The 551,185-nt window shown below is 45.4% G+C and overlaps 3 protein-coding genes and 3 long non-coding RNA genes across 8 annotated transcripts; 4 read left to right on the forward strand and 2 right to left on the reverse strand.

Moving 5' to 3' along the window:
* Positions 1-7,438: 7,438 nt before the first annotated feature.
* On the reverse strand, positions 7,439-80,416 carry LOC115089432 (interleukin-1 receptor-associated kinase-like 2). The gene is made up of 16 exons (XM_029597525.1): positions 80,019-80,416; positions 75,344-75,466; positions 72,519-72,697; positions 44,764-44,908; positions 41,733-41,912; positions 39,180-39,317; positions 36,585-36,676; positions 30,977-31,171; positions 29,705-29,769; positions 29,071-29,185; positions 28,039-28,148; positions 26,139-26,334; positions 23,451-23,513; positions 14,632-14,847; positions 11,105-11,573; positions 7,439-8,650 (listed from the first exon to the last, which is right to left on the reverse strand). Exons 1-16 carry the CDS (start codon positions 80,332-80,334, stop codon positions 8,592-8,594), a joined length of 2,661 nt encoding a protein of 886 aa, XP_029453385.1. The 5' UTR covers positions 80,335-80,416; the 3' UTR covers positions 7,439-8,591.
* Positions 80,417-81,186: 770 nt separating this feature from the next.
* LOC115091278 lies at positions 81,187-106,662 on the forward strand. Its single transcript, XR_003856656.1, has 4 exons — positions 81,187-81,772; positions 98,876-99,112; positions 100,664-100,716; positions 106,550-106,662. It is a non-coding gene; the product is annotated as an uncharacterized LOC115091278 (long non-coding RNA).
* Positions 106,663-106,784: 122 nt separating this feature from the next.
* Positions 106,785-110,051, forward strand: LOC115091279. The gene is made up of 4 exons (XR_003856657.1): positions 106,785-106,967; positions 107,377-107,429; positions 107,787-108,185; positions 109,276-110,051. It is a non-coding gene; the product is annotated as an uncharacterized LOC115091279 (long non-coding RNA).
* A 16,632-nt stretch (positions 110,052-126,683) lies between these two features.
* On the reverse strand, positions 126,684-143,953 carry THUMPD3 (THUMP domain containing 3). 2 transcript variants are annotated; one of them, XM_029601438.1, is made up of 11 exons: positions 143,771-143,953; positions 143,090-143,379; positions 141,406-141,483; positions 140,693-140,975; positions 140,060-140,265; positions 133,114-133,244; positions 132,632-132,701; positions 130,899-131,014; positions 130,088-130,195; positions 128,498-128,621; positions 126,684-127,598 (listed from the first exon to the last, which is right to left on the reverse strand). In XM_029601438.1, the coding sequence occupies exons 2-11, from the start codon at positions 143,336-143,338 to the stop codon at positions 127,428-127,430; spliced, it is 1,536 nt and encodes a 511-aa protein (XP_029457298.1). In that variant the 5' UTR covers positions 143,339-143,379; positions 143,771-143,953; the 3' UTR covers positions 126,684-127,427. The 2 variants fall into 2 exon arrangements, with proteins under 2 accessions (XP_029457298.1, XP_029457297.1); XM_029601437.1 differs by having other exon boundaries at positions 143,792-143,952.
* A 57,508-nt stretch (positions 143,954-201,461) lies between these two features.
* On the forward strand, positions 201,462-217,934 carry LOC115089565. The gene is made up of 3 exons (XR_003856166.1): positions 201,462-201,588; positions 203,722-203,850; positions 215,451-217,934. It is a non-coding gene; the product is annotated as an uncharacterized LOC115089565 (long non-coding RNA).
* A 5,189-nt stretch (positions 217,935-223,123) lies between these two features.
* On the forward strand, positions 223,124-456,975 carry SRGAP3 (SLIT-ROBO Rho GTPase activating protein 3). Of its 2 annotated transcripts, XM_029601439.1 has the most exons (22): positions 223,124-223,617; positions 355,658-355,853; positions 372,295-372,457; positions 380,556-380,618; positions 381,734-381,919; positions 382,311-382,439; positions 393,204-393,425; positions 396,289-396,390; positions 398,226-398,423; positions 399,806-399,890; positions 401,962-401,989; positions 405,434-405,464; positions 406,573-406,633; positions 411,569-411,646; positions 413,744-413,878; positions 415,081-415,186; positions 416,593-416,820; positions 430,745-430,824; positions 437,345-437,525; positions 438,981-439,130; positions 450,259-450,586; positions 451,035-456,975. In XM_029601439.1, the coding sequence occupies exons 1-22, from the start codon at positions 223,551-223,553 to the stop codon at positions 451,449-451,451; spliced, it is 3,234 nt and encodes a 1,077-aa protein (XP_029457299.1). In that variant the 5' UTR covers positions 223,124-223,550; the 3' UTR covers positions 451,452-456,975. The 2 variants fall into 2 exon arrangements, 1 of the variants encoding a protein (XP_029457299.1); XR_003856658.1 differs by lacking the exons at positions 405,434-405,464; positions 411,569-411,646; positions 413,744-413,878; ... (5 more) ...; positions 450,259-450,586; positions 451,035-456,975 and adding an exon at positions 404,987-405,088 and having other exon boundaries at positions 406,573-406,635.
* Positions 456,976-551,185: the final 94,210 nt, after the last annotated feature.

Raw genomic sequence — 551,185 nt, forward strand, 5'->3', positions numbered from 1 at the left:
CAAGTCCTGTCTTAAAACAATTCAAATAAGTGCCCTCATGGTACAACATTGTGTAGTGTTGCAACATACTTTTGATGATTTAAAGTGGACTATTATTGAGCAAGTACGGGGGGGGGGGGGGGGGGGTGATTTAAACGCCTGCTTGAACTAGCATGAAGCATCCTGGATTTACACTCTCCATACAGTCACACCAGCTGGCATGACTGAAGAATTAAATTGGAGCACGTTAGTGTAGCCTAAGATTGTTTTTCATTTTTGGAGTTGTGACTTATTGAAACCGAAGCGATTCAAGAAGTTTATTCTGATTGGTTCAGGCAGCTTGGTTACTGCTTTGAAATAACTGGTCTTTGTAGCAAAAACCTGTCCCACTGGCTATTTCCAGGTCAAATGATGGATATGTATTTGAAATGGACTGTGTATTACATTCATCCAGTGCAAGTTCAGCGTTTCAGTGAGAAAGGGCCAAGCTTAAAGCAATGCAGGACTGGCACAATTGGAAAGGAAGATGCTTCCCGTGCCAAAAAACGTTTTCTGAAATGTGGCCTCGTGGGGAGGGCAGTAAGATATTTTTTATGTTGATTAGAAATGAACCCTGGCTCGGTATAGCATAGGAAATTCAAGGAATAGTTTAAGTTTGCACAGTTGAAGAAAATATTTCACTATTTGAATTAACAAAAACAAATTTAAAATTTTTGAACAATATAGGGAGGAAGGTGGGTGGTGGTTTCTGATTATATTAATATTGTGAGACTGATTACCAGAGGTATCAGTTTCATTTCTATATGAAAACTCCATCCTTTTCACATATATATTTTATACTGTATTAAAAGTTAAGTATATACACAATTTTAGGTCCATTTCTGGAAAAGTGAGGAATGGTGTGATGAGATTTGGATTTTATTAGGACACCTTTTCTGGTGGTGATTTTGTTAATTGCTATGTTAAAAAGAGCCATCTTTGGCACCCAGCTATGAAATAGGCAAATAAACTAGAGCTGTGAAATTTTACAATGCAGTTCAGTGGACTAGGCTTACCACACTTTTACCTTTTGACATATTTTCATAAATTAATCATCAAAGTCAGTGCAAAACTTTGTATGCTGATTAGTTTCCTTGCATTGATCAGTGGTGACAGCCACTGCCAAGTCAGCAAAATTGACAACCTCATCACCTAGGGGCCACTCCAGACATCCAGACAAGGTACCAGCCATAGCTGTCCAAGCTTTTATTTAAGCACAAAACAAGAAAAGGCAAGACACTACTTATGAGAATTGCTTAAACCGCAGCTTTCACAAAAATCCACGTAGTCTTTTTTCCCGCCTTGCACGTGCTTTTGAATGTCCCAAAGTGGCTTGTGAATAAATGTACGGCCTGCCTGATGAAATTGTTCTGGGTGCAACAAGGGTAGCACGAATGTGCTCTTCTGGAACTCCACACGTGTCTCTACGAGGCAGCCAGTAAAATGACTTCGCATATATGGCCAATCCAGCAGGAATGATCATAGATGCAAGCTAAATACTGACCAGGGTGGAAGCGGGACACTTGCAGGGCAGGAAAATATTCATGTTCTAGAACACTTGCCAGGTGATTTTTACTGGTTGCCCCGTGGAGACACGAGTTGGGGTCCAGAAGAGTACCCATAACAACTTCACTAGACAGGCAGTACCTTTGTAAAACCATGCTGCCTCAGAGCCTGCATCCTGCTGGATTCAAGATACTTTACTATTTCCTTTAGTAAAACTTCTGTAATAATAAGAAAAAAAAAAAGACAGAGGCCAGGTGGTACCTTATAGATTACGATAGACAATCAGGGACACACCAATTTAAATCAAAAGATTCCAACAAAATGACCGGTGTAGATGTATTTTTTTCTGCTCCAACTCTCTCTCTTTCTTCAAAAAATAAACAAATTTATAAAATTTGAGAGGAAAAGACCTCAGCACTGGAGGAAAATGCAACAAGCTGAATCCCAACCCAGTAGGTGCAGTCACGGGTCTGGATAAAAACTCTCTTTACCTTATAGATTAACAGATTTATCTGTTTTAACAGATGCTACCATCTTCTTGACTTTTTTCCTTTACTAAACTCTGCATTAAATTAGCCACCACTATCATGAGGCTCATCAGCCTATAATTTCCTATTCTTATGAAAAGGAACAACATCTCTGTTGCACTAGTGTCATAGAATCTACAGTGATTGATTGCTCAGGCACACCAGCAAATGCAGCAGAACTTCGCCGAGCTCTTGTAACATCCTAGAGCAGGGGTGGGCAATTCCAGCCCCTCGAGGGCCGCAAACCAGTCGGGTTTTCAGGATATCCCTAAAGAATATGCTTGAAATAGAGACAGAGTGCAGACAAATCTCTCTCATGCATCTTCGTTAGGGATATTCTGAAAACCTGACCAAATTGCAGCCCTCGAAGACTGAAATCACCTACTCCTGTCCTAGAATGTATCCAATCTAGCCCCATAGCTTTGTCTTTTTTTTTTTTTAAATTTGTTAGACTTAAAAGATCCTTACTTTTGTGGTTTTCTCCATCAATTTTAAGTATGTCAGGGGGTGACAGCTGAATGCAATCAGCATCCATCTACCCACCCACCAGTCCCCTAAATTTCTCATGTAGAATCTCGATTCCCCTCAGACGCAAAGGCAGGCCATCCTTTAATTTATTTATAAACTACCTTTCTATATGTACAATGCATCCAAAGCAGTAGAGTAAGGCTTTCAATTGTTCCACGTACACCCCCTTACACAATGTTGACCTTTTATTGCCTTATAGCCTGGAAGTAAAATACACTAAAACAGTGTTTGTTCCATGCATTCTGCCTCCCAAGTGAAAGGTATATTCCATAATTCCATAGAAAATGAAGTAAAAATAAAAATGGAATAGTTTGGTTGGCTAAGTGTCCATCACCCCACCCTCCTTGTACTTTTTTAGCAATCCTAAATACTTACAGCTCTGGTTTAACCAATCACCTTCAAAAGCACATATCAAGTATTAAGCTATACTAATTCACATCACGACAGGATAAATTCAGCAGTTCCTATTGCTGCTGGGTAGCTCACCTCAAATGAAAGACCTAACCATCGGGCCGATACAGTACAGTGCGCTCCAGCAGAGCGGACTGTTAACCCACGTTTGGACGCGCGTTTGACGCGCTAGCTTTACCCCTTATTCAGTAAGGGGTAATAGCGTGTCAAAAACGTGTGGCCAACCCCCCCCCCCCCTCCGAAACAAATAGCCCCCATAACATGCAAATGCATGTTGATGGTCCGATTAGTTATTCCTGCGCGATTCAGTAAGTAAAACGTGCAGCAAAGCCGCACATTTTACTTTCAGAAATTAGCGCCTACCCAAAGGTAGGCGCTAATTTCTGCCGGCACCGGGAAAGTGCACAGAAAAGCAGTAAAAACTCACTGACAGCCGCCGCTCCTGTCAAAAAAAGAGGCGCTAGGGACGTGCTATTGTCCCTAGCGCCTCTTTTTACTGCGGGCCCTCATTTGAATACTAAATCGCGCGCACAGGAGAGTGGCCTGCGCTTGCCCGCTCTCCCATGACTTTTACTATATCGGCCCGCATGAGTACCAAAGAGCTGTCAAAAAAACTCCAGGCACAAAATCTGGAGATGGGTATAAGAATTGCAAAATCCTTAAAGATCCCTTGGAGCATGGCCAAGATCAAGATAATTACTAAGAAGTGGAATGGGTATGACATCATCATGACCCTGCCGAGATCAAACCATTCCTCCAAACTAGTCAGTTTTCTAAATGGAGGAATTTAAATAGTGGAGAACCCAGGTATCAGTACTAGGACCAGTACTTTTTATTATATTTATAAATGGCCTGTAAAAGAAACTAGTGAGGTGAACAAATTTGCAGATGATACAAAATTATTTAAAGTTGTTAAATCACGAGCAGATTGTGAGAAACTGCAGGAGGATCTTACAAGACTGGGAGATCAGCTCCAAGTGGCAGATGAAATTTAATATTAGACAAGTGCAAAGTGATGCACATAGGGAAAAGTAATCCAAATTGTAATTATACAATGTTAGGTTCTACATGAGGAGTCACCACTCAGGGAAAGGATCTGGCATCATCATGGACAATACATTGAAATCCATGGCTCAGTATGCAGCAGCAGTCAAAAAAAAAAAAAAGCAAAATGTTAGGCATTATTAAAAAAGGAATGGAGAATAAAATGAAGCATATCATAATTGTAAATCACTTATGCAGTTCTGGTCATGTCTGAAAAAAAAAAGATAGAAAAGATTCAGAGAAGAGCAACCAAAATGATAAAAGAAATGGAACAGTTCTATGAGGAAAGGCTCTTCAGCTTGGAGAAGAGACAGCTAAGGGGAGAGATGATAGAAGTTTATAAAATCCTGAGTGGAGTAGAGTGGAATGAGTAAATGTGAATTTGTTGTTTACTCTTTCAAAAAAATAAAAAGACTAGGGGACACCATGAAGTTATTAAGTAGCACATTTAAAACAAATCTGAGAAAATATTTTCATCAATGCACAATTAATCTCTGGAATTCATCGCTGAAGGTGGTCTTAAAGGCAGTTAACATATTGGGGTTCTTAGAGGAAAAGTCCATAAACCTTCATTTACCAGTAGATTTGAGGAAAACCACTGCTTTTCCTTGGGTATAAGCAACATGCAATCTCTCTCTTATTTATGACCCTGCCAGGTATTTGTAATCTAGATTGACCACTGCTGGAAACAGGATACTGGGCTTGATGGACCCTTAATCTCACCCAGTATGTCAGTTCTTATATTCTGGATGATCAAGCAAGCAGCAGACTGATCAGGAAAGCAACTAAGAGGCCAATAGCAATTTTTCTTAAGAGGTACAGGCTTTTATTTTATTTAGGAGTTTTTTTTATATACCGAGGTATAGCAAAAAAATGCCTTCACTCCGGTTTACATTTATAACAACCTGTTACATCTAACGCATTTAAACAGTAACATGAACTGGTAGTGAACAATAACTTAGTACAATAAATAGAAAACCAAACGATATAAATCATAAAACGAGGCATATAGCAGTGCTCAAATTATGTATGGGGGAATTGTTAGAGGGAGATGATAGGTGAGTGATGGGTGAGGATTCGATGAGTCAGAGAGAAAAGTCAATGGAATGATATTGCAAACTCTGAGATGAGAAGACTGGTCAAAGTGTGCATGTGACAATATCCTAAGCACAACACATATCTGGCCTGCATGATAGGGTGGCAAAAAGGAAGCCACTGAAGAAAGCCTGTATGGAAATCTCAATTCTTACTAACAGGACAAGCAGCTAAGATGGACTCTCTGATGTCAGAGAAAATTGGCCGATATGGCTATGTCCATCTGCAGCCAAATGAAAATTATGAGATACTTTGTAGTTTCTATGTACATGACCAGCTTGACAGATTTACAGGCCCCCTGCCAGCCTGGAAGGCACCCAGTGAAGCAGAGAAAACAGAAGTACAATTGACCTCTTTTTATGACTCTGGGGTCAATTCCAGAGCAGGACTTAAGTTTACTGTCAGATATGAACAAGTGGTATTTGTCATGCGGGCCCCTCTCTGATCCTGGAGAAAGCACTCTGAAAGCACGTGAAGCCACAGCCTTTCAAAACCTTAATTGTGCATTCACGAGAATATGCACAAGGCTGCTGAATTTTGCATAGGTGAGCCCTTAAAAGCAGCAGGGAGCAAGCACTCATGTTCATAGTCTGTCAATCATTACCCATCCAGAAGACCCAGCTGTGTGCTGCTTGCACTCCCCTGCACCTGAGCTGAGAGAGTGTCTGATCCCTCAGAGGAATCCATGAGTAGAAGTACTGAGTGCACCTTGCTGCTGGCCAGTGATAAAAGGAAGCCCTCCTCAGCTCGGGATGAAGTGCAGCAGGGAGCAGATCGTTTCACCTCAGAGTTCTACTCCCCATCCCTATCAGTGGGTCAGAAAGATAGGTTGTTTTTTTTTAGCTCTGGTATGCAAGTCTAAGCTAGGGATGAGAGACTAGCATTAACTCTAATCTAATAAGCACCGGATATTAAGCATGCTTTTATAACTATTGTTTTCGTATTGTTGTTTCCCTAATAACTGCTGGCCTTGCATTAGTGTCATTACAGTAGCTCCTGAATAAATAAGATTTTACTCAAACCCTCAGTATGTGTATTTCACAGGAACTAGGGGGGAATCGCTGGAAAAGGAAGCAGTGGGGAGGGAGGTAAGACACCCCCCCCCCTTCCCTGGGACTCCCCCTACAAGCTCTCCTTGAATAAAACACTCAGGGGATGATATAGCTATGTGGCAAAAAGTTTGTGATGACAAAATTAAAATAGAACGTTTTGTCCTGAAACATTATGTTTGGCATAAATCAACACAGGTCATCATGTTATGGGGATGTTTCTCAAAGGCAGGAACTGGGGCACTTGTCAGGATGAACGGGACAATGGATTGGAGAAAAGCCCCTGAGGAAACCTCCCTGCAAGAAAGCTGGGACAGCTTTCAGCATGACGAATGACCCAAAGCACTCAGCCAGAACTACATTGGAGTGGCTAAGGAACAAAAGGTTAAAGCTCTCAAAGTGGCCAGTCAGAGATCCGATCTTAATCCAATCCAAAATAGGTACCACAACTTGAAGATTGCTGTCCATCAATGCTCCCCCGCCCCAAAAAAAAAGACAAAGCATGAACAGTTTTGTAAAGAAGAATGATCCAAAATCGAAAAATCTAGGTAAGCAAAAGTTGCTGGAGCCTCACTCACCAATCTCTCAGTTGTAACAGCTGCCCAAAAGGTGCTTCCATCACCTATTGACTCAGGGGAGTGGAGATTTATCCAACTGGCTTTCAGTTTTGTTTTTGGCTATATATGCTTTGTTCCCCAGTAAAACCTTTTGTTCTGCAAGATGTGAAGTATGGTGTATTGATAAGTGGGAAAAACTTTAAATACATGGAATTGACACAAAATGTAAAAAATGTTAAAGGAGGTGCAGACTTTCTGTAGCCATTGTATATGTATAACGCTCGTATCTTTACACCTGTTCTTGAGCCACGTATTGAAGCTGTTGATGTGACATGGCCTGTCTTTGCCTGTACAACAAAAGGCAAAACCCTAGACAATGCCAGAGTCTTTGTGATCAGACTAGATAGTCCATGTTTTACAGGAGAAGGTGAAGAGATTGGGGGAGGGACAAAGGGTTTTGCCAGGTCTTTGATCCCTAAGTGGAGTATGACATCAACATCACATTCTCTTATTTAATAATAAGAATACTGGTATCATCTTTGCCAGCCAAGGATCCTGGTAGGCATGTGATCTTTTGTGTTTCCCGCCAATTGTGCCCTGCAATCAATGCCTTTGATGACAGTCTCCCAGCAGAAGCAGGATCCTGTTATTTTGCAGTCTTTCGAAACTACCCTTGGGTTCCCTTCTTCGGGGGGGGGGGGGGGGGGGGGGGTGTCTTTCTTCAACTTTGTCACCACTTTAGCTGCACTTCAGCAGTAGCTTCTATTTCCAGTGCTGTGAAGGCATTTTGTATTGGTATTATTTGGGTGGCAGGGCTGCGATGTAATCCATCCTCTCCTAGGCCTTCTGACCCTTTATGGAAGTAGGGTGTAGAGTTCCTAGACTCTGGATAAGGATGATTCTGGCCACTCGTTTCCTGGAGTTGCGTGACCTCTCTCCTCAGTGCAGAAAACTGCATCAAAATTGAAGCCCAAAGCCTCTAGGAGATTTGTCAATGACTAAAGCACCACAGTTATTATACTGAACAGTGCTCTGGATATTTTTTTTAAAGCTTTTCCTATCTTTCCTATGCTACTGTTTTTTCTAATCTCCCACAGTTGAGGAGAGGGTTGATGTCATCAATCGATATGGTCTGTTTTAACCCTTTTGAATGGTTTGTATATTTATTATACAATGAAATCAGGAAATTACATTTGACAGAGTATGATAATATACAATTATGGAAACAGACATCTTTCTAACTGCATATAATCCATAAATAAAATTAAAGCAGGAAAATAGCTACAGCCATACAGTACTATTAAAAAAAAAAATTAAATAAATAATAAAGTATGATTTTTAAAGTTTTGTACTGCAGTTATAAAAAAAATATGAACCATACCAAAGAAAATTACAGGAATGAAAACTGAGCCAAAAAAAAGTTCTTGTATAGGATAAATTCATCTTAATATATACTCCTGTTTTGTACTTATTTTCAATCTTCATAATGCTCTATGTAGTTTTGCGCCTCCAAAAGAAACTTAGCATTGCTGAGACGCGATAGCTTATGAGAAAATGGGAGACCAACTGCAGTTGTCCTGGTTTCAAATACAGAACTGTCACTTTGCCAGCGTCGCACAGTCCCTTCCAGCCAGCTCTGTTGCAGTCCATTTCTACTTGTCGTCAGCAGTGGCTAATGGGGGTCTTTGGGGCACTGCCTGCACAAAAAGGTCCTTGCTCGATGGTTTCCCCATCACAAGTAAGGCGCCCGTATGGATTTTCTTGAGGAAATCCAAGCAGCACCACTGACCTCCTGGCCTGATGCGTGGCACTGGACACTTCTGCAGCTGCCAGAGAAGACCACGTTCTCCGCTCCTTCATGCCGAATGAGACTCTGGTAAGCACACCGCGCCTTCTCTGTGCTGTCCAGGGCTGCCTAAGGCAAAATCAAACAATTCCAAGCCGTTAAAACACTTTTTCATAAAGAAAAATGGATCTGCATCAACTTATTTTTCTGTTCATGGATTTCATTTCCCAGAGAAGACACTGCTGTGTCTTGAAAGAAAGTCCATATTGATCCCAATCATTGCAGTAATACAATTCCACTACCACGAATAACACCTGTAACAGGAAGAGCAAGGCAAGCCTCCCAATGTCCCCAACCCTACATCAAAATGCTGCTGTTCTTCTAGAAATGCAAGCTATGAAGTGTCTCCACTAGTTACCTGAACACACTGTTTCCTTTACAGCCAGGCCAAACAAGTATAGCAGATCAATCACTGCTCGGACTTATCTGAAACCTCAGGTAACACGAGTCAGTCGGACCTTCAGAGAGGATATAGTTTAACAAACCTTGGCGATATGATGAAATCCAGTTACCTCCCTGGCAGAAATCGTATTGCTTTCTAGAGAATCATATCCATTCCCTGGAGTCTTCCTCCATTTCAGTGTTGTTTGAATGAAAGAAAAGTCCCCCCTGAGAATGAATAGTCACTGGGAAGGACCAGGCTGGGATGCTCTTTTGAATCTCCCATTTTGTACACCACTACCCCTCCCCCACACCCGAGACAGTATATGTCCAGGGAATGCCCGAGCCTTCGCCGGGCTGGAGGGAAGCCTCCTCAGACTTGTCCTTCGTGCCGTGGCTTTGGCCAGCAGGGGCCATCACAGCAGAAGCTGTCGCCATTCCTCCCCTCCCTCACCAGGACTGAGCACATTGCCTACATGCCTCTCTGTCAAGCTGAAGACTCAGAGGCTTGAGGCTGCTGTGGCCTGAGCCTTGGGGCTTGCTTTCATGAACACGCCACCATATCTAGCGTTCCATAGCCTACTATCCAGGCAAAAGAAACACACGATTTACAGCTATGCCATAAAGTGCAGTAAGTGTGCAGGTTCATGTTCTTCATTCAGTTCAAAGTGTATTCGGTGTACTTTCCGGGCTGCTGAGAGAATACGGAGGGGGAGGCAAAGCTCAATAATGGGGCATTTCCTATAAGAGGGATCCACCACCTCTGGTGTCTGTCTTTCACTTTTACAGAGAGAGGGAAAGTTTAGTAAACCCTTCAGAGGCTGATATTCCCTTGGTAAGAGGGACCTTTATCCAGATATTCAGCAGAACATAATAGAGGTGAGCTTTGTTTTTTACTACCGGGTTGTTTTTTTTTTTTGAGTCGGACGCTTCGGGGTAAAGTTCGGTTTTCCTCTGTTAGTTTTTTTGAAAAACTAAACGGGGAAAACCAAAACCAGCCCAAAAAACGACACGGGAAAACAAAGCTAAAAAACCCCCACCCCAAGCATTAAAACTTACTATAAAACATTAAATACAACCCCCCCCCCCCACCATCCCGATCCCTCCCCAAGACTTACCAACATCACTGGTGGTCCAGCGGGGTCCCGCGAGCGATTTGCCCCTCCGTGCCCGGCGTGCCTGCCTCATTCGAAATGGCGCCGATAGCCTCTGATCTACTATGTCACAGGGGCTACCGGCGCAATTGGTCAGCCCCTGTCACATGGCCATCGGCACCATCTTGTGCTCCTGCCATGTGACAGGGGCTGACCAATGGCGCCGGTAGCCCCTGTGACATACTATGGGCAAAGGCTATCGGCTGCCTGTAATCAAAATGGTGCCGATAGCCTCTGATCTACTATGTCACAGGGGCTACCGGCGCCATTGGTCAGCCCCTGTCACATGGCAGGAGCACAAGATGGTGCCGATGGCCATGTGACAGGGGCTGACCAATGGCGCCGGTAGCCCCTGTGACATAGTAGATCAGAGGCTATCGGCGCCATTTCGAGTGAGGCAGGCACGCCGGGGCAAATCGCTTGCGGGACCCCGCTGGACCACCAGGGATGTTAGTAAGTCTTGGGGAGGGATCGGTTGTATGTATGTTAATTGTAATGCTTGGGGTGGTTTTTAAATTTAAAAAAATAAAATGTGCCCCTCCCCCCATAAAAAAACCCGAAAAACGGATTTTCCCCGAAGTTTGGGGAAAAACCGTTTTGGGGTTCGGGGCCCCCGATCCATGACTAATTAGGCAATTTCAACGCAAATGTTAGGTACCACACAGTTCCTGCATGGCATATGTCGTGGTGCATTTTAGTTTGCAAGGTCAGGAGCTTAACGGGGCTCTCGGCTGCTAGCAGCACTGACTTCCCTCTCCTTCCAAGGAGTATGGTAGCATTCGGCTCCAAGCCTTACAAAATCAACAATTCTTGGAAAAATAAAATAAAATAAAGAGGGGCCCCAATTATACAGAAGGGACAGCGTGGAAAGAACGACTGTTCCTATCCTCAAGTAACTTTGTAAAAACTAACGAAATCTTTTTGTTTTTCATGGAAGATGGCAGAACAGCCCTGAGACCTGGTGGATTTTTAGGAGGCCTCCTTTTACCTTTTGCCTGGGCAGTATTCACGTTGGCTGTCAAACACCCGCCCGGAGATGGGGAGGGCAGGTCGGGAGAACACTTGCTGATCCTTGCCCTTTCTCCAGCATCCCTGGCGCACACCTTGGCATCTGTCTTGGTAGCAGGAAGCGTGCCACTTTCCAGAGAAGCAAATCCATTCTCTGGCAGGCAATAGGCAGGTGCCGCAGGAAGGGAAGTTACAATAGCAGATTCATCCGATTCACAAGGATCTTGCATACTCTCCTCAGCACCCCAGTCAGGCTCTGTACTGCTTACGGATGGCCGAGACCTCATGCTCACACTGTTCTGAATGGAAACTGAAAAATCCTCATCCTCAGTTTCTTCTGGGGTATTAAGCGAGACCCTCGTCCTTCCTGAAATAGACAGACTGTTTATTGCAGACACACTGGTCTGCTCTCTGATCTCACATTCAGCCTCTTGCATCACTGCAAATACCTGTTGGCAAAAATAAGAAAAAAAGACACCATTAGTCAGTTTAATTCTTAAACTAATCATAGTAGTATTTATTTAGTTACAGAAATTATATCTGCCTAGTCACAATTATAAGCGGTTTACTATATACATGCATTAATAAAGCCTAAAATATATACAATACACATAAAAACTTATGATTAAAATACTATCAAACACAAAATACTAAAAACAGCAAAAATTACCAATACACAGTCAAATTATAAACATAAAAACGTAGCCCAAAACATAACAGTAAATCTTGAACAAACATTAAAAGGGGTAATTTTCAATGACTCGCATGTGCATAAAATCAGGATACAAGCATGCGTGGTAAGTGAATCATCAAAAGGGCGGGCGTACACACATACTGTCACCCTGCATGGAAAGGTATGCGCTTACAAAGGTGGGGTTTCTATAGTGTTCCAAGGCACAGTTTGGAAGGGCATGCTCATTTATGTATTTTATAAAAGGAAAAAAAAAAAGTGTAAATAGAACTTGGTACCAAATATACAGTAATCTGAACTGAAGCACATGTATATTTGATTCCAAGTTTGTTTAAGATTGTACTATTTACACTTCATTTTTTTTCCTTGACATTGTAGTAATATAAGTGCCCTGCTTATTTTATCAGGATTTGCTGCATTTTAAAACATACCTGATATAACAAAAGGTTAAAAATGCAAGGACCTTTGATCTTCACTGCACATGCACTAATATACCCTACCAATGAGTTGTAGTTTGGTAATAAGGTGTTTCTTGGACGAGGCCCAGGCAGCCAGGGAAAATAAAGCAGTGTACGAGGTGGATGAGAAGGCCCAACCCCTCTCTTACAATATTTCCCCTGGCCTAAAATCGGTTTGGACAGTGCTACTAATGAACAACATATTTATCCATACGTTTTAACAGAAAATAAATAAAATGCTGGGATTCAGTGTAAATAACAGCCACAGTGAACCTAAATGGCAAAACCTACAAACATATAATAGAGGTGATTACATATAGTCTTCAGTCCTAGCCCAGCACGAAGGAATACAAGCACCATACAAACAGGGCCGTCCACCCTGGGCTCAGCACTGCCAGGGTAGTTCCATCCCATCCCAGCATTCCAAGGCCTTCCTGAGCCCTGCACTCTCCCTAAGGTCAGCCCTGCATACAAAGTAATTATTGTTGCTCCTGACCCTATTATAGAGTGAAAATGCAAAAAACAAACAAAACAAAAAACAGGCTCTCTCTTCAGTTCTTTTCACAGAGGCAGCTACGGCGGACGTTACTCACAGGAGGTGAGGCTTACGGCCAGGAGACACGGCGGTCCCCATTCAAGTTAAACCAAACATGAACTAACAGCAAAACTAATAGCCCATTAAGCAAAACCAAGCCAGTCAGCACTACCTAGCTGCAAACACACTCTGCATGATCCACACGAAGGGGCCACCTTGCCAAGCCAGCAGCCACTTAAAAGTAGCAGAGTGGAGGGGACAGGGGAGGAGGACTGATGTCAGGCTGGCCCCACTCCCCAACTCCATGATGCAGGAAACATTTGTTGCAGACAAGTACAGTTTGCAGGAGATTTTTTTTTCACACTTCCTAAGGTCCCGCATCCCTCATGTGGTTTAAATATGGTCTCCTCTCCTCACCAGGTCCAGTTCTTCAGAGGGATCAATAATTCAGTAAGCCAAGAAGCAGCAGATTTATTCAGGAAGTTACCCAGATTAACCTTAGACCTGCTGTCTATCATGCTCAGACTAATCCACCTGAATTTCAGAGCTTTGTCCCCCGAACACCTCATGCCACCTCTTTTATCCAGATAAGCCATTACCTGGCTAAAAAAAAAACCTTACCTACAGCAAGGGGCGGGGTATTTAAAATTCCAGGTTTGTCTGGATAATTCCCAGCATAGCCAGACAAACTCTTTTGAACATTAATTCCAGACATTTTATCCATTTGTCATTTTTTCCCCCCCCCAGAACAAGACTGGAGCAATAACTTGATAAAATCTACCTTCAGGAGAGAGTTTATGAGTCGTGCGCCTTTGCCGACGTGCGCAAATGGATGCACCGATTTTATAACACGCGTGCATCTATGCGCACGTTATAAAATCCGCTACTTGTGCTCACGATTTTATATAGACAAGCGCATGTGCGTGCGAATGCCGTCTCGCTCACGCTAGTTTGGGGGGAGTTTAGTAAATGTGCGCGGTGACGCATTAGAACCTATTTCCCTGTTCCCTCCCAGTTCGCCCCTGTAAAGGTAGCGGATTTACTAAACCCCATACCTAACCTGCACCTCCTTTTTACCACACTAGCCCTGACCCTTAAAACCCTGCTGAATACCCTCGATTTTATTTTTTTTTACTACTTACCCGCAGTCCATAGCAGCAGCAACTTACGCGGTCGTCTGATTCCGACGCGCGCTTCTACGTGACTCAGAATTAATGGCGCTGTCGCGGCCCGCCCAGGCCCCGTCCCTTTTTGCAAAATCCTTTCCAATGCATGTACCAGGAGATACGTGCGTGGCTGCGGGCCTCTTAAAATCCGTTTGGCCCGTGTGCGTCCCAGTCCCGCGCATATTTCCCAGATTTGCTGCGTGTAGGGCTTTTAAAATCCCCCCTCCAGTGCGCACTTGTACACTGAAAGCTCCAGGATATTTCTGTGGGATAGGGAGGAGGGAACAAGGGTTGAATGCTGCCTTTGTAACAAACTAAATGTTTTTCAAATGTCTTTTTATCCCCAGATTTCTTCCAGATTATTTTAATATGCCATCTCCACAATCTCAGAGGAAGTGTCCCGGTGATTTAGTAATTTGAGGGCCAGAGGGAAGTTCTCCCCAATATCATCCCTCAATGCCGTGCCACGTTAGCAGCAGACACCCTTCCTTCCTGGACTGCGTCATCTCTGGGGCACTGCCAGCCCCATCATAAAGGGGGATCCACACACTGGATCCCGAGTCACAGGCTGGACCATACTCTCCTCATTTAATGCAATCTGTCAGAGCTGGCCATGTTTTGCATTAGCCCCTGGGTGAATGCAGACATCCGACCTACCTTAAGCAATATGGGCTTCTTTTTCCGCAGGCAGAGGCAGACGGCGGTGGCAAAGCGGACAGCAGCATTTTCTGAGAGACGTCCAGCTTTCCTTTCCAGATAGCGGAGGCTCAGTTCCTTGGCAGCGAGCTCCTCTGTAAGTCTCTCTTTGGACATCTTCTCTGGAGTGTGCAGCACTGCTTTTGCTTTCTGCATTTCTTCCAAGATCAAATCCTTCTGTTGAGGACAGAGCAGTAAACTCTAGCAGTACAGCCTTTTGTCAAACAAGACTATATGTTATTAAGGACCATCGTTAACAGTAATCTAAGAGTGGCTGCAAGAGATGGATGGATGAAAAGCATTCAAAGTAAATCCCCAGGGCTGGGGATATCAAGCATGGATAAATTAATATCTTTCCACTTACTCCAGGAGCTTCCAGCAACTATAGACCAATGAGTCTGATGTCTGTGCTGGGCAAAATGGTAGAAGCCATTTTTAAAGAGGAACAGTCAACATGGTTTTAACAAGGGGGAGTCGTCTTTACCAATCTTTAAGAAGTTTTTTTTTCCCCAAATAAAGCTTTATTAAACATTTTTGATAAACAGCAATAAAAAAATAATTATGCAACAATCCAATTTCAACCAATACAGTAAAGGTTTTTACTCAGTTACACACACCCTACCATACATAAGCAAATCTAAGGGGCAAATTAACAGCATGAAGTCAAAGCAAAAAAGCACATAAAATAAATTCTACACCATGACTATGTATGATCAATAAGAATATTAAGAGCTCCTATCCTCCCAGAATAGAAGAAATATAGGTTCCCCAAAATAGCCTAGAACCAGTAGTCTACAACTTGGATTTTTTTTTTGTTTGTTTTTGCATACTCAACTGCTCAAGGGGATCCCAAATTTTATTAAATGTCTGCAAGACATCTGATTGCCCAAGTCTTTCCATATAACATTTTCAGAATTTGAAATTTTAATTATGTTTCTTCAGAAAGAAAACACTTTTCCTCCTGCATCTAGCCACTTCACACCTAGCAGCTACAATAATATGGCTTATCATAGAAGAGAGATATGGCAGCCTCTGAACACGGGATATTTGGCAAAAGCACCTCAAGTTCCTTTGTTATCGAAGATTCAGGGTCATGTCCCACCATATATGAAAGAAAATGCCTATTTGTTCACATCCCCTCCAACATTTCTCTTGTTCTTCTGGACATACTTTTTCATATCATAGGAGGTTGTGTTTTATTTTGGACTGGTATCTGGTTAAAAGGCTGGAAATTGAGCTTTCCAAATGGAGAAAGGTCATTAAGTGTAGTACCACAGGGATCGGTACTGGGACCGGTGCTGCTTAACATTCACAAAAGATCTGGAAAAGGGAACTGTATTGGAAGTCACTATCCAGGAAAAGCACCTTGGAATCCTGGTGGACAATGCGTTAAAATACTCATCTCAGTGTGTGATGGTGGTCAAAAAGCAAACAGAACGTTAAGAATGACCTCAAAAGCAAAGGAGAATAAAATGGAAAATATCATATTGCCTCTGATTCAAGCCATGGTGCGACCGCAATTTGAGTATAGTGTGTGCAATTCTGGTCACCCCCATTTCAAGAAAGACATAATGGAACCAGAAAAGGTGCAGAGGAGAACAACAAAAATGATAAATGGGATGGAGCATCTCTCCTATGATGAGAGGCTACGTAGGCTGGGTCTCTTCAGCTTGGAAAAGAGATCGCCGAGAGGGGACATGATAAACGTTTTTAAAATTATGAGCGAGGTGGAACGGGTAAATAAAGGATAGCTATTTATCCTTTCAAATATTTCTAAAACAAGGGGACACTTCATGAAAATGACAATCAGCAGGTTCATAACAAATAGTAAAAAAAAGTATTTTTTTTTACGAAGTGCACTATGAAGCTGTTGATAGAGGACATGATCATAGTGGGGTTTAAAATAGGTTTGGACAAGTTCTTGGAGGAAAAGTCCATAACACATAATTAGCCAGATAGATTAAAGAAAGGTATTGCTCTCCCTGGGTGTGACCGGTACTTGTGACCTGGATTGGCCACTGTTGGAGACAAGATGCTGGGCTTGAAGGACCTCGGTCTGATCTAGCATGGCAATTCTTATGTAACTGTTTTGAGACTGATGTTGCCCAACTGTCAGTTTCTGGAGGGAGACTTGTGGTCAGTCTTGCCTTTAGAACTGATGCAGTAAATGTATACAGCAGGGCCATGATCACAGGAAACTCAAATATCCAGGAGTAAATGGATTACGGTGGGCTCTGGTCGAAGAAGCCCTGTGACCCAGAGACACCCAATCTCTTCAACTGACAAACATTCCGGATAACTGTCCCCACTCCCACTGAGGAGTCAAATATCCAGGAATATGGTGGGCTCTGGTAGATTAAGGCCTGGGGTGAAGAGACATTCTCTGTCCACACTGTTACCCTTATATAATGCCTTTTCTGCGTTGGAAACTGAAGCTGCTCCTCCAGACAATAAGTGGGGGTCTGCAAAAGGAAGAAGCCACTCAAGGCAACCAAAAACCCTGTAACATTATCAAACCTCAGAAAAGAAAGCTCCTGATAGGAGACTTAATCAGAGGAACTAATCTGGGATCTCTTTTCAAAGGCGACACAAATTAAATGCCTTTGGGTTTGCATTTCTACCAGCGGAAGATCCTCAAGTAAATCAATGACATTATAGAAGGAAGTAAAGACTCGAATATCAATGTTATCATCCATCTGGGGACCAATGACCTTGCTAGAAACAGTATCTAATTATAGAAAGATTTCCAGTGTCTCCCATGGTACAGAATATCGCCTTTTCTGAAATAGCACCTGTTCACAGAAAGGGAAAGGAAAGGATAGGATAAGCCAGATAGACAATTTCAATTCCTGGCTCAAAACATAGTGTAAAGAAAGTGGATTTGGATACATTGGAGTTGTGTATGGAGCAGTAAAAGGAATACACAATAAGGATGATATACATTTGACAGTCTAAAATTAAATCATCCATATATGATTAAATACAAAAGAACAAACAAGGCTGTAGAGGTCAATGCTCAAATTTTCAAGCTACCAGCATTAATTTGGCATGGTTAGTCTTCTCATTGCCCTCCTCCGCCCTTGTTTAACTGACAGTTTTAAAAAACCTTTTTTTATATATGCTCAAAACCAACCAGTGCAATAATGAAATGTTCTTAAAAAAATTATCTGAGCCTGTAAATTGGATGTCGGTGTCTGCAAACAGTCATTTAAGAAAACTGACATGGGTTGCATTAAAAAAAAAATAAAAAAAAAATCAGCATTTCTTCAGGGGATTTGTTAGTCTTATCCAGAAGCAACATTATTCACAAAATGCCCAAGAACTACTGGCGTTCCATGTTTGGCTCAAAATGAGAAGCTGGGCAGCACTCAGCCAGAACTGGAAACGTCTTTATCTAGGAAAATATCACCAAGGTAACCTCAAAGCTTTTGATACAATCCCGCATAGGAGACTTGTGAACAAAATGAGACGCTTGGGAGTCAGCGCCAAGGTGATGGAGTGGATTACAAATTGGTTGACTGACAAGAGACAGCAGCTAATGTTAAATGGAACCTCTGACGAGAAAAACGATGTTAAAGTGCCACAAGGACTGGTATATGGACTGCTCTGTTCAATATCAAACAGGCCGATACAGTACAGTGCGCTCCGACTGAGCGCACTGTTAGCCTGCTATTGGACGCGCGTTTTCCCTTACCCCTTATACAGTAAGGGGGAGGAAGACGTGTCCAACCCGCGGCACCTAATAGGGCCATCAACATGCAAATGCATGTTGATGGCCCTATTAGGTATGCGCGTGGGATACAGAAAGTAAAATGTGCAGCCAAGCCGCACATTTTACTTTCAGAAATTAGCGCCGACCCAAAGGTCGGCGCTAATTTCTTCCAGCACTGGGAAAGTGCACAGAAAAGCAGTAAAAACTGCTTTTCTGTGCACCCTCCGTCTTAATATCATAGCGATATTAAGTCGGATGTCCCGAAGAGTAAAAAAAAGTTAAAAAAAAATAATTTTGAATTCGGTCCGCGGCTGTCGGGCCGAAAACTGGACGCTCAATTTTGCTGGCTTCCAGTTTCCGAGCCCGTGGCTGTCAGCGGGCTCGAGAACAGACGCCAGCAAAATTGAGCGTCGGCTGTCAAACCCGCTGACAGCAGTCGCTCCTGTCCAAAAAGAGGCGCTAGGGACGCTCTAGTGTCCCTAGCGCCTTTTTTACCGCCAGGCCTAATTTAAATAAATTAACTTACTGTATCGCGCGCACAGGAGTGTCCTGTGCGCGCGCCCGCTCTCCCGTGTTTTTTACTGTATCGGCCCGTTTGTGAGTGACATTGCAGAAGGGATAGAAGATAAAGTTTGTCTATTTGCGGATGATACTAAGATCTGCAACAGAGTAGACACCTGAAGGAGTAGAGTGTATGAAAAGTGATTTAAGAAAGCTTGAGGAGTGGTCCAAGATTTGGCAGCTGGGATTCAATGCCAAGAAGTGCAGAGTAATGAGTTTGGGATGCGGTATTCCAAAAGAGCTGTAGGTCATGGGGGGGTGAAAGACTGATGTGCAGGGATGTAATGGCTGGGTAGTGGTTATGGTTGCAAGGTGACCACAGCAAGACAGTTGGGGTCACTAGATGATCCACTGTACTTAGCTGATTTTCAAATTTATTGTCCCAGTAAATTGAGAATATATAAATTGAAATGCACATAAGAATAAGGTATAATATAATAAAGGAAAAATAATACAAATGCAATAGAAGATAAAATACAAGAAAGTATATGCACAGAGTAAGTAAATCAAATCAGGGAATATAGAGAAATAGAGATATATTTACAATGTAAAACTAAATGCTCACTTCCCTGAGGTCGTCCCATGAATCTCAGCAGTGAAAGTGTTAAAATTCTTAGGACTTCAGTGCTAGAACACCAGCAAGTCATGAACGTCTTGCATTACCGCTAGCATTAAGGAATTGGACTTGTGAAGTGGTTAATATAGAATATCTCGTTCTTTGTCTTTTTCCCACCAGTACCTAGCCATAAATCAGGCTGTGAACCCTTTCCTTTACCATGCATGCCAGCCCTAGGGCAGAATGTCCCTGCCGGGGGTTGGTTCAAGGTGGTCAGCAGAATGTGAGCTGCAGGTAATGCAGATTTCCTGAGGACCTCAGAGACTCATCACTAGCACACAAAATTCAGTGGTTTAGTTTTCCAGAGGAGACAGAGAGCTTAGCATAAAAAAGTCAAAAGGCTTAACAAATCCTAAATACATAGATATAGGTTCACAGTTTATACAGCTCAGAGGTTCAATTCTTTGGGGGCCTAACTGGCCCCGCCCGTACAGCGAAGTTTTTCACATTGTCAATCCCTATCTAATATAACAGACCAAGAGAGGGATCTTGGGGTGATAGTGTCTGGCAATCTGAAGGCAGCAAAGCAATGTGACAAGGTGACAGCTAAAGCCAGAAGAATGCTGGGCTGTACAGAGAGAGGAATAACCAGTAAGAAAAAGGAGGTGATGATGACCTTGTACAGGTCTTTGGGAAGTCTCACCTGGAGTACTGTGTTCAGTTCTGGAGACTGGAACTCAAAAAGAGTAGAGACAGGATGAAGGTGGTCCAGAGAAGGGCGACCAAAATGGCGTAAGGTTAGTATCAGAAGAATTATGAGAAGAAAATGAAAGATCTAAATATGTATATCCTGGAAGAGAGGAGGTGCAGGGGAGATAGGATACAGACCTTCAGATACCTGAAAGGTTTTAATGATGCACGAAGTTCAAACCTTTTCCTTTGGAAAGAAATCAGTAGAACTATGGATCACGAAATTAAACTCTGGGAGGACGACTCAGAACCAACACCAGAAAATATTTCTTCACACAATGCTCTTCCAGAGAAAGTGGTGAAGACTTACACAGTCAAATAATTTAAAGTGCCATGGGATAAACGCTGTGGATCCCTAAAGGTAGAAGATGAAAATAAAGGAAAGGGTGTATGGGGGTAACTTGATGATGTGGTGTTTACTACTCTTAACCAATACCTTTGATACTTTTGATGCAACTGCAACACTGCTCTCCACTTCAACGGCAGGGAGAAAAGGGGAATTGGATTCAGACAACTAACGAGGGCCCCAACTTTTATGGTCTGGGGAACTGATGAGCATGGGGGTAACCTGCACGGAGCAGCAATTACTATCTTTAACAAAAGGAAAGGGCTTACTACCTTTAACCAATAAGCCTTGAAGCTTTTGATGAAACTACACCACTCTTTGCTTTGACGGTGGGAAGAGAAATTGGAGACAGACAACAACCAACATGGGCCATGACTTTTACTGTCTGGGGTAGAGATATGCAGACATTAAGTAAAAAAGCACAAGGCCAACTTCATAAGTAACACACGTCAGCACTGTCTGAATTTTCAAGAAGGCTCAGCAGCCAGTAAAAATGTTGCTAGCAGTACATTTTTTATGGGTTATCATAAGGCTCGGGAATAACTGCACAGAGCTTCAGTTACTACCATAAGAAGCTTGCTGGGCAGACTGGATGAATCATTTGCTCTTTTTCTGCTGTCATCAGTACGTTTTAATAAAACTAGAACTGGAGATCAACTCTAATATCATCAGTTCCTGCAGACAGATCGTGGTTTTGTATTTATCTGCCAATGAAAAATTCACTTAAGTGCAAAAACAAAAAATGTAACTTATAACAACTCCGTGTATAGTGCAAACAGAATCGACTGTCATTAAAAAAAGTGCAAAATCAAAACTGTACTACCCCAAAGGCCTACAGCCAACGAGTAACTGATGAAAAACGACCCAACCGATGTGACTCAGCTTCAAAGGGGCAGCAATAAGGTGAAGGAAATTCATAGAGGCCATTAAACATCCTGTAGGTTTGCTGCACAATGGACAAGTAGAAGGTAATTTTATAACTCCTCATACAGGGGTAAGTCTGTGTGTACTATGTTAAAAAAAAGAGAGACTTATGTCTCTTTGAAAGTCAGGCCCTTAACAGGGAAGTCGCTCCTGATCCAGACCTCGCCAAATATGAATCTTGTTGGTTTTTCCCGTGAAATTTCCTTCACCTTTTCGCTGCCTCTTTGCAGCTGAATCACATCGGTTGGGGTGTTTTTCACTGGTTACTCATCGGCTGCAGGAGTTGGGGGAAGTGCAATTTTGGTTTACACTTTCACCATTTTGAGTCTTTTACACTTTAAGAGAAAGTCACTGCTTTTTGAGCTATTTAAGAGATTGTACAGGGAGTCTTCTGAAGTTACACTTTTTTTTTTTTTTGCACTTTAGTGAATTTTTTATGAACACAGAGGTCCATATTCAAAAGGGGTTTCTCCATCTATTCCCCTTCCTGTGGTGGAATACGGGCCTCATAAAATACAACTGCACGATTTGACAGAGTCTCTGCTGGGATGGATGATAAAAAGTGTCACGCTGTAGGAGTTGATCTCTAGCTCTGGTTTCATTATGAATGGTCCATTTGTATTAAGTTTATCAGTTTTGTGTGGTTTTCCCATGGGACTTCTTTGTATACTCTAGAGTCCACATCCCAGTGTACTGTGCTGTTCGTATTACTACTTCTTCCAACTGGCATCGGAGGAAACAAAACACATCAGAAGAGATGTGTCAGGGAGCAGGAAGTGGCCTAAAGTTTCATCCACAAACTGGGTCACTTGGCAGTCCTGTGTGAGAAACAGCAGAGTCCCCACTTCCTCTGTCACTCACCACTCCCAGCCCTGCAGGAGCACTGCAGCCCTTTGCTGGATTTCCTCTCTCTCTGAGTCTGCATTCTTAGCTTTGTAAATAAAAGACTCCATTTGGCACAAAATCTTCAGGCAGCGCAGGTAATTGTACAAATGAACTGGAATAATCCTAAGTATTTTGTCTCAAAGCAATTCCACAGATCACATCTGTGAGTGAAAAACCCAAAACACGAGCGTGCACCATACAATGCCAGGATGGAAAGAAAGTGCTAGTCTTAGTTATTGGCTTTTGTTTGCATTTCTCAAACATGTGAAGTGTGCCTGGATCATTAGAATTCTGCAGCAAAAAGAAGGGAATCCCCTTAGCACCCGTCATTGTACTTAACATACAGAGGCGAGTATTTACTGCTACCAACTACAACATGGAGTGCAACATGTCAGGGGCAATCTTCAGATAACCCGCACACTTACCAACGATGTGCACGGTTTCAGTGCATGTACGTTATGCAACTAGGCAAAGGGATACTACTCAAGGCTTCTCTCTGAAAATGGGAAAGTGCAGAGTGTACAGAGCATTAAAAGCAGACGTGCAGTTCACATCTGCTGCTTGTGTGAGGAGAAAAGTGGAGTCAAAACAGCGCAGATACATTTCAAAGTGAATGTGCGGCTTCCCTTCCCTAAACACCTCTTTTCCACACTACCTAAATGCAGATTTTCATGGATAAGTGCCTTTGAAAATCACCCTCCCCAGGAATAATAATTGCGTGCATTTAACACACGTTACTCCACAAAGTGGATTTGTTTTCTCTAACACCTCCATGAGCATGCTCGTCCATATCCTGAAGTAGAAATGTAATAGGTCTTCTGATAGCGCTATAATAAGATAAGATCATTAACTGTGTACAGTTAATTGGAAAGCGATACCAGCCAATGTTTTCCACCAGCATTCCCTCCAAGTATGAGAAGAGCTGGCAGGGAGAGAGTGCAGGCACTTGCATGAGACACCCGAACTCCCCAGATTGCCTAGTGTCGGCACTCTGCTGAGGAAGAGGATGTGCTAGTATGAAGGATTCCTGTTTGCAGTTTCCTTACCAGGCACTCAGGTTGTCTTCCTTCCTCCAAAGCTTTCAGGCCAGTCAGCATCTCTGCAAGAACCTACAAAAACAAAACAAAACACAACACTAATAGTGCTGCACTTGCATAGATCTTTTTCCAAGAGTTTTGCATCCCTGACATTTGAAAATGCTAAATTACTATTATAAAAAAATTTAAAAAATGATACTACTACAGCAGAGAACAGGTTATCTATAGTATTCAGGAATACTTTTCTAGCCCATTTCCCCCCCAGGAACATTTGCTTCAATGAATGTTGTAACTTCCTTCACCCAGGCTGAGAGGCTTGATATATCCTGCCCAAAGTCACCTAACATGCAATGCTCCATAAGGGTGTAGAAGTCATTTCCTTTGCGATTCAGAGAGGAAAAGGGGAAAATGTGTGAGAGAGAAGAGATTGGTGCAGTGTGTGCATGTGTGTGTATATGCCAGATTGGGGCGAGGTTAGGGAGGGTATGAAAAGGTGAGTAGGACTCAGCACGGTAGGCACACCTGCCTCCTTCCATCATTCAGATCTTAAGAACATAAGTTGCCATACTGGGTCAGACCAAGGGTCCATCAAGCCCAGCATCCTGTTTTCAACAGGGGCCAATCCAAGTTACAAGTACCTGGCAAGTACCCAAATATTAAGTAGACCCCATGTTTCTAATTCCAGTAATAGCAGTGGCTATTCCCTAAATCAACATGAGTAACAGCAGTTAATGGACTTCTCTGAGAACTTGTCCAATCCTTTTTTAAACACAGCTACACTAACTGCACTAACCACATCCCCTAGCAACAAATTCCAGAGGTTAACTGCGCGTTGAGTGAAAAAGAATTTTCTCCGATTAGTTTTAAATGTGTTGCATGCTAATTTATGGAGTGCCCCCTAGTCTATTTTCTGAAAGAGTAAATAACTGATTCACATTTACCCGTTCTAGATCCCTCATGATTTTAAACATCTCTATCATATCCCCCCTTAGCCGTCTCTTCTCCAAGCTGAAAAGTCCTAACCTCTTTAGTCTTTCCTCATAGGGGAGCTGTTCCATTCCCCTTATTTTGGTAGCCCTTCTCTGTATCTTCTCCATCACAATTATATCTTTCTTGAGATGCGGCGACCAGAACTGTACACAGTATTCAAGGTGCAGTCTTACCATGGAGTGCTACAAAGGCACTAGGACATCCTCAGTTTTATTCACCATTCCCTTCCTAATATTCTGTTTGCTGTTTTTTTGGCAGCGGGGTTGTGCCATATAGTTTCTACTCTCTGTTGTCCGAACTTATGGGTGGGGGAAGGCGACAGGAGTGGGCAAAAGTCTAAATCCATCATAGCTCTCCTAGCAGCACTAAAAGCTACCACTTTGAGCAGACTGCCCACAGTCTGAGTCAGGCTGCCGGGTTCAGTGGACCATTGATCTAACCCAGCACGGCACGTCTTATGTTCTTATACAAATGCACACTAGTTCCCCGATGCGCCTAGTAGAGGGGTTAGAGGAGAGTGCATGGTGCAAAGCCCCAAAACTACAAATAGAACTTTTTACCAAAGGTTAGTTCCTGTACGGTTCCATGTTTTATTTATTTAAAAGTTCTTATTTTCCGCATCTTCCACAACGTTCAGTGCAGAGTTCAAGTTATACATAGTAATTCAATAAGACAGTACTTATAACGTTAGTGACAACAACAGCACTGCAACTGTTATTATTACTATCAGGGCAATAATTAATCTGCCCACACTGATGCGAACACAGAGGGTAGTTTTACTTGCAGGGTTTGCCCCAATAATCAAAGCACAAGTACGCACGACAAGGAAAAAAAAAAAAAAAAGTATGTAGTTTTGAAAATACAGTACTCCGCATTTTATTGCCTTCCCTGACTTAACCCTGTCCTGCTGTTCTACTTGTGGAAATGGCCCTCTACGGTGGCAAATTTCAAGCCATCTGCATTGCAGCAGTTATAAGAGGAAAAATATGCATGCACTTCTCCCCAGGAGAAAGGTATTGCAGAGATTTGTATCTAGCTTTTCTGCAAAACTATTATGCATGCTTTTCTCTCCTGACCCAATCCTACCCCAGTTAAGGCCCCCACTGCAACACAGGTAGAAGTGCGCATGCTGTGGAACTAGGGGCATGGTTTTACCTACAGACTGGGCAATTTTTAGAGGGGCAATTACGTGGATAAAACACTTTTTTACCAGTGGAAATCCTTTTGAAAATTGCCCCCTATTTCTATTCAAACCATTTGAATGTAGTCAACTCCTTGTCAGCTGCATTGGCCTCTATCTAAATACTTCTGCACACCTTAGGAGGTGATAGGCAGCTCTGTCAGAGCAGATCCTTTTCGTGTACTCTCTCAGAGCAACAAAGCAATTGGGGGATGCATCTCTCGAGCACGTGAGAATCGAGCGTCTTGCATCAGTACTCCTCTAGGTGAGAGAGTTTTCTGCCTCACTGTTTAGCACAGTGTAACTGCTAAAGTGCACTGCGGATCAGAAAGCCACACCCCAGCACCGTGCTGAGCTCCGCACACAAGAGTGATTAGCAGGAACATAGCATCTGCGGGTCACATCTGACGCTTCCCCAGCACCAGCTGTTTAAACCTTCCATTCCCTGACCTAGCCTGAGCCATTCCAGTATTCACTGGGAGCTTAATTACACATGCCCTTAATTGATAAAAAGGAGAAGAACGTACTATCCCACAGCCAAAGATGTCAGTTCGCTCTGTCAGTTGTCCACATCTCAGAAACTCCTCTGGGAGGTAAGCACCATACGGCTTGACAATCCTGGTGTTCAGCACTCTGTACTCCGATTTCTTCTCCACCATGCTAAAGCGACAACCTGAGTTTGCCAGTTTGGGGATGTAGTTTTCATCCAGCAAAACATTGGAGCTGTAAAACACAGGAAATATCAAGAAGGCTTGGTCAGTCCGACGCATGGTACATCTTCATGCAAAGCCCATTCATCATTCAGGCTGAGGCATTGGTCCTTGTCCAGAACTCATCAGAAGCCAATGCAAAACCACAAGCAGATTTACATTAAAAAGGGGTCACTGCCGCCATCAAAGCTCCGCCCCCTGAGGTCTCCTAGATGCGCGCGGTGACGACAGCCCCTTCCTTAAAGGGGCCACCGCGGGAAATATCCGGGTCAGCCCCGGAAGTTCCCCATCCCTGTGGGGGCATTTAAAGCTTCAATCTTCCATCATCCAGCGAGTTAACCATATTTCTACTAATACATTATTGGGAAAAACCCAGTATAAATTCTTAACTCATTCTCAGGCTGATGCAATAAAGTGCACGTAATAAACATGCATCCAAATCGGGCGCCAGTTTGTTTTTTTTTACTCTCGCACATCCACCTCTCCTGGGCGCCCAATGCAACATGTAAATGAGCTGCTGTGCTAAAAACGGAAACGCTGGGGATAAAATTGTGTGTCCCTAAGACGTCCTTGGCATCGGACGCCCAGGAGACGTGGCTGTGTGCAGGATACTAAAACAGACGCTCAATTTATGAGCATCCGTTTTATCCCACAGCAGCAAGTTTACTGGCCCAATATTCACAGCTTGAAGCATTTTTTATATTGCTCCTTGAAATTTTGTTTTTCCCCCTCAAGCCTCTCTTCTTCAGGATGCTTTCTGTAGTTCCTCCTAGTCGTATCGTGATGATCCAAGGTAGGAGGAACTATGGAAAAGCAGTATTTTTTGTTTTTAAGTAGACTCCTCGACACGGAGCAGGTGTAAAATTTGACGGGTTAAAAAAGTGTGCCTTGGATGCGCAGCGATTTTTTGTATCGCGGGGCAATAGCTATAGCCTCATCTATGAAAAGGCTTACCTCCTGCGGATCATTAATACCTTTCAGGTATTTGAATGTCTCCATCACCTCCCCCATATACATATTTAGGGCTTTTGCTGCTTATCCTATAACCATTTTAGTAGCTCTTCTCCAGACTGCCTCCACCTCTGTCTATATCCTTCCGGAGGTCCAGCCTCAAGAACTGGGCACAATACTCCAGGTAAGGTCTTACCAATGACCGGATAACCATAGAATCACCTCCTCTTTTCCACTACTTATTCTTCTCCCTCCAGCTCTGGCCACCACCTTGAACTACTTTGCTACCTTGAAATCATTTGATATGATTACCCCAAGGTCTCGGCCACAAAATAGGAACATCAGCATTTCACCTCTTGTGGACTGCTCCCTTGGATTTCTGCATCCCAAATGCATAACTGCTTTTTTTTTTTTTTTTAATACTGAAACTGAGGTGCCAGCAGTAGGACCATTCCTTGAGCTTTTTTTTAGGTCACTTTTCATTTTGCCTGTACTCAGTTGCAGATATTAGCATCAGCTGCAAAGAAATAAAAAAAAAATCTTTCCCCTCCTACCCCTCTGCAGTATCCAGCCTCAGGGCTGATCCCTGAGGCCCTCCACCAATCACCTTTCTCTGCCTAGCATTTCCCACCATGCTGTTACCTATCCCTCAACCAATCTCTAATCCAGTCCCGCCCCTAGACTATGCAGCTTGCGTGTGAGCAATATCATTCGAGTGCTTGGGAATTTGTACACAGTTACAGCACTTGACCAGTTGCCTCCTCACCTCTTAACATTCCCATGAAGGATCCCAGTGGCGTGCAAATGCTGAATGGCTCTGAGGACTCCCAACGCAATGGTCACACGCTTCTCCCAGGACAGGAGAGCCACATCTTTCTGGAGAGAGGAAGGAGTCATTGGTCAATCAGAGCTGCTAATCTTCCCCACAGGCTCTAGGAAATTCACATGTTTTGGAAATATGTGCCTTGCCGGTTTCCCCCCACAGTACAGCAGCTGGGGAGGGGGGGGGGGGGGGGCGCAGAAAGCTTCACATGACATTTTACAGATATTCATATGTTTGGCAGATAAGTCATGGGGAGACACAGACTTGTCTCAAAGGCCCCCAGGAAAAGGATTCAACCGAGGGCATTCGGTCCTCACACGGGGCTCTGATGCTGGCAGAGTTATCAGCCCTGCGTCAAGCACCAACCCAGCACACTTCACGCTATAGCACAGTATGCTATGCAGCCACCTCCAGGGTGGATGGTACCGCAGCACAATTTTAGCTCCTAAAGGGAGGCAAGAACTCCCTAAATTTCAGTGAATAGCGGTTGTTTTTCTTCGCTTAGCAGGAGGCCTACTCCTCTTGCTTTGGCCATGGTTGCCACATTATGTCCCCAATGGGACTGGGTGTCAGGGTGTCATTTTGTAGCAGTTTTCAGGCTCAGCTCATGGTGCAGGGAGTTCTCTCGCATCCAAATCTCTCTAACTCTGGATCAATTTAATCCAGAACTGAATCTGGAATGGTTTGTTATGTTTAAATATTATTTTCAAACAGTAATATAGTAGAAATATTGTAACAGAATGCAGTACTTCACTGTTAATCTGGCTTCATTCCCTGATCTTTGCAGAGAGAGAAACCACTTCAGGTGATTTAATCCTGGAGTAGCAAAAAGAACAGTCAGTGAAACCAGAATAATCCTGAACTGAATGGTGCAATGGGCCATTCCAGAAGGAAAAGGGTCCGTGTGACACAAAGGAAAGGATTTGAACTTTAAAGTCCCAAGCACGAGACACCCTCCCCACATCTCTGCTTCACCTGGCCGTGCAGCGCTTTGTCCAGGGAGCCATTAGGCATGTACTGGTATATCAGGCACCGTAACTCCCCTTCTACACAGAACCCCAACAGCTTGAGAAGGTTGCTGTGGCAACAGCTAAAAAAAAAAGCAAAACAAGAAATGGCTGAAAACGTCGCAGATGAGTAGAAGATAAGAAAATATTAACACTTTAAAATGCATGTCGACACGCAACCATCACGCCTCATTGCATCGTCACCACAAACTCTTAACAGATGCCATTTTAGATCATTAAGCACACTGGTAGTTTTAAGTTTCTGGTGGGTTTCACTCGTCCCTGGAGTGTGTTTGGAACACACATTTCAGAGTCACAAATGTTTCCCCCCACGTGCTGGATGGTCAAGATTCAGCATCAGACATTGCTACTGAGAGAAATGCACCCCGAATTCACCGTGAGAGAGCCCTGCTCTATTGGCCCACACAAGGTGACGGGAGGAAAGGGGCAATTAGCACACCAGTTACCCACATCAATGGCCTATCTCCCAGCAGCAAGACCCCAGGGCAAGCTAGAAAGGAAAGGAGAGGCCCTGCAAGTGAATTAGCGTAATGGTATTCCAGGGAAACATTCCTGCAAGAGACAGCTGCAGATGTACTCACCGAAAGCAAATTTGCAGTTCTGTATGAAAAAATGTTTGAGCTGAGATCTGGCAAGTGCTGTCCAACTGTTGAAAGTGCACAGAAAAAAAAAAGTTATTTAAAAGTAGGCACTTAAGGACTGGGTAGAGAGAAGGTGGTGGTAGTGTGGAAGCAGTGAGAGAGGCAGCTCTAAGGGGGGGGAACACACACACAAGGCTTCTGGCTTCAAAAGAAATGTTCCAAGGCTTGGAGCAGAAAGCTACACCCTCAGGTGAGGCCCATGGTGAAAACTGCCACGTCTCACTCCAGCAAAACGTTACAGCAGCGCTGAAATGGGCGGGAGATGAACCGAGGCTCCTGCACTGGCGCGAGCAGCGATGAACACTACCATATCATCAGGATAGAACCTTCTCAGTATTTTGGGGGGGGGGGGGGGGGAGCATGAAAGATGGCGGCCCATCTGCTGTTCCGTATTGGTGGCCACCCACCACCTTCGGTACTGTCTGCCTCCAGGATACCTCAAGTCAGTGGCTAAGCTGCAACGGTATCGGAGAGAGGAACAGGAGGTGGTAGGGGGGGGGGGATGGGATGCAACCGTCTGTGATCCACGAGAAACGTTTGCTTGGAGATCCGGATGATGGACAGAGCACTACATGTAACATCAAAGCTTCACAGGGGAGCCAAAGTTTAAGCTGTGAATGGTGGGTTCCCATGAGCCTCTGACCAGTGATTCTCCTACGACAGAGTCAGAGCCCTGGCGCTGGGAAGTGGCTCTACCTCTCACCTGCTGCAGAGGTGCGATCTGGGGAGAGAAGGCTTCAAGGATCAGAGAAACAAAAGCATCACTAGATCTGTTTAAAAAAAAAAAAAAACCAAAAAACTGGCAAAACTAAATTGGTGGTGAAGGCGGCATTGAAGATCCAAATACTGGTGCCGATTCCAGCACAACCTGTGAGAGAATGAGGCAAGAACAGGGACGTTCTTATCAAGGGGCTCAGACCTGCTTTGCTCCACAGGCAAAGACCCTCTCTTTTCCTATAATAATGTAACCAGGGGCTCCCAAGAACCCACTGGGCAAGGATTCTTAGGGCAAGATCTAAGATAGCCGGACAAGTGCTCTGATACTGGTTTAGACAGACATGGAACACATTAACCTGCAAATGTTTGGATTAAATAGATGCACATCTAAACATGACTCGGACATAATCAGTGATACTCAGTCACAGATCTACCTTCCCAAAAAGAGGCACTGAAATGTAGATCTACACACACACACCAGCAGCGGATCCTTACCCCTTTCAACCGTTTAATAGCGTACTGTTTGTTAACTCTGCATCCTCTGTAGACATCAGCGACGGCACCAGCCTCTATTTTACTCCCAGCACTGAAGTTGTCAGTGGCTACTTTCACTTCCTCCTGGGTCCACAGCAGATCACAGTTGGGTGTGACTGGGCTTAGTTCCTGAAGAGAAGTCTGAATTGTACGCAGCTAAGAAATACAAAATAAAATGGGGTTATCCCAGCTCCATCTCCATGGGCTCTCAGAATTCACATGGAAGTGACTGCAATCCATGAAGCTGCAGGTTTGTACCCTCACGCCCACAGCAACCTTTCCACATGTCCACTACTCATGTGGTGCCCGGAGGCCTTATCTGAGCTGTCGCACAAGGGCATTTTATGAGATTACAAAACTGGACAGGGGCTACAGGAGCTTTTAATGGAGAGAAGGAAGTAGCTCCTGGCAAACGCAACTTAAAATTACAAAACATGTGAATTAAAAAATTATTGAACTTGTTACATTCAAGACAAACAACCATTGATGGTCCATCCACAAAACCACCAATCTCATCCCAATCATCCATATTATGAAGGTGGACATTATACAGACAAGCAAATCAGCTTATTCCATGATGTGACTTATACCATTTAAGATAAGAGATAAGATAAAGGTCCCAAATATTCAAGAATGATGTTTGAGCCATCTTTCTTGATGACAGAAAGTTTCTCCATAAAGAATACTGACCAGATCAATTTCAGATATGAATCCACAAAGGGCAAAGTCAACCAAATAAAGCGCAGTTGCTTACCTGTAACAGGTGTTCTCCTAGGACAGCAGGATGTTAGTCCTCGCATGTGGGTGACGACATCCGATGGAGCCCAGCACGGAAAACTTTTGCCCAGCCTGCTGCTATCCGCGTGTCCACGCGAGGTCCTCCTTCAGTCTCGTAACATAGGGAAAGTACGAGCGAGAAAAACAACAAACTGAAGGTGAACCCAACATTGTGGGGTGGTGGGTGGGTTTCGTGAGTAGTAACATCCTGCTGTCCTAGGAGAACACCTGTTACAGGTAAGCAACTGCGCTTTCTCCCAGGACAAGCAGGATGGTAGTCTTCACATGTGGGTGATTACAGAGCTCCAGACTGCCCCATGAGATCAGCAGGACCCACAGTAGCTGAACAAGGTGCCAATGGGTACAAAACAACTGCAGTGCTGTGGGAAAAACAGGTGCAGTCTGGCCCCACAGAGAGCACGATGAGAACAGTTGGGTTCAGGACTGGAATAGATTGCGAAGGACAGACTGGCCAAAAGCGCTGTCCTGGCGACTATCCCTGTCGAGACCGTAGCGAGCCGTGAATATGTGGAGAGAACTCCAGGTGGAGACCCTGCAGATTTCGGCAACAGGGTCCGCATGCAGATGGGCCACAGCCCACACAGAGTGAGCCTTCACCCTGCCAGCCAGCTGGAGGCCTGCCTGCTCATAGCAGAAGGCAATGCAAGCTGCTAGCCAGTTGGATAGGGTCTGCTTCCCCACTGCTGCTCCCAGCCTATTTGTGTCAAAAGACAAAGAGCTGGGTAGACTGCCTATGGCTCACTGTACCATCCAAGTAGAAAGTGAGCGCCTGCTTGCAGTCCAGGATATGGAGAGCACATTCCCCCGGGTGAGAATGAGGCCATGGGAAGAAAGGAGAAGGATGATTGACTGGCTGATGTGGAAAGCAGTCACCACCTTCGGCAGAAGTTTTGGATGCGTGCACAGCACCACACAATCATGAAAGAATTTCTTGAAGGGAACATACGTAACCAGGGCCTGGATCTCACTGACCCTGTGAGCAGATGTAATCGCCACCAGGAACATAACTTTCCAGGTGAGGAACTTCAGGTCACAGGATTTGAGAGGCTCGAACAGATGCCACATGAGCTCGCTAGGACAGCGTTGAGATCCCACGAGATCGCTGGTGGGCGAAGCGGGGGCTTCAGTTGAACTAGGCCCCGCATGAAATGCCAGACCACTGGCTGGGCTGAGATGGGTGCCCCGGCAACACCCTGGTGGTAGGCGCAGAGGTGTACTCGGACCGAGCTGGTTTGGGAGGTCAGACTTGGACAGGTGCCAAAGATAGTCCAGCAGGTGGGGGAGCAGTCAGGAGAAAGGGTCCAGCCCGTGGCTCCCGCACCAGGTGGAGAAATGCTTCCACTTCGAGCTGTAAGATTTCTGGGTGGAAGGTTTCCGGAATTCAATCAAGAATCTGGAGACACCATCTGAGAGCTGTAGGGGCTGGAGGATCATGCGCTCAATATCCAAGCCGTGAGAGCCAGGGCCCGGAGGTTCAGGTGGCGCAGGGTGCCCTGGTTCTGCGATAAGAGGTCGGGAGCCATCCCCAGCGAAGCAAAGGAGCCTGCCACAGACTGGGGGATCGACCGCCAGGGGAACCGGCGTTTGGTTTGTGCCCCCTCACTGACAGTCAAAAGCCGGCGGACGAGGCTTGTTGCGCCCTCGGCACTTGCTGCTGCTGGAGAAAAATTACTTCCTCAGCTTGTAGAAGGGCTTATGAGAGCCCAGCCTGGAGGACTTCCTGGCGGTGGAAGCGCCTTCAAAGGGGCTGGTGGAGAGTTGCTGAAGAGTATCATGCTGATCTTTCAGCTGCACCATGACCTCTTTCACCTTATCCTCAAACAGATTCTTGCCTGTACAGGGGAAGTCCGCAAGCCTGTCCTGAACCTCCGGTCGGAGCCCGGAGCCCGGCCAGCCATCTGGCGCCAAAGCCTCCGGCAGCTAGGCAGTCTTCGGGCTCAAAAACATCATAGGTAGACCTGACCTCATGTCTACCCACCTCAAGCCCCAGCATGGCACTAGCTGCAAGGGACTCCTGCTGTTGCTGGGGGAAGGCCCTCCGTAAACACCAGGACCTGCATCCACAGGTTGCGGTTGTATTGGGTCATGTATTGCTGGTAGGCCGCAATACGGGCAACCAGTATAGCCCCCTGGAACATTTTCCTCCCTATGCCATTGAGCTCCCTGCGTTCGCACCCCGGAGAGGCAGAAGCATGTGTCCAGGAACGTCTGGCCTTTTTAAGCGCAGACTCCACCACCGCTGATTGGTGGGATAGGTGCCGCCATTCAAAGCCCACGGTCTGTTGAACCAGATAAAATCACCTCAGCCTTCCTGTTTATTGGGGAAACAGTCACCGGTGTTCCCACATACAGAGGAGGAGCTCCTTAAAGATGTCATGGACTGGGACCACCACGATCTCCTTTGGAGCATCGATGAACTGGAGGACCTCCAGCATCTGGTGATGGGTATCCTCCTCTGACAGGAGCTGGAAGGGGATGGCCTCTGCCATGGCCCTTACAAAGCTGGCAAATGACAAGTCTTCGGGGGGAGATCGACGCCGTTCCTCCGGAGGGGAAGGCTCCGAGAAGGAGTCATCAGAGAACTCTGAGGACGAGTCAGAGGAGTTAATCGCCCCATAGGTCATAGGGACCCTCCTCCTCGCTAGGGCCCAGATGCCGAGGTCGGGGAGGGATGGTAGGCCTGGGCCCCCAAGGACATCGAAGGCTGTGTGGGGCATCGATGGACCCCCGGGCATCAAGGGGGGCATGGGCACCCAGTCCCCAAGGCCTCATCCTCCTTTGAGGACCTGGGAATCTAGTTCGCTCCAGTGGAGGGCGTTGGAGGCTGAGGAGGCATTGAAGGCCTCTCGGGCACCAGTTGTGTCGGTAGAGCGCCAAGGACATCCAGACGCTCCAGCAGGGGTGCGAACATTGAAGGCAGAGGCTCGGGCGCTGGTATGGGGGCCCATGGCGCCAGCAGCTCGATGCTCTGTAGCACTTGGACCGCAGGGTGCAATCGGCGGCGCTCAAACTCCTCCTGAAAGTCCTGGGTTGTAAGGGCTGATGGAGGGGACAAGGCATCACCGGTACATCCTCAGAAGGTTCACGAGGAGGTTTGGCACCCAGCACTGTTGCCGGTGGGGAATGCCTTGGGCTACTGGGGCCTCCGGTGGCCGGTGCTGCTTCGATGGCGGTTCCGGAACTAGACCCGTGGCGGGATGGTGACCGGTGTCTATGCTTCCTGGATTTCCAGCGCTCGGCCCGGTCTTTCCCCTGCGCCGAGGAAGACTTTGTCCCTGAGGTTAGGGGGAGGGGAGAGACCACAGAGGATTGATCTTCTTCTCCTCGGTCCTTAGGGGTACTGGAGAGCGGGACCACCAGAGGAAGAGACTGGGATGGTTCCCCGCGGTCCTTGGGTGTGGAGGATACCGAAGCGGAGAGTTTTGGAGAGCTGAAGAGCTCCATTTTATCCAGGCACGCACGACGCCCTTTGGGGGTCATTTGGTCACAGAAACACCCCAGCACATCATGCAAGGCCCCCAGGCAGAGGATACACACCTCATGTGGATCTGTAATGGACATGGGCACTGGGGGCACAGTCAAAAACCTGACGCCATCCAAAAAAAAAAAAAAAGGCTGGCACAAGGCCAATGACTGATGGGCACCACAGGTGCAGGAGTTGGGAATCAACTGCAAATAATGAAGACAAAAGCCAAGGGTACCTACCGAATGCGAAGGGGACCCAGACGCAGAGAAATCCCCGAAAAGACAGGAAAAAAAAATATTTTTTTTGAGGATTTGGAGCTCCACAACCACGAGGCTACTGCAGCATGGAAAAGAAGAGACTGATGAGAGACCTCGCGCGGACAACAGCGGGCTGGGCATGCTCAGTCTGCCAGTCAAAGTTCCTAGAAACTTTGACAAAAGTTTTCTGTGCCGGCTCCATCGGATGATGTCACCCACACGTGAGGACTAACATCCTGCTGTCCTGGGAGAACACCTGTTACAGGTAAGCAGCTGCGCTTTACTGCTATCTTACCCTCTAGCACAGAACTATATGATAAGAGAGGAAGGGCAGTTAGTTAACAATATGGGGACGATTTTGAGTCGATGCAAAAATGTATTGTTTTTTATTCTGCCTTTCATGACATTTCAAAGCTGTTTTGCATGTAGATATTTTCTTATTCCCAAAGGACTCACTATCCAAGTTTGTACCTAATGCAATGGAGGTTGTGAAGTGGCTTGCCCAAAGTCACAAGGAGTTATCAGCAGGATCTGAACCCAGGCTTCCCTGGTTCTCTAGAGCCTGCTGCTCTAACCATTAGGCCACTCCTCCCCTGTGTGCCCATGTATCTCGAGCTGGAGAGAACCCATACACCTAGTCTCTCTTGGATGGTTAGCTCATGATACACAGGGCAAAGTTATCTGCATGCCACATGAATTTTTGGCCCTGCACTTTGTGTGGCTGGGAATCTGGGAACCTACCTAGAATCTGAAAATTAAATTCTAACACATAGTTCAGTCCCCCAACCACACCATGCCCCTAGGAAGGCCGAAGTTGAAGAGTGGCTAAGGACTGCCACCAAGTGAAAACTAGTCTGCTGTATTTAGCCGCTCTGTAGTGGAGCCTTTTCCACAGAGAAGATTGAGCATCCCCACCTTGATTAGCCGGTGAGGTTCCTTTCAAACTTGTCCATAATCACACAGCCCCACACAGCTGAGACTATGCATTTCACCACTCTGAAAAGCCGCTTTAAATCCAGACTAACTTAGTCAGAGGACAGCGCATTACCTCGGTGGGATCTGAACTGTGCCTGGACTCCAAGGACTGTAGGAGATCCCAGAGGGGCGATGGCGGATGCGTCAGCGTGCAAGAGAGACACCCTGAAAACACAAGATTTCATTCTGTTGTGACATATTTCAAGGAAGTGGCTCCAAAATCATCATTGCGCCATGTGGCCAGCACGCCTCTTGTTTTCAGACACAGGTACTTGTTTTTGGGGGATCGATGCTTGGGAATGCCCCGGTGATAAGAAGAGCTAAAAGTCTGGGGGTTCCCCCCACATGAAACTGTATTGTGACCCTCAGCTTGACTCTTCTAAATTTACTAATTCAAAATAATTTTACACTCAGGTAGAATAAAATACAGAGCGAGAGGAAATGTCTTTCTGACATAGAAGATGGCATGCAGAGAAGGACCTTTTGGGCCACACAGTCAACCCGGTTTCCCTGCCTAAATAAAGGTGTCGACCCCTTGCTGGCGATTCATGTTTGTTGACCCTCACTTTCTCTTCTTCCTGGAAGCTTGATGGAGCAGGACCAGTGCTCTGTGCAAGAAGGCTTCTGTCTTCTCCCCTTCGTGGCCCCCCCCCCCCTAATGTTCCATGAGAGCGACTCCATAGGCAAAGCAGTCACAAGAGATGAACACACAGCGACCGCCCCGAGTCCCAAGCCAGGGACACCACTCTGCCCTTTTCAGTCAGTCTGTGGCACATGAAACCAGAGCATCGTTTTGTCCAGCGACTGCCCTGCCCATAAAGGGGCTGATGCAGGAATCTGGACATTAAAACACTGTGGCTGTATTCTAATGCTCAGATTCAGTTTTTGTTTTGTTTGTTTTTTTTAATCCTGATGCAGCAGGCTAACGATATCCTAATGTACTGGGAGTTAAAAAAAAAAAAAAAAAAAAAAGCGAGCTGCTTGTAAAATGTGAGTTTGGCACAGGCCGAATGCACATTTTAACTCAGGAAGGGGAGTGGAAGGCTTCTCCGACAAGCAGATCGGCTCTGGGTATATGCTGACTTAGCCGGCTATCTGGCCAGATTCGTCGCTACTGCTTACCTTGATAAGCTGGTACTTATCCAGCTATCTGGCGCAATTTGCCAGAAGAGCATTTGAACAGCGAACTGTGCAAGATAGCTGGATAAGCCAGTACTTATCCATGAAGTGTTTGTGCCATTTGTTTCCATATTTCTTTCTGGTTTTTACTGGTTTTAAGTGCCAGCGCAGTGGCACTGGAAACTTAACTCCATTTCTGATCCTAGAGTTAGATTTCCAGTGCTAAGAAGATGCTGGCCGGGCCAGCACACCTGTCTGCATCAGGGAGTAATGCTTAATGCCCTCATTAGCATGGGATTTCCACGCGAGGACACTATGCAGTATTCCCATTTTAGAGCACTCATTTTGTGAGCATAAAACTCCTTACTGCATGAGCAGTAAAGCTTACTCTCACAAATGCAGGAAAAGCTGAGCATTGGCCAGAGCGCATCTTTCTGCATCGGCCCGAGAGTTTTAAAACTACTCCAACTCACATTTCTTCTACCTGTTAATCCCCAATATCAAATCCGAAATTAATGACATTCTGCGCTTTGCACTCTTCTCTTTGCAGAAACCATATGTAAAAAAAATTTAAAAATAAAAAAAGACTTATAGCAGAAGCCTCAGTGACTGAGGGCTGGAACTCAGAGGGGTACATTTAAAAAAATAAAGCGCAAGCGCATACTTTTGTTCGCACACCAGACGCAAACAAAAGTATGCTGGACAAATGTGCACCCCCTTGCGCGCTCGACCCCTGCGAGCGCAGCCCGTTCCCTCCGAGGCCGCTCTGAAATTGGAGCGGCCTCGGAGGGAACTTTCCTTCTGCCTCCCTCCACCTTCCCCTACCTAACCCACCCCCTCAGCCCTATCTAAACCCTCCCCACCTTTATCGAAAAAGTTACACCTGCCCGAAGCAGGCGAAACTCGCAGGCGCCAGTGACCCGCTGGCGCGCCATCATCCAATCCGGGGGCTGGTCCGGAGGCCTCAGCCACGCCCCCCTAGCAAAGCCCCGGGACTTACGCACGTCCCGGGGCTTGCACGCGCCGCCGAGCAAGCCCCGGGACTTACGCACGTCCCGGGGCTTGCACGCGCCGCCGAGCCTATGCAAAATAGGCTTGGCGCGCACAGGGGTTTTTTTTTTAAGGGTTACGCGCGTAACTTATGCACGTAACCCTTTTAAAATCCGCCCCAGAGCACCCAGAGAAAACAAAAGGCTCATTACCCAATGGGATAGGAAAAATGTTTCATAAACTAGACTCCACAGTTTATCACTAGAGGGGCATTTTTAAACCTTTATTCTGTCTGGGTGCAACACAGCACTGCCTAACCCACCTGCCACTGGCTGACTGGAAAGGAGAGGAAACAAGAGGCGTGCAGCTGCAAGGCTGCGAGATGCCACATGTGCGCAGCCGAGAAAATCTGCAATAAAGAGAAGTTTCAGGGCCCTGGGGTACCAGGACTTTTGTTTCTCAAGTGGATCCAAAAACACCGTGGTTCAAGTGACAACCACAAAGCGAGGTAAAGGCTTCTGACACGTCATACCTTGCTTCCTTATCGCTGCTAACACACCTGGGTTTGTAGAGTCTGGTGTTGGGAATTCACTGCATTTCTTCCCCTCGCGATCAGAGCTGCTTCCTGCACAAGGGAGGGATCTGACGCCATTCCCAGTAGTTTCGGCAGAGGTTTGGTAGGAAGGGAACGACCTCCCTGCAAGGCAATAAGAGTATCCTCACACAGGTGTCAGCCTTCCGGCCATCCACGTCAAAGGAAGGCTGTAGCCACACTCAGGCCCAGATTTAAGCGCAGGTAACAGGCAGCTGCCTATTGTGCCAAAGATGCAGAACAAAGAAGAACCTGTCTCTGCTTGCTTTAGGGCCAAGGGGAAGCACTGCCATGGCAGCCTATCAACATCAAAATCTTAAATCCAGCTCTGGCCACACTGAGATCTGAACAAAGTGCTTTCATCATCTGCTTGCAGGGGAACACTATACCTCACTTCCTTTTAGCGTGCAGACGGTTTCACACTTCTGCTTATAACATGCAAATTTAAGAAGTCTGCAACCTTTAGTTTAAAAAAAAAAAAAAATATCCCCAGGAAATCACTGTGTGCTTTGGAACTAAAGTTTTTACATACACAAAAGCAAAACATCTATGAAGGCATCACTTGGGAAAAACGGAGAGAAAAAAAGTCCCGTAAGCTCCCTAGAGAGAGCAAAGGTTTGCGTGCTCTCAGTGGTGGTGGGGGAGCCTGATAGCAACATTCCAACTTGGCCAGCTTGAGTCAAATAAATTTAAGTGCCTTTTCATAAAAGATTCAGCAATGTTCCCCTGTACTGAATAACAAAATCCGAGGGAATTCCAATATTGCTGGAAAACAAAGCTCCTGACTTGCATAGAAGGTTTCACTCCGGCACATGGGGCATGAAGGCTACCTACTGAGCAATAATGGCCACTGCCTCACTGGGAAGGATATGGGGAAAGGGAATACCTGCAACATGCTCCAAGAATAGCAAACAATGGGGCCGACGTAATAAAGGTGCGCTGAAGCTGCCGCGGGTTTGTAGGTGCGTTCTCGTGCAAAGCCCGATACAGGGATGTAATAAGGGTTTTGTGCACGGGGAAAAAAAAAAAAACCGCGTATGAATGCGCTCACAGACCCGCGGGTTTTCCTGTGCGAATGCACAGGCATGCAAACAAGGCGATTAGCTAATCATAGGCAATGCAGGGAGCTGCGCCAATGCTACTGCGGGTTTTTTTACCGCCATGGTCATGGCACAAATTAGGTCTCCCCGAGTCGGAGTTGACACTTATTTCGGCATCCGAGCGTCCTGAAAGCCACCTTGCTGAGCGCCCGCGTGTCCAGCTTAGCTAGGTGCTTTTCTGGACATTGGAACAGCCAACTTAGGTAGGTGCTTCCCTAGGCGCCCGAAGGCATACATTCGCAACCAAGTAAAGCACCTAGCCTTACTGTTGTCGCTTGGGTGCTGAGCTAGGCGCTTACTTGTTTGCGAATGTATGCTGTTGGGCGCCCAGAAAGGCGCCTAGCTACCATTGCCAAGTAAGCGCCTAGCTCAGCGCCCAAGCGGCAACAGTAGCTAGGCACCTTTCTGAGCGCCTGATCGTGCAGATTTTTCTGCCACGAACAGAGCACGAGCGGCCTGATAAGCGCCTACCTCAGCTTCAGAGTAGCCAGCTTAGAAAAGCGCTTTTCACGGCATCCGAAGTAGGCGCTTCCCTGAGCGGACAGATACACGGCCAGAAGAGCGGCAAGTTTGTCAAGAATTAGCAACCATGAAAATATTTACCCCGTTTTCTGCAGCACAGTTATTGGAAATTTTTAAAAATACTTTCCAGGGTCATACTTTCACTTAATAGGGAGACCTGCTCGCTCACTTTTATGCGTGGATTATCGACATGGGTTTTGAGTGTGGATGCGGCCATAGGCCCTGTATCAACGCTTAGGTAGCACATTTTTCCGTACGTGCGCGGATTTTCTGCGTGCAAGTCATTTGCATAATTTGTTTTTTACATCCCGCAGAAGTGGCAGCTTCAGCCACACACGGTGATCAAAACCTATGCATAACGAGCGCCTGTCTTGCCATGGGTTTTATTATATCGGCCCCAATATATTTTTAGCACATTCTGATATGGGATTTTTTTTTTTTTTTAAACTATGTAACAGACTCAAAAGGCATTAAAGCATTTTCCCATACACACAAAATGGGAGGGGGGGGGGGGAATGTGAAGTACATGTGACCCACTGTTCTTTATAAAAATTTAATATGGTTTTTCTTAACTGGCTTACAAAGGTGTTTCGGTAAGCAAAGGCCTGAGATTATGGACTATTGTACTGGTGCGTACATATGGACTTTGTGGCAAGAGGTAGCAGGGATTAAGACCTGGGGCAGCTATGGTTTCCAGAACTCTAGCCTGCTTTAACTTCACTAGATGCCCTCAGGCAGACTTCCACGGGGGGGAGAATCAATAGTAATAGTAATCACTCACCTAATGTCTTCACTTAAACAAAAAAAAAAAAAAAAAAAGTTAAGCGACAGTACCCTGAACTATTTGTAAGCACTAATGTTTAGAGGATTCAACACTGCAGGGCACTGGATCACTCACATTTCAATATTACATCCTTGGCTCTGTGCAGTTCCAGCTTCTCCAGGAGTTCCAGCAGTTCCTGCACCGTGTGCAACCTCTGCCCCCACCACCACATCAGCTCCCTGGTTATACTGATGCCGCATTTCTCCAGGGACTTTATTTTCCTCAGTTCAGTCTGGTCAGTTATCACATAGGATGCTAAAACAGGCAGAGGGCAGCCAGTGAGTCAAAGACAGACAGGGGGAAGGCAATACTTTTAAATATGGACTGAAAATTAAAGTGGTGCACATCTTTTATAACAAATAAAATGCAAATGTAAGACATAAATATATATATCTGATTAAAAAGAAAAAAAGAAATCCTGAGAATCAGACGAAGAGAGAAAACAGATGAGCTAAGAAGCCAAGTTTATAGTTTGAAAATTCTACTGCAGCTATTGCATCGGCCTCTCGGTTACTAAGGTGCACTCAGCAGAGGTCCATTTTCCCGCAATCATGCTTACTTTTCAGATGATACAAGAGGGAGTTTTGGGCACCAAAAACATGTGTATCGCTTAGCAGCCTCACATGGAATTGCTGTGCTAATGAAGACATTAGCTATTACTCTGCTCCCATGCAGAAAGGCGAGAGCATGGGTTCTTAGCACTGGAAAAGTAAATCAGACTGATGCAATATCATTACATAAAAAAAAAACAAGCATCCAAACTGGGCACACGTTTTCTTTGAAGGCAGACACATCCATCTCTCCTGGACGTTCAATGCAATAGGAAAGTGAGCTGCCGTGCTAAAAGGGATGCGCAATAGGTAATTTCTGCGTCCCTAGTGCTCTTCATTGGGTGCCCAGGAGACATGGAAGGGCTGTTCCCAATTGGTCCTTTTCACTGACACTTGAAGAAGTGAATATTAAGTGCCCGACACTTAATTTATTCACTCATTCACTTGCTGCCGGCAGGGGTTCCAGTTGGGCCAGACCTTGGGGATGCTGCTTTCTGTGGTTCCTCCTATGAGGAATCACAGAAAACAGTATTTATTTTTTGGTTGAGCTCTTGAGCACAGCAGGCTTAACACCAGCTCCTGGGCAGGCACTAAATTTGCCACATTAAAATGGGCACCTTGGCCGCATGACAATTTTTGGCATCACGGAGTAATAGCTAATAGCCTTATTAAGTGGAATTTGCATGTGATGAGACCTATTAGCTATGCGCTCGATTGGACATGCATTTGGGACGCAATAATCCCCGTATTGTATCGGGGGATATTTTAATGTGCCAAAACACACGTCCAATAGAGTGTTGCCCAGTGCACTAGCCTGAACGCACTATATTGCATTGGCCTGCTTGTGAGAGGTAGAGTCGAGTTTCCAGGACTAATGTTAGTCTAAGGGTGGAAGCTAGAGCTCTGGTGCCAGGATTTAATGAACAGAAAACACGCTTTGTGCACGTATTTTATAAATAAAATATGATTTGTGCACACACACACAAAAAAAAAAAAAAGTTTCCTGCTCACAAAATAGGAGGGAAAGGTGGCTTTTCCTCTGCCCCTGCTCTTGTGTGTGTGCTTATAAACTCCTCCGCTCACATTTTAACTTGGGTTTATACAATCTGTTTTGTAACACCCTATGCATTAGAACTCCATTTGCTTACTGCATCCGGAGAGGCACTTTTTTTTTTTTTTAAAAACTCTGAATTTCATATCTTTTTATATCTCGCCTGAAGTTGGGCACTCTCCTCAGGCGTGCAGCAAGACACCAGGCTAAAGTGCAGCGTTCAACCGACCAAAAATGACTTTTTTTTTAAGCAGGTGGTTTAATCCTCCCACTTTGGCAATGGTTATAATACAATCATCCACCCAGAAGGTAGGAGTGGATTCACCAAGGTAGGCAAGTGCCTATGGACAGCCTGGCTTCACTGCTGTAGTGCCCCACTGTCCTGTGAGAGGGGGCAGGGGAACAGCTGAATGTCCCCCTGCCTAAGGCAGCCAGGGATATAAATTTGCCACTTCCACTGGGGTCAGATAGCAGAGCAATAACCCCCCCAATTGTACAAGTCTCAATCGTGGCCAAAAGGCCAAGAAAGACCCAGACCTTGCTTCTGGAAGTTAGCCAGAGAAAGGCAAAGAAGCAATGCAAGTATCAAGTACATCTTGAAGTGCTCTATTGCCATTTTCTAATTATTTCAGTTCAAAAACAAGTGTACAGTGTTTGGACTGACCAGTACTGTGGTGAGATAACAGTAACCAATGTTATTAACAGCAAATAACGTACAGCTTAAGCAAAGTATTATCCCTATTTTTCGTTGTTATAGCTCTGCTAGATACTGTACAAACAGATACAGGAGAGTCCCTGCTACCGGGAGCTTACAGTGCAGACAAAACACGTGGGCAAGGCAAATAGGAGGAAGCTTAACGTGGATCAGTCTGCTCTGCCTGGTTCGGAAGAAAGCAGCTGTCCATCAGGGGAAAGAGAAGGTTTCAGCTGTCCCCACAGTGTGAACATATATACAGGGTGCATATGAAGGGGGCTGTTATCAAGGAACAGTGCGGCTATCACAGACAAATTAGTCAGGCGGCGGCAGCAGCACGGTATTTCTGGCTGGTTTCACTTGCATTCAGAAAGAGAGGCACTAGTCGGATGGCATTTTATTTGACTTGATTTTAAAAAGCAAGCACCTTTTATTCCAAAGAAGCGCAGATAGTAAGAAATAAAAACGGTCAAAAGGAGGAAGAACTAGGAATAAGCAAAGCAGAAGGAAGAACCAAATCGTGACCACAAGTATCAAAAACAAAACGCAAACTTTCCTCCTCTATATAGCGCACTTTGCCTACTGCGGTTTTAGGGGAAGGAGTAGCGATACTGGATCCACACCAAAAAAGAAAGAAGCGAAACTCCCGCACGCCCACATCCGTGCTGCAGGGGTGCCGTTTCTTAAGTGAGCGTATGAAAAGAAACCAAAACCGCTGCCCCATCCTCGCCCTTCATTAAAATTAATTACCCCCGTCCCGAGAGAGCAACCCAGTCTAGCCCTGGCCCACTGGACCTTCTGCCTCCTCACCGAAGCGCATCCAGTCCCAGTCACTCAGGCAGTCCATGATCCGGCAGAAAACCTCCAGCACCGGGGGCGGCAGCTCCATCAGCGAAACCGGGTCCATCCCGTTCACAGCCATCCCAGAGCCGCGAGTGCTTCCGACAAGTCCGAGCTATGCCCCAGACGGCCGCATCTCCCCGCCCTTCCGCCGGGAGGGGGCGGAGCCTAGCGCCCCGCCCACTGCTTCTTCCGAAGAGGGGGTCAGATGAGGCTAAAGGAGGGACGCGACAGCCAGGGGAATCTCCCTCTCCACCTTTATTTCCAGGTAGCCTGACGGCTCCCTGACCACCTCACTCTAATGCTGGGGAAGTTCACAGCAATCGTGAGCTGGAGTGGAGGCGTGGCCTAACGATTAGTACAGTAGGTTGTGAGCCAGCGACCGAGTCCCCCTGATGCTCCTTGTGACCCTGGGCAAGTCACTTTACTTTCAATGATCTCGGGTACAAACTTTTTAGAGCTCTGTTTGCTAATCATTTACCCCCATAGACACAAAACCGAGAGAAAAACCTTTAGATTGTGAGCCCTCTGGGAACCGGGAAACACGGTCATTTCCTGAAAGGTGGAATACAAATCAAAATGTTCTGGGTCTGCCTAAACTTCCCGTGCAATGCACCACACCAAAAATTAACCTTTTCATCATTTATTGAAGTTGCTGATTGCAGCCTTTGCCTGGCAATTATTCTACAGTGAACATAATGTATACAAATTTGAGTGGCATGGGGGAAAACTATTTTAAAGTTTAGAGAGGGGTGTTTTGAAACCTTTTTTGGATGTTTGGCCTGTGAGACAAGAGTAGGTGCAGTTTTTGCAACTTTTTTTCTGCTGAGGTTTACTGTGTGGAAACAGAATGTAAAAGCAAAATTGATGTTAACTAAAGAGGATTGTCAGCAGTAAGCTGATAGCACAGCCATGTAAAGCCACCCAAACAGAGAGAAGGGGCTTTATACTGCTCCTAAAATTCAGCATCTCTGACATAGAAAATTCACAGGAGAGGAAAGGAGATTAGCCTAGGTAGGACAGTGTTTCCTGAAATGGTGAAAGCCAGCAAAAAAAATCACCATTTTGCGGAATTCACTAAACCCTGATTTCTTTTTGTATATTTGTAGTTGCTAATGTAAAAAATACAATTAATAGCATAAATGCAATCAATAAAGATACAGTAGAAGACATAACTACCATAATCATCATGGGGTTTATTGAACCAAAATATCAGTATTTACAGTAAATTGCCTGATTACATTGCTGTATAGATGACTTGATAACTATTGTTCCCCCTAGGAGACTCATAAATAAACTGAGCAGCCGAAGTGCTTACCTGCGGTAGAAACTGGTTGAGGGATAGACAAGGGTAGTGCGAAGGCTAAATGGATTTCACTTGGTGAAAATAAAGAGTAATGAGTGCAGTGCCTCAGGGAATGAAAGAAAGGCCTTAGAGAATCAAGACCTTTTGCCCCATCATCCTTGCCACTCACCTGCCCACCCTGTTTTACTTATATAGGCTTTTTAGAAGGATGGAGGCCTGATATCTTGCAGCTTTATTCAGTTATATAAAGTTGTCCTTTCCTCAATTAACCCAACCTAAAAAAATATCTTTTGAAGTAGCTTTAGATCTTAAACCTTGGTTCACCCTAAGCATGGCCTTGCTGATTTTAACTTTTGCCTAGATTGTAAGCTCCATAGAGCGGGTACTGCCTCTCATGCTTATCTGTGCCTAGGGTGCCCCAGGCAAAGCCTCACTTCACCCGGTTTGCTGCACAGCTCCTGCTCTCATGTTGGAACAGGCTGGGCCGCTTGTTGGTCCGCACAGGTAGTGCACGCACACGTCCAGGTGCAGAGAGGGAGCATATAGAAGGGAGCCGTCAGTGTGCACCTTGCCCCGCTGAGTTCCATATTCCAGTGCCCCCGTCGGTCTGGTGCCCGCACTAACAGCCCTGTCTGATAGTGCTATAGAAATGATTGGGGGCAGTAGTAGGGTACCCATGGTTTGGTAAGTCGTGGGAGGGTGGTGTGGATGGCAGGAAGACAGAGGGAAGTGTTCACAGCTGATCAGGCCAGCTGCTGAACAACAGTCTGAGATGACAACTGTGCCAGGCTAGGAAGATGGGCGGCAGAAGCATGGCAGCAGAATAAGTACTTTGAGGAAAAATAACTAGCAGTTAAAAAAAACAAAACGTTTACCATAAATATTGTGGTCTACATGGTAAGAGTCAACAAAGTAAGAAAGTGCCTTACTCTGCTGCCCTGGTGCAGTCAGATGTCGTCAGTACAAGAGCAGCCACCGGAAACTGCCTTGGGGAAGTCAGACCAGACTATTTCCTGTAAAACTTCTAGATTTTGCCCAAAATTGTTCTTACAAAAATAGTGCTGGTACAACGTACTTGTTATTACTGTCTGTATCTTTCTAATCTTCTTACAATCCCCTGGAAACAACAACAAATTCAACCTTCACTCTGAACTTGATTTTTGCTGATTAGATTTTGTCCTAATCTCGGAGCTGGAATTTCCCTTTGTCCCGTCAGTCACAGATCTAATATCACTGCCATGAATCATTTCTAGAGCGTTAGTGCCATACACATAAAAGAGACGGTCTCTCCTCCGTGGAGCTTACAATCTAGGCAAGGCACACAGACCACGCAGATAAGAAGCTCTGGGTTAAAATCAGCAAGAGTATGACCCGGAAAAACCAGAGCCAGAACAAACTGGGTTATTAGGCTGAGTTAACTGACAAAAAGAGACTAGTGAGGAGAGCTGCAGGAAGACAGGTCTTTGTGCAAGAAAAATGAGAGCGTGCGTGGGGCTCAAAGTCAGATACATTAACCTTTCAGGCACTGGATCCTTTTAACAGAAACAAATAACTGGAGTAAAAGATCCAAATTGCTCGACTTGTACATTCAGATAACTCCATGGTACATAATAAGCACATTCTAAACAAAGGGTGGATTGAACTTCAGTCTGTACAGGGAGGTCAGGTTAAGGAGGAAGGGGTTTGTGAAAGGCCCCCATGTAAGGATAATTTTAGGCAAGCTAGTTAGATCTCCGGAAGACTTTGTAACCCAAATAGACAGCTATGGATCAGAACAGACTCCAGTGATTGATAAGTGTGATTTGAGTGCAGGGATGCTACAAAGGCATGACACTATCACCATTTCTTCCCTCATTCCTGAGACTTCCTGGCCCCAGTGTGCTGATAGAGTGGGGATCCCCCCCCCCAGAAATATTTGGTGACCCTGGGAACCTCAAAGGCCATAACATTTAGTATTTCTTATCACCTGGGAAGATCAAATGCTAAACACTAGTACCCATACCAATGAGCTGATAATAAATTAAACAATCGATGTCCTTTACCAAATGGGAGATCAAAAGACTGGTACTGAAATACCTTCCTGGGTAAAAGTGCAAATTAAAGCACTTTTATTATTCTTTGATTAATGTTCTATCTTTAATTCTGTCTGTCTCCTATTTACTTGTATTGATTTATGTACAGCTTACTGTGATACTGTATTCAATGTTGATATTACTTTGCTGATTTATTATCCAGATATTTACAACATTTAGTAAATTAAGTTTTGTTTTTGCAATATTTGTTTCTGCGTGTTCTGTGACATAATATAAAATATACCCCCACGCGACCACCGTGCACCAATATTGGGGATGGGATTAGTGACTGATTATCTAACACTTTGGTAAACATAGTCAGAAAGCAACAAAAAGAATTTGTGTCCTTTTTGCTGTTAATGCTGGGATCATGTGTAAGTCTAGCACTACTCCGGGTGACCTGGCTTTTGATAGCATATCTGGCTGGTCTAGTTACGAACAATTTAATGTTGCAGCATAATTACTGAACCAAGTAGACACTGCAGATTTAAGGGAACTTATAGCACTGGGACAAAATTCTGATTTGATTTCAGAGATTGTTAACTGTCTTTTCCTGAGAAGGGTGGCAAATGTCAGGAACTATTTGGAATCAGGTCTTATGCTTTTGTCTGATTGCCATTGCAATGAAGAACTGCTGTCTGCTTAATTCCAGGAGCAAGGAACTGCTCCGGATCCTGGAATCACAGCCCAGTCTCAATTTACACTTGTAGTAGACCTGCACAATTGTGTAGGGATTCAGAATTGTGTCATGGGGGGAACATAGGGGCGCCACTATTGGAGATATTGACAATTCGGTTGCTGTAGCAGCAATTACTAGTGTTAAAAGTTTTAAAACTTGAAAGGACACAGGGAGTGAAGGGGTTAACAGCAGAGAGAAAGGAGGGTGGGGGATGCAGAAAAGTGTTTCTCCTACCCAAATACAGAGGGGGAAACTCCTTTTAATGAATTGATCTTTCAGTTTAAAAGTTACCAACAGACTGCTGGGGAATTACAGATATTTGCAGAAACAGAACTTGATTTGGCAAGAATGTTTGATTTCATTTGCAGTAAAGTAAAATCTCTGTCTTGTCAGAACAGGGAATGTATACCTCTCAATGACTAGCATTGAATTTGTACACAAACTAATAAAGGTTTGGTTTCTATAAGCGCTGGGTAAATACGTGTGTGAAATGGATCAGCATCGCTCTATGGTTCAGTTTTCTTTTTCATTTCTGCATCAGACAGATGTGCAACGTTCCTGCTACAAGAAAGAGGAGACGAGATTAAAAGAAAGTTGTTCTGGTCCTGAATCAGACCGGAACGCCTGTCATGTGACCAAATGTGTTCATAAATGTTTATATTTTATCCCTATTATATGTATATATGGCAGAATGAGTTGAAACATGCAGTTAGTTTCTGAGTGCCTTGCTTTTTGAACAAAGCAGATGTTTGTAGCCCTTTATACAGAGAGCTGATATAAAAGATGAGATAAGTTTCCTTCTTATCTTATTGCTTCAAACATTATAGAGAGGGATGTCCTCCTATTATATAATTTCTTTTACTTCATTTTATTTTTGTTTATTTCATATCAGGTATTAATTCATACACATGCATCTGACTTAATGATGGGCATGCAAAGGTTTTGCTTTAACGGCAAGCTTCAAGAGCACTGTCTCGAAAGAACTGTACACACTAAGACCCCCTTCAGCCTTTCATTTTTGGACTGACGTGCTTAGAAGTTATGCATAAGCTCTGTCCTCATGTTTTCCTGTTTTTGTTTCATGAAGCAATATGTCTCCTTTTGAAATGTAATAACCAACTATCATGATGAAATATTTTTATGAGTCACTTAGTTAACATCTGGTCACAGACCTACTTGCAGATGCCACTCTTTTGTTGCTCACATACATGTTAGAGCCTGAATTGATGCAGTTTTATTGGTCCTTAGTTGCTATTCTCTGTGTCCCTGGTATTAGCTGTCTGTATGTTCTCACAACATTCAGAGAGTACTTTTTACTGTGATATTTGACCTGCACCACTCGCCCTCCTGAGGTGGGCATGTCAGTCCTTTGGGAGAAATCATGAAGGGCAATGCATAATATTTTTGGAAGCACAGCATTCTTACAAACCAACTCTAGGATGGCAGCTCCAACCGACCTAAATAGTACTGAGGGCTGTAGGCAGTGGTCATCTCCTCTTACCTAGCAGCCCTAAGACTAAGAAAAGATGGTCAGTGACTCAGATCTCTCGCCCTCTTACTCCCTCTCTCTCTCTCTCTCTCTCTCTCATCCCTTATGCCTTAATGTAAATTCTCAGCTTTTATGCTCTTTTTTGTTAATCATCTCTATCTACAACTTTTATCGGTCGCTTTTTCTTCTAGGTCTTATTGGTTTTCCTAAAATAAAGGGTTTTTTCCCTACATTTTTCCCCACCATTCCTCTCCTCCATCCCTCACTGCCTCATGTAGTTTGTTCGCATCTTGACAGTTTGCACACTGAGCTGAGTGTAGCCTGCATAACAAAAGCTCCACAGGTGCTATTATTTGGATGTTTCTCCACCCTGCAACGAAATATGGTCTCCCATCTCCCACTGGCAGTGTAGTATAGCTTGCTAATTTTTTATTTTTTTTTAGATTTCCAGAACATTTAAACACGGGTGTGACTTACACTCCCCCACCCACCAGTGTTACAAGAGGTGAAAAACAAAAACAAACTTCTGTTTCAAAAATCTATCCTAATTCTTTCTTGCAAAGAATAAGCTCCAACAGCACGTCCGACGTCATTTGTACACTGCGGCACTGACAGACACCCCCAAAGGCCTGGCCAGGGCTGTGAGGCTTAGCCAAAGCTGTGGCTTTTCTAGGCAAAGCCGTGTGGGAAGGTTATTCACCCAGGCGGAGCACGCCCTGCTTCCCAGGCATATTATTTCTGCATTACAAAAATGAAAGGATTTCTTAGATTAAATAGATCCTGGTATATTTATACGAGTGGTTTTTGGAGTGGGGATGTGTTGTAGCGGTTTCAGGCTGCTTGTGCAAACTCAAACCTTTACTTGTGGGAAACAATTTTGAATTATTATAATTTGTCTAACTTTGTTTTCTTATTTATTTAATGATTTTATTAGCTTTGAATGCAACATACAAAATACATTTTCAAATATGTTAGAACATAAGAAATTGCCATGCTGGGTCAGACCAAGGGTCCATCAAGCCCAGCATCCTGTTTCCAACAGAGGCCAAACCAGGCCACAAGAACCTGACAATTACCCAAACACTAAGAAGATCCCATGCTACTGATGCAATTAATAGCAGTGGCTATTCCCTAAGTAAACTTGATTAATAGCCGTTAATGGACTTCTCCTCCAAGAACTTATCCAAACCTTTTTTGAACCCAGCTACACTAACTGCACTAACCACATCCTCTGGCAACAAATTCCAGAGCTTTATTGTGCGTTGAGTGAAAAAGAAATTTCTCCGATTAGTCTTAAATGTGCTACTTGCATATTTCTTAAATTAAATTAAATTAATCCTGCGAGGCAGCTCTTGTTAAGGCAAGATAGAAGTGTCCATGTGAAAACAAGCCTGACAAAAAATAAACTTCCAACAGGAAAAAAAAACTAAAAACCCCGTGTTTGGGTTTTGTTCACTGTTATAAGGAGGGCCGAATGCTGCACCACAGGAAACTGTCGCTTTCCAGCAACTGTGCTGTCTGTGCCAACTCCTGCTCTGTGTCACTGCCAGTAATCCTGCTTCCGGTTGCACAATTTCATTCCGTTCTTAGTTTTCAGCCTCCCATTGCTCAGGTTTGTGCCGGGCATTCTGCTGCCTAGGGCCAGTTCTTCCAGTGCTTCTCAGCCCGGCACTAGGGGGTGGGGCACATCCACCATGAACAGGCATGAGATAGATCTGCACGCATTGCTTCAATTATATGCAAAGTTACCTCATGCCTGTACATGGTGGAGTTCCTGGAACCCTGACTGACTAGGCATATCCTGAGGAATGGGATTGAGAAGCACCGGTCTAGGGTGCCAAAATTCCGGGAAAAGAGTCCGCAAAAACCTCCAGGTGCCACCTACCCACTTTTAAGGTATGGCACTGCAAGAAAAAACAGAATGGATGCTGAGTTCAGGGGGTTGAAGACAGGAAGCTGGTGGGCTGGGGGATTTGTGGAGAGCGCATTCTTGGTGGGTGAGGGTGGGGTGAAGACAGAGAGAGAATTTTGGTTAGGTGGGGGTAGAGAGAGGAAACATAGAAACATAGAAATGACCGCAGAAGAAGACCAGACGGACCATCCAGTCTGCCCAGCAAGCTTTCACACTTATTTTCTTTAAACTTATCTGTTACTCTTGTCCCTTGTAAATAACTTTTTGGTTCTATTTCCCTTCTATCCCCACCATCGATCTATTTCCCTTCCACCCCCGTCATCAATGTAGTTAGCAGTGCTGGAGTTGCATCTAAGTGAAGTATCTAGCTAATTGGTTAGGGGTAGTAACCGCTGTCATAGCAAGCTACTCCCACACATGTTTATCTAGCCTGTGCAATTCAGTCCTTGTTGGTTGTTGTCCGAATATAAATAATTTTTTCATCATTCTCCCTGCCGTTGAAGCAGAGAACTATGTTGGATAAGCATTGAAAGTGAAGTATCAGGCTTATTTGGTTTGGGGTAGTAACCGCTGTATCAAGCAAGCTACTCCCCTGCTTTTTTGTGGATGCAAATCCTTTTTTTCACATTTCCTCTTGCCGTTGAAGCATAGAGCAATGTTGGAGTTGCATTAACCGTATGTATGTTTATTGAATAAGGATATTAATCTCTAGGTAGTAGCCATCATTCCCGCAAGCCACCCCCATGCCTCTTCACTTCATTCACATCCTCTAGACTTTATGGATCCACAGTGTTTATCCCACGCCTCTTTGAAATCCTTCACAGTTTTGGTCTTCACCACTTCCTTTGGAAGGGCGTTCCAGGCATCCACCACTTTCTCCGTGAAGAAATACTTCCTGACATTGGTTCTGAGTCTTCCTCCCTGGAGTTTTAAATCATGACCCCTGGTTCTGCTGATTTTTTTTGCAACGGAAAAGTTTTGTCGTTGTCTTTGGATCATTAAAACCTTTCAAGTATCTGAAAGTCTGTATCATATCACCTCTGCTCCTCCTTTCCTCCAGGGTGTACATATTTAGATTCTTCAATCTCTCCTCATAAGTCATTCGATGAAGACCCTCCACCTTTTTGGTCGCCCTTCTCTGGACCGCCTCCATCCTGTCTCTGTCCCTTCGGAGATACGGTCTCCAGAACTGAACACAGTACTCCAGGTGAGGCCTCACCAAGGACCTGTACAAGGGGATAATCACATGGCTTTTCTTACTCGATATTCCTCTCTCTATGCAGCCCAGCATTCTTCTGGCTTTAGCTATCGCCTTGTCACATTGTTTCGTCGACTTCAGATCATTAGACACTATCACCCCAAGGTCTCTCTCCTGCTCCGTGCACATCAGCCCTTCTCCCCCCATCGAATACAGTTCTTTTGGATTTCCACACCCCATATGCATGACTCGGCACTTCTTGTCATTGAATCTCAGCTGCCATATCTTCGACCACTCTTCCAGTTTCCTTAAATCCCGTCCCATTCTCTCCACTCCTTCCGGCGTGCCCACTCTATTGCAGATCTTAGTGTCATCCGCAAAAAGACAAACCTTACCTTCTATTCTGTCCGCAATGTCACTCACAAAAATATTGAACAGCAACAGTCCCAATACCGATGCTTGCGGCACTCCGCTCAACACCGCTCTCTCTTCAGAGTAAGTTGCATTCACCATCACACATTGTCTTCTGTCCGTCAACCAGTTTGAAATCCAGGCCAGCACCTTGGCATTCACTCCTAAGCTTCTCATTTTATTCACCAGTCTCCTATGCGGGATTGTATCAAAAGCTTTACTGAAGTCCAAGTAGATGACATTGAGTGTTCTTCCTCGATCCAATTCCTTGGTTACCCAGTCAAAAAAGTCAATCAGATTTGTCTGACAGGATCTTCCCCTGGTGAATCCATGCTGCTTCTGGTCCAGCAATTCTCCTGACTGTAGATAGTTCACTATTCTTTCTTTCAACAGCGACTCCATTACTTTTCCCACCACCAAGGTGAGGCTAACTGGTCTGTAGTTACCAGCCTCTTCTCTGTTCCCACTCTTGTGAAGCGGGACCACCACCGCTCTTCTCCAATCATTCGGCACCACTCCCATCTCTAGGGATCTATTGAAAAGGTCACACAGTGGACCCGCCAGCACATCTCTGAGCTTCCTCAGTATCCTGGGATGAACCTCATCAGGTCCCATGGCTTTGTCCACTTTCAGTTTCCCCAGCTCATCCCATACATTCTCTACTGTAAATGGAGTTAAATCTACTCCATTCCTCTCCAATTTCTTGTTAACTAGCGACGGTCCTTCTCCAGGGTCCTCTTTAGTGAACACTGAACTGAAGTATTTGTTTAATATTTCTGCCATTTCTTCGTCTCTCTCCACACATTGATCTTTTTCACCTTTCAGTTTCACTATACCACTTTGAACTTTTCTCCTTTCACTGATGTATCTGAAAAATGTTTTGTCACCTCTCTTTACCTCTTTGGCTATCCTTTCTTCCGCTTGACTTTTTGCTGTCTTGATTACTTTCTTTGTCTCCCTCAGTTCTACCAGATATTCTTTGTGTTCCTCCCTTTGGGATTCTTTATATTTCTTGAACGCTGTTCTTTTAGCCTTTATTTTGTCAGCCACCTCCTTTGAGAACCAGATAGGTTTCATTCTTCTTTTGCTTTTCTTTACTTTTCTAACATATAGATTAGTTGCCATGGTAATTGTTCCATTTAGTTTGGTCCTCTGTTGCTCCACATCTCTCTTGTTCTCCCAGCTTACTAGTTCTACCTCCAGGTACTTCCCCATTTCCTCAAAGTCTGTGTTTTTGAACTGCAAAACTTGGTTCCGTGTGCTTCTTTTCCGTATCCTTTTTGTGATATTAAACCATACTGTATGATGATCACTGGTGCTGAGGTGGGCGCCCACTTGGACATCAGAGACATTATCTCCATTAGTGAGCACTAGGTCGAGTATAGCTCCCTCCCTTGTGAGTTCCATTACCATTTGTTTGAACAGAGCCCCTTGCAGGGCATCCACTATCTCTCTACTACTGTTAGATTCTGCAGAAGGGATTCTCCAGTCTACATCCTGCGAATTAAAGTCTCCAACTATCACCACTTCTCCCTTCTTTCCCATCTTTTGGATGTCTTCAACCAGATCTCTGTCAAGCTCTTCCTTTTGGTTTGGAGGCCTGTAAACCACTCCAATAAAAATGGATGCCCTATCGTTTTTTAGGTTGGCCCATAGTGTTTCTTCATTGCCCTATCTTCCTTGCAGCTCAGATGCTTGGATATTGTTTCTGACATAAAGAGCCACGTCTCCCCCTTTCCTATCCTCTCTGTCCTTCCTTAACAAGTTATAGCCTGGTATTTCCATATCCCAATTATGAGATTGCGTGAACCACGTCTCCGTGACAGCAACAACGTCCAAGTCCGCCTCTACCGTTAGGGCTTGCAGATCTGGGATTTTATTGCCCAAACTACGAGCATTTGTGCTCATAGCTTTCCAGCTTTCCTTGTTCAAGTTACTGCTGTTCCTGGACTCCTTTTGTGACTTTTTTAGTTAAGTTTTGTTATCCACTTCTCCCTTTCCCTTTGCATTTGTGCAAAGGAAAGGATTAGTGCCTCTGATGACAGATTCATCCAGCACAATGAGCTTTTTCCTTTGGTTATTGATCTGGAATTTCTGTATGCATTGGGTTTCTTCTTTCTTTTCAGTTAACACTTCAATCTTTTTCTCAAGAACTTCTTCAGTATTTAATACAGAGAAGGCTTTTTGTACTTGTTGCACTTGATGCAGTGTATGTCTCTGCATCACAGGTCTAATTCTACCAGAGCCCATGGTAATCCTGTTGTTTATTGAGTTCCTTCATGCCCTGTGTGAGTGTGAGTGTGTGTGTGGGGGGGGGGGGGGGGTAGACTTGTGGGCTGCACAGCTGTCAAGAACGGGTGCCTGTGGGTCACAGGTCTTATCCTACCTGAGCCCACTGTAAATCTCTTTTTCCTTGACTTTTGTTTTTTTTGTGGTAATGGGGAATTAATTCCTGAATGTTATAAAGTGGATGAAGCTTTCTTCATTGAAGCTAATTTAGCTTTAACTTCAGCCAGCTCCTTTTCCAAGGAAGAGAGTTCTGAACAAATGGGGCAATCCCTAAGTTTCCAGATGATTTCCCTCAGAATAAAGGCTCCACAATAGTTACATTGGATTGTCCTCATTTTGGTAATTTATTTGATGGTTAACACCTAAGTAAATACCAATTTACTATTTTATCTTGTTGCCAATTATGAATTTAGGTAGGCTATATTAGAAAAACAAACCTAGGGGTGGGTGTGTAGAGGGGTAGGATGGGAGGAAGTTAAACAGTTAACCTTTGGTCAAGCTAGGTACAACCAGATACTTCTGGAAATTTAGGATGCTGGACATTGCAAAAAGAGAGGAAAGAGACTGGGGTGATGCTGTGTTGAGCAGGAAGTGAAGGAGAGAAAAAGCAGGAGGCTGGGCAGAAGGTTAGAGAGAAGGGATCCTGGGTACTGTGGACAGGAGGCAAAGGAAGAAGGATGCAGGACTTGGAAGAGGGTGAGAAGAGACAAGAGAATGCAATGCAGGGTGAGAGGAGGGATGCTGTACCAGAGCTACTACTACTATGACTTAGCATTTCTACAGCACTACACGACATATGGAGCGTTGTACAAACACACAAAAAGACAGTCCCTGCTCAATAGAGCTTACAATCTAATAAGACAAACATACAGCACAAGAGACTTGAGGTATAAAGCAAGACAATGGTTACAAAGAAAAGAAAGTTAACAAGACTAAAAGCAGACAATCGGGCATAAGATTTTAAAGCAGTTAAAAAAAGGTGGGTCTTTAGATGGGATTTAAACATGGCAAGAGAGAGAGCATGATGCACCAGTTCAGGAAGACTATTCCAAGCACACAGCGCAGCCAGGTGGAAAGCACCGAGTCAGGAAATGGTGGTAGAGAAGGGCACAGATAGGAGTGACTTATCTGATGAGCGGAGTGCACAGGAAGGGGGGTAGAGAGAGATAAGAGGTAGTGAGGTGCTGCAGAGTGAATACGATTGTAGGTGAGAAAGAGGAGCTTGAACTGTATGTGGGAGTGGATAGGGAGCCAATGCAGTGACATCAGAAGAAGGGGTTATGTGAGCATAGCGAGTTTGGCGAAAGAGAAGTCATGCAGCTGAATTTAGGACAGATTGCAGGGGAGAGAGCTACTGCTGCTGCTGCTGGACAGGTGTGTAAGGACAAAAGTAAAAAACCGAAAGGTTCTCACTGAGGTAAATTTTAAGACGGTGCGGGCACGCAATGGCGCACATTTGCTGGTTCGCGCAGATGGAAGTGACAATTATAAAATATAAATGCGTATATGTGCATGTTTTTAAATCGTTTATTCGCGCATACATGTGCGCACAATTTCATATTGATGCTCACAATTCCCAGCAAAGTGGGGGGGATTTTACTAGACACCTGCTGATGCAATTACTTCTTTTCTTAGTTTGATTCCAGTTCGCCCCATTAAAGGAGAGGACTTCCTAACCCCCATAACTAACTTGCTTCCCTTTTACCCTATTTGCCCCGACCCTTAAAACCCCGCTGAATACCGTATTTCTTTTTATTTTACTACTTCCACATCATCCATAGCAGAAGTAAAGTGATGCAGTAGAGGACCCCGGCGATCTTGTGCACGTAAAGACTTACGCGCAGACTTCATGGTACAGACCCGGCCCGACCCTTTTTGTGAATAAAAACGTTCTGCGCATCCTGGGAGATTCATATGTTCTTGCGAATTTTTTAAAATCCACACGGACGCGCTGGGCCAAGTCGCGCGCGTATCTCCTGGCTTTGGCACATGTAGGGCTTTTAAAATAGAGATTAGGTGCCTAATCCCTTTGCACTGGCCCTGAAAATGAGCCACCCTAGGTATTTGCCTGTGCCTAATTCCAGGTCTCCTGCTGTTAATTTTCTTCTTTTACTGACCTGCTCAGTGTTTTGTTCTCTATATTGCTGTGCATTGCTTCTCATGTGTTTGACATTTTAACTATTAATGTTTCATTATGGATTTTTTGTGAATAAATGTTTTGAATATTCATCACACACACACACACTTTATTTATTTAACACCTTTTCATAGGTAGCTCAAGATGAGTTATATTGAGGTACTGTAGGTATTTGCCTGTTCCCAGGGGGCTTACAATCTAAGGGGCTCATTCATAAGAACATAAGAAATTGCCATGCTGGGTCAGACCAAGGGTCCATCAAGCCCAGCATCCTGTTTCCAACAGAGGCCAAAACCAGGCCACAAGAACCTGGCAATTACCCAAACACTAAGAAGATCCCATGCTACTGATGCAATTAATAGCAGTGGCTATTCCCTAAGTAAACTTGATTAATAGCCATTAATGGACTTCTCCTCCAAGAACTTATCCAAACCTTTTTTGAACCCAGCTACACTAACTGCACTAACCACATCCTCTGGCAACAAATTCCAGAGCTTTATTGTGCGTTGAGTGAAAAAGAATTTTCTCCGATTAGTCTTAAATGTGTTACTTGCTAACTTCTTGGAATGAAGTTAGCAAGTAACACATTCACTAAGCCCTGACACTTTGTGACTTCTGCAGTATTTTTCCCTGCAGGAAAATACCATAGGGAAAAATACCAGAGTAAGCCCCCCCCCCCAAATAGTTAAAAACTCCAGGGGTCTGCATAGATCCCTGTCCCACCCACCCCACCTCCCTCCACTGCCCTCAGAGGCAGCCCTTGTTCAAAAATGTAAAGACTAAAAGTCAGTATCATGCTGGACCTCAACCCTGCCCCCTTCTATAACAAATCCAGTCCCTGGCGGCCAGGACCCCCCTGCCTCTCTTACTGACAAAGGAGTTCCTGTAGAGGCAGCGGTGGATTCACGATGTCAGACCGGCCCGGGTATTCGCCGCCCAGGCCGGCCCAGGACACATCACGTGGTCTGCCGAGCACAGCTCTGTCACGGCCGTGCGATGCAGACCACGTGACTGGAGCGATCGGCCCACTGGGAGATGCCCGATCCCCCGATAGGCCAATTCACCCCTGTATAGAGGCAAAGGACCAGCTGACAGTATTTGGAAAATGGAGGCCACTGGGCCCAGAGGGTGCTCTGGGGGTGTGGCCTGGCTGCTGACTTTTAAACTTATCTTTTTACGTTTTTGAACAATGGACACCTCCAAGGATAGTGGGACAGGGGAGGGGGGTCTATGCAAACCCCTAGGGTTTTATGATGACTTTCAGGGAGTGGGTTTACTCGGGACCGTTGGTTCCTTTCTGACAGGGCCCTGCAAGCATCGGGTCCTGCAGTAACATCCCCATGCTCCTAGGGGAAGTTAGTTACAACTCTTGAGTTGTAATGAACTTCAAATAAAGTGGCTTGTGATTTTTTTCTGCAAGCTGCATTATTTGATTTGCATCATTTAGGGTATTTATCTAAGCAGCTCATTTAAATGCATGCAGTGCTGGAGTCAAATTAACACATGGTATGAGAAATACCCCACCTTATCCAGTTTACTGTACAATAAATGGCCTAATGCAGCTTTGTGTTTGAACCTCTGAATGTGTACTTGAAGATGAGGTGACTTGCGTAAGGTCACAAGGAGGGTCAGCAAGATTTGAACCCTGGCTTTTGTGACTCTTAGCCCACTGCTCAAACCACTAGTTATGCCTCCATAGAGAGACACTGAAAGCATGCAAGCTGTGTGTATACGACTGTTTTATTGGGATCCATGCATCTTTTAAAATTGTGTGTGTGTGAGAGAGTTTATATATTGGGAGGAGGAAAGGGGTGAGATGAGATAGGAGGATGTGCATGTGTTTGTGGATGAGAATGTGGTTGTGTGTGTGTTTATGAAATATTTATAGTCCGCTTATATCTAGAATGTGCTAAGCGGAAAACAATATTCAAATAAGTAAAACTATTTAAAAATCAAATCAAAACACAATTCACAAAATAAATAAAATACTTTTTTATTTGGAAATGTGCATCTTCTAAAATTGTGTTTGTGTGCATGTGTCTGTATAAGAGTAGAAGAAAAGATTGTGTAAGAACATACGTACCAATTCCTGAATGCATTTGGTATAAAATTGCTATGACCACTTTTAAATTGCTGAGCCCCGATTCTCCTTCCTGGTCCAATACCCTTTTAAGGATTTATAAGCCAACTCGGGACTTAAGATCCATCTCAGTGTGGACTATTAGACATTCCTTCTGTTCGTCTTTCTCAACTAGAGAAACCTCATTTCCAGTAGCAGCTTCATCTTTATGGAACTCATTGCCATATGATCTCCATATTCAAGAGAACTTGAAAAAATTCAGACCTCAATTGAAGCTCTTCCTTTTACAGCAGGCCTATGGCTAGCCTAAGTTGACAGTGGCTTGTTAAGGAGATGTTTGTCTATATGACATTTCTAATTAATCACTGACTTCTTTTGAAGAACTCCCCAGTGTACCTTGTCTATGTTTATCTCGTGCTGTTGTTAGTTAATCCTTATTTTTATGTTTTTATTGTTTGTTTGGTTATCAATTTTATGTATGTTTTACTGTAAGTCGCTTAGGCCTATTTTGTGTTAAGCGCTTAATACATTTTAATAAATACAAATACGGGTGAGTGAGACTTTTTAAAACTGGAATGCTTCCTTTTCAAGGACTGGCACCATTGGACCAAATGAGTAAACCAGGGTGAAGCAGTAGCTGGGGGTGGGAGGATGAGATCCTGACTTCAGTTGCATCGGTACTGTGTTGGATGCTCAACTGGCAGGGCCACACAGTGTCCCGCAGCTTTATTTAAGCCGGTACGGGGAAAGGGGGAAGACCCTCACAGGTGGCCCCACCACTTTGAAAGTACTGCATCACATCTTCGGTGCCCCCTGCTGGAAGCACTCAAATAAAACCTAAGCCCCTTCCGGGTGCACAGTGTCTTGCAAAAGCAGCAGCAGATCCGGTAGCACAGGCGCACCGCAGGCTGCTGCCTCCTTGCAGCCAATCAGCAATATCAGTGGCAGGGCGCTACTCTCCTTTTTTATTGAAGGAAACACACGATAGACAGAAACCAGGTTTTATTATACAGAACACAGAGTGGGTAGAGCTGTGCACCACACATCAGCAGCTCCTGTCGCTCATTAATTTGCAGTCCTGGGCCCAGGCCTGGGTCAGTAAGAACATAAGAAATGCCATGCTGGGTCCGAGCAAGGCCCAGCCTCCTGCCTAGGACACTTAGAATTACCTAGCAGATCCCTTGCCGGTCCCAGTGCACAATAGAGGGTTGAAGGAGGGTGAGGGAAACCAGAAAGAGGGAAAGGGGGAGGAAGGGTAGAGACGGCAAGAGGCCAACGGGGAGATGTGGGTATAAATGACTTAAAGGGATTTAGGGACTAGGGAGAGAGAAGACATGCCAGAAATCAAACACTACAGCAAAATGCCGAAGACCTGGAGGACATATGCCCCCAGGGAATCACGACTCACGCACCCTGGAAAAGAGCTCTCTCATGTGCAGGCCTACCTCCAGCCATCAGGCGTGTGCCAGACCTTCTCAGTTTTAGGAAACAACTGAAAACTTGGCTGTTCATAGCAGCTCTCCGCCCACAGCCGCAGCCTGCAGTCCCTGACCTGAACCTCCACAACCTAAAACATAAATGTATTTTACACTTCTCCAAGTAGATCTACTGCCTCTGTTGCATCCAGACAGTGCTGAAATTCTATTACCAATACACTCTCTATGGATTGTAAATTCAAATTAGCATCCAAATTTGTTTTGAAATGCCATCATCAAAGTACTCGAGCTATGGTAAACCCAAACTCTGCTGTAACATACTTTGAATTCTTCTGCTAGAAAAGCACAAGATAAATAAATGATGGCGAAAGGAGGAAAAGAGAAGAAAAAAAAGACATTAAACATAAGAAAAAAAAAGATAAAAGGATAACAGAAATGAAATAAAATCTGAACAAAAGAAGAACTTGGGGAAGCAGTCCCAACAAAGGTTGGGAACTTATTTTAGTTTTGAAATGATAAAAAACAGACTGCTAATTCCCAAACTGACTCATCACTTCTTGCACAATTGTAAAATTTACAGCCAAGGGTGGGGGAGAGTGAGAGTGGATCAGGATTTGAATCTGTAGAGCAGAAAGCGGACCCTCTCTGTTTTAGCCTGGTTGCTCGTATCCTTCCTCTTTTCATACTATTCCCTTACAGTGGTTTTCAGTAAAAACATCCATTGCAAGCAATGCTGTAAATTCCAAGATGCAAAAATTAAAAGTTAGCTGAAAAATGCTCTCCACAGATGTTATAGTACTACAGTACAGTCCTCTCTTAGGAGAGATTTTATTTTTCCAGTTTAAGTTTTATTAAAATCATAGATAAAGAATAAATTCACATGGAGACTGCAGCAATCCCAAATTCGCTTCACGCCACCCAAATATCAAACAAAATAAAATAAATCAATTAGGAGGCAATACTCAAATTCACAAAAGGAAATACCTGATCAACCTATAGGGGCTCCTAACCAATGTGGATATGGTCTCCATATATTATTGAATTGCAAAAGCAAATCACTTTTTTAAATAGCAGTCAACTTCCCCAGATAATGAATGCTCCTAAGCCACTGGCAAACAGAGGACAAAGGAGGTGCGATAAGCTTTTTCCACCCAGCTGCAAGCGTATATCTAGCTGCGATAATAATCTGCAAAATTAAATATTGCAAGGCTTAGACACCCCAGGGGCTGGAATACTCAGTAAAAACATTGTAGTATCCTTGGAGGAATAGTTTCTGTAATATCTTTAATTAACCCCACAATCTGATCCCAGAATTGCTGAACCAAATGACGTTGCTGCCAGATATAGTACAAAGTTCCAACCCCACCACATTGCCGCCAACTTCCTCACTTAGCATTAGGATATATTTTATGGATCCGCTCAGTTCTAAGGTACCAACAGAACAAGAACGTATACCCATTTCAATAAGTAGAGATGAAACAAATATCCCAAGTAATCTCATCCAAGGTCTCTCCCAGATCATTCTCCCATGCCACTAAATGCCTAGGTTTAGAAGAAAGATCTCCATGTAGTAAAGGATACATTTTAAAAATCCAACCTTTAATACAACGAGCCTTATCACAGAAGCCCTCAAAGGAAGTTTTCCCCTTCAGTGGGTCCCGTCCCAGATCCACAAAATGCTTTAATTGGAGATACAGAAACTTATGCTGAGTACTAACTGATTTTTTTTTCCCAGAAGGCTTTCAGAACTCATCATTCAAACATTTCCCCAATCCTTCTCTAATTAGCCAATTCCCAGGGCTTCCCACCAATGAAAAGCTGAAGAAGTAAACCCTGGTTGAAAATTCACATATTATCGAATTGGAGACTTAAAAAAAGTAGTGCCTAGAGCCCACCAAAGAGGCCTTCAAGGAGCCCCAAATCTTTAATATTAATGGAGTAAAAAGAGAAAATAAGACCAAATCCACTCAGGATCTTTTAGTAACCAAACTAATGATTTCACTGGGGTTGTCCCCACAATCATCTGCTCATAGATGGCCCATTGTTTACCATCCTCCTTTCTATGCCGATGCACTATTGCCCTCAGCTGAGAAGCCATAATAGTATTCATTCATATTAGGGACCACAAGATTGCCTGACGATTTGAGTTGATAAAGGACCAATTAAGCAACCTTTGGGGGTCTACGTCTCTATATGAAACTAAACGTCCTTCTCTGCAACATTTTCAAAACTTTATCGGATAGCAAGATTGGAAGGGTCTGAAAAAGACACCGGAGGCGAGGAGGTAAAACATTCATCTTGATTGAAGTAATTCTGCCCAACCAAGATAAATGGTACTGCTCCCATTTCCCCAGTCTTGTGAAATGATTGGAATCACAGGGGTGTAATTGAGCCTAGAAAGCTCATTAATCTCTTCCCTAAATATTTCAGATTCTCTTTTGCCATTTAAAGGGAAACTGAGGTTTCACACCCTGAATTGCAGTCTCTGGGAGAGAGACAGCTTCTCAAATCCCATCCTTGAGAATCACAAATAGATCTCTGCTTTTCAGAGTATCCATAATGGCTGTTCCTGACACATTTGATCTACACACATTTAAATTCCATATTTTGGTTACCTTGCTGAGAGACCTCAAAGATTGGATTTAAGAACCAGCTGTTTTATTGTGTTCAACTTCATAAACTGCTAGAGTCAGCTAGGATAAAATCTTCTATTAAAGGAAAAAAAGGGGTCAGATTTAAAATGTCTGTACCAATAGGCAAAGGCGTGAAGGGATCCCACATCTCAGCCCCAAAAATAATCATACTGTACAGATACTTTGAGAAGGTTTTCTATGAAGCCAGATTAGTTTGGTAGTGGTAAAAAAAAATAAAGAGAATTACGGTATAATGAAATTGCACTGATCGACTTGTAGAACTATCCAAGGCTGCTAAAATGGTAAAGTATGTGTCATGGAATGTGAGTCCTTCTGACTGTCGCGTGATTGACACAGCCCAGCAGGCAACAGCTGGTGGACATGCTCAAACTAGACAAGGTCTGGGCTTCACCTATACCAACCCCTTCCCCCTGCAGGTTGAGCCCTTGGGTTCTGGGCAGGCAGGACTTAGGAAAATGATCCTGTAGAGAGTGGTCAGGTTAAATCCATAAACTGCTATTACAGTAATTAATAAACAATAGTAGCTTGTGATCTATCTAATGTTTGGGTACCTGCCAAGAACATGATTGGCCACTGTTGGAAACAGGATTCTGGGCTTGATGGACCCTTGGTCTGACCCAGTTTGGCATTTCTTATGTTATTAACAGGTGGACACAGCAATGGCAAAAGTCAGAAGGATGCTTGGTTGTAAAGGGAGAGATGGCCAGAAGAAAAAGATGATATTACCCCTATATAAATTCCTGGTGAGACCTCATTTGGAATACTGTATATTGTCTGGCAGACTGCATCTTTAAAAGGATATAAACTGGTTGGAGGTGTTCCAGAGGGTGGCTATTAAAATCATCAGTGTTCTTCATTCTAAAGCAGGACTTATGGAGTCTTATAGACACTCAATATATGCAAATTTATCTCATGCATATTCATTGTGGATATTCTGAAAATATGACTGGCTGTGGGGTCCTCAGGACAGGTTTGAAAAGCCCTATACTAAAGCATATGGTGAAAGACAAAGATATAAACATGGAGCAGCTGGTACAAGAACCAACAAGAGGGGAAACTATTTTAGACCTAGTCCTTAGTGGAACACAGGATCTTTGATGGGGGCAGTGTCCCATTGTGGATTGTCAACTGGTTAATGTTAGGATTTTGCTTGCTACACAGCTTCATCCTACCCTGCTACCTCCTGCAATGACTCCCCCCCCCCCCCCCCCCCCCAGCAGAGGCCTTCAGTGAGCCTTCTTATGGGTAACCCAAGCCATTTCCTCGCCACCAGCCTAATGATCCTTGTGGTACAGTTTCCTTTCCTCCAGGAGCCCTCTGCAAACTTAGGCACCTGCCTTGTCATGCTCCTCCTCCTTCCCTGTACCATATCCAGACTTTAACCCTACATAATCTTGCATCTCCAGTATACTGTGCCTTCTCCTGGAGCCTCCCTTGGCTCCTTGACCTGGCTGTTGTTTCCTTGCCTTGTGACCTATGGGCCTTCTTGTTCCTAGTTCTTTCCTCTATGGCCTATTCTGGCCTTTCCCTGCTCTTGCTCTGTGGCCTACCCTTACCTTGTGGCCTTCAGGCCTGCTCTTTCCTTTTATCTTGCCTTATGGCCTATCCAGGCCTCTCTCTATACTAGTGGCTTACGGGCCTTTAACCTTGCTGCCTTCAGGCATCTATGTTCCTTGTTCTGTGCTGTCTTGCCTTGTCCTGTCCTATCTCTGAGTGGTCTCATCCAAGCCTCTATGTAACTCCTTACCTGCACTCAGTTCCAGTTCCAGTCTGTACCTGCACTCAGTTCCAGTTTCAGTCCATACCTGCACCCAGTCTGCCCAGCCTATATATACCATGATGTACTGCCACCGCAGCCAAGGCCTACTGACCCCCAGAATTCAAGGGCCCAACCTGAGGGGAAGGGGACTGGGTAGGCAGAAGACTAGCCCAAGCTTTGCCCTGCAGTCCTGTGCCACTCCTAGGGTGGGGTTCCCTGCATCCAACCAGGACCCAAGTCATGACAGTTAAAAGACAGAAAACAGAGTAGGGCTAAATGGTAAATGTTCCCAATGGAGAAAGGTGAATAGTGGAGTGCCCCAGGGATCTGTTCCTGGACCACTATTTTTTAGTATCTTTTTAAATAACCTGGAAATGGGAACAACGATTGAGATGATGAAATTTGCTGATGACAAAATTATTCAAAGTTGTTAACTCACATGACGATTGTGAGAAATTGCAAGAGGACCTAGCAAAACTGGGAAACTGGGCATGCAAATGGCAAATGAAATTTAATGCAGACAAGTGTAAAGTGATGCACTTAGGGAAGAGCAACCCAAAGTATAGCTACAAAATGCAAGGTTCCACATTAGGCATCATCATTCAGGACAAGGATCTTGGTGTCATCATTGATTATTCGTTGAAATCTTCTGTGTGCAGCAGCAGCCAAGAAAGCAAACAGAATGTTAGGGATTATTAGGAAAGGAATGGAGAATAAAACAAGAGAATATCATAATACCTCTGTATCGCTCCATAGTGCGACCTCATCTGGAGTATGGTGTGCAGTTCTGGTCACCACATCTCAAGTAAAATATATCAGAATTAGACAAGGTACAGAGAAGGGCAACCAAAATTTACAAAGATATCTAATCAGAAACATTTTTTTAAAAAAAGAAGTAAAAGAACACTGCTCTTTGTTACTTTTCATCCCAGTACATTTATGATGCTTTGGATTTTGAATAAAGCAATTTTTAATAAGGGTTTCAAAACCTCCTTCCAAAGTCTAATCTTCAACTGTTCCCACTACCTTTATTTTAGCTGCATTGGTACAGCTGGGAACGTTTGAGTTGTGGTCACCCTGAGATTGCTGTTGATAACCAGAGTGGAGCAGAGGAATGGAATAATATGTATCAGTTTTCCCTCTTACACCCCAAATAATCCACACTTTCTCTCTGTTCCTCACACCCACCTCATCACTTGTCCCCTCTCCAGAGATGACCCCCACCATACTTCCCCTTCCTCTCTTCCTGACCCCAGCACTCTCTTTGTTCCCATCCCTATAAGACTTAGCTCCATGACTTGTGCATCCTTAATCTATCCTTAGCTGAGTGAGTCTCAAGTCCTGGAATCACAGCTGCAGACTGAGTTTTGTGTATATTGCAGTCAGTCTCCAGAGTTTCTCTCCAAATGCTGCTTGCAGTGCCTACTCCAGGCTCGCCCCACTTCTCCTGATCTGTGCAGGCTTACTGAGGAAGGGGAGTGGCTGAGCTGTATACAGAGAGGCCCTGACATATCTAGTGTTTCCCCTGAGACCCTGCAACTGATGCAAATTTTCTGAGTCTCAGGGTGAAATCCTAAGGGTTCCCAGATATGTGATTGGTGGGACTGCGCAGCTGAGTCAATGCAGCAGCATCCCAACTTACTTAGAATTAGGAAGATGCTTCGAAAAGCTTACAACACTAATATCTGCTCAGGAATTTATTTATTTAAAACTTTTCTTTGATTACAAGATCACCCTGAGTGGTAAACAACACAAAGTACAAAATTAAATTTAACACATTCTACCCAGCAAAAGAAAAAAAATTAAAAGAAATACAAATTTAAAAACAAAAATAAAAACAGTACACAATTATCATCAAAATAAAAATAAACAATATTATAATTAAAGACTCAATCATCTCCTTACATGTCTCAGCTACACAACCTCCAGAGTCCAACCTCTTACCCTATGGACACTTCAGGAAAAAAGCCAAGACTTCAGCTTCCTAAAGGCAAGGCAGTTCCTTCTCTTGCCTAATATCCATCCATCAGAAACTTGTTCCAGAAAGTGGGAGCCATGACAGAAACCCCCCTGGATCTGCACACTCCCCACTACCTTAAAAGAAGGAACTTTAAGCAATACCCCTCTTTAAATCGTAAATTTTGTTGGGGACAATACCATTCAAATTTATCCAGTAGAATAGAGAAGCCCATCGGCTATCATCGCTTTAAAAACCCAAGACAGGACTTTAAATTGAGCTCGGGCTAGCACTGGTAGACAATGTAGAACACTACACATTCACCTTGTTGATATCCCTGTGTAATAGCCCAGCATCACCCTGGTCACAGGATTTTGACCCACTATTTTTTTTTTTTATTATACGTATATTCTGCAAAATCTGATTCCAGACTGATCACTGTGGATTACACAATTTCATACAGGAGCATATCAAACACCATTAATACAACAAAATGTACAATACACAATATATTATTTACATTGCATAAACCTGCTTAAAAAAACAAGATTTAAAATACTTTCTAAAACATATAGAGTCTTAAGGAAGCAGGCAAATTACACTAGAAGCTTGTGCAAGCCGATATGACAGGCCTGCCCACAGGCCACTGCAGTAATCTAACTGCGAGATCACCAACAAACGGACCACGGTTTTAAACAAACCCTGGTCCAAAAACGACCTCCACAGCTTCAAAAAGACACAGACGTCTCCAGACCAAATGTGGCTTCAACAATGAGACCCAAATCTCTGACCTTCTCAGAAGTTTTCACTTGTTCAGTCTCTACCTTCAGATAGAGAGGTGCTGCCATCCCACCCACCTCCTGTTTTTGCCGAGTTCAGCACTCAGCAATTACATATCAATCATAATGAAAAGGAGCAGCAGCATAATTGTTTTAAATGCTGAGTTATCTACAAAAAAGGGTCACGGTGCCGAGACTTTAAACTGTATTAGCAAATGCAAACCTCTTGAAGCTGAAGTGCTTCTTCCCACCTGACCTACTTTACAGTGCGCTGGATTGCACTTCCCTTTCAGCTGGAGGAGGACACTGTAAACCTTGTCTCAAAGTCACTGCTTCCTTATGGCGATGGGAACGCTCACGTGCACTGGTCTCTTGCTCCAACAGCCCATTTCCGCCTCTTCGCAAACCACCACATCATCCTCCCACCTGATTACGAAGTGGCCACCATGTGTTCAGATAAAATCCGGATCACTGTTTTACTGAAAGCATCAGAGCAACATCCAAATAAATCAAGATACAATTAAGAACTCAGAGATTCAAACAAACAAAAAAAAAAAAGCAAAGCACTGTGAAAGAATAAACGTGCATTCCACGGCCACAGGCAACTTCCCATCTCTCATTGTCAAATCTGGATTGGGTTTACTGCTTGCTCAGTCTATTTTATTTCATTATTGCATTTCCAATGTGCTCGTGTAATGCAGATATAAGGCCCGCAACATGTTCTGAATTCAAATCGAAAGCAAACATTTAAAAAAAAAACTATATACATTTTACTGTTTTTCCATAAAAAAAATAGTCACTGATATAAAACAGCACCGTAAGAGCACACACACATATCTAATGTACTCGAGAGGAAAAATTATTCAAGAGAATCCTGCCCCGCTCTCTTGGGGACCAATGGATCAAATAAAGGTACAAAGGGAGAGCCCACTGGGCCACAACAGGACCAGCTTCACAGAGGGAAGACAGCAGAGAGGAGGTCCTTTGATAACCACACTTGCGCCATCTTACCACAAGCCTCAGTCCAATGTGGTGGTTGGGGAGCAGAAGGGGGGCAGGTTTTCGTGATCACAGATCTATCCTCACCATCACCATTTATTCCATGCTTTTCCAACTAGTCTGGCGTGATACAGCAGGTCATCATTTGCCTTCTTAATGTTACCTGTTTCTTAGCTATTGCTAACTCGATGTGCACTAGCCAACTGCAGTCAGATGCAGGCCGTGGTGCCTCCAGGCTGCTAGTGAACTCAGCGAGGGGCAGTTTGGATTTCACCCCACTGATGAACCATTATGACAGCCCCGTTTGTACTCATTAACTGTATTCATTTGGCGAAGGTAAATTATTTCAGTAAACCAATAGCTATTTTATCAATATTTCACATTCGTCCTCAATCTACTGTGCTTAGACAAAGTTGTTTTGGTTATTTGTAGTTATCAGTATGTTTTGTGTTTGTTTTTAGGTGAATTTTAATGTTTGTTTTTACTGTGACCTGCTTAGCACAGCTGGCTTGCTATAGGCAAAATAAAATTTAAGTTTAATAAGTAAATACAAATTATTAATAAATGAAAATTTTATTTCACACACAAGATTGTGGGAATGTTTCAAGGTAATACGCTAGAGGTTGCCCCTGCTGCGACTGGGGATGTTCTGTGCTAACTCTGCTCCTTTTGATAGTTGCTGCAGTAAGCCAGGATACAGTATGTACACTCTCTCAGGAGGTAGGTCTTATCTTAGTAAAACAGAGACTATGGCCGGCCAGGTGGCTCAGTGACAACACCTTCTCCCTGCTTCGATTGCTGGGATCAGATCTCCCGCATGCAGATCAGCTGGGGATGCTGCAGAGGGCAGCATTCACAGTCCCCTGCAGCAAAACAATAAGGGTAATACCTGCTGGCCAGATTTAAAGCCAGTGATCCAGAAGGAGCCACGTGCATCACTCCTCAGCCACAGGGCTGTTGCTGGAATGACCAGACTAGGCACAGGAGAAGGGAGGGTCTATTAGAGCAGGGAAAAAAATAGCTCCAGGGGAGTTGCAAACAAAGGCTAGCGGCATCAGAATCCCAAGCCTAGTTTTGTGTAAACTAGAAAAAAAAATAGAATGAAACTACTGGGCTAGAAAAACAGAACAGAAAAAGTCTCGACCCTATAAGCTCGTAGCCCACAGCCTCTGCCGAAACCTGACAGCACAGCCGGGAAAAGCTCTTCCTGAGGGAGCTCTGCCTCCTAGCTCAACCCTCTGCTAAGCTTTGAGTTGGTCCCCGGCAGGACGAGTCTCCAAAATAATGTCAAATGGATTGCTGGAGATCTTCACACTTCTCTCTCTCTTAAGGTTCATGAAGCAAGGATCTCAGAGCTGGGTCCTGTTCAAAGCTTCCAAAAGAATTAGTAGAATAAAAGGCACAAAGGCAGGTGTTCCTACAATGGATTTTATCTAATGAATGAGCTAGCATACAGTTTACCTTTGCAGCTGAGAACAGACACCCCTATTTCTCTTCTGTTTCCTAGTATTAAAAAAGCACCGATATTTATTTGCAAAGAAATGTTACTTATTTGCACTTTAGCAAAAGGTGTTGCTTCGATGTGCATTATTCTTTTGCTTTCTCAAAGCATGGGTATAAAACGGAGGTGCCACACTGTCCACTAATTGGTATCCCAAGAACACGGCTTAGTGACTGGGCACCTCTCCAGAAGCAAATTTAATCTCATGCATATTCATTGTAGATATCCTGAAAACAGGACTGGCTGTGGGGTTCCCAGGCCAGGTTTGGGAAGCCCCGAACTGTGGCATACCGCCAGTCTCACCATGCTGTGTAGACAGTGCCTGGAGCCCCTGGGACAAGGACTCAATCAGGCATTGCGCTCTGGTGCCACCTCATGCTATGGGGCAAAGGGCAACATTACAAGTTACTCACAGTGGCATCCTGTCCTAAGCTATGGAGGTCAATGCAGACCTTTATGCAGTAAAATACAAGAGGACAAATGGAACAGTTTACTGAATCAAAGTGAATATAAAATGAGTTGAGAGCGCAACCTCACAGAGGAGCCAAATAATACAACCTCCTTCCCCACCCTAAGGATACAACAAATCTTAAGGAACATATTACATTGCTATAAGTTTTAGAAAGCCTGAGTGCCTGCTCAGAGCCAGGATCTGAACCACACTTTTACACAAACTTGCAGTCCTGATGCTGGCATCAATGAGACAATGTTTAATACTAATGAAGTCTGTTACATTTATAGGTACATTCTAAGTTACAATGATAGCGGTAAAAAAAACCAACCCCCCTCCCCACCCCCCAAAAAAAACAACTGTCTTCAGTGATCTCTGCCTACTGCTTATGCTCTTCAGTCCCATCCAAGCCCTGTTCACTTACAGTCAAGTGTACTAAAGAGTTTTTCACATTCTGTGCTTACGGGAAAAATGCTTCATGTATCTGTCCTCGTGTGCTTCCACTATCCTGGAACAAATGTTTCAACAGCACGAAGAGGGGATCATTTGGAAGAGCACACCTGCAGCATCCCCCCTGAAAGCCTGAATACAGCCATGCTCTGCCTGGCTTTTAAATTAATCCTCCTCGTCTTGCTTCTTCTCTTATCTCTAGTGCAAGTCGCTGGAGGTCTTTCCTGACATCTGGGTGATCTTCCAGGTCCTCATACAAAGACCTAACAATGTCCAGCCTCCTGTAGTCTTCTGGTTTGACAAGACTACGGACAACTTGAAGGCACCTCTCTTTCAGGCTGTAGACTGCAAGACACAAGAGGAGTTTTCTAATAAACATTTCCGTTTTGTGCAAGGTCAGTAGAGTATATAGTAAACAATAGGGATGTGAATCTTTTTTGACGATTTAAAACAATCGTCAGATATATTTTAAATCGTCAAAAATCGTTAAGAGTCGCGGTCAATAGAAATCCCCCCGATTTATCGTGAAAAATCGTAAATCGGGGGAGGGCGGGGAAAACCGGCACACCAAAAAAACCCCTAAACCCACCCAGACCCTATAAAACGAATCCCTTACCTTCCCCCACCCTCCCGAACCCCCCCCAAAACTTTTTACGAGTACCTGGTGGTCCAGTGGGGGCGCGGTTACCGATCTCCCGCTCTCGGTCCATCGGTGCCATTTTGGCTGCCACTCAAAAATGGCGCCGATGGCCCAATAAAAAAACAACCCACCCGACCCTTTAAAAACGACCCCTTAGCTTCCCCCACCCTCCCGATCCCCCCAAAACATACCTGGTGGTCTAGTGGTGGTCCCGGGAACGATCTCCCGTTCTCAGGCCGTCAGCTGCCACTCATAAAGATGGCGCCGATGGCCCTTTGCCCTTACCATATGACAGGGTATCCGTGCCATTGGCCGGCCCCTGTCACATGGTAGGAGCACTGGCTGGCCGGCGCCATCTTTCAAGATGGTCGGGTGGGTTGTTTTTTTTTTTTATCGGGCCATCGGCGCCATTTTTGAGTGGCAGCCAAAATAGCGCCGATGGCCCGAGAGCGGGAGATCAGTCCCCGCGCCCCCACTGGACCACCAGGTAATCGTAAAAAGTTTTGGGGGGGTTCGGGAGGGTGGGGGAAGGTAAGGGGTTAATTTTAAAGGGTCGGGCCTCACTACAAAAAAAATAACGATGTGAATCAGAACCAATTCCGATTCACATCACCCACAATCAGATTTTTTCCCCCCTCTAGCCGAACCCGATCGTTAAGACGATCAGGCACACGATTCACATCTCTAGTAAACAACACGTACCCTCCGCACAAATGCAGCGACCACTAGAAGGCAGCTCCTGCCAGGTCTCTGCACCTTACCCAACTCTTGAGAAAAGCAGAATTCTCTACCTCCGTGTTGCAGGCATTCTACTGTAGATTGCTCATATCAATAGCATTTAGCATTCTACCTTATGTATGGCTGCCACCTGGGCAGAAAAACACACTGGCATCTCCACTGAAAATTGCTAAAGCAGCAATATGTTTGCAAAACATTATAGGCTACATGTGGCAGCATTGGCTGATGTGTTCAGGAGTGTATTATCAGCCATGATTAGCAATTCACATGTATCCTTCCCATGAGTAATGGGTATTGCTTTGACTTGTCTCAGTGGCCTGCAATATCATGAGTTTCTCTGTGTTCTACCATAGGAAGTGCAGATAGTCCTCCCTGAATGATTAAAAAAAAAGGGGAGAAACTAATATTTAAACTGTTTATAGATTTATATCATAATGGAGTATGGTCAGATTTTCACAATTAATTTCAGTTTTGTGCACATGAATGATGTTTTAGCATAGGATAAAAATGTTTTCTCAACGTCAGAATACCTTGCAACTCAAGCAGGCGTTGGTCTGCTTGACCTGACGTTTTGCTGAAACCTGTTATCAAGAGGATTAAATCCTAGTGGTCTGGGTTATTAAGAGGAATAGCAAACTACTTCTTATATCATGTGCTAATCAGACAGAAAGCAGACAGGATGCAGAGCTGGACTCTTGTCTACATCAAAGCTCAAGGTCTAGCATGCAATGATCACTCCCTGCTATCAGACTGCCTTGTTTCCACTTACACTAATGAATCAGAGCCGCATGCACTGATGGCCTCCTACCAATTTGTCTGATCGTCTCGTAAAGTTTAACCAGGGGAGCTTCTATTAGCACTTCACATCCGTTCACAACCCAAAGCAGAGTCTCTCTTTTGCAGTGCTTCTCACGCCTAAATCAATCCTGTATCCAAATCTCTCATGGGGCTGCACTTGCTTCCCATTCCTCCTAGGCCCAATTCCAGATGGTTATCAACACCATCAAGCTCATCACTCCCGTTCCATATACTTCCAGTCTCTTAGTAAATTCCTCGTCATTCCTTCTTTGCTTTTATGTAACACGACCCCAGTCAGCATTAACATACACCTACCTCTGTGTTGCTAATGATTCCTCTTCCTCCTAACCCTTCTCCTCTGAAACCAACTTCCACCTCCACCCATCTCTAATTTTGAGAGTTTTCTTTGTTCTATAATTCTCCTGTCTCATACTTGACCATTTCTCAGATTAGCTATCCTGATGATGATAATCTATTAATTAGAAAAAGAACAACATAACCAGATTCGGTGCTAACATCCCCCAAGCCTTTTAAACAACCAGGTCCTATTCTTGGAAACGTATGTTGGCTGTCATCTTTTGGTCATTTGAATTCTCAGGTGAAAAGGACAGTATTAGCTCTGGAAACGGATTAAGTTAGTCAAATAAAAGAAGGTATCACCTTAGATATATAATTTTTTTTTTGTTTTTATTTATTGACCTTTTATTTCTATGCTATTCTTGATAGTTAAGGAAGGCTGGAATGTGGCAATGTTTATTCTAGGGAGAATGAAACCGCAGGCCTCTATCACTTCTTAAGGAGTGTCTCATCTGTACCTGGTAAAGTGACATTTGCAAAGCTTGGCTGTCCATTCACATTCCCAGAGGGTACAAACAATTCTTGCTTGTTTGCAAGGAGCCCGTCATCCGTTTCCGCGTCTCTGAACACCCAGAGATGACCTGCATGAATTTAAAAAAAAAAAAAAAAATCAACAAACTTGTAGCTGCTCCCCTTCCCCGCAGGACTCCTTTCCGTGGCCGATAATCTCACCCCTTCCCCACAAGTCTCCCTCCCGCTACCTGTCACATTACAGCAAAATGCACTCATAACTAATTTCAGAAATGAGAATTCTAAAAGGGGTACTTCAGAACTTTTTTTTTTTATACCTTTATTTTGCACAAGTAGAGATACACATACAAATAGGAAACAGGTCATAATCAGCAACACATGATGAAGAAAACTTAACAGCCAAAAAGCAAGAAATTTGAGGCTAGTGTCTTTAGGTATCCACACTTGTGGTTAGTTTTGTAGTAATCAGAATTCATTCACACCTAATACATACTCTCATACATCCATCCACATTCATACCCTCAATCACACTGCTGCATTACAATAGGCACACACATCCCATATAAAACATGATAACCAATTTCGATGTTATATTAACGAGAGAATCAAACTACCATGTGGTAGAGTATCCGCTAATCATCAAATTGTGTCTAAGTGCCATGGGTAATAAATGTTAGTCAATTCCCAGAGCTTCTTATATTCTACAGGTACCCGTCATGAGTAAAATTAACATCCAGTCTCTCTATCTGTATCCAGTTTGCAAGTTTTTGAAACCACATTGTTGGTGAGGTTTAAGCCAATTGAAGAGCAGACTCAAGTTGGTTGTAAGTCAAGACTATTTTTTCCAAAAGAAATAATGGAAATACCCATAATGCGTTCCGAACCTCCCAAAGCACCCCTTACCTAACATTTTCATAATAAAAAAGGGTTGTATAATGTGTGTAATTACCAGAAACACCTATAATTTTTCTAGTGTATTCACCAAAAAGTTAGAAAATGTGCCTAGCCTACCAGAAACAACAATTTCATACTGTGTTCACCATTCAAGTTGACCTCTTTGGCTTGCAGGAAGGGAAGATGGGGAGGATTCCCCCCCTCCCCACCCCTTCAGAGCACATCTCTGGCCCCCAAACACTCATTTCCCCCTCCCATCATACTCATTTCTCCCCTCCTGATACCTTGCTGTAGCCAATGAGTGCTACACTCCCTTTCTGCTGCTGCACAGAAGCTTCCTTGGTCACCAGTGATGCTGTTGCTTGCTGCAATGCCGTGCAGGGTCTGCCTATGTGCTCCTGTGAACATTTGCAGCTCTGGGTGCGCCTGAGATGGACAGGCCTCATCGGCAGCGGCAGCCAATCACTGCAACAGCAGAGCAGAAGTCCCACCCACCAAGCCCAAAAAAATGCAATTGACAGGAAAAGACGCCCAATTAGAAGCAACCGCACGCACGAGCAGGTACACATGGCCTTGGCCAGCATTCAGGTTGTAACTCAAAACTAAAATTTTTGTTGTAACTCAAGCCGGTTGTAACTCAAGGGTCCACTGTATACACATCTTCATATTTCATTGGCTGTGAAGCCCCTTGCCTTTTATACTCTGTATTTCAAATTTATCTGTAAAGTTTAGAAGTTTAGCAATCACTGGCCTCAGTTTGCCAGCATTTTGATTACGTACCCCAAGGTGGTGGGCTCTCTCCACGATCACTGGCTCAGTAACAGGCCGATACAGTAAAGTTCGCGGGGAGAGCGGGCAAGCGCCCGCTCTCCCGGCACGCACACAGGCCAGTGTCCTGTGCGCACGATACAGTAAAACAAAATATTTAAATTAGGGCCCGCGGTAAAAAGAGGCGGTAGTGACACTAGCGCGTCCCAAGCACCTCTTTTTGGACAGGAGCGGTGGCTGTCAGCGGGTTTGACAGCAGACGCTCAATTTTGCCAGCGTCGGTTCTCGAGCCCGCTGACAGCCACGGGTTCGGAAACCGGACGCCGGCAAAATTGAGCGTCCGGTTTTCAACCCACGAGCTAATTTTAAATTTTTTTTTATTTTTAACTTTTTTTAACTTTTGGGACCTCTGACTTAATATCGCCATGATATTAAGTCGGAGGGTGCACAGAAAAGCAGTTTTTACTGCTTTTCTGTGCACTTCCCCGGCGCGGGCAGAAATTAACGCCTACCTTTGGGTAGGCGCTAATTTCTTAAAGTAAAATGTGCACCTTGGCTGCACATTTTACTTATTGTATCGCACAGGAATGACTAATAGGGCCATCAACATGCATTTGCATGTTGCGGGCGCTATTAGTCTCGGGGGGGGGGGGGGGGGGGGATGGGGGTTGGACGCGCGTTTTAGACGCGCTATTACCCCTTACTGAATAAGGGGTAAAGCTAGCGCATCAAACGCGCGTTAAAATGTGGGTTAACAGTGCGCTTCACCGGAGTACACTGTACTGTATCGGCCTGTAACTAAGGAAAGGCCCAAAGTCTCCGGCAGCCATACCTGCAGAAGTGGTATTAGATCAAGATATTTACAGTTTCAGGTACACCAATAACCCACAAATTGTTCCTTCTACTTCTGCTTTCTTGATCTTCAATGTGGTCTTTCAAGATGGAGTTCTCTTTTTTTCACTGCCATAAGTTCTGTTTCAAAGCAATCAGTCATTGCTTCCTGCATCACCGTATGAGTTTCCAACTCTTCCACTCTGCTCTTTTGGGAATCAAGAGAGATTCTTTTATCTCCTGTATAGAGGACTGCAATTTGTTTAGGGTATCCTGCAATTTCGCTCAGCCATTTTTTTATATTTCCTTTATCAGCTCCGCTTTCATTTCCTGCATTGTTTTTTCAAAGTCAGCCACCATTTGTAGATCACCAGCCTTCGTTTTCTCTCTAGTAATGCATTGCTATTTTGTTGTCATACCTCACCAAACCGGGCATATGGTGTACCAGGGAGACCCCCGTGCACCAAATTGCAAAAATATAGGACTTCCAATGAAAATAGGCAGGTTTGTGAGGCTTGTAAAGTATCGCTTGAGTGAAGCTCCTCTAAACTGGTCTTCACAGCTTCAAGACATCACCAGAAGCCCCATACTTCAGAACTTGATAGACCCTGATCAGAATGGGTTTGTTAAGGGGAGAATCTCCCCCACAAATGTCCTTAAAGCTTCTCTATACCTTTCCAAAACAGCAAATAAGAAAGGAATACTACTCAGCCTGCATGTGAAAAAAGTATTCGACTGGGTGGAATAGTCATATTTATCTTCTGCTCAATTTGCAGCAGCAACAGCTATGAAACGGGCCAATACAGTAAAAATGCAGGAGAGTGGGCGAGCGCTCGCTCTCCTGTGCGCGCGATACAGTAAGATAATTTATTTAAATTAGGCCCGGCGGTAAAAAGAGGTGCTAGGGACACTAGTGCGTCCCTAGCGCCTCTTTTCGGACAGGAGCGGCGGCTGTCAGTGGGTTTGACAGCCGACGCTCAATTTTGCCGGCGTTGGTTCTCGAGCCCGCTGACAGCCACAGGTTCGGAAACCAGACGCCGGCAAAATTGAGCGTCCGGTTTTCAACCCGTGAGCAGCGGGCCTATTTCAAATTTTTTTTTTTTTTTAACTTTTTTAAACTTTCGGGACCTCCGACTTAATATCACCATGATATTAAGTCGGAGGGTGCACAGAAAAGCAGTTTTTACTGCTTTTCTGTGCACTTTCCCGGTGCCCGGAGAAATTAGCGCCAACCTTTAGGTAGGCGCTAATTTCTGAAAGTAAAATGTGCGGCTTGGCTGCACATTTTACTTACTGAATCGCGCGGGAATACCTAATAGGGCCATCAACATGCATTTGCATGCTGCGGGCGCTATTAATCGGGGGGGGGGGGGGGAGGGGGGAGTGGACGTGCATTTCGATGCGCTATTACCCCTTACTGTATCAGCCTGAAAGCAAATAAAATGCTAGGGATTATTAGGAAAGGAATGGAGAATAAATCAAACAATATCATAATGCCTCTGTTTTGCTCCATGGTGCAACCTAATCTTGCAAATTGTGTGCAGTTCTGGTCACCACATCTCAAAAAAGATATAGCAGAATTAGACAAGGTACAGAAAAGGGCGACTAAAATGTAAAGGTATGGAACAATTCCTCTATGAAGAAAGGCTAAAGGGGTTAGGACTCTTCAGCTTGAAGAGGAGATCAATGAGGAGAGATATGATTGAGGTCTATAAAATAATGAGTGGAATGGAACCAAATCAGTTGCTTACTCTTTGGAAAAGTACAAAGACCAATGAGGACACAATGAAGCTACTAGGTAATACATTTAAAACTAATAAGCGAAAATATATTTTTACTCAAGGCATAATTAAGCTCTGGAATTCATTGCCACAGGTTGTGGTGAAAGCTATTAGTGCAGCTGCTTTAAAAAAGGTTTGGACAAGTTCCTAAAGGAAAAGTCCATTAACCATTATTAAGGTACAGTTGCAGAAATCCACTGCTTATTCTTGGGATAAGCAGCTTGGAATCTATCTACCCTTTGGGATCCTGCCAGGTGCTTGTGATTTGGCTTGGCCACTGTTGGAAACTGGATACTAGGCTTGATGGACCTTTGGTATGAACCAATATGGTAAGTCTTATGTTCTGCCCACTCCGACAGGTCTCCCTCCTGCGCCCGATTATACCCACCCCGATAAGTCGTCATCCGAAGACTGGTGCCCGGCTGAAGCAACGGATAGGCCTGCGGCTCGCCCTGGAAATTGATCCAGACAGGCTTTACAGTGCGCGGCGAGCGGTTGCAGAAAATGGCGTTCAGCGGCTGGCGAGTGTTGACGGAACGGAGCCGCGGGGTCCATGTTCCGGGCTGCGGCATCCTCAACCCCGCACACCGCGATCTGGACGCACGCCAGGACTGCTTGCCTCCCCTTCCGGGTTCCAGCGCCACATCTGTCGTCACGGGGCTCGCCGTTTGTGTCGTCATGCGGCCAATGGGAAGATGGGACATGTAGTCCTGGGGCCGCACACTTCCTCGGGCTATCTCTCGTTTGGGTAAGGTTACCAGACGTGATTTGGGACCTTGTCAGGGGCAAGGGACAGAAGCTCAACAACAAGGAAATGCAGTACAGCGCCTGTGTGCGTGATACGGCAGGCCCTACGGCCCCTGCCGCTGGTTACATGAGGGCCCAGACAAATTCTGCCGCACTCTGCATTTCTTTTCTATTGCTGCTAAGGAATGTGGCCCGGGACAGGCATAAAAGGTGTTGGGGAGAAACGGGGACGGCATGGAGAGCGAAAGAAAGAAGCCAGGAAGGAGCTATTGGGGAAGGAAGATTTATGTTAGGAGGGTGCCCTGGGGCAGAGGAACTGGAGGGTGATTGTGAAACGAGGTTAGGGAAGAGAGGATGATTTATGTGGTGAGAAGAAAAGGAAGGTGATAATGAAAGGAGGTTGGAGAGAAAGGAACGTGATTATAAAATGATTTTTTCTGTTCCTACATCGAGACAGGTTCGCTTCGGTAACATTAGATCAGGGATTTTCTGAACTGTAGGAAAAAGATCTGGGCTTCATAGTTGATATTACATTGAAATCGTCGGCTCAGTGTGCAAACTCTCCCCCTTTTTACCCATCCCCGATCCCCAACCTTTAAGTTGTTGTCGTCGACATGGGAAGGTCTTATCACAATATTTCTCATTGGACGTGACATATACAAATAGCTCTTGATAAATCAAAAAGTCTGCTCCTTGCTTTGGCCTTTAAGGACATGATAAATACAGAGCATTTGTCCAGGAACTCGTTATACTTTGCAGGGGATGACCTCTTAGCAGATATATGTTCAAAGACTGCCATATGGTGTAGTTTCAGTCTCCAAGATGTCACAGTCGGGGTGTCTTCCTTGATCCACATTTCCAGAATCGATTTTTTCGCTAACCAGAATGCTTTTTGTAGAAATTCCTTTTGACTTTCCGTGACTCTGGAGGGCAATTTGTCTATCACCTCAAATAAGCAGAAGTGCGCATCTTCCGGTAGAGGTGTGTGTAAAAGTCTGCATCTGACTTACATTAAATACAATTGTCATTATTTGTGAGTTTAACCTTACAAGCTCCGCCCACGAGGCGTTACCACCTAGAGCTTGGGGAGGCCATAAAGTGCAGGCCTTGGAACCCGGCGTCGCAGCCTCAGCACTTAAGCCCCCGCTGTCATCTGCTGTGTTTGCCTGCTCTCCTGCCTCAACTAACATCCGAGGAAACAGCTTCGGGAACTGCATTTCACCTGCTCCACTTGGTTCCAGGCTAAATGCCGCGCTTGTTCCCTCCCCTGGTACGTAGCTCCGCCCACGAGGTGTTACCACCTAGAGCTCGGGGAGGCCATAAAGCTAAGGCCTTGGAACCCAGCGTCCGCAGAGCTGCTTCAAGGAGCCGTGATTAATCTATTCCTTTCCTTATGTAAGTGACCTTCTATTTTGCTCCACAGCCTTTTTCTTTAATTTCTAATATGGCCTGCAACACCCAGCATCCGCAGTAAATTCCAGTTCGCATCACCCACCGTCAAAATCAGAGTACAGATTCGAAATGTACAGTTATGAAAAGTTCTATTCATGCTCAAAATCACAAGATACTTCAAACTTTATATAATATACTATGCGAAGAGAATCAGATACAATTTTCAAACTTTATTTTCATCACATTTTTCTTAATTAATAATCAGGCGAAAAGCAAAAAGACCCCTATAATTTCGGATCTATTAAATGATAAGAAACCGGACTTTTTCGCCATTACAGAGACCTGGCTTAAAGCCACTGACAATGTTATCTCCAATCATCTAGTTCATCTTAATTATGATATCTTTTCGATTCCTAGAACTCAACGCAGAGGTGGAGGTCTTATGTTGATAATCAAAAAACAATTTAGAATTAAAATTGTTCCATCTCCTATTGCTTATCCCTATGAGCTTACATTATTTGGCTCTGATTCATTACAGTTGTGCGTTTTATATTGTCCCCCTGGTTTATTAGACCACAATATTTCTCCACTTCTTGAGTGTTTAACCTTAATTTTGAATCCCAATAAACCCTCTTTAATTTTAGGGGATTTCAATGTACATGTTGATGTTATTTTAGATTCTACTTGTTCTACCTTATGTGACTCTTTAGCAGCCTTGGGCTACAATCTTGTTTCATGGGCTCCCACTCACAAAGCTGGCCATGTGTTAGATCTGATTTTGTTAATGCTAAGTTTTGCACAAATATTTCTTTGAATATAACGCCAGTCCCCTGGTCTGATAATTTTTTAATTTATTCTGAAGCTAAATTTAATTCACCACTTTATTTTAGAAAAGAAAAGCCATCTCATATTACCTTTCAGCGCAAACCTAAAATTGAAGATCTAACAACAGAATTTCAAAAAATCAGAGGTATTTCTAAATCTAACAATTTAATTAATTTATCTTCTGCCTGGCTAACAAACTGCTTCAATATTGCAAAGAAACTGTGCCCATTAAAAACAAAGGTAATTAAACCTAAACAAATTCAAAATCCCTGGTTTAATAAGGAAATTAAGAAACAAAAACAAATTAAAAAAAATTAGAAATAACATGGAGAAGGAACAAAACAGTCCAAACATTAGCAGTATATAGATCTGCTTTACATCAATATAAAAAATCCATTGAGAATCTTGACGAAATTTGGGTTTTGTGGTCGGATACTTGACTACATTAATGTTCTGTATTCGAACCCCACAGCTCAAATTCTAGTTAATGGGGTGCTATCTGAAGAATTCTGTTTGGCTCGGGGTACTCGTCAGGGGTGCCCTCTCTCGCCACTTTTGTTTATATTGACTGTGGAACCTCTGGTGTGCGCTTTAAAAGCCTCTCCGGATGTTAAGGGCATTGGGATCGGTCCTCAATCATATCTTACCTTGTTGTTTGCAGATGACCTTTTGCTCCTTTTGTCTTATGCGCGCACTTCTCTCCCCAGCGTACTTTTGTTCGCGCCTGGTGCGTATTTTTTAAAGATCTACCCCTACGTGAGCGGCAAATGATCAGTATACACATTGTTCTTAACTTCTTTGATGGGCTACCATTATCTTTATTTGTATTTTATTGTTCTTTTTATTATTATGCTGTATTTTATTGTTTTTTATTATTATGTTTTATCTTAATTTGACTCCTACTTCTATGAATTTTTAGTTTATCTATCGGTTTATAAATTATCTTTTATTAACAGCTAATTTATTTCCTAATCTTGTGTAGTTTTTAGCTGTTACTATTTTATTAATTGTATTTCTGAATATGTTAACTTTTGTAAACCGATGTGAAGGTACGTCTGATACTATCGGTATATAAATGCCAATAAATTAAACTAAACTATTCAAAGAGGCATATGACATTTTTTGTCCCTTCGGAATGGAAAAGAATTTTATGAAAATTGGAGTGTTGGGCAAACTAGATCTCAAGAGAAGGTCACGTTCAGTAAAGTGGCGTACTTGTAAATATACATAAAACTCCTTATGTGATAGTCCATATTCCAGTCTTAAACCTTCAAACGTATGTACCCTTTCTGTCTCGCTGTGCAGGAATTGATGTAGGTACTCCAACCCCTTACCCACCCAAGCTTTAATGACCAGGTTTCCTAATCCTGGGGGAAATCTAGGATGTCCCAGTATAGAAATGAATGGCGATACCTACCAGGATATACCAAGTCTATGACATAGCTCTCGCCAAGCCGCCCTACAACTCGTGAGAAGCAGGTTATGGGAGATCTCTCTGGACAAAATATTGCCCGGAACATGCAGTAGGTTCTGGAGTTTTAAAGGGCCACAACAGGCTTGCAGGAAACTAACGGGTGAGTATATCTTGGACCCAGCAACCAGTCCTGGATATATCGGAGGAGACACGCAAGATTATAGTCCTGTATATTAGGGCAATCCATTCCCCTAGTACTCCAAGTGAACTGTAAAGCCGACAGTGTTATCCAGGCCCGTTTCCCTCACTGTAGAGACGTGCTCAATCTCCTCTCTAGTTCCTTCACGTGTTTCTTTTTGAGCCATATAGGCAACATTTGAAGGACATAAAGCCAGCACAGGAGCTCCATCATTTTGAATAATTGTATTCTACCACCTAAAGGTAGAGGTAATGCCTGCCAAATATCCAGTCCCTATTTTGTTTTAGCAAGTAAGGGTAAAATATTGCAGTTATACATTTGGTCTATATTGATTGGGATTTTAATATCCAGATATTTCATCTCCTTGTCAACCCACCTTAATGGAAAGGGACCCATCCATTGACTCTTGAGGGAACCTATAATATCCAAGGCCTCAGATTTATCGAGGTTTATTTTGAGACCCGAGAAGGCACCAAACTGCCTCTGGAGAGCCATCATCTTCAGCAGAGATATTATGGGATCGGTTAAGAACACCAATACGTCGTCTGCAAAAGCAGCGATTTTGAAAGTCTCCTCCCAGATCTCAAATCCCCCAGTCTCCAAAGCTGCAGCGATCTTTCTAAGTAGGGGATCTAGAGACAGAATATATAGCAGAGGGGAGAGTGGGCAACCTTGTCGAGTTCCACGTTGCAGGTCAAAACTTTGAGATATGTCTCCATTTGCCAAAATACATGAGAAGGGAGCCTGATATAACAAAGAAATATTACGTATGGTTTTGCCTGCAAACCCATATCGCCGTAAGACGGAGAATAGATAATTCCATGCCACTCGGTCAAACGCTTTTTCTGCATCAAAGCCTACCACCGTTGCTGGCTTCCCCATTAATTTACAATGTGTCATTGCCGCCCAGAGACGTATAATATGTTTACAGGACATTCTGTCCTTAACAAAGCCTGCTTGATCTAAATAAATCAGGGTTGGCAGAATCTCATGCAGTCTAGTGGCAATAATCTTAGCAAACAATTTCATATCAAAATTTAATAGGGAAATGGGTCAGTATGAAGCTGCTTGCAGGGGGTCCTTCCCCCCCCCCCCCCTTTTGGGAAGAACCGTTATATAGGCCGGTCAGTTTCACTTCCTTCGGGAAAGCGCCCTCATTTAGGGCTGCTAAGAAATACGCCCTGAGATCGTCTCCCAGTTCCCTGTTCAGAATTTGATAGTACTCCGCATTAAACCCATCGGATCCAGGGGCTTTATGAGTGGGGCTGTTCTTAATCCCATCAACAATCTCCTGTACTCCAATAGGCCGATTTAGCCACTCCAGTTGCTGGGGGGAGACTAGTGGAAGTGACAAATCTTGAAAGAATTTCTGTTCTTGAATATCTGCTTACCCTGATACTTCGGCACTGTATAGATTCTCAAAAAAGGCCCTAAATATTTTGCATATTTCTGCTGCCGAAGTATGTCTCACCCCCCTTGTATCCTTCAGATAAAAGTTTGTCCCTTATGGGCTTTAAATAGGGTGGCTAATAACTTTCCAGCCTTGTTTCCAAATCGGTATAATTGATGAGAGGCATAGAGCAGATGCTTCTCTGTTCTTTGGTGTAAATAACTGTTTAAGGAGCAAAGCACTTCTCTGTATGTCTTTTTGTTGTTCTCTGATAGGCACCTAATTAATTTGACCTTTACCTTGCGTAGCTCATTCTCTAATTCTAGAATACGCTGGTTAAGTAATTTAGATTTCCTGATCACATAGGCTATTTCCCCCCGCATCACTGATTTACCTGCATCCCAAAATAATAGTGGCGTAGATTTATGTTGGTCGTTATTTATGGCATAGCCAGCCCATTTTTCTTTGAGATATGCTTGGAAGTCTAGATCACAGGCTAAATGTATAGGGAACCTCCACCTGTGTGGCCCACTTTTCATCGCTCCCCCCAATTTACCTCAACCCAAATGAGGGAATGATCAGAGAACTCTGGTGACCCTCTCTCTGTCCGGTGCTCCTGTGCTATGCTTCCCATCGATATTAAAATATAATCTATCCTGGACATGGTCATACGGGCCTGTAGTCTAATTCTTCAGGATGTAGAGTCTTCCAGATATTCAGCAACCGCAAGTGTTTACAAAGTAAAGAAATTCCCTTGTTTTTTTCCCAGAGCCGATATGGCTACTCGAGAGGATCTATCCAAGATGGGGTCTACCATACAGTTGAAATCCCCCGCTACCATCAGTGGACCTTGTACTATTGTTAGAAGCTCCTGCATTAATGTTGTGAAAAACTTATGGGAATACACATTGGGGGCATATATGCTGTAGATAGTAATAATGCGCCCGCAGATTTTCCCAACCTTAATAATATACCGCCCCATAAGATCTTTAGTGGTGGAAATCCATTCCCAAGCTACTTTTTTCCCAATGAGAATCGCCAACCCCCCCCCCCCCCCTCTTTCTGTTAACCGCTGGAGAGGAGTAAACCTCCCCAACCCAGTCTTTTTTCAACTTGCGGTATTCAAAGTCATTTAAGTGAGTCTCCTGAATACATACGACCTATGCTTTATGTCTATGTAAAGAGGTAAGCAGTTTTGTCCGCTTTACCGGTGAACCAATGCCTGCCACATTCCATGAGATTAACCGGACATTTTCAACCATATTTGATCCAGTATACCATTTGTAGCTCTGTAAGACATAACCTTTTAGATGCAATCATGTTCTATTCCCCCAAGCCAAGGAATCGAACATCTAATGTCACCCGCCTTTCGTCCTTTTTGATTTTAGATGGATATCTTCCCTGACGACAATTTATAACACCATAGAGCCCTAGCTCCCTTCCCCTATCCCCCTCACCCCCAACAAGCAAAAAAACCATCCCACCAAACATAAGGCCTCTAATAAAAGAGGCATGGAGACCACATATCGATCTGTACCAGTCCCCCCTCCTTAGTGTAGCAGACACATTGAAATATGTAAGTTACATAAAAGTTATATGAATATAGTCCCTTCTGGGCCATCATCCTTACTTTCTGAAGGAACAATAACAAATTTCCAACCTGTTCCTGAATTAGCCAGATACCCTTATATGAGGAGTGTCATCTGTCAACTGAGTCCAGAGGAACTCAATTGTCAGTTTGGGAATCTAAAAATTGTTGGGCACTAGATGCTGTTTCGAATGTGCGCCATGTTCCTTTGTGCTCCAACTGTAGTTTCGCTGTGTATTGTAGGGTAAACTTGATGCGTCTTTTAAACAGAATATTGCAGATCTCGGAGTATTCCCTCCTTTTTGCAGACACCATAGCGGAAAAGTCCTGGAATATTAAGATTTTAGTACTTTCAAATTCCAGGGTAGCTTTTTTCCTGTAGGCTTGCAAGATTAACATTTTATGGGCATAGTTCAGAAAATGGGCTATGACTATCTAGGTCTGGAGTTGCCAGGTAAGCATGCCCCCAGTCTGTGCTCCCGTTCTACGCTACGTTGACCTCTGAGGTTTTGGAGCCCCAGTTCATCCAGTAGCCAGCCCTCCAGTAATGAATTAAGGTCATGGTCCGTGACGGATTCAGGGAGACCCACGAACCGCAAGTTGTTCCTGTGTGACCTATTTTCTAGATCTTCTACATTCGCCTCTAGCGCCCTTACTTGTTCCAGTGTTCCATGTTGCTGCTGCTGGGCCTGCATATCTATTTCCAGGCCCACAATCCTGGTCTGTGTGTCTTCCACCTGTTTTTTTTTATTTCTGACAGTGTTTCATTACCCGCAGAGATTTGCTGCAAGATAGCTTGGAAACGGGTGTCTATAGCTAGCACCACCGCCCGGGTGACTTCTTCAACCAGCGTGCTGACTCGGGCTCGGCAGCCCGTCAGCCATTTTAGATTCAGCCGTCTTCCCTGGGAGTTTTTCTCTTGCTGCGGCTTGCTGGACATTTCGCTGCTGCTCTGCCAGAGTTCGTCGAGGTTTTGTTGGGAAGCCACGCATAAAGCAGTGCGTGACTCCAAGCGCCAGAAAATCAGCGAAAAATGGCCCGATTCGGAGGGGGGACCAGGAGTGGGTAAGAGAGTGTCCTACCCGCACATTGGATCATGTGGTCTCTCTGCAGGAGAAATTTTATCTAAGAGGCTAGAGAGGTTTATGAAAAAATTCACATACAACTGACCAGAATGGAAGGGGTCTCACAGGACAGGAGGGAACCGACATGGGTGGAGCAAGTGCTTATGACCGCAAAAGTGGGATTCAAAATTATCTCTCCCTTATATCATGCTATCACTCTAACTTATGAGGACAGAAAATCCCTCACTGCAAAAATAGACAAATGAAACATGGATTTGGGGGAGAATTTAACAGAGACAGATTGGAAGACTATTTGGAAGAAAGTATTTGCAGTAGGAGAACTGAATTCATGTACAAATGTATTAGGAGTATATATAGATATCTAATGTACTTTGTTTTCACCATGAGCATCTGGCTTGTGTTGGAGGGGTTGTGGAGAGGAGGGGGTCTTATTTCCATGTATGGTGGTCATATAAGCCTTTAGCGGAATTCTGTAATAGAACTGCAGCAGTTGTGATTTGAATTTTGGGTCGTCGGGTGCGTTTCCATCCTAAAATGTTTATTGGGGCTAGGGATGATGCTGAATCTTGATAGGTATCAGCGATTTTGTATGGCCATTTAATTCATGCAGCATGCTATATAGTCGCCACATATTGGAAGTTGATGCCCTCACTCGCCCAATGGGATCAACAGGTACTTGATACTGCTGTACTGAAAAAACTTACATCTGCCCTACAGAAGAAGACTTGTATGTATGAAAAAGTATGGGGACCTCATTGGAGTTATAAGGAGTCGAGAAGGAGAAACTGATGTGATAGAGTGGGATATGTGGCCGAGCTAAAGTTGAGGGGGTATATGGTGAATTATAAGTATCCAATTCGCACACTTTATATATCTAAAAGGTGTTGGCATTGAACATGTGTTGAAAATTGTATTACTTTACATTGGTCTGTCTTATAAATAAAGTGTTAAAATTAAAAAGAAAAAGCATCTTGATACAGACAGACAACCAAGTCGCAATGTTTTATGTCAACAAGCAGGGAGGCACAGGAGACCCTTCAAATTTGGCAATGGCAATTGACCATCAAGTGACTCTGCAAGCAATGTATCTACCTGGTCTAGCCAACATGGTAGCAGACCATCTCAGCAGAATATTTAAACTGCATGAACGGTCTCTCAGACAATATACTGCCGACAAGACTCTTCAGGTTATGGGGTTGCCAGCAGACAGACCTCTTCACTACAGAAGCCAATGGAAAAGTAGATCAATTCTGTTCAATCCTACCAAGCCCCCTGTGAAAAGGGCTCAAGCCATATTTTTGCTTGATTGGGGCCAGGCCTTATGTATGCTTTTCCACCATTACCACTAATTAAGAGGGCAGTCCAGAAACTCATTTGAGACTGAGCACAAATGATCCTCATTGCACTATCATGGCTGAGACAAATATGGTACACATATCTGATATAACAGTCGTTGCACAACTCCCCTCCCCTCCCCCCCCCCCCCCCCCCCCGAACCACTGGGAGTTGGTCAGTCTTTACTTACACATGAAAAAAGGTAGTTTGCTTCATCCGGACCTGGCATTGCTTCTCTTGAAGACGTAAATATTGCGCATGAAGTGATTGCAGGTCTTGCTGTATCACAAAAAAATGGAATATATATCCTTCTCTCAACCAGGAAGCTGTCGACAAGATGGAACTACGCATTCAAATGGAAGCATTACCCCAGTTGGTGTGTATGAAACGCCTTAAATATTTACATCTGTGAGCCTCGATTACTACTGTCTTAAATTCTTCATCTCATCTACTGGTTTAGCAACTTCTTCAGTTCCTGAACGCATTTTGGCATATCATAAGCAGGTAGATAATTAATATTGACTCATTCTCTGATCTCTTGTTAAATGAAAGGACTGCTAAAAATTAAACCACCGGTTAACAGACCAGCAGATCCCTGGGATCTCGGTGTAGTCCTAACACTATTTATGAGAACTCCATTTGAGCTGTTGGACTTAGCTCTTCTCAAATTTCTCATGTGGAAAGTGGTGTTTTTATAGCCATCACTTCAGCACGAAGAATCGGTCAACTTCAAGCTCTCATACACTATTTATTTAAAAAATTTTCTATACCGTCGTTTAGTGATTATACCATCACAACGGTTTACAAATAGGCACATAAATAAATTCGAGATGGATTGTACTTTAACCAGAGGGTGCCGCAGTTGTTCAGATACATGATTCAATATTATAAGCTATATGTAAAGTGTATTAAAATTACTTTTATGGGCTAACCGAAGATGCGGTATACTGTAATTCTTTAACTTAATACTTAAGTGTGATAAAATAAAAATAAAAACACACATATGTTCTCAGGTGACTTTTGCTTGTGTGTATAAGTCCTTTTCTTGTTTCTTAGTACTACCTATTTCCCATTCTCACTTTGAAAGGCCTTTTTGAAAAGCCATGTTTTAAAGCTTTTTTTGAAAAGTTTTTGATCCCTCGTTAGTCTTATTTCGGGTGGCATTGAGTTCCATAATATAGGGCCGGCTAATGACAGTGCTCTCTCCCTTTCTTGTGTCAGTTTAGCTGTCTTTACAGAGGGTATGGTTAGTAAGGCTTTATTTGCTGATCTGAGATTTCTTTGGGGAACATGTAGTCTTAATGCAGTGTTTAACCAATCCGTATTTTCTTCATTAATTAACTTGTGGATTGTGCAAAGTATTTTAAATTGTACTATTTGCCTTACCTTTGAATTCTTCCATGATAAAGTGGTCCTTCACAGCAACCCTAAGTTTCTTCCAAAAGTGATCTCAGCATATCATATCAAACAATTGTACTACTGGCTTTCTATCCTCGCCCTCATACACCTGAGGGAAAAGGAGCTACACACACACTGCATTGGTCTATTACATACAGAGAACTCAGTCTTATCGTGAAGCAACTCAACTCTTTGTATCCTATGATCCCAATCTCATGGGAATTGTGGTGGCAAAACAATGTCCAGCTGGATAATAGACTGTATTCACATAAGAACATAAGAAAATGCCATACTGGGTCAGACCAAGGGTCCATCAAGCCCAGCATCCTGTTTCCAACAGTGGCCAATCCAGGCCATAAGAACCTGGCAAGTACCCAAAAACTAAGTCTATTCCATGTAACCATTGCTAATGGCAGTGGCTATTCTCTAAGTGAACTTAATAGCAGGTAATGGACTTCTCCTCCAAGAACTTATCCAATCCTTTTTTAAACACAGCTATACAAACTGCACTAACCACATCCTCTGGCAACAAATTCCAGAGTTTAATTGTGCGTTGAGTAAAAAAGAACTTTCTCCGATTAGTTTTAAATGTGCCCCATGCTAACTTCATGAAGTGCCCCCTAGTCTTTCTATTATCCGAAAGAGTAAATAACTGATTCACATCTACCCGTTCTAGACCTCTCATGAATTTAAACACCTCTATCATATCCCCCCTCAGCCATCCCTTCTCCAAGCTGAAAAGTCCTAACCTCTTTAGTCTTTCCTCAGAGGGGAGCTGTTCCATTCCCCTTATCATTTTGGTAGCCCTTCTCTGTACCTTCTCCATCGCAATTATCTTTTTTGAGATGCGGTGACCAGAATTGTACACAGTATTCAAGGTGCGGGTTCATCATGGAGCGATACAGAGGCATTATGACATTTTCCGTTTTATTCACCATTCCCTTTCTAATAATTCCCAACATTCTATTTGCTTTTTTGACTGCTGCAGCACACTGAACCGACGATTTCAATGTGTTATCCACTATGACTCCTAGATCTCTTTCTTGGGTTGTAGCACCTAATATGGAACCTAGCATTGTGTAACTATAGCATGGGTTATTTTTCCCTATATGCATCACCTTGCACTTATCCACATTAAATTTCATATGCCATTTTGATGCCCAGTTTTCCAGGCTCACAAGGTCTTCCTGCAATTTATCACAATCTGCTTGTGATTTAACTACTCTGAAAAAATTTGTGTCATCTGCAAATTTGATTATCTCACTCGTCATTTTTCTTTCCAGATCATTCATAAATATATTGAAAAGTAAGGGTCCCAATACAGATCCCTGAGGCACTCCACTGCCCACTCCCTTCCATTGAGAAAATTGTCCTTTTAATCCTACTCTGTTTCCTGTCTTTTAGCCAGTTTGCAATCCACGAAAGGACATCGCCACCTATCCCATAACTTTTTACTTTTCCTTGAAGCCTCTCATGAGGAACTTTGTCAAACACCTTCTGAAAATCCAAGTATACTACATCTACCGGTTCACCTTTATCCACATGTTTATTAACTCCTTCAAAAAAGTGAAGCAGATTTGTGAGGCAAGACTTGCCTTCGGTAAAGCCATGCTGACTTTGTTCCATTAAACCATGTCTTTCTATATGTTCTGTGATTTTGATGTTTAGAACACTTTCCACTATTTTTCCTGGCATTGAAGTCAGGCTAACTGGTCTGTAGTTTCCCGGATCGCCCCTGGAGCCCTTTTTAAATATTGGGGTTTCATTAGCTATCCTCCAGTCTTCAGGTACAATGGATGATTTTAATGATAGGTTACAAATTTTTACTAATATATCTGAAATTTCATTTTTTAGTTCCTTCAGAACTCTGGAGTGTATACCATCTGGTCCAGGTGATTTACTACTCTTCGGCTTGTCAGTCAGGTCTACCACATCTTCTAGGTTCACCGTGATTTGATTCAGTCCATCTGAATCATTACCCATGAAAACCTTCTCCGGTATGGGTACCTCCCCAACATCCTCTTCAGTAAACACCGAAGCAAAGAAATCATTTAATCTTTCCGCGATGGCCTTATCTTCTCTAAGTGCCCCTTTAACCCCTCGATCACCTAACGGTCCGACTGACTCCCTCACAGGCTTTCTGCTTCGGATATATTTAAAAAGGTTTTTACTGTGAGTTTTTGCCTCTACAGCCAACTTCTTTTCAAATTCTCTCTTAGCCTGTCTTATCAATGTCTTACATTTAACTTGCCATCGTTTATGCATTATCCTATTTTCTTCTGTTGGATCCTTCTTCCAATTTTTGAATGAAGATCTTTTGGCTAAATAGCTTCTTTCACCTCCCCTTTTAACCATGCTGGTAATTGTTTTGCCTTTTTCCACCTTTCTTAATGTGTGGAATACATCTGGACTGTGCTTCTAGAATGGTATTTTTTAACAATGACCACGCCTCTTGCACATGTTTTACTTTTGTAGCTGCTCCTTTCAGTTTTTTCTAACAATTTTTCTCATTTTATCAAAGTTTCCCTTTTGAAAGTTTAGCACGAGAGCCGTGGATTTGCATACTGTTCCTCTTCCAGTCATTAATTCAAATGTGATCATATTATGATCACTATTGCCAAGCGGCCCCACCACCGTTACCTCTCTCACCAAGTCCTGTGCTCCCCTGAGAATTAGATCTAAAATTGCTCCCTCTCTCGTCAGTTCCTGAACCAATTGCTCCATAAAGCTATCATTTATTCCATCCAGGAACGTTATCTCTCTAGCGTGTCCTGATGATACATTTATCCAGTCAATATTGGGGTAATTGGCAGAGATAGCGTTGACAAAAATTTTTTTTCAATTTAAGGACCAAATTTACCAACAAAATAAGGGGACTGCGATGGGGGCGACAATGGCACCGAGTTTGGCGTGCCTGTATATGGACGACTATGAAACATCTAAGATTTATACGTCGGATTGGTCTTCTTTCATTAATACCTGGTTACGTTACATTGACGATATTTTCATTATATGGATGGGTACTGATATACAGTTTTATGTATTTTTTGACTGGGTTAATTCCTTGAATCCCCACATTCAATTTAATTACAATATTCATCCCACACATATTTCTTTTTTGGACGTCTCCATTTTCTGGATGGGGGACCATTTTCAGACCTCACTGTACCGTAAAGACACTGATCGGAATACGTTACTGGCATATAATAGCTGCCATCCTCGGGCTCTTCGTGAGAATATCCCGACGGGGCAATTTCTAAGATTGCGTCGCCTTTGCTCAAACCGCACTGACTTTCTCTCACAAGCTCAAATTCTATCGGCCCGGTTCAAGGAAAGGGGCTATCCTCCTCGGGTCATCAAAAAAGCGTTTAAACGAGCATTATACACGCACCGGGAATGGCTCTTTATATCCCCCACGGTCACTGAGAATACATCGCTGAACTGCATCCTTCCATTCTCTATAGTCGGGAGGACCGTAGTTAACATGATTAAGAGACATTGGGCAGCCCTTTCCCTTAACACTCTGATGCACGGATCACTTCGGTTCACTTTTAAGAGAGGGACTAATTTACGGGACCGACTGGTTCATACAGCAAGTCGCCCTAGTGATCCGAGATCTGATAGGAGGGGTCAGCATTCCCCTTGCGGCCATTGCGCTATGTGCCGACATACAGAACCATTGAGGGAATTTGTACACCCCAAAACTGGACGGGTATTTAAGCTGTTTTCCAATACTGACTGTACAACTAGAGGGGTGGTCTACGTGGTTAAATGTCCTTGTCCTTTGTTATACGTGGGTAAAACCTCGCGTATGATAAAAACAAGGATTATAGAGCATTGTTGTAATATCAGATCCTCCAGGATTGACGAGCCTCTTGTATCACACTGGCTCCAGGCTGGCCATTCCATCGATGCTCTCTCCTTCCTGGTCCTGGAGGTGGTCGCATGTCCCCAACGAGGGGGAGACTTTTCCGGGATGCTAGGACGGAGAGAGCAGCGCTGGATTTTCACATTGGATTCAGTTTTCCCCAATGGCTTAAACAAGGAGATCGAATGGTACCAATTTTATTAATTGTCTATTAATTCGACATGTGTGTGGCTGTGCGCTCCGGCGTTTTCCAGCTTCTCGCGAGAGGTTTTCCTTTCGCGCCTTTTTTCCTTTTAAATGGCTGTCATTGCTATAGGGCGCTCGCGCTCCTGTGATCTCTTTAAAGGTATGTACCTGTCACGTTACATTTGTATATTTACTATTTTGTTCCATTCTTGATATGTATCGTTTTATTGTAGATCATAATATACTGCGGTCCCTCCTGATGCAGTTCACACGAAACACGGACCGTGTCGGGGGACAAGTATTTAAAATATTCTTTGTTTACCTGAAGGAGTTGCCGTATTGAATGAACTATGAAAATTCAGTTATATAATAAATACACGTTTGAATTTTGAATGGAACTTCACTTTCTGTCCTGCACCTGTCTAGATGGGTAATTGAAATCTCCCATTATTACCGCACTACTAATTTGGTTAGCTTCCCTAATTTCCCTTAGCGTTTCACTGTCCATCTCACCATCTTGACCAGGTGGACGGTAGTATACTCCTATCACTATAGTCTTCCCCGACAAAACAAGGGATTTCTACCCATAAAGATTCAGTTTTGTATTTAGTCTCATGCAGGATGTTTATCCTGTTGGACTCTATGCCATCCCGGACATAAAGCGCCACACCACCTCCCGGGTGCTCCTCTCTGTCATTGCGATATAATTTGTACCCCGGTATAGTACTGTCCCATTGGTTATCCTCCTTCCACCATGTCTCTGAGATGCCAATTAAGTCTATGTCATCATTCACTGCTGTACATTCTAATTCTCCCATCTTACTACTTAGACTTCTGGCATTAGCATACAAACATTTCAAAGTTTGTTTTTTGTTTGTATTTTCATTTTTTAGCTCAGGTGAGTTTTTAGTTACAGGCATTTGGACTACTTTTCTTATTATTGGAACCTACTGTCGGGATGCCCTAATTCTAGTGCATCATTAGTATCCTTTGAAGATACCTCTCTCCGAACCATGTGCTGCTGAGCGACTGTCGGCTTTCCCTTTTGTTCTAGTTTAAAAGCTACTCTATCTCCTTTTTAAAGGTTAGCGCCAGCAGTCTGGTTCCACCCTGGTTAAGATGGAGCCCATCCCTTCGGAAGAGACTCCCTCTTCTCCAAAAGGTTCCACAGTTCCTAACAAAACTGAATCCCTCTTCCTTGCACCATCGTCTCATCCACGCATTGAGACTCCGGAGCTCTGCCTGCCTCTGGTGACCTGCACGTGGAACAGGGAGCATTTCAGAGAACGCTACCCTGGAGGTTCTGGATTTAAGCTTTCTACCTAAGAGCCTAAATTTGGCTTCCAGAACTTCCCTCCCACATTTTTCTATGTTGTTGGTGCCCACATGTACCACGACAGCCAGCTCCTCCCCAGCACTGTCTAAAATCCTATCTAGGTGATGCGTGAGGTCCGCCACCTTTGCACCAGGTAGGCATGTTACCAGGCGATCCTCATGCCCACCAGCCATCCAGCTATCTACATTCCTAATAATCGAATCACCAACTATGACGGCTGACCTAACCCTTCCCTCCTGGGCAGTAGGCCTTGGGGAGATATCCTCTGTGCAAAAGGACAATGCATCACCTGGAGAGCAGGTCCTCGCTGCAGGATCCTTTCCTGCTGCACCCGGTTGATGCTCTCCAATCATGAGACCTTCTTCCTCCAAGGCAGCACCTGGGCTGCCAGTCTGAAGTTGGGACTTGGCTACTATGTCCCTGATGATCTCATCTATATACCTCTCTGTCTGCCTCAGCTCCTCCAGGTCTGCCACTCTAGCCTCCAGAGATCGGACTCATTCTCTGAGAGCCAGGAGCTCTTTGCATCGCATGCACATGTACAACTTCTCACCAGTGGGTAAAAAATCATACATGTGACACTCAATGCAAAAGACTGGGAAGCCCCCCTCTTGCTGCTGGACTGCTGCCTTCATCTCAATTTTGATCAGTTCCTAGTTAAGTTTGTTTGCTATGGGAGTAGGAATGTGTCTAACGTCTTTTAAATGTATTAGCGAATTCACTATATGTCTGGTAGTGGCCTACCGGGGTCTGATCAAACTCTCAATAAAGTTTTTGTTCGTTTTTTTTTTTTTTTTTGTGAAAGTGTCACCTGCCTATAAATTAAAGGATGGGCAAGGGGTGGGAGGGTTGTGAAATCCAAACAGTCTAACTTCAGTTAGTCAGCCAGAGTGACTCACTGCTCTCTTGATTAACAAATGTTGGTACCTATTCAAAACCTTTCCAAGGTGAGCAACTGAGCTGAACTTTTCAACCGTTTTACTTAGGTATACACTGCTCCTAGCTTATTTCTAGCTTCTGGCTACTTTTTTGAGTTGTATTTTTTTAATACAAAAACTCAGTTTGTATTAAATACAAACACTCAGTTCTTAAAAGTCTGCAGAACACTCACTTCTGCAGACCTTTAAAAATAAACACACTACCTACTGTTTACTAGCTGCCTTATTGACTGACTATTTAAAAATACAGTCTAACTTGTTTATTCACTGCCTTACTGAATATTCAAAGCACAAACACACTAAATAATATTCCCAAATTGTTAACTTTGCCCCAATACTTTTTAAAAAAACTTACTGATTCCTTTCAGCCACCAGCAAGGTGATCCTCTCCTCTCAGTGCTCCCACTGGAAGGTACAGAGAAGGGCTACCAAAATGATAAGGGGAATGGAACAGCTCCCCTATAAGGAAAGACTAAAGAGGTTAGGACTGTTCAGCTTGGAGAAGAGACGGCTGAGGGGGGAATATGATAGAGGTGTTTAAAATCATGAGAGGTCTAGAACAGGTAGATGTGAAGCGGTTATTTACTCTTTCGGATAATAGAAAGACTAGGGGTCATTCCATGAAGTTAGCATGTGGCACATTTAAAACCAATCGGCGAAAGTTCTTTTTTACTCAACGCACAATTAAACTCTGGAATTTGTTGCTAGAGGATGTGGTTAGTGCAGTTAATATAGCTGTGTTTAAAAAAGGATTGGATAAGTTCTTGGAGGAGAAGTCCATTACCTGCTATTAATTAAGTTGACTTAGAAAATAGCCACTAGCAACGGTAACATGGAATAGACTTAGTTTTTGGGTACTTGCGAGGATCTTATGGCCTGGATTGGCCACTGTTGGAGACAGAATGCTGGGCTTGATGGATCCTTGGTCCGACCCAGTATGGCATGTTCTTATAGTCTTATGCATTAAGAAAGATGGAAGGAAGGCAAACTGATTACCAGCATGGAAATGTTCCCAAATTTAGCTTAGCCGGTTCAGCACTGAGAAGCCTCCTGAAAACTTACCTTGAGCAGCTCCAGAGGATCTAACCTCACTGAAGGGCCTGTCCCTTAATCTAAAAAAAAATACCCACCTCTACCCTGACTCCCAATAGCTCGGTCATTCTTGATGCAGGTTTCTCTTCGTCTGTTAAAGAAAGGTTCAGACTTTAAAATGTGTAAGGCTGAATGCACATCACCATTATATACAGGGAGGACAATAATGAAAGCCATTTCTGGGGGTAAAGCTCTCTTTTATTCACAGAAATAGGCTGTTTGATTACTGTCCATCCTCTACACAAGTAAAAGTAGGAGCATATAACAAGGAATACTTCTGGTTTGGAGATCGGACAGGGGGAAAACTATAGCAAGAGACCAAAGTGTTATGTCCCTTTAAGGGCTGCAGCTGGAGAGCTAAGCCAGCTCTGGATTATGATGTCTGATTATGACATCACCATAGTAGAGGTTTGAAACCCTGCAACTGCTTTCTTTCTTGGTCTTTGCAACAGAGTCCTCTGTTGCTCCTAGGCTGTGATCCCTGTGCTTCGGTGCCGTGCCTCCAGTGTCTCCTGTGTCATCGTCCCTCCAGCGTCTCCTGTGTCTTCATACCTCCAGCGTCTCTTGGGTCTTCATGCCTCCAGCATCTCCATGTTCCTGTGACCATCACTTCGTCTCTTCGCTATCTGCCACAGACCTTCTGCCTGGACTACGCTGTCTCTTCAAGAGATTGGTTCCTATCTTGCTGGGTGAACGCTCTATATCTCCCTTCTCTTTCCTCTCTGCCCACCTGCCTTTGCTGTTCTCTAATTTTCCTCCCCTTTCTCTGACTTGTTTGTTTCCCCTTTCCCCTTTTCCTTTCCCTTACTTCTCCTTTTAGCAAAACAGTTTTAGTGGTTAATATTATTTCTCTCCCATGTAAATTCCCTTTTATTACCATTAGAGGGTCCCTGAGGGAGAGAGAGCTGTGGGTTCATAGGAACAGGCACGGAGAGTTTGTAAAGCTAAGGAAGCCCAGCCAGTTGTACAGTCTGAGCTGATCTTATCAGCACCCTCACAGCCGACTGAGACAGGTGCAGCATTCAGCTCTGCAAAAACATTCACTTAAAAACCAGTTGGAGTTACTGTGAAATTCCTTTTCTTCTTCCCCTGCTTGTAATACAGTCTTCATAACAAGCTCTGTTTATTAGCACTGTGGATCCTATGTAAGTGAGTTTTTCAGTGATTCTTGTATTTTTTGGATGTACAGTCTTTATTTGTCTGGATACTCTGAAACCCCAGGTTTAGGGAGTCACAATGTCCTCAGAAATCTCTCCTGAAGGAGCAGGTGGTAGGGTACTTCAAGGGGAAACCCAGTTGGTGGGTGGGAGGTTGTCAGGAGAGAGGCACAAGTGCAGGAGCAGGCAAGGCCTCTGCAGTGCTTTCTAGGACCTTCAAGGTCCAAGCAAGTGAGCAAGGGTTTAACCTCCAAGTGTCAGCTGAAGCAGCTTTTGCTTTACTTCTGCTATGAATGTTTTATTGCAGGGAGGTAAAGGAAGAGATGTGATGTGTGCTCTTCATTCCTGCCATGAATATTTAATTCTGTGTGGCTGGGGCGGAGCCAGGAGCAGCACAGCTCTTGCTCTGTTTTCCCTGTGAACATTTAATTTTGGGGTGGGAGGCTGCAGGAAGGAGCCAAGGATGAGGCAGGAGCTCTTGTTCCACTCTCCAGTCCTTATGAAAATTTGATTCAAGAATAAGGGGGAGGGATGAATCAAAGATGTGGCAGCAGATCATGCTCGCTCCTGCCTTGAACATTTGATTATGGGGGTGAGAGGCAAAAGCCCCCTCCAAGAACCTCTGGTTTGGGGCTCTGGCACTGGCTGCCTGGGACTGAGCTGTGGGTCTCATCTGGGTCTGGATGTTTCACAGCCTTGACCTAAATAATCAAAGTATGCAAGGTCTGGCCAATCCCATCTGAATTTTAACCTGAGGTGATAAGGAATGCAAAAGTACACATCTAGATTTGCCTTGTTTATTGCCCCCTCAAAAATACCCCTGCCTGCTTTTTGTGAGGGCACGTAGTTAAAGGAAAACTCTGCATATAGTTTTCCCCCTGTCCGAACTCCAAACCAGAAATATGCCTTGTTATATGCTCCTACCTTTACTTGTGTAGAGGATGGACAGTAATCAAACAGCCTATTTCTGTGGATAAACGAGAGCTTTACCCCCAGAAATGGCTTTCATTATTGTCCTCCCTGTATATAATGGTGATGTGCATTCAGCCTTACACATTTTAAAGTCTGAACCTTTCTTTACAGACGAAGACAAGCCTGCATCAAAAATGACCGAGCGATTGGGAGTCAGGGTAGAGGTGGGTATTTTTTTTAGATTAAGGGACAGGCCCTTCAGTCAGGTTAGATCCTCTGGAACTGCTCAGGGTAAGTTTTCAGGAGGCTTCTCAGTGCTGAACCGGCTAAGCTGAATTCCCTGTACGTACCCGGATCAGTCCAGATTCCTGGGTTTTGCCCCCCCCCCCCCCCCCTCTAGCAGTTGGAGACAGAAGTTTATCAAACAAAACTCTGCCTTATCTAGGCTGCTGCCACCTACAGTCTGGCAATATTCTTCTGTCTCCTAGCAGGTGGAGGAGGTGCAAAACCTACAGTCTGTGCTGAGGCCTAGTTTTTCAGTTCTAGATAGTATTGTTAGCTGGGTAAAAAGAAGGATAAAGTTAGAATAAGGTATAGGACCGCAGTGGTTTGCCTGCAAGTCCAGTCTCCCGCCTCCCAGGGGGTTGTGAGGGCCTGAGGGGACCATCCTCCCTGGTTTCCGAGGCCGCTGAGGTGTGGGGTACTTTGCCCTCCTGCCAGTGTGAATTCGTGACTGGGGGTGATACCGGGGAGCCCGGCTCACTCCCCCCAGTTGGTCCAGGACCCGGAGGCTATTGGGCGAGTATATTAAAAAAAAAAAAAAAAAAGTTAAAATATTTTTTTGTGTGTTCTGTCGGGGCTTGATTCTCCTTCCCTTCCAGTCGCATTCGGGGTGCTTGTGCCATTTTCGCCGCCTTCCGAGCGACTTTCGGGGCTGTTTTTTGCTGCAGCATGCCGCGTCGGGCCGCTTATAGGGCCTGCTGCGCCACGCGGGCGCGACTGTCCTGGGACAATTTGTGTTCTGATTGCCTCTCCGGAGGTGAGGGAGTCTCTGCGGCCCCGGGCAGGGTCCTGGTGAGGGTCCAAACAGTGACCGGAGCATTTGGGGACTTACAGTCTTCAGGTGCCGACCAGTTCCCGCTTATGCATAAAGCCTTCAAGGCCCACAAAGTGGGCAGGAAGAGGGCACACGGACCGGACCCCCCACTAGGGTCTGGAAAACAGGCCAAGCCTGCTCAGGACCTGGATCTCATGGAGGGGCCACGCCCTTTCAGATTGCAGACCCCTCTGGTGGATCTGGATTCCTCTTCGGATATGGAGGATCTGGAGGACCAGCCGGAGGACCTGGACCTGCCGTCCCAACCCCCGAGGGGGGTTGAAGGGGACGGTGACCAGCTGTACAGAAATTTTCGAGGTGCCCATGGGGCAGACGGGATGACCCAAAGGTGGTCCATCTCTTTCGACGGGACGAACTGGGTCCCCTCATTCCAACAATACTCGGGGAATTAGAGATACAGCTGCCTCAGGAAGAATCCAGGCTTGGGGCTACGGACCCGGTGGTGTTGGGCCCCTTAGGTCCCCCCTCAGCTTTTCCCTTTCATTTTTCAGCGACGGATTTGCTCTTCAAAGAATGGGATACCCCAGACTTAGGCCTCAAGGTGGTTAAAGCAATGGACAAGCTCTATCCCTGCCAGAGGAGGCCTTGGAGCTGCTAAGGGTCCCTAAGGTGGATTCGGCTGTGGCGGCTGTCACGAAGAAGACCACCATTCCAGTTGCTAGGGGGGACGCCTCTTAAAGACTTGCAGGACCGTAAGCTGGAGGTCCAACTTAAGAAGATATTCGAAGTCTCTGCGCTAGGGATTCGTGCAGCTATCTGCAGTAATTTCTCCTTGCGAGCAGGGCTTCGTTGGGTGCAACAGCTACTAGCCAATGATTCACTTTCCCCAGAGGAAGTGAGCTAGGCGGGACGTCTGGAAGCGGTGATTGCTTACAGTGCGGATGCCTTTTATGATTTGCTTCGCACATCGGCCAGATCCATGGTGTCGGCAGTTTCAGCGCGGCGCTTGTTGTGGCTGTGCCATTGGGCAGAGGATGTGTCCTCTAAATCACGGCTGGGTTCGTTGTCTTTAAAGACAAGTTGCTGTTTGGAAAGGAATTGGAGGATCTGATTGAGTCCCTAGGCGAGAACAAAGTGCATCGTTTGCCAGAGGACAGACCAATGTGGAGAGGTGCTCTGCCTTCCTGTTCACGATATAGGGGATATTGGAGGCCTCGGACTTCTCGGGGGTCAGTTTCCTCCTTCCGCCATAGTGCCAACAGGCAGCAGACGTACTCTCAGTCCTTTCGTGGGCGCCGATTCAGCTGACCGGGTGCTGGTCAGAATGCGTAGGGTGGAAAGCCCTCGCGATGATGTGCGGCCCGTCATTCCTCGGTACCAGTGGTTGGAGGCAGGTTGTCTCGGTTTTACGAGGAGTGGATCAGAATCACATCGAATCAGTGGGTCCTAGATGTGATAAGACACGGTTACGCATTAGATTTTGTACGTCAGCCTCGCCAGTGCTTCCTGGTCTCGCCCTGCGGTTTTGCGGCCAAACGCCGGGCAGTAAGAGAGACTCTGAGAAGCCTTCATGATCTCATCGCGATTGTTCTTGTCCCACCACCCGAACTTCGCAAGGGCCGTTATTCCATTTATTTATTGGTTCCAAAAAAAGAAGGAACCTTTCTTCCCATTGTCGACCTAAAACGGGTCAACAGATGTCTGCGAATACCTCATTTTCACATGGAGACCTTGCGGTCCTTGATTGCTTCGATGCGACAGGTGGAATTTCTCGCGTCCCTGGACCTCACGGAAGCGTATCTTCACATCGGGATCCGGACCGATCACCAGCGATTTCTAAGGTTCTCCGTGTTGGGTCAACATTACCAATTTCAGGCACTGCCATTTGGCCTTGCCACCGCACCTCGGATTTTCAACCAAGATTATGGTGGGTGGTAGCGGCGCAGCTTCGCAGAGAAGGTTTGTTGGTGCACCCGTACCTGGACGATTGGCTGATTTGCGCAAAATCGGAGTTGCTCTATCAGGAAGCAATTCACCAGGTGCTTCAATTGTTTGCGAACATCTCGGCTGGATAATCAATGCGTCCAAAAGCCGGCTGGGGCCTTCTCAGTCTCTGGAGTTTTTGGGAGCTTTATTCGACACTTGTCGGGGAACGGTGTCTCTCACAGTGGAACGCATGTACAAGTTACAGGGTCAGGTGCGAAACTTGTTATCCAAGCGAGTTCCGATTGTCTGGGAATATCTTCAGGTGTTGGGGTCAATGACTTTGACATTGAAATTGGTTCCCTGGGCCTTCGCTCATATGCGGCCTTTACAGTCAGCGTTGCTTTCCCGATGGAACCCGGTGTCAGAACAATTTCGTCTTCCTTTACCCCTGACGGATTCAGCTTGGTCCAGCCTGGATTGGTGGTTGTGTCAGAGCAACTTATGCCGCAGAGTACCGTTAGTAGTTCCGACCCGGACAGTGGTTACTACGGATGCCAGCTTGTCCGGTTGGGGAGCGGTTTGTCTGCAGAAGTCGATGCAGGGGCAATGGTCCCCACAGGAAGCTCCTTGGTCCATCAATCGTCTGGAGACCAGAGCGGTTCAATTGGCGCTGCAGGCTTTTCTTCCGCTTCTCCGAGGCAAGTTGGTCAGAGTTCTTTCAGACAATGCGACCACGGTTGCTTACATCAATCGGCAGGGGAGAACCAAAAGTCAACCAGTGGCGTTGGAAGCACGACAGTTGATCGCGTGGGCGGAAAAGAATTTGTGCAGCATAGCAGCCTCTCACATTGCCAGGGTAGAGAATGTTCATTCGGATTTCCTCAGTCGCAATCGCCTAGACCCCGGAGAGTGGGAACTCGCGGACACCACATTTCAGCTCATTTGTGCCCATTGGGGGACACCCGCTCTGGATCTGATGGCGACGTTCAAGAATTCCAAAGCTCCACGGCTCTTCGCCCGTCGCAGGGAGATGGGAGCGGAGGGCATGGACGCTCTGGTACTATCTTGGCCGACGGATGTTCTACTGTATGTGTTTCCTCCGTGGCCTCTCATCGGCAGGGTCCTTCGCCGCATAGAGTTACATCCGACAGAGGTGGTGCTCGTAGCTCCCGAATGGCCGCGACGTCCCTGGTTTGCGGATCTGGTAAATCTAGCCTTAGAGGAACCCCTACGGTTTTCGAACATGCCGGATCTACTGTATCAGGAGCCTGTTTGTTTCGACCAGGTCGAACGCTTTTGTCTAGCGGCATGGCTTTTGAGAGGCAGCGGCTGAAATCCAGAGGGTACTCGGATGCTGTGGTAACTACTCTCTTAAGGTCCCACAAGGTTTCTACATCTTTATCTTATGTGCGGGTCTGGAAGATCTTTGAGGCCTGGTGCCTTGCTCGGGATGTGGTGCCCACTCGGGCGACCGTTCCGGATGTTTTGCATTTTCTTCAGGATGGTTTGGAAAAGGATCTCTCGTGTAGCTCCTTGCGCTAGGTTCTTTGCGCAGTCAGACCCATGGTGCGTCTTTGGTGTCTCACCTAGATGTTGTTCGTTTCCTTAAAGGGGCAAAACATGTATGCCGACCATTCCGGCAGCCCTGTCCTTCCTGGAATCTGAATATGGTTCTTAAGGCTTTGTGTGGGGCACCCTTTGAACCTATCCGCAGGGCCACCTTGAAGGATCTCACTCTGAAGGTGGTGTTTTTTAGTGGCTATTGCATCGGCAAGGCGGGTGTCAGAACTTCAAGCCCTGTCTTGTCGGGAGCCCTTTTTGCAGATCACGGAATCTGGGGTATCTCTGCGAATGGTACCCTCATTTCTACCTAAGGTTGTCTCTTCCTTTCATTTAAATCAGGCGGTGGAACCTCCATTTTGGATTTGGACAGCTCAGATATTTTGTCTAAGGACTTGCGGAAATTAGATGTCTGTAGGGCACTGTGGCACTACCTGGAGGTTACCAACGGTTTCCATGTATCGGATCACCTGTTCGTACTTTGGAGTGGGCCTAGAAGAGGCAATGAGGTTTTGAAGACTACGATAGCTTGCTGGTTGAAGGAGGCCATAAACTCTGAGTATCTGTTCCAGGGACGGTCACTGCCGGTGGGTCTCCGAGCTCATTGTACGCGATCTCAGGCCGCATCCTGGGTGGAATGCCAACAAATATCTCCAGAGGAGATTTTCAGGGCGGCTATGTGGAAGTCCTTACATACTTTTGCCAGACATTATCGTCTGGACGTTCAGGCTCCAGGGACTGGTGGATTTGGAGAAGGGGTGCTCAGAGCGGGCCTCTCCGGATCCCATCCCATGTAATGGCAGCTCTGGTACATCCCAGGAGTCTGGACTGATCCGGGTACGTACAGGGAAAAGAAAATTGGTTCTTACCTGATAATTTTCGCTCCTGTAGTACCACGGATCAGTCCAGAGTCCCGCCCATCTGTTCTTCCAAGGAAAGGAAGAGTCCGTTCTGCTTGTTTTCTTTCATTCACAACTCAATTGTGTATGTCCTGTTATTGATAGTACGGGTTCTGTTCCCATTTGGGGATTTATTGAGCCGGTTCAAGTTGTTAGGTTACTGTATATAGTTAGTTTGGGTGTTTTGTAATCCATTCTGCTTTGACATTAAGTAATACTGCCAGACTGTAGGTGGCACCAGCCTAGATAAGGCAGAGTTTTGTTTGATAAACTTCTGTCTCCATCTGCTAGAGGGGGGGCAAAACCCAGGAGTCTGGACTGATCCGAGGTAAAACAGGAACGAAAATTATCGGGTAAGAACCAATTTTCTTTTTGGGAATATTTCCAGCCCCCATGCTGTGATTGAAAATGTATCCAATAAACGTAATCAACTCTTGTGGTCACTCAGCAGCTCTTCTGAAAACTTACCCCTTACTTTGTATACAGAATTGGCACAATTAACTTTGTGATAACCAAGATCAATGCCTGTACCTCAGATGGAAAGTAGGACATCAGGAAATGCTTACATATCTCCTTTCTTTTTCTTTCCGGTTCCGCTCATCCTGCAAACTTCAGCACCGGTGCAACTACTCCCACCCCTCTTTCCACTGCTCCCTCTGCTCTCCCCTACCCCATGCCTCCCCCCTCTCTATCTCCCCTCTTCCCTCTCCCATCAATCTCCCTGCCTTATCTCCTGTTCTCCCCTTCCATCTTTTTCTCCTTTGCTCCTTCCTGTTATTGTATCAACTCCTCCCACCCCTCTTTCCAATGCTCCCTCTGCTCTCCCTCCTCTCCCCTAGCCCATGCCTCCCTTCTCTATATCTTCCTTCTCCTTCCTCTCTGCCCACCTGCCTTTGCTGTTCTATTCTTTTCCTCCACTTTTTCTGTCTTGTTTATGCTTCCCCTTTCCCCTTTTCCTTTCCCTTACTTCTCCTTGACATCCCGTGTGTGTTTGGTCTGATTGCAGTGCATGCGCTACGAAGAAAAAAAACCGGTAAGGAGCCTTTGCAAACATCGCTTTGTGCCCTGTAATACTTTTAAAAGTCATCGGTCAGCAGATTTGTCCAGCTGAGTTTGGAATTTAGCTGGACAAACCGCAAAGTGTTAAAACTGTGGGCCAATGAATGCTAACCTACCTGGATAAAAAGAGATGACCGTGTGTGGGGCTTATGTTTAGCTGGGTAGCATATAGTTTTCCCCCTGTCCGAACTCCAAACCAGAAATATGCCTTGTTATATGCTCCTACTTTTACTTGTGTAGAGGATGGACAGTAATCACAGCCTATTTCTGTGGATAAAAGAGCGCTTTACCCCCAGAAATGGCTTTCATTATTGTCCTCCCTTTATATAATTGTGATGTGCATTCAGCCTTACACATTTTAAAGTCTGAACCTTTCTTTACAGACGAAGACAAGCCTGCATAAAAAATGACCGAGCGATTGGGAGTCAGGGTAGAGGTAGGTATTTTTTTTAGATTAAGGGACAGGCCTTTCAGTGAGGTTAGATCCTCTGGAGCTGCTCAGGGTAAGTTTTCAGGAGGCTTCTCAGTGCTGAACCGGCTAAGCTAAATTTGGGAACATTTCCAGCCGCCATGCTGTGATTGAAAATTTATCCAATAAACAGAATCAACTCTTGTGGTCACTCAGCAGCTCTTCTGAAAACGTACCCCTTACTTTGTATACAGAAATGGGCACAATTAACTTTGTGATAACCAATATCAATGTCTGTGCCTCAGATGGAAAGTAGGACATCAGGAAATGCTCACATATCTCCTTTCTTTCTCTTTCTGGTTCTGCTCGTCCTGCAAACTTCAGCACCGGTGCAACTACTCCCATCCCTCTTTCCACTGCTCCTTCTGCTCTCCTCCGTATCTCCCCTCCTCCCTCTCCCATCAATCTCCCTGCCTTATCTTTTGTTCTCCCCCTTCCATCTTTTTCTCCTTTGCTCCTTCCTGTTATTTTATCAACTCCTCCCACCCCTCCTTCCAATGCTCCCTCTGCTCTCCCTCCTCTCCCCTAGCCCATGCCTCCCTTCTCTATATCTTCCTTCTCCTTCCTCTCTGCCCACCTGCCTTTGCTGTTCTCTACTTTTCCTCCCCTTTCTCTGTCTTGTTTATGCTTCCCCTTTCCCCTTTTCCTTTCCCTTACTTCTCCTTGACATCCCGTGTGCTTTTGGTCTGATTGCAGTGCATGCGCTACGAAGAAAAAAAACCGGTAAGGAGCCTTTGCAAACATCGCTTTGTGCCCTGTAATACTTTTAAAGGTCCTCAGTCAGTGGATTTGTCCAGCTGAGTTTGGAATTTAGCTGGACAAACCGCAAAGTGTTAAAATTGTGGGCCAATGAATGGTTAACTTACCTGGTTAAAAAGAGATGACCGGGTGTGGGGCTTATGTTTAGTTGGGTAGCAGCCCTGAAGTTAGCTAGATAAACTTACTCCACTGTCTTTGGGTCTATCCAGCGGGAACTCGTACCTGGGTAAGTGCAGCTAACTTCCTGCTCTCAGCACCGCTGCATGGACCTATTAGTTTATAAATATAAATGAAGAAACATTTTGTTGGTATTCAGGGATTTCACAGTGCTAATCAGTGATTTCTCAGAGACGAGGAGTCCCTCAGATCACAGGGAACTGTGCCCTCTATAGTTACTCCAGTGAGACATAGCAAATGGTTTAGTCCACTCACTACCCTAAACTAGGTCCTCCTCTGGGAGGTGCTTAGACCTTAGAAAAGGGACCCAGAAAAGACAAAACAATAAATATAACAATTGAGGAAACACTAAATAGCACAATCTGTGGTCAGAAGACCTCCTCACTGATTCAGATGCTTGTTGGTTACTCCAGCTCTACCTGACAAAAAACCTGAAAGAACTGTGTGAGACTTGGTGCAGGACCCTGCTGATACCCAGCACTAACTTACCTGTCACTAATCATTCACAGAAACAGTGCTAATAAATGAATGTTTGTTATTATATATAAGAAAATGATTTACAGTTAACTCAAAAGGCTTGAAAAACTGGATACAGCAAAAAGGAAAGAAAAGGAACAGTAACTGCTGGTACTTAACAGTTTGCCTGCAGAGTGAAGTGCTACTTCCTTCCTAGTCAGATATGAGGGCCCTGTGCAACCTTTTCCTGTCAACCCACAGCTGTACTTCCCAGCTGAAACAGGTCTCTCACTCTCTTTCTGCTGATTACAACTGTCATTCTCTCAGCCCGTTCTATCACTTTAACAGATCCTCAGCAGCAGTGCAATGTCTATGAAACGAGCATCTCTCCTCAGTGTTACAGTCTCTCTCTCTCTCTCAGAACCTTAGCAGCAGGGTGAAGACATCGGTCCTGGGATTCATCCCCTCAGCTCCAGCTCCTGGTGCCAGTGGAACGCTCTTATACTGCTGCCTGCTGACCGGCTGAAGATCATCTGAATAAAAAAACCTTCTCTCAATATACCAGGCGAATAACAATTAAAACTCCTGCTCATCACCAAGAATAATTTTCCAAGTGCATGGCTCGACTTTTTTGCTGTACTGGAGAGACATTTGAAATTCTGCTGACTCCGCCCCTCCAGCTCTGCCTCAGCTCCATCCCTGAAACACCTCTGCTCGCTGGCTGTAAAAGACTAGGGGTTAGAGCAGTGGGCTGGAAACCAGGGTTTAAATACCACTGTCACCACTCCTTGTGGCCTCAGGGTCAGATTGTGAGCCCACTATGAATAAAGAAATAACTATAGTACCGGAATGTCATCCACTTTGAAGTGCTGAAAGTTGGAATATAAATAAAATTAAATTAAAAAAAACAAACCTCAGGCTCCTGATTGATTTTCCCCATGTAACCTCTATAGTACCGGGGAAAGGGTTAGGTCGGCCATCATAAATGTAGATAGCTGGGTGGCTGGTGGACATGAGGATTGCCTGCCTGTTAACTTGCCTGCCTGGTGGGAAGGTGGCACACCTCACGCGTCACCCAGATAGGATTATAGACGGTGCTAGGAAGGAGCTGGCTGCCATGGTACATATGGGCACCAACGACATAGAAAAATGTGGGAGAGAGGTTCTGGAAGCCAAATTTAGGATTTCAGGTAGAAAGCTGAAATCTGGAGCCTCCAGGGTGGCATTCTCTGAAATGCTGCCCATTCCAGGTGCAGGTCCTCAGAGGCAGGCAGAGCTCTGGGGTCTCAATTCATGGATGAGACGATGATGCAGGGAGCAGGGATTCAGTTTTGTAAAAAACTGGGAAACCAGAATGAAATCAGGCTGCTGGCACTAACTTTTAAAAAGCATATAGAGCAGCTTTTAAACGGTTCGGAGGAATGTATCTTTGAAGGATACTAATGAAATAGGAGACTTATGGCATCCCAACAGAGAGGTTCCAATAAAAGCAAATGTAGTCCACGTGCCTGTAAGTAAAGAATCCAAATTATCTCTATCAACTGAAAGCAGGTTGTTAATACAAACAAAAAACACACTTTGAAATGTCTGTATGCCATTGCCAGAAATCTAAGAAGTAAGATGTGTAGGGAATCAGCTGATGCAGTGGCTGACAAACCATGCTGACTCAGCGATTTCAACACATCTTCACTTCCTTACCTCTGACCATTGCACTGAGCACAGCAAGATTAGCACATCTTAAAGCTCTAGCTTATAATTAACCCCCACTGCCTAAAGACAGGATGCCTGTCTGCCACGTACACAGCTGCAGGCAAAAGACAGACACATATATGGTATAGGCTTCAGCAGCCAATGAAATGATCTGTACGCACCTCCTGAACCAATGATATAATGACACATCTGTATGCTATGAATGTATGTACAATAAAAGGAGGCCCCCGAGGGTGTTCGGGAGCCTCGCCGAGCCTTGGCCACGAATTCTGCCTGTTGTGTCTTCATTGCCGTAACATCTGGTGACCCCGACGTGATACCCCTGCTCATCCGGCTGGAATAGCCTTGGTGCAGCACAGCAAACTCGCTCCCGCAGTCGTAAGTATATTTCAGCAAGTTTGTTCCCACATTCGTGAGTATGGGGGGGGGGGGGGGGAATTGTCAGCTCAGCAGAAGTCTCATGCAAAAGAGTTGCAAAAAATAATCAAGAATCATTATTTCGTCACCAAGGGAGAAATAGCACAAGTCAGAATAGGGGACTTAGAAAAATTGATAGGCGAAATAGCCTGCCAGTGCCCATGGTATCCAGAGGCTGGGACTCTGGATGTCAAGGAGTGGATTCAGATAGGTAACAGTCTCCATGCGCCTCCATGCGCTCCCATACGGCAGTTGTTACTCTGGCAAAAGTGCACAGAGGCCATTGAAAACATGGGGATTAACAATCTCAAGGCACCATCCACAGTTCCTGTGTCCTCAGACGCAAAGAAGCAGACAGGCCTGTAATTAGTACACCCACTCCACACACCCTTCCCCCACCATTTCCGCAAACTCCCTCAGAGACAGCAAATTCTCTGTATCCACAGCTCCCCATGCCCGAGCCCATGACACAGCCCATCCATACCTTCCAACCTTATTTAGAAAAACAGCCCTTAAGCACAATTAAACCACAACCTGGCCCGTGCGGTGCAATTCGCATGGGGTTTCACCAGGAACAGATAAAAGGAAACCTTACAGGAGAAGAGTTATTAGGACTTTAAGCCTTTCCCATTACAGAAAGGACCAGTGAACTAGGTGGGACAGAATATAGTTGGTCCGCCCTTCCCTATAGTGTTCTTAGAGAACTCCGCACAAGTATCAAGGAGACAGGGTTCCACTCCTCTTACACCCGAGGGTTGCTAGAGGGATCCCTGACAGCAATTGAATTGAATACCGCCCGGAGTGCCATAAGCAGTAACAATACCTCCAGGTCTTCAAAGAAATTAGCATATATGACCTTGGGCCAAGTAGCCGCACTTCTGATATTGCAGTGGCGTTACAAACAAAAAAAGTACCAACATGAGAGAAATGATCTAATGAGACAGTACAATGGCCTGTTGCAAACCAGACTAAACCAAGTGATGGAGCAGACAAAGCAAACCTGGAAGGAATGTTTATCATGGGCCTTGCTATTCTGTTGCAGGAAGCCTGCAAACTTAGAGCGCATTTCCCCACAGGCAGTGTTCCCTCACACATCAGAGAAAGATCCAGTGTTTGCAGGGCCTTACTTTGTAACTACAGTGAAACTGGGACAGGACACTGTGTAAACTCAATGTGAAATGGTCCCTTATGACAAAGTTAAATAGGGCAAGATTTAGGATGACTTCGTTACTCTGAAATTTATTTTTGTAGCTATTGCTTGCATTGCCAGCGCACATACTTTGCATTTTTACTGCAATTTTTGTTTTAGGACAAAGTAGGTTAAGATAGAATCTGTTTACAAAAGACCAGCAAATCCTTGCCAGTCTTATTGTTTCTGGTTGATGTTATCTAGTTATGTTATCATTTGCTGGTACATGTTTTGTATAAGGATTTTTAGTTAACTAAGTTAATGTTATACGGTACCGCTTTTCAGTTCCTCTAAACATAAAGGATTAATTCATTGAATAGAGTTCTCTCCTCTGTTTATTTTCTCTTGAGAAACACTGTTCTGCATCCCTACACTAACCCTCCCTCTCACTCTGTCTTTCTGTTGTTAACTCTTAATTGCCACTCGTAAGGTGAAGGGAGAACTTTTGAAAAGAAAAAACTGGACTTAGTACTGCAGTTTCTCTCCCTAATTTCTGTATCTGTTATATCTCTGTTACATTTCTTTATCACAACACATACTTTATACTTTTCCTTCCTGAATTATCTGCCCCAACTGTGCGTTGCAGCTTTCAAAGGCAGGCACGAGACAGATCAGATCTCCTGCTGATCCAAACCTCTTTTCCCTCACCCTTCAATGCTGAACCTTTATTACTTTTATACTTTCAAATTTCTTTAATACTGAACTGAGGTTACTGACAAGGACATTTTACTAGTGTTGAAATTCAGAATCTGAGCTACTGAAATCTGAATCTGAAAGGATGTGTTATCTATAAAGTGATGATAGTGCATCCACTAGGAGGCACTATACTATTCTACTAGTTGTACAATATTTGTTATTTTAATAATTCTGTTGTATACTAGTTTTTACTTTTCAGGTCTACAGTCCTCCTGTCTTAAAGAAACTTCAGTTTTATTTTCTTTTTCTAATTTTTATACAGAATTCTGAACTTTTATTTTTCAAACATTTTTCAAACACCTTTTGATTTTTGATCTTTGATCTAAATTTTTTGATAAATTTTTGATACGAATTTTGAGCTCCAATTATGTGTTATCTGTTGTCTGTCTTGATGTCAAGAAGACGATGAATGAATATTTGTAGGATGGATGAATATGTGTTAGTCTTGTGTAACATATGATTAATGTAGTGTCTGAAATACTTGTTGTTTGTGGTTCAGCCTACTGCAAATGACTTTCCCTTTAAATTATTAATTTGAATCTGCATGTAACCGTTGATACTTTCTCACATTTTCTATGGGCCGCACTCCAAAAAGGGGAAGCAACCAAACATGTTATTAATCACTGTATTAAAACATTCTCGATAATGGGATTACCCTCTGTTCTGAAAACTGATAATGGCTCTGCTTACAGCAGCCATTCCTTTGCTGACTTTTGCCAACAATGGAACATTAAGCATATATTTGGTATTCCCTACAACTCCACCGGACAGGCTATTGTGGAGCGAGCCAACACACCCTTACGACAGCTCTTGACAAACACAAACAAAAGGCAGGGAATGCCCCTGGACTTCCCCCTAAACAAGACTGGCTGAACAAAGTATTGTTTACTTTGAATCATCTAAACATATCAAATTCAAATCAGACCACAGCCGTGGATAATCATTATGGGACTAGGGTTAGTCACCCACAGCCGTCAGTCTTGTATAGAATGTTACCTAACCCAGTCTGGCATGGTCCTGTTCCCTTGTTAACATGGGGATGGGGATATACTGCTGTGCTTGCTGCCACAGGTCCACTTTGGATCCCGAGCTGCTATGTAAAGCCGTGGAAAGATGGCATGGCATCAAGGTCTACATAACCCAATCCCAAACTTCTCCCTGAGCCTCCACAACCCTCAGAAGTACCGAGACTGGTTATGCAGCCCAAATGATACAACAAATTAAAAATACCAATGACATGTCCACTAACCAGTTGTGGAACATTTGGATGCTATGCGGGCGTAGAGCATATATGCGCATCCCCCCCAGGTGGACAGGCCGATGCACTCTAGGCTATGTCATCCCTTCCTTTTACACCGTCCCCACACTACCCAAAGCCAGACTTCTAAACAAAAGAGAGACGATCACAAATCCCATGGGAAGGGAATCAGGAACTATGGTGTATAGAGGCCTGTTCCCCCCATTAGGCGCAGCTTTGAATTACAGAGATCTGCTTACTCTTGCCAACTGGACAACTGCCCTATTTAATCAGACAGTCCTCTCATTAAAACTACTCACAGCGGAAGTCTCTCAAATGAGAGAAGTGGTATTACAAAACCACTATGCTATAGACACCATCTTGGCTGCTAAAGGCAGTGTTTGTGCATTAATTGGATCTCATTGCTGTGTATACATATCAGATTATAAAGCAAATCTCACACATAACATAGAGCAGATGGAAACCATGGTTGCTGATGCACCACTTTCAGACAAAACACCAATTTCTCCCTGGGACTGGCTATGGTCCTGGCTTCCTGATATTTCTGGTCTCAAAAAGGTGATTCCTATTATAATAATTGTAATTGTCTTACTTATTTGCCTGTGCTGCTGCATTCAGTGCATACCCAATCTCATATCCATACTGAAACCCCGCTTTCAGCCTGGATAAAAAGATATTTTGTATGCTGCTTAAATTAAAACAGAAAGGAGGAGATGTAGGGAATCAGCTGATGCAGTAGCTGGCAAACCATGCTGACTCAGCGATTTCAACACATCTTCACTTCTCACCTTTGCACTGAGCACAGCAAGATTAGCACATCTTAAAGCTCTAGCTTATAATTAACCCCCACTGCCTAAAGACAGGATGCCTGTCTGCCACGTGCACAGCTGCAGGCAAAAGACAGACACATATATGGTATAGGCTTCAGCAGCCAATGACATGATCTGTACGCACCTCCTGAACCAATGATATAATGACACATCTGTATGCTATGAATGTATGTACAATAAAAGGAGGCCCCCGAGGGTGTTCGGGAGCCTCGCCGAGCCTTGGCCACGAATCCTGCCTGTTGTGTCTTCATTGCCGTAACAAAGATGGGAGAGTTAGAGTGTATAGCGGTGAATGATGAGATAGACATAATTGTCATCACAAGAGACTTGGTGGAAGGAGGATAACCAATGGGACAGTGCTATATCAGGATACAAATTATATCGCAATGATAGGGAGGATCATCTTGGAGGGTGTGGCACTTTATGTCCAGGAGGCTATGGAGTTCAACAGTATAAAGATCATACAAGAGACTAAATGCTCAGTAGAATCTATATGGGTTGAAATCGCATGTGTGTTGGGTAAGAGTACAGTGATAGGAGTATACTACCGTCCACCAGGCCAAAATGGTCAGATGATGAAATGCTAAGATAAATCAGGGAAGCTAACTAATTTGGCAGAGCAGTAATGGGAGATTTCAATTACTGATAACACAAAGAGTCAATAATTATCCACTGTGATCCATATTATCGACAACAAAAGTGGAACCAAATTGAATTTAAAGAAAATGGCTAAAGAAGGCATCAGCAAGCCTGACGTGTGAATTCTTACAAAGACACCAACCGGTCTTTTCAATCATTCGCCTTCTTTTAAATTTATTTAATTTCAAAATAATTTTTGTTAGGAATTTTTTCTTTTTTCTTAAAATGTCCTCCGTCAATCATAGACTCTTAAACATAAATGCTTGACTCTATTGCAGCCCGACACGGCCCATGTTTCACCCATAAGCTTCTTCAAGGGCGTATGAACAACATATAGACAAGAGTCTGTATCCTATAATGGCAATAAGTCAAAAATTAAATTCTTTATCCTAAAGAAGGTTGAAAAAACTTATACTCATCTTTAAGTTAAGCCAGCTACCAATTCATCCGGACATCACGTCTCAACAACCGGGAAAATGGAGGGAGGAAGGGAGAAGCCAAACCACACGTCTCTTTAAACGTACGAGATTTAGTGATGTCATTAATTACGCCAAATATTCGTGACGTCTCATCTTACGACATCTATCAGGGTAGGTAGTGAGAATAATCAAGTTCCCATGTTTATCCGAGAAAAGAATACAAATCCAATTCAGCATTCAGTCCCATAGGAGCAACAGTATTCAAACGAAAAATCCAACGTTGTTCTGACTGTAAAAGCAGACGTTCTCGATCTCCACCGCGCCAATGCGGTGGGATATGGTCGATTCCACAGAAAAGCAAATCAGAAAAAGTATGATTTAATTCCATACAATGTGTCACAAGAGGTTCATCTTCTCTTTTATTTTTAATATTTGATCGATGTTCTATCATCCTAGTTTTTAAAGCCCTTTTAGTCTTTCCAATATAAAGAAGATGACATGGACATTGTATTAAGTAAACCACCATCACAGAGTTACAAGTAGTAATATATTTCAAAAAAATCTTATAACCAGATTTAATAGTGAAACTGCCTTGAATGTTCATAGAAGAACCACAAACAGAACAATTTTGGCATGGTTGGTGTGAGCCAATTGATGACATGGGTGGAAGTGGGTCCAAAGAACTATCTGACCTTACTAGAGCATGTCTTAGATTGGTGGCCCGTGAAAAAGTGATACAGGGAGGTGTTTGAAAAATATCGTGCAGCAGTAGCACATGCCAATTTCTTAAAATTGAACGACGCATTTCCTAAGCAAATGAAGAGAAGGGAAGAACGCAAGTATGACGTGACTCAGTCTCAACCGATCGGGGAAGAAACAGCCACTCGCGATGGCAATATTTGGCTCGATGGTAAGCTCTTCGGATGCATTTGCGTGGATAGCCACGAGCCAAAAAACGATCTTGTAAGATCAAAGATTGATATTCAAAATCAGCAACTGTGATACAGAGGTGCCGAGCTCTAATAAATTGGCTGACTGGTAAAGCACTGGAATAATGCAAATAGGTATTAGAGCTTACAGGCTTCCGATAAAGTGATGTAATAAATTTACCGTCAATCAAAGTGATTTGTATATTCAGAAAGGTAATAGAAACCGATTCAATATGCGACGTAAACTTCAAGCTCGGGTTACAAGAATTTAACCACATGGTGAATGTTCTGAAAGAATCTTTGTCCACTCTCCATAAGATGAACACGTCATCTTTGTATCGCTTCCACGTTATTAGTTGTCGTTGAAAGGGATGATTGCTTAGCCACTGTGATTCGAAAGAAGCCATATACAAATTTGCCAAGTCGGGGGCCATAGTGGCCCCCATGGCTGTGCCACAAATCTGTTGATAAAATTGACGATCATAAGCAAAGAAATTCTTCTTCAAAGCAACTGTCAAAAGATGTAATAAAAAAGCACTTGGGAGTCCTTGAAAACCGGATCCCAGCGGCGCATCGCGTCCGCTGGCGCGTCGCCTAAGCCGCGCGCGCAACTTAGCTCCAACTTTGCTCAAGACTTTGTCAAGAATTGGACGGTTCTCTTCCACTTCTCCCCGAAGGGCAGGTAATTGCTAATTTAAAAGAAAAGGTGAGGTAAGCCCGTTTGAATTTCTTCTGACTGTATAATGCCTCATACAAAGCGGAAAGGATGTTTGAGACAGGAGTCCTCTGCTGCTGACCCGAACACTCCCGCTCAACTCAAAATAGAAGGGTTTTTTTCACCGGTAACAGCTTCAACACCGGGTGAAAAGTCCGCGGAGGTTTTTGGTGGGGAACAAGGCCTAAACCTAATGGACTGCCAAACATCTTTAAGCCCAGGTGCACCTGTGACCCCCCCACCTCCTAATCCAGGAAAAATTCAGGACCTCGTCCAAGAGAAACAGGCTAATGGCCAGGGGACTCGGGAATCAGAGGGAGGAACTGGGGAGAGTACTGGGGAATCCCTTCGAGTAATCAGGGATTTGATGAAAGAACATGAGAGGGGGGATGATACAGCAGGCGAAATTAGTAGAATTTCGGAAGCCTGTCGTATAGGAATGGTGAAAACTGATTTTGAACTTCCTAAGTTAGATAGACCTAAAGTTATAACTTTGGACTCCATATGGCAAGCTATTGTAATTTTAGAAAAATCAGTGTCAATGCTAGCTACTAGTATGAATAAATCACAAGATATGATACAAGCTATTGAACCAAGGGTGAAAATTCAAGAAGAACAAATCAAAGAAGTAACAAATAAAATATCTATAGTGCAGGATATTCAATTAACTATGATACAATCTGAAAATATCATGAAAAGGAGAATTGAAACCATGGAAAACAAATTAAGATATCTAAATTTAAGAGTCCTTAACTTTCCTAGTGTTAAGTTGATCTCCCCAAAGGAACAGTTTAAAAAATATCTTAAGGATATTTTGATGATATCAGGTGATAAGGTACCAGAGATATTAAAAATTTATTTTGTTCCTATTCCTAAAAATACACAGGAGTTAAAAACTGGTGAGTTAAATATGAATTTGAATTTAGAAGCAGATTTAACTGCATATATAGAAGCACCATCAGAAGAATATATAGAACAAAGAGGAACTTTATTAGTCTCCTTTAAATATCCTACAGATAGGGATTTAGTTCTTAGAATTTTCTTAAAGAACCGTAATAAATTATATTACGGTCAAAAGGTATGGATATACCCCGATATAGTAAAAGATACTCAGACCCGAAGGAAAGTGTTTGTGGGGTTAGCAAAAGTAGCTAGAGATATTGGTGCCCAAGTTAACATTAGGTACCCCTGTAAATGCCTAATGAGGCATAAAGGAAACAGATATATTTTCTATGACCCTCGAGACATGGAAAAATATTTGGATAACAACAAAGAGGGAACTAGATAACCAAACCAACAGGTGATAAAGGTATAAGCTGTTATATTCTTTGTTTAAAATTATATACTATTGAAAAGTATTGTTCCCATTTTAATTACTGTAATGGGCCCTTCATCTCTTTCTTTATACACTGTAAACAGATTATATGGTTTGCTATTAATATTCTTCATTGTTATGTGAATTGTGGGTTATATATGTAGGTAAACCGATTGTTTGTTAAAAATGAAAATGATGATAAATAAAGAATTATTAAAAAAAAAAAAAAAAGCACTTGGAATCCTATGCGGTTTAGGGCGTTTTTCAAAAAATATTCCAGCAATCTCTATAGCTTCATCTTGAGGAATGGACGTGTATAAGGCTTCCACATCTAAAGTAGCCATCATTAAGTTTGTGGTGTCAATATCAAGATTTTCCAAAAAAATGATCATTTCAGACGAATCTTTGATATAAGGTGATGAGAGGGACAAAAGGTGCCAGGAAATAGTCCACAAAACGAGAGAGAGGTTCTAACAAAGAATCACAACTAGATACTATAGGGCGTCCCGGAGGATTATGAATGTTTTTGTGGTACAGAGCTCGGCGCCTCTGTACCACAGTTGCTGATTTTGAATATCAATCTTTGATCTTACAAGATCGTTTTTTGGCTCGTGGCTATCCACGCAAATGCATCCGAAGAGCTTACCATCGAGCCAAATATTGCCATCGCGAGTGGCTGTTTCTTCCCCGATCGGTTGAGACTGAGTCACGTCATACTTGCGTTCTTTCCTTCTCTTCATTTGCTTTGGAAATACGTCGTTCAATTTTAAGAAATTGGCATGTGCTACAGCTGCACGATATTTTTCAAACACCTCCCCGTATCACTTTTTCACAGGCCACCAATCTAAGACATGCTCTAGTAAGGTCAGATAGTTCTTTGGACCCACTTCCACCCATGTCATCAATTGGCTCACACCAACCATGCCAAAATTGTTCTGTTTGTGGTTCTTCTATGAACATTCAAGGCAGTTTCACTATTAAATCTGGTTATAAGATTTTTTTGAAATATATTACTACTTGCAACTCTGTGATGGTGGTTTACTTAATACAATGTCCATGTCATCTTCTTTATATTGGAAAGACTAAAAGGGCTTTAAAAACTAGGATGATAAAACATCGATCAAATATTAAAAATAAAAGAGAAGATGAACCTCTTGTGACACATTGTATGGAATTAAATCATACTTTTTCTGATTTGCTTTTCTGTGGAATCGACCATATCCCACCGCATTGGCACGGTGGAGATCGAGAATGTCTGCTTTTACAGTCAGAACAACGTTGGATTTTTCGTTTGAATACTGTTGCTCCTTTGGGACTGAATGCTGAATTGGATTTGTATTCTTTTCTCGGATAAACATGGAAATTTGATTATTCTCACTACCTACCCTGATGGATGTCGTAAGATGAGATGTCACGAATATTTGGCGTAATTAATGACATCACTAAATCTCGTACATTTAAAGAGACGTGTGGTTTGGCTTCTCCCTTCCTCCCTCCATTTTCCCGGTTGTTGAGACGTGATGTCCGGATGAATTGGTAGCTGGCTTAACTTAAAGATGAGTATAAGTTTTTTCAACCTTCTTTAGGATAAAGAATTTAATTTTTGACTTATTGCCATTATAGGATACAGACTCTTGTCTATATGTTGTTCATACGCCCCTGAAGAAGCTTATGGGTGAAACACGGGCCGTGTCGGGCCGCAATAGAGTCAAGCATTTATGTTTAAGAGTCTATGATTGACTGAGGACATTTTAAGAAAAAAGAAAAAATTCCTAACAAAAATTATTTTGAAATTAAACAAATTTAAAAGAAGGCGAATGATTGAAAAGACCGGTTGGTGTCTTTGTAAGAATTCACACAAAGTCAGGCTTGCTGACGCCTTCTTTAGCCATTTTCTTTAAATTCAATTTGGTTCCACTTTTGTTGTCGATAATATGGATCACAGTGGATAATTATTGACTCTTTGTGTTATCGGTAATTGAAGTCTCCCATTACTGCTCTGCCAAATTAGTTAGCTTCCCTGATTTATCTTAGCATTTCATCATCTGACCATTTTGGCCTGGTGGACGGTAGTATACTCCTATCACTGTACTCTTACCCAACACACATGCGATTTCAACCCATATAGATTCTACTGAGCATTTAGTCTCTTGTATGATCTTTATACTGTTGAACTCCATAGCCTCCTGGACATAAAGTGCCACACCCTCCAAGATGATCCTCCCTATCATTGCGATATAATTTGTATCCTGATATAGCACTGTCCCATTGGTTATCCTCCTTCCACCAAGTCTCTTGTGATGACAATTATGTCTATCTCATCATTCACCGCTATACACTCTAACTCTCCCATCTTTGTTACGGCAATGAAGACACAACAGGCAGGATTCGTGGCCAAGGCTCGGCGAGGCTCCCGAACACCCTCGGGGGCCTCCTTTTATTGTACATACATTCATAGCATACAGATGTGTCATTATATCATTGGTTCAGGAGGTGCGTACAGATCATGTCATTGGCTGCTGAAGCCTATACCATATATGTGTCTGTCTTTTGCCTGCAGCTGTGCACGTGGCAGACAGGCATCCTGTCTTTAGGCAGTGGGGGTTAATTATAAGCTAGAGCTTTAAGATGTGCTAATCTTGCTGTGCTCAGTGCAAAGGTGAGAGGTAAAGAAGTGAAGATGTGTTGAAATCGCTGAGTCAGCATGGTTTGCCAGCTACTGCATCAGCTGATTCCCTACATCTCCTCCTTTCTGTTTTAATTTAAACAGCATACAAAATATCTTTTTATCCAGGCTGAAAGCAGGGTTTCAGTATGGATATGAGATTGGGTATGCACTGAATGCAGCAGCACAGGCAAATAAGTAACACATTTATTTATTTATCTATCTATCTATCTATCTATCTATCTATCCGACATTCTCGATATAAAATATCAAATCAGGTCGGTTTCCATAGAACAAAACTGTCGCTGGTAAGGCGTTACATTAAACATTGAACATTAAACAAGGGTAAGGCGTTACATTAAACAGAGTTTAGGACAAAAGAATGTAAATCATTAAATATTAAATATAAAATATAAAATAGATAGCAATAATTCATCAAATAACATGAGTAAGTGATAAGACTAACTACAAATAATTGGTTATTATAATAGGAATCACCTTTTTGAGACCAGAAATATCAGGAAGCCAGGACCATAGCCAGTCCCAGGGAGAAATTGGTGTTTTGTCTGAAAGTGGTGCATCAGCAACCATGGTTTCCATCTGCGTATGGCCATCTGCGTATGGCCATACGTGTATGGCCGGCGCCATTTTGCTGTACAGCAAAACGATTCGAGTTTAGGAGGTTGTTCCCGGACCCCCGCTGGACTTTTGGCAAGTCTTGTGGGGGTCAGGAGGCCCCCCCAAGCTGGCCAAAAGTCCCTGGGGGTCCAGCGGGGGTCCGGGAGCGATCTCCTACGCTCCTGACGTCGGGGGACAAAAACCAAAATGGCACCAGCGCTACCTTTGCCCTGTCATATGACAGGGCAAAGGTAGCGCTGGCGCCATTTCTACAACGCACCGCAGGCCCGAGAGTAAAAGATCACACCGGGACCCTCCCTCTGGACCCCAGGTAATTTAAGGCATTTTGGGGGGGTTCGGGAGGGTGGGGGATTTATTTTAAAGGGTCGGGGTGGGTTTTAGGGATGTTTTAGTGTGCCGGTTTTCCCGCCCTCCCCCGATTTATGATTTACACGATATTTTAAAAAACAAAACCGCGACGATAAGATTCCCTCCCCCCCCAGCCGAAATCGATCGTTAAGACGATCGATCACACGATTCACATCTCTAGTGACTAATCCCTTTCAGAGATTGGATCATCTGTTTGTCCTGTTCAATGGATCACAGAAGGGAAATAATGCTTCCAAGGGCACTATTGCTCGCTGGATAAAAGAGATGATATCTTTGGCTTACATCTGCAAGGGCCAGCCGGAGCCGGAAGGGTTGCGAGTGCATTCCAGTAGGGCATAGGCCACCTCATGGGCAGAGTGTCAACTGCATTCTCCACAGGAGATCTATCGTGCGGCGATGTGGTCTTCTCTTCTCACTTTTACCAAACATTACCGCTTATGATGTGCGGGCTCCAGGGGATGCGACATTTGGGGAGAGGGTTTTGCGTGCGGATCTTTCGGGTTCCCTCCCAGCATAGAGGGGCTTGGACTGATCTAGGGGTAGGAACAGGAAAGGAAAATTGGCTCTTACCTGCTAATTTTCATTCCTGAAGTACCATGGATCAGTCTAGAGATCCATCCCCATCTGTTGAAAGACTTCCTTGCTTCTGGATATGGCTAAGCTGATTGAGCTGGCATTTGATATAAAGAGAGTAATGAAAACTGGACATAGTTTGGTGTACGTTTGTGTTAAATCAAGGGGGCCTAGTTTGCAGGGGGCTCCAACTGTATTTCAGAGAGATTGTAGTGGAGAGAGATGCTTCAGGAGCTGCAGCCGAGGGTGGGGCTGCTTTCTCAACACTTTCTCTAGTGTTTGCAGGGCTAGAAGGAGCAGGCAGGGCTCAGAATAAAGGCAGAAACTTTCTGCCTCCCCAGGACTGGAAATCCCTGCAAGCCCCAGATCTTTTCCCTCCAGGAAGAGGAAAACCTTCAGCCTGAATCCATCCCTGCAGCTGCTGAAAATGGAGGGAAATGCTGGCCCTGGTTTCTGATCAGGTAAGAGATTCTTCTTTGTCCTTTTATACACAGGGCACCAACACTTAAAGGAAAATTTAACCCAGCACAGTGCAAAGATCTTTACAGGCCTGGGAGGCTTTCAGTTCCGGTCAAAAGAATATAGCCGGTTACATGGCAATGTAGACTTTAAAGAAAAAGGAATCTTATGGGCCTAATGTCCCAAATGACATCCCCCATCCCCCACCACACACACCCAAGCTGTAACCATTGGCCCTGTTGGGTCAGTATTCTCAGCTCCCAAATCCCTCCTAAAAGGATTTAAATAGTAAAAGTGAAGGAGTCAGGGCCAGCCTCCTCTATCCACCTGTTCCCAGTTTAAACAAATACTTTCCTCTCACTCCCTCCCACCCTCCCAGTACCTTTCCCAATCTCATTGTGGTGAGCTCCTACCATAATCCCGGCTAGCACTCTCTGCACTGCTCACATGGGAACATGAAAAGCACGAGCCAGGATTGTGGTAACCGCGGGTCTCCATCCTGGCTGAAGACTGAGATCGGCAAAGATATCGGGAGAGCTGGGGGAGGGAGGGAGGGGGAGGCTATTTGTGCCACAATTACATTGAATTGGAATAGAAAGAGCAGTACATCATCCCCTTTCTGTCTTCAGGGGTCCAGTTGGTAGTAAATAATCCTTTACATTTTTTCATTAGTTTTTGTGGTTTTTTAGCTGCTGCAGTGGATCCATGAACAGCATCATCATAGCCTTCAGCAGCACCAGGGATTTAATCTTTACCTGAAGATTCAACACTATTACTACACCTCTCATTAGCCCTAGTGCTTGGACTAAGGGTGGGCATATTTTTATACTGGGCAATGTGCATCCAGAATGATGTTTTCATTCTTCTTCCTATCATACTTCAATAGTAGTAGTCACCTCACTGGGATTTACTTTAGGTATTATGCAACAGCATCACTACATGAAGGAACTTAGCAAGACTTGGTGAAGGACACTTACTCCATTTATGCTTCCTGATTCTCTCCTCTGTGGATCCTTTTATGCATTTTCAGTCCCTGTTTTGATGTGAAGCTTTTATCATATTCAGAGCATATTAATGGTTTCCATCCTGTGTGGATCCTTTCATGCCTAATATTCTGTTTGCTTTTTGACTGCCGCAGCACACTGAGCCGACGATTTTAAAGTATTATCCACTATGACGCCTAGACCTCTTTCCTGGGCAGTAGCTTTTTTTTTTTTTTTTTTTAATTTTTAATTTATACATTTTCAAAATTTATTTATTTATTTTATTTATTTATTTATTGAGTTTTATATACCGTCATTCGGTAAAGCCATCATAACGGTTTACAAAAACTCAAAATTTACATTGGAAATTCAAAAATATCATACGGATAGTTGCATATTTCATTTTAAACAAAATTATTAGAAACACATCTTAATATCCAAGTTTACATTGTAATAAACTCCAGAAAGGAGTATGAATCCAAAGCGGTCATCTAGGAAAATTAAAGGGAACAATTCCCTTTATTACAATAACTGAAAAAAAAAGAATTTATACAACTGGTATTTAATTCATTTAGCCTCAATATCCAGATCTACAGACTCTTGGGATTTGGAATCTAGAAAGTTACGTAACTGTGATATCTCAAAAAATAAATGCTTTTGATTTTGCCACAGAATTTCACATTTACATGGAAATCTTAATGCCATTTTACCTCCCTTCATTTCAATCTCAGACCTTATTGCCAAAAAATTCTCTCTTTTTACTTGCGTTATCCTGGAGAAGTCTGGATAAATCCAAACTTTTTCTCCGTGGAATAAAGATAATCTATTCTTCATACAAAGACGAAAAACGGCATCACGTTCTGTGGCAAAAGTAAATGTTACATATAACGTAGATCTAGTTGATATAACCGTATTTGATGTTGCTTCAATTAATCCGGATAAATTCAGTGAAGTTTCTACTAGTTTACTATCTAATACACTTTTGCCTCTCATCAGTACATAATAAATTTTAGAAGTAACCGGAATCGCTTGTTGAGGCATCTTTAAAATCTGTGTTACATATTCCCTGAACATATCTTGAGAGGATATTAAATGATGTTTAGGGAATCCATGGACTTTTAAATCCATGCACTTTAAAAGTGTGCACAGATAACTGAAGGGGAAGTTCCCCGCTGTAAAATTATTTAAAAAGAAACTGTGTCGGCATCATTGAGAATCGTTTGGGTGCTTCTTGAAAAAAGAGCCCAATTGTGGGTGGAAAAAACTTCAAAAAATCCCAATACAGATAAGTGACGGGGAAGTTCCCTGCTGTAAAACTGTGTGTCGGCGTTTTTGAGAATTGTTCAAGGGCTTCTTGAAAAATAGAAGGTTGAAGAAAGCCCAATTGTGGGTGACAAAAAACTTTAAGAAAAATTCTAAAGAAAAGTTTCAAGATTTTTTCATTAAATTCAATCACGTTAAAAATAGAAAACATATTCATGGGTTGGAGGACGTTGGTTCATGATTAAAAATGCCATACATTGCTGGATGCGATGATATGAAATTGTATGAAACCTTCCTCTTCTTCCCCTAAAAGTTTTTCTTTTGCCTTGTTGGTGGATAAACAATTGCATTCGATAGTTTCTTCAAATATTGAGAGATTTTTTCTTCGGTTTGTAAAATGTTAAAGAAAATCATTTGAAGATTGGTTTGAGGTGATACCATGTTTTGTGATATTCATATCCCTCTAAAAACAGTTTGTGCATTGTTTTTGTGGTTTATTAGTGATCCCAGCATTTTTTGTGTATTAGGTATGTAGGTGCATTTCTAGAAACTGCGTGACTGCTGGGCTTTGTGGGGTCTCAGTGTTCCTTGAAACCACCAAGGGATAGCTTGTGGGAAGGGTACATCCCAGAGGCGAGTAGGAACCCAGTTGGCAGGTTGCTAGTGTAGGGCTTGCAGTGTAAGGGCTCAAGTGTCTATGGGATTAATGCTGAGTAGGTGTTAAGAGTAGCACTAAGGTGAGACAAGTACGACACAAGTACTGCAGTTCAAATTTTTATTATCCTAACAACAAATCCAAACAAGCCCTTTGTCTTAGAATTCAGACACAGAGCAACATAATAACTTTACAGAAGGATTGTAGAGCAGCACTGCACCTCTCCTGGGAAAGTAGATACTCAGCTATCAATGCCTGTAATCACAAAGGGACAGGCAATGGTAAGAACCCTGTTTGCAAATTTCTCTATCAGCTGTCCTCTGAGCCCCCTATGCGGCCTCAGCAGGATGATTTTGCTGTACTCCTGCAGGCTCAGGTGTCAGCCAGTGATGCTGCTTCTCCCAAAGGCTCTTCTGTAGGCTCTCATAAGTCTCTTAAATGCAATGCACAGACAGCAGATTTTTATCTAACCCCAACAGGAAATAACTAGTATAACAAGAACAATAACAAACGTAAGAAGAAAAGCAAAAGTTTCAAAGTTATCATCATGTCCCCACAACTGAAAACAAAAGACGACACTCAAGCCCTTCAATCTAAATTTTAAAGTGTGCTCTAACATATTCCTCCATGACACACTGAAACATTCATGGCAGCATCTAATGAGGCACCTGGATTGCATTTTTTTTTTTTTTAAATATAATGTACTTTTAAGTTACAGCTCTGTGTGGTTTTACTCCACCTTCGCACAGCTTGCCCGAGCTCCCTGGACATTTCTTCCTGCAACATGATGGCAGGGAAATACATCTCTTGCACTGGCCGAGGGTAGAGGAAGGGAGCCACCACTGCAGCACTACTGCCTCTCTTCTTCAGGGAACTGGTGCTCTATGGAAGCCAGATCTGCCTCGTGTGCTGTGGCCCTGGCAAAGGTACGTCTCAGCAGATAAACCGCGGCATGAAGCCCACCTATGTTCACCCATACCGTCTGAGCTTTGCGCCAGAGATGTCCCGTCTTAGCCAACGCCTGCAGGGAAAATAAAAGGAGAAGTGAGATTTTGAATCGCAGCAGACTCAGCGCCACACATGCTGGATTCCAGCTTTGTGAGTATTTGTGGGATTCAATCCCACCCCCCGCCATATTACTGAGATTCATAATTGTGGGAGTGACTGAACAGGAACGCTTCGCTATAGTCATCCCCTCAGGAATTAAATAACAATCTGAACAAAAAGGACATTAGCAATTTTGTTTCAGCTGCCAACAAAATAATTGAAAAATATTTTTCCTGCTACAGCAGCAGCAGCATAGTCAGGAGTCACTATGCAAGACATCTTTCTAATGTGACCAGATTACCACACCCTTTTCTCCAGCTCTTAACACACCAAATTCTTGCATTCTGCATCTTTCCATCACTGTTCAGTCCATATCTCTTATGATTCTCTATCCATTGCCTGAGCCCACCTGACTTGTGAGGCTCACGATTCAGAATTTGTAACAGAGTACATGGAACTAGAGACGCAAGACAATAAAATCACCCTTTCAGGTCCCTTCCAGCTCTAGCTTTTGTTGATTTTATAACTGCTGCTTTCCACAGCAATCTATTAAAACCAAGAAAACAATGTTTTCACTTTCATAATGTTGTCTCTCTGTTAAAGCTGATTCTTTTAGTTATTGCCCCACTGCCACCCTTCCCACCCCTTTTTCTATGCAGTTCTATTCTCCTTTCCATAGCAGAGGCACAGTCTGCTCAGAGCACTGCCGCAGCTGGGATGATTATCCGTTCAGTTCACCTAAGGTTTGCTCTGTAACCAAACAAAGAGCAGGAGCAGCAGTATTCAGAGGTACCAAAACAGCATATGATGTTCCCAGCACACTTGAGGGGGTGGGGGAGATAGGAATTGGGGCAAATGCAGGGGCTTTTGCACCTTGAGGAAACACTTCTTGTCATGGGTAAGCAACACAGCTCTGCCAGTCCCAGGCCTACACACTCGGCTCATCTCTCGCAAACACGCCGGATACAGGTCCCAGTTCTTTCGCTTGGATCCTATCCTGTGGAGGCAAATGCAAGAGCTAGATGAGCCACCCTTTGCATCTCAGGCAAGTAGATAAGTACCAGAAATGGAATCAATATGCCCTCCATACACCAACCTGAAGCTTTCCACAAAAGCAGGTTACGCAGAGCTCCAGGCCTATCTAGTCTCTCTGCCCAGTCCCTGTCCTACTGCAATGCTATTCTATTACCATTTTTGCCCCACTTCCTCCATACTGTTCCATACATCTACTGCTTCTGAGAAAAAAATATTTCCTTACCTTACTCCAGGGTTTACCCCTACCTTCCCCAGCTTCATACCCTGCCCCCTTGTTGTGGAATTCTTTCCACCTTTCCTTGGTTTCCATAGTAAAATGTGTCTCTTATTTTATGTAACAGGCAGATTTTCTGCCACCAAATCTTTGCTCCTCTTCATCCAGTCAAATCAGCCCAGACGAATAGGTTATGCACCCTGACCAGCAGTTGAAGACAGAGGTGCACAGGCTTGCTGACGTCGTCCTTATATGCATCCATGCCAACCTCAGACTGCCACTATTCTCTGTCTCCAGCAGATGGTAAAGTTGCACCCCAATGCTGTAGACTGAGGCCTAATAGGCTAAATTGGAATTCTTTTTCAGGCAGCTCTTGAGGCGAAAAACTAGTTCTCTTTCTTCTCAATTGAGCAGCACCCTAGGATAGTTTTAAAAAAGAAAGAATAAAACAAGAAGCTCCTGAGGTGAAAGCAGAGTGCTCCCTCCCTCAGTGGAGCAGGGCCTGAGCCAGGGGGCTTGTGAATGAGGTTGGGGTCTTGATGTCACTTCCTAATTCTAACCCCTCTCTCCCACCACCCTCTCCCCCCAGCTGCCCTCCTGCGCTTCTTCTGACTTGGCTATTTTTTCTTGTCTTGACCATAAAATTACAACAAAATAAAAAAGGCAGAGGAAGCAAGAACTGAGGGACTCTTTGGAGCTGTGGACCATGGCAGCCTGCTAGCAGCTTTCACCAGCAGTGAAACAAGGCATCAGAACAGGTGCCATGACTGCCCTGGAAGAGTGCGGGAAGACAGCCATACTCTGCTCAGGGTGTGGGTCCTGGCGGCAGCCTGCAGAACAGGGGATGGTGAAAAGATGCTGAATTTGTTTAAACGAAAGAGAGCTGCAGCAGCACAATGAAATATCCTCGGGGGGGGGGAGGGTCTGCTGGAATGGAGCAGGCATGACAGCATGTTGGTGGTACATCTTCATGTTTAATAGAACTGAATGTTTATATTTTATTATTGTAAGCTGCTTTGGGTTTCATGGGAGAAAGATGGGATATAAATCCAAGACAGAATAAAACAATGTTATAAGGAGAGAGACACTCCAGCTCAGTCATGCTTGAGAAGTGACTGCTCCTTTGATTCACCAGATGACACCCATTTCTTTTAGAATAGCATTCTATGGAAACCTGCAAGCTGCTAACAGGAAAAGGCTTCTGTGGTCCCCACCTCTTTCCGAAGGGCATGTCTGTTACAATGACATCCACAGAGCCCGTCCTCAGGGGGAGGTTGAAGATATCCCAGTGGACTGCATCGATTGGCAAACCCCATGAGGAGCTGATGGGAAAGAGAAGAGGAAAATATTCAGTGGGCTTCATAAATTTGACCATCTAATAATTATAGCTTTGAAAAACCAAGTAGGAGTCCTGAGTTCCAGCACCAGCTCAGGCTCCTGCTCTCTGGGCTCCCTACAATGCCAGTCGTGAAAGTGAAATTCCATTCTTGTCTCACCTCCAATTCTTGGGCTCACAGCCTTTAATGCACTGCCTTACAGGAAACCTGGGTTCAATCCCAGCTTCCTGCCTCTTGGATTTACAGCAGTTAACAATCTGCACGGCCATGCAGCAAACCTGGGTTCCAGTTCTGGCTTGGGTTTCTGCTAAAACAGATCTCTCAGCCCCTGGAGAAGAACTGAGCTAAGTGCTGTGCTCTGGTGACATCTAGTGGACAGTAAAAATAGCAACTGAAATAGCTCTCAAGGAGCCAAACCTATCAATCTGTAACAAGATGAGTTGATGGGGTAGGAAACAGGAAAATATTCTTGGTAGCAAGGGATGTGTCCCCGATGACGGCCAGAGAAAGGAAAGATGTAAAGCGAGGCAATGTTAGAGATACAGTGGAAGGAGAAAGGACAAGAGGTATGCATGATAAATCCATATGTATTGGATGGGAAGTAAAGATATGAAACGGATGGGAAGAGTGAGGCCTTTCCCTTAGCTCACATGGAAGTAGTAAGCACTAAGCAGTATAATATTTTTACCTTTCTTTGCTCTGACGCTTCTTCAGTAAGGACAGAATATTATTTGCAGCTCTATTCACTGCCTGGGGGTTGTTATCACCAGCTACAAAGAAACTCTGAGACCATTCGCTTACTCCCTGAAAGTACAAGTAACTAGTCAGAAATGCAAATCGCAAAAGACATTTCAAAAACCTTCCAATCACCCCCTTTTTCACAACTGACCAGCTCTCACTCGGCGGTTCCCTCAAACTCTCTCTATGCTCTGTTCCACACTATCTTCATGGCTCAATTTAAGCTACACCTTCCACACTCTATTGTCTCAATCTTACTCCAGCTCTGTCTTCTGCAGCCACTGCATTAATAAGTTTCTGTCTCAGAGCCCAGGTGAATGCCGTAATGTGGTATTGTAACCTGGATGTCACGGCAAACCCCTCAGGACCATGGGAGGGTGCTAGGGCTGCATCAAGATCTTACAAGTTCCCCGAGGCTTCACCATGGATATGCAAGAATGACATGGAGCACTGGGATTGTGCGAATTCCCTGGGGCTCTGTCAGGATTGCATAAGCGCACCCAGCAACTCCCAAACAGGCTGATGCAGGAAAGGGCATTCAGCTGAACACACAGGTTTACCTGCTCTTGACCGCTCAGTTTCTGAGTGTAAATCTTACTGACCATGCAGCAAGGAGTTTTACGCTCACAAAATGAATGTTCAAAAAAATGTGCGGTCAGCTCAGCGCCCTCACATGGAAATTCCATGCTAAAGAGATTATGTCCTCCCAATGCAGAGAGGTGCACTGGCCGAACACACACTTTTTTGTAACGCTGGAAACTTTATCCCTTGTCAGAGGTGAAGTAAAGTTTCCAGAGTTGCTATCTGGCGATGGATTGGCCAAAAAAAAAAAAAAAGATTTTCCTGAGGCCAGCCAGATAGCCAAACAAGTACTGACTTAGCTGGGCAGAGGTTAGCTGCTGCCACTTGCCCAAAACATTAGTACTTATCCGGCTAAGTGATAGTGACTGTCATCAGCCTGACTGTTCTGGTGGCTCCCTCACTTCCCCTCCCAAATTAAAATATGCATTCAGTCCATGTTGAATGCACGTTTAACTCATCAAACACACATTTTAACTCCTGTTGCATTAGCATATCATTAAGTTTACTGCATCGGGAGTTTAAAACATTTAATTGTGTGTTAAACTGTGTGCTGGACTTTAGTGGAGAAGTCCATTACCTGCTATTAATTAAGTTGACTTAGAAAATACACTGCTATTACTAGCAACAGTAGCATGGAATAGACTTAGTTTATTATTGGCCACTGTTGGAAACAGGATGCTGGGCTTGATGGACCCTTGGTCTGACCCAATATGGCATGTTCTTATGTTCTTATGATTATTGCATCGGTCTGTCAGTAAGGGTTTCTTTCAGCAGAAGAGGAATGTTGTGTCCCTTTAACAAGGTGAAAGCTGAACTTTAATACGTTTCCCAACCTTTCCTGGAAGCACACCTAATTGGTCGGGTTTTCAGGATATCCATAATGAATATGCATGGAACAGATCTGCATACATTGTAATCCCAGGGTGTGCCTCCAGGAGAAGTTTGGGAAACACTTTTAATATACTCAACTCAAAGGTGGATATATTCAATGAAACCGTTTGACCTTGATAAATCTGGTTAATCTGCATTTTTCCTCATTGCTAATTACTGTAAATGTTTATCTGAATTTTATCATATAGAGCATGTAAACACAAGAAATACCTCAATGGGAATGGCTCCTGTTCCACACATGGGATCCAGTATTACATCAGTAGGCTGAGGGTCACAGAGCCTGGATAACAGAGCACATACTAGCAGTGATCAGGTACTAAATCTCCCAGGCCACAACTTACACTGCAAACTCTTAGGGGCAGGGACGCTAATCATGTAATCTTGTACAGAACTATGTACACAGATGAAGTTACTAAAACATTATAAATGAGCCATGAAATAGTAGTGGTCTGTCATTTGTTATCAGTGCTTTGACACATCGAAAATAAGAAAATAATAATCCTCTCAGTATCTTCAGTAGGTAGGAAGGCAGAACATTTTAGAAACAGGAAGTGTAGCCCTAATAAAACGTGCACACCTTTTATCAAGGACAAGATAAGTAATAAAGAGAGACTGTGGAGAGGGATGCAACGGATGAACAGTATCATGGCTGTAACTTTGCCACACTTTTACATGTGAAGCTTTTTCCTGACCTGAGCATGCCATAAGCCAGGGTGGATCGCAGTGTTGTGGGACCAAAGTGTGTGATATTCCTCCGGTGTAGACTCTCCTCCGTCAGTGCAATTGCCACCACCAACTCATTACTGTGAATGTTCAATAAGACCTACAACAGAAGGTGGCATTGTGAGGTGCAGAGAGATGGTATCACACAACACTTAGTGCCACCCCTAACGCCCACTCAGGGTTAACCCTGTGGACACTTGGAGAGGACCTGCCAAGCACAGCTCAAACCTGCCTGCACCTGCGTATGTGTCTTTACACTAGTAACCTCCCACCTGCCTGTGGGTAAAATACCCTGCCCGCAAGTTGTTCCCTGGTGGTTTCTAGGGAGAATGAGACTCCCCAAAACCCAAGTGTCACACCATACCTAGAAATGCACCTACAGACCAAATACAAAAAAAAAAAAATTGCCAGGATCATCCATCAGTCACAGTGATGATAAACTAAATCGTTTATTATAAATAAGGAAATACAGTGAACTATAAAAGCTATGATAAGGAAATACAGTGAACTATAAAAGCTATAAGGAAAGGAAAAAGTGAAATTTAGTCTTACCTGTTCATTTCCTTTCTTTGAGTCCTGTTACACCAGCCCAGACTAGTAGGTCATCTTTGCCTACTAGCAGATGGAGACTGAGGACGCACCCTTCTCAGTACATCATCATTTGGTATATAGGCTGGTGCTGTCAAAGCAATGGAAAATACCAATTGCCCCTAAAACACAATTAACTTTAGGAATAATAAATAGAGACTTCATAAACAGGAGGGACAGCAGAAACTCTCCTGTTTGTCCTGCTTAGAAAGCACACTCTGCTGAACAGGGACCGCATCCCACATATCTCTGTACAGCACTGCACACAACATGCAGCACCACAGAAAGAAAATAGAACAGAAGAAGCAGTCTCGAAGATGTATCAAAGGCAAAATCAAAATTTTCTGCAAAACCAGAGTCCGCTACCAAGGATAACAATGCAGGCCCTGACTTCCCAGGAGGGTCTTGGACAGGTGTAGCAAGTCTCAAGAAAAGGAAATTAACAGGTAAGACTAAAAGTCACATTATCATCCTGCTATACCAGTCCAGACTAGTAGGATATACCCAAGCCCATTCCAACACGTGGTAAGAAGATAGGGCTGCTCCAAGAATGCCTGCTCCATCGCAGTATCTCCCTTGGCTTGCACCCCTAATCCATAGCATCTATGAGAGAAATGAAAGACCAAGTGGGCTGCCTTACAGATATCCTCCAGAGCAGGTGCTGAAGACTGCTTAAGAAGAAGCCTGAGCTCTCATAGAATGAGCTTGAAGCACTTTTGGAACCTGTTGGTCCTTCAACAATAGGATGAGTGAATCGTCTTCTTGATTTACATAGACAATGAGGATTCTGAAGCTGCCTCTCCCCATGAAATCTGCTGAATAAAGGCCTATTGGTTAGTTGAAAGTTATTAGTTAGCCATCTTTTAAATACCTAAGGAAAGTTCAAAGAATCTGTAACAAGGGGAGAGACTACCTGTCTAGAAACTTTGACTAGGCACACTGAGCATACCCATCATGCCCTATACCACACGTTCACGCAGGGTCCCTCTTCAGTCTCTTTCTTCCACATTGCTGTCAGCATTGCAGTTTGATTGAGCTGTAAAACTTTGGCATTTTGCCTCGTGGAAAACGTCTTTTTGCTGCCTCTCTTCAAAAGTGTCACAGGTCTCTCTTGGTGCCTCCCTGTTGTGTCCCCAGTCAGGGTTTTCGGCATTTGGGTAAGTTTCCTTTCACGGTCTATTCCCCCCATTGTGGTGGTGCCTTGGTGCCTGCTCTCCATCGATGCCCGCTGCCATCGTTCTGTAATTTTCCCCTTTTGTTTCACCCCGTCATGGCTATGTCTGGCTTCCACTGATGCCCCTAGTGCCCGAGGACCATGTCAATCACCGATCTTCATGAGGTTTGCATCCTCTGCCTGGGTGCGCCCAGATGACCCCGAAGGGACGTCAGCTTCCACTCAACAAGATGGACAACCTCTTCAGGTTAAAGAAGTCTGAGCCATCGGCACTGGCCACAAAAATGGACACCACACCATCAACATCGGTGGGACTGTCTGTTCTGTTGAGATTGCTGGTGGATAGGGGCCAGACCGACTGTTGTCGATCTCCTCCAGGCCGAGGACGTCCGGTTCATTGTCCTCGACTTTGGCATGAGGAAAGACCAGGCTGAGCACCATGGGAAGACCAGAAGCAATGGCACTTGACCTTCGCATGGTTTGTCAGGGTGATGGCGGAGACCATCCCATTCCAGTTTTTGACTGAAGACGACACCAGGCACAAAATGCTTGGGGTTCTTCAGTTCATGGAGCCTCCTAATGAGAACATGGCGGTCCCAGTACATGGGCTTGTCCTCCGACAGCTTGTAAACCTTATTATCCCCTAAGTCTTTAATGAGATGCTCGAGATCATCCCCAAATAAAACCTTGCCTTTGAACGGGAAGGACCCCAGTTGAGACTTGGAAGAGACGTCAGCCAACCAATTGCGGAGCCAAAGAAGCCTCCTTGCTGATACAGCCGAGGACATCATGCGTGAGGAGGTATGTAGGAGATCATACAGGGCATCCGCTGTATAAACGACCACCGCTTCCATCCGCTCCGCTTCTGCCAGGGGAAATTCCTGAGCCATAAGCAACTGCTGTACCCATCTAAGGGTAGCTCTCTGCATTAGACTACTGCAGACGGCCGCCCTAACGCCAAGCGCCGACACCTCAAAAGTCAGCTCGATGAGAACCTCCAGCTTCCTGTCCTGGAGATCCTTAAGAGCACGTGGTGCGCTTGGCGATCACAGAGACGGCCGCATCAACTTTAGGAATCCTGAGAAGTTCTAAGGACTCATCTGGGAGTGGATAAAGCTTCTCCATGGCTCTACTGACCCGCAGGCTGGCTTCCGGGGCGTCCTATTCCCGGGTCATGAGCTGCAAGAGCCTCGGGTGAAAAGGAAAAGTTCTAGGAGGGGCGTGAAGACCCGATAACAAAGGATACCCTGGGGAAGGCTCCGCCACTGGTTGCAGAGCTGGAATATTGAGTTCCACGAGAACATGAGGGATCAGAGGGTCCAGCTGCTCCCTTCAAAACAACTGGAGCACCTGCGGATCATCCCCCTCTACTGGAGCGGAATTATCAATGTCATTGCCCGGGTCCACAGAGAAAGAGAGTCTTGGGGCGCAGGGTCAGGAGGGGGAGGCGATACCACTGTATCAGGAGCTGGGCAGGGTAGTGGGGCCCTAGGAGTCTCCTGCCCATCCACAGGCCTGGGGATCTTTGCCGCAGGAGGCCCCTGCAAATCCAAATCAGCCTCTGCCTCCATGTAAGCCTTATGCAGTAAAAGGACAAATTGTAAAGAAAAGGGGTGCTGCCTCTTTAAGGCCCCCCCCCCCCCCCGAGGCAGGGAAGGAGGAGATTGAGGATCAATACCCGAATCGAGGGGCCTCTCAGTACTTAAATTAAGCGGCGGTGGTAAATCCCCTCCCCCGGAGCCCTGTGCAGTATCGGAGCTTGAGTCTCCCAAAATGGCCGCCATTCCCGCGCTAATCGGGGATGGGGGTCGGCCGTTTTCTCTGAAGCAGCTGACTGATTCCAGCTCCTCACGGCCGCGGGAGCGATACTCTTTTGCCTGCTACAGGCAACTGTGAAGGGCCTTGACCCCGGGGAATACAGCGAGAACATAGTCCCTCGCGGGAGAGCCGTGCTGCCAGCTCTCCACAGGCCGAGCACCACGATCCACGCGGCATGGTAAGTGAAGCTGCAGAGGAAATCAGCTGGGTAATAGAGAATTACCCCTTCTGAAGACCCGGGAGAATAAGCAGGCTCTCGCGTCTCTTTTTTTTTTTTTTTTTTTAAATCGAGCCGATTAACTAGGGGAATAAAACATCCCTGTGTTTAAGTATTAAATAGTAGCCCTCAACAGAGGAATGAAACGTCTCTGGAGGTATGGAGGGGGGAGGGACCGGCCCACCGGTAAATCCTCCCTCTCACCAGGCTTCTAAATGTACTCCAGGTATAGAGGCTTTAGGACCAATGGCCCTGCCTTGCCTGCTGCCACTGAAACTGTCCCACTAGGGAGAATCTGTACTCCTTGTACTTCCCTCAGCCTTAAAACTTTTTTTTAAGCTACTTACTAAAACCTTGATCTAGCCAGAGGCCCTTCCAACTTATTAAAGAATCAAAAATGTTTAAAGGATCAGGACCGTAGGTTATGCCATCCTTCATCTGTTGGAGTCAGAGAAATACTGAAGGATCGCAGGTGGCCCACCGGGTTATCAGGGGGTGCCTTTCAGCTTTTTTTCTCTGACTCAATCTGCTGGAAGGGAGGCATAACCCAGCAGTCTGGACTGATCCGGGTCCGTACAGGGAATGCAGTTTTACTGCTGCTGCTTAGCCCAGTCAGCCCAGAAGTAAGGGAAATAAGCCCAAGTGTGGGAGATGGGGGGGCAGAGGGGGATGGTAGAGGGAGGAGGAAGGGGTGGGAAAGGCCCACACCCACACTCATAAGTCTCAGATAGCGGGGGATCTGCCAAAGGCTTCTTCTATCAGACTTCTCAAGTCTCAATCAGGCTCGGCTGGAGGCCTGGGAACAACCTGCCAGGCCTGAAGGTAATCCAGGAGCTACTTCACCAGCTCTGGTTTGCCAGGCCCCAAAGTGAACCCAATAGTCACTTACCAGATGCTGTTCAACCAGGCCCCAAAGTGAACCTGGGAGTCATTATCCAGGTCCTGCTCAACCAAACCCTGATGGGAGCTCTGGGAGTCACGATCCAAGCCCTGCTCAACTAGGCCCCGAAGGGAACCTTGGAACTCACTATCCAGGCCCTGCTCAATTTGGCCCCGAAGGGAACCTTGGAACTCACTATCCAGGCCCTGCTCAACCAGTCCTCGAAGGATACCCTGAGTGCCCAACATGGCCCTGAAAGGATCCTTGGGAGCCACAATCCAGGCCCTGTTCACCAAGATCCCAAAGGGAACCCCTAGGAGCCATGATTCAGGCCCTGCTCAACTAGGCCCCAAAGGGAATCCTGGGAGTCATGATCCAGGTCTGCTTCATCAAGGGAACAATCACAAAAATTATTTTCCTATGCCCTAGGAGCAGAAATCCTGCTCCATCAGGGAAAACTCAAAATAATGATCCAGATAATACCAGACACTTGTGTACTCAACAAAAAATATTAATAGTCTGGCTGGAAATGGATTGTATATGTTTGAACTGGGGAAACCTCATAAAGTGCCTAAATTGGGCTATATGGATATGCCCAATGGCTACTAACGAGACTCTAGCTCCAACTTAGTGGTTGTTAGAGAAAAGTTATTTATAATCATTGGAAAACCCCAGAATGTACAAGTTGCTCAATCTATTATTCTGATGGCTAACTTGATAGTCCAGTGCGAGTCAGCTGTGGTGGTATACAAAAATTAAATGTTGCCCTGGGAGCAAACTCCACCAGAGTCTGGGCACCAAGAAATCCTACTGCACCAGTACATCATGTGTCCATCATTTGCTGGAGATAGAGAAATACTGGCTATTGCCGGTGCATCACCAGCCTATATACAAAATGATGATGTCACTGAAAAGGGTGTTTCCTCAGTCTCATCTGCTAGTAGGCAGCAATAACCTACTAGTCTGGACTGGTGTAGCAGGATGATAAGGAACAGGAATTATACAATAAACACTATCTAATCAAGATTAACTTTGAGTAGCCAGTGCCTAGGGAAGCTCCAGTAACAGTCTGTCCACAGGATACTATTCAGAAGTAGGACAGGATCCTTACACAGGCCTGGTCAGTTGTGCTCCTCGATCAGGATTGAGATTTCTGGGCTGGGTCTCTGGAGCTAGTGTTCTAGAACCAATCCTAATCCAGGACATTGGCTTCCTGACCAATCACATTGCTGAATCTTAAAACACTCATAGAACACTGTAATATCAGAACTTCCAGGTGAAAAGCAAGAAATGCCTCCATTTTGTATCAATGGAGTGAGGTTAACCCTTTCAGTCCTGGATTACACAAAGGAGAGCCTCCCAGATGTCAAGAATTTCAGGTGGTCACTTGTATGGTAATTTAAGAGTTTGCAAGAAGAAGGAATTCTCACAGGGGAAAACAAGGAATCACAAGAGGCACAAAGATCCCTATTTCGTCACAGATGGATTATGTGAAATGGGAAAAAAAAAAACCTCTCAGCATATGAATTCTCCAACACATTACAATTCCGCACTTATATGTATACATTAGTGATAATACTCTGCAGCCTGTTTACAGCACCATAAGATATAACTGTGAGGGAGTATACTATATAAGAAACTCCCTAAGATCACCTTAAATGGCCGGCTACAGCTATCTGTACCGGTCCTCCTTAACTCCCAACACAGCAAGAGATTCTGGGCAAGCAAGGATAGGAGGCCAGGGCTCTAGGGAAAAGGGAGGGCCCCCCAGAGAGCTCAGAAGCCTTGAGATAACTAAGTAACAATTGTTTTGTTGAACTGCACAAACCAAGTTATTTTATTATTGTTCACCAATAAAGAAGCTTATAAAGATTTTTGCTAGAGTCCAGCCTGGAGTCTGTTCTCTGGCTAGTTCTGACTGCTCAGCATCACAATAACATTCTGTGAAGCATGACTCTCCACTAATATTTACAGTGCCGTAAGGTACAAATCTGTTCACCAGTGTTTACAGCACCATAAGATACAGTTCTCTGAACCAATGTATTTTATGGTGCTGTAAACAATGCTCTCCACTAATATTTACAGAGCTGCACATTATACTTTCCCAAAGTTTATAGCACTGTATGCTATGAATCTGTCCATGGCTCATGCAGATTCAGTGTGAGTAGCAGGACTCTTTTGTTGTCGTATAAAACTTACAGAAGAGCAGAATTTATTAGAAAGCTTGACACTCTGTACCTCCACATCGAAGGCGGTCATATCAGCTTTCCACTGAAAATGCTCCTGCACAGCCCCTCCAAAGTCTCGCGCTGCCTCATTGGAAGTGAAGCTGTGCTTGTCTCCAGCGCGGTTACAGGTGACTCGGAACTTCAGCACATGGGTCCCTACATCATGGATCTCATCTGCTTCCTTCCTGGAGCTGGACATTATGTCACCATTATCTTCTATGGCATGGGAAGCAGAGACAGCGAGAGAGAGAAACAGTGAACACCAGAGGCGTAGGGACCTTCCTTTTCAGTTTTTATTTTATTTTTTCCAGGGCATTTCAGTGTTATAACAAAAAGAAATCAGTGGAAAAATTACTTTTTCACTGATTTTTCTCCTGTGTGTTATAGCAAAGTAATTCTTCCAATAACTGTATTTTTTTGTTTTAGCATTAAAATTCTCTGGAAAAAAATAAAATAGAAACTGAAAACAAAAGTCCCTACAGATGAGCCAGCCATAAATAATATTAATGAAAAGGCACCCAGTATGGCAGTGGGTAGAAATGATACTTTTAGAAGGCTAATGAATAAATGAATGAAAGGCAGACATGAACTACTAAGGTCCCTTCGAATATTGTTTGAGGAAAGCATTACATTTCACTTTTACCTTTCTCTTCTGAGCTCTCGCCTAAAAGCAATGTTGCTTCCTGTCCATCATGCTCTTGAGAGTTTCTGTGTTGCACATCAGGTGCTACTTCCAAAGAATTACTGGGCCCAAGCTCTCCCTGCTGTGGTCCTTGTGCTGCTCCCTGTCTGCTGCCCTTTGCTGGATTTTGCTGTTTGCGTCTTGTTTTCTTCTTCTTGAGGCTGGTGTTGATTTTCCACACATGCAGAGCAGGTTCCCAGGGCAGCTTCCCTGCTAACTGCTGCATGTCTTCCAGAGCCGCGTCCTGAGCAAGAGATGGACACTGGGGTCATGAGAATGCCTCAGGAGTGTCTGTCCTTCACCAGCGTCACTTGGTGGTAGCATTATCTACACAATATCAGACTTGTAAAGTTTATCAACAGGCTCCCCCTTTTTAGAGAGCATCATGACCAGTCTTGACAATACTCACAAACAAGAAACACTCCAGCATCTCAGGACATTAAAGGTTTGCATGAAGAAAAAATCCTTTATCTTTTTCACTTTAAAATTTAATTCAAATAAAGTTTCATTAAAATTGAAGACATGAACAACCCACCCCCATATAGCATTCTTATTTTTTTTTCCTCACTGAGCCCAAATCACTTTATTCCCATTTTGACTATACATAATAAACAAACAACAAAAAAAAACCTAGTGACTCAGGCCCTAAGAGCTTCATTTGCCAATTAACTCACCTTAGATTCTTTGAACTGATAATCTGCAAATGCCTGTACAACCACAAAAAGGTTATCAACTGACCTCAGACGATGAACCTTGGGTGGGAAGAGAGAGGGAGGGGGAGGAGACATCTTGTCAGTGACATTTTCCAAAAAGACTGTGTACAGCCCTGCTGGAACTCTGCAGGGTAAAAGGTGAAGACAGTTCAACAGTTGGTACTTCAACTTATCACCAGAAATCTGAACCTCAACTAACTGAACAATTAGATCTGGGAAACAGCAACTTTGGAAAAGTTTCTATACCCACTGAAGTCCAAACAAGATATATATGATATGAAGTTCCAAGAGGGTAGACTCAGGACAACGTCAAGAAAATATTTGTTCATGGAAAAGGTGATGGATACCAGGAATGCCTTCCCAGTGAAGGTGGTGAAGAAAAAAGCAGAACTAGAATTCAAGAGGGCATGAAATAAACGCAAAAGATGGTAATCAGGGCTTAATTTGTGGGGGAACTGTCTGGAACTGAGTTCCACCTTTTCTTTTCAGATTTAAGAGAGAACAGCAGAAGTTCAAGCCCCTCCCCTCCATGCAGCCTGCAAAAAGCCATTCTGCTCCCTAATTCGGCCATTCCCCTCCTATTGTGTAGAGAACAGGACAGGGTGTGATCCTGATGCAGACACTGTATCCAAAAGAACAGATACACAGGGACTGAATTACTTGTGAGCAGTAATGCCAATCACCAAGGCTTCAACCTTGGCTACTACTCACAAGTTTCAAACTTGTGCCTTTTTGTGTCTTTTACCCAGGGCTTAATTTCTGAAAGAACAATCTAGAATGTTTTTTTGCCATCTTTTTTCCCAGGATCTGACGAAGTGGAGTAGAGCTGATGATGTAAATCAGTTTTGGTGGGTGACGAATAGCCAGGGGGTGATGCACTAATGGGGGCTGAGAGGGGAGGATCATTGGAGTAAGAAGGAAGAAAAGTGTGTTAGAGTGTATGTTTGGGAGAGAAAGTTCACAAGCAGTCCTGTCCTCACCCTGTCTCACCTGGCCAAGATCCTCTCCCTCTCTCAAAGCTCCACAGTTCTATTTCCTTTTTATCTACAAATTAAGCCCCGATGGTAATAAAGCAGTGAGGTAACCTGCATGGAAAAGCAGTTGCAAACCTAAACAGAAGGGGGTATTCTGCACAGAGCAATTCTAACCCTGAAAAATCTTGCTGGACAGGCTGGATTGGCCATTTGTCTCTCTCTGCAATTATTTATGTTACTATGATATGATAAGATTTGATATGGTGTGACATGAGTTGGTATGGCATTACTATTGTATGGGCATGTTACTGGAATTAGCTTGAAAAAGGTGTCTGTAATTGATAGTTTTCTCTCTTATTATAAAGTGACAGTTCACTGGAAACCAGGACACTTATAACCCTCTTTTTGTCTGTAATGTACTGTTTAATTAAAAAAAAATGTTTGTGAATTTTTTTAAATGAGACTTCAGTCTAAGATATTACAGTGTTTGAATCTGGAATCTGCTGAGTCTTTAACACTTCAAAACAGTAACTTGCCTGCTATTTGGCTCTATTGTTTCCTCTTTTGGTCTTGTTCATAAGACACTGTTTCACACATCTTTGGAATACATGTGAACCCGTTCATTATATCCATAGCCTTTCAGGTGGATGTCAATTTTGTTTAAAACCAACCTGGGAAAGGCTATCCATGGGAATGTCAAAGTATATTTTCCCCCGATCTTTGCTTATTCTGCAGCTTGAGCTCAGTTTTTCTTTCACTTCCTCTGCAGCAGTGAGCTCAAAGCCAGTTGGAACAGTCGCACCAATGGTGAATGTGGCATCATTCGGATTTGAGACCAAGTCACTTTGTACTGCAGGTGTGCCAGGGTCAGTAAGGGCAACTTCAGCTAATGTGTCAGCGGTTTCCTGGACCTCTGACATTTTGACAGGGCATCCACTTAGATATGAAGATATTCTAGTGCCTTAAAAGTAAACACATATAATGTGAGATTTTATCCTTATGAGCCATCTTCCCCATCCTTCTAGTAATTCACACGCCACCTCAGGCAAACCATTTTCAATATTAGCAAAGCTGTTTACTCCAATGGCCAGGATGGAGGCCACCCCACGCGTAGATCTCTGGTGCCATTATTTAAAATATTACATTAAAAAGCAACTTTCATTGAAAGTCCATAGCTTAAAAGCAGTGCAAACCACAGTAAGGATAAAGTTCCCTGTTTATCTCACGGGAAAAAGATAACCCTGTCCTCCAACCCCCCTTTCTTCCTAGGATCCACTACCATATATTAGAGCGACCCCGCCCTCCAATTATAAAGAACTTCCCATCCCTTCTTTGCCAGGAACCCCCAATACCGTGGACTCAGTATCCCTTACTCCGGGTGCGGATTCTCTCCGCGTCCGGGGATGATGCCGGTGATAAGTCTGCTGAAACCCTCACTCTCCCCTGCCCGCTGCCGATGTCTCTCCCCCAGAAACAGCATTACGCGTGCGCCAAGAAAGCCGCCATGCGCATCAATCGCTCGGTGCTCGACTCTCGTCCTCTTCCTATCACCGTTCGCGAGTGCCGAGACAACGATCTGGGACAGCACTGAAGTAAGAGAGAAGGGTCACAGGAGAAGGGAAAGGTTACAAGAGAGCGGAGAAAGGAAGAAAGAGGGAAAAGCTCACAGCACTGAAGACAGAGAGAACGCGCAGAGTTGCTTACCTGTAACAGGTGTTCTCTGTGGACAAATAGCCACCCATCTTGTTGACATCATCTGATAACGCTAAATCGGGTACCAGATTCTTCCAGCTCAGGAATCTGCTAGAATTTTCCAGAGCATGTGTAGTTGACTTGATGCACTTGCCACCTCACTCTTCACTTCAGTTTTTGTCCCTAGTTATCCAACTTAGCAGGGAGGATGGAGTGTATGTGTGGTTGTTTGTCCTGCTGTCCATGGAAAACACGTTATAAATAAGCAACTCTGCTTTCTCCATGGACAAGCAGACAGTACAACCACACATCTGGGACTTCCTAGCTAAGGGTTGTCGATGAATACAGAATATCGTTCAGAGTCCCTACAACCGAATCATATTCTTTTTTTGTTTGTTTGTTTGTGATAAATTAGAGATTTTGAAATTTTTTGCCTACTTGCTTTCTTCCTTACTGTTGTTTTTTTATTCTTACTGAAGAACGTTATTTAAGACTGCCTTCCCAACGTTAAAATCTGGGGCATTATCTTTGTGCAATGCATATTGTTTTGCAAAAGGAAAATTTGGTTTTTACCTGCTAATTTTCATTCCTGTAGTACCGTGCCAGCAGATGGAGACAGTGAAAGTTTCACTGACACTGCTACATAACCTAGTGTGCCACCTGCAGTCCCTCAGTATTGATCTGTATCCAAGCCAAGATGATAACAACACTAAGAACCTTAAATGCAAACCATCACAACGAGCAGGAGGAAGGTGAAGTTTAAATTGAAAAGAAACCTTGTTCCCAGAAAATGAACTGAAGTCAATAAACAACGTGGAAACCAACAATTCTGCATTATGTACAAACAATCAGTATGAGCGGTAGACTTTCCCCGCCCCCCCCCCCATAGAAAGGTCGAAATTTGCAATACATTAGCATGAATTAGCATATCAGGACTCGAACACCCTCCAAATCCTGACATACACCAAGGATGTGGAAGGCCTCCTGGCCTGTAATAAGATGGTAATGATTGCTTTGGAATATCCTTGCCATCTTGGCCGCCGCCTTTCAAAAGCTGCGAGACAGAAGTGAGTTGCCTGATCTGAAAATATTGGACCCTGGCATAGAAGATTCAACAGATGGCTGAACCTCAGCGGTCCATCTAAGGCCATGTTGACAAGGTCTGCAAATCATGGATGATGTGGCCACTTCGGAACCACCAGAATCATGTTGCCAGGATGCTTCTCTATCCGACTTATCACCTTGCCTACCAGAGGCCACGGAAAAAAGACATAAAGAAGAATGCCTCAAGGCCATGGAAGCATCAGAGCATTAATGCCTTCTGTCCCGTGTTCTCTTCAACGGCTGTAAAAACAAGATGCCTTGGCATTCTGCCTGGTCACCATTAAGATGTTATGGGGATACCCCCAAGTTATGTGGATTAGATGCATCGTCGCCTCTGACAGCTCCCATTTCCCAGGGTCTAACTTTCTTTGACTGAGAAAATCCGCCTGAACATTGTCCATCCCAGCGATGTGAGACACCGCTATCTTCTCCAAGTGCTGTCCCGCCCCGAGAATCAACCCTTGAGCCTCTTGAGCCACTGCCTGACTCTTGGTTCCTCCCTGTCAGTTGAAGTAGGCCACCATTGTTGCATTGTCCAATGGTATCCTTACAGGACGGCCATGTAATAGTGGTAGAAAGGCAAGTAAAGCGTAACATACTGCTCTCATCTCTAATCGATTGATAGACCATGAAGCCTCTTTCTTCGACCAGTGGCCCTGCACCAACTGGTCCTGATATATTGTTCCCTAACCTGAAAGACTGGCATCAGTGGTGAGTATCTCCCAATCCAGAAGCTCCAATTCCACACCATGCTCCAGACTGGCCTGAAGGAGCCACCACAAAATACTGTCCCTTCCTTCTCCCTTCAGTGGAATGGGAAGATGAAACTCAGACAACGGATTCCACCAGGTGAGAATAGTCCTCTTAAGAAGTTGTATATGTGCGAATGCCCAAGGCACCAATTCCAAGATCAATGCCATAGACCCCAGGACTTGCAAATAGACCCAGACCTTGGGCACCGAAAGCCCCAACAAGTGTCGAATCTGACCCTGCAACTTCAGCATCCGTGAGAAACACTCTCCCCTCCCCCCACCCCGCATATCAAACCAAGCCCCAGGTCTGAGAGGGAAAAAGATGGCTCTTTGTTAGATTCACCACCCAGCCTAGAGACTTCAACCGTAACAGCACCTTCTGCACCAACTGCTGACAGAGATCCTCTGACTTCACTCGGGTGAGCCAGTCCATTGATACAAATGCTCCAGCACACCTTCCTAATGTAAGGTCACCACCACAATCACCATTATCTTGGTGACCGTGTGTGGTGCCATTGCCAGACTGAACAGAAGGGCACAAAACTGAAAATGTTGCCTTAGAATCGTGAACCTTAGAAACCACTGGTGCTCCGCCTCGATGGCTATATGCAAATAAGCTTCTGTCAAATCTAGAGAGGTTAAAAATCCTGTATACTGCCGTGATGACCAATCGCAGGATCTCCATGCGGAACTGAGGAACCTTTGGAGACACATTCACCTTCCTCAAATTCAAAATCCAGTGAAACATCCCTTCCTTCTTTGGCACGATGAAATAAATGGAATATCTTCCTGTTCTTTGTTCCTCTCGAGGATCTGGCATTCCCTGTACGTACCCGGATCAGTCCAGGACAGCTGGGTTTTGCCTCCCCACCAGCAGATGGAGACAGAAGAAGACTTCACGGACTCTGTCCTATACCCCTGAGGTGCCACCTAGTGTCTGCCAGTATTCTTCTGTCTTCAGCAGATGGTGGAGGTGCAAAGCCTAGTGTCTCTTGGTGGTGCTAAGTTAGGAGTTTTTTGCTCTTCTTAGCTTAGTGCTGCTTTTTTGGTTTGTTAGGGATCTTGGTCAGGGTTCCTTTAAATTTGAAAAAAAAAAAGAAGGAAGATTTCAGGCAAGTAGTGCAGTGTCTAGCCTCTCAGGGGGTTGTCAGGTCCTGGTGGGACCACCCCCCATGGTAATCGAGGCTGCAGAGCAGAGGGTTGGGGACCCTACTTCTGCCGTGGCTCGGGGTGATGCCGGGGGTCTCGGCCACTCATCCTCGACCAGCCTGACGTTTTTTCAGGTAAAGTTAAAATTTAAAATATTTTATAAATTCTTTTCAAAACTTGCCTGGAGTTAGAGCTTCCTTCGGCCGGGTGTTCGCTCCGTTTCCGCCATTTTTTGCTGCTTCCTTACCGTTTTTTCACCATTTTTTCGGCCCGGGGGGGACCGGGAAATCGCACCGAATGCCGCGGTTCTTTTTTCGGATAGCTAAAAAATTGAGCCCGGGGATGTGCCGCGTGGTGCGGCCTGCTCTGCCTGTGGCAGTGCGTGCGCGCAGATTTCCCGCGCAGGGGTTTGCACGGCCTGTCTCTCTGGGGGTAGGGCTCCTCACAGGATTTACTTGGTAAGGAGCCTGGGCAAGGCTCCAGATCGCGTCGGGAGCCCCGGAGGCCCGATCGTAGGGAAAAGGACCCGGCTCCATTCCAGCTCAGTGCTGGTTCGGAGGCTTTGTTGGGAACCTTCCGAGACCAGGAAAAGGCAGCGCTGGGTGAGGGGTCTTCTCCTCCTCCGCTCTCCCCGAGGCCGGCTGCTCCTGGTGGGGGCATGGTGGCGACAGCTCCAACCGGGGTTTCCTCAGATGAGGAGGATCCGGAGTCTGATGGTTCTTCTTCCTCGTTCTGCTCCCACTTTGTGGACATGATGCGCAAGTTCTTCAAAGCTCGTAGGTCGGGACGGAGGTCACAATCCAAGTTGCCCCGGGAGTCTTCGTCACGGAAACGGTCTAGGCATTCAGAGGGGGGCGGATGCCCCCAAGCCGAAGCGTCCTCTCCGGTCTCGGGCAAAGCTGACGGAGTCTTCTCAGTCGGGCTCAATAGAGGACGATCCAGCGTCTCCATTGGCTCCTGGCGACAGGCAGGAAGAGGATCCTGAGTTTCACCCTCAGCCGGCCAAGCTGGGGGTGGTCCAGGCGACGGATGGCGATGATCCCAAGGTGGTGTGCCTGTTTCGAAGGGATGAGCTAGGGCCGCTGATACCGGTCATTCTAGAGGAGCTCACTATTGAAGTCCCCCCTGAGGATTCCAGGGTTGGATCTATGGACCCCGTCATGGTGGGTCTCCGAGGTCCGGCTCGTTCCTTTCCCTTTCACTGGTCGGTCACGGACTTATTGTATAAGGAATGGGACAATCCGGAGCTAGGTTTAAAAGTCGGCCGAGCAATGGAAAAATTGTACCCGCTCCCGGAGGACGCGTTGGAGCTCCTCAGGCTTCCCAAGATTGATTCCGTGGTTGCCACGGTCACCAAAAGTACCACTATTCCGGTAACAGGGGGTACAGCCTTGAAAGACCTGCAGGATCGTAAGCTGGAGCTGCAGCTTAAGAGGATTTTTGAGGTGTCGGCCCTTGGAATCAGGGCAGCTATGTGTACCAGCTTCGCCCAGAGGGCTTGTCTCAGCTGGGTTCAGGATTGGCAGGCTGAGTCCGACCTATCTGGTGCGGCAGCAGATCGAGCTAGTCGGCTGGAAGCGGCGGTTGTATATGGCGCTGACGCTTTGTATGATCTCCTGAGGACGTCTGCCCGGACGATGGTCTCAGCGGTTTCTGCCCGCAGGCTCCTATGGCTCCGGCACTGGGCAGCGAATACGTCTTCAAAAGCGCAGCTGAGTTCCTTGCCATTTAAGGGGAAGCTCCTCTTCGGGCAACAGTTGGACGATTTGATTAAGTCTCTGGGTGAGAACAAGGTTCACCGGTTGCCGGAGGATAGGCACCGGTCCAAAAGTACCTTTCCTCCGCGAAATCGTTCTCGGGGGAATCGTCGATACCGGTCTTCTCGGTCCACCGGGTCGTCCTTTCGTCAGAACGCACCCCGACAGGCTTCTTGGAATCAGTCCTTTCGGGGATGTCGTCCAGCCAGGGATGGTGCCCCCCAGTCCCAGGGGGGCTCCAAGGCTACGCAATGAAGTGCGGCCGGCCCACCCTTCCGTTCCAAAGATCGGAGACAGTTGTCTCTTTTCCGGGAGGCGTGGGCCCAACTGACGTCCGATCAATGGGTCCTAGACATAATAGAGCACGGCTACGCCTTAGATTTTGCACGGCCAGTCAGGGACCATTACATAGTGTCCCCTTGAGCGTACAGCCAGAAGCGCATGGCGGTACAGGTCACCCTGCAACGCCTGCAAGATCTAGGGGCCATAGTTCCGGTGCCCGCAGGGCAGCTGCGGCGTGGGCGCTACTCCATCTACTTCATGGTCCCAAAAAAGGACGGGTCCTTTCGGCCCATCCTCGATTTGAAGCGCGTAAATCACGCTCTGAAGGTGCCCCGGTTTCGGATGGAAACGCTTCGCTCGGTAATAGTGTCAGTGCACAAGGGGGAGTTCTTAGCTTCTCTGGACCTGTCGGAGGCGTACTTCCACATCCCCATCCGCCCGGACCATCAGAGATACCTGCGGTTTGCAGTCCTGGGGCGTCATTTTCAGTTCTGCGCCCTTCCGTTCGGTCTGGCGACGGCTCCCAGAGTATTCACCAAGGTGATGGTCGTGGTTGCGGCCGCATTGCGACGGGAGGGGATCCTGGTCCATCCGTACCTGGATGATTGGTTGGTTCGAGCGAAGTCGGAAAGTCTCTGCAGGGACGCGGTACAGCGGGTCCTTTGGAAGTTGGGCTCTTTGGGATGGGTGGTCAACCCCGCGAAGAGCCATCTGACCCCCTCTCAGAACTTGGTATTCCTGGGGGCTCGTTTCGATACGGTCTTAGGGAAGGTCTTTCTGACGGAGGAAAGAGTCTGGAAGCTCATGCAACAGGTGACGGATTTCCAATCTCTCTCTCATCCTACGGCCTGGGATTATTTGCAGGTCCTAGGATTCATGGCCTCGACTATCGATCTCGTGCCATGGGCATTTGCACATATGCGTCCTCTTCACTCAGATTTGTTGTCCCGCTGGAAGCTCGCTCGCAGCTTTACGACACTGTCCTTCCCCTGTCGGGGGCGGTGCATTCCAGTCTGCAGTGGTGGCTTTCTCCGCACAACTTGCGTCAGGGGATGGCCCAGGCAAGCAAGAAAAATGTAAAGGGGTATACTTTCCTGCACCAGGATTGTAACTGCAGAGAGCTGCCAGCGAGTTCTAAGCTGCTTTGCTGCTTCGTGAAGGGGAGGGATCTGATTACCAGATTTACCCCACGGAACACCAGACTGAGCATACAAAAGGGTCACCAATTCCCTGCTCGTCTACTTCAAACCAGAGGGATGGCCCCACCAGGATCTAATGACCTCCTGGGAGGAATCCTTCTCCCTTTTGTTTGTCTTTTTTTTACTTCAGAACTGCAGATTTTACACCATCTACCATCTGCTGAAGACAGAAATACTGAGGGCCTGCAGGTGGCACACTAGGTTATGTAGCAGTGTGAGTGAAACTTCCTCTAACTCCATCTGCTGGCATGGATGCAAAACCCAGGAGTCTGGACTGATCTGGGAATGTACAGGAATGTGAAATTATTTTTGGTAAGAACTTTGGATGGGTTCGAAAAATTACCCTACCTTCATAGAACTGAATATATGGATGACAGATCACTAACACCTGCAGTTCGCTGATTCATCTTGTTGAAGTTATAGCGATGAGAAATAAAACTTTCCATGTTGCAAACTTTCCAAAGGTTCAAAAGGAGGATGCATCAGACAGGTTAAAACAATATTTAAATCCCACTGTGAAGCTGGGAGTTTTGTTGTAGGCTTCAGCCTTCCATAAATCTCTGGATTAAGGGATTTTGAGAAATTGGTTTCCCATCTATGCAACAATAATACAGTGAAATGGTGCTTGAATGCAGGTTTACTAAAGATGTTTGTAGACCTGAATCTGAAAGGCTTAACAGATAGGCTAGGATGGATTCAGTGGTACTGGAAGAAGGATTTAACTGTCTCTACACCAAAGGGAAAACCTCTTCTGTTTAAAAGCGTAAGATTTTACAGTAGCCATTCTCCTTGATGCTAGTAGCACTTTTTTCTCATCATCATCTCTCATCAAGTTGAGATCAGCTATTAATTTCCGCTCAGCATCCATGCTGTCAGCAGCTAGAGATTCCAGGTTGGGATGTATATGGGTGCCATCAAGCTGTGTTAACAGGTCTGGAAATAGCGGGAGAGACAATGGTAGTCATATGGCCAAACTGTTCAGTCAGGGGATCCATGCTTGACATGGCCAGAATGGGGCTATCCAGGACTGGATTTAGAGTAAATGGTGCCTGGATGAAAAGCATCCCTCTTTAACTGATGGCACCCCTCTTTAAGCCACGGTGGCATGGGATCCGTCATGGCCACACTGAGAAAACTCTGCTGTTGCAGAGGGCGGTGATGAGGTGTGGACTGATAGCAAGCACGAGGAGGCAGCGCATGCCCAACCCTACACTCCGGCCATGTTTTAGGATCTGCTCCTCCAGAAGGGAGGAGTTAGCAATCTGTTATAATCTGTTATAATCTGCTCCTCCAGAAGGGAGGAGTTAGCAGTCTGATAGGATCTGCTCCTCCAGAGGGGAGGAGTTAGCAATCTGTATGGATCTGCTATGCTAATGAGAGGAGTAGCAGTCTATTGTGCTCAGCTCCTGAAGTGGGAGGAATGAGCACTCTAATGTAAATAGGTGAATCCTTGGGCTGATGGCAGATGACAGCGCCCCCAGGAGGATATCCTGAGACGAACCTCCGGCTAGGCTTGGTTATGGAGACAGACACAGATAGTTCTTTTATTAGACAGGTTAGTAGAACCACCAGAGGTGGTAGTAGTGAGCTGGTATGCCCGGCAGGGCTGAAGTCCCTCAGATACTGGAACTGCAATCCCAGGGTTGCTGAGCTGTAGAGAGACTATAGATAGTGAGTAGACAGGTATGCTGTATATATAGCCAGTAGTAGATGACACCCTCACATAGATTCTTAAGAAGGCTCAGTAGCTGGAAGGAGTTAGGCCCTCGAGGAGCGAGTACCTGGTTCCAGGGAAAGCTCTGAGAGAGCGGTGGTAACTCACGAATGTCTGTATCTGCGATAGCTTCCAGGCAGTAAAGAATCTTCAGAGTATTCAGGAACATGGGCCCTCGAGGAGCGAGTACCGGTTCCTATCTGCAATCTGAAATAGAGAAAAGAGAGCAAGGCCCCCGAGGAGCAGGTACCTCTGCTAAGTCCGAGGATGCAGAGTAGCTTGGACGAATTCGTATCCTTGACCGAGTTCGATTCGTAGTCCTTGCTAACTCAAATCGTAAGCGTAAGTGAAGACCTTTTATGTTGGAAGCGGATGACGTCAATACAGGGGGATGCCCCTGAGGTTCGCGCCCTTGCTGGTACATACTTCGGAGCCACGCACGCGCGCAGTAGGTCTTGGGGGGGGGGGGTCAGGATGGTGGGGGTTTGTAGTAAATTAATTTGGCAGGTCTTGGGGGGTGTCAGGAGAGTAGGGGGTTGTAGTAAATTAATTTGGTAGGTCTTGGGGGGGTTCAGGAGGGTGGGGGGTTGTAGTTAGTATGGCTCTCACAGAATTACATTTTAAAATATGTGGCGTTCATGGCTCTCTCAGCCAAAAAGGTTCCCGACCCCTGCAATAGAATATGTCAAATGAGGATCAGACAACACCACTCAAGATGGCATTCTTTAGCTACCGATGTACAGCAAGGATCATCCCTTTCAGCCTTGTTATTTAATCTATACCTTGCTCCAATCAGTAAGATCCTTGCAGGCCTCTGTGATAACAACCGAATCTACACAGATGATATGAATTTTTCATCCGCATACTTCCTAACTGGTCTGACACAATGAAACTAGTTCAGATCTGTATTTCTACCATCAGATGATGGTTGCAACATAACAAACCGGCTCTAAATGTTTCCAAATCAGAATTTACTATAATCCAGGGGTCGGGAACCTTTTTGGCTGAGAGAGCCATGAACGCCACATATTTTAAAATGTAATTCTGTGAGAGCCATACTAACTACAACCACCCACCCTCCTGAACCCCCCCAAGACCTACCAAATTAATTTACTACAACCCCCCACCATCCTGACCCCCCCCCCAAGACCTACCAAATTAATTTACTACAACCCCCCACCCTCCTGACACCCCCCCCCCCCCCCAAGACCTGCCAAAAGTCCCTGGTGGTCCAGCGGGGATCCAGGGCTCGCAGACAAATCTTTAATAAAAAAGTAAAAATCTAACAAAACCCCCCACCCTCCTGACACCCCCCAAGACCTCCAAAATTAATTTACTACTGGCGACTCCAGTGACATAGTGAGGGCAAAGGGCTATCGGCGCCATTTTGACTACTGGCAGCCAACAGCCCAAGTCCAGGAGATCGCTCCCGGACCGCTCCTGGACCCCCGCTGGACCACCAGGGACTTTTGGCAGGTCTTGGGGGGGTCAGGAGGGTGGGGGGTTGTAGTAAATTAATTTTGGAGGTCTTGGGGGGCGTCAGGAGGGTGGGGGTTTTTGTTAGATTTTTACTTTTTTATTAAAGATTTGTCTGCGAGCCAGATGCAGCCATCAAAAGAGCCACATCTGGCTCGCGAGCCATAGGTTCCCGACCCCTGCTATAATCCATCAGCATGTTGACAATCCTTTTCTGGCAGACTTAACCATGGAGAGGGTTGTATTTCTAATTTAACCTTGTGTCAAGAGCCAAGGGTCTGGATCGATTAGCACCTGTCTTTTCGTGATCAGGTTGACTCTGTTACCAGGCCTGTTTTTTGAAGCTTCGCCTTTTTGCATGGCCTAAAACCTCTAGGGTAGATTTTAAAAGCATTGCTCATGCAAAAACGGCCCATACACACGTATGTAGGCCATGCGCGAGCAACACGATTTTTAAGAAGCCACGAAGAAAGTGCGTACATACCTATGCGCACATCAAGAACAAGGGGGCAGAAAAGGGGGTGGGGCATGGGTGTTCCTTGGTGGGGCCAAGAGTTATGCACACAACTCTAAATTTATAAAAGCTGAACATGGTGCACGTTGGTGTGTTATCCACGTAACTTTACTGCTAGTCCTGATGAGGAGCAAGTCTGGAGATCTCGAGCCTTAGAGATTTCAGCACAGCATGAGGGTTCAGAGTCAAGTGGGTGGCTTACAGGATGAAGAACCAGATGGGGTCTTCAAGACTGCTGAACTAGCATATACACTCAAGAGAGGGGAGGAAAAGGGAGAGAGAGAGAGACACAATATGACACTATATATATCTACTGCTGTAAGAGGGACACTTGCATCTCAGGTTAGATTTGAATCATAAGAACCTTATCCAAACCTTTTTTAAACCCAGCTATACTAGCTGCCATAACCACATCCTCTGGTAATGAATTCTAGAGCTTAATTATGCATTGAGTGAAAAAGAAGTTTCTCCAATTCGTTTTAAATGAGCTACTTGCTAACTTCATAGAGTGCCCCCTAGTCCTTCTATTATCTGAAAGAGTAAATAACCGATTTACATTTACCTGTTCAAGTCCTTCACTCTTTCCTCCATGGCCAGGGTGCAAGGGTCTGTAGCGTGCCAATGTAACACCACACAGCTCCAACCCACCCTGAGTTGAAAGTGCCTTCTTACAGTGGTAGATATATATTTAGTGTCATATTGTTTCTCTTACAGTGCTCACTCTCTTCCTCCCTCCCTCCCCCCCCCCCCCTTTTGTGAGCATATGCGCAAAAAAGCTGCTAAAGCTCTGGTGGCAATTCATGCAGGACATTTACTCGAGCCACCTCGTAAGATCACATGCACACATACGCGTGGAAGGAGTATTTTAAATGATGTGCGCACATGATATAAAACTACAGCTTATCTCTGCTCGCCTGCTGACATACGCATTTATGGGCGCAGCGTGTTCTTTTTAAAATTAGCCAGTCTGTTAGAAGCTGATGACTTTAGAACAGTGGTCCAGGCTTCAATTCTTCCTCTTTTGGATTACTGCAGTGCAATTTATATTGACCTTCCAGGAGTTACTCTAAGGTCAATGCAACTACTACAGAACTCAGCAGCTTGCTTAATATCAGGAAAGAGCAGGAGGGATCATATCCCTCACATACTGGCTGAATTACATTGGTTAACTGTCTACTATTATGTAATTTTTAAAATTTCATCCTTGCTATACAAACTGCAGAGACTGGATTCACCACCTTGGGCTAATGCCCTGTTGTGAATATACAACCCGACATGATTATTGAGATCTTCCAAGAGAGTCTTCCTTGTGGTTTGTATTTTATTATGAGTGGGCTTTTGTAAGTCATTTAAGCTTTAAGTGATAACTAATTAAAAACTGGTGACCAGAGAGATTGCCTGATTACAGCTGCCTGCTGTGCTTGTACTACCTGAGTTAGCACTGTATTTTGCTGCATAACTTGCTTTCACAGCGCCTGCTGCTGGTCAGTTTGAGTTTGTACGGCATTCTGCAGTTGCTGTAGCGAGTATCTTTAACACTTGCTCCATCTTCCCCGCCTCCATACATATCTCTCCAGGGGAAGAAGAAGGAAAAATAAAAAAAAACCAAAAAACAGCTGGCCTGTCCGGCCCTTACTGCTTGAAACCTGACAGCCCAGGTAGGGATAGCCCCCTTGGTCTGTTGTAACTTATGCCCCCTTGGTCTGTTATAACTTCGGCTTAGCAAGGGAAACCTTGAGGCCCCAGGGGAAAAAAAAGATTCTGTAGGGGTTGCTTTTTTTTCTTGCTGCTACTGTGGGCTTCTGTGTGTGCTTCACGCTTAGACAAGAAGTCCCACTGCTGACACCATATATGGTAACTGGGAGTGGCCATGGCTTGGGGAAACAACCAGGAAGAAAGACAGAGGCAGACTCTGGCTATTTCCACACACAAACTTTATTTACAATAACAGAAAAGTATAGCACAAAAGACTGCTTACCTTTGCAGATCTTAACTTACAGTCCTCAATGTAAATTGGCTTCCTGCCTTCTCTCTGGGGCTTCCCCAACCCTTCTGGGCCCTAACTCCTTATAGTATGGTGAGGGCAGCCTCCTTTCGCCCATAATCCCTTGTGGGACTGGTTCTTAAGGAGGACCAGGCCAGATAGCTGTGGCCGGTCCTTTAAAGTGTTCTGAGGGTGTTTCCCCATATACTCCACTGACATTTAGCATGATATGTATGTAGGCATCTTTGAGTTCTATCAATATCATCCAGTTTCAACTCTGCAGCAATAGAAGAACTGTGGTTAAAGAGATTTTTCTTAACTTTTCCTTTTTGAGAAAGAGGTTGAGATCTCTGAGGTCGAGAATAGGCTGGTAGTCTCTGTTTTCTTTGGAATAAGGAAGTATTTGTAGTAAAAGCCTCTTCCACTTTGGTCTTGTGGAACTGGCTCTGGCTTTGATGTTGAGCAAATGCTGCAGTTCTGCTTGTATTATATTTTGCAGCTTTAATTAATATACCTCATAAATTGTTTGTTTCTCTGGAGGTTTATTTCTCAAAATTTAAACAATAGCCCTTTGATACTATGTCTAGTACCCAATGGTGTTGTTACGCTCGGCAGTCCACGGGCTATTTCCATGGACTGCCGCTCTCCGGACCCACCTTACAGGTGCACAGTGTTCCAGCACGGGGATGGCTCCCTGCGCGCCACACAACTTCCTGCAGCAGCACTGCCGGCCCCAGGCCTGGCTCGTTGCTTATAACGCCGACTGTCCTGGAGAGAACAGGCTGTGGGGCCTTCCCGAAGCCTTCCTCCGGCGCTGCTCCCTGGGCCTCCCTAGGTGCGTGCACATGCAGCTCAGGCAAATTTTAAGGGCCCACGGTAGAAAATACACCACGGCACCCTTGGGTGACATCACAGCCTTCCCCTACTTAAAGTCTGCTCTCTCCTGCCTTAGATGCCTCGGCATATTGAGAAGTGCATTTCGTCTTGAGAAGTGCATTGCCTCTGCGTTCCTGTTCTTGATTCTTATTTCTGGTTCCTTTTCATGTTTCTGAGTCCCTGTGTCTGGTTCCTTGCAGTTTGGTTTGTCTTCTGAGTCCCAGTCTTCATGGGGAGTTCCTCCTTCATCTGTCTTCAGTATCTGTCTTGCTCCTGTGGTCCCTCGTTTTCTCTGCCTTTCCTCGCTCCTCATCTCTTGGATTGGACTTCTGGCTTTTGACCTTGGCTTGGAACTTGACGCTGCTTGACCTCTGCCTGCCCCTGACCAAGGCCTGCTCTCACTCCTGACTGAACTCCACCTGCCCAGACCACTGCCTGAACCATGACATCATTTGAATGCTGCCTGCCTAGACCTCATCCTGAATCTGACTCCGCTTGCTCTTCTGTCTCAGCCTTGTCTTGACATATCTTCACCAGCTCAGAGGCCTACACCTAAGTCCAGCCAGCCCCAACACCTGAGGGCTCAACCTATGGGGAATGAGGGCTGGTACTGGTGAAGCTCTAGTTGGGCCTCTGCTCCAGTCAGCTCTGCCTACCGTCAGTGGGGACCTGCAGGGCACTTCTCTGCAGGTTTTCCCAACTTCCCCTAGGCCCAAGGGTCCACTTCCACAGCAAGTCTGTCAAAATTTCTTCCCCAAACTGATGGGAAAACCACAGGTGTCTGCTGATGGGCAGATGTGACCAAGAGTTTGTCTTCTGAAGACTGAAATCATCAAAAGCTGTAGGGGTTCTAAGAGTAGGCAGCTGTGATTGCCTTTGCTAGAGCTTATCTCTGTTTCTAGATCTTGTTGGTTGTTGAGGCTGCTGCTGTTGAGAAGCTGGATGAAGATCATCTGCTGTCCATAATATTGATGAGTACACATTAAACCTCCTTTTCTGTGATGGACAGTATGGCCTTCTGTACTGAGTGGAAGGACAACATTTTGGTGTTGAGCAAGGTCTCTGAGTGGCAGTTAAGGACTGTAGAGCTGACTTATGCTGTTTGAGATATTTCACAGCTTCATTAACCTTTTTTATAAACAGGTTTTCACCTGTGCAAGGTGTATCTACCAGACATTCGTGTACATCTTCTCGTAGGCTCGATGCCTTCAACCAGGCCAATCTTCTAGTTGCAATGGCAATAGCTGACTCTGGAGGTTGTGACAAATGCATCATAAATACATCCGATCATGTGCTTTGTGCACTCCTTTAGATCTGCAATTATTTGAGTGTAAGTGACTTGTTCTAATGACAAACTCTGGGCGAAGTCATCCAATTTTTGTAATTTGGAGAAAGTAAATTGCGCCATCTGCATTTGGTGTACTTTAATTCATGGAATTAACATTGACACTTGGAAAATCTTTTTCCCGGTTGAATCTAATAACCTGGCATCTCTGCCCAGAGGAATTGAAGAAGTCCTTAATTTTCTAACTTTTTGCATGGCTGCCTCAATTATGAGAGACTCGAGAAATCTGAATCCTTTGGTGACCCATGCTTTTCTGTATTTTGTACTTTGATTCTATTATTTTAGACACAGGTAGAATAGATTAAGAATCTTCCTCCAAAGTTCCATGCATAGGAGCTGCCTTAGCCTGCTCTTGAGGTTGGATAAATTGGTATACTCTGTCATAGTCTTTGTACTTTGAATTTTCCTTGCCTAGACTGAAGTTATTATTTTCTGGCATCTTAACTAAAAATGTCAGGTAGGTGGAATCGTCAGGAGGCTTGGTTCTGCTCCTGGATCAGGCAAGGGACCTGAAGGGAGATCAGGTGAAAATGGAATTGAGAACATTATGTGCTAAGCATTTCCTTTATGTGCATTTTTACTTGGATTTGTGTGCATTTTTTAACCACCGAATTCGCATCCCAGTAGTTTATTGCATCAAGTGTTAAAACATTTTTTAGCATTTGCATTAAGAAACTGCACTGATTTTCAGCATAGTTTTAACACTCAGTTTATGATATGGGCTCCTGGATTAGCACTGAAGTTCAGAGATAATTAGCAGAATCACAGACATTGGAAGTATTGGAATTCTTGTGAATATCACACTATCAAACTGATTGCAGGTCTTAGAGGCTCCCAGTGAGTCATAAATCCAATGTCTTGGTTCAGTCCATTATTTTTGAAGTCTAAAAGATAAATATATTTCAGTTACTAAAACTCATGTAGTGCAACATGCAAAACCAAATTCTTCTCTAGAGGGAGACATTTCATGTACAAATTAGGAACACAGTCAATGCAATGATGGCTATGTCCAGTAAGTCAAGCATAAAGTCAGGAAATTGAATAATTAACTCTGTTAATTAGTCATATCTGCCTGTTTCTACTTATTCGCCCAATTTTTTGTGAGCAGTTTTGACTTGGGTCACATTTTGGAGTGCTGTGCATTCACAGAGCTCATCTAATGGGCTTTCTGAGGTGCTATTCTCCGGAAGCTTTGTGGAGATCTGCTGATTTGGCATGAATCTGGATGCAGTCCTCCAGCATAGCTGCAGAGGAGATGCAATTGCGGCAAGCTGGAAGAGTTCATGTGCTGGAGACTGAACTGTAATGTGTCAGTGCAGCACAGTGCAGTGGTGGAGGACAATGTGACAGAGAAGGGCAGTATCACAGGACAGGGAACAAGGAGCAGAGTTGTTTTCACATCCTAAAATCTCAGCTACATACATGACTGAATATCTGGAGAAATTCTTTGCAGTCTGGAAGAGAACACCAAGGGAAGAAGATTTTCAGGCTGGCTTGGATAATGTTCAGTCCCCCGAGAGCTTTATTCCCAAGTCTTCATTGTTGAACTGACAAAGGCTACAGCACCTGATTTTTCTCAGTCTTTCACATTTTAAGCGAATGTGACATTTTTATTAATAAAGATGTTCTCAAAGCACCCCAGAGAGATCATTACATTTTCTGAAGCAATGTTTTGCTAAAAAAAAAAAAAAAAATTCAAGTTTTCTCGGTTCTACTGATTTCATTTTCAATCCTTTGACAAAAATATGAACGTCTCTTTCACATGAGCTGAATGGGATGCATCCTTCCGACTCACAGGACAGGCTCCAAACCCTGAAACTCTGGGTCAGGCCCAGAGAGTTTGCAGTTATGGGCACCTCCTCAGATTAAAGGGAAACAGATAACTTCAATTTGGAGGACGGGGTTCTTTTCTCAAAGGAGTGGTGGTGAATCTGGAACGTTTTACCAGAGGAGACCATCACTGCTGCAACATTGAAGGGTGAGGGTCAGATTCAAGGCGTGAGTAAACGTCTCAAAGTGCATGTTTCTTATCATCTAGTTCACTTAATTTTCTTTTATGCAAGGTTTTAGCTTGGGAACAACTTGTGGCATAGGAAAATGCTATGCTATTCCAGATGTGGTATTTTTTTTATATAATTCTGTGCAGCTCTGAACTCAGGGAATATTTTAAAACACAGAGGGTCAGTCGCAAAAGATATAGGAGCTAAGCCACATACACAGTCACAATCCAGTCTCTTCAAGCCCCGTTCGGTGGGTTCTTCGTCAGGGGAAAGATATCCTCTAGGGCGCGAGGGTGGGTCAATCACCAAGTGCAGTTAGAAGAACTGGAGGGACACTTGACTGCTGTTGCCACAAAAGTCTTTACTCAAACCCTTGTGAAATAACAGGAATCTGACAACGAATACACTTTTCCTTCTGATACAGCCACAATCCAAAAATAAATATTTGAATCAGCAAGTGTGTGTCTCCTTCTTTCTATTAGTGGGGTTCCCTTTAGTCTTTTCTGAAATGTAGGGCCTCTCGCCAGCTACTCCAGCTGGAATTTTAGGAACTATCACGACTCTGTACAATGGACACTGCCTCCAATGTATAAATGGTATCTGAGTAATGCTGAGGTGCTGGTTAGTTCTTTCCCTTTGCTCTTCTTGCTAGGCCTCCTCTGTGTGCCAAGTCTGTATTTCTTGTGGTTAAACACTGGATGGATGCCACTCTTCTCCTTTTGCCTTCTCCCTTTTGCACGCTGAATACTGAACATAAGAACACGCCATACTGGGTCAGACCAAGGGTCCATCAAGCCCAGCATCCTGTTTCCAACAGTGGCCAATCCAGGCCAAAAGAACCTGGCAAGTACCCAAAAACTAAGTCTAATCCATGTTACCGTTGCTAGTAATAGCGGTGGCTATTTTCTAAGTCAATTTAATTAATAGCAGGTAATGGACTTCTCCTTTTTCCAGAGGGTTTCTGCTGGATGGGCAAGGAATCCCTTAGATAGCATGGAAGAGTAACCTAGTGGTTAGTGCAGTGGGCTGCCAACCAGGGAAGTCACTCCTTGTGTCCTTGGGCAAGTCACTTCACTCTCCAACGCCTCAGGTAAAAACTTACAGTGCAGAAAAGTGCATTCAGACCAGTGCACAGCTTTGCCTGCATTAGAATGCTCATTTTGTGAGTGTAAACCTTACTGCCGAGGCAGCAAAATGTGTGTTCTGAAACGAGAATGCTACTGAGTGCCCTCACATGGAAATCCCATGCAAACGAGAGCATCAAGCAGTACTCCCCAATGCAGAGAGGTGCACTGGCCAAAAGTGGTTCTTCATGGTGCAGGAAACTTAACTCCAGAGTTAGAGATGGAGTAAAGTTTCCAGCACTACTTAAGACCCTCTAAAGTGGACAAAAAGTTAAAAAAAGAAGTCTGGATTTATTGGACTTACTGCAGCCACTTAGCCAGATGAGTATGGGCTTACTCGGATAACTGGCAGCCGCCGCCATGTAGCTGGATATGAATAAACCTATCCTGCTAATTGGCGGCAACGGCCTAACAGGACTGTCAGGGATGTTCTGCATCAGCCTATCAGGGATGCTACCCTCCCCTCCCTTTCCTGAGTTAAAATGTGTGTTCAGCCTGTGCCGGAAGCACATTTCACACTTAATGCTCTTTTTTAACTCTCCATGCATTTGCAGAGCATTGGCTTACTGCATCGGGAGTTTAAACAAATTTAATCTGGGTGTTAAAAATCTGCACTGAAATGCAGCGCACAGCTTCTTAACGCACAGATTGCTGCACCAGCCTGTTAGACTGTAAGCCCTCTTGGGATAGGGAGATGAACCTGAATGTAATCCACTTTGAAGTGCCTGAAAAGTGGAATATAAATCAAATCAAATAAATAAAACTAGAGGAGCACCAATTTAGAAAACTTCTGTTTGCCATTCCTCTGTATGTGGACAGGAAGGGTGAATGAAAACGTCTTTCAAAGCAAAAATCTCACTGGATACTTAACTACAAAAACTCAGCAGACCACTGGGTGTGAGCTGGAAGTTTCGTGCTTTCAAAAAGCCATAAGTCAAGGCTCTGACCCTTCACTCTGAAAGGAAACACTCCTCTCTCTAAAGCCAGACACTAGACTGTTACCTGCCTTTATGCAAGCAGTTTGTACAACATTGTGGTTCAGCATTATTATTATTATTTTTTTAGCCATGTGTTGTATCCTGACTATCCTATTACATCCTACAGGAAGATAGAAGTCTGCAAATCTAGCACAAATCTGCCATGACGTTCAGTCAGTGAGAAGACAGCAGAATCTTGGTGAACCTTTACAAAATATTAAGAGTGGCATATGAGTGAAAAGCATCTAAAAGCCTGTAAAGTTTTTCCACCAGAAATATGGTGAGGAGCCTTTGGATCAGAAAAGGAAATAAGCTGTTCTAGACCTTTCCACATCCATAGTGCACAGTGGTGCACAGGCACCACCAACTTTAAAATGGGGTGTGCCGAGCACCACCAACTGCGTGCATATCCACGAGAATGGTGACAGAGAAGTGGAAGAGGCCCATGAGGACCCTGGTGGCCGAGAAAAGGAGCAGGACCGGGAGGCAGCTGGTGGACCCCATCCTGCTGGTGGCCGAGAAGAGGAAGAGGCCCATGAGGCCACCGGCAGGCCCATCCCACCAGCGGCCAAATGAAGACATCCGGGAGGCTGCCAGTGGATCCTATGCCAGCAACTAAGAAAAGGAGCAGGCCAGAGAGGCCACCGGTGGCCGAGACGAGGAAGAAGACCATTCTCCCACTTTTTTAAGTGTGCCAGGCTTCTGGCATTCAAACAAGCGGGCCGATACAGTACAGTGCGCTCCGATGGAGCGCACTGTACTGTATCGGCCAACCCCCCCGAACCTAATAGCGCCCGCAACATGCAAATGCATGTTGATGGCCCTATTAGGTATTCTTGTGCGATTCAGAAAGCAAAATGTGCAGCCAAGCCGCACATTTTGCTTTCAGAAATTAGCGCCTTCCCAAAGGTAGGCACTAATTTCTCCGGGACCGGGAAAGTGCATCCTCCAACTTAATATCATAGCGATATTAAGTCGGAGGTCCCGAAAGTTTAAAAAAGTAAAAAATTAAAAAAAAAAAAAATTTAAATGGACCCGCGACTGTCGGGTCAAAAACCGGACGCTCAATTTTGCCGGTGTCCAGTTTCCGAGCCCGTGGCTATCAGCGGGCTTGAGAACCGACGCCGGCAAAATTGAGCATCGGCTGTCAAACCCGCTGACAGCCGCCGCTTCCGTCAAAAAAGAGATGCTAGGGACGCACTAGTGTCTCTAGTGGCTCTTTTTACCGACGGGCCTAATTTAAATAAATTAAGATACTGTATCGGGCGCACAGGAGAGTGGCCTGTCCCCGCGTTTTTACTGTATCGGCCCGAATGTGCGGCCAGTAGGTGCTTTATGCTGATCTCATGCATCATAAGATCAGCACAGAGGAAGTGCTCGCCCCACAAATTTTGAAAAGCACGAGGCGGGCACACGAGGGCCAGTGGGAGAATGGGTTACTTCCTCTTCTTGGCCACCAGCAGCCTCCCTGGCCTGCTCCTCTTTTCAGCCACTGGTGGCATCCTGGACCCGATGGGGAGCCTGCCTGTGTTTTGTCTTTGTGTATGTGAGTGAATGGGAATCTACCTGGGTGTCAGCTGTATGTGTGTAAATAGTAGCCTGCCTGGGTGTGTGTATGTGTGAAAGGTATCCTGCCTGGGTGTGTGTGGGTGTGAGTGTGTGAATGGTAGTATGGAGAGCAGGAGATTTTTTAATCTTTGTTAGTTTTCATTATTGAGTGTAATGTTTCTATTGTTTTGAAATATTTTATTGTTTTTTTGGGGAAATAGAACATTTTTTGATTATTGGATGTTTTATTCATCAAATGTTTTGAAATATTTTATTGATGTTTGGGAAATATTAGAACAAATTTATGCAAGTTTTTTAAAATTAGTGGATATTTGTCAGTTGTGTTGATATTTATTCTTTAATATTATGAATGATGTTTTATCTCTTGATTTTATTGTTTGATATTTTGCGAGGAATGATGATGTTTCTGTTTTTTCATTGTTGCACTGCATAATACAGTGGGGCTTGTGGTTTCCAGTATAGTTTTTCTTGGCACATTTCTATTCTGTATTTGGCGAGGGTTTGTCTGTATTTTAAAAGTCCAGTTGTTGTATAATTTTAATTCTTGCTGTGAAAATGATGGTACTTATCATCATTGGCTTTTACAGCATTATGATCCTCTCTTCCTCATTTCTATTTGAAACAGAAATTTTTTGCTTCAAAGAAAGTAATGCTTGCAAGGTGATGTAGGAGAGTGGACTGTGTTTTAGAGCACCTGGCAGCAGCAAATTTTCTGGTGCACCACCAACTTCGGCAGTCACTCTAAACCCCAAGTCAGGAGCAACATAGGAGAAAAACTAATTGGCAAATTGGGCAGCTAGAATCTATCCAAACACAGGCAATAAGCAGACAAAATATATTAACTGATAATTTAATGTGTGAAACTGTTCATTTTAATCAGCTACTTTTGTATGTTTTCCTTAACATTGTTTGTTTTACAATACCTTGATCTCTCAGCTAGCAGCACTAAAACTATGCTAGGAACTTAAACTATAGTCCATGCAATCTGATGTTATTTTCCTTTGCCAAGCCACATGCCCTCCCAGTGCCTAAGAAAGCAGGCCACGTCCTATGCTGTTGTCTGTTCACCATTAGGTTAGAGCAATTCTTGGTCCAGCCCTCTGCCCTGGAGCTGTCACAGCCCTGGAGGCAGGTTCCTGTAGAGCAGCAGGAAGTGCAGTGTGCATCCCAGAATGCGCCCTCTTACACAACATATACAGATGTTTAACACTTCCTAACAACTTGGTCCCGTTCTCTAGAGTTGGGGTGGGATGGGCGTAAATGGGTCGGGATGGGAGGGAGGGGGAGTCTTTACTGTTGGGATCAAGAACATTTGTATTTTAAGAACATCTGTATATTGCCTAATGGTGTGCAGAACTAGCTCACTATTGGGCGAGCCTCATGTTGAGTTGTAAATTGTTGATGTTAAAATACAAATAAAAAGATGAAAACATAAAGAAGCTCTTGATAACAAATGAAGCAGTGAACAGTTACTGAACTGAATGCTACACAATTTTCCATTGAAAAAGGTGAGAGTATGGATACAGACAGCAGTAGATATTACAGTTTCATTTGCTATTCACAATCAGGGTATTTTCCCCTCACTGTATTGCCTGTTCATTGGTAAATGAGTGTCTCAGTGGAGGCGAGATCATACTTTGCTTACGCTTCAAATGAATATCCGTGAAAGCAAAGCCCAGCGTACATGTATCATCCATCCTCAGGCAACCAAACTACTCTCTTCCAGAGCTGTGCTCATGTGAACTTACAGTTGCCATGGCAGGGAAATTGTAATACATTCACATAAGATTTACACTTGTGTTAACATCTCCTGAATGTTCTTTCCCTTAAGCTTTCTCTTCTATCCATTCACCTCGCTTCGATGGGCACAGCCAACCTCAACACCACATCTCTTCTACAGCACCTGTGGGTTTTACATTTTACATCTCCCACATTACTGCTCAGTCAAACCCAGCACTAGGGACATAACACTTGCAAAAAAAAAAGAGCCCAATGCATTGGGGTGGGAGAAAACCAGGATATGTTTTTCAAAGTGGGGCTTAAAACGATTTTTGGACAGGTTCCTGGAGGAAAAGTCTATAAACAATTATTAGCCAGGTAGACTCGGGAAAGCCGCTGTTTATTCCTGGGAGTGAGCAACAAGAAAATGAATCTACTCTTTGGGATTTACAATCTACTTGTGATCCATACTGATCACTGTCACAGACAGGATGCTGGGCTCAATGGACTTTGGCCTGACCCAGCCTGGCACCTCTCATGCTCTTTTTTTTTCAACCCTGTGTTTTCCAAATTGTGGTCTCAGTACCACTAAGAGCCTCCCATGGCTTATGTGGGGCTCCTTCCCTGGAGATATTCCAGGCCTTCTCCAGAAGAAGTGGGGAGGGGAAGAAACAGAGAAAGGAAGAGTAATTCCACCTGGATGGCAAAGAAATGGACACTGCAGTTAAGACGGGGAGAAATATACATATGCAGTTAATAATGCTGCCATAGAACAATGGTAACCATATCAACCATCTGCACAAGTGGACCCCACTGGCTCCAAAACATACCAATCATCAGCACGGCAAGAGATTATCAAGGATTTATAGGCATGGAGGTTTCAGTAAAATAATGAATCCTGAAGGAAGTCCTTTAGTGAATGAGACTTAAGGCCCATTGCCTGCTTTACTGGATTATTACCTGGAAAGTAACTGCTATTTGCAAGGGACTAAGACCATTCTTAGCTCACAGAGAAATCAGTTTAATTCCGATATCTTTTTATTTCTTTCTGTTTTGATAGGAAACAATTTCCCTATTACTATAAAATTAATTAACTCGGCTCTACTTCCTATTCACAGGAAAATGATACATAACTTGCTGTTCTGTGCAAACTCCTTGAGCTTTAGGTCAGTAGTGTTGTATAAATTGATATGAAGTTAATGCCCCAGTCTTTATTGAACACAACATTTGTGTTCTTATTCTCCATTGTTGAAAATGAGTTGCTGCCAATGTTATGGGCTCTGGCTGCATCCCCTTAAAATGAACAGAGATTTCAGAGGATTTATCCCAGGAGATTATTGTACCAGGTGTGGTCTCTAATGTTCTCCTTATATGCTATCACCAATCAGGACATGCCCTGTGCTGAACCAATGGGAACATCTGAGAGCGCGTACGACTACCTGGTAACCAGAGGGAAAATGTTTCCAGGCCTTTCCCCGGCCCTATGGCTTCTCTTTAGCTTTCTGGTCTCCGTCTTCTAGGGTTGCCAGTTCAAGCCCTGTCAGTCCTAACAATAGTCCAGTTTATGTTGGATCACAAGCTCTTTTCTGAAACATGAGGAGATTCTGTTATAAATTTAAAGTGTCATAAATATAAATGAATAAACTAATAGCTATATACTGTAAATATATATAAGGGGGGGGGGTCACAAAATTGTCCCTTATTAGAGTCTCAGCAGGCTGTGAAGGTGAGGCTACAGGGAGAATGTAAGAGTGGTAGAGGGATGTGACTCTAACAAGTGGGAGGTGTCAGTTTAACAGAACCACTGTGCCCCTGTGGTTCAGGGTTCTTCTTCAGAGCTCTCTTTCTGAGAGAGAGATTCTTCTTCTTCTTTGGGGGTGGCCTCTCCCAAGAATAAGACCGCCTGTCTCCTGTCCTGGACAGGTGGCTGCAATCTAAGGTCAGGGTGCCCAGGAGTTGGGAGCCATTTTGTTATCATGGCGTCCAAGGAGACCACTGAAATTATTTAAGAACCAGAAGTGGTCTACAAAACGAGAGAGGTGCTTCCCTACTTCACAGCTGTCCAGGGAGATTGCTTCTCTTAAGTGAAGAGTGGAATTTCCTACGTGGAGTTGTGAAGAGGATTGTCAGGCTTGGGGAAACACCATCCTAGAACTATCTGAGGAAGGCATCTGTCAGGATGAGACCCAGATGGGGGCTTGAAACATTGTTGGCTCTGAAATTTGGGACTGGAAACCTCTAGACCAGCTGAGCACCCGAATCAAGCAGACATCTGGCGCAGAGATCCCCTAAAAGCCACACTCCTGAGAAACAGGGATTGGTTGGAGATCAGCTAAAAGGGGTTGCTGGGGAAACAGGAAGCTATTTGCAGCAACCCAAAAGGCTGCCTGCCTTTTGCTACAGAGCCTACTATTTTTGGAAGTCCAGCTTACTCGTAAGTCAAGCTTCTTTTTTCAAGCCTGCTTCATTGTGAACTTATATTGACTCCAGCTTTTGGCCTGCAAGTCCAGCTTTTTGTTCAAGTCTGCTATGTTGTGAACCTGGTTCTGACTCCAGTTTCTCTCCTGCATAGCTAGCTTCCAGTTAAGCCTGCTTCTGTGTGTACTGTTCCTGATTCTAGTTCTTGGCCAGCACTGCAGCTCGCTGCTCAAGCCCACTATTGTTCTGTGTGCAACCTGCCAGGACTCCTGACTGTTCCCAGCCTATCCTAGGCTCAGTCCGAGCACCCCTTAGCCCTGCTCCCTACCTGTGAGTATCCAGAGGGTGGGAACCTGGCCAGAATCAGTCAGAGGTTCATCCGGCTCATCTATTTACTAAAGAGAAGCATCCAGTTCTGATTTGCTGGAGTCCAGAGAGCTGCATCCAGATTGCAGGTGCTGCAAGGGAAAGTGCCCAGGGAAGGTTTTCCTTAACCAGAGTACTTCCTGCCAGGATGTGCAGCTATACTGTTGACTGAGACTGTGATTTATTGGAACTTTATTTTCCTGTACTAACTGCAGATAACAAAGATGCTCCTACTGTGACTTTTACTTGCCTTCAAGTTTTACCAGTAATGGATTTTATGTTCAACAACACTTACAGTGGTAGTGTGTATTTTTTCTGCTGGACTGTTGCAGAAGACCACCAGAAGAACCCTAACAGCCTTGAAAGACTGTGTCCTTTCCACCCTGTGAGGGAAGAATCCACAAACGTATATGCTGCAATGACCTATGATGTTCAATGTGAGCCTATCGCCAAGAAGAAGTAACAAAATCAATCAGTTAAAAAAAGCAGAAAAGGGATTTAGAATAGCAGCTGGAAAGCTATGACCACAAATGCTCATAGTCTGGGCAATAAAATCCCAAAGCCTGCAGGCCTTAATGTGTAGAGTCAGACTTGGACATTGTCACTGTTTTCGGAGATATGGTTCACTGATTCTTATGGATTGAAATACAGCCAATATGGGCTATAATTTATTTATTTATTTATTTATTAAGGCTTTTATATACCGACTTTCTTGATACAAATCAAATCAATTCGGTTTACAATGAACTAAGTAGAATATACAATTAACCAATCAACAAGAGATACAGAGCATACAGTTACATTATAACAATCTTCATAATTGCTTAGGAAGGACTGAAAGGATAGAAAAGGTGGAGGAGTAGATTTTTATGTCAAAAACAATATCCAAGGAACTGAATTGCAAGGGATGTTGGTAGAGAAGAAGCATTATGAACCATCCTAAAAAAGAACATGGTGCTTCCATTTTTATTGGAGTGATCTACAGGACTCCTTCTCAAACAGAAGAACTGGACAAAGATCTGATCAAAGACATCCAAAAGATGGGAAAAGAAGGGAGAAGTGTTGCTCATTGGAGATTTGAATCTGCCGATTGTGGATTGGAGCATCCCTTCTGCAGAATCTTCAAGAAGTAGAGAGACAGTGAATGTAATTTAAGGGGCTCTGCTCAAAGAAATGGTATTGGAACCCACAAGGGAGCGTGTGATACTCAACCTATTGCTCACTAATGGGGATAATGTCTCTAATATCCAGGTAGGTGCCCACCTGAGCACCAGTGATCATCAGACAGTCTGGTTTGAGATCGCGAACAGGATACCGAGAAGTCACATGAAGATTAAAGTTTTGAATTTCATAAATACAGACTTTGTCAAAATGGGGATGTACCTGGAAGAAGAACTGGAAGACTAACTAGGAGAAAAATGGGAGAGGTGGAAGAACAGTGGGTAAATTAAAAGGAGTTATTCCAAACGCAACAAATCTGTATGTTAGAAAAGTAAACAAAAGGAAAAGTAAAAAGAAACTGATCTGGTTCTCAAAGGAGGTGACTGACAAAATAAAGGCAAAAAAGAACAGCATTCAAGAAATATAAAGGATTCCAAAAAGAGGAACACAGGGAAAAATATCTGGTGAAGCTGAGGGAAACAAGAAAGAAATTAGAAAAACAAAAGATCAAGCAGAAGAAAGGATTGCCAAAGAGGTAAAGTGGGGTGACAAAAACATTTTTCAAATATATCAGAGAAAGAAAGGTAGGCCCAAAGTAGTATAATGAAATTGAAAGGTGACGAGAAGCAATGTGTGGAGAGAGATGAAGAGATGGCAGAAATATTAAACAAATACTTCAGTTCAGGGTTCACTAAAGAGGACCCTGGAGAAGGACCATTGCTGGTTGACAGGACCATAGATGAGGATGGGGTAGACAAAACTCTGTTTACAGAAGAGAATGTATGGGATGAGCTAAGTAAAATGAAAGTGGGCAAGGCCATGGGGGTCAGATAAGGTACATCCCAGGGTACTGAGGGAGCTCAGAGAAGTGCTGGCAGGTCCACTGAAAGACCAATAGATCCCTGTAAAATGGGAGTGGGGCTGCCAGACTAAAGAAGTGCAGTTATGGTCCCTCTTCACAAGGGTTGGTAACAGAGAGGATGTTACGAGCGTGACCTTCCGGAGCCTGTTACGAACTGAGGGCTTGGTGGCCTTCGGCTATGGTTACGAGCGCGGAGGCGCGGTCATTTCTAACAGGTGAATGTGAGCCCTTGGACTACGGCATGGCTCAGGGAGGAGCCCCATTCACACCGCGGGAGTGAGCTGGTGCGAGCACGGGTAACGAGGAGCTGGACAAGGCTGATAGCAAAAACAAGGATACAGAGGTCTGAACCTTTGCCGGACCTGCATGCCCTAGGATGACCAACAACGCAATGTTGATCGATGAACAGTCCTCCGACCATTCCAAGCCCTTTCGGACCTGCTGCTGGGTACGGCAAGACGTGACAAGAGGTGACAGGCCAGACAGAGGATGAGGGCAGACGGAGTCCTTAGAACACAGAAGACTTGGGACGAAGACTGAGGTGAGGACACTGTAGACGAAGACTCAGGCGAAGACACTGTAGACGAGGACTGAAGTGAGGACACTGTAGACAAGGACTGAAGTGAGGCCACGGTAGACGAAGGCTCAAGGCAAGGACCAAAGTTCTGGGTTGAGACTGCAATGCAGCACGCCCTACACAGTCCACCCGCGGGGCTGGTCGCGGACCATGCTAGGCTCGAAGCAGACTCCAGGAGGAATAGTGGAAGCTGATACCAGAACATGACGAAGATACTGAAGAGGCCTGCACCGGGGCGTGCCCTACACAGTCCCCCCTCGGGACTGGTCGCGGACCATACTGGTGCGGAGCAGGTTCGAACAGAGTCTTGACATGGACAGACGCAATTTGCAATAGGCTCAGAAGACCAGGACAAGATTCAAGCACAGGATTCAACGATAAAAACTTAGGACTGAAGCAGAAGTCTTCCGGAGGGTTGCACTGCAGAGATGAGGATGGCCTATGTACCGTGAGGCGCCCTACATAGCCCACCAGTGGGACTGGTTGCGGACCACGACAACGGCACACCAGGAAAGTGAACATCAGGGAACCAAGGCATGGAGGCAAAGGCAAAGGCATCAGGAAGGACATCGGACATCAGAAGGTACGAACGAAGAACATCAGGAACATGAAGACATCAGAAGACACGGACAAAGGACATCAGGAACCTGAAGATAACTGGAGACCTGGACAAAGGACATCAGGGAACAAGAAGACAACTGGAGACCTGGACGAAGGACATCAGGAACATGAAGACGAAGCCGTCAAAACAGGAGAAGACCACGGAGGACCTGGACCGGTCAGAAGACACAAACAACTGTGGAACCCGATCCGAAGGCCAGGAGTGACTGAAGAGGAACCCTTATATGTGGCTGAAGCAGAAAGTAGTCATTGGGTAGGACCCGGGGCATATCTGGCCACGAGCCCTTTAAATGAAGTGAAGAGGTGCATGCCGGCGCCTACAGGAAGGCCCTGAAGAGAAGCAGGACCCTTGACAGCGGCGTCTTCTGGCACAGGAGCAAAGGAGAAGCAGGCAGGCTTCGGGGTGGCCTCGAGCCCGCGCGACGAGGTCAGAGTAGCAGCGGCCTCCCCCTGCCACTCGAAGAGGATCCGGGGTGGGGCGGCTCCCTGCCGTGAGGAAGGTGTTTCGGCGGTGGTACAGACCGCAAGGAAGATGGCATCGGGCACGGCCACCTGAGCCGCAACAGCGCGGCGGCAGCAGCAGCAGCCACAGCCGTGAAGAAACAGCTCCCGGCAGGGATAGCCCTGCCGCGCAGGGCAGGAGATGGTCGCGGCTTCTCGGCCGCAGAGAATGGAGTCGGCGGCATCCTGCCGCAAGGATAACAGGTGGGAGGAGAGGCTGCCCACAGGTCACCGTGGGCAGGGCCGTAATAGAAGAGGCTGAAAACTACCGGCCAGTTAGCCTCACCTAGGTGGTGGGGAAATTAATAGAGACTCTGCTGAAGGAAATGATTTTGAACTATCTACAATCAAGTGGCTTGCTGGATCTGAGGCATCATGGATTCACCAGGGGAAGGTCCTGTCAGACCAATATTATTGATTTTATTTTGATTGGGTGACAAGAGAATTGGATCAAGGAAGAGCACTCAATATGATCTACTTGGATATCAGCAAAGCTTTTGATACAGTCCCAAATAGGATGCTTGTGAATAAAATGAGAAGTTTGGGAGTGAGCGCCAAGATTGTAGCAGGGAATACAAACTGGTTGAATGATAGGAGACAGCATGTAATGGTAAATGGAACCTACTTTGAAGAGAGAACTGTGTTAAGCAGAGTGCCACAACAATCAGTTTTGCAACTGGTTCTTTTCAATATCCTTATGAGTGACATTGTAAAAGGGATAGAAGATAAAATTTGTCTATTTGTGGATGATACTAAGACCTGCAATAGAGTGGTCACGCCTGAAGGAGTAGAGAGAATGAAAAGAAATTTAAGAAAGCTTGAAGAGTGGTCGAAGATTTAGCAGCTGGGATTCAATGCCAAGAAGTGCAGAGTCATGCATCTGGGATGTGATAATCCGAAAGAGCTTTATATGATGGGGAGTGAAACACTGAGAGAAACTTTGGGGTAATAGTATCTGGCGATCTGTAGATGGTGAAGCAATGTGACAAGGTGATAGCTAAAGCCAGAAGAATGCTGGGCTGCATAGAGAGAGGAATAACCAGCAGGAATAATGAGGTGAAAATGCCCTTGTACAGGTCCTTGGTGAGGCTTCGTGCTGTGCTCCATTCTGGATAGAGTTCAGTTCTCAAAAAGGATAGAGACAGGCTGGAGGCAGTCCAGAGAAGGGCTACCAAAATGGTGTGGGGTCTGTATCAGAAGACATATGAGGAAAGGCTGAAGGATCTGAATAAGTATACCCCGGATGAGAGGAGGTTCAGAGGAGATATGATACAAATCTTCAGATACTTGAATGGTTTTAAGTTGCACACATTTCAAGCTTTTCTGTTGAAAAGGAAACAGTAGAACTAGGGGGTCACAAAATGAAACTCCAGGGGGGACGACTCAGAACTAATGTCAGGAAATATTTCTCATGGAGAGGGTGGTGGAGGCTTGGAATGCCCTTTCAGAGGAGGTGGTGAAGAAGAAAAACAGTCAACAAATTCAAAGGGGCAATGGGATAAACATTATGGATCCCTAAAGACTAGTGGATGGAAATGAAGAAGAGGTTGCATGGGGTTAACTTGTACGAGTGGCAGTTACTACACTTAACAGAAGACATGGGGATTACAACCCTCATTCAATAGCCTTGATGCTTTTGATGCAACTGCAGCATTGCTCTCCGCTTTGATGGCAGGGGTGGGAGGGGAGAGGAACTGGATACAGACAACAACCAACATGGGTCTTGACTTTTACTGACACACAGACATAAGGAAAAAAAAAGTAGAGGATGGATTCTTTATCCAAGTCCAAAGCAAAGAACTTCAAGCAGCATTGTCTGAATTATCAAGAAGGCTCCTCACCCAGTAAAAATGTTGCTAGCAGTAATGTATGGGTTTGACAGTTGCTTGTTTTGATTGATTGTAAATATTACTACATTTATCATAAAGCTTGGAGGTAACTGTACGGAGCAGAAGTTAGTACCCTTGAGAGAAACATGGGTATCCTGCACAGAGTGGCAAATACTACCATAAGAAGCTTGCTGGGCAAACTGGATGGGTCATCTGGCCCTTTTCTGCCATCATTACTATGTTTTGTTACTGTCAGTGGAGTTAGGAAACTTTGAAAACATTATACCATTTATGATCCATTATCAAGGACCTGCCTCTCTTTTGGTAGCTGGTCAACTTTCCAGGGGATTTCAGTCTTGGCAACCTGGAAGCAGGGCAGCAGCCGGCTGCATAATGCCCCTCCCCTTGCAGAGTTGCTCCTTGGAGCAGCAGTAGCACAGGCCTGTGCAGCTACACAAATGCAGCCACATGTTCCCGCATGCTCTCCTGACGAGTCCATCTGGCGGCAAGCAGTCACATCCTGATAAGATTTATCAAATGATATGACTGAAGAAAAATGTAATTATGATTTTATCCAAGTTGAGTTGTACATTCATTGAAAGAAAAAAGTGACTTGAAGAGACCAAGGATATTGTAAGTGAAAAAAAAAAAAGCCTGAGAGGCAAGGTATTTGAAGATGTTATCATGGTTCCTTATTTTCTTCATAGGACACAGCACTTAATTTCCTGCTGCATATTTCCAGTCATCTTTGTGCGAGCAGTATCCGAATGTGGTTTGTGCAAGCCTGAGCCCAAGCAGTATTATCTGCTGAATTCTCACTTTAAACGTTTCACAATTGGTGTGTGCGGCAAAAGAAGAGATCTCAGGCCCTAGCAGTCCCTCTCCCTGGGTGTCAATGCCACCCACCAGAGCTTGCATCTTACCTGGTGCAAGGTGTGCCCAGCTACCATGCTCAGTAATGGGCAGGGAATGGCACGAGCCAGGCTGCGCAGAATCCTCTGGTGTCCTCCTGGAGTCTGCCACTGCACTTTGGTTTTTTTTTTTAACTCTTTATTTATGAACTTTTAATTTACAAACCACATAGTTTGTTACAGAAATCCGTGGATAAACACAATCATACTTAAATGATCTAATAATAAATTTTAAATAAACAAGGTATAATATTTAATCCACTTCCCAGCAAGAATACATTTGATAATAGGGGGAGGCAGATGCAATTTAAAGGGAGTTTCTACGCATGTTTTCCTGCGCAAAGCCCTATAAGGGGATGTAATAAGGGTTTTGTGCACGGGAAAAAAGCACGTAGAGACGCACTTACAGACCCGCGTTTTTTCCTGCACAAATACATACTAACAGCATACAAAGGAGGCAATTAGCTAATCATAGGCAATGCAGGGAGCTGCGCTAATGCTATGCGGGTTTTTTAATCCGGGTTTTTTATCGCCATGGTCAGGGCACGAGTTAAGTGTCAGCGCCGACTTGGGGGTGGCCTATGTCAGCGTCCGAGTGCCCTGAAAAGAAAACCACCTTGCTGAGCACCTATCTCGGTGTCCAAGTGGCCAGCTTAGCTAGGTGCTTTTCTGGGGGTTGGAATGGCCAGCTTAGGTAGGTGCTTCCCTAGGCGCTTTTCTCGAAGCCTGAGTGGCTAGATTTGTGACCAGCTGAGTGCCTAGCTCAGTCCCGAGTGACCAGATACACGGTCAGAAGAGCACCTGAGCAGCAAGATTAGCTAGGCGCCTTTCTGGACACCCGATCATGTAGAGTTTTCTACCATGAACAGGAGGAGGAGCATGAGCGGCCTGATAAGCCTATCTTGACTTCAGAGTGGCAAGCTTAGGAAAGGGCTTTTCACGGCATCCGAGGTAGGCGCTTCCCTGGGCAGACAGATAAACCGCCAGAAGAGCGTCAAGATTGTTGTGAATTATCACCCATGAAAATATTTACCATGTTTTCTGCAGCAAAGTTATTGGAAATATTAAAACTACTTTCCAGGGTCATACTTTCACTTAATAGGGAGACCCATTCGCTTGCTCACTCGCTTTTATGCATGGATTATCGGCGCGGGTTTTGAGCGTGGATGCAGCCGCTTATTACATAGGCCCTGTACCATGCTTAGGTATGCGTATTTTTCCACACGTGTGTGGATTTCTGCGTGCAAATCTTTTGCATAATTTTCTTTTTTTTACATCCCGTGGAAGCGGCAACTTCAGCTGCGCTTGGTGATCAAAACCCACGCACATAATGAGTGCCTGTTTTGCTGCGGGTCTTATTGCATTGGCCCCTGTATAAGTAAGCTAGGGCAGTGTATTTGTATTTGTAAAGATATGGTGTTAAGATGGAATTAGATGTTAATAAAGGAAAAGAAAAACTATGCATGTGAGGCAGACCATTGGAGACAAACTCTAGAGCAACAGGCAACTTGCTTTTGCCTTGCCACTGGAAACTAATTGAATCTGTTTACTACCAAGGGATTTGCACTGTGGATAGATGGGTGACTGAGACCTGCATCGCAGACAGTGCAGCTGGAAAGCATCAACAGACTTTCCCGCCAGTTAGGACATTCAAATCTATAGCACAGTAGGATATTGGATAGGCCTTTTGTTGATTTCAGGGCAGAGATTTGCAAGCACTGTCTCCCAGCCTGGATTGTTCTGCTCATTTTCAGTTCTATAACTCATATACATATTATAAATTGTATGGTATTTGCAAAGTCTAACTGATTAAGTTTGGCTCATTCTTACAGTAAACTGTTATGGTGTTTCATATTATTGAGTTGTGGTCTCATTACTGATGCTGGGTTAACTACAGAGCTGACAATTGCCCATACTGATTGCATTGCACAAACTAAACCTTACAGCCAAAGCAGCATTACATGAAGAGAAAAACATAGTAATAAATATTACAGTGATAGAGCATGCATTAGTGTTTAATTCATGTATTATTTTGACATATATATATATATATATATATATATATATATCAGAAACGTTACAAAGAAAATTGGGGCCCCACATTGGGCGCCAATTTGCAACCTGCCAGTACACTGTCTTACAAACATAGCAGGATTTTCACAGGGTGTAAGCTTTGGGTGTACTCTCAGTCCATTCCCTACACCCTCCATACCCTTGTGCACCTGCACAATAAAACTACATGATTCACTCATCTTTAAATCTGCCTTGTTTATTTCTTGGCACCCTTAAACACAGAGAATGCAGGTTCCAGGCCTGAGATAGTTGAATACAATTGAAAGAATCCAGATACTATCAGAACTATCAGCACATCAGTAGATGACGATTACTACCTGATGCAATTTATTAAGTCCCACATCAGATGATTGCTGCTCTTAGCTTAGAGAATTCGCTGACAGTGGAACTGCTGTAACTCCATGGTACTCACTCTCTGAGGATTTGCCCAAGCCTTGGCAGGAGAAGTAGCTGGCTTCTACAGGGAGCTGGGTTCCTCCAGGGCAGCATGCTGGAAGCTGATATGACTCCGTTAGAGGTTCTCATAAATGACCTCACAACAAAATGGAGCATGCGTTTTTATAGCAGCCAAAAATGCCAAACCTTGCCACTAGGGCCCACGGAGTTCCATGCTCTTAGTAACCATGGTTTACACTGGGACAAGAAAACAACCAGAACTTTGTTTTTAAATTGAAAAAATTTAACTTTTAGACAAAAGGGCAGTTTTTAAAGCAGTTTAACTGTGTTTAAATTAATTCCCTAAATTGCCTTCCTCAACCCTGTTTAAAGAATGCTTAGGCTGCCTGTACTTTTTAGCTGGCCTGCGAGAAGGCATTCCCAGGTGGGGAAGGAGAGTGTTAGGTCTATAAAAAAATATCTTTTTAAGCAGATATATGTTACATAAGTTTTATGATATTGTGGGTTTTAAAGTTTGTTTTATTTGTGAATGTTTGCGAATGTTTATTATGCACGCCACACAGATCAGTATGTTTGGATGTTGTGGGTTATAAATGTAACAAACAAATAAATAAATATAATGACAGTTAGCAAGAAATATCCAAAAGTTCATACCCTGCATATTAACCAAGGTACTTGCATATTCCAGGGCTAGATTAAATTAATAATGCGAGCATGAGTAACTCTAACTTATACCCTGTTGTATGTCAAAGAACAGAGATGATAAAGTACTATTTATGAAAATTTGAGCTCTCAGAATATAAAGTCTGAATCAACATAGTACAGGGTGAAAAAGTAGCCTGCCTCCAATGCACTGGTATTGCAGGCAGGCTACGTTTCCATGGGTCACCCTGTACAATTTAGTTTTGATTTATATTCCCTCTTTTTAGTATAAAATAGTACTCAAAGAAGCTAACAGTGAATACAATTCAACAGTTACAATCCAATATACAATACTTGGGTAATTTATCTTTGAAAATTAGCGTAAAGTACCAGGGCTAAAAGCAGGTACCTATCTCAGAATTATTCAGGCTCTTCCAAAATTGGACCTTAATCCTTTTTATTAATTTGTATTCGCTGAAGCGTCCGTGAAATCAGAGAATGATGTGACATCGTTGGACATGTTCAGACTGCCTTGCCACTGGGTGATGTGCTGACTCCATGTATGGTCATCTGATGCTGACTGAGAAATTACGCAGCTCGATTTTTGTCCAGAACGAGGCACGAGATCAAAGGCCAGGTTCCGTCAGAACCTGGGAATTACATGGAAATCCCGTGCTGAACCCCTGAAATGTATTACTGTGTGTGTAGGCTTCAGAGCCTGGTTCTGCAGCTAGCATGCAATTCGACAGAGATGCTGAAGGGTAGGCGGACTAAGGCTGCTTGGTTCCCATTTGTGCTATTCTGGTTTAGTTTCTGTTTCCCACTAGCCTGTCACCGGAGCCCAGCTTGGGAGTGTCTTCTAAATCTATTTATGTATTTCTGAGCAAGCGCATCTGCCAGTGCTGGGCAAAAGCCACAATAAGGAAGCACTTGTCCCCCACTCACCCTAGTAATACTTACCCACAATCCCTTGTCAAAAGTCCTGGTCATCTTTTGGAAAGCTGGTAACCATAGGAGCCAAGCCCATAGGGTTCTTTGAGTGTTTGAGCATCCCCAACCTCAGATCCACCCGCTATGTCACCTCTTCAGTCTCCCGGGCCCACGGCAGCTAAGAGGAAAGGAGAGAATGAAGACGTAACGAGGGAGGCAGATCTAATATTGGGGTTGCTCAAACCCCCCCCCCCCCCCCCCCAGCACCCCCAGCACTGATGCCTGTGCCGGTAACCTTAGTCGGGTTACAGCCCTGCTGCTTTCTGTCTTCTGGTTCCCCTTTTCCCCTTCCTCTCCCACCTTCCCTTTGACACGCGGTACGATGGTAAAATGGCGGTGGCATGGTTGTGCCTGTTACGATAGGCTAGCACCGTGGCAGGGCTTTCCTTCCTCAGAGCACAGGAAGCAGCACAAACATATTTACCAGCTATGCACACAGTTTCATAAGGACAGATGTTCCGTGTTAAGCACATATGCACAAATTGGGAAACTATCTGGCCTGTTAGGGCCTTTATCTTCTAACCAGATGCCCCAGTTCTTTGGAAAATGAAGCTCATTGTAACAGAAAAGCAGCGCGGCACAAAGTCACTCTTGTGTCCCGTGGTGGGAGGACCGCACATAAGTTCTCAAGAGGTCTGCTCTCACCATGGAATGAGAACAAAAGCCGTTGTCCTGTCCGATTTATATCATTCGGGGGGGGGGGGGGGGGGGGGGTGCGCACAGCATTCGTTACAGAAACATGCTCATCAAAACAGAGTCCGCCCACGGCACGAAACCGCTGGCATCATAAGGTGAGAAGGAAGGGGAGGCGCTACCCTCTCGGAGCAGCACGCTGAGAATCCCACCTCGGCTGCAGCAGCAGCCCACGGTACCCAAATTCCCGATCCATTCATGCAGTGATTCTCCCAGCATGGAGGCTCCTGAATTTCTGAAAGCTAGCTACCATAGCAACAAGCTTTCAGCCACTCCAGGCAGGACACTCTCAATGCGAACCAATAGCGGAGAGCTGCTGGCATGCTCAGGGTCATCCCAGGGGCTCTGTGGCAGTGCTGCCATGCGGAGGGACCTGGCCTTTTGCTCCTGGCTCTGCGGAGGCACAGGGAAGAGGGAGTCACAGTCTTCGTGCGATGGCGACATCTAGTGGACGGATTAAGGGCCCGTGGTTGCAGAAGGAGACCTGTGGCCTGGCCCCTGGCCGAGGCCTGTCTCTGCGATGACTAAGTGAGTTGGGAGGGGATATAAAAGATATATAACAAAGGCTCATGGATCCAGATTTCAACCCCCTAGTTATGACTGAGCAGGAGGAAACCGCCGAGTAAAAAAAAACAAAAAACCCAGTAAATTTTTAACACTTTACTTTTAAAATGCACGACACGTAAAAATACAGAGGTGTCAAAAAGATGCAACATGTACAAAGTGTTAAAGAAGAAACAGGGATGAAAGTGTGGTGACACGGCGAGAATGAAATACCAGCCTGTTGCTTGCACGTAGCCCGAAGCGGTGCCCAAGCTGAATCATATTCATCCAGTTTCTCTTTTATCATATCTGTTAATTTCTCGGCGTTAGCTATTTTGGTTCCATGGCTTTTCCAGCTGAGGATCGGACTTAGCGGAGAAAGGCGGGAGTGTGCCTAGCAGCCTACATCAGCTCATTAACTACATTTTTCACTTTCGCTGGGGCCCCAACCTCCCAAAATAACCCCAGAGACAAAGCAAATGAATAAAAAGAACCTCTGTACCAGTGATGGCAGCAGGATTCCTTTTCTACCAAGGAGCAAAAGAGCTGTGTACATCTGCAAGATCACCACACACCACAGCCTCTCCAACTCGAGGGGCTGGAAACAGTGAATTCAGAAAAACCGGAATGAAAAACGTGTCGGCACAATGAAGTATATTCTGTACATGAGCGCTCTTTTCTTACAGCAAACCAAGATAATCTGCTGCTCCCCAGTCATCCTCAGTTAGCTACATTTGTGCTGCCTGGTTCCACTTTGGCTCAGGGTAAGTGGAGGGCTCCTGAAGGGGTGAGATAATGCTGAATCCAGAGAGCTCTCCTCATCCACAGCTGTAAAACCTGAGTTGTATACAACAGGAAATTGTAACTGGACATTTTATCAGCTTTCCATTCTTAATCAGTAAAAGCTAAGTTGGCAACCTTTTCAGCTTCCAGCCTGATCATTAGTGCTGTTTACAAGAGGCTGCAATGTTGACTTAAGGCTTAAACAAGTCACAGGATCTAGAAGAAAATCTTACTCCGCCCCCTTCTCCCCAAACAGGGAGTTGTGGATATCAGATCTGGCGTAACATCAGGAGGGGACTTCAACAACCTAAACTCGTATCTGAGGCGTGGTGTATGGGGTCCTGAAAAGGGACATGAGCCTAGGGCTCACACAAATAAAACATAGAAACAATAATGGCAGAAAAAGAGCCTACGGCCTATCCATTCATCTTTACAACCCCCTACTACTCCCTCACAGATCGTCTGTATTTATTCCATGCTTTCTTGCATTCAGATTTTGATATATTTAGATCCAAGAAACATATATAACAGATTGAAACATATATAACAGGCATGGTAAGCAACCATTTTAGTTACATTAACTCTGACTGCCCATGAAATAGGCAAATCTCTCCAATTTTCCAAATGACCCCTTCCCCTCAGCTGATGGAGCACAGCGGGGTAATTTGCTTTGTAGGGACCCTTTAAGATTGCCATGATGTGAAGTATTAAAACCTCAAGCGGCTATCTTGAATCCTCCAAAGCAAACAGGAGCAGAGGTTTCATCCATTAATACCAGACTTTTGGATTTGGTAAGTCCTGCCCTATATCCTGACGCCTGACTATATCTGGCCGCAATGGACAGGCCTGAGTTAGGCAATTGAGTCATACAGATAGTTTGCCATCAGCATATAATAACAATTAGAAATATAAAACATTCATGCCCTGCATTATACCAAAGTACAAGTTAAGAATGCCAGTGGTTCCAGGGCTAGATTTAATTAATAATGCAAGTGTGAGTAATCCTACCTTGTACCCCGTTGTATGTCAAAGGTCAGAGATAAAGCACGCTTGTGAAAATCTGAGCTCTCAGGATATAATGTCTTAATCCATGTAATACAATGCAATTTTGTTTTATATCTCATCTTCTAGTATAAAATAGTACTAACAGCGAATACAATTCAACATTTACAATCCAATAGAGCAGTGTTTCCCATCCCTTTTCTGGAGACACAGCTACAGTCATGTTTTCAGGGTATCCATAATGAATATGCATGAAATAGATTTGCATATACTGGGTCTCAATGTATGCCAATCTGTCTGATGCATATTGATTGTGGCAATTCTGAAAACCTGCCTATGCAATATACAATGTAAATCTAAGCAAGCCTGAAAATACAAAACAAACAACTAAAATCAATCAATAATGCACTAATTCATCCAGAGCTAATACTTCACATCCACAGGGAATGAATTTTAACAGCCTCGGCTTGGCTCAAACTCTCCCATGACACTAACTTCTTACCCTAACAACCCTTACCATAAGGGCCAAAGAAGCCATAAAGTCGCTGCTTCACAACTAAGAAAGGAGCATGCCAAAGTGGTACCCCTGTGGCAAAAACCCAGTGGTGGTAACCTTCTGGAGATGGGCTTGAATTTACCCTTGCCTGGAACTGGAAACTGGCCTGCAACTGCTGCTGGAAAATGCTTGGCTGGGCCTGCTCGTCACCCTCCCCTGGAGCAGGGTGATGAACTGCAAATCAACTGGAAAGCCATCAGGCCCCAGGCACTTACCTAGGGAGAGGGATTTTAAAGTCTGAATGCCTGTGACTTCTATAATAATTGGGAATTCTGCCTCTCCTTCCCCGTCTCTCAGATCCTGCCCCTCTCGCCTCTCCTTCCCCGTCTCTCAGATCCTGTCCCTCTCACCTCTCATTCCCTGTCTCTCAGATCCTGCCCCTCTCACCTCTCCTTCCCCATCTCTAAGATCCTAACTCTCTTGTCTCTTTCTCCTCTCTCAGATCCTGTCCCTCTCACTTCTCCTTCCCTGTCTCTCAGATCCTGCCCCTCTCACCTCTCCTTCCCTGTCTCTCAGATCCTGCCCCTCTCACCTCTCCTTCCCTGTCTCTCAGATCCTGCCCCTCTCACCTCTCCTTCCCCGTCTCTCAGATCCTGCCCCTCTCACCTCTCACCTCTCCTTCCCCGTCTCTCAGATCCTGCCCCTCTCACCTCTCACCTCTCCTTCCCCGTCTCTCAGATCCTGCCCCTCTCACCTCTCCTTCCCCATCTCTCAGATCCTGCCCCTCTCACCTCTCCTTCCCCATCTCTCAGATCCTGCCCCTCTCGCCTCTAGTTCCTCTTCTCTCAGATCCTGCCCCTCTTGCCTCTCATTCCCCGTCTCTCAGATCCTGCCCCTCTCGCCTCTCCTTCCCCGTCTCTCAGATCTTGTCCCTCTCACCTCTCATTCCCTGTCTCTCAGATCCTGCCCCTCTCACCTCTCCTTCCCCATCTCTCAGATCCTAACTCTCTTGTCTTTCTCCTCTCTCAGATCCTGTCCCTCTCACCTCTCCTTCCCCATCTCGCAGATCCTGCCCCTCTCACCTCTCCTTCCCCATCTCTCAGATCCTGCCCCTCTCACCTCTCCTTCCCCATCTCTCAGATCCTGCCCCTCTCACCTCTCCTTCCCCATCTCTCAGATCCTGCCCCTCTCGCCTCTAGTTCCTCTTCTCTCAGATCCTGCCCCTCTTGCCTCTCATTCCCCGTCTCTCAGATCCTGCCCCTCTCGCCTCTCCTTCCCCGTCTCTCAGATCTTGTCCCTCTCACCTCTCATTCCCTGTCTCTCAGATCCTGCCCCTCTCACCTCTCCTTCCCCATCTCTCAGATCCTAACTCTCTTGTCTTTCTCCTCTCTCAGATCCTGTCCCTCTCACCTCTCCTTCCCCATCTCTCAGATCCTGCCCCTCTCACCTCTCCTTCCCCATCTCTCAGATCCTGCCCCTCTCACCGCTCCTTCCCCATCTTTCAGATCCCGTTCCTCTTCTCTCAGATCCTGCCCCTCTCGCCTCTCCTTCCCCGTCTCTCAGATCCTGTCCCTCTCACCTCTCCTTCCCCCTCTCTCAGATCTTGTCCCTCTCACCTCTCCTTCCCTGTCTCTTAGATCCTGCCCCTCTCGCCTCTCCTTCCCCCCTCTAAGATGCTCTTCCTCCTTCCTCTCCTGCCTTCTGTCTCAGATCTTGCTTCTCTGTCCTTCCTATAAACAGAGGACGGTATAACACTTCATTGGGAAGCACTGCCTCATATTCCACTTATGTAAACTGGAAAAAAAAAACCCAGTGATCAGCTAGACAGGGCAGAGTCTATTGTCCAAGCACACCTGCTACCCTCTGCTGCTTGGATGTGGACACAGCCTTGGAGATCCCAGCGGTGCAGAGCAAAGTTCCTCCTTCTGAAAGAGCAGCAACAGCTTGCATGGGAGCCGTATCTATGACAACCACTAAATTATTCTTCTTAAAGGTCACATTTTAATACTCAAATGAAAATAGCATGATAGAGACAGGGAATCCTTAAGAAATGCCCCTTGTGATGCAAGCAGTTCTGTCTCAGAGGGGCGTGTGCTGCACCACTAGGAGAAGCCCCAACCTTTGGAAGGGGAGCTGATGTGTTTGATGGGATGACTGTGTCAGACAAGTGATGCGGGGGGGAGGGCAGAATTTGGTGATGGGGAATGTACCTGCTATTCGTTGTTGGAGATCTGGAGGCAGCAGTGGAGGAGAGGTGGGCTCGTGGCTAGTGAAATGCGCTAGAGGCTGGCAGGAAGGAGGAATGGGCTAATCCAGATGCAGCTACGGAATCTGTAAGGTTTGATCTCAGGGAAGTCACTTTGTCGCCCTGTACCTCGGGTAATGTCAGTAAAGCCGGAGTGATAAGCTCTCTGATAGTGATTGGTTTTGGACAGTACCAGGTGTACTTGCAGTTCGGTGAATGGTGCCCAGCAGGAGATTCTGCAGGGACCCTGCTGTCGTACTCAAGGGAAATATGGAGGCTGGATGACCTGGGCCTGGGATCGGTTGGGAAAACCTTGACAGCCGAGTCAGGATTTTACGTTTCTCGTTTCCTTTCCTTCTTCCTGTTCCTCTTTCTCACTCCCTCGTCCTTTGACATCTTGCTCCTCTCCGTTCTCTGTCTCTCTCTCTCTCACTCCCTATTCCTCCTCACTCTCACTTTCTCTGTGTGCCTTTTCCCCTCGGTCACTGTCTCTTTTTATGTCACTCTTTCCTCCCACTTTCTCTTTTGCTGTTTATTGAACTGTTCTGGCACAGGGAGGGGAGAGTCACAGCCAGATTCAGCAGATGTGCTCTGCCTCTTGACCTCCGCTTTCCCCCAGCCGGAATCCCTTTTAATTCAACCTATTTATTTAACATCTTTCTTTCTGAAATAGTTCTCTGTCACTAACATTTTCTGCTTTTCAGTCCAATAAGGACAGGCACATTTTGGAGGAGTTCAAAAGTATCTGATCGGGGTTGTGCAGATTTTTGCTCACTCTGCCATATCCTCTCCTTACCAAATGTAACGCTGTCTTTTAGGGTCAACTTGGCATGAGACGGTGAGAAATGAAAGCCAGCTGGGTCCAGTTCTGTTCAATATTTTAATAAGAGATATTGTAGAAGGGTTAATAGGAAAAGTTTGGCTCTTTGCAACTAAGACTAAGGTCTGTGGTAAAGCAAACACTCCTGATGAAGTGCACAGAATGAGGAATGTTCTAGCAAATCTTGAAGAGATGTCAACCATTTGGCAACCAAGATTTAATAATAAAAGAAATGAATTTGGGATGCAGAAATCCATGAAAGCAGTACATGATGGGACTGGGGTGGGAGGTGTGTGTGTGTCCGGTGGGATGAGGGGATAAGATGAACCAAACAAAAGAGAAACCTGAGGGTAATTATATCCGATGTTCTCAAGCTAGCAAAACAGTGAGACAAGGCAGTGGCCAAAGCCAGAGGGATCCTAGGGTGTTCAAGGAGAGGCAGAGGCCGCAGAAGTAAGGGGATTGATAATGCCTTTGTGCTGGTCATTGGTGAGACCTCATTTAGAGTGGTGTGCCCAGTTCTGGAGGCCACATTTCCAAAAGGATACAAAAAGAGTGAAGGTGGTTCAGAGTTTGTCCCATAAACCTTCTAAAATGAGCAGTGGCTTACCTAAAGTATTTGGCACTCTGGGTGGATACTTCCTTTGGCACCCCCCCTCCAGATTCACTTCTCCATCCCTCCTTCCCACTTCTCCATCCCTCCTCCGCCCCCATCCCGCCCAGTGATCTCTGGTTCCCCTCTCCCTCACACAGGCGCTCCCTCTCTCTTGCACACACATCCCTGCACACAGGCTCCCTCCATTTCTCTCTCTCATACATACACACCCCTTCACACAGTACCCTCACTCCCATACACACACACACAGAGACACGCTGTAACACACATATAGACACAAACACGCTCTCTCTCACGTCCTACCCTGCTCCCCATCAGAAGCACAGCAGCAGTTTCCTCCTTCAGCCCCCGCGACAGACGGGGACTCTTAATTTTTCTTGAGGGCGGCACGGGGGCTGTTGCGGCTCTGCTTCCTGCATCTGCGGTGAGGGGGCAGCGCTATTGCTCTGCCTCCTGCTTCGCGCCACGACTGCATGACCTTTCCTTCTTCCCGCCCACGCAGACCCACCCTCTTGTGGGCGGGAAGTAGAGAAGACTATGCAGTTGCCAGCTGCAGACTCGTGGTGCTCTAGGCGGCCGCCCAGTGCTCCCACTGCTTGCGGCTCGGAGGCCTCCCTCTTCTAGAGCGAGCGGGATGGGCTCCGCTTGTGGCCGCTGGCCTCCCAGCTGTCACCTGGGGCAAACTGCACCCCTGCACCCTCCTTAGTACGCCACTGAAAATGAGATTTAAGAACCTAAATATGTATATCCTAGAAAATAATTTCTGAAAAGTATAAATATACAAGAAGCTTGATTCAGTGGAGGGGAAGTTCTATAACTACAGCTTATGATATGAGGCTGGAAAGGGTTAAACTCAGGAATAACATAGGGAAATATTTCTTCATAGACAGAGTGGTGGATACCTGAAACGGCTTCTTAGGGGCAGTGATAATGGCAAATACAATATCAGAATCCAGGCAAGAAAATGTGGGATAAACAGAGAGGGTTCTTAGTTGTGAATTTAACAATCCCCCATCCCTCCTCCCCGTCACAGGGGGATTGCCTTCAAGTGCTGTAAGGTTGGGAAAAACTGACCGCAGAAGAGAATCAGAACAGGATTCATCCAGTGGGGGCGAGCTTCTGGTACAAGGCCCAAGGGAAATTAACGTAGTCCAAATTAATAGTCCACACCCAGAGTTTTGTTCCAAAACAAGAAAACAGAGTTTATTTGGAGGCCACCACATCAAAGTCCAGTAAGGCAGAAAGAAAAAAATCAGCAAAACAGTCCACAAATTCAGGAAAAAATAATGCACAGCTTTTCTGAGAATCTGAGCATTTTATACATAGTTAGTTACTCACTTTCTCCTGTCTCTTCAGTACAGTCCATATGATGATTTCCCCTCACAGGTCTCTACTAATGTCTTTCCTTCCTTCAGGCCCCAATGCAGAATGGGAAAACTTCTATTTCCACACTTACTGGCCACAGACTTCCGCAGACAAGAATGTGGGCCCCATGGACGAGCTGGCTTGTGCCCTTACCAGAGATATATTACAAATCTCCCCAACCAAGACAAAAAAAAAGTAACCAAAGTCCTTCTGTCCTCAGTCTCCGGCTCCTTACAACTCCTCAGCACTCCTGTTATTCCTGTTCTCCCTAGTGCCATGTGGACGCACCCTATATACACCTCCAAACCTATCCCCTTTGGGAGAAGACCCCTCTACTTCACGCCTTAACTCACACCTTCCTTGGACCTTCCATTTCTGGAAAATTCTTAGTATTAACATATAGTCCATACTTTAGTGAAACCTAACCGAGCTCACATGAGGAAGTGAAGGGAAGCCGAGATCATATAAGATCTGAGGGCATTGTAACATGAAAGTATCATAGGCCATATTTATCTGTCCTTATATCCTCTGGTTCTGCTGTTCTCCTGCACCACAACAATCAGGACAAGCTTTAGTGTTATGATATCGAGGTGTTTGGTGGATTCTCAGGGGCAACAGTGATGTTATCTCCTACGGGGAGGAGCCCCGTAGGGAAATGAAGCACTGGGCTAAACTCAGATGCACAAACACAGAGAATATATCTTTTATTAAACAGCTAGCGTGGTCCACCAGAGGCAGCAGTAGAGAGTAGATTAGGTAGCGGTAGTCTGTGCTCCTTGGTGTAGGAGATCCGTCCCACAATGGTGGTGTAAGGCCCCGATGCAGATGTCCAATAAGGCACTGTAGGAGAGACAGACTGGCAGATGTTATAACACACTCCCTGGTAGCTGAGTAGATAGAGTTCCCAATGAGCAGTAGAGAGAGGATAGGTATTAACAGTCTGTAAACCTCGGCAGAGGAGACCTGCTCCACAATGGTGGTGTAGGGCCCGATGCAGATGAGCAGCGAGGAGCTGCAGATGGACAGACTAGGAGAAGTAGTACTCACTCTCTGTAGCTGATAGGTAGTTTTCCAGCAGGTTGAAGAATTGGTAGCAGGCACCAGGATAGACACACCGGCCCTCGAGGAGCGAGTACCTGTATAGAGGATAGGCACCTGGAAATAAGGGCCCTCGAGGAGCGGGTACCCAGGTTAGTAGCACCCCGGAGGCTGAAGGTGGCTTCCAGCAGTGTAGAAGCAGCAGAGCAGCTTCAGACCGGAACGAATCCAATCTGTTGCTAACTCGGCGAGAGTCTGCAAATGGGCAACCTTTTGAATATGGAAGCAGTGACGACACTCGAGGGGGACGCCCCCGAGGTTCGCGCCAACACTGCTACAAGATGTGAGGCATGAGTGCGCGCACGCTCTAGGAGGTCTCAGGTCAACATGGCAGGATGCCGCGCCAGAGCCGCTCCGGGGAAGCTGGAGGGTGCGGCAAGGAGACGCTATGGACGCCATTCTCCCGAGGCTGGTGGAGAAGGTTGTAATAGAGGTGAGGCATGTCGGGCGAAGCCGCCTGAGACCTACGGACGCAACATTTAGGAGTACTTGTTAGCCAAAATAATAAGACGATCTGAAGCATTTTCCCTAAAGGTGTTATACCTGGTCATCAGTCAAGGTCTAGCTGCTTTTAGCATGAGATCCAGATCTTCTTCCTCAGCCCAAAAGAGTGATCAATCCTTACTAGAATGTCACCACAAATATTGAGTCCTATCCTATAACTTCTCTGCATCTGAAGAACAGAAAATATTTGAGAGCAGTCTTCTTTTATTTTAAATGAGGAAGCAGGTCTCTGGTACATGAGGACTTTTGGATGCTCAGTTTGAAAGATATTGGAGTACTTAATACCCTTCATCTGTACCTGTCAGGCATGCGTTTTGATTTTTTTAGCTCTCTGATTCTGGATGTTTGGGTGTTCTGTAGATGATCAGTATTGTCACTGAAAATCGCAAAACTGGAAGTATCATTACAGAACTGAATTTATCTCCTGTAGTGCCTAATATTATATTACTTATCTATTGCCATTCCCACTGCTCCCTAGAGAGTCTGTACAGTGCAAAGCTAGCAGTGCCCCATCACAATCAGTGTCCTCTTGCTACTCTGCTTCTGCTCTTCACTTTAATTAGTATGCTAAGAGAGCTTTCAGAGGTTCCAAACTATACATCTTCCTATTGCTCCAGTGGTATCTCCTACCATCTCTTTCTCCAAAGCTTTAATTTTAAAAAAGATATTGCATTGTCGCTATCTGAAATAATTTTATAAATATGAGATATTAGCCCCAAGGTAGAAGTAGCTGCGAGACATTTTTTCAAAGATGGTAATTAGCTTTGCTGAAACTTTTCTAATATCATTTGACACGATAAAACGTCTGAAGTGTAGATATTGATGTAGCTCACAGATAGATAAAACTTACCTTTAGCCTGTTGGAAAGGAGTTAGTTGGGGGTGGTGATTCAGATCAACTAAACCAAATCATGGTGAAACTGGAAGATGTAGTAGGCCTGATAGACAAACTGAAGAGTAGTAAATCACCTGGACCAGATAGTATATACCCTAGGGTTCTGAAAGAACTAAAAAATGAAATTTCAGACCTATTAGTAAAATATTGTAGCCTATCATTAAAATCATCCGATGTACTTGAAGTCTGAAAGATGGCCAATGTAACCCCGATATTTAAAAAGGGTTCCAGGGGTGATCTGAGAAACTATAGACCGGTGAGCCTGACTTCAGTGCCAGGAAAAATCATGGAAACTGTTATAAAGAATAAAATCACAAACATTTAGATAGACATGGTTTAATGAGACACAGCCAGCATGGATTTACCCAAGGGAAGTCTTGCTTCACAAATCTCCTACTTTTTTTTGAAGGGGTGAATAAACAAGTGGACAAAGGTGAACCAGTAGATGTGGTGTATTTGGATTTTCAGAAGACATTCAACAAAGTCCCACATGAGAGGCTTCTAAGAAAACTAAAATTCATGGGATAGGAGGTTATGTCCTTATGTGGATTGCAAGTTGGTTAAAAGACAGGAAACAGAGAGTAGGATTAAATGGTCAGTTTTCACAATGGAAAAAGGTAAACAGTGGAGTGCCTCAGGGATCTGTGCTTGGACTGGTGCTTTTTAATATATTTATAAATGATCTGGAAAGAGGTACAATGAGTGAGGTGATCAAATTTGCGGATGACACAAAATTATGCAGAGTAGTTAAATCTCAAGTGGATTGTGATGAGTTGCAGATGGATCTTGCGAGACTGGAAGATTGGGCTTCCAAATGGCAAATGAAATTTAATGTGGACAAGTGCAAAGTGATGCATATAGGGAAAAATAACCTTTGATGTAGTTACACAATGTTAGGTTCTATCTTAGGAGTTACCACCCAAGAAAGAGATCTAGGTGTCATAGTGGATAATACATTGAATTCGTTGGCCCAGAGTGCTGTGGCGATCAAAAAAGCAAATAGAATCATAGGAATTATTAACAAGGAAATGGAAAATAAAATGGAGGATGTCATAATGTCCTTGTATCGCTCCATGGTGAAACTGCACCTTGAATACTGTGTGCAGTTCTGGTCACTGCATCTCAAAAAGGATATAGCTGCACTGGAGAATGTGCAGAGAAGGGTGACCAAAATGACAAGGGGCATGGAACGGCAGCCCTATAAGGAAAGGCTAAAGAAGTTAGGGCTGTTCAGAGTGGAGAAGAGATGGCTAAGAGGGGATATGATAGAGGTCTACAAACTCATGAAAGGACTTGAACAAATTAAAGTAAATCAGTTATTTACTCTCTCAGATAACAGAAGGACCAGGGGGCACTTCATGAAGTTAGCAAGTAGCTCATTTAAAACAAATCGAAGAAAATTCTTTTTCATTCAGCACGTAGTTAAGCTCTGAAATTCATTGCCAGAGGATGTGCTTACAGCAGATAGTGTAACTGAGTTTAAAAAAGGTTTGGATAAGTTCCTAGAGGATAAATCCATAAACTGCTATGACAGTAATTAATAAGCAATAGAAGCTTGTGATCTGCCTAATGTTTGGGTACTTGCCAGGTACGTGTGACTTGGATTGGCCACTGTTGGAAACAGGGTACTGGGCTTGATGGATTCCTAGTCTGACCCAGAATGGCAACTTCTTATGTTCTTATGTAAATCCTGAGATCTTGCCATTCTTATGTAACCAGGCTAAGTCAATCCCTACCCAGCAAGGAAGAGAGGATTCCAAAATATTGAGAATAAAGATGATAGAGTCGAAGATGCTTTCTTTTGCTGCACAATATAATCCTGGTTTTCTAGGGGGAACCTGGACTAGCCTGTGTTTCTCAGGGTCCAACCTTCAGCAGAATCCATGGGAGTTTATTGACTGAAATAGATGGAAGCACCATCTGTTCAATTTGTACCCAATATTTATATTCTTCAAGCTGCGAGCATTCAATTATGCAATGGCAAATAATAGTGAGTAATGTTAGGCATACCCAGACCTGCCAGACTCTTAGACAGAAATCAGACCCTTTTGGAGATTCTGGGAATCTTGCCAGACCAAACAAACCTCACAACAGTATTCTGTAAAGATATCAGTTGTGTCTGAGGGATTTTAATTGGAAGAGCTTGAAAGAAAAAGATTAACCTGGGAAGAGTGTTCATTTTTACACTCCTATGCAACCCATACAGGAAATAGTAACCCTGCTCCCCACTGACAGATCTTCAGTTCTGAAAACGTTGTCGGGCTGTAAGTAATTATGAATCCCAAACAGGAAACAGAATACTCAGCTTGAGCCCATCTAAAGAAGAAATTGTCTCTAATGTGTCACTGGGCCTCCTGTGACATTATTATTTTTTTTTTTAATTCAACCTTAAGTCCTGATAGATTCACAAAAGTGTTCATTTCTGACATCAAGAAAGGTCACCAAAAATCAGAAGGCTGAATATCATTAGCATAAAGAAACGTTATATTCTATACTGCACATTCTGATGCCAGGATTATCCCTTATCCTATGTGCAAATAGTTCTATACCAAGATGAAATATCACCTGGGGAACTTCTTTGTTGGGTGTTGCGGATAAGAAAGATCCGGTTGGAGAAAGTACTATTAAGAAAATCCTTAGCGCAGGGATAAGAATACAACTTAAACACCCAAATGGTAAAGTGTAGAATCGTCTCTGCTCTTGCTAGAATAGTATGTATGAAGATCTACTAGACCCAGGCAAAGTCCTTCTCGACATCCAGAGAATCATTGACTTAGATAGGCCTTGACTGGGCTGAGTGAATAATGCCAATTACTCACCGGATTGATGTCATCAAAGGTATCCTTGACTGGTCCAAGTTTATCAAGCATGGGAGAATAAACTCAAGTCTAGTAACTAGAAGCAAAGAAACATGGCGGCAGAAAAAGACCATATGGCCCATCCAGTCTGCCCATCTATCCAATAATTTAGCATTCTAATTCCTATCACTTCCTTAGAGATTTTTTTCAGATCTAAGTCTAGGAGAGAAGCTTTTGTCTTTCTTGAGGATGACCACTAATGATACTTTTATTATTTTTGGAGAGGCCTTTCCCTGAAAGGAGATTATTAAACAGTTTTTCAAGAGACGGACAATTGGTCACAAAAGTTTGATAAAGAAGCCATCTGGGCCGGGAACATCAGGTGGTTTCAGTATCTTAATGGCAGCCAAAGTTTCTTCACATGTAATTGGCGCTTTCAAATCATCTCTCTATTTTCAGTACTAAAAGAGGTAATTGCTGGAGGCAATTTTCTTACCTTGCGCTTGCCCCTAAGATTAATACAGATCTGTACAGTATTATTTCTGCTTACATGTGTTTTTCATTTCTATAGTGCTACTAAATGTATGCAGGAAATTTATCTTCATTGCAATAGGTTTAGAATCTTATATCGTGAACCATAGCTGCTTTTAACCTTGGTGACTCCCTGGCTTTCTGAACAGCGTTTTTAGTCTATAAGCCAACCATCTGTGATTCTTATTCCTATGCCTGAGGAATCCTTGCCTAAAGTGTTTCAGGGCGCAACCAGTTTTGTTCCTTTGCTAAGTTTTCAGTAGGCCTCCAGTATGGCTGAATTCTCAGTATGGCGCTAGACCTAGTTCTAATGTGTATTCTGTAATTCGTTCACTCTGATTTACAGTTCCAGGCACTGGGAATGTTGGATCCACATTAAGTGAACGGCAGCACTGATTAACTCACCTCTAACTACTACCTTGGAGGCTTCTCAGACTGATGTGAGACACCTCAGTATGTTACTTAACTGAGACATATAATTTCACCTATTTGAGAATTATCTTCTTATTGACTGGACCACTTAAGAGACTTTCCTTCAGCCTGCACTGTTTGTAACTGGAAATCAGTGAAGTGCAGTGTGATGGGATGGGCTATGCAGTGCCCTGATGCTGGTTATGGCTTATAACACATGTGGGCTGTTTAAATCATAGGGGTTGTAATATTAGTATTCACTACACATTATCGCAATGTAGCGAGAGCGGTCCTTACAACTATCCAATATTTCAATTATATAGATTCCTTCATCCATTTTCTTCTGTTCTTCTATAGTGAAGTACCAGAAGGATTCTGGGACAATTGCATAGGCACAATTCTGAAATGTAACATTTCTAGGCCACGTCTAGTCAGTTCATACTGTATAGTGCTAAGAGACGGGAACCAGGAATGAAGTACAATCTTATGGTGGCATGATGTGGAATTTTAGAGTGCATTGGGAAGGACTAGAGTGAAACAAGTGGTTGACTTTGGGATAGGTGCTTTGGCAGTTGTTCACAGGCATTTAAATGTTAGGCCTGTATCAGGAGCTGAAGGGATGTTTGTTTTAACCTATGTGTGCTGGACATTACAATACAAGTACAATAAGGAAATTACATGTTGGCTAAAGTGTGCTGTGACACCAGTCTTGTTTACTGGATTTTACTAATCTGTGGAGAGAAGATGAACCAAGCCTAGCTGAAGTGGTGGAGTAGCCTAGTGGTTAGAGCAGCAGGTTGTAAACAAGAGAAGCCAGGGTTCAAATGCTGTGGCTGCTCCTTGTGACCTTGGGCATGACACTTTGTCCTCCATTGTCAGAGGGACAAGCTTAAATTGTGAGCCCTCCAGTGACAAGAAAATACCTACTGTTTTGAAGTATCTGAAAGGCAGAATCTACATAAATAAACCTAATCATACAAATGATCCAGGCAATGAGTTTTGTGAAAAATCAGTTTCTATTGTAGTTCCTGTAATATTGCAGAATTTGGTGTCTTCCTGCAATGCTGATGGCTGCAACAAATCAGATTGAGGAAGAAGTTGTGAATGAAGAGTCTTGTGTATGGGCTCATTATGCTTTCACTGCTTGGGTCTGTCGCCTAAGCCTCAGGTAGTGGGCACAAACACAACAGAAAGAGCATCCAGAGCTAGGGTTTCATTGAGGAAGAACCAGGAAGGTTTCACTGTGTTGTCTCTAATTTAAAGAAGCACAGCAGAGCCGGTTCTTTCATTAGATGAACTAGGCAGTTGCCTAGGATTCCAAATATTTTTTTGGGGTGGCAAAACCCTAGAATCTTCAGGAGCCGCCTACCCACTTTTAAGGAATGGCAACACAAGAAAGAATGGAATGGATGCTTGGTAGAAGTTGGGGGTGAAGAAAAAGAGTAAGCTGAGAGGATGGTAGAGCTATGGGAATAGGATGCTGGGTGCATGGGGAGAGAGAGAGAGAGAGAGAGAGAGGATGTTGGGAACTGTAAACAAGGAGCAAAGAGATTGGAGTGATGCTGGTATGCTGAGCAGGCAGTGAATGGAAGAAAGAAGAGATGCTGGGGAGGTTGGCGGAAGAAGGAGAAATGCTGAACAGAGGGACAGAGAAAAGGAATGCTAGGCACTGTGGGCAGGGGCAAAGGGAGGGGCATACAGGGCTTGGCAGAGAGTGAGAGGTAGATGTTGAGTGGGGCAAGAGAGGAAGATACAGTGCCAGAGCTGCTGCCAATAGGTGAGTGTGTAAGGGAGAGAAAGCAAGCGTGAAGGTTTATCTAGGGCACCTTAATGTCCTTGTCCCGGCCCTGCAGCACAGCTGTGACGTGGTGATTTCTCATTGCACGGCACTGAGCCTGTTCACTTGCTCCCGTGCTACAATCCCTTTCCTGGGGAGATGGTGATGGGTACAGCTGTGCATTGTGTGATCACAGTGGCAGGCACGCTCCTTTATCTAAGAGCACACACAGCTGTAGTTTGGAACAGCACCATTATTAAAGAAGACTTTGATAATAGCAGTCGCTTTGTCAAAGTGAGATCTTACAGTTGCTTTGTGAATCTGCTCTGTGACGTTCTGCTCATGTCTGCTCAGTTTCCTGGTTAAAATCCCTCTTGGTGCACATCAGTAAGCATGCATTGGGCTTTGACTTGACTTTAAGAGCCCTGGTTCTTCCCCAAGCTCTCTTATTTGTCGTCTGCCTGCCTTGATTAGACTGAAGTTCCACGGAGCGGGGACTCTCTCTTATGCGTATCTGTGCAGTGCTGCTTTACATCTAGTAGCACTATGGAAATAAGTAGCGGCAGTAGTAGCTGACATCAGAAAACAAGGTCTTCGTCCTGCCTTAGGATTCAGCTTCTCAAAGAAAGAATTAGCCTGAGTTTTATCTCTCTTTCTGAATTTTTTACCACTTATGTAAGAAAATAAGAGATCACCAGTTCACCTTTCCGCAGCGGTAACATTAAAATTAGGGGGAGGGAAGGAGTCGGGGCGGAGTTAGGGAGGAGTCGGCGGCGGCACCGCTGCCGGCGATAATGTTTCAAACATTATCGCCGGCAGTAACACGGGGAATAGCACCAAATTTTACGATGACGCTATGCCTGCGAGAGCCTGCAGCCGGCCGCACCGCGGCAGGTGAAATCGCACCTCCGTGGTGCAATCGGCTGCGGGCTATTCGCCGCCCCCTTCTTCACCCCCCACCCCCTTTAGCGCAGGCCTCATCATTCCGCACGGACACTCCCGACAGTTTTTGGCTGCGGTCGATGGGCAACACTTCAGTCACATTCCCGTTATTGGGACTGCTGATGTCCTGGTGATCTCGGTTGGTCTCCGAAGACATTGCGGTCCTGTTGCAGGAATCATGAAATCGCTCAATGGCAATTTCCAGTGATCCAGTGGTCTCGTAAATGGCAAAGGCAAAGTCCAATTTTTGAAGAAAAGTTTTGTTGTAGCCAATGAGTGTTCAGCATGGCAAGAATGCACAACTCTCTCTCCTCCTGCGTCTGTGCCATGACTTGCTCCTTATATAATTCTTTATTTTGAAAATTATTCCCAAGATATCAACTTGGACAGAAAAGAAGCTGTTGTCATTACAAATAAAATAATTCAAGAAAATAGCTTAACAATTAGAATTAAATACAAAATGACCAGCAGCAAAATTATAAGAATTGGAGAGGGGGGGAAGGCGGAAAGAAATAAAGAGCGTACATAAGCAGTTTTTGTTACAAATCTGGTCGCTACACACTAGAACAAACCTATATACTATATAGCTGAAGCAGTAATAGGATTCTCTGGGGATAATGACCGTATAAAGGCTCTGAGCTGGTCTGGTTCTAAATATACATATTGTACATTCCTATATCTTATACAACATTTTGCTGGATATTTTAACACAAAGCTTGCACCAAGCTGTATAACCTCTGTTCTCATTTGTAAGAATTCCTTACGTCTCAACTGGGTTACTTTTATGACGTCCGGGTAGATCCAAATAGGACGACCAAAAAAGGATACCTGCCTATTTCTCAAAAATAATTTTAAAACATAATTTCTTTCAGACAGGAAAGCAAATGAAATAAGAAGAGGCTTCCTTATTTTGATCTCTGAATCCAGTGAGGTTTCTAAGAAATTTGTTAAGTCCAAATTCTCCATTAGAGGCCCTGCTACGGCTTGCTCTGTAGTTTCCTCTCTTTGCTGTAGATAATAGGCCTTAACAATAACAGGTGTTGCTGCTTCTGGAATCTTTAATATATGATTCATATAAATCTTGAACATATCTAGAGGGGATGTTAAATGCTGGACTGGAAAATTGAGAACTCTCAGATTGTGAGCTCTTAGTGAGTTCTCTATTCCCTCTAGTCTTTTGTTAGCAATTTTCTCAGAAGTTATCAACTTCTGTTGGATTTTCTCTATAGAATCCACTCTCTTTTCCAGGCCATCCATTTTTTCATTAAATGTCCTTATTAATTTGTTATTGATTATTATTTGTTCTCTTGTTTCCAAAGTTATCTGGGAGAGGGATTTGATAGAAGTTTCTATAGATTTCAAAGCAGCCCATATCCCTTCCAGTGTAATATTAGTAGATGTAGAAATCCCAAAACCAGCAGTCATTGCCCTTAAACGGTTTTCTCCCTCCTCCATATTACCTTGCTCGCACCTCGCTGATCCTTGCAATTGTTGTCCTTCTATCGGGCGTGGGGCAGCCACCTCTACTGATCTTCCCAGGTTGGCCGTTTCCTCTCTCGCTCCGGTGCTCTCACCTCCTCGAGTCGCCTTATTTGCTCCACCCAGATTGACCGCCTGGGGAGCCTCTGAAGCGACCGAACTGCTTGGTATCGCGCCGTTGTTAGTAGAGGGTGCAAGCCGCTTCGGCTTGCCAGGGCTCAGCGAGATGTCCGAGGTCAGGGGTGAGTCCGCTCGCTCTAGCGTCTCCGTCCCAGTGACCAATCTCACCGGCGTTGAGGCTACGGATCCGGCAAAGAATCCGTCGATTCGAGGCTGTGAGGGCTCTAAGGGAGGTAAGCTGTCTTCCACCCCCCTCAGTCTCCCTTTTCTTTTCGTGTGCGTCATGTTTTTAGGTAATTTGGAAGAAGAAACAACCAGCCTTCTCTCGGCATTTCTCGCCGACCTAGTGTGTGGCGGCCATCTTGCTCCGCCCCCCGGCTCCTTATGCTTTTCAGGCATTCTTGGCCACTGTGTCACTGCTGTGGTTGGGGCAATGGACATGGCGATTCTCTGTAACTGCCTGCAATTGGCTTGGAGTCATTGGCACCAAAGGCAGCTTCTCTGACATGTGCAATACTAATGTCCATATGCAGATTTTATGTGCTTAGCTCTTGTAAGATGCCCCATTGGCAGGAATGTTGGCCATCTTTAGCAAAAATCGCAGTTCACCATAACACAGCAGTTTCACTCCAAAACACGACATAAACAGACACAAATATCACAACACATAGTTCTTTCACTTGAGGACTCTTGCAAACTTGCAAAAAAAAAAGAGTCCCTATTCGGGCACCACTTTATGTAACCCCTGGGCGGGATGTCTCCTTTTTCTTGCACCTAGTGGCACATACGAAAAAGAAAAAGGGATGGAGCCTGTCTGCACAACACTCCTTCACTGACTCTCAGTCTTTCCTTTACCCCACCAGAGTCCTGTCAGCCTGAAACTGAAATTAAAAATCCACGAGGATAGATGGTGCCTTGGGATGATAAATAGCTAGGACACACCATCTGCTGTTCCCACATGGGGGAGCAAAACCTAACCCTCTCTCACTAATTTCTATACAAAACCTTTCCAATCCCTACATAATCGATTACTACGTTACAGTGCTAAGATAATAAAGGGGTAATTTTCAAAGAGTTATACGGGAACTGCGCACATAAAATTAGCATAAATGTGCGTGAGTAGTATGTGCGCGCATATGCGCTATTTTAGAAACTTCGCAAATACGTACCTACTTGCAGTGTGGAGTGAAAATATTAATAGGAAAAAAAGGGGCGTTGCAGGGTGGAGTTCAGAAATACTGTACACATGCAAATTGCTATTTTGTAAGCAGTATACATGCATACATTACCAAATTTGTCTGAACACTTTTACACCTGCTAATTGACTCGTGCAATTGAAATCAGACTTGTCTTTTCACTGCAGTTTTTGGGTGGGAGGTCTGGATGAACGGGTGGATGTCGAGGCAAACTGACAATTCCAAGTACGCATGCAAGTATTTTCAAAAGCAGAGTACATGTATACTCTATAAAATATCTGCCTCTGTATTTAATTCTGGTTTGTCATGCGGCAAACTATTACAGTTATTACATGTTGCGGGGTGAAACTGGTAGTGGACCCTTGGGCCAGCCTGGTGGAGCGATAGCTCCGAGGATGGTACGGAGGCCGGGAGGTGGAACACAGCTGGTGCGGACGAAGAGGAGCTTCACCCTGGAGACCCGAGACCCCCCAGGAGGAGCCCGTAGGGATCCGGGTCACTGGGACTTAGGAGTGTGGCAGCGGAGAGACGTAGGAACGGACCAGTGGTCGAGGCTGGCTGAAGACAAGGAGAGTCGAGGTGAGCCAAGGTCAGGAGCCGAAGAGTCAAGCCAAAGGAGCAGGAACTGGAGCGGAGCAGGACCAGCAGGAACAGGAGCGGATCTGGGTCAGAAGGATCAGGAGCGGATCTGGATCAGCGGGATCAGGAGCAAGTCAGGAACAGCAGGATCAGGAGCAAGTCAGAAACAGCAGGATCTGGAGCAAGTCAGGAACAGCAGGAACAGCAACTAACACTGACAAGGAGCAACCTCGTTGCAAGGCAAGGCAGAGGAGGCAGACACCAGCTTAAGTATCCTGCCGGCATCTGACGTCAGTCTAGGGGCGGTTCAGCACTTCCGGGTGCTGGACCTACAAAACCCCGGGCCTCACGCACGCACGTTCCCCAGCAGGGGAGGAGCCAGAATCGGGCCTTGGCGGCGTCTCCACGAGGGAGACACCGCTGCCATGCGGCCAGGCCGGCCCCGGGGTTTGCGGCTCCCAGCACGGCGAAGGGGACAGAAGAGCAGGTAAGGACCCACCGGGATCGCAACAATTACATGCATAAAATATACATGCATATTTTCATAAAAAAGGGTAGAGTAAGTGTGCATGTACTAAACACATGCGTGTACTTTTGGAGCAGAAATACGCTGTATTTTATAAACCATGCTGCTCCTGCCATACAATTTATAAAATACTTGCATAAATCTCCATGCACCCACTTATGTGCAGCTGGGCTCTAAAAGCACAAAGCATTTTCTTGACATTTTTACAATTTTAAAATTTCATTGAGAAAGTGATGTTTGTAAACACACCATGGAGAATAAAAGAGAACAGATGGAGGCAGGGTGTCAGAAGGAAGAGAGAGCAGCAAAAAGCAAAGACAGAAGGAAGAAAGACAAAAAAAGAATGAGGAAAATATCATAGCAACAATTATTTTTAAACAATAAGCATTTAACTCCCCTTTTCCCAGACTACCCTGACACTGCCCCAATAAAATGTGAAAAGAGAGAAAATTTATTTGGGCTTTGATGCATCTTCTGATCTGAGTAGGATTTTATTGTTATATTATTTTTTTACCATATAATTAATTTTTAGTTGTATCTTTATATTTATTTTATTTTAATTTTGAGCCTATATTGTAATGTTTTTGTATTTTGGTTTCTGTTTTTATTAAGTATTAATATATAGACTATTTTTTATATTGTATGTATTGTTAAACTAGTTGGAGCCATTTATTGAACAGGAAGTGGATAAATGAAATAAATAAATAAATGTCATTTGAAAAATAATGTCTGTTGAGAAACAAGCAACCATGATCAGGGTTGAGGTTTTTGTGTTTGCAGCTAACTACAGGTGACCCAGTCAAGCCTGCTTCCTTAGTCTCTCTGATCTGAGCATTTCTTGTACTAACTACAAGAAACCCACAAATGCTTAGAGAAGGGAAATAAAAAAACTCCAGAATTAGCTCATTGTGTCATTCATGGCTTGGACTTTGCAGGCAGTTTGGAATGTAAAATGAATTTGGCTATGTCTGCCTAGCATACGTGGAATATGTGTTCACAGTCTGTAAATTTGTTTTTATTCACCAGCTGGGCAAAAATTAAAAAAGGCCCTGTCAATGAAATGCAACTGAGACAGAGACACGGGTTCAGATCTCACCTGCACCTCCCCCAGCCCCTGTTAGTCTGAAGGTGATTGAACCCAACAGCCAAATGTCTTTGGTCAGGTGATGTAGGTAAGTACAGTGTGCACACAAAAACAGCCCAGAAACATGCCCGTACGTTCTAGCGTTAAGGAGGACCCGGGACATTGCGTTGAGACTGTGGCAGAAGAGTAGTGGCAACTGAGAACAATAAATATGATAATATGAAAAGCATATACATAATATTTAATAAATAATGAAATAAAAACAGACATGAGAAATATACAACAAAAAAAAAGGTGAGGAAAAGAGCTCTAAAATCCCACCATCATCATGTTTCCTCAAAATATGCCTGCAACAGGGTTTAGAACCTAAAAACATTAAATATAAAACATATCAAATAATATAAAAATACAATTCGTATAACAGTCAATATACAAATATAAATAGATACATAAGTTAATTTCAACAAAGTGCCCGTTAGAGAGTGTTCACATCTACATAGAGAGAACACCAGTAGAAATATGGAAAATCCCTGGAGTGATGGTTAGTCGCCTCCTTGGTGGTCCAAGAACTTGCTGAGCTTCTAACAGTGACCATCCATCCACTTGGGATCCCAAATCTGTCCACATCAATAACATTTCCTAAATGCAATAGTTACAAAAAAAGAAATTGCATGTTTAACAAAGAATTTGATGCATACAATGTAAATCTCAAAGTTGCAAAAAAAAAACCCAACAACCTTTTACCATGGAATCACATGGTAGTGGAGCAGGGATAGATTTAAGATTTTGGTACCCGTAGGCAGAGTGCCAGGGTGGCATCCCTTTGAAGCTGTGCAGGCACACTTGTCCTAAGGAAAATGGTAGCAGAATCCTCTTTGGCCTGGATATTTGGCACTCTAGGCAGTTGCCTATGCTGGCTATGCCTAAATCTGGGCCTATGATGGTGCAGATCTTCTATGTTCTTTAGTACTCTGTAGGAGTATAACATGCATACATAAAGTGATTACAGATCTGAGGGCCTGCTTTATGAAAGTTTTTCTCCCATTCTGTGTCTATGGGAAAAATGCTTAGTAAATGAGGCTCTGCACATAACATAAGACTTACCATACTGGGTCAGACCAAAGGTCCATCAAGCCCAGTATCCTGCTTCCATCAATAGCCTATCCAGGTCTTAAGTACCTGGCAGGATCCCAAGGGGTAGATTCCAAGCTGCTCATCCCAAGAATAAGCAGTGGATTTCTGCAACGCTACCTTAATAATGGTTTATGGAGTTTTCCTCCAGGAACTTGTAAACCTTTTCTAAATGCAGGTACCCCAATAGCTTTTACTACATCCTCTGGCAAAGAATTCCAGAGCTTAATTATGCGCTGAATAAAAAAATATTTTCTCTTATTAGTTTTAAATGTATTACCTATGTCAGTGTGTGCCCCCTGGTCTTTGTATTTTTTGAAAGAGTAAACAACTGATTAACGTTTACTTGTTCCACTCCACTCTTTGGGGCAGATTTTCAAAGCCCTATGCGCACTGGGCCTATTTTCAAAAGGCCCGGTGGTGCATATAAAGCCCTGGGACGCGTGTAAATCCCGGGGTGGGGGCGTGGACAGAAGCCTCCGTATGGCCACTGGGCTGGGGGATCGCGCGCCGGCACTTGGCCAGTGCGCGCAAGTTACGCCGGCCTCTGGCAGGCGTAACTTCAACAACAAAGGTACGGGGGGGGGGTTTGGGCTGGGGGGGCGGGACAGGTAGGGGAAGGTAGGAGGGAACGGGGAAAGCCAGCTGGTCTCCCTTAGGGCTCGGCGTGCACTAGTGTGCACACCCTTGCACGCGCCAACTCCTGATTTTATAACATGCGCGCGGCTGCACACGCATGTTATAAGATCGGACGTACATTTGTGCGCGCCGGGTAGCGCGCACAAATGTAGACCACGCGCATCACTTTTAAAATCTGCCCCTTTATTTTATAGACCTCTATCATATCAATCCCTCAGCCATCTCTTCTCCAAGCTGAAGAGTCCTAACCTCTTTAGCCATTCCTCATAGGGGAATTGTTCCATTCCCTTTATCATTTTGGTCCCCCTTCTCTGTACCTTTTCTAATTCTGTTATATCCTTTTTGAGATGTGATGACCAGAACTGAACACGATACTCAAGATGCGTTTTTTAATGCTAGCCTTTCACTATTATTACTACTAATACTACTATTTATATAAAATGCTGTACAGGTACATATGAGAGAGAGTCTGTGCGCCAAGGAGCTTACAATCTAGCCAAAACTTACAGACAAGGCAACCAAGAATCTGGAAGACGTGTAACAGACACCTACTTAAGGATTTAAGAGCAGTTTTGAAAAGGTGAGTTTTTGAACTGGATTTGAATGTGCCCTAATAACCTGGGGTGGGTTTTGCTACTATAATATAAAGAAAAAAAAAAAGAAAAACTATATATGTATGGCTAAATAATAAATTCATAAAAAAATATAAAGGGGGAGGGAGAAATTCTACCCAGAATTCAGAAACTCAGAGGTGGGAGGATACCCCATACATCTAGGTTGTTCATTTTTAAAAGTGCAACCTAAATAAAAGCAGGAGCCCAAATGTATGAGAAGAAAACTGTATAGTTTCAAAATACATTGATAGAAAAGAATCTTTAGAAATGAAAATTCGATGTAGTTGGTAAGATAAATGTAGGTAAATGTGAGCATATCAAATGTATAAATAATCTGGGTCACAGCCGCTTACTGCAGGTTCGTGCAGCATGAAGTCTGACTCTATGTGGGAGAGCACAGTTCTCAAAGATATGTTTTATCCCTGTCCAGATCTTTTCGGACTGCAATTCAGCCAAAGGACAAAATACATTAATAAAAAAAGAAATGAAAGACGTTAGGGGAAACCCCGCGTAACGAATATTGCCAAAGAACGCCCAGCTGGTTTCAGAGCCTGGGGTGGTTGTGCAGGAATGGTGGAGGGCGGACAGGAGATGGCGATTTTCCCCACCCGCCTGGTGTTCTCGCCCGTCTCTGGAAAGGACGGCGCTCGGCTGGAACTGGCCAGGGGGCTGTGGGGTGAATTTTTAAAAGCCTGGCGGGAGCCAAAGCCGGGAGATAGCGCGCAGGAGTCGGGCCGGCACGCGCTGAGCGGATTTTCGGAGGCGCCCAGGTACACCCCGTATCTCCCGGGTTGTGCACAAATAAGAAGTAGCAAAGGAGGGTGCGGCGTGCGGGAGGGGTCAGGCCGGGGCATGGGCAGGACATGGGTGTTCCGGGACTTTAACACGAAACAAGCGCGTAAGTATTCATGCGCACAAGCGCACGCTGGGGTCCCCTGCTGTGGATGGCGTGTAAATAATAAAATTTAAAAAATGGTGGTGGTAGCAGGATAAAAGGGAGGCTATTTAACTAGGGGAGTTAGGAAGTCCTATCCCTTACCTGGGTGAACTGGGAACGAACTGGGAATACTGGGAATTGCATCGGCGCCCGTCTACTAAAATCCCCCCCCCCCACCTTACACGGTAGATGCAGCATTTGCGCATACATGCGAGCGCCCATGTAAAATTGTGCGCACACGTACACGCATACAGCCTGTTTTGTACCATTTGCGCATAGATGTGTGCGACCACGTCCTTTAGCGCGAGCAGGCACTCGTGCGTACGTGGGCGCCCGCACGCCAGTGTCAAAGTTACCAATCCTGCTTGGCGCAGACCCTCCACCTTCAGACGTTCTACCGCTCTCTGAGCACCAGCAGACGCCGCTGCACCTCCCCCCCCCCCCCCCTGCCTTCCTTCCCCCACCCTAATCTGGCTTTAGGGAGAGGGCCTGGCTCCTGCTGAAAGGTTCCTGTTCCTTTCAGGACCTCCCTCCCTCCCATTCCCCCTAGAATTGCTGTCACTAAGAGAAGGACACCCCCCCCACCCCCAGTCTGGCCCTCACTCTTTACGTCTCCATCTCCTTGGCAGGCGTGAGCTGTTGGTACTCGCTGTAGCCTACCCGAGAAAAAAAAAAGGAATTATTGGGAAGGGCAGAACAATGGGGCCTTTGTGCACTGAAGGCAGTGAAGTCATAGTTTCCCAGGCTTTCAATTTTGCCTGAGATGCCTTGCAATGAGGAAGAAGGGGAAGGGGAAGGGGAAGGGAAAGGGGGGGGGGGGGCAGTACACAAAAGAGAGAGTCCTGCTGAATGCATCAGAGGGCAACCTGCAGCCTATACATGCCCGGCGCATAATGTTCCATCGCAGCTGCTCCCTGTCGCAGGTGGCCATCCTTTCAGGACCCCCAGGACACACAGAACATGGCATTCGCATGAGATTGCTCTTCAGACTACATTTTTTTTAGGAGCACTCCTGCTTCCTTCGTGGCCTTTGCTGCCATGTTTTGGCAGAAGCTGACTCATTAGCTAATTGAATTGCTGAAGAGGACAGCGACTGTTTCATTTCTGACTCTGATTTTAGTCCAATAAGATCTCACCCGCTGACTGTCTGTAACTTTTCTGTTTCTCATGCTTGGTGGGAGGTGACTCCTCCTGGAGCTAGAGGGTTGCCTGAGACCATTGCAACCGGAAGCTAAGGCCTGATCTCGAGAGCCTGAGGTCTCCGTGCTCTGCTCTGTGTCTTTGGGAAATGGGATTGTATCGCCTCTGCCTCCTGGTGCATCAGTCCGGCAGCAGGTAAAAGGTGTTGCGCTTTGTGCAGGTAGCTCTTCTATTAATCTGGCATCCCTGTTAAGTCCATTAAGCCGTTTGTTTATGGATAGGCTCCGGCTGATTTCCAACTCAAGCTTGAATTGCGGATGTTTTAGTCGGTGCTGCATGCTACCTATTAACTCTATGTGGTGGTGTTATTGATTAGCCCTTGGAGTGATGCCTGAATGGTTTTCTGTGGCTATGGTCACAATTATGAAGTAAAGATATTCCTTTGCCAATTGGTTTTTTTTCTCTTCTCAAATTAGGTTTCTGTTTCTTTTTGAATCTGCAGCTCTAAGCGGGACATCATTTTGGTTCTGACAGGTAGTGGTAGGGCTGTACAGATGCTTTTCCCATCGCTTCCTGAAGAGCTGGGCCTGCAGCAATTGGTGGCTAACATGCCAGGAGGTGATGTAACTTCTTGCCCTTTGTTCCAGCTGACCTCATGGCATGAGCATGCTCCCTGGGCGTTCTACATCCAGTTCCAGATGTTGGTGATGCTCCTGCATGCAGCACTCCTGTCCAACCATGGGATACACACCGGAAAAGATTAGCCTCTCTCAGGGTTCCCAATAAGTATAAAGAATAAATACAGATAAAAATCTGACTATGGGGAGAATTTGGAGACCTCAGACACTGCATGGAAAAGGATCCAGCAACAACTTCATTCTGTGGGTAACTTCAGCCACTAATCAATCAGTGAAAGGTTTTCTGAAAGTAACAATACTGTTACCAAGGATCCTCAGATTCTATGTTATGCATAAAATAAAGCAACCTTTCCCTGCAATGTTTCAAATCCCTAAAGAAATTTTAATTTATTGAAATAAACAGCTTTTTAGGAGGAAGAAAATAGAGAAATGATCACTTTTTTTGGTCAGTTAAAAGGATGACTTGTCTGTTCATTGGCCAGCCTGGCTTGACGCAGGTAAATCTGGGAAGAAAAACCAGTGGAAAATGTGGCTGTCACGGTCAGGCAGGCTGGATTCTGCTATTTCCCCCAGCAGGGGTGGTACAGGACTTCAAGGCTGAGCAGGACAAGGTCTTCACCTGGCCAGCCCCCTCCACCTTGGGTTGAGCCCGCAGGTTCTGGGGGCCAGCAGGACGTCCTTAGAGTGCTAGCAGTCAAACTAGGCCGGGACTGGAGACGAGGCTGAGACTGAAAACAGGTAGGAGCTGGAGAAGAAGGCTGGAACTAGAGGCAAGAGCTGGAGAGGGAGACACCAGTCGGAACAGAGGGCACACTGGAACGGGGCCACAAAGAGGACTGGATAGTACTAGACAAGGACTGGCAAAGAACTAGGAATATACCAACACAGGAAAACAGGTATCAAGGCAAAGATAAATATAAGGCAAACATACAATGAGGCCAGGTGGCCACAAAGCAAGGCAGAGTTGGAAGGCCCCAAGGGCCACACAGCAAAACAAGGCTAGGACAGAAGGTCTGCAGGCCCCAAACTAAAGCAAAAAAGCCAATGAAGCAAGACAGCAAGGCAGGAAGGCCAAAGAGGCCTCAGAGCAAGGCAAGAAGGCCAAAGAGGCTGCTGGACAAGGAAGGAAGGCCAAGGAGGTTGCAGGGCAAGACAAGGAAAGAAGGCCACAAGGGCCAAGCAGAAGCAAAGCAAGAGGACTGGAGCAAAGAGCCGAGGTGACTCAATAATGAGGCCCAGGGAAAGGAAGGGTCGTACAGGGCTGAGCTTGCTGCGTGCAGCAGCTAGAGTGATTTATTGAGCATGGCTTAGTGAGGGCCTTTGCTAGTAGGAGGGCTGCCTAGCAGCCTGAATCGTCACAATGGCAACCCTGAGGAGAAAAGTAAAACGGAGGTGTTGGTAGCCATAGACAGCTGATGGTCGAATGAACAGACCTAACATGCCTGCCCTATATTAACATGCAACCTGCCCGTCTCTACATACTGCTCAGTTCCGAGGCTCTTCACACGAGGTTCAAGATGGATTTAATTCAGAGACAGAGTCACTATGAAAATAAAAGAAAGGGCAAGAATGAGAAAAAAGGGAGAGAGGAAACAGCACAATGGGGAAGGAAAGGAGCAAGCAAAAGACAGTGAGTGAAAGGAGCATGAAAAGAGAGAAAGAATAAAGTTAAAAAAGGAAAAATGTGAGAAATGAGATAAAGTTTAGCAAAGAGTAAAGAAAGAGGGATCAAGAGAGTTTATTAATATGGCTAATTCCCCTCTAAACATTCCTATATGTGGTGCCTGAATGTGCGCTGCTGACACAGATGAGTGAATACAGGGAAGTGATACAGATGTGCTGAGCATAGGATGTGGTGCAGGTATGCTGGATGTGGGTAACTGACACAGATGAGTGAATACAGGGAAGTGATACAGATGTGCTGAGCATAGGATTTGGTGCAGGTATGCTGGATGTGGTTCACTGACACAGATGAGTGAATACAGGGAAGTGATACAGATGTGCTGAGCATAGGATGTGGTGCCGGTATGCTGGATGTGGACCGCTGGCACAGATGAGTGAATACAGGGAAGTGATACAGATATGCTGAGCATAGGATGTGGTGCAGGTATGCTGGATGTGGGTAACTGACACAGATGGGTGAATACAGGGAAGTGATACAGATGTGCTGAGCATAGAATGTGGTGTAGGTATGCTGGATGTGGTTCACTGACACAGATGAGTGAATACAGGGAAGTGATACAGATGTGCTGAGCATAGGATGTGGTGCAGGTATGCTGGATGTGGTTCACTGACACAGATGAGTGAATACAGGGAAGTGATACAGATGTGCTGAGCATAGGATGTGGTGTAGGTATGCTGGATGTGGACCGCTGGCACAGATGAGTGAATACAGGGGAGTGATACAGATGTGCTGAGCATAGGATGTGGAGCAGGTATGCTGGATGTGAGCTGCTGACAAAGATGAGTGAATACAGGGAAGTGATACAGATGTGCTGAGCATAGGATGTGGTGCAGGTATGCTGGATGTGGATCACTGGCATAGATGAGTGAATACAGGGTAGTGATACAGATGTGCTGAGCATAGGATGTGGTACAGGTGTGCTGGATGTGGGTTGCTGGCACAGATGAGTGATACAGATGTGCTGAGCATAGGATATGGTGCAGGTATGCTGGATGTGGATCACTGGCATAGATGAGTGAATACAGGGTAGTGATACAGATGTGCTGAGCATAGGATGTGGTACAGGTGTGCTGGATGTGGGTTGCTGGCACAGATGAGTGAATACAGGGTAGTGATACAGATATACTGAGCATAGGATGTGGTGCAGGTAAGCTGGATGTCAGCTGCTGGCACAGATGAGTGAATACAGGGTAGTGTTACAGATGTGCTGAGCATAGGATATGGTGCAGGTATGCTGGATGTGTGCTGCTGGCACAGACGAGTGAATACAGGGCAGTGATACAGATGTGCTGAGTATAGGATGTGGTGCAGGTATGCTGGATGTGGGTTGCTGGCACAGATGAGTGAATACAGGGTACTGAGGGTAGTGATACAAATATGCTGAGCATAGGATGTGGTGCAGGTATGCTGGATGTGGGTCACTGACACAGATGAGTGAATACAGGGTACTGAGGGTAGTGATACAAATATGCTGAACATAGGATGTGGTGCAGGTATGCTGGATGTGGGTCACTGACACAGATGAGTGAATACAGGGTACTGAGGGTAGTGATACAAATATGCTGAGCATAGGATGTGGTGCAGGTAAGCTGGATGTCAGCTGCTGGCATAGATGAGTGAATACAGGGAAGTGATACAGATGTGCTGAGCATAGGATGTGGTGCAGGTATGCTGGATGTGCCCTGCTGGCACAGATCAGTGAATACAGGGAAGTGATACAGATGTGCTGAGCATAGGATGTGGTGCAGTTATGCTGGATGTGGGTGGCTGACACAGGTGAGTGAATACAGGGAAGTGATACAGATGTGCTGAGCATAGTATGTGGTGCAGGTATGCTGGATGTGGGCTGCTGGCACAGATGAGTGAATACAGAGTTGTGATACAGATGTGCCGAGCATAGGATGTGGTACAGGTGTGCTGGATGTGGGTCGCTGGCACAGATGAGTGAATACAGGGTAGTGATACAGATATACTGAGCATAGGATGTGGTGCAGGTATGCTAGATGTGCGCTGCTGGCACAGATGAGTGAATACAGGGAAAGTGATACAGATATGCTGAGCATAGGATGTGGAGCAGGTCTGTTGATGTGGGCTGCTGACAGAGATGAGTGAATACAGGGAAGTGATACAGATGTGCTGAGCATAGTATGTGGTGCAGGTATGCTGGATGTGGGGCTGCTGGCACAGATGAGTGAATACAGGGTAGTGATTCAGATGTGCTGAGCATAGGATGTGGTGCAGGTATGCTGAATGTCGGTCACTGGCATAGATGAGTGAATACAGAGTTGTGATACAGATGTGCCGAGCACAGGATGTGGTACAGGTGTGGTGGATGTGTGTCGCTGGCACAGATGAGTGAATACAGGGTAGTGATACAGATATACTGAGCATAGGATGTGGTGTAGGTATGCTGATGTGGGCCGCTGGCACAGATGAGTGAATACAGGGAAGTGATACAGATGTGCTGAGCAAAGAATGTGGTACAGGTATGCTGGATGTGGGCTGCTGGCACAGATGAGTGAATACAGGTTAGTGATACAGATGGGTTGAACATAGGATGTGGTGCAGGTATGCTGTATGTGCATTGCTAAAAAACTATGCACCCAAATAGTATTTTATAGAAGACACATATATATCAATGTCAATTCAAACTCACAAAAAGTGTCCCATCTATTGTTTCTGAGATAATATTTCAAATTATTAATGGGGAAAAGACCTCCACTATCAAAAGACCATGGCTCATTACAATGACTTTCTGAACAAAAAAATTTTTAAGGAGGAAATGGAATGATTCATAAATCTACAATGCATTACTGGCTTGTAATGCTATGTATCAGTTTTAATCACGAACGTGCATTGCTGGCACAGATGAGTGAATACAGGGTAGTGATACAGATATGCTGAAGATAGGATGTGGTGCAGGTATGCTGGATGTGCGCTGATGGCATAGCTCAGTGAATACAGGGAAGTGATACAAATGTGCTGAGGATAGGATGTGGTGCATATATGCTGGATGTGGGTCACTGACACAGGTGAGTGAATACTGGGAAGTGAGACAGATGTCCTGAGCATAGGATGTGGTGCAGGTATGCTGGATGTGGGCTGCTGGAACAGATGGGTAAATACAGGGAAGTGATACAGATGTGCTGAGCATAGAATGTGGTGCAGGTATGCTGGATGTGGGTCACTGACACAGGTGAGTGAATACAGGGAAGTGATACACATGTGCTATGCATAGGATGTGGTGTAGGTATGCTGGATGTGGGCCGCTGGCACAGATGGGTGAATACAGGGAAGTGATACAGATGTTCTGAGCATAGGATGTGGTGCAGGTATGCTGGATGTGGGCCGCTGGCACACATGGGTGAATACAGGGAACTGATACAGATGTGCTATGCATAGGATGTGGTGTAGGTATGCTGGATGTGGGTCACTGACACAGGTGAGTGAATACAGGGAAGTGATACAGATGTGCTATGCATAGGATGTGGTGTAGGTATGCTGGATGTGGGCCGCTGGCACAGATGAGTGAATACAGGGAAGTGATACAGATGTGCTGAGCATAGGATGTGGTGCAGGTATGCTGGATGTGGGCCGCTGGCACAGATGGGTGAATACAGGGAAGTGATACACATGTGCTGAGCATAGGATGTGGTGCAGGTATGCTGGATGTGGGCCGCTGGCACAGATGAGTGAATACAGGGAAGTGATACACATGTGCTGAGCATAGGATGTGGTGCAGGTATGCTGGATGTGGGCCGCTGGCACAGATGGGTGAATACAGGGAAGTGATACACATGTGCTGAGCATAGAATGTGGTGTAGGTATGCTGATGTGGGCCGCTGGCACAGATGAGTGAATACAGGGAAGTGATACAGATGTGCTGAGCATAGGATGTGGTGCAGGTATGCTAGATGTGCGCTGCTGGCACAGATGAGTGAATACTGGGAAGTGATACAGATGTGCTGAGCATAGAATGTGGTGTAGGTAGGCTGGATGTGGGCCGCTGGCAGAGATGGGTGAATACAGGGAAGTGATACAGATGTTCTGAGCATAGGAGGTGGTGCAGGTATGCTGGATGTGGGTCACTGACACAGGTGAGTGAATACAGGGAAGTGATACAGATGTGCTATGCATAGGATGTGGTGTAGGTATGCTGGATGTGGGCCGCTGGCACAGATGAGTGAATACAGGGAAGTGATACAGATGTGCTGAGCATAGGATGTGGTGCAGGTAAGCTGGATGTGCGCTGCTGGCACAGATCAGTGAATACAGGGAAGTGATACAGATATGCTGAGCATAGGATGTGGAGCAGGTCTGTTGATGTGGGCTGCTGACAGAGATGAGTGAATATAGGGAAGTGATACAGATGTGCTGAGCATAGTATGTGGTGCAGGTATGCTGGATGTGGGGCTGCTGGCACAGATGAGTGAATACAGGGTAGTGATTCAGATGTGCTGAGCATAGGATGTGGTGCAGGTATGCTGAATGTCGGTCACTGGCATAGATGAGTGAATACAGAGTTGTGATACAGATGTGCCGAGCACAGGATGTGGCACAGGTGTGGTGGATGTGTGTCGCTGGCACAGATGAGTGAATACAGGGTAGTGATACAGATATACTGAGCATAGGATGTGGTGTAGGTATGCTGATGTGGGCCGCTGGCACAGATGAGTGAATACAGGGAAGTGATACAGATGTGCTGAGCAAAGATTGTGGTACAGGTATGCTGGATGTGGGCTGCTGGCACAGATGAGTGAATACAGGTTAGTGATACAGATGGGGTTGAACATAGGATGTGGGTGCAGGTATGCTGTATGTGCATTGCTAAAAAACTATGCACCAATAGTATTTTATAGAAGACACATATATACAATGTCAATTCAAACTCACCAAAAAGTGTCCCATCTATTGTTTTCTGAGCATAGGATGTGGTGCAGGTATGCTGGATGTGGGCCGCTGGCACAGATGGGTGAATACGGGAAGTGATACACATGTGCGAGCATAGAATGTGTGTAGGTATGCTGGATGTGCGCTGCTGGCACAGACAGTGCATTGGAATACAGGGTAGTGTTAAAGATGTGCTGAGCATAGGATGTTGGGTGTAGGTATGCTGGATGTGGGCCGCTGGCACAGATGGGTGAATACAGGGAAGTGATACACATGTGCTGAGCATAGGATGTGGTGCAGGTATGCTGGATGTGGGCCGCTGGCACAGATGGGTGAATACAGGGAAGTGATACACATGTGCTGAGCATAGGAGGTGGTGCAGGTATGCTGGATGTGGGCCGCTGGCACAGATGGTGAATACAGGGAAGTGATACAGATGTGCTGAGCATAGGATGTGGTGCAGGTATGCTGGATGTGGGCTGCTGGCACAGATGAGTGAATACAGGGAAGTGATACAGATGTGCTGAGCATAGGATGTGGTGCAGGTATGCTGGATGTGCGCTGCTGGCACAGATGAGTGAATACAGGGTAATGATACTGATATGCTGCATAGGATGTGGTGCAGGTATGCTGATGCCGGTCACTGGCATAGATGAGTGAATACAGAGTTGTGATACAGATGTGCTGAGCACAGGATGTGGTACAGGTGTGGTGGATGTGTGTCGCTGGCACAGATGAGTGAATACAGGGTAGTGATACAGATATACTGAGCATAGGATGTGGGTATGCTGGATGTGGGCCGCTGGCACAGATGAGTGAATACAGGGAAGTGATACAGATGTGCTGAGGATAGGATGTGGTGCATATATGCTGGATGTGGGCCGCTGGCACAGATGAGTGAATACAGATTAGTGATACAGATGTGCTGAGCATAGGATGTGGTGCAGGTATGCTGGATGTGGGCCACTGGCACAGATGAGTGAATACAGGTTAGTGATACAGATGGGTTGAACATAGGATGTGGCGCAAGTGTGTTAACTATGAGTCACAGGCACAGGTGAGTGAATACAGGTTAGTGATACAGATGTGTTTAACACAGAATGTGGTGCAGGTATGCTGGATGTGGGTCGCTGGCACAGATGAGTGAATACAGGGTAGTGATACAGATGTGTTGAACATAGGATGTGGTGCAGGTATGCTGGATGTGGGCCACTGGCACAGATGAGTGAATACAGGGTAGTGATACAGATGTGCTGAGCATAGGATGTGGTACAGGTATGCTGGATGTGGGCCGCTGGCACAGATGAGTGAACACAGGGTAGTGATACAGATGTGTTGAACATAGGATGTGGTACAGGTATGCTGGATGTGGGCTGCTGGCACAGATGAGTGAATACAGGTTAGTGATACAGATGGGTTGAACATAGGATGTGGTGCAAGTGTGTTAACTATGAGTCACAGTCACAGATGAGTGAATATAGGGTAGGGATACAGATGTGCTGAGCATAGGATGTAGTGCAGGTATGCTGGATGTGGGCCGCTGGCACAGATGAGTGAACACAGGGTAGTGATACAGATGTGTTGAACATAGGATGTGGTACAGGTATGCTGGACATGGACCACTGGCACAGATGAGTGAATACAGGGTAGTGATACAGATGTGTTGAGCATGGGATGTGGTAGAGGTATAATGATGTTGTATGCGGACGCAGATGTGTGAATATAGAACAGGAGCACAGGCATACAAAATGTGGCTCTGTGAAGTCAAACAGAAAAAATTACAAGTCTGAATTTGTCAGGTGATGTGGAGGAATTTAACGAAGCATTCAGACTCTACATGCACTTGTACTGACCCTTAGTTAAGCCCTTTGCATCTCAGGCAGGAGTTCGTGTGCTGGGTTGGGCTGTTATTTCTGGGTGCTGGTGTGAGTGGTCTTCTTTTGCTCTACATAATCTTCTGGCATATCATTCAGCTGTAAGAATTTATGGGGAAATACCTGAGTCCCCAGGCATTGCTAAAAAGTGGAAGCCAGTAAGACAGTCAGCTGCCTATGAAATGTTCCTGAAACTAGGAACGGTTTTAAGCGAATGTTGCATCTGCTTCTCAAGCTCACCTTAGCCTGCTTGGAGTGACCAAGCTGTCATAGTTAAGCTGGGTGGCTCTGCACCTAGGGTTTGAGCTATTTATTACAGATACATGTTTCTTGCCAATCACATGTTAAAGTTGCATACTAGAAAATCAACTTTTAATCTCCTTCAATGTTTTAACTCTTTCAGAACTGTGCCCTCGAGACATGGAGGTAGCACAGCTGCTTCCAGCAAGATTCTGGGATTCCTGGACCTTGAGTCCATTTTGTTCCTGGCCATCATCGTGGCTGATAATGTGAGAAGCTGCAACGCTGCAAACTTCGGCCAGCAGATTTATTCATGCCTCTGTATATGCAAAATGAATTCACCCAATTTTAAACCTCTGTAGGGTCAATAGTGGAAAAAGCAGCTGTGGCAAAAGTAGATGTTAGACCCCCCCCCCAAAAAAAAAGGAAATATTTGTGATGGCCTGAAAGAAGACACCCCATTTACAGCCTCCACTCCATTCCACCCACAATCATGAGAGCCAATTTTTAAAAATGATTAAAGGAGCTAAACACAAGAATGACCCCCTTCCTGAACACAGTGAAGGAGTTTGCATAATATTAGGGGTGCCCAAGCAGCTATGGCACCCAAAGAGCTGGCGCCGCTGCCCACAGCCATTCACAGATGCATACCCAACTTGTATTTGGCTCTGGCAGCTGTCAGACTCCTTCTGGAGCAGAGCCGCATCTACACAGCTCCTATTATGCTCTTGGGAGAGTGGGCCGGCCAGGTCTGAGCACTGGCAGGGGAAAGGGGTACTTGTGTGTTTGCTTTTTGTGTTATGTTATTACTGTCGATTTGTTATTATGTTTTGTTAGTTGGAATTTATTTTTTTTAAAAGATATATTTTTGCTGTGTTGTCAAAAATGACAGGAAAGGAAACGAAGGTCTCTGGTTCGGTTGCTGGTGGGCTGGGGGCAAGGGAGAAAGTCATTCTCATCCCTGAAGGGTGACACCTAGTGGTTGGAATTAGGGCCTGTGATTGCAGGTGCTTGACTCCTGGCCCAGGACCAGCACTGCAATCACCAGACTACCAGACTAGGTACATTGGGTGGGGAGGAGAGGTATAAAATAGAGGGAGAATTCCTGGAGGCCCAGCCCTGCTTCTGACTGAGCTGGAAGCAGCAGGAGAGAACTGCAGGATGGAAAAAAAAAAAGAAAAAAAGAAGATCTTCAGAGGGCGTTTAACACTTCCAAAAACAGTATCAGCAGTGATCCATTTCAGTGCATTTTTAATGTACACAAAACAGACATTTCTACATTTGTTGCCATTTTCCAGCACTTTTATTTTTTTAAAATATCCTGTATTCTCTTGTAATGCCTGAATGCCATCTGTCTGGTGCATTCTTGTAAAGTCACTTTAATGTAATCTGCAAAATGACATTGTCACAAAATTTAACTATATTATTATTTATATGTCTAAAAAATAAGAAAAAATGCTATTAATCCTTCTCCCTTCTAAAGGCTTCCTCTGGTCACTTACCAGCACGTTCTGCACCCATGGGCTGGGCACCGCTGCTTCTGACCTGTCCTGATCCATCTCCCATTGCTCCAAATCCTCTGCACGTCTCCTGCAATTTGACTCCAAACAGCTATTCACAGGCCCAGACTGTGTCAGGGTCCAGGAGCTCCCAGCCAGATGAGACAGCTGCAGGATTTGTGAGAGCAGTTGCTAAGCACATGCTATTAGTTCTGCCTCACTGGGATGCTTCTGTCTGCCTGTATGTGCAGGCAGAAACTAACACACTCAGATTAGTCGGGCCAAAAAGCCTGATCTGAAATTGTAAAACCTGCCTGTAATCTAAGTGCCCATTCATCCAGTGGGGCTGTTGGATTGTGATAGTAGATTGATTGGGCACTTTGCCAATTATTCCACCCTCCCACCAATTTCCTGGGTTCTCTTCATAGCCTGGGATGAGAATGCAAGAAACCCTGCCCCTGGATAAATAATGGGAATATGGGTGGTGTTTGTAAAAATCCCCCCCTCCCGCGCAAGCAAACATAGTAATTGGTGCTGATGGGGCAGACAAGGATAATAACTCGGTGTGGATTCTGCGGAGAATGTTGCCTCGCACCTCCTATGCCGAACATTTAGCCTTGCCAGTGGTCATGGTTGCTTAATTTCCTACTAACAGAGCTCTGGCACTGCTCGGTGTGCCTTGCTGCTTCCCTGCAAAAGATTCCTGCACCTGAGCATGTCTTGTTGTTACAAGGCAAGAGCTCCAGGCATGGATCCGCAGCCAGCTGCCATGTGGGCCTCCAAAGCTTCCTCACCATTCATGCACACAGCTCTGGGGTAAGGAGGCCCCTGGGAGGCACTCCCTTCGCTTCTCTGGAAGGCACTGCTTGACTGTGGAGGTTTTGTCAGACTATTTTGCTTAGAAGTCGAATATATCTTCCTATAGGTATAATTCTTGTTTAAAGAACATTCTGCTTATGAAAATCACTTTTCCTCGTTTTACGGAGTTCCTTCCTACAGAATTAATTGCTCTAATCAGAAGAGCGGGACCCATAGCATTTCTCAGGTTCATAATCCCCACCCAAGGCAGGCCCCGAGATGCTGCAGGAATGGGAGTCATTTCCCCAGAGTCAGTCACTGTAACGCTGCAACATGGGGGAGATTTTCACTGCAATCTTTTTTTTCTGTGATTATAATGATTTGGGGACAGAGGCTTGTGTTGCAAAGAATAAAGAATACATGTATCTGGCCTCTATGCCGTTTTCATTTTTGAAGCACAAATCCGCTGTGTTGCAACATCCTAAATTTTCAGAGAACCAAGGTATGATTTGTGGGTGCCAAATCATCCTTTCCTTGTTTCTACAAAGTTGTTACACATTTTCTTATAAGTGAAAATGAGCTCTTCTCTACCAAAGCCCCTGCAAGCAAGCAACTCCAAAATTCAGCTTTTTCTACACCACAAACTAGAACAATTAAAAGTAAAAGGTGTGCTTCCTCTCCTGGTTGAAAGTGTCAACATAAACTTGTTTCAAATAAAGCTCTACCTTGGTTCATGTTAAAATCACGGGGGTCAGTATGAGGAAGAGATGGCTGAGAGGGGACAAGATAGAAGTTCATAAAATCATGAGTGGGGTGGAACAGGTTAAAGAAAAGGCAGTTATTTACTCTTTCAGGTAATACTAAAACAAAGGGCCACTCCATGAAACTAACAACAAATGGCAGAAGGTACGTTTTCCCTCCAAGCACAATCAAGCTGTGGAATCTGTTGGAAGGGGTCATGGTCAAGGCGACGAGCATAGCGGGGGTTTAAAAGAGCTTTGGACAAGCTCCTGGAGGAAAAGACAATAACACATTAGCTAGGTGGATTAACCAGTGACTGCAGTTCTTCATCAGGGAGGAATTTCACCCTAATGTCTTGGAAAAAAAAAATTAAAACTGCAAGAAAGCCATAAAAATAATGCTTACCTGGTTAAAAATAAATAGACTGGATTGGCTTTGAAAATAATCCACCAGAAATATCAATAAAGTTATTTTTATAGTTTTTTTTTTTTTTTTGTAATACAATTTTTATTGAGTGATCCTCAGACACAATATGAAACTTTGCCGATAACAGACAAGCAAACATAATACAACAAACGATATTGATGACACAAATATAGTTTTATCAATGTAAACACAACTTGCACAAGACAAATTAACGACTGCCTCTACTCAGGTAAACTAGGCAGTCACCTGAGGGAGGTAACAAAAAACAGCTGCAGTGATAGTAAAACATTAGGTCCTGACAGCCACATAAAATCAAAAAGTCATCCGCTCTTTTAATCACTTTCAGGCTGATTCAGTACAGTGTGCTCAGGCCGAGCACACCATTAGCCCCCATTTGGACGCGCATTTTCCACGCACTATTATTATCCCTAGCGCGTGGAAAACGCACGTCCAACCCCCCCCCCCCCCCGAAACTAATAGCGCCCTCAACATGCAAATGCATGTTGATGAGCCTATTAGTTAGTCCTGCGCGATACAGAAAGTAAAATCTGCAGCCAAGCCGCACATTTTACTCTCAGAAATTAACGCCTGCCCAAAGGTAGGAGTTAATTTCGGCCAGCACCGGGAAAGTGTACAGAAAAGCAGAAAAAACTGCTTTTCTGTACACCCTCCGACTTAATATCATAGCGATATTAAGTCGGAGGCCCCAAAAATAAAAAAAATCTTAAAAAAAAAAATCTGCCCGTGGCTGTCAGCGGGTTCAACAACCGATGCCGATGCCGGTAAAATTAAGCGTCGGCTGTCAAACCCGCTGACAGTCGCTGCTTCTGCCAATAAGGAGGCACTAGGGACGCACTAGTGTCTCCTTTTTACCGCGGGCCCTCATTTGCATACAGAATCGCGCGCCCAGGAGAGTGGCCTGGGTGCGCGTCGGGAGAGTGGGCACTCGCCTCGGAGCGCCGGCTCTCCCGCGCATTTTACTGAATCAGCCCATTCGTCTTCACATCTTTCATGCACACAAGTAAACAGCTACACAGAGTACTGCTTTTATCTGTGGCTTTATTTATTTTTGCATTTTAGGTTTTATGAGAGGAATTCTCAAAACTGTGCAGAAAGGTGCAAAGTTGCAGATACTTTGATCTGTGGATTTTGTACCAGTTCTTAAAGGGAACCTATGTGAATACTTACCCTTTGAAAATTACCCAAGGGAAAAGTAACCAGAGAAATGTGCACTTGTTTTTCCAGTGGATATTTCTTTGGGCAAAATCAATGCAGCTAGTTTTGAAAATGCAGGACTATGTGCGTTGTTGCCTCCTCCTCAGCTTAACCGTTCCCTGGGAACCTCTCTATGAGTATAACACATGCACTTTTACCAACATACAGGGTGGGTAATTTTCAAATACTTGTATAAGTAGCCATATACTATAAATGGCTTTTGAAAATTGCTTTATATGGCATAAGTGCTGGAGTATTAAATAATTTTGTGAAAAAAAGACATACCTCACTTTCAGGCCGATACAGTAAAGTTCGCGGGAGAGCGGGTGAGGGCCCACTGTCCCGGAGCGTGCACAGGTCAGTGTCCTGTGCGCGCGATACAGTAAAACAAAATATTTAAATTAGGGCCCGCGGTAAAAAGAGGCGCACATTTTACTTACTGTATCGTGCGGGAATGACTAATAGGGCCAGAAACATGCATTTGCATGCTGCAGGCACTATTAGTCTCGGGGGTGGGGGGGTTGGACGCGCATTTTGGACACGCTATTACCCCTTACTGAATAAGGGGTAAAGCTAGCACGTCGAAAACGTGCGTCCAAATGCAGGTTAACAGTGCGCTCCACCAGAGCTCACTGTACTGTATCGGCTCGCTAGTGGAACAGAGCAGGTAAAAGCCCCTTGATAAAAAACTAGCATCTCATTACTGATCGGGTGAGTCTATCAGTATGGTCTAAACTTTTGGCTCCGCCAGTGTTTCCCTGCATGATTGGTGCACATCCTAAGGCCAGCAGGATCTTAGTTACACTCCTGTTCTGTGTTTTTACAGGATTGTTCCTGAGGGGAGAGAAAAGCGGGGTCTTATCATGATTTTTTAATCTCAGGAAGGGGACGTTATGGGCTCAAGCACGGAGTCTTTTAAGTACTTAGCAATGCCTCTACTTTTATAGCTGGCAGCTGGGATATATTCTTAGTAATGTGGACTGGAATATCGGGGCAGATCGAATGGGTTAGTTGGTCTTTTTTGTCATCATCTGCTATGTTATAATCTGTTATCGTGTTCTCTTTTTCATATAAAATAAATCTATAATTATAAATGCAGTTTGTTTTATTCATACTAATGCTCAACATTAACTTTCAATGTTAGTTTTGGGGTGATGGTTGTGTGCACGGCTGAAGATTCACCTAGGGCACTTAATTCCTTATACTGGCCTTGCCTCTGCTAACCAAAAAAGGCAAAGAAGCAGACAGACTCCTGATGGCTGTGAGAAAAGAAATTAGAACTCATTGTGGCCACCAAACACGTTTTAAACCCAACAAGGCTAGATGCCTTGACCACATCCTCTGGAAATAATTTCAACAGCTTGATTGCGAGTTGAATGAAAAAATGCATTCTCCAATTTGTTTTAAAACTGCTATCAGTCAGTTTCCTGAACTGTTCCCTAGTCCTTGTACTGTATTTACATGACTTCTTTGAAAAATGTGATCCAGCCACCATCATTCACTCCCCGATCTCCAGTCGCATTGCATTGACTGCTGCAATCCCCAGTAGCACGGTATTCCTCAGCACAGCCTCAAGCACCTCCAACTGCTGCAAAGCAGAGTATCAGAGGTGTAGCTATGAGTGGGCCTCAGGAGCCTGTATCTCCTCACTTTTGGCACAGGTCCCCACCCCTAGCAGCAGGGTCATGTTCCTTCTGAGTCAGCCTCTTAAAGGCGAGTTAGAAGATATGGAGGCATTGGAATTGCTGCCTGACGATAATCCCCTGGGCCTTTTAAGGAGGCTAACTTGAATGGGAAATACCTCTGGCCATTGGGCTAGACATGTAAAAGTTTGAGGTTATCAACGCTGTTTACTTTTGGCATATAATTATTTATCCCTTCCCCCCCCCCCACCCCTCCTTTCAGCCCCTTCAAAGTTCAGGAAAGCCTGGGCTGGGTGGAAGCCTATTTACATAACTGCTTTTCAGCAGCTTGAGAGATTAAGTAGTTGTCTTTACCACAGACAGGGAGAAACGTCAGAGACAGGCCAGGGAGACAGTGAACGGGCAGCACCCTTGGGCTGAGGCAGGGTTGATGCATCCTACAGGGAGGAGCCCTGCAGGTCCTCACTCTCGGCAGGCGGACCCTGAACAACGAAGCAAAGGCCAAGCAGGAGCTTTGCCTTTACCAGCTCACGTTCCCCTTGGGTTGAGCTTTTGGGTGCCAGGGCCGGCAGATCTTAGGTGGGGGGGGGAGGGGGGGGGAGGGGGGCCTCTGCTGATGACAGAGAGATTTGTGGCAGGCAGAGGTCAGGTGTATCCTGTGGCACCGCCTCTCCCAGGAGGGGCATTCCATGCATCCACCACCCTTTCCATGAAGAAATATTTTTTTGATATTGTTCTTGAGTCTACCTTCTTGGAGCTTCATAGCATGACCCCTAGTTCTATAGATTTCTTTCTGTTGGAAACGGTGTGATTCACGTGCATCATTAATTCCTTTCAGTCTGTATCCTATCTCCCCATCCCTCCTCCGGGGTAGTACATATTTAGGTCCTTCAGTCTCATCTGGTAATTCTTTCAATGCAGATCCCACACCAATTGGGTTGCCTTTCTCTGGACCGCTCCCAACCTGCCTCTATCCTTTTTGAGACAGGGTCTCCGGAAACAGGGCCAGATTTAGGCATGGGTGACCTAGGCACTTGCCTTGGGTGCCAAATTCTGAAGGTGTCCAAAAACTAGGATTTCCCCCTGCTGCTCTCTGTTTTCCAGGGGGAGAGGCGGGAGGGGACTTCTTACTTGAAGTCCTCGGCCTATGGGCACCTCATCTTAAATCCAGCCCTATCTAGAACTGGACATAATACTTCAGGTGAAGCCTCAGCAGTGACCTGTACAGGGTCATTATTACGTCCTTTTTCCTGCCTCTCTCTCTCTGGAGCCCAGCATCCTTCTGGCCATTTTTTGTCGCCCTTCTTCTTCTGCACCTTTTTCTAGTTCCTGGATGTCTTTATTCAGGTTGGGGGCCAGCAGACCTGCGCCCAGTATTCCAGGTGCGGGCACGGTTGTCTTCTCCCTCCTCCTTCTTGCTCGCTTGCAGTGCGATCTGCTGTCCTCTAGGCTCCCAAGTGTCAGTTTTTCTGAAATCTGGAAGGAGGAGCCTGGTGATGTGACGTGTTCCTCACTTCAACCCTGCAGCAAAAGAAGCAAAAAAAAAAATCCGTGTACACAGCTCCGGAGCGATCGGCGCCAAATGCACGCTGGAGAGGGACTGGGAAAGGTACCCCGGGGACAAGCTGCGAGTGATGGGCAACGCGAGAGCGCTGGGACCGTGAGCCAAGGCGCTCCCCTGCCCCTCTCCTCCGGCTGACCGGCGCTTTCAGATGCTTTGATTTCGCTTCCCCCTTCTCCCTGCCTGGGCAGCCTGCAGTTCTCGGGGTGGGGGGAGGGAAAGAAGAGAAGGGATTTGGGGAAAAAAATTGATCTTTCCAGTCAAGTGAAACAGATTTGGCCGGCCAGAAAAAAGCAAAGCAAACTGGAGCGGCGCAGCTTGACAGAAGCAACCGAAGCGAAGCGGATCCCGGGGGTCTGCTCCACCACAGCTAGCAAAAGATGTCAGCGCAGACCAAGTTCAAGAAAGACAAAGAGATCATAACGGAGTATGAGACGCAGGTGAAAGGTAAGCGGGGGCTCCTTAACCCGTGGGGGAGTGGGGGGGGGGGGGGGTTTCGGGCCGTTGGATTCTTCCCCATTGCCAGAGAGAAGTTATTTGCGCGCCCCGGATTCTTACGAGATGGGCTAGCGAGGAGTGGGAACTGCATTGCAGCGGAGTTGCACCCGTCAGGTTGGCTTTTGGAGTGGCCCCCTTTTCGCTAAGACCCGCGTTGCAGCCCGTTCCCTGCTGCTGAGCGGTCGGTGTCTGTTATCTGCTATAAGACAGGGTGCCGCGCCGTGAGCATGGGTGGGGTTTTGCCGTGTGTGTGTTTTGTGCACAGCCCATGTTACATGCATTCCTCTGGGCAGGGGCTCTTATGCAAGGGATGAGCTCCTTGCATGTGCTCGCCCTCTGCAGAAATCCTCGGTTGGAGGCCAGCTCCGGCTCTCGGATTGCTTCACGGGGAGAACTTTCCTTCCTCATACAGGCGGGGGTCGGGTTATTGGGGGTGCTTTGAAGGGTTTTTTTTGTTTTTTTTTTTGGCTTTCTGGCTCAAGATTGTCAGATCAGGCCTTCGGAGCTCTGGCGACTTTGATCAGAGGGAAGAACCTGTTTCCTGGCGGCTCTGACACCGAACATCCCTCATGATGGGATTGGGGAGGGGCTGCGCTGCCCACGAAAGTGCGATGGGCCGAGCAGCTGCAGACTTTGCAGGCACTTATGAAGGATCAGGGCTGATCTCCTCTTTCATTAAAAGACACTTATATGCTGTTGGCTGTGCTTTGCAATCGGAGCTCCCCCCCCCCCCCCCCCACAACCATACACACACACACGGGTCCCTGGACACACTGCCCTCATCTGCTTCTGAAAAGACCCCAAACAGTGCCAGATGGAGGGGGGATGGGGGAGGGGAGAGAGGCGAGATTCGGTCTCTTGGTTTTTCGCCATTGTTTACCTTCCTCTGCTCCTCAGCCTTTTGTCCTGGACTTTGAAAAATGATACAACTGGCACAACATATATTAATTTATACCAGTTATCTTTGTCCCTGTGTATAATGTGGTCAGATTGATGTTACTGCAGCCTGCAGTTAGAGACAGATGAAAATACTTAGCTTGTGGGGGTCTTCCCATTTTATGGAAAGAATCAGCTGTATTTACTCCTTAAAGGGATTAGAAAGCTGAGGGGAAACTCTTGCATTACTCAAGAGGAATTTACAATTATATAGTATTTTTTTTAAAGATGTCAGCACTCAATAAAATGAGTACTTAAAATAGAGATTTGGTTTTTTTTTTTCTGGTGAGGCTTTAGGGTTCTGGATTAGAATGAGAGGCCTCGAAATTGAAATCTTCCTCAGGCACCAAGACCAAGGGGTTGATTCACCCTTGGCGGTTTTGGCCTCAGGAGGTGAATGACAGACAAATGCTAGGTTTTTCCTGAATATCTGCTGCGAAAATTACAAATTCTGCAGAATTCTGCAGACTTTATTTGTTCAGCTAATACAATATATTCACTGTCTGAGTAATAATTAAATTATAGTACGATACAGAAACAAGTTATTACTCAGAGATGTAGATTTTTTCAATTTTTTTATGCAGAATTTTCATGTACTGATTCTCTCACCCTTCCCCATGATTAAGGTTAAAATTTATTTATATGCCGCCCATATCCGGGGTGGCTCACAACGAAACATACACAATAAAACATAGGTAAATAAACATAATAAAACAACATAAAATAAGCATCATTAGCATCACAATAAAACTAACATCCAATCAATCCCATCTCATGACAACATCTGGACAACGGGGCATGCTCAACGACCCTCCCCAGCTCCTTATGGCTTGAAGCCGGTCCCCATGCTTGATTTCTCCTCCTTTTCTGGTTATTCCCACAATTTGCTCATTAACACATACACGCCCATTTCTCTGTCTCTCTCACTCTAACCACAAGGAAAACATTCAACTCTCTTTGCTCCTCCCCCCTGCTCAGACTCTCTACCCGCCTGTTTTCTCTTTCCCCCACTCCCAACTTTCTCTGCAAGGCTTGAACCCATCCCCAGTTTTCCTTCTCTGCTCCCCCAATTCTCTCCCCTAGCTTTCGCTCTGTCAGCCACCCTCCCCTTTAGAAAGGCCCCCAAACTTTTTCTCTGCCCCCTCGGGCTTGAGTTAGTGTGGCGGTCAGACAGAGAGAAACCTTCCCCCCCCCCCCCCCCCAGTTCTGTCCCTACACCCCAGCAAGATCCCTCTAGCTTTCTATCTGTCTACCACCCCCCTCTTTAGCAGGACTCCCTGCTCTCTCCCTGCCGTCTACCTCTCTCATTCAGGTCATGCAAGCCAAGTTCGAGGCTGCAGGCTTTTCTGTTTTGGCTTTCGTCGGCTAATGCTGACTCTCCTAACTCTTTTTCAGTCTGCAAAGGTCACTTCCAGCTGACTCAAGACACTATTGCTTCCTCTCTTCTGACCTGCGCAGGCCTCCACTGCTGCTTCTACTTCCTGGTCCCCGCGCCTAATTCTGTGAGGCAAATGCAGACTTCTGCATGAGAGGGGAATTCTGCGCACATTCTGCGTAACTGAGCAACGCAGAATCCCCCCAGGAATAATTAAATGGCTAGTCAAACCTGATACCTGATACATGGCTTTTATTCATCCAGGGACTCTACCCTGAATATATTTACTCCAGCTCAGGGCAGGAGTAAATTCGGCTGGCTTCCCCTTTGGCCTGTGTTGATCCCACTATTTCTTATGGGAGAAAGTGTAACTTTCTGGTTTCTTTTTCTCCCATGGATTTCCTTCACTCTGTCTTATTCCATTGGCTTGAAATCAGAAAAAAAAATGCCTCAGGAAAAAGTTGGAAAAAAAATCCCATTTGGAGCCGTTTATGGCGACTGCAAGAGATTGTCAGTCATGATGACCATCGCACACTGCAGCATTTGTCTGTTGAAAAAATGTCACAGTTCCACAATTTCATTTATACTTGGTAGAAGAAACAAAGACCTTTCCGGCTTCGTATTTCTCCTGGAGTAGTAGAAATCTTCCTCATCCTGTGCTCATGGCCTTCCCTGATATCTTCTGACTGGGACCCCATCGCACCAGGAACTGTTCCGTTTCCGGTAGTAACAGCACAGCATGGAGGGACTGCGCCATCTCATCTCATTCTGGCAAGCCCAGTTTGTGTGAGAAGCAAAGTCGCACACTGAGCACATTTACAGCTGCACGCCAAGGAAATCAGCATTTTACCTGAAACATGCTGGGCACCCAACCTCAGACGCTTACCATGTACAAAGCAACACAACGTGGATGACAAAGATGGCCACATAACTCAAGCCTTAGCAATGACTTTTGTCATCAGTATAGAGCAGCCTTTTGGCATAAAGACAGCACAGACGGCAGCACATCTAGATCTCCAAAAGCAGGGTTTCCCAAGCCTGTCCTGGGGACCCACAGTCAGTTGGGTTTTCAGTATTTCCATGAGATACGTTTGCATATACTGAGTCTCTATGATATGCACATGTATCTCATGCATATCCATTGTAGATATCCTAAAAACCCAACCAGCTGGGGGGTCCCCAGGGCAGGTTTGGAGAGCCCTGTCCTAAAGGTTTCTCATGATTCATAGGTGCTAGGAAAATGATTTGGGTTTTTAGATGTAATTACTCATCTTTCCAAACCTGGGCGCAATGAGAGTTGTATTCAGGTACAGTAGGTAGCTCCCTGACCAAGAGGGATTATAAACCTGATTTACGAAGGCTTTTCTCCCCTCCTGTGTTCATGGGATAGCAGATAAGGCCCTAAGTTTGTATTGTATCTGAGGTAATGGAGGTTGAAGTGATTTGCCCAAGGTCACAAAGCATCATCAGTGGGAGAAGTGGGGATCTGAACACTGTTTTCTTTGGTTCTTAATGGGCTGCTCTAACCATTCGGCTACTCCCAGGGCTGGTCTTAGGAAGGTGTGGGATCCAGAGAAAATCGACCGCAGCAGAGCCTTGACAGGCTGAAATTTTAGTGTTGGGGATGGGGCTATCAGGGTGATGTGGGGGTCCCCTAACGTGCAAGGCTCAGGGTGATTGCCCTTATTCTCCCTCCCTAAGGATGGCCCTGGCTACTCCTCCACTCCTAAAGAGGCAGAATACAACTATGCAAGGAGGATGGCCACCTCCAAGCAGTGAGAAAGAAGGGACCTAGAAGGTGAAGAACATCGTGGGAGGATGCAGAGGAAATTGCTAGCCTTATGGATGAGAGGGCCTGCGTCTCCCTGTTGTGCCCTTCTGCTGGAATCTGTGGCACTTGGTACCGGCTGAACTTCAAGCTGTGCAACCTGAGAAAGAGAGAAGGCAGAAGAGGAGCTGCAGGCACTTCGTGGTATCCCTCTGCCACAAATTCGGTGAGGGCAGAGCCAGATTTAAGATTTTGGCACCTACTGGCAGGACTGGAAAACAGGGAGATGAGAGGCCCAGAGGTACCATGGTGATGATGCCCCTTTGAAGAAGTGCTGGCACGGGGCTCTAAAGCAAGCAAGACCGGGCTCCTCTTTGGCCTGGGTATTTGGCACATTCAAAATCTGGCACCCGAGGTAGTTGCCTATGCCTGAACCTGAGCCTCGGTGAGAGGTTTGAAGCACTGCATTCTCCTCGCCTGCAGTTTGTACCTTCTTGACCTGGAGCCATCCTGCAACCCAGAGTTAGTGCAACCTCACTGGTGCTGAGTCCTTGCAAAGTCTCACTACAAAGTGTGCAAGAAGGCTGCATCACCCCTTATTCGGCCTATGCCAGTCAAGTATTGCTCAGACATGTGGTGCATAGCCTCAGCATTAGCCTCCTGGCCTTCATGCATGGCACATAACTTAGTTACTCGTTAAGCTTGCTGATTCTTGAGAGGCGTCACTAAAGAGGTCAACAGTTCATATTGTTGCTCTAGATAAGCCTGCAAGCATGCATCATGTCACCTGTCTAAATCCAACTGCTGCAGATTACGCTGTAGGAATGACTGTCTCACAAGAACCTCTCCAGGGTGCTACCTACCCCTTGGATTGACTCAGGTGACGCAGGAGGAGAGGGTGGAGATCTGATCTGAAAGGAAGCCTGTCACAATGTGGGCAGTGTAAAGGCTGCGTTGGCCCCCTCCCCCCTCCACTTCCAACATATGGCGCAATTGCAATGACTTCATTCGAAAAGCAGATTTTATTGGTTGGATAAAATTGGCCGCAGCCCATAAGCATTGAATAAACGGCAATTAGCAAGCATAACTATAACATCATTGTAACTATACACAACTGCATAACTGATCATAACAAAGTTACAGGTCGATCCAGTAAGGCCGCGGTAGAAACAGTGCGGTAGTGTCAGGCGCACCCTTTTTCCCCGCACGCACAGTTCTCTTCACTAACTCCCCGATACTCTCCTCTAATCGCATGCAAATGCATGCCGCGGCTTTAAAGCGGTAGGGAAGGGTTATGGCCGCGTAACCCATTTTACTGTATAGGCGCTTAATACAGCGCCTATACAGTAACCAGGGTGCGCTGGTACCTGTCATTTCAAATGACATTTGAAATGACAGGTACCAGGAAGTGTAAAAATCAAAATTTTTAAATTCTTGTCGGAGGGCCGCGTGGGTCCAGGCGGCCGGCGGGATCCGGGGGGGCCGGTGGTCGCGTGTTAAATCTAGGCCGCGGGCGGGTGGGCGCCTGTTCCGGGCGGCGGGGGGTGGACGCGCGTTAGTTTCAGACGGCCGCGTGGGTGCCGGCGGCGGCGGGAGCCGGGTGGTCGCGTGTTAAATCTAAGCCGCGGGCGGGTGGGTGCCTGTGCCGGGCGGCGGCAGCGGCGGCGGGGGGACACGCGTTAGTTCGAGACGGCCGGCGGGTGGTCGCGTGTTAAATCTAGGCCGGGTCCGCACAGGCGCGCATTCACTGCCGGTGGGGGCTGCCTCTCCCGGCAGCCCCCACCGGCAGTGAATGAATGCGCGCCTGTGCGACCCCTGCGATTCGGCGCTCAAGGCAGTCACATGCCGTGACGTCACGCCTTGAGCGCCGAATCGCAGGGGTCGCACAGGCGCGCATTCATTCATCCAGGCGGAGGAGCCGGTGGCGAAAGCAGCCGGCTCCTCCGCCTGGATGAATGAATTCATTCACTGCCGGTGGGGGCTGCCTCTCCCGGCAGCCCCCACCGGCAGTGAATGAATGCGCGCCTGTGCGACCCCTGCGATTCGGCGCTCAAGGCAGTCACATGCCGTGACGTCACGCCTTGAGCGCCGAATCGCAGGGGTCGCACAGGCGCGCATTCATTCATCCAGGCGGAGGAGCCGGTGGCGAAAGCAGCCGGCTCCTCCGCCTGGATGAATGAATTCATTCACTGCCGGTGGGGGCTGCCTCTCCCGGCAGCCCCCACCGGCAGTGAATGAATGCGCGCCTGTGCGACCCCTGCGATTCGGCGCTCAAGGCAGTCACATGCCGTGACGTCACGCCTTGAGCGCCGAATCGCAGGGGTCGCACAGGCGCGCATTCATTCATCCAGGCGGAGGAGCCGGTGGCGAAAGCAGCCGGCTCCTCCGCCTGGATGAATGAATTCATTCACTGCCGGTGGGGGCTGCCTCTCCCGGCAGCCCCCACCGGCAGTGAATGAATGCGCGCCTGTGCGACCCCTGCGATTCGGCGCTCAAGGCAGTCACATGCCGTGACGTCACGCCTTGAGCGCCCAATCGCAGGGGTCGCACAGGCGCGCATTCATTCATTCACTGCCGGTGGGGGCTGCCGGGAGAGGCAGCCCCCACCGGCAGTGAATGCGCGCCTGTGCGGACCCGGCCTAGATTTAACACGCGACCGCCCGCCCGCCGGCCGTCTCGAACTAACGCGTGTCCCCCCGCCGCCGCTGCCGCCGCCGCCCGGAACAGGCACCCACCCGCCCGCGGCCTAGACTTAACACGCGACCACCCGGCTCCCGCCGCCTGGACCCACGCCGGCCGCCTGGACCCACGTGGCCCTCCGACAGGTATTTAAAATTTTTTATTTTTTCTTCTGACAGGTTTTATGTGTCCCACATCATTACATTTTCTCGATCATCTCTGTATCGCTTTTTTTTTAAATTGTGTTTTATTGTTTTTGAGTATCTTAAGCGGTGTCGATGGATTTATTACTAGACTCACAGTCCTAACTCCTACTAGGGGGAGGCGGTAAACTAACACGTTACGGCCGCGGCAAAACAGTGCGTTACTAATGAGAGAACCTGAGCGCGCCTTACGGTATCGGAGGGGAATAGCTAATTCCTTCATTATACAGCTAATTCGTTCATTTACATGCCGGGTGCGGGAAGGGTTACGCGTCTGTTTTAAGAAGCACTACGGATGCGCAAAATTGGAGACTGTATCGCTGGTTTGCCTTACGCGTCCGAATTGTGCGCAGCGAGCTCGTTACAGACGAGAAATCTTCAACTGAACTTTACTGGATCGACCTGTTAGTGACTAGCGATGGCCCCCCCCCCCCACGCTTCTAAAAGTTGAAGGTATGAAAATCAGCTGAGGCGGGTGCACACCCCTTGGCCGTATAAGCCGCGGAGTTGTCCTTTGACCCCTGGCCGTTGAAGCCATAGCGTCCGTCGACCCGACCGTGGAAGTCGGGAACGTTTGTTCTAATCGCCTCGCCTCGGCATCTCTTGCTTCTTCCCTCTCGACCGTCGAAGCGTCGAGGGACTGCGCCGGCTCTGCTAGGCTGCTTGCCCAGTCCGAACCGCCTATTGGACTCTCCTAAATGCAGGGGGGGGGGGGGTTGTTGTTGCTTGTGCCAGTCACCATGCCGCTACGCAACGCCAAGGGCTGCGACAGGGCCAGAAGATCTGGCCCTCTATACTGGTTCTATCTGTCCTAATGAGAAAAAACGGGAGGGTGGGAGGGAATGAAGCAGCTCTGCACAGGACGGAAAGGAGGGGCTGCCCGTGCTGGCTCTCCCTTTTCTACTCCCTTCCCCTCCGCCCCCTTCCCCCCCCCCCCCCCCCCCTGCTTAGCCCTGCCTACCTTGCCTTACCCGCCCCATTGTGCCCTGCTCCCTAACGGAGGAGGCGCAGGGCTCCTTCACCAAAGGATTGTGGTGTGGGCTTCACTTCAGCCTCTTTATCTGTTGGCTGTGATGGGAGGGGTGTCTTCACTTGTACCCATATCTATAACTCCCCTTATCTAATATGTGAGGATTGAAGGAAGGGGAGTGAGTGCACCGAAACCTCTGGCTCAGAGCTGCCAGGATCTTACTGCATGACAGGGACATCAGAAAGGCTTCTTTTATTCAGAGAACATTTTAATGGTTTTATTCACTGACTTGCACAGATATTCACTTCAGCCTTCTCGCTGGTTGCAAAATGGGTGAATCAAATCCCATCAGCAAATTCTTGCCTCATGCACCGCCCTGCTACAGACCAGATATGGCACAGGCATCAACACACACACACACACACACACACACACGTATTGCATGAGCAGCAGCAGTGCAAGTTTCCAATTTTATCCCACCTTAGAAAACAATATTCACCTCTCATCTTTTAAACCACAAAATAGACATCGGTATAATTATATGTGTCCAAGACTGTAGTAATATCAAATATATACAATAGACAAATTCTGTACATTGGAAGGTATACTGACTTCTCAGAGTATTAGGGAGACCTGCTATATGCAGTCATATTTATAGTACACAATTTAATATACACATTTCACTTACTACCCTCCTTAGTCCCGTAAACACAACAACTCCTAAACTTACAAATGCACATCCATATGTTCTAAAGCACAGACATCAAAATATAAAACAGTTCATACAGGCACTGATACCACACATTAGGCTGTAACACTAATAAAACATTTAGTTAAATACAGTTTTTAAAAAACTGCAGCATTTGTTTTTTCTGGCAAGCCAAGGTGATGGTAAGTGGGGAGGAGTGAGACTGGGTCCCTTCTGGGACGTCGCCACTGCTCACAGAAGGAGGATTTAAAGGATTTTGTAGTTCATCAGCCTGCTGCTTCCTAATTTTCCTCTTTCTACGGTTTGTATTTGGAAAAGGGACACAGAAGTGCTTTGGAGCATATTTAAATAAGGCAGTGTGGTGGCCGAAATGTGGACAAGTGTATTTGGCTTCTTGCCTTGAGTCTGAGCTGACATCGTGGTAAGACTCTGCTCAATGCGCTTCCTTTGCCTAATTCCAGATGTTGGGGGTTGTCAGGAGAGTGAGTCTGCACATCTGAGAAGGACTAATGAGGCTCATGCGTATTGTAAAGGAGAATGTATTACACAATTCTGAACAGAGGCCAGTCTGAAAGAGTGCGCGAGGAGCACTTATTTGCTGTTCCTGAACTACGTAAAGCCTATGCATTTGTTTTTTTTAAAGATGGGGGATGTGGTTATTTTTACACAACAAAGTCAATGAATAACTTTCTGCTGAAAAACTTAAAAGTCCCAGAGCAGAAAATGATATGACGTGCATCCATTCTGTACAACTTGCACACATCTGTAGCATGATCCTTCTCCTTCTCCCCCTCCCAGAAAGAAACAATACTGCCAGTTACATCCATAAGATGTTAATTTCTCTGTCTTAGCTGGACATTCAAGGCAAGCCTCAAAAACTGAAGCAAACAGCTAGAAACAAGTTCCTTCTTAGCTCTTGGCAACAGAACTGTTTGTTGTCTTGTGTCTGATTTTGCAGTTGTACTGTTGCATCATTTTGTACTCGAATCACATTGCCGTTTTTATGGCACCAGATGTTGAGGAATCCAGGAAGGAGGAGAGGAGACTGTAACATCTTTGGCTATTGTATTTACTCTGAGAAGAAATATTTATTTATTTATTTGATTTAGATTCCGCCTTTCAGACACTTCAGAGTGGATTACATTCAGGTTCTGTTTGTATTAAAGGTCAACAAACAAGTTATCGGTGACTCCTGTTTCTTGGAGTGACTTAATACATTTACAGTATAAACTATTTTACATCTCTTTAATACAGTCCATCCTTCAATGAGATTCAAAATAGATTACTCCAAGAAAAAAAGCTAATTGTTTAGATTCTACAGTGTAAACCAATTACAAACATCTAAATACAGAAAACCAACTAACAGATGCAGTGAACATCATCCACTCGGAGGCAGTTCCTTGCATCCACTTCCTGTCTGTAAAGAAATATTTCCTAACTTTACTCCTGAGTCTACCCCTTTTACCCTCATCCCATGACCCCTCGTTCTAGAGCTTCCTTTCCATTGAAAGATGCTCGCCTCCTGTGCATGGAAACCTTTGAGATATTTAAATGTCTCTATCATATCTCCCCTATCTCGCCTTTCCTGTAGGGTGTACATGTTTAGATCTTTAAGTCTATTCCCATATGCTTTATAATGAAGACCATAGCCCATTTTAGAAGCCATCTTCTGGACCTCCTCCAACCAGTTTATATCCTTTTGAAGGTGCGATCTCCAGAATTGTACACAGTATTCCAAGTGAGGTCTCACCAGGGACCTATACAGGGGCAATATCACCTCCCTTTTTCTGCTTACCATTTCTTTCCCAATGCAGCCAAGCATCTTTGTGGCTTTTGACATCACTTTATCCACCTGTTTGGTGCTCTTAAGATCATCAGATACAATCACTCCCATATCTTTTGTGCTTAGAAGAATTTCACTTCCAATAGTTATAATATAATAATTCTTCCTTTGGTTTCTGAATCCTAAATGCATTACTTTGAAATTTTTAGCATTATTTATTTATTTAAGCATTAATCTTAGCTGTCAGACCCTAGACCATTCCTCAAGCTTCTCTCCATCCCTTCTCATGTTTTCTATACCTTCCCGGCTGGTATCATCTGCAAAAAGACAAACCTTTACTAACAATCCTTCAGTTATGTCACTCACAAAAATGTTGAATAGAACTGGTCCAAGGACTGATCCCTGAGGCACTCCCCCCCTCTGAGTATTCTCCGTGTACCACTACTCTTTGTTACCTCCCACTCAGCCAGTTTCTACCCCAGTCAGTCACTCTAGGTTCCATGCCAAGGGTGCTCAATTTATTTACGCCTCCTGTTCAGTACTGTGTTCAAGGCCTTACTGAAATCCAAGTACACTACAACTAGTGCTGTCCCTTGATCCAGTTCTTTGCTCACCCATTGAAAGACATGGATCACATTTGTCTGACAAAATCTACCTGTAATAAAACCATGCTGCCTCGGATCTTGCAATCCATTGGATTCCAGAAATTGCACTATCCTCTGTTTTAGCAGCAGTTCCATTAATTTGCTTACCGCAGAGGTCAGACTAACTGGCTTGTAGTTCCCAGCCGCCTCCTTACTTCCACTTTTATGATTAGGGAATCCATCCGCCCATCTCCAGTCCTCTGGAACTACCGGTACTTCTTATTCTAAAGAAGCATTGAAAAGATCAGCCAGTGGAGCTGCCAGGACTTTTCCAAGTTTGCTCGCCACCCTTGGATGTATCCCATCTGGCCTCATCACCTTTGCTACTTTAAATCTAGTTAGCTCCTGAAGAAAAATCGATTGAGATATACTTTGCTTCCAATCTTATTTGTATCGTTTTGTGTGGTCCTGCTCCTGTCCCTTCCACAGTGAACACCGAGCAGAAATATTTATTAAGCAATTTTGCTTTTTTTTTCTCTCATCTTCTGTATATTCCTTCCTTTCACCGTTGAGTCTCAGAATGCCACTTTTGCACTTCCTTCTATCACTAACCTATCTTAAAGAAGTCTCATCCCTCTCGTTTTATTACATTTTCTATTTTTTCTTCCGTTTGAATTTTTGCGTTCCTGGCTACTTTCCCGGCCTCTGTTAGGTTTTACAGATAGTTTTGCCTGTGTCTTCCTCTTTTTGTGATTTATTTATTTATTAAAGGCTTTTCTATACCGAATTTCTTGATACAAATCAAATCAACTCGGTTTACATCAAACAATAAGGAACTATAACCAACCAAACAGTAAAAACAATTTGAAGGAGAGTAAAGTTACATTATAACAGGGATGTGTAACTTGGAGGAGGAAATAAGAGGGGGACGAGAGATTAAGATATACATTGGAGTATGCGAAGGTGACAAGTAGATGACCTCATGATAAATTTGTAAACATTCTCTTAAAATTTATATACACAGCTTAGCGTCTGTTAAAGTGATCTCTTGTAATGTATGAGCGCTAACCTTTTCAGCCACTTCTTTGGAAAACCACAGTGGCCTCTTTTTCATCTTTCTTTACTTTCCTAACGAAAGGATAGTCGCCCTCATAATACCCTTTGTTTAGTTTTGGTCGCTGCTTCTTCTACTTCCCCTAGATTTTCTCATCCTGCTAACGACTCCTTGAGGTATTCCCATCCATTTTAACAAAATTAATTTTTCTGAAGCCTTCATCTGCTGCGCTCCAGGCCCACATGGTACCACTGTATATACTGTAACCCAAAAGACAGGGATAAACACCTCAGACACCTGTGAATATTCACTTAAAAATCTCAGGAAAAAAGTGCAGAATAAAGGGAAGAAACAAAGAGTGGGTACCCCGTGCAGTAAAATACATCCCAGAAATACATCCTAGAAAAAGTAAGAAAAATCATGAATCTACAGACACTACTCCTAATGGATGAAACACTGAAAGAAATATTCCCTGCCCCTCCAGTACTAGCTTTCTGGTAACCCATAATCTAAAGCAAAAACTAGTAAGAAGCTGCAAACAAATCCAAAAATAAAATGGTACAAACCCTGCAGGATACTGTACTACATACTGTGCCAGGACATATCACAAGTCCCTACAGTTACAGAAGAATAAGGGATCTATTTCATGGTTCTCTATAAATGTCATCTTTACAGCATTGTTTAATATAGAAAGCATGAAAAGGGATGCTACATCGATGAAATGGGTCAGAAGTGAAAGATGAGCATAAACTTTCATATAGACAAGATAACATAGTGATTTCCAAACCTCTCCTATTGACTTCCCAGCCAGCCAGGTTTTTAGGATATCTGCAGTGAATCTGCATGGGTCTGACTGATGAGCTTTCTCGCATCCTACGTCAGTGGGAAAATTCTGTGATAATTAGCCCATATGTGCCCTGACAGCTGACTGATACTGGTAGAAATATTCACACTTTACAAGATAGCTGTCTTTCACAAAAGACAGGCGAGCACTAAAAAATAATTCTTCTGACCCATGCGTAATGTGTAGTCTTGTCAATCCGGGTCCCAATGAAAAATGATCCCAGGCCACATCACAACTGATTCAAATTAACATTCTTGTTAACATCGACAGATAAGGCAAGAAGTGACTCAGAACTGAGGCTGAATTGCTTTGCCCAAGCCCTCTCCAAAGTGATCCGGCTAGAGCTAGACTAAGGCACTTACAGGCCGACACAATACAGTGCGCTCAGCTGAGTGCACCGCTTAACCCGCGCGTTGGACGCGCGTTCCCAACCCCTCATACTATAAGGGGTTTAGCACATCCAAAAGGCAGTCCAATTCCTCCCCCCCCTCAAAACTAATAGTGCTTGTCACATGCAAATGCATGTTGATGAGGCTATTAGCTATTCACCCCAAAGAACCAAAAAAAAAAAAAAAATGTTCTCCTGATCCACACATTTTAATGCTCAGAAATTAACGCCAGCCTAGAGCAGGCATTAATTTCCGAGCAGCCCAAAAAACGTGTACAGAAAAGCAGAAAATACTGCTCTTCTGTACGTCCTCCAACGTAATATCCAACTTAAAATGAGCGTCCGTTTCCCTAACCCGCTGACAGCCACCTCTCCTGGGCGTCAGCTGCCGAGGAGGCGCTGGGGGCGTGCAGCAGTCCCTAGCGCCTCCTTTTTAGCTCGACCCCTCACTTAAATATTGTATCGAGCGCCCAGGAGGGGCGGCTGGGCGCGCATTGGGAAAGCGGGCACCCAACGCCGAACGCCCGTTTTCCCGCGCGTGTCTTTATTGCGTCGGCCTGATTGGCAGGGAAACAGGGGCAAAGCTGAGACTGCTGCATCTTTACAGTCACCGCACGAGATACAAATGTGAGATTTGAACCTTCTAGCTCTTCTGATCCATCCCTGACCTCACGGAGGAAAATGACCAGGAACCACGTTTGCAATTTTTGGCAGACATCTTATGTTCAGGTTTTGGCATTTGAAAGAGGGGATGGGGGATGCATCATACACCCCTTGGCAAAGCAAACATAACTTGGGGTGTTTCGTCACCACTGGGTAGCTTAGAAGTGGCAAAGAGGGGTTTGGGATGGAAATGACACTGCCCCCTCCCCTCCCCCCACCACTAATATATAAATAATAGTTTGTAAGACAAATGATTCATGAATTCTAACAGGGGATGGGGGGGGGGGAGGGGTTTGCTGGAGGTAGGAGGGGAGAAAAGTGGCTGTGGTCCATCTTTACAAAAGTGGTAACAGAGCGGATTTTGGAAACTACAGGCCGGTTAGCCTCACACGGGTGGTGGGAAAATTAATGGAGAGAGACTGTCCCGAAGGAAAGGGGAGTGAGCTAGCTACAGTGGGTTGCAGAATCCGAGGGAGCATAGTTTTTTCTAGAAGAAAGATGGTATCAAATGAATCTGATCTTTTTTTTTGGTTGGATAGCTAGAGGAGCAGATCAGAGGTGCGCGCCGGAATGAGGTTCACCTTGTATTTCAGCAAAGCTTTGGCTCCCGCTCCACCTAGCAGACCCATGAATAAAACGAAGAGCCTGGGCGAGGGTCCCAAGGTGGGGGGGAATGGATTAGAAATTGGTGGACTGAGAGGTGACAGAGGAGCTCGTTCTGAGGAGAGGAAGGTGATGAGTGGAGTGCCTCAGGAATTGGGTCTGGGGCCCGGCTCTCTTTAATATCTTTGAGACCAGTATTGTGGAGGGGATCTGAAGGAAGAGTTTGCCCTTTTTTTTGCGGATGACGCTAAAGATCTGCAAAAGAGTGGACACCCACGAGGAAGCAGACAGAATGAAAAGTGATCGAAGACAGCCTGCTTGCATGGTCGGAGGTTTGGCAGTTGAGATTCAGTATCAAAAAGCACAGCGTCGTGCATTTGTGGGGGCAGAAATCCACAGGAGTTGTAGATAACATGGGGGGATTGAGAGACCGGGAGAGACACCTCGGAGTGATAATATCTGATGATCTGAAGGTAGGGAAGCAATGGGTCAAGGCAGTGACCAGGGCCAGAGGCTTGCCTGCCTGCACAGAGAGAGGCATAACCAGCAGGAAAAAGGACCCTGTTACAGGTCTTTGGTGAGGCCTCACCTGGAGTACCGTGTCCAGTTCTGCAGACCGTATTTCCAAAAGGACGGAGACAGGATGGACGCGGCCCAGGGAAAGGCAACCAACATGGTGCACAGCCTGCATCAAAAGACACAGGAGGTCCTAAATATATATACCTTAGAGGAGAGGAAAAATAACGCGCACAAAGCAGCAGTTACAACCATAAACAGAAGGCAAGGAGGTAACCTGTCCGGAGCAGCAGCTACAACCCTGAATCCCTTGCTGGATGGACCATTTTAGGTTTTATCTGTCATCATTTACCATGTTACTATGCTCTTATGGAGCAAATATGAATTTAAATATTGAGGGGATTGATGGAGGGAGCTGATGATGATTCCTTTCAGATCCAGCTTCTGTACTATCTGTGTTAGCTTTAGGACAGGAGTTAAACTAGGACCTGACCAGAATTTCCTGACTGATGAGGTTTGTGGCACGATATCCGTACAGTTAAAATTCCAGTGCTGTTTCGCCTGAGCCATATTTGCACTGGTGCTCGATTTCAACTGCTTTTCCAGCTGGGAAGTGTCAACGTAGCAGTGCCAGCCTCTCCGTGGTTTTATATATATATATATATATATATATATATATATATATATATATATATATAAATTTTAGATCTCATTTCAAGGTTTGTTGTTCAGGTAAACCTGGAAACTGAAAGAAAGACAGATAGAATCTGCAAGAGGTGGAGAAACTGCAGGAAAATCATTTTCTTTACATAAAAGCAGGCTGCAGTGCCAGGAATCATGGGAACTGAGTGCTGGAATGAGAAGAGATGAGGGGTGAAAGTGACAATCCTGGAGACATGGAAAGGGTTCTGGCTCCCAACAGGGGACTCTCCTGCTGAAAATGCAAACCTAGCAACACAGAAGATGCCAGTAAGATAAAGCTATTCGGCCCACCCAGTCTGCCCGCACCCCTGCCTACACTGCTTTGGCTAAGGATTATCCCCCAGCTGTCAGCCGGAAGCTTGGCTCTGCTGGGCAGCATAGACGCATCAGCCTGCCTGAGAGGAGCAGAGCTGCGTGTACAAGCACAGAGCTGATGCAAAATAACACCATGGCAGAGGGGAAGTGGAAACGTTGGGCTAGGATGGGGGAAGTTACCATGGTATGCCTGCATGTGTTGCAATCCAGAAATCAAAACCGAAGTGGGGGAGTCAGGATCCTCAGTGTTCTAGCTGTATCTGAATGACTGACTGGTAAGGAAGTTTATTCAAACGGCTTACGGAAAGTGCGGGATTCGTATTCGCACGGGCGTGGAAATGCATCGAGTTAATAGCAGGACCGCAGCTTGGCGGCTTGAGTGTGAGGTTTTCCCAGCGATTGCTTCTGTCTGTAGCTACCTCTTCCCTCCGCCACCTTGCACCCAGAGCTGAATTTCCCGTCACGCACATGTTCAGAGGGCGCCATGTGTCTTTAAGGGGGTGGGTCCAAGGGGCAATAACTGCCAGGCACGGAGGAGGAGGAGGCGCCATCCACCCTGGCATATCTTTAGACAGGGCCCCCTCCCTCATCACAGGGAGACCACAGGGAGACCTCCACCCCCAACACAGCTTCAGAGGGTGACCCCTTTCCCCTGGCCCTGCCTGGATCGCCCTGATACGGACTGAGCAGTCCAGCACTTTCCGGGCACATTTTTTGGCATCGGTCCCCCCTGAACGAATGGTTTGCCCCATCCGCTCTTTTGTCCTGGCTGAGACGTCCTGTTCTTCAGCCCTCTCCAGCTGTGCCCCCAGCTTCCTGCCATAACTGTTAGGGAAAGGGGGGAAAGCTGTGAGTCCACATGCAGTTTTACAAAAGTCAGAGAGGACAAAGATGTTGCTTCTATTAAGGACTTTTTTGGGCTTGATTTTTCGAAACAGCTTACATGCATAAAACTTGGTGTTAGGTCTGGAAGGGGGTTTTTAAAGATGGGGGCGGGGCGGCGTGGAGGAGGGGAACCACGTGCATGTGAACTTTTGATTCCTGAAAGTATGTGCCTGACTCTACACGCACACGTTTACACCTGCTCGGGAGTGCGTGTGCGCTTGTTATGTCGGCGCGGGTTGCACACATGCCTGGCAATTTTCAAAATGGACTTGCATGCATTATTCCGCTTTGAAAATTCTGCGTGTGCAGACTTTAGCCTTTCCACGGGATGCTTAAGATGACCCCCTCCCTTACACGCACAAAGGTCTATATTGGGCAGCGCAGGGAACGTGAATGTGCCCGGGTAACTTTAGGACAGCCTTGATGGATTCATGGATCCTTGTTGCTGTGGGCAGGTTGGCTCAGCCTATGGGGAAGGCCCCCTAGGTCTTTACCCTCAGGTACGAAAGGAAGAGACAAGTCTGGAGCTTCACCTATTCCAACCCCTTTCCCCTTGGGTTGAGCCCTCTGATTCCAGGAAGTGTCAGGCGAGAGTCTCTTAGGAAGCAGTGGGGGAGGGGGGGGGGGTGGTAAGTCCCAATCAGGCTAGGGTCAGAGGCAGCGCGGCAGGCAAGAAGGGTCAATGTCCAGGCTGTCAGTGGCAGGCGGCAGGCAAGAATGATCAAGGTCCAGGTTAGGGTCGAATCCAGAAGTCTTGTCTGAGGGCAGGAGAAGAGGACAAGGAGGAGGACTGACACAGCAGGGCAGGAAGGAAGACTGGGGCCGTATAAGACTAGGCTGGAGAGGCAAGGCAGACTGAGCTCAGGAACACAGAAGCAGCAACTCACACTACACTGGAATGTAGGGGATCTGTTGCTGAGGTGTTGGAAAGGCCCTTTTATAGGGCTGCAGTGGTGACATCATCAAGCATAGCCTATTTCCCGCCGCAGGCCCTTCAAAGGCAAGGAGGGTAGGTGTGTACGCGCCTAGGGAGATGCGCCGGTGGCAGCGGTTCTGGTGGCGTCCGGCCGCGCACAGGGAGCTCGGCGGCATATGCCACGGAGGAGGGTCCAGGGTGCATTTTTTTTCAGCCAGGCTATCTGGCTCCATTTTACCGGGTAGTATTCAGTCTAGGTGCTATAGGGGGGGTCAACTGTGTGGGTGCAGTGAGTGCCTCCAAGGAGGGGTCCTTTGTGTTGAGTTTAGCACCCCCCGAATAATATTGAAAAGTTGGCTGCTAGGCTCAGCGCTACCCAACTGATCCCCAGAATGCCTCTGCCCTCTGTTTGTACCTGGCTAAGTCTTGCCCTGTTAAAACGTTGCCGGGGCAAAATTGAGCTGGATGGAGGCGGGGGGAAACAACCAATTATAGGTTTTTCTCCAAGTAACTAAAATGTTTTCTGGACAGAGCCCTTGCAATGTGGACTCCACTGCAAATACAAGCGAAAGAAGACAATTTGTAGAAAGAAGCAGAAACAAAGCAAGAAACCTATCCACAGGCAGGGAGGGGGCAGGTTTTGAGGAGTGCATTGTAGCACTTGGGGGGGGGGGGGGTTGCAGATGCTTTGCATGATGGGTACATAAATAATTCAGCAGGGGGTGCCAGGAAGAAATCACAGTCCATCCGTGGACGAGAAAAACGATCTGGTGAGTAGTATAGGAAACCCATCCTAGGCAGGAGCGCTGTCGGAGGCTTTCAGCCCCTCACAGCCGTTGTGGTTCGTCTTGAGTTATAAAGCTTCCTGCAGGTTATCAGACTTTAATGGTGGCTAATGGGCCTATAAGAGATCAGCTGGATTGGCTTTTTGAAAGCTTTATTTTTTCTTAAGAGGCATTAATGATTCACTTAATTGACTGCAATGTCTGTGCCCAGTTCCTACGCTTGTCTGCGTCCTGGGCTTGCTGAAGTTTTGAGAAAAGTATCCATGGAGGGAGCGGCTCCCGGACTGAGGCAGTCGTCTTTCTTTGCTGCGGGTCCTTTCTGGAGATCTGAGATGGGAGCAGTTCATTCTGCATTAATGACCTGATTATGATGCAGAAATCAGAGGGCGTGGTACAGATTAAACGCACATAGGCGTTTAATCTGCATTGCCTATGACTTGGCTTCTTCGGGGAGGGGGGGGTGTCAGATCTTGCCGTTTCCTTCTTTCTCTCTTTTTTTTTGTCTTTTCCTAATTTTCTTCCTATTCCCCTCTCCCTAGAATGCCCTGGCAGGGTAGCGCAGGTCCTTTAGCTGGCTAAAGAAAACTGCCTTCCCGCCCTGGACAGCTGAGGTTCCCTTCCAAGCCGCAGCTGTGCACCCACCCCCCTTTGCCCTGACTGCAGGAGAGCCGCCCCTCCCAGCTCTAACGGAGGGAGCTGGAAACTCGGATCCCGCAGGGCTGGGGACTGAACTGTTTATTAGCAACCAATCAGCTTGGTGGTGGGGGGCAGGAATTGGCTCGTGCTTCCAAGGTACAGCAGCCCGTTCATTGGCCAGTGTTCATGCATCATCTGATTGCTCTTTATAATATTTCTGACGTGATGGGCTGGCATTACACACGTTTATGGCCTGGAGGGGATGACGTCTTCCACCATTGTGGAGATGTTGTGCCTAATGGGAGCTGGTTTTGGAGCGGTCGGGAGGCTGGGGGCTTTTTGTTTACTACTTTCGTTTATTTGGGTGGGTCTGGGCGGGAGTCGTCTTGTTTATTTAGATTTGATTTGCCACCTGTAAAACAAGGTATCCAAGCGGTTTACAATAAAATCAGACTCTGTGCAGTACAACTGACAAAGCTAACATGCCAGACTAAAAGTGGCTGGAAGAAGCTGCAGTGCACCACTGACTCAAGTAGCGGTTAGAGGCCTGGGAGAAAAGCCAGGGTTTCCAACTTTCAATGAGTTGGATTCAGCACCTATGCCAGTGGGGAGAGCCTTCCAGAGGGCCAGCGCCTGGTAGGGGAAGGAAGATGGAGAAGGCCTTTTTGAGATAAACGTAATGAGCGGTCAGGAGAGTAAGGAATTGGTTGTTGTGCTGGATCGAGTGGGGGCTCTGTCTTGCCTTACTGAGAGTGAGTGGGGTGAGGCAGCATTTCCTCTTTAAGCTGTTAATGCATTAATGCATCTTCTGATGTATTTGTAAGTTTGGGTGTGTTTTGTTATGATGCGGTAGCTATTTATTGTACATTTGGTGCTCTGTAAACCTCTTTGGGTTGAACTCTGTTCAAGGAAGGCGATATAGAAGTAGAGCCTAGCATAATATGAGAGGCTGGTTTCGTAACCTCGCGGATATCTCCTGGCCCTGGTCTTCAGTGCTGTTTTTTGATAAACAAGGACGTACAATGTTGTGCAAACTTATTGTAGTAAAATTCCCCTCCCCACTCATTGCCAGGGTGACACTCCTCATGGGAAAATGCTCACCCTGCTAACCATGTCGTTCGCCTGGAGAGACCTCACCCTTTGCTTAAATATCAGCTCTCCGTCATATCTATTGATGGTCTCTTGAGATGTCAGTGCTCTGCGGGCCCGCATTTCGGGAGGTCTGCGCCCAGGTTCCTTGCTAGCTTATCACAGCTGTAACACATGACAAAGAATGTCTGTATAACCATGTGGCAGCAACATAGGTTGCAGTCTAAAGCTGTTTCTTTTTAGGAGGTAATTACATTAATCTAAGTCCAAATGCCAACATAGGATGTGATTATAACTCAGACATTACCTTAAATACAAGCTGCATCCAGTGCAAATTAAAGAGATGCCGTCAGGGTTGGTAACATCTTGTTATCCCAGGATCCATTTGTATTTAGTTGTGTCTTTGTTTCTTTCTTCCTTTTGACTGTGCTTTTTTTTTTTTCCAAGTACTGCTAAAGAAATGTGAGTTTCTGGATTGTAGCATTATCACACAATTTGCATAAGTGTTGGTGTTGTGTAGTAGTTGGCAGATAGCGCCATTTAAACGCTCGTTTTCCCAAGCCTGACAGTGTTAAGAGGAGTCCACCTTGTTTACATGGTTTTGAGCAATGCAGACTACGTCTGTGCGTAGGGGAAGGCTGTAATGGGTTGGCAGGGCAGGGCATGAGAGGCGGCCATTTTATTCTTGGGTAGAGCCCCACTGGGATCCCTATAAAGGAGTATGGCCTAGTGGTTTGTCAGGCCAGTGTACAGCACCCCCACTAGGATGCAGTATTGATTTATTCCTGCTGGTATATAAGCCAAATGACCCTTTAGTGTCCATGTGGATTTTTAGTTTGGATTTTGAGAGAGAAGGAGTGTTTCCTTTCAGTTCTCTTAAGTTTGTAAAGTAAAGGCCCAAAGCCTTGGCTGAGGAGTCTTAGAGAGTATAGTGAGCAGTTTTCAACTCACAACCAGTGCTTGGCAATACCTCTCTAGTGATCACTGCAGTAAATTATTCTGTGTGATTTTTGTTTGGGACTAAGCTTTTTCCACCCTTCCTGCCCAGAGAGAGGAGTAAAAAAAAGAGGTTTTCTTAGTGTCCCCGTAGCTAGTCCGGGAGTGGATACCCAGCTGGTAGCATCACTGGGAGGAGAGAGGGGAATCTGAGCTACTATTCTGAATGTTCACAAACAGCGAACATCCAAGGAGATGCCCTTAGGGGACAGATTGGAAAATTCAAGATCAAGCAATGGAGCTCGGGTATTGTAAAGAGGACCCCAGCAGTGGGTGAGGAGGACCCCATGTTTACAGTTTCATCCAGGGAGGCTTCACATTCTGTTCAAGTTTAAAGAAGGGACCTAAAAGGGAGGGATTACGAGGCCACAGATTCACAGATGTACTGCTTTCATTTGCTTTGTGGTTATTCTATGAAACAGACATGTATCACGTGCCTTTTTTTCAAGTTTGAACTACTTCATCAGTGGAGTTTATGTTGGAACACCTTCAGCACTGCCCGGCTTCTTAGTTGGCACTCTGAAGTGGATTATATAGTTAACACCCAGGGTCTAGGAGGTTCACCCCCCACCCCACGGAGAACCCTCCAATTGGGGAAAAAAGAGAAAGACAGAATACTGTCAGAGATTTAGCCCTGGTATTGTGTATACCCTCTGGCTCTTTGAGAATCAGATGAGTTGGGGGTTACACTTGCAATAAATAGCACAGGTAATAATGTCCTGACTTCCTTCACTGCACTGACATGAAATATATCTAACACTAAAGCAGAGATGTCCAACTGCAGTCCTCGAGAGCCACAGAGAGGCCTGGTTTTTCAGGATATCCATGGTGAATGTGCATGAGAGAGATTTGCATGCACTGCCTCCACTGTATGTAAATCTAGCCCATCCATAATCATTTTGGATATCCTGAAAAGCAGAACTCTTTGTGGTTCTTGAGGACCGGAGTTGGCTATTAAGCTATTCAAGGCTTTCTCCCATTTTATGCCTGTGGGAAAAAATGCTTAGTGCACCTGGGCCTTATTGGAATGTCTGCATTCAGTTTCTCTTCCTCTTTAATTCGCAAATACACGTTAGACAAAACCGCAGACCTGTATTTACACACATGCCTGCTAGGCCTCCGTTTGCACAGCAGAGGGAAAATTCTGGGAGTGGAAAGTGGGGCACAGTGCTTATGTGTTAACAGAGTGCTAAAAAGTGACAGATGGGGAGAGGTAGTGAGATAAAAAGCCCAAGTCTCTGTTACGTCCTTTTATGTTAGTATTTGATCATTTTAATATCAAATATCTTATGTTCCTGGATAGCTCTGAAGCTGTCTTTTAGTGCCCCTGATCATAAGGTCAGGCCCTGAAAAAATGCTTCCCCATGCAGGTGTTGCCTTTCTCGTCTTTGTGATGCGGTATCTTGTACAGGTTTATTCCTGTCTCTTTTATATTCTGGCTTGTTTCACCACTCTAGCATCCCTCGCCACATTTTGTGCATGGAATACCGGGGCAATTTTTGGCCAGAGTCCGTACTGCTCTTTACCCGCTGACTCTACACCAGAGTTTGAAAGAGGGAGCACGCCCGTCGCGTCCCCGTTGAAACTTGCTGTAGGTACAAAGTTAGCCACAGACTTTTCCAGCTGCTTTGTGCGAGGGTAGGTTTTCCCATGGAAAGTCACGTGCGCAGACCAGAAAATGCAATCTGCAAGTGGGATGTTCCAGTGCCATCCCAAAGTGCGCTCCGGCAATCTCTCACCTAAATGCGGCTAAAAACAGGTGCGTTGTTCAACTGTGTGTGTGTGTACCTGGTGCCGGACTGAGGGAGGGCAGTTATCAGGGAGCCAAATCATTCCCGGAAATGGCTTTGAAAATAGTCCTCCACATATTTATCTATTTATTTTCTATATTTGATAAATTGCCTTTCCACCATAAACCTGAAGTCGAGTTACGAAGCAAAGCCACAACACACTGTACTAACAATACAAGAATAACAAATACAAAATATCACATAAAAAAAAACCTAAACAAAATACACATTCCTATCACCAAGTACTTTGATCCATACAATGGTAGAGCATCTGAAGACAAGAATCAGGGCTCAAAGATGGCCAAAAGAAGAGAAAATGAAGAGCACTCTTAAATAAAACAGGACCTCTTCCATCCGGGCACTTCAGCAGACAGGATTTGAAATTGAACTTGCCACTGAACCAGTGTAACTACTAACATGGTCTCTGGGCTTGACGCCTGTTAGAATTTCCGCAGCTCCATTCTGGAGAGGCCGGAGCCCTTTGACAATGTTTTGTGGTAGCCCTGGCTACAGCAAGTTGCAGTACTCACTCCTGCTTGGGTTCGGCGCATGAACAGTTGTTGGTAAATTTGTCTAGACAAAAAAGGCGCAAATCTCCGATGTACCGCCGGGAAATAAACGAAGACTGAATCGCTGATGAAATTTGGGAGGCTAGGAATAGCTTGGAATCAATAATGACTCCAAGATCACAGATCACCTCTCTTGGTTTCATTTCTACCCCATAACTGAGGGAAATACCATGAGGGTTCTGTCTCTCCTAGATATCCTTAATAGATCTGATTTTTTGGGGGTTTAAACGTAACATAGATGATGTGAACCAGCCAGCTATTCTTCTAAGCAGGAATTCTCAGTGGCTTCTGCTGCGGCCTGATCCTCCCCTACTGCCACACAAAGCTGAATATCATGAACATAAACATGAGAAGTGACACCAAATCCTTCACCTCTTTGTAAGCGATGGAGAAGTAGCCTAGTATTTAGTGCAGTAAGCTAAAAACCAGAGAAGCCAGGCTTCAACTACCAGGGCTGCTCCTTGTGAGTTTTTATAAGTCAGTTTACCTTCCATTGGTCTAGGTACAGGTGAATTTTCAAAGAAGTTACACATGGAAATGCAGCATACTATCATAGCAATTTTCAAAAGCCATTTACCCATGTTAAGTGCACTTAATGCAGATTAAACCGATTGGCAATTCAATGGCATATATTGAAGCAATTTTCAAAAGCCCACTTACATGAGTAAAGTGCATTTACACGTGTAAAACTCAATTTTAAGCATGTAAATGCTTTTGAAAATCAAACTCTTAGGGGGTCATTTTCTAAGCCTACCGCACGCGAAAAGGGACTTTTCGCGTGCGATAGGTTGCCGGGGGCGGGGAGGAGGCGGACAAGGCGGTATCTTCGCTGGCGGCGATAAGGTAAGCACCGTTATCGCCGCCAGTAGCGCGCCCGACCTTTCACGGTGGCGCTATTGGGTGCGAAAGCCGGCGGCGATAACACTGCGGTGGTGCGATCGCTGCCGGCTTTCGCAGGCCCGCCCCCCCGTTACCGCTGGAGTCACCATTCTCTGCGAGAATGGAAAATCCCGTCTTTAGATTGTAAATGGCATTTGAATGTGGACTTCCTAGTGACTAGGACCTATTTTAGGCTCCCCATCGCAAATAAATGCATTTATGGAACATGGACTGCAGTAACGAATAAATCTGTGCTAATGCCTCTGTTAATACAACACTTTAATTATATTTCTAGATGTGCAGTTAGACATGTTGCATTAAGAGCATGCAGTGAGGCACCTTTTTTTTTTTTTACAGTATTCACTAAAGGGTGTAAAGCCGGTCCACTTTCCAAAGATTTAACCAGCTAACTTTGGGAGCCAGCCAGGTTTTGCTTGTATCTGTTCTGTGATGGGGCAGGGCTGCAGGTAGGGCAACTGCCCAGGGCACCAAGTCGGGACCTGGGGGTGCCCCGCTACCCTTTAATGTCAGTCTGTCAGCCTGCCACCATGCAAGCCCAAAAGGATGGAGAACACCCAAAGCAACCCTTACCCTGGATGACATAGTGTCAGGAGGAAGAGGAACTGGCACTGTTTATGCTGTACCTGTAAAATTGTTATTTCTCATGATTTATTGTAACTAGAAAAGAGTGGAATGAAACGCTGCAAATAAAAATCGGCGTGCGGTAGTCACATCTCATTGGCCGATTGCTTGGGAGAGGCTGTGACTTCTGTGCAGGCAGAGACCCATCGAGGGCTAGAGAAACCATCAGTCCTTTGGACACTGCCATCTCACACCCTCTCACGTGGAGGAAATGCACAAAAAAACCAAGATTAGCTGCCAGCACACAAAGGGAATGGGAGAGGGATGAAATATAACCCTACAAAGTGCCACCCGGAGAAGGGGGAAGGGGCTCTGCTGTCACTCCCCATCCTAAAGCAGATCCCATAACACAAAGGGCCAGTAACCATGAGCCAGGGAAGGGAGCAGAAATAACCCGGTTAGACCCAGGGAGTGGCCACATAATGAGGGTGGCAGAGCCGGCTCAAGATTTTCTGCTGCCTAACGCAAGAATTGCCTCCCCTCCCTCCTTTTACACAAGTCCTCTCACCTCCCTCCTTCCCACCTGCACCACCGGCTCACAACTGCCGTGCTTGGGCGATAACTGCCAGGACCACCAGCAGCTGGCGCCCAGCTATGAGGCACCGCGCCTCTGGCTCTGCCGCCCTGAGTGCTCGGCTACTTTCCCTGTGCCTGGAGCGGGCCCTGAGAGCTGGTTCCTGGAATTCTTTAATCACTGGTTGCACCGTCCGGCGGCTCGTCACTGGTAGCGTTCAGCGCTGATCCCCCCCCTCACCGGGGAGGCAGATACAGTCACAAGGGAGGAGGACCTTGCACTGGACAGTGAAACACAGCGCACTCGCTATGGCTGTCCATCCCGGTGCACGCGCCGTGTCACAAGCAAACCGCCAGGGCTCAGTAGTGCAGCAGAATTTGATATCTGAGCGGGTGGGGGGGGAGTTTGGAATAGAAGCGAAGAGCGAGCTCTGGAGGAAGGAACCCAGTACGGACGAGCAGGCCTGCAGCGGGGCCAAAAGAGAATGGTTGCCAGTTTTTTATTTATTAGAAATAGCCCGGGCATTCTAGGGTGCGCCCCTCGCCTTCTGCCGAGCCACGGACCGGGGAGGTTTCCCAGTGCAGAAAATGTGATACTCCAGAGTCTCCGGAGGGAGGCAACCGGGGTGTGGGTAATTCTCTTATAATGCAGTGAGCGGCTGGCAGTGGAAGGGGGTTGGCGGGGGGCTGAGAATTATGGAAGCCCTCAGAATTCTTAGCACTGAGAAGATTTTGGTTTATCCATTACCTTTACCCAGGCATTCCAGCGCCTGCTAGAAATACACAAATGTTCAAATTCCTCGCACAGTTGATACCGTTGATACTGTCTGTTTTGACTCGAAGGGTACCTAATTATAATTCTGTGTTTGGAAAGTCTTCTTTTTAGAATGCTCCTCTCGGGAGAAATGTCCTGTCGGGCTTAGCCTGGCATGGTGGCTCTGTCTAGACTATATATATATATATATATATATATATATGCATATACATGCTAAATCTCGTTATGTAAATGCATTTTTAGTGAGCCTTCGAGAAGCCTTGTTCCATGTCGACTGCCTGTGTAGACTACAATCTGAATATTCAGTGTGCAGCAGGGGTGGCCAGCTCTGGTCCTCGAGAGCCACAAACAGACCTGGTTTTCAGGATGTCCACAATGAACAGGCATGAGATAGATCTGCATGTACTATCTCCACTGTATGCAAATCTATTTCATGCATATTTATGATGGATATCCTGAGAACCTGGCATGTTTGTGACTCTCAAAAACTGGAGTTGGCACCTCTAGTGTGCAGGATAGCTCCTCCTTACTGGTACTGCAGATTACAGGGATCTCTGTCCCTCAGACCTCCTCGTAAAAACCAAAACGATGCATGATACTGATTAGTTCGCTTGGACAATAAGCTCTTTGGGGCAGGGATGCTAATAATTTCCCATCTGTGCGATGCAATTGAATTCAGTTCTAGTCCAAACAGGCATAGCTTTCAGGACATCCACAACAAATATTCATCCGAAGTATTAAGGACTTGAAGTTATATACCCTGTCTTCCCAGTACTATTCCAACTGTAAATCTGAACATCACTGTAAAAAAAATCTCAATTACAATTTGTCTGTTTTTAAATTGATTGTAATCCACCTTGAGGCCATTCTTGGTAAAAGGCAGAATATCAAATGTCTATAATTAAATCTGTTTACATATGGTGCAAGAACCACGCTTAGGGTCACCCTGAAAACCAGAACTGTTCTGGGCCAGCCCTGAGGGACTGAAGTAGAACTCCCTTTCTGTGTGCTCCCCTCCTGACACTGCTGCCTCCTCAGCTCATGATGCTGGGGATAAGACTAGCTATAGGTGAGTCATCTGTGACAGCTTCTCCAGAGTGGTGAGAAACCGGACAAGACCCAGACCCAGAAAGGAAAGGCAGAGAATCACTATCTGCATGCTCGGGGAGCGTGCTCAAAGGGCTTTCACAGAGCCATCCAGACGTATTCAGGTGTAAATTCATCCTTAAGGCAGTAGATTTATACCCCAGGCTGCCCTTAGGCCATTGCTTCTCAACCCAGTCCTTGGTGCACACCTAGCCAGTCAGATTTTCAGGAAATCCACAATGAATATGCATGAGATAGATTTGCATAAAATGGAAGCAGTGCATGCAAATCCATCGCATGCGTATTCATTGTGGATATCCTGCAAACCTGTGCTCTGAGGACTGGGTTGAGAGGCACTGCATTAGGCATTTGGATAGCCACCTAGCCTCGCCCCCCTCCAGAGTCGCAGCTGGCCCTTCCGATGACGCAGCCATGCAGGAGTGGCTGCGACAGCTCATTTCTGCCGCGTTTCACTGACACCCTGATGGTCCACTCCCTGCACACGGGCAGAGTGACCTCTCCCCACTTGGGGTGGCCATACATGGACAGTTGTCTTCTCTGCCTCATAAGTTGATTCTGGGCTTACATTCAACAGTAGTTACCAATTCCCCTTATACCTGACACCCAACTGCCCTCATACCTCATAATTTTGAGCTTGTAGGGCAAGCTGCCCAGGCTGGAATTGTGGATGTCAGGGAGGTGGGCAGGGCTGGGCAGGGAGTGGAGAAGCAAAAAATGTACAATCAGGCTGATGCAACATTGGGTGCTCAGGTCAGCGCGTTGATTAACACTCAGTTGGACGCACTAAAATAACCCCTGATGCAATACCAGGATAGCGCATCCAATCAAGTGCATAGCTAACAGTGATCATGGCATGCAAATTCCATGTAGATGAGGCTATTAGCTATTACCCCACAATGCAAAAAATTGCTGCGCAGCCACGGTGACCATTTTAACGCTGAAAATGTAATGCCTCCCTGGGAGCAGGCATTAAAACATGCGGTGCTCAAGGGATGACAAAAACAAAAATCCTGCTTTCTGTGATCCCTCATAGGGGAAACCACAGAAAGCAGCATCCCCAAGATCTGGCCCAGTCGGAACCCCTGCTGACAGTAAGCGAAGGAGTCAAAACATTAATATCGGGCACTTGATATTAATTTATTCACTCCTTCGTTTCCTGCTGATTGGTCCATTCACTGTCACATGTCAATGAAAGGACCAATCCCCATTCAGAAAGCTGTAGTGTCAGTGAAAAGTAGCAATGAGGAACAGTCCTGCCAGTTGTTGGGAGGGAGCTCTGGCCAGGCTGTTCTAGATGCACAGCCACTTCTCTTGGGCACCCAATGCAGAGCCCTAGGGACGCACAAATTACCCAATGCGCGTCCCTTTTAGTTCGGCAGCTCATTTGCCAATTGCATCAAGCGCCCAGGACAGGTGGTTATGTATGTGTCAGCTGCAGAGGAGGGAGAATCCGAGTGACCATCCGGGGCCTGCACTGCCGCAGTAGCCTCGTCCCTGACATACAGCTTCCGGACAGCACACAGGTGCAGGCGTGCACATCAGCATTCCGGGGCCTTGCTCCTTTGGGATATTTGCGTGTTCAGAACATGCTGTTTGGTTGCTGTCTTAGTTCACTTGAATTCAATTCAAAAGAGACCACTTTAGGCACATGTCGGGGGTGTTCTGGGGGGGTGGGTGGGAGGCGTTTTAGGGAGGAGCGGAGTTAGCTGCATAAGTTTACCGGCTAACTCCGATATGTGTCTAAATCTGGTTGTGACGCTGATCTGTCCTAAGCAGCATAAACTTATGCATATAAATAGTAAATGATATATCACAATTCTTAGTTTATAATTAATAAACTTTTATTCATAACATATGCGGCTAACTTTAAGATAGCCAGGTATATTCAGCAGTGTGACTGTGCCACTGAATATACCCTGCTAGTTATCCGGATAGGATAACTAGCTCAGCTGCTTAGCGGCTGAATATTGCCCCCTAGAAATTTAGCTTGAGGTAAATGTTAAAGTAAGTCAGTTAATCTCTACTTTTGAATTATGGTAATGAGGCATTGTTGCAGAGGATTATTGAGGGGATTTGGTATATGCCTTTATGAGCTTTGAGAACTACAGTGGAGAGGTTTTTTAGGTTAATATAAGATGGTGTTCAGAGGGGAAAGGGGTTTCTTTTGGGTCTTTGTTGAGGGCTGTGTGAGGAGTTAAGCAGCTCTTAAGAGGGTGGCTGGTCTACTCAGTCCAGCAAGGCCAAGGCATGGAAGACCAGTAAACCATTACTGGGCAGGGTGGTGTCCAGTGGCAATCCAGGAGGATTATGAACCGAAAAAGCTTTGTGAACCTCTTTTGGAAAGTGGGTGAGCTGTGCTGAGGGGACTGGGACTGAGAAGAATTCTGCATGGAGATGTGAGTACTGAGACGTAGCGGTCATGCACAACATGCTAGATCCCAACGCTGACAACAGTGGGGCCTAGGGAAGCGTGCTGGGGTGAGGGGTGGCAGAGGGAGATGGCAGTGTTGCTGGCTAAGAAGGGTGGAAAAGCCAGGACTTTACCAGATGGCAGAATATTAATAAGTTGATGGCACATCTGCCCTCAGCTGGGAGAGAGTTCCAGAGCTTGAGGATGTACCAGGAGAAGGTCTGCTTACAAGTTCAAGTCTTAAGGGTAGGGAGCTTCTTTTTCAGACCTTGGTCAGCAAGTGGTTTTGTTAGGGGCTAGGAAGTTCTTCAGAAGGTTTGGACCCAGATCTGTTTGCAATTTGAAGGCAATGCGGCAGGGCTTTAAATTTAACCTGATAAGGGATTGGTAGCCAAGGTAGGCTCAGGAGGACTGGGGTAATGTGGTTTAAAACAAAATAGGACATATTTTCAAAATGGAACAAAAGAAAAAAACAAAATTTCATTAGTTTTCCTTCTGTAAAAAAAAAAAAAAAAGCTGCAAAAAACAACCCCAATTTCTGCCATCGCCGGTTTGGGGCTCTCTGGAGCCAACCGATAGGGCTAGCTCGAGGCTTCCCTCTGTCCAAGTATGGTTGCATCTACTTTAGTCACTAGAAGTGATAGAAGGCTTCACTTAACTGTGGTGATTTGGGTTTCCATATGTAGTTTGGAGTCAAAGAATATACTTAGGCTTTGGATCTGATGTTTTATTGAGAGCAGAGAGAGATTTTCAAGGGCTAGCTCTTCTGTTTTGCTGGGATTTAGCTTAAGTTTGTTGGAGGTAGCGCATTTTCAGTTTTCTGAGAGTCCTTTGTTTATCTTTGTACGGCCGCGTCTCTGTCAGATCCCAGTGACATAAAGACCTGAATGTCATCTGCCTAGAGAAAGCATCAAAGTTCGGATTTCCTGAGAGAAAACGTTGAACAGGGTCTGGGAGAGGATCGACCTCTGTGGAACGACGCACTGGAAGGGGTTTCACAGATGAGGAAAAGTCATTCATAACAACCAATACCAATGCCTGGAAGTCTGTTTATTACGATCTCATTGACAATGGCGTTGAAGGTGGCTGAAAAGGCAAGTAGGATTAGGGGAATGGGCTTTCCTGCATTGGAGGCTCTGAGGAAGTCATCTAGCCATTAGGACTGTTTCCAGGCTATGGCCCTTCCTGAAACTGGATTGGAGTTTCTCCAGAAACTGCCCTTTTTCCAACAATTTTATATGTTTTTTAATTGGTTTAAAATGTTCATTATACGTATGTTTCATTATAGTAGCCCCTGAGGCAGCTCTATGAATGGAGCAAAACTCGGCCAGAGTTGGGCCTACATACTGTGACAAATTTTTGCCAATACACCAATCTCTTTGTTCTTGGTCATTACATAGCTATATTGAATTGGCTTCCGTTCTTGTTCCAACAAGGCTTGAAGCTGATGAAAGGCTGCCTTTTCAATGATTTTGGCCAGCAGTAGGGTGTTTGATATGTGCCTATAGTTGTCTAGCATATTGGGGTTGAGGGAGGGTTTCTTTTCGAGTGCATGAATAATGGCTATTTTACTGCAACTGGCATAATAATCTCAGTTAAGGAGCGGTTCACCAACTGGACAGTCCAGCTGGAAATGAGCTGATTACCTTAATTTTGCATTCTAATCAGCTCATTTAAATTATAATGCAAAAATGAGTGTTAATGGTAAAAAAGTTACCTTTAATATGATTATGTTAATGCCACTTTAGCATGTGATAAATGGTACTGTAAGCATTCAAGAGGCATTAATGCCTACATTAGCCTTAATGTGGTTTGTTAAATAGGTGTTAATGAGTTATAATAGTTTAAGCATTTTTAAGGGTTTTTTTTTTTCAGAAATTTTCAAGAATGTGTGTGTATGTGTGTGTGGGTGTTTATGTGTGCATGCATATATCTAGTCAAATAGATATGCTTGGAATCATCATCGTCTTAAAGTTACCCGGGTAATTTTATCCACATATATTCAGCGGAACATTTAACCAGCTAAGTTCTGCTGACTACCCGGATGAAGGTACCCAGGTAACTTTTTCATTTGCTGGCCCGCTGAATATCAACCTCAGATATATATATATATATATATATATATATAAGTTTCTTTTCTGTGTATATATATTTGTATATGTAGGGAAGAAACTTGCTTAATGCATTTTTGCCATAAATTAAAGTCCTGGCTGATGACTTCTGAGCTTAACCTAGAGCTTTTAAGAATTTTAAGCTAAAGTTTCCCTAGTCCAGTATTGTTTTTAATCAATTGATGGTTTTATTTTATTGCATTGCTTTGCTTTGCTTTGGAAAGACTTATTATGAGTTTTGGAAGGTGATTCATAAATCTTAGAAATAAATAAATATACAGTAAATAATGTGTGTGTGTTGACGACTGACTCTTATTGGGAACTTCCTCAGCCTCCTTTTGTGGCCATCTAGATAGCTTGGTCTTTACTAGTTTCTTAAAACATAATTGGGTGTTTGCAATGTGCTGAGATCTTTCTTGCAGGGTAATTTGGCCAGACCTGGCCTCTGTTATTTTTGTAACTAGGTCGCTCTTGTCCGTTCTAGCTGTGGCGGCAGCTTTCATGTTAAGTGCTGTTTTGGTAAAGGCTTTCTGGCCTCTGGAAAGCTGGTTAAAGCAGGAGTGTTTAAAAATACCTTTTGTAAGGAATTCTAGGGGTTTGGGAATGCCTCGGTTCGAAAACTAGCTTTGGGGTGTTCCAGATTTAGCTTCACCTGATGAACATATTTAAAGCCATGGAGGAAGCCTCAGAATGTCCGTCCAGATCCTTTCTGCCTCATTAGGAAGCGGGACACACGGCCGGCAGGACTCACTCACTTTCTCTTCTGCAACCTCTTTAGTAACTCTGGCTAATAATAAAGTCTTCTTACCCGACTCTTCCCTGCCCACAACTTTGCTGCTTGCTGTGGAAGGGATTTGTCCGATCCTAACAATCTGGGAGTCGTGGGCTTCAGCTGCAGACTTTTTTTTTCATGAGTGCCATTGCTGGGCCTTGCAGGTAGGGTCTTGGGGCAGACTTCCCTGGAAGTTTATTAGAAGGATGTAAGTAACTTGTGGGCAGAGGAAATGGCCTCCTTGAACATTTTTGGGTGCATTTGAAATGGTATTGCATGCAGACTTCCAAGGTGGTTTTCTGTACTTCAGTTTGCTACTGCTGGAACACTTAGAAATGGCAGATTAGGACCCTGAGGCCTATCTCCCCTGCCTCGTTTCATTGCTGGTGCACTGCCAGAAACCCCGGCTGATCTCTGGCTTCCCCCCCCTCACTTCCTCGCACCTAGAGATCCCCTATGCTTATCCCAGGCTTTCGTGAATCCTGTGACTGTTTTTGCCTTCATCCTCTCTACTGGGAGTCCATTCCATGCAACCAGCGTCCTTTCCCTGAAGAAATAGTTTCTGATGTTTCTCCTGGCTGGGAGCCTCATAACATATTTATTGAATGGTTAAATATGGACTAGGGCGCACTTTTAAAGTGCATCCATCCTTCCTGCATCATTTACGGGTAGAGAGCTCTTACGGAGGAGACCCATAGCTCTTTCTCTCGGATGAGCGGACAGTGCTTGGATAGCCACTGGTGACGTTTCTAAATAATATTGTAGCTGGGGAAAATTTCTGCAATCGTTTGTGTGTTATCTCAGGTGTTATTGCTAACCTCATGTACAGCGCATGCAGAATAAAAAGAAAAGATCCATTTTCAAGGATGTTTCTGTGTCCCTCGTTAGGAATATCGCTATTTGCTATTGTCACTCAGGAATGGAATATCTGGCTTTGGAACCGGTTTTCTTTTTAACCATCCGTCTCTGTCTTCCTCTTGCTGCTGCTCTGTCATGGCCTCTCTCTTTCTCTCTGTTCTTTCACAGGCTGAGGTAAAACGACGCAGACACAGGAACATCCCCCGCGTGCCCGATGCAGTATTCAAATGAGATTGCAATCAGGGTGGCGTAAAAAGGGGCACGCTGAGGGATTAATGTGCTTTTCTGGCGCTCGGGAGTTTAGTACATCGGGCGTCCAAATTGTTACAAATGTGCACTTATTATTGGCTACCCTGCCTAAGCTGATTGATTTTAATTTTTGGAAAACACATTTTGAAAACCATCCAAGCATCCCCAGTGGTGCTTGAAGCCTGCAGGCTACATAAAGGGTTGCGGTATCTACATTAATATATTTGAGAGATGTTTGTGTAGCTGCAGTTCCGTTCTGCTCTTGTGCACGCGAGCACGGGGGAGGGGCAGGGTTGCAGACTATGGAAAGCTCCATAACTTCCTGAGGTTCCCGCACAGGGGGGAAAAGACAGTCTTAGGGTTTTTTTTCTTCTCTTTGGGTTACTGCACACCAGTAAGTCACTCCAAAAAAATTATTCTTCACTCTAGCTCTGTTCGAAATAAAAGTTTTTACTGAAACTGTTGGCAGAAAACCACAAGATCCACAAAAGAACACCAGTGGGTAGTGCGCCCCAGAAAACGAAAGTCCAAAAAATGTGGCTCAGTCTCTTTCACCTCACACATTTCCCCAAATGGGTTGTTTGTTACGGGCAGCTACCCATCCCCAGTTCAGCTATGGAATCCAATTTTTATTCTCCCAAAATATTTCCGACTCGGTTGTCTGGATAGATCCCAACAGCTCAGACTTTGTCAGTTATCATGCCCCAGTGGACTTTCTTTTATTTCATTTAAACTCCCTAGTGTCCGATGGTTGTGGCCCCATGGACTCTCTTCTGGATTCACAGACCTCACTGATGATGTTAGTGTCTCAGTAGCCCAGCCCCTGAAAGACGGAGTCAGCATGGAGCATCCCTGGACTCCACTCAGTGGTGGGAGGCGTTGAACAGTCTCCCCATTGCCTGGCTGACCCTTTCACAGCTTTGGGCCACAACATAACTGTTTTATTTCTTTTCCCACTGGGCTCCCATAACCGCACTCTCTTCTGCTAGCCAGTCCTGCTCTGCCCCGACCAGAGCATCTCCCTGAGTATCTGTGCCCACTTTAGGTAACGGGGCATAGATAAACCATCTTAAAAATTCCAAAAAAGCCTTCGCCAGCACTGGCTGCTGGACTGTGAGTAAACTTTATTCCACCTCTAGAGCCGGAGTTAAATTTCCCAGGTTAAAAAATGTGCGTTGGGCGCCCAGCCTTTGGGCGTGCTACGGTAATAGCTAATGTCTTAATTTACATGGAATTTGCACGCGTCAGGCGCTATCCGGTACGCACCTGTTAGAACGCGCGTTTTAGGTGTGCTAATCTTCTTGCCGCATTGGTGGCTATTATTGCGCGCACGAAATGCGTGCCCGACCATGAGTAAAACCATGCGCTAGGCTGGCTGCACCTTATTGCATCAGCCTGTCAGTGTCTTTGACATCCAGCCGTGATTCTGTTATTCCTCAGACGTGAGTCAGCGGGCTGGAAACTTGAAGCCCAGTTGGCTGCCCTCTTTTAAAAAGCCCAGTTGCTTTTAGGGAGGAGAGCTGCCCTTCAGCTGAATCTCTCCTTGCATCCCTGGATATGTACTGTCTCTTGTTTTTTAAGTGGCCATCTTTCTCTATTTACAGTGGGAAGAGCTGCCTTTTATGACACCACCTTGTATTTCCTAGTCAGTAACTTTATTAGTCATGCGTTGAACAACTGTAAATGCTTAAACAAAGAAACTTGGAAATGACGTCAGAAAACGACCAAAATGGTCCATCCAGTCTGCCCAGCAAGCTTCTTATGGTAGTATCTGCCGCACTGTGCAGGTTACCCCATGTTTCTCTTAAGGGTAGCAATTGCTGCTCTGCGCAGTTATCCCCAAGCCTTATGATAACCCATAAAACATTTACTGCTAGCAACATTTTTATTGGATGATGAGCCTTTTTGAAAATTCAGACAGTGCTGCCTCAAGAGTTTTGCTTATGTCGGCTGTAGAAGCTGTCCTGTGCTGTTTTCCCTTATGTCTGCACATCAGTTCCAGACTGTAAAAGTCGGGGACCCTCCTTGGTTGCTGTCTGAATCCAATTCCCCTTTCCCCCCAGCCACTGGAGCAGAGAGCAATGATGGAGTTGCATCAACAGTATCAAAGCTAATATTGGTTAAGGCTCTTGCTTTTCATCTGCTTCTAAGAAGAAACCATGGCAATGCCACAAATGGTGTGTTCTGTCGGAGTGCACTGGCTCTGGCCTGACAATAGGAGCTCTGTATACTATTGGTGTACGTGGTAGGAGGAAGTGTAGAAGAAATCTACATGAGTTATACTGATTCAGCAGTTGCTGAGGTCAGTGTGGGACTTGCAGTTTTAAAGAGGCTCATCATGGTGAAGTACCTCTTTTTTCCAAAATACAAAGATGTGAAACGTTTGTAGAAGTTACTGCTGGACAGCTGGGTGCTGTCCTATAATATTTCTAAAGTTAGCTGGAAATGTTAGTTCTAAAAAGTCTGAATCATGACAACTAGATAGCCTTTCTGGGGGCTTGGCCAGCTGTGAAGTCACACCTGCATCTGGCCCCAGCTGGAAGCACCATCCTAGCAGGACTGGAGGGAAGAGGATGCAGATCTTTCTGCTGTGTTTAGGATGCTCTATATTGCCCTTGTTGTGCGCACAGAGATATACCACAGGAATACATTTAAAGTAAAACAATTCCAAACACTGTCTGATCGATGCAATGTCGGCGAGTGTTAAAGGGGCACGCATGATTGAGCGCCCACTCCCTTAACGTGCCAATCCACCTCTCCGGAGCGCCCAATGCAAAATGCAAATGGGCTGCTGCGGTAAAAAGGAGGCGCTAGTGGAAATTGCAGCAGGTGCCTGGGGAGAGGTGGCTGTCAGCCGGTTAGGAAAACGAATGCTCACGTTTAGAGCACCTGTTTCCCTAACCTGTGTACAGCCACAACGTAGGAAAACGTTCGCTCAGTTTTAGAGCATCCATTTTTCTAACCTGACCACCGGCACACATTAAAAAAAAAAATTTTTGGGGGGGACATTTCTAATTTTTTAGTTCCTCTGACTTATATCGCCACAATATTAAGTCAGAGGAAGTACAGAAAAGAAGTGTTTTCTGCTCTTCTGTACACTTTTTGGGCTCCTCCAAAATTAACGCCTGCTCCGGAGCTGGCGTCACATTTGGTGAGTAAAAATGCGCGTCTTGGGCACACACTTTTCTTTTGAAGGGTGGTAATAGGTAATAGCTTCATCCTCGTGAATTTGCGATTGGATGCGCGTTTCGGATGCGCTAACCCCCGTTTTGCTTCGGGGGTTATGGACGCACGTCCAGTCATGGTTTAAACCGTGCGAGGCAGCCAGCACACTGTATAGCATCGGCCTGTATCTGAGCTGACTTTAGCCACCATGTAAAAAGTGTTTGTCTAGGACTGAAACAGCCCCAGAGACTCTGCACATCCCCACCAGACGGAGTATATCTTTTGCCTGATCCCAACTCTCCCTTCCTACGCGCGAGGGGGGACCTCGTGAGGTTTAACTGTCAGATATGTACTGAGAGAGGCCATGTGTGATGGGTCCCTGAAGAGAACTGAATAGAAAAGAAAATGAAGAAATAGCTTGCAGGGGGGAAAGGTAGATATTCTTCCTCTCCTCAATTCCAGCAAATCGGCCTCTTCTCCTGTGGTGTTTACTGCAGCTGGCAGGTAGTGCGGCTCAGCGGTAAATGTCTGAGGCCATACTTCAAGCATCCAGCACTTTAGGGAAAAAGCTGTGATAGTCCATCACTCTCAAGCTGAAAATAATCTCCTTTTGCCTCTCATGTAATGGAGATGCTTGCTTGAACTGAAGGCGAACGTAAAGAAACACAAAACACCCTTGCTGGCTGCAGTTGACATTTGCCGGGACTTGGAAAGTGCTGTGCGTACAAAGTATCTGTCCAGAATAAGAGATTTTCTTAGTTCCCAGCCTTGAGAATAAGAAGAAAATCAAAACACACAAGCTAAGATTTTCTGTGTGCCTCTTTCTCTTTCTTTAGCTGTCAGTCTATCATGAAAATGCCTCTTAGAATATTTCTGCCAAAGCTTAAAGGCATTTCTACTCCTTCAGGCACGCAGTTATGTACAAAGTTTAGGCAGCCCTCCTCAAATTGTATGTCTCAATGAATCTCTACGTGAACAGAAGGCGATGCAACCTTTCCATGGTACAAACTCAAACACGACATGGTACAAAGAGAGGAATATCCAAACATTGAATTTTAATAGTTCAAAGTTTTAATAGGTGCTCCGTATCTTATTACTATTTACCACAAAGTTAAATTCTTTGCTAGGACGCTGCAGAAGCATCCACTATGCATCAAACAGAGAAAAACGTTTCAAAAGCAAAGGGGTTCAGAGCAAATGAGTCCCCCGACATGGCCATGATTTGCCTGTCGGCTTCTCTGGGAACATCGTTCTGCAGTGTTTAATGCAAAATGACTTATTTGCTCGTTTTAAGAATTTGAAAATAATGAAAAAGTGAATATGGCATGGGCAAAGTTTGGAAAACCTTCCAATTAATTTCATTACTACATTTAAAATGTTGTTAATAAGACCCAAAATGTTGATTGACTCGTTAGGTCTTCAGTTAGTCAGATACAGACGATCCCATGGTTTAAACAAATGCTCTGATTCTGATTGTTGTCTACTTTCAATAACCATGAGCTCCTCTAAGCATCTGTCTGAGCATTTGGAAATGAAGATAATTCACTCTTACAAAGCCGAGGAATGCTATAAATAAGCTCTGTAAGCACTTCCAGCTAGCAGTTTCACCTGTCAAAAATATTGTTAGGAAATGGAATTATTGAGGTCTGGGCAAGTTCTAGAAGATCAAAAAAAATTTCTGATAGAACTACCTGCAAACCAGAGCCCAGCGATCACTGCAAACGACCTGCCGAAAAGTTTAGCTGCTACTGGAGTAGTTGTCCACAGATTCATAATACGGCGTTAACTAACCCAACAATAATCTGCATGGGAAACGTGTCAGAAGGAAACCATTTCTAGGACATCATGACAAAAGTCATTGTCTAAATTATGCAAAACAAAACCTTGATAAGCTTGAATCATTTTGAGCAAAGTGCTTTGGATTGATGGAACTATAATTGAACTATTTGGACACAATCACAAGATGCGTTTAGTGAAAACACTACAGGGTGAAGCATTTGAAGAAAAGAACACCTTGCCAACTGTTAAGCACGGGGATGGATTTATTATGTTTTGGGCAGGTGGACCAAAGAATGGATTCAACTAAATATATCACCCTATCCTAAAAGCTAATGTCCCACAGTTGGTGAAACAATTGAAACTGAAAAAAGGTTGGATATTTCAGCAAGACAACAATCTGAAACATACCTCAAAATCAGCCATGAAGTACTTACAGGAAAGAAAGATGAAGGTTTTGGGATGGCCTTCACAGTGCCCAGGCTTGAATATTATTGAAAATCCATTGGGAGGTCTCAAACATGCAGTGCATGCAAGGAGATGAAAGAATATTTCTGCGCTAGAAGATTTCCGCAAGGAAGACTGGGAAGAAATTCCAAAAGCCAGACTAGAAAGGCTCTTAAGCTGGCTAGAGGAAATGTTTGGAAGCTGTTCTTTCTGCCTGAGGAGTTGTTACAAAATGCTGACTGAAAGGGTGCCCAAACTTTTGCACCTGTCATATTCACTGCTTTCTTATTTTGAATCTGTAAACCAATGAAAATAAATAGCAATTATGTTTTAAAAATTGCAGAAAGATGTTGTGGAGGTTGTCAGCTTCTGTTCACGTACAGATTCGTTGAAGCATATCATTTGAACAGAAGTGCCTAAACTTTGCCCACACAGCTGTCCTGTATCCTGCTGCTCTAGCACTCCCTCATGGAGGTTCATTTTCTCCAGGTCAGTCACAATCAGTAGACAATCAGTATAATGATGTTAGGCTCAGGACAGGAGAGGCTTGAAGGTGCCAGATGCTCGAAGGCCTGCAGAAGCGATGTCTGCGGCCTCTGCGCAGCAGTTAAAAATCTGATGGCCACGTGTTGGAGCAGGACCAGCTAGCAGGAGAACTTCAAGGGAGGAAGCTTCCTTCCTGCTCTCTACTGGCAGAAGACCTTGGGTTACCTTGCTTAACACTTTGGGGTAGAAAAGACCATGGGAGGAATTAGAACTCGTTACTGCCCTGGTATGTTTCCCGAAGAGCTGCCTGCAAATAACATTCGACAAATACACTTCTTAGCACCAAGGAAAGCAAAACCTGGGAGAAGATTCCAAAGATAACATCAACAAGCCAGCAGTTTTAAAGGTATTGAAGGCACCAGCTTTAAGACTGCTGTAATTTAACAATTTAAGCAAATCACTAACCTTGGAAACCGTGAATAAATAAACCGGTATTTAAGCAGATCACTGTGCAGGTGGCTGCAGAATGTGTCACACCGAAAGGAACCCTCCACAGCAAAGGAGAGGTTGATAAGGCTTATAACATTTAGGAAGCGGCTTTTTTCCTGTATGTTGCACCTTTGCTTGGACAAGTTTTGTCAGTTAACATTTTTTGCAGCCTGATCCAACGATAATAAAAATCAGACTCCCTGATACGGGATTCTGGCATGGAACGTGTCCCAGTTAATCGCTCAGAGGAAGACCTTGGATGGACTTCTTTATTTTGGTTCAGAGCTCTTTACTTTCTGTGGGGCCGATGCAATATTATTTGCGGAAAGTGGGCGCTGACTTTTCAGCGCCCGCTTTCTCAATGTATGCATGGCGCCCGCCAGGGGGGCGCCATGCAATACGCAAATTAGGGGGTCGCGCTAGCAAAGAGGTGCTAGGGTCACTAGCGCGACCTTAGCGCCTCCTTGCTAACATGACCCCGCGGTTACCAGCGGTCTGCCGGTTATGAAAACCAATGCCGAGTTTTTCGGCGTTGGTTTTCATTACTGCAGCCGGCCAGTTATGAAAACCGATGCCGAGCATATCGGTGTCGGTCTTCAAAGCGGCCGGCAGAGATTTTTTTTTTTTCATTTTTTTTACTTTTAAAAAAAGTACAGAAAAGCAGTTTTTTCTGCTTTTCTGTACTTTTTTCCAGTGCAGAGCAGGCATTAATAGCTGAGCGATAAATGAGTGTCTGAGACGCACATTTATCTTTTTGCATTTGGAGTGAATGAGAAATAGCCTCATTCACATGCATTTGCATGTGATGAGCGCTAACTCATTCACTCCGCGTTGCACGCGCTTAAATAGGTTAAATAGGCGCTAATCCCCTTATTGCATTGGGGGGTGGATTAGCGCCTATTTAACCCGCGTCTGACAGCGGGTTAAACAGTGCGCTCGGCTGAGCGCACTGTATTGCATGGGGGACTGCTGAAGCTTCTACAGCTTCTCTTTAATCCCAAATCCTCATCTTTCACCTCCGATTGAGGCTTCTCTTACCTGACAGCACTGTGGAGTCCTCCGAAGGGTGACCTATGCCGCAGCACAGTGCCTGCCCCACCAGTAATGAATGCCCCAGCTCTTTCCCCGAATCTCTTCTGCTTCAAATCGCAGAGGTAATTGTATCTATTGTGATGGTCATTCTTGTAAATTACAAGCCATTGTGGCATCAGACTCGTGAATTATCTGGGCCCCATGACATCATCGTCATGGGGCCCAGCTGGAGAGCTCAAAGTGGGTTTACTAACGGAGCTTTTTACAGTGTCATGCACCACAGTGTAACAGCTGAGCAGTACAAACGCAAAGATTTGTGAACACCTTGTAGAGATTAAGCCTAGCACAAGGTAACACACTGCATTTGCCTGCGTAAAGCTATCACAGAGCTGAAAACAGGACAGAAGCTAGGTGAAATCGGGTGCAGTTAGAATATTGCTGCTGCGTTGGGCAGAGGGTAAATACCCCATTGATGCAGAGCTGACTGTAGCACAGAAGGCCAGCTTCTATTAGGTAGAAGTCATTTCAAGGGGTGAAGTGGCTCCATTTGGTAGGGGGACATCACTCCTTAGGACCCTAATCAGAAGGAGTATTATTTCGATAAGCAGTAGTACAGTGGAAGGGTAACAGTGTTTGAGGCTGATAACCTGGCCCTGGGCTTTAATAAGGAGTAATTGATAAGGGGTCCGGCCCGGTGGCCGGGTGCCAAGCACTGCACTCCGCCGTGCAGAGGACCTGGGTTGAATTCCTGGGCCTGGGCTCTGCTTCCCAGGCCACACAGGGCTGGGGCATGCCAAGGAAGCAGACCCTGGGGAAAAGGGAGCCCGAGTCGCTGCACAACGCTGGCAGGGCTTAGGGGCCCATAAGTGGAGCCTGATGTGTGTGGCCCCCCCTCTGACCAAGAAACGAGGTGGCTGGGGCTGAGTGGTTTGGAAGGGGATATAAAATAGGGGTGAAAAGCCCTGAAAGTTACGAACAAGGGCTCATGAGGTCAGATCCCGGCACTTGGTTCCGAGTTGGAAGTCCAAAGGAGCAGGGAGGAAGTGCCAGGCCAAAGGAAAGAAAGAAAATAGCCGAAGCTCTTGTTGAGGTCATTTCAGTGGCTATTGTTGGCCTTGGCAAGCTGCAGATCCTCCTGGGAGGGGGGAGGGGGGTGCAGGAGAGAAAGTTTTTGTAAGCAGGCAAGATGCCCCTTTTTTTCCCACTCCGGCCTAATAATGTTTGCCATCACTCAGCTCTCCTGGAGACAGCTGTGCAAGGCTCTATTTAGAAGCGATTCAAGGTTGGATAAGCAAAGACAGTGAGGGACTGCATTCCTTCTTGCGCCCCATCGAGGGGTGGTCTGGCAGGGCTCGACTGTAATGATGGAGCAGCGTGAGAGAGCAGGCATGAGCGCGGTTAGCCAATAACACTGCCTTTTAAATAGTGACCCCCCACCCCCGTCCTTCCGCGTCCTGGTCATGCATCATTCGCACATCACTGCCTGGGACGTGCCGGGATTTCACCAGAATGATTCCCCCTCTTCCCCCCCCCACCTCACCGTCACTTTCAGACCAACCCAGCCTGCTGAGTCATTCACTCCCAGGGGGGAGTTTGGGGCTTCTCAGCCCGAAAGATGCAGACTCCTAATTACAATGGATTAATGACATGAAGGGAGCGATTTGGAAGAGAGGGTGACGTCCAGCTCTTGCTTGTCTCTCAATGACTCTCTCATTCGGGCCGATACAGTACAGTACACTCCGACGGAGCGCAGTGTTAACCCTCGATTGGACACGCGTTTTCGATGCGATAGCGTTACCCCTTATTCAGTAAGGGGCCGAAAAAGTGCTTCCAATCCCCCCCCCCCGAACCTAATAGCGCCCACAACATGCAAATGCATGTTGATGGCCCTATTAGGTATTCCCGTGCGATTCAGTAAGTAAAATGTGCAGCCAAGCCGCACATTTTACTTTCAGAAATTAGCGCCTAATTTCTTCGGGCACCGGGAAAGTGCACAGAAAAGCAGTAAAACTGCTTTTCTGTGCACCCTCCGACCTAATACCGGTATCATGGTGATATTAAGTCGGAGGTCCCGAAAGTAACCAAAAGTTAAAAAAAAAAAATTGAAGTCGGCTCGCGGATTGAAAACCGGACGCTCAATTTTGCCGGCGTCCGGTTTCCGAATCCATGGCTGTCAGCGGGCTTGAGAACCGACGCCAGCAAAATTGAGCGTCGGCTGTCAAACCTGCTAACAGCCGCCGCTCTGGTCCAAAAGGAGACGCTAGGGACGCGCTAGTGTCCCTAGCGCCTCCTTTTACCTGTTTTTACTGCCGGGACTAATTTGCATACTGAATCGCGCGCACAGGAGAGCGGGGCGTTCGCCCGCTGTCCTGCGGACTTTATTGTATCAGCCTGATTGTAAGGCCAGTAAATTATTCTCTCTCCCTCTACTTCACTCTCTTATCTTTCTGCCTTGATCCTTCACGCCAGTCTCTCCCCACAATCTTCTTTTATCCCGCCTGACACCATGGGGGTCACCAGAGGTGGCGGTGCTTTCGCAACGCGTAATACAGGCAGCAGTAACAGGGAGCAATGTCGCTGTAGTAATTCTGAGTACTTTCAGAGGAAGATTCACATCCCTTGTACTGATGATTTTGTCGTATTTTAAATGTGGAAAGTATTCCAGTAAATTCTGAGGGACTGGGAGGTCAGGCATGGGCGAGGCGGATTGATGCAAGCTCTCATTCATCAAGACATTTTCCCATAGAGGTCAGGCCAAAGGTCACATGGGCGGTCAGCTGCTTGTCTACCTGGGAGAGATGGGCATGAATCCAGCTGGGGCTGGGTCAGCTGATAACGTAGCTCTCATAAGATGCAGTATCGGTGCACGGAAAACAGGCGCTCATGAGTGCCCGCCCTTCTAACACGCGCTGATCGACCTCTCCGGGGCACCCAGTGCAATATGCAAATGGAGAAATTGTGCGCCCCTAGCGCCTCCTCGGCAGCAGACGCCCAGGAGCGATGACTGTCAGCAGGTTAGGAAAACAGACACTCAATTTTTACGAGCATCCGTTTTCCTAACCTGATCTAACCACCAGCACATTTTTTAATTTAAAAAAAAAAAAATTTTTTTTGGACAATTCTAATTTTTTAGTTCCTGCAATTTAATATCGCCACAATGTTAAGTTGGAAGAAGTACAGAAAAGCAGTATTTTCTGCTTTTCTGTACATGTTTTGGGCTCTGGGGCAGGCGTTAATTTTGGAGAGTAAAAATGTGCGCGTTGGATGCACATGATTTTTTTTTGCATCCGGGGGCAATAGCTAATAGCCGCATCAACATGAATTTACATGTGATGAGTGCTGTTAGCTACCCGTGCCATTGGACATGCGTTTTGGACGTGCTAACCCCCGTTTTGCATCGAGGGTTATGGACGCGCGTCCAATCGTGTGTTGATCCGTGCTCTGCCCACAGCGCACGGTATTGCATCGGCCCAATAGACTTTAGTGGTGATGGAGGAGCGGTCCCTGTGTTTAAATTGACGCGCAGTGGTCAGTTACAGGTGGGCGTTAGAAGCAGCTCTTCCAGACGCTGCATTTTTCTGCCTCTGATTTTATTTCTCACTGTTTTTTTCCTTTTTGGCTTCAGAGTTCATGCAGTAAATTAGCAGAGACAGCTTGAAGTTGTGAAGTAAAGTGAACTGAAGGCCAATGTGTATGATTTAACAAGAGCAGACTGTAACACTCCTGTAAACCACTCTTCCAGGTGCTAAAAGGGAAGGGACTTGTGGCAGCAAGGGAGTGGGGAATTCCTGGAGTCGGCTTTTGTTCTTACTTTGTGGAGTTAGCTGCTGCTGCTTGAGGCACAGTCCACTCCACATCTCTGAAGTTTGCTCTCTTGGCTTGGTTTAGGTTCATGGAACAATGAAACTGATAACTTGGTGCTAAGAACCACATGTCCTGCCGTTTGGAGCGTCCTCACTGCAGGCTTCAAGTTGGGTGCTGACTTCATCCAGGTTCTTATTTCTACTCAAGGCCAACGTACCTGAATAAATACTGCATCAGTCAAATGTTATATGTTACAAACGTAGAAGTCTGGCTCTGCTAGAGGAGTCAGAAATTTCCATCCTTAGAAACTGGAGTGAGACTGCTAGAAAATTGTTTGGGTTGAAATATCTACTGCTACTTCTTGTCTTATTTGGCAGGGGTGGGCAAACCTTTTTTTTTTTAAAGAGGGCCACATTACTGGGGCTTATTGGAGTCCAGGGCTGGAGTCATCCTTAGAACTCTGTGAGAGCGAGTAGGGGCAGTTACTGGCAATTATACCCCACAGTCAGAGGACCAAAGCAGCAACCATACCAATAAAAAGAATAATTCAACACAATTAACAAATAGAATAACATCAAATAGCAGGTCCAAAGCTTTGGAATTCTCTACCCGAGATGTTACAGGTGTTACCAGACAGGAAGAGATTTAAACGTGAACTAAAAACATGGCTATTCAAAAATGCATATACCCTAAATTAAAAACATCAGAATATAAAGAACTACAATGACAAGATAGACGAGAGACATTAATGGAAGCATGAGAAATAAAAAATGAGTGAACATAAGAATCTTAAAACAATGAACAGAATGGGGTAGATTTTCAAAGGGTTACACGCGTAACCCCCGAAAACCTACCCCAAATCCCCCCCTGCGCATGCCGAGCCTATCTTGCATAGGCTGCCGGCGTGCGCAAAGCTCCAGGACATGCATATTCCTGGGGCTTTCTTGGGGGAAACGTGTCGGGGGGGCGTTCCGGGGGCGGAGCCGTGGGCGTGGTTCTGGCCCGAGGGCGCGGCCGCGTCCTCCGGACAGCCCCCGGAACGGAACATGGCCAGCCGGCCCGGTGCGTGCAAGTTTCGCCTGCCTCGGGCAGGCATAACTTTTGGATTAAAGGTAGGGGGGGTTTAGATAGGGCCGGGGGGGTGGGTTAGGTAGGGGAAGGTGCGGGGGGGGTGGAAGGAAAGTTCCCTCCAAGGCCGCTCCAATTTCGGAGCGGCCTCGGAGGGAACGGCGCCTTGCACGCGCCGACCCCGGATTTTAACAGATATGCGCGGCTACATGCGTATCTATTGAAATCCGGTGTACTTTTGTTTGCGCCTGGTGCGTGAACAAAAGTACGCGCGCGTGTAGTTTTATAAAATCTGCCCCTAAATCATGTGATATTTGTTATATGATCATCATGTATTACCTGCCTTAAATCTTAGATCTTTAGTAAGTAATTTAATATGTAATCATTGCTTATGAACACTAACTACGTAAATCGTCAAGACTTGTTGATTAATAATTATGAATGTTACTTCTGTAAAGCATTGTGATCATTATATGGAACGACAGTACATAAAATGTCTAAATAAATAAATAGTCAAAAACTCATATAAAAATGTTCCAAATATCCATAAAATATTTCAAAACAGACCCATCAAATAATACCCAATAATTATCCAGATGCCCTGAGAATTATCATGGATTAGCAGGCAGAGAGGAAGGGGAGGTATTTTTGCACACATATGTGTTGTCTTTCTCTCTTTCTCTTACCCACACACATACACACAATGCTCTCTTACTCATCCACACACATTGCTCTCTCAACCACCCATATACATACAATCATGCACCCACTCTCACTGACTCCATCATATACACACAACATGCACTCACTCTGGTGCCCTCACACACACACACACACACAAAAATATGCTGTGATTCTCACTGGCCTCCTGACACACACACATGCACTCACTCTCACTGGCTTCCTCACACACACAACCCAGGCAAGATCCCATTCTTTCACACAAACACAGAACCCCAGGCAAGCTCCTATTCTCATACACACAGACTCCCAGGCAGGCATCCATTCATTCTTACACACACACACACACACAGACCCCCAGAAAGACTCCCATTCATTCTCTCTCCTCTCTCTCTCACACACACACACGCAGACTCCCATTCATTTTCTCTCTCTCTCTGTCTCACACACACACACATGGCAGCCTCGGAGCCCCTTTTGCTCCTCCTTTGCTGCTATCACCGCTGCTGTGTGCCGGGAAGGAGCCGATCCATTGTCCAAGCCTGCTCTGCTGATCCTCCTCTTTGCAGGCCACACAGTATTGAAAATTTGCAGGTGTAGCACTTCCTTTATGCCAATCTCATGTAGCGTGAGATCAGCACAGAGCCCTAGTGAGCTTTTATTACCGAGAGGCGTGCACAGACTATAAGACGGGCTCAGGTTGCTCGGCGATGCAGACGCACGGCTTCTGTACCACTGAGCGCACTGAAGAGACAGGCCTTTTCCTTTCTTTGCCACTGGTGGGATGGGGGTCCACTGGCAGCCTCTTCTTTTCTTTACTGCTGGTAGGATGGAGTCCACTGTGGCCGCATGAGCCTCTTCTCTTCGCCATCGGTGGGTTGGGGTCCATTGACGCCTGCAAAGACCTCTCTACGGCTGGAAAATGCTCCTCCTCTTCCTGCCCCGTTTCTCCCTCTGAGGGGGACATCACCTCTGGCCACCAACATCCAGGTTGAAGTCATCATCAATGCCTGCAATATCAGGCTATTGTTGATGACATTGAAGATGCCGGTAGGGTGGATCTAATGGGCAAATTGAGGAGGAGGAGGGCCAGAAAAAAATCTGTCGTTGGGCTGGGTTTGGCCTGCGGGCCATAGTTTGCCCACCTCTGTTATATGGCATTTTCCGACCTGCATTGTGGTGGTTGGGGGAAAAGGGAGTGAAATAGTGAAAATAACCCAAGGGTTATCTGTTTAGTCAGGCAAGGAGATGAGTGGTCTGACTTGGGTATTGTCTCTCCTTTTGTTTTACTTGACTGTGCTACAGCTGGAGGGCTTTGACAACTTCATGGCTCCTCCCTTCCCCAACCTTCTGCTGTGACCCCTAGTTCTAGAACTTCCTCTTTGCTCTTTGTGCATTTTCTTGTACCCTTGGAGTTAACTGAGAATGGATCTCATTGTCTTCCCCCCTCTCTCTCCTCTCCTAGGGCTTTCAGTGCAGACCCAGCACTGTTTTGGTAGCCTCTGCCTGGGCCATTTTAGTCTGTCTATGAGCTTTTGAAGGTGGGATGGGAAGTGTTCTTCAGCCGTAGAAGCAGAGGCGGCAGCCACTGGAGCGCAGGGTATTAGGCTGGTATCATCTTTTATGGAACGAGAATAGGTCAGAACTGCTTCCATTAGATACTGTAATTCCTTATCAGCCTTGAGACAGTGATGGGAAGGGGTGATAGACAAGGCTAAATTAAAGTAGAGATTGATTGGCTATTTAGCAAGGGATAAACTAATGGAGGCAGCATATAAACTTAGACAGGGACTTTCTGTGGTTCTGGAGGCCTGGTTGAATCTTCTGAAGTGACTTTAATAACTACCCAGGAAAGAAATTCAATATTTCCGGCTGACCATTTTGATGAATTTGCTATTGCTGCCCTGTTTTATTTGGATTGCACAATCATGTCAAGTTTGAGGTATGTGAACTTCATGCTGTGATAGTTTCAGAAGATGGAGGTAGACTATACGCTGACGTTTCACCTTTCTGATAATAGTACGAAGTGATAAACTGTGGATCTAAGAAGAAACGGCTCCTCTAATAAGACCGGGTACTGTTAAACAGGCCAAGTATGTCAGAAGTAAGAGAACTATAACGTGTATTTTCGTAGTTCTTCTGCATCTGCCATACTTGGGCTTATTTTTATAGATGGCCCTAGGATGGCCTGAAGGAATACATATCCTTCATGGTGCCAGAGGCTAGGCCAGGGATGATGCATCTATAGACCGTGAATGTTTCCAATCTGGATTTTTGTCAGGGAGGTGGCTGCACATACGGGCTGATACAGTAAAAACGCGGGAGAGCGGGCGAGCACCTGCTCTCCCAGCGCACGCACAGGCCACTCTCCTGTGCGCGCGATACAGTATTTTAATTTATTTTAATTAGGGCCGGCTGTAAAAAGAGGCGCTAGGGACACTAGCACGTCCCTAGCGCCTCCTTTTTGACAGGAGCGGCGGCTGTCAGTGGGTTTGACAGCCGACACTCAATTTTGCCGGCGTCGGTTCTCGAGCCCGCTGACAGCCACAGGTTTGGAAACCAGACGCTGGCAAAATTGAGCGTCTGGTTTTTGAGCTGCGGGCCTATTTCTATTTTTTTTTAACTTTTTTTTAACTTTCGGGACCTCCGACTTAATATCGCTATGATATTAAGTCGGAGGGTGCACAGAAAAGCAGTTTTTACTGCTTTTCTGTGCACTTTCCCTGTGCCTGGAGAAATTAGCGCGTACCCAAAACTGTATCAGCCCATTAGTGATGTGCAACACACAGAGTCACAGAGAAGGGCCGGAGCTACCAAGTTACACAGGTCTAGGATGGAGACTTTTTGGCCAGTTGTGCTTTTGAAAGTAATTCCCAGAGCAGCATGGTATTTGTAGTCCTTGACTCCACCCATGGAAATCAGTGCTGCAGGTCCCATAATGCATCAGGATGGGGTTGTTAGAAATTCAGGATTTGCCTAAACTCTCCCTCCTGGAACTTGGCAACTCTGGAAGGGCCACCTGGGGCCAGCCGAATTTAAACCTTAGCTATAGCGCAATACTCTGACGAATGAAGACACTGACTGCTGCTGTGCCCACACTGCACAAGGTGAGCATGTCTGTGTTTGTAAAATGGTCACGAGTCTAGAAGGTGCATTGGTCCAAAGAAAACAGGATTCATTGCAAGACTGGGGGTTCTGGTGCCTTTCTCTCCCTTTTTTTTTTTTTTTAGAACTTCTGTTTGGGTTTCAGATTTCCCAGGAGAAGTAAATATGCTCATGCATGAGGTAACCTTGTGAAAGATTTCCAAACTTTTGTGCTTTTGTCATGAATATTCATTTGCACCTTGGATCTCACTGTCTAGTTAAGACAGACAAGAAACAAACAGGGTCATTTTAAAAGGGCCGTGCATGCGCCCATAAGGCGCGTATTGGTGCGCGAGTAGAGAGAAACTGCTATTTTAAATTGTGCTCGCAAGTACACACGTATCATTTAAAGTACCCCTCCCGCATGTATTTCGGCTAGGGCTTTAGCGGCTTTTACAGACATATGCAGGCAGAATTTAAAATGTTCTAGGGCGAGGGTAAAAACAGTTTTTACAAGTAGTCCACCAGTTTGCCGAGTTCATATCGAGGTCTTCAAGACTTCATCCTGCAAGCCCCTCCACTTGACCCCGAACCCTCACACTGTGCTAAATGCCCTAAAACTTGAGATCTCCAGACCCGCTCCTCATCAGGACCAAAAGTAAAGTTACACGGATGACAAGCCGTCGTGCGCCACGGTCAGCGTTTTTAAAATGTGGACTTATGCGCAAAAGTCTCGGCCCCGCCCTGGAGTGCCCATGCTTTACGCGTGACCCGCCCCTCCTCTGCCCCCTTCTACATGTGCACTTCGCGGCTTCTTAAAATGCGTGTTGCTAGCGCAAACCCTGCACACTCGCATATGTGGCCATTTTTGTACGAGCAATGCTTTTAAAATTGACCTGAAAGAATTTTGAGTTAAAACAGTGAAGCAAGCCATGGGAAAATAAGAACACAAGAAATTGCCATGCTGGGTCAGACCAAGAATCCATCAAGCCTAGCATCCTGTTTCCAACAGTGGCCAAACCAGGCCACAAAAACCTGGCAATTACCCAAATACTAAGACAATCCCATGCTACTGATGCAATTAATAGCAGTGGCTATTCCCTAAGTAAACTTGATTTTAGGAACATAAGAAACTGCCATGCTGGGTCAGACCAAGGGTCCTTCAAGCCCAGCATCCTGTTTCCAACAGAGGCCAAACCAGGCCACAAGAACCTGGCAATTACCCAAATACTAAGAAGATCTCATGCTACTGATGCAATTAATAGCAGTGGCTATTTCTTAAGTAAACTAGATAAATAGCAGTTAATTGACTTCTCCTCCAAGGACTTATCCAAACATTTTTTGAACCCAGCTACACTAACTGCACTAACCACATCCTCTGGCAACAAATTCCAGAGCTTAATTGTGTATTGAGTGAAAATGAATTTTCTCCGACTAGGCTTAAATGTGCTACTTGCTAACTTCATGGAATGCCCCCTTGTCCTTCTATTATCCAAAAGTGTAAATAACCAATTCACATCTACTCTTTCAAGACCTCTCATGATCTTAAAGACCTCTATCATATCTCCCCTCAGCCGTCTCTTCTCTAAGCTGAACAACCCTAATCTCTTCAGCCTTTCCTCATAGGGGAGGTGTTCCATCCCCTTTTTCATTTTGGTTGCCCTTCTCTGTACCTTCTCCATTGCAACTAAATCTTTTTTGAGATGCGGCGACCAGAATTGTACACAGTATTCAAGGTACGGTCTCGCCATACAGAGGCTGAATTGGATGGGTTATACAATGGATGAATTGAGGAAGAGGTAACTTTGTGTACAGCTGCAAGGAGTGAGGCCTGCTGGATTTTTGGGAGGGTTTGGATTTGATTGCTTGCTTTTTCAAGTCAGCTACATTCAGGCACTGCAGTTATTTCCACGCCGAAGCAGATTTAAAATCTAATTTGTACTGAAGCAAGGGTGGGTAAAACGATTTACCCAGGGTCACCAAGTGTATCTGTAGGAGAAACAGGATTTGAACCCTGGCTCTCAGTTCCCTCCACACCGCCACTCTTAAGAGTTTATATAAGAAAAGCAACCGGGGGGGTGGTTAGTAGTCCCGATACCGTTCAGGCTGGCAGCAGATGGGCAGGGGGTGCCTACTGTTGCGTCCATCGGACTGACGGCTTTGTCCCACATGCCTCACCTCAGTATTCACTTTCTCCATCAGCCTCGGGGAAAATGGCGACCACTGCGTCTGCTTGCCACACTCCCCGGCGTCCCTGGAGCGGCTATAGCAAGGCATTCCGCCATGATTCACCTGAGGGCTTCCTAGGGTTCGTGCGCGCGCACTACCCACGTCTTTATTCCAGCGTTGGCGGGAACCTCGGGGGCGTCCCCCTCGAGTGACATCACAACATCCGGGTATTTAGCCTGCCCATTTGCTGACTGACTTTGAGTTAGCAAGGATTGGACTCGTCCGGTCTAAGCTGTTCTTCCGCTTCTAGCTGCTGCTGGAAGCTCTCTCTACCCTCCGGGGTTTTACTAACTTGGGTACCTGCTCCTCGGGGGCCCTATGCTTCTTTCCAGGGGCCTATCCAGTATCCAGGTACTCGCGCCTCGAGGGCCTGAGATGTCTACCTTGGTGCCTGCTACCATTACTTCTACCTGCTGGGATCTCCACCACTACAGCTACAAGAGTGAGTAATCTAACATCTATCAGCCTGTTTCACCTACAGCTCTTCATTGAAGATCTGCATCGGAGCTCCCTATACCACCATTGTGGGACGGGTCTCCTCACCCGAGGACCCAAGACTGCTGCTGCAGGAATCTACTCACTACTGCCACCTCTGGTGAACTCTACAAGCTGGACAATAAAAACTATCTCTGTGTTTGTGCATCGGAGTCTAGCCTGGTACTACAGTTCCCCGCGGGGCTCCTCTCCATGGGAGTGGCCATCACTGCAGCACCTAAGAATCCACCAGACACCTCAAAACCATAACACCTACCAGCCATTGTTATCTGGTGGGCTGAGACTTGGGGAAGGAAAACTGCTGGACAGAGAGAGAAGACAGGAGAAAAGAGTAGAGGAGGGGTGGAGGCGGGCAAGTGAAAAGGCATTTTTAGGAGGGAAAAAGACTGTAGGGTGAGAAGGTGTTAGAGGAGAAGGCAGAAGAAAGGGGAAAGAAGAGAACGAAAAGGATGAAAAATCAAGACGGGGAAAAAAAAATCTAACATCCAGACACATAAGAGAGGCTGGAAAACTACTTTATTCCTATAGCCTTAAAAGGTTTAGCTTCATAAATAATATGCAAACGAGCTCTCTATTTGGAAAACATTTGCTGCAGAAATTTCAAACTCCCACCACCGAATTTACCTAAAAACCTTTGCAGGACGCAAACTGCAGCCTCGCCTGGCAACGTCTTTCTTCTGTAGGATTCCCAGTACCTCCGTCTGTCTTCCCAAGCCCTTATTGCAATATGGACGTTTGCTGGCTCCCAGACTGCTGGCACTTAGGCTGGCACTGGCCTTGGCGGATCTTTCTTCCCTTCCCTTCCCTTCCAATAAAAGCCAAAAAAATAAAATGTAGCAATTTTCTGCGACTTTGGGCCTCCAGCTCATTCGAGACTAGGACTGTGATCTGGTGCCAGGAGCCTTCATGTGCAGCCATCTGGGGATTTTGTTCCCTATTTTACATCCCCTCCCAACTGACTTTAGCCCAGTCACTGCAGCGACAGCCCTGGGCCAGGGGCCACCACGCACCAGAGTTCCTTCCGTAAGCCTGCAGTCACGGGCCCTAAATCCGGCCACTAGGTGTCGCTATTGCCTGATGACTGCAACTCTCCCTCCCCGGGGGCCTCCGCAGCCATAACCGATCCGGGGAGTGGGAATCAAACCCAAGCTGCTCCTCATGGCAGCGATGACTGAGCTGGGCAGGCCCCTGAGTCATTTTTTTCTCTTTGCATTTGGACATTAGCAGATAACGGAACTCCTTCACACAGCACGGAGGAAAAGGCGATTTATTTCTCTTTCCTCGAGGGAAAACTGAAACGCTCCTACCCTCCAGGCTTCAGTCTGCACTCTCCTGGAGAAGAGAAGTTTCTGGAACAGGAGCTTTTTTTTAGTTCTTCACAGCCAGTGGCCAAGTTCTGCGCCCGCCATGGCGTGGTTCTACGTGGGGGCGCGCGTGGCCTGCAGGCGATGTCTTCCCTAAATATAATTACCGTCCGAGGTTCTCCTGACGCCAGCTCGCGCTGCAATGGAGAATAAATTTGAGTCAAATGGAAGGCCACAAATGATGTATTTTGAGCTAAAAAGAAAACTAGAAAAGAAAAAGATTTTCAAGTATAATATTTATTTGACATATTTGAAGCTGCACTTAAAAAGGCTTTTGAAGTTGGCAATTGTTATGGTTTAGCGGTGTTTGAGTGGATTCTTGGGTACTGTGGCAGATGACCACGCCACCGGGGGGCGGGGGGTGTGGGGAGTCACAGTACTGGGCTAGACTCAGGACACACAAACACAGAGTTAGATCTTTTATTGTACAGCTGATGTGTACCACCAGAGGTGGCGGTAGTGAGGTGATCCAGAGGTAGCAGTCCAGGGACCCTCGGCAGAGGGAACCCGTTTCACCAAGATGGTATAAGGATATCCAGGTGTAGGTTTCCCAGCACGGCAAAGCTGTAGATGAGATAGACTGAGAATTAGATTACTCACTAGATGGTAGCTGTAAGGTTGGCGATTCCACCAGGCTGAAGTAGATGGTTGGAGGCACCAAGGCAGGGAGAGCAGGCCCTCGAGGAGCGAGTACTTGATCCCAGTAAGGCACTTGAAATGAAAGCAGAGGGCCCCCGAGGAGCGGGTATCCAGGTTAGAAAATACCCCGAAGGGCAGAGAGAGAGCTTCCAGCGGCAGCAGGAGGTGGCAGAGTAGCTTAGACCGGACGAGTCCAATCCTTGCTAACTCAACGAGCTAGTAAACAATCGTAGGCTAAATACCCGGATGGCGTGACGTCACTTGAGGTTCGCTCCATAGCTGGAATAAAGACGTGGGTAGTGCACGCACGCGCACCCTAGGAGGCCCTTGAGAGGAACACGGCGGGAGGCAACGCCATAGCCGTTCGGGGATGCCGGAGAGAGCGGCTTGCAGACGCAGGGGTGGCCATCTTCCCAAGGCTAGCGGGGAGAGCAGAGAAAAAGGTGAGGCACAAGGGTCGAAGCCACCTGAGACCGATGGACGCAACAGCAATTTTAACAAAAAGAATCCTAGTTTAGAGAAGACTTAGAAAACCTCATTTGGAGAAAGATGTGAGTATTATCCGTGGCACTGGTTGGAACACGGAGTAAGTGAACTCACTCTAAGCCACGTTTAGGAAGCCACTGCCCAGCTTGGAGGTTATTGTTAGGTATTAACTTCAGGGAACAGGTACAGCCCTCTGCTTAGCCAGTGCGTCTTTTTGTGGCCGATGCAATAAAGTCGCGTAGAAAGCGGGCGCTGAACAGTCAGCGCCCGCTCTCTTAACACGCGCATGGCTCCCCTAAGGGGAGCGCCATGCACTATTAAAATTAGGGGGTCGCCTTAGCAAGGAGGCGCGACCCTAATCGGTTTTTATGACTGCTGTACGCCGGTCATGAAAACCGACGCCGGGTTTATCGGTGTTGGTTTTCCTTAGCAGCGGACAGCCACGAAAACCGACGCCAATAAACCTGGCGGCGGTTTTCGTGACCGGCATACGGCAGTCAGGGAAACCGAGTTTATCCGTGTTGGTTTACCTTACCGTAGGACAGCCACAAAAAACGACGCCGATTAAACCCGGCGTTGGTTTTCCTGACAACCGTTCGCCGCTGAAAACCAATGGCGAGTTTATCGGCGTTGGTTTTCGTGTCTGTCCGCCAATAAGGAAAACCGACGCTGATAAACTTGGCGGCGGTTTTCGTGATGGCTCCAACTGTCAATTTTTTTGTTTTTGTTTTATTTCTTTTTCTTCTTTTTTTGATGTGCACATTTATTAACATCTGCTCCTGGCAGGCGTTAATAGATGACAGTTAAATGTGCTTCTGAGACGCACATTTTTTGTTTTTGCATCGGGAGTGAATGTCTAATAGCCTCATTCACATGCATTTGTGATGAGCGCTATTACATTAACTCCGCATTGGACGCGCGTTGAATATGCGCTAATCCCCTTATTGCATTAGGGGATTGATTAGCGCCTGTTCTACCCGCGTCTGACTACATGTTACCAGTGCGCTCGGCTCAGCGCAACGTATTGCATCGGCCCCTTTGGCTGGCTAACCAGCACGTCATGTTTTCACAGTGATTGTAAAGGACCCAGACTGGGAAGGGTTTTGCAGAGAATACAAACAGTCCTGAGCCCAGGTGCACAGCGTCTCTGCTAGGTGAAGTCTAGGGAATGACTTCTTGCCGGTTACCCTTCCTCCTCGTCAGTATGTCCTGGGAGAGGAGACCCGTCACCGTCCTAATAGTTTGTTTGTAATCTGCAGGATGCCTTGTGCTAGAAGCAATTAGATTCTGACAAATCTGATCTGCCTCATTAGTGGATAATATCCGTCTGCTGGGTGCTGGCACCTGTGCGCTGGATGCAATGCGGAGGATGTGACGTGGAGCTGGAGAAAGTCTCTTCTGGCCCTACTTTATGGGAACGTGATCTGCCCCAATGAGCCCTACATTCAGATAGTGCCACCGCAGGCTCCCGGGAATTTGGGACTGCCGGTGCGTGGCGCGGTTAGCCCAGGGTCTGCCGTTTTCTCATGCTGGGTCAGACCAGTGGTCCAGTAAAGCCCACTATGACAGTGGCCTGATCCAGTCCCTTGGAAGTTTCTGGCAACTCCCAATATGAAGGTCTGTTTCATGTTGCTCTCTGCAAAAATGAAGAGATGGAGAAACTGAAGTCCATTAAGCTAATAATTATTTATGGCCCAGTACTCCAGAAACTTGTCCAAACCTTTTTTAAGCTCGGTTATATTACCAGCCTTAACCACATTTTCTGGCAACAAGTTCCATAGCATAATTACGCCTTCATTGCAAAACTACTTTCTTAAATTTGTTTTAAATTGCTACCTGTCAGTTTCTGGGACTGTCCACTGGTCCTAGCACTGTTTGACAGTATAAATTACCGTTCCCTGTTAACCCGTTCCGTGCCATGCCACACATACTTTTATAACTTTCTATCATGTCCCCTCTCAGCCTCTTCTCCAGACTGAAAGCCCTCACCTGTTTAACCTTTCCTCATAGGTGAGCCGCTCCATCCCCTTTATCATTTTGTTTGCTCCTCTCTGCTCCTTTTCTAGTTCTACTTTATCTTTTTTGAGATGCGATGACCAGAATTGCACTCAGTAGTCAAGGCGCGGTCGCACCATGGAGTGATTATAGAGGTATTATTATATTCCCAGCTTGGTTTTCTATTCCTTTCTGAATAATTCCTAACATTTTTCCACACACTAAGCAGAGGATTTCAGCGTGCTGTCCACAGTGACCTCCCCACTTCTTTTCCTGAGTGGTGCATCCTAATATGGGACCCAGCATGGTGTACTTAAGAGTAAGGACTGTTTTTCTCCATGTGCATCACTTTGCCCCTGTCCACGTTAAATTTCCTCTGCCATTTAGATGTCCAGTTTCGCAGTGTCCAGTAATTCCTCACAATCAGCTCGTGTTTTAGCTACCTTTAATAATTTTGTGTCTTCTGCATATTTGATCACCTCACTCATTCCTCCTTTTTCTAGATCATTTATGAATACGCCCAACACTGATCCCAGTACAGATCCCTGGGGCTCTTCTCTCCGCATGCACTCCTACTCTCCATTCCCTACAGCGCTGTGTACTTCGAGTAGCGCTACAGAAGTGATAAATAGTAGTAGAGTCTTTCAACCAGTTACCAGTTCACAACTGGACATTGCCTCCTAATTGATGAGTTTGTAATTTCTCTTGGTTCAAAGGCTATTTTGGAAGCTTTATCCTATCCCTTTTACCATTGATGGTTCTGCATTTTCCATTCAGTCTGAAAAGCTTAGGTTATTTGGATTGATACAAATCTCTCCCTGCATGCCCACATCAGGACAGTAGTAAGACCTGGTTTTTACCAACTACACATTTTTGTGGGTTGACATCTTTACTTGAAAAATCTGATCTTCGCATGGTGGTGCATGCATCAATCTTACCACTGGTTGGCTATTGCAGTGCCCTATACATGGGCCTTCCTGCTTCCACCATAAGAACTTGAAAGCCGCTTTTGAATTTGGCAGCAGGTCTTATCTCAGGAGTCGGTCGTAGGGAACACATTACCCCATACTTACTGATTTGCATTGGTTATCGATATTGCAACGTATCGACTACAAAGTAGGCGTGATGGGATTTAAACTCATTAGCTCTGGCTCAGCTCCCTGGTCCAGTGCTCCGCTAAGGCTCTATCAGCCTGCCCACTCCTTGTGATGCTTGCAGAAGTGGATTATTAGACGTTCCCTCAACGAGGCAGGCTCGTCCGGCAGAAACACACTGGAGTGCCTTTTCTGTCACAGCTCCCATGCAGTGGAACTCATTTCCTGAGGCATCGCGACACTTGGACTCTTTAAAAGCATTCAAGGGCATGATAAACCTCCATCTCTTTAAGATGGCCTATTTTTGAACTAAACTAAATCCTGTTAAGACTTGCTACTCTCTGAGGAACCTTTTATATTCTATTTTTATTTTATTGTTTTTATGCTTTTAAATATTTTATGATTCATCCATTTTATTCTTTCTGTCTAGATGTTGGAATCACGTATGTTACTTTGTTTATAGCTTAGTGCTTTGCTTTCAAGTGATTTAATACATTTAAATAGGGATTTTATTTATTTATTTAAAAGTATTTACCACCTGTCCTTCCTAAAGGTTTGGGGGTAGGGTGCAATAAAACAAACATAATTGTTAAAACAAAATAATCATAGAATACGGTATATACAATCGAAGGTCTATATGAGATGGTATATAATGATATAAATGAACTCACAAAAAAGGTAATTTCCTGAGAAGACTCTCGTGTGGGGTTATATCAGATGTCTTCTGAAAATCCAGGTACACTATATCGACTGGATCAGCCTTATCCACATTTATTTACCCCTTCAAATAATTCTAATAGATTGCTAAGGCAGGCTGTGCATGTATATGATATGGGGGGAGGAGAGAGATAGATTAGTAAGGCACGACTTCCCACAGCGAGGACCATGTTGACTTTTTCCAGTCAGACACCCCAGAAATATGTTAATAGGAGAAAGCATGTCAACCAAGAAGACCTCTAGCTCCAACAAAGATAAGAATATTATCTCTATTTGCATTTATTAGCATGTACTAATTATTCATAGTGATAATTACCCTTTACAGTTTCACATTAATTTAAATTGCTTTTCAAAAGCAATCAAGGATAGAATGAGGAGATTGTACATCAAAGTGGGACGAGCTCTTGCAGAAGCTTGGAACAAATGAGGTTGGACAGCTGTAGGTGCCTTCTCCCGGGAGACTCATGATCTTGAGGCCATTATTGAAAAGAAGATCCGTGCTTTCAAAGAGATGGCAGCTGTTTTTTTCAGAGAGACCTCAGCCGTTAAAGAAAGATCCCCAAAATGAAACCTTCATGTCCGCCTTCAGGCCACCACTACAGATGTGTTTTATATCTGCTGCTTCCTTGTCACTTTACAAAGCTGGTCGTTTTTTAAAAGCCTCTTTAATTGTTTTGTAGCCACCTATAGTACATCTTGTAAATACCCAAAGGGGACATTTTCTTTAACCTTTAGTTCTTGCTGACTGTCCCTCCCCCTAGCTCACTTTCTTTCAGGACATCAGTGGATATTGGCAGAGCGAAAAGCTTGTCCTGCAAAGGCCTTTGCAGTAAGTTTGTCTTCAGGAAGAAGAGAAAAGCTAATTTCGGCCACAGAATAATGAGGGCTGAGAAATAACCGCAGTGCGGTCTCATTTCTGAGAGTGAGGACACTAAAAGCATTGTCCTACCAGGATGCTGATCATCCCTGAAGAAGCCTTATCAATAGCAGAGCATCAGGGCATGAGAGTTGATTTGTGACTAAAGATTCATGGGCTGTGTTTGCCATTCGTAAACATTGCATTCACTGTGCCTGTACGTGATCTTAGGGAAGGGTAACGTGGTCACTGTCTCTAACTTTCTAGCCCTCATTGCAGAGGTCTCTGGTCCTTGTTATCCAGCCTCATCATCATTATTGACTTTGATACGAAGGTCGGCAGCAGGGCACTTGCTGGATGAAATGGCACCTCAGGCAACGGTTGCTTTTGGTGCTTCCTGTCCTTTTGGGCTCACGTGTTCATGGACTCACGGGGCCGATTGAAACGGTTGATGTGGCAGCTCCTCCCCTGCTCCTGGCTCGCCCTTCTCACTCATTCCTTACAGCAGCCCTGGCCAGCAGCGCAGAGGTACCAGTTCTCTCTGTACTCTGCTTTGCTTTTAGTTTTGCCCAGTTTTCTTGGTGTCGTACGTTCTGCTGTCAAGTTTCTATGTTTCCGCGTTATGGCTGTTTTTTTTTTTTTTTTAATTCTATCACCCTGTGCCGTTCTCTGCCAGTCTGGGTCTCTCCTCCAGTACGAGATTAGCTAACTTGTCACCAGAGCCTCTGGGATGAATTATCAGAGATCCGCTAGGTGGATTAATGGTTCATTTCAGACGTTTATCTTTAGGAGAATTTTCATCCGAACTGAACTGGCTAGATTTTCAGCTGAAGATACACCGAAATCTAGCTGACCAAATTCAGGCGGCTAGATTTAGGGCAACTGTTTGATTGACTGGGGGGGTTGCCTGCCTAAACCTAGCCTGTGAGCACTGCAAATAAACACTCTCTGGGTATGGGTAAGTCATGTCTGCCCCTGCAGCCCCCGCCCCCGTTTTGCTTGCCTTGTGAATTTAGGGTTTTAAATTTAGCCAGTCAAGTTTAATTGGTTTAAGTGGTTAACCTTTGAACTTAGCTGGTTAAAACCTTTTGTACATGACCAGCAAATCTCATTTGCTTTTGACCAAGACTCCTGTCAGGGATCTTGTGGTTAGAAACCTAGGCTGACCTGGAGATGTGCTTAAGAACAGCGGGGTTCAAAGATGAACAAAAGTGAAGACCGCGTGGGAAAACGTCAAGACTGCCTTTAAATATCTCAGGTGGATGCTTGACTTGCTAATGAATCACGTCTGCTTACATTAGTCACTGCATGTCACGTAAATCAGCACGAGGAACAGAACTGATTGGGATGTTACATGAAAGCAATTCTGATAAGTCACGCTTCTGAACACCTGTTATAGGACAGAGCGCTGTTCTGAAGGAAATCCCGACCGTCCGCCATAAGGAGGGGCCTTTCTGGGTGTGTCTGCGTCTACAGCACACTGGGGCTGGCACGACAAGTAGGTGGACGTGCCCAGCCCCTGCGCGGTAGAGCCAGGTGCTCCATGAGATTTCTGTGGACCCTTGTTGGTTTGTAATGAGGAGTTCTTGGTGAATCTGCACTTGGATGTCATGGGATAGGAGGCAGTGTCCTATTGTGGATGGGGAACTGGTTAAAAGACAGGAAACAGAGGGCTAGAAGTACCGTAGGTGAGTTTTTTGAATGGCAAAACATCATTAGAGGAGTACCCCAGGGATTGGGACTGGGCTCTGTGCTCTTTGACATATTCATAAATGATCTGGAAAAAGGGAGCGAGTGATATGATCAAATCTGCAGATGACATGAAATTATTCAAAATTGCAAAGAACCATAGAAGGACCTTGCCAGACTAGGGCATCTGAATGGCAAATGAAATTTAATGAGGAAAAGCGCAAAGTGATGCATGTAGGGGAAAGACTAATCTAAACTATAGTTACATGATGCTGGGTTCCATATTAGGATCTGTTGTGGAAAAGACACTGAAATCCTCAGCTCAGTGTGTGGCAGGGGGGTCTAAAAAAGCAAACAGAATGTTAGGAATGATCCAAAAAAAGGAACGGAGCATAACACGGAAAACATCATACTGCCTCTGTACTGAGCCGTGGTGCGACCGCACCTTGAGACAAGGTGCAGAGAAAAGCAACAAAAATGAAAACGCGGATGGAACGGCTCTCTTACGATGAGAGTTACCCAGGTTACTGCTCTTCAGCTTGGAAAAGAGGTGGCTGAGAAGGGACATAACAGGAATTCAGAAAAACGTGATTGGGGTGGGACAGGTGAATAAAGGATGATACTAAAACAAGGGGGCACTCCATGAAACTAACAACCAGCAGATTTACAACAGAGCGTAGAAAGTACTTCTTCACTCAGCGCCATGGCAGAGGACATGGGCAAGGAGATGATCGTACTGGCATTTTAAAAGAGGTTTGGACAAGTTCCTGGAGGAAAAGACCATGACACATGATTAGCCAGGTGGATTAAGCAAAGTTACTGCTCTCCCTGGGAGTGAGTAACGGGAATAAGATCTACTTTACGGGACCCGGTCAGGTACTTGTGACCTGGATTGGCCGCTGTTGGACACAGGATGCTGGGCTTGATGGACCCTTGGTCTGACCCAGCATGGTATTCCTTATGTTCTTGATCTTATGTACCTTCGCCCGCACCCGTCCTCGTGAGATAGGGCCCTGCTTTCCTTTCTGTGAGGTGGCGAGATCCCTTCCCTAATGTCAGTGTCCTGGAGATGAGACCCTTCAGAGGTGAACAGAGGATGAGAATGAATTTCCTAGCTCAGCATGAGCTGTTCATAGGACCTTTCCGAGTCATTATAAAACGAGTGCAGGTAGTGGCTGACCTGAGCAGGAGACCTTCTCCTCCCTGCAGTGCGCAGCTCAGCTGCAGGCTCCAGCAAGGAGGAGTTTTATGTAATATAAAAAGCCAAAAACCCATCCAAACTGTCCATTTCTGCTATGTAACCACCCTCTTTGCAGGGAAATCAGCATGGCAGAGAGGTTTTCAGGCATTCCTCAGATGTCTGACCTTCATCTGTCCTCATTAGCTTTTTCTTGCAGAAATCAGTAGTCCTTGTGCAACAAAGCTTGCTCTTCTGCAGGCTTTCCTGCTTTGGCTCTTCTGTGAGGCTCGGGAGGGAGGCACCGTGTCCGCAGCTAGGATCCCAGGCACAGTCAAAGCAGCAGCATACAGCAGAGAAACCTTGCATTTGCTAAGTCATTCAGCAGCAGGAAGAAACGAAAGCATTTCCATTTTGCTTTCCTTTTGAGGATTAAACGTTAGACTGATAAAATCTCAACATAGTGTGAGCTGGAGATCTTTGATAAAAGGGAGTGTGGCCCCAGTGAAAAGTGCACACTTCTGTGCCAAGCAGATATACCAACGTCGGAGCTAAAATATTTGAATAAAAAGGAAAACAGACTCAGGAGACAGAGCAACAGAGGAAGGCATGGAGCCAGAAAGAAGCCAGCTGCTATTTAGAGGCCTGTAGGCGGAACTTCTGTTGCCTGAGAACTGAAGGCAGAATGCGTCTTCAGAGCAGCCAAGCTCCAGTCCCCCCCAGCAGACGCCTCCTGCGCCTCCCCCTTTTTCCCTGTTTTATGTCTCATACACTGCCTTGATTGGCCTTAGGGCCGCAAAGCCGCTATAAAATAATTTTAAATAAATATATAACTATTTCTGATTTCTAAGCTGAGGTACCCTGCCTTGGATACATTTATTGTTTAAAAGGATGGGTAATAAACCCAAGTAATAAATAATAACTGTTCAACTATTCTCTGCACGCTGGGGTGAACAGGCCAAGCCCCATTCAGAACTCCTGGATTGGCTCCTTCTCCGTCAGTGAGATCTAAACGGGGATTGGTCCGTTCCACATCAGTGTACACAGCCCTGCACAGTTACAGAGCAGTGCTTATATATAAAGCTCCATCAGTGTACACAGCCCTGCACAGTTATAGAGCAATGATTATGTATAAAGTTCCATCAGTGTACACATTCCTGTACAGTTACAGACAAATGATTACATATAAAGTTTCATCAGTGTACACAGCCCTGTATAGTTGCAAAGCAGCGATTACATATAAAGTTCCATTAGTGTATACAGCCGGAGCGTAGCATCCATAGTGCACAGTGATGCACAGGCAACCACCAACTTTAAAATGGGATGTGCCATACCCCATTCATCTTCTCTGGCTCTCCCCCCAGAACCATTAGTGCTGCTGCGCACCACTAATGTTCCCTCTAAGCTGCACATGTGCGCGGCAAAAGTTCTGCGCATGTGTGCAACTCTAAGATGGACGTATGTTCTCGTGCACAACTTTTCCTGTGGGCGCACATAACTCACCCCCATTTCAGTGCAGAAAGCCTGCCTGGGCCATGGCAGTGCCCATCCCGCCATGGCCCAAAGAGAAGTAGAGGCCAGCGGGGACGTGGCGCATTCCGCCATGGCCCGAAGAGAATAGGAGGCTGTGTCTGAATATGGACCTCATGGTGTTTGGAAAATATTAGAAAAATTTATGCAAGTTTTTTTTTTTTAATTATTGGATGTTGGTAGGCTGTTTTGACATTTATTATTTTTATTAGCATGGTTTAATATTATGAATGCTGCTTTATATCTCCAATTTTATTGCTTGATGTTTTGAGAGGAATGATGATGTCTCTGTTTTTCCATTGTTGCACTGTGCAACACAGTTGGGCTTGTGGTTTCCAGTATAGCTTTTGTTGGCACTTTTCTATTCTGTTTTTGGTGACGGTGGGTCAGTATTTTAAAGGTCCAGTTCTTGTGTAACTTTAGTTCTTGCTGTGAAAATGATGACACTTATCACTGGCTTTTAAGGTATTGGGGCAGATTTTGAAAGGGTTACGCACGTAAGCCCGAAAACCTGTTCCTGCGTGCGCCGAGCCTATTTTGCATAGGCTCAGCGACGTGTGCAAGCCCCGGGACTCGCGTATGTCCCGGGGCTTTGAAAAAGGGGCGGGAAGGGGGTGGGGGCGTGGGCGAGGCACTGGTCCGGCGGCGGGACCACGTGCCGGCAGCCGTTGCCCGCAAGTTACACCAGCCTCAGACAGGCGTAAATAGGAGAACAAAGGTAGGGAGGGGGATTTAGGTAGGGCTGGGGGGCGGGTTAGATAGAGGAAGGGAGGGGAAGGTGGGGGGTAGCAAAAGGAAAGTTCCCTCCGAGGCCGCTCCGATTTCGGAGCGGCCTCGGAGGGAGCGGGGAAAGCCATCGGGGCTCCCCTAGGGCTCGGCACGCGCAAGGTGCACACTTGTGCACCCCCCTTGTGCGCGCCGACCCCGGATTTTATAACATGCGCATGGCTGTGCGCGCATGTTATAAAATCGGGCGTAGATTTGTGCGCGCCGGGTTGCGCGCACAAATCTACGCCCGCGCACAAGTTTTAAAATCTGGCCCTTTATGTTTATCTCTTCCTCATTTCTATTTTAAACAGAAGTTTGCTCTTAATTTCACTTGCATACAGAAAGCAGTTTTGAATGTTCATGCAGAAAATATATTTTCATTCACATATTTTATTGTAACTGCTGTTAGTAGATTAGGTGATTATTTGGAGGGATTAGCTAATTTTCCCTCTAAGGATTGGGTTGCTGTGACTATAAATTTGATAAGCTTTTTGCATAAAAGAAAGTAATGCTCACAGGATAATGTAGGAGGGTGTAGTGTGTTCTAGGGCACATAGCAGCAGCAAATTTTCTGGTGCACCACCAACTTCAGCAGTCACTCTGTACCCCTGTATACAGCCATGTTCAGTTGCAGAGCAATGATTATGTATAAAGCTCCATCAGTGTACAGAGCTCTGTAGTAAATGTAATTAAAAGTCCTTGCCTTAGATATCTGTTTAAATTCTTATGTGTGTAATCATGTTCCCCGCCCTGAACTTTGGAGGGTGCGGGCTACAAATAATTTTAAATAAAATATTAATTTATTCACTGCGCTCCAGGGTGAACAGACAAAGCCCTGTTCAGAGCTTAGTCCTGGTCCCTTCCCGGTGGGTAAAGGCCGCACTGACCAATGGGAACATCAGAATCCCAAGAGGTCCTTACAGGCAACTAACAGGAATGTTATGGGCACATCAGAGCAAATAATGCTTACAGTAACACTTGGCCTTTTTCCATTACACAGCAGCAATCCTTCCTTCCTTCCTCCATCAATCACCTGACATCAGTTAAACTGCAGCTCTAGGTGAGGCGAGTTTGGTGATCTCAGCCAAGTTTTTAGAACAGGAATATCCACACTGAAAACTTCCAGCGGAAATGGGCCATATTTGTTGACAATCCCATTAGCAACGTTGCTGGCCTAACTCCACATCACTGTCAGGCCGATACAGTACAGTGCGCTCCGCGTTTTCGACGTGCTAGCTTTACCCCTTATTCAGTAAGGGGTAATAGCGTGTCGAAAACGCGCGTCCAACCCCCCGAGACTAATAGCGCCCGCAACATGCAAATACATGTTGATGGCCCTATTAGGTATTCCCACGCGATTCAGTAAGTAAAATGTGCAGCCAAGCCGCACATTTTACTTTAAGAAATTAGCGCCTACCCAAAGGTAGGCGTTAATTTCTGCCGGCACCGGGGAAGTGCACAGAAAAGCAGTAAAAACTGCTTTTCTGTGCACCCTCCAACTTAATATCATGGCGATATTAAGTCGGAGATCCCAAAACTTAAAAAAAAAGTTAAAAATAAAAAAATTTAAAATCAGCCTGCGGCTCGCGGGTTGAAAACTGGATGCTCAATTTTGCCGGCGTCCGGTTTCTGAACCCATGGCTGGCAGCGGGCTCGAGAACCAACGCCGGCAAAATTGAGCATCGGCTGTCAAACCCGCTGACAGCCGCCGCTCTTGTCCAAAAAGAGGCGCTAGGGATGCGCTAGTGTCCCTAGCGCCTCTTTTTAACCGCGGGCCCTAATTTAAATTAATTTACTGAATCGCGTGCACAGGAGAGTGGCCTGTGCGTGCGCCGGGAGAGCAGGTGCTCGCCCACTCTCCCGCGATTTTTACTGTATCGGCCCGTGTGAGAGGCTAGCATGGCATTTCTTTCATTAACCCCCGACCAGGGAACGCTGGACCTTGTAGTTCTGCTATCTAATGTGCTTTACCCTAACTGAGCACACAAATTCCCACTCTCAGTCCAGTATTTCTCCCTGCCCATGTCTTTTCCACCAAGCTTTGATAACAGCAAGTATTTGTTTTGTATCAGCAATGCTGCCAGTGACATCCGTTCCTTGTAATGTAGAATCTCGCCAGAATGATCACTCTGGGCTGCGATCAGGCCTCCGACCGCCAGATTCCTCGGGAAAATCTGCAACTCAGGTTTTCTTTCAGGTGTGTTTGTTGCAAACAATTTTGAGTTCTGCAGTTCTGCTTTTATTTAGTGCATCTCCAAGGCGGCAGAAGGTGAAAAGAAAAAAATATAAGTATGACCTGGCCGGAATCAGCACTTTCTTCCTGGAGCCTGCAGGGCGGCGATCTTTCAGCTTTTCTGTGATCGTACTCTGCCTGCCTGTGACTGAAAGGCTGGAGGAATCACATTAGCAAACCCATGCAAGGCAAAGCCTCCTCTGTAGTGGCATGGTTGTGATTAACAGTGGCGATACCCCTGAACACCCATGGCCCCGATGGGGTCTGTGCAGGGGGAACTTTCCTTCTGACGAAGCTGCAGAAAGGGTCCTATGCTAAAGAAAATTGTCCCCATGAAGTGGCTAGAAGCTTGTGCTATCTTTCCCTGGTTTTGGGCAGAGAGCAGGAAAATTCTGGGAGTGCTAATGTGCCAGCCTGGCCTCTGCTGCGGTGACGCACACCCAGGCCATGAGCACATTTCAGAGGCCGAGTGGAAAGCACGCTGCACGTTACAGACCAACAGCACGCAGGGGTGGTTTCTGGTTATCTGTGGAGTCCTGTTAGTGCACACAGCCCTGTACAGTTACAGAGCAGCGCTTTGTTAAGGTCATTTTGGAACAGCCCCCATAAGAAAGTCATGTTACATGCGTGTTTGCATTGAAAACTACCCCACGAACAAGTCACCTCTGCACACGCAATTACACCTGCTAAAATGTATACAGAATATATTTGTGAAAATATACTCACATATTTTGAAAATCCAAAAATACGGTGCGTGTGTGGGTTGGGGGGGGGGGAGTGTACACCCAAACCCCTCCCCCGCTCTGTTCCGGGTTCTAACCGCAAACACAGTAAATTCTACCCAAGAGGCTGCTATACCTTACCCAATGTAAGCACACCCCCACAATTACGGAGATTATACCTGGGGTCTTGATCCCAGGAGCTCACTCTCCACACAAATACTCGCACGCACACTGACTCAGTGCGTCGAAAAGAAAAAAAGTAAAATCAGATAATACTGAAGATCATACCTACATATGTACATACATACATACACATATATATATATATATATATATATATATATATTACACAAAAAAACCCCCAACGTAAAAACTTGGGAGAAAGAACCAAGCACTCTTATTAATCAATAAACCATTCCAAAAATGTAGTTTTTTCTTAAGATTATTACTGTTTTATTGAAAAAGTAGGACAGGGTTGAGGGTTACGATCATGTAGACTTAAAACTAGATTTAGTGATCATGGTTAGTAGGTGCAAATGAAATAATCAATGATATATTAGAGATTGATTTTACGAAATATTGACAAATTTATGTTATCAAATTTTCAATAAAACAGTAATAATCTTAAGAAAAAACTACATTTTTGGAATGGTTTATTGATTAATAAGAGTGCTTGGTCCTTTCTCCCAAGTTTTTACGTTGGGGTTTTTTTTGTATACAATAAGTTATAGCACCGGTGGAGACAATATTGCCTATTTTTTTGAGATATATATATATATATATATATATTTTTTTTTTTTTAATATATATACACACACACAGCAAAGCTTACATTTCCAAAGGATCAGTCTGCTCTATCACATCCAGGATGATCTCTTCTTTCCTCTATCTGTTATTACGCTTCAATTCAGTATTCACTGCCTGTCCCTTTTCTAGTTATATCCTTTCTAGCTGTATAACTGAAACTGTTATCAGAAATGCAGGCAGTGTTCCCAAAACACAGTCTAGGCTGTCTCTTATAATTTTGACCCCTTCCTATCAGATTCTGCGCACCTGGTGTTTACCACTTATCTCACAGTAGTTACAGTCATGTGATGTGTGTCTGTGTGAGAATCCTGAGTCCACTAAAGGCCTAACTTTTAAATACAATCTCAGCCAGAGTAATTGGAAGTAATTCCATTTCAGTCTTCATTCCTGGGAACACCTCTGCTCGGTCCAGTTAATCTTACACACAGGCAGCACATACTCACGTAATCTTGTCTGCATATTGGGTAGGCAGATTTAACAAACCATTTTGATGAATAAAGCACTGTTTTATCCATGAAAATTACTTTGAAAATTACCCTCAGTATTTATAAAATGCCTTCAATGTACACAGCCCTGCACAGTTGGCAGAGCAATACTTATTTATCAAGCTTCAACAATGTACACAGGCCTGTATAGTTATAGAGTAAAATGATTATGTATAAAGCTCCATCAGTGTGCATAGCCCTGTACAATTGCAGAGCAATGCTTATTATATATAAAGCTCCATCAGTGTACCCAGGCCCGTACAATTATAAAGCAAAATGATTATGTATAAAGCTTCATTAGCGTACACAGCTCTGTAGAAGATGTAAGTTGAAAGATCCTTGCCCCAGCTAATAGGACTATGAGGACCAGAGTGGCCTGGGTTGGGGGTTAATGAAATAAATGACATGCCAGCCTCTCAAAGTAATGTGGAGTTAGGCCAGCAACACTGCTAATGGGATTCTCAGCAAATGTGGTCCAGATCTGCTGGAAGTTTTCAGTGTGGATATCCCTGTTGTAAAAACTTGGCCGAGATCACTAAACTCACCTCACCTAAAGCTGCAGCTAGGCTGTGAGTCAGGTGATTGATGAAGGAAGGAAGGATTACTGCTGGTTAATGGAAAAGGACCAAGTGTTTGCTCAGACGTGCCTGTAACATTCCCCTTACTGGCACGTAAAGACCTCTTGGAGCAGTCATGGGATTGGAAGTGGGATTCTGATGTTCCCATTACTCAGTGCTGCCTAAGCAGTGACGTGACAGGCTTTCAGGATAGGATACCACCCGGTTCTGGAGTGAGCGATTTCAGGACTTCCTGCATTTTTTCCAGCCCATTGCATGAGGACAGGCGTGACTCAATTCTTTCCAGATGGCACACATGTTCCAGCCAGGTTTATAATACTCCAAATTGCCCTTCCATTCCCCCCCCCCCCCAGTTACATCACTTGGAAGCCAGGACTGCTGTGAAAACCTAAGTCTCTATCCAAGTTAAATAGCGGAGGAAGCCTTGCTTCTGAGCTCAGTGCTCTGCTGGCCTTCCTCGGGGGGGGGGGGAGGGCGTGGGCAGGGCTACCCAAGGAAGAGTTGGAATTCATCAGGTTTCATGCTTGCTCCTGCAGCCAGAAGATCAGTTTTCCCCCAGAAGAAAAATACCATCTGTTTTTGAGGCAGATTCGGTTTGACTTTCTCTGAGCCCAGCGTGGAGATTATGACATCGCTTCAGCGGAAATCACCTAATCCAGACCTCGTGTGCCAGGGATTTGCTGCCTCCAGCGTTATTTCTTTGCATTAAGGCCTGGTTCTTTTCTCTCACTGCAGTGGTGTAACCCAGAACAAGTGAAAGGCTGGAATGCTTCCATACAGGTTCAGAGGGTTTCTGAAAGACAAAACAAAAGAGGAGTGGCACCCTTCAAAGACAAATACGGAAAAAAACAGACTAGGAATAATAAATAATAGAAACTACTGTAAATGAATACATTCAAATAAGTAAATATACAGGTGTCAAGGTACAAAATCCACAAAATATATGCAGCAAAATAAACTATATTTTAATAAAATTGTATAAAATATACATAACTATTTTGTACAAGTTTATTAAAATCAAGTTTATTTTACTACGTGTGGTATTGCATATATTTTGTGGATTTTTTACCTTGACACCTGTATATTTATTTATTTGAATGTATTAATTTACAGTAGTTTCTATTTATTATTACTAGTCTATCTTTGAAGAGTGCCACTCCTGTTGTTGTTGTTTGTGGTCACTAGCCTCTGGTTTTCTTTTTTTTTTTTTTGCTCAGCTTTTTGGCCTGTGGAGAAAGAGAGAGACTGGAATTAATAAGAGGACTTTGAGCCTTTGCTTGTGAGCCTTTTGTCCAAACAGGATGTCCATGTGCTTTACGATCAGAGACCTTCAGAAACATCCCTGCAGCCACCTCCGGGCTGCAAGGCTTGCACGAATATATATATATGCACGGTTACTGCAGGGCAGAGAGAAGGAGCTTATTCCTTCCCATCTTGCTTTCAGGGATACTGTGTTTTGGCAGCAGCGTTAAAAAAAAATTCTGCTGCACAGTTTTGGAAATTCGGCAGCCGTTCTGTGGGACATTTGCACAGACTTGCATACAGCTTTACAAATACATTGCTATTGTCCTTCAGTAAAATTGATTTCAAACCTTTCTATGTGCCTGGATAATTTAGTTTCTTCTTTTTCACTCTTTCATTGGTTTCCCTATTCATTTTAAATCTTTTTTTTTCTCCCTTCTCTCTCTCCTCTCACACTGATCCATACCCCGCTCTCATGACAGCCTTCTCTCTCCCTAGCCTCTCCTCTGATACCTCTGCAGGCTTCCTTCCCCCAATCTCTTTCTCCCCAGCCTCACTCTATCCCTCCTTTTTTTTTTTTAGCTACGACCTCTTTTCCCACCTTCCCCTCTTTTCTCTCCCTCATCCTCACCTCTCCAATCTTTTTATCCTTCCCCTCACTCTCACGCTGGCCCACAGATGAGGAGCAGTAGCAGCAGCCGGGGCTGGCTTGGATGGAGGGGAGCATAGCAGGAGCAGCTGATGGGCCAGAACCAGAACCATGGGGTAGGAGGGAGAGGGCAGCCAGTGCAGGCCATGAGTGGCTCCATGACAGCTTCCATGTTCATGAAATCACAGTAAACTGTGGGCTCTGCTTACTTTATTTCGTTAAAGTGAGATCCAGGAAAGGAAAGTGAATTGCAGGGATTCAGAGCCCCATGAATTCTAGTTCCCACATACTGCTGTAACTTTCATTCTTTTCGAGTGCTTAGTAGAAGCAGAGAGCACATCTAGAAACATTTGGGCAAAAAGTTGTTCTTTTGCTTTATTGCTCTGCTAGGAATTCTGACCTCAATCCTGCTGGGCCCTCTCACTCGAGATGAAAAATAGTGTAGTCTTGATTCAGAATCAGTGGTGAGCCTCACTCCTTCAGAGTTCTTGAGGTAAAGGTTGCGCTGTGATGTTTCATGCTATAAAGCTCCGATGCTGGCCGGTTGGTGGTGGCCAGGTACTCTTCAAACAAGCCCATGGGGACTCAGGGGGGGGTCAGGTGTCTGAGCCACAACCCCAGTAGTTTTGGAAGCTGTTTAGATTCTTAGAGCTTGGAGGGAGGTGGGTGCTGGATTAAGTACGGGATGTTAATGCTCATTTACCCAGGAAGGTAGAGAAGCAATAAGGAAATAAATGAAAACCTGACTTGGATGAGATGTGGCAACATACAAGCATGCAAGCTTCTGTTGCTGGAAGCTGGGCTAGATCCTTAGCCATGTGGAGCAGAATAACAATGCAAAGCAGATGGTGCAGTTGGTCGTTTTCTGCTGTGATCTACCATGTTTACTGTGTGCTGAGCTAGAGGCTGGTTAAGGTCACATGAGCCACATGACTGTGCAGTTGGACCTGAATGGTGTAACGTTTCACAGCGTTTAGGCATATTGTTGTAGTTTATTACTGGCAATAAATAAAAACCGACGTGACTATAAGGGAGATCAGATATGGGGGCATCCTTGGGACAGATGAGAATGTGATGGGAATTCTGTGGGGACCTCAGCCAGATGAGGGGAAACCTAACATTCATCTATAGGTCAGTCCCTAGAGATTCAGTGATCCCATAATGCAATGGAACATGATCTGGCACTCTGTAACCTGACAGCATGAAATACCAGGAAACAGAATCCAGAAAGTTATCTAGGTCACAAGGCTCCTCCCTGGGTTTATGCTGGTGTAATCTGTGCACGGGACCAGATACATTTTTTTTTTTTTAAGTTTTATTTTTCTGTCATTTTGGGAGCTTCCTTCAGGTGGTACAATGCTCAGGAGCACCGGCCGTTTGACTGCATCATGCTTACCCCAAATTTAGAAGACTGCCAGTTTTTGTCAGTTTTGAGCCTGCCCTCCCTTCAGCAGGTGGGTGGGGCTGACGTGTTGCGTTCGTGGAGCAGTGGTGGCATTTTAGGTTTTCAGGGGAAGAGTTGTCCTTTTTTACCGTGAGCAGCTCAACGCGGCCCCTTTGAGTCTGTCTGAGCAGACAGAATTGGTTAATTTGGCCCTGAAGCATATCACTGCGCTCTAATGCTTGCCTGCTAGTAAAAGCAACGCTGTATATGCTAAGATTAATAGTGGCAGGCTTTGCTTTAAATGTAGCCTGAAGTATCTGCTATTGAAGAAGCTGCTGGAAGTGCCCAAAACTGGCTGTTGTATGACTTACACGTAAGTGCTCTTGGATGGCCAGGGCTTGCTGGGAGAATGTTACTAGTGGATAGAATTTGAGCACATTTTCTTCCTGTATTTCACCTACTTCCTGCACATCCATGGAAGAATGAAGGTTTTGAGGGTTGTTGACCTAGAGTGGATACTTATTTGGCTCTTCTCTTCAATTTGGATGGTGAACTCCTCCAAATTGGTGGAAACCATGCACGGCAGGCCAGCACCCAAAAAAGTGTCCACATTGAACTACATCCAGAGTTACTATATACTACGAGGGTGGCCAACTCCAGTCCTCGAGAGCAACAAACAGACCTGCTTTCCAGGGCATCTACAATGAATATGCATGAGATAGATTTGCATGTACTACCTCCATCGTCTGCAAATCTATCTCATGCATATTCATTGTAGATGCCCTGAAAACCAGGTCTGTTTGTTGCTCTCGAGGACTGGAGTTGGCCACCCGTGACATAGCCTTCTTCCCGTTCCTAGGCAACTATCTTCCAGATATATTAAATAGCTGCTGCCACTGCTGGATAACGATCTAATCTAAAGGATTGTATGCATAGGACCAAATGATATGTGTTTTATTTTATTTTACAAGTCTGTACATTTTAAATTCCAAGGACGCCTGAAACAGGAAATGAAGTACATATGCCAGGGTAATAAATGAATATGTAGGAACAGGAGTACCTGTTCACAGTGGAAAGCAAAGGAACATATTACTTCTTAATAATAGCTAAGTGAAAGAAGGACAAATGCAGTAGAACTTAGGAGCAGAACAACAGGAAAAGCAGAACGGGTGCTGCGCTGTGGCCTGCAGTATTACTGTTTGTGCTCAAATAAATCTAATAACAGAGATTTCAACCCAAAACCTCCAGAACTAAATGTTAACAATTACTGCATTAGACAACAATTTATTCCGAAGAAAACCTCCCAAGTGTTCAGGGTCAGGAAAAACGTAACAATGACTCCTATATTTAATAAATATCGGCCTGGAAATTGAAGAAAAATTCAAAGCGGCTTGGTGTGGAGAGAGGAAACTTTCTTGTGCTTTTACAGAAATCAGGAAAGACCCAAAAACTTTCTGACCCAAAAACGGCTCAGTTCTGAGATGGGAAAACCCCTCAGAGCCCAGTCCCTGTCTGAGTTGAAGGCAGAGGATACCAGGAACACAGCTCTTTGGTGGGTGCTGGCAGGACTGGTGGTCTGCCGTGCTGCTGATAGGATATCTGGCCCCCATCACACAACACAACTCTTAAAAAAAGACTGAAAAACGCACTAAAAGCCTAGAGCTGACCTGGCCAGCGGACACCAGCATCTTCCTCAGGACTTCCTGCACCATGCTCGTCCACCGGCTACACAGCTGGAAATGAGGTGGATGCCGACCCGATGCCACAGCTTCTTCTTTTCCATTAACCCCTAAGAGTCTATAGCGCGTTCAGTGATGAGCAGGGGGGGGTCCGCAGGACGTTCCTCCAGCTTGCTGTTGTTTTACGAACAAATGCGCCAAAGGGCTTTTCCCATTCGTGTCTATAAGTACATCTGAAGAGTTATAGCCCAGTCACTGTGAATGTGCTACTGGGCAACCGTTCAATGAATTCTCCACGAACACTGTGGTTTTACTGCTTCAGTTCATGCCGGCAGGTTTAATAGTGAAGTCGGTTTTCTGCGATCGTGTATTGTGTTTCTGCTTTTTATCCACCGAGGGAAGGGTCACGCAGCCACAATGGAATTCTCCGAGTAGTGGTATAACACAAAAGCGCTCCTGTGTGAGTTATGTAACAAATCTCAACCTTTGCTCAGGTCTCTCACACAGCGGCCATGACACGTCTGCCGCATGAAGGGGACGTGAGAGAGTGCCTCTTTCTGCCTTGTGTGTGCAGAAGACGAAACACGTTTACCCGCAGTGCCATTCTCACATTCCCTAAAAGTGCCTTTCATATATTTTGTTATCACTGCATGGGGACGTATCAAGAGCTACAGGCCTGGATGTGTCCCCGTTTCTCCCTAGACCAAAGAGCTAGCTACTGTACCAGGCAGCTGTTAACGTCGGCCACTCTTAGCCGAAGTCACAAGGCTGGCATGGACCTGCTACAGGGAACTGAGGGACTACAAAGGACATGCTTTACTTTCTCGTTGCTCAAAAAGCAGGCAGATGCAGTTCCTCTCTTCTGGATGAATAGATGATTTCTTTTATTGGTTTTCTTTTCAGTTGAGTTCTTCCTTCTCTTTGTGAACTCCTGCCTTTCTGAGCCCTGGCTTTGCTGTTGGCGGCAGTGTGGGGAGTGCCTAGAGGAGTGGAGGTGTAGGGGTGAGGGATGGGCTTGCTGGGGTGCTGTCTGTCCAAGGCTATGCTTTACCTTAGTGAAGAAAAGGAGACGCTGCACTTTCCAGGGCCAGCATAGCTCAGGCCTAGCTGAGAAAACTCGTTGTGTGGACGTGCAGCCTTGCTGCTGTGTCACCTCCAACCTTTATCTGCTCAGTTTATTGGCTAAAATCATTTGAAACAGAATACAAAGCTACAGGTGTGTTCTTTCTGTAAGTAATAGCCACTGTCTGTTTGTCTTTCCAAACCCGTACTCAGGGTCAGTTACAGATTCAGGCTCAGTAGGAGGGTCCCTGCCCCAGAGGGCTTAAAATCTAAGCTGGTACCTGAGGCAATGGAGGGTAAAAGTGACTTGCCCAAGATCACAAGGAGTGCCAGCGAGATTTGAACCCTGCCTTCCAGCCCACTGCTCTAACCACTACATTACCGCACTGTCGTCTGTTTCCTGGCTTTTCCACACACTCTCTGTGAACAGCATTCCTGCAGGTTCAGCTGCAGATCTAACTGTCCCATTCCCTCTGGCCTCTCGATCACTGGGCTGACAAGCAATACGCTACCAAAATCTGCTGCCAGGTAGAACAACCCCTCCTGCTGTGGGCTGGTCTAGTGATGCTACCAGTGAATTCCCCAGGCACTGCTGCGGATCAGCATTATTTATTTCAGATGAGCAAAATTATTAGTAGTGCAGTTTTGTTTAATGGGTGCATGCATCACCTAATGCTATACTCCTGTTACGGGTCAGTGTCACGTTGCCAGTGCATGCCGAGGCCTTACTGGCTCGCCACTGAGCCTGACCTCGAAGGATGTGGTTAGATTTTGGGGATAGCTGAAATCAGGGTTTCCCAGCGGTCACATAAAGCGAAGGGAGTAGTAAGGAGAAAGTGTGCGTCCAGAGCCCCTGATATCTTTGAGCCAGATGCCTGTGGTTCGTTGTCATGGTCTCTGCTCTGCTCTGCACCACAGCCTTCTAGGAAATGCCCAGGCACTGTCTTCTGTTCGGAGATGCAAAGAAAATAGAACTGTGAAATAAAATGTAAGCATTTTCCTCTCTCAAAATGTTGCATTAAATTTGATTACCTGTTCCGTCTGGCATGAGTGACCTGCATTATCGTTAATATCAAGTAGAAAATGGATTGGAGCAGAGAAAACCAGAAAGGAAAAATGTGACAGCAGATAAGCACTGTGTGCCCACTTTATTTCCTGGTGCAACGCCACAGATTCTGGCGGATTTCTTGATTTCCCCTGATTTCTTCACAATTAAGGACCCTCTCTCTGCTTCTTGCAGGCTTTCTGGGATTCTGTTCAGGGCTGGCGTTAGACACACTGGGGCGCAAGGCAAAACCTAAGAGGTGGCTCAGCCAGGATCAGATGCCCTGAAGCTCTGCCTTGTTTAGGACATCACTCAGCTTCACCAAGGGGGGCCCCTTGTGGTACTTGCCTCCTTAACCCCAAAACTGGCCCCAATTCTGTTACTGCATTTGCTTGCAGAACCTCTGTTGCGAGATCATTCCCATGCATTCACCATCCTTTCCGAGAAGAAATCATTTCTGATGTTACAATACCTGCGTGATAGCAGCCTGAGCAGAAGGCAGTTCTCCTTTACATCGCCTGCGTGAGAGCAGCTAAGCAGAAGGCCGCTCTTTAAAGCAAATGTTTATCCTATCTGCAGATTTCTGGGGAGAAAGAAATGCGTCAGGCAGAACCAGAATGTGTATTAGTGCAGAACTGCTGAACTCATCAGAGCCTGCAGCTTTGCAACCCTTCCATCACTTGATGCGTTTGCAAATCCGAAAGTCCTGATTCCGGGCACCATAGAGTTAAAATAATCTCCTAAAACAAATTCACCTCCTTCCCTGCTTCATGCTAAATATTCATCCCCTTCACCTAAGCAGCAGAAATGTTGCAGTTCCTAGTGGTCCCTCCTCTGCCGGTCTCTGTGCTAACAGCTGTGGCAAACCACAGCTGGAATCCGAGGTCCAGCTACAGTTTTGCATCTATTCTTAGTGGAGGCATGAAAGAGTGACTAATGCTGGGATCCTGCAGCACACACCCCGATCGTGCAGAAAGACTTACAATACCGACCCTGCCTTCTTAGAGGGACAGTTAATTAAATTCAAATACTTACTGCGCATTCTGCCTTTTCGAACAACATCATACACAATAATATATCATAAAACATAATAGAAATAGCAAACAACGGCCTTGTCAAATAATCACAAACAAGGGCCTGGATTTTAAAAAGGTTACGCACGGAAATCCCAGCCTTACGTGCGCCAGGCCTATTTTAAAAGGCCTGGTCACGCGCGTAAATCCCTGGGACGCACGTATGTCCCGGGGCATCAGGGAGTGGGTAGGTGCGGGGCGGGGTGGAGCTAGAGGCCTTCGGCACAGCAGCCATTTGCCGCTGTGCCAGGGGATCGCGTGCCGGCAGGGTGCCGGCGTGCGCCTGCCTCTAGGCAGGCGCAACATATAAAATAAAAATTGGGGGGGGGGGGGGGTTAGATTAGGATTAGGGGGTGGGAAGGCTAGGGGAAGGGGTAGGAAGGTCAGGCTAGGGGGAGGGAACGGGGGAAGGCTGCAGGTGTCGGCGCGCGCAAGTTGCACAATTGTGCACCCCCTTGCGCGTGCCGACCCCCAATTTTATAACGTGTGCACCTGCACGCGCATCCATGTGTGCACGCCGGGTAGCACGCGCACATGGACGTGTGCATGCAACTTTATAAAAGCTACCCCAAGGTGTGTAGACTAAGCCATTCAAATGATGTAAGTAATAAAGCAAAGTCTTTGCCTTAGGTCACATAAAACATACAATCCCAGTATCAGAACAATTGATATTTTGAGGTTCACACTGAATGAGCAAGTGACGAGGGGCAAGTTACCTGGTGAAAGTTTAACTCGGTAAAACTGCCTGGGATCCCCAGTGGGAGGAGGAAAGCCTTGTGTGCCCTCCCTCTGGGTTGCTGTGTAAATGCCGGTACAGTCCTTAGCTGTACTGGCATTTAATATGAATTTATGCACTTCACGCCATCACTGATTGCTGCCTTCACTGACAGCTGTCAATGAAAGGACCATTCCCTGTGCATAAGTGAGATCTGATGCTACATTTTCAGAATCATCCACTCACTACTGTTTTTTTACTTGGATCAGGGGTGGGTGGAAGGAAGGGAGATTGGGCTGCTGCTAGACCATTTATTATTAAAAAAAATGTATTCATTTAACTTTAGGGCAATAATTTTGCAACCTGAGCTAGCTGAATATCAGCACTAGCTGGATAAACTGAAGTCTTGCCCCAGAATGCCCCCACACCGCCTGTATTATCCAACTAAACTTTAACTTGCTAATGAAGCATAAACTCATAATGAAAACGTTTTTAAGTACATTTCAAAGCAAAAAGCCTGCGAGGGAGTAGGTTGGAACATTAGATGGGTAAAAGGAGTCTAAGGGAGGAAAAGCCATAGAGGAGAGAATGAATGAATTCTTTGCTTTGGTCTTTACTAAGGAAGAGTAAGGCAGATACCCATGCCAGAAGTGATATTTAAAGGTGATGAGTCAGAAGAAATGAAACAAATCTCAGTGAACTGGAAGATGTACTAGGGCAAATTGTAGAGGAGCAAATCACCTGGACCAGATGGTATACATCCCAGCATGCTGAAAGAACTGAAAAATGAAATTGCAGACCTATTGTTGGTAATATTTATTTATTTTATTTATTTAATTTATTTATTTATTTATTTATTTATAGACTTTTCTTTGCCGACATTCGTGAGGCACATCATACCGGCTTACATTGAACTGAAAGGAGGAAAATACAATGAACAGAATAACATGTCATAGTTAAACGCAAATGGTGTAGGATATAAGTATCGTAAAAACATTCAGAGATTATATATAATAACAAAAGAACTAAATAGCTGTGGAGGAAAAGAAAGAAAGAAAGAGAAACTTTGTACAAACTAAGAAAACTTTATTTTTAACAATGAGAAAGTAGTATAGGGGTTATGAAGTGCAGCAAAGTTCCAGGGGGGGGGGAGGGTAAGGGCACAGATGGAAAAAGGATAAGAGCAAGGGGGGGGGGGGGGGGGCACGTAATGGAGATTCTTAGAAAGGTCCATTTAGGAGAAGTCTACGTATTGGTTGAGTCAGGGTATGCCTGCTTGAAGAGCCATGTTTTGACTCCTTTTTTGAATTTGTTGAGTGATGGTTCTATTCGGAGGGAAGGGGGGAGGGAGTTCCAGAGGTAGGTGCCAGCTATGGAGAAAGCCCTTTCTCTGGTGAGGGACAGATGCGCAGCCTTCAGGGAAGGAATGTGTAGGGTGACTATCATTAAAATCAACTATGGTACCTGAAGATTGGAGGGTGGCCAATGTAACACCTGTTTTAAAAAAGAGTTCCGGGGTGACCTGGGAAACCACAGAGGCTGACAGTGCTAGAAAAAATGGTTGAAAGTATTCTAAAGAACATACAGGCTGATACAGTACAGTGCACTCCGGTGGAAACGCGTCAAACGCACGTCCAACCCCCCCCGAGACTAATAGCCCCCGCAACATGCAAATGCATGTTGATGGCCCTATTAGTCATTCCCGTGCGATACAGTAAGTAAAATGTGCAGCCAAGCCGCACATTTTACTTTAAGAAATTAGCGCCTACCCAAAGGCGTTAATTTCTGCCGGCGCCGGGGAAGTGCATAGAAAAGTTAAGTCGGAGGTCCCAAAAGTTAAAAATAAAAATTTAAATCAGCCCGCGGCTAGCGGGTTGAAAACCGGACACTCAATTTTGCCTGCATCCGGTTTCCAAACCCAAACCTGTGGCTGTTAGCGGGCTCGAGAACAGACGCCGGCAAAATTGAGCGTTGGCTGTCAAACCCGCTGACAGCTGCCACTCCTGTCCAAAAAGAGGCGCTTGGGACGCGCTAGTGTCCCAAGCGCCTCTTTTTACCGCGGGCCCTAATTTAAATATTTTGTTTTACTGTATCGCGCGCACAGGACACTGGCCTGTGCGCGCGGTGGGAGAGCGGGCACTCGCTCGCTCTCCCGCGAACTTTACTGTATCGGCCTGATAATTACTGAACATATAGATAAATATAATTAATGGGACAAAGTTAACATGGATTTAGCCAAGGGAAATTTTGCCTCACCAATTTGCTACATGTTTTTGAGCACATGAATAAACATGTGGATAAAGGTGAGCTAGTTGATATAGTGTATCTGGATTTTCAGAAAGCGTTTGATAAAATATCTCATGAGACTCTTATGGGATAGGAGGCAATGTTCTGTTGTGGATTGAGAACTGGTTAAAAGATAGAAAACAGAGAGTAGGCCTAAATGATCAATTTTCTCAGTAGTGCAAGGTGAATAGCCCCTGGGATCTGTACTAGGACTGCTGCTTTTTAACATATTCATAAATGACTTAGATATGGGAACGATGAGTGGGTGATCAAATTTGCTGATACAAAATTATTCATAAGTTGTTAAACACAAGAGGATTGTGAGAAATTGCAAGAGGGGAGAAGCAAGATGGTGGCAGGTTAGAGGACATGCTTCACTGCTGAGCCTTACCTCGTTTCCTTTTGCTTATTTTTACTTGGATATGTCTTCTAAACATAAAGGCAGGATTTGGGGTTTTCCTCCAGAAACCTCTTACCCTTTGGGACAGCAGTCTATAATACCTTACATTTCCCAGGCGACACTCACTCAAGGGGCTGAGGATCCTGTTGTGGGCCATGGTGAAGGAGCGTCTGTTCCGCCTTTGGATGAAGCATCCTTGAGCCCTTTAGATCAAAGAGTGCCACCGGCAGAGAGACGTGTTTCCTCCTGCGCGTGCCTAGCAATGACATTTCTGGAGCAACCGCGGTAAAAGGGGCTAGTTCGCTGCAGGAGGTTCCTGTTTTGCTGCCGGGCAACTATGCTAGAAAGAGTCTAATCCTGTCTGCTATTCCCCCTTTGTCCCTTTCGGGTGTTGGACAGTTAGATATAGCTTTGCGTCCTCTTTCATCTGGACTGCCTCAGCGGGATAGGCAAGCTCCCTTGGGTGAATCATTGTGTTTCCACCAAGGCCAGCAGTGGTGACTTTAGACTCTCTTTGTGAATTTAAGGTGGGCTTTGGGAAATCCTTAAATGGCTGTTCAATAAAAATGGACTGCTTGTCTGCTAAACTCAAACTGGCAGTGACTAATCATGGAGGCCAAGTTTCTGCAATTTCTACCAAAGTTGCTGCTCTTGAAAATAACATTAAGGATACCCAGGCCTTCAATACCACTACTGTCAAGGATTGTAATTTACTTTCTAGGAGGCTAGAATATCTTGAAAATTATACTAGACGTTTCAGTTTTTGCATGTTGAATTTTCTAAACGTTATGGGAGAAATTCCATAACTGACTTTGCGGAAATACTTTCTTGAGGTTTCGAAATTTCAACCTGTCCAAGTTCCTTCAGTCGATAAATTATATTTTTGTCTACAGATTCTCAGAATAACCCTCAACAGGTTTCAATTGCTCAGTTTTCTTCAGACATGAATAATTTGCCGAACTTTGAGAGCTCAAGCCCTGAAATTATTGAGTGAAGTACTTTGCTCGCCTCTTTTGTCTCGGAACAAGTTTTAAGCAATGTAATGAGAAAGTATTTCAGGAACTCTGCTGCTTTGTGTTTTGGCCAGGGCGTGCAACGTTTTCTAGATTTAGCGCGAGTGACTCAAGAAAGAAGGAAAGGCTTTCTTGCCCTAAGGCAGTGGCTGTCTCCTTAGGCTGTTCCTCTTTGCTCAGATACCCCCTGTAAATGCATTATTAGATTCAATAACGATTGCTTTGTGTTTTCTCTCCTGAACAACTGAAGTTGTTTTTAGACTCCAGAAGCCCTTTGACACCTTCTCCAGTAACTAGTCGAGCTTAATTTGGGTGTTTTTCGGTATTTGCAGTCTGAACATGTTAGGCCAGTTTCTAACTGCACTTACTTCTTTAGGTCTCCTTTCTTTTCCTGCCTCTCCAGCAAGGTGGTTTGCCTGGTAATGAGTATTTGCATTAGTTGTTATTTCTTGATTTATATTTTTTTTCTTCTATGTTAGTATTTCCAGATATGGATCCCAAATTTTGTTTCCTTAATAAGGTATAATTCTTTGATAAGTATAACATTTCATAAATAAAAAGATAGAAATTCCAAGAGGACACTGCAAGACTGGGCATCTAAATGCCAGATGGCTTTTAATGTGGACAAGTGCAAAGTGATACATGTAGGGAAGAGCAACCCAAGTTATAGCTGCACGATGCAAGACGCCACATTGGCAGTCACCACCCAGGAAAAGGATCTAGGCATCATCGTGGATAGTGTGTTGAAATCTTCTGCTCAGTGTGTGGCGATGGCCAAGAAGGCAAATAGAATGCTAGGGATTATTAGGAAAGGAATGGAGAATAAAACAGAGATCATAATACCTCTGTATCGCTCCATGGTGCGACCTCTTCTTGAGTTTTGTGTGCAGTTCTGCTCGCCACATCTCAAGAAATATATAGCAGGATTAGAAAAGGTACAGAGAAGGGCGACCAAAATGATAAAGGGGATGGAACAATTCCCCTATGAGGAAAGGCTAAAGAGGTTAGGACTCTTCAGCTTGGAGAAGAGATGGCTGAGGGGAGATATGATAGAGGTCTATAAAATAATGAGTGGAATGGAACGGGTAAATGCAAATTGGTTGTTTACTTTTTCAGAAAGTACAAAGACTAAGGGACATTCAATGAAGTTACTTGGTAATACATTTAAGATAAATAAGAGAAAATATTTTTTTTACTCAATGTATTATTAAACTCTGGAATTTGTTGCCAGAGGATGTGAAGATAGCTATTAGTGTAGCTGGGTTTATAAAAGGTTTAGACAAGTTCCTGGAAGCAAAGTCCATAAACTATTGTTAAGGTGGACTTGGGGAAATCCATTGCTTATCTCTAGGCTAAGCAGCTTTGAATCTATCGACCTTTTGGGATCCTGCCAGGTACTTGTGACCTGTATTGGCCACTGTTGGAAATAGGGTACTGGGCTTGATGGACCTTTCGTCTGACCCTGTATGGCAAATCTTATGTTCTTATGAATTACCTAGCTAAAATCTATCCATTTGGCAGGACAGGAAATGTAAAACTTGGGATTAACTAACTCTTCAAGTTAACCAAACAAATCCTTTTAAATATTGACCTCCATAAGTTTCTAAACAAAGTTATAAGTTTCTAACGCAATGAAATCAATAAAGGTAGAGATCCGGGTAACTGTAGACCAGTGAGCCTGACTTCAGTGCCGGGAAAAATAGTGGAAACTATTCTCAAGATCAAAATTGTAGAGCATATAGAAAGACATGGTTTAATGGAACAAAGTCAGCATGGCTTTACCCAAGGGAAGTCTTGCCTAACAAATCTGCTTCAGTTTTTTGAAGGGATTAATAAACATGTGGATAAAGGTGAACCGGTAGATGTAGTGTATTTGGATTTTCAAAAGGCATTTGACAAAGTCCCTCATGAGAGGGACTTTGTCTATATCGCTCCATGGTGAGACCGCACCTTGAATACTATGTACAATTCTGGTCGCCGCATCTCAAAAAAGATATAGTTGCGATGGAGAAGGTACAGAGAAGGGCAACCAAAATGATAAAGGGGATGGAACAGCTCTCCTATGAGGAAAGGCTGAAGAGGTTAAGGCTGTTCAGCTTGGAGAAGAGACGGCTGAGGGGGGATATGATAGAGGTCTTTAAGATCATGAGAGGTCTTGAACGAGTAGATGTGACTTCGTTATTTACACTTACGAATAATAGAAGGATTAGGGGGCACTCCATGAAGTTAGCAAGTAGCACATTTAAGACTAATCGGAGAAAATTCTTTTTCACTCAACGCACAATAAAGCTCTGGAATTTGTTGCCAGAGAAGGTAGTTAGTGCAGTTAGTGTAGCTGGGTTCAAAAAAGGTTTGGATAAGTTCTTGGAGGAGAAGTCCATTAACGGCTATTAATCAAGTTTACTTAGGGAATAGCCACTGCTATTAATTGCATCAGTAGCATGGGATCTTCTTAGTGTTTGGATAATTGCCAGGTTCTTGTGGCCTGGTTTGGCCTCTGTTGGAAACAGGATGCTGGGCTTGATGGACCCTTGGTCTGACCAGCATGGCAATTTCTTATGTTCTTATCAGAGACCTAGATAATCTTAATACATAACAAACACCCTCCCAACTCCAAACATCCTCCCTAATAGAGAACCTCTTAATTCCCCAGTAACCCAGAGGTAAAGGCAGCCAAACAGTCAAGGTTTTAATTTATGCCTTGGGTACTTTTAACTTCAAAGGTTGCTGATTCCAGGAACTAGGAAGTGCTCGTGAAAAAGTCCCAAGACACGTTTTAGTAAACAGAAATGTTGCACAGATGGGACAGTCAGATTCTTGACGGCAGTGCTTGAGAGGGCTTGTACTTGGTAACTTTCTCCCTAAGATAAACAGGGCCCAAATCATGAACAACACTAAAAACCAGGCATAAGATTTAAAATGTAATATACAACCCTATGTGGGGCCAGTGCAGGTGGAGAGGCCCTTTGAGATCTTTATTAGATGGCCCCCTAGTAACAGACCTAGGCAGAGGAGTGTAGGAAGGGTGCATACCACTTGGCTACAGCACCCTGTGTGTGTGTGTGTGTGTGTGTGTGTGGGGTGGGGGGGGGGTGGATCCAGGCTGCGTCAGAGAGATCTGGGTGGCATTCTGAGTTGGCAGTCAGAGGAGAAGGAGCTCTTTTGTTTCCTAATCTCCAGATCCCTGGTGGCTTAGGCCTTACAGCCGAGGCTATTGTTCCATCTCGCACCCAGCGGACGGGGCAGTGGCTGAGTATTTTTGCGGAGATTTGTTTTGTCTTTTTGGTTCGGGAGGAAGGTTTTGTCTGCCGCCCTTCCTGCCTAGGAGTGGGGTGGGTGAGGAGGTTTTCCCTGCTATTCCCAGAACATTTGAAGAGGAGAACTGTGAGTAGGAGTTGTTGGTTTTCCTTCTGGAGATCCCACCCCTGGGAAGGAGAAGTTGGGAGATTTGGATTGTCTGGAGAATTCCCTGCCCACCCGGGATTCCTGCTTTCCCATGCACTGGAGGGTGAGATATTCCTGGGACCCCAAATATTGAGGGGCTCTTGCATAGACGAAGAGGAGTTTAGGAAACCAGAGTCTGGACCATGGATATGAAGGACTAAATGTGCTGAAGATTTTCTGCAATGAAGTTTTAAGTTGGAACACCCATCCAGAGCAGAGTTGTCCAAGCCTTTCCTGGAGGCACACCTAGTCAGTGGGGTTTTCAGGATATCCATGCTGACCTTGCATGAATTAGGGTTGAATACCCTGGGTCTCCAGTGCGTGCAGATCTCTCTCATGCATGTTCAGCATGGATATCCTGAAAACCCCACTGACTAGGTGTGTCTCCAGGAAAGGCTTGGAAACCACGGATTTATTCAGGTGCCCACACTGATCCGGTTTTCACCCTCTGAGGCAGCACCCACAGCAGGAATCACCCTCCTGGTGCCTTGGGCCCTGGTGGTCTATCCTCTCCCTCCATTTGAAGAATCCATGCCCTGGGACTGTGTGAGGACTCAGCCCTGGGACTGAGTATGACCCCGGATAATGCAAGAAGAGGGGATACACAGGGAATACAAGAGAAGGGAGGGACTGTCCCATCTTGAACTGCGAGTTACTATTCTGGCCGCAGCATTTTGAGCCAGCTGTACCTTGGTGCTTGTTTATTTAGGTTTCCTGAAAAAATAAACACAGAGTTGCAGTAATCTAAATAACTAAGAGCAAGAGGAAGTCTCGGGCTCTCAAGCTGATTAACTAACCTTAGACACTGAAAAGCCTCTCTCGAGACTGCAGCCACTTGGAGCTCCGGCATCAAGGAGTCGTCCAGAATTCCCCCCAGGCTTTTAAGTCTCGACTGGAGAGTAAATGTGAAGAAATCAGTCAGGGGGGGAAGAGACCCACCCAGAAACCCTCAGTTTTGTCAGTGTTTAATCTGATCTTAATTATAGTAAAAAGAACAGTTAAAGAACTTTAGAGATTGGGCCAGATCCTGATCCCATGGGAGCAGAATCTGTAGGGCATCTGTGTGGATTGTATACCTTCAGCCTCAGGCTCCTCATTATGGCTCCAAAGGGATGAATTTATAGATTGCATAGGATTGGTGACCACGTGGATCCCCGAGGGACACCCCTATGGCAACAACTGAAGCACAGAGGGAATTGAGTATTCATGGTAAGAACCTGGAACCTTCTGTTCCCCCAGTACCAAACTCATGTACCAAGATTGAGCAGAGGAGTAGCCTAGTGGTTAGAGTAGTGAGCTAAGGAAGCCAGGGTTCAAATCCCACTGCTGTTCCTTCTGACCTTGGGCAAGAGGCTTCACCTTCCATTATCTTAGGTTCAAAGTTAGGGCCTCATTTACTAAACATTTTTCCCATAGACACAGAATGGGAGAAAAGCCTTAGTAAATCAGGCCCTTAGATTGAAATCCCTCTGGGGCAGGGAAATACATTCAAGTACTGCAAGTAACTCGCCTTAAGCTACCAATGAAAAGGCACAAGCTAAATAATAATAATAAAAAAAGATATGGTTAATAGTATACCCCCCAGCTTGGGAGTACAGGAGCTCACACTTAGTCCGGAGGCTAAGTCAGAGTCTAAAATCTTCAGACTCCTTAAGCCCCATCTACTGGATTTTCCATGGAGGGGGAGGTTACCCTCCAAGGCCCTTGGCATTCTCTGTATCTGTCTCCAAATGCACAAGAACCAGAAGGACAGAGGAATGGAGTTCCAGCCTAATGTCTTTACTAAAATATGTTCAGTCTGGACAGTCTTACACATAGTACACTGTCTCTTTGGTAAATCCATAGTCCAGAAATTAATACATAAGAACATAAGAAATTGCCATGCTGGGTCAGACCAAGGGTCCATCAAGCCCAGCATCCTGTTTCCAACAGTGGCCAATCCAGGCCACAAGAACCTGGCAAGTACCCAACTGTGTAGTCCCTCATCTCTGTTACTGGGGTCTCAGCCAGTGTTCCCATGAAGCTGCATGCAGGTGCACAATGTTTCATGCTTCTGCTCACAAACTTTTCCCCTTGGCATACAACTGCATGTACTGGTGGCGAGGGCAGAAGCCCAGGCTGCTATGGAGCCTGTCCCATGGCGGACAAAACGAGGCCATGAGAGAGTGGCTGCCTATGTGTGTGTGTGTTTGTGTGAGAGAGCATGAACATGTGTATAAGAGAGAGAAGATAACATTTGTTTGTTTGGCTTCCCTTCCCCCAATTCCCAGCAATTTCAGGGTGACAGAGTATTGAGAGTGGAAGATCTTTTAAGCCTTATTTGTTTTAATTTTTGGGTGTTAGTTGATGTGTCTGCATTTTGAAATATTTTACTGGTGTTTGGGGAAATATTAGAACAGTTATGTGAGTTTCTAATTGTCGGATGTTTTGTTCGTTGGCTGTTTTGAAATATTTATTTTTTTATGAGTATGGTTTTACTATTATGAGTGATGTGTTATATATCTTAATTGGTATTATTTGATGTTTTTTTCCATTGTTGCACTTCATAATGCAATCGGGCTTGTTAAAGTTTCCAGTTGAATTTTTGTCTGCACATTTCTGATTCTACTTTATGGTCTCTGTTTTTGTTCTGTAATTGATGAGGGTCTGTCTGTGCTCTGTATGTGTGAGATGTTCTGCCTGCACAGGGGTGACCCAACTGGTGTCTCGTGAGCCTTATGTACTGGCTGTGGCATCAGTGAGTCTCCTGGAGAGTGTGGGGGCCAAGAATGTGTGTGTATGGGGGTCACTTCTTGCCTGCCTGAATAGTTTAAATAAACATGCCATTTTAATAAATACATTTCTAAATGAGTTCTGTAATGCATGAAATTTCAGGCATTTAGCATCAAAATAGGTAGTGCTCAGAGGGTAATTTAAGCAAAACTGACAGCAACCCAATCCTTAGAAGGAACATTGGTCCCAGCTGTTTCCCTCCTTAAACCATGTACCTAGAGACTTCCTCCAATTTAGAGTCCCAGTTTTGGAGCCTTAGTTTTAGAGATGCTCTGATCAAATCCTCTCTTCTGCTTCTGTTCTTTTTCCTTAATTGCTTCTCCTGTACTGGATAAGTATTGTTCCTCCTTTATTCTCCTCCTTATACCGGACAGGTATCTGTTGAGGCACTTTAAGGTGTTCATCCACATCTTCTCATTTCTCTCTTTTCTCCAACTGTGATGGGTACTTGAGGTGTATCCTCTCCTTCTCCAGCAGTACTGAGGTAGGAGCACTCTCTCTCTTTCTCTCCAAGAGGGAAAACAGTTGGAAAAAATTAAGGGGTCATTTTCTATCAGTATCGCACACGAAAAGTCCCTTTTCGCGTACGATAGCTTGATAGGGGCGGAGATGGGACCGGAAGAGGAGGAGTCGGGGTGGCGTCAGGGCGGATGCGGCGGTAACATTGCTGGCCGCGATAAGGTAAGACCCGTTATTGCCACCGGTAGCGCGCCCAATAGCACCACCTTTCATGGTGGCGCTATTGGGTGCGAAAGCCGGCAGCAATAACACCGTGGTGGTGCGATCGCTGCCAGCTTTCGCAGGCCCGCCCCCCCTTACCGTGGGATTCGATGAGCTCTGCGATATTAGAAAATCCAGGCCTAAGTTCCTAAAACAAAAAGGGGGAAAGGAAGAGTGGAAAAACTGAACTTCCAAAATGAAAAATCTCATTTTAGAAAGTCTGTCCAAACTCCAAAAATTCTTAACCCAATGACCTGGGCCTAAGGTTTCTCTAGCTAGAAAGAAAACTGTATACAAAACACAAAAAAACCATTCCTCTTCTTTAGACTTTCAACACAAAAATCCACAATTCCTGTAGGGGTCTCTGTCTAATACAGGCACAAGAAAAGACCTTTGCAACAACCTCACCTGGGGCTGCTGTGGCACAGATGGTATATTCCTTTCTCCTTATCTAATCCATAGCCCTCCAATAAGGCCACACCTTTGCAGGGATCCCAGTCAGGACCTGTGATAGTATCCCATATGGCCAATAGATCAAGGAGGAGGAGGATTCAGATGAACTGAACCAAATCACGATGAATCTGGAAGATGTAGTAGGCCAGATTAACAAACTGAAGAGTAGAAAATTCTTAGTTTTGGGGTACTAATAGACTTAGTTTTTGGGTACTTGCCAGGTTCTAATGGCCTGGATTGGCCACTGTTAGAAACAGGATGCTGGGCTTGATGGACCCTTGGTCTGACCCAGTATGGCATTTTCTTATGTTCTTATGTAAATTCCCTGGACTAGATGGTATGAACCCAGGGTGCTGAAAGAACTTAAAAATAAAAATTTAGATCTCTTATTAGTAATTAGTAACCTATTATTAAAATCATCCATTGCACCTGAAGACTTGAGGAGGGTCAATATAACCCCCAATATTTATTATAGACCGCTAAGCCTGACTTGAATGCTGAGAAAAATCGTAGAAACTAATCTAAAGAACAAAATCACAGAGCGTATAGACAGCCATGGTTTAATGGGAAACAGCCAGCATGGATTTGGGAAGTCTGCTACATTTTTTTTTGAAGGAATTAATAAACAAGTGGATAAAAGAGAAGCAGTAGATTTAGTGTATTTGAATTTTCAGAGGGTGTTTGACAAAGTCCTCCTTGAGAGATTCCTAAGAAAATAAAAATGCCATGGGATAGGAGGCGATGTCCTTTTGTGGATTGCAAACTGGCCAGAGATGCCCGGGCAGTGTCCTTGCTCAAGGTTTTCTGCGCCAGATGTTAGATCATTTTATTTTCCTGCCACTTTGATTTTTTTTTTTTTTAATTGCATTTACATGGCCCCTGGGAGTTCCAAGACATCATCGAAATGATGGGGATGGCTGCAAGCTGCTGTTCAGTGAGGCCTTCAGAAATTTTCACAAAGGGACTTCTACCAGAAAAGATTTGTGCAGCGGGTTATATTTCAACCGCAAGGTACCTGGGTTGGGTGATGAGAGAGGAGAGGAAGAGTTAATAGTAAGTTTCCTTTAAACCACCGTGCGGCAGGTCCGGAATAAGGCAGCAGTAATGCAGGATCACTTATGCCTGTCGTGAAGCTATAATGAAACATTGCATGAGCCCGGAGCTTCTGTGGGAGAAGCCTAGAGAAGTGGAACTCTTGCCTTCGTGGACTGAGGAAGGATTGACACAATCTGGAGGGAGGAGCCCTGCAGGTTTCCACCGTCGGCAGGCACATCTGGACGAAGCAGAGGCCCAGCTGGAGCTTCGCCTACACCAGTCCTCATTCACCATGGGTTGAGCCTTTGGGCACCGCGGCCGGCAGGTTGTCGTAGAGTAGCTGGCTAGGCAGATGGAGGTCCGACGTATCTGGAGGCAGGCAATAGTCAGTGGCGGGCAGCAGTCAAGTGTATCTGGTGGCAGGCAGTGGGCAGTGGCAGGCAAGGGGTAAAGCGTATCCAAGATGAGGCCGAGGTCAAAACAGAGTATCCGTCCAAAGGGAAAGGAGGGAAGGATAGGCAGGCCAGGAAGGCGTGGAGAGGAACAGGCGGGCAGCGAAGGAGAAACTCAACTGAAGGCAAGGATGGCAGAACTGAAGAACTGAAGACAAGGACGCTGGAGCCACACGCGCTACTTCAGGAGTAGGTGGACCTGTTGCTGAGGCAAAGAAGTGGAGGTCAGGAGGGACGCGCCTCGGGGCTTTTCCCGCCATGGGCGGTGTCAGTGTGTGTGCACCTAAAGGAGGAGCACGGCGGGAGGGAGTTGGCGGCGTCCAACTGCCAGGTATGCTGGCAACGAATTGCCGTGAAGAGGAGCGGCGCCCTGCCGTGAAGATGTGTCGCCTTGTCTGGGGCCCGGCTGAAGCGGTGATTCACGGGGTTAGCCCACGGATCACCGAACGCAAGAGTAACATCCATAGGAAAAAAAAAAAAGAGGTAATAATGTCATTAGTGAGGCCTCGTCTGGAGTGTGGTACCAGAGGCCAACCTTCCAAAAGGCAGATGCAGTAAAAATAGCCCAGAGAAGGGATAGCAAAATGGTGCAGAGTCCATACAATAAATCCTTTGAAAAAAAAAAAACCAAACCCTAAATAGGATACCTAGAGAAGTAATAATTCTCATCATTTTATACCATTTTTGTAGTGCTATTGGATGTACACCACACTGCACAGCAGTGATATGTACTCAGGTACTGTAAGTCCATTCCTCAAAGAGCTTATAGTCTAAGCTTTTTTTTCCTAGACACAGAATGGGAAGAAAGCCTTAGTAAGTCAGGCCCTCAGCTTGTCTCTGGGGCAGTGGGAAATAAACTGCCCTGCGCAAGGCCACAAGAAGCGTCAGTGGGAGAAATAGGATTTGAACCCTTGCTGCCTTGTTTGTCTGGCCACTGCTTTAGCCACTAGGCTAAGGGGGAAGGGGATAACATTGAAAGAATGAATAACCTCAACTGGTTAAATAATACCCAAGACGCAAACCTTTTTCAGTATAAAATAAGTCCTTGCGCAAGAGGCCACTATGAGGCTCCGAGTGGGTAGACTCAGCAGTAACGTTATGAAATATTTCTTCCCAGAAAGGCCTCCCAGCGACAGTAACAGAATTCAGGAAAGCCTGGGAGAAGTGAGAGAGTCCTAGCTGAGAGGAAAGGAAGCTAAGGCCAGAGGAGTGGGCCTGGCGGCCTTTCTGTGCTGCTGCTATGAGCAGTTAGGGCTAGGAGAAGCTCATTGTGAGATCTTAGTTATCAGTTTATAAATGTGAGACCGTCGTATGCTAGGGGGGTGGAGTGCAGATTGATGCTTTGAAGGCAAAGCGTGCAGCGATTTTATTTATTATTTATTTAATTCTTTTATATACCGACCTTCATGACAGGTGTCATATCAAATCGGTTGAAAGAAAAGAAATAGATGCCTGTAGTCTTAAAACAATCCTTTATTGCAGTGGAGACACAAGGGTAGCCCGACTCTGGCCGAGTTTCGCCGTTTCAAAACGGCTGCCTCAGGGGCTTACAATAATCTTCTTGAATTCATTAGTTACATGTCGACTATGAATATAGTGTGATCATATAAAGAGCTGTATGATCTCTTATGTTGCGTCTTGAAGCATTCGCGATAGCAGAACTCCACTAGCAAAGGCAAACATGGAGTGGAGTTCTGCTATCGCGAATGCTTCAAGACGCAACATAAGAGATCATACAGCTCTTTATATGATCACACTATATTCATAGTCGATATATAACTAATGAATTCAAGAAGATTATTGTAAGCCCCTGAGGCAGCCGTTTTGAAACGGCGAAACTCGGCCAGAGTCGGGCTACCCTTGTGTCTCCACTGCAATAAAGGATTGTTTTAAGACTACAGGCATCTATTTCTTTTCTTTCATCCTGACGGCTATTATATATCAAATCGGTTTACATGGAACAAGGGGTAAAAACATTCTTATCAATCATTTAACAGTAAAATAATCAGAGGAGGTAAAAAAGTTACATATAACAAGGAGATCGAACTTGGGAATAGAAGAAAGAGAAGGACAGAGGGATAACCATTGTGATAAAAGGGGAAGACTTCTATTTAAACCCACATGTATGCAGGCGTTCCCTAAATACTGCTGAACAAGCTATGTGATGTGATATTAGAATTAGAAATGCCAGTTTCCAGCCTTGTTAATATTCCAATTGTCTTTTCCCCCAGGGAACCCTCTGGAGTTTTACTGCACAATTGCTTTTAGGCATATTTAAATAAGGCCATCTGATGACAGAAGTGTGGGCAAAGGTCCAACAAGCCTAGCATCCCATCGCTGACAGTGGCCAATCCAAGCCAAAAGTACCCTGCAAGACCCCACGAACAGGTCCAATCCTTCTCGCTCTTAAATGGGATAAGCAGTGGCTTCCCTAAGTCTGCATGGCTGATAGTGGTTTATGGACTTTTCCTCCGGGAACTTATCCAAACCCTTTTTGAACCCAGCTACGCTAACTGCTTTCACCACATCCTCTGGCAACAAATTCCACAGTTTAATTGTGAGCTGAGTGAAAAAATACTTTCTCCGATTTGTTTTAAATGTGCTACCAATTAGCTTCTTGAGCTTGCTTCAAGCTGACAGCACAGCATTTGTGTCCTCCACCTAATTCCAGATGGTGGTGACATCAGAAGAGTGATTCCGCATGGCGGCAAGGGATAGCGCGGCTCATGGATTTTGTAGTGAAGTTGAGAATGTAATTACGCAATTCTGGGGAGGGGGTAGTTTTGTTTAATTTTCCTCAGATACGTGAAGGCTGTGTGATTTTCTTCCAATTTAAGATTTTAGTGAATGGTACAGCAAAACACAAGCACAATAAAAGTCAGGCATACATTCAACCTCAGTTTTCAAAAATGTGTGATTTTCTTATTTGCTGAGTGCACGAATTTCTTCCTGCCAGAGAATGTTCAGGCCCCCCTCCTGGTACTTAGAAGTCTTGAGCTGAGAGAGAGAGAGACACAGAGGATATCCCAGGATGGTGTGGTTTCTACTGTGTGTGTGTGCGCCTCTCATCTGATGAATGAGGAATGTGTTTGCTTTCTGGGTGTCTGTGGGCAGTGAGCATGTATGGTATGCCTTCCTCATGTGTGCTCCAAATATCTTTTTTGTTTTTAGGCTATGAATAATATATATATTTTTTTTTCCAAATTCCTGATTTTGCAATAGTTGATACAATCCCTGTCCCTGCCTCTGACAGGCCGCACGCTTTACATTGGGGGGTGAAGGCAAGGTCTTAACATCAAGTGATTCATTTCCTCTCTGTTAGTCTGAGGCATAACATGCGAGCAACTTCTTCCCTAATTCTCCAGCACAAGTGATTTGGGAAGTCCTCCCAGACCAAAATGCCTTGGAGCTCAAATTCCATGGTTTTATGACTAAATGAGAGTTACTAGTAATTGGTAGGGGTTGGTTTTTTTTTCCAACTTTTGAATTCTTTTACCAGTTTATGTGATTGGTCTTAATGGTTTTATTATTATTTTTTTTTTTTGTCTTTTGCTTACTGTAATGTTTGATTTATTTTGTAGCCTTTTGGTATCTATAATATAATTACATATAATATGTTTAAAGTATGGCACAGAAATGAGTGCTCAAGGCTTTGTTTCTTCCTTTAAGTGCTTTATTTTTACAGTGCAAAGGAACCACCAGCATTCACCGTTTGCACAACAGAAATTCAGGTAGCTATGCAAAAGAACTGCCTTCTCCCCTTTTACACAATAACACAAACAAGTCAGTTATATCCCTAAGGGGCTGCCTGTCCCTTCTTACCTTCCTGAAGTTCTGGGCCTCCCTTTGCTCTCCTTTCAGCCTATATTATAGCCCTGGGCCTATACCCAGAATTCCCTGTCTTAAGGTGGACCAAGTCCAGACAGCTAAGCCCTGTTCTTAAGGTGTTTCAGGGTTCCTGGGTCACAGTCGCCTAGAGAGTTCTCCAGAAGAATGGGCAATTCTTAAATGCAAAGACGACACAGAAGTCACCCCGATTGTTCCGTGCATGTTTGTGATGTTATTGGTGGCTTGTCAGATTCTGTTGGTCTGTGACACTTGGAGCATAGGGTGATGAGGTAGTGTGTGGCTTCAGAAGTACCCAGACTTGTTGAGGGCCTCTGTCAGCATTTCTGTGGAAAAAAAAGTCTTTATCCTTTCTTATAAATTGCATTCTACATGTTAGGACACATGCTAGATATTCATAGAGCATGTCTTTAAATACATTTTTAACTGGTAGCTTTCCCCAAGAAAATGCTTGTGGTCTGAAGAACCATTTGAGCCTCTAGTGAAAGAAGTGAGAAGAATGTAACAGCTGATGGGTCTGATTAAATAAAGACTTTCATTTTATGCCGCTGGAAAAACCTTGAATGAGTAAGGCCATATGTGTTCAGCAGAGTCATTACACAAAGTGCATAGCACAGGGAAAAAGCTATTGAAAGTTTAATGCTCAGATGGTTTAATGCTAGGGGTGGGGGACTGGAAGCTTGGGTCCGGATCATGTACTTATGTCATCTGATGACTAAATAGCAGAGCTGAAGTTTAATCTCACACTACGTGAAGGGTGGGGATGTCTCAAATGTCTCTGTTTTGAAAAAGGCTGAAACATTCTGAGTATTGCAAGGAACTCTGATACCAGGGCCGGACAAGGCTACAAGGTTTTCTTCTGAGGGATCTGGCACAGGGATACAAAGCTTGTCACCTCTAGGACTGGAAGGCTCAGGGGATGCAGAGCCGATCTCCTCTAGGACTGGAGGGTTCTCGGGGTGGAAGAAGGGACCGAGACCCTTTCATACTTGGGTTGGTAGTTGAAAGAGTGATATAGGTCACTAACGATAAAAGTCATTATCTGTTACCTCTTTAGTGAGTTGGTTGTGCCAATCCAATACCGAGTGACGTGGCATATACATCACAGCCAGCATATACTCAAGAGCTTCCAAGGCTATCCGTCCCTTCTATTGCGGAGGTTGGTTTCAGTCTACAGCAGGGTTAGGGGGGCATGGGAAGGGTCTTTTGCTTTCAGTTTAAATGATTTTAACCCATAAATGCCTGGATTTTTCCAAAGGTGACATTTGGTTTAAACCGATATCTACCCTAATTTTAGGCTGATTAAAAAGCTGCTCCAGAGCTGCAGATGCAGCACTTCAGAGTGGGCCAAAGTGCCTTCTGTGTTTCAAGCCCCAGGCTCCTCCAGAGAAAGCGCTCGTCCTCCAGTGCTGCCCATGCTACGTTTCAAGTCCTGCCTCCTCACCCCCCAAAGCAGCCCGAGTGTCTGCTGTCTGGTGCCGTGAATGCATTTCAGGCAGGCTCTGTCCACCAGAAGCACTTTCCAGCCGACTCCCTGGCCTTGCACAGAAGCACAAGTGCAGTGTTATAGGGAGCGGGAGCGTCAGCAAGCTGCTGCTGAGGGAGAGAGAAGAAGCCTGGAGCCAGCATCCCTAAGCATGAATGCTGTTACAGTGTGTGCGGAGGGAGGGAGATTCTCAGTGGGGTGGGAGGAGAGAGAGCGGGGCATGTTAGGCAGGGGATGAGGGTAGAGATGGGAATGCTGCTGAGTGGGTGGGAGAATCGGATAATGTTATTTTATTATCCTGGCTTCTGTCCACCAAAATAAACCCTGATATTTACCTGAAAAATAATGAGCCACATTTTCCCAATGATTTTCTTCTGTTTTTGTTCTCATCATAATAAACCCTGATAAATTCCCGGGAAAAATAAAGAACAATAAAAACCAAAAATGAAGGTCCCTAGGCATGGGACATAGCTGTTATCTCTTCTGAGATAAAATAAAAAATGTTTAATGCTATGTGTCTGACACATTTCCTAAGTGCTAAATTCCCATGGAAAAATAATTATCACTGTCTGGGCAGGGTTTGAAACACTGTCCTTTTATTATTATCTCTTTCAGACTCTCTCTGCAGTCTGTCACCAGTGAAATCATGTAAGAACTTTGGTTCATACTGGTTCTGCAGCCTGAGAGAGACGTTGCTCGACAGTTTTACTAGCAGTCGGATTGCGCCTGTGCAGTAGCTTACGGTGTATAGAAGACAAGTCCAAAAAATATTACAGATAACATAAGCACATTATCAAGGAGTGACCTACCTGTGCACCGGCAAGAGCCAAAATTACGAGTGAACTAAATGTTAGCACTATGCATCAGGAAATAACAGTTCCAAGGGGAAAAGTCACCGTTTCCAATAAACGCACAAGAAAGGGAAGTCCATCTAAGCTCTCTGCGTGACACGGTCCACATTATTAAATTTAAATTATTCAGTCAAATCGAAGCCAAGGCCTACAGCGAAGAAGGCTCCTCTCCAGCTAAGTCCAATTTATTAACCTCCAAACATTTTTCGAGATGGCTTAAGCTCAAAGAAAATATGTTTTAACATTTAAAGAAAAGTAGGCTCCCAGCGTAGCAACCCTCACACCTTTTCTTCCCTGGAAACAAATGTACAGGTGATGTGAGGAAAGCCTCGTTCAGAATAAGGTTTCAGAACCAGCTCTTTATCCAGTTCAGTCACTAGCGTAGACTTGACAGGGAGCAATAAGCATAGAGTGGGAAAGATTATGGCCGTCGAGAATATGAGATGCAATATCTTTATCAGGAACCGACCGCAGTCGCCCCATCTCTTCTCATGCGGGTATAACTTCCTGTCAGGCACATGAACACCTTTATCAACCAGAGGTAAAGAATGTCCATGTTTTGCTGAAAGAAACCCTTTGGGCTTGTGGTTTTGATTTCAGGAAAATTAAATCGATCTGACATTTCTTCTTTCGGACTGGTTTTCCAAATGTTCAGTTTGAATCAAAATAACATTATGCTACAGAGACTATGTGTTACTAACCACCTCTATATAGCTCAGTTAGCTTAGCTTCCAAGTCCATAGCCTATCTGGACAAGGACAGCACCTCAAACTCTTGCGAAGCCAACTGTGAAGAGAAAGTCATAACCTCCTGATCAGAGCATTCAAATCTGGCACCATAACATCTTCCACACGGATTAAGGCATGCCGCAGTGGGTCTTAGTGACTAAGTCAGTGGTTCCCAAACCTGTCCTGTGGGTTTTCAGGATATCCACAATGAATATGCATGAGAGAAATTTTGTCCTGGGGGACCTGACTGGCTGGGGGTCCCACAGGACAGGTTTGGGATTTCTCTGATAGACACAAAATAGGAGAAAACCTTTAATAAGTAGGCCTCAGTGTTTGCTAAGATGTGTCTTCAGAGACTGTCTCTCCTCACAGAACAGACAGAAAACAAACCTGGCCCAGCATCTTCAGTCATAAGAACATAAGAAGTTCCATGCTGGATCAGACCAAGGTCCATCGAGCCCAGCATCCTGTCTCCAACAATGGGCAGTCAGTCCAGGTCACAAGAACCCAGCAGATGCCCAATAATTGATCTATTCCTTGTATCTCGCTCCCAGAGATAAGTTCTGGCTTTCCCAAGTCTGCCTGGCTAATAACTGTTTATGGACTTTTCCTTCAGTAACTAGTCCAATCCTCTTTTGAACCCCACTATGTTAGTTGCCTTGACCACGTCTTCCGGCAAGTAACTTCACTAAATGAAAAAATACTTCCTCGGATTTGTTTTAAGTCTGCCGGTTGCTAGTTTCATGAGTGTCCCCCTAATCCTAATATTGTTTGATAGGGTAAATAACCGTTCCCTATTTACCTGTTCCACCCCACTCATAATTTTATAAATTTCAATATTCCATCTCTAATATTCAATATTCAATATTTCAATATTCCATCTCTAATATTTCATATTCCCTCTCTGTCATCGCTTTTCCAAGCTAAAGAGCCTTAATCTGTTTAGACTTTCTCCATAAGGGAGCTTTTCCATCCCCTTTATCATTTTTGTTGCCCTTCTCTGTACCTTTTCTATGTCCACTATATCTTTATTGAGATGGAGCGACTAGAACTGCACAAAATACTCAAGGTGCGATTGCACCATGAATCTATACAAAGGCATTCTAATATTCTCAGTTTTATTCTCCATTCCTTTCCAAATTTCTTTCTCTCTATTTGCCTTTTTGACTGCTGTAGCATCCTGAGCCGAAGACTACAAGGTGCTCGCCACAAGGACTCTGAGGTCCTTTTTCTGAGGAAAAAAGATCAGGAAATTTGTTGCTTTCTGGGGGAGAGGGGGAGGGGCAGGGTTAAGGAACCCTTGCGCCCAACCCCCAACTTCATCTTTCTCTCCCTCCCGGCTCACTCCACACACAATTAAAAATTATACATTTATAACAGATTTTATGCAAAAAAGGACTTTTAAAATACATTTTTCTGAAATAAAAATATGAGAGCAGGTAAATATAATATACATATTGTATGTAACACGCAAACTCTTCTCTCTCTTACTTACATAATCTCACAGGTTGTCTTGCTCTCTCAGTCTGGGCCTCTCTGTCTTTGGCCACGGGTGGGATGGGCTCACCTGCAGCCCCATTTGGCCTGTCTTCGGCCATCAGCAGGATGGGCGCTGCCCTTGGCCTCACTGGACTTTTGTCTTTGGCTCCAGGCGGGATGGGCTTTGCCCAGGGGCCCCCGCCTGACCTTGTTCGTCATCTTCGGCGGTGGGTGGGATGGGCTGCACTTGGGCTGCTTTCCTCCGAGTTCATCTGATGGCCAGGGGGCTCTTGCTGACGATTTTGCCAACCCCCCACCCCTAAATATTGGTGCTCTAGACAACCACCTAAGTTCACCTAATGGAAGCACCAGCCCAATAGAGCTAAATACCCCTGTTCTAGTTGTTATCCCTACACAGAAGGGCAGGGAACACAAAACCCCCATCTCTTCTTCTGTCAGACCCACATCAGTGGCATTTACTGCTGCTCTGGCCCAGATCTGCTCAGTATCAGTCCAAAATCTGCCCTGTAATCTTGTTGATGCAGAGAAGGAGCAGTCATGTTTGATGTGGAGTGTGAATGTACATCCTGAAAGGCATCCCTTTCCCACTAATAGCTTAGCCTGGTTGCTTCTAAACGTTTATGATACCCTGCAGTACATGAAAGCAACATCTGCTTTTTTTTTCTCTCTCTCCTGTTTTTATGCTCTAATTTATTGCCAGAAATAATGGTCCTGGTACTTGTTCATATGTAGGCAGGGCTGCCAGACGCTGCTCTTCAGATGCACTGTGGTGTTGGCAGCCTGATTAATTTTAATCATTATCACCCAGACAGATACATTGGACTGAAAATATTTTGCAGAATGACAGAATCTGAAAAGCAGATTCTGCAGAAATCCTGTCTTCCATCTGTTCACACTGAGACTGTGGTCCTCCCTCTCTCAGCCACCTCAGTCCCTTGGCCCTGAACGTCTTGTAAAATGCACATCCCAGATGCATCAGCGCTTACGTTTACAAAGTGTGGTTATGACTGTTAGCATGTGAGCTGCCTCTTCGCTCCGGACGAGAGCCTGCTGAAAGGGCAGAGGTCCGGAAAGCCCAATGTTAGCCCATTAAAAAAGGTCTCCCTGCAGCTTGGACGTTGACCCTTACCTTCTGTGTATGCAAACGTACTAATACAGCACCCAAGACTTTATTCAGCAATTATTCAGGTATTGATTTGAGCTGGCAGACGAGTGTAACTGCATTCACACAGCAATTAACTCTGTCAGTTTACCTAAAGTAGGGATAAGAGGGGGGCTCAAAAGTTCATGCACTTCTTTCGTCGCTGAATGATTTTCGTGTTGGTTCAATAAAAGGCATCATAGACCACGGAATGCAAGCGTGGAGTCTGTTTTCTCCTCTTTCTTTGCATCTGCCTGGCTCTGCCTTTCTCTTGTGCTGTAGGCTATCCCCAGAGGAGGTTGGTTCTGGCATTGCTCTTCTCCTAGCTCCTGGTTTCTGAGAAGTGATTGGACTGTTGTGCCCGTAGCTCTGAACCCTCCCACTCCCCTGCTAGAGTCACCAGATAATAACATGGGAGCAGCCTCAGAGAGTCCTCTCTTGGCAACGCCAAAAACCACTTTTCCTTCCTCCTCCCTAATTAGTGCTTTGACTTGCAGATATATATACAGTGGCATGCGGTCAGGCCTTCAGAGTATTCAGTGAATCCCCTGACCTAAGCTACTTTTTTTTTTTTTTTATCATCGGGCGTGCTCTCGGTTACCTGCGTGGCCATTGGCCAATAGCAAAGACAGCCTGCAGCTGCTATGGGGCCAATAAGAAGGAGCAGAGTTGCAGATCAGGGGCCTGCCTCATCATGGTGGCAGTCACGGAGGTAGGCAGTGGCCCATTTCTGTTATCGTGTGCAGTCAGTCAGAGCACTGCAGGAAGAAACACATAGCAAGGGGCAGAAGGCGGGATCTTGCTTCAGTCTGAAATAAGGTTCTGCCTTCTACCCCATGCAAAATGCTGCAGCAGAAGCATCAGGACCTGGGAGTGCTGGACCTTAAGAAAGTTGCGATGCCAGCACCCATGCGGAGCAGAGGGGGCAGAGGCAGGCAGGTAAGAGGCACCAGTAGTTGCTTTCTGTTAGGATTGCTGGTGTAGGAGTCTGGACTGCTACAGGTTAGTGACAGTCATGCTGTCTGCTGAGTTCGGGACTTGGGGAGGGGTTTGGTTTCTGGTTCAGAAATACGGCAGGGGACTCGGGGAGGGAAAGTAGATTGAGGCTCACCCTCTCCTCTTCCCCAGGATTCTGACTCTCAGCTTGAACGTGACAGACTGCTGAGGACTGGGAGGGGAGAAAGGGGGTGAGGGGCTCCACTGCTGGGGCCTAGGAGAGGAGAGGGGGTGTGGACTGCTGAGGACTGGGAGGGGAGAAAGGGGGTGAGGGACTCCACTGCTGGGGCCTAGGAGAGGAGAGGGGGTGTGGACTGCTGAGGACTGGGAGGGGAGAAAGGGGGTGAGGGGCTCCACTGCTGGGGCCTAGGAGAGGAGAGGGGGTGTGGACTGGGAGGAAAGAAAGGGGGTGAGGGACTCCACTGCTGGGGCCTAGGAGAGGAGAGGGGGTGTGGACTGGGAGGAGAGAAAGGGGGTGAGGGACTCCACTGCTGGGGCCTAGGAGAGGAGAGGGGGTGTGGACTGCTGGGGACTGGAAGAGGAGAAGGGGGTGAGGGACTCCACTGCTGGGGCCTAGGAGAGGGTTGTGGACTGCTAGTGACTGGGAGGAGAGAAAGGGGGTGAGAGACTCCACTGCTGGAGCCTAGGAGAGGAGAGGGGGTGTGGACTGCTGGGGACTGGGAGAGGAGAAGGGGGTGAGGGACTCCACTGCTGGGGCCTAGGAGAGGAGAGGGGGTGTGGACTGCTGGTGACTGGGAGAGAAGGGGGTGAGGGACTCCACTGCTGGGGCCTAGGAGAGGAGAGGGGGTGTGGACTGCTGGTGACTGGGAGAGAAGGGGGTGAGGGACTCCACTGCTGGGGCCTAGGAGAAGAGAGGAGAGGGGGTGTGGACTGCTGGGGACTGGGAGAGGAGAAGGGGGTGAGGGACTCCACTGTTGGGGACAGGAAAGGATGAGCTACAGCTGCTGTTGGTTTTGCTTCTCTGAGAGGGAAGAATTTTCCTTTTCTGTCATTTTTGGGAAATGTGCATCTCTGAATATTTCTATTGTGTACTGTACCGGAAAATGCATTTGTTTTTATTTCTCTGGTGTTACACTGCCGGCAAAGTCTGTCTTTAAGGGTTTTACAGTTCGGCTTTTGTCTCACTATTTCTGTTTCTAATGCGTGGTCAGTTCTGTATTTGGTGAGGGTCTGTCTTGTGTTTTACACGTGGGACCAATTTGAGGTATTTTTCGAGCAGGTAGTTTCTGTGTCTAAACCAGTAGAGTCAGAGCTTGCCTATGGCCATAGGTGCCACTACCAAAAGGCATGAAAGTGCTGCCATATGGGGCCTCAGTAAGAAAAAAAAACTGCGCGGCCCCACTGAAATTGAGAATGTGGTCAGTGGGGCCTTAGTAAGTGGAAAAGCAGCACGGCTACGCTGCTGATTCTGGCAGGCCCACGCTGCTTTTCCACTTACTAAGGCCTGGCAGACCACGCTGTCAGTTTCAGCGGGGCTGTGCTGCTTCGGAAGAGGAGCACACTCTGCCCTGCCCTGCCGGAAGGAGTTCAAGGCCAGAGCTGGGTTGGCCCCCATGGCTAGAAGTCGTTCCCTAAGCCACAGGGATTGAAGGAGGAGACTGTTGCTGCCTGCTGCTTCAAGGGGGGAGTGAGATAGAGAACGAGAGCATGTGTGTGTGAGAGAGTACGTGTGTGCACAACAATCTCCCTCTCTCTCTCTGCCTGCTCATCCATTACAATTTCAGGGCATTTGGAAATCAAAAGTTCCCAGGTATGGATAATGGGGGATTTTTAAAAATCCTCATTAGTTTTAATTGTTGGGTGCTATTTGATGTGTCTGTTTTGAAATATTTTATTGATGTTTGGGAAATTTTTATGTGAGTTTTTAATTAAATGTTATTCTATTCATTAGTTTTGAATTATTCTTTTTATTGTATGGTTTTACTAATGTTATTGTTTTATGAGGAATGGTAATACTTCTGTTTTTTCCATTGTTGCAATGCAAATTGAATTTGGCTTCTTGCAATTTCCAGTTCAGTTTTTGTCTGTACATTTCTATTTATACTTTATGGTCTCTTTATTCCGCATTTGAGGGTCTGTCTGTGTTTTGCATGTGTGACTGAAGTGAGGTATTCCATTATTGTGTAGTTTCTATGTAGGGATCTATAGCAGCTTGGCATGTTCTGTTTTCCTTATAGGGGGTGTATTACTGTTTTAAGCCTGGTGTACTATTTGCAGAATTAAACTTTCATAGGTAGAGTTGTTGCTGTTTGAGTGCTGGCAGTTGGTGTTGTTTTGAAAGAGAAAGTTTATTGCACTCTAATACTGTTTTCCTGTGGCTCTCTGAGGGTCATGCAGGGTTTTCTGGTTGGCACCAGTGCATGTAAATATGATATACTTCATATAAGTGATATTTTTACTTCAGAGGACTGTGCTTTGATTGTCCTTTTTCATGTAAAATCTATTATGAATGCATAATTTTTAATTGTGTGCAAGGAAGGTCTGATGGTGTGGTGGGGGACACAAGGCTGTAAGGTTTTCCTAGGGTGCCTAATACTCTTGTACCGGCCATGAGCATTGCTGTACAAACATTTAACAGTCTCCCAACTTGTGGTGTCATGTGTTGTGTAATGGGTGGGGACACAGTTTTTCACTTGGCCATAGGCACCACATTGCATAGCCTTGGCTCTGAGAATCAGTAGCAGTCATCTTGTTCTGTTTTCCAACCTGCACCTCACAGTATAAGGGCGTATTATGTTCTAGAGCAGTGAGCATATGTGAGCTTGAGAGAGAGAGAGAGATGGGGCACGTGTATGTGAGGGAGCATGCCTGTGAGCCTAAGAATGTGCATTTATGTGAGAAATAACATATTAGAGAGAGAGTGTGTGTTTACACTTTTATGGTATCTCTATTCTGCATTTGGTGAGGGTCTGTGTTTTGTATGACCAAGGTGAGATATTATGCTAGCTTATAGTTTCTGTATAGGGATGTATAGTAGCCTGGCTTGTTCTGTTTTCCTAATAGTAGGTGTATTGGTGATTTAGGGCCTGGTATAATATTTGCAGTGTTGCCTTTTCATAGGGAGGATTGACTGCTGGCAGTTAGTGCTGTTTTGGTAGGAGAGGCTTACTATACTGTAATTGTAATTCACTTTACTCATGGCTTTCTGAAGGCCAAGCCCACATCCAACACATATTACAATAGGCCTAATACCACATGGGTTCCAAGGGTCTTTTTTTTTTTTTTGCAAGGTTTTCTAGTTGAAACATAGGGGTACATGTAATATATTATACATGTTGTAAGTGATATTTTTACCTCAGAAGACTCTACTTTGAATGTCATTTCTCATGTAAAATCTGTTATTAGGAAAGGGCATAGGAGGATCTAGGAAGATGTTGGGAAGAAAGGACCTAGAGTTGTTTTTTTTTTTTTTGTGTGGGTGTGCTGACTCGAGCAGTAGCCAGAGGAAAAAAAAAGAGGCAGGTTCTGGCTCTTCCTTAAGTGCAGTTTATTTACAGTGAAAACAAAGTGCAGTGCAAAAACAAAACAGGCAAATTAGGCAACTCACCTGGAAGTTCAGGTAGCTCACAAATACTGGTTATGGCACATAGCAGGTCTTAGCATATTCCTGGTTCCTGCCTGCTCCCTGGGGGCCTCTGACCCCTCTGGGTCCTGCCAATTTATGCTGTGCTGAAGGAATCCTACCTGGGCCCAGAATCCCTTGCAGGGCTGATCCTTAAGAAAGACCTGGCTAGATTTCTGCGCCTGGTCCCTTAAGGGGATTGGAGGGAGTTTCCGGTGAACTCCTTCACAATGGGATTAAGAATCACAATGTAAATGAACTTAAAGAAAGCTAAATAGCATTTTGGGTTGCTTCTTTCATTTGCAAAACCATTCAATACTAAATCTTTCCAGATTCATGCCACCAAAAACATTTCACTGTTTGACATCAGTCTCACTTATAGGGACACTAAATATCACTCTTTGGCATGAGGAGGCAGGGATGGTGGTGCCGGAGACAGAGAAAGTTAGGCGATTTATATCAGGAAGAGGAGGAGGGAAATGTAGAAAATTATGGAGGGGGTGGAAAGGAAGAGGGAAAAGAATGTGATCAGTAGAACTAGGGGTTGCGAAATGAAACTCCAGGGAGGACGACTCAGAACCAACCTCAGGAAATATTTCTTCACGGAGAGGGTGGTGGGTGCCTGGAATGCCCCGACGGAGGAGGTGGTGAAGACAAAAATGATGAAAGATTTCAAAGGGGCGTGGGATAAACCCCGTGGATCCCTAAAGGCTAGAGGGTGGAAATGAAGAAAAGAGCGCATGGGGGGGGGGGGGGGGGGGGGGTAACTTGCTGGTGTGGCTGTTACTACCTTAACCAATAAGCCTTCATACTGTTGCTGCAACTCCATCATTCTGCTCTCTGCTTCAACAGCAGGGGTAAAAGAGGAAAAGGAGAACTGGATTCAGACAGCAACCAACAAGGGCCTTGACTTTGACGGTTTGGGAAACTAAGTGTAGGGGAGACCTGTATGGCACGGCTGATGCTACCATAAGCTTGCTGGGCAGACTGGATGGACCGTTTGGTCCTTTTCTGCCATCATTTCATTTCTATGATTATGTGGGGATGGGGATGTTGTGCATTTACTGAATCCCCTGCTTAGAATTTTTCTGTGCCACTGCATATATATATATATATATATCTCCCCCATATGGGATTCAGGAAAGAGATGGTTACAGTGAGGAGCACGTCCCATAGATGAGCTGGTTCTTGGCTCCTTCACAGTACAGCGGCTGGGGAAGGGAAGGTGTGTGCAGACTTCCAGCTGGAGTCATGATGTGGATTAGGTTTTGGTGGCCAGCAGCCAATTAGAAAGTATGAAATACCAAACTCGCTGCACGGGAGTGTCCAGTCCGTAGGTTTATCAGAATGATCAGATTATAAAACCTAAAATTATTAATCTAAAGAGTTAGAACTCCTTCATGGTGCTGTCGACACATAGTAGCAGCAGCTTTTCATTTAATGTTCAAGCAATAGTTTTGAGTGTAATGAAATAAAATTTCAATGTATGCTATTTGGCAGGCAAAGGTCTAGTGCGCACAGCATACATTCATAATATTATAATAACATATATAATGCCAATATAAATACATAAAAAAAATTAAAAATACAACAATGAAGCAGGCAAAGCCACTCTTCTTACCCTCTCTCCACAGGTTTTCATCAGGGAGTCGTCATGCATAGCCTGCATTATTCTGCCAAGTCTCTTCCATGTCTTTCTCAATCATGGTCCATGAGACTGATAGGACGTGCAGCTTCCGTAAGAGCTAACACCGTACTGATCTCTTTCTTCCCCAGGGTCTGGGAATATTCTTTCAGTAACGCCCTTCCCCCGGAGCTGTTACTGCTGTTTCCATTTTCTTTGGGGCTTCTTGTTTTAGAAGCTTTAATCCCCGAGCAGTAACCAGGTTTTCAGGACAATTTGTTCAGGAATGACTTTAGCTTTTCTGCCGCTTGTTTTGCATTTCTAAACGTTGCTTACATGGGAAAGCTAAATGAACAGAGAGAAGAGCCAATCTATGAATCCACTACACAAGGCATTCTATGCGGAAAGCAATGGCGTGTGTGTGCAGCATACACACAATAAACGGTAGTAAATTATACAAACGTAACGGTGTTCCCATACAGTGCAAACACACACAGCCTATACAGGAGAACATATAAAATATTTTATGAATCTTCCAAGGATGAAAACCTGTATTCTGAAGTTTTAATCACTACTGGCAAAAAAAAACACCCATAGTGACCATATTTCAAAAGGTGCTTCAGTGGAACTTAACGAACGTATGTCCTTCAGTGAAGCTTAATAAACCTGATGTCAAATCCCACAAACACTCATCCCTGATAAAGGCCTCTGTTTCGCCTATGTCAGTTTCTTCAGAGGGAAATATATGTTTCTAAGATAACATTTCACTCGTAGTATTCCAAAATACAATAATTATATATTAAAAAATATAAGGCTTATCCTGTAACTTTATATACTTGTGTTCATTCATATCCACTGAGTTCAAGTAGCCAGCAGCGTGTTTCATTTTAATTACTGGCTGTACTCTGGATCTACTTCCTCTACGTTCAGACCTTTTGAAATATGAAATAGGCTCCCCCTTCCCCAAAATGTTGCCCAGTTCTTAATAAAACTAAAGCCCTCTTCCCTGCACTATTCACTGCCCATGCTTTGAGACTCTCCAGAGTCTCAAAGCATGGGCAGTGAATAGTGCCTGCCTGGGGGTCCTACATGTGGAATAGGGAGCATTTTAGAGAATGCTACCCTGGAGGTTCTGAATTTCAACTTTCTATCTAAAATCCTAAATTTGACTTCCAGAACCTCCCTCTCACACCTTCCTATGTCATTGGTGCCTCCATGAACCACAATCGATAGCTCCTCCCTAGCACTTTCTAAAATCCTTTCTAGTTGATGTACGAGATCCACCACCTTCGCACCAGGCAGGCAAGTTCCCAAGCAATGTATATGGCCACCAGCCACCCAACTACCTACATTCCTAGTGATTGAATCACCAACTATGATGACCAACCTAACTCTTCCCTCTTGCGCGCATGCCCTTGGAGATCCATCCATCCATGCATCACTTGGAGAGCAGATCCTTACTGCAGGATCACTTCCTGCTACACCAAGTTGATGCTCTCCATCCAGGTGACCTTGCTCCTCCAAAGTAGCACAGGTCCTGCCAGACTGGACTTGGCTACTATGTTCCTGAAGGTCTCTTCTATATACCTCTTTCTTTGCCTCAGCTCCTCCAAATCTGCCACTCTAGCCTTCAGAGATTGGACTTGTTCTCTGAAAACAAGGAACTCTTTGCTCCAGGAGCATACATAAAACCTCTTACCAGCTGGTAGACAATCATACATGTGGTCTCTATAGCAGCCTGGCTTGTTCTGGTTTTCTAATAGGAGATGTATTGGTATTCTAGGGCCTGGTGTAATGTGTAGTGTTGCCTTTTCATAGATAAGGTTGTTAATGTTTGAGTGCTGGCAGTTAGGGTTGTTTTGGTATGGGAGGTTTACTATATTGTAATGGTAATTCCATTTATTCATAGCTTTCTGAGGGCCAAGCCGATACCCAACGTGAATTATCTAATTCCATAGTTCCAAGTATCTTTTTTTGTAGAATTTTCTGGTGGGCACCACAGCAGTGCATATAAATATAATATGCAATTTGTAAGTGATATGATAGAGGTGTACAAAATCCGGAAAGGACTTGAACGGGTAAATGTGAAATGGTTATTTACTCTTTTGGATAATACAAGGACTAGGGGGCACTCCATGAAGTTAGTAACATTTAAAACTAATCAGAGAAAATTATTTCACTCAATGTATAATTAAGCTCTGGAATTTGTTATCAGAGAATGTGGTTAAGGCAGTTAGTAGTATAGCTGGGTTTAAAAAAGGTTTGGATAAGTTCCTGGAGGAGACGTCCATAAACTGCTGGTAATCAGTAAGGAATAGTCATTGCTTGTTGCTGGCATTAGTAGCATGGGATCTGTTTAATGTTTGGGTACTTGCAAGCTAGTGACTTGGATTGGCCACTGTTGGAGACAGGATACTGGACTTGGACCCTTGGTCTGACTCAGTATTTTATATTCTTATGCCTCAGAAGACTATACTTTTCAATGTTCTTTTTCATGTAAAATTAATTGTGTGTCTATAAAGAGCGTAGGAGTGTGGGGTGGTGACGTGTACAAGACTGTAAGGTTTGCCTAAGGTGCCTAATATCCTTCCTTTGACCATGGGATCCAGTGGGGGGGGGGGGGGGGGGGGGTCATTTTAAACAATATAGATTGCTGGAGGGAGCTGGGCTTTTTTTGATGGGTCCGTGACAGAGACTGAATGAATGTGGGTGGGGGCAGCACAGTAATTGTTCATACAGGGCAGCCTAAAAGCTAGCACTGGCCCTGCTCACACATGCTGGGGCTCTCTCTCTCTCTCTCTCTCTCTTCTTCGGTCCCCAGCAGCCCCAGGTCTTCCTCTTCATCTCAGCTGCCCTTCTCCTCAGTTCAGCTGCTGGCAGATTGGGAACTGCCTGGCTTCTGCGACCTCTTTTTCATTTTGGTGGCCAGCGGGGTGGGAACTGCTGGCTTGCCATGGCCTCCTCGTTGATTCAGCAGCCAGAGGGTTGGGAACTGCCAGGCCACCGTGGCAGCCTTGTTATCTTGGTGGTCAGCAAGTTGAAAACTGTCGGGCTGCCGCTTCTGCTTCTGAACTTTGGCAGTGGTGGGTTGGAGTCTGCCGGGGCCCTGCGTTCTCCTCTTGACTTCCTCCACAGGTGGCCCCCTGGCTGCCGCCCTGTGCAAGTGCACAGTTTGCACAGTGGGTTGTGCCGGCCCTGGCTGGAAAGTCTTACCTGCCCACAACACCTTGGTTTGTGTTGGGTTCAATTTTCAGCTTATTTCATTTTAACCAAATTACTACTCTGTGGAGGCATGTATTTAATTTTTGAACTGTATCTTCCTGATCTGAATCAGGAGCATTATCATTACTGGGTGTCATCCGCTTAAAAATGATACTGCACATCAAACTCAAGGATCACTTAACCCAGTGATCACATTTAAATTTTAAATAATAGGGCTAACAAACTGGATTCCTGTGGAATCCCAAACTTGAGAGGTCGAGCAGAAGATGAAGAGTCAGCAAGTGACATTCTTTGCAGTGTATCTTCTAAGAATGATTAAGAGCCACCATAAAGCCTTCTTCTAGCTCCTAGTGGAGGCAAAATCATTGATTGGAGGCGGAAACTTGGCAGAATAATGCAGGCTATGCATGACGACTCCCTGATGAAATGCTACTCACAACATGAAATAGTCCTTTAGGAGAATTTTTGTATTCTGAAATCATAGTGGAAAAGAAAAAGGTGTTTTGTTTTTTTTGGCTTCCTGGTGAGTGGAAAACTTTGCCATTTGTCGCAGCTAGGGTTACTGCTTGCTCCCAGGTCTCGGAATTCTGCTAATTCAGTTCTATTTTGTCTTGGTTGTATGGTGGAGGGGAATTGCAAACAGTCCCTGTGCTATCAAAAAGCAAATGGGTAAAGGTCTCACTCGGTATAGAAGCAAATACTTCCTGGCTTCTCTGGAAACAGAAGTGTCTGAACAGGCTTACAGCAAGGCCAGCAGCCGTCTAGCGAGTGAGTCTGGCTAGTGGGGCTTCGGTTTCAGCCTCTCTTCTGCTTTCTACCAGAAGGGGAGGGATGTTAAACTGGGAGGCTGCAAGGCAGTAAGAGTTGTTTCGTTATGACACGGGAGCAGTAGGCGGCATTTCTTCTGCAGTGCTCAGAGAGAGCAGGCGGCTTCAGGCTGCACACAGGGTGTCTCAGCTTTTAACAGTGCCGGGGCGGGATGAAGGACCTGGGTGTGAGGCAGGCGTTGGCCCTGGGTGAGTAAAAAAAAGGATCGTAAAGCTGAACTGGTTGATGTGAACGGGCAGACTAGATAGGCCGTCACGTTTCTGTGTAATAGATTTTCCCCATGGTACTGGAGTGAAGCTGTCTCAGAGCCAAGTATTATTAGTTCTCGCTAGCAGAGCAGCTGCTGGATGGGGTGAATTGCTATAATTCTGAGCGAGTCCCTCTGTGGTAAAGAAGCTGTTTTAGCTTGATTTTTCGTCTGAGGCTATGCTGTATTTTGTGCCTCACCTAGCGGATCCATGTACCAGTGAATAATGTACCATGTGTGTAGCATGGTTTTCAGACTTGATGCACTGGGGCATTTTAGGACTGGCAGTAAATACTTAAGCATCTTGTACCCAAACTAAGATTGGAAGCTCTTTTAGGAAGGGACATTATTATCCTGTGAAATCTCTTTTCGTGATTTTTAGAAGGCGGCATATGAGGATTCACAAGTGTGTGTGGATGCTTCCAGAAAACAGGAACTTCTTGATTTTCAGCAAAGCTTTGTGCTTCTGCCCGCCTTTTGGACTTCTTTCTATTAATGCTATTTCCCTTCAGTTTTTCCGATTTGGCAGTGAATCTGGCTATCATTTTTTGAGTCCGCCTTAGCCTGTGCTATTTCAAAGCTTTGTTCCTTGTTTAGCTGCTAATTATATAGCGCATGTAAATTCTAACTTTCACCGCAGTTCCCCCCTTTTTTTTTTATTTAATCTCCATGCTCGGGTGCTAGTGCAGTTTCTCGCCGACTGGCGTTCCCCACGCTACCCTGCTACTCTCCTCGTTAACGAGTATCGATTTCTGATTAAATTCCACTGCTGTCTCAAGATTCCTGTTTTTGTTTTTTTTCTTACAGAGTTATCCCGTCTAAGGTTCTGGCCCTCTCTGTCTAACCTTCTCTCGTTCCCTTCGCCATCCTCCTGCTCCTCTCCTCAAACTCTTCTCCGGGTACCTCGTTGCTTCTTCTCTGTCCTTGTGCCTCATCTATGGGACAAGCCCCCTCCGGACGTCCCCGTCCCCCATGTCGATTATGTTTAGATGCGGGTTAAAGATAACGTCTTCCAAAGTTTGTTTGTGGTTAATTCATTACCTCCTACTTCCGCATTCATCGGGCACCTTGTAGGACCCGGGGGTACACGTAGATAGCAGGGGGCGGTACCTATGATTCTAGATAATGGGACAACCCCCCGCTGATCTGACCTTGACACAAGTCAGCTGAACAATACCTGACAGTTATTCTGTGAACTAGAGGCTCCTGGCGCTCACGGATTTTTGTTGCTTTCCCAGAACTGGTTTTCTTAATGCGGTTTTATTTATGTATTTATTTATTTTTAATGTAACTGCAGCTGCGACTGGGCCGATTCCCCCTTCTGTTTGGATGCACTCCTTGAGAAACCGCTCTGGATTGTTAGGGCACTACCTGGGACTTGGTTGGGGTATTATAAAGGTTAGGTCTTGTAATCCTTTTTGCTTACAAACTGGCCTTGCACACGTTGTCAAGAAGATCTCTATTTTATTTCTTGCTACTTCCTGTACTCCTGGTTGACTTCACCAAAAAAATTAAAAAATTCTGCACAAAATATTTTTAAATTCTGCAGACTTTATTTGTTCAGATAAAACAATATAATTACTATCTTTAAGTACTAGTTATAATCAGTTATAATTCAAACATGCAGAATTTTTAATTCTTTTTTGTGTAGATGTGTTCCATCATAAAGCCTGGCCCCTACAAATTGCTCTTCCCTCTCCACCTCTTCCCTTATGGCTTGAACCCCTACCCTATGCTTGATCTAGCCTCCCCTTCGGGTCATTCCCCCAGTTCGCTTGCTACCTCTCCCTCCCCTCAGTGCTGACCTGTCTCCCACCCCTTTTTTCCCCCCCTCCAATCTGTCTCTCCCCATCACACAGGAAGCACCCTACAAGGCTGGAACCCCTCCCAGCTCTCTCTCTGCTCCCCTTCCAGTTCTCTCCCCTCATCCCAGCAAGACCCCCTTAGCAATCTGTCTCCCCCCCTTTAGCAAGACCTCACATTTCTCTCTGTCTTACCCCCCCCCAGGCTTGATTCCTGGCAGGAGCAGACAGTGAGAGAGCTCCCATCTCATTTATTTATTTATTTATTTAACGGTTTTTCTATACCGACATTAGTGGGCGCATCATATTGGTTTAGCCCCTCTTTAGCAAGACCCTTAGCACTCTCTTACCTTCCCCCAAGCATGCTGTCTACCTCATGTGTTTAGGCTCCACCAGTCCCCCACTGCTCCTCCTTTCATTTGGGCCACCCAAGTCAAGACCAATGGCAGCTCCTCTCTTCTGGTCTGCATGGGCTACCACCGACTCTCCCAACTCTCTTCTGATTCACATAGCCCAGCCTGCCACTGCACTTTTCTCATTTCCAGCTGACACAGAAGCTATTCCTTCCTCCCTTCTGGCCCACTCAGGCCTCCACTTGGTTGCTGCTGCTTTCTGTTCCCTGCACCCAATTTTGTGGGGCAAATGCAGAATTCTGAACAGGAGGGGAGTTGTGTGCAAATTCTGCACTGCACAGAATTCTCCCAGGAGTACTTCCTCCTCTAGCCGTTCCTGTCATACACTAGCAGGTTTGCAAACTGCAGCAGAGCTAATCAGCATATCCTGTTTATCAGGGTGTTCTTAATGGGAAGGTGAGATTCATACAAATGACATGGTTAGGGCTGTGGTGAAGTCTTATAATAAAATGAGATACTGAATACACAGTGTCTTAATACATTCCCCCTACTCATTGATTGCCCACAAATATGAATGTATAAAAAAAACCAATGTGCATTATTTTGAAAGAAATACATTCCCTCCCTAACCCCCTGGCTGAAATGTTTTGAACTAAAATGACTTTTTGGACAGCATAGTATAGCCATGCAGTCAGTTTCCAGTTCACAGCCAGAAGACAACACTAGGAAGCTTCTGGCTGTGCAATAGACAGTGACTTTTATTTACAGTGAGAAGTGATGCTCAACACAAAATGGCATCCAGACTTCAGAATAACAGTGCACGTAAAAGTAACCCAAGACTCAATAGCTCCAAGTTCAAGAAAGAAACACACTCAAAACTAAATAGTCCTTACATACATTTCCCCACCTCACAAGTACCAAACACATGGAAACTCCTGCTCTCCTCCCAGGAGCACCACTAAGCTGTCTATGCCCTTAGGTTTTATGCTCCAGGGCTGGGTTCCTCTCTTCTCCCATAATCCCTTGGGGTACCCCAGCTTAAGGAGGACCAGGTGGGCTACCTGAGTCTGGTTTGTTAAGGTAGATTGAGGGAGATGTCTGTGCACTCCCTCACAGATGGATAAAGCAGCAAAAGAGAATTTTGTTGGCAAAATAAGAGAGAGAATGGAATTCCTGGGAGCATCTTCAAGTAGGGATTAAAGTAGAGAAGGGTATTATTGTACCAGTATTGAGGACATATGATATTTCATAATTGAGGAGGGTATTAAGGAACTGATACAGAAGGTGTGTGATATTTCATTACTGGGGAGGGTATTATTGTACTGATATTGAGGGCATGCACTATTTCATTACTAAGGAAGTTATTATTGTCCTGATATTGAGGGCTTGTGATATTTCATTACTGGGGAGGGTATTATTGAACTGGTATTGAGGGTGTGCACTATTTCATTACAGAGGAAGGTATTGTTGGCTTAGTATTGAGGGCAGTGATTCCATGTGAGAGGTTTGCAGGAAGGGACCTTGGTGCCAGTATGAATAACCTTTGGAAAACTCATTAGAGTCTTTCCAGCTGACCATCCTAGGCACAACAAAAGTATTCATAAGCAGATTTGCAGATTGTGAAGTAGAGATGAAAAGGGCTTGAGGTTCACGGGACTGACTTCAGATGGAGACATTGCTCTGATGGTGCTAAATGATATCATCCTAGTGAACAGATCATTCAGGAGGGAAGGCCAACACCTCAAGAAATGGAAGCTGCCAACCAGCTGTTACCCCATACCAGCTCCCGGGCTGCTAGAAGCTGTTCAACTCTTTAGCATTTCAATTACAGGAGTTTTTAACATTTCAAGTCCTTGATTTCTTCTATATGTAGGCAGCCTGGTGCCTGGAAGTATTTGGTTGTGGTACAGGTTTACTTTAATGGTATTCCTAATGCATTTGAAATCAGTTTCATACCAGTTCTTTTTTTTTTTTGACCCAGTAGTTTCTTTCTGCTTCTTTGGGTTTCCAGCTCAGTCAGAACCAGGGCTGGGATCCAGATCCATGACCCTTCATTCACAACTACCCAGAGATTTGTATTCTTGCTGAAGGTGCCTTTGCGTATTCACCCAAGCGTGCTGTGAGCTTTCTTACACTGACTATTCACCTTCTTTCTTATTTAACAGTTTCCAGTTCTTCTCCTTCTCACTGACAGGTGGCTGATGGACCCTTGCATGCTGAGTGTAGGGTTTTACACTTTGAAGCTCATTTTCCAAACCCTTCGCCAGTCTTTTTTCATTTCCTCCATTCCTTCCAGTGTCTCCACTCTGTTACAGATGTTAGTATCATCTGGAATCAAGCGCATTTGTGCCTCCAGTTTCTCATCTGATTTACAACTTTCTGTCCTCCTCCCATATCATCCAACCTGTTTACCGGCCTTGTATGCAGAACAGCGTCAAAATCCAAATCCAGATAGGCAGCATTTGCCATACCTTGCCTGATCCACCACTTTTGTCACCTCATTAAAGAACTCAGCCAGGTTTGTCTGACAGGTTCCTCCCTTTGTGAATCGGAGCTGTCTGATGTCCTGTACTCTACTTGATTCCAGCAGCTGCAGTATCTTTTTCTTTTTCAGCGTTTCCATAGTTTCCACTGCTGACCTTGGGACTAAGGGGACTGTAGTTGCTCTTCTCCTTCCTGTCCTCACTTCTGTGCAGCGAGCCCACATCTGCTCTCCTCCATTCCCATGGAACCGCCCCCGTCTTCAAGGACAGGATGAATAGCTCTAGGGTGGTGGTGATGGGGGCAATCAGTAGGTCCTTGGACTTATTCAGCATCCCGGGGTGACCACCGTTGGGTCCCATGGGTTTGCATAAGCACTTCATGCACCTTCTCCTCTATAATTTGGTGTTTAATGATTTCACTTTTATTAATGGCTTTTCCCACCTTAAATCCATCGCCTTCCTCTCCTGTAAATACAGAGCAAAAGAACTTACGATTTCTGCATTTTTCCGCTGCTCCTTATCGCAAATCCTGTTTCCTCCCCTTTATTTTGTCTAGCCCCTCTGCGTTATACATCTAAAGGAGGATTTTGCTTCTCTTTTTATCAAATGGGTGTTTTCCTCCTCTGTTTGGGTCTTTGTGCTTCTAACCACCTTCCCTTTGTTTTTCCTGATAATTCTGCCGTTCGTCCTCCATCTGTGGTTTATTTTTTTTTATTTTTTTGATACAAAACGCTTTTTCTTGCCACCTCCTTAGAAACCCATATTCCCTTTTGCCTTTGTTAACTTGCCTTCCAGAAAGATTTGTTGCCTTCTCAACGCACCCTTTTACTGCTAACCAAAGTTCCTCTGCACCCTTGGGCTCACAGAATCCCTGTAGGGCCACCGCGACACACTCACTCCTCCTCATGAATCCAGGACCCTCTCTAAGAGTCAAGTCAGGTTGGAGTTCAGTGTTGAACCACATGGTACTGTGATCATTAGACCCTACATTTCATTGTGTATTGATTCTGTACATTTTTAAATATTCCATATTTTATTTTATTGACTGTGTATGTATTTTGTTGCACTTTGCCCAGAGTGCTATGATATATGGAGCAAGTGATACATCCAATAAATGAAATGAAATGAAATTTTCGCCTTGCCCTAGGGTCGGTGACACCGTCTCCATCTGTTAGTACCAGGTCCATTGTAGCTTCCCCTGGAGTGAGCTTTTCCACTAGTTGCCTGAGGAACGCCCCTTGTAGGGTATTGGGACTTCTCCATTGCTAATGTTGCAGCTTGTAGGCTCCAGTCCACATCCTCTAGACTGAAGTCACCTACAAGCAGGATGTCTCCTTTGCACGCCATCCTGGTGATGCCTCTTACAATGCCTGAATCTACTGCCTTCCCTTGTGCTGGAATTTCTTTCAGCTTACGAAGGGCAACTCACGCTAGTTCAAATTGTGTCTCTCTTTCTTTATTTCAGTGGCTATCATTGTCTGCCTAATGTAAAGAGCTCCTCCTCCTTCCGCTGTTCTGCAGAGATTAAAGCTGGGGATGGTCACATTCCACTCCTTTACACCATTACACCAGTAGCCAATGACAGCCTCCAGCTCTGTGATTTTGACTCTCTACAATGATGTTGCATCCCTCTCAATTTCCTTTGTTCTTCTTCTTATTTTTCCATCAGTTACACTGGTGGCTCTGTCACCTCTTCTTTTGCTTGTTCTTTCCTGCATGTTATTGTATGCTTTGTTTAGAAGGTTTGTCTTTTCAGAGCATACCTTGCTTACCTCACCTGTTTTTGCTTGTGTGTGTGTGTGGGGGGGGGGGGGGGGGGGGGGGGGGGGGAACAGTAGTGGGTGCCTCCCACTTTGCTTAGTTTAAATGTTGGTCTAAGTAGGACCTGAAACAACAGAATGCAGTGCCCTTCTTGGATGGATGTAAACCATCATTTCTGCATAGAACAGGGGTGGCTAACTCTGGTCCTCGAGAACCAAAAACAGGCCTGGCTTTCAGGATATCCCCAACGAATATGCATGAGATAATTTGCATACAGTGGAAGCAGTGCCCGCAAACCCGCTTCATGCACATTCGTTGTGGAGATCCTGAAAACCAGACCTGGTTCTGACACTCCAGAATCAGAGTTGCTTTCTTTTCTGCTAGTTGTTCTGACCTTTCCTGGAGGACTGGAGTTGGCTACCCTGTCCTCTACAGTTATGCACATTCATGTACATGGAGGTAATTTTGCTAGAAAAGGTACCTTGCGACTAGAAGGTGCAGGTATGAGTATGGACATTTTCTGACCCAGTTTTCAAATAGACAGTTTTCCCGTTGAAAACTGACATAAAATCTGAGGGTAAAAAGCATCTTTAGATTTTACACTTGTGTGCGCAGTTTGAAAGTTGTCTTCATATCGGGCTGATGCAATAAAGTGTTCTTAGCCGAGGACACAGCTTAACAAGCAATTGGACACGCGTTTTGGACGCAGTAAGCTAACACCCAATGCAATAAGGGGATTAGCGTGTCCGAACTGAGGAGTAGTTAAAAGTGCTCATCGCATGTAAATGCCATGTAGATGAGGCTATTAGCTATTATCCACCCTTCCCCCACCCCCCCCCATGATGCAGAAAATCTCTGCTTGGCTAATGCACCCTTTTTAATGGAGCTGGCGTTAAGTCAACCCGCGAATGCAGGGCTCAACTAAAAAACAAAACAACAAGGCTTTCTGTAGTTCCCATTTACATAAAGCCTTTCTTAGCATTCAGTCAGATGAATCTAGAACAAGTGGGTTATGCACCTCTACCCGCAGACAGAGACGGAGCAAGCTGATGTCGCAATATATATACCCCTGCAGTGACATCAGCCTGCCAGTATTCTTCGTCTCCAGCAGATGGTGGACGTGCATCTCCCTACTGGGGATTATTTTGATTTGGAAAAAAAGGAGAAATGAGGGAAATAAATTCACCCCACTCTCCCGTGGTGATACCAAATGGTTCCTCCACCAGTTGAGAATTCCTGAGGTGCATCTCCAGATGATCTCAGCCTCGCACATAGCAGGAAAAGGCAATGTAAGAGCAGACTTTCTCAGCAAGAACATTCTGGATCCAGGAGATTGGACATTGTCAAACGAGGCGTTTCAACTGATTCTGGATCGCTGGGGTCTCCTGTTTCTAGACCTGCTGGCGACTTCTCTTAATGTGAAAGTTCCATGATTTTTCAGTTGCAGGAGAGATCCGAAGTCATTGGGGATCAATGCCTTGATGCAGGAGTGGCCGGAAGACAGGTTACTGTACACCATTCCTCCATGGCCCAGGTTAGGCAGATTGGTTCGAAAGATCGAGCGCCACAGAGGGATGGTACTCTTGATCGCTCCAGATTGGCCCAGGAGACCATGGTATGCACTCTGCGGAGGCTCCTGGTGGACTCACCCCTTCGTTTTCCGGCGCACAGGAACTTGTTGTAGCAGAGACCTGTTCTTCATGAAGATTCGATTCGATTTGGCTTATGGTATAGCCCATGAAAGGGCTCGCTTGCTGAAGCATGGATACTCTGCGGCAGTGATTTCCACCTTGTTGAGAGCTAGAGAGTTCTCCACTTCATTGGCCTACGTGTGGGTTTGGCAAGCGTTTGAGGCCTGATGTGAGGATCGAGGTTCTCTTCCTTGTTCAGTGAAGATCCCGCTCATTTTGGAATTTCTGCAGGATGGCTTGAATAAAGGCTTGGCCCTCAATTCCTTAAAGGTACAAATAATGGCTCTCGCCTGCTTCAGGGGTCAGGTGATTGGTGGTTCCCTGTCGGCACATCCTGATGTGGCCCATTTCCTGAAAGGAGTGAAACATCTTCACTGTCCTTTGCGGTTTCCGGTGCCCTTAGGGAGTCTTAATTTTGGTATTGGATTTCTTAGCAGGCCCTACACTTAGACTGATGCGTAATCTGACCTTGTGGTTACTGACCTTGAAAACAGTGTTTCTTTTGGCAATTTGTTCTGTGCTTAGGGTTTCCGACCTGCAAGCCTTGTCTTGCCAGGAGCCATTCCTCCTGGTGACTCCAGGGGTGGTACAGCTGTGTACTGTTCCTTCCTTTTTTTCTGAAGGTGGTCGCTAACTTTCACTTGAATCAGTGCCATCTCTGCACAGAGAGAGAAATATAGAAAAGTATCGTTTGTTGCAATTCTTGGATGTCAAGAGACATACTGTTAGGTATCTGGAGGTTACTAAGCCTTTATGGAAGATGGATCACCTGTTTGTCCTTCATGGTGGTATTAGGCAGGGAAAGCTGGCCTCGCAGGCTACAATAACTTGCTGGATTAAGGAGTTAGTCACTACTGTATACGTTGATGCTGGGTAGCTGTTACCTAGTCAGGTCAGGGCTCATTCCACTAGGGCTCAGGCAGTGAATTAGGTGGAAGTTATATTGTTGTCTCCCATCGACATTTGCCGAGCTGTGATGTGGTCCTTGTTACACACGTCCAGGTATTATCGTCTGGATGTGCAAGCCCAGGAGGATGCCTATTCGGGAGTAGCTTGGATACATCCCACTTGTTCTGGATTCATCGGACTTGATGCTAAGAAATGTCAAATTACTACTTACCTGATAATTTCCTTTTCTTTAGGGCAGTTAGATGAATCCGGCTTCCCTCCCTTGGCTGCCGAATGATTGCATTATGGTCCTCTTGTGTGACTACGTGTTACAGGGATTACTGGTAACTGTTCGTCCAGTCCCTAACTAGTATTAACACATTCTTGTGTGAGCTCAGTGTTGCCTGTTGGCTGAGTACTGAAATGGTTACTTGTTTTTAATCAAGTTTTGCTAGTTGGTCCACAGTTGCTTTTGAAGACACAACTGGCAGGCTGATGTCACTGCAGGGGTATATGCACTGTGATATTGATTTGCTCCGTCTCCATCTGCTGGTAGAGGTGCATAACCCACTTGTTCTGGATTCATCTGACTGTCCTAAAGAAAAGGAAATTATCAGGTAAGTAGTCATTTCTCATTTCGTATTTTGCGGATTCGGCGTGTTGCAGTGATAAACTGCCAAGCATTCGTCCATTTTACTATTTTTTCTTTATGCATGAAACGATTTACTTTAATTTTTCTGCTGGCCATTCCCTCGTGTAAGTACGTAAGATGTCTTCTCTCTCAAGTGACGTTGGATCAGCAGCTTATGAAGCTCCGAAGTGGCGGGATAAAGTGGACGCTCGTATTGAGCGTCCGTTTTCCTAACCTGAACACCCACATCTTCTGGGCGCCCGATTCTTTGGAGTGCTAGGGACACACAATTTACCCTATTACATCCATTTTAGCCCGGCAGCTCGTTTGATTATTGCATCGGGCACCCAGGAGAGGTGGTTATGCACGCATTAGTAAAACGGGCGCTCAATATGAGCATCCATTTTACCATGTGGTTTTACTGCATCGGCCCCATAGCCAGGTCTAAGAAGGTCACAGATATGGCTACCTGTCCAACACCTATTCCCAACTTCTTAAACTGCATTTGAATGTTTGCCAACGGATCATTTGTCAGGTCTTTTTATACCCAAGTGTACAATGATGTCCTTTTGCATTTGTCTAGCTCACCTTGGAAGTTGAGGCACCTTGAAGGCAAAGCACTCCCCTCTCCCTGTGACTGTTTCCCAAATCTATACCTCTCACTGTGGAGTGCCGTACAGTTTGTCTAGGGATCTGTCGAATACTTGTGACCTGGACAGGCCACTGTTGGAGACAGGATGCTGGACTTGATCTGACCTAGCATGGCACTTATTTATTTTATATTCTGCTTTTCAGGCACTTCAAAGCAGATTACATGTTCATATGTTCTTTTGGCTGCCTCTGCTAGATCCTCCTGCGTGGCAGCACACTGACACTTTGAACCAATTTTCAATACATATTTCAGTGTTTCAAGTGGTTTGAAATCAGCTTGAAATTCATTTGATGAGGATCAGATTGCCTATGAGCTATCAAAGTTTTCAGCTTATGTTAATCATTCTCAGATCGGTTGATTCTGACATCCCATTGCCTGCAGAGGCTACTGCTGTGGCCTTTTTTTTTTTTTAATGGGAATAAGAAGGATCTGCAAGGCAGAATGCAGCAGGATAGAAGCCAAGACTGACTCAGCCCATGACTGGGGGATCCTGAATCGGTCCACAGTGCCCTTAATCTCCTGCTGTGAGTGGGTACAGAGCCTGCCTGGCCTTGATGATTAACATTCCTCTCATGCTGCCCTCCTGGATTTTAATCAGGAAGAGCTGATTTTGCTTGCTCTGCTTATACACAGTGACATCTCCTGTATGCACTGACAGACCCTCCTTGGACATTTTGAGGTAAGTGAAAGGAACTAGGCTCTTTCCACACCAGCATGTGCTGACAGGATCTCTCTAGGACAGGTATCAGACCTTCAGGTTGCGTGCAGGGTGGCTGCTGATTGTACTACTACTAGTTTATGAAATCAGTGACTGCAGAGAGAGCAAGGCATCTGAAGCGCAGGCTGTGTTCTGCGAAGTGTTGTCGTCAGGCAGTCGGCTAACCGTTGTCAGTGACGCCAGCCACTTTGCCCTATGCTGTCACCCACCAGTGCCCCCCCCCTGAGCTTCTGCAATCTCCCAGAGCAGTGAGCGAGGCTGAGAAAGGGAAGTGAAGGGACCTGCTGCCACAGCCTGAGCCCTCATGTTCACACAAGGACCTGAGAACCCTCTGACCTCTGGTTGATCCATAGGAAAAATCAGATTTTTATGTTGAAAACAACAGTAAAACGTTGCCGCGAAGGGTCCAAAGTGCATAGCTGATGACCTGTTTAATGCATGTACTGAAGTACTGATAAACTCTTTATCAGAGGCGTAGAAAATACTTCCCCTTTCCTTCTGATCTCCGTCTCTTTTGGCATATACCTGTATTGCAGACACTGCTGTAAATTAGTACTGTGGGATCAGGGTGTGGTACAGTGGTAAATCCATGGGCTCGAAGCCACACTCTGGCCTTGAAGAGTGACAAAAGTCCTAGGTTATCATTCTCTTAAAAGATTATGTGAATTTTAAAATCAAGACTAGGTAAACATCTGTTTGGGATGGTTTAAGTACAGTGTGGATCCTGCCTTGGGCTTGGGGGACGAGCCCGTGTTTTACTTATTACAAGTTTTTATATACCGCTTATAATAGAAAAACCATGCTTAGCGACTTTCGTATAACCACAAACGTGACCTCTTTGGAACCCTTCCAGCCCAGTGTTTCTCTGCTTCTAAATCATTGCTTGTTAACCATTGAAGATCAGTAGAGCGAGGTCTTGCAGAGGGTGGTTTTTTTTTTTGTAAAAGTATTTATGCAGGTAAGTTGCCCTGCTGAACTTGGGTAGAAGTAGATGCGGGCTTTCAGAGTAGGCAAACGTTTGGCGGGATTGTGAGGAGTCGTTCCCAGGGAGGACATTTGAGTTCTGAAAATCTACGCTCAGTTTTACCCCCCTGGCAGCTTCCTGCACAGCGTCCGGGTGCTTTCAGCATGGGTACCTCATACCATCTAATTTTCAAAGGGAATTAGCCACACAATACGCCCAGTAAAAGTGCGCCCATGCTTTTGCAGAAGGGCAGCCTGCGGAGAACGACTGAACACGATACTGCAGGTGAGGCCTCACCAAGGACCTGTGCAATGCTGTGCAGGTCCTTGGCGAGGCCTCACCTGGAGTACTGTGTTCAGTTCTGGAGACCGTATCTCCAAAGGAGACAGGACGGAGGCGGTCCAGAGATGGGCGACCAAAATGATGTAAGGTCTGTACCGGAAGATTTATGAGGAGAGCCTGAAGGATCTGCATGTACATATCCTGGAAGAGAGGAGGTGCAAGGGGAGATAGGATACAGACCTTCAGTTACCTGAAAGGTTTTAATGATGCACGAACTTCGAACCTTTTCTGTTGGAAAGCAAACAGTAGGACCAGGGGTCACGAAATGAAACTTCAGGGGGGATGGCTTAGAACCACATCAGAATACCAACAAGTGAGCTGGGACTGCACTCAGCAATCAAAGTGCATACATCACATGCGCAGAAACATTGATGCTGATCCAATGGTTATCATTCATAGCAGTTTTAATAATTTTATAAACGGCAACTCCACTGTATTACAGGTATTTGTTAAAAGGGTCCCCCTGTTGGCGCACCCTGAAAGTTCCTATTACCGACTGAACTGAATGGTGTCTTGAAAGTGTTGTCCCTCCCGACGCAGCCTGTTGGCGAAATGATAAACCATTGGATCAGCATCAATTTTTCTGCACTTTGGAACCGCATCAGGAAATATTTCTTCACAGAGAAGGGTGATGGATGCCTGGAATGCCTTTTCCGGAAGCATCGGTGAAGACAAAAGCAGTAAAATTTAAAAAAGACATGGGATAAACACTGTGGATCCCTAAAAGCTAGATTTGGAAATGAAGAAAAGAGTGCATGGGGTTTGGTAACCAGGGTACTGATCTGCAGACATTATTTATTTAAGAACTTTTTTATACCGATATTAGTAGCGACATCATATCGGTTTACAGCAGAACAACAGGTTGGAAATTACAATAAACAGGTATTAGGGAAAGGATTACAAAGGAACCGAGTAAGGATGCAATAAAGAACTGAAGATACAAGCACAACAGGCTGCTGGCGGAGTTACGCAGAACAAGGAAAGACAGAGAAACAATGTAACGTGACTTTATACCTAGGTTCGGATTACATGTTGGCGCAACAAAGGGGCGTGGGAGTGTAGAGGAGCCATTGCGGGTATGCTTGTCTGAAGAGCCAGGTCTTTAAGTTAGTTCTGAATTTAGTAGCGCACTGCTGAAGACTGAGGTTCGAAGGTAGTGAATCCCAGTGTGTAGGCCCAGCAATGGAAAGGACTCGGTCCCTGGTGGATGCAAGGTGTGCCTTCTTTAGGGAAGGCACATTAGGGGAAAAAGCGCAGGCCATGTCCAAAAGCAAAGTGCGTTCAAGCAGCATTGTCTGAATTATGAAGCAGGCTGCTCGCTCTGTAAAAAATGTTGCTAGCGGTAATTTTGTTGTGGATTTGACAGTTGCTTGATTTTGATTGTTAACATTACTACCCTTAACAGAAACATGGGGGGGGTAGTCCTGCACGGAGCGGCAGTTCCTACCATAAAAAACTCGCTGGGCAGACTGGATGGACCATTTGGTCTTTTTCTGCCGACATTACTGTGTTTGCTAGTATGTTACGGCCCTCCGAATGTTCAGCGTGGGGCCTGTTCTCAGATGCTGCTCGGGTGCTGCCAGCCTGTGTCGCAGAATCGTCTTCAGTCTTACTAGAGCAGTCCGGGAGATCCCGGAGCACATCCTGCAGGCCGAGGGATGCTCTCACCCCTTCTCCAGTGCCTCCAGCCTGGCTAAAATTCCAGGTCCAGCTACAGTTACACCCTGGCACCTCCTAAATGGCCCCGTTGCCTCCCAGGCTGCCCGCACCCCCTGCTTCCGTTTCTGCTTTACCCTTTAGCCAGTAACCGTGCAGATGGAGGTGCAGCTGTTCCTCTGGGCTGAACGTGGGGCAGCAGTCTGTGGTTTGTGGGGAGAGAGCTGCATTTATTAATGCGCTCCTGCATGTTTAATGAGCCTGTGTCTGGCTATGGGAGCCGTCTTTTGTACAAAAGGAATCGCCTCAGAAGAGAACAGCGTGAGGGAGGAACGATTCTGTAGGTCAGATGTGAGCTATGAAGTTGTTCTCACACACTCTGTGTTCCTTGGCCTTTTTTTGTTGCTAACACTTAGCAGTGGTTTTGGTGCTGGCAGTAAGTGCTCTTCTGAAGGTGATGGTATATTGGACAGGTTTCTGGGAATACTGCTAGAGAGAAGCCATTAAGTGTTTTCTATGTTTGTGGCTCCAGCTCATGATATCCCCAGTGTGTAATATTTCATAGGTACTTCTGCCTACTGCTGATACTCACCTTATACAAAACTGCATATTCTATTTTTCAGCCTTTTTTTTTTCTTTTATTCTTTAACTGATTCCCTACCTAGTAGTTTCTCAGCATTGCTGGGTGCAGTCATTATCAGCGAGACTGTTGCAATCTCTTGTGTGCTTTTATGTGTAGGATTGCCAGCTGGCTCCAGATTTTCAGGACAGGTTGATCCGGTCCTGGTTTTACCCCCCCCCCACTGCATACAGGGACTTGTAGTCTTGCTCTTCTAAGGAAATGCAATAGGGAAGCCAGAACTGCAAGTCCCTGCATGCAGTGGGGTAAAGCCCAGGAATGGATTAGCCTGTTCTGAAAACCTGGAGCCAGTTGGCAACCCTAATTATGTGACTGGTGCATAACCATTGGTATCACACATCCTTTAGTGTTCGAGCAACGTGCACTGCAGTGGGAGGTATCATTATTTACCTGTCCCTTTGAATATGACGTTCACTCAGATCAGTTTAGAGTACAATTAGAGCATCTGCAGATGAACACAAGGCCATTTGCAGCTTTACCATAGATATTTAAAAATACCAGCAATTAGGGGAAATCCAAGATGGTATCTACATGAGAGGACGTGTCAGGAGTTCTCTCTCATTGTTCCAGATTTCCTTCTCTGGAATTTTTTCTTAAACAATTTTTTTTTTCTTTCTTTATTAATTTTTTTTCAAAAACATTACAAAGTAATAAACAACTTTGCAAATGAAATATTAAGTTGCCCCTAAAGCTCTGACGCTAGATTTTAAAGAAAGAAAAGCCTTGCATCTGATCTGAGTGCTTCTGGCTAGGTCAGGATAAATCCTAACCATACCACCCAAAAATACAGTACTCATGATTTTAAAATATGCGTTTCTTAAACAATTTTTTGACTTTAACTATCAACCTTTTAGAATCCTTCCAAATACTTGTGACCTGGATAGGCCACTGTTGGAAACAGGATACTGGGCTTGATGGACCCTTGGTCTGACCCAGAATGGCAAATCTTATGTTCTAACGATGGTCAGACTGAAAGGAAGGCTTCGAGGTGGTCCTCCAGCCCCCGGGTGAAGATGGATTCTTTCCTGACTCAAGTGGCATTCTCGAGCCATCGGCTGTGACTGAGCCCCCGTACATTTCTGCGACTCCCATTCCTATGGCGCTGAAGCCTTCTCACTTCCAATGATGCAGGTAGAAGCGCGCCTTGGAGCGGGCCTTCTGGAGAAGACCTCTGCTTTCCGTGCTGAGTGCCTGCCGTGGCGAGTTTTCAGTTGTCAGGAACGGGGAGGGAGGGGGGGCTGGGGAGCGAAATCCTGAAAGTTGGGAAGCTCAGCAGAGGCAAAGGAATGCAAGTGAAGGCGTTCATCCAGCTGTTGAAGTTATTGTGTTGGTTCTGACTGAACTTTCTGCAAGACCTTCCTTTAGTAAGCCCACTCGTATCACAATGCTCCTGGCACCACTGGAACGAGCTGTTCAAGCACTGATGACCCTAAGAGGAGAGGAACTTGCAGCTATGGAACAGCAAGTTGGCTGAATTAAGATGGTCCAGAATGAAATGCTGAGTGGTGATATGGTTCTCTTCTGTAAGGCTGAGAACCTAGAAAATCAGGCCAGACATTTGAGCATTCAGGCCCTTATTGTTCCTAAATTTATACCTAAATCTCCATTGAATATATGTTGGAAATCTTCCATATCCTGGTTGAAGCTCTACCCCCATCGGTAAAGCTATTTTATTTGCTTTTTTTTTTTTTTAATTGCCGGTGGGCTAGAAAATTGCTGGTTTTGGTCCAGCAGTGTAGGAGGAAGGACATATCACCGATGATAGTGTGGATATTACTGCTTTAATTGAAGGTCCCAGTGCTTTGGAAATTCTTGAAAGAGGGACACTGTTGGTTTCCTTTGTGCTTTCACAAGACAAAGATTCTATGATGAATTTCTTTTTCAGTAGGGTTCAGCTTTGTTTCATGGTCATAAAGTCTTTTTCCAGACGTTTCTAGAGATTGTAGGAAGACATTTCTGTTGATTTGCCAGGAAGCTTTAGCTCTTGGTGCAAGGTTTACGCTGCATTTTTCTTGTAAATGTATATTGATTCTGAATGCTGTCAAATATGTTTTCTTTGAGGCACCACAGCTATGTTTTCTGTTGGATTCTAAAAATGTCAGCGGGTATATAGCCATGTGCTGTTTCTAGGCTTGTCATCCAATAATTTGATGAATTCTCCTGCACCTCTCATGTTATTTGCTTCCTTTCTATTTCTTTTAAGGCTCGGATTTTATTTGGATCTCCCCATGTTTGTGAGCTAATAGCACTTTCTTAATCAGTTGGTTGCTCCTTTTTCCCTATTCTTGTGTATATTGGTGCTTAATTTCTGGTGGTAGTCATACTTGTTTTAACATATGAAATTCAATAAATAAACAGTTAAAAAAATAAAGCAGCAGCAATTTAGACATTTCAATTTGGCATTTATAAATATTTATAAACTTACCTACTAATATGGTCATTTTCCAACTTGTGTTAGGGCTAGATTTATCAATATATCATTGCACTTTGTAGTAATACCACAATTATTGCAATTCCTACCTACAACCACTGGGGGTGGGGGGGAGAGCACCTATCTATAAGGCCTGTGTAGTAGTTAGCTATTTATGCTACTATAGGAGGCCCACCTAGTAACTCGAGGTGAGGTTTAGATAGTAGTGTAGGGGTTAGGGTCCACTTTGACATGCAGAGTGAGACGTATGAACAGAACAGAACACTCTTGTAAAGATTTGATGTCTTTCAGAGTGTGGAAACTCGCATAACGATGAGATTTGTACAATGTCTCTCTCAACCTAGCTTGATGGACTCTCTAGGTTTGAGAGAACATTGTTCAAATCTCATCGTTGTGTGATGGCAACGGGTTGTGGAGCAACCAGGTTGCTCCACAAAGAAGGAGTTGAATGTCTTCTGAGCCACAGGTATAGAAGCTGGAGCAAATAGTTCCTCACCATCCCCTTCTGTTTTGGGGCCATTATTTAGGTAAACTGGCTTAAGGAAATAATTATAAAGCACAATGATTTAGAGAGTTCAGACCCACTCATGGACTCCTGCCACCATCTTGCTTCACCTCTCACCAGTGTAGCTTTTGTAGGAAGGGTATGACATGGTCAAGCCTTTTGCAGTCGTGCAGCAGAATTTTGAATAAAGTAGATTTTGTGGAGTGTCTTTTCTGTTAGACCTTTATAAAGTGCATTGCAATAGTCCAGTCATGTGGTTACTGTGGCATGGATTACCATGAGAAGGACTATCTTTTCAAAGAATGGTTCAGTGTTCATGTAGTGTGCACTGCAGGGAGATTCACCATTCAGTGTTAGTGTGGTGTGCACTGCAGTGGAAGGTATCATTCCATGTGCACTACAGGGAAAGTCACCATTCAGTGTTGGTTTTAGTGTGCACCATAGTGGTATGATGCATGGTATGCTGCACTGGAGGGCATAGTTCAGTGTTGGTGAATGGTATGTTGCAATGGGGGGCTTGGTTCAGTGTTGGTGTATGGCATGTTGCAGTGGAGAGCTTGGTTTAGTGTTGGTGCATGGTATGTTACAGTGAGGGCATGGTTCAGCGTTGGTGCATGGTATTCTGATGTGGAGAGCTTGGTTCAGTGTTGGTGCATGGTATGCTGCAGTGGGGGGGCTTGGTTCAGTGTTGGTACATGGTATGCTGCAGTGGGGGGGCATGGTTCAGTGTTGGTGCATGGTATGTTACAGTGAGGGCATGGTTCAGCGTTGGTGCATAGTATGCTGATGTGGAGAGCTTGGTTCAGTGTTGGTGCATGGTATGCTGCAGTGGGGGGGCTTGGTTCAGTGTTGGTACATGGTATGTTACAGTGAGGGCATGGTTCAGCGTTGGTGCATGGTATGTTACAGTGGGGGGCATGGTTCAGTATTGGTGCATGGTATGCTGCAGTGGAGAGCATGGTTCAGTGTTGGTGCATGGTATGTTGCAGTGGGGGCTTGGTTCAGTATTGGTGCATGGTATGCTGATGTGGAGAGCTTGGTTCAGCGTTGGTGCATGGTATGCTGCAGTGGAGGGATGGTTCAGCGTTGGTGCATGGTATGCTGCAGTGGAGGGCATGGTTCAGTGTTTGTGCATGGTATGCTGTAGTGGAGGGCATGGTTCAGTGTTGGTGCATGGTATGTTGCAGTGGGGGGCTTGGTTCAGTGTTGGTGCATGGTATGCTGCAGTGGAGGGCATGGTTCAGCATTGGTGCATGGTATGCTGCAGTGGGGGGCTTGGTTCAGTGTTGGTACATGGTATGTTGCAGTGGAGGTCATGGTTCAGTGTTGGTGCATGGTATGTTACAGTGAGGGCATGGTTCAGCATTGGTGCATGGTATGTTGCAGTGGAGGTCATGGTTCAGTGTTGTGCATGGTATGTTGCAGTGGAGGTCATGGTTCACTGTTGGTGCATGGTATGTTGCAGTGGGGGGCTTGGTTCAGTGTTGGTGCATGGTATGCTGCAGTGGGGGGGCATGGTTCAGTGTTGGTGCATGGTATGTTACAGTGAGGGCATGGTTCAGCGTTGGTGCATAGTATGCTGATGTGGAGAGCTTGGTTCAGTGTTGGTGCATGGTATGCTGCAGTGGGGGGGCTTGGTTCAGTGTTGGTACATGGTATGTTACAGTGAGGGCATGGTTCAGCGTTGGTGCATGGTATGTTACAGTGGGGGGCATGGTTCAGTATTGGTGCATGGTATGCTGCAGTGGAGAGCATGGTTCAGTGTTGGTGCATGGTATGTTGCAGTGGGGGCTTGGTTCAGTATTGGTGCATGGTATGCTGATGTGGAGAGCTTGGTTCAGCGTTGGTGCATGGTATGCTGCAGTGGAGGGATGGTTCAGCGTTGGTGCATGGTATGCTGCAGTGGAGGGCATGGTTCAGTGTTTGTGCATGGTATGCTGTAGTGGAGGGCATGGTTCAGTGTTGGTGCATGGTATGTTGCAGTGGGGGGCTTGGTTCAGTGTTGGTGCATGGTATGCTGCAGTGGAGGGCATGGTTCAGCATTGGTGCATGGTATGCTGCAGTGGGGGGCTTGGTTCAGTGTTGGTACATGGTATGTTGCAGTGGAGGTCATGGTTCAGTGTTGGTGCATGGTATGTTACAGTGAGGGCATGGTTCAGCATTGGTGCATGGTATGTTGCAGTGGAGGTCATGGTTCAGTGTTGTGCATGGTATGTTGCAGTGGAGGTCATGGTTCACTGTTGGTGCATGGTATGTTGCAGTGGGGGGCTTGGTTCAGTGTTGGTGCATGGTATGCTGCGGTGGAGGTCATGGTTCAGTGTTGGTGCATGTATGCTGCAGTGGAGAGCTTGGTTCAGTGTTGGTGCATGGTATGTTGCAGTGGAGGTCATGGTTCAGTGTTGGTGCATGGTATGCTGATGTGGAGAGCTTGTTTTAGTGTTGTGCATGGTATGTTGCAGTGAGGGCATGGTTCAGCGTTGGTGCATGGTATGCTGCAGTGGGGGGCTTGGTTCAGTGTTGGTACATGGTATGTTGCAGTGGAGGTCATGGTACAGTGTTCTTGCATGGTATGCTGAGTGGGGAGCTTGGTTCAGTATTGGTATAGTTTATGCTGCAGTGGGAGACATAGTTCAGTGTTAATGCAGGTTTTGATATGCCTAATATTTATATTTAGGACACTGTATAACCACTGTTTTGTTAGTGCTGTATTGACCCTACAGTGATTGGAAGAATATACTGTACTGCTAACACTGCAGGACATTTTAGCATTATTGAAGCAATGTAGCCAGCTTTAGTACTCTAATACAATGCTGTTCCGGTGTGCTAAATAAATAGTAGCTGTCACATTCAGTGAACCTGAATGGTCTTTCCTTGAGTAAACTGTAGTGTAGAGGTACTTTCCCATAAGCACTTGGATCTTACCCACCCTGGAGTGTTTGACATTATGTATGTTGGAATTTGATGTGTTCTGTTCTGCCCCGGGAGGACTCACCCTTTATCCTTTGCCTCTCTCCCTATCTCTGCAGAGATCCGTGCTCAGCTGGTGGAGCAGTTCAAATGCCTGGAACAGCAGTCAGAGTCTCGGCTGCAGCTGCTGCAGGACCTGCAGGAGTTCTTCCGCAGGAAGGCTGAGATCGAACTGGAGTATTCCAGGAGTCTGGAGAAACTGGCTGAGCGCTTCTCTTCCAAAATCCGCAGCTCCCGTGAGCATCATCAGTTCAAGTAAGTCATTCTTCCAGCAACCAAAGGCTTCCTGGGTGTGCTGGAGAAGAGAGTCATAGCTTGACGCGTAGAGAGAGAGGGTGAGAGTATCAAAAGCCAGGCGTGTATAGAGAGTCGTCATGCAGGAATACAGAGAAAATCCAATGTATGGCAGAAGTGGCTCAGATTTCTGTATTTTGAGACTGCCCCTCTCTTTTCATTATTAAATGAGTTTCACGTGTGCTAGATCTGCCTGCCAGGGTTTTAGCATCTGTCATGGCAGGTTATATTGCACATGAGAACCTGTTTGACATGGATATGCCTGGCAAATTGTGAACTCTGGGCGACCTTTAGCAGAGTTCTGGTGAGATGAAGCCTGCACCCTGGACTCTGCTTTCTCCTTCTTACCTTCTCTCCTGCAGATCTGTGGGAATCATGCTAGGACCTGCACTGGGGTGAGATTTGGGGGGGGGGGGTGGAAAAGTGCCATCTGGGAAGGAACTCATAGTTCCTGGCCTCTGCTAACCCCCTAAGTTACGCACCAAATATAGAAGAGGTTTACTCCTGTATAGATGCTTGCTTGCTTGAAAGCGTGCGATACATGCATTTCCGCAGGATAAGGTATTTCACGACAGTGTACAGAATCTGTGGACCGACGGTGGGAGTGTACGTGGTAGGACAAGCTGACAGCACGGCAGTACCCAGAATACCTTCTGGTCTATACTCCAGTACTGCGATTGTCTGGAGGAAGAATTCAGAACTGAGCAGCTTCTGTATGGTGGCCAGATCTGTGCAGGCATTTTAGTTTTTGGTTTCCAAATGTTCTAAATAAGAATCGGATTTCTGCCTGCATGCACAGAGCTCTGAGTCCGAAAGACGAGAAGAGATCTTTCTCCAGCACGGGCTGGCACCGGAGAACCATCTGCTGCGCCACAGCAGTCTGCCTGGTGGAAGGCCATGGGGGTTTCGGGGTCTAATCACATCCAGCTGTTGGAGTGGGATAAGGTTTGGAGGGCTGGCACGCTCTCCGGATATGGAGGGTGGAGGGAGCATTAGCGAGCGAGTGCTGTGCTTTTCCAGATGTAGCGTCACGCTCTTCAGTGAGCAGCTGTGGGCTGTCGCTGTGCTGGAGCAGTTTGGGGACGCGCCCTTCACCCCAGAGAACTGCCTCGTGGTCTCTTCTGTAAACAAACAGGATCTTGGTTTTCTGAATATTATACGGTGAAACAGAGATTTTCTTCCAGGTTGATTTGAGGAATGTTTTTCGTTTCTTACCAGGAAGATGTGGTGTATTTAGATTTTCAGAAGGCGTTTGACAAAGTCCCTCATGAGAGGCTTCTAAGCAAACTAAAAAGTCTTGTGAGAGAAGGCGATGTCCTTTTGTGGATTACAAACTGGTTAAAAGACAGGATACGGAGAGTGGAAAAAGGTAAACAGTGGAGTGCCTCAGGGATCTGTACTTGGACCGGTGCTTTTTAATATATTTATAAATGATCTGGAAAAGGGGTATGGCTAATGAGGTGAATAAATCTGTGGATGACACAAAATTATTCAGAGTAGTTAAATCACAAGTGGAGGACCTTGCAAGACTGGAAGATTGGGCGTCAATATGAATTTTAATGTGGACAAGTGCAAGGTGTTGCATATAGGGAAAAATAAGCCTTGCTGTAGTTACACGATGTTAGGTTCCATATTAGGAGTTAACCAGCCAGGAAAAGATCTGGACATCATAGTTGATATTGCATTGCAATCATCAGCTCAGTGTGCTGTGGCAGTCAAAAAAGCAAACAATGTTAGGAATTATTAGGAAGGGAATAGCAAATAAAACAGAGGCTGTCATAATGCCGCTGTATCGCTCCATGGTGAGACCGCACCTTGAATACTGTCACTGACCTGAAGGACGTCCTGTTAACCGACTGAAATGTTGCATTTGGGATGCATTCTATGTCTTTATTAAATTATGAATATTTTTTGCTGAGGTATGGACGACTCTGCTCTTTCTTTTCCTTGCTCCTCTGTTTTGGAGCCTCAGTATCTTTGCCAGCGGCTTCTGCTTAAGTTTTTCATTTGTACTTTCTGCATCTTGCCCCTCTTACTCCCCTGCTCCCCTTTTCTAAGGTCATTGAAGGCAGCGTTTCGGTGTTAAGCCGAGCTTTGGCATGTGCCACAGCGCTGTGTGTCTCTTTGCGCAAGTAAAATGGGCTTTTTATAAACCAATTTCCTTCATAATTTTGGGGAGGGTTTTCTGGACCCTGTGACAGGTCACCAAAGACCCACGATAAGCCCCTGACAGAGCACACGGCAGCAGAACATTCCAAGAGGAGGGAGCGAGCTCCTGCCGTGTTCTCATGCAGAATACGGCTCCTTCTAAAGGATGTTCTTTATATTAATCCGAATGATGGCTGACTGAACCGGAGTGCGGATATATTAATAATAATATCTTTAACTGAGCTAACAAGTCAGGTGCAAGTTTTGAAAAAAGTGGAAACCTCTTAACGAAAGAGCCCTGCTGTGTACTGGATCGTACCCAGATGGGCCTGCAGCAGTAGCCTGTAAAGAGCAGGTCAGGGGCCAGGGATGTGCTTCCTGGTGTAGCGATCTCTGCGTGTCTCCCCCAGCCCTCTGAGGTGTGCATGGTACAGGGCAGCTTCCTCCATGCAGAATAAAACATCTCAACAGTTGGGCGCGTTAACCTGTGGAATGGCGGTGCTCTGCCTTCAGCACAGGCGCCTCTCACTGGACAGGGGCAGTGTGTTTATGAAAACCAAGAATGCAATTCCCAACAGCAGCCCGAGTTGTTTCGGGCCCCAGGGACCAGCACTGAAGCCCGGCAGAGAGAGTGCACCCAGCCGCCTTCTGTCTCACTCCGAGACCCTATATAAGTCATTCCTAGTCCTGACCAGCCCTGGCGCCACTCGCCGGCCTCTGAGTGAGAACATCTTTGAAACCAAAAGATGGCCTGAAGCTTCAAGTGATTTTCCCTCGTTCCAAAGATTCTGCCTTCTCCTCCTTCCTTAACCTTCTGGTTGTAATCAGAGAGCAGGCTCCAGCAGAGGCCCGTGGCAGTGCCGTCCTAGGATCAGAAAGGAAGGGGAAATCCTTGCCTTTGGGAGGCGGTGTTGGGCTGGGGCTGAGCTCACAAGGGCGCTTTTTGCGGTGGAGGGGTCATCAGCACTGGCCACACGGAAATAAAGTAGGGTTGGGTATGGTTAGACCCTGAGATTAGGTTCCGTTTCTTTCCTACCAAACTCTTCCATGGGCTGGACACTTAGGGAAGTTTTGGTTAGTGCGGGGAGTCACAGTGAGGTAGACACTTGAGATTGTCCTTCTGAGGGACCTCTCTTTCAGTTTCCCAGGTTCTCCAATATTTTGTCCAAGGTCCTGGCCTATTTGCTTCTTAGTTCTTCTGGGCAAAGGGATTAGAGCTTTTCTTAGAAGGAAAGAAAGGGCATATCTGTGAGAAACAAGACACAGCTTTTTTTTGCCTGGCTGCAGGCCTGTTATATTCCAGGCTCCAGTTTTCTCGGCTGGTGTCTCTGAAATGCTCCCGGGCATGAGACCGTGTGGAAGACGCCGTGTCAGTGGGCCCTGGCTGCGGCTGAAGGTTTCCTCAACTCCAAGCTACCCCAGTCTTTTTTCCTCAGCCGTGGCTGTTTCCATGGAAACTGGAGAACAAACTGAGGAGTAATAACCGGATGTTTCTCAGATCCAGGCGCCTTCTCTAAAATGAGTGCTCCGTTTTATTCTTGCAAATCTCGGCATCGGGCAGCCTCAGTGGAGAGCAGGTGAAGGGAAGGAGCAGGTTTATATGGTCAGTGCTGAAGCTCCAGGAGTGATTCTGGCAAAGCCACAGAAACCTGAAGATGATAATTTTATGCAAGGAGTGGAAAGCATTCTTGAAGTTTGGTCTTTCTCATGGCGGTAGATTTTTGTGCTACAGCTGTATTTTTTCATAAGAGTTTTTTTTTTTTTTTTCCCCAGTGAAAATGTCTGTAGCTACAGTTCCATGACAAGCAAGCAGTAGAGCAGCACCAGTTGCTGTTTCCACGAGAAAGGTGCCTGGAATTTTAAGATGGTGAGAAAGTGGAGATGAGTCTTCTAGTAGAATATTGCTTTAAAATGGTTCATATCTTCATTTTGGTGGTTTATGTTCCACATTAGTGGAAGGCTCCCATTATACCTGTTGATAATTGGTTGTGCAGTGCCCTTCTGGAGGGCATTGAGGAAATGCAGAAGGACGAGAATCTCGGCAGATGAGTTTAAAAGCTGTGTGGTAACTGGAAGGGCGTTGTTTGTCCCCCCTGAACTGGGAAAGAATCTTAATGGAGAAACTCTAGTCAAATTCATGTTTTCTTGGTTAAACGGTTTCCTTATTTGGTCTCCTTCATTTTTTTCTCCTTGTATATTTTGAGGGTATTGAGCCTCCCTGTGAGACTGCAAGCTCATTTTCAAAGGTAAAAAGCACACAGGGGTTTCCCTTGAGACAATCCCGCCGGTGCGCAGAATGTGGGTAGAAAGGACTCCACACGCTTCACTTACACTGAAGCAGGGACGGGGCACGTGCTAGAAATTTACTTGTTATTTCCCATCCCTGACCTAACTCCACCCCCCTTTTTCTTGATGCTTTGATCACACATACTTTTACCTGCGCAGGTCTAATATTTGCTCCCTCTATTTATTCTAGTGTCATACTTTTCCTTAAAAAAAGGCATGCACATGTTTCTACAACCTGAGCTTTTAAGTTATCTTCTTTCTTGTCTGCCTTGAAGATCCCTAGGATGATTCCCGTTTCTCGGGCACCATTAGCACTCAAAAGAAGGTCATTTGTTTAGCTGTTTCCTACCTGCTCTGTGGGAGGTTGGAAATCAGTTACTTGCCATTTCATAAAAGCATAAAGACTTGGCTATACGAGCAGGCATTTGGATAATCTGTAGTGGGCGCCTTTCTTGCTTATGCACAGGGATTAGTTTACTGGTTGAGATAAACATGATTTAGTGACTAGAAGCGTCCAAAGGTTACAGAGGGCAGTTGTTAAGCCATTGGTTGGGTGCCAACGTATCTGAGACTTGGAAGTGCCCTTGGGCATGATATTATGGAAGGGTTGCAGGTGATACCAAGAAGAATTTGGCTGAGAGACATTGTAAGGGCTCCTGTTGTACGACAGATAGTAAGAACCAGTACTGGGTAGACTTTGCTTTTACTAGAGTTGTATTTGACAGGTTAAGGATAGGGTTGAACCATTGGACTGGATCTGTGCTTGGGAAGGGTGGGTGGGAGAATCTTATGTTTTATTACTGTATTTTGTATGGGTTGTATTTTATATGTGATAGTACTGTTACCCACTTTGTGACCCTCTGGGGAAAATTAGGGTTATCAAGATAAATAAGTTCCCAGAGTTCCTGCATCAGTTGTCCATGCTGTATTCATACTTTACATGTGACCGTGTGATGCCTGCATGGGTCTACTGTCCATGCAGTATACATACTTTTCATGTAACATTTTGACAAATGTATATGCATGGGGCTGTGATGAAGACTTGCGCCTCAGCTGTCTGTGCTGTATTCATGCTTTATAAATATGCATGTGATGTCTCCAAACGGCTGCGATGAAGATCTTCTCTTTAGTTGTCTATGTTGTATTCACATGTATTGATGTAACACCTATTTGGTGTTTCTTAGATCTTCAGCTCTCCTTGCTGTATTCATGCTTTATATTTACGTGTGATGTCTTCATGGGGCTCTGAAGATATTCTCTTCAGCTGCCCATGATTTATTCTCCCTTTACATGTACCAGTGTGACAGCCACATAGTCCAGCCCATGCGATGACATTTCCTTGTACATACCCAGATCAGTCCAGGCTCCTGGGTTTTGCCTCCTTGCCAACAGATGGAGACAGAGAAAGTTACACTGACATTGTACATAACCCAGTGTACCACTTGCAGTCCCTCAGTCCAGCAGATGGTAGATGGTGTAAAACCTGAAGTCTGGAGAGAGAGAAAAAAAGAAGAAGATTAAAAGACAAGAAAATTCCTGGATCCTCCAAAGGGGTTGAGTAGCCCTGATGGGACCATCCCCCCTGGTTTGAGGTGGACGAGCAGGGGGTTGGTGACCCTTCTGATAGCTCGGTTCAGAGGTCCATGGGGTGAACATCTGGAGGTCCAGGTCCCTCATCCCCACGAGACAGCGGTAGAACCTGCTGGTAGTTCTGCACTGCAAGCCCAATGGAGCAGGGAAGAATCCTTTTTATGTAGTTTGTCCTGGGCTGGGTTGCTAAAGTTTGGCGAAAAGAGACAGGTATAGCCAGTGGTCTGGCTCTTTACTGATCTACTATGCAGACTGGGCTCCTGGGGCTGGAACTTCTGCACCAAAGGAAAGTATTGGTTTCTCTGTATCTTTATTTGTTCTCAGAGAGTTAAAAAAAAATCAAAAAAAAATCAGAGAACAAGGAGCTAGTTAGAGGAATCTGTGCAGCATTGGGGTTACGGGGGAGGGGGAGCTAACTTAGCTCAAGGAGCTCAGCAATGGGATTTTTCAGCAGCTTCTCTGCCTGTGGAGGAAATCGGGTGTTAGCTCCGTGGCGCTAAGGGACTGTTCCCCTACTTGCTGTTGAGGTGCTGGTAGTGTTGCGGAGGAACAGCGTGTGCGTGCGGCAAAAGCAGCATGGCATACGGGGGTCTGCGCTGTGCATGGCCACACTGGTGTAGAATAAGCCTTGCGGGTGGCATGGTCTAGTGCTGAGCCTTTCCCCGTCAGTACAGAAATGGCGGCCATTTTTTATTCCCTAGCAGCAGCAGCAGGAGAGGCAGGGGAATCCCCTCCTCAATTTATCACCGGCTCTTCCTTGTCCCAGGGAGGTGCAAAGAGGCACTTGCACCAAGGAGGCGTCTCAGGTTCTGGTAGAGGTCTTCTGCTGGTTTTAATTTGCTTATGCACAAAGCGGGCCTGATTTTTAAAAAGCATTTACTCGAGTAAAAACCAGGTTTACTGGAGTAAATTCACTTTACTTGAGTAAGTGGGTTTTTGAAAATTGCTACAATATATGCCATTGACTTGTCTATAGGATTTACTCACATAAGTGCACTTTACTTGAGTAAATGGCTTTTGAAAATTGCTACAATAGTAGCTACATTTACGCATGTAACTCCTTTTGAAAATTACCCCCAGCATGTTTAGTGGAACAAGCAGTGGGTGATGCTGGCTCTCAGCCCCAGTCTCCATGGATTCTCGGACGGTCAAGAGGCCTGAGCTGTTGAGAAGCTCTTCAAGCCTTCAGTGATTTTCGGTGCTAGATGCTGAACGGATCCAGGCTTAAATGTGCTGAAGGTGCAGGCAGGCTTTGCTTAGCTGCGTGTTAGGCCCCAGCAGCAGTTGCATGCGCGGGGACCTGTGAATGTAAGGCTGCGGCCTAGATTTAAGCGCTTACATCTGCGAACTAGAGTTGAGCGCGTATTTGCATATGTACTTGTGTACGACCTAGACTGGAGCGCATATTTGCGTGGGTACTTGTGCGCATAAGATTGCAACCTAAACTTGAATGCACATTTGTGCAGGTACTTGTGTGGGTATGACCACAGGCTGTACGAGCATGTATTTTCGCATGTGCTTGTGCGTTTATTTGCACGTGACCTGGAGGGGGGTGTGTGTGTATGCCTAAGTGACATTGGTGTGTGCGCAGAAGGCCGCCTAGAGCCGGGGACAAACAAGTCCAAACTCCTTGCTATCTGTGAGTCTTGCTGTCTGATAGCAATTCAGTCCTCTCTCTCTGTTTGTGTCTGCGCTATTTAGATGCTCAATGTGATTTGACTACTACAGCTTTTGCCCATGTTTGGACATCCCCTCGGCCTATGGTATTTCTGGAGGGGAATGGAGTGGGAGATGAGGCAACAGTCAGTTCTCCTCCTCCTCCTCCCTTGTTCACGAAGGCAGAAGCTTTCCCGAGAGAGAGTTGGAGAGAGCAAGATTGGGCCTATGGGCTCCAGTAGAGATCCATCCTCCTTCTGGGTGGAATGTTTCCAGGGCCTGCAGACCTTTCTGCAGGGGCACCCAGCGAAGGCGAAGCACCCTACTATGTAGGGATTACATGCTCGGACCTCCCATTTGTCAATTACGGCGGGCAAATGCCGCAGGGAGGCCGTCCTTGGTAATGTTCAAAGGGTTGTGGATCATGAGACTTCAGAGGATTCCGATGAAGAATTGGCTTTTTCATCTCTAGAAGAGGAAGAAATTGCATATGATTGAGAGCCACTTCAGACTCTGATCAGATTTTTTTTCTTTTTTCAGAGATGTCTTTCTGAGTTTGTTGGCTCAGACCCTGAACATACTTAGTATGGCCAGAGATCAATTGTACCTTAAGGTCCTGTTTCTTTCCCCTCTGTATCCAATTCAAGAGATATTGGAATTAAAGAAGGTAAATGAGGCTCTCAAGGAAACTCTGAGGTCCAACTCTGAGGTCCGTCATAGCAGCGGTACACATGGGAGAATTCTTGGCATCTCTCGCCTTTACAGAGGTGTATCTGCACATAGCCATCAGGCCAGAGCACCAGAGATTCCTGAGTTTCATAGTCCTAAGGGTTTTGAGCCTTTCCCTTCAGCTTGCGACTGCTTCACGTACCTTTACCAAGGTGATGGTGGTAGGGGCGGCTGCATTGCAAAAGGAGGGTGTGTTGGTGCATCCATGTCTGGACAACTGGCTCATTCATGTGAAATAAGAGGACCTCTGTCGACAATGAGTACAAAAGATACCAATGCACTTGAAGTTTGTAGGTTGAGTGGTGAACCTAGCAAATAGCCATTTAGTTCTCTTTCAAACTCTAGTATCTGGGAGCTCAGTTCGACATGCTGGCCGAGAGAATGTTTCTTACGGAGAGAGATTGGTGAAATTGCAGAGCCAGATTAGTCTTCTGCTACAGCTGTTGGTGCCCAGGGTCTAAGATTATTTACAGGTCCTGGGTTCTTTGGCATCGACATTGGAATTAATGCATTGGGCGTTCACGCATATCAACCTCTGCAGGGGGCTCTTATCTCTCGCTGGAATTTGTTATTGGAAGAGTTTTATCTTCCTTTTCGTTTAGAGGGGGAAGCCAGGGACAGTCTTTCTTGGTGGCTTTCTTGCATCAATTTTCAGCGTGGTGCAGAATTGGAGGTTCTGAATTGGGTAATAGTCACCACTGATGCAAACCTCTCCGGATGGAGGTCAGTGTGGCAAGATCAGTTGGTGCCGGGCCGGTGGTCGAAACAGGAAGCCTCGTGGTCTATCAGTTGGTTAGAGATGAGAGTGCTGCATTTCATATTGTTTGCCTGTCTGCCAAGGTTACCCGGCCATCCAGTATGGATCTGTTACGCTGGTGGACCCTTGGACCGAGGGGGAGTTGACACTACCTGTGGGGAGGAGCCCCACAGGTCCCCACCGTCGGCAGGCAAGGCTGATGAAGAACAGTGACCTTGCTGGAGCTTCACCACTACCAGCCCATGTTCCCCTTAGGTAGCGCCCTCGGGTGCCGGAGCCGGCTGGACTTACTTACATGATGTCTCTGCAGTGATGGAAGTCCAGGAGAAGGAGAGGTGCTGGAGAGTAGACACTGTTCTGGATCAAACAGCAGAGTACGAGGTCCAGTTCCAGGCAGGGGTCGAGGCAGGCAGCGTATCTCGTGGTCAGGTTCCAGGCAGGGGTCGAGGAAGGTGGTGGTTTATTCGGTCTGTATCTGGTTCGAAGTCAAAAGCCAAGGCAGTTCAAGGAACTCAGGAAGCAACATGCAGATCGCAAGGAGCAGGAAGACCTGTTGCCAAGGCGTTGCCTGCATGTAGGGGTTTGCCTTAAATAATCCCTCAACAGTGATGTCATCCATAAGGGCCGCAGGTCTTTTCCCACCATGGGCCCTTTAAATAGAGCAGAGAGGCGCACACGTGTGCCTATGGGAAACTGGGTTGCAGGAGGCTTGGCGGTGTCCCAGCCACGAGGCAGCATGGTGGCAGCAACGGCGTTCGGCCACGAAAGAGGAGGAGGAGCCGGCGGCATGGGACCGTGGACAGCAGCAACAACTGGCAGCTTAGGGCATTATGGAGGGCGGTGGTGATTTCCCACCATTACCAGGAGGCCCAGGGTGAGAGAGGCTGACCGCTGGTTCCTGTGGTTGGCAAATCCTATCAGATAATGCGAGGATGGTGGCCTACATCAACTGTCAAGGCGGAACCAAGAATCAGGCAGTGGCTCGAAAGGCCTGGGAGTTGATTCTCTGGGCATAGCAGCCCTTGGAGTGGCTGGCAGTGACTCACATCATCGGAGTGAATAACATTCAGGTGGATTTTCTCAGTTGGAGAAAGTTAGACCCCGGGGAATATGAGCTGTCAGAGGCAGTGATGTGTCTCATTCACGGAAGATAGGGATATCCCGAGAACACCAAGGTGTCGTGGTTTTACAGCTGCTGAACAGAACATAGTATGGCAGGAATCCGAGCTCTGGTGCTGCCATGGACTCGAGGGATTCTTCTTTGTCTTCCCTCCATGGGCTCTGATGGACAATGAATTATGGCATGAACCTGGTAGCTCCAGTGTGACCACATCGATCATGCTTCCCATATCTGATCAACATGGCTATAGACAGGCCCCTGAGGTTCAGACATTGGTCGACTCTTTTCCACCAGGGCCCAATATTTTCAAGTCAGGTAACTCACTTCTGTCTTGCAGCTTTACTTCTGAGAGGAGAGTACTGAGATGGAGAGGATATTCTGAAGCGTTTAGTTCCACCTTATTGCAGGCTAAGTGACCTTTTACATCCTAGACGTATGTGCGAATTTGGAGGATCTTCGAGTCCTGGTCTGCTGTTGTCTGAGAGCAGCCTCAGCCTGTTCAGGCTATGGTATTGCATATTTTGGCTTTTCTACAGAAAGGTTCTGGTCAAGGGTCTGGCTTTTAATTCTCTGAGAGTCCAGGTAATGACATTGGGTTATCTCCGGGGTAAGATGCAAGGGTATCCTCTGTTCGCACATCTGGATGCTGTTCGGTTCCTTCATGGAGCTAAGAACTTGCGTCCTCAGGTGCGGAACATTTGTCTGTCTTAGAATCTGAATCTAGTCCATAGAGAATTGTGTGAGGCTTAGTTTGAACCACTAAAGAGAGCTATAGTTAAGGATTTAGCTTCTAAAGTGGTTTTCTTAGTGGCTATTTGTTCAGCAAGGAGAATTTCGGAGCTCCAACTGCTGTCGTGTCAAGATCCCTTCCTATAGATGTCAGATTCAGGGGTATCTTTATGCATGGTGCCTTCTTTTTTGCCTGAGAGTCTCAGTGTTCCATCTTAGTTAGATAGTGGAGCTTCCAGCTTTTCCGGATTTGAATTCCTCTACGTCGCACGTGGGGGAGCTTAGGTTCTTAGAAGGGAGGCATGCATTACTGAGGTAACTAAAACGCACATGATTTCTGTAGATTGGACCACTTCTTTGTACTGTTGAGTGGTCTCAAGAAGGGAAGTAAGGTGTCTAAGGCTACAGTTATGCAGTGGATGAAAGAAGTGATTGAGTCAACTTACATTTCTAAAGGGCGCCTGCTTCCAGGGGATTCTTAGGTGACTTCCTGAGCTGTTACAATAGATGTCTCCGCATGAAATTTGCTGGGTGGCTACTGGGAAGTCATTGCACACTTTTGCTAGGCATTATCGCTTGGATGTCAGGGCTCTGGCTTCCATGTCCTTTGAGAGTGTTCTACAAGCAGAACTCTCCAGGTCCCACATGAGTTAAAGGGAGCTCAGGACTCTGGACTGATCTGGGTATGTACAGGGAAATAAAAATTGGTTCTTACCTGCTAATTTTCATTCCTGTAGTACCACAGATCAGTCCAGAGACCTGCCCATTTATGGGAGGGGGGCGGGGGCGGGGAAGAGTCTGCTGCTTGTACTGTTGCTTTATATATCATGCAGAGTTGTTGGAGGTTTTCAATGCTGATCACTTACGTTAAATTTGGGAAAGAAGTTTTCCATTGTCTTTTTGGGCAACTTCATCTTCTTCTGGCTCGTTGGAGGGGAGAGAGTTTGCTTAGAAGTTTATGGTTGCTGCTGTCATCTTGGCTTGGGTACAGGTCAGTACTGAGGGACTCCAGGTGACACACTGGGTTATGTACAGTGTCAGTGAAACTTCCTCTGTCTCCATCTGCTGGCAGGGAGGCAAATTAGCAGGTAAGAACCAATTTTCCTTTCCAGGCCAGGATTGCCAAAGCCGACCCAAATGTAGTGGCAAGTTCATTGCCGAAGGGGGTGAAGTGGTTTGACCCTTAGTGAGTCCCTTTGCTAATCCCTTCCCCCTTTATTTATCTGGACTACTGATGACAGTTTGTTGATAGCATCTGTTTGATGATGCATAGACAGATTTGTATTTTTTTATTTATCTGTAACCCCATCCTAGGAGGCAGTCTGCACTCTGTTGGGGCCATAAACTTATTTTGTCATCTCTTCTGGGCTGGAACTCTGGCTAGCTGTCCCAGCAGTCTCTTTCCCGAGGGTGTGGATTCCTTTCATGGGGGGAAAGAGTTAACTTTCAGGGCCCCAAGTGCTAAGAATAACTTTCCTTTGATTTTCCCTGGGAGAGGGGTCTCACTTCCCTGTCTCTGTGTCCCCATGGAGAGGGGTACGTGACCTCAGTGTGTGCTGAAGGTGCCAAATACCACTCTGGAGTCACTGGTTTAGTGTCCAAAAATAAAGTCTTTTCCGCTTAAACACTGATGGGAGATGGCACAACAAATGAATCATCAGCAGCACAGAATTCCTTTTCCAATTCAGTCCTTCCCTCTGTCTGTGCAGGGTAACTTGTACCAGGGCAGGGTTCACCCTTCAGGGCATTGAAAAGTGAAGTCCCCAGGTGGACAGAGGGATCCTTAGGAGGGCAGGAAACCCCATGTTAAAACTGTCCTTGGCACAGAGGGGCATTTCTCTTTCTCTGCCAGGGTGAAGATGCTGGATGGGCGTCCTCAGCGATCTCGAGAGTTAATTTACTCGTGGTTAACAAGATCTTCTGACTCTTTCATTCTCTCTGTCTCTAAGTTTTCAGTCTCTTTTGGATCCCTGATGGGAGGGATCCCTGGAAGCAAGCAGCTCTCCCTGCTCCAACAGGATGGAAAGGGGCAGTCAAAACCTTCCTCCTGGATCTCAAAATGAAGTTGTGTTCCCCTTCAAAGGAAGTTAACACTGGAGTTCCTCCTTGCAGTGGGTCACTGACTCCTCCCCTTCAAAGGAAGTTAACATCGGAGTTCCTCCTTGCAGTGGGTCACTGACTCCTCCCCTTCAAAGGAAGTTAACAACGGAGTTCCTCCTTGCAGTGAGTCACTGACTCCTCCCCTTCAAAGGAAGTTAACACCGGAGTTCCTCCTTGCAGTGGGTCACTGACTCCTCCCCTTCAAAGGAAGTTAACACCGGAGTTCCTCCTTGCAGTGGGTCACTGACTCCTCCCCTTCAAAGGAAGTTAACACCGGAGTTCCTCCTTGCAGTGGGTCACTGACTCCTCCCCTTCAAAGGAAGTTAACACCGGAGTTCCTCCTTGCAGTGGGTCACTGACTCCTCCTTCTTAGTGGAGGGTATGGAGGACAGGTTTTCCCTTACCTGAACAGCCCTAGACACGGGATTCGCTATGCCCTGAGCCCAGGCAGTGCACAGGCTCTCGCAAGGATAACACCACTTAAAATGCAAACATCCCAAAAATACACCCAGAGGGAAAATCCTAGCCAGCCAGGGAGTGGACTGGATAAGGAAAATCCTCCTGACCCTGGTCAGTCTCCCCAGGCAGGCTTTGCCTGGATCCTCTGACTGGGCCTGAAAAAATCAACTCGGGGGAAAACAAATCCTCTCTAGCTCCGAACTCTAAGCAAACCATAAGGGGCTGCTTAAAAAATCTCTCAAGGGGGGGACGGCCGCTCTAGACCCCTCAAAGGGAGGGGCTGAATTTGATTGGGACCTCCCCATTGATTAACCTATACTCTTCCTAACTAAGGCCTTAATGGTAACAGAGCTGAGCCTCTGTTACATAGCTGTGGGTTTTTAAAGTGTTAGCTTGTTGTTGGTCAGTTTCTTCATTGATATAGTCAGTGTGTGATTGTGGTAGAAAATGTGTTTTTGCACGTCTTGGAGTCTTGCATGGCCTGGGAGATCAGCGAGCGGTGTCAGTGAAGAGTTTAAATAGCAGCTTGGGTTGTATCAATCACCGGATGAGGTTAAATAAACAGAAGGTGAACTGAAGGAAATCAGAGCCAGCACGGGTTAAGGTCCTACCGTATTACTGGCTTCACTGGTAATTAAACTAGGTGACATGGTCTTACCGATTTCCGATGAGGCCTGTAAATTGTGTGTGCTGGGGGACACTGATTTAACATTCAGAGTCGCACGTTTCTTCAGTTGTACGAGGTCGTTACGTTAGCATGCGTCAGGCCCTTATCCACAAAAGATTTATGGTCAGCTGTACAGGCTCTTGTAGTCACCTATTGTAAGGCACTGTTCATGGATCTACCTAAAAAAAAACAAACTCTCTGTAGGCTGCAGATAGTTCAGAACATTGTAGGTCTGAGATCCTGGGATCATGTTTCCACTACTCGTCTCCAAGCTTTGCACTGGTTCCCTGTGCCCTGTAATGTGCTATTTAAAATGGTCACATTAGTCTGAAGGCAACGCAGAATCTAGGACCCAGGATAAATTATCCCTTTATCGGTTACGCAGAGAGCTACGCTGCTTCACAAGCACTCTGTGGGAGTGACCCCCTTTTAAGGCAGGTAAACTGCAATCTATAAGAGTCTTTTCCTAAAATTCGGAATGAGCTGTCATGAGCAGAGGTTCCCAAACCTGTCCCAGGGGACTCCCCAGCCAGTCAGGTCTTCTGGATGTCCACAGTGAATATGGCATGAGCGAGATTTGCCTCCATTTTATGCAGATTTATCTCATGCATGTTCACTGCAGATATCCTGAAAATCTGACAGGCTGGACTGGAAAGACCAGGGTGATACAGGATCTCTTGGCCTTGCAGAAGGCAAGAAACAGCCTCCTGTGTCATTCAAAGCTGCACTTGTTCACCAGATTTATTTTGTGGTAAGGACTGGTTAGGATGCCTAATCGAGATGATCTGCAGTTGACAGGCTGATCACTTAAGGATATAGGAGGCAGGAGTGGGATGGGAAGGGAGCTGCTTATGTTCTTTGTCTGATTTGATTTTTCATGGGGAGGAGGGAGGAGTGGGTGAAGAACCTAAGGGTGATCAGGGAATAGTGGGAGTTGGGATGGTTTTTAAGTTGTGGTGGTTCTTGGACTGTCACTCTTTTAAAGTGACGTGTTTATATGATGATTTACATGTCTCGGTTTGGTGCTTTGTTATTTATCTGTATTGTATTACATTTTTCTAGTTGCAACTCACTTTGAGCGATATTGTTTTGAATAAGAGGAGAAAAATCCAAATAAATACTGTAAATAGGATTGTGATGAAGCTCTACTCTTCTGCTGTCCATGCTGTATTCATGCTTTACATGTACTAGTGTGATGCCTCTACAGAGCTTTGCTGAGGATCTGCTCTTCAGCTGTCTGTGCTGTATTCGTGCTTTACATGTACAAGTGTGATGAAATAAAATAAAATAAAAATTATTTAATTTTATTTTATTCACTGTTTTCCTATAAGTTCTATGTAAAGCCTCTGTTTTGCTGATTTTGAAGTTATAATGTAAACCGAACTGATGTTATCCTACGAAGTCCGGTATATAAAAACCACAAATAAATAGATAAATAGTGTGATTCCTCTACGGAGCTTTGCTGAGGATGTGCTCTTCTTCTGTCTATACTGTATTTGTGCTTTACATATACTAGTGTGATGCCTCTATGGAGCTTTGCTGAGGATCTGCTCTTCAGCTGTCTATGCTGTATTTGTGCTTTACATATACTAGTGTAATGCCTCTACGGAGCTTTGCTGAGGATCTGCTGTTCAGCTGTCTGTGCTGTATTCTTGATTTACATGTATCAGGGTGAAGTCTGTTTGGGACTTTGCTGAGGATCTGCTCTTCAGCTGTCTATGCTGTATTCGTGCTTTACATGTACTAGTGTGATGCCTCCATGGAGCTTTGTTGAGAATCTGCTTTTTGGCTGTCCATGTTGCATTCATGCTTTAGATGGACCAGCATGACACCTGCACGTGGCTTGGCTGAGGATTGGATTCTAATGGTGTAAACAGTTAAACACCCAGATCAGAACAAAGCCAGAGAGAGACTGTAAACCAATCCCTCTTGTTTTACTGACCGAATGACATCTCTAAATGCAGGTCTTGTTAGTGCACCACCTGAAGTCATTTTGGTGCTTGGCTGCCGAAGCTCGCTCTCTCTCTGTCAGAGATTCTAGTCCTCACGTTCTCCTTGTAGGCTTGCCTGCAGACGTCTGGAGCCCTCTTGGTTTTCATACCCTGTGCAATGAAGTAACAGTAATCCATCATGTTCCTTTCATTGTAAACTTTTTGCACAGGAAGGATCAGCACCTCCTTTCTCCAGTGAACTGCTGGTACCTGGTGTTGACCCAGACCCGACGGGAAAGCAAAGACCACGCCACACTGAATGACATCTTCATGAACAACGTTATTGTCCGCCTCTCTCAGATCAGCGAGGATGTCATCCGACTCTTTAAGAAGGTGAGTGTGACTGCTGAGTGCTTACTGTGGCCTGTCCTTACCCGTACCAGAAACTGCCTGCCAGGTGCCAGGATGAGCGATCAGAGCTCCTGCCAGTATCCTGAAGCTTTTGACCATAAAGGACATAAGAACTTGCCATATTGGGTCAGACCAAGGGTCCATCAAGCCCAGCATCCTGTTTCTAACTTAGCCAAACCAGGTCACAAGTACCTGGCAAGATCCCACACAGTAAATAAATTCCATGTTGCCATTGCACAGGGATAAGCAGCGTCTATTTCTTAAGTCTACTTGGTTAAGAACAGTGTATGGACTTCTCCTCCAGGAATTTGTCCAAACCTTTTTTTAAACCCAGCTACACTAACTGCCTCTGCTAATGAATTACCGAGCTTAATTGTTCTATGACATCACACATGTGCGAGCAATCAGAGGCCAGTAAGAAATTAATGTAATGTATGACTCGTGCCAAGATGGCATCCTCCAGGATGGGTTAACAGATTCAGGAGTTTTAGAAATAATGGAGAAGCAGTGAACCAGGATGGCCTGTCCTTCCATAATAACATACAGTGTACAAAGGGCATAGCTTTACTTCACCTGAAGGGGCCCCAGAGCAAACCAACAACAGTTTTGGTTTTTTTTGCAGTGCCTTTCCTTCAAACAGGATTCCAGTGTGCTTTCTGATATGTAAGTTATACCTTTTGTGGGAAGCAGCAGTTTCAACCAGTTGCTTTGGATTTCTAGCTCAGTAGGACTAGTCTCTTGTGTATGTAGACCTTTTCATTGGGTACTGTATGAGCTGGATAATTTTGATAATAGACCTAGGTGAGGTTGTAAATAGGCCTTGTAATTTTGTAAACCCACTGAGAGTATAGATTCTTATGTACTGTACCTGAATGTAGTCTGCTTTGAAGTGCCTGACCAGTCATGAAAGATAGAATAGAAGTAAAAAAAATTTCCAGTTGGAGGTCCTCTGGCATCCAAGCACAGGGCCTCCCCGCCTCTCGGATCTGAAACCAAACGCAAAGACTGAATTTCTGCTTCATATAAGACCCTGAGAGAGGGATGTGTAAAGATCGCAAGGGGTCCAGAGTCTGACACCTTCAGTCCCAACTGTCTGGGGGTTCCCCATTTTTTAAACTCCTCCCCCCAGTACGGTCCAGCCATCTCGATGACAGTCTCTCAGGCCATTCCGACTGGAACCTGTTATGAAGGTATCCCAAGTGTGACTACCAGATGTTGCTATTGTGTGTCAGTTGGGCCTCCCTCCCCCAGCATTCCCAGTCTTAACCAGCCTGGGGAACGGAAGGCTTAAGCCAGGCCTCCCACATTGCAGCATTCAGCACTGCCGCTCAACCACCGTATTATTTATAATTGTACACCCCTCTCGGGTAGAAGGCGTGGCTCATAACATAGTATGGGATCTGGGTGGCACCCTCCAAAGGGAGAAGAGGGGCTGTGTGTGGTTGTTGGGTAAACTGGACTGGTGCTAACGTTTATGCTGCTGTGCATGAACCATTACTATGCTGTCCCCTTCTTCTTCTGTTGTTTTTTTTTTAATGCTTAATTAATTTTTATTGCTTTTCCAATCAGTGCTGCAAGGATATTGGGAATCTGAGGCAAACCTTACAGTCTTGTGCCTCTACCCACAGCCCTGACCCTCCCCACACATAATTAAAAATTATGGATTTATATTAATGGATTTTAATATAAAAAAGGACATTCAGAGTACAGACTTCTGAGGTAAAAATATCACCAACTGCACGTATAGAGGTCGATCTTCAAAACATACGCGTGCGCGCGCGAACAAAAGTACACCAGATTTTATAAGATACGCACGTAGCCACGTGTATCTTATAAAATCCGGGGTCAGCGCGCACAAGGCTGCACAAAATCGGTAGCCTGCGCGTGCCGAGCCGCGCAGCCTTCCTCCGTTCCCTCCGAGGCCGCTTCGAAATCGGAGCGGCCTCGGAGGGAACTTTCCTTTCGCATCCCCCCCACCTTCCCCTCCCCCCCACCTTTGTTGGGCAAGTTACGCCTGCTTGAAGCAGGCGTAACTTGCGCGCGCCGCCCCGGCACCCCCCGGCACAGGCCGCAGTGCCGGGGGACTCGGGACCGCCCTCCCGGCCTGCCCCCAAACTGTCATCACGCCTCCAGACCGCCCCCTGCCTCCGGACATGCCCCCTGGACACGCCTCCTCCCGCCCCTTTTACGAAGCTCTGGGACTTACGCGCGTCCCGGGGCTTTGCGCGCGCCGGCGGCCTATGCAAAATAGACTCGCTGGCGCGCGTAAATCCTCCCGGATTTACGCGCGCAGGGGTTTTAAAATCTACCCCATATTATATTTGCATACATTGCTGAGGTGCCAAGCAGAAAATCCTGCAAAAAAGGCACTTGGAAGCTATATGGCATCTTCCTCTTGCAATGCATATTGGGTGTGGGCCTCATCCTCAGAAAGCCATGAGTAAACTGAATTATAATTACAGGACAGTAATCCCCTAATAGAAAGCATGGGGATTACTAACCTTAACTAATTAGTTTACATGGTTTTGACATAACTGCAGCATTGCCCCCTGCTTCGACGGCAAGGGGGGGAAAAAGGGGGAATTGGATTTAATGAACAGCCAACGCTGGGCCCTGACTTCTATGGTCCAGGGTACTGAGATGTAGGCATTAGGGAAAAAGCGCAGAGCCTCTTCTACGGCCAAGCCCAAAAGCAAAGCACGTTCAAGCAGCATTGTCTGAATTATCAGGAAGGCTGCGCACCCTGTAAAAACGTTGCTAGCGGTAATTTTTGTTATGGGTTTGACAGTTGCTTGGTTTTGATTGTAACTGGCACGGAGTGGCAGTTACTACCCTTAACAGAAACATGGGGGTAACCTGCACGGAGCGGCAGTTACTACTATAAGAAACTTGTTGGGCAGGCTGGATGGACCATTTGGTCTTTTTCTGCCATCATTACTAGAGCGAGACCAGAACTCACAAATCTGTGCCTCTGACCTGCACCTCCTCCATCTCTGCAGGAAAGGTGGTGTGGGGGGGAGTATTGATACCCAGTTAAGGGAACTGCCTGTACACAAGCCCTTGAGACTAACTGTGGAAGCTTAATTGAAAAGAAATCTCTCCAGTCCTGCAAAATGTAGCACGAGTGTAGCACATCAGAGGCTCTGTAGGGCCCAGACGCTGTTGCCTCTCGTCCTTCCTCAATTCCCATCCAGCTTCCGTCTCCCCTGGTGAGTCCAGCATTACTTTAAACCCTGCTGACAGATGATTCTTAGTGCCCACTGATGCACATATTAGAAATGTGCTTCCTGGGGACCCTGGAGCTAAGGCTGGCGTTTTTACAGATCCTGAAACGTGCTGCCAGCTCGCAGCAGGTGGCATTTGGAAAGGGCTGTTAGGAGCAGTCATTACAGGGGACGGCCTCGGCAGGTTTATTGCTGTGATGGGAGAAGCCGGCTGCTGCTGCTCAGATTCCCCCTGGCTGTCTCTCTCTCACATGCAGCCCTTCTGTCTTCTGAGGCCTGTGTGTCACACTGCGGGTTACAGAAATCTCCTCGGTACTTGACTAGGCTTGGCTTCCAGGGGCGGGCTGATGGCACCGTGGCATTTGATAAGACTTGGTGGAGTGGAAAATAATGAAACGTTTTCTGCAGTTGGGATCTCAAGGCCTTGTCACTGCCATTTTGAATGTAGATGAAAGCAAATATAAATATCGAGGCACAGTACAAAAGCTGTGAGGAGAAGGGGGGCTGTAGAAGGGGAAAGCATCAATATAAAACAACAGAAAATCGTATTTATAAAATCCCATTAGGAAAGCAAGATTAGTTACTGACCCCCAGCATTATCACAGAGGATTACAGCATGAGCTGCTATTGATCTGGTAATACGAGGCTTGGCTATCGGGAGACTGGCCTCTGTCAGTATTGACAATAGTGTAAGTAGAGTATGGCAGAGGGTTTTTAATATGTTGCTTGGCTTCACATGACATTGCCTTATTCTACTCTGACATCTCCATCAATATTTAACAATAGTCGGTCACAGGGGTGAGCATGTGTGCGGCTGCACTGGACAAGTTTTGTAAAAGAAAAAGGGAATGATTTCCGAACAGTTGGTGGAGGAACATCAGAAAAGAGAATTTGTGCATTTATTTATTTACAAGCCGTTAAAATGGGCTACATTAAATTTTTTTTTCAGTCCATTTTCGAACACAGCACCCTTCTCCACTTTTTCTCCCTCACTCCCCCTTCCCCTCGTTCACTCACCCCTTCCCTCCACTCAGTCTTACTCATCCTCTGTCTCCCACTGCCTCTCACCTCCCTCCCCTTCCCTCAGTCACTCCCCACCCTCTCTCAATCCCATCCCCTCTCCCTCAGCCCTCCTCCACTCCCTTTTTCTCTGCTCCACAACTTCTTACCCTTCCTCTTACTCACATCCCTCTGTCTCCCCCCTCATTCTCCCTCTCCCCCCTCATTCTCCCTCTCCCCTCCCTCCCATCCACACACCCACTCCTCCCTCCCTCCCTCTCACTCACTCTCTCCTTCCTCGCTACTGGCTGCCGCTCGCTGCTGCCGCCGCTCCTCGTTGCCACTACCGCCGCTCCTCGTCGCCACTACCGCTCGACGCCACCATGTTGATATCCAGCTGACGCTCGCTGAGACCGATGTGCATGCCCGCACATAGCTAGCAATTCCATATACATCAAACCAGGTTACAATAAATTCTCACTATATAATAAACCCCAAACAAGCCCGGCCCCCATATCATTCCCCCCCCCCCCCATCAAAATAAACTTCCCACTCTAAAACAACCTCAGTCTCATCACAGTTAACACTCCTTCTGTCTTGGTTCTATTAACACCATGGAGTGGATGAAACCCAGGAAGAATGGGGTTTGTCCTTGGGGAGAGCCCAGGAAGGTAGGATTCACATATGGGGCGGGTGAGCCCAGGAAGGGTAGGATTCACGCATGGGGAGGGTGAGCCCAGGAAGGGTAGGATTCACGCATGGGGCAGGTGAGCCCGGGAAGGGTAGGATTCACACGTGGGGCGGATGAGTCTGGGAAGGGTAGGATTCACGCATGGGGCGGATGAGTCTGGGAAGGGTAGGATTCATGTATGGAGCAGGTGAGCCCAGGAAGGGTAGGATTCACGCATGGGGCAGATGCGTCTGGGAAGGGTAGGATTCACGAGTGGGGCAGATGAGCCTAGGAAAGGTAGGATTCACGCGTGGAGTGGATGAGTCTGGGAAGGGTATGATTCACTTGTGGGGTGGATGAGCCTGGGAAGGGTAGGAATTACGTTTGGTATGAGCCCTGGAAGGGTAGGATTCATGCATGGAACAGATGAGCTGGGTAGGATTCACATGTGGTGTGAGCCCGGGAAGGGTAGGATTCATGAATGGAGTGATTTTTGCATTCACTTGTATATTTGAGGTATAATGAATTATCAGACAGCGTATCTCACAGCTAATGGTGAGAGCCATCCTTGTGTGAGGGGCGAATATCTGCCTTGGGAGGGGGGGGGGGTTGGACCCTGACCCACCAAGGTACTTCATCCCCAACACTATAATTTAAGTGCACCAGGACCCTGCGGTGGTTGATTTGCCCCAGGCTCTGCGCTAATACTTCATCTAGTGGCTCAACTTTAACTAAAAATGATGCTGTAGAGCTTGATGATGAATTAATATGCAAGAACTATAATTAACAGAGAAAAGGGGCTGAAAGACATGTGGCTTCATAAACCACCCAACGTTTCAGCCAATAATACTAATCATTTTTTATAGTGTTACTGGACATAAAGTGTTATACAACAGTGATAAGTCCCTGCCCCAAAGAGCTTGCAATCAAAGTGGATGCGTGAGGCAATGGAGGGTGCAGCGACTTGCCCAAGGTCACAAGGCACAGCAATAGGATTTGAACCCTGGCTTCCATGGTTCCCCACCCATTGCTGTAAGCACCAGGCCACTCTTCCCTGGCGCTGAGGAGGAGATGGCGCAGGTTGGTGCTCGACCCATTGCTGAAATAATTCTGTAGCGGGGGATCTGGTTTGCACTTAGCCCTGTACGGACCGGGGTCGTGTGGTCGTCCCTTCCTTTGGTGCTGCTGTAAGGGCTGCAGAAACGGCAGGCGGCGGGGAATGATTTTTCTTGCAGAGGAGGAGCAAAGGAGGTGAAATGGTAATGGTTTTTCAAGGCGAATGTGTGGAAATGGAGGAAATCAAGCATTAGCCTGTAACAACAAAGAGAGAAATGTAACCATAATGTTGTTGAGGTAACCGGGTTTCAGACTCGTCTAACTAGCAAGACACTGTTTGCAAAAATCACTGAATAATTGAGAGAAAAAACCGGGCTGCCTTCTTAGAGATAAGGGCTGTTAATGGATGCAGTAACTCAGTACAGCACTGTGCATCTCTGAAAGTGCTGCATCCATTTGGTGTTCCCTATACAACTCAGGATTATAGTAATAAACAAGAGGTGCTACAGACAGGGCTTGACCTATCTGCTGCTCAGCAGTGGATGCATTTTAGGGCTGAGTGCCAGATGCAGATTTCCTGATGTTGCATCACAGAAAACAAGACAAACCTTGTTGCTTGTGATGCAGTAGCAGCTATGCCTAGCAGTATTTGTCTTCCAGTTCCAGAGCCTTCTGCAGAAAGGAGCAAAGAGCAATCGTCTGCCAGGAGACTGAGCAGGAGAGGAAGAAGTGCACATCCTCAGCCCCATCCCAGTGACTGGAGCCTGCCCTCCCAATAGTGTGTTTCTCATCCAATTTTTCCTGCTCCTCTCCATGGCCATTCACCTCCCCTCTCCACCCCCCCAGCCTCTCACCTCCTCCATTTCTCTATGGCCTTTAACCCTTCCGTCATCTTCACCTCCATGCAATTTCAGCCTCTTATTCCCCCTAGAGCAGTTGAGGCTCTCCCAGCTCTACCTGCATGGTAGAGGTCCATGGTTGCTTTTTAAATGTACTTCCTGTTGCTTCCCACTAGGGTGTGCAGGTGCTGCCAGGGTACAGGTATAAAAATGGGAATAGTGGGGAGGGCCTCCCTCTGAAGTGTGGGTGACAAGCTGGGGTGGGGGAAGATAGACTTGGGGAAAATTAGCGAGACTTCTAGGGTGGAAGTGGTGGGTAGTGGAGAGGGAGGGACCGATGAAGGGAAGGGAGAGTTGTTGTGGAGGAAGAGAAGTGGGGGGGAAAGGAGGGGAAGGTTCAGTGGAAGAAAAATCTAACAAGTGATTTTTTTTTTTTTTCTGTGCCTGGTCTGCCTCCGGTGTATTTTTCAAGTCCTGACTTTGGAAGGTGTCAGTGATGGATGAGGAGGGTACACAGAGAAGCTTAAGGGCAGGCACAGCTGACTGAGCATGAGAGGTTTTAAGTTTTTTGTAATCAGCAGAAGGAGCATCCAAAACCAGAGCCAAACTTAAACCCGGGGATATTGACCAAACACCACGTTTGGAATACCTTCCAGATTTGGAAGTGAGGTTGTGGCATTGATTGTGAAATGTACAAAGCGAGGGAACGTCTGCAGAGTTCATGAGCTGATGGTGCTGGATTCACTCCCTGTTCACATTGCTGGGACCATGGTGGCTGTTCTCAGTTTGGTGAGCATCTGTCCCAGCTGAAACCGTTGCAGAAAGCAATAAAAGCTAACGATAATGGCATTCAGGCTCTAATTACAGCCTCTGAGCTGTCGTGGGCTGAGTTGGGGCTCAGACCAGCCTTCTGTATCTCATATGCAGAGCTGAACAAGTTTAGAGGAGATCAGAAATGCAGCGTCCCTGAACTCTATACTTATTTTAAATTTGTCTTCAAAGTAAGGAGATGCTCCAAACCCCCAAATCATTCTGGAAAGAGCTCCTGCATTTAATTACAAAGTAAAGCGGAAACTGTTGCAGTCTGTACTGTAGTGCAGTCACATAACAGCTGGGAAACTCCTGGGAGGGAGTTTGATGTTTGGCAACCAGGAGAGAATGATTGCATTTTATGGCCTGCCAAGGGCAGGGTCGTATTCCTGCTAGGAACTTGGAGCCAGCGCAGAACTGCACCACGTTTCTGTATGGAAGGTGTGGTTATAACTCTTACTCCAGGCTTTCTTCTGTTGCAGAGCAAGGAGATAGGACTCCAGATGCACGAGGAACTGCTGAAGGTCACCAATGAACTCTACACAGTAAGTAACAGGGAGTTAGCGGGATAAACTTACTGGGCTAGCGTAGCCCATATATTCCGCGGCATAGTCGCACCGCTGAATATATCTGGCTAACTTAAACTTAGCTGGATACGTTTATCCGGTTAACTTTAGGACAGCCCTATAGGCCGATCAGACCTGAATATCCAAGTTAGTCAGATAACTTACCTGCCCAGCTCCTCTCCGGAACGCCCTTTCCCCATCTGTCGCTTAGCCAGCTAACTATTTAGCTGGGTAATTACTTATCTGGCTGAGTGGCTGCCATTCACCGGGGGCCAGATATTCAGCCGCTGCCACTTAGCTGATAAGTCCTAATTTATGGATCTAAGTAGTGCTGAATATCGCGCTCATGGTATCTGTGCATTCAGCTTCCGGGTCTGGGTGCTACATTTTAGCACTCGACCATGGGAATGGCACAAAAGTACCGACTCATGGAGCTCCTCTCACGCCATCAACTCTCAGCACAGCACAGCCACAGAACCCCAGGACCCAATGCTTCCTTCTCCTGTACAGTTGTTAACACCTGCCTTGTTGTGTGCCTGGGTGTAATAGCCGAGACTCGGCACACTGTGAGTTGGATGCATGTGTAGGAAGAGATTAAATGGTCGCTGTTCCTGAGGTGATTCCACTGGTAGGGTTCTGGATCTGGCACACCCATAGCCTGATAATCCTGTGGCATTCCTGTGGTAAATAATCTGGATATGGCGCACTGCAGTCTAGTATTGCGCTGGTGTTTGCGTGGACAGATCATGGCTGTTTTAGTTTCTGTCACTGCAGTCTCCTGTTCTCCTGCAGCAGGGCAGCATGTGCCAACGAGGGGAGTGAAAGGCGTGTGTCACTCTCTGCTGTACTGTGAAAAGCTGCAGATATAATTAGAGATAATTGGGGCTTTCATAAGTAAGCCAGAGAATGCGGTTTACAATGATTTTCAGCTTTTCTCTGTGATGATACAGAGCTGGAAGGCAAAGGGAGGCTCTTCTCCCCTCGCTGTATATGTGGCCTACGCACAGCTCTGGCTGGCGCCCTGTGCATGGAACCTTCTGGTCTGATCTCTGCAGGTGTATATTTCTTTGGGGCTTTTTTTCCCATCTCTTTAGGTGATGAAGACGTACCACATGTATCATGCGGAGAGCATCAGCGCAGAGGGCAAGCTGAAGGAGGCAGAGAAGCAGGAGGAGAAGCAGATCAGCAAGTCTGGGGAGATCCCAGTAAACTTGCTGCGCCACGAAGACCGACCCCAGAGACGCAGTTCTGTCAGGAAGATTGAGAAAATGAAAGAAAAGGTTATGTCATGGGCTCAGGCCATGAGGACCACAGGGAGCTCTGGGCATGGCATTAGGGTTAGGGCTCAGGGTCACACAGGAGATCAATCACAGTTCTGGATATGGGGTTAGGGTTCAGAGACACAGATCATAGTCAGTTCTGGATATGGGGTTAGGGTTAGGGCTCAGAGACACAGTTCTAGGTATGGGGTTAGGATTAGGGCTCGGGGACACACAGGAGACCAGAATCCTTTCAGGATAGGGAAGGCACTGGCCTTTCAGTATAGGGCAGTACTAGGGGGTAAGTGCTGCCCTGCTTGAGGTGCAGATGATGACAGTAATGGGGAAGACGCTCTCTTGAATAATATTTAGGATTGGTACTAAATTTGAAGCTCTGTACTTTCCTTTTCAGAGACAAGCCAAGTATTCAGAAAATAAACTGAAGTGTACTAAAGCCAGGAATGATTATTTGCTGAATCTTTCTGCAACCAATGCAGCTGTGAGCAAGTACTACATCCATGACGTCTCAGACCTGATTGATGTAAGTAATCAGGTTTACCCATCCCCAGAGCAGCAGAGGTCCTCACAAACTCCTGAATGAGTGCCAGAAAGCCCTCAGCCAAATTGCCACCCACTGACGAAAACTGGCATAAGTCATTAGTGAAGTTGTTGTGCTTTGTTGCCCCTCTTCATGTTCCTTCTCTTCACCCCAAGGTGCTGTTTGGACCAGGTCACATGGACTTAGGGAATGCTCATAAAGAAGGGATTATTGGTGAAAGTGTCACCACCCTATAGTCTTAACTATAAGTCCTAATTCCCTCATACATATGTTTTAAAAATTTTGTAATTGCAAATAAAAATTTCATGAACTAATATGCACACTAATTCATACCATGCTCTTGGAGATGTTTAATACCGTCATATCATGGCCTAGTAAATGATTGCAGATAAAGACCAAAATGGCCCATTCAGTCTGCCCAGGCATATAAAATTCCCAAATGCAACCCAGCACCATCTTCCCCCTTGGATCTTCTCCATACAAATTTCAGACAGAGTGTTATACTTTCCTACAATATTAACTCCATGTTAAGTTAGAAGACCAGAATTCAAGTCAACGCAGCCTGTGTTTTGATCAACGATCTGCATCAGGGGTGTCATCAGTGAACTATAAACCAACCCTTTCTCTCCTGCATTCTTGGTGGTTTTGCAGTTTGACAGTAAACCTCATGGAAGGAGCAGAAACAGTAACATCACATTTCCCCCAACATCATAGACAGCGAGGAACCACTTTCCTGTATAGATTCAAGTCTCCATAATAAACCAAGGCACAATCCCTCTCTACACATTTCTCTGTAAATACATTTTTTGTGTCTTGTACCCCACCCCACAGAGAACACTAAACACCTCACAATCTCATGTGAGAAACTCCGCCCTCCGATTCAGTATCAGGCTTCATTGCGTCCAGGATGACAGAACAGCAACCAAACATTCGGTGCTGTTGAGGAATGTCTGTATGGTGTATCCCATCACCACTCCTCCAGTCCATTTGTACGTGGACAGTATGAAAGCTCGCTGAGACCCACAGAGGATATACTTTCAGCTGAATTGACGGGGGCATGTTTTGGGCACAAGCAGAAGGTATAAAACGTGTAGTTTGACTTTTCAGATCTATGCATGGTATTTCCCATAGAAATTTTACCTATGGGACTTTTTCCCCTTTCCCTGAACGTACTCGGATCAGTCCAGACTCCTAAACGGGGCGTTTCACTTGGAGGGGGACGGAGATCAGGGGGCTGCTGGGCCGAGCGGTTCCCATTTGACGGACGGGGATGACCCCAAAGTAGTGCGCTTGTTTTGCCGTGACGAGTTGGCGCCCTTGATACCGGCCATTCTCAGGGAGTTGGCCATAGAGTTGCCACAGCAGGAGTCCCGCCTCGGGCGCACGGACCCCTTAGTGTTGGGTCTTAGGGGGCCCCCATCGGTGTTTCCGTTGCATTTTTCGGCGTCGGATTTACTTTTCAAGGAGTGGGACACCCCAGATCTGGGGCTGAAGGTGGCCAAGGCCATGGATAAGCCATACCCCCTGACAGAGGACGCGCTTGAGCTGTTCAAGGTTCCGAAAATAGATTCGGCGGTGGCGGCAGTTACGAAGAGGACGACCATCCCGGTAATGGGTGGGACAGCCCTTAAAGATTTGCAGGATCGCAAGCTGGAGATACAGCTTAAGAAGATCTTCGAAGTCTCCGCTCTCGGGGTTCGAGCGGCTATATGTAGCAATTTCTCCTTGCGGGCAGGACTTCAGTGGGCGCAACAACTATCCGCTAATGAAGCTCTCTCGCCGTCCCCCTCCAAGTGAAATGCCCCGTTCAGGAGTCTGGACTGATCCGTGGTACTACAGGAACGAAAATTAACTAAGGTAAGACCTAATTTTCTTTTAAAGCTTAGATGCAACATTCGTAGGTAAAAAGCACCCCCAGACTTTGCACCTAGGCAGAAAGTTTGAAAATAGTCTATGTTTGTGGTTCATTTTACCCTTCCCTGCACGTTTTCCCATTTGGCTGTCATCAGGTCTCCATCATACACATATCTGATTATTTGCACTCTTCTGATTCCATATGTTGACCTTGCTATGTAATGTGTCTATGATTCGTAGTGTTGCTCCTTCCTTGGGGTGCAGCCTCCTGCTTCTCAGCATTGCTTCTCCTTTGGGACACCATCTCCCCTTTTCTCAGTGTTGCTTCTTCTTTGGGGCATGACCTCTTTGCTCTGTGTTGCTGCTAGCTTGGGACATGATCTTATCACTTCTCAGCATTGCTTCCTCCTTAGGGTGTGACCTCCAAGTTTTCAGCATTGCTCCTTCCTTAGGATGGGATCACCCCTTTCTCCAGGTCCAATCTCCCTGCATCTCAGCGTTGCTTCTTTCTTGAGGTGTGTGACCTCTGGATGTTAGCATTGCTTCCTCCTTGGGATATGATCTCGCCACTTCTCAATATCACTCTTTCCTCAGGGTGCACCCTCCCTTTTCTCATTCCTTTGTGTGGATGTGATCTCTCCACTTATCAGCAATGCTTCTTTTGTGGAGCCCAATCTTCCCTCTTCTCAGCATCACTCAGGTATAATTTTTTGCATCTCAGCATCACTCTTTCCTCAGCAAATGATCTCCCCAATTCTCTGCTTTGCACCTTCTTTGGAGTGTAACTTTCTGGTTCTTAGCATTGTGCCTTCCTTGTTTCTGATCTCCCCAGTTCTTAGCATTGCTCCATACTTTGGGCGTGATCTCCCTGGCTTTTAATGTCACTTCTTCCTTGGGGTACGATCTCCCTGGTTGTTACAATCACTTTTTTCCTTGGGGAATGATCTCCCTGGTTCGTAACATGGCTCCTTCCTTGGGCACCATCTCCCTGGTTCTTAGTGTCAATCTTTTCTTGGGGCACAATCATAAGAAGTTGCCATACTGGCTCAGACCAATGGTCTATACAGCATAGCTCTCTGCTTCAACGACAGGGGAGAAGAATAACTGATACTTCACACATCCAGCAGAGCTCTCTGCTTCAACGGCAAGGGAGAAGAAAAAGGGTTCGCACTCACAAAGCGGGGAGTAGCTGGCTTGTTACGGCGGTTACTACCCCAAACCAAATGTGCCTGATACTTCACTTTCCATGCATATCCAGCATGGCTCTCTGCTTCAACGGCATGGGAGAATGACTGATACATCACGCATTTCCAGCATAGCTCTGTGCTTCAACAGCAGGGGAAAAAACAAAAAAAAAAAACTGATGCTTCACGCATATCCTGCATAGCTTCAACGACAGGGGTGAAGAAAAAAAGGATTCGCAATCACAAAGCGAGGAGTAGCTGGCTTGTTACGGCGGTTACTACCCCAAACCAAATGTGCCTGATACTTCACTTCACTTTCAATGCATATCCAGCATGGCTCTCTGCTTCAACGACAGGGGAGAAAAAAACTGATACTTCACGCATATCCAGCATAGCTCCCTGCTTCAACGGCAGGGGAGAAGAAAAAACAACCAACAAGGGCTGTACAACATAGTCTAGGTAAAACAAATAAGCATGGGTGTAGCTTGCTTATCGCGGCGGTTACTACCCCTACTACCCCTAACTAATCAAGCTAGATATTTCACTTGGATGCAGCTCCATCACTGCTCTCTACATTAATGGTGGGGGTGGAAGGGGAATAGAACAAAGAGCTAAGAGAAACAGATAAGTATGAGAGAAAAAATGTGTGAAGCTTGCTGGGCAGACTGGATGGGCCATTCGGTCTTCTTCTGCCGTCATTTCTATGTTTCTATGTTTCTATGTCCATCAAGCCCAGCATCCTGTTTCCAACAGTGGCCAATCTAGCCTACAAGTACCTGGCAAGTACCAAAACACTAAGTAGATCCCATGCTACTGATGCCAGTAATAGCAATGGCTAATCCCTATGTCAGCTTGCTTAATAGCAGTTAATGGACTTCTCCTCCAAGAACTTATCCAAATCATTTTTTAACCCATTTACACTAACTACACTAACCACATCCTCTAGCAACAAATTCCAAAGCTTAATTCTGTGTTGAGTGAAAAAAAATTTTCTCTGATTAGTTTTAAATGTGCTAATAATTCCTAACATTCTGTTTGCTTTTTTTGACTGCCGCAGCACACTGAGCCGATGATTTCAATGTATTATCCACTATGATGCCTAGATCTTTTTCCTGGGTGGTAACTTCTAATATGAAACCTAACATCGTGTAACATGAGTTATTTTTCCCTATATGCAACAGCAACACCTTTCACTTGTCCACATTAAATTTCACCTGCCATTTGTATAAGAACATAAGAAAATGCCATACTGGGTCAGACCAAGGGTCCATCAAGCCCAGCATCCTGTTTCCAACAGTAACCAATCCAGGTTACAAGTACCTGGCAAGAACCCAAAAACTAAGTAGATCCAATGCTACTGATGCCAGTAATAGCAGTGGCTATTCCCTAAGTCAACTTGATTAGTAGCAGTTAATGGACTTCTCCTCCAAGAACTTATCCAAATCTTTTTTAAACCCAGCTACACTAACTGCACTAACCACATCCTCTGGCAACAAATTCCAGAGCTTAATTGTGTGTTGAGTGAAAGAATTTTCTTCAATTAATTTTAAATCTGCTACTTGCTAACTTCATGGAGTGCCCCCTAGTCCTTCTGTTATTCGAAAGTGTAAATAACTGATTCACATTTACCCGTTCTAGACCTCTCATGATTTTAAAGACCTCTATCATATTCCCTTCTCAGCTGTCTCTTCTCCAAGCTGAACAGCCCTAACCTCTTCAGCCTTTCCTCATAGGGGAGCTGTTCCATTCACTTTATTATTTCGGTCACCCTTCTCAGTACCTTCTCCAGTACAATATCTTTTTTGAGATGCAGCAACCAGAATTGTACACAGTATTCAAGGTATGGTCTCACCATGGAGCGATAAAGAGGCATTATGACATTTTCCATTATATTTATCACTCCTTTCCTAATAATTCCTAACATTCTGTTTGCTTTTTTGACTGCTGCAGAACACTGAGCAGACTATTTCAATGTAATATCCACTATGATGCCTAGATCTTTTTCCTGGGTGGTAACTTCTAATATGGAACCTAACATCATGTAACTACAGCAAGGGTTATTTTTCCCTATATGCATCACCTTGCACTTGTCCACATTAAATTTCATCTGCTATTTGGATGTCCAATCTTCCAGTCTCTCAAAGTCATCTTGCAATTTATCACAATCCGCTTGTGATTTATTTATTTATTTATTTATTTATTTATTTATTTATTTATTTATTTATTTAGGATTTTTATATACCGACCTTCTTAATACAAGTATCAAATCAGGTCGGTTTCCAAAGAACAAAACTGTCGCAGTTAAGGCGTTACAATAAACAGAGTTTCTGAACATAGGAACATCAATAAATATTACATAGGCAACAGTAACTTGACAAAGAAACGTGGATAACTATGGGTACTAGCTAAATAGCGGTAGTGTAACTTGGGATATACAGTTAATAGAATAATGTGTAGATGGGCGCAAACATGATTAGTGCAAGAGCTCGACGAACTAATGCATCAACAGAAGAGTGTATTCAATACAGGTGGACTGTCCAGATCTGAATAATTTTGTATCATCTGCAAATTTGATTACCTCACTCGTATTACTTTTCAGATCATTTATAAATATATTGAAAAGCACTGGTCCAAGTACAGATCCCTGAGGCACTCCACTGTTTACCCTTATCCACTGAGAAAATTGACCATTTAATCCTACTCTGTTTCCTGTACATCGCCTCCTATCCCATGACTTTTTAGTTTTCTTAGAAGCCTCTCATGAGGGACTTTGTCAAACGCCTTCTGAAAATCCAAATACACTACATCTTCTGGTTCACCTTTATCCACATGTTTATTAACTCCTTCAAAGAATGAAGCAGATTTTGAGGTAAGACTTCCCTTGGGTAAATCTATGCTGACTGTGTTCCATTAAACCATGTTTTTCTATATGCTCTGTGATTTTGATCTTTAGAATAGTTTCCACTATATTTTTCCTGGCACTAAAATCAGGCTAACTGGTTTATAGTTTCCCAGCCACCCTTCAGTCTTCAGGTACGATGGATGATTTTAATGATAGATTACACATTTTAAGTAATAGATCTGAAATTTCATTTTTGAGTTCCTTTATAACCTTGGGGTGTATACCATCTGGTCCAGGTGATCTTCTACTATTTAATTTGCAAATCTGGCCTACTACATCTTCCAGGTTCACAGCGATTTGGTTTTGTTCATCTGCCTCATCACCCTTGAAAACCATATCTGGAACCAGTATCTCCCCAACATCCTCATTAGTAAACACAGAAGCAAAGAATTAATTTAGACTTTCTGCAGTGGCTTATCTTCCCTAAGAGCCTCTTTAACTGCTTGGTCATCTAACAGTCCAACCGACTTCCTCACAGGTTTCCTGCTTCGGATATATTTAGAAACGTTTTATTATAAGTTTTTGCCTCTACGTCCAACTTCATTTCAAATTCTCTCTTAGCATGTCTTATCAATGTTTTACAATTAACTTGACAATGCTTTTGCTTTTACCTATTTTTTTCAGATTGATCCTTCTTCCAATTTTTGAAGGATGTTTTTTTGGATAAAATAGCCTCTTTAACCTCTCCTTTTAACCATGCTGGTATCGTTTTGCCTTCCTTCTATCTTTCTTAATGCACAGAATCATCTGGATTCTGCTTCTAAGATTATATTTTTAAACAATATCCATGCCTGTTGAACTATTTTCCTCATTCTATCAAAGTTTCCCTTAAAAATTTAGTGTTAGAGCTGTAGATTTACACATTGGCCCTCTTGAGGTCATTAGTTCAAACTTGATCGTGTTATGAACACTGTTGCCAAGTGGCCCCACCACCTCACCAAATCCTGCGTTCCTCTAAGTGTTAGATCTAAAATATCTCCCTCTCTTGTTGGTTCCTGAACCAATTGCCCCATGAAGTAGTCATTTACGTCTCTAGCATGTCCTGATGTTACATTACCCAGTCAATATTGGAGTAATTGAAATCTAAGACCACAAAATAAATGATGAGCAAGGACTGCACTTCAAACGAAATCGCAAAGTACAAATAGTGCAGGAGGATGTGTAATCCTGACAGAACTGATTCAAACAGTCTTATAAAACAAGATGTTTATTATTTTTTCAATATGGCAACTCCACAAAGTTAAACGAGCACCGGCTTAATGGCGTCCCCCGACACGGTCCCGTGTTTCGCCGCGGGCTGCATCGGGGGGGATCGCCACCGCTGGAATTCACACATAAGCTAGAACATAAACAAATTAACAAAGAGTCAGAATGAAAAAGGGACTTACAACCGACCAAAATAAGTTTCACACAAGCATTACATACCTGACAGCAGCGTTTTGACAGTGACAGGGAGCGCAACGCCCTTCCAACTTGACAGGTATTTAAAGAGGCGCCAGGACTACAGGGAAGGGAACCACGTGAGTGAAAAAAATGAGTTCATTGGTTCCCGTTCCTGTAGTGCACCCAAACAGTAACTGAGCCTAACCTGCTAGATAAATAAAAACCATTCAATCTCCCGATTTAAACCTTTTGGGGACACGGTATCTAACGTGAAGATCCAGCGTTGTTCAATCCTGCCCAAAATCTCGGCATAATTGCCACCCCGCGAAGGACGTGAAACAACTTCGATAACGCTAAAAAAGAGGTCAGAAAGGGAATGTGACTGTGATATCCAGTGATCAACCAGGGGTTCCTTCTCTCGCTGTAAACGAATATTGGAGCAATGCTCAATAATTCTGGTCTTCACCATCCGGGATGTTTTCCCAACATACATTAAAGAGCAGGGACAAGTGATAATATAAATTACTCCAGAAGTGGTGCAATCTGAATGTGACCGTAGCTGAAACGTTTTACCCGTGGTGGGGTGTGTGAAACAAGTCATATCACTTGTGTGGGAACAAACCGCACACCTGCCACAGGGCTGATGGCCAACATCAGTGACAGGATCACGCGGCACTGGAAGGTCAGAATGAATTAATTGATCACGTAGATTTTTGCCCCGACGAAAGGTAAACCGAAGGGGATCAGGGAACAATGTATTTAAAGATAAGGCTTCCCAGTGTCGCCGGATCATGCCAGCAATGGGCCGACTCAGAGTGGAGAATGGTAATATGAAATTTGTCGCGAGGCGTTCGGGAGAACCTGAAGGCAAAAATAATAACTCCCGATTTATGTATAAAGCTCGTTTCATTGCTTTCTTGACTACTGACTTTGGGTACCCTCTTGACAGGAAGCGGGATGACATCTCATGGGCTTTAATCAGGTATTCACCAGTAGTGGTGCACAATCTGCGAAGCCTAAAAAACTGGCCAGTAGGGATGTTCTTACGCAGTGCACTCGGATGACAACTTTGAAAGGATAACAAGGTATTACGGTCTGTCTCTTCGCAATGAAACGAGCTTTATACATAAATCGGGAGTTATTATTTTTGCCTTCAGGTTCTCCCGAACGCCTCGCGACAAATTTCATATTACCATTCTCCACTCTGAGTCGGCCCATTGCTGGCATGATCCGGCGACACTGGGAAGCCTTATCTTTAAATACATTGTTCCCTGATCCCCTTCGGTTTACCTTTCGTCGGGGCAAAAATCTACGTGATCAATTAATTCATTCTGACCTTCCAGTGCCGCGTGATCCTGTCACTGATGTTGGCCATCAGCCCTGTGGCAGGTGTGCGGTTTGTTCCCACACAAGTGATATGACTTGTTTCACACACCCCACCACGGGTAAAACGTTTCAGCTACGGTCACATTCAGATTGCACCACTTCTGGAGTAATTTATATTATCACTTGTCCCTGCTCTTTAATGTATGTTGGGAAAACATCCCGGATGGTGAAGACCAGAATTATTGAGCATTGCTCCAATATTCGTTTACAGCGAGAGAAGGAACCCCTGGTTGATCACTGGATATCACAGTCACATTCCCTTTCTGACCTCTTTTTTAGCGTTATCGAAGTTGTTTCACGTCCTTCGCGGGGTGGCAATTATGCCGAGATTTTGGGCAGGATTGAACAACGCTGGATCTTCACGTTAGATACCGTGTCCCCAAAAGGTTTAAATCGGGAGATTGAATGGTTTTTATTTATCTAGCAGGTTAGGCTCAGTTACTGTTTGGGTGCACTACAGGAACGGGAACCAATGAACTCATTTTTTTCACTCACGTGGTTCCCTTCCCTGTAGTCCTGGCGCCTCTTTAAATACCTGTCAAGTTGGAAGGGCGTTGCGCTCCCTGTCACTGTCAAAACGCTGCTGTCAGGTATGTAATGCTTGTGTGAAACTTATTTTGGTCGGTTGTAAGTCCCTTTTTCATTCTGACTCTTTGTTAATTTGTTTATGTTCTAGCTTATGTGTGAATTCCAGCGGTGGCGATCCCCCCCGATGCAGCCCGCGGCGAAACACGGGACCGTGTCGGGGGACGCCATTAAGCCGGTGCTCGTTTAACTTTGTGGAGTTGCCATATTGAAAAAATAATAAACATCTTGTTTTATAAGACTGTTTGAATCAGTTCTGTCAGGATTACACATCCTCCTGCACTATTTGTACTTTGCGAGTAATTGAAATCTCCCATTATTATTGTACTTTCAAATTGGTTTGCTTCCCTGATTTCTCTTATCATTTCATCATCTATCTGATAATTTTGGCCAGGTGGATGGTAGTATACTCCTAACACTATACTTTTACCTAACACACATGGGATTTCTACCCATATAGATTTTACTGAGCATTTAGTCCTTGTATGATCTTTATCCTGTTGGACACTATGCCCTCCCGGATATAAAATGCCACACCCCCACCAAGTTGATACTCCCTATCATTGCGATATAATTTGTACCCTGATATAACACTGTCCCATTGGTTATCCTCCTTCCACTAGGTCTCTGAGATGCCAATTATATCTCTCATCATTCACTGCTATACATTCTAACTCTCGCATCTTACTACTTAGATTTCTGGCATTGGCATACAGACATTTCAAAGTATGTTTTTTTGTTTGTATTAACAACATGCTTTTCAGTTGCTAGGGATAATTTGGAATCTTTAGCTCGGGTGATTCTTTATTTATAGGCAAATTGACTACTTTTGCTTTTATTGGAACCTCTCTGTTGGGATGCCCTAACTCTCCTGTTTCTTTACAGTCCTTCGAAGATACCTTCCTCCGAACCATGCACTGCTGAGTGTCTGGCTTTCCTCCTTATTCTAGTTTAAAAACTGCTCTATCTCCTTTTTAAAAGTTAGCACCAGCAGCCTGGTTCCACTCTGGTTAAGGTGGAGCCCGTCCTTTTGGAAATGTTCTCCCCTGCCCCAAAAGGTTGTCCAGTTCCTTACAAAACTGAATCCCTCTTCCCTGCACCATTGTCAGCCATGCATTGAGATTCTGGAGCTCTGCCTGCCTCTGGGGACCTGCACATGGAACAGGGAGCATTTCAGAAAATGCCACCCCAAAGGTTCTGGATTTCAGCTTTCTACCTAAGAGCCTAAATTTGGCTTCCAGAACCTCCCTCCCACATTTTCCTATATTGTTGGTGCCCACATGTACCACGACAGCCGGCTCCTTACCAGCACTGTCTATAAACCTATCTAGGTGACACGTGAGGTCCACCACCTTCGCACCAGGCAGGCAAGTTACCAGGTTCTCAACACTTACAGTCCATCAGACTTCCTTTGAGCAGATCTGTATGTAATATTATTTGTTTCTTTCCCAGTGCTGTGACCTGGGATTCCACACAAGTCTGGCACGGACCTTTAGGACGTACCTCTCAGCAGAATATAATTTGGAGACGTCACGTCATGAGGGCCTGGATATCATCGAGAATGCCGTGGATAATCTGGATGCACGGAGTGACAAGCACAAGATCATGGACATGTGCAACCAGGTCTTCTGTCCTCCCCTGAAGTTTGAGTTCCAGCCCCATATGGGGGACGAGGTATGCAGGAAGAAATCCACGTATGCCTTGATCCAGGGGAGATTAGCTTGTCAGGGCTTTGTGCATTGGGAGCACCAAAGAGCTCTGCACAGTTTGTGTTCGTGCTCATGCCAGCCTTCTGATTTAAAAAAAAAAAAAAAAAAAGTGAAAGTGTGGGAAGCTTTCTGTTACTCGATGTGTCTGAAGAAGGAAGAGTGAGGATATATCTGGGATTTCTTCTGACAGGCACCTACCTTGTGACTTTCTTTTATATAGATTTGTCTTTTTCTGTGGCTCTATGCCCAGGGTGCATTACAAAGAGAAGGCATAAAAGAAAATGTGGTACCTGATGAGAGAGGCCGGGGGATGGTTCTGGAGTAATGAGCTGAGGCACTACATGTCAGCTTAGGCGAACTTGAAGAGGGAGCTTTGACTGGAAGGGGAGGAGAGAGAGTGCAGGTCAGCGGGTAATTTGCTTGAAGGAGAAGGTTTAGAAATGCAACTGTAGCCTGGTATAGGGCATACTGAGGCGTGAAGAGGGAGGGCTGCAGAATAGCAATGAATAAGAGAAGAGATGGGGGGTGGGGGAGGGGACACACACTGGATACATTTAAAAGTCCATGTGCTTGAGACTTGTAAGGGTGCAGCATGTGATAGACCCCCACACAGGGAAATGCCGGACAGCCTGCAGGAAAGGAAAGCAGATTGGGAAGGTTTGCACCCCTCTGTAGGAGTAAGCAATTGGTGTTTATGCAGCTTGTAAACCCAGCCCTTGACTCTGGGACTAGAAATGTCATCTATGGTTTTCTCCCCTCCTTACCCCTCTACATGGGAATATTGTGCACATCTGGAAGAGGAGTGGAAGGACGCCACTGAGTATGCCACAGTTGCTGATGTCAGTCTGGGGGAAGGGCATGAAGCCAAAAGCATTTGCCCACACTTAAATGTGGAGCATTTCCCTAAATTTATGTCTGAGACTTAGGTGCATATCTCACAGTGTAAGTGCCAAAGGTATAGACTGCACCTTGGATGTGATTTAGAGCTGTGCTGCTACCCCCAGCTGCCTGAAAGCAGCAAATCTATTAAGTCAGACGTTTAACAAAATCCTTTAATTCCCATGGGGCTGAGTTCTGGGGCTGTGTGGAGGCTGCGCTCACAGATGGCAAATTTGAAAGCCATTCACTCAAGGAAATAGCGAATTCCATGCTAACCTGGCCGTCTGAAGATTTCCTTCGCTCAGCTGGGCTGGAAGTCTGCTCTTTGTTCCATATTTAAAGGAGGCGTCGGGGGAGGAAGATAACACACGGAGTTAGCAAGCAGGTGCAAGCATTCATGACAAGTTTCAAAGTGAAAATATATTTATTCACTTTTGCTTTGAAAACTGGGGCGAAGTTGGTGAATGGAGAGTCATTTTTCAAACAGCCTGCATAGACTGCAGACTTTGGGCAGAATTTTCCAAGCGTAATATATTCACATAAATCTGCTTTTAAAATTCACAGGTGTACACAGAACCTTCCCTTCCCCTGTGGCACAGACACACAAAGTTACACCTGTGCAAGAGCTGGCAAAAGTTTATGCACATGGATTAATGTGACAATCAAAAGTGTGTGTGGAAATCCCAATCCTGCCCCAACTCCACTCCTCCTCCAGAAAGCCTAGTCCGTATGTACCTAAAAGTACATGGGGAAATGGGTTTTGTGCCTAGAATCATGTTTTGTGCCTAAAACTGCTTGCAGAACTGTGGTTCATGCCTATAACTACATGGAGAATCGTGTCTCACCTATATTGCATGCAGAACTGTGTTTCATTCGTAAAACTGCATGGAGAATCGTGTCTCACCTATATTGCATGCAGGACTGTTTCATTCGTAAAACTGAATGCAGAATCGTGTCTTGCCTAAAACTGCATGCAGAATCGTGTTTCCTAAATCTGCATGGAGAACTGTGTTTCACTTAAACTGCATGCAGAACTGTGTTTCATTCCTAAAACTGTATGCAGAATTGTGTCTCGCCTAAAACGGCATGGAGAATCGTATCTCGCCTAAACCTGCATGCATAACCATGTTACTTTCATTCCTAAAATTGCAAGGAGAATTGTGTTTCGCCTAAAACTGCAAGCAGAACTGTATTTCATGCCTAAAATTTCATGGAGAATCATGTATCACCTAAAACTGCATGCATTTTCGTGTTTTGTTCCTAAAACTGCATGCAGAATTGAAACGAGGATGTGTTGAAAGCAGGGAAGTTATGCTTTTGACCGTCATGTGAAATTAATGGTGATATCTCTTGGGTGAGCACAGACACATGGAAATATAAAAAGAGGAGACTATGATTAAAACAATGGTTTTTCTCTGACTACATTTTGTCAAAGTTTTTTTCCATGTTATGAATGTCTCTTAAAAATCATCATCAAATTTAAATGAATTTACAGTGAAAATTAAGTTTTGTATGATACTGGTTATGTGGTGACCCCATATTACAAGGACTACATTGGTTTCATAAAAGAATTGCATAAGTCACTGAAAAAAAGTCAGAAAACCTCAATATCAGTTCGAGCACAGGTGGTGGTGTGATCATTTACCAATGTTGATTCAAAGTGTAAGTACTTTATGTTTATGGGCCAATGAATGATTGTTTTAATGTGCATATAAAAAAGAAAGAAAAGGCTCTTGAGACGTTTATGGAAAAGTTCTCCATTGATTAATGATTAATGACCTTGAATCCACATTGGTAAATGTTTATACCTGTGCTCGCACTGATTTAAGGCTTTTTTTCCATTTTTTGGGGTGATCTGAGCAATGGTTTTATGATCCCAATGTCTGATCACTGATCGGTATTTATTGAGAGCTAAGTGTGGTTGGGCTTCTGTGTTTATTCTGCTGCAGGTGTGCCAAGTGAGCGCCCAGCAGCCTGTACAGACGGAGCTACTCATGCGATATCACCAGCTGCAGTCCAGGCTCGCCACCTTGAAGATCGAGAATGAGGAGGTGAGCTGGGGTGCGCAGGCCAGGCTGAGGTCCTCCTTTAGCTGTTTCTCAGGGCAAACGCTTGTGCGCCAGTTCAGTAGGTGCAGAGTCCTTATGAGTAGGATTAAGACTTTGTAACTGGAAATTGAAGCTTTCCATGTATTTATTTATAAGCAGGTGATATTCCTCCTTTTCCTAAAGGTAGGCCGAAGGCAGACTGCATAAAGTAACAAGACAGTAAGTACATAAGTAATGGATATGTGCAGATATAAAGTAGATCGCAAGTAAATAGATCAGAAGTAGGGTTCATTAGGTAGGAGTAAGGAAGTGGAGGCGTTGGTTATAAACTGTGTGTGTATATAAATATGCATCCATACACAAACATATATATATATATATATATATATATATACACATACACAAAGTTTATACCTAGTTAATTCCACAAGGTTTGCCCACTTCCAGGTTGCCTCTATCCAACTAATTCTAACTATCTCTCACACTATGTCTTAACTATAGATATATATGGGCAAACCTTGTGGAATTAGATCCACAGAACAGGTATAGCACATGCATTTGTCTAATGGATTCCTATTTATGCCTGCTTCAGTGGATAGCTGGTTTTATGGTGGATTTTACTTTTTTTTTTTTTTACTGTTCGCTCCAAAATGTCTGCTTATTGGTGGCTTGGCTTCTTGTGTTAGGTGCTAAGATTGTGCCTTTTTTATGCAAATTAAATGTCTGACTTAAGAGTCCCTCCCTGCCCCTCATCCGCCCTATTTCTTTTTATATAGATTATTATTGTGGCAGAGTCCTGATTTCTTGCAGATCGTCACAACGGCAAGCTTATCACGCACACAGCTCCACAGCCAAACAGTTATAGTACAGGCAGGCGCAGCACAAGCTTCTCACACGCACAGCCAAACAGTTATAGCACAGGCAGGTGCTGCACAAGCTTCTCACACGCACAGCCCAACAGCCAAACAGGTGCAGCACAAACAGGCGCAGCACAAGCTTCTCACACGCACAGCCCAACAGCCAAACAGTTATAGCATAGGCAGGCGCAGCACAAGCTTCTCACACGCACAGCCCAACAGCCAAACTGGTATAGCACAGGCAGGCGCATCACAAGCTTCTCACACGCACAGCTCAACAGCCAAACTGGTATAGCACAGGCAGGCGCAGCTCAAGCTTCTCACACGCACAGCCCAACAGCCAAAAAATTATAGCACCGGCAGGCGCAGCACAAGCTTCTCACACGCACAGCCAAACAGGTAGAATACAGGCAGGCGCATCACAAGCTTCTCACACGCACAGCCCAACAGCCAAACAGGTGCAGCACAAGCTTCCCACACACTCAGCCCAGCAGTCAAACAGGTACAGCACAAGCAGGAGCAATGCAAGCTTCTCATGTGCACAGCCCAACAGCCAAACAGGTACAGCACAGGCAGGCACAACACAAACTTCTCACATGCACAACCCAATAGCCAAAGAGGTATAACACAGGCAGGCGCAATGCAAACTTCTCACACTGACAACCCTACAGCCAAACAGGTACAGCACATGCAGAAGCAGCAAACAGCCCAACAGCCAAACAGGTATAGCACAATCAGGAGCAGCGCAAGCTTCTTACGCATCCCACAGCTAAACACACAGCACAGATAGGAGCAGTGCAAGCTTCCCTCACACACCCTACTGAGGAGGAATCTCCTCTAGGAGTGAAGTCCATTTCTACCTTTGTTCATTCATTGCCCTAGATTGGGAAATGTCCTGGTACCTCAGGGAGCTCTAATTACTGCCTGTGCAATGCACAGTTCTGTCAAGTGGTTTGAACCACATGTCCTCAATCTACTCAGGTGCGAAAGACTCTGGATGCCACCATGCAGACCCTGCAGGACATGCTGACAGTGGAAGACTTTGATGTCTCAGATGCCTTCCAGCACAGTCGCTCCACAGAGTCCATCAAGTCAGCAGCTTCAGAGACCTACATGAATAAAAGCAACATTGCCAAAAGGAGAGCTAACCAGTGGGAGACTGAAATGTTCTACTTCACGGTACGGGGCCCAGTCTCTCTTAGATTTATAGATGGGGTTTGGTGTCGTTCTGCCCAAAACATGGAGCTGGAGGGTGTGTGATGACGTCTTTCTGTCAGTCCTTGCTTTGTGCAGATTGTGGGGACTTGGTGGCTTTGCTGCCCGTTTGTCCTGAAGCTTTTCTTCAGTGAATGGCACCAGTTGAGTCAGGTCAGCCAGATGAGGCTGATGCCATTCCTGAGGATCTGGCTCACGATTTTGTCTGTTTATTCTTTATGGGATACATTTTGAAAAGCCTTCAGTATTTTCCTCCAAGGACTTTGCACCTCTCAGAGGGGAAGGTGTGCACTTCCTTTCCACTGCCTTGGGAAAGAGTACCCGCAGAGTTCCCTGTACGTACCCGGATTAGTCCAGGACGGCTGGGTTTTGCCTCCCCTCCAGCAGATGGAGAAAGAAAAGGACTTCTCGGACTCTGTCCTGTACCCCTGAGGTGCCACTTAGTCTGCCGGTATTTTTCTGTCTCCAGCAGATGGCGGAGGTGCAAAACCTAGTGTCTGATAGGGGTGCTGAGTTTATGCAAAACTATGGGCATTACTGCCTCCTTGGGCCTAACCTGGCCTCTGAGCCTGCCTGCTTTTTTCCGTGGGTGAAAGTGCACACATTGTTGATCCCTCTGCCTGCTTTTACCCATGGAAAGAGTGGACAATTTGTAGACAGCCAATTTCCCTGGGTAAATAGCTTTCGAAAACTACTCTCTGTATGCAGAAGCTCTTTGCTAGTTGGGCTGGTTCCCCAAACTTGACCAAGCCCACTCTTTGTGCTGTTTGCTCGTGGGATTTTTTTGGGTTCTTTCTCCTGGTTTCTGACTTGCTGTAGCGTTAAGAATCTGGGTTAATGCAATCGATGGAGCCAGTATTTTAATAAAGTCAACCAAAGGATTTGAAATCTTGCATCCAGCTGCTTGATGGTTAGAAAGGTTTCTTTCATTACTTTGTACATAATGGCTCCCTGATGAGATCCAGATGGAAAACGATTAAGGAGAGGCTGTGCGTGATGGCTCCCAGATGGGATCTAGATGGGAGGGATTAAAAAGCGACTGCGTGTTGGCTCCCCAGTGAGATCCGGATGGAAAGGGTTAAGGAGATGCTTGCATGATGGCTCCCTGAGGAGTGGCAGAAGATAGACGTATTTTCAGCACTCCCTTTTAATGTAGGAAGCAGCAGGGCACCGTCGCATCTGGTCACCTTTTCCCCAGAGGTGATAGCTGAAGTCTCTTGGACAGGAACTTTCCATCTGAAACGGATTCTTCTTCCCAAGGCAGAAACAGCTAACCTGAGAAGCCTTTTTCCTCCAATAATTGAAGTCTTGTATTCCTTTATTGTGATTTGTTTTTTTCCTTCCAGAAGTTTAAAGAGTATTTGAACGGCAGTAACCTTATCACCAAGCTGCAGGCGAAGCACGACTTACTGAAGCAGACCCTTGGCGAAGGTGAGAGAGAGCGAGAGATCCTGGAGTCTTCCAGAGACACGGCATCAGAAATTCTGGTCCTTGGGTTTTCGGAGGTTATCTCTTCACCTCAGCACTGAGCTGAGGTTCGCCTGTGTGAACCCAGCAGTCACTGACGAGTTGCCTCGGGTACAGGAAGTCCCAGTGGGTTTACGATGAGGCTCTTTACAGAGAGCCTGGAAATCTTTGACGCCTTTAAGGCAGGAAGTTGCTGTAAACTAGTCAAGAAATGAATAAAGTTAGCCCAATCGAGAGGTTTCACCTTGTAGATTTTTAGTTTTGACCTTTACTTCTGCCCTTTGGCCCTGGATAGGCCCCTGCCCTGCCCCCACCCCATCAGCTCCTGAATGCTGACCCACAGGAGGATGCACGGCACACGCAGAAGTGCACACGTCCTACCTTCATCTCGCCCTGCCCCAGCCAGTTCAATATAACACCTGGCAGACACTGCCGGGACATATAACGTGGCGGTAAATCTTAGGGCCACCAAACATTGACTGTAGGCAAATGTTTGAAAGGAAGTGGCAGGGGAGAAGCCTGGCGCAGGACGCGCAAGAGGCCACTATCCAACATACAGACCGATTCAGTAAAATGCGCGGGAGAGCCGGCGCTCCGAGGCGAGCGCTCGCTCTCCCGACGCGCGCCCAGGCCACTCTCCTGGGCACGCGATTCATTATGCAAATGAGGGTCTGCACTAATAAGTAGGCGCTAGGGACACTAGCGCGTCCCTAGCGCCTCCTTATTGGCGGAAGCGGCGGCTGTCAGCGGGTTTGACAGCCGATTCTTAATTTTACCGGCGTTGGTTGTCGAACCTACTGACAGCCACGGGTTCGGAAAACAGAAGCCGGCAAAATTGAGCGTCCATTTTCCAACCGCTTTTCTGTACACTTCCCCGGTGCTGGCTGAAATTAACGCCTGCCTTTGGCACATTTTATTTTCTGTATTGCGCGGGAATAACTAATAGGCCCATCAACATGCATTTGCATGTTGCGGGCACTATTAGTTTCGGGGGGGGGGAGTTGGACGCGCGTTTTCCACGCGCTATTACTACCCCTTACTGTATAAGGGGTAATAATAGCACGTCAAGAACGCGTGTCCAAACGGGGGCTAACGGTGCGCTCGACCTGTGTCTGCACCATGTGCGCTTCTTATATCTGCAGGCTCTGCAGCAGTTCTCGCAGTGAGGTTACCTGTGGTCACGTGGCACCTGCCTGCATGGTCTGTGCCCTGAGTTGAAAATGGAATATGGGCAGGCACGTTTCCTCCCTCGACCCGAGCGCGCCGCCGGGAGTGCCTCCTCTCGGCGCGGGCGCTACCATATTATTAAAGCAAAGTAAAGCCCGGCTAAAAGTCCGCGGTTGCTGGTGCGCCGTGCAGACGCCTAGTCTTGTTGGTGGTGGGGGACAGCATTTTTCAGATGGCCGATTTACACGAGTGAAATGCTTTTTACCCATCACAGCTATCCTAGTTTCCTGCACCAGCCACCGTCTTCAGCGAACCTTTCTGGTCATTCCCATTCCTGCTACTCCCCATGTCCCATCGCCTCTTATTGTCAGGAAGGGAAGGCAACTGTTCAGGTTTTTGGCAGATGATTATTCGCAGTCTGAGCAATGCTCTGCTGTTTTTCTCCCGTTGATTTCAATATATTTTACAATTATGGTTGTGAGAGGTTTATCCATGGATCGCTGTCACTTGGAGCACCAAAGAGCCAGGCTGCGGGCTTAATTTCACCTCCCAAAACTCCACAGAAAATACCGGAGATGTACACTGGCTCTTAGTAATTGATTCTTAGTTTTAATAATTATTCTTTCTGATTATAAAACATCGAGGTGGTGCTGTTATTGAAACCTCTGAAAACATGAAAGAGCTTCCAGACCAGGGACATGCCGAACACTGACGTCTGTTCCGGCTGATGCACCCGAGCAGCAGCTACACGTCTTCAGAATTCAGGCAGAGGAGAAAGCCCCCGGCCCTCCCCCCAGTAACTAAAGAAAACAGTAAATCTACTTCTTTAGTACCCACATCAATGGAAGTTCGGTTGTTTGTTTTGCAGGTGAAAGAGCCGAGTGTGGAACAACCAGGTAAGAGGAAGGCTGGAAGTTTGCTAGAGATCCTGAGGGGAGTTACCAAAAGCATTTCCGTGCATAAAAGTCTTTGAAAATTGACCACCCTTTCTGTGTGTAAAAGTAGGTGGTGTAGTGCCAGTGCATGTGCAGAGACAGCGGGCATTCCTGGGGGAGAAGTTAGGGAGGGGTAAGCAGGTACACGTATGCTTTTATGTGCAGAGACAGGAGGTGCTCCTGGGGGAGGTGTCAGGGAGGGGTTAGTAGGTACATGTGTACTTTTATGTGCAGACACAGGAGGTGTTCCTGGGGGAGGCATTCCTTGGGGAGGAGTTAGCAGGTCCACGTGTACTTTTATGTGCAGAGACAGGAAATGTTCAAGGGGGGAGGAGTCAGGGAGGGGTTAGCAGGTGCATGTGTACTTTTTGTGCAGAGACAGGAGACAGTCCTGGCGGAGGAATCATGGAGGGATTAGCAGGTCCACGTGTACTTTTATGTGCAGAGACAGGAGGCATTCCTGGGGGAGGAGTCGGGGAGGGATTAGCAGGTGCAATGTACTTTTATGTGGCGAGAAAGGAGGCGTTTCTGGGGGAGGAGTCAGGAAGAGGTTAGCACTTAACATGCATACGCACTCACACATAATTTCACTGGAATAAGTACCTCTCAAATAGTGGGTCTGAGTTTGTGCATGTACTTTTTCAGACCCAATTTTCGAAGGGAAAGCCTTCCCTTTGAAAATTAACCTAAAGTCTGTGGGTAAAAAGTAGTTCTGCACACAGTTTGGAATTTTCCCTCAATGTCTATCACTGGGGTATTAGGTAAACATGTTGCACTAGTGGCAGCAGATAACGTTATTATGTTATGTTCTAGCACAGCTCGGAATTCCTCTCTGCTCCTCCATACAGTCCTGCATAGGGGATTCCTGACTCCTGCTCCTCTATACAGTCCTGCATAGGGGATTCCTGACCCCCTGCTCCTCTATACAGTCCTGCATAGGGGATTCCTGACCCCCTGCTCCTCTAGACAGCTCTGCATAGGGGACTCCTGACCCTGGCTTTGCGGTCTCCTATTCATGCAGCCTGTACTTTGCAGCTGCCTGGTGCTAACAGGAATGAGAGTGCTGAGTCAGCCTGGTGCACTGCAGTCCCTCTGGATATATCGGAGGTTTGCACCAGTTCAGGCGCTCATTATACAATTATGCAGCAGCAGCAGTGTCTGAGCACCCTTATAATTCAGCTGATACATATTAATAGGAGAACTTGCTGACCCCAGTCCCCTGTCTGCTCTCTGTGCTTGCTTTAGAATATTATAATCCTAAAGGAGATGTCATTGAGATATCACTTGTGGACATAAACTAGGATAGATATTCTGTAAGGGACAGTAATGCTCTGAAGTCCGCTCAGAACCAGGTGAATTTCAAACAGAAAATCAGGTTGTTATGCTTCATGTGCACGTCTGATGTATGGCCCTCGAATGCCTTTCTTGTGCAGATAGATTTGCACACATTGGGAACGTAAATTCATAGTTTCACGCAGTTGGAAATCCACTTTCCCATATATGGCTGACTAAGTCTTTGAAAATGCCCCCTGAGCCTCTTCTGCTGTCACTATGTTGTGCACCAGAATGTGTTGAAGGGACTGGGGATAGGACCTCCTGGGGAACTGGAGGTGGGACCGCCTGTGGGACTGGGGGTGGGATTTCCTGGGGGACTTGGCCTGGCTGCATTATCAGTGCATTCTGCTGTGTCCAGAGCCACTAGGTACCAGATTCTCTGTCCAGTAACACTGACTGCCCTTAGTGCTATCAGACAGGCAGACATATTCAGCAAGAGAACAGCCTTTAGATTTTAAAATGAGTTTTTGACAAGGCAGTTTCCTCCACTGGGCTTCCAGCTTCATTAGAAGCGGCCACTACTAGGCAAATTGAGCCTGGAGATTTTCCCCCTTTGTCTATCCCAAGCACTGCCATGAGAGACCTTCAGCCAAGAGCCACAGACCACAGCGCCCTCCGGAACGTTGGTACGTGCATGTCCTGAGTCCAGCCAGTAGGTGTCACCATTGAATAATGATTGGAATTCCCTTCCCATCTGGGTCTGTAAATGCTGCCTCTTAACATCCCTTCCCAACTCTGACCCGCCCGTGCAGCAGAATCCAAGCTCGGGAACTGTGGCCAGGTCTCCCGCAAGGCAGAAAACTGCACTGCCGCTGACCCACCTGCTGACCCGTGCTCTGGGTCTTATGCAGTGTTAACTGACTTCCAAAAAATTGTTCGTTTTTTTGTTTGTTTTTTTTTAAATAGAGGGTCTTATTACTGCTGTGACTCCCTAAATCAGGAGGATACTTAGATGCTGAAAATGTTTTGACTTCCTAGAGTTTGAAGCCAGGGATCCCTGCATTAATAAAGGCTGTGTGTCCGTCCAGTCCAGGCCCTGCAGATTGATGTAACTAGCCTGGGAGACTCTCCCATGGTAGCCAGTCGCAGCAGCACACAGTGTGCTGCTGCTGTGCAGAGCTGTCCGAGCCCTGAAGATCTGGACAGTGGGAAGCTGTCGGAGAAAGCAGAGAGGGAGCTTTTGTCAGGCCTGAAAGCTCAAGCGTAGGGTGCAGGACCCCAGAAGGAAACCCTTTGTAGCCTGAGCTCCAGTTCATATCTTGTAAGAACTGGGATAACTGCATATGCTGCTCAGCACAGAGGTTTAAAGAAAACCCTTTCAGTGGGTATCCAGTGACCGTCCTCGGCTGATCTCCAGGGTGCCTTTCCTAGAGCCCGCTGGCGGGCCAGGTGCTGGTGAGCTGCTGTCCCAGGCTTGCCCTGTATCTGTCTGAGCACTCGTAAATGTTAACGAAAAGTCAGCTCATGCGACAGCAGGTATTTGGGGTTAAATCTGTTGCTATGGGAGAAGGGAGTTTTGCCTTTTCTTGAGTTTAGGGTCACCCACTCTGTGAAGTGTCTCCCAGTACCTGTGATTTATTTTTTTTTGTGCTTTGTTGATGTCTTTTGTTCCACTTTTCCCAGGCCCCCATCTCTTCCCCTAAACCACAGAAAATGAGGAGAGCTAGGCCTCGCTCAGTCTATAATCATAAACTCTTTCACGGCAATATGGAGACATTCATTAAGGTACCCGGATGCTGGATGGGCTGGGGCCTCTTCTGCAGGCTGTCTCTTTGCTGCCTCACTTTCCTGCCTCCGTCCTGTGTCCCTCTGGCTTCGGGGGTGCTCTTTGCCTTTGAGGTCTGGGGGTGCGCCGTACGCTGTTGCCGAGGCTCAGGGTCTGCCGGGGCTGTTCACAAATTCTACCAAAGCTGCCACTGCCTCCGAACTTTCCTGGTCTCTGGAGAAATGTTTTGCTTTTTTTTTTTTTTTTTTTTCCTCTTTAGCTTTATTCATCTTAATTCATGCTTCGCCCTTTTCTCTTTTCTCCTGCTCTCTTGCTTTTGTTTTGGTTTTTTTTCTTTTCATCAGAGGAAGAAGGAATGCTCGTGCCAGGAACCAGGTATTTACCACAAGTCCTGCTTCTTTGCTGAGAGAGGGAGTCCGGAGGGATGCTCTTGTCATCCCTCTCGGGGGGGGGGGGGGGGGGTGGCAGGGGGAGAGAGTTTGGGCTTCATATTTCTAAACAAATAGTGTAAAGTATTCTAGAGGGAAAAGACAAAGAAAAGAGACACCCCCCCCCCGCCCGCCTCTGTTGGAGGCTACGTCATGTAAATAGGAATTTTCCAGGATCTTGTCCTGTGAAAGTAATATCTAGTGTGAGATCACCTCCCTATACAGACCCACTGTGTCACTCCTTTGGAAGTATTTATCTCGTTTATAAATCGCCCCACCCCGAAGTCTCAGAGCGACGCACAGTTTCTAAAAGCATTAGAGGTGAAACCAGTACTGGTTCTCACAACCCTTCTTTTTGAGCTTGTTCGGCTCGGTAGCGCGACACCTGGGGCTTTAGTGCCTGAGCTGTGGCCCTGGCTCCGGCTGTGACTTTGAAATTAAATAGAAGTTGGGAGCTTCGCAGCTTCAGACGTGCCCCGTCCTGATTTACGGCCCGTGACGTCAGTGGGTGAATGCCAGAATGCTCTGGCTGGTCAGGGGTGTAATAGCGCCTCTCACAGGGTGACGGGGTTCCCAGCTGGGGGGTCAGGATGCACTGTTCATGTGTGGGTAGTCTGGGAGGGAGGGGAGTTTAAGCACCATTGGGAACCTGCAAAAAAATAGCAAGCAGTAATCTTCCAGCTTTTAATCCACAGTATGGAAGCCTGAACATATTTTGCCAGGTCAATTATTAGGATTTTGTTTTAAGTGGGTCTATCTAAGATGCCCTAGAATGCACAGATGTTGGGAACCCTGAACCCAGATGATTCCATGAACATCTGGGTCTGATTTGTTCATTACTGTGGTCTTGAATTCCCCTTCCCAAAACATTTTGGGATTTGAAATCCTGTTTATTGGGAAATACTGTTGGACTACAATGCCCAGAATGCTATGGGAAGGGAGTTGGAAGCCCAGGACTGAAGCAGAACGTGTTGGTGCTCTTAGAAGTTTCCAGAAGGATTATAATGGAGATATGACTTATTGTAAGCTCACTAAGTTCTTAATTTTGTTTTCAGGATTCGGGACAGGTGATACCGCTTGTAGTAGAAAGCTGCATACGATATATCAATTTATATGGTAAGTTTATCCTAAAGTGACATCAGCATTTTTGACTGGCATCTTTGTCTGAATCCCAGGGAGCAAACTGAAAGTGTGCATCCTTCCCTCTGACTTCTCTTGCTGCCACAGTACCTCACTAGGTCACTCACGTTACTTGTGGGGAAGGTAAAGACCAGAAGACATGCCATGCCGAGAGAGACTGCTAGTTTTCGAGCCCCTCTCCCCCTGCATCTTAGCACATAGGGTTAGGGGGTCATAGTGCCCGAGGGAACAAGAGGAGAGCTGGCATCGACTGTTATTGATAATGCAGGTTCCTGACTCTGGAGGGCGCTGCTCCGAGGTGGAGAGAGATTTTCAGTTTCCTGCCCAATCAGTCTCAGCCGAGACAAGCAGTTGTGCTGGAGACAGCAGTCACCTGAGACCTGGAACGAAAAGGCCTTCACACTGCCCACGCTGGAACAAACTCCACGAGCACTTCTTACCTTGCCCCAGTCTTCAAAGAGAAAGTGCACATGTGCGTTCACTTTGAAACTTATCATGGTACAAAGCACCCGTGGACTTTTCACCTGCTTCTTGGGCAAGTCGATTTTCTTTGTAAAATAAATCTTTGGGGCCTGATTTACTAAGGCTTTTCTCCCATTCTGTGTCTCTGGGGAAAAATGCTTAGTAAAGGAGGCCCTGTATGTGTTATTTTCCCATTCCACCCACAGCGCCTGCCTGGGAACACCTCCCCTAAATGTGGCTAAAAGCCCACGCATTGTGGCACCCCTCCATGTACTTATAGCCACACTGGGGGAGGGCGGTCTGCAGACAACTTATTTGGCTAAATTGTTGTTTACCAGCAGAAGTGTATTCTTAAAACAAGGGTTAGAATCTGATTTGGAGACGAGCAGAAGGAAAACAAAAAAAAGATAAATTTCAGCCTCTCTTTGTCAGGCGAGAGAGTGAAGAAAGTCGAAGGTGCTTCCAAGTACTCATAGGGGCTGATCCGCATCGTGATTATCCGGCTAACCGAATCTAGCCATCTAGTATCACTCAGTAGTGGGCTAGATTTAGCTGCTCAAAAAGTGGCCAGCCCTGTAGGTGGTCTTGTTGGCTAACCTGGAGTGCACAAAGAGCAAGGTATAAATCAAGCTGGCTAAGTTTGAGCTAATTAGAATTAATCCTAATTGATCCTAAGACAGCCAGTTAAAACATAGATGGCTATATTGGGTGCTCGGCTCCAAAGTGGTCAATCCAAAGAAAAATCAAACAATATACTTAGGGGTAGATTTTCAAAGGGTTACGCACGTAATATACGCGCGTAACCCTTTAAAAACCCTCCTGCGCGCGCCGAGCCTATTTTGCATAGGCTCGGTGGCGCGCGCAAGCCCCGGGACACACGTATGTCCCGGGGCTTTGAAAAAGGGGTGGGAAGGGGGCGGGAGCGTAGACGTGGCGCAGGTCCGGGGGCAGGACCGAGGCCTCCGGCTCAGCGGCTGTGCCGGGGGGATGGCGCGCGAGGCAGGTGTAACTATTGAAAACAAGGTGGGGGGGATTTAGATAGGGCTGGGGGGTGGGTTAGATAGGGGAAGGTGGGGGGGGGAGTGGAAGGAAGGTTCCCTCCGAGGCCCCTCCGATTTTGGAGGGGCCTCGGAGGGAACGGGGAAAGCCATCGGGGCTCCCCTAGGGCTCGGCGCGCACAAGGTTGCACCCCCTTGCGTGCGCGCCGACCCTGGATTTTATAACATGCGCGTGGCAGCGCACGCATGTTATAAAATCGGGTGTACGTTTATGCCCGCTGGGTAGCGTGCACAAATGTACCCCCCGCGCGCAGGTTAGAAAATCTGCCCCTTGGAGCACAATCGTAATTAACATATCAAAAATAGATTTTTATCTTTCCTTTAATAATTTTTACATATGTGTAGAAAAACATACAAAAATGAACAAAAAATAGGTGTACAATAACAACTATACAATCGTAATACTTTTTACTCCTATGCATATAGACAATGAATATATATACCTGTACTAGGCTTGTTTATTTAAGTATTTTTAATTTATTATTTATTAAATTATAACATTTTTAACAATGACATAATCCAAGCATGAAGGGAAATTTCACATACTGTAAACATGGAATTATCCACATAGCCATAAATTTCTAAGCCCACATCTAGAGGTGAGGGAGCAGGGACTTGTTCATTAGTGTGTCAGCTTATTTACAGCCACATTTAACCCCTCTAGCTACTTAAACAAATTAATCGCTAAGTCTGATCCCTTAGAAAACGATCTAACTGTACTGGATCTAGGAACACAAATTTGTTATTCTGGTAAGTTATTAAACACTTTCATGGAAATTTAAGAAAGAAGCTGGCACCTATATCTAGAGCCCTTTGTTTATAGGAAAGAAAATGTTTCCGACATGCCTGTGTGGCTCTGGAAACATCTGGGAAGATCTGAATTTTTTGTCCACAAAAAGCCAATTGTTTGTTCTGAAAATATTTATAAAAAACTAAATCTTTATCTTGTTTCAGTGAAAATGATACCAACAAAGTAGTTGCAGTTAAGATATTATCAATGTAATCTTCAAGGAATGTAGTGATGCCAGGACTCTCTAAAACATAAATTCCCCCTTCCTGAACAGTGATCTTTTTCTTATTAGGAAGGTAATAAATTTTCGATAGAACTGGAATCTTGTCTACCTCAAAAGACAAGATTTCACAAATATTGGGCCAGATTTTCGAATAACATGCGCGTGCATGTTATAAAATCCGGCGTCGGCACGTGCAAAGGGGTGCACACTTGTGCACCTTGTGCACGCCGAGCCCTAGGGGAGCCCCGATGGCTTTCCCCGTTCCCTCCGCCCCCCCCACCTTCCCTTCCCTTCCCCAACTAACCCACCCCCCCAGCCCTATCTAAATCCCCCCCTACCTTTGTTGGATTATTTACGCCTGCTGGCCAAGTGCCGGCACACAATCCCCGGGCCCAGCGGCAGTGGCGAGGCCTCTGGCCATGCCCCTGCCCATGCCCCACCCATTTTTTTAAGCCCCAGGACATATGCGCGTCCTGGAGCTTGCACTCGTCGCAGAGCCTATGCAAAATAGGCTCGGCGCACGCAGGAGGGTTTTACAAGGGTTACTCGCATATATTACGCGCGTAACCCTTTTAAATTCTGCCCCATATGTTCTAAGTAATTCTCTAGATGAAAGTAAACTAGAGATAGGAAAATTTAAAAAATGCAAATTACTTGATCTCATTTCATTTTCTAACGCCTCAATCTGATTCTGAAGAAAAACATTATCCTTAATAAAGGTTGTACAAGCAACTTGCAAAGGAGCAAACTGGGCTTTAAATATAGAAAAAGAGGTCACCACGTTATTTATCCTAGTATCGTGCTTTTCAAGCTTAGCTCCCGTTTCACTTGAAAAAGTATGGATCTGAGATATTGAACTAGTCATCTTATTGTCAACCTTGGTGACCAATCTCCATACATCTAGAAGTGTAACGTTTTCTGGCTCTATAATTCCCTCAGCTAATTCACTCATAGAGGGTATTATTGAGGGAAGTGATATCAGAGATGGAGCACTTTCCTTTACTACTGACAATATAGAGGTTGGTCCTAAATATTTCTCCACCTTAGAGCTCCCTTCCTCAGAAGGGAGGTGTGGACTTACTCTAAGGGTGTCCACAGTTGCCCTAGCCATAGGTCAGATCATCCAATTGTGATGCTACCGGTTGAAGGGGTGGATGAGAGAGCCCTGGACTCAATGATATCCCAGAGGGTGAACTAGCCCCCATGCAGTCCCTCATGGATGACTCACCCAAATGTACAACGTGGTCATCCATCGGCCCATGCTTTGCTGACAAGGAGGTTATGGGAGAAGAAGTCCAGGTTTTTGATTTTCTTTGTTTCCCCATTTCTCACCCAGGGGCACGCCCTTTGGCGCACGGCTTCAACTGCGCGCTGGTGGCTGTGTGCCGCAGGGCCCTGTTTTTGTAGTTGTTCCGGGCGCCTCCCAGTGACGTCAGGACCTCCAAGTGTTAAGCCTCTCCCTCTCTCTCTCCTGGCATTGGCGCCGGCCCGAGCCGCGTTCGGCTCTGGGGTCCTCCCGGCACGCAGGTCCTTCCTTCCTCCCTCACTAGGCTTGTTTAAATAAAATATATCCATTCATTCTAACATCAAACCATTCAAACAGCCCATTCATACACACAGTTTAAAAACAATCACAGTCCGAATCATCGTGCAATACATAAATGCTGCAACAGACTGATGTATATAAAAGTGGCGAAACCACTGTGTGGAGATCTTGCTTCAAAACCACGTTCACCAATATCTTCAGATTTTGCTAATATAGTTTCTGGAGGCAGAACCCAAACTGTCCCAAATGTGTGTGTCTTCTGAATCACAATAATGAGCTTCAACACGCCCCATAGAAGAGCAATTTGGTGTGTTAAAGAATCATAGATTGACAATGAGGACTTCCTGTAAGAATGGGCCCGATATTCAAATGGCAGGTAGCCAGATAAGTAATCCTTAACTATCTAGTGGCTGCTAAATATCTGGATAAACTCAGTGGCTTCTAGATCACCAGATAAGTCACTTATCTGGCTACCTTGTAGCTGGAGAAAAAGTGGGCGAGCAAAGGGCAGATGGGACGGCACTACTTAGCCGGATAACTAATCCGGCTAAGTAGCAATATTGATACTTAGCCGGAAGGGTAGACCAACTATTGAGCACGTCTAGATTTAGTCGGATAATACATATCCGCATAAATAGTGCTTTGTGCGTGGATATTCAGCGGCTGCTGAATATCCTTGTAACTTAGCCGGATAAGTGTTATCCAGCTAAATTACTTAGCCGTTTTGGTTTTAAATACCTACCCCAATATGTCCAAATGCCTCACAGGAGGACATTGAGAGCTCTTATGCCATAAGCGGATTTATCTCATATGCTCATTTTTCTCTTTGTAGGTCTTCAGCAGCAGGGAATTTTTAGAGTCCCTGGATCTCAGGTTGAAGTTAACGATATCAAGAATTCATTTGAACGAGGTAAATCCTAGGGACCTTTTTTGGGCCTGCCAAGAATTAAGCCCAGTGTGGGACTAGCTCTTAAGTCTGTACAATCAGCCTGGTTCCAAACAGGAAACTCAGAGCGTAACTGCCTAAAAATATTTTATGTTCTATTTAAAAACCAAAAATAAAATTGGGTTATCCTTAGAGGTTCTTTCAGCAAATGTTCACATTCTGGAACCCACAATCTGCCGTGTTTCATGCATTGTGTATTGTAGTCTGTCCCTCTGAATCACAGAAGCCCTCAGACAGCCGCATGTAATTATTGCACGCCTTTCATGCAAACAGCATCCTAAAACACTATCAGGCCAATGCAGTACTGATGCGCTAAAAACGTGCTTCCAGACTGGGCACACTTTTTTTTTTTTTAATCGCGTGCACAATCGCCTCTCATGGGTGCTTGATGCAATAGGCAAATGAGCTGCGGCACTAAAAAGGACACGCTGGGGATAAAATGTGCGCCCCTAGCACGTCCATGACATCGGGCTTCCAGGAGAAGTGACTGTGCGCAGGTTACAAAAACGGATGCTCAATTATTACGAACGTCCGTTTTCCCAACCCATGCACAGCCACGGGTTAGGAAAATGGCCGCTCATAATTTGAGCATCTGTTTTCCTGACTGCTGGCAAGACATATTTTTTTTTCATGTTGCTGCTTTCTGCAGTTCCTCTGGCTTAATATTGTAACAATATTAAGTCAAAGGAACCACAGAAAAGCAGTATTTTCTGCTTTTCTGTAAACATTTGGAGCTCCTCAGGACTTAACACGAGATCCGGGGCTGGCATTAATTTTTCAGGGTAAAAATGTGCACATCGGGCACACGTTTTATTTTTTTTACAGAAGGGGGTACTAGTAAATAGTCTCTCAATATGGCATTCACATCTGATGAGCGCTATTAGCCACGTACTAATTTGGACACGCGTTTTGGATGTGCTAAGGGGATATGGACGCGCATCCAAAACGCGCTTTCAACCGCTGGTTAACCGGTGCGCTAGCCTGAGCACACGGTATTGCATCGGCCTGTGTGTATAAATAAGCTTAGGGATTGCATTCTGAATACAGACTGTCTCCTACCATGCTTTTATCAGCTCAGAGAGACCAAAACACAGCACCCTGGACTCAGAGGGGCAATGTTCAAAACTGTGCAGGTAGGTGCCAAGCCTGTCGGGACTTTCCCCATGGCCTTTGCACCAGTCCTCAAAGGCAAAGCACGTATATATCTTCCCTTTAAAATTGTTGAAGAAAAACGTTCCCACAGAGATCTGAACTCGCTTTTCTTGCAAATACCTCTTCCCTGCAAAACGGTGCACATAGTTTCGAAGATGCAAAGCTGGGCTTGCTACCTCCCTGACCTCACTCCACCTCTGATCCCATCTGCTCTCCCTGTGGGTAGAAGCTGGCATGTCATTGATTGGGTACTTTTACCTGCCTACAGGGTGGGAGATTTTCAGACAGCCAGTTAACCTGGGCAAATAGCCATGACCTGTGTAAACAGCTTTTGAGAATTGCCGTAGAGAGGGGACAAGGGGGATTTTATAATTGCCTGCATTTGCACTCATTTTCAAAGGAAAGGTATGCGGATCCTTTCCTTTAAAAAATTAACCCAGAAAAAACTACCTGCACACATTTACCTGCTAATTTATGTGGATAGTTTTTCTGGGGAAAAAAGGCTCTCATACTTTTGAAAATTCAAATATGCATGTAGGTGTGAACCCCTCCCCAAGCCCACTCCTGGCAATGTTGCTTGTCACTCTGCGTAAAAGTAGGTGCATCCAGGGCAGGCAGTCAAAGGCCATGTCTATGGATAAAGCACTGCTTTTCCTGCAGATATGGCTTTGAAAATGACCCTGTAGGACTAAGAGAAAGAGACTTCCACTTATTTCAACTTGGCTGTGGCCCTAGAGCAGGGCCATGTGCAAGACCTTACATTCAGGTACAATGAATCCCTGTCCCAAAGAGCTTCAGAGATGCGCGAGTACCTGAGATGCCGTGAGTGTCAGCAGCAGGAGCAGCCCATTACCGACACAAGGCCACGCCTTTCGTATGGTATTGAAATGCAAGCTCATTTGTGTGCAGGTGAAGACCCCCTGGTGGATGAGCAGAATGAACACGACATTAATTCTGTCGCCGGCGTTCTCAAACTGTATTTCCGTGGACTGGAAAACCCGCTCTTTCCTAAGGAAAGGTTTCAGGATCTGATATCTACTATTAGTAAGTATGTGACACGGCTTCTCACCATCCTGTATGTATAATGTAATGCTGATATTATTAGTGTTTTCTTGTTAAGTTGAATTGAAAAAACAGAGATCAGTATTAAGAGCCTTTGTGCACATAACTTTTTCAATTAACACACACAAAACCTGAGCTTCAATATTTCCCTCTGCCGAACACATAATTTTGTGCACATCACTTTTTGTATGCTCAAAATTTACCCACACAAAAAGGGGTATCCATGGGGGCATTTTGTAGATGGGGCTTAATTTTACTCAATGATGCAGGGACGGTTCTATAATGAGGCAGGGTGAGGCAGCCGCTTCAGACGGCAGAATTTTGAGGCGGCAAAAAATGCCCCTCTCAGAACACCGCTGTGGCATCAGCCTCACACTGCCTGCCCCTACTGCGGCTGCTGACCCAGGCCTGCGGCAGCAGAAGAGAGGAGGGACGCTGTCGCAGGCCACCGCTGGCAGGAGGCCAGGCCAGCAGCAGCTGAAGGGAGGAGGATCGCTGCTGTGGGCCACCGCTGGAGGCCAGGTCAGTGGTGGCTGAAGGGAGGAGGATCGCTGCCGCAGGCCGCCAGAAACCAGATTTTGGCAACTGAAGGGAGGACGGACGCTGTCGTGCGACTGCCAGAGGCCAGGCCAGTGGCAGCTGAAGGGAGGAGGAGACATGGGGTGGGGCGAGTAGGGGGCAGGGTAGAGTGGGGGTGGGACGAGGGAGCGCCATCTCACCCCTCGCCTCAGGCAGCAGATTGCCTTGAGCCACCCCTGCAGTAAGCGTATCTATGCAGCGCCATCCAGCTAAAGTTACGTGCATAAGTCCGGCAGGAAAAAAATCACAGTCCTAATTTTCCCTTGATAAACTTCCAGGCGTACCTTTATCCAGGTATATTTAGAGATGACCTTTGTGCGTAAGTCCAGCTGAATATCTAGGACAAGTTACTCATGTAACTTTTCCTGGATAAACTCACAGCTAGCTGTGCCATTGAATATTGACCTCATATATAGCTTCTGTTGCTCTCAGGAGCAAGTCACGATCTGAATAATCTTATCCTGAGTAAGAAGCATCAGAAAAGCCCATCAGCTGCTGGACATACAAGTACATTCCCTTCTGTATACCAATAATTTTTAATGTTAAGGAAATGCTATTTCTCTAGATCTGTGCCCAGTGACAGCTGGTGATTTTCCTCTTGACAGAAATTGAGAACCCAGTGGAGAAGATACATCAGATTCGGCAAATCATCATTACCCTCCCACGAGCTGTCGTGGTTGTCATGAGATATCTCTTTGCGTTCCTCAATCAGTAAGTCATCTTAACTCTTCCTTGTCGCTGAGTGGCTAGTGCTGCGCAATTCCTGGATCAGGTCTTCTGCTCCACAAACCAGTCGGGGCTGGGGATGCTGTGATGGTAGTGTTCATGGCCTCTAGAGAAAAGGAGACTTGTTCCTTGCTCAATGGTGACACCTAGTGGCCAAGCACAGGATCCATTCTTAACCAGATTCTGGAGGAGCCATGGTTTGTGGCTCCTGGCTGAACACAGTCACTGTAATGACTGGGCTAAACTGGGGCAGATATGGGGCAGGGGAGGTTGGGCTACAAGCCCAAAGGATTAGGAGGAAACTATTGAGCCAAGAAAAAAAATCCCTTCTTCCTTAGTGTGTTGAACTAATATTAGCCCAGAAGAGTCAAGGGAAGTGACTTTCCAATCTCTTATTGTCTTATCAGTGGAAGACTTGCTTTTGTGGCAGGTAGATTCACATACAGTATCTTGCGTATATCCTGCTGCTTTCTTAATGGGAGGGGCTTTCGTTTTCTTTCCAGTGGCACTGAGGCAAGTTCTGATGGTTCCTTGATCCTTAGAAGCCTCAGTTCCTGGCTAGGAAGAAGGGTCCCGTATGGTCTGAACCCTTGGACATTTCTCACCCTCTTACGATAGCAATACCATAGCAGACTCAACCTTGCAGTTATGAAGGCTGTAAACTCCTGCAAGGGTGACTCGTGTCTCCGGACCTTCACTCAGCATAGGGAGGAAAGGATAATGAAGGGGCCACTCATGTTTCTTACTCAGACATCACGAGGGGCTGTCTTTTTATCCGTCCAGCATTAACCATTTGCTGTAAAGCAGGGAGGGAGAAACCAGGTAGGGAGGGAAAACTTCAAAAGCCATGTCTGTGGGTAATAAAACGCTTTACCTGTGTAAATCAGCATTCTGAAAACTGCGCTCTCCCAATGTGTTTCAAAGTCCGTGCATTCTTTCACAGTGTAGGAACTTTTAGCCATTTTAAGAAGAGGCATTCTCAGGGGTACGGTCAGCTCCAAACTATGTACATTTTGTTCTGTTCAAAAAAAACAAACCCCTGCACCAAAAGCAGGTGTGAACGCTTGCAGGTATTCTTGTTTTGAAGGTTGGTGCAAAGCCTGGGGGTAGAGTATACCGGCAGATTTTGTCCCCATGTAGGAATTGGAGAGCACTATCGCTCTCTCTTTCTGCAGCGATTAATCTTTGCTTATTCATTTGCCACAAACCCAGCCAGGCATGAGAGAGCTATGCCGCTGGGTTTTGTTATTTATGTGCTGGGTCCTGTATCTGACCTAATTATTTTCCTGTCTTGTGGTCCTCCTCCTGTTTCAGTGCTCTGAGCACTGTACAGAGGCGTTGCAATAAGCTGCTTAGTACATGCTGCAGATTTAAGGCCTGCTCTCTTCTAGCTTGTCACAGTATAGCGATGAAAACATGATGGATCCCTATAACCTCGCCATCTGCTTTGGACCAACTCTGATGCCCATTCCAGATGGACAAGATCCTGTCTCCTGCCAGGCTCATGTCAATGAGGTCATCAAAACTATCATTATCCACCATGAGGCCATCTTTCCAAGCCACAGGGAGCTGGAGGGTCCCATGTATGAGAAATGTATGACTGGCAGCGAGGACTACTGGTATGTATTGACATTTATTTATATAACTGAACACGTAACCGTGATTGTACGAAAGTCTGCTCTCCAGAAGTGCAGGCATTAGATGTGGATGCATGATATTTATTTAAAGATTTTTATGTACCGACATACACTTTGAGTCTCACATCGGTTTACATGAAACATGAACTTGGCATAGTAATGCTTTACAGGGAACTGGTAATATATACAAGTAACTTGAAACAGTATAAATGCGAACACAGGAACTTAGTATTCTTTTAGGGAAAGGGAGCTGACGTTTCACAGTCTACATCCCTACCACTCGGGTCTCGTATAATGTATTTTGCTGTGATGACTTAGGATGAGCTTCTTACCTCTAGGGCTGGATGGCTTATGGGAATGGCACAAGGATACAGACTTTTATTTCCAGGACATTGGTTCAAATCTGTAATGACCAAAAGTCTTTATCATCTGACAACCATTTAGTGGCATTGGTGACGTGGTCTCTGTTCAGTTCTCTGTATTTTTTTCTCTGATAGAATTTATCTGTTCATTTATAAATATATTTAGACTTCCTTCCCGGTTTGAAAATCTCCCAAAATGGTTTATAAGATCAACATGCACAATTAATTAACAAACAGCAAAATGAACAGATGGACGATGAAGTGATAAGAGATTAGGGCAGCTAACAGATTTGGCAGCCCAGTAATAATGGGAGATTTTAACCACCCCAATATTGACTGGGTAAATGTCACAGCAGGACGTGCTGTGGAGATCAAGTTCCTGGATGAAATAAATGACTGAAATAAATTGAGCAGTTGGTACAGGAAATGATGAGAGGGGGAGCCATTTTAGACCTAATTCTTAGTGGAACGCAGGATTTGGTGTAAGAGGTAACGATGGTGGGGGCCACTCGGCAACTGTGATCAATCAAATTTGACTTAATGACTGGGAGAACATTAAGTAAATCTACAACTCTAGCATGAAACTTTCAAAAAGGAGACTTTGCTAAAATGAGGAAAATAGAAAAAACTGAAAGGTGAACATAAGAACATGCCATACTGGGTCAGACCAAAGATCGATCAAGCACAGCATCCTGTTTCCAACAGTGGCCAATCCCGGTCACAAGTACCTGGCAGGGTCCCAAAAAGTCATTAGATTCCATGCTTTCCATATGCATGTGTTGGTTGCATTAATTGCTTTGTTGGTACTGGAGAATGGAGTAATTCCCATTGCTGTGGTTAATGACATAACCTGCATTATTATTTTTCTCTGTTTTTCAAATATTTGGTCTGATGATCTGCAGTACAGGGTGGACGAGATTTCGTGTTGAGGGGAGAGGGCCCCCTAAGGCACAATTACGATGACCCCTGCTTCTTGGTTAAATACAGCTTCTTTTGCAAACCTAATTTTGTATTTTGGGTTTTGTTTTTTTTTTTTCAAAGTCTTGGTTGGCCAAAGGGAAGAAGTTACTACTGGGGAGAGATGGGAGGATTTGGGGGGGAAAGAGGGTAATTTGCAATTTAATATTGAATTGCGTAACTAGGTGATTATTATTGTAAGGGTGGGGGGAGGCCTAGGCTGTGAGACTTTTCATTCCTGGTTGAGTTCTCTATGAATTCCTTTAATCTACATGGTGATGGCTTTCTTTGATTGTGGGTAAATCACTTAAATGCATCTCTTGGAACTTATGTGGCACAGGCACAACAGTGAAAAAATATAAGTTGTTAAAAGCTGTGCAGCATTTTCACGCTGACACACTATAGCTTTACTGCAGGAGACCCGCTTAGCAGATTTAGTACATATTAAGCGTTGACCAAAGTGGGTGGGGGGATGCATATAATGCCTCAACTTTATCTCAGAGAGCAGGAGTGGCAATACTACTCCACAAAACTCTACATTTTCAACTGCTTAAAACAGTTAAAGATACGGAGGGCAGATATATTTTTATAGAAGGCTATTTATTTGGAATTCAAGCTCTGTTGGGAAGTGTTTATGCTCCTAATAACTATTCTCAAAAGTTTTTTTTGCAAAGGTGATAAATCTGCTATCTCAGTATTCGCATATTCCCATCCTTTTAGGAGGAGATTTTAATATTGTTCCAGAACCAGCAATTGATGCACCACAGGAGAGGGGCATTTCTTACTTGTGCCACCATTTACATTTGATAGATGTGTGGAGGAACCTCCATCCTCTGGAGATTTATTTTACCCACTATTCCAGGGCACATGAAACTAAAACCAGACAGGATTATGTGTTGCTCTCTGAGAGGTTTTTTTTATGTGCTGAGAGAGGTCCTCTGGAAATTTCTGACCATGCACTGGTGTGAGTGACCCTGAATGGCTTTACTAATCCCACTGCTCATGGTCCATGGAAGTTCCCCCCATATTTGTTTCAAGACCAAACCTTCCATTCTTACCTCATTGAACATAAGAACATGCCAAACTGGGGCAGACCAAGTGTCCATCAAGCCCAGCATCCTGTTTCCAACAGAGGCCAAACCAGGCCATAAGAACCTGGCAAGTACCCAAACACTAAGTTTATTCCATGTTACCGTTGCTAGTAATAGCAGTGGCTATTTTGTCAACTTAATTAATAGCAGGTAATGGACTTCTCCTCCAAGAACTTATCCAGTCCTTTTTTAAACACAGCCTCACTAACTGCACTAACCACATCCCCGGCAACAAATTCCAGAGTTTAATTGTGCATTGAGTGAAAAAGAACTTAGTTTGAGTGAAAAAGAACTTAGTTTTAAATGTGCCACATGCTAACTTCATGGAGTGCCCCCTAGTCTTTCTATTATCTGAAAGAGTAAATAACCGATTCACATCTACCCGTTCTAGACCTCTCATGATTTTAAACCCCTCTGTCATATCCCCCCTCAGCCGTCTCTTCTCCAAGCTGAAAAGTCCTAACCTCTTTAGTCTTTCCTCATAGGGGAGCTGTTCCATCCCCTTATCATTTTGATTGGAAAGAATTTGAGGAATTTAATAAAGAATACAAAGATAGTCCTCTGCTGTTTTGGGAGACGGCAAAGGCTGTACTGAGGGGAGAAGTATTAGCCTATACAGCTAAAAAGAGGAAATTGAGAGCTAAATAGATGATAAACCTGGAAAAATAATTTAGATCAGACAAAAAAAATATTTACCACTAGTCCCATTTCTGAACATAAATCACAGTTTTTGGTCACCCAAGCTGCTTTAAATACATTAATACACCAGCACACAAAAAAAAAAGCCTCTTGTATTACAAATATAAATTCTTTCTGCAATATAAATTCGTTCACAATTAAAATGGGAAAACCCATATAGACTCCATGAAATCACATGAGGGTCATTTGATTCGGAACTCTGAAAGGATTGGGGACATTTTTTCTGCATATTATAAAAATTTGTACACCCTGGTACCAACCTAATGACCCCGAGGCAGTAGAGAACTATCCAAAATCAGTTGGTCTCCCTAAGTAAACAGGCATCCATTGATCGTTCTTTACAAATGCATTTAGGTTCTTCACTTATATGTTCTAGTGCCAAAAAGGCTTTTGATAGAGTAAATTGGGCGTATTTATTTGTCACTTTTTGCACTTATGGATTCCAAGGCTATTCTTGGTACTGTACACACATCTTATATAATCAACCAAGAGCACGAATATCAGTAAATGGGGAATTTTCGGAGAATTTTGTTTTGCAGCGGGATTCTCGACAAGGGTGTCCCCTGTCCCCCATTCCTTTTTGCATTACCTATGGATCCGTTTCTGCGCAAAGAATCCATGAATGATCATACCCCTGGAATTTCCATGGGGGCTGGTCCCTTTAAAATCCCTCCTTTTGCAGACGACTTGATTTTTCATATTTCTGTTCCGCAGTCTTCTTTTAGCTTTTGTTCCAGGTGCTTTCTTGTTATGGTAGTGAGGCAGGCTTAAAGTTAAACCTGGACAAATCCGAGGCAATGGCTGTTGAGAAATGGAGTGGAAAAAGACTGGGAGGGGGACTTCCTATTAAAATGGACAAAACATGTAATGAAATATTTGGGCATATGGCTCCCTGATCAGCTACATTCATTGTATTCTACCAATGTCTCCAAATTGCAATTGGCCAGACGGTAAGCGCTGAGCCCAGGTAAGTTAAAAAAAAAAAAAAAAAGAGAGAGAAGAAGATTTACCTCATGATTCAGAGACGTTGGAGGGGTTTTCGGTAAGACTTCCTCCGGTCTCTTGCATGGTGCGCTGTACTGACATTATTTCCAATCCTGTTGGGGTAAGGGGAAGTGGGCTTCCAAGTGGGTTAAGTGGCCCCCCCCTAGTGGGCTAGGTCCCGCTTTAGGCTTGGTTGGCACACTGCGTGGTAGGCCGCAGTGGCACCATCTTGCATGCGTCTTCGTGCATGCCATATTGCCCTCCATAGAACGTCGGTACGCACAGTGCGTCAGCTCTGTGCACGCTCTGCACGCATAACATCGGGCGCATACATACGCCCATAACCACTAAGCAAAGAAATCGGGTAAAGCTGGGCACACGGGCTGTGTGTGTGCCTCGCTGCATACCACCTAGGTGCCCTAAATCTGTGCGCATAAATGTTTAAGCACAAGCCGATAGAACGCACAGTTACCACTGCCAATGTCTCTGGCAGCCAAGAAACATAAGCGCCTTTCTCTCTGTGCTGCTTGTCATATTAGGCCTTCACAGTCTGACCTGGATTCTATCTTATGTCAGCACTGTGATGAAACTCAGGGACTCCCTGGACTTTGCTAAGCCTGACTCCTCCCATTCAGAGGATGGGTTTGCAACAGCCTTAACTGGAAGTACCCCGGATCTGAGTACCCCCGTGACTGGGTCATCCATGGGAGAGGGAAAATCTGCGGCACCTACCCCAGTACCTCCTGGGCTAGGCATGGATCCAGCTGCCTTCTCTTGGGTGGAATTTTTCCAGAGCCTTCAAGCCTTCTTACAGGTGCAGTCTGCTCCCTCACTTGCCCCTGTCTGGACAGAACCTCAGCAGGTAAGCCCTCCCTCTCCCAGTACTATCGGCAGACCTCAAGGCATGCCTCACCTCACCAAGGGTATCCCTGGCAGGAACCCAGGCGGCATGAACGAAGAGGAGGATACAGATTTCTTGGAAGATGGGGAAATTCCCCTTGGGTTGGAACTGTATGGAACCATGTCGCGGTTTTTTCATAGAGACGAATTGCCGGCCTTGGTTTCCCAGACCCTGAAGACTCTGTGTTGTGTGTCCCGGCTGCGCTGGTGTCGCAACCGGGCCTGCTCACCTCTGGCTTCCCTCCGCTGGCTCTGTTCCGTCCTCCCTAGCTGCTACAGCCAACTCTCGGCTTCCCCAGCGCCTGCCCCAAAAGCCTCCAGCTTCACAGGCCTCACAGCGGAGCTCCCACAGGTGCTCCGCATCCTCGGCGTCCTTGGCCCCGCCCCTAGGCGCGCGTGTGGCCGACGCTTCTGCATGTAAAGGACCCAGGGCGGGAGCCTCGGCTCGGATGCTTTCCGATGATGTTATATAGACCCTGAATGTAAGGTGAGGTCCTTCCCTCAGTTCCTCGCCTTGGCAAACAGGTCGTCACACTTGTGTGAAACTAGTTGCCGTCCACTGTTCCTGCATTCCTTGATCCTGTGCTTGTTCCAGTGTTCCTGCATTCCTGTGCTTGTTCCAGTGCTCCTGTGTTGCTGTGGTCCTCCTGTGTCTCAGCGTCTGTTCTTGATTGCTGTTCCACGTTCCACTACCCAGGTTGTAACTCCTCGGATTGATACTCGGTACTGACCTCGGCTTGCCTCTGACTACGTTTGGACCGCTGCCTGGAACTGACCTCTGCTTGCTACTGACCACGCTCGAACTGATACCTGGAACTGACCTCTGCTTGCCACTGACGTCGCTCGGACTGATACCTGGAACTGACCCCTGCTTGCCACTGACCACGCTCGAACTGATACCTGGAACTGACCCTTGCTTTGGCTGACCACTCTCTGATGGATACCCTGGCTTTGACCCTTGCGCTCCATTCAGACACTCTCTTTGCTACTCCTGTGACCACCAGGCCTGCCTGTTCTGATGCTACCCATGGCCTTCTGCAAGCTAGACCAGTAGGCATTGCCTATCCTACCCAGAGGACCTTCAGTTCCTGCCTTGTACCCGTGGTCTCCAGTACTCTGGGTTCTGGTCTAGCTCGCCTGTTCGACAGCCACGCAGCTCTACTCTTGGTGGGCACACCTTTCCTTCATCTCTTCGGGAGACCTCCAGAAGCCCACTTGAGCCCAGGCAGTCTGGCAATCCAAGGGCTCAACCCGCGGAACCCCTAGACCGATATTGGTGAAGCTCCAGTCAGCCTCTGACTCCTTGTGTGCTCCGCCTCCTGGGATCCCTCAGAGGGCCGTACCAATCCTGTGCCAGGCCAAGGGTCCACCTCCAGCGCAACACTCTGGGAGTCCTTGGGACTGGTTCTATGATGGAACCAAAGAAGAATCCAATTTTGATCTCCCTACGGAAAGCCTCTTGTTATTTTCCAGTATTGGAAGCCATCCAGCAGTTGATTGACCTGGAATGGGATGCCCCGGAAGCAGGTTTTAAAGGGGAATGAGCATTAGAAGCTCTAAACCCACTGGATCCGGCAGTGAGAGAGCGTTTGCGTTTCCATAAAGTGGATGCACTGGTCTGTGCTGTCTCCAAGCGAACAACTATCCCAGTGGAAGGAGGAGCGGCCTTAAAGGATACACACAATAGATGGATGGAGTCCATCCTTAAACAGTCCTTTGACATGGTAGCAATGACCTTGCAGATTAGTTCTTGTTGTGCCCTCATAGCTCGTTCATGCCTACTCCTCTCTTAGGAGGTGGATGATTCAGGGATGAATTCCAGAGCGGTTATGGAACACACCACCACCTTTTTAGCTGATATGGGCGTACTTCAGCCAGAGGAGTGGCCTAGTGGTGATGGCCAGAAGACAGCTATGGCTGTGGAATTGGTCAGCAGATACAACCTCCAAGGCAAATCTTACAAAGATGCACTTTAAAGGATCACTCCTTTTCGGAAGTGAATTGGAAAAAACTGGCCAGTAAATGGGACGAATCTCCAGTTCCCTGGCTACCAGAAGATAAGAGAAAGCAGTTACAGTGCCCCTCACCTATGAGGGGTCAATCCAGGGACTCCCATGTTTTCGCCCTTACAGAAATGCAACATTTCAGAGGTCTCAGTCCTTTGGGAGGTCTCAGCCTTTCTTAGTCGACAACCCAAGAGAGGGGTAGGCTTGGGTTCAGGTTTGAACCGAACCCCCAATTGAAATTTTGCCAACCCACCCTTGGAATGGGGAGATAGGGGGTTGACTGTCCCTCTTCTACCAGTGGTGGGTTGAGATCACTTCAGACGATTGGGTATTGGAGGTCATACGAGAAGGATATGCTCTGGAATTTCACAGCACTCCTCGGGATATATTCATGATGACTCCTTGCCTCTCCCAGCACAAGAAGCAGGCAGTGGAGACTACTCTTTTAGAGCTCCTCAGGATGAGAGCTATAATCCCAGTACCTGCGCCCCAGGAAAATATGGAGGAGTATTCCATCTATTTCATCACACCCAAGAAGGAAAATTCCTTTTGCCCCATCCTGGACCTCAAGAGCGTCAACTGACATCTATGAATGAATCATTTCCGCATGGAAATTCTCCGCTCCGTGATAATGGCCATACAATCGGGACAGTTCTTAACCTTCCTGGACCTATACGAGGCCTATCTACATATTCCAATCCGTCAAAACCAATATTTCCTACCCTTTGTGGTACTGGGTCACCATTATTAGTTCTGGCCATTGCCCTTTCGCCTAGCCAGCACCCTCAGAACATTTTCTAAGAGTATGGTCGTAGTGGCAGCATTGAGAAGAGTACTTGGACGACTGGTCCGGGCCAAGTCTGTGCAAGAGAGTCTCCAGGTGAACAACAGGGTGACCTCCTTGTTTCAGGAATTTGGCTGGGTCGTAAACCTGGACAAAAGCAGTCTCAAGCCCTCCCAGTCCTTGGAATATCTGGGAGTCCGGTTCGACACCAAGCAGGGCAAGGTCTTCCTTCCGACCATGCAGATAAGTACAATACACCCAACAGTGTGGAGCTATCTTTAAGTTCTCGGTTTGAAGGTGGCAACCCTGGAAGTAGTGCTGTGGGCGAGGGCACACATGCGACCACTTCAATGCTCACTACTGTCACTTTGGAACCCGCAGTCTCAAGACTATTTGATTCGCCTCCATTTATCGATGGGAGTATTCTCTTGGCTCCAGTGGTGGCTGCAGGAAGCTTATCTGAGCAGGGGTGAACCCCGTCCTCTCTGAACTGGCTGGTCCTCACAACAGATCAAGCCTCGGGGCTTGGGAGTTCATTGTCAGGAACTGACGGCCCAGGGACGTTGGACCGAGGAGAGGGCCCCTGGAACATCAACCGCCTGGAAGCCCGGGCAGTCAGATTGGCATGTCTACAATTCAGCCACAGATTCCAGGATCAAGTGGTCTGAGTAATGTTGGACAATCAATGATGGTAGCCTAAATCAACCGCCAGGGTAGAACCAAGAGCTAGCAAGTGTCACAGAAGATAGATCTCCTTATGGAATGGGTGAAAATACATCTAAGATGATCTCAGGCTCCCACATCGCAGGAAAGCATGAGAGCAGACTTTCTAAGTAGGGAGAGTCTGGATCCAGGAGAATGGGCATTGTCAGCCAAAGCCTTTCAGCTGAAGGTAGATCGCTGGGATCTCCCGTCCCATCGACCTGCTGACCACATCCCGCAATGTAAAGGTTCCCCGATTTTTCAGTCATAGAAGAAATCAGCGGTCCCTGTGTCTCGATGCTCTCGTTCAGACCTGGCCAGAAGAAGAGTTGCTATATGCCTTCCTTCCATGGCCCCTGCTGGGCAGGGTCATTTGCAGAATCAAGCACCACAGGGGATTAGTCCTACTAGTAGCTCCAAATTGCCCCAGGAGTCTGTGGTACGCGGACGTGCGTAGACTCCTGGTGGAGACCCCCCTGTGCCTCCCACCACACAGGGGCCTGCTACAGCAAGGACTCGTCCTTCATGAGGATCCGACTTGAGAGGGCTTGCCTGATGAAGCGAGGATATTTTGTAGCAGTAATTGCTACCTTTTTCCGTGCTTGGAAGTTCTCTACATCCCTAGCGTATGTGCAGGTCTGGAGAGTATTTGAGGTCTGGTGCAAGGAATGCAATGTCCCCTCCCCAGGCGGTCAAAATCCCACTAATTCTGGAATTTTTGCAGGACGGCTTGAATAAAGGTTTGATCCTTAACTCCTTGAAGGTCCAGATAGCGTCTCTCTTCTGTTTCAAGGGCAAGGGGAATGGAACCCACATGTCAGCTCATCTGGACGTGGCCCATTTTCTGAAAGGGGTGAAGCACCTCCAGCCACCCCTACGGTAGCTGGTTCCCTTGTGGAATCTTAATCTAGTACAGAAATATATGGTAGGGCCCTCCTTTCGGCTACTGCGCAGTCCTTCCTTGCATTTATTAACCTTGAAAACAGTGTTCCTGGTGGCTATATGTTTGGCATGTTGCATCTCTGAATTGCAGGCATTGTCGTGTCGGGAACCATTTCTCAGGATGACTCCAGGAGCATTACAGCTTTGTACCTTTCTATCCTTCTTGCCCAAGGTAGTCTGAGTTTTATTTGAATCAGTCCATTTCTTTGCCATCTCTAGATAAGCACAAGGATGCGGAAGAATACCGCCTCCTCCGTTATTGAATGTCAGTTGACTTTTGGTGCTGGAAGTTTCAGAACTGGTCCGAAAGATGGATCGCCTGTTTGTCCTTCACAGTGGAAGGAAAACACAAAAATAGATGCCTTGATCTTTTTCAATATTTATTAAAACAGAGACGTGTTCATAAAATGCTCGACTCGGGCCGAGTTTCGCAGCTCAACAGCCGCTGCCTCAGGGGCTTGAACACTTCAAAGTCATAAGTGAAACTCAGTAATGTAGTTTCATCCAGTGTACAATCATTGTGTGTCAGCAATGCATAAAACAACTTTCAAATCAGCGTACAGCATCACATAAGCAGAGACGGCATGCTGTACGCTGATTTGAAAGTTGTTTTATGCATTGCTGACACACAATGATTGTACACTGGATGAAACTACATTACTGAGTTTCACTTATGACTTTGAAGTGTTCAAGCCCCTGAGGCAGCGGCTGTTGAGCTGCGAAACTCGGCCTGAGTCGAGCATTTTATGAACACGTCTCTGTTTTAATAAATATTGAAAAAGATCAAGGCATCTATTTTTGTGTTTTCCTGACGGCTATTACAGATCACCTACCTCTTTGTTTTCTTGGACCTTCACAGTGGAAGGAAGCAGGATGAACCAGCTTTGCAGACTACCATAGCTTGCTGGATTAAGGAGGTGGTCACGGGAGCCTATGTGGAGGCTGGAAAGCCATTACCTTCTCAGGTTAAAGTTCATTCCACTAGGGCTCATGGGCGGAAGCTAGACTGCTGTCGCTCGTCGATATCTGCCGAGCGGCAATGTGGTCCTCCTTGCACACCTTCTCCATGTTGTATCGCCTGGACATACAGGCCAGAGAAGACGCAGCCTTTGCAAGGGCAGTGTTAACCGGACTGTGGGCAGCCTTCCACCCCGATTGGTCCTGAGTCCATCTAGCTACACGCTAGAAAGTGGAGAAATTACTCACCTGATAATTTCATTTTCCTTAGTGTAGACAGATGGACTTAGCATCCCGCCCACGGCTGCCCAAGTACGGTGCCAAGGATTTGCCAGTGGAGTGGATATCGATTCCAAGAGACTATGGGTAAGCCTTCATCCAGTCCCTAGATCAGGGCATCTGTAATCTTACTGGGTTCAGTGTTTATGTCTGAGTACAGTTATGGTTATCCATTTTTAATCAAGTTTTTTTGATAGTATGTCCATAGTGGCTTTTTTAGAGAATACTGGAGGGCTGAGGTCACTGCAGGGGTATATGTAGGGTGACATCAGCTTTGAAATCTGACTCCATCTCCAAGTGCTGGCAGGGGAGCATAACCCTATTGGTCCTGAGTCCATCTGTCTACACTAAGGAAAACAAAATTAACAGGTAAATAATTTCTTCATTTGGAGCTCTTAATTGGGAAGATGAGCTCTGCTAAAGCAAAGGAAATAGATATTTGGATGCCTTATATAACTTTTTTACCACTCAGAGCTTGAAGCATCGTCTTGAACAATTACCGACTATCCTTTGCTATAATATTAGCTGGTCGGCTATCTATAATTGTAACTCGGCAGGACGGGGAGGAGGGATATAATATGTTGGGGTTGTTCCTGTTATTTTTTATTCTTTGTACTTACTGTATATGCATGGAGAGCTCAGAGTTACAGCTACCATGCACTGTGTATTTATTTGTTCTATGAAATTCAATAAATAGATTTAAACATAAAAATACCATCATGGAAGCCCAGTCCAGATGTATTCCATGCAATAAAAAAAGTGGAAGGAAGGCTAGATGACTGCCAGCATGGTTAAAAGGTGAGATAAAAGAGGCTGCTTTAGCCAAAAGAACTTCTTTCAAAAGTTAAAAAAAAGAATCCATCTGAGGAAAATAGGAAAAAGCACAAGCATTGGCAAATTAGATGTAAAACATTGATAAGGCAGGCTAAAAGAGAATTTTAAAAGATGGCTTTAGAGGCAAAAATTCAAAACTTTTTAGAATATATCCGAAGCAGGAAGCCTGCGAGGGAGTTGGTTGGAAAGTTAGATGATTGAGGGATTAAAGGGACACTTAAGGAAGATAAAGCCATCGAGGAAAGGCTAAATAACTTCTTTGCTTCGGTGTTTACTGAAGAAGATGTTGGAGAGTTACCTGTGCTGGAAGCTGTATTCAATGGCAATAATTTAGAAGAACTGATACAAATCTCAGTGAAGCTGGAAGATGTAAAAATGTAGATTGACAAACAAAAGAAACAATAAATTGCCCCGACCAGATGGTATATTCCCCAGAGTTCTGAAAGAACTCAAAAATGAAATTGCAGATCTGTTACTGGTAATTTCTAACCTATTGTTGGGATCGTTTGTCATACCTGAAGTTTGGAGGTTGACCAATGTAAACCCAAAATGGCTCCGAGTCGATCCAATGAGTCTGACTTCAGTGCTGGGAAAAATCATGGGAACTATTCTAAAGAACAAAATCCAGAACATATAGAAAGACATAACCAGCATGGATTTACACAAGGGAAATCTTACCTCACCAATCTGTTACATGTTTTTTAAAGGGTTAATAAACGTGGATAATGGTGAGCTGGTGGATGTAGTATATTTGGATTTTCAGAAGGCCTTTGACAAAGTCCCCTATTAGAGACTTGAGAAAATTAAAAAGTCACAGGATAGAAGGCAATGTCCTGTGGTGGATTGCAAACTGGTTAAAAGATAGGAAACAGAGAGTAGGACTAAATGGTCAGTTTTCTCAGTGGAGACAAGTGAACAGTGGAAGGCCTCAAGGATCTGTACTGGGGCCAGTGCTTTTTAATATATTTATAAATTATCTGGAAAGGAGAATGATGAGCGAGGTGCTCACATTTTGCAACAACACAAAATTATTCTGAGTTGTTAAATTACAAGCAGACTGTAAATAAACTTCAGGAGGACCTTGTGAAACTGGAAGACTGGGCATTTATATGGCAGATGAAATTTAATGTGGACAAGTGCAAAGTGATGCACATGGGGAAAAGTTACTCACATGTAGTTACACAATGTTAGGTTCCATATTAGGAATTACCGCCCAAGAAAAGGATCTGGTGCCATAGTGGACAATATTTTGAAATCCTTGGTTCAGTATGTAGTGATGGTCAACAAAGTAAACAGAATGTTAGGAATTATAAGGAAAGGAAGGGAGCATAAACAGTGAATGACATAATACCTCTGTATTGCTTCATGGTGTTAAGAGTAGTAGTAGTAGTAGTAGTAGTAGAAGAGTACTGTGTGTAGTTCCTGGGCACCACATCTCAAAAAAGATATAGTTGCATTTGAAAAGGTACAGAGAAATGCAACCAAAATGATAAAGGGGATGGACCGGCTCCCCTAAGAGGAAAGGCTAGGGCTGTTTAGCTTGAAGAAGAGATGGCTGAGGGGGGATATGATAGAAGAGTATAAAATCATGAATGGAAAAGAATGGGTAAATGTGAATTGGTTATTTACTTTTTCAAAAAATAAAAAGACTAGGGGGATACTCAATGAAGTTAGTAAGTAGCATATTCAAAACAAACTGGAGACAATTCTTTTTCATTTAACACACAATTAAGTTCTGGAATTCATTGCCAGTGGATGTGGTTAAGGCAGTTAGCATCGCTGGGTTTAAAAAAGCTTAAGACAAGTTCCTGGATGAGAAGTCAATAAACTGTTAATAACCAAGTAGACTTAAGGAATAGCCACTACTTATCACTGCATGATAGTAGCAAGGAATCTATTTACTGTTTGGGATCTTGCCAGGTACTTGTGACCTGGATTGTCCATTGTTGGAAACAGGATACTGGGCTTGATAGACCTTAAGTCAGAACTCAGTTTCGTAAATTCTTATGTTCTTATGTTCGGTACCTAAAATCATAAATGTGCTTTGTGAGAATAAGATACTTAGCATTTACGATTGCATCTGCTCTATGACTCAGTTTTGTGGAGAAAATTCTTTACATATAACAGAAAAAGAAATCTTAAAATCACTATTAGGCTTAGACCTTGACTTCCTGCTCATGACTTCATCGGATCATGGCCAGTACCTGATGCAGGGAGGACAGACCCTGAACCCTTGCAGGCAAAGTTATCCTTTTTTCACAAAGTAACTTTTATTAGTGCAAGGAGACTCCAACAAAATGTGGGGAAACTCGTGGAGGTTGTGGTTGAGTCACCTTGACAAAGGAGTTCAGTTTGATGCTGGGCTCCAGAGCTTGTGACACTGACTCTCAAATTCTCCTTTGCCTGCAGTGATAGCCCCCACAGTGAACCAGGCACCATTGATGAAGCAGATCATGACAATGGCACAGAATTGCACACCAGCGATGATGGTGAGTCAGCACACACAGAAGATGCATTTGCTTCTCTATAAAAGTTTGATTAACTTTTGCATTGACATATTACAAAAAACAAAGTCTATTATTATTATTATTACTGTTATACTCTCCTGGCGGTGTAGTCCAAGTGATCCCAGACAAGCCAACACAAGCATATGTAGATCTGTTTTCAAAGGATCAAGGCACCTAAAGACAGATATCAATATTCAGCAGGCCGGTGAGCAGGAAAGTTACCTAGATAACTTTACCTGGATATTCAGCAGAACATACTCAGCTAAAGTTTCATGGGTAGCTCTACATGATATTCAGCGGAAGATGCCCAGCTAAAGTTACTCGGGTAACTCTATCTGATATTCAGCAGAACATGCCCAGTTAAAGTTATATGGGTAACTCTATCTGATATTCAGCAGAACATGCCCAGCTAAAGTTACATGGGTAACTCTATCTGATATTCAACGGAACATGCCCAGGATGAGTATTTTTCCAAAAAGACTTACCTGGGTAACCTTAGCTGTGAGGCACTGAAGATCGGTGCTCACTGGCTAAAGTTTAACCTTCTCCTAGCACCTCCTTTTTTTTTACCTGGCTAAATTTTGTGGCTGAGTTACCCACACAAAATTTAGACTGGGATCAGAGGGGAAACTTTGAAATTTCGGTGTCACATAATGCCTCAGCGCCACCCCTAGCACCCACTCAGGGTAACCCTGTGGCCAAACAGGGGGTCCTTTCAAACACTGCCCAGGCCCACTTGCACCTGTGCACGTGCTCCCTTCCTGGCAACCTGCTACCCACCAACTGGGTTCCTCTTGCCTCTGGGCAAGTTCCCTACTTTCAAGCTATTGCCTGGTGGTTTCTAGGGACACTGAGACACCACACAACCCAAGGGTTACAGATCTCCTAGAACAATACCTATAAATAACAAATACACATATTACTGGGAATGTTAATTAGTTTATTTTTATTTATTTGTTTGTTTTTATATACCAATGTTCAATTAGACATATCACAAGGCAGAGCTAACAAACTAATAAGTTTATTAACAAAAAGTGGGAACAGTGAACAGGGACAGTGCCTGTATTTTTCTTGCCTTATGCGAGTAATATCTGTGCTGCCCCCCTCTGCGCTCCCCTCGATTCATTCAGTCTCTATCCTGGGCCCATCAAATAAAGCCCAGCTCCAGTTTTTAAAAAAACTGTCAACCCCCCCCCCCCCCCCCCCAAACCTATGGATATGGAAGGGTATTAGGTACCCTAGGCAAACCTTACAGCCTTGCAAACACACCACCCATCCACTCCCCTGCTAACACACACTCCTACTCCCTTTACAGACACATACAATTAAATTATGCATTTATAACAAATTTTACATGACAAAACATTCAAAAATACAGTCTTCTGAGGCAAAAATATCACTTACAACATGCATATTATATTTCAAGCACTGCTGTGGTGCCAACCAGAAAACTGAAAAAAGACACTTGGAACTCATATGGAATTAGAATTTTTGTAATGCGTACTGGATATGGGCTTGACCCTCAAAAAATCCATGAATAAACAGAATTACCATTACAGTATAGTAAACCTCCCATACGAAAACAACCCTAACAACCTTATCTATGAAAAGGCAACACTGCACATTTTACACTAGGCCAAAGAACACCAATAAAACTCTTATTAGGAAACCAGACTGGTATAGATCCCTACACAAAAATTACATGCCAGCAAAATACTCACCTCAGTCACATATGCAGAACACAGAGACCTTGACCAAATACAGAATAAAGAGATCAGAAAGTATCAACAGAAATGTGCTGAGAAGAACTGAATAGGAACCCACAACAAGCCAGCCTTTATATGCAGAGCAACAATGGAAAAACAGACAATACCATTTTTCATAAAACATTAAATAATAAAATCAAGAAATATAAAACATCAATTACATTGGTAAATTCATATTCATAAAAAAATATTTCAAACCAGTTAATGTATAGAATATCGAACATTTCCCAAACACCAATAAAATATTTCAAAACATCTCATGAATAAAAATTCCAATAATTTAAAAAATATTCTATTTCACCCAAAAAGATTAAATATTTCAAAAAAGTTGAAACATTAAGTTACACCCAATTATTAAAACTAATAAGGATTAAAAAATCTCCTGCTCTCCATACCTGGGATCCTTTGATTTTCAGTCACCTTAAGATCATCGTGGATTGGGGGAGGTAGGGACGCACAAATTTTATCTTCTCTCTCACAATAGCACATTCATTCTCTCACACATTCCCTCTCTCATACACAGGCTCCCTCTCCCTCACAGATACATCGTGTGTGTGAATGCCTGTGAGAGCCTATAAGTGACACATAGGCTTTCACAGGCACACAAACATAAACACACAGGCTCTCACACAGATAAACACACACACAGGTTCTCATACAGACACACATAGGCTCTCACACAGAAACACACACACTCACACACACAGACTCTCACAGACACACACAGCCTCTCACTTAAACACACATACAAGCTCACACACGCAGCCTCCTGTTGTCTTCGGGCCGTAGTGGGATGAGCTCCACCATGGCCCACCAGCCTTCCTGCTTGTGTGTGTGTGTGGTGGTGGGGGGAGGCGAAAGCTCTGTGTGCCGCAGTAAAGTTGTGTACAAGTGTGCACATGCACTCAAGGGAACACTGGGCCTTTCATTTTCAGCCACACGGCCTTTGTCCTTCGGCTGCCAGTGGCCTCTCTCCTTCTTCAGCCACAATGGGTTAGGCTCCACTGGCAGCCCCATGACCTCTGCTGCTACCGCCAGCTGGTTGCCCCCGGGGTGTGCCATCCCGTGCAAATGCATGGTATGCATACCTAGGCATGCCAGTCCTGACAATGAGTGGATAAAAGATGTAATATGCAAACAGGGACAGGTAAGACAGCAAAAGGTAACTAAACTATTTTACCTTACTTAATAGTGCCTGGGGAGGACAGGAAAAAGGCTGTCCACAGAAGCTAACCAGGGCCTCAGCACAGAGATCTGCTCCCTCTGTACTCCTAGCCAAGATTGGAGAGTTTTAGAACCTTCAGTGCTAGTTCTCTGTCTCCAGAGCCAATCAGTGCACACAGTACTAATAATTACTTCTCTCACCAATGGCCATCTGACTGGTAATGGATTTTTGGCCAGTGGCACTGCAGGATATTTCAGTCTTACATGTCCTCAGGGCTGCTGGGATGTGTATGCTGATAAAGCTTCCTGCTGAATCAAGGCAGTATTCAAAGCCTCTGCTTGAACTACAGTGTAGAAGTCAAATACCATTTGCAGGCCAGCACAGAGGAAATGAGCTCTCTGGGGAAATGTGTCACAGGACAGAAAAATAAACTAGAAAGCATGCAAAAGCCTTGTTTTATCTGGGTAACCAAAAGTTACCCACACAGAGTGATAAAGCCCTTGAATATCGACCTCTTAGATTCCAGGGTTAAAATATTGCCTTGGGCACAGTGGCTAATTATAGCTATATCATTTCACAATGCAGCTATACTTCGCCATTGGAAAAAACGTGCGTTAGAGAAGGCATATTTGGGTTGGGGGAGATTTTTCAGCAAGTACTTAGTCTGCACAAGTAGTTGGTGCAGGATACACAGGTACTTTTTTTTTTTATCCCCGTATCATTTGGCTAATTTTCAAGAGAAACTATCCAGGCAGGTCCTCTTTGAAAATCATCTCCAAGGTGCCTGGGTAAAAATGTATCTGCAGTCCTTGTACCTGTCCAGCTCACTGAATGGACCCCAGAATGACCCAGCACATGTTAGACAGTTACCAGAGGTGAGCTGGATGGCTGGGAGCAGTAGTAGGGTGGTAGCTCAGAGAAGATGTGGAGGGTTGGCTGGAGACATCTGGAGTGTCTCTCTGAGGAAATGGATTTGTAGTCAGGTGTGGTGAAAGGGAGGGAACAGCTGGTACCTCCACATCAACGGGAATTATGAAAGCAATCATTGGTGAGTGAGTTAGCAGGAAACTGTACTCGGCCTGTACTGCATGCACACACAGCAATTAGAAACACTCTCCATCATTCCCTGCACTTACGGTACATTCACTATCAGCGCCTTCCTAATGTTGAGGTCCTGCAGATCTTCATGACATGCAAAGCAGCTTCACTTGCTGTTCATGACATCCCTCTAAGCTTCAGTAACTAGGACAGCTCCTACACAGCAGGAGTTAACCACTTGGGGTGGTTTTGTTTTTTTTTAAGAAAAATCCCATTTAAGAAACAAAACAGTGTCATCCAAAATAACTGGAACTGAAACAATGGCCAGTGGGCCTCTCCCGCTCTTTTCATTCTCATGTATCTGACCCATGACAGAAATACCACTTTGGAGGTGAGGGGTCCCTCGCCAGTGAAAGAATCGGAGGAGGAGGAGGAGGGCGGACAGAGGGGCCTGATGGCCATCATTTTCATTCCCAGTTAATTTGACTGAATCCTTTTATTAACAACACTCCCCACCCACACCTAAGAGGCATCCGCCTCCTTGCCCCCAGACTCCCCCCCACAGTAAGGACCATCCACCTCCTCACAGCAGCTCTGAGTTCTGCCACGGTCAGGGGGCACTTTTACTGGTGAGTGGATGCTCTTGCTGGTAAAACCCTATTGCAAGCCCCTGTGTACATTGTGCATATCTAGGGCAATTTTCAAAGGGGTGGACATGGGCTATTTGGAAACTGCCCACCCTGTACGTGGGTAGAAGGCCATGTCTAGTTCCAGAAGACGCCTTCCCTTACCCGCCTTGCAGTGAAGGTGTCCCCATGGTGGGGTTAGGTCAGAAAAGGTATCCGCAGAGGAAGCAGCTGTAAATCACTGGGGGTTGCTTTTCCGTGGAGTGATTTTTAAAGTGAAATGATGCGCACGCTTTTCCTTTTAAAACTGCTGCAGTGACTGCAGGTAAAAAGCCCCCGTGGAGTTTGCAGTTCTGTGCTTAGGATGTGACTCTTTACCCTACACTGCCAGGCCGATGCAATAAGGTGAACCCAGCCTAGCTCACAAGTTTACTTGCCGTTGGGCTCATGGTTCAGGAATGCAATAATAACATCCGATGCAGCACGGAGCTTGGTGCATCCAAAACACGCGCCCTAACAAACGCACACCGGACAGTGCCCATCGCACTTAAATTCCATGTAGAGGAAGACATTAGCTATTTCTGCCTGATGCAGGAAAGCACACCCAAAGGTTGGGTGCCCAATGCACATTTTTAAACAAAGGGAATTTAGCCCCAGCTCCGGAGGTGAATCCACAGTGTTTATCCCACGCCCCTTTGAAAAATGGTGAAAGATTTCAAAGGGGATTGGATAAGCACTGTGGATCCCTAAAGGCTAGAGGATGGAAATGAAGAAATGAGTGCATCGGGGTAACTTGCTGATGTGGCCGTTAATCCCCTTAACCAATAAGCCACAACTTCATCATTGCTCTCTGCTTCGATGGTAGGGAGAAAGGCGGAAAAGGGAATTAAATATAGACAGGAAATAACTAGGACACTGAATTTTGCGGGCTGGGAAAAATGAACATAGGGGTAACTTGCTGATACGGCTGTTACTACCCTTAACCAATAAGCCTGAAACTCTTGATGCAACTCCAACAGTTCTCTCAACTCCAACATTACTCTCTGCTTCTACGGCAGAAAGGAACAGGGAATTTGGACTCTAACAGCAACCAACAAGGGCCCTGACTTTGACGGCCTGGGAAACTGATAAGAATGGGAGACTTGTATGGCTCAATAGAAACTACCATAAAAACTTCCTGGGCAGACTGGATGGACCGTAGGTCCTTTTCTGCCATCATTTCTATGTTTCTATGAGTAAAGTTAACTCACGGTAAAGGACTCGTGAGAGAAATATAGAAAATATGGTCCTCTGAATTGTGATAAGTGTCCTTGTCTTTAGTATCATCCTGAGTCTTGAATTTACTGCTTCCAGTGGAGAAAAATATATATACATTGATTTGATTTTAAAAAAAGCATACTTTTGTTATGAACGCACATAGCAATGGGCGCCTAATATAATAAATGAAAAAATGAAAATCAGCAAAGTCTATGAACCTCAGCAAATTAACCAAAGAGAAGCGCGCTTTGTTAACGAGCGCACGAATTAGGCACCCGTTGCAATAAACTCCTTTGAATGCTAGAAACACACAATTCTCCCTCAGCGCGCCCTTTCTTAGGCCGCCCCGATTTCACTCTTAGTTGAATAGTGCGTCGGGCGCACGAGGGAGGTGATGCGCGCGCGTGCGTCTTATTGCATCGGCCTGTTGGCGAGAGTCCACATTGACTGAGGGCTTCCTCCTGCTGGGCTCTCACTAAGGGAAGCTCTCCCAGCTTGGCCTCCTCTTTTCCATTCCTGAAATAATTTGCAGTGCTGTGCTTGCTCCTTTATGCCCCAGCTAAGGTGGGTGACCTGTCTCTTGAGAGTCTGATCACTGCGTGCAGCGTAGTCTAATCGCCAATCCCCGCTGTGTGCCCTCCCTTCCCCAGAGGTGGAGCAGATTGAAGCCATCGCCAAGTTTGATTACCTTGGCCGGTCGCCGCGAGAGCTGTCCTTTAAGAAGGGCGCATCCCTCCTGCTGTACCACCGAGCGTCGGACGACTGGTGGGAAGGTCGCCATAACGGAGTGGACGGTCTTATACCTCACCAGTACATTGTAGTACAGGACATGTGAGTACACAGACCACGTTAGTTGGATAAGTTGTCCCAGATATTCAGCCGGATAAACGTCCCGCTGAATATACTCACTTAAAATTATCTGCATGTAAATGGATAGCTTTGAAACCTAATCGGCTGTGCATGAGTATAACCTTGTGTGGATGGATAGCTTGCCACTTACTTGTATATTTTCAAAAGATACCTGGTTAAGTGGCTGCAAAATATAGCAAAAAAACCCCCAAAACATCCCCCAGCCTTCCACCCCTGAAAATACTTACAAATAATTGGGGCCAAATCAACTGATCCATCTCCCACCATCCCAATTTTTAAAAAAGAAAAGCTGTGAGGACCTAGCGCCCTGAGGCCAGACCCCCCACAAAACTGCAGCTTCACGGTTTACCCCTCCCTGCCCACCCGCAACCTCCAACCAATACCTCCGAGCCCTCCTGGATCCGCTCCTCTGGACCTCCCAAACCGTGGCTGGGAGTGGTAAATCTCTTCCCTGCTCCTTGAGCATCCAGCGCTGCTCTGGCAGATACGCTGGAAGTGTACAGTGAACATTATTACCCCACACTTCCCGCCTTGCCGCTAGAACAGTGCTGGGAGTGACAGAGGGAAAGGGACCGCTGCTCCCAGCCCGGGTGTGGGAGATCTGGGTGGGCGCTCGGGGTATCGGCTGGAGGTTATGGGTGGAGAGGGGAGGGGGTTTTGTGCGTGAAAGGGGGAAGGAAGCTAGCCCTTCCAGTTTTATTTCTTTCAAAATGGGAGGGGGATCAGCTGATATGGCCCTAATTATTTGCAAGTCTTTTCGGGGTGAGGCTAGGGGATCAAGCCTAAAGGCTCCAAGGTTGGTTTTTTTTGCTGCTCCTTAACTGGATATCTTTTGAATATATCCGGTTAAGTTGCCAGTTGTTTGGCCACCTGCAGCCGGATAACTTCTACACCATCAGCGTTGGTCTCATTTGTCTCTTCCTGTGCATGCATCGATATTTCAAGATTTTCGGGACGTCAGTTGTTTTATACAAAGTTTGCAGCCGTGCATGTGCTTCAGCTTTTTTCTAATGCTCGCTGCCTTTCATGAAGGTCAGTTTTTTTTATGAGTTGTTGAAGATATATCGTGGAAATTACTATTTTCCATAAAGCGTTGCGTGTTTTTCCTACAGAATTTATACTTCTAACCAAAATGTACTGATTTTCATAATCTTGCCTTTTTCCCCTGAAATGAAATTCTTACTTCTCAAAAAGTCTGCATTGTTTGTGCCAACATTTTGCACATTGCGTTTTTTAAAATTATTTATACAAAATTTGTTTCCAGCGTGGAATTTTTAATAGCAAGCTTTTTTTCCCCCCCCCCTTGTGGCTTTGGTAAGGCGTTAGTGGCCACGTGGTGGGAGACGTTCTGTGGGTGAGACAGGGCAGGCAGGAATTGTCCTGTTCCTGGCTGATTTGTGTCTTGTTTCCGTGTAGGGATGATGCATTTTCGGACAGCCTCAGTCAGAAGGCGGACAGTGAGGCCAGCAGCGGGCCCCTGCTAGATGACAAAGCCTCATCCAAGAACGACCTGCAGTCTCCGACAGATCATGCCATGGACTACAGCTTTGGGGGCGTGATGGGCCGGTAGGAACCCTGACTCCTTCTCTCAAACTGGAACCAGTACGGTGGCAGAACATGAGCTAGTGAGGAAGGCAACAGTTAGAACTCAAGATATCGCACCCAGGTTTGGGCAGATGGCTGTACGTTTAGGGGCAGAGTGGAGTAGCCCTAGTAATTGCTTCTAACATGTGTAGCTCATTCTTAAAAAGAAAGCTCCTCTTTGAAAGTTAATATAAAGTAGAGGGACTAAGAGCACCCACGTGCTGCAGCTGCTGTTTGTGCAGGTGGCTGAGAAAGGGGCACAAGAGTGCATGCATTTTTGTACGTGTGCTGTTGTCTTCCCCCAACCCTTCTCCTCTCTCTGGGATGCCTGCTTATAACCCAGCTGAGAGAGTGCACACTGCGCAACCCCGCACCTACTTTTAGCTGGATTGAGGGAGCATAGTTTTCAAGCATGGAATTTACTTGGGTAGATTGCTATTTACATGCATAAGTGGTTTTGAAAATTGCCCTCCACATCCAGAGCTAAGCAATGCCATGGTGCTAAATCCAGAGAATTAGCACAGGTATATCAGACTGCAGAGTGCCCCATTAATAGCAAATCAGTTCCATGGTGCTAAATCTAGAACATTAGCACAGATATACCAGATTGCAGAATAATCCCATGGTGCTGCATCCAGAGCATTATTACAGATATACCAGACTGCAGAGTGCTCCATTAATAGCACAGTAATCCCATGCTGCTAAATCCAGAGCGTTTACACAGATATACCAGACTTCAGTAATCTCATGATACTAAATCCCAGAGCATTTGTGCAGATATACCAGATTGCAGAGTAATCCCATGCTGCTAAATCCAGAGCATTATTACAGATATACCAGACTGCAGAGTGCTCCATTAATAGCACAGTAATCCCATGCTGCTAAATCCAGAGCGTTTACACAGATATACCAGACTTCAGTAATCTCATGATACTAAATCCCAGAGCATTTGTGCAGATATACCAGATTGCAGAGTAATCCCATGGTGCTAAATCCAGAGCATTTACACAGATATACCAGACTGCAGAGTGCTCCATTAATAGCACAGTAATCCCATGCTGCTAAATCCAGAGCGTTTACACAGATATACCAGACTTCAGTAATCTCATGGTACTAAATCCCAGAGCATTATTACAGGTATACCAGACTGCAGAGCAATCTCATGGTGCTAAATCTAGAGCGTTAGCACAGATATATCAGACCGCAGAGTGCCCCATTAATAGCAAATCAGTTCAGTGGTGCTAAATCTAGAACATTAACACAGATATACCAGATTGCAGAATAATCCCATGGTGCTGCATCCAGAGCATTATTACAGATATACCAGACTGCAGAGTGCTCCATTACTAGCAAAGTAATCCCATGGTGCTAAATCTAGAACATTAGCACAGATATAGCAGTCTGCAGAGTAATCCCATGCTGCTAAATCCAGAGCGTTTACACAGATATACCAGACTTCAATAATCTCATGGTACTAAATCCAGAGCATTAGGACAGATATACCAGACTGCAGAATAATCCCATGGTGTTAAATCTAGAGACTTAGCACAGATATAACAGACTGCAGTGTGCCGCATTGATAGCAAAGTGATCCCATAGTGCCACGCATAAGCAATTAACTATCTGCTTATCTTCTGTTAGACCTTTGCTACCACTTAATCAGCTGGTCCTTATTTTGGACAAAACTAAAATCATAAGTAAATTCCCCTTCAGTGATGCTTCATCTGCCTTTGAGTTTGAAGGCTCTACAGTTACAATATTACCACAAATTTGTAATTTAGATGTGATTTTAGACTCTGAATTATTGATGAAACTTCATTTAAGATTTCTTTTAAAGGCTTCTTTTTTAAGCTTTGTATGTTATGTAACTTAAAGTCCCTGCTTTCTGCTTATGATTTTCATTCAGTATTGCAGGCACTTGTGTTTACCAAGATTGAATATTGTAATTCATTGCTCCTGGCCTTCGTACCACCACATTGAGAGGCTTACAATTTGTGCAGAACTCTGCAGCAAGAGTACTTATAGGCAACAATTCTCATGATCATATAACCCTTACACTGCAAGCTTTATATTGGTTCCTATTGACTGGTGAATTAAGTTTAAAATCATTCTGCTGACGCATAAATTGCTTAATAACAACACAGCCCCCTGAATTGGTGCAATTTTGCATATGTATGTTCCCAGATGTGTTTTGCGTTGTACAAATCATGATCTTTTGGAGGTTCCATCTTTCTGAGTGGTGCGTCTGACAGAGGCACATGACCAAGTGTTTTCTTTTTCTATTTTTTTTTCATTTTTTTCTTATCGAAATTCTTCAAAATAATACAAGAATTATTAAAGAAAACATGGGTTCATACAACAATACCCAAAGTAAACACATATCACCAGTCAACCAACCCATAACAAGTCCACATTAAAGGGGAAGATATACAATCAAAAAATATCAATACAAAGCAAAGAGAGAAAAAACTGGATTACTTTAACATCCAGCAATACCCACTTCAATAGAGAGTTATAAACCCAAGGGCGGTTCTATAATGAGGAAAGGCTAAAGACGGTAGGACTGTTCAGCTTGGAGAAGAGAGAGCTGAGGGGGGATATGTTAGAGGTCTTTAAAATCATGAGAGGTCTAAATGGGTAAATGTGAATTGGTTATTTACTCTTTCGGATAATAGAAGGATTAGGGGGCACTCCATGAAGTTAGCAAGTAGCACATTTAAAACTAATCGGAGAAAATTATTTTTCGCTCAACGCACAGTTAAGCTCTGGAATTCATTGCCAGAGGATGTGGTTAGGGAAGTTAGTGTTGCTGGGTTTAAAAAAGGTTTGGATAAGTTCTTAGAGGAGAAATCCATTATCTGCTATTAATTAAGTTGACTTAGGGAATAGCCTCTGCTATTACTGGCATCAGTAGCATGGGATCTGCTTAGTGTTTGGGTATTTGCCAGGTACTTGTAACCTGGATTGGCCTCTGTTGGAAGCAGGATGCTGGGCTTGATGGACCCTTGGTCTAACCCAGTATGGCAGTTTCTTATGTTCTTAAGAGGCAGGGAGAAGCAGGGTGAGGCGGTTGTTTCAGGTGGCAAGATTTTGAGGTGGCAAAATTGCCCCCTGAAACCTTCCTGCTTCAGCCGCCTCACCCTTCATTCAGGCAAACTTTGGCGGCAGGAAAACCTGCAGTGCTGGTGGCGTGGAGCAGTGACATGCTGGCGGGGTTCCCATTCCCCACTAGCTAAAGGACGATCCAGCGGCAGTGTCGTACTGAGGGGGGGGGGGGGGGTGCGGTCCGCCCCGGGTGACGGCCAGGAGTGGGGTGCCAGCCAGGAGGTTGGCCACGAGCGGAGCCCATCCCGCTCATGGCAGAAGAAGAGGGAGGCCTCTGGGCATTTGGGGTGGAAGCAGGGCCGATGGAAGCTATGGGCCTGAAGCCGGCAACTGCATAAACTTTTCTTCTTCCCACCCGCGTGGCCCGGAAGAGGAAGTGGTGGGTTGGCGTGGGTGGGGGAAAAAGGAAAGGTCATGCAGTTGCGGCCTGAAGCAGAAAAGATCAGCGCGTGTCGTGGGTCACACAAAGAGGCAGCATTAGCGTTTGCATGAGGAGCAGCAACAGCGCTACCCCCCCTTCCCACCGCAAGTGCAGGAAGCAGAGTCGCACCAGCCCCGTGCAGCTTCAAGAAAAATGAAGGGTCATAAGAACATAACATAAGAAAATGCCATACTGGGTCAGACCAAGGGTCCATCAAGCCCAGCATCCTGTTTCCAACAGTGGCCAATCCAGGCCATAAGAACCTGGCAAGTACCCAAAAACTAAGTCTATTCCATGTTACCATTGCTAATGGCAGTGGCTATTCTCTAAGTGAACTTAATAGCAGGTAATAGACTTCTCCTCCAAGAACTTATCCAATCCTTTTTTAAACACAGCTATACTAACTGCACTAACCACATCCTCTGGCAACAAATTCCAGAGTTTAATTGTGCGTTGAGTAAAAAAAGAACTTTCTCCGATTAGTTTTAAATGTGCCCCATGCTAACTTCATGGAGTGCCCCCTAGTCTTTCTATTATCTGAAAGAGTAAATAACCAATTCACATCTACCCGTTCTAGATCTCTCATGATTTTAAACACCTCTATCATATCCCCCCTCAGTCGTCTTTTCTCCAAGCTGAAAAGTCCTAACTTCTTTAGTCTTTCCTCATAGGGGAGCTGTTCCATTCCCCTTATCATTTTGGTCGCCCTTCTCTGTATCTTCTCCATCGCAATTATATCTTTTTTGAGATGCGGCGACCAGAATTGTACACAGTATTCAAGGTGCGGTCACCATGGAGCGATACAGAGGCATTATGACATTTTCCGTTTTATTCACCACTCCTTTTCTAATAATTCCCAACATTCTGTTTGCTTTTTTGACTGCCGCAGCACACTGAACTGACTATTTCAATGTGTTATCCACTATGACGCCTAGATCTTTCTTGGGTTGTAGCACCTAATATGGAACCCAGCATTGTGTAACTACAGCAAGGGTTATTTTTCCCTATATGCATCACCTTGCACTTATCCACATTAAATTTCATCTGCCATTTGGATGCCTCCGTCTGTCGCAGAGATTGAAGGAGGAAGCTGCTGCTGTACTTCTGATGGGGAGCAGGGTAGGACATGAGAGAGAGAGTGTTTTTATGTCTGTGTGTGTTAGAGCATGTCTGTGTGTCTGTGAGTGTGTATGGGAGTGAGGGAGGGTGCATGTTTGTGTGTGAGAGAGGGAGCCTGTGTGAAGGAGAGGAGAACCGGAGATCACCGGGGAGGAGGAGGGGTGGAGAAGTGAATCTGGGGGGGGGGGGGTAGGGAGATGGAGAAGTGAATTTGGGAGGGAAAGGGGATGGAGAGTGAGTTTGGGGGGGGTGGGACAGGGATGGAGAAGTGAATTTGGGGGGGACGGGGATAGAGAAGTGAATCTGGAGGGGAGTGCCAAAGAAAGTATCCACCCCGGGTACCAAATACTTTAGGTACGCCACTGTCCAGAGGCCAAAGAAGAGTCACTGTGGTGCCACCAGCATTTCCCCCACAGCTGGTGGCAGGAAAGGGTCTAAGGTGCCGCCAGTGTTTTCCCCGCAGCCGGCAGCAGAAGAGGCCTTGCTGTGCAGCCAGTGAAAAGGTCCAAATGTGTGTGTGAAAGAGACTTGCCCTGTGAGAGCGAGTACCTGTGTGTAAGACAGACTTTGTGAGTGTGTATGAGAGGGTGTGTATATGCATATGAGAGGATTGGGGTGTGCATGTGTGTGTGTGTGTATATGGAAGGGTGGGGGTGTGTGAGAGGGTGGGTGGGTGGCTATATGAGAGGGTGTGTATCAGTATGATATGACGAGTGGGAGTGTCTGTATGAGAATGGAGGTGGGGATGAGTGTGTGTGTGTTTATGAGAGGGTGGTTTGTGTGTGTGTATGAGAAGGTGGTGGGTGTGTGTGTGTATGTGTGAGGGTGGTGGGGGGAATGTGTGTATGAGAGGTTGGTGAGGTGTGTGTGTGTATTTATGAGAAGGATGTTTGTGTGAGTATATATGAGAAGGTGTGTGTATCTGCATGAGAGGGTTTATGTGTGTGTATGTGTGTGTCTGAGGGAGAGTGCCTGCACACATGTCTGTGCGTGTATGAGAGTACTTGTATATATGTGTGTGAGAGAGGTTAAAGTCTGTGCACCCTCCTCCAATCTACGACAATCTCAGGAGGACTGGAAATCTAAAGTTCCCAGGGATGGAGAGGGGGAGAGTTTTTTTTATTCCTGTTAGTTTTAATTATTGGATGTGATGTTTTGAAATATTGTATTAGTGTAATATTTTAAACATTTTTATACGTGTTTTTACATGGCTGAATTTATCAGCAGATTTGATAGTCTTTTTATTGGTTTGTTTAAAGTTTTATATTTCTTGATTGTGTTTGCATTGCTTACAAACTTTGGCTTCTTGTGATTTCCAGTTCAATTTTTGTCTATACATTTTCAATGTATATTTTATGATCTCTTTATTCTGTATTTGGTGAGAGTCCGTCTATGTTCTGCTTGTGTGATTGAGGCTTTAGGTATTCTGCTAGCATGTAGTTTCTGTGTAGGGATTTACAACAATCTGGCTTTAATCTGTTTTCCTAATAGAAGGTATATTGGTGTTTAGGGCCTGATGTAATATTTGCAGCATGACTTTTTCATACGTTGAGTGCTGGCAGTTATGATCGGGAAGGCTTACTATATTGGAATTGTAGTTCAGTTTATTCCTGGCTTTCTGTGGGCCAAGTCCACACCCAGTGCCCTTTACCATAGGCCTAATACCATATGGGATCCAGTAACCGCCTTGATTACTATGAGAAAAGGTAGTTTATTAAGTATATTAAACTATTGTTATTGAAAGTGTCTTTTTTGCAGTGTATGCCTATATAATATATATGTTGTTGTAAGTGATATTTTTACTTCAGAAGATTGCACTTTGAATGTCTATTTCCCATATGCAATCTGCTTTTTTAGGTTGGGGAAATTAATACATTTTAAAATAGAAAAGAATGCATAAGTTTTAATTATGTGGAGGGGGAAGGGAATGAAAGGCTGTAAGGTTTGCCTAGGGCATCTACTACCCTTGTATCAGCCCTAAGAGAGAGTGTGTCACACACACAGACTCCCACCATTCACCAACCTCTCACACCCCCAGGGGGCAGATCCTGGAGAAGGGTAGGAGGCAGGCTATAGGGAATGGAGGAGTCCTATTTCTAGACTCAGGAGGTGGGGCCACCCGACCCCATTAAAACGTTTCTCCGGCGCCCACTAGGGCAGATGCCGAAGACTGAGAACAAAAAAAATAGCAGGCCCAAAAGCTGAGTGGTTACAGCAGTGGGCTGCAAACAAGGGAAGCCAGGGTTCAAATCCTATTGCCATTCCTTGTGACCTTGGGCAAGTCACTCCACCCTCCATTGCCTTCCCCCTGCCGTGGCCCTCGGTGATTTCACCTGCACTGGGCCATGGGGGGAGGGGGCGGACGCCATGTCATCCTTCACCTCAGGCAGCAGATTGCCTTGAGTTGCCCCTGTATAAACCCTCTGCCCTATGGGCAACACCCTCTGCGTCAAGGAAAGAAAATGCTTCCTTCTTACCTGAGAATCACGAGAGACATCAGGAAAAACTTGTATTTTGTTGCCACAAAAAGAAAAATGCTTATTCTGGCAGTGCTTCTGGAAGCCAGCATTTCTAGACTAAAGGAGATAATTAAAGTGGCCCTGGTAGGCGCCATATCTATAGAAGCTTCTAAAAAAGCAGATATATTAGGACTTCCTTGCCCAAGAGATGATAGTAAGTACTCCTCCCACGCTTAACCCTCTCTGCCTGGGTAAATAATATATATTTGAAACACCAGGAATTTGATCCTCCGAAAAACTTAAGATCTCCATAAGATATTTTTTTAAACATTTCAAAAGGTGACAGCAGTTTTGTGATTGGAACATTTAAGAGCCTTAAATGCATAGCATTTTCTAAGCCTTCCAAATGACTATGAACAATCAAGCTATCTTTTATAGAGGATAATCCTGCATTTTTCACTCATGTTATGGTCTCATTAAGAGTGGAAATAGTGTTTCCCAAAGAGCCAAAAAATTATCCTGTTCTTCAAATTTGGCTCTGGTTTCAGCAGAGAAATTTGAGAGCTGGGTTAAAGTTTGGCCACCAACCTCCAAATGTCATTCAGCGTTACCACATTAAGTTCTTGCATATCCCTAAAAAAGGAGATATAATCATTGGCAGAGAAACTAGATGGGAAACAGGGAGCGAGACAGTTGTTCATTCAACCCTACTCAAAGATGTATCAATATTAGGATCAGGGAGCTTGCTCTGTATTGGAAACAACGGAGTCAGATCCTCGCAAGGTAGGAAATAATTTGCATAGGATAGCAGCCAGATTCAACCCTGTTGGCTGGGGTGGAGGCTGAATAGGGCCAGGACTTAAAGATTTCTCTACGAGAGATTGTTTGATCCTACTGTCCATAATAAGCGACTCACCCAAAAGCTGGACATGTTTGGGAGCTGGAGAAGAAGTTATGATCTTACTTTTCCTTTTTCCTTCCCATTGGGCATAAGGGGTGCACCCATTGGTGCGTGGCTTTGGCTGCACACCGGCGACTGCGTGCTACTGCAGCCACAATTAAATACTTGCTAGCACCTCAGGCAGATGATGTCACACCAAATGGGGGAGGAGACCCCGGAGTAGAGCACCACACAGATGATCATCGAGCTCCCTAGATCGCCTTCTCCAGGCAGGTCTCAACGCTCCCTCCTTCTCTCACCACCAAATACTCCCCCAATTCAAATGCCACTGCAGCCGCATTTTAAATACTTGCTAGTGGCTCAGGCAGATGATGTGACACCAAACCCGGGATGGGATCCCAGGGCAGAGCACCTCACAGATGACCAATAAGCGCCCTAGATCATCCTTCTCCGAGCAGGTTTCAACGTGCCCTCCTTCTCTCATCACCAGATATTCCCCCTGACTAAGTGTTTTCTGTTGTGGACTCCATACGCAGAAATACACTCACCAGTTATCTGTGGTCCATGACAGACTCCTCGTTATTTAAAAAAGCATTGAAAACCTTTCTTTTTAAGTAGACTTTCAGTGAAGAGTTGTGATAGAGGTGACCATCTAATAGATTAGGAGTATTAGCCTTTCTTTTCAGTTTTTATTTTATGATCAGGATATTATATTTTTATGGACTTTTAGCATTAATAGAGGTAGTCAGTGTTTCTCAATTTTCAATTATTATTTCTATTTTTATTAGTTTTTTTATTTATTGAGTTTGGTTTCTTTTTAATCTTTTGTCCTGTTTGATTATATATGTTTTTATGTAATCCGCCATCAACTATGGATATGGGTGGAATCTTTTAAATAAAAAAATAAATCCAGAGTGTTAGCACAGCTATAACAGATTGCAGAGCGCCACATTGAGAGCAAAGTAATTCCATGGTGCTAAATCCAAAGAGTTAGCACAGATATAGCAGACTGCAGAGGCCGCATTAACAGTTTCCCACGTAAACATTTTAGTGTTCTCATCCTGCTAACTGAACTCTCAGCTATGGTGTAATATAATTAAAATATAGTTCAGTGATGGCCATCTCCAGTCAGGGAGTAGGTGATGGGGATCTCTCCCGGAACTGGTCAAGCTGTTACCCCAAAAAGAACAGGACAAATTATACTCCAAGACTACGTAATAAAAACACACTAAGTGGGCTTTGCAAAGCTGATTATTCTCAGCAAAATTGTATCAGCTTTTTTATTATGTAGTCTGAAACTGTAATAGAAAAATTACTGAGGCGAGCAAGACCCCAGGATTCTCCTCCCCTCCCTAACCCAGCACTCTCCTCAACCAGACCCCAGCACCCTCCTCCTCTCCCCCCAACACTCTCCCCAGCCAGACCCCAGCACCCTCCTCCTCTCCCCCAACACTCTCCCCAGCCAGACCCCAGCACCCTCCTCCTCTCCCCCCAACACTCTCCTCAACCAGACCCCAGCACCCTCCTCCTCTCCCCCCAACACTCTCCCAGCCAGACCCCAGCACCCTCCTCCTCTCCCCCCAACACTCTCCCCAGCCAGACCCCAGCACCCTCCTCCTCTCCCCCCAACACTCTCCCCAGCCAGACCCCAGCACCCTCCTCCTCTCCCCCCAACACTCTCCCCAGCCAGACCCCAGCACCCTCCTCCTCTCCCCCAACACTCTCCCCAGCCAGACCCCAGCACCCTCCTCCTCTCCTCCCAACACTCTTCCCAGCCATAACCCAGCACCCTCCTCCTCTCCTCCCAACACTCTTCCCAGCCATAACCCAGGATTCTTCTCTGCTCCCTAACTCAGCACTCTCCTGTGCAAGATCCAGGATTCCCCTCCCCTCCCTGACCCCAGCATTCTCCCATACAAGACCCCAGGACTCTCCCCAGCCAGACCCCCACATCTCCTTCCCCTCCCTGACCCCAGCACTCTCCTGTGCAAGATCCAGGATTCCCCTCCCCTCCCTGACCCCAGCACTCTCTCCAGCCAGACCCCCACATCTCCCTCCCCTCCCTGATCCCAGCACTCTGCCTTTCCCCATCTCCCCTCTTTCCTAACCCTCTTTCTTGCCCCTACCCCTCTATCTTCCTCCTTCACTCCTGTCCCACAGTGCTACGTCTGTCTCTCCCCTCCACCTGGTTAGGCCCCAGGCTGTGCCAGGCAATAAAAATTTCTGCCTAGCCTGGTCAGCTTTGAGGATTAACATGCTGGGTCTGTCTGGCTCCCACCCCCCATCAGGCAGCATTGTCCTTCTTCCAGGGCTGAGGTGAGGGGGTGGGGAGGAAGTTCAGCAGAGGGAGCAGGCTGCTTTTCCGTACACTTTTTTAGGCCGCACATTTTATTTTCAGAATCTTGAGTGACTGACTAATTAGCCTCATCAACGTGCATTTGCATGTGGTGAGCGCTGTTAGTTTCCAGGGGGTTTAGTGCGTTTCCAACGCACTAAACCCCTTACAGTATAAGGGATAATAGATGCACATCGAAAACACTCGCCCACTAAGAATGCTGAATTGGTCATTGCAGAAAACCGATTTTGAGCAGTTTTTCAGTTTTTTCTTTCTTTGCCATTGAATGCATTATTGTAAAAATAATGGCCATTTTACTACAAATATGACAAAAAGGAGAAATTCTATATATCTGTAGCAAACTGTGCTATGAATTCTGCATATGCAGAATTTCAACAGTTTAGGAAACTGATATGAAACGCATCAAAACCGGATTGATTTGTATTGCATACAGGAATTCCGGTATATAAAAATTAAAAATAAATAAATAAATAAATTAATCATTACATGTTTACTGCATGTTTAATAAAATGGATTTTATTATGGATTTTTCTTATGGCCCAGAAATGCAGTATATGGCTCAAAATTAGAATTAAATTAGAATTAGCATATGCATGCTCTCTCCTCCTCCTCTCTGGCTTATTTTGTGATTAGGAATTTCATGCACCATACAAGCATTTTCATTTTTCTTACTCGATGCCATGCTCTCAGCATAAGAATTGAATACATGTTCTCTCGGGCCCTTTTCCCTGTGTCATCCATTCTTGCAGGGTAAGGCTGCGATCCGATGGCGCTGCCATACCACGTCGCAGGAGTGGCGGCGACACCCACAGCCCCCCCAGAGGGCTGGGTCCGGCTGTGGACACCCCTCCCCGAGCAGCAGCCTGTCCAAGCAGCCCCCACAAGATCCCGGTCAGCAGAGGGAGGATGGAAAGCCCTGAGAAACGCAGGATGGCCACTTTTGGAAGCGCCGGGAGCATCAATTACACCGACAGGAAGGCCTTGTCTGATGGGCACCCTCTGAGATCAGCCCCTGGTTCCACGCGGCACAGCAGCCTTGGAGACCATAAGTCCCTGGAGGCAGAAGCCCTTGCTGAGGTAAAGGGGTCCTGACAATTTGAATACCTGTGAACATGTATTGAGAGCTATAGTCCAGGTAGGATCATGAACAGACAAGAACAGGTGAGGTGACCTGCCATTTTAACATCATGTTTTTTTAAAAATAAGATATTGCCCTTTTATATTAAGAATGAGTACTGAGTGTCTCCCTTTAAAATTGTTTACGGGCTTGATAATGCGTTAGCTGTGTTAACCTCCTTCCCCTGGGTGTACTTCCATGCTGGGTATTACTATATACCTAGCAGGACCGGGGATATGGGGCAATCGTGAGACCATTCTGACACCTGATGAATATAGTGCAAGACAAAATATAAAGTGGGTAAATTAATTCAGCATTGCAAGACCCAAAAACAGCAACCAAGGGATAAGCAATTTACAGCAAATTGTTTTTCCTGACGTCTTCCCTGCCTTTTTATCTGAGTTACAGGACATTGAGAAGACAATGAGCACAGCCCTGAATGAGCTGCGTGAGCTAGAGAGACAAAATACTGTGAAGCAGGCCCCGGATGTTGTGCTGGACACCCTGGAGCCGATGAAGAACCCCCAGATGGGGCCAGGGAGCTCTGAACCCGCCAGCCCCCTTCACACCATCATGATCCGGGACCCTGATGCTGTCATGAGGCGGAGCAGCAGCTCCAGCACCGAAATGATGACCACGTTCAAGCCGGCCCTCTCCGCGAGGCTGGCAGGGGCTCAGCTCAGGCCTCCACCCATGAGGCCGGCCAGACCAATGGCGCAGCACCGGTCCAGCAGCAGCAGCAGCTCAGGGATGGGCAGCCCAGCGGTGACCCCCACCGAGAAGATTTTCCCCAATAATTCCTCTGACAAATCGGGAACGATGTAGCCGATGTTGAAGCAGCATAGGGTAGCAGTGACTACCTTCTACTAGTGAAAACTATAAGGGTGTATATATAAAGAATACTCTGATCAAAATTGTTTACGAACAAACAAATAGGCCTCTGAGGCCTAGTGCTACGTATATAGGATTATGTGGGCAGAAATATTTCATAAGCTTGAATTAAAAACTGTATAGTGATATAATATGGTTGTTCTATATATTTTCACTGGAATCTATGCTTTCCCTCTCTCTCTATATATATATGTGTGTGTGTATGTATATATACATATATATATATATATTACAAAATTATCACAAATTCCTTTTTTAGTTACCTCAGAAATAAGCCCTGTAACTTCCTGTGTAACAGTGTTTGTGTTGGTTCACCAGGGGAGGGGAGTGCAGTAGGAAGGGGGCAGAAGGTGTGTACATCACCTGTGTATCAAGCAATACAAGATTAATGCCCGGACTGACGGACCACACCAGTTCAGAGGAAGGCACTTGTTGAGTTCTGCTCAAACTCTCTTAGCTGTAGGAAAGACTGGAAGATCATTCAGTTCAACCCAATAGACTGATCTCAAACACCACTGTTGGACTCCTTCATTAAAGAAACCTGAAATCACTACAAAACTGCTGAAGCCTGTGGTTACCACTCAACATGGAGTGCGTACAGACACGGATAATGTCCTTCTGTTTACATATAGTTAATGGGTTATAATTACCCTGAACCACAACATAGTGCAGTGTTATGTGTGTATAATAATACAGTTGTCTTGGAGGATCAGAGGGAAATGATGAGATCCTGGAATGTCTGCTATATCTATAGAGATTAACTTATACCATTTTGAAATACTGGAGTTATATATATATATTTTTTCCTTTCCCTCTACTAATTACTATAACAGATTAACTGTGAAGGATTCAGCAAGATCTGTTCTTTATATAAAAGGTATTGTGAGTGAGGGGTGTCCCATGGTGAGCAGAGTGCAGGAATGCTCTTCTGAATGCAGTATTTGGATTTATTTAGGGATGGGGGTGGAGGGAAGGTGGGGACAGTAGTGCTGATCCCCACACTAATAGTTGTTTCTTGGCACTGTGAGTCAGGTCATGGCTCACTGCTGGTGAAATTCTGGCAGTGAACAAGAGCACTGTACCTCTACTGAAATCGTTTTCTCCCTCAGGATAACAAGAAAAATAATTGAATTCGTAGAGAATCCCACCCGAATGAGAAGGTGCTGTACAGTGGCCGTGCTGCAGAAACGTGCCTGGAGATACTTCACTGTCGGGTGGTGCAGCCACCTATTCCTGAAACTTGGGTAATGTTACAACTTCCAACATGAAGAAGAGCTCAGACGGAAACAGGGACTTGCCCAAGGTCCCCCATAATAGGTCAGAAAACAAGCCCCACCTCATGCCAAGCTATGAGCTCTAACCACTAGGCCAGAGGTGACACCCCCCCCCCCCCCCCATTCTCATCCATGCTCGCTGTAAAACAGCTTCTGTCTTGAATCAAACCATGGCTATGGAGACGACATCTTCAGGTTAGTGATGGAGCAGCGTATCACCTACATATTCCATTCCAGAAAACTGTTCACCATACCGAGCCCCTCCACATCTCTATATACCGCTCTGCTTCCTGCCAGAGTCGCCACTTGAGTGCATGTAGCTTGCATTGGTAAATAACATCTGTGCATGTGCCTGTGAGCTGAGTTCCACATAGCTCAGTTGTCATTCATGCCTCAGGACGAAGGAGGACAATTTGAGGAAAGAGAGCTCGCACACCTACACCCGAAATATTTGAGTGGTGGTAGGACCTAGGCACCTTCTACTTACAGATCTGCCCAGTCCCTCAGCTAGAACGTGTGCTAGTATCTCTGAGTCAGAGCGACACAGGGGGGCTGCCTTAATGGCAAGGCTTAGTTCAGGAGCACACCAAGGATCCTGTGTAAGCTCATTGCCTCTTGCATAAACAGTCAAGTGTGAGCCATATCTGGCTGGGAAATTGTTGCACTTTCTGTGCTAGATAGGATAGCAGTTTGAACTTGCACAAGGTGTGTCCCTGCCTATTAGACAGCTACAGAAAGGCCTGCATGTAGGTCTCCTTCCCCCAGCTCCTTCAGCATAGATTATATGCTGGATCCCAGCCCCTCCTTCAGTTTCTTCTCATAACTCCCTCCACATGGAGTGTTTGGGGTTTTTTTTTATTCTTGAACACTGTACTTTGTACGAGGCTGTGTGTTTCATGCCCTGTCATATGTAGTATTGGCTGTCAGGAGGATAGGCCTCGACTAGGAACGGGTCACTTCTTTACTGACCTCACGAGTGACTATTCTGGGGCTGAGTGTCAAAAGGGCGGAAGAGGCCTTGTAATGGAAAGGTTTTAGAAAGATCACTGCTCTGCTCCCTCTCCACCTCCCTCAGTGGACCTATCACAGCAGGAGGCGCAGGCCTTTTTGGTGGCCGAGAGCAGATTATAAAAGGAAAACAGATACCCATCCCTCTTTTCTGAGCCTGACTGTGTTCACCTTGAGGCTTTCATGCCTGGCTGTAGGCCCTTAAAAACACATCTTGTTGCGAAGTAAGGTCCGTGGCAGTGCAGGAAAAGCCATTGCTCGGTTGCTGAGCCGCTGTTGGTGTGTGTATAAATGTGGGCAGTGACGGAAGCGCATGCTAAAATGAACTTTTTGGCATAGCTTGGCTAGAGTAGAGGCTCCTGCCCTTGATGTGTGTGCATTATTGTAATATTTCAATCTCAATTCCTGCATTTCCTACTCCCTTGCTACAGCCCTTTTACCCACTCTCCGATATGTATTTGGGCTGGGGGTTAGCAATTGGCAGCCCACACTTAAGGGCGCGATTAGCTTCAAATGGCTTGGTGCTTCTTGTAGCACCGACTTTTGCACTCCTCTTTCCAGCTAAGGGCTGATTTGTGGCAGGGACTTACATAGTCTGGGAAACTCCCGTATAGCCCTAGCTTTGGATATAATTGCTACATTGGTCTCATTAAATGTATATCAGCTTGCCGAGAACCTAAAGTAAGACCACCAAGGGATCAAAGAGCAGCCGGTCACAGGTGTCACGGAGGAGACACTCGCAGTGCCTGCAGGCATCACCTAAATGTCTCATTCTTTGATCACTTCCAGGAGCACTGTATGAAAAAGCTTTGATGAATTCTGCACCAAAGCAGCACCAGTCATGATTCCCTTTCATTCAACCACCGTCTGGCAGAGATCATAAGGCAAGGCGTGGACTGGAGCAGCAGGAAACAGCCAGGGAGGCTAGTGATGCACCAAAGCAGGAGGTGCCAGCTCCACCCTCGAGAGCCACAAACAGGCCAGGTTTTCAGAATATCCCAAATGAATATGCAGGAGACAGAATTTCCTCCATTGTATGCAAATCTATCTGCATGCATATTCATTGTGGATATCCTGTAAACCTGGCTTGTTTGTGGATCTTGAGGACCGGAGTTGGCCCCCCCCACTAAAGCATCTTTTCAACATAGCTGCTCAAAGTGGCTCTGCGCAGCTCCGGGATATAGTGCTATCATGTAGTGCTAGCCAGAATTAGATGATCAAAATAATTGTTTCTTGGGAAGTAAGTTTCCTACCTATTTTGGGACTTGGGATTATTCTTATGCCTAGCCCCCTGCAGGATCACATACAGAAACTGCTCATGGACCCTAGCTCCCTCTTCCCAAGAACCACCAGGCACAGAAGGATATAATACAGTCAAGCCCTGAAAAAAAACCAAAACAAAAGAGAGGAAGCAACATTGTTCTAAATGCTGAAATAATACTTTAAGTAAAAATGTGCAGATTTTCTGATTGCCATGTTGTCAAAAAAGGGTGGATGGCTGACAGTGCGGGGACAAACCATGAGAATGTATTGACCCCCTTCTCCCTCCTCCCCCCATGTTTCCTTCTTCAGAGGTAGAAAGGTTGACACTGATCTGGGAGACCCATTTATAATTCTCACAAGGTACACAACAAAACCTCCGAGCTGCAGTGCGGGAGAAGGGAATGAATGGGACTGGTCAGCGCTCGGGGGCCACACATCCCAAGCTCTCGGTCTGTAGGTCCGGGGCAGCTGCATTTATCACTAACGGGCCTTTTGCCTTTACCTGGCTCTTGCCCGTTCTAGTCCGTCTTATGAACAAATATACTGTACATATCTGTCTTGCTGTTTATGCTTAGATGCTGGAAAGTTACTGCTAAAATGTAAGGCGTGAAAGAGGAAAGAGTTGTTAACTGTGGGTTAGTGCTGCTTGCTCAGTCTTGAACCTCCAGAGGGAGAAGAGCACCCTCAGCACAAGGCCTGCTAGTTCTTACGCTCCAGATTAAGGCAATACTTGCTCAAACCAGTCCTTGGGCCCCTCTGAGCCAGTCTGGTTTTCAGGAGATCCCTTGTGAATATGCATGAGCTACATTTGCATATACTGGATTTAAGAACCCAGTCCTGTTATGCCAATGGGAAACAGAGGACTAGAAATCCCAGAATAGCATTTAAAACACGAGCACCGCACCTCACTGATGCCAAGAAAGCGCTGGCCATGCTGTGTGCCACGGGATATCATTTGTAGTAAAAGTTCTCAGGAAAGTGATCATTTTGATTATAGGCTAGAGTTGCCATCTCACCCAGGTCAACCAAACTGTATGGCCCTGTCCTGATTTTGCTCCATTGCATTCAGAGAGTTGTATTTTTGATTTCCCTAAGAATAGTAGGATAACATCTCCCTGCATGCATTGGAGCAAACCCAGGCCTAGATCAGCCTGTTCAGCTTGACCTGGGTGATTTGTTATTAAGCCCCTTTGCAGTCCAGGGGAAAGCATTGCCATGGAGGACACCACCCAGGCACTGAGATCTGATTTGGTTCATTGTGGGGAAATTCTAATCTCCCCTGTAGACCCAGAACCAGTGGGTGTGTTATAATGTCATCGTCTTGCCCCTCATCTGCTCGTCTAGAGGTGCAGAGGGTGCAGGGCAGTCCTAACAAATTCCCAGAAAAAAGGATTTGAAGGTGGATTGTTTGTTTAAGAGATTAAGTAGCACAAAATCTCCTCCCAAGCTCTAAGCCTTGTACTCCTTACTTAGCTATGATGGATTTTGCATATTTGGGGTTACTTGGGAAGGTGGTTTTTTTGGGGGGGTTTTTTTTTTTTGAGGAGGAGAGGGGAAATAGTTGAAAGCTTTTGCGTGCTGTCTGGCTAATCTGTCCTGGGGCTATACCTGCGGAGGTACAGGTATCCGTGCATGGCAGGAGTCCTGGGTACACAGTGTCTTCATTCTTTCGAAAGTACCCAGATGGTGCTTGTTTTAGTGCTGCTCTTTCTTTCTTTTCACTCCTAACTTTAACCGGCAGTTGGACGCAGGTTGTGTAGGCGCATCCAAGGGTAAGAGCACCTCCACAACGCTTGTCCAAATGCGCCGCAAAACTAATAGCAGTCATCACATGCAAATGTATGTTGATGAGGCTATTAGTCACTCCAATGCCAAAAAAAAAAAAAAAAAGCTTGTCCATTACACACAATTTTGTGCTCAGAAATTGTCTGCCCAGAGCAGGCATTATTTTCTGAGCACCCCCAAAAAGTTGTACAGAAAGGCAGAAAATACGGCTTTTCTGTACATCGTCTGCCTTTAATATCATGGTGATATTAAGTCAGAGGAAGATTTTTTTAAAAAGTGCCGGTGGTCAGGTTCGGGAAACGGACGCTCAGTTAACCAGCGTCCATTTTCCGAACCCGTGGCTGTGCGCCGATTAGGAAAATGGACAGCAATAAATTCAGCATCTGTTTTCTTACCCGGCGGACAGCCGCAGACAGCCAACTTCTCGCAGGCGCTAGGGGCATGCAATCGCCCCTAGCGCCTCCTTGCCAGCGCGCCCCCTAATTTTAATATTGCATGGCGCCCCCCCCCCCCAGGATAGGTGCCTGGGGGCGCGTTAGGAAAGCAGGCGCTGAACACTCAGCACCCACTTTCAGCACATTTTTTTTGCATCGGGGCCCCAGTGTGTTTTGAGCTCTGCATCCCCCTGCTCCTTGGTTTTCTGTAGAAATTTGGAGGAGGTGGGGGGGATGGTCACAGTATCTTCTCCCTCTGCTGGCTGTTTCTTTGGTCTTTTATCTTTAAGTGCCTTTGAGCTTAGAATGACTGTATCCTTTCAGCGCTTCTCTTTCTGTTTCCATGTTGGGTATATTGCTGGCTAAAAGCCAAAGTGAAACCCCCTGACAACAACAGCTGAAGCCATGGTTGGGTGGGAATCTGCCCAAGGGAGAGCTGGAGTCTGGCCAGGTTGCTGGACAGGACCCCCCCTGCTTTACTGCACAATGGGAGAGGAAGAGATTTACTGATACTCAAATTTATTCTTTTATTGTCAACAGATTCTTCTTCAAATGTGTCATTAGTGAAAAGAGCAAATGACATTTGCATCAGTAATTACAAGGCTTAAAAGAGTGCTTCTGTTTGCTGTTTGACGGGAAGCAAAGCTGCTAAAATGCACAGAACACATTCTCATTGGAAAAGCCCTGGCTGGCAGAGGCCTTAGAATTAAATAATAACCTACCTGGGCTCTTCAACCATTATATAATTGAACAACCATTATCTTCTTCCTAGGGGCATGAAATAACAGTTAACTTTTCGAGAGCTTTTCTGTACATGTAAGCATGGATAAAATTGCTTGTATAGGTGAGATTTTTCACTCGGCCAGGAACGTTCGGAATAACTAGAATACAAGGTAGGCAACTCCACGGCTGGAGAGCCATAATCAGGTCTGGTTTTCAGGATCTCCACAAGGAATATGCATGAGGTAGATCTGTAACTACTGCCTCCACTGTGTACAAATACAGATCGTGCATACTCAACTGGGGAGATCCTGAACAACTGACCTGCTTGTGAAGCTTGATTGGAGAAGTGATGGAACAGGGTGAAGGGTGAACTTGTTCACTCTGCGGGGGTTTGGGGAACTCTGAAGTGCAGGCACATCTCTGCAAGATTATATTGGTGAAGGACTCGGACCAGTGCCTTTATCCAGAACATCCTACACATATCCCTCATGCTTACATACTTAATTTTAATTGGATTGCAAATTTTGTAATTGTAGTGCATAGCAATAAATATAGCCCTTGCATAGTGGGGGCTTGGTACCGGTTTATAACAGCTGCACCATGAAGAGAATGTTATCACAAACTTGGACTGACACCACTAAGCCACACAGCACCACTCAGGGTTGCAGTAGGTCCCTGATGATGGGACAGCCTCTAGAACAGGGTTTCCCCAACACTCCCCTGGAGGCACACCTAGCCAGTCAGGTTTTCAGGATTGCCACAATGAATGTGCATGAGATAAATTTGCATACCCTGGGTTTCTAATGTATGCAAATCTATCTCATGCATATTCATTGTGGATATCCTGAACCCCCCCCCAACTGGTTAGGTGTGCCATGCCTCAAGAGTGGGTTGGGAAACTAAAGTTCTCAGGAGCCACAAAGAGGGCTGGCTTTCAGGATATCCACAATGTATATGCATGAGAGATTTGCATACACCAGGTTTCCAATGTATACAAATCTATCTCATGCATATTCATAATGGATATTCTGAAAACCAGGTCTGCTTGTGGCTCTTGAGGACCGGAGTTGGCCACCTTTACTCTAGAATAACAACAAAAAAGACAGTTAAAAGTTATATTGTTTTTTCCCCCCTGATTATTTGAACCTTTTTATACTAGTGCTAAGGTTTTGTGAGCAATGCGCATAGCCATGTAAAGTAAAATTGCCTGGAAGTTTCCTCCTGCCATTCCCAGATCCCGAATATCCTCTGCTCAGCACCCTTACTTGTAGTTCTGCAGCTCATGCCAGCCCTGGTTTTATAATTGCCTCCCTTTTCATTAATGGACGTCCAGTTCTGCTTTTCTCAGACAAATCAGAATTTCCAGTCCTTACATGGGGATTTGCCCTGTCCCTGCTGACTTGGAGCTATCTTGGAATCCCACCACCCAACAGCTACTCGGGAAGAGGAACATTGATATCATGTCAAGCTGTGAACAGAGACTGTGACAGGTCGGGGCTCTCCCAGCTCAGTGACAGTGGTTGCTCTCGCCTCGGGAGGTACAGTGGCATCTCACATGCTCCTTTCTGTACAGGTGATTCGTGGCAGGGCCTAATTCCAAGTCCTTAGATGATGCACTAGTGGTTTGCTTTTCTTTCTTAGAGTGAGTTGCAATACCCAATAGATTTTGCAGACTCCTGGAATGTCTTAATTAACTAACCATGCGCCGGTCCCCATGGCATGGCTGCATAAGGTACGTGCGATCCTGGGCTGCTTCTGATTGGCAGGAACGTTGCCTGTCCTTGTGTACTAATTGATGTCATGCCTCTGCATATATTTCTGGTAATGTACTAATGCCTTTCCAGTTACACGTGTTGGATTGAGTCCTCTCTCATGTATGCTGATGATGCCATGTAGATCAAAGCCACTGGTTGGATCCAAAATCCTGTTGAATAAAAAAACAAAACAAAACTTAATTTTTCTCAGAATAGTAGTCATGATTTCCCCAGGAATGACTGTGAAAATCAGATGTGATCATTTGAAAACAGGAACTGTTCCACTGCGAACCCGGGGCACCCTGAGGGTCTCTTCCAGAAAATGAATCTTTACAGGTCAATATCTGATGGTCCGTACAAGCAAAGAGGGGGGATGAGGGACCATTATGATGGAGGGAGGACCGGAGGGCTCCGGATTATGGATGTGCTGCCATTTCATTTTCAAAATGAAAACGCAAACAAAGTGTTGTTCATTTGCTGTTTTATTTGGTGATTTGCTGCCTCTTTATTTGAAGAAAAAAAAAAAGGCCATTTTTAAATAGCCTTCATGGGCTTTCACTTACTGTCTGCGAGCCCCCCCCCCCTCCTAAAAACCACTTTCCCATCTCCCGAGCTCACCCTCCCAGCCTCCTTCCTATCACATCATAAAGCCTGGCAGCCTTCCCGAGGGCAGGAGTGATCACCACTTGCATTCTGTCCTATTGGTGCCATTTCTTTATTTAACGTTTTTTATATACCGGTATTCGTGGGAAACATCATATCTGTTTACAATGAGGAAATGTGGAAAAAAGGATTTGCATTCACAAAAAAAGCGGGGAGTAGCTTGCTTGTTTCGGCGGTTACTATCCCCAAACCATATAAGCCTGATACTTCACTTTCAATGCAAAGCCAGCATAGCTCTCTGCTTCAACGGCAGGGGAGAAAGACTGATACTTCAAGCATATCCAGCATAGCTCTCTGCTTCAACTGCAGGGGAGAAAGTCTGATACTTCAAGCATATCCAGCATAGCTCTCTGCTTCAACGGCAGGGGAGAAAGTCTGACACTTCACGCATATCCAGCATAGCTCTCTGCTTCAACAGCAGGGGGGGGGGGATGAAGAAAGGTGGATCTATATTCAGGCAACAACCAACAAGGACTGAATTACACAGTCTAGATAAACAGATAAGCATGGGTGTAGCTTGCTTATTGCAGTAGTTAATACCCCTAACTAATTAAGCTATTTCACTTAGATGCAGTTCCAACACTGCTCTCTACATTAATTGCTGGGGTGGAAGGGAAATAGAATAAAAAAGGTTACTAAGAGCCAAGAGAAACAGATAAGTATGTGAGAGAAAAAAAAGTGTGAAAGCTTGCTGGGCAGACTGGATGGGCCATTTGGTCTTCTTCTGCCGTCATTTCTATGTTACATATAACTTGTAACAGAACGTACATTGAACAGGGAGAGGGCAACTTGAAGGGGGAGCAGCAGAGCTTAACAAACTTGCAAATATTAGTTAACAGTGGCGGCAGCAGCTATTTTTTAATGGCAAGGCAAAGGGGGGGAGGGAGATGAAGCGGGAAGAAACTGCGTAAATGGGGTAGGATTGGGGAATACACTAGGTGCGGGGCTGGGGTGTACGAGTGGTGTAATAAGGGGAGGAGTGAGATGGAGTGGAGAAGGGGCACGGAACCATTTTGTTTAAAGCAAACGGCCGGCGCCATTATGAGAAATGGCAGGGCTGGAGCAGGAGCAACAGGGGATTGCTTCTGCTCCTAGGAAGGCCACGAGGCGTTTATTTTTATTTGATTTATACTTCAGAAACTATGAAGCATTGTTATAAAAACTTAAATGAGAAACACTCAGCTAACAAATATACAAAAACAGTGAAGAATAATTAAAGAAGTGAATTCTCACTACTTTAGCCCACAATAAGAGGGAGAGGAAAAAAAGAAATATAAAGAATCCAAACGAGCAATAACAAAGAAAGTGTCTAATAGTAGACAACATCTGGAAAATGCCTGGAGAAAAAAAAATTCCATTTCATCCTGCTACACCAGTCCAGGTCAGTCCTTACAGGTGGGTTATTTCCCCTACCAGCAGATGGAGGCAGAGCACACCTTTCTTTTCCCCAAGACATCATCGCCACACACACTATTCTCTGCCTCCAGCAGATGGTAGGATTGACTGGTGATGCAGCAGCATCTGGAAAGGCAGTGATGCAAGCTTCAGGCCAGGCCACTGGTGAACCCAGGAGTGCGAGCCCACTCTAGGAGTTCCCAGGCCCAGAGGGGAGTAGGTAGAGTCTGGGGGATGGGTTTTCCCCTTCAAAAGAAAAGGAGAATTAGCAGATTTTCTTCTTGAGTGTTTCTCAGACTCTGAGGAGAGAATCCTGCCTGTTCCCCCATTATCCCATTTACCACTGCTGCCCCAAGAATAAAAAAAAAAAAAAAAAAAAGATGCTTCATTCAGTGCTTCAGACCTGTCTCCAGGACAGATGGGAGACAACTGGCAGAGTGACTGACCACACAATTCTTTCTTCGTGCCACTGAAGCTGCTTGTGATGGAGAGGCCTGAATGAGGATGCTACAGAGCTTCCACGGGAGGGCCCCTTTGTTCTTCCTGCGTTTGAGTGGGAGAGGTTCCCTAGGATCTGGCACATTCTGAATTACCTCCACTCCACATTGTTCCACAAACACAGGAAGAAGCCCAGGGCCGGTACTTCCATTAGACAAACTAGGCAGTCTCACAGAGCACCAACATTTTGGGAGCAGCAAAGTCTAGCCAGCATGAGGCCCATAGGGGAGCTGTATCAGAGCTAATACTGTCAAGTGCATGCAATGCTGGATCCACTGCCACCAGTAGGAGGGAGTGCTGTGCTGGACCTGCCACCAATAGATAGGGTGGGGGAGGAGAGCGTATGGCCAAAGGTTCACCGAATACTCTTGCACTGGCGGTGAAGAAGCCTAGATCTTGTTCCCTCCATCTCTTCACCTTCCATAAGCATTTGGGCCCAGAGAGTTCCTTCATTCCTCACTATTGCTGGTGATGCAGATGATAAACCCAAAGGGCATTGTGCCACGACTGCCTCCTGTTTGCCGGCACCCCTGATATCATCTGACCATGCCACCTTGGCAGTCGGGCCTAGAACACTCCTCTCCCGTAGCAGTTGTCTGTGATCCATGGTACTGAGCAATGCCACCTCCCCTCGTGAAGCCAGTGCCCCTTCGCCAGTTACAACAGCAGGGATCTTCAAGTCACCCATAAGAGGAGTCTGGGTCACAAAACCCTCAATTGTCTGCTGAGAAAATGGAAAAAAGTCAGAGCCTCGGGGGGGGGGACACCTCCCTCATTGCGCTAGCTTTCCCTCCGGCGCAGGGCCTTCTAGTGCCTGGTCTTATAGGCTATGGTTCCTGCCTATACCACGTGATGCCGCAGTGCTCCTCAGTGGCCCTCCTTCTACTTGGAGGGCTTTCCAAGGCACAGAAGAAGTAAAAATAAGTGGAAACCAGTCAGCAGCAGTTCCTGCCATGACCTCTTCACACCATCATCTCGACTCCTTCCCCAGATACCAGACTCTGCAATGTGGTAAGGGGGATTGGGGGGGGGGGGGGAGGCTTGAAGGAAATTCCCTTGAACAGTCCTACTCAGAATGGGTACAGGGAGGCAGGGTCTGTCACTGCTAGGACTGGAGGACTATGAGCTCACTATGAACTCAGGGGATGTTCATAGTGAGAGAGGGTCTGTCACCTCTAAGACTGAAGGGTTTGGGGGTTGGGCACAGGGAGACAGGTTGTGCCAGCTCTAGGACTGGAGGGTTCAGGGGATGGGTGCAGGGAGACAGGGTTTGTCACTGCTAGGACTGGAGGACTCAGAGGATGTTCACAGTGAGAGAGGGTCGGTCGCCTCTAAGACTGAAGGGTTTGGGGGTTGGGCACAGGGAGACAGGGTCTGTCACCTCTAGGACTGGAGGGTTCAGGGGATGGGTGCAGGGAGGCAGGGTCTGTCACATCTTAGGCTGGAGGACTCAGGGATTGGGGACAGGGAGACAGGGTCTGTCACCCCTAGGACTGAAGAGCTCAGGGAATGGGCACTGGGTCACAAAGCCTTTCATTTCTCAGGCTGGACAGCTGAAGGGATGGACAAAGGGATAAGATACAGAGAGGCCAATGTAACAAAGTGCACATCAAAAATGTGCGTCCAAACTAGGCACCCATTTTTTTTAACGCACTCACATTCCCCTCTCTTGGGCACCTGATGCAACAAGTAAATGAGCTGTAGTGCTAAAATGGACGCGTTAGGGATAAATTGTGTATCCCTACCGCATCCTTGACATCAGGCGCCCTGGAGACGTGGCCGTGTGCGGGTTATCAAAACAGACGCTCAATTTACGCGCGCCCATTTTATCCTGTGGCAGCGAATTTACTGGAAAAATATACCCGCACAATATACACAGCCTGGAGTGGGTATTATGTGCATGCTTATTGTACGCCGTAACTTTTATTTTTTCAGTCAAGCCTTTTTATTTTTCAGAATGCTGTTTTCTGTGGATCCTCCTCCTTGCATCACATTGATACTCAATGGGAGGAACCACAGAAAAGCAGTATTTTTTGTTTTTAAGTAGACCCTCCTTGTCACGCCTTTACGCCTGCTCCAGAGCCTGTCACTTCTCCCTCTTTTCCCTCTGAATCCTTAGCTTACAAAAATCATATATGGAGCCTTTTTCAATAAAGATTTTTTTGCAATGACATAAAAGGAACTTTTAAACAAGGCCCAGTGGTTGGTTAGAGTGAAATAAGATCAGATATCCATCAAGTTCTACCAACTCCCTGTTGTCTGTCTGCTCTCTAAGGGCCTGATAAATCAGTCTTTTCCCATAAACACAGATCCGATGTGGTAATTCATGGGGAGGTGAACAAACACTGCATCTTTAGCCAATTCTGTAGCAGTGAAAAACTCCTTTCCAACCCTAAATATGGTGATTGGCTCAGAATTGCTCAATTTTCTTTTGAATTGATTTAGAGCCTGAATTGCAAAGGCTTTTGTTTTTTTTTTAGCAATCATTCTGTGTCTTTGTAAAAAGACCATGATGAATTATGCCCTTAGTGCTGTAGTCATAATTATTTCAGTTGATAAAATATTCCTTATGTAACCCCTTCTTGAACCACATAAAAGAGGCTCTGATTCTGAGTTTTTATGAATGATCCTGGAGCCAGCTGCTGTAGGTTCACAGTGCACAAAATGGTTAGGCAGATGGTGGACTGGAGCTGGCCCAGAGACGAGGCCTGTATTCTGTCATGATGAGCAAAGAAAGTAACAAGCCTTCCTTCCTTTCTCCTCTGTGACCATCGGACTGCTCTCCTGATTTCTGATTTATATTCTGCTATTGCAAAATCTTCAGTCTTCAATCCCTTCAGTGGCAGGCTCACAACTTGAACCCACAGCCTTGGGATCTGAATAATCAAATTCCCACTCACTGGAACATGTTACAAAATTATAAACTTATTCTTCTGGGGTTACCTACAGTTAATTCATAATACAGATCACCAAAAGGGTGAGATAAGCAGCAGGCAAAACAAGTGTACCTTTCATGTCCCCTTCCTCTAGTACGGTATCACGATCCCAATCAGGTTCTTACACATCCTAAGGGGGTCATTTACTGAACCGTGTTAGGGCCTTACCAGATGATACATTCTTTAATGCAGAGATAATCGGGCCGATTCAGTAAAGTCCGCGGGAGAGCGGACGAACGCCCGCTCTCCCAGCGCGCGCACAGGCCACTCGCATGTGCGCGCGATTCTGTATTTAAATTAGGCGGTGCGGTAGAAACGGGCAAAAGGAGGCGCTAGGGACACTAGCGCGTCCCTAGTGCCTCCTTTTGACCCGGAGCGGCGGCTGTCAGCTGGTTTGACAGCCGACGCTCAATTTTGCCGGCATCGGTTCTCGAGCCCGCTGACAGCCACAGGCTCGGAAACCGGACGCCGGCAAAATTGAGCATCCGGTTTTCGACCCGACAGCCACCGGCCCATTAAAAAAAATTTTTTCTTTTTTTTTTTTACTCTTTGGGACCTCCGACTTAATATCGCCATGATATTAAGTCGGAGCGTGCACAGAAAAGCAGTTTTTACTGCTTTTCTGTGCACTTTCCTGGTGCCGGCAGAAACTAGCGCCTACCCAAAGGTAGGCGCTAATTTCTGAAAGTTAAATGTGCGGCTTGGCTGCACATTTTACTTTCTGAATCGCATGCGAATACCTAATAGGGCCATCAACATGCATTTGCATGTTGATGGCCCTATTAAGGGGTAAAGGGGTAAAGGAAAATGCGCGTCCAAGGGCAGGTTAACAGTGCGCTCCGTCGGAGTGCACTGTACTGTATCGGCCTGAAAGTGCGGTATTTGACATAATCACATGTTATCTCCCCACCCTGGAAACATCGTTGCAATACGGGTTTTAAAATGAGCTGATTTGCATGTGAATCGGCTGAGAGTGAACCACGTATTAAAAAATGTGGGATATAATGCCAATGAATAAATAAATGATGAGGTAAATAAATCAGATCATTACTAGCGACTGTTATGCAAATCAAACGGCATGAACTGCCTTAAAATTCGCAAGCCATGTAAGCTGATCAAACGTTAGCTACACCTCAGAAGATGTAGTTTAACCTTCCCCAGGAGCACTGGAACGTTACTGCACGCCCTGATGCTCCCCGACTTGGGTCTTAATGGGGCTAGGGTGGCTCCGAAAATCCCTTTCATGGCGTTGTGAAATCATTAGAAGTCTATTGAGACCCCCCTCTCCCGATCCCTGCCATCCCCTAAGCAGTGGCGTAGCCACGGGTGGGCCTGGGTGGGCAGGTGCCCACCCAACTTAGACCCAGGCCCACCCAACTGGCACCGGAACTGCAAGGCTGTCGCGGGATCCCATCCCCGCGACAGCGAACAAGAGAACCCACGCCTCGCGCGCCATCACGGCACACACGGGGAAGCGCTGCTGCGGCCGTATGGCCCACCGGTCTTCCTGTTCGGGAAGCGCCGCGCGCAGCTTCCGCTTCCTCCCCCCAATGCAGGAAGATCAGCTGCCTCTCCTGCTGCCACCCGTTCTCCTGCTATCTTCGGACCAAACGGCCTGCCGAACTTCCTGTTTGGGGGAGCGGAAGCGCCGCGCACAGCTTCCGCTTTCTCCCCCAAATCAGGAAGATCAGCTGCCTCTCCTGCTGCCACCGGCCTCCTGCTATCTTCGGGCGTCGGGCCTTATGGTCCGCCGATCTTCCTGCTTGGGGGGGGGGGGGAGGGAGGAAGCGGACGTTGTGCGCTGCGCTTCCGCTTCCCCCCCCCCCCCCACAGGAAGTTCGGACGCCCGAAGATAGCAGGAGGCCGGTGGCAGCAGGAGAGGCAGCTGATCTTCCTGCTCTGGGGGAGAAAGCGGAAGCTGTGCACGTGCTTGAATGTGTATGTGTGGATGAGAATGGGAGTGTGTGTGGGTGAAAACTGGAGCCTGGGTGTGTATGTGGGTGAGAATGGAAGCTTGAATATGTGGGTGAATGGGAGCTCGAATGTGTGTATGTGTGGTTGAGAATGGGAGACTGGGTTTGTGGGTGGGTGAGAATGGGAGCTTGAATGTGTGTATATATGGGTGAGAATGAGAGCCTGGGTTTGTGTGGGTGGGTGAGAATGGAAGCTTGAATATGTGGATAAGAATGGGTGCTTGAATGTGTGTATGTGTGGGTGAGAATAGTACCTTAAATGTGTATATGTATGGATGAGAATGGGAGCTTGAATATGTGTGGGTGAGAATGGGAGTCTGGGTTTATGTGTGTGGGTGAGAATGGGTGCCTGGATGTGCGTCTGTGTGTGCATAAGAATATAAGCCTGGGGAGGGGTGAGAAAGTGAGAACTTGAATGTGAGCTTGGGGGGGGGGGGGGGGGGAGAGCATATGAGAGTGACAGCTTGAGTGTGTGAGAGGGAGTCTGTGAGAGAAAGCGTGTATGTGTGTGTGTGTGTGTGTGTGGAAGGGAAGAAGACAGTAGTAGAAGAAAGACACTGAAAAGGAATTAGGAAATGAGCTATAAGGGAAAAAATGGGAAAAAGAGACCAGGACCAACTGATTAGAAAAATACAAAGATCAGACAACAAAGGTAAAAATATATATCTATATTTTGAGATGTTAGCAATTTAAATATAAGCAACACAACCGCTCTCTCAAAATTTATGGACAGGTAGGAGCCGTGTATAAAATCGTAATAATAAGAAGGCTAAGTACCACAAATCACCGTGAATTATGTTTGTATCATTAAGTAAACCTCATACTTAGGCGTAGATGTGAATGCTATGCTGCATAATTTGGCATTATTTATCAGTAAAAAAAACAACTAGTAGACCTGCATGCCTACAGCCCACCCATGTTAACCTTGTGCCCACCCAAAAAATCAATTCTGGCTACGCCACTGCCCCTAAGGCAGCCAAATGTTTCAAATTAAAAAAAAAATTGACGAAGTGAGCCCTGCCGCCGTGTCCTGAAACTCCACCCCTTGGAATAAAATCCTGGCCTCGGTGCCACGGTACCCTGTCACGTGACAGGGGTAGATATTTGCTTGAAGCCAGCTAAGTTCCATTTTAGAAATGATATTTGCCCCCGACGTCCAAATGGCGCTTTGGCTTACACCACCAGCCCCTCAGGGTAAGTGGATCAGGATTCCCAGAGGGGTAGGAGGACCTGAAGGAGGCTGGAGGGCTCAGTATTTTTTATACCAAGCAGGGGATTTCAGGACAGGGTAGAGCTTACTCCTGATCAATTTTTTTGTTATTTAGATCATATGGCGGTGGCAGGGAAGGATCTAACAGGCCCCCACAGATTTTACAACTGAGGGGGAGGGGGGCTCCAGGGATGAATTTTAATGTGCAAAAGTGATGCACATAACCTGAACCAGGAGACCCAGCAGGAATCCCTGCTGAATGCCAGATGCAGTTTCTTAGGTCTCACTGTAGAGAAGAGTCCCCTCCCACTCTGAGCACAAGCTTATATTGACCACACTTCCCTAGAGGTCCACGTTCATACCCTTTTCTTACAGAGGCAGACAAGGACCAGGCCAAGCTCTTTCTGCATCGACATAATCACACATAACTGAAAGCAGAAGGGACAACATTTGAATTTAGGTAAAAATGGAGACATTATTAGTTGCATAAGACCAGGGCCTCACAAAATTTCCCCTTTGAGTAAAAACTCCCTTCCTTGGAACAGAGGAGTAGCCTAGTGGTTAGAGCAGTGGATTGTGAATGGGGGAAACCTGGGTTTAAATCCTACAGCTACTCCTCCTGACCTCGGGCAAGTCACTTCCCTCTGCATTGCTTCAGGTACAAACTTAGGGCCGGATTTACTAAGGCTTTTCTCCCATATGCAGGCCGATGCAATATCAGTGAGCAGAAAACGGGCGTTCATGACTGTGCACCCGCTCTCCTAACGTGTGCCAACCTCTGGGGCACCCAATGCAAAATGCAAACGGGCTGCCATGGTCAAAAGGAGGCGCTAGGGCAAACTGTGCACCCCTGGCGCGTCCTCGGCAGCAAGCGCCCAGGAGAGGTGGCCGTCAGCGGGTTAGGAAAACAGACGCTCAATTTTACGAGCGTCCCTTTTCCTAACCTGCGTACAGCCACACGTTAATCGAGCATTCCTTTTCCTAACCTGACCACCGGAAACACTTTTATTTTTTTTGACAATGCTCCTTTTTGTGTTCCTCCGACTTAATATTACTATGATATTAAGTCGGAGGAAGGGCAGAGAGGCAGTATTTTCTGCTTTTCTGTACACATTTTGAAGGTAAAAATGTGGGTGTCGGTTGCACCTTTTTTTTTTTTTTTTGCATTGGGGGGACAATAGCTAATAGCTTCATCAACATGAATTTACATTGATGAGGGCTATGGACATGCTAACCCCCGTTTTGTATCGGGGGTTATGGACGCGTGTCTAATCGTGTGCTGTGCCGTGCGCAGGTTATTGCATCGGCTCATCTATGTCTATGGGAAAAATGCTTAGTAATGTGGAGGCCCTTAGACTGTGAACCCTGTGGGGATAGTGAAATACCTACAGTACTTGAATATAATCTGCTTTGAAATGCCTGGAAAGCAGAATATAAATAAGAGGGTGCTCCTTGATTAATTCATAGCTATTTTCACCTGCAAGAGCCATGAAGGTGCTTTGATACATTCTTATAGTGTAATTAAAGCTCATCTTAGACATTCTAATTAAATAGCTTCAGTTTGGACAGTCTTCCAGCTTAGATAAGCCCCTCTGTGAGCTTCTTGGTCTTCTATGAACCCTTTTGAACATGTGGAGATCCTTTTGGAGGGTGCATACACACATGAATCAGTTTTGAGACGTTACGGTAACATCTGATCTCAAGCATGCGTGTGTGTGTGGGACGATGGTAGTCCTACTGCCTGTGCTGTGCCCGTTCTGTGCTGGGGCAGTGTGTGTGTGTGTGTGTGGGACGATGGTAGTCCTACTGCCTGTGCTGTGCCCGTTCTGTGCTGGGGCAGTGTGTGTGTGTGTGTATTTATGTGTGTGTGAAGCTCACACTATTGCTGTGATATATCCGTTTTGCGTTTGAGTGGGCGTTGTGTGTAAAGCCTGCATTGCTGATGCCTGTGATGTACGCACTCTATGGTGGGACTGTGTGTGTTTGTGTGTGTAAAGGAAGCTTGCACTGCGGCTTATCACTTCGATTAGAAATCAGGTTCTGGAACTAGGGGGGGGGGGGGGGCATAATATGAAGCACCAAGGGGCTGGACTCAGGACCAATGTCAAAAAATAGTTTTTCAGAAAAAGAGTGGTGGATATGTGAAATGCTCTGCCAGAAGAGGTGGTGAAGAAAAATGATGGTATGAGATTAACACAGAGGATCCTTAAGATTGTAATAAAGCTCTGGGATAACCTGCCTGGAGCCACAGTTACAAAACTAAACAGAAGGCCTGGGAGTAACCTGCACAGAGCAGCAGACTAGATGTCTTTTTCTGTCATTCTTTCGGGCCGATTCAGTAAAGTTCGCGGGAGAGCGGGCGAACGCCCCTCTCCCAGCGCACGCACAGGCCACTCGCCTGTGCGCGCGATTCTGTATTTAAATGAGGCCCGGTGGTAGAAACAGGCAAAAGGAGGCGTTAGGGACACTAGCGCGTCCCTAGCGCCTCCTTTTGGCCCAGAGCGGCGGCTGTCAGCGGGTTTGACAGCCGACGCTCAATTTTGCCGGCGTCGGTTCTCGAGCCCGCTGACAGCCACGGGCTCGGAAACCAGATGCCGGCAAAATTGAGCGTCCGGTTTTCGACCCGACAGCCACGGGCCGACTTCAAATTTTTTTTATTTTTTTTACTTTTTTTACCCTTTGGGACCTCCGACTTAATATCGCCATGATATTAAGTCGGAGGGTGCACAGAAAAGCAGTTTGTACTGCTTTTCTGTGCACTTTCCCGGTGCCCGAAGAAATTAGCGCCTACCTTTGGGTAGGCGCTAATTTCTGAAAGCAAAATGTGCGGCTTGGCTGCACATTTTGTTTTCTGAATCGCGCGGGAATACCTTACAGGGCCATCAACATGCATTTGCATGTTGAGGGCGCTATTAGGTTTGGCGGGTTGGACGCGCTTTTTCGGCCCCTTACTGAATAAGGGGTAAGGGAAAACGCGCGTCCAATGGCGGGTTAACAGTTCGCTCCTTTGGAGCGCACTGTACTGTATCGGCCCGTTTGTTAGCATGTTCCATCTGTAATTGGGCAGTGTGCATTTGTGGGTGGGTCTGTCGACCCTTCAGTGGCTGCAGCAGAAGAAAGTGAAAGTTCTGGAGTAGCCATCATGGTCTCCTGATCTCAGCATCACTGAGATCACTTTGGACAGAACTCAAACATGCAGTTCATGCCAGACAACCAAAGAATTTACAGGATCTGGAGGCTTTTTGCCCAGAGGAATGGGCAGCTTTACCCCATGAAAAGATAAAGGCAGTCTATTATCAAAACCCAACCTCTAGCCTATATTAGGCACCGTACATGTTAATTATGTTATTACCCCCATATATCTTAATCCAAGTTAATTCGACCTGTTCATTGTAAGACATTTACTTGTCATTGTTGTTATTGTTTAAAATGTAAACCGAATTGATCAGTAATTTTGTTATTGGAAAGTCGGTATAGAAAAATGCTAAATAAAAATAAATAAAAATAAAGGGCCTCATTCACAGCTATCACAAAAGATTGCAAGCTGTCATTGATGCAAAAGGGGGCAATACACAATATTAAGAACTAAGGGTATGCAAACTTTTGAACAGGACCATTTTATTTTTTCCTTTATTGCTATGGTTTGTTTAATGATTGTGCTATGCTGTGATGCATAATGGTTTTAATTTAAAACACATTAAAAATAACAGATGTCTTTTGTCTGATCGCTCATGTTTTTTTAAAATGCTACACATCTGCAAATTCTGCCAGGGATATGTAAACTTATGAGCACAACTGTTTGTTGCCAAAGTAGTACATAAAATAAAAAGGGGAGAAAAGAAACAAAATGTAAAATATTAACAGTGTAGTTCCAAATTCTGGAAAGTACAATAATAAGGACGTCTCAGGTTGTGGTGCTGGTCCGTATTGTCACCGATCGGATCGTGTTTCTGGCCTGGTGGCAGGGTATCACATATTTTGCTGTTCCAGCTGTTGTTTCTTCTGCTTCCCCTAGGATTATACAGAGTTTTTCCTTCTCATTCTTTTTTGTGGGAAGTCTTTCATTTCCAGCAGAACGGCACTCAGGAAAATGTTGCATTAAGTGATCTTTGCCAGCAGATGGCAATAAACCATAATTCATTGGAGGTAAACTAGAAAACATAAAAAGTAGAGATGTGAATCGTGTCCTCGATCGTCTTAACGATCGATTTCGGCTGGGAGGGGAGGGAATCGTATTGTTGCCGTTTGGGGGGGGTAAAATATCATGAAAAATCGTAAAAAATCGAAAAAACGTAAAATCGCAAAACCGGCACATTAAAACCCCCTAAAACCCACCCCCGACCCTTTAAATTAAATCCCCCACCCTCCCGAACCCCCCCCCCAAATGACTTAAATAACCTGCGGGTCCAGCGGCGGTCCGGAACGGCAGCGGTCCGGAACGGGCTCCTGCTACTGAATCTTGTTGTCTTCGGCCGGCGCCATTTTCCAAAATGGCGCCGAAAAATGGCGGCGGCCATAGACGAACACGATTGGACGGCAGGAGGTCCTTCCGGACCCCCGCTGGACTTTTGGCAAGTCTTGTGGGGGTCAGGAGACCCCCCCCAAGCTGGCCAAAAGTTCCTGGAGGTCCAGCGGGGGTCAGGGAGCGATTTCCCGCCGCGAATCGTTTTCGTACGGAAAATGGCGCCGGCAGGAGATCGACTGCAGGAGGTCGTTCAGCGAGGCGCCGGAACCCTCGCTGAACGACCTCCTGCAGTCGATCTCCTGCCGGCGCCATTTTCCGTACGAAAACGATTCGCGGCGGGAAATCGCTCCCTGACCCCCGCTGGACCTCCAGGAACTTTTGGCCAGCTTGGGGGGGGCCTCCTGACCCCCACAAGACTTGCCAAAAGTCCAGCGGGGGTCCGGAAGGACCTCCTGCCGTCCAATCGTGTTCGTCTATGGCCGCCGCCATTTTTCGGCGCCATTTTGGAAAATGGCGCCGGCCGAAGACAACAAGATTCAGTAGCAGGAGCCCGTTCCGGACCGCCGCTGGACCCGCAGGTTATTTAAGTCATTTGGGGGGGGTTCGGGAGGGTGGGGGATTTAATTTAAAGGGTCGGGGGTGGGTTTTAGGGGGTTTTAGTGTGCCGGCTCACGATTCTAACGATTTATAACGATAAATCGTTAGAATCTCTATTGTATTGTGTTCCATAACGGTTTAAGACGATATTAAAATTATCGGACGATAATTTTAATCGTCCTAAAACGATTCACATCCCTAATAAAAAGTGCCTCTTAATCTTGGTGGAACTCTCTCTTTACAATCTTCTCCTAACACACTATCCACAAGAGGGCTTCTCTCCCATCTTGCTCTTTCAGGGAGCCCGGTGACACAACGGAAGGTACGTGTGGCTGTGGAACAGCAGCCGGCTTGTTAGGAATCAGAAACCAGTTCATCGGGACCATAGGAAGCAGAAAGCAAATCAAGGAAATGTTAGGTTTTATCTGTTCCTGAGCAATTTGCAGGATGGGTGTTGAAGGGAAAATTAGCCTTCTGTCTGAATTCTCACAATAAATGTCCCTATTTCTCACGCAAGATTCTTAAATAGCCTTCTAACCCCTGTAATCTGGCACAGGAGGGTTGAACGTCAGCCCTAGAAACACCCAGCTCCCATCACACAAAAAGCAATAAAGAGGCTGGGCCTAAATTGTAATGAATCAGGATTCGGTTGGTTATTGTGTAGAGCAGAAATCGCTCATATCTGACCTGCTCTCTAACTGGTTATTCTAGTAAATGTTTCTTTTCGTGAAGCAACAGCACACAGCGCACCAACTATGGCATCTGGTGCAGCATATGCAGCCATGGGAGGTGGACACCCAGGCCCCAGATCGGCGCAGGTCACCACTGGCTACCGTTTAATTATTAAAGGATGATACTATTCCATAACCTACAGTCACAGTTAAAGTGTCAATTAATCCTATTAACATTTAATTATTAAAGGTCAGGTGATAAGGCCAGCTAGATTCTAGGATTTGGCCGAAAGCCAGGATTCCTCCCCAGGGGGCTGCAGGATTAACTCTCACTCGCTCTGGCTTTGAGGTTTTTCTTTTCGTGGGATTGCTTGGCCATGGGGGAGACACTTTCACAGGTATACCTTCATTTTCCACAAGGAAAAAAGTCTCAGATTCAGGGGTTGGCTACAGAATTTGTGTCAACGATATTACATTTTTCGTCCTTGTGACTAACATTGCTTGAGCTGTGGCTGCCAACAGTTTTAAGCCCTACCAAGAGTTGGATATTTACTAGTAACAGACTTGTACTAAATCTTGGTAAAGCTGAATTGACAGTACTGAGCAGATTTGCTTCTGAGAATACTCCAACTTCATTTCGGTTTGACAAATGATTCATTCCCATTGCTCAACTGGTCAGAAATGTAGGAATCTTATTAAGAACCTGATCTCTCACTCCAAACACAGGTTCAATCTGTAATAAGAGGGACCCTTTTTCAAGCTTCAGGTGCTACGCAAATTGAAGCCTTGTTTATCCCCAGCTGATTTTCACACAGTGTTACAGGTGGTGTTGGTATTATCGGGTCTCAACTACTGCAATCGACTGCCTATCGGGCTATTAAATTTCGGTACTACGATCCTTGCAGGTGGTTCAAAATGCCAGTCGCTCGGGAGCGGATGGGTGTGGGCTCTAGACAGCATATTATTCTAGTTCTTCATGCTTTGTATTGGTTGTCTATAGGGTGACGCATCCAGCTCAGGATCCTTACAATAGTGCACAAATTTCTGGCCAGTGAGATCCCAGCTTGTGTTATTGCCCCACTGAAAAGTTGCAAGACTACAAGGGCCTTAAGATCAGTTGGGCAGAACTGTTTAGATGTGCCTTCTGTTTGGTATGACATAAGAGAGAGAACGTTTGCTGTGGCAGGGCCCATTTTATGGAATACACTCTAAATGCCTGCGCGTGACTGAATGTGTGCAAACATTTAGAAAGAGATTAAAAACATTGTTTTTCCAAAATGGTTTGGACGTTGGCAACATTTGCTAGTGAGATTATCTGTGCTGGCCTGTTTTTAAGTACATTACGGTCAGTCAGAATGTTAATTACTATCACAGGCATGGCTTTGTATTTTTGAGGTCTTAGTATTATTTTTTTCTTTTTGTTGTTATTTTGTATGTTTTATTTATTTAAAAGCATACAGTCCATGTTATACAGACAATGCTCTTCTAAGTGGGTAATGTCTTTCAACACATATAATTACAGACATATAGACATAAAACAAAACAATAAAAAATCTTAAGTAAAACTTAACAGGTAACTTCATAAAAATTTAAATGTACCTTTCAGACCCATCAGCCACCTCTCCCCTCACAAAATGTTAATAATTAACTCAACAATTATGATGACGCCACCACCACCATCCTTCCAAGAATGATCCTGCAAAAGCATAGAATTAGACATCATACTTTTAAATATTAAACTTTTTTGTTTCTGGATCATGTCACTGTGTCTGATGAATGCATCATGTGTGATATTTGGGGGTAGGCTGCAAAAAAATAAAAATTTATAAATTTAAAAGAAATCCATACTATCTGAGGGCCCGATGTACTAAGACAGGAGTAAAAAATATGTAATGTATTTGGCACACATTTTCTTAACACGCTTGCTGAAAAAAAGGTTACCTCCTGATGCACTAAGAAGGTAATTTTAAAAGGAGTTATGCGGGTAAATGTAACATAATATTGTAGCAATTTTCAAAAGCCGTATACATGCAACGGGTAAATCCTATGGACAATTCAATTACATATATTTTAGCAATTTTCAAAAGCTCACTTATATAGATAAAATGCATTTATACGTGTTCAACTCAATTTTAAGCGTGTAAATGATTTTTAAAATCAGACCCTAAGCTAATAGTAAGCAAATACATCGGGAGTTCACAAAAAGTGCGTAAACCTGGCAAAAAAAAAAATAAATATGCATAGCACACATAAATCTTATTTAATGCATACCAATCACAGTTTATGCTTAGCAAGTCTGGATTTAGGTGCAGGCAATTTCCTAGAGCAACAGCTTTTGAAGGTGTCAAATACCCAGGCCAAAGAGGAGTGCAACTGTGCTAAGAAGGAGCTTGCTCCCACTGCTGCTCTGATACTCTGGGGAGCTGAGGAGGGACTTCTCCCAGGTTCGATCTCCAGGGCCTTCCACCCGTGCACACTCTAACCTTGCCTTTGGGTGCCAAAATCTTACATCTGGCCCTGGTACTTAGTAAATGTGTCTGAATGGAAAGGTTGTTTCCAGTATTCAGGAAATGAGGCACCGATGGATCATCATATCATAGTGGGAGAGATAGTCTTCTGATTTGACAATTTGGATCGGGTGAGGCTTTCTCCATATGGGATAGATATAGATTGCCTCCTGAATCAGTTAGAACAGAGATGGGCCATTATGCCCTCAGGTCTGAATGCTGACTTGGCTTGATCTGTCTTTTTATTAAGAAAAGATTTTTGTTTAATTATTTTTCAAGATTTAGCGTTGCCATTAGTAATTTACAATTTTTTTGTTTTGAATATTTTTGCGTGATTGGTGTATTTTGTTCACATGTCCTAATCACCTGGGTAACCTAAGTTGTTATAGGTGAAGCTCTTGTTTGCTTTTTAAGTGCCATTGCAGTGGTTGCTAGTTCTGGTGGCCGTAGATGTATGAAGAACCCCAGAAGCAGGCATGCAGCCGAAACATCATAAGAAATTGCCATACTGGGTCAGACCAAGGGTCCATCAAGCCCAGCATCCAGTAGTAGCAGTGACTATTTCCTAAGTCAACTTGATTAATAGCAGTTAATGGACTTCTCTTCCAAGAACTTATCCAATCCTTTTATAAACCCAGCAAGACTAACTGCCCTAACCACATCCTCTGGCAACAAATTCCAGAGCTTAATTGTGCGTTGAGTGAAAAAGAACTTTCTCCGATGTCAGGGGAGTAGTTGCTATTCATGGAATACCTCTTGACTGGACATTTGCATGTAAGATAAGTGTTTCACTATTATGGTAGTTATAGACTGGTACCTTATATTCATTTGATTTCATTGAATTAGTTTTCAAATTATTACAGAAAAAAAAAGAGAAACAAAAATATTTTTGGGCTGGCATATGATTATATTTATCTTCTGACTCAAATGTGGCAATGGTTAGCCAAATGGGCTATATATGAGACTGACTTTCAAGAGATCTTTGTGATCATTTAAGGTTTTACATTTGTGTGACCATTCTTTGTGGTGGTTTGTCACCTTACAATGCACCATACAAAAAAAAATTCATTTTTTTGTCACCTCTGTAAGAGTGACACAAATTCCCTTCATTAACAGGCACTTTGTGATCTAGCTCAAAGCCCTTCAAAAAAGACACTTAGAGCTATATAGAAAACCTGCCACACCAAAACAGCACTACCTCCCAGCACTCAAACAACAACAACAACCTATTTATGAAAAGCAACACTGCAACCATTACACCAGACCCTAGACTATCAGTACTGCTACAGATCCCTGTACAGAAACTACACATTCAGAGAATACTGCCCCTTGGTGACACAAGAACACAGACCCTCACCAATTACAGAATAAGTGAGCACAAATTAGAAACAGAAATATACAGACATCTGACTACAGCCTAAATCCTTCTCCTCCTGTTCCCTGCAAACAGGACAGCAAAAGGGAAGGGAAAAACACGAAGTGAGGGAGCAGAGTATCTCTTCTTTTCTGTGCTCTGTGCCCTCCAGCCTCACCCCCTCTCTTCCTGTTCCCTGCAAGCTGCCTAGGAGGGGAGGGGCTGGAGTAAGAAGAAGAAAAGCTGTTTTCTGCTGCCTGAGTTAATAGATTTTCACCCCCAGCTGCCCTTAACTGAAATGCTCTAGGCCAGGGGTTCCCAACCTTTTGGAGAGCGTGGACCTCTTTTCAACCTCCAAAAATTTCACAGGCCCCCACATGCATCTCTTTATTTTTTTACAATCAGTTAAATGCCATACAGAAAACTGATTAATGTTACAACAAATAATAATGCAACCCCATCTCCAGGTGTGGGTTCCTACTCGATGAGTATTTGTTGTACTCATGGGGACAGGGACCTTCCCAGGCTAGTTCGAACCCTGACTCTTCCTTCCAGGGCCTGAGTCCTTGGTCGAGTGTGGAGGGGGGGGGGGGGGGGAGGTGACTTCCAAACCCCCGAGTGCTAAGGTGGCTCCTTGTGACTGTCCTGCTACCCCTGGGGGTACCAAGGGTATTTCTGTCCCAATGTGTGCTGGGTGTGCCAAAGAAGCAACTGGGGTCACTGTGTTAGTGTTCGAATGAGTCTTTACTGATGAAAATGAGGTAAATGGCACAGATCTCAATCCACAGCAACACAAGGATGTTTGCTTGTCACAGTTTCCTCCTCAACCTGTGCAGGAAGGTCAAATGCCAGCCAGGGGAATTCCTACTCTCCAGGGCTTGGAAACCATAGGGGCCCCAGGTGGGCAGCGCCTCCCCTTCCACCTGGCGACGCTGCAATGTTGCGGTCTCTGCACAGAGAGAGAAACTCTCTCTCCCCCCAGGGAGCTGGAGGCCCCGCATGGGGAACTTCAGGGATGTCAGGCTTTACCTTTACTCACTGTTTGCTGACTCAGACTTCCTTACTGTGCACCCTTTGTTCTTTCTTTCGGGTCCCTGATGGGAGGGATCCCTTGGAGCAGGATTCTAGATGCTCCCGACAGGAACTTCCTCCTGCATCTTGAAATTAGGCTTACAAAACTCAGAATAACACTGGGGGCGGCTCACCGCAGGTCACTGGCACCCCCTTCCTCACTGAGGCTAACGGAGGGCAGGTCTTCCCCTAACCTGCCCAGGCCCTGACCCAGGAGGTCCCCCGTTCCCTAAGCCCAAGAGCTGATCAGGCTCCAGCAAGGCCCCAATACTTAAAAGGTAAAAGTTCAAAAAATGTACCCAGAGGGAGAATCCCAACCAGACAGGTCGTGTACTGATTAGGGAAACCCCTCCCGATCCTGGCCAGGACCACCAAACAGGGCTTGCTTGACTAAAACTGGCTGGGCCTGCAAAATAACAAAATCTAACTCCTCTCTGCTTCCTGTACTTAGTACTGACTCAAAGGACTGGCCCTCCGCTGTAGCTGGGGAGCTATTAGATAGTATTACCAGTGGGCAGGCCATGGCAAACCCCGCCGAAGGAGGAGCTGCATCTGCATGGACCTCCCAAAATCCATCCTCCTCTGACCAGCTGACACTGTCACTACATTCCCAGGGCTTACTGGTAACCCGAGAAGTGCCCGGGTTACAATAATATGCACTCAATCATTTGCAATTTATAACATGTAATATTAAATAAGGAATAGTTTCTGATATAAACTGTGCTCTCCCTCCTGCCCTCCCCTTATGACACCCCCTCATGAGTGATTCGCCCCCATCTCCAAGTGCCTTCCTTCCTGCAGCCCCTTCTCTGGTTCTGGCCCTCTTGCCTTCCTCCTGTGATCCTCCTGCGTGCTCGCCCTCTTGTCTTCTCCCCCTCCCCAAATGCCTTCCTTCCTGCCTTGCTTGCCCCCATCCGTAGCCCCTTCCCTAATGTCTTCCCTTCTGTCCTTTCCTTCCTGTGTCTCCTCCTCTGGTCTCACCCTCATGGTCCCTCCTTGAGTGCTTTCCCTCCAACCCTTCGTCTATGGCCTCTTTCTGAGGGGCCGATGCAATATCGTGCACTCAGGCTAGCGCACAGCTTAACCAGCGATTGGACGTGTATTTTGGATGTGCTAGGCTAACACCCGATGCAATAAGGGGACTAGCATGTCCAAAACGTGCGTCCAAACATGTTCGTAGCTAATAGCGCTCATCACATGTAAATGCCATGTAGATGAGGCTATTAGCTATTACCCACAATGGAAAAAATGCCGTGTGCCCAACGCGCACTTTTAACACGGCAAATGTAACACCAGCCCCTGGAGCTGGCGTTAAGTCTTGCCACGCATCAAGGGCTCACTAAAAGAACAAAAAATGTTGCTTTCTGTGGTTCCTCCTCCTTAGTATCGTCGCTATACTATAAGTAGGAGGAACCAGAGAAAGCAGGAACATGAAAAAAAAAAGTCTTGACGGGGGCCAGCTTGGAAAAAAAGATGCTCAATTTACCAGCGTCCGTTTTCCTAGCCCGTGGCTGTGCGCGCAGCCAAGTCTCCTAGGTGCCTGATGTCAAGGATGCGCTAGGGGCGCACAATTGAACTTTAGCGTGCCCTTTTTACTGTGGCACCTCATTACCATACTTCATCTGGCACCCAAGAGACCTGGCTGTGCATGGGTTAAAAAACAGTGCCCAGTTTGGATGCACATTTTTACGTGCGGCTTATTGCATCGGCCCCCTCTGTGCTGTACCTCCTTTCCATGTCCCGTTCCCAAATGCCTTCCCTCCCCCATGGCTCCCTCCTGAGTGCTTTGCCCTGTTCCTTTCTCTCCTTCCGCTGTCCCCAAGGCCCCATCCCAAGTATTCTTCATTTATTTTGATTTATTACCCATCTTTTTTTAGTAAGAAATTCCCCGAAAGCAGGGTACAACATATCTGAAAGGTAACATCCAGTATGAAGGAGATTTACCAGAACTTCTCTGGAGGAGACTTCAGTAAGAACTAAACTTGATATCCATCAGTGATAGGATTAAAATATAGAACAGGATTAAACCTGAAATAAGTCATCAACCAGACTAACAATGTAACACATCCGACTGAAATCAACACAGGACTAATTAGATAAGAATACAAATATCTCAGCGCAACAATAGGCTGCAGCAGCATTTTCAAATAAAAACTTCTCAGTAAAACAATAGGCTGCAGCAGCCCATTTAAGGCACTCCTATAAGGTGCCAAGCAGTTTATAGCACTCCTTCCTGCCCTCTTTCCTCTGATGACCCTTTTCAATTGCTTTCACTCCTTCTCGCTCCCTCTTGCCATCTCCTGTGATCCCTTCTCTGCCCCTTTCTGAGTTTCTGATCCCACTATGCTCCTTTCCCTCTACCCCTCAATGCATCCTTGTTCCCGCTCACTGTCAGGCCAGCAGGACAGCCAGAGCACATGTTAGAAAAGAAAATGCATGTAAGTGCAGTCCCCGTGCTAGGGGACTCCTCAATAAGACACAGGGTACACTCTTAATACTAAGGCTAAATTCACCTCCTGGGTCTTAGGCATTAGTTAACTTTTCCTTAATGCATGCCAGTGATGAATCTGGGCGTAGTGCTGGTGTTCCAACATAACTTTACTAAGGAAATTCTTCAAACAAGAAAAATGGCATTTTCTACCTGTCTCTCTGGGAATATATATATCCAGGTATTGAAATCTGGAAACCTGTGACTATGTGTCTAGATAAAACTGTGATCCCTTGGTCTATTCCATAGGGTCACTTCCTTATCCTTGAATGGAATATCAAGCTCCTTTGGGCACCTTGGATTAGGGCTATTCCTTTCCTTTTAGGGCTCCCCTTGAAATACAAGGGATCCTCAGCCTCTCATGGAATTCTCCATTGTTATCCCTCCTCTTTCCTCCCGCACCCAATGGGCACCTTCACTGCAATTAGCTGATGACGAGCAGCCAGACGTTGGAACGGTTGGGTATCCACTTTTTCTCTTTCCCTTGCTGGTTGAGTAATTTGATCTCCTGTCTTACTCCAGCTGGGGAGGAAGAGTGGCAGAATACATCCTCTCAAAACAAGATCAGTTTTCTCAGAAAAAGTACAAAAAAAAAAAATCACTTAGGAGTAAATCTATTACTCACTGGGTGTGAGTTTAAGGATAAAAACCTCCTTAATTCTAGAGCTCCTTACACTTGGGGCATTACTTTTACAAACTAACAGGAACTAAACAGAAAAGCTCACTCTCTCTCAAAAGCAAACTCAATCCACACAGACCACTAGGGGCACCTGCTTTTTACACCAGGAGGATCTACCCATGGCAGGAGCCTCATTGGGGGTTGCTGTAGCAGACGGTGCATTCCTCTCTCTACAAGGCCACACCTTTGTAGGGATCCCAGTGGGGTCCTACAGAAGGAAAAAAAACAAACAGCAATGCTTAATGGCCAGATTTATTTATTTTTTATTTATTTATTTAAGTTTTTTTATATACCAACATTCAAGACAGTAGTCCCATCATGCTGGTTCACAAGAAACAGGGGTGCAATAAACTTTACAATTTGAACAATGGTGCAGAAAAGCAGTTAAGATTTAGGTTCCTTGATTGTAAGATTCTGGAAGGAATCCGGCTGAGGACTGTTACTGCAATGACTGGATTGAGTTAGGAGGGGATATAAAATAGAGCAACCCCTCCCACCTCTGGGTAATATAATAATATAGTAAATGACACGGTAGATAAAGACTATAATGACCCATTCAGTCTCCCCAGCAAGTTGTTTAGGGGATGTTTGTGAATGAAGGCTCATAGAATTGTGGCCACGTGGAAGCACGTTCGGATTCAGCTAGAAGTCCGGATGAGCCAAAATCAGAGAGTATGGAGGGGAAGCTGGCTTTTAGATGCTGATTTGTAAGCTCCTGTGGAACCTTTTGGTTTCCTGTCAGGCTGCGGGGGGAGGAATAACTTGTTAGCTGAAATTGTGGTTTATTGGAAGACGGACAGTCATGCAGAATATTTTGATGCTGCTTCATTTTTAAATCTGTGAGGTTAAATATCTCTTTAGCCCTGTAACATCATGTCTGGGTCACTGAACCTGGCTCAGGTTGATCCTAGTAGTGGCCCTATGGAAGACCATGCCTGAAAAACTTTAGCCTCTGGGGAGCTAAGTGGAACTAGTTTAAATATTATGACATTATGTTTTCAGAAAAGCCTCTTACATTTCATGTAGCCCTGGTATTGTAAATTTTATTTAGTAACAGCAAGAGTGGAGAAGCCTTACTTGCCAAAGTGCAAATGTAAACAACGAAATGTGAGAAAATAATTTAAATCCAGTGATCAGTGAGCTATGTATATCACTGGACTATAAGCTTCTGCACGGTATCCTAGTGAAGTCCCTCCCAAAGAAGCTGACTGGCGAAACATGGCTGTGCAAGGGGACTTTAAGGCTTAATTCTATAACCGATACAGTGACAATATCAGCATAAAACTAATAAAGATGTTACTTTGAACTTGACATTTATAAATCTGGTGATTGCACCAGATCATCAAAAATATCACTTTGGGATTTAAATTATTTACTCACATTTCTTTGTTTACAATTGTAAATTTTATGCCACACGTCTACCCTAGTTTTGGGATTATTGGCACATAGAATGCTGTAATTTTGCCAGTAAGCATCACTGAGCCTCTGCAAACTCATCACAGCAACAAATGAAGACACCATCTACCTCACCTGTTCTTGCTTTCAGTACTTCTCAGGGGCAGGGTCTGCTCATCCAATCAGGTGTTTTTTTACTTGTTCATGACTGGTGTGGATAAGTCTTTTATAATAAACTCAGAGCAGGCCACGTGCATAGAGAGACAACGTTCCATCCCGTCCATTTACCGTCTTTTGCATGTGGCATCTGGAATCCACGTTACGTCTGGTGCTGGGAATTGTTTTGTCACTGAAACGGCAAACTCCTCCAGCTTTCTGGGCGCGCTGCAGTCCCGGCTCTGCCTGCCACGATCTGAGGCTGAGAAAGCAGTTTAGTATGCAAGATGCTCATCGCTTGCAAGGACACGCTGCCCTTCTTTTGCAAACTTTACATGAGAAGAAGGGAAAGGAACGGGGAGGAAAAGGGCAACTGAAATGTTAGATTAGTCAATTTCAAGATGACAAGGCAGAGCCTGACGCTGAGCATTGGGGATGATCATTACAAAGCCCTGACTTCTGTTAAAATGCATTAAATTCAACTCCCCTGTGGCATCACAGCCAGGCCGATTTATCTTAGTAAACTAGAAACTTCCACACTATCTAATGTGCTGTGATCCGGTTGCTAGTATAATCAGCTGTAATCTGCCATCCTTCCCTTGTATAGGGTATTTGTCAAACCCCATTTGGAGTACAGGGTTCAGTTTTGGAGCCCCTTCCTCTAAATGGATATTTAAGTTAGGAAAGTGATCAAATAGGACCACTAACCTCAGGAAGGGAATAGAAGGGCTTACATATTCAGAAAGATTCCTAAAACTGGGGACCAGAGGGCTGGATGACTGGGGGCATTTACCCTATATAAATGTATTGTAGTGGGACCCCCTCTTGGCTTGCTGGTTTATACTCCATAGTAAAGCACATCGACTTTGATCTCCCTACCATGATCATGGGAGACTTTAACTTACATACCGACGCTTCACCCCTCTCCCCCAACTGCGAAACCCTCCTCAATTCCCTCAGTGCAATGGGATTCACGCAAATCGTCAACAACCCCACTCACAAAGGAGGACACACGTTGGATCTCATCTTCATCAACTCAAAATTCAGTTGCTCATCGACACCCACCTGCACTCCAGTACCCTGGTCAGATCACTTTCTGATAACCACCAAGATCGCCGCTAAACAACAAACTTACAGCCCGCAACCTCAGTCCACCATTCACTACAGGAAAACATGTTCATCCGAGACTCTCAGCGACCATCTTACGAAAGAACTCTCAAACCTGGACTTATCCAACTCTGAATCGGCAGTTCTTTCATGGCACAACATCACGGAAGCAGTAGCTAACAAGATATGCCCTGCAGTCTCCAAAACAATAAACCTTGAAAAGAAAGGAAAACAACCATGGTTCTCCACGGAGCTAATACGGATGAAACAAATCCTTCGCCACAAAGAAAATAGATGGCGCAAAGCCCCCAACTCTGTCACACTCTCATCTTACAAAGGAACCCTACACCATTATAGGACCTCAATCCTAAAGTCAAAAAGAGAATACTATGCAAGTAAAATCCACAACCTCCAATATGACGCCAAGGCACTTTTCTCTTATGTGTCACAAATCACAAAGTCATCCCCACCAACGATACCTGATGATATAGCACAATCCAAGGCCAATGAACTTGCTTCTTTCTTTCAACAGAAGATCACAAATACCCTGGCTCTCCTACCAACCAACACCACCACATACTCTACATTCTCCACCACTCACTCCCATACTGGAATCAAGCTCGACAACTTCGATCTGACATCTCCCGGGGAGATTGAATCTCTCCTTAAGAAACAGAAACCATCTAGCCATCCAGCAGACAATATACCATCCAAACTCCTGCTACTGATTCCAAACATGATTGCAGGACCTCTAGCTAATATTATAAACTGCTCATTAGCTCAAGGGAGATACCCAGATAGCTTAAAATCCGCTTCCCTTAAACCCCTCCTCAAGAAGCATAACTTAGACCCCAAAGAACCTGCTAACTTCCGCCCCATCTCAAATCTACCGTTCTTAGCCAAACTTACAGAGAAACTGGTTAACACTCAGCTATCAGAATATCTAGAGGATCACAACATCCTATTCCCCTCCCAATACGGATTCCGCAAATCTCGCAATACAGAAACACTCCTCATTTCCTTAACAGACCATATCATTCTGGGATTAGACAAGGGCCATTCCTTCCTCCTAGTTCTATTGGACATCTCGGCAGCCTTCGACACCGTCAACCACACCATCCTTCTGACTCTCCTAGCAGAAATAGGTATATCAGGTTCAGCCCTCAGTTGGTTCACGTCTTTCCTTAGTAACAGAAGTTACAAAGTTAAAATAAATAATAAAGAATCTCCTTCAACAAGGTCCTCACTCGGAGTACCCCAAGGATCATTGTTATCACCCACTCTCTTTAATATATACCTCCTCCCACTCTGTCAGCTTCTAACAGACCTTAACCTTATTCATTTTCTGTATGCAGATGACGTGCAGATTTTGATTCCGATAACAGAATCCATCGCAAAATCACTCTCACTCTGGAACAACTGCCTAAATCGGATCACCACCCTTCTTAACAGCCTCAACTTGGTCCTTAACGCATCCAAGACCGAACTCCTCCTCATCTCCTCTAACCAAGACAACCCACTCCCACAGACCATCCTTAACACCCAGCTCATGCATACCCACGTACGAGATCTCGGGGTGTTACTAGACAACCACTTAAACCTCAAGAAAATGATCAACACCACAACCAAAGATTGTTTCTACAGGCTTCAAGTCCTAAAAAGACTCAAACCCCTACTTTTTTTTCCACGACTTCAGAACAGTCCTGCAAGCCTTGATATTTGCTAAAATCGACTACTGCAGTGCACTCCTCTTGGGACTCCCCAGCTCTACCACCAAGCCGCTACAGTTGATACAGAACACTGCCGCAAGAATCTTGACTAACACCAACCGGGGAGAACACATATCTCCCATCCTACGTAACCTACACTGGCTCCCAGTGAAGTACAGAATCCTCCACAAATCACTCACTTTAATCCACAAAGTCATCTACAATCACTTGCATCTGGACCTCGAATTCCCCCTCAATCTCCACCTCACCAACAGACCGACTAGAGAAATATATAAAGGAACCCTACAGACCCCACCTACAAAAGCCACACGCCTCATCTCAACTAAAGACCGATCCTTTTCAACAGCAGGCCCAACTATCTGGAACGACATCCCAGTTGACCTCAGAATGGAGCCCTGCCTACCAACATTCAAGAAAAAACTTAAGACCTGGCTTTTCCGCCAAGCCTTCTCAGATACCCATGACACACAATAGTCGACAGAACTTCCTTTAGGAGCAATGGATTTCCGTTTTACCCCTAAGCCCAGAATAAGAGCCTCCTGACTGCTCTGTTTATTCTAATAATTTCTCCGCTATCTCTAGCCTTTCCTTCCTTCCAGCAGTCTATGCCTCCAAGTTTAATTTCCCTGTTAAATGTAACTTTGCTTTTTCATGTTCAACCTTTTGTTTTTGGTTACTGTTCTTGGTTCAGTTCCCCTATTCGATGTGAACCGACCTGATATGGTCTCCACCATGAAGGTCGGTATAGAAAAGTGTTAAATAAAATAAATAAATACTGGGGAGCTACAATGCTGGGTTTCATCCAGGCAGGCACCTATTCTCACACATACAAACCCCAGGAAGACACTCATTCATTCTCATACACAGACACACCCTCAGGCAGGCACCCATGCATTCACACACATACACCCCCAGGCAGACTCCCATTCATACACATGCACACACTAAAGGCAGAGACCCCCTCTCTTTCTTTTGCCAGCAACCTCGGAACCTCTCTCATTCCTCTGCTGCCACATGGCTATTGCTGCTGCTACTGATTCTGAAGCCCATTCTGCTGCCTCCTCAGTGCAGACCCCATGGTATTAAAAATTTGCAGGCTTCCACTTCCTCCATGCTGATCTCGTACATTGTGAGATCCACATAGAGAAAGTGCTACTCTTGCACATTCCCAAAGATTACATGTGCCAATCAGTAAAAAGTATTTTTTTTTTTTTACCTTTGCTGTCTGATCTTAGTTTTCTAATCGGTTGGTCACAGCTTTGTTTCCCACCTTCCCTTTCTTGTTTTTTTTGCCAATTCCTTTTACAGGGTCTTTTTTGTTGTGTTTGTGGCATTGTGGACCCTTGGTCGCTGTGGAGATGACTCCGCCCATGGGGAAGAGCCCCGTGGGGAACCACAGTGATAGGCTGAACTCAGATAGCAGACACAGTATGGATGGAGGGCTTTTATTGTACTGCTGTAGATAGATGATGTAGGCAGGAAGATAAGGCACTGAAATCCACGAGGTGCCAATACGTTCAACAGGCTCGGATGTATAATCTCACCCAGATGTTCACGATAGGTGGGAGCCCGCAGTGCAGGTAACGCCGCGGCTGGTGGGTGGAGCTGGAGCACCGGATCGTAGAGGTACTCACAGGAATGTAGGCGTCTTCCTGATGAAGAAATGGTGGGAACCGAAGGTCCATGGTGCAGGATACATTTTGGTTCCTGTCCCCCGACGTCACGAGCGCAGGAGATCGCTCCCGGACCCCCGCTGGACCCCCAGGGACTTTTGCCAGCTTGGGGGGGCCTCCTGACCCCCACAAGACTTGCCAAAAGTCCAGCGGGGGTCCAGAAGTGACCTCCTGCACTCGAATCGTATTGCCGTATTGCAAAATGGCGCCGGCCATACGGCCGGCGCCATTTTGCAATACGGCAATATGGTCATACGGCCGGCGCCATTTTGCAATATGGCAATACGATTCGAGTGCAGGAGGTCACTTCCGGACAGGAACCAAAATGGCACCAGCGCTACCTTTGCCCTGTCATATGACAGGGCAAAGGTAGCGCCGGCGCCATTTCTATTAACGCACCCGTGGCCCGAGAGTGGAAGATCACACCGGGACCCCCCCACTGGACCCCAGGTAATTTAAGACATTTTTGGGGGGGTTCGGGAGGGTGGGGGATTTATTTTAAAGGGTCGGGGTGGGTTTTAGGGTTGTTTTAGTGTGCTGGTTTTCCCGCCCTCCCCCTTCCCTCGATTTACGATTTTTGATGATAAATCGGGGGAATTCCTATTGCATATCGCCTCTAATGATTTTTGATGATTTAAAATATATTGGACGATATTTTAAATCGTCAAAAAACGATTCACATCCCTAGTAGTTCCCTGCTCAGCCGCTGATGGGATGAGGTCCACCGGTGGCCGCATGGGCCTCCATATCGGCCATCAGATATTTGCTTGAGCCTTGGCAGTTGAGAGTAAATTTAATTCTTTCCTAGTTGCAGTTATCTTTCCATGAACAACGGGATCCTTTGTTTGCACATGTATTCTTTTCAAATCAACTAGTTGTTTTGTTAAAGCCAATATTTTTCTACAACTCTATTTCTTTTTATATGAACAGTAAGAAATTATTTGACCCCGGAGTACAGCCTTGGCTGCATGCCAGAAAACTCCCACGTCAATATCAGGAATAAGATTGTCTTTTATAATCCTCCCAACAAAGCTTCAAGTATTTGATAAATTCTTTATCTTCATATAGCCATTGTGACATGAGCCAGGCATGGGGCAACGACTTCGCTCCTCCCAGTATAAGTTGGATAAGCCCAGTGCATGGTCTGGAGATGCAGCTGCACCATATCACTGCTTAATAATTTGCTAAAAAAGAACTCAGATACCAATATATAATCAATTGTAGAAAAAGACTGATCCAGGTGAGAAAAATATGAAAATTTCAAATCATCAATATGCTGCGTACGCCATGACATGTGGTAGGAAACCAATTCCCATTTCAAATTGATGCCTCCTTGGAGTCTTGAGGGGTCTGCAATCAATAAATGGATTATCTGTGATATTGAAATCCCCTTCCCAAATTAACCCATATTCCTCCCACTGTAACATTTTGGCAACCAAGTCGTAGAAAAATGTATGCAAATAACAGTTCAGTGCATATATATATTAAGCAGCACGAGTGTTTGCGCCTACAATGAGCCCACAATCAAAATATACCTTCCTTCTGGATCCACCACTTTGTGTTCAATTTGAAAGGGGATATTTTTATTGATAATAGCTCCTCCTCGTTGTCGATCATTGAATGATGCAAAGTAAATTTGCCTCAAACACTCTAAGCACAGTTTTTATGTTCGTGATCTGTTAAGTATGTTTCTTCTGGAAAAGTGATATCCGTCTTTTTTTTCCTCAATTCAGTTAGCATCTTTAAGCATGTTTACTCCTCTTTAATACATCTAAATAATTTTAACCATCCATAAATGTTAGCGATTACCTGTTCATGCAACCATTCCTTACACGATTACCCTGCCGTTAGTCCGGCTGTGCGTTAGGTCAAACTACTCCCTTTTTAAACCCCAACTAATCCATTTGCTGCTCAAAACACCATTGATCACAGCACTTCTACAATTACTGAATTAAATAATTATAATAATGCCTGCCATTCGGTTTCACGATTTAATCCATTAGGATTAAAAGTGGAGTTGACATGCTTAAAGGTGCTTTTTGTAATATTTTTTTATATAGATTGAACAGTGGAAAAGCGTTTTACATTGATAGTGGAGGAGTCTTCCGTGGATGGAGCAGTGAGACTTGAGGAGCCCGACATTGTATTATCTTTAAGAGTAAGTTTTTGTATATATAACAATAGAGGTTTAGGTACTTTTTGGTAGAGATTTTTAATTTAATAGCATATTTGTGTGTGCAGTTTTTTTTAAGAATTATGATTCTAAAATGAATCTGAAGCAGTGATATTAATTGTGGAGTTTGAAACTGAAGCTGGAGTTCAAGCGGTGGCATTGATTCTGGAGTATACAATTGAAGAATGGATGCAACGGCGGGGCTTGAAGAGACCTTTTCTGTGATCTGTTTGAAAGATGAAGATGAGGATTTTTGAAAACAGCTTGAAGGAATATCATTAGCTTTTGGAGTGGGAAGTGAAACATCTCGGAAGATCTGGGGAAGATTTTTTTTGTCAAATTGTCTTTTTCATGTGTGAATTTCACCACGGTGGATATAATGAACTATAGTTTTTTTGAAAAATTAAACAGACTAATAAATAGCTACACGGTATTGAAACTATAGAGTACTTAGAATAATTGAGGAAATTTAAGATAGGTGTAAACAGAGTGTATTTGGTAAATCCCCTGAGGAAGCCTAATATAGGCGAAACAAAGAGGATCCTACTTTGTATTTATTTATTTTATTTATTTAGTGATTTTTATATACCGCGGCACGTACAGGACATCACCTCGGTTTACAGCAAACAATAATTCAACAACAGGCTTTACAATAAGATATTAAACGGAGCAGTACATGCAACAAGCTTAACAATCAACTTAGCAACTGGAACCATTTTTTTTTTTTTTTAACTCAGATAGGTATCATTGACTTAAATGTAACACGATATACCGGGAGTTGATCTAAATATAGGCCAACATACAGTGGCAAGCTTTTCTAGGTAGTAAGAACCGGGCGGGGGGGGGGGGGGGGGGGACACGACAGGTGGGAGGTTAACAGTGAGGTGAGCGGCTGGTAGAAGGTCAAGTCAGTCCTGGATATGCTTTTTTTTTTTGTAGGGGTCCTATACAGATAATTTTAATGTGGGAGAATGGTATGAGGGAGTGAATGAATGCAGTGACATAGAATACTAAACAAACAATTATTAACAGTTTTATATATGTTATGATAATTGTTGTAATACCATTTGTCTCAATAAATTGATTATTGTAAAGAAACAATATATCTTTGTATATTATTGTTAGTGTTTTAAGTGGTTCCTTTTGTATTGGTATTAATGGTTCTTGGAACACTTGATGTAAACCCAGCGGCGGATTCCCGATGAAGACCGGCCCAGGGATTCGCCACACAGGCCGGCTCAGGAGATACCACGTGGTCTGCCGAGCAAGGCTCTGTCACGGCCGCACTCGGCAGACCACGTGACTAGCGCGACCGGCTCACCGGGGGATGCCCGATCCCCCGATAGGCCAATCCGCCCCTGTGTAAACCTTCTGTTAATACATTACACCCCCCGATATGTGCCAGGAATTGAAGTGAGAATTTTATCCCTTGCTTTTATAGTTGTGTACAGTAGGGCGTGATATCCTTTCTGGTGGCTAAAAGTTTAGCTGAGAAAATCCAGGAAGAGCAGTATTTTCTGATTTTCAAAATACAATTCTGACTTTTTCCGATAAACTGTTAACAATTTCATTTTATCTGTGAAGTTTAAGAACTTCGCAATCATTTGCCTTGGTCATTGTGCTGCTCCCTCTTGTGAACCGAGCTGATGAGCTTGTTCTACTAAAATAGGCTGCTGCTGTATCTCCACTCCCAACAGCTCTGGTAGGCTTTGCTTGCACCAATGCAAAAGCGCCTCATCCTGTAAACTTTCTGACAGGCCTAGTATTTGCACATTATTCCGCAGACTGCAGTTTTCTAGGTCATCCAGTTTATCCTAGAGGGCCTGGTTCTTGTTTTTTAAATCTGTCACTGTTTCCTCTAGGCCACTCAGCCTATATCATCATGACTACTAATCTTTTGATCAAGGGCCACTATTGTGCTGCTCTGGTTATTCGTCTTTGCATTGAGCTCATCTAGTGACACTTTCAGCTGCTGCATTTGCTCTTTCACTGCCATCAATAGTGCCACCGTTAATTCCCTGATCGTTGTTTCTGTCAAGCCTTCTGTGCTCACCACAGACTCCGGCACCATCTTTTTATCTTGTGCTGCAGTCTTCTCTGTCCCCATTCTCTTCACTCTACCCACCATCTCTCCTGTTTTTTTTTTAAGACAAAGTTGTCCATTAATCTTATTCACATACCAGTTTTGCTGGAAGTCACTCTATTTTTGCAGATTATTAGGCAGAATGGGAGGATCTTGGCCAATCCCCGAGGAGCATGGACGTCAGTCAGCCGGTCATGATCAAGTCACCGGAACTCTGAGACAGTGTTTCTTCTAGTGACCAAGACGTCCACTCAAAGCATCTGAAATAGACACTGTACCTCCACTTGAGAAAGAAGCTACCACTTAACTATATTCTTTACTCCACTGAGGCCATTTTCTGGAGCTTCCCATTCTGAGAGTAATGCCTCCACCCCATAAAGAAGAAGGGACATCTTAGTTGCCTTATGAACACTCTTAATAATGGGGTTCCAATCTAGAGATTCCCCAACCTTGGGATCGACAGTCCCAAGTGAAGATACAACCCAGTCCATAAGGGCTGGTATTCCAGTCTCTGAAAAAGGTGGACAATAGAAACAACTTCTCTATTTGACAAAGCTTTTCCCTCCTCCAGAGATGTACAACTGGTCGAATCCAGCCGATCAACAGGAAACTCTTGTGCCTTTTCAGGATGAACTCTCTTTTATTAAAATTTTTTTTTTGAGTGGCAAACTGGGGCACATACAGGGAGCCTGAGATATATATACTACACCTTGAAGGCAGTACCCAAGGGAGGATAAGGTTGTCTTCTATCCCCAGGCTTCTAAATGGTACAAGAAGAACATTTTTTGGAAAAATGCATGACCTCGCCCGAAGAAACTAAAAAAATATGATCCCTTACATAAGTCAGCACCAGGGGATCCTCAAAAAATCTGGGGGAGTACAGAAACACATTGTTCAGGATCAGAAATGGACGTAGGGGAAAGGCCTAAAATGCTGGACATTCCTGCCAAACCTGCTGACTCAGAGGCTTCCCCAAATCTCTGATCTGTGTGCGGCACTGAGAGAGACCCCTTTCCTACACTAGTACCAGAGCCCGACAGCTGCCCCGAGGCCATGAAACACTCCCTGGTGACTTCTCTGCTCGGAATAAAGGCAGCACAAAGTGGCCCCACGGCAGCTGAGGCCAAAGGCTCCCACAGGCTCTACCACCCTAGCTGCAGTATGCTTGTTCCATACAACAGCGAAAAACCTGGTGTTGATATGCGGTAAAAACATCTCACCCCCCCAGGCACTTAACCAGAAAAAGACCAGACAAAGCATGCCTCTGTCCCAATAGTACTGCAGATCAAGACGCTGACTGGTTCTTCCTTTTTTAAAATTTGTTTTATTGAGACCCTGTGAAGGTGGAGCATGTCTGAGAAATCCCCAGAATAGTGCAAAGGACCGGTTCCAGCCATCTGGTCCCGGTCCACCTTGAAACAGAGCCTTTTGGGTACCGGGTGGCTCCTTGAGCACATATATAACTTAGGCTCAGAGGAGAGCAGAAGGAGGCCCAGCAATTCCAGGAGAAGGCAGCTCCTTTAAACATAACTGTAGAGAGGGAAGGCAGTCCTTGAGAATGGGATTGTTTAATGTCGTGAATACCGAGAATTGAAGCCCTGTAACTAAAAAGCATTTAGAAAAGCTTTGACTGCTCATGTCAAACATGGTCAGGAGCTGGTGGAGAAGAAAAAGGGGGTCCTCTTCCAAATCTTGAAGTCTTGCTGACAAAAAAAAAAAAAAAAGGACCTCCCCACTGAGCTCTACCGAGTCTCTTCTGGAAATGGAAACCTACAAGGGCTCACTACTCTGGCCAAAACCAGGTTCCTGGCCCTAGAAAAAAATGTTAGCCAAGGGGCTTGCTACTCTGTCCGAAACCAGATGTTTGGCCTTAGAAAGACTTTAGCCAATGCGTAAAGGCCTCCAAGTGGGAGGCAGGCAAAAGGGGAAAAAAATCCTGCTGCACCACCACTTTCCCTAACATCTGCTGGAAGCAGAAAAGACGGGGGTTTCTTTGTGCTGCACCACCTACGGTATATATAGAGGCGATGAGGTCACTGAGAAAGCTGTGACCTCTGCTGCCATCTGCTGGTTGGGGGACATAACCCACCTGTCTGGACTGGTTGACATGGAAATAGTTGTTAGCTGAAATTGTATTTTCTCCTTTGGAAGATGAACAGCACGGTATTTAGCCATGGCCCACTCTTGCACAACAGTTTAACATTGCTTCAGTTCTAAGTCTGTGAGGTTAAAATATATCTTTAGGGCTGCAGTCTCTGAGCACAGTCTCATTATACGGGTGGAAGTGTTCAGCTTATCTGATTTGTTTTCTTGCTTGCACTGCAAGAATGTGGCCCTGCATCTCACAGCCAACTGTAGAACATTACCCCACAGCAGTTTTTAAACTTAAACATTTCTGCAATTCTTACGAAATACTTTTTTTTTTTTTCTAATTTGCAAATTCATTATGCCAGCAATTTTGCTACAGGAAAAATAATGTACAGGCAAATAATTGAAATCAATGAAGAGAATGAAAAAAAAAAAAAAGTACATTAAAACACAGAATCTGTATATGGGGGAATCAATTGAAAAAAGCCTGAAGGCAGGTAAAAAAAAAACCCAAAACAGTAATAAGTGAAAAGCAAATTCTTACAAAATTAACCTCTTGCCCTTTCACTTATAACAACATTCCAGATATCGCAAGGTGCAGCAATAGTAAGCCTACTGTGGATCAACTGCTGGCCTTTCAGGGCTTTTTAGCATTAAAAAATTACTATAACTGAGATAATTCAAAGAAAACATATCTTACTCTCACAAGTCAAAAAACAGTTGTAAGAAAAACTTACAAATAGTTCTGCACCAATTGCTTGTGCTTCAGTATGCAATGCGAGGAATCTTTTACATCTATCTTGTGAGACTTTGCATAGATCTGGATACACGCATAATCCTCCGACCCAGAAATAGTGAAGATCTGTGAAATCCACGCATGTCTTGTGTAGGATAGCTTTTGTGTAAGAGCTGCTGAAAGATCATGTTTGCTAATTGCTTAAGGGTGGTAATCCCCATGCCTTCTGTTAGGGGTAGCAGCTGCCGCTCCATGCTGGTTACCCCCATGCACCCTTTTCTTCTTTTCCACCTCTAGCCTTTAGGGATCCACAGTGTTTACCCCATGCCTTTTTAAATTCTTTTACTTTTTTTCGTCTTCACCACCTCTTTCGGAAGGGCACTCCAGGCATCCACCACCCTCTTCGGGAAGAAATATTCCCAGGCATCCCCCCATCTCCTGTCTGCAGGGAAGGGATTGAAACTGGAGTTGAAAGTAGAACAATTTCTTATTCTGTATTTGGGGAGGAACTGTGTTTTGTATGTAAGATGAAGGTGAAGCATTCTGCTAGCATGTACATTCTGGATAGGGCTGTGGAGCAGTCTAGCTTGTTCTGATTTCTCATTAGAAGGTGGATTAGTGTTTTAGGGCCAGGTCGAATATTTGCAGTGCTGCCTATTCATAGTGGGGCCGATTTTAAATTTTGTGCGCATGGGGTACATTTGTGCGTGCTACCCGGCGCGCACAAACGTACACCCAATTTTATAACATGCATGCACTGCCGCGCACATGTTATAAAATCCAGGGTCGGCGCGCGCAAGGGGGTGCACACTTGTGCACCTTGTGTGCGCCGAGCCCTAGGGGGGGGCCCGATGGCTTTCCCCGTTCCTTCGAAGGCCGCTCTGAAATCGGAGCGGCCTTTGAGGGAACTTTTTTTTTGGTCTCCCCACCTTTCCCTCCCTTCCCCTATCTAACCCACCCCCCAGCCCTATCTAAATCCCCCCCTATCTTGTTTCGTAGAGTTACGCCTACCTAGCTGTGCCTGCCCTAGCTGTGCACAGTTTAGGGAAACAGATGCCGATAAATTCGGCTTCCGTTTTCCTAACCAGCGGACGGCTGAAGCTCACGGGCTCCCGTTATTAATAAGGCGGCACTAGGGGCATGTAAGCGACCCTAGAGCCTCTTTGATAACATGACCCCTAATTTAAATATTGCATGATGCCCCCGGGAGGGGTACCTGGGGGCGCGTTAGGAAAGCGGGCACTGAATGTTCAGCACCCGCTTTCAGCGCATATTTATTGCATCAGCCCCTCTGTGAAGTAACACAAAAACCCTTCAAAATGTCACTCAGTACCTATATAGAAAACCTGTCATGCCAAACACCGCATGAACTCCCAGAACTCAAACAACAAACTGGGGTAGATTTTCAAAGGGTCCCGCACGTATGTCCCGGAGCTTCTAAAAATGGGTGGTCCGGGGGCTTGGTGGTGGTCCGGGGGCGTAGCCAAGTGCCCCGACACAGCGACCTGTGTCGGGGCCTGGCACGCCGGCAGCGAGTCGGTGCGCGCAAGTTGTGCCTGCCAGAGGCAGCTTGTTTAGGAGAAGGATCAGGGTTGCCTCATGGCCTTGGGGGTTTGTGCTGGCTCCCTGGCCCTATGTTAATTTTACATTTTTTCAGCTATTGCTGCTACTGCTGCAGAGAGATCTACAGCGTTGCAGTCTGAGGAGCATAGGAGGGAGGGGAGAGAAAGGAAGAGGAGAGGGATTTGCCTCTGGGTGGGTGGAGAAGAGGAGAGCCAAATAAGGGACTGCTGCTGGGCAGGAGGTTGGAGGCAGAGAGATAGAGGGGGCTGCTGCTCGGCAGGGGGCTGTGGGGGAGAGGGGACGCATGCTGATGGAAGGGGGATGGGGTAGAGTGTGTTGCCACTGGGCAGGAGGAGGCTGCTACTTCTGGGTAGAAGGAAAGTTCTGCCACTGGGCAGAGGGAGGGAGCTGCAGCTGGGAAGGGTGTGAATAGGAGAGAGGGAGAAGCTGCAAGGCAAGGGGTGGGTGGAAGAGAGAGGAGGGATGCTGCTGGACAAGGAGTGGAGATGGAGAAAGAGGAGGATGCAGGGCAAGGAGTGGGTGGGGGAGAGAAAAGGAAATGAAGGTTAAGGAGTAGGTGGGGGGGGGGGTAAAAGGCAGTGCAAGACAAGTAGTGTGGGGGGGGGAGAAAAAGGGGGTCCAGGACAAGTGGTGGGGGGATGCAGGGCAAGGAGAGGGGCAAATGCAGGGCACAGATTGGATTGGGAGAGAGGGGGATACAGGGGAAAGAGTACAGAGGAAGGGAAAGGAGATGCTGGGCATGGGGTAGGGAAAAAGAGAGGGATGGCTGGGTAGGAGGCGGGAGAGAGAGAGGGATGCTTTGCACTTATTCCCTTGTCCAAACCATTTAAAAACATGTTAAACAACACAGGTCATAAGAATATAAGAAATTGCCATACTGGGTCAGACTGAGGGTCCATCAAGCCTGGCATGGCCAATCCAGGCTACAATCCCCTGGCAAGCACCCCAAAACTAAGTCTGTCCCATGCTACTAATGCCAGTAATAGCAGTGGCTATTTTCTAAGTCAGCTTGATTAATAGCAATTAATGGACTTTTCCACCAGGAGCTTATCCAAACCTTTTTTATGTTTAAACGGTTTTTATTGAGTTTTTGATATTAACAATAAGAACAACATCGCTAGGAAGAGCAGGACACTTGGCCCTTCCCAGCTCTGAACAACAAATACAGCAATAAGTATTTCAGTACTCGTCTTAACACCCTCCCCCCCCCCCCCCGACAAGGGAAACAGTCTGTTATAGGAAACACTGCAAACATTGTAACATTAGTACAGTATTACAGTAGAGTTGGTACATAAGTACTGTCAAAAACTTAATCATTAACCACCAAGCTTCGGGCCTGCGAGGAAAGGGACTGAAGATAGGGTTGCCACACCTTCAGAAACAACTGTCGACGTTTCGGAGAGACCCTCGCCTCCATGCTCTCCATTGTCATCATAGTATGCCAATGATTTCTCCAAGCCCAGTAGGACGGAGCAGCCGAGGATCTCCATGCCAAAAGTATCAGCTTCTTCCCCACTAAACTAGCCTTTTGAAGGAGCAGTCGGGAGCCCGGATCCCGAATTCTAATTGGGGAAATACATCCAAAGAGCATCCACTTAGGGGTTACTGGAAAAGAGATATCTACCAAATCTGCTAAGCAAGCTGTTATTCTGCGCCAAAAACGCTGTATGAAGGCACACTCCCAGAACATGTGAGAAAGAGTCCCCACCACTGCGCCACATTTAGGACAGGTCGCAGTGATCGCTATGGTCGATTACTGCGCCGCTTGCGGCGATATGTAGGCTCGACTGAGAAATTTAAACTGAAGTTCTCGGTAATTCGTGGCACTCGAGATCTTAGCTATACCCCGAAATGCTCTTTTTAATATTGTCTGACTAACCACGAATACCCCATCCCTATTCCAGCGAGCTTCCAACACAGCGCACATATCTACCTCCACGTTAGGAACTAGAGTTTGATAGTATGTGGATAAAGTGGGGGCCTTAAATGCCGTGAACTGAAACATCTGATCAATAGTATGATATGTCGAGGGGTGCTTGGTCTCCTCGGGTAACGCTTGTATATAATGTCTGATCTGTAAATAAGGGAAGGTGTGCGTGACTCCAAACCCAGACACCGCCATAAATTCCATAAAAGAGAGACACTGCCCTTCCCCTCTCAGCAAGGGTCCTAAGAAAGTAATTCCTCTCTCTTCCCATTGCCGGAAATAGGAGGCCAGTATCCAAACCTTTTTTAAACCCATCTACAGTACGTGTCCTAACCACATCTTCTGGCAATTAATTCCCAAGCTTAATTGTGCGTTGAGTGAGAGAATTTTCACCAATTTGTTTTAAATGTGCTGCTTGCTAACTTCATGGAGTGCCCCAAGGTCTTTCTATTATCTGAAAGAGTAAGTAACCGATTCACATTTACCCATTCTAGTCCTCACATGATTTTATAGACCTTTATCATATTACCCCTCGGGTCTCTTGACCAAACTGAACAGCCCTAACCTCTTTAGCCTTTCCTCATAGGGGAGCTGTTTAATCCCCTTTATCATTTTGGTCACCCTTCTCTGAACCTTCTCCAGTGCAACTAAATCTCTTTTGAGATGCAACAACCAGAATTGTACAGAGTACTCAAGATGCAATCTCACCATGGAGCGATACAGAGGCATTATGACATTTTCCGTTTTATTCACTATTCCCTTCCTAATAGTTCCTAACATTCTGTTTGCTTTTTTGACCACTGCAGCACTTTGAGTTGATGATTTCAATGTATTATCCACTATCGGGCCGATACAGAAAAACCCGCAGGAGAGCCGGCGAGCGCCCACTCTCCCGACGTGCGCCCAGGCCACTCTCCTGGGTGCGCGATTCAGTAAGAAAAAATATGCAAATGAGGGCCGCGGTAAAAGGAGGCGCTAGGGACACTAGCACATCCCTAGTGCCTCCTTTTTGACAGAAGTGGCGGCTGTCAGCGGGTTTGACAGCCGACGCTCAATTTTACCGGCGTTGGTTCTCGAACCCGCTGACAGCCACAGGTTCGTAAAAAGGACACCAGCAAAATTGAGTGTCCATCTTCCAACCCGCGGGATGCAGCAGATTTAAATTTTTTTTTTAAAATTTTTAATTTTTTTCTACTTTTGGGGCTTCCGACTTAATATCTCTATGATATTAAGTCGGAGGGTGTACAGAAAAGCAGTTTTTTTTGCTTTTCTGTACACTTTCCCGGTGCCGGCCGAAATTAACTCCTGCCTTTGGCAAATTTTACTTTCTGTATTGTGCGGGAATAACTAATAGGGCCATCATCATGCATTTGCATGTTGCGGGCGCTACTAGTTTCGGGGGGGTTGGCCACACGTTTTCCACGCGCTATTACCACTTACTGTATAAGGGGTATAAATAGCGCGTCCAACCGGGGGTTAACAGTGCGCTCGGCCTGAGTTACTTTACTGCATTGGCCCCTATGATGTCCAGATCTTTTTCCTGAGTAGTAACTCATAATATGGAACCTAACATCGTGTAACTACAGCAATTGTTATTTTTCCTATATGCATCACCTTGCACTTGTCCACATTAAATTTCATCTGCCATTTGGACACTCAATCTTCCAGTCTTGCAAGGTCCTGTTGCAATTTATCACAATCCGCTTGTGATTTAACTACTCTGAATAATTTTGTGTCATTTGCAAATTTGATCACCTCACAAGTCATACTCCTTTCCAGATCATTTATTTAATATATTGAAAAGCACCAATCCAAGTACAGATCACTGTTTACCTTTTTCCACTGATAAAACTGACCATTTAATCCTATTCTGTTTCCTGTCTTTTAACCAGTATGCAATCCACGAAGGGACATTGCCTTCTATCTTATGACTTTTTAGTTTTCTTAGAAGCCTTTCATGAGGGGCTTTGTTAAACACCTTCTGAAAATCTCAATCTACCACATCTACCGGTTCACCTTTATCCACATGTTTATTAACTCCTTCAAATAATGTACAGATTTATGAGGAAGACTTCCCTTGGCTAAATCCATGCTGGCTGTGTTCCATTAAACCATGTCTTTCTATATGTTCTGTGATTTTGTTCCCTGCGGTACTCCACTAATGTCCTTTCTTCATTTGTAAATCTTGTTTAGTTCTACCATCTGTTTCCTGTCTTTTAACCAGTTAGCAATTTGCCAATTCACAATAGGACACTGCCTCCTAATCCATGACTTTTTAATTTCTTGATGAGTGTCTCTTGAGGGACTTTGACCAATGACATGTGAAAATCCAAATACACTATATCAACCTGTTCATGTTTATTTACACTGACAAAAAAGTCTAAAAGCTTGATAAAGAAAAACTTCCCTTTGCTAAAATCATGTTGTCTTCCCCATTAAGTCATATCTATATCTTGTATATATACAATCTATCTATCTATCTATCTATCTATATAGCCTGTGATTTTGTTTTTATGAATTTCTTCTACTATTTTGCCTGGCACCAACTTCAGGCTCACCAGTCTATAGTTTTCCTGATTACTCCTGGAACCTTTTTTAAAAAATTGGTTAACCTCCAGTCTTCAGTTATTGTGGCTGTTTTAAATGATAGGTTACAGATTACTAGTAAGAGATATGAAATTTAATGTTTAAGTCCTTTTAGGACTTTGGGATATATGCCATCTTGTCCTAGTAATTTGTTATTATTTAGTGGGTCTGTTTTATCTATTATATTCTCCATTATCACAAAGATTTGTTTTAGTTGCTCAGAATCATTACCATCAAAGAAGGTTTCCAATGTGGGTATGTTCCCAACATCTTCCTCAATAGAGACAAAGAATTCATTCAGTTTTTATTCTGTTTCCTTGTTTGCCCTAAGAAACTCTTTTACCCCTTGGTTATCATCTAGTGGCTCATCTGACTCCCTCACAGGTTTTTGTTTTAAATGTACTTGAAAAATGTTTATTATTAGTTTTTGCCTCTCTAGGAAACTTCATCTCAAATTCTCTCTTGGCCTGTCTTACTATTGTTTTACAACTAATTTGCCAGTGTTTATGCTCTTGCCTGTTTTATTTATTTGGGTCTGCTTTCCATTTTTTGAAAGATGCCATTTTGCTTTTTAACTGCCTCTTTCACCTTACCATTAAACCATGTTGGCAGTTATCTGGCTTTCCTTCAGCCTTTTTTAAGGCACAGAATACATTTTATCTGGGCTTCCAAGATGGAACTTTTAAATAATACCCTCGCCTCATGAAAAGTTTTAATCTTTGTAACTATTTCTTTTAGTGTTTTCTAATTTCCTCATTCTATGGTAGTCTCCCTTTTTTAAAGTTATATGCTATTGCAGTAGTTTTAGTTAATGTCTTCTCTCTAGTGATTCTGTCAAATGTGTTTGCATTATGATTCCTATTTTTTAGTGGCCCCACACTGTAACCCCTTGCACCAGGTTGTGTCTTCCACTGACAACGAGATCTAAAGTAGCTGCTCCGTTCTAGATGCTACTAAGAATTACTTTTATACTGTGTATGCTACTGTAATAAGGACTATCCATCATACAAATATTAGCTGCAGCTTTCTTTGTAAAAGAGTAAAAATAAATGACAAGCCTTTATCATGGATTCTTTGTAGGATTTTTTTAATGGACCATCCATCCAAAGACGTATCCAAATATTTTCTCCAGCACCCAACTATTAGAAGGGAGCTCTATAAGACAATGGTGATTGGTGAGCAAGAAAAGGCATCACCTCCCCCTTGTCTTCAATATTCTGCCCAGGTGGCACGAGAGAGGGTACCCTGGCTTACAATCAGTAATCAGTTTAAACACCAGTAGGGTATATTTTAAGTTTTCCAATTGATAGCATTTTGAGTCATTCCATCTTTTATTGTTTGCCTTATTAGCTATACCATAACAGAATTTGCAGCCTCCTGAAATTTCAAAACCTTTACATTTTTTATTGTCAAATTGTTGACACTGGAATTCATCAGAAGTAGATTGAATTCCCATCTTCCATTGTGTGCAACTGGATCAGACATGGAGGCCACCCCACCCGGCCTGGAGTTTTATAACAGCTGCTTTCATTGTAATTCTGACCTCCTGCTACCAGAGGCGACTGAAACTTCTCCTCGGTACTCAGTTTAAACTTTATTTCAAGATATCTTCTCGACAACAGCCGATTGATATTGACATCTAAAATGAAAAGAAAATTTAGAGCTGCAGAGGGAGGCTCCATTTCTTTCTTCATCAGCTCTGTTTCTGACCTGAAGCAGAACAAATGTATTGTGACCCAATGCTGTGCACCACTCCTTTACATGCCTCCTGCCAATAAACACTGCTGTGGAGATCATAAATAAATTGTGCTTTTCAGTGGGGACAAACAATAAGGAAGAGATGAGCTCCATAAGGCATACAGGAAGCTGATGTCTCAGACCCATCCTTCTTGCTATAAATCCAAATCATTTGCAAATGTCCGAATTCCAAATAAATGCCAGAGTGTCTGATATGCTTTCAGTATGGTGATTTAGAAGAAGCATGTGATTGTCTATAGCTGAATATTAGCTGTTTTGAGGAACTGAAAATCCTTTGGCCTGGGGCTGCCTTGTTTCTCGGCAGTAATGCAGGGAGGTAGCAGGGCTGAGCCCTATTTATTAACACCTTAGGAAGATCTGATCTGGAAGACACGTGGAAAAACCAGCAGTAGAAGAAGTTGTGAGGTAAAAAAAAAAAAATGTATTGCACATAAGTGCATAAAATCATCATATTAGTTGCCAAATTAGTCCACCCGAATGCACAGAAATAAAGGTTAACAAAGAAAAACAAAAATAAATATATATCAGGTGATACCTTTTATATGAGACTGACTAATTTTCAAGAGCTCTACTTTTCTTCTTCAGGTCAGAATTCGAATGAGCGAAAGATTATTTTATTTGTAAACTGTTATTTCGGTACCAAGACCGCCAAAAAGTCCGGGGACCAAACCCTAAGCCAAGTTTCACTCTTGCTTCTTCTGAAGGTACTGACAGAGAGGCCGCAGCTCATGGTTATGGGTTAGATTTATTTCTAACCTGCCTATGCACAGCCCCAGGTGGTTTACAACAAAATTATGCATAAAATCATCATGAAGCAAACCAGTAAAAAAAAAAAAAAAAAGATGCAATCAAAATATTGGGGCAGATTTTCAAAGGGGTACGCGCATAAGATATGCGCGTAACCCCTGAAAAGCTGCCCCTTCCATCCTTGCTCGCACAAGCCCCGGGATGCGCATAAGTCCTGGGGCTTTCCTGGGGGGGCGTGTCACGGCCGGCACGTCATCGGGGGGTGTTCCTGGGGGCGTGGCTGTGGCCTCCGGACCAGCCCCCGAACCGGAACATGGCACGCCGGCAGCCGGCCCGCAAGTTACGCCTGCCTCGGGCAGGCGTAACTTTTGAAATAAAGGTAGGGGGGAAATTAGTTAGGGCCAGGGGGTGGGTTAGTTAGGGGAAGGAAAGGGAAGGTGGGGGGCGCTGGAAAGAAAGTTCCCTCCGAGGCCGCTCTGATTTCGGAGCGGCCTCGGAGGGAACGGAGGCAGACTGCGCGGCTCGGCGCACGCAGGCTGCCGATTTTGTGCAGCCTTGCGCGCGCCGACCCCGGATTTTAATAGATACGCGCGGCTACGCGCGTATCTATTAAAATCCAACGTACTCTTGTTTGCGCCGGGTGAGCGAACAAAAGTACGCGCTCGTGTACTTTTTTAAAATCTGCCCCATTATGTTCAATGTTTTAATGTTATTTATTCATTTGTTATTAGTTATTTATTCAATTTTCTCCAAGCTCATTTTCCTATTCTATGTAAGACACACATGTTAAGTCACTCCATTGTTATATGTAAACCGAAGTGATTAGCAACATTGTTGCTAGAACTTCGGTATATAAAAAATGTTAAATAAAATAAATAAAAAATGTTCAGTGCTTAAAACAGTTATTTGCATGCAATCACATGAAATCATCAGAAAGCAGACCTGCAAGAACTAAAATAAATTGTCAGACTATTTTACCTTATACTTAAAACAGAACTGTTACAATGCAGGTCAGAACTAAAACAAAATCTCATTGGTCTGTTTCAGTCATTAATTGTTAGTGCAATTTGCAGCTTCGAACAATAGAGTCTTTTAAAAGCTTCTTGAAGCTTCTGACCCAGTTTGTCAGAATTCTAGTGGGAGATTATTCCACATTTCTGGCGCTGCTACTGAGAATGCTCATTGACGTGTTTCAGCTAAGCGGACTTCTCGGATGGAAGGTACCTCTAGCTGAATTCAAGGTATCTCTATCTTCTGAATCCATAGTTACCAATGAATCATAAGTTAATGACAAAATAACCTAAATCCTAAATGAAAGTTACAAATATGAAAAATGTGTGTATGGTAAAGAAACAATCTCAATACCACATTTCTATAGATGGCAAATTAAACCGATCAGATGAGACAACATCAATAAACATTCTCACTTATAAACAAGAACTCAATTCAATTATCTGATTTGAACCAGATATAATGTACTACTACTTAACATTTCTTTAGCTCTACTTGACGTACACAGCACTGTGCAAACAACACATAAGAGAATTTAATTAAAAAATGCATACCATCTCGTTTCCAAGCAACGATTTCTGTAAGTCATCTGCTCTAGCTGGTTCTATAGTATTATCAATGGCTACGTACAAAAAAATTCCATTCTCATTTTTCTATTTTATCGATGTAGCCCGTAGGCCAAGAAGAGAGAGGCTGGCAACATGAAGCCATGCCACTAGAAGAATATCCCTCAGAAAGAGCAGGATCTGAGAGTCTGAAACTTTCACAGTGTAGTACGCACACATCGTGTTTGTGTATCTCTGCTCGATGCCCGATCCTTTACAAAGTTAGTTGCTGGAAGCTGCACAATATACCACAAGGTCACTGAGCTGTGAGACTCAGGACAATGATCTCCATTAGTGGCCCGTCCCACTCCTGGGGCTTTCCTCCTCTACCTTCATGACGTCAAGGATAAGACAGGAGGGTCCTCCCCCATCTTGGTCTCTTTCTCCAGACTGAGAACCTGTAACACATTCTTAGCCAGGGGGCTCCAGTTCAGATTGCACCAATATTTCCTCTACTCTTAAGGGAGTGCGGTCCTCACCAACTTGAAATTTCACAGTGAGTTACAGAAGCCCATGTTTTTTCACTTGTTTTCATTTATTCTGACGTGGTCTCAAACTTGTCTGCATAAATGCAAAATCTCTTTAATTTTAGCAGCTCAAATGAGTTCTATGATGGGAAACTGGTGCTCTGACCGCAGAGCATTGGTGACCCAGAACTGGCAAATCTCATAGCAGCATCAGAGACAATGGCATATTATTTTAGCTATAGATAAAGGAACTACTGTCTTCCTTAGGCTTAGAGAGACAATGGTCTCACATTCCTACAGTAAACCAGCTAAAACAATAGAGAATGTGCCCAAATGTGTAGGCCCTGGATAGATCAATGCTCTTTTCCATCTTATAGGTCAAGGATTAGAGGAGTTATTATTCCGATTTATAATTCTGCACTATTTTTTGCAGGATCTATTATTAGAGATGATAGATGCTGAAACCTTCCATGGCGAGAAATATTTCTTGTGCAATACTTATGCACCAATATTTATAACCATCTTGCATGTTCCATTAATGTCTGGTCTAAGGTTTCATATTTGACTTTTCATCATATCATTATAGCAGCTGACTTTAATATGGTAGCAAACCCTGACATAGATAAATCTCCTCCTACAAAAGCTTCAAAGGCTCATACTAATCAAGAACAGACATCCATAGAGAAATACTTTTCAGATCGGGATGTTTGGAGAATTCTGAATCCCAGGGAAAACACTGTACATACTTTTTCTCTTATCCATGTGGTTCTAGGTCTAAAACTGACAACCTACTAATTTCACAGCATTTATACAAAAAACAAATAAGGCTAAAATTAGCATCCCAGTCATATCCAAACATGCTCTGTCTAGGTAGGGTTAGATACATGGGGCTTAGTTCACCCACATTCATTTTGGTGTCCAGAGGGTAAATCATGTAAAATAGTTGAGTTCTGAGAAATAGCAACTTTGATAAAATTAGATGTTTGTCTGAAAAACAAAACATTGGCACAGCTCAGAAAAGTGAATTGGAGAGTAAGAGGAGGGCAAGGAGTTACCATAGACATGAAAGATGTGGGTCTAATTTTACAAAGAATCTATTTCGGAAAGCAAACCCAATTTTATTCTGGACCTCACCTAGAGCAGTCACAAAAGGAAAATATCAATTCTTGATTTAATCAGAAAAAACAAAGAGGAAAACAGTATTCTTTTGGAAGTAAGACAGAAATGTCTGGCAGCTAGGTGAGCATTTCTAGCCAGTGCAAGGGGTGGGAGCAGACAGTCTCTAGGAGCTCAGAGATGTCATTACCACAAACAAAGTTCTTGCTACAGACACAGATTCCTCCCCTGTGGAATCAAACCAGGAGAGACGCACATCGACGACGACTCATCCCTTGGCAGTAAAAGATGGAGACGACCTTTGAGAGATCTGCTGTAAATAAATGAATGAGGTGTTTCCAAAATATGTCCATCTTGAGTTATACAAATATGTAAACAAAATCATTGCTCACAGTACTTGAATATACCCAAACTAGAAATAGAAAAATTAAGCAATGCTTGATTCCACTGTAAAGAAAAAAAACAACAAAACAAAGAACATCTCCACATTTTCCAGAGATTCAGGATGGCCCAAACAGCAGGAATGCAGAATGTTAAAGCTTAATTAGCATATTCCCTACTTGATGTGCCTTTGGTGGGGGTTTTTTTTCTCCACTTTTTTCCTCAGTGGCCTCTGCAGTTCAGGGGACGCTCGCAGACTAAGGGATGAAAAAAATGCCTCTTCCAAGGCGGGCCCTCAGGGGCCACCACAGTGGCAGCAGCCGTCTCCCTTCCCAGGCCTCGATGTAGGCACAAGTCCAGCCAGCTTGACAGATAGGAGTTCAAAACCTGGAGGTCACAGCACTACGCTCTGAGCCATGAGGACCATATGCCTCACTTAAAAAATGCTTTCTTCCCAAGTTCTCCAATATAGTTTTAATCAAAATGATGTATACAAAAAGGCTGATGCGGAAAGGTGTGATCAGTAGAATGCATCCTTTGGCCTGCACTTCAGCATGCATTTTCTGTGCACAAAACTTACTCCTGATGCAGCAAGGAGTTCTGTGCGCTCCTAATCGGGAGTACTGCTTAGCACCCTCGAATGCCCATACAAATGAGGGCATTAAGCAGTACCCTCGATGCAGAGAGACTGCATCAGGCCAGCGCATAATTTTTAATGCTGGAAATTTAACTCCAGGTCAGAGCCAGGTCACGTTTTCAGGCCTGGATCTGGACTCGGGCTGATGCCAAGGCACAGGCATCAGGACTTGGCCCACGGAAAGCCGGGCATTGAGTCTGAGTCCAGGCCGATGCCTTGGCGTCGGGACCTGGCCTCTGGGCCGGGTCGGAGAGTTGGGCCTGTGTCCAGCCCCTGACCTAGGCCGGGATCCAGCCTGGCCATCAGATACTTCACAGATCAAGTAAGTGATTGTTCCTGAGGGAAGGGAACGGTTCTCAGCCAAGGCCCTGGCTTCGGCCCGGGCCTTGGCTGAGACTCCAGTGTTGCAAGCGGGCTTAGGCTGTGGCTCTTGTTCTGGGGCTTGGTCTACGCCCTAGGTGAGGCCTAGGCCCAAAGCATTCCTTTTATTTAAATTTTTATATTTAAAGCTTTTATTGGTAAGTTTGCAAAACATGAAAACATTGTACAAACAAAATAAACATCACCAACATTTTCTAAGTGTGTGATCATTTCAGTCCCCACCCCCCTCTCACCTCCCTCCACCAAACAGGCTTCGGTCATACAAGAGTTAACAGAGTCAGAATCAAGTATAACTTCATCCATCCACTTGATAGATGCAAACAAAGCATGATGAAAAGACTAAAACAGCAATAATGAGGATATGGATATAGTACAAGAGGGTAAATCCTAGTGCAAATCGGTGGGTGTCATAGTCACAGCAGGGAATAACAACCCAAAGGATCAAAAACTCTGAAATTTGACATGACAGCAATAATAAACAGGGATGTCAAAGGGACTTATGTTATCATAGCTTTAAGAAATATCGTGAGTTTGATACCACGAATTATAAGGAGCCCAAACAGCCTGATAAGTAGACAAGCATTTATGACAAATGGCTGTAATATGTTCTAATACTTGTAGATTATGTAAGCGTCGTATGAGTACCCTTATTAATGGCAGGTGGGGACTCTGCCAATTACATGCCAGGGCTAACCGGGCTACTATATATACTTGCTGGCAAAGTCGTTGAGAATGTGTAGATAAACCCTCTATAGGTTTCCCCAGATGTGCATTGGTCGGCTCAACGAGGACTGTCTTTCCCAGAATTTGGGCAAGCCTGTCTGCCACCTGTTTCCAATAGGGGGTGACTACTGGGCAATTCCACCAGATATGGAGATAAGTACCCACTTGTCCACACTGTCGCCAACAAACACTCGAAGAATTGGGATACATTTTATGCACTCGTGTAGGAACATAGTGCCACCGATGTAGAATTTTTATGCAGTGTTCTTGCAGGTAAGCTGACAGAGAACTTTTACAGGCTAGAAGAAATAAATCTTCCCACTCCTCTGGTCTCCATGTCAAATTTAACTCCCTTTCCCAGGCAAGTGAGCACTCGAGCTTGGTAGATTGTGGACTCTGCAATTTATATAGCTTGGAGATCACTCCCTTAACAACTCGTTTATGCGTACAATATGTTTCAAACAGGGTTTTGTTGGTAGCTAAGTTAGAGGAAGATATTACTGCCCCGAGGAAGTGGGCTAATTGAGCGTACTCCAAAAAAAGAGAAAGGGGTTGCATGATACTGCTCTAAGAGGGCTGTAAATGATATAACTGACCTCTGTTGTATCATTGTACCCATGGTTGTAATGCCCAGAGTCTTCCACGTTGTGAAAGCTTTTTTGGGGAGGTCCACCGGAAAGTGGAGACTATGAAATAAGGCAGAAGAAAAATGATAAGACGTATTTCCCACCAGTTTCATCTTCCACCGTAGCCAAACCCGGAGAGTTGTGTGGAGTGGGGGAGGAAAATTAAGTATAGGTCTCCAGGTGGTCCGAGGTTGCCAGAATATTGCTGTGAGTGGCATATCTCCTAAATTCTGTTGTTCAATATGCTGCCAGGGTAGGATGCGACCTGCAGTTATGAATGTGTAGAATTGCCTTTAATTGAGCAGCGGCGTAGTACCATTCCAAATTAGGGACACTCATCCCACTACCTTCTTTTGAGAGAAAGAGAACAGCCCGTGCTATCCTGGGTGGTCTCTTTTTCCAGATAAAAGCAAAACTTTTCTTCTGTGTTGTCTTCAGAATGCTATTGGAAAGATATATAGGGAGTGTGATAAATAAATATAATAACCGGGGAAGGATATTCATTTTGATTATGGCTATTTGCCCAAGCCAGGAATGGGAATCTCTCTACCAGTGAAGTAGGTCATCATCAATAGCCTTAAGTAATGGTGTATAACTCAGATGATTCAGCTTGTCCACGCCAGCATTGAGATAGACTCCCAAATATTTCAAGGGTTTATTTGTCTATCGGAACGGTAGCTTAGATTGTATCAGGCTTGCTTCTGTTTCAGTTACATTAAGATTAAGAATTTCTGACTTCTCGAGATTCACTTTAAAACCGGAGACAGAAATAAACTGCTGGATAGCTGCCATCACTGCAGGTAGGGAGGTTTGTGGCTGAGTAAGTGTAAAAAGTACATCATTGGCAAAAAGAGTCATCTTGTATTGTAGCGCTCCCAGATGCACTCCATGGATGTTTGCTTCCTTCCTAATAATGGACATAAATGGTTCAAGAAAAAGAGCAAAAAGTAAGGGGGAACGTGGACATCCTTGGCGAGTGCCCCGTGCTATTGTAAAGCTAGCCCCATATCCTCCGTTAACCTTCACTTGAGCTGTGGGTTGATGATACAATTGCTGTAACAATTTCAAAAAATATTCCCCAAACCCCATTTTAGCAAGGGTTCGGAACAGGAATGGCCAATGCACCATGTCGAACGCTTTCTCCGTGTCGACTGCTAGAAGCTCGCTTGGGATGGTTTCCTTTCAAACCCACCAAATGAGGTCTATGGTTCGACGTACATTATCAGAGGCAGAGCGACCGGGGATAAACCCTGCTTGATCATGATGTACCAACCCCGAAGCAGAGTGTTGAGGCGCTCTGCTAAAATGCGAGCGGATAATTTAAGATCAAGATTAATTAAGGAAATGGGGCGATATGACCCGCATAAGGTAGGATCCTTTCCAGGTTTAGCGATGACTGAAATACCTGTTGTGTTGGAATGAGGCCCCAGGATCCCACCTCCTCTTAAGGTATTAAATGCCTCTATAAAGCATTCCTTTAAAACAAATGTAACGAATAAGGTTTGTTTCATTTGGGGGCCCCCAATTTGTTTCGGGGCACCCCAATTGAATCAAATTGCCCTTATTTGTTGCATTTTTTAAATTAATTTGAACCCTAATATCAATCCTGAACTAGCTACAGCCCACTATTCAATGGATGTGGGAAGTAACTGTTCCACAAAAATCTCAAACCTTTTCTTTGCTACTGATCTTCAATTTCCAAAATCTATTCCTCACATCACCTCCACTGTAAAGCAGAGAAACCCCTCTCCTCCTGGTCACTCCACCTGAGGGATGGCAAAGACCCTTCTGCACATGCTCACTTAGATTATATATATGTTCTAAGCCCATTCCAAAAGGGGGAAGGGTAGAAAAAGGAGGCAGGAACCCAAAATGCAAAAAAACCCCAAAAAACTTTAGAGGCTATACCAGGCAAAAATATAATTTACCCTGGTAAAGCTGGGATCCAATCAGATTTGATCTTCATGAGTTAGCCTGAGGAGGCCCGCTCTGGTCGACTTTTCACCGACCTGCAACGTTCCTTCATCCTCCAGGCCCTGTTCCTCTGGGATCAAGGCAACGTTCGACCACCATTATAACAGTTATTAGGACCCAAGCATCTGTAACAGATACCGTGGCTGCTGGTAAAGGGATGGTTTCCAGAGCACATTTTGAATGCTCAGATTAAAGCCTGGGTCTGGGCCGAGGCCCCAGCATCAGGATCCATCCTCTGGGCCGGGCCGTAGCGTTGGGCCTGGGTCTGGGCTCCGGCCTGGATCCCCACCGGACCAGGTAAATGGGAGCCGGGAAGGGGGGGGGGGGGGGACCCTGGCCCCGGGAGGGGTGGGAGACGAATGAAACAAATCAAACATTCCACCATCCAATATTTGTGGGGAAAAAAACCTCCCGAACTGGAACTTTTTTTCCCCTGCACATCCCTAGTTGACAGAGGGAAGAAATTTCCCTGAGGACTGTATTTTGACTGAACGGGCAGAATAACCATTTTGGAGAGTTTTTGAGTTTTCTCCTGAGTGAGAGGAGTTTGGGGATTTTTTTCGACTTTCCCCTCTAGGAGAGGACAATTTCCCTGCCCTAGAAGGGGAGGGTTTCATGGACACTTATCCAGAGAAGGAGAAGGAAGTGCACGATAGATAAGGACACTGTTGCTTTCCTTGTTATGATATTTATAATACTCTTTATGATTTTTGCCATACTGGCATGGATCCTATTTTTCAAGCTTCAGTAAAGTTTATTTCTGTTGAACACTTATTGCCTTATTGCGAGTGATATCAACAAGCGGCTCTTCCTCTGTGGGTTGTGCAACCATTCAGTGACTGTGATAGCAAAAGTGTACTAAAAAGACTGAACCCACCACCACAGCCAGAGCCATTTTATCCATAGGGCAAATGGGGCACATGCTCGCAGCCCAAAGCCTTAGAGACACCCAGCTTGATCCAAAAAAAAGAAAAATTTTAAGAAAGAATAAAATGGCAAAAATAAATAAAGCAGAGACGGTAAAGTAAGAGAGCTAACTAACAGGCCATATTATCTTCTTTAGGCCTTAACAAGGATCGGCTGCGTCCATAAGAACATAAGAAATTGCCATGCTGGGTCAGACCAAGGGTCCATCAAGCCCAGCATCCTGTTTCCAACAGAGGCCAAATCAGGGCACAAGAACCTGGCAATTATCCAAACACTAAGAAGATCCCATGCTACTGATGCAATTAATAGCAGTGGCTATTCCCTAAGTAAACTTGATTAATAGCCGTTAATGGACTTCTCCTCCAAGAACTTATCCAAACCTTTTTTGAACCCAGCTACACTAACTGCACTAACCACATCCTCTGGCAACAAATTCCAGAGCTTTATTGTGCGTTGAGTGAAAAAGAACTTTCTTCGATTAGTCTTAAATGTGCTTCTTGCTAACTTCATGGAATGTCCCCTAGTCCTTCTATTATTCAAAAGTGTAAATAACAGATTCACGTCTACTCGTTGAAGACCTCTCATGATCTTAAAGACCTCTATCATATCCCCCCTCAGCCGTCTCCTCCAAGTTGAACAGCCCTAACCTCTTCAGCCTTTCCTCATAGGGGAGCTGTTCCATCCCCTTTATTATTTGGTTGCCCTTCTCTGTTCCATGTTTTGTAAATTGCACAAAAATGTTGTATGGGGAGGGGTCCCATCCTAGTGAGGTTTGCCCAGGGCTTCACAGAGGCATAAAACGGCCCTGACCACAGCACAAAGGGCCTCGGAGGAGGGTTCCTACCCCCTTCCTGCCGGTGAACCCAGCCCCCCTCCAGGGTTACAAATCTGATGTATGAGAGCTGTTGGAGGGCCAGGAGAGAAACGGTGATCCTAGGAATTTTCTGTAGCTCCTCGGTTAGGTGGCCCCCAAAGCCAAGAGGGCGTTGCATGATGTTTAGTGGTGGAAATTTGCAGACACTAAGGAGAACATTTTCAGGAACATTTTCAGGAACATTTTACCCAGGTATATGGCTATTTACCCAGGTAAAAGGGTTATTTGGAAATTGTGCACGCTGAATGCAGGTAAATGTAGGCATGTTCCACCACACACTTGCTTTTCATGGAGATGTTTTGTGGAGCAGGGCTAGGCCGGGGGAGGAAACCACACACGGAGTTTTGAGTGTTCAAAATTACGTGCGTTGTTTTGGCCAGGAAAAGAAAGTAGGTGCAAATCTGTGCAGGAACTTTTTCCTTAGGACATTTTAAAAGGAAAAAGTTTAATGTTTAATAATAAAATTTGTGTAAGGAACCTTTGGTTTCCTTGCCTTAGGGACTGAAACAAAAATCTGGGGAGGTAGAGAGAAAGTAATGTTTGGGTTTTGCTCCCCCATGTGGGAGAAGTAGATGGTGTGCTCAGAGCCTTTATAAACCCCTGCCACCGTCATAGAGTTTGAATTTCCCTTTGGTTTTCAGTTTGGATTCCTAGATTAACCTTTCAAGGGCAACATATCCCATGCTGTACCACTTTGATTATTTCCAGGGTTAAGAATCTGGGGTCTCTCTACTTAGGGACTTGGAACAAGAAATTGGACAGAATGCCCTATCCCTGTAGTATTTTGTCCATCTTTTGGTAACTGTTTTTAGTTGCTGGTGAAATTCTTTCCAACCTTCCTGCCTCTCTTTGAGTTGGCTTCTTGAGTATGATTTTGTCTTTTTGTATCACTGAGCACCTTCGTGTCCAGGGGCTCAGCTGCTGCTGGTCTGCGGAGAAGTACCTTTCCTTTTGAAAGGTCTGGGGGAAGCGTTGTCATCAAGGAAGAATGGACTCCTATCCATTTCCAAGGAGGAGAGGCTGAGATATGGTATAAGAATTCTGTATGATTCATCAGAGAAGAGAGTGTGCTAAGGTGCCCAGCCGGAGCCACAAAGTGGAGAGTGAAGAATAGCGAGGTCTATGGAATAGTATGAGAAATGGGACTTTGGCTGTGATTTCTGGAAGTAATTTGGGATAAGCTTTTCTTTTCCTTCCCATTCTGAAGAGTAACTGGGATAAGAGTAACTGGGAAGAGTGAAGAGAAAAATAAGTAGTCAATTTACTCAAAGGATTGGCTGAAATAATTGGAGAAATGGTTGCTAAAAAAAAAAAGAATGGTCATGTTTATTAAGTTTCAAGATGTGGAAATGTATTGAATTATTTTCCCTTTTGAGTTTATCTTCAATTCACTTTTACAACTATCAGTAAAATCGAGTTGAAACCCACACAGTCTCCAGCACAATTATTTGCCTATTGCTCAAGTTTTAAAAGCCTGGCGCGCCTAAGATTGGGGGATTACGAATGTGGCCGGACTTTGCGTGCGCCAAAGGGCCAGGCCCAAAGAAAGGGATGGGCAGGGGGCGTGGTCTGGGCAAGGAGGCGAGCACTGGCAGGGGGGAATGAAGAAAGGGGGGAATGAAGAAAGGTGGATTTATATTCAGATAACAACCAACAAGGACTAAATTGCACAGGCTGGGTAAACAAATAAGCGTGGGAGTAGCTTGCTTATTGCGGCTGTTACTACCCTAACCAATTAAACTAGATATTTCACTTAGAAGCAATTCCAGCACTGCTCTCTACATTAATGGCAGGGATGGAAGGGAACTAGAACCAAAAGGTTACATTAATGGCTGGGGTGGATGGGAAATAGAACCAAAAGGTTACTAAATGTCAAGAGTAACAGATAAGCATGAGAGAGAGAGAGAGAGAGAGAAAAGAAAAAGAAAAAAAGTGTGAAAGCTTGTTGGGCAGACTGGATGGGCCATTTGGTCTTCTTCTGCCGTCATTTCTGTTTCTATGTTTACCTAGAGTAAGCAATTTGATCCAATTTGATCTCTTGGGATTATTTTTTTGGGCATTTAAAAAAATGTGTTTTAATGAAATGGTTTAGGTTAGTTTACACGGTTACATACAGTATAGTGGTCTTTGCCAACAACATACATATCACGAGCTACAGTCCTAGGCCTTTAGTTAATATGTATCTGAAAATCACAGTAGATGCAGATCTATATTAATCCATGATGTGTTGACCTATTGTATGAATGTTACTTTTGTAAACTGTTGTGATCTTCATTTGGAAGGACGGTATATAAAAAAATTCTAAATAAATCTAAAGTCTGAGGAATTTAGTTTGTTTTTGAGTTACAAACAAAGTAAATCGAGAGAAATATCAGAATATTAAGCACCAGAAGTGAGGAAGGTCAATTTTTAAAAACTTGTTTTATTTGTAGATTTGAAGCAATTGTTCCTGTCTTTAGGGTTTTTGCATGGCTCTCTACCCATGTTATTTTGGGGTATTCACTTAACTCGTAGTATAGATTGCAAATTTAAATTGGTTTAAATTCTGACAGACTGCAGGTGTTCCTTGTCTCTGATTCCCAAGTCGCAGAAAGGAAAGGGTATTCTCCTCACAGACGGGCAGCTGGCCACATTAAATACAGCTAAGCCTTAACAGCTCTTTGAAATGTAGCTTTCGGAATTCAATTTCTACTGTATCCTGAAAGAAGCTGGGTTCCTTGTGAATTCTTGGCAAGTTTTCCCCATATCAGTCATGGGTCCAGATGTACTAAAGATTTTCTCCGCCTTGTGTCTTCTGGGAAAAATGCTTACTACATAGGGCCCACGGGCAGGAACTTTTCTAATTAAGATAATGAGTCTTTCCAAATTTCTCTGCCTCACTGAAATGCAGCTAGTCTTGCCCAAGAGAGGGGACATGAGGCTCTTGAACGATGGGTTCACTTCCCTCTGCTGGCAAAGATAAAGATAGAAAATTGGCTACTATACCAGGGAATGGAGCAACCGAAATCTTAAAATCCAGATATATAACTTAGCCGGTCAACTGAGACATACAGTAAATCAACACTGTGCACATCAAGAGGGAGAACGAGACCTTATTAAACCACAGTATCTCTAAAGCATACGTTGCATGTCTAATAAACTTGAAAAAATGACCCTGGAAATGACCAGAAATTAAGGCAAGAAAAGAATCCAGGAGGATTTTAAAACTGAACTCATGTTTCCCCTTTCTTACCTCTGTAGGGCAGTGTGGACTTCCAACTGGGAAGAGGCTCATCAGTTTTAAATCTGTGGTATGTGAGGAGGATAGGAATAACCTCTTAGTAGAATATGGAAGTCATAACAATTTTATTAAAGAAATTAAAGAAACATAACAGGGATCAATTTACATATGTAGAAGCTGGAAAGGAGGCCGTGATGACTGTCTCTCTGGGAGGGTTGGTCAAATATCGTATACACCTTCTTAAGTTTGGAAAGAGGCTCCTTGGGAGCCCAAAAAGCAATGAATAGGCTGATGATAAAGGATTTTATGAAAAACCTTTCTCCGAGATATGGAATATAGTGTCAGCCTCAGTACAATATGCATGATGTGCATTATTCCATTTTGAACAAGCAAAGTGGCTCTGAAGGCTGCGACATCCTGATTTGGGCAGTGGAAACACACAGACAATGCTGAAGGAATAATGTCTGTGTGATCTAAGGGCAAGAAGTCAAAAAACATTTGCCCACACTTGTTACAATTCTGCCTCAATTAAGAATGTTCTGAAAACTTGGGCAGCCTGGCTCCGAAGGACACAATGGAGAAAAAGCCACAAGCCTTGAATGCATAGCACATTTCAAAGTAATACGAACTTCAATCTTGGATTGCAAACCTGTTTCCAATCTCCAAAAAATAAAACGTTTTCCATGCCTGCACTCTGCTTTTTCCTTCTTTGATGAACAGTTCTCCTGTCCATAAAGGTGGAATGATGACTCCTGAGATAGTAAAACACAACTTTCTCTTACTCTAAAGAAGCTCTACTCCATTCTCCCAGTGCATGGCTGGCCTGAGCCTGGAGAAGCTTGAATCAGGTCAAAGAAGGGGGCAGTGTGATAAAGTGACCTGTATGCCCATCCCTGCTGTGGCATGAGGCACCTGTAAAAGAAGAAAAGAAAGCGTAATCACATCAGACCAGGAATGCAGACACTCAGCATTGCACAGCTTCATCTTCTTACAGACCATACACATCTTCACACCTTCCAGATAGCCCTTAGGTGAAGTGTTGACATACTATGCCAGCTCTCTGGGATGCTGCCCTTGGATCAGACCCTTCCCCATCTTCCTCTTCCTCCTTCCTGTCTCTCCTTTCTGCATTCACAGAGAAAACAGCATCCAGGCACCGGAAAACGATGTTGCGCAGAATACAATATACAACAAAGATCTTGCTGACTGTGGTAGGAGCAAGGATAAAGAAGCCTCCTGTGTGGTTCAGCGAGCCTGTTTTTTCAGCAGGCTAACAGTGTGCCCAGTGCACACTCTGGGTGGAGTAGTGGTCTCAGAGGATAGAAGAAGGGAGTTAGCAGTCAAAGTAATGAGAGGTAACCACCTACAAGAATGAAAAGAAATAGGTTACTGATGACTGAGAGATGTTATGAAGACATCTCTTATGCCAATGAAGTGCTTGCTGGTTTTGCATTTCATCTTCAGGACCATGAACACTCATAGAAGGGCTCTGACTTAATGTATGGGCATCATAACAGGAACTAGGAAAACTGGTCAACACATCTGTCACCAGCAAGCTATGGTCACTGCACACTTGGATATTCAGACTGTGATAATACTTATAATTCTAGTACATAGCGTCCTGTACCTGTGGAGGCACAAATTCCACATAAATGCAACTGATAGCCCACATCATATTCAGGAAATGAGACATCATGTAGAAGCACCTTTGTATCTCCTTCCTCCCCTGTTTTAGTACAGGGATATTGAATGTGCTCAGGCATGTAAGCAAGTATAGCCTCAAGAAAGACATAGATACATCTGGAAGTCCTGATGCTAGTTGTGTCTCCTGCCACCCTCTGGAAGCAGCCAGTAGCCAGAGTAATGCAGAGCTGTCAGCATTTTCACCTCAGCACCTGCTGAGCTGTCAGTACTTTCACCTACTTGGTGTTATGAGTGAGTCTCGGGCCACTGTTGGAGACAGGATGCTGGGCTAGATGGAGTGACCCAAACTGGCTGTTCTTATATTCTAAGCAAAGTTATACAGTGCATTTGGAAGTCCAGGCATCCGTACACCTTATCACAGAGCTGGGAGAGGAGAGCTCTGGTCAGCCTGAACCTACTCAAGCTCTCTATCAGCTCCTCTACGCTGGCCTGGATTAAAAGATTCTGTACTGGAGGCTCAGAGTCTCCTGCATGTGCCACTGAGCTAAAGCTCTAAAGCAGATCCACCTTAGCCTAATTAGAAAGCAAAACACAACCCACTTCCTTTCTGCTTTCAGGCTGCTAATGATTATGAGAAATCAATATAGCAGCTATTACAAAGGAGCAGAAACATCGTTTGGTCCATTTGATTAGCCCTGACGTGATGCCCTTGTGGCAGCACCGCATGTTCTAACCCTGCCGGAGTGACCTGCTGCTGCTCCATGCACAACTGAGAAAGGGCCAGGGTGACCGGAGGGAGCAAAACTCTAAAGCCAGCAGTGCTGGAGCCACCCCAGCTGGTGCTCCTGATCCAGTACCGGGATACATGCTGTTTAACAAATGGGACTATCTCCCTAAAAGCGAGGAAGGCTGCCGAAAAGATACCTTTCCCAAGCTCTGTCCTCACGCTTCTTTTATATTCCAGGTGCATCGAATGTGGCAGTAAAGGGACATAAGGGGGCGCAGCCCTGCTTCTCATAGTTTTCCATGGGAGGAAAAGAAAAGAAAAATGTCAGCATTTCCCACAGAAGATAATGGAAACAGATCTGTGTCTAGTGTGGCTATTTTTTTGGGGGGGGGAGGGGTGGAGGGGGCACACATTTCTTCTACCCCCCCCCCCCCCCCGCCCCTCCCCTGCAGTCCAGAGCCCTGCAGATGACAGCAGACACTAACACTTCGGTGCAGGCAGGATGACACTGGATTGCTTCTGCTCTCTTTAGTTCTGTTTCACTGGTTTTATTTCAATTAGGATTTCCAGCCAGTGGAATGATAAGGTGGATTTGGTGCTGCTAGCTTGGCATTTATGAGAAATTGTCCAGTGCTGGATTCCTGCTCAAGCAAGACAAAGGACAGTGCAGCATTAGGAAAGGACTCTGAACAGCCAGGCTATAGACCTGCAAGTTCATTTTCCAATGGCTGGCACCTTTTGCATGGCAAAACTTAACAATGGCTTTGGCCTCAGCCTATCAGTGCCATTTCCAATAGTGGCAGTGGCGGGGCAGGAGTGAGCAGGAATCGTTCCTGTCCTATGAAGAAATTTTCAACTACATGCAGGCCGATACTACATGCGCCTACCCAAAGATAGGTGCTAATTTCTCCGGGCACCGGGAAAGTGCATAGAAAAGCAGTAAAAACTGCTTTTCTGTTCACCCTCTGACTTAATATCATGGCGATATTAAGTTGGAGGTCCCGAAAGTTTAAAAAAGTTAACAAAAAAAAAATTGAAATAGGCCCACGGCTCGCGGGTTGAAAACCGGACGCTCAATTTTGCCGAACCCGTGGCTGTCAGCGGGTTTGAGAACCGACGCCAGCAAAATTGAGCGTCGGCTGTCAAACCTGCTGACAGCCGCCGCTCCTGTGTCCCTAGCGCCTCTTTTTACTTCCGGGCCTAATTTTAATAAATTAAAATACTGAATCACGCGCACAGGAGAGTGGCCTGTGCGTGTGCTGGGAGAGTGAGCGCTCGCCCACTCTCACGCGTTTTTACTGTATCGGCCCGATGGTAAGGGGATCCAGGAGTGGGGAGGAGGAATGGGGGAGAGTCCAATAGCATCTTTTTTGCTTTTTTTTACTATAGACTGGACATTGTTTTACTTTTTTTTTTTAGATTATTTTGTTTGCTGTTTGCTTTTTTGTTTTTAAAGAAATGAAACACAAGAGGGACTATGGCTACCATCTCATTTCTCCTTTATTTTGCTGCTTTCAGGTGGAATTTAAATACTCTAATGCTCTGGGAGACTTCTCAGAGGTCCCTGCCTGAGTTTTGGGCCGAGCAAGGGGGTTACACCAAAGTGGACGATCAGCCAAAAGAGTCTCAAGGATTAGAAGAGTGTGCAGAATGAGCAGGCCTCTGGTGGGGAGGATAAGATGGCAGATCCAGCATTTAGCCCAGACACCACTGACGCAATCAAGGGGGTGATGGACAGCTTAGCGGGGAAAATCTATACTTGAAATGGTGGTGGTGAAAATTGTGAATCTGATGTCGTTGGTTGGAGAAATCTTGGCAAGGCTTGAAGCGGTCAACGGTAGAGTTGAGAAGCTAGAGCAATCCCTTACTGAAGCACGCAGGAAGTGTGACGTGTTAAAGTGCAACAGCAAAGCACTTCAGGAGAAGATAGATGACCTGGAAAGTAGCAGCCAGAAAACTAACCTTCGGCAGGTGGGTCTTCCTGAAAAAGTGTAAGGGCCAGATCTGGTTGGTTTCTTTGCCAGATGGATCCCTGAAATGTTAAATATGGGATCCCTGAAATGTTAAATGTGGGAGGGTATAAAGATTGACAGGGCCCATGGAATTCTGGTCCCAAGAGCAGGGATTGACCCAAACCATGGATAGTGGTGATTAAAGTGTACAACTTTGTGGACTAGGTGAATATTATGAATGCCACGAGGAAAGCTGGCGAGACTGGTAAAACTCATATTTACCTGTTTCAGGATTTCTCTGCTGATCTCCAATATAAGCAGCAAAGTTTAAATGGGGTCAAGAAAGAACTCAGGACCTTGGAGATTAAGTATGTGCTACTTTACCTGGCATACCTAAGCGTATCTAATGATGGCAAAGACCAGATATTTTCATCTGTAAAAGAGCCCAACAGTTCATGAAGGCGGTTAAAAACTGGCAAGCACCGCTTTAGATGATTAGGGGCACAAGACCTAAGGCTGCTCATCAGGAGAAGGTATGATTTCATTTTTGAGAGTAACTCTTGCTCATTTAACCATTTTTTGTCTGGCTTTTTATAGTGGTTTTCCTATTTTTGTGGACTAATTGCTAGGCGGGTATGGGAGCATTGAGTGATAACTAACTTTTTCTATAAGCACAGAGACGGCATGGCAGTGGAGGGAAGTGGTGGTTAGCGGCAGCAGTAAGACCAGTGCTGCACGAGCATATGGCCAAGATGGTGTTTGCCTCTACATGTGAGGCTCTTTGGCTTTTGTTATCAGACTGCTTCTGTTGGTTTTTTTCTTCTCTTTGACTTCCTTGTTTCCTCCTGCCAAAGTGTCTATTTCTGGAAGAATGATGTCCCTGGTCTTGCCAAGACTGATGCAACTGCAGAGACTAGGTCTATATCTATTAAGATTATGATGCGTAGTTTGATTTGGCACGGTGGGCTAGTATTTACATGGACATGCTATACAGGCCCAAGTGGCAGGAAGGCATGGGACTGTCCAGTCTTCTGAGTTATTACCGAGTGGTATAGTGTGGATTCAGGACTGGTATAGTCAAGACATCACTGATGGGTGGGTTCAACTGGAGTGGGCACAGACAGAGGGCATAGATTTGCCTTTGTTGCTTTCAATGCCAAGTGCATCTCTAGCTGTCCAGAAAATATTACAAATTAACCCAGTACTTTCTCACATTGTAAACATCTGGAGGTAAGTACGTAAGTTCTTACAAATCAAGGAGAAAATTTTGTCGCCTATCGCACCCTTTGGAAGGAAGCTCAAGATTTCCTACTGTTCCTATTTTTCAAATATGGGGGAACTGGCAGCAACAAGGACTCAGATATGTTTGGCAAATGTGGAAGGGGGACAGATGGGCTTCCATTCCGGAGCCAGGAGCCATTTTCCATGTTGATTCTGGGACTGATTCCCCTTTTTGCCAAATCAGGGATGCTTTGGTTAGAATTCAGAGCAAACGATGGGAACCTAGGTACCCCAATTCTATGGAAAAGTTTATTGATAAGGGGAGGGGGGGGGGGAATAGTAAAAGGCAGGACACCTTCATATCTTTATAAAGGTCAAGTGATTACAAATCAAGTTACAGACAGGATCCAGTGTCTCACGGATGCTTAGAATGACGATTTTCAGATTGATCTTGATGAGGATGATTGGGATGCACTATGGCAGGCTGCACATTTGGTCTCCATATGTACCAGAAGGGTAGAACTGATGGTGCAACTATTTCATGGCACCTCTAGATATCTGCTTTTTTTTTAACCAAATTTTCTAGGACTGCCTCTCACACCTGCATATGTGGTGAACCTATTCAGAACTGCATCAATTCTGGTTGGCTGTTGAAAATACAGTAAAGACCATTATAAAGATTTTTCTCTAACTCCTGTTCTTGGTTTGTTTGGATTTGGGGGGGGGGGGTTAGCAGGCTCTTTGACAAGGAAGAATATTATTTTAGTTAATCATTGTGTTCATGCAGCTTTTTTTAACAGTTGCAATGTTTTGGAAACAGGTCCCAGTCATAGCATACTGGGAAATGTAGCTGGTCAAAATAGCTCTGATCAAGAAGATTACGTACTCTCCTAAGGGACAGGAAGATCAGTATGATCAGATCTGGAAGGGATCCTGGGAATATAAGGTCAGCAGTTCATGAGGTTTTATTCTTGATATACTGTAAGTATTTTTTCTGGGAGAGGTACGTTTTCTGGTATTTCATTGGTGATACAGAGACGATTTATACTATGTTATATGATGTTTTTGAACAGATCTGAGGGCATGGAATCCTGTTTCATATGTATGTTGTCTGAATTTTCTAAATAAAAAGTTAAAAAAAAAAAAGTCTGTCCCTTCACTATTTTAAGCCTGGCCTTATCTGATGCAGCCAAAAGTAAGCAGCTTCTGAAACAACTTTCCTTTCGGCTGAATTGAGATGGGGAGGGGAGATTTTCCGATGGGGCAAATCTACCACATTAATTATTATTATATAAAACAATGTCAGGGCCTTCCCACAACCATACCCAGTTTTATATAGCAATCCAAAGGAAGACAAAATTTACGCTACCCCAGTAATCACTACTGGAGCAGTGAAAAAGAATTCCTTCTGGATCCCAACTGTTGCGATTAGCTTAAGTTTATGGTTCACACTTTTCTTAACTTTAGAAGAGCAGTATATTGTCCACCCTTTCAGCTACTACCTGTAAAAATTGTGTCGGTGAAAGTTGCATCCCTATCTGTTCCAAAGAATACTGTTCTCATCTGAACATCAGATGAGTTTTGGGCCAGACAGCCCTCAAACTATTTGCACAGTATAGCCTTGGATTTATTGGGTTTTGGGAGTATATGAAGGAGCCATTTTGGAAGGCTGTAGAAGCCTTCTGGGATAGCTGGGAATGCTAAGGGTGAAAAGTGAAGGAGCATGGTCTGACTGAAACATATCATCTGCACAGCTTTCTGTATTATGCTCCTTAGTATAGGGACCCCTTGGTTCCTATATGTATTTTCCCCAGTTTATGCCCCAAATTGGGAAATAGGTAAGAGGAAGGAGTTGGCAGGCCATCCCTTGCCAGGCACCTCCTGTGAGGATGCCTTGGATTGGCCAGTAGTCTGCATAAAAGCAGCCAATGCACAAGTGTGGCATTTTTTGTTAGGTTTTAAAGAGAAAAGGGAGTGAGTGAAGTGATTCCCAATCCTAGGCCCCACAGCTTGGTACCCTGGAGAGAGGCATATTCTAACACAGCACCCCACGGTCTGGCAGGAGATGTCGCTGGGCATTTGAGGAATCCCGGGAGAAATTGTTTTAGCAGAGTCTTTGTTTTTGTCTGGATCCTGGTCCTGGCTCTGGGAGGATTTTCCCCCTGCCTGGAGGAGGTCAGGAAAAAGAACTATGTTCTTCAGTCAGTCTCTCTCCCAGATGTAAGATATTTTCTGGCCCTGATTTGGGGAAGTCTAATACGTGATGCAGATTACCCACAGCAGGGAACATTACTGAATCAATAAAAATGTACAGCTCACTCCAGCAACAACCTTCACTCAGATCTACTTAAGGTTTAGTTTTTCTTCTAAGAGACTTCTCTGCGGGAGAGCAAAGTCTGACTTCCACTCACTACTGCTTCATTGGAACTTTGTTATTTTATTTATTTATTTCCAGATTTTTCTATATTATTCACCCAACACAGGGCTGACCAGAATGGTGTACAACAAATTTTCCAAATGCAATCACACAGCAATACCTCACAATAAATAAACAAGCAATAATAAAAAACATAAAATAACAAACTAAAACTCATCTGTGAATCCTGAACTACTAGAGAAGAGGTAAATAAAAATCACATCCACTCATATTTCCTCTAGATGGATCATTACTCTCTTTCCAAGCTTCTTCTTCAGGTACAAACAGATAAACCAATGCAGGTAGCTGAGCAGTTAAACATTCTGTGCTTGATTTAAGTGCACAGTTTTAATGCTCAGCTTAAAATATTGTTTAACTCCTGATGCAGTAAGCTAATTCTATGCAAATCCATTGGGAGTTAAAAAAACTTGCATAAACTTTAAAATGTGCGTTTGGCCAGGCTGAATGCACATTTTATCTTGGGAAGTTGGGGGGGGGGGGAGGTATCCCTGACAGGTCATTATCTGGGTAAGTAGCAGATGAGTATTTATCTGGCTAAGTGGCAGCAGTAGCTGCAGCCACTTACCAAGATAAGTCAGTGCTTATCTGGTAAATTGACAGGGGCTGCTGGCGCACTTGGAGTATTCCTTATTTTTTCCTTTTTTTTTTTTTTACCCTTTTTTCCATTTTTTTTTGTAGCGCTGGAAACTTAACTCCAGCTCTAACCCAGGAGTTAAGTTTCCAGCACTATAAAAGCTGTGCTGACCAAATGGGATTTATATGTAAGAGCACTAAGCAGTACTCCCATTTAGGAATGCACATTTTCTGTATGCAAAATTCCTTTGTTGCATTGGCAGTAAGTTTTGCACACAGAAAAAGTGCATTCAAGTGCAGGCAGAAAAGTGTGTTCGGCTGAACGCACCTTTCTGCATCAGCCTGTTAGACTGTGAGCCCTCTGAGGACAGGGAAATACATACAATACCTGAAGGCAGTCTGCTTTGAAGTGCCTGAAAGGCAGAATATAAATCAAATAAATTAAAAAAAAAACCAAAGTACCAACTCCTCATCATCCTCCTTCTTCTCTCTTTGTCTATCTACTGATGGAATCAGATTGCTGTAATCCAAAAGTAGGAGGTGCACAATTACAACATTCTCCGAATCAAGGAATGAGAATATATTTACACATTCAGGCCGATGCAATACCGTGCGCTGTGGACAGCACGCGGCTCAATGCGCAACTGGACGCGCGTCCATGACCCCTGATGCAAAACGGGGGTTAGCGCGTCCAAAATGCACCTCCAATCGCGTGCGTAGCTAACAGCTCACATCACATGTAAATTCATGTTGGTGAGGCTATCTATTCCCCCCCCCCCATGCAAAAAAAAAAAAAAAAAGTGTGCCCGACGCGCACATTTTTACTCACCAGAATTAAAGCCTGCCCCGAGCAGGCGTTAATTTTTGAGGAGCCCAAAAAGGGTACAGAAAAGCAGAAAATACTGCTTTTCTGTACTTCCTCCAATTGTGCTGACATTAAGTCAGAGGAACTAAAAAATAAGAATTGTCCAAAAAAAAATAAAGTGTGCCAGCCGTCAGGTTAGGAAAAGGGATGCTCAATTAACGAGCCCCCATTTTCTTAACCTGTGGTTGTGCACAAGTTAGGAAAATTGGCGCTCTAAAATTGTGTCCGTTTTCCTAATCGCCTGACAGTCACCTCTCCTGGGCGCCCGCTGCCGAGGAGGCGCTAGGATTGCACAATTTCCCCCCTAGCGCCTCCTTTTTACCGTGGAAACCCATTTGCTTATTGCATCGGGCGCCCCAGAGAGGTCGATCAGAGCACGTTAGGAGAGTGGGCGCTCAATCACGAGCGCCCGTTTTCTGCGTGCCGATATTGCATCGGCCTGTTGGTTAGTAAGGCAGCTAGGCCTTACACGTTATTTACTATAGCCATTTAAAAACAAGATATTTTGCTATTTCTGGATGCTTCATTATTTAAAAAGAAAAAAGGACAAGGTTATGAGAATGTTACAAAAGTGAAGTCTTATACTGGGAATTGGGGCATCTTGTTCTTAGTTTAGATGTGGAAAATCAACCGGCTCTGGACTAACTTTCTTTGGGAAGGGCTCCCAGCTGAGTGTAGCTCGTGTGATGCTGCAGCTGAGCCGTTACGCCATGTTCTTCCCTGTGGTGAGAGGATGGAGGATGTGCTCACAAGAGTTAGGTCTCTGCTGCTAGTTACAGATCAGGTAAACACCCTGGCAGTACTGAGCCAGCTCTCCCGGGACTCAGTGGCTATAACTGGCCAAGCAGAATTCTGAGCCTTGCCTCATACATCAAGGGAAGATGAGGAAATAAGTGAGGCAAAGTGGGAGAGGGAGGAGACCTCTACCACTGGGGTGGAAACAGAGATTTCTGTTGTTTTGTAAGGGAAATACCAGGAATCTCTATCCCACTACAAGCTGAATTCTCGTTTTCTTGAGATTTTAGACCTTTTCGCGCCTTTTTGTAGCAGCACTTGTAAAGGGTTTTAAAGCAACATCAGCTGGCTTATTCACAAATAGTTACACAGTTTCTGCACCTTTTTTCCTCAACAATTTTCCACAAGAAGTGATCTTGAATAAATCTCTCAGGATTCCCACAAACTGTGCATTACACTGGAATGCAGGTTCCAGCAACAGTTAAAACTGCAGCAGAATGAGAAGGCTGAACCCAAGATTCCAGAAATCTTTGGGATCCAGGAACAAAACATGCTGGAGCCAAGTAGCCAGCGTATATCATTACTACTGGTCTTGGACGCCATAAATGTTGGAAGGTCTTTCACATCCTCTCCAGCAGCCACAAGGGTCTCTTCCAGTTACTGACTGATGCATGTTTTGATCAGTTTTGGAGCTGGGATTAGATCTGTCGTAATACATTTTACTACTCTGTGTCTCCTCAAAGCTCATGGACCAAGAATTTCTGTCACTGGTATAAATCATGGAAATGAATATTTTCCCGTCTCTGTCCAAGAATATGGCCAAATTCTTTATGCAGAACAGTAGGGAACAAGTTGTGGACCTCATTAACCCTTTGGTGCCACCAGTTCACCCTGAAATGAGTGTACATGAAGACAGAATGTGACACTAGTTAATGAAAAGGGATCCAGAGTCAACATGCTTTACTACTACTACTAACTGGCACTGTACAGGTACATATAAATAGCAGTCCCTACTCCACAGAGCTTACAATCTAGTCAAGACAAACATACTTGACATACAAGACTGCGGAAAGTGTATTTATTGTAGATTTATGGTTAGGATTTAAAAGCAGCCTCGAAAAAGGCGCGTTTTTAGAATGGAATTGAATACAGCCAGAGAGGGAGCATGACGCACTCAATCAGGAAGTCAATTCCATACATACAGTGCAGCGAGATGGAAAGTACAGAGTCGGGCGTTGGTGGTGAAGAGCACTGGGAATTTTTCTCGCTTCGTTTATTTCTGACTACTTGCCATATGACTGAAATGTTGTATTTGAAAGTGTCTCTCTATTACTGCCAGACACATTATAGAAATTTGATTTGCAGGTTGTGAGTGAATATTTACTGTGAGATGTTCAGATGATCTGGTCAGTGTATAACCCTGGTTCACTTTTCCATGAGCCAAGCGCAGTGGAACACACTCAAGGTTGACTCCACTTGATATTAATTAAAAAAAAAAAAAAAAAAAAAGAAAACAATACACTGGATTGTTGTTTCCAGAGAATTCTGCTTTTACTTGAAATAGCTAGCAGAAAAAGTATTTGCAGCATAGTTCATCTGCTCTTCTATGCCAGAGGCCATGCAGTTTGCAATGAAGATATTACTTGACTAAGAAAGTCCTTCCTTTCTCCAACATAATCTCTACTGCCTTCCAACTCGCTTTGTTACTTCAAGGACTGCATGGGCCCTCCCACTGGAATATGAGCCAAAATGATTTATTTTTATTTTAATTTTTTTTTATTTCTCAGTTTTCGTTATTTTACACATACAGAAAATTAATTGCAATAAGTATTAACAACAGACAAGAAATTACTTCCTATTACCAATAAACAAATACATCTTTTCTGTTTTTAACTTTGTAAGTAAAGAAAAGATCCAGTAAAACTCTGGAACATACAAAACAGTAGAAAAGGAATAAGAATTAATGAGAGAATATCAGCACCTTTTTTCTATTGGCTCTGAACAACTTGGGTTATACTGGTATCAACTTTACAGTTATCCAAAAAACTTCTTAATTGTGTAGGTTCAAAGAAAATATAGCTGTTGTCTTTAATTTTCAACATACACTTACAGGGATACCTTATCTTTATCTGAGCTCCTAAAGATCTTGCCTCCTCACACATCCCAAGAAACAATTTCCGTCGGGATTGAGTAGCCTTCGTTATGTCAGGGTATACCCACACTTTTTGGCCATAATAAATCTTATTTCTGTTACGAAAAAAGGATCTTAAAATCAAATCTCTATCAGAAGAGAAAACAAAGGAAACTAATAATGTTCCCCGTTGGTCCACCTGTTCCTCTGCTGAAGTTTCCAAAAAAGTGGTTAAATCAAGACCAATATTCTGAGCCTGCCCTGATGGTGATGATGCTGATGCTATATTCATTGGGTTACTTAATATGGGGGAAAAATAAATCCTGGCTATTGGGGGAATAGCTTCAGGTGGCAGCATAAGTATATCCCTTGCATATTTTTTAAATTGCTCTATCGGCGAAATTAATTTAATAGATGGAAAATTTAATATTCTGAGATTTACGTATCTCATGCTATTTTCAACATTTTCAATTTTCCTAGTGGTAATAACATCTGATTGAATCAATTTTACCTGTGTTTCCTGTATCTTTGTAATTTGTGTGTTCATTTCTTTAATTTGTACTTCATGTAATTTTACCATTGGCTCTATTACATGAATTGTTTTTTGAGAAGCATTTATTGCAAGAGTTAAAGAGGAAATAGAATTTTCTAAAGTAACCAGGGCACTCCAGATTGATTCTAATGTAATTTCATTAGGCTTGGATATTTTCTGTATTGTGACACCAGTAATTTCCCTATGTTCTTGACAGGCTTCCAAAACCAAATTTGTTTCACCTGCCAAGTCCACTCCCCTCTCCTGAGTATTGGATTTCAAATTTAAAACAGGCACAGTAAATTCTCTAAGTGTTACATTCACTTCTCCCCTTTTACTCTCCATTACTCGAGTGATTGATGATATCGAATCCTCCATAGTAGTCTCCTTTCCCACCTCTGTTGCCGTCGATTCACCAGCGATTTGCCTTAGATCTCTAGCATGGTCCTGGGGATTACTTTGGGATGGAGGGGAGGGAGTTTCTGGGCCACCCGGGCTCAAGGATGTTAATTCGTCCATGAGGGGTAGGGTATGTTCCCTTCCTATTCCCTCAGCGGACCTTATTCCCGGGGATGATGCTGTCACTGGCGAGAAGAACCCTTCTATCAAAGGTTGGGAGGGTATAGGAGTAGAGGATACAGAGGAATCTACCCGTACTCTACCCTTCCTCTTCGTATGCGGCATTACTTAGAAGAAACTTAAAGTCTGAAAGGCTTACCCTTCGTCGGTCTCTCCTTGTACTTAATTCCTGGATTTTTTCGTGGAGGCAGAGGGGGAGAGTAAACTTGTAAAGAAGAAATGCAAAAGTCCAACAAAGCCGCGCGCCCCTTAGGGCGCGCGCGGCTTGGGGCGTCGCGCCGGCGTCTGCTTCGCGCCGCGGGAGGGCCTGGTTTTAAAGCCCTTCCCAGGCCCTGATTGATGACCTCACAGGAGGCGCGGCAGAACCCCGTCGGGGCCAGAAAGTCACTCCTTTCCCCCGGAAACAGCTGCAGATGTAATTGGCGTTTCTCTCCTCTCTCCTCCACCTCGAACAGGTGAGCAGGCAGGCCGGTTTTAAAGCCCTTCCCAGGCCCTGATTGATGACCTCACAGGAGGCGCGGCAGAACCCCGTCGGGGCCAGAAAGTCACTCCTTTCCCCCGGAAACAGCTGCGGATGTAATTGGCGTTTCTCTCCTCTCTCCTCCACCTCGAACAGGTGAGCAGGCAGGCCGGTTTTAAAGCCCTTCCCAGGCCCTGATTGATGACCTCACAGGAGGTGCGGCAGAACCCCGTCGGGGCCAGAAAGTCACTCCTTTCCCCCGGAAACAGCTGCAGATGTAATTGGCGTTTCTCTCCTCTCTCCTCCACCTCGAACAGGTGAGCAGGCAGGCCGGTTTTAAAGCCCTTCCCAGGCCCTGATTGATGACCTCACAGGAGGCGCGGCAGAACCCCGTCGGGGCCAGAAAGTCACTCCTTTCCCCCGGAAACAGCTGCGGATGTAATTGGCGTTTCTCTCCTCTCTCCTCCACCTCGAACAGGTGAGCAGGCAGGCCGGTTTTAAAGCCCTTCCCAGGCCCTGATTGATGACCTCACAGGAGGCGCGGCAGAACCCCGTCGGGGCCAGAAAGTCACTCCTTTCCCCCGGAAACAGCTGCAGATGTAATTGGCGTTTCTCTCCTCTCTCCTCCACCTCCTTATTTTTATTTTATTTAAAAGATTTTACTGTACATCCCACCCAGGTTGACACATGATGTTCTAGACGGGTTAGATGATTAAACATGTAACCAACTGATGACCTATTGTCCTCATTACATATACTTACAGGTCCTCAGGTCCAGGACTTTGTTGAGTTTAGTACACAGGCATGCTGATGCAGCTTTCAATTACTCTCTGTCTCTGCTTCTAATAAGGAAGAAAGCTTGACCTAAATCCAGACCCAAACTCAATTACTCCTCTCCTGGGAAAGATCAGAACCTCTTACCCAAACTCTGCACTCCCTCCTGGTGGAAATCTCATATTGCATTCCCGGTGGGGTTGTATAGGGATATATATCACTCTTGCAAGGACCCTGGCTACAATGCGGCCCTCTTTCCTGCAGGCACCCTCAGTGGGCCGCAGTCTTGTCTGGAAGGCTCATAAGTCTGGACTGCCACACCTTAAAACCCCTGCCTTACTCTCTATACCTTGCTTCAGCTTGGGTCTTCTTTACTCTATTTGTGGCCATCATTGCCCTAGTTGCTTATGGAACCCTTTCCTTTGGATTGTCACTCTTTCCAAGGGCACACAAAAGAATTTCTTAAACGGGGCTACCTCCTCAGTCTCTTTCCCCACATTTATTTTCTAAGGGGTGGGTCCTTTCTGGAAGATGAAGGAAAACTTTCTTGGCCCAGGCAGTGATGTATGATCTTCCTTAACTCTTCACGACAGGTACACTTAGAAACCAGACTGGACTCACTGGATGGGTGCTCAAATTAAAATTTACTGTTTTTGATTGCAACACAATCAGCAGGTGTAAAAAATAAAATAGCCATTTACATCCAGTGTCATCTGTATACAAGCCAGAATGTGACTGATTTCTACCTCTGTGGATGTGTCCCTCCAGGCAGGGCCTTGAAACCGGCTTATCCTCCATTGCAGAAAATGATGTGTCCCAAGTGGGCGGGGTGTCCTAACCGTATCTGGCTCCCCTCCCAGTACCTGAGGCCCACGTTGAATCCTGAACTCCAATCTGGCAGTGTCCTATGTCCTAGGGGTGGAAACTCTGTTGGGGGTCTCCAGCTATCCTTCTTCTCTTTTCTCTCTGCAATTCCTCTTCACAAAACAGATGCAGACCTTCCTGGAGGAAAGGCCAAACACTGAAAGCAGTTCTTCAAGCTTCCAGCTCTGGGCAAGGCAAGGTGACAAAAATACTTCCTCCCCCCTTGACGGAAAAAACTCAATCACTTATCTAAACACGTTTCTCTGCTCGGTCACAGCAAGCTCCTCTTAGACTGGTCAAAGGGGTACACAGTGTCCTGACCCACTGAGGGATCCACTGAGGATTCTGCCTGCCAGAGGGCTCAGGGTAAAACTGTGAAAAAACTTCAGAAAAACTGCAAAACTTCTTCTGCTTCTCTCTCTTCCCTCCAGTCCACTGCTGGAGACTTGGCAGGGCGGCATCCCTCCCTCTCTGTGCTGAGGGCCTATCTTGGAGAGCACACTGAAATCACTCCTTCTCCCTTACAATCAAATCTACTCTGCCACTCTCTAACTAGGTCTAAACCCCCCTAGGAGTTCATCACTCACAGGCTGCCTCTGGGGGAGGGCCTAAGCAGGAATGCTGTCTCCACCTCAATTGATGTGAACTGTAAGGGCTGGGTGCTAGGGCCATCTAGTGGCTGACTAGGGGGTCACCACACTTAAGCTTTAGCTCTAGTTCTTGCTGCTGTTTGGCCTTCTCTGTTAGGAGGCCTCCTTGCTCTCTGTTTTCCTTTACTGGTTCCTGTCTTCTTTCTGGCCTTCTGGTTTTTGTTTGTTTGTCCTGTCTCTTCCTGTCTTGGCTTCTTTGATTGTATTGTTTGTCTGTCTTTTGTGGGTGCCCTTGCTCTTGGGTCATCCAAGTCCTGCTGGCCACCAGAGCCCAAGGAGGAGGTAACTGGTACAGGTGAAGACTCCTTCCTGTCCTATCCTTGAATCCAGCCTGCTAGCTGCTCCTGTCCTAGGGGTTACCCTTTTTCCTGGCCAGGGTGGCCCTGACATGAAGCTGAGACCATTAAACCTCCCAAGAGTGGCAAGATGGACCGCAGCAAGCCTAATGAAACAAGAGTAATTTTTGCTGATCCTGTGATGAATCTTGATAGTAATAATCTTGTTAAAAACTCTTTTAAAGCCTGCATTCCTAGCCCAATACCTGGAATTTGGATTTGCCAGGTGGGCATCAAGCCGTGGTATCACGCATCAAATAGCATATATTGCGTGATATATGCAATGTTTTGCATGGCCCTGCCTAGGTTCCCTCCCCTAGTACAATGACCTGCTTTGCATGTGATTTGTATGCATGAATAATGCAAATGCATGCAAAGCATGTCATTATTAGGCAATTTGATGTAAATATTTTATCGTGGCTGACCGAGAAAGTAGTCAGTTGCGATAAAATATCACCACCTCCTGGGGAATCAGTAAATGTAATGCAGGAGCCCCGGGACCCTAATGTGGGTCCCGGGGCTTCCGCATTACATTTAAAGAGCCACTGAAAAATAAAAAATATAAAAGCTGAGGCACAAAAGAAAAACTGAGCTGAACCCGGCTCAACCTGGAGCTGCCACTTGAGTTGGCCCTAACACCCCAATATCCAAAAAAAAATTGAACCCCACATGCGGTGATGGCTCCCCCCAATCCCCAACCCTGTCTTCACAATAATCCATTCATCCCCCACCCCAATAGAGAAAACTTTAAAAATGTGACAAAGCTCCTATGATGGGCCCAGGGAACCCCTAACTGTGGGCCCGGTCGCCACCATTTTTCAAATGGTGCCAATCTGACCTTGCCCCTATCATGTGATAGGGGCAAGGGGGCAGCCTGGGCCCCATCACAGGAACTTCATCACTTTTTTAAGGTTTGGCCCGTGTGGGAGGGGGATCAGGGTTGGGGGCCCACTGAACCCCAATTATTTAATTTTATACCTTTGTGGAGGAGGGGGCACTCTATCCCCAATGATTTTAGGGGTCAATTGGGGTAGCCCTTGGCAGCATATGTTTGAATGGGAAGGGGGCTTGGGGGGATATGCAGCGTATTGACAGGGTTGGGGGAAGGGGTTGCTGTCACTGCACATGGCACAACTTCTATTTTTTTATCCTTTCGGTGATTGGGGCCACCTTGAGTGATGGCCTCGGGTTGAGCCAGAGGTCAGTCCTGTCCCCCGCTCAACTTCTTCGTTTTGCCATGGCAATGTTTTTTTTTGGCAGTGGCCCTTTAAGGTGATGGAAGTCCCTTGAAGTTGGGGCAACCATCACACCTAAAAGGCTGCAAGCTGTGTTTTTTTTGTCCTGTGGTGTTTGGCTGCAAGATAAATTAATGCGCCATAAAGTTGTGATTTGTTTGGGGAGGAGAGGTCCCACTATCGCAGTGACACCTCCCCCTCTGTGATAGAGGGACCCCTCCTGCGAAAAAAACATCGTGGTTTAGGTGGGACAATTCAAACTGCTCCTCTACTCTTGGCTTTCTCTTGGGTGGAGAAAAATAGAAGGTTCTTGCAATTGGTGGAAAATATTTTGTAGGAATTCTTCAAATTTCCAGAAGATATTTTTAAACATCTCCCTGGCATATATTGGATAAGATTTGGGGATATTTATTAGGCATGGGTTGTTAAATCTGGCCATATTTTCCAAGTTTTCCAGTTTGTTGTGTAGGTAAATATTATCTTTAGCTAGAAAACATTCTGTTGGACCTTATCAATTTTTTCCCCCTCCCACAGAGTTCAACATTCAATTCAGTCTGAAATTTCAACTTCTTGGGCCAAAATTTTCAGAAGCTACTTGAAGATGAGATGATAACTGAGCCCTGAAAAAAAGACTTACCCAAACCTTCTGTAGCCATTGATGTTGCTTGCAAGCTGAACACTTCTGTTCTGTCCGGTGTGTCACTGATTGTGATATTCACCTTCAGGGCCAGCCTCTGTTTTTCACCACTTGGAGCCTCTCCTGGGGATACAAATCCCTTGCAGCAAGATGTTCTAACGTGGCTTCCACTTGGGCTGGCCAAGATGCTGACATCATCAGCTGGTGACAACGCCTTCAACCTGCCTCTTGAGATCCCTGCAGTTCGTCCAGGTTAGGATAGTTTCGAGGGCTAGGGAGGATAGCTGCTGTCCTTTACCTGCTAGGACTCCCAATAGCGCTGCACAGGAGGTCTGAGGCGTTGTAGCGTCCCATTGTACAAACTGGTTGTTTGGTCCAGAGATGACGACAGAACCAGGATGTACAGGAAAGATTTGAGTCTTGCCTCTCCATGCAACCATATCAACAAGTAAAATGATTGCAAGAAATATATAATTAACGAATGTTCTTGTGACCCAGGGGAACTTAAGCCATGAGTGTGTCCTGCTCTGTCTTTACTGTTTTAACAGAATGCTTAGAACTTCACAGCTGAAGGATGCATCTATATTAATTCTTCTGAACATTTAAACATTCATCTGCAATTGTGCTTAATTCCTTCTTTGTTTACCTATTACAACAATTCAACTTGCTTTCTTTCATAACCAGTATACATCAGAGTAAATATGCAGTACTCCCATATCATTATAGATACAAAGTGGAATCCTCCAAGAACAGAGCCATAGTGATGGGTTACATGATAATCATCTTTAGTTGCTTCGCTAAGGAGCTGGTGCAGGGGACATAAGAACGAAGGCAGGTGTGAAGGTCAGCAGTGTGGGAAGGAGGTGGGATTAGAAACTGATCTGAGCGCTACACTATCCTGTTAGCTGAATATTACACACTTTAAAATGGATAAAGTCGCGTTGGTACCATTACCCACGCTTTTTGGTCCTGTCCCGCTGTTTTGCAATTTTGGACACATATTGCGAAGTATTTGGCAGAGATCTTGTGGATTTCCATCCCGATAGCCCCTATTTGGTTGTTGTTTGGGTTTCAGCCAGCCCCGCGGATTCGAGATCTGGGCACCCGCCTTTTTCTTCAAAAGGCTGGGGTGGTGGGGAAGAAGGTTGTGTTAATGCAGTGGAGAGAGGTGGATCCACCTTCATTTTGGGTGTGGAGAAACCTTTTATATACTATGATGCACATGGAATCTTTCTCTTCCAGAGACTCTCCTCAGATGCGAAGATTTTTAGAAGTCTGGGAACCGTATATCCAAACTCTTCCTCATCGTGCTCGGAGTCGAGTTCTCAATGCATGACTTTGCAGCGGTTCACGCCTTGCTTTGCATTCTTTGGACAATGAAGAATATTGACAGTCTGGGAAGTGATGTTCTGTTATGATGATGGACTGAACATTTCACCTTGGATTGTGTTGGGGTTGGGGTGAGGGAGGTTGGGAGGGGATGGTTGAGGGTGGGGGGCTCAGCTTGATTTGTTGTATTGTTATTATTGTCAGAATGCTGGGAGCGGTGTCAGAAACCACCTGGGCCCAGACGTTTGTATAACGATTCTATGCTAAAAATTAATAAAATTGTTTGAACATAAAATGGATAAAGTCATATGGCTACTGTGTTAGTCCAGTTAAATGCATGAAAATAAAGGACAAGAAAGAAAGAAAATATAAAGTGATACCTTTTCATTGGATTAACAATACATTTCTTGACTAGCTTTAGGGAGCTATAATTACTTCATCATGTCAAAACAAAATGAATCTAAGAATGGTATGCTGTAAATTAAACCTTTTTTATTTAATCTTAAATTAATTTCCTAAAAAATGATGTTCAACAGTCAGGGACTATGGGATGAAGTCATCTTTAACTGTGATGGAAATGGCAGTTATTATTATTTAATGATTGTACAGTCAGGAGAGCAGGTTGATAGACTGGTTCTTAGGAGACTGGCAAATATTCCACGCAGTTGTGTTGTAAGGTCTGTTAGCATAAGCGGGCTCAGGCTTGAGCAGTGGGTTCCAGAGGTTGATTCTGAGAGATGCCCATCCAAGCTGCACAGATATGAAATCAAGTAGTGGCCTTGGGAAACAGTAGAAAGAAAATGTTGCTTCTTTCAGAGATAAAAATCTAACAATTTGGATTTTTCTGAGAATAAAGAAATGACTGTGCTAATGAGCAGGTGCAGATGAGGTGCTAAGAATGACCAGGGGAATTACTGGCTAGTAAGACCCACACTTTGAAGGCTCACTACAAGTGTAGGTACTTTGATATAAGGACTCTGCCCCTCTGGAGCGGCAGCTCAGGCTTGTCCTGGGATGCCTAAGATAATGTAGACCCCTGGATAGCCGTTAGGTGTGCCACCTCTCCCCCCCCCCTCAGGGATATGGGCCCAAGGGGGAGGGGGGCAGGTTGAGTACCCTAGGTGACAAATCCTTGCCTTTCAGTCCCTTGGTCCTCATGCGTTACCAGGACAGCAGGACACAATAGGCCATGACTGGCCCCTATGTACAAGGACCACATTTCAAATAAATGTCCTCCCTAGGTTTACTATTAAATAGTGCAGAGGGAGCTCCTTAGTGCTTTCTTCTTAATTTTCCCCCTCACCTCACTGCCAGTTTACCGTGTCTGAGGCCTGGAGAATCGTTATGTTGAGTAGGAAGAGAGTGCAAGGAAGACATTGGTTGATTCTTCTTTGTCAATGGGAATGGCAGTTCATGCCTGAGCAGATCAACATTGGGGGCCCTGTGTTGCCGACTGAACTTCCTCCTATGAGAGTCTGGGAGAAGTGAGTCCTTCAAACTCCCCATGGGGACCAGGCAGCAGATGGCCCAAGTTGCTATGCGTACAGGATGTGTGGGTGGAGATGCCGAGATAGGCGGGGGTGTGGTGGCTGTTCTCATGCTAGGCCTGGGAGGCCTCTGCCTAAAATGGAGGATGTAGTCGTGGGAGCTAGGCCTGTGGATGCCAGTGGCTGTGATCAAGGATTGGCTCCTCCCCATGTGGAGAGTCAGTACATGCCAACTAGCCGTCAACTTAGCCGTTCTATTTATTTGTATTTTGCTGTTCTATTTATTTGCATATCGCTGTTCTATTTATTTGTATTTTATCAGACGCCTTGTTCAATGTAACGCTTAGCCGCGATTGTTCTGTTATAATGGAAACCGATATGATTTGATATTCTTTTTTCAAGAATGTCGGTATATAAAAATTCTAAATAAATAAATAAATAAATAACTATTAGGAAATTGGAGCTTTCCACAACTTGGGTGTGGTGTGGCAGTTCCCCCTCCATTCTTGAGTTCCTCTATGGATATTAGGATATCAGCTGCTAATTTTCCCCTTTTGCTTTGGCCTCCGATAGATACGGCTCCTTGGCAAGAAGGAGTTGGATTGAGACCTGTTCTTTCAGCTGCTAACCAGTGGCCGATATGGCCAGGTTCCTATCTTCTAGGCTCGAGTTTAGCTTCTGAGCCTACTGCAGTGCCAATGGGTGGCTTACTTCCTCACCAGTAACAGTTTTCATTTGGTTGGGGTGGGGGTCCTTATCGAGGGGAGCTAATCCAGCTTTTGTACCCCACCCAATTCAGTGGCCTCAGAGACAGACTTTAGTATCTAGTCCATACAAGGCCCCTCTTCCTATGCCTGTAGGCTGGAGTGATGTCACGTCCTTACCTTCAAGTGGGGGGGGGGGGATATTGTTTCTTCTTTCCAGATTCCTTAGCTTGCTGAAAAGGCGATTGCTTCAGACATGTCAGACCAGCCAGGGACATCCAGACAGGAGGAATGGAGAAATTTTCCAGTGGGCAGCATTCAGATGCAGATAGTGCCTATAGCTGAAGGAACTGAAGTGGTAGTTGACCCAGACATGGGTGTTGCTGGGACAGGTGAGATAGGTGGGGTTGGAAATGTAGGACCTTCAGCCGGTGCTGTTCAAGATACCCTGGGAATAAGGATGTCGATGGAGTTAGGGCACCAGTGGAGAGGAAGGGTAGAGATTCGAAGTCAAAGCACAGGAGTAGGCGAAGGAGCTCTTCTTGTTCTAAAGCTTATGAGGACAGTCTTAAAATATAAATGTGGCAAACTGCCCCCCCCCCCACCAGGGATGATCACTAGATATCATTGTCCCTATATAAATACACTATCAATGAGCCTTCCATCCCTCACAGCCCCTTCCAACCTGAAGGGTCTGTATTGGATGCCTCAAATCTATTTAGCCCAGACATTTTGTTACTCTTTGGGATCAGTTTTAGGGAGCCTTGGAACAATAAGGATGTTTAAGTTTTACACTTTGGTAAGGCCTCCCAGCTTCATCCTGCAGTTTCAGTTGGAAGAGATACCTCATTGTGCACTCTCTGCCAGAGGGTCCTTCTCCTCCTAATTTACAGAAGAGATAGATTTTTATGCCTGATTCCCTTTTGGGGTGAAAGGACTCTCACCTAGAGCAGTGGTCCCCAACCCTGACCTGGGGGCCCACCAGCCAGTCGGGTTTTCAGGATATACACAATGAATATGCATGAGAGAAAATTTGCATGCACTGCCTCCATACCATGCAAATTTTCTCTCATGCATATTCATTGTGGATATCCTGAAAACCCGACTGGCTGGTGGGCCCCCAGGACAGGGTTGGGGACCACTGACCTAGAGGACCGAAGACCTGTGAGTCCACTCTGAACCATACATGGACAAGGACCAGTGACGGATCCTGCTGCAAGAGACAGTGATGGTTGAAGGGATATCCAGCTTTATATTTAGAAGCAGTGTTTTGGACACAGGCAGTGTGGGAGGTTTTTGGATCCCTCCTCCCCACAAAGATAAAAGACAAAGATCGGGAGACCCCAACCGGATCTCCACCCAAGGGACCAGGATGGGCTGGGTGTCCAGAAGGGAAATGGAGTAAGGTAGGATTTTTGCTGTGAAGTGTGGACCCCTCAAATAGGATTCACGGTTAAGCCACTGGGTGAACTTTGTACAAGTAGAATCACCATGGAAGCTCCACCCAGATGCCTGAACAAAAGGACACCTCCCTACAGAGAAAATCATGCATGTATCAACAGTCAGCTGCAATTGACTTGTATTTAATTACATTAAAATCAGTAAACTTTAATTCAACATCCCAAGCCTGTCCTAGCATCTCACCCCATGGGATGCAACTACACTCTGATTACACTCTATACACACCAAAAGCAAGATCCCATGGTCTGGGCCATAAGCAAGAGTCCCCCCCCCCCCATAAAAAGAATCACCCTAGGATTAAGATTTAAGTATGGGAGATAATTGCTAGCCGGAGCCACCCCAAAGGAAAAATAAATATGTTTGTGTGCTCTTGGGGTTAAAACCCCCACTAAAGGTTACATAAACATGTATACCCTAGAGCAGCAGTTCTCAACCAGTGTGTCGCCACACTTCCTGGTCCCCCGCTGACCCAGCTGCTCCCCCTGCCCCAGCAAAATAGGAATTCATCCTCTGCCTGGGCTTAAAATGCTGATAGCTCAGGAGGAATGCGGCAGGAGAGCTGGAGTCAGTGGCACCAGCATGGTCTCTTCTTCCCACACCCGCAGCCCAGAAGGGGAGTGTGTGCAGCGGCCACGCACGCCAAAAGAAGAGACCATGCTAGTGTGTGCAGCATCAGCCCGAAGAAGAGCAGCACGGCACGGAGCAAAAGAGGAGCGACGTCAGCCCCTGCAGCGGATGGGAGTCCTTTCTTGAGACTGTGAGGGCTGGAAGTGAAGGAAGCTGCTGCTGCCGCTAAGGCTGGAAGTTGAGGAGACTGCTGCTGTTGCTAGTTCGGTGGGGGGGGGGGGGGGGGAGAGAGTGGGTGAGTGAGCAAGCATATATGTTTGAGATCCTATGTATGAGACAGCATGTATGTAAGTGAGTGATTGAGAGTCTGTATGTGTAAATGTGTGATTGAAAACCTGTTTGTGTGAGAGTATGTGTGTGATTGAGAGTCTGTGTGTGTAAATGTGTGATTGAAAACCTGTTTGTGTGAGAGTATGTGTGTGATTGAGAGTCTGTGTGTGTGAGAGACATAGCATGAATGTAAGTGTATGATTGAGAATCTGTATGTATAAGTGAGAGAGATCATGGGTATGTATAATTAAGAGCCTGTGGGGTAGATTCAAAGCAACGCGCAGGCATACATGTGCATGCGCTACCCGGCGCGCACATATGTACGCCCAATTTTATAACTTGTGCGCGCCAAGCCGCACTGCCTTCCTCCGTTCCCTTCCCCCTAACCTAACCATCCCACCCCCTTCCCCTAGCCTTTCCCCCCCCCAGCCCTACTCTAACCCCCCCCCCGACCTTTGTCATACCTTTTGTGCCTGCCTTGGGGCAGGCGCAGGTTTCGCGCGCCGGCAGCCTGCTGGCACTCTATCCTTCGACACAACGGCAAATGGCCGCTGTGTCGGAGGCCTCTGGCCCCGCCCCTGGACCACCTCCACCCCTTTAGTAAACCCCTTGACTTAGATGCATCCCGGGGCTTTTCGCGCGTCGCTGGGCCTTTCTAAAATAGGCCCGGTGCACGTAGGTCTTTGAAAATCTGGCCCTGAGTGTATAAGTAAGAGAGACAACATGTGTGACTGTGTGATTGAGAGCCGGCGTAGATGAGAGAGTACGTGAGTATGTGATTAAGAGCCTGTGTATAAGTGAGAGAAAGAGAGAACATGTATGTAAGTGTGTGATTGAAAGTCTGTGTAAGTGTGACAAAACAGGTAGCATGTGTGTAAATGTATGATTAAGAGCCTATATAAGTGAGAGATCTTGTGTATATGTGTGTGATTGAGAGCCTATGTAAGTGAGAGAGAGCGAGCATTTGTATATGTGTGTGATTGAAAGCCAGTGTGAGACAGAGAGAGGAGAAAGTTGCAAGCAAACCATCCCTCCTCCTGCTAATTCAAAACAATCTCAGGGCACCTGGATAGCAAATGTTCCCAGGTATGCAGAGCAAAGCATTTTTTAATCCTTATTTTTTCATTATTTCTTTGTGTCTGCTATTTTGAAACATTTTATTGGTATCTAGAAAGTTTTGATATGAGTCTTTAATTATTGGATATTCCATTCATCAACTGTTTTGAAATAATCTGTTCTTTTTGTTAGTATGGTTTTGCTGCTATTGATTGTATATTTCTTGATTTGTTTTATAAGGATGGGTGATGTTTCTTTTTTTCCTTTGTTACACTGTATACAGAGACTCTGGCTTGTTGCGGTTTCCAATTCAGTTTTTCTCTGCATGCTTCTAGTTATGAGTTTTGGTGTCTCTATTTTGTTAGGTGAGGGTCAGCACATTTGATTCAGGTGAGGTTTTCTGTTGGCGTGTAGTTTCTGTGTAGGGCTCTATAGCAGCCTGACTTGATCCATTTTCTTAATAGGTGATGTATTGGTATCTTAAGGCCTGGTGTATTATTTTCAGTGTTGCCTTTTCTTAGGTAAGGTGGTTACTGTTAAGTGTTGGAAATTGGTGCTGTTTTGCTATGGGATGTTTACTATTTATGTAATTTCTGTTTAAACAGAATACGTATCTTTCCCTTGCGTCATTCTTAACAATAAAAATAATACTGGACTTTTAGTTTTTATTTCCGCCGTGAATTGTAATGAGCAGTGTCACACATCTGAGCGTGGTCTGTCAGGTGGGTCACGATGGGAAAAAGGTTGAGAACCACTGCCCTAGAGGAAAGGCGAGACAAGGGAGATATGATAGAGACATTTTAATACCTCCAAGGTTTCCATGCATAGGAGGCAAATCTATTTCAAAAGAAGTGAGATGAGGGTGAAACGGGGCAGACTCTGGAGTAATTAAAGAAATATTTCTTTACAGAAACAGCCTTCCCATAGAGGTGGTGGAGACGAGGACAGTATCTAAATTCAAGCAAGCATGGGATAAACACAGAGGATCTCTGAGGTAATGATAGAGATTGTAAAGCTGAAGAGTTGGTGTTGATGGGCAGACTAGATAGGATATAATGGTCTTTTTCTGCCATCAAGTTTCTAAATATGCCCCATTGGCTGTAGTATTGGCTGCGTTAAAACTGGTTGTTAAGCCCATTAACAAAATGCACTATAGAGAAATGCATTAATGCAGCTTTTCAAATCAGCCCATAAGAGATCAAGATATTTATGTAAAGTACTCATTTTAAACCTTATAGCTCTTATCTCTTAATTTATTACCCTGAGAAATTAGGCTGGGACTAGGAATAGATTAATGATTGCTGTGTACAGGTCGAAATCTTCACCTAGCAGGTGTCTCTAGGACTTCAGTTATCCAGGGCAGTGATGGGCACCTTAATTTCAGAGCTGCTAAACAGATTTAGCTGTTTCTCATGCTTTGTTACTTCATTCTGCTCCATCCTCTATTAGGCACAGAAGACAGTGTTACCTAAGAAATATTTGAGAAACCAGACTGACTGTAAATGGTATCAGATTGACAAATGAAGATAAGCATCCTCTTCAAGTGAAAGAGGGTATATCACAAAATAATCATTTTGAGACTGTACAGTGCTATGCACAAAATAATTTTGTGATTGTACAATGCTGACTATACTAATCTTTGCTCTGTGACTGTACAGTGCTATGTACAGGAATGTTTCTTTATAAATAATTATTATGTGATTGCATGGTCTAGACTAATCTTTGTTCTGTTACTATACAGTGCAACATCCGCTGATGGTGCTTTATAAATAATCATTTTGCAATTGTACAGTGCTATCTATCCTAATCCTTGGTCTGTGACTGTACAGTGCTACTGTATGTACGCTGATGGTGCTTCATAAATATGTTATTTTCATCATCCTGCTAGTAGGTTTGAAATCTGCTGGTTGAAGTCCAGTCTTTAGCCTTTTCACTCTTTTAATTGCCAGAATCTTTTGTTTATTTGCAGACTACTGATCGCTTAAGGCCTGATTTTCAAAAGCATTTGCATGCTTAAAACTGGGTTTTATATGTGTAAATGCACGTTACCTGTATAAGTTGGCCTTTGAAAATTGACTAGTCCATAGGATTTACTTGTGTTAAAGGCATTTAATGCAGGTAGATTTTTTTTTAAATTGCTGTGATAGTATATTACATTTACATGTGTAACTCCTTTGAAAATTCACCTGATAAAGTATAATCACAGTATGGATAGCTGCAGAGCGGATCATCATCAGAATTCCATGCAAGTGGCACACTTACACATTTAAAGTATGAATAATACACAGAGAGCTGAAGCGTGAACTCAAAAAAAGGAAGTTTTTAAAAAAGATATAACAATAAAAGGCATATACCTAGCACTTAATACCTTCATTATGTTTGCACAAGTTTTAAGACAAAAAAAAAAGAAAAAAGAAAGGCAGTCTGGGAATAAGACCAGATGAGTAAAATCAAAGATCCAAGAAACGGTCAAGTTGATATGCTGAGGAATCTTGCAGATATATTTCAGCCTGAGCTGTTTCTTACTGTAGAACTTGCTCAGACTGAGTACTGGAGTTCAGGGAATAACATAAGCAGGACAAAAACTTACTACATCAAAAATCTGAAACTGAGCTGCCCAGGCACACTGCAGCAGGGGGTGGGGGATGGGGCAGGCTAGTTCTTTAATAAAGATGTCTCACATGCAGTAAGCCCTGGCTCAGAACCCACAATAGTAATGGCCCTGGAGAACACAATATATTTCTATTTCCCTTTATTCTTCCTTGCAGGCATAAATATGGGGACACTAAGAGAGAGATCTTAAAAGCCTTGCACGTGCAAAAATGGCCACATATGCGTGTAAGTGGGCCGCATGGGAGCTATGCGAATTTTAAATAGCCAGGAAGGGTGCATGTACATCGATGTAGGCGCACCCAGAAAAAGTAGGCAGGGTGTTCCAGCACTGATGTGTGTATGCTTTGTGCACCACATTGCTACAGCTCCTCAGCAGGTGTAAAAAGAGAGCGAGAGAGACTCTTTATAAGACCCAGTCTGATACTCTATGGGGCGGATTTTAAAAGGGTTAAGCGCATAAGTTACGCGCGTAACCCTTAAAACCCCCCCCTGAGCGCGCCGAGCCTATTTTGCATAGGCTCGGCGGCGCGCGCAAGCCCCGGGACGCGCATAAGTCCCAGGGCTTTGCTAGGGGGGGGGCGGATTGACGTTCAGGGCGATCCGGGGGCGTGGCCGAGGCCTCCGGACCAGCCCCTGGGTCGGGTGATGGAACGTCTGCGGGCCACCGGCGCACGCAAGTTAAGCCTGCTTCGGGCAGGCGTAACTTTTGCGATAAAGGTGGGGGGGGGGGGGGGTAGATAGGGCTGGGGGGATGGGTTAGGTAGGGGAAGGAAAGGGAAGGTGGGGGAGGCGGAAGGAACAGGCAGCGTGCGCAGGGCTCGGATTTTAAAAGATACGCGCGGCTACGCGCGTATCTATTGAAATCCGGCGTACTTTTGTTTGCGCCTGGTGCGCGAACAAAAGTACGCGCATGTGCTTTTTTAAAAAATGAACCCCTATATATGGACCATTGTAAGGGGGCACATAGATTCCGGGTGAGTTTTCGGGAGGTGGGTTGGTGTTAGGGGGATGGTGTAACAGACACATTCAGAGGTATCCTTTGTAAAATTGGCATCATTAAGGAATTTTAGACCTTATAAATGATGAAAAGGAGTCGATTTGTACACTGTAGCTAGCAGAGACTGCAGTGTACAAATCAACTCCTCTTGTTAGAATTTTCATCACTTATAAGGTCAAAAATTCTTTACTGATGTAAATTTTACAATGGATACCTTTGAATGTGTCTGTTACAACACCCCCTAACACCAACCCACCTCCCAAAAACTCACCCTGAATCAAAGTGCCCCCTTACAATGGTCCATATATAGAGTATCAGACTGGGCCTTATAAAAAGGTTCTCTCTCTCTCTCTCAAAATATGTGCACAAAGGGGCAGATTTTCAAAGGGGTACGCGCGTACCCCCTGAAAACCTGCCCCAGTCTCCCCCTGCGCGTGCCGAGCCTATGCTGAATAGGTTCAGCAGAGCGCGCAAGCCCCGGGATGCACATAAGTCCTGGGGCTTTGCTAGTGGGGAGTGTCAGGCACGACGTTCGAGGGCGTTCCAGGGGGCGTGGTGCTGGCCCGTGGCCTCCGGACCAGCCCCCAGACCGAAACATGGCGCACCAGCAGCCGGCCCAGCGCATGCAAGTTACACCTGCCTCGGGCAGGCGTAACTTTCCCAACAAAGGTGGTGGGGGGGGGGGTTTAGATAGGGCTGGGGGGGTGGGTTAGGGAGGGGGTGGAAGGAAAGTTCCCTCCGAGGCCGCTCCGATTTTGGAGCAGCCTCGGAGGGAACGGAGGCAGGCTGCATGGCTCGGCGCGCGCAGGCTGCCAATTTTGAGCAGCCTTGCGCGCGCTGACCCCGGATTTTAAAATATACGTGTGGCTACGCGCATATCTATTAAAATCTGGCGTACTTTTGTTTGCGCCGGTTGTGCGAACAAAAGTATGCGCGGGAGCAGTTTTTTAAAATCTACCCCAGAGAATATTTCATAACCTACGTGTATAGTTTATAAAATAGTGCGCATCTTTGCGTGCAGCGAGATGAGCACACACACAGCCCCTTTAAAATCTACCCGTAATGTTTTGATTTTTAAGAGATTTAACCAACTAACTTCAGGAGTCAGCCAGCTACACGCACAAGCATAAGGTGAATGAATGGACAGCTCCAGGGGTGTTCACAGTATTAATTAATTGCAGTAGACAAATTGCAGTAGACAATTGCAAGCATAATTCTAACTGATCAAATTTTGACCAGCTAGATTTAGGGAATTTTCAGCTGAAAACCTACCCGATTAGGTTCATTTGAAAATGTTCCTAAAGATAACCTGTCATGATTAACTTGTTATTATATCTTTGCTGGTCACTGTCTAAAAGCTTGGCACTTGAGACACAATCCGTCAAACAGAAATGCTATCAAGTCATTGCTGCTAGCTTAGCTTCATTCTTTACAAACTGTAGTGAGTGTTCAACACTTCAACCTGTCAGGATCCTGGGGAAAAATGAGCAGCTTCACCAGTTAGAAAATCATTGTGAAAATGAGATCTTCCAGTCACCTGCCTGTGCCTGGACAGATTTATTTATTTATTTATTTATTTATTTAAAAACTTTTTTTTTTTTTTTTTGCTTTCTCAACCACATAAGCTTCCATACAGGTCGATCCAGTATCGTCCGCTCGAGGATTGCCCGTCTGTAACATGCTCGTAGCGCACAATTCGGGCGCGCAAGGCAATTCGGCGATACAGTCTCCAGTTTCACGCGTCCGTATCGCTTCTGAAAACAGACGCATAACCCTTTCCGCACCCGGCATGTAAATGAACGAAAAAGCTGTATAATGAAGGAATTAGCTATTCCCCTGCGATACTGTAACGGGCGCTGATATTATCTCCTCCGTAACCCGCTGTTCTGCCGCGGCCTTAACCTGCTAGTTTACCGCCTCCCCCTAGTAGGAGTTAGTGTAGTGTAGTGTAGGGTAAAAACATTGCTTACCCGCCCTGGTCCCGTCCGGTCTCCTGCAGCCCCGTCCGGACCGGACGGGGCTGCAGGAGACCGGACGGGACCAGGGCAAAAAAAAACAAACGAAAAAGTAGCAAGGCTCGGCCCTGCTATGGTAAGTGTAAAAAGTGTAAAAAACAAAAAACCTGTGTGTTATATAAAAAAATAAAACAATTTTAAATACCTGTCGGAGGGCCGTGGGTCCAGGCGGCCGGTGGGCGGCGGGCAGCCATCAGCGGCATCCGGTAGTCCCTTCTCCCTTCCTCCCTCCCTCCCCTGCCTGGATGAGCGCCAAAATCGCACGGGCGGGTCGGCAGCCGGGGGGGGGCGGCAGCGGGGGGGCGGCAGCAGGATCCGGGAGCGGCGGGTAGGCAGCAGCGGGGTCCGGGGGGGCAGCGGCAGCGGGGTCCGGGGGTGGCAGCGAGATCCGGGGAGCCAGCAGCGGCAGCATGTTCGATCGGGCAGGCAGGTAGGTGGCAAAGTAAAGATGGCCGCCTGCACGGGAAAATCGTGCAATTGGCCGCTGAAGACGTGACGTCACGACGTTTGGCGTCACGGGGTGTGACGTCACGTCTTCAGCGGCCAATTGCACGATTTTCCCGTGCAGGCGGACATCTTTACTTTGCCACCTAGCTGCCTACCCGATCGAACATGCTGCCGCTGCTGGCTCCCCGGATCTCGCTGCCACCCCCGGACCCCGCTGCCGCTGCCCCCCCGGACCCCGCTGCCGCCTACCTGCCGCTCCCGGATCCTGCTGCCGCCCCCCCCGCTGCCGCCCCCCCCCCCCCCCCGCTGCCGACCCGCCCGTGCGATTTTGGCGCTCATCCAGGCAGGGGAGGGAGGGAGGAAGGGAGAAGGGACTACCGGATGCCGCTGATGGCTGCCCGCCGCCCACCGGGACCCACGGCCCTCCGACAGGTATTTAAAATTGTTTTATTTTTTTATATAACACACAGGTTTTTTGTTTTTTACACTTTTTAAACTTTTTTACACTTCCTGGTGCCTGTCATTTCAAATGTCATTTGAAATGACAGGTACCAGCGCACCCAGGTTACTGTATAGGCACTGTTACAGCGCCTATACAGTAAAATGGGTTGCGCGGGCATAACCCTTCCCTAACGCTTCACAGCCGCGGCATGCATTTGCATGCAATTAGAGGAGAGTATCGGGGAGTTAGTGAAGAGAACTGTGTGTGCGGGGAGGAAGGGTGCGCCTGACACTACCTCACTGTTTTTACCGCGGCCTTACTGGATCGACCTGATAGTAAGGCACAAGTTAAGAAATAAAGTAGTGACTTAGAAGCACTATCAGCATCCAGGAATAAGTTGCATGGTGGAAGAGATGCTTCCTCCTGAGGCAACATGCTCTTGTAATGGACTAATTTCAAGCAACAGGATGCTAATTATAATTACTTAATTCCTAATAATAATAGCAATAAGACATGACAGGTCAGCATCTCTTGCATGGCCTGCAAGACATGAGGGCAATGATCAAGTGATTTCAGTATCCATGTTGAGTAAAGCATGACCTAGAAGGTCTTAGTGCACTCATGATAGGAACCACTGTTGTTAATTTTCTTAATTTTATGTGAAATTAGTGATGTATGAGTTGTGGGGGTGTGTATGTGTGCCCAGGATGGCACTGAGGGGCCTGAAAAGACCACATGGTTTTGTTTAAATTTATTATTTATAGTTGTGCTTGTTTTGTGATTGTATTGATATTTTATAATTAAGATTGCAGACATTGAACATTATCGGGCGGATTTTCAAAGCCCTGCTCGCGTAAATCCGCCCGGATTTACGCGAGCAGGGCCTTGTGCGCCGGTGCGCCTATTTTCCATAGGCCTGCCGGCGCGCGCAGAGCCCCGGGACTCGCGTAAGTCCTGGGGTTTTTTGTCGGGGGCGTGTCGGGGGCGGGGCCGATCAACGCGGCGTTTTGGGGGCGGGACGTGGCATTTCGGGGGCGTTTCGGGGGCGTGGTTTCGGCCCGGGGTGGTCCGGGGGCGTGGCCGCGCCCTCCGGAACCGCCCCTGGGTTGCGTCTCGGCGCGCCAGTGGCCCGCTGGCGCGCGTGAATTTACTTCTCCCTCCAGGAGGCGTAAATCCGTGGACAAAGGTGGGGGGGGGTTTAGATAGGGCCGGGGGGGGGGTGGGTTAGGTAGAGGAAGGGAGGGGAAGGTGAGGGGAGGGCGAAAGAGAGTTCCCTCCGAGGCCGCTCCGATTTCGGAGCGGCCTCGGAGGGAACGGAGGCAGGCTGTGCGGCTCGGCGCGCGCCGGCTGCCCAAAATCGGCAGCCTTGAGCACGCCGATCCTGGATTTTAGAAGATACGCGCGGCTACGCGCGTATCTACTAAAATCCAGCGTACTTTTGTTTGCGACTGGTGCGCCAACAAAAGTACGCGAACGCGCATTTTTTAAAAATCTACCCCTAAGTAGATAAGGAGGAAAATATTTTTTTAAAAAAAATGTATATTTATCTGCCCTGTGGTCTTGTTGTCCTGCCCTGGGTTCATGGGTTGTGGGCTGTGCTTTGACCCCGTTGTGCTATTGGGGCTTGGAAGCCCAAAGATGTTTTTGGCCAAGAGTTTTTTTGTATTTAAAATAAGGAGGCCCTCAGGACCAAGATTGCCACCACATGAGAAGCACCAGAGGAGCTCTTCTAGTCCCCGCTTGGAAATTGCCTGTATATTATTTACCTTTGAGAATAAGTCTCAGAAATGCCTCACACGAAACGGAAAGCTCGGTTCAAGGACGTTGCAATTGCTAAAGATGATGAGATCCAGCAAGCGAGGATTGACAGCTTCTTTGAATCCACCCCGAGGACGGCGGAAGCGAGAGCCGCTGAGGGAGGAACCCAGGAGCTCGGGTCGACTCCTATGGCCGAGGAGATCTCACTCAGCCCGGGGGCACCTGAGATGCCGACACCGCTGCAAGGTCATGCGGGAACAGAAGGAAAGGAAGCATCGCAAGGCTATGTTGAAAGGAGGAGAGAGCAGCCCCTTCCCGAGCAGGATGAAAGCGGGGAAGAATCGGCGTCTGGAGGGTGTGCAGGAGCCCTGGAGAAAATGGCTACCTCCACACCCAAACCCCAAAGAGCTATGCCGGAACAGAACATCGATGACACTGCGCTACAAGATCTGGTAACCCTACAATCCAGGAATGTCTTTTCATTGCAAAAGCCTCTCGTAGTAACCTTAGGTACATTATGGAATGCTATGACGTCAATTGAATCTACAATTACAACTTTGACACAGGCATTTCTTGATTTAAATAAAACAGGGCTAAATACTGAAAAAATGATGACTTTACACCAAGAAAAAACAGAAAAACTGGAGGAGAAAGTTATTTCATTAGAGAATATTCAAG

Source organism: Rhinatrema bivittatum, chromosome 4, assembly GCF_901001135.1.
Source record: "Rhinatrema bivittatum chromosome 4, aRhiBiv1.1, whole genome shotgun sequence".
Classification (NCBI taxonomy): Eukaryota; Metazoa; Chordata; class Amphibia; order Gymnophiona; family Rhinatrematidae; genus Rhinatrema; species Rhinatrema bivittatum.

Bases quoted from the DNA above. Each gene is read 5' to 3' on its own strand.
- LOC115089432 (XM_029597525.1), bottom strand. From the start codon at position 80,334: ATGTCCCATCTTCCCATTGGCCGCATGACGACACAAACGGCGAGCCCC. The intron at 36,677-39,179 runs GTGTGTTAGCAG...TTGTGTTTTCAG, and splicing joins ACCAGACTCTACAAACCCAG to GGTGTCTCTCTTGCACGCTG. The intron at 26,335-28,038 runs GTGAGGAGGCAA...TGTGTTTTACAG, and splicing joins CTTCATGGGAATGTTAAGAG to CTCCAATGTTTTGCTGGATG.
- THUMPD3 (XM_029601438.1), bottom strand. From the start codon at position 143,338: ATGTCAGAGGTCCAGGAAACCGCTGACACATTAGCTGAAGTTGCCCTT. The intron at 132,702-133,113 runs GTCAGGAAAAAG...TCTGTTATCCAG, and splicing joins CTGGCTTATGGCATGCTCAG to GCTCTGTGACCCTCAGCCTA. The intron at 131,015-132,631 runs GTATTTCTTGTG...TTGTACTTTCAG, and splicing joins CAGGAGCCATTCCCATTGAG to GGAGTAAGCGAATGGTCTCA.
- SRGAP3 (XM_029601439.1), top strand. From the start codon at position 223,551: ATGTCAGCGCAGACCAAGTTCAAGAAAGACAAAGAGATCATAACGGAG. The intron at 382,440-393,203 runs GTAAGTAATCAG...TTTCTTTCCCAG, and splicing joins ACGTCTCAGACCTGATTGAT to TGCTGTGACCTGGGATTCCA. The intron at 406,634-411,568 runs GTAAGTTTATCC...TTCTCTTTGTAG, and splicing joins ACGATATATCAATTTATATG to GTCTTCAGCAGCAGGGAATT.